The sequence below is a fragment of the Spermophilus citellus genome, assembly GCF_964194105.1.
Source record: "Spermophilus citellus genome assembly, chromosome: 1".
Classification (NCBI taxonomy): Eukaryota; Metazoa; Chordata; class Mammalia; order Rodentia; family Sciuridae; genus Spermophilus; species Spermophilus citellus.
This window is the reverse complement of record NC_138182.1, coordinates 12,760,206-13,336,921: the sequence shown is the minus strand read 5'-3', so window position 1 is coordinate 13,336,921 and position 576,716 is coordinate 12,760,206. Positions and strand designations below refer to the sequence as shown.

Sequence of the window (576,716 nt, the reverse complement as noted above, 5' to 3'; positions counted from 1 at the left end):
TGGCTATGCATCTGAAGCATTTACACAGCTATTGCCTTCAAACCTTTTTGCACAAATGGTAGCATTACCTTTTACCACGTGGATGTAGCCTTGCACTGGTTAATCCTAGCTTGATGCCATTGCCAAGTGTGAATTCCCTACTTTTCTGGTTCACTCTGTTTTCAACTATTTCTTATGAACAACTGAGTTGGGTTTTACATTGTAATTCAAAGTCTTTTATTGTTATAAGTGAAATTAACACACCTACATTTATTAACATGGGAGGTATGTTTGGTCTCAGTTCTATCATCCTGTTTTGCTCTATTCTCAACATTTTCATGGCCTTAAAAACACTGGCGGGCTGGGGATGAAGCTCAGTGGTGGACACTTGTCCAGCCACATAAGAAGGCCCTGGGTTCAATTCCCAGCACCTCAAATAGAATATTTTTAAAATTTCTTTACATTTTTGGTGTGTATTATATAAGAATTGAAAAACATGATGTTTTTGTTCTAGTCATGATTATATACATTACCATATTTTATCTTTCTTGTTAGTTTTTATTTGCCTTTTCTTCTGGTTTTTTAATAGCTAACGAATAACATGGCACAAACTCAAAAGGTACAGAAGAGAATGCAGTGAAACACAGGCCTCTCTCTTCTCTCCCAGGCACCTAGTTCTGCATTTTAAAGGCAGTTATAAAATACTTATACTCTAAGCTTACGTAATTTACCTCATCATCTACTTTGTAATAGGAGTACTCTGGACTCCCATTATGAGTAATAATAAAATTAAATACATTTCCTTTTTTTTTTTTTTTTTTTTTTTGTCCTGGGGATTGAACCCAGAGGTGCTTTCCCATTGAGCTACATCCCCAGTCCTTTTTATTTTTATTTTGAGACAAGGTGTCACTAAAGTGCTGCAGCTGGCTTTGGACTTGCGATCCTCTGCAGGATCCCAGGTCACTGGGATCACAGGTGTGCAACCGGCAGTATATTTCTCTTTTATTCCACTCTCCAATGCTGATTTTTGTTTATTTTGTTATAAGTAGTCAGTATCTCCTTCTCTGGAAAAAAACACACATCCAACTTTTCCTTCACTCTTTTTTTGTTTTTTAACTACATCTGACATCTATTTATTGTTAAACTGTTAAACCAGATTTGAATCATGTCTTTAACTGTTGAGACCCCCCCCCCATGCCTTCCCCCCACCTCACCCTCCTAACTTGGGATAGCTACATCATTTGCATTTATAGCTTTTATTTTCCCTCCTCAACCATAAAACAAGACCTGTTTTTGCATTAATCCTACAAGTTGGAGCCACAGTCATACTGTTACTTTTCCATAGGGCTTTAATTTGGCTAATGTTTGTTTTACAGATGTTTAAAAAGTGCTCATGGAAGTCATCGTCCTTGCATCCTGGATTACCCAAAAATGTTGGTGAGCTGCCCTTATGTCTGAAAACTGTAGCTGGGGAGAAGGTGCTGGAGTCCGCGTCCTTCCCGGTCCTTCCCCAGGGCTCTGTGGACAAACACTCCATCATTCTCAACATGGAATATTCCCAGGAAGACCCCGAGGCCAGCCCAACCTTCCTCCCCACTGTCAGGTGGTTTTAGTTTTTCCTCCCCACCAAAATGCCAAAGACTCATTTTTTTTTCACTTTTTATTATTATTTTAGTTGATACATAAAAAATTGCATACATTTATGTTATAGAATGTGATTTTTAATATACATATAATCACAAAATGATTAAATCAAACTAATTAATAAATCTATAGCGCACATACTTATCCCTTTTTCTGATGAGAACATTTAAAAATCTACTCTCGCTCTAACTACGTTCACACGTAACTTTACCAAAGTGTGTATTGCTGTGGATGAGTCTCTCAAAATTTTCTTCCTATCAAACTGTAGATTCATGTCTCCAGTAGTCAGAATCTCCTTCTCTGGAAAAAAACACACATCCAACTTTTCCTTCAGTCCTGGAAATGTCTCCTAGTCATTTAAATATCTTCAAATATTTTTTTCTTGTCCATTATTTTAAAGAAAATATTTTCCTATTCCACTCTTTTTTTTTTGGGGGGGGGTTCCAGGGATTGACTCCAGGGGCACTTGACCCTGAGCTACATCCTCAGCCCTTATTTTTTTATTTAGAGACAGGGTCTTGATAAGTTGCTATGGCCTTATTAGGTTGCTGAGGCCGACTTTGAACTTGCGATCCTCCTGCCTCAGCCTCCCAAGCCACTGGGATTATTCCTTTTTTGTTTGTTTGTTTGCTTGCTTTCTTAATCTACTTATGCACTAAACATCCTTTGTCTGCTGTAGATCCTTCTCTCCAATTCTCCACAGAGGTGCCTATAGAGGCTTGCACTTGCTTTTCTCAGCATGCTGACCATATACTCCTTGAGCTACTGTGAGGCTTTTCTTTCTTTAACAGTAACTATTTATTTTATTCTCTATCCCTTTAATCTGATAGTTTGTTTCTTCCCTGGTTGCCCTACTCTATTTTTCTTGAAACTTCTGTATCTTTTCTTTGAGCTCCTGTTTTAGACACACACACTTGAATCAAGCAGTAATTCATTTTCTTTTTTAGTTTCTTAATGGTGGGGTTTGGCCACAATTGTCAGTTGCTCTGAGGTGACTTTTTCTAATGAAAGTTGTTTTTTTTTTTTAACCCACTCTTTATTTTCCTCCTTCCCTTGTTCTTCTAGTACCATTGTACAATTACGGTGACTGTTTACTACAAAGTGTGACAAATAAGAAGTTACAAATTACTGATTTGGGCTTTAGTCACAGTTGAATGCTCCAGTTCTTCTGATAATATATGACTGAAGAAGTATCATAGGAGACTTCCAGAGTATCCAGTTTAGTGATGGTCCCTTGACCCAGGGCTTTGGGGTTTTCTAGCCTGTTTGCTAGTTTCAGTGTCTATTTCTCCTCCCAGGCCGCTCAGACTGTGACTTGGGTCGTACCTGTAACCCAGAACTTCCCTGTGCTATTCCTCTTCACTGGCAAACTGCTTCCTGCAAATATGGAGGGCGTTTCCCTTTGTTCCAAATGAGGCATCTCTGGTTTTATTCTGATGACATTCTGAGAAATCTCAAAACTCTCTTGACATCCTAGCCCGTATTTCACCAGCACTGAATTTAGCCACCCTGCCTCATATAGTGTGGCTCAGCATTATAGCTGTCCCTGGTTTATTTAAATATGCAGTTTCCTTTTCTTTTCCTTTTGTGTGGTGGATGGGGGATTGAGCTACGTTTGCATTCCCTGTTTTTTGTTGTTGTTGTTTGTTTTTTGCTTTTGTTTTGTTTTGTTTTTTTGAGACAGGGTCTCTCTAAGTTGCTGAGTCATGTTAAGTTGCTGAGGCTGGCCTCGAATTTGGGATCTTCCTGCCAGAGCCTCCCTATTCCCTGAGATTACAAGTGTTGACCACCACACCCAACTCTTTCTATTTTTGCTTGCATGCATTTTTAAGACCAGAGAAGCACTCTCTTAAGTAGGGATATCTCATTATCTTTGTAAAATACAGATAGATTATGTGCTTTTTTTAAACTATTGCATAAAAGTATAGTGTGAAATCCTGCATACCTTCAAGCTATTTCATAATCAGACTCTAGCCTATTTCCTCTTCATCATCTGCAGTTTCCTCCCACCACTTTTTTTCTCTGGCTGCAAGATGATTCAATACAAAATTATCTGTGACACATGTGTTTTCTTCTCCTGAAATTCATAATATAAAAACTATTAAACAATGCCAATCATGGTTGATAAATATTATTGAAATAAAAACAGGATTCAAGAGAGAAAAGTTTGTCAAAGGGAGATCAGAGCTGTCACAGAGAAAATATTTGACAAAATCAAAGTGAATTTTCTCCTACAGACACTGTGGTGCATACATTGGAGCATCCCAGATTTGGGGGGTGGGAGATCCCTAACTTCTACTTTCTCAAATTCCTTTTGGAATTCCTCTTTAAAAGAAAAGAAAGAAATGTTTCTATTTAAGTACATGAGACATACAGATAAGTACACACGTGATAAGTTTAAAATTGAAAGGTTATCACAAAATGAGCACATTTGTAACCCTGACCCATAACCTCCCCACTGCCCAGAAGACGACACAGGCCACTTCCTAGTCACTACTGTGTCCTTCCTTGCAAAGATACCCACTGTCGTGGATGCTAGTGATACAATAGTTTTCACTATCATGGATGCTAGTGATACAATAGTTTTCTTTAGCCTTTGCCTTTGCCTTTTGTTTTTTACTGGATACTATGTTTCAGATTTATCCGTGTAGTTCTTAGAGGAGTCGTTTCTCATTTTTGTCCTGTATGTTGTGTATCACAATGGATTTATGTATTCTACCTCTGATGGAATTTGGTACTATTACAAATATGTTGTGATAGACATTATTTTACATGTGTTTTGGGGAGAACATGTACATATTTATAGTGTTTATATCTAGAAGCAAAGCTTCTAAATAATACCTAAATGGCCAGCTTTTAATGATACTACCTCAGATTTCCAAAGTAGTTTTGTTACCAAAAGTTCAGTCCTTGTCCCCAGTGCCAATCCAATAAGGAGGACACTTTTTTTTTTTTTTTTTTTTGGTACCAATGTGAGAGAAATAGAGTATGTAGCCTTAACTGGGATGTAAGAGCCAGTCGTAGCCATTCTGAGCTTCCCATCCTGTATCCATTTGTAGCTATTTTAACTACAGCCCTTCCCTTTGCCACAATCCCCCCACTTTAAAATTAGCCAGTCACTGCAGACTGCAACCTCCAATCCGAGCAAGCCGCAGTGGGGCCTTAGGGATGAAAGCAGATGAACTGCTGGCCCAAGTGTGCTGCTCCCCAGGTTTTGTGAGGTTGCGCGCACTTCTGCAAAAGTAAAGTCTTGCAGAACTGCTTCCGAGCATGTGTTTGATCCCTTGTGCCACCCAGCTATTTCTAATGCTGGGGATTAAACCCAATCACTCAGCCACATTCCCTGCCCTTTCTTTCTTTGTTTTATTTTGAGACAGGTCTTGCTAAATTGCTTAGGATTTTGCTAAATTGCTGAGGCTGGCCTTGAACTTGCCATCCTCCTGACTCAGCCTCCTATATGCTGGGATCACAGGCGCGGGCCACTGCACCCAGCAAGGACACAGTTTTGAGAAAAAGAAAAATGAAGTTTTATTGCTTTGCTAGCAAAGGAGAAACAAAGGGGACTCCTGTCCCAAAAGCTCTGATGCTGCCAATCACGGAGAACAGGGAGCTTCTAAAGAGGTGACTCAAAGGCTACATTCCATGTAGGGAGTCACAACCCATTTGTTAATTTGGGAGATAGTCATTTCTTAGATCTTCTGCTACCATTTCCAAGTCTGAATTACTTCATTCCTGGGAGGGGTGTGTGCTCAAGAACAGATAACTGCCTGGGATGGGGAAGAGGGGTAGTCCTGTACCCCTGAGGTTAAGGGGGGGGAGAAGATTAAGGAGGTGGCAGGAGAGAGGTAGAGAAAGAAAAATAAGTCTCAGTGGCAGAGCAGCAGGGGCTACTCAAAGCACAAAGTGGACCACTGTTAGGGTTGGGAGACTTTTCTAAACAGATATCACGCCTGTGACGAATCTGCATCAAGAGCTCGTATTAGTTACTTTGGGGCCATAACGAACCACACCAGAATTTGGTGGCTTAAGCCAAGTGGTTTCTGTTGTGCATTCACTTCTCACATTAGGACAGCAAGAGGCAGGGACCATGATGTCTCCTGAGGCCCAGACAGGAGGAATATGACATCACCACAGCTGGGTTGCACAAATCCGGTCTACACGAAAGGGACAGGGCATGGCAAGGGAGGATGAACTCGACTTTTTTGTGTGTGCATTATGTTTTACACAATGTTGGGTCATCCTGACACAATCACACAAGCATAGAATGCAATTGCTCCACTTCAGGCCCCAGTATGTCTCCTCTACCCTCCCCCTGTTCACCTTCCACTCCTCTGCTGGCCTTTCTTCTATTTATTTATGGTTTTTTAAATTACATTTGATAGCTTTACATGAAGGTGGAATTTACCCTCGGACATTCATATATCCACCTCTTGATGGGAGAGTCAGGAAAATACCACGGCTACTCCTTCTCAGTCTACATCACCGTCCACCTGATCACCAGCGTTTACTTTCCCCTCACAGGCAAAACATCCTCATCCCACCCCTGGAGCGCCGAAGTCTCCTCCAACTGTGGTATTCTCTGCAGGTCTGAGGTTTCCTCGTCTGCGCCAGGTTGAAATGAGGCTCCTTCAGTACACTTCCTGGGGCGAGCTCCCCACAGTCTGGATACCTACATAATAAAAGTCAAGGTTTCCACCCCACACCTACAAAAATGCCCTGTAAGGCAGGAGAGCCACAATCAATATCTTCTTCAAACAGGTAAAATGAGAGGAGCATGCACCCCACTTTCCCAGGGCAGCTCTGAAACACAGCTGGGTGCCTGTTGCCAGACCCCCCTCAACTGGAAGCTGGGAGGGTCTCCATCAGAGTTCACTGCTGCGCAGTTTCTCCAGGTGGCTCTTGACTCTCAACTCTGGGCCTTTAGCTCCCTCTCTGAGGCAATTTTTCTTTTCTAGAAGAAATGACCCATTTTGAGTTTGAGGAGCTTACTGTCTGACTAAATGAGAATAAGGATCCCAGAGGTCACTTATCAGTTTGAACTATTTTCTTCTTTTTCTTTTACCTTACCAGTACTTTTGCTGGTAAAACTCCCTTGAAATTTTTGTGGACTTCCTGTGACTCTGCTATCAGTTTAATTAGTGGGGGCAAAGTTACATTGGTAATTCTTTTTGAGACAGGTCTCTTCCTACTTTGGGTCATAAGTCAGGTAGTGTGGGCAATACCCTTTTGTCTACTGAGAGAATCTAGTACACTGTCTTGAATCTTCCTGGGATCTTAAATTTGATGTTGCAGCTATTATTCTTTTATTTGAGATTTGGCCCCAAGCTTCATTTCATTTGGGGAATCTCATTGCCTGTGGAAATCAAGGATGATACACAATTTTATTTTCCAACCCAGCAAATCTTGGATCCTTTATTTTTTCTCCAATTTCTACTTTCAAATTAAACCACTGCTTCTTGCCTCCTCTCCGTCTTCTGATTCCCCCATCCTATCCATTTAGGACCAATGAACTAACACTGCCAACATTCTGCCTGGTGATTTCTTTAGCCAGATGAAAATCTTATTGGAAACATTTGCCATCTTCCAAGTTATTACAGACAACAATCTTGCAAGTCATCATGCCACTACACGATGCTGGTTCCCATTACCCAGGGGCTGTTGCAGTTCCTTCATTGTTTCTCCAACCTTCACCAATGACCACTTTGACACTTATCCAGTCTTTATGAAAAGTTTCCTCATCACTGTCTGGTCTTTGCCCAAGGCCATTTCTCAGGATTGCTTATTCTTCTGGTGACTTTGAGAGAAGAGATGCTACCTCTCTGGGGACAAGAAACAGCCCTATTTACTTTCTTTAAAAGTGGTGGACTCCCAAGCTCAGCGGGTGCCTGGGTAGCCGTCTCCTGGGTCAGATCACATTGTCCCCATAGGACTTTAAGGCAAAGAGAACCAATACACATGGTGATGCTCAGGCTGCCTGCTCTGCCGTGAGCAACAAAGCCCTTTATCTCTGACACAGGAATTTTTGTTGGTTGGAACCATCGAGGAACCAATAATAGGCTCAGTTATTCATTTGTAAATTGGGAAAAATCAAATGCCAGTTCCAACAGTCTGCATCTCCAAAAGCATTCCAAGTCTAATTTCCAATAAACCTGAGCTACTACCCAAATCTTGTGACTTCCCAAAAATCTTGCTTCCCTAAAACATAATTCGAGACAAAATGATGATGACAGCACTTTTACAAATTCAAAATGAATTCAAAATTCCTAAAGAAGAGCCTATTAACACCTCTGCACTCATGTCCCTGTGTCACTAGAGATCAAATGAAATACTGTAGCACGGTTGGAAACTGTCTTCTTTTCAAGAAAGTTTTCTCTTTGGGAGCATTTCTCAATCTAGCAGGAGAAATTTTCAAGAACTGACCAATTTCAATGTTTCACATAAAATCTGAACAAACATAGCAATATCGATGATTCCCAAGTAACATCTACATTGCAAAATAACAAGTCAAAGGAAGCAGAGGAAAAAAGGAGAGTAGTATTAACACATCATCTACCACATGCCAAGGAACCATAAAAAGCGCTTTGCTGGCATTTATGGGAACCCTTATTGTTGTCATTGCTGTGTTGATTACATGAGGAACAGTAACACTTAGAACCTAGGAACACAAACCGTGGGACCAGACCACTTGTTTTTGCAGCTCAGCTTGCTGTTGGGCCAGGTGACTCCATGCCTTTGTTTCCTCATCCATTCCCACTTTATAGCGTTACTAAATATTTAAAGGAAAAAGAACTAACACATGTAATGTTCTTGTAACAGTGCCGTTTGGTTTCAATAAACAGTGTCTTGAGGAGGATGAGAGAAAGGAATAGGAAAACACTCTTTGGAGAACGTTCCCAGTAAGCCAGGAGACCTGGCTGAAGGAAGACAGTCTTCAAATGTCTGGATTTCCAGGCCAATGCAACCCGACTCCAGAAACCTTGTGCATCGCTCGTCTTTCCAAAACATATGAATCTAATTTCTCTGATTTGAACTTGAGCCTCCAAAACTATGAGGCATCCAGGAACGGAGATGCACACCTGTGACCCCAGCCACTGCAGAGACTGAGGCAGGAGGCTCACAAACTGAGGCCAGCCTCAGCCACACAGTGAGACCCTTCCTCAAAATAAAAAGTACAAAGGACTGGGATTGTAGCTCAGTGGTAGAGCACCTCCCTAGCCTGTGTGAGCCCTGGGTTTTTTTTGTTTTTTTTTGTTTTTTTTTTTTTTGCAAGAACAAACAACAACAAAAATCTGTGAGAAACTGCCTTTCTGTGGTTTATGTGACCTAATCTGTGAGGCTTTATCCTGGCGGCCCAAGGAAACGAATAAAATATACTATGCTAAATTTCCTCCATTTATTTTTTTACCTTATTCTTTTTTTAATCAAGGAAAGACACTGTACCAAAGGGCTTATAAAGACAAGAAACAGTATCCTACCCCATTCCTCTTCCCTCTCAGTAACATCCTGAGGAGCCTTTTAAAATGGCTTGTAAATTTCCATTTCTTCTAAACCCTTCCCAACTACTGGGAGTGAAGTGGGGGTTTCTGGTTGCTAGTCAACTTACTCTGATATGAATGTTCCACTTTGCAGTACATAAAACGCCTATGCAATGAATATGCATAATAAATTTTATTTTTTCCCCCAGTGCTTGAACTATTCCAGTCAGTCTGCTTTGGAAGGAGGTTTGCTTGTGGAGGGCCATTTTGACTGGAGGTGCTGTGGTCAGGTGAAAATAGCATGGGCATCACACGTGGGCCCACCAAACTGGGTGCCCACCCAGCCACCAGCCAGGTCACTTCAGTACCTTCCTTGTGGGTGCCTTGTTTCCAAAAAAAAAAAAAAGGTGATATATCTCAGAACATTAATCTCAGTGCTTTCTTTTCTTGATTATAGTTCTGTGAAATGTGAAACAACAGAGCCACATATAAAAGATATATATGTAATTCCAAAACCAGTTCTAACTGGTTAGTGACTACTACCTAAGACAGACCAGAGGAAGTTGTCCTTCCTCCGTGACGTCCAACACCACCGGCCACGAGGGGAGTGCAAGCCAAGGCCCTCAGGATCCATGGGCACACACGGAGCAGCTCAAAATAAACACAAAGAGCCGCGATACAGATGCTGCTGAGAAGGCACAGAAGCTGGGTTTCTCACGCGCCGCTGGTGGAAGTGTCAATGTCACAGCCACTCCAGGACACAGGTTGGCAGGCTCTTACAAAACCAAGCACACACTTACCATGAAGCCCCACAACTGCGTTCCTGGAACTAATTCAGAAAGTGAAAACAGATACCCACGCAGAAACCTGTAATGGATGTTCACAACCAAAACCTCCATCAACAGGCAAATGAATGCACAAACCAACCGTGATACAGCCGCACAGTGAAGTGCACCTGGCGGCAAGAAGGGATGAGCTGCCACACCTGAGGCGGGGACAGTGTCCCGCCCACGCTCCCCCACACTCAAAGCCCTCCCCTTACACGCGGTCACAGGGGGACATCTTAAGTGCGTTCAGCTGAGTGGCAAAGGCCACGGAATGGTACCATTCCATTTATATAATAGCCTCGAAATGACAAAATAATAGGGAAGGAAGAGAGACTGGTGGCTGCCAGAGGCTAGGGATGGTGGCCCAGGAGAGGCTGTGGAGGTGACCATCAAGGGTGTGCACAAGAACAAAGGATGATGGACAGGCTCTGTCTTGGGTTGGATTTGGTGGTGAATATGTGAACAGTACACGTGATCCGAGGGCACAGAACTAGATACGTGCGTTGGACTAGTGTCACTCTGCTTTAACTTCGTAGGGGTATCTCGGGGTAAATGGGGTGAAGGGTGTTCAAGACTTTTACTGCCTTTGCATCTTTCTATTAAACTGCAGTTATTTTTAAACCTTTTTTACTCTCAAGTGCCACCTCTGGGGCTGGGGCTGTAACTCAGTGGTATAGAGCACTTGCCTAGCACGTGTGTAACCGGATTCAATCCTCAGCACCACATAAATATAAATAAATAAAATAAAGGTATTGAAATGCCACCATCTGAGTCAGAAGGTAGAACAGTGTTCCTGCCCCACACTCCTCCATTCTCATAACCCTCTCCTTCCACATGACATTGTGATAGTCAATTCTTGCTTTTTGTTATATACTTACTACCTAGGCATGCTTTTCTAAAAATATGCTAATTTTTGCCTAATTTAAACTTCAAATTGAAGCAATCATATAAAGTCACTGCCTTTTTGTTGTTGTTGTAACCAAGGATTAAACCACCAAGCCCTTTTCACTTTGATTTTGAGACAGCGTCTCGCTGAATTGCTTAGGGCCTCACTAAATTGCTGAGGCTGCCTTTGAACTTGCGATCCTCCTGCCTCAACCTCCTGAGTCACTGGGATTACAGGTGTGCACCACTGCATCCAGTGGCCTTTTTCCACTAAACATGATGGTTGTGAATCTCATTCACAGTGCATACCTGTAATTCTATATTCCAGCAAATGAATATACCAAAATTTATTTGTCCACTTTCTTACAGATGACTCTTGGAGTTGCTTCTAGTTAGGAGCAATGCTGTCAGGAACACCCTTGCACCCTGGGGCCCCAGGCATTTTCCTGGAGAATGTACCCAGTAAAGAGACCACCAGCTCAAGACGTGTGTTTATTTTCAACTTTATCAGAGGATGGTCAGTTATTTTCCCAGAGCTCCCACTACTTTCCCTTCCCTCGACATTGTAGTTGAGTCCTGGTTCCTTTTTCAGTACTGAAAGACAGTTTAGCCGTTCTGGAGGGTGTGTGATCCTGTCTCACTGAAGCGGTAATCTGCATTCCCCTGATGGCTTTTCGTTGAGTGCTGTTTCATTTATTTGCTGCTTGGATTAGCTCTGTGTGAAGTGTCTGGCCAGGCTTTTGCCTGTCTCCATCGGAGGGCACGTCTCCTCCTGGGAGAGTTGGAGGGATTCTGGTATATTCTGGACATTAGCCCTCAGCGCCAGGATAAACCCCCACATGTGGGTTTTTCTCCCATTCCCTGTTCTGCTTGTTCAGTCAAAGACATTGGTCATCTCAGGCAAAAAGAAAATCAGCAATAGGAATGTAAAGAACCATAAACGGTATTAACAGTATTCAACTTTCAGTCTCCTTAATGGAGTCTTTTTTTTTTTTTTTTTTTTTTTGTGCCAGGGATTGAACTCTGGGGCTGGCTTTCAACTCGAAATCCTCCTGCTTCAGCCTCCCGAGCCGCTGGGATTACAGCGTGTGCCGTGGAACCCACCTGATAGATCCTTAAGCACTGCTTATCACAAGTACATTAGTAGCAGCATTACTCACAATAACCCAAATGTGGAAGCCACCCAAATGTCTACGGGCAGATGAGTGGATAAACAAAGTGTGGTACATCCACACACTGAAATATTCTTTTGCCTTATAAAGGAGGGAAATTCTGACCTATGTTACAACTTAGCATGAGCCTTGAGGACCTCATGCTAAATGAAATAACCCAGCCACAGAGGGACCAGTACCATATGATTCCTCTTACAGGAGGCATCTGGGGGAGTCCTTCACAGGGACAGGAGGTCGAATGCTGGTTGTCAGGGGTTGGGGAGGGAGGAAATGCGGAGTTTGTTTTTCACGGTACAGAGTTTACAATATGAAAGAAGTTCTGAAGATGGATAGAGGTGCTGGGTGCACAACAATCCAAATGTACTTAGTGCCACAGACCTTAGAATGGTTAAATTATCTTATCACAATAAAAGAACCATATCAGTAGAGTTGTTATCTAAAAATAACTTTCACTAATATAGAAAGAAGAAATTTCTCTGGTTGAAAAAAAGAAACAACATTCAAAAAAGCAAGTAAAATTTTTCCATTTCCACTACACTTATTGTGACATTAAATGTGGGACCTCCTGGATCTGAAAATGGCCTTATACTGTGCATGTTTTATTATCTGCTTTACTGAGCACATGGATTCTATATATCTGCACTCGAAAATATTCTAATTGACCCAAACATATTGTTACAGAGCTGGGGCCTTCCTAGAAATTGAGGCTCCATGAAGACCCGCCCCGCTTCAAACCCTGATTCTTGTGATCAAGTCAGAAAGATTTCGGACATGTCACTCAGAGTGACAGGAACGGGTTTATTGAAGGGATAGGAAAAGGCAAAGGGGACACTCTCAAGGGAGAGCGTGGGTCCTCTCAGAGAGGACAGGGACAGGGTGCCTCTCCTGCACTCCAGTTTCATTGGGGATCCCAGGGAAGTTTCCAGAGAGTCCACCCAGGCCCACCTCTTGACTTTTGACTCACAACAGATGACCTCAGACTTTCAAGTCTCTACTGTCATGGCAACTCTAGGTCACCTTGGCCCATGCTCACTGGTTCTAATTGGATTCTTAACCATATACTCTTGCTGATTTTATGGTTAGAAAGAACTCTCCTTATCTCTCAGAGTTTCAGGATCTGGCCACCAAAGTGTCCTCCTTCAGGATAATTTGGGTTCCTCTTATCAACAGTATTTCTGCATTTCTCCTGCAGTGAACAGGTAGTTTGCTGAGGAATGTGATATATCTTATCCACTTAGGGTGGGCAGGGCTGCAGGTAAATTTTCTTGGAAAAGAAAACATGTGGGGGTCAGCACAATGGGCCCATTTTATAGAATTATTCTCTTAGCTTCTTGGTCCCACCATTCATATCTGTCTGTCCCCTAACAATACTAACAATTGTCTTAAGGCCTAAACCTGGTCTGTGCACTTGCCTAGCATGTGCAAGGCCGTAGGTTAGATCCCCAGCACTGTACAAAAAAGAAAGAGGAGGAGGAGGGGGAGGAGGAAAGGAGGTAGGGAAGGAAGGAAGGAAGGAAGGAAGGAAGGAAGGAGGGAAATTTAAAAAGCTGGTTTTTGGAAAGACTCAAAAACCATGAAATTCATCGTTACACCAGAGCTTGAGAAGAAGTCAGACTCCCCTGGGGAGGAAGAGAAAACTGGGAGGAGTTGAGCAGGAGGAAGGTGTGGCCTTGAACTGCCTGGCCTCTGCCTGTGCACCCTGCAGGTGCACACCTGCATCTGTCCTGCTGGCAGAGAGGTGACTGGGCCTCCCTGATGCTAGCAACTTCCGCTGCCATTAGCAAACTAGAATGCCTCCGGGTCCCTGAGTGGGCAGCCCAGCAACAGGGAGCACAGTGCCCAGAGACCAGCAGCAAGAGTGACACCGAGAGCAGCTTTGCACAGCCCATCTGGACTCACTGTGGCCCTGGACAGGGGCATACACCCCCTAGCTGCCTCTGTTCTTGAGAAAATTACTGCGTATCAACAAGGGTTCTCTCAAGGAAGGCACTGCACACAGAAGCATCCAGGATGGTCCAGCTCCATGGACATTTGATCTCCCTCTTCTTAGGTAGGCCTGCACCTAACTCCATCATACAGTGATGAGCACAGTGCCCTTGTTACCTGGGAGGCATCCATCTTGATGATGAACCACATGAACCATGAGCCACCTCAGGTGACGATGGGTAAGGAGCGTGATCCTCCCGAGGGATGCAGCCCGGCTCTGAACACAAAGCCAAACAGGAGTTTCCGTGCTGCTCTGAGCACAGGTGGTACCACTGGGGAAGGCACAGTCTCCCTGCTTTGCAGATCACCTCTCTTGTAAGTGTGCAAACCTGATGACTGTTGTTCCGCTTTCCTGGTGTCCAGGTGATGTCATTGATCTCATGAGAGTCGTGAGATACTTGTCATGGCCTAGGATTCTTCAAATCAGCTTTATGGTTCTTAGAAAATTCTATCTGGCTGCAAATTTTTCATGTTCCTGTTTACATTTAGCAGTTTAACCTCTTCCATTGCCAGGCAACAAATAACCTCAGTATTTACTGGGTAAATACCAGATATGTGATCCCAGGAGGGATCAGATGTGTTTGCTTGACCTCTGGTTTCTAAGATCTAATTTAAGAGATAAGACAGATTAACAGTGGGAGTGATAAAGACATGGAGGAAGGGTCTGGAAAAAATGTTTTAGCAATTTTGATACTTAATATACTTTTTTTTTTTTTTTTGGTTCAGGGGATTGAGCCCAGGGGTTCATTACCTCTGAGCTATGTTCCCATCCTGTTTATCTGTTTATTATGAGACAGAGTCTAAGTTGCCAAGGCCAGCCTCCAACTTGTGAATCTCCTGTCTCAGCCTCCCAAACTGATGGGTTTGGAGGTGTGTGCCACCAGATCCACAACATAGTATTTTACACAGCTGAACTTGAAAGGATTCCCCTGCCCCCCCTTACACACACACACACACACACACACACACACACACACACACACCTGTGCTCATTCAAGGCAAGTACTCTCCAGCACTGAGCTCCCTTCTCCACCCTCACACAGCTGGATTTGAAAGGAAAATATTTTAATTTTTAAAATGTTCTTCTTTAGCTTTGTTCATGTTAATTGTGGTTTCTTTAAGCTTTTATTTTCACGGTTGCTTTATGTTTCACTATGTCATATTCATTAAGTTTAAAAGGAGATGAAGACATCAAAGTGAAAGGGTTCAAAAAAGTCAGGTAACACAGATTTCCTCGTATGAAAGGTCTGTTTGAATTTCAGCACTTTGAATGCAGTGTATTCATTCAGTCTTTCCTCAGGAACATCCTAAGAGAGAGGTTATATGATGCCTATTTCATATAAAAGAACATGCACACGGGGGTCGTGGGCTTCTGCAGACTCTTACCCTGAGTCACAAAAGCAGAGGTCAAGTCTCCAGACTCTCCTCGCCCTCTGCTGTGCATACAAGGTGCTGTGTTCACTGACTTTAAAACTCAGCCACCTCCACCGGCTTCACCCTCTTCTCAACAGCAGACGACAGGCATGCCCTCTGAAAATACCTCAGAAAACACCTTTGCGTTTCCACATTCATGTTTCCCTAAGAATACCGACATTCATCCCAGGACCTCAGAGCTGGAGAGGATCTTTGAGATCTGGTCCAACAGTCTCACTTAATAGATGAAGATGCTGAAGCCCAGAGTGGTTAAGAAGCTCCAAGAAGTGCACAGGTGAACCACACAGTAAAATGGACCCTCTGAGGAAAGGTTTCCTCCAAATGGCTCAGAATGGCCTTTGAGTGTCCAGGAATTATGATTCAGGACAGGGAGTTTCTCACCTCTTTTCCTCTACCCAAAACTAAACAAGTTTTGATTAGTGTAAGCAAAAAGAAAAAGGCTAAATCTAAGAAAGAGTTTTCTGGCAGCCACGATGATTAAAAACTAAGAAGAGAAACCTAGAGAAATATTTATCTTTCCTTTCCCCCCCCCCCAATTTCTTTTTTCAGTGTTCGGGATGGTACCCAGGGCCTCGTGCATGCTAGGCAAATGCTCTACCGCAGAGCTATAACCCCAATCTTCTTTCTTGCTTTTTTTTTATACCATATAATGCACCCACTTAAAGTGTACATTTCAATGGGTTTTAGTGTATTTACAGTTGTGCAATCATAAACACGATCCTTTGTGTGTGTGTGTGTGTGTGTGTGTGTGTGTGTGTTGCTGGGGATTGAACCCAGGGCCTTATAGATGTGAGACAAGCACTCTACCAACTGAGCAACATCCCCAGCCCAAACACCATCCATTTTAAAACATGTTCATTAATTCTTTAAAAGCCCATTATACTCTCCAGCTCTCATTCTCTCCTCTCAACCACCCTAACCCTAAGTAACTACTAACCTACTTTCTGTCTCTCTAGATTTGTCTATTCTGAATACTGAATATTTCACATAAATGGAATCATATATGGTCTTTTGTGGCCTCTTTCCTTGTGTATACTGTATTTTTTTTTTTGGTCTAATTAGTTATACATGATAGTATGATGTATTTTGACACATTGTATATATGAAGAATAACTTCTCATTCTTTGGTTGTGCACGATGTAGAATTATACTGGTTGTGTAATCATATATGCACATAGGATAGTAATGTCTGATTCATTTTACTATATTTCCTATTCCCATTTCCCTCCCTTTCCTTCATTCCCCTTTGTCTATTCCAAAGTACTCTTATTCTTCCCTAACACCCCATCCCAGGATACTGTTTTTGAAGATCATCCCATGTAGCATTATCAGAACTTCAGTCCTTTTTGTTGCTGAATAATATTCGTGTAGGATTAGACCATATTCTATTTATCCATTCATCACTTGATGGACATTTGGATTTATTTTATTTCCATTCTTTGGCTTTTATGAATAATACTGCTATGACCATTCATGTACCAGTATTTGTGTCAACATACTTTCTTTTCTCAGATAAATACCTAGGAGTGGAATTGCCACTCCTAGGTATTAACTCTCTGTATAACTTTTTTTTTTTTGGGGGGGGGGGAGTACCAGGGATTGAACCCAGGGGCACTTAACCACTGAGTCACATCTCCAGCTTTTTTATATTTTTATTTAGAGACAGGGTCTTTGGCTTTGAACTCATGGTCCTCCTGCCTCAGCCTTCTGAGTCACTGGGATTATAGGCATGCTCTGTTTAACTTTTCAAGCAACTGTGAAACTGTTTTCCAAATGGTCTGTACCATTTTACATTCCCACCAGCAGTATAAGAGGATTCTAATTTCTCCAATATTCTAGCACTTCAGGGGGTGTGAAGTAGTATCTCATTGTGGTTTTGATTTGCATTTTCCTGATGACTAACGTGAAACATCTTTTCATGAGCTTATTGGCTATTTGCATATTTCCTTTGGAGAAATTTCTACTTGGATATTTTTCCACAAAAATCACTTTTGAAAGGTTAAGTACAGATTAGATTATTCTCCTCTGGATTGCTTTAACTCTACTCCTTTTATTATATGAATCACATGAGTCCTAATTGTATGAACTAGAATTCTTTTGTTCCTTTCTAGTTCAACAAATCTGCAGATTAAAAGGAGTTTCATGTCTGAAGTTTTGTCAGTCTGTTATTTATTTTCAATGCTGGGGATGGAACTCAGGGTCTGGTGCTCTATCTCTTAGCTATGACCCCCCCCACCCCTGAAGTTTGATTTTTCACAGAATAGAAACTGAGGACAAAGTGCTACACAAGGTCCCCACTTTCTCTATAGATGAATTTGTGAGGAGTGGGTCTGTGGGGCTGTATCTCAAGCCGGTCCTTTGTTTGAGGGGCAAGTCCTGCGGAGCTGGCTCTTTGTGTTGATGCACCAGCTAGCACAGAACGGGGCCAGTGGGCCGCTGAGCTTCTCTTCCTGTGACACTTGGAAATTATTGCCTGGAAAAATAAACCCAGGTTTATCTGAATTACAACATTCAGGGGGGTCCACCTTCAACCCCAGCTACAAAGGTATTGCTGGGTTGCTTCACCAAACATGTGACCAGCATGAAGCCAGGCTAGGCAGAAAAGCCACTCAGCAGGGCCCAAGGACCAGCACACACAGTGAGGGCGCAGGCCTGGGTGGGAGGCCCGCTTCCCTCTGTCTCTGCAATGAGCTGTTACTTTGCTGTAATGAAATGTGAGTATTTAAATGATTTTTTTAAGTAATTTCTTTTAAGTCCATAGACACAACATTCCCCCAAATAAAGGCAGTGATGGAAGGAGGGGAATAGTGTGTACAGTTTGTGGGTGGGTGGATGGAGTTCAAGTGAGAAATCCCGACTACTTCCGGGTGGCTGAATGCTGCACAGTTGATCACTTGAACAAAGCACAAGCCCATCAGTGTTTTAGGAATTAAGGACAGCTGATCTTCTGATTCATTAACAAAGGGCCCTTTATGTTACCCATCATGCACACGGCCACCCTGATCAGGAGTATTGAAGGGGACTGGTGAAGGCCATCTGACCAGGCAGAAGGAGCCAAGCTTAATGTTAAACTGAGAAGGTCAACCTACCTACATGACACTTTACAAAAGAGAGCAGGTCTGGGGACTTTTCCATTTTCCAATACTCCACTGTCCAATTGTGCCTAGTTATGAGCACCAGGGTCATAATGCCACGTATCCACCAGTCCTCTTACTGCCTGATTTCCCAGCCTTCCTTTATCCACTGTGATGCTTCCTACTCAGTATTCTCCCACGGTCATTTTTTGTTTGTTTGCTGATGAAAAGATCAATAAATTTTCCCCTTAGTCCAATCACTGGGTCAGCCAGGGCAGCCAAGGTCCACCAGCAAAACCCAAGCAACTGGTCAATATCCTAGAGGCAGGAGGAAATTCCAGGATTCATCCTTGCAGAATGTTCTCCAAACATTTCACAATCGCCTTGTTACCTTGTTAATCACTCAGTCATTGTTTTTTTTTTTTTTCTTTCTCCAGTACTGGGGATCGAACCTAGGGGTGCTCCACCACTGAGCTACATCCCGGTTCTTTTTATTTTATTGTGAGACAGGGCCTAAGTTTGCTCAGGCTGGCCTCAACTTGCAATCCTCCTACCTTGGCCTCCTGAGTCACTGAGATTACAGGTGTGTGCCAGGGGGCCTGACCTGGCATTCATAAATTCTGGTTTGGGACTCTTGGTAGGATCCTTGATCAAAATGCCATGAGGACACCTGCCCATGAGCCAAAATGTTAGAACAAACACCATAAGACGCAAGTGAGGACTAGGAAGCGAGAGACAGTGCTGGAGAACCTGCAGGCTCAGCGGAGAGACCCTGGCAGAGGATCTCACGCGGCCAAGAAAAAGCATGACCGCAGATAGGAGTCTGCACAAGGCTCATGAAACCAATAAAAAATGTGGAGTTTGGCTCTTAGTTAATTCTCTGAGTCAATGAGCAGAATAGTAAAATACTAAATGTAGCAAAACTGGGGTATTAAGAACCAGGACAGTATAAACCTGTTTAAAATGGAATTTCCTATGCTTTCCATATAAATTCATCTTTGACTACTGGAAAGATCAGTTCCTCTTTCAGTATTGAGAAGTGAATAGAATCAAATCTATAGGTAAAGAAACCACTCATACAATTTCAAAACCAAAGTCAGTGACACAGCAACGCCCAGTCTGAACAGCCCTCAACACCATGAGTTTGGAGACCTCAGGGGCCAGGAGCTCCCTTCCCTACTATGGTTTTGGCTAGGCTCGGTCTGGCCCTTTGGACCTAAAGCCACAGTTGGGCTGGCGAGGCTGAAACTGAACTGGCCAATAGCATGAGGCTGCTGACCTGCAATGGGTCATAATTGTGGTCAGGTGTCTCCATGGCAACCTCTCTGAGCCACGAGGTCAGAACTGTGGGGTTAGTGACATCCCATGACCGGAGCACCATAGTGCCGGGAACAGCCCTGGCTACTGTAAGTAACCCCCAAACCTCACCTTTAGATGAAAGGATGTAAGAACTTAATTCACACCAAGAAACAAATTAGTGTGATACTGGAAGGAAAGTATTTCTGTGAGAGATCTAGAAGGTTCCTTGAAGGCTCTTGTCTCCCAGAGTCAGGAGAGTAGGACCTGGGAGAGAGGGAAGATCAGAGAAAGGTTCCAAGGAACCTCCTAGATAGGGGGGAGGCGTGAGTGAAGATAGCACGACTGCTCACGGTTCCCTGGACTTGAGCCTGAAGTCAGCTGAATTATGAAAGCACTGCTTGACTAGGGTCGCCCAGAGACCGTAGGTTACTGGCCTAATGACCTGTGAGCCACCCAGAGCAGTGAGAGACGAGTTTTTCTTTCACTCAGGTGGTTCCGGGGAGAAACCTTTCCAGGACCCATGTATGGGCACAGCTGTTTTCCCTGATCAGGACCTTTGCGGCACCCAAGTAAGTCTATAATCACCAGATAGATTTTGTTCCATCTCTGGCCTATTTGCAAATTCTATTCTTCTTTTCCCCCCCTAACAAAAAAGCCCCTACTATTTTCTTCTACAATTATAATATTTGTTTCTTGATCATTTTACCTTCTGTTCACCAAATAATCAAAATCCAAAGCGGCAGAATTTCCCACTCTGTTTTCCTATGGTATAAAGAAGTGCTTAAAAGTAGACCGAGTCTTAGTGGCTTTAATTTCTCAAGTGTCTCAAGATGTTCTGTTGAAAGACTTTGGAGTCCTTATTTTAGGCCTTTTATAGTATGTCCTTCTACATTATGTTCAAAGGCTAAGCCCATTTTATCTTAGTTTTCAGAGGTCACTAAGTAAATGAGGGGAAAAGGTAATTCATCGTCCTTGTGGGGAAACTAAATCATCATTAAGTAGTCAAAACACTACTTACTTAATGATCCCACCTGCTCAATGGTGCCACGTAGAACTGATCCTCCTAACTAGGTGTGGAGCCAAAATGTCATTTCACAAAGGCATTGGGCAGGGGGGACAGACTTGTCAAGTGGCAATGCCTTTATTAGATGTTCAATGCAAACCTTCCTAAACAGTTTTGCTGTATTGTCCTGTCACTGAAGAAGAGGTCATGAGTATGTATGTTGGACCCTCAGGGATAGCGCTAATATGGGAGACAGCTTTGGGTTAGGGCACTGGTCAGCTTTCCAGGAGAGTGAAAACTCAGGCACGTGGTTTTGAAGCCCTCAAACAAAAAGTACCAAAGTGGCCAGATAATTGCCATAAAGGTCATGCATGCTCTCCTTCAGGAACTATACTCTGTTTCCTACTCTGTACCTACTGCACGTGGCCATCTGGTTTCCAGGACACATAGTAAACCAGATGAGAGTAGGTGACAAGTAAAGACAGCTGTTATTTTATGTGGGCAGCTACAATAAGTGACAGCTGACTGGCGGGGGGAAGAAGTGGGACGGTGGCTCTAAAAAGCAGACAAAGGACTGGGAATGTAGCTCAGTGGTAGAAGGTCTGCCTGGCATGCAAAAGGCCCTGGGTGGAGGGCAGAGAGAGAGGAGATGGAAGAGCTCAAACCCCAGAGACCCAGAGCACCTGAGCTCCAGGGCAAGCCAGCCCCTGTGAACTCTCTGGTCATCCCTCCCTCACAACAGTGTGATCACTGACTTGATAATGCTCAAATGCTAGAGCTGTGAAGACACCAGGGATCTAGTCCAACTCACAATTCACAGATGAGGAAACAGGCCTGGGGAAGCACAGCTGGTTAGGGGTACAGCGGCAGCCAGGAAACTTGGGACCCCATGGGCCAACTCATACTCTGCACCCTCCCTCAGAGAGGTGAAAATAATGCATAGCTTCAAAAGGCTACAAAGGATTTAATAAAAGTTTAAAATGTTTTCCTGACAAAATGGCTGAAGCCTCACTGATTAAATATAAGAATTAAATATGATAAAGTACAAAAGGCTGTGAAACAGAGAGATTAAAAACTTGTTAGCTATTATTATGAATGTAAAATCTAACACATGAAAGTGTTTGAACATTTTTCTACTCATACTTTAAATAATGTGGCTCTGCCAGAAATTAATTTTCATGAAGCCCATTGATAACATTGCAGATGCTACAAGCTCACCCTCAGAAAGTTCTCCCCAAGGCACCTACTTTTAAATGTGCACTTTCACTTTCTATCTTCTTGCTTTAATTTAGTATGCTTCGGCCAATACCGTTGTTTTTTTTTTTTTTTAAAGAGAGAGTGAGAGAGGAGAGAGAGAAAGAGAGAGAGAGAGAGAGAGAGAGAGAGAGAGAGAGAGAGAGAATTTTTAATATTTATTTTTTAGTTCTCGGCGGACACAACATCTTTGTTGGTATGTGGTGCTGAGGATCGAACCCGGGCCGCACGCATGCCAGGCGAGCGCGCTACCGCTTGAGCCACATCCCCAGCCCCCAATACTGTTGTTATCACAGGGTTCCAATAGCTTTCTGATTTTACGAGACAGATAGACCTTAAACATATTCCGCTGGGTACAGTGGTGCATACCTGTAATCCCAGCGGTTCAGGAGGCAGAGGCAGGAGGATCATGAGTTCAAAGCCTCAGCAACTTAGTGAGGCCTTAAGCAACTCAGGGAGACCCTGTCCCTAAATATAACATAAAAGGGCTGGGGATGTGGCTCAGTGGTTAAGTGCCCTGAGGTTCAATCCCCAGCACCAAAAAAAAAAAAAAAAAAAAAAATCAACTTTTCCTATTATATTTGTACATTTTTTAAGTGAGCAGGGGCCATTATCTCTGAATAATAAAGCAAAAACTGAAATATAAACAAACTAATGACATCAATACTTAGATGAAAATGGGAGGATGGAGTGTTTTGATAACTGAGTGTTAATTTGATCTAATTTCTTCAAATGATGATTTTTTTAAAAAAACTGGGAATTGAAACCAGGGCCTCAAGCACACTAGGCAAGTGCACCCCCAGTGCACTACCTCCCCCACCTTTTTATTTTGAGATAGGATGTCACAAGTTCCTCAGACTGGCCTCAAACTTGAGGTCCTCCTGCCTTCCATCACTGCCCCAGTTGTAAATGATGATCTAAAGCAATGTCACTAAGTGAGAGGCAGGGAAGTATATTAGTTGGTAGGATGGCTAAATGATTGAGGAAAATATAATAATTTCTTTCACACCCACTAAACCTCACTCTCCTCTATCAAAGATTTTGTCTGTGATTGACTTCTCTTTCCCTTCATGCCTGTGTGTTCCTCCAACTATCTTTACATTGATCAGTGAATTCCTAAGTGTTAAAAGAAATGCTTCCAATCATTGCAAGGTAACCAATGTCAAAGGTACCACCACCAGATCCTTCTTATATTTGCCTTCCGTATGAGCCCTAAACCTCCTTGGTCTGATCACTAAGTGTTGGGTTGTCTTTGGCTGAGTCTCTTTTCTCTTCCCAAAGTGATGCCATCCACTTCCACCAACTTTAAATGCCATAAAGTGATGATTCGACATTCCCAGCCCTTCCCTCTCACTGGTCCTATGCCTGCTATTCACCTGCTTGCTGGACATCACTTGGCTGCTTACTGTGCACCTCAAACTTACCATGAAGGAAACCCCAGTGCTTGCTTTCTTCTCTCCAGGTCTCACCCTACAAACCTCCTCCTCCTCCTGCACCCTAATGGCATGCCAGTTGCTCAGGCCTGAATCCCAAGCACCTTTGATTTCTCCCAACCTCACCCGCCCCCCCAAAGGAGGCTTCATCACGAAGCTCATGAAGTCTACCCTTCAGGGTCCTTCCCTTGCTTAGGACCCACCCAAAGCCCTCCATGTAATTTTGTGTTCAGTTTTTTTTCATTTTTCTTAGAGACGGTCCTCAAATTGTGTAAGTTTCAGGTCTCACAAAATTTGGGTCTACCTCTGCATCCAGCTTGATTTTCAAAAGGAAACTAAAACTGACCATTTGGGGCACCATTATGGACCAAGCCACAGTCTCCCTGCAGAGCTTTGATGGACTTCTGATGCTCCTTCAGCTTCCTCACCTTCCGACCTCTGGTCTCTTTCCATGCAGCTGGCAGGATGACCTTTTAAAACTGTTTTTTTAGGTCATATGTCTTTCTTAAACCTCCAGTGACTTCTAGTTCCCATCAGGATAAGGCACATCACTGAGCAACCCCTAGGTGACCTGCCTCTGTTTACCTCCAAGCCCTCCCCTCCTTGCTCTCTGCCCTCCAACGACACCCCCTTTCCTTCCAGAAATGTGCCAGATTCACTTTTGCCTTCAAGCTTTTGTACTGTTTCCTCTGCTTTGGAGAAACTCTTCCATTTCTTGTCTCATTTTTCAACTCAGTTCTCACTATTCCTCAAAAGACTGTATCCCTAAAGTATCCCCCCACCCTACTCTAGTCATTCTGATCCCACTATCCTTCTCTTTCACTTATCATTAAATGAAATCATCGTCCTTTTGTTTATTATCTAACTTCTCTCCAAAGATTGCAGACTCACTGCAACCTAGCCTAGCAGTGCCTACCACAGAGAAGGTGCCTGTTAAATAGTCATCAAAAAGTCATCAAAGGTGCCTGTTAAAAAGTCATCATTTTAATGAAATGTTCATTAAAAAATACTAATGCAGCTCAATGTGGCATAAAACAGCACCACACATAGAGTGGATAATTGAGTATGAACTATTATAATGTCACTTTCTTCCTCTTGGACTATAGACTGCTAAAAGTCTGTCCTGTCAATATCTGCAAATTTGAGATGTGGATTGATGTCACAATTCTCTACCATCTATGTCATCATAATGCATAAGGCAAAATGGGCATGCCTTTGTGTCCAAACTGTAAGATATTTGCTATAAATAGCCAAGAGGTGGGAAGAAAAATAGGATAACTCATATCTGAATTGCCTAACCCCCTCTCCCCCAGTACTGGTCAGGAAGGCTCAGGGGTTCAAGGGTTATGAATGTTATCCATACACTCTCAGCCAAGTAAAAATACTGTGAAAGTAAGAAAAAAACCAGCAATTGAGAACTGCATTGATTTCCTTCAGCTCTACAAGGAAAAGCATTTTAAAAATAATAGCTGTATTGATATATAAATTACATATCATAAAGTTCATCCTTTAATGTGCACAATTGAGTTCTAGTGTATTGACAGTTGCACATCCATTATCACTATCACGTTTGAGGACATATTCATCGTCCCCCAAAAGAAACTCCACATTTGTTAGCAGTCTCTCCTTCCCTCCCCTTCTGTTCCCTACCCACCCTTCTCCATCCCCAGGCACACGCAACCACTAATTTTCTGTGTTTATGGCTTTGCTCATTCTGGACATTTCATGTATATGGAACAAAAAAAAAAATAACTGGTATTTATGGCCAACTTATTTCATTTAGTATAATGACTTTATTTATTTGCTCATTTATTTACTTTGGTACTAGGGATTTACCACTAGTCACATCCCCAGCCCTTTTTATTTTTTATTTTGAGATAGGGTCTCACTAAGTTGCTTAGGCTCTTGCTGAGACTGACCTCAAACTTGTGATCCTCCTGCCTCAGCCTTCTGAGTCACTGTGATTACAAGCATGCACCACAGTGCCCACCTAGTAGAATGATTCTAAGGTTCTTCCTTGTTATAGAATGTATCAGTAATTTATTTCCTTTTAATGCCACATAATATCTCATTGCATAGTTATAGCATATTTTGTTTACCCATTCATCAGTTGATTGGTTTAAACATTTCCACTTTCTGGCTTTTATGACTAATGTTGCTATGAACATTCATGTTAGGTTGTTGTGTAAATATGTTTTAATTTTGCTTGAGTGTTTATCTAGGAATGGAATTGCTAAATCATATGGTAACAATGCATAACTTTTTGAAGAACTGTCAGACTGTTTTCCAAACCAACTGCAAGATTTTTACATTCCCATAAGAAGGGGTCTGAAAGAGTATAAGGGTCTGAATTTCTCTACATTCTCACCAACACCTGTCATTGCCTTTTTTATCAAAGCTTTCTAATGGATATGCAGTAATATCTCATTGTGATTTTGATTTGCATTTCCCTAGTCATTAATAATGTTGAACAATTTTCATGTGTTTACTGGCCATAGGTATATTTTCTTTGCAGAAATGTTCATGCAATGTTTTGCCTACTTTTTTAACTGGGTTGTTGTTCAATGTAAAGAATTTTTCACACTTTCTGGATACAAGTCCCTTGGAAGATACAGGATTTGCATGTTTTACTCCCTTCTATTTCGTGTCTTCACTCTTTTTTGGTGGGAGGGGTACCAGGAATTGAACTCAGGGGCACTTGGCCACTGAGCCACATCTTCAGTCCTATTTCTGTATTTTATTTAGAGACAGGATCTCACTGAGTTGCTTGGCACCTTGCCATTGCTGGGGCTAACTTTGAACTCATGATCCTCCTGTCTCAGCCTCCAGAACTGCTGGGATTACAGGCATGTGTCACTGTGCTTCACTTGTCTTCACTTCTGATGGTTTTCTTACGAAGCATAAAAGTTTTTAATTTTGTGAAATCTAATTTAACTCTTTCTCTTTTGTCATTTTTGATTTTGTTTCATGTCTAAAAAAACTATTGCCTAATCCAAGACCATGAAGATTTAGTCCCATGTAGTCCTCTAAGAATTTCAAGGTTCTAGCTCTTATGTTTAAGTCTATGTCTCATTTTGAGGCTTTTTATAAGGTGTGAGGTAGGTATCTAGCTTCATTCTTTTGCATGTGGATATCCAGCTGTAACAGCAACATTTGTTGAAAAGACTATTTTTTCTACATAGAATGGCCTTGGCACCTGTTTAGTCAGGGTTCTCCAGAGAAACAGGAACAACAGGACATATATTTATAGATTTATTTTAAGCAATCGGTTCATATCATTATAGGAGCTAGCAAGGCCAAAACCTAGAAAGCAGGCCAGCAGGCGAGCAATCTAGACACTAAGGTAGTGGTCTTGAACTTGTAATCTTCAGGGCAGGCTAGCAGGTGAAAACCCAGGAAGAATTACTATTCTGTGATCTTGGGCATACTTGTTTCTTCCTCCAGAACCTCAGTTATTTCCTAGTTAGCCTTCCATTGATTGCCCACCTCATGGACGGTAATTGATTTTGCTTAACAACAACTAATTATAAATATTAAATCACATCCACAAATACCTTCATGGCAACATCTAGACCAATGCTTGACCAAACAACTGGGCACCACAAACTAGCCAAGTTGGAACATAAACTAACCTTCATGGCACCCTTGACAAAAATCAACTGAAGACACTTGAAAGGTTTATTTCTGTACCCTCCTTTCATTCCATTGACGTGTGACTATTCCTATACCAACACTACAGTGTCTTGATTATTGTAGCTCTGTTGTAAGCTCTGAGTTCAAGAAGTATGAATCTTCCAACTTTTTGATATTGTTTTGGTTATTCAGGCTCTTGCAATTCCATATGAATTTTAGGATCAGCTTGTACATATCTTAAAAAAAAGCAATTGGAATTTTGATACAGATTGCCTTGCATCAATTGAGAGAGTGGTATATTATCATCTTAATAATTTTCTATCTTCCAACTCATGTATAGGAAATGTGTTTCATTCAGATTTTATATACTTTCTTTCAATAATGTTATAAATTTAATGCATAAGTCCTACACTTCTTTTATAAATTTGTTTCTGCTTCATTCTTTTTTATGCTATTGAAAATGGAATTAGTTTTATTTCATTTTTTGATTGTTCATCTTGCTATTCTACCCAGGCCGGCCTTGAATTCATGATCCTGCCTCAGTCTCCCAAGTAGATAGGATTACAAGTGTATATCATAATGTCCAGTTCCACAGTCGATTTTTGTTATTGATCTTATATCCTGCAACCTGGCTGAATTAATTCTATTTGTTCTAAGTGTGTGTATCCCTTAGGAATTTTCTCTATATTAAATCATGCCACCTGTGAACAAACTTCCAGCACAATGAACATTCTTGTCTTATTATTGATTTCAGGGAGAAGGCATCCAGTTTTTCTCTAGCAAGTATGATGTTAGCTGTGAATTTGTCATAGATGGACTTTATGAGGTTGACACTGCTTCTCTTTATTACTAGTTAGTTGAGTGCTTATATCAGGAAAAAGTATTAGAGTATATGAAAGGCTTTTTCCACATCAGTTGAAATGATCATAAGTTTTTATACTTTATTCTATGACTATGGTGTCTTTCACTGATTTTCATGTTATGCCAATGTTACATTCCTGGGATAAATTCCACACATAAAATACAACATATAGAAAGGTTGATCATCCTTTTTATATGGTGTTAGACTCAGTTTGCTCATATTTTATTGAGAATTCTTATGACAACATTGCTAAATGTTCATAATTTGGTTCATAATTTTCTCGTGATGTCTGTCTAGTTTTGGTGTCATGGTCACACTGGCTACATAGAATGACTGTGTCTTCATGCTGCTTCTATTTCTTTTTGAGAAGTGTTGGTATTCATTCTTTAAATGTTTGATAGAGTTCACCAGTTTAGTCATCTGGTTCTAGACTTTTCTTTGGGTGGAGTTTTTTTTTAATTATTATTATTATTTTACTTGTCATAGGTTGAATCAGATTTTTCTACTTCTTCCTGAATAAGTCTTGAAAATTTGTGTCTTTCAAGAAATTTGTCCATTTCATCTAGGTTATCTAATTTGCTGGCATATAATTGTGAGCAGTATTCCTTTATCTTTCTTTTATGTCAGAAAGTGTGGTGATGATGTCCCTTCTTTCATTCTTTAGTATTTGAGTCTTAGCTCCCCCACCCTACCGCCATCATCAGTATAGTCAAAGGTTTTTCAATTTTGTTGACAAAATCTTTCAAAGAAACAATTTTGCATTGTTTTTTCTTTATTGTTTTTCTATTCCATATTTTATTTTTTTCTTTTCTAGTCTTTAGTATTTCTTTCTTTCTGTGTGTAGGTTTGGTATGCTTTTCTCATTATAGTTCCTAAGAAACTAAGTTAGGTGTTTACAGATCTAAATTTCCATATGAGCACAGATGTCACTACACCCCTTAAGTTTTAGTATTTATACTTTTGTTTTCATTCATCTCAAGGTATTTTCTAATTCCTCTTGTGATTTATTCTTTGACATATTTGCTATTTAGGAGTGTGCCTTGTAGTCTATACTTATTTGCAGATTTCTCAAATTTCCTTTTGTTTTTGATTTCTAATTTTATTCTATTGTGGTTACAGAACACACTTTCAGCCTTTTTAAATTCACTAAGATTTGTTTTATGGCCTAGCATATGGTCTATCCTGAAAAATGTTCCATATGTACTTGAGAAAAAAAATGTGTACTCTGCTGCTGTTGGGAGTGTCTTACATGCTTCTCTTGGGTTTAGTTGGCTCATACTGTTCCTCATGGCTTCCACTTATCATTAATCTGCCTGGCTAACCTAACAATTATTGAAAGTGAGGACTGAAGTCTCAAACTATTTTTTTTTAATTCTTTCTTTCTTAATCCTGTCAGGTTTTAATTTTGGGTCTCTGTTGTTAGTTGCATGTGTTTAAATTTGTTATATATTTCTGATTAATTGACCTTTTATCATAAAAATGTCCTCCTTTGTCTCCAATGATACTTTCTGTTTGGAAATCTATTTTGTCTGATGTTAATGTAGCCATTTTCAGTTGGTTCTCTTTTGGATACTGTTTACATGATGTGTCTTTTTCCATTCTTTCACTTTCAGTCTATTTGTGTTCTTATGAAAAAACATTTAAGTTCAAAGAAAAATCCCTCTGCTGAGTCTATTTTTGTTTCAGGTTTTAAAATGCAACAAATGATGTTTTATAAATCCACTGACAACATTTAAATGAAAACAATCAACATCAAGAAAATAAAAGATCTTTTTCTTTTCCTGTAACTCTTGACCAGTCCTAGATTTAATTTATACTTATTCTACAAGATAAAATTTGATCTGTTCTTAATTACCACCTTAAGGCCCACAATTCTGTTTGTCAAACCAACAGGTGAAGAAAATTCCTAAGCAAGGAACACTGCTCATAAACTACTGTACCATGTCTCCAAATCCCTAAGAATCAAGTTCAAAAACTGGAAGCAACAGAAAACACTGTAAGGTAATTGATTTCACTTTGTTGAAAACTTATTTCCTTAATCTAAATGTACAAATATGTAGGAAAGCCATGTGTACAGCTAGTTGTTTACTTTATTCTCTAGCATAGTACTGTCCATTCAAATAAACTGTGAGCCACAAATGCAAATCACATATATAATTTTAAAAATTAAAATTTCTAGTAGCCATATTTTAACAAGCAAAAATAAACAGGTAAAAATATCAACATGTTTAATAATATGGTTTATGAGTTAATATTATTAATATATTTTATTTAATTCAAATTATTATTTTTCCACATCTGACCAATATAAAATAATTATTAATTTCTTAAGTTTTTAAAATTTGGTATACATTTTACCATTGTACACTTAAAGCACATCTCATAGCCATATTTGCTAGTAGCTTCCATACTAAACAGTGCAGCTGTAGTATTTAAAGCTGGGAATGGACTTTAAGTGCTCTGTGATGAAAAAAATTCAAACTTGGAAATTATTTTTTTAACCATAATTATCATGTATCCCTATAACATCACTGCTTATATAATGGGAATATAAAAATGTGATCATTTTCCAGGCGCACACTTGTAATCCTAGCAACTCGGGAGGCTGGGACAAGTGAATCCCAAATTCAAAGCCAGCCTCAGGAACTTAGCAAGGACCTAAGCAACTTAGTGAGACCCAAAATAAAAAACAAATAGGGCTGGGGATTTGGCTCAGTGGTTACAAAAAAAAAAAAAAAAGGAGGGGGATAATCTATCAGGTAGATAGATGTGCAATCAGAATTAAATTTTTAAATTTTAGAGATTTCAATCTATATTAGTAATGACAGCTATCATTTAACATTTACTCTGGGCTAGGCACTATGCCACTGCTTTTCAAAGAGGAAACTAGGGCTGAGAAAGGTTAATTAACTTGGGCAAGATCACACAATATACATTGTTCCAACTACATCTTAATGTTAGAACTGCGGTGATTAGTAATATTATAGTGCATATTCCCATTTTATAGATGAGAAATTGAGGCAAGGTCACACAAATAGTAACAGATTGAAGATCCAAACCCATTAGGCTTAAGTTCAAGCCTCTTGATCTTCTACAATCTGAACTCCTTGAGAAATAAATAAACCTATTTTCCTGTGGGATAACTTTATACAATATCTGAGTGATAATAAATAATACTCTTGTAGAACAAACAGGATTCCCTCTGTGGGAAATGGGTTTGTTAAGTGCAATAAATTGTTGAAAGTTTCAGCATTACAAAATATTCCAAAATGGCAATCCTGCTGCTGAAAATAAGAGACCCACTTAGTAAGTTTTCTGGATACCAGAACTATTCTATTGTCAGGAAGCCCACTATTCAGTAGAAATTCCAGTTGGGGATCTCATTATTCGTTAACCTCATAAATCTTCCTCTTCCCTTTTGATTGAATGTTTACAATGTGAAAGTAGGACTTCGATGTCATTCCTCGATCTAGCAGTTGATGTAGTTACTAATACAAAATTGTTTTATTTCTAGCCTAATATAATTCCAAGTTCATGCTTTGCCTCATCAAAAAAAAAAAAAAAAGTGCCCCAATATAAGCATGGTGGCACACACCTGTAAGCCAGTGGCTGGGAAGGCAGAGGCAGGAGGACCACTAGGTTCAGTCAACCTGGGCAACTTGACAAGACACTGTCTCAAAAGTAAAAAGTAAAATGGGCTAGGGATGTAGCTCAGTAGTAGAGTACCCCTGGGTTCAATCCTCAGTACAAAAACCAACAAAAAACAAGCACACTTACTTTGACAAATCCACAAACTTAAGTTAGCATATCTAATATTTAGATATGTTGAAATATTTGAGAATTTTTCACTGTTACCCTAGTTATTGAAATGGTTTAGTATGTAATGCTTTAAATTTTAAGAAATTTGGGTGAGGAAAAAGCCTCCTTAGAATCCTAACATGCACATAATGGTTTGATTTTTGAAGAAATAATGTGACAGATGAAAGAAAAAAGAAACTTCAGATCTACAAATATAGGTCCGTAAACCTCCTGAAGAGAAGTTTTCAAAGCTAAAACACTGCTACAGATAAAACTTACTGAGGGAATTCTACTAATCAATTTGATTCCTTCATAAAAATCTTGGCTGGCTATCACAACTCCATGTGGATCCCAGAGCCTCATCCCAGATTCTGCACACAGTGGCCAGGAGGTGACACAAGGCCAAGTTTTAAAATCATCTAAGAGCAAATGTTTAAGAAGACTTTCAAAGAGCAGAAATAGCCAATAGGAAATTAAATTCCCTAAATACTGCGAGCTGCCAGGGGTGTAGAACTCCTCTCCATCTCACCCCACCTGGACCTCCTCACTAGGAATACAGTGTCCTTTTGAGGCAAAAGTGAATTGTTTCCTTCCACCATCACCCCTCAGCCCAATCAACAAATACACTGAACACAGCAGGGTCTCAGCAGAAGGAAGATGGTGTGACACCGATCTCGTGGCCCCTGGCAGCCCGGGCAGTGAGGGCAGCCTGGGCTTGTATGCACCTATGCAGAGAGCTGCCACTCAAACCAGGTGTCTGGGCCCCTGGGCACTGGTGGACTTCATTAATAGAGGTCAGCCCTACAAACCACTGCCTCTCTAGGGAGGGCAGTTTCTCAGTCATTGAAAGAACGGGACCCCAAACCAGGGAACAGTCAAGGCTCGCGGGGCGGGGGCGTGCGAGCTACGTGGACGTCCCCCGGCCTCCGCGGGCGGGAGGCTGGGCTGAGTAACCCCTCTTCCGGGCAAGCCCAGGGCGTGAGTCACTGGTGAGCACGCGGGAGGAAGGGGCGGCCTGAGTCATGGCCCCGGGGGAGACCGGAGGGTCTGACACAGGAGGCGTCGGAGAAGTGGGGGAGCTTTAAGGGGAGGTGTGCCTCGAAGGGCTCCCTTATCGGAGGGCCGCGGTTAGGAATCCTGGGGGCGGGGGACCCAGAGGGTAGAGCCCGTTCGCCGAGCTGCGGGAAGGGGCTGGGGGCAGACAGGGAGGAGGCCCGCCAGCCCGCGGCGCCGAAATCTCCCGCGCTCAGGAGCCGGCCCCTCCTCCCCAGCCGGGCCTCTGGCCCCTCGCCGCTGCCAGGCTTGCCCGCCGACTCCTCCCGCTTCCCACCCTGGCGACTCGATTCTGGTCGAGTCCGGGACCGGCTCTAGCCTCAGTCTCAGCTCCGGCCTTAGCCCCAGGAGGGAGGCTAAGCCGTCGGCCGCACCCCCACGGCTCAGCCGGCGGCCCGCCGCGCGCGGCCAGTGACGGCACTGCAGGGAGCGTGGCCAATCGGTGCGGCCCCCGAGGAGGCGGCCTCAGCCCCGCCCCCCGCCCCCCAGGCCAATGAGGCGCCGGCTCCAGCGGCCGCGGCGGGGTGAAAGGGCGCGAGGCCCCGCCCTGTCCTCCCCTTTCCCCTTTGCCCCGCCCTTTCCCGCCAGGCCCCCCAGCCCCGAGCCGCCTCTGGTGCCGGTCCCCGCGCTGGGCCCGCCCCCGCCCCTCCCGCCGGCCCGCCAGCGCGCCTCACGGCTCCTGTCTCCCCTCCCTCCTTCTCTTTCTCACGCCTAGCGCAATGGCGGCGGCCGCGGCGGAGCAGCAACAGTTCTACCTGCTCCTGGGAAACCTGCTCAGCCCCGACAATGTGGTCCGGAAACAGGCGGAGGTAAGCGAGGTCGCCGCCCCGGTCCCCGGGCCCCGGCCGGCGCGCCGCCCCTTCCCGGACGCCGGGCCTCGGCCACTCCGCGACGCCACGCAGGCCGGGCCGGCGAGCGGGCGGCGGCCGCAGCCCACGTGTGAGGCGGCCCGCGGCTCCCGCCGCGCCCCGGGCCCTTCCGGCCCTTGCAGCCGCGGCGCCGGCGCCGGTTGCCTCCCGCCGCCCCGCGCACACGTGCGGCCGCGCCTGACACGCCGCCTCCGCCCAGTGTGGAGCGGCCGCGCCTAGGGGGTGGGCCGCCGGCGGGCCGGGCCCGGCCGCAACTTGGCGGGCCGCCGCGCCCCGGCCTCCCGCTCTCCGGGTCCGCTCGGCGCCCAGCCCAGCCCCCGGGCCACCCGGACCCGCACCCCTCTCCTCTCCTGCCTTGCTCTGGCTCCCTCCCAGCCCTGCCTTCGCTCCCTCACTTCTTTCCATTCAGCCCCGGAATGTAGTCCGGTCAGGAGCCGCTGCCCCGTCCACGCAGCCCAGTCCTGAGAAGTTGCCTTCGGGGGTGCTTCCTGAGCGGCCCCTCCGTGCCCTGCGCGCCCGCAGACCGCTTTTCATTGATCTCTGGACATTGGCGGCCTCCTAAGTGGCATGCACGGGACTTCCGTTGTCCAACTGGGCCAACACCGTAGGTTGGAGTCTCCGTTTCATTAGTTCTAACCTGCACCTCTCTCCCTTCTCTCGGATATAGTTCAAGAGACATTATTTGAAATACACCTGCGGACTAGCAAGCAGTAAGACACGCTCGTTCCGTAGAAGACATTGTCAGTGTCCAGACCTGGGCTTGTAGGAGACACTTGGAGGAAAGGGAGAAACTTTCCAGTCGACCCTCAGACTTTATTTTTCGTGGAGTTCTTTGCAACCATGTGATTGAAGATTTTTATAAGATTCACGGAGGGATTTTTGAGATACTTTTACAGAGCCAAAACTTACTTTACATATAGATTAGGAAATTAAGGGAGGAGGGTCTTTATTTATTTTTACATATATGTGTGTGTGTGTGTGTGTGTGTGTGTGTGTGTATTCCCCCCCCCCCCAAACTGGCCTGAAGAGTTGAGAGTTGTCTTTTAAACAAACGGCAATGTTGTTAATATGTGCTTTGAATGGGGTAGGATTTACACATCATACTTAATGGTTTAGTAATAAGTGAAGTTAATATACTGGAAATTCAGTTTTGTATGGGAAAAAAAAAACAACACTTTAAAACTGTTAACTTTGTCCTAATAAATTTTTCATTGTGCATGTGAGATATGTTCAGGGTAAAAATTCAAACGACACAGATAGTTTTTAACCCATTCTTCAAGTGTGTTCTGGATCTTCCTTGAAAATGTGTGTTTACAAACATAGGTGTATACATTCATTTTTTTCTTGAATGGGCTTACAATACACACATTATTTTGCAGCTTGGATTTTCACCCATTGTATTTCATGTTACCACTGAAGAGTTTTTTTAAGCAGCTAGAGACTTCATTATATAGACAAGGTGTATTATCTATATAAACAGCCCCCTATGAATGGATAATTATGGTTTTTATGTTCTGTTCTTAATAATAGTGCTGTATGTGTGTTAACCTGTAAGCCTGTCTTTGCATACTTGGGGGGTGGGATTACTTTTAGAATACTTAAAAGTAGCATTTATATTCAGAAGTAATGTGCATATATTAGTTACATCAATTTTGCTCTCAAGATATGATGATCCTAAAAAATATGTTGATGCTTTCTACTAACTCCAGAGATGATTTTTCACCAAAGTAAATTCTTAATCCTAACCCATAATAGAAATTTCCATGTGTTACAAAGCAGAACAGCAGTGTAATTAGTAAGCTAGTTTAATTCTCCCTCTTTCCTCCACTTGCTTAAGTCTCTATTGTCAAGCCTAGTGGGGAATCTTTTTTCTATTGAACTAAATACCAGTGTCTGGTTCAGCTTGAATTCCAATTGGTGCCTGTTGTAAATCTTTTATCACTTACATCACTTTGGGGGTAGTTAACAGCATTCAGCACATTTTCTCATAAAGAACAATTGGAAGTACTGTTAGTCTCTGTATTGCTAGTGAAAACATCTAGATACTACATTTTTATTTTTTATTATTTTTTAATATCGTGAGAATATATTTGTGGAGTAAGTATTGAGATACAGAATTTTCTTAATTTGTCAAAAAAGTAAATGCTAGCAGCAAGCCTCTTAGTGTTATATAATTAGTACTAAGTTGGTCTGTGAATAGAGCTACTTAGGAAAGTATTTGAGAGAAATTGACTGCATACAAGGACATCTCAGTACCTGCCTCCGTTTTCTTTGCCTTATGAAATAAGCCTTTTATGAGTAATCTAAATAAAATTCAACATCAAATCTGATAAAGCAAATGTAGAAATATTTCCCTTGAAGTGAATTGGCTTGTACTTAGTAAATATCTTTGTAATTTACTTGGTTAAAATAAAAATACTTAGTTGGTACATACATTCCAATTTGTTGACTAAAATGATTTGTATTCAAATATAAGACCAAATACAATAAAAGATTTTATTGTTATATTTTGTTGAAGGGCTGCACAACATAAGTTTTGAAATTTCTCCTATTGTATAAGCGTTTTTTAGGCTTTATATTTTATTTCTACTTTTAAAATATCTGTAAGAAGCCAGGTACCATGGTGTATACCTGTAATCCCAGTGACCAGGAGGCTGAGGCAGGAGGATCTCAAATTCAAAGCCAGTATCAGCAATTTAGTGAGGCTGCTAGCAACTTAGCAAGATCCTGTCTCAAAAAGGGCTGGGATGTGGCTCACTGGTTAAACACCTCGGGTTTAATACCCAGTACCCCCCCACACACCAAAAAAAAAAAAAAAAAAAAACCTGCAAAGATTTTTCTTTTTAACTTTACAGAAAATGTTTCCCATACTTGAAGAAATTATTTGAATGTCTTCAAGTATTAAAATACAATAATTTGCCTGAATAAACAATTGACAAGTAGTTCCCAGTTGACAACAGTATTCATGACTGGACATTTTTATATAATGTTAGCTTAAGTATTTTATTAATTATATGCATGGGTTTTATATGACTCCTCATGATTATAATGTAGAAATTAATCATTCGGATTAAGGAGAATAATATTGAAAAATATGCCTGATTGTTGAGGGTCCAAGATGTTTTAAGAGGTAAAAGTAGTTTGTTCTTCTTCCATCTTCTCACACAAGGTAGGCTCATCATAAATATTTATGGAATGAGTGAGAAGAATACTTACAAGCATTTTTCCTTTGTGGGCAGAGAAGTAGGGAGATGAAATTTGGACTTTGTGGTAGAATCAAATGAAATTAAAATTTATTACCACACTGGTAACATTTACTGAACCGATCTAGATTAGTGCTAGGCACAGTCTTAGAAATATTCTTTATAGCAATTGCTCTATTCTGATGTACTAGAGATATACCATCTCTGCCCTTACAAAATTTGCCTATTTAGGCTGAGACTTTAAGGCTGTATGCAATGGTGAGAACCTCAGGAATTAGATGCCACTCATACATGCTAAACACTACCACCACAATCTAGTATGGAATTGTATTGAGTATTTGATGTCATGTTTATAAGTCTTTACTGGAATTGGCATAATCACATCAATATCCTTGTTCTACGTGAACAAGGATAGAGATACAGAGATCCTCAAAATTGTTAGCAGGTTTTCTGAAAGTGATTGATAGCTTAGTGAAGATTTTGTTTTTTAAAAACTATTTAGAAAACTGGAAATTTAAGCGTAAGCCATTTATTGCATTTACAGTGTATCTGGGGCTATGCCACATGCAACGAATTAAAAGAGATTTTTTATTTTACTGTAAGAGACTTTTTTTCTTTTTTGGTGGTGGTGGTGCTGAGGTGCTGAGGATTGAACCCAGGGCCTCATGCATGCTAGGCAAGAGCCATATCCCCAGCTCCCTGTGAGAGACTGTTTAAATGAAGATGTTTTACTGCTTTTCTAGTTGCTTTGGAAAAATTAATTGAAATATTTCATGTTACATATTCATTTTTGCAATCAGCTTTTGAATATCTTTGCATAAATTATCTCATTTTGGAATAAATAAATTCAGACCATCTTCTCAGCCATGAATGCTTTTTGGCACAGTTTTCAGCATTGTTTTAATCCTGTGTACTTTTAATTAGAGTAGAACTTGAGGTTATCAGAAGATCTTCCTTAGAGATAGGTTTGGGAAGTTTGAAAACCGTAGCACTGCATAAATAGAACTGTGCTGTTAAGTAGAGTGAACCTCCAGGGATGAAACTCAGAACCTTCAGTGCCAGAGATATTTAGGGTATGGTTGGCCTTAGAAGACCAGAGTTCTGTCTGTCATTTGTTATCTTTGATCTTGGCAAGTCATGTAAGGTATAAGCTTTGATTCTATCAATATCTCAGGGATGCCATCTACCACTTACAAGGTATGAGGTAACCCTGGATTTTAAGTAGCCTTGTTCATCTTGTTGCTTTTGTCCATAAAAGCCAGGTGATTATAAAAGTGCGATGTTAGAGAGCAGGCAAGGTCTTTGATCTTAGATGGCTAAAAAAAATTTGTTAACTACATTAGACCCTTAAAGGAAATAGAATGAGAATGGATGATATTTATTATTTACGTACTAAGAAGATTTTTAAGGGGAAATATTCCAAATATTCTTAAATTGATTTCCAAGTAGTTGATTTCTAACCCCCCTAGTGTTAGAATTTTTGAACACAAACAAGAATCTATATTCCCTTCCCATATAGTTGGGACTTGTTTTTTGATCCATATTGACAATCTTCTAATTGATACCTGCTTCTTATTTAATTTCTTCTGATTTTATATTATTAACAAAGAGGAAATTATTCTGAGGCACAAAACTTTTTAATAGATCTAGAAATGTTATAAAAATCTCTTGACCAAATTTCTCTTAAATGTAACCATTTATTTATGTATATAATATAGTTTTAATGTAATCCTTGCTTGAAAGAAAACATAGCATAAAGAATTTGAACACTTTCCTTTCTTTGATTTGCTTAATCTGAGGTATATATCTGGTGCTGCTTAAGTAGTAGTGATTTAAACTAATTCTATATCATTTAGTCTAACAAATGTTTATAAGTCATTCCCCAGGATATAAGGTAATGTTAAGTTGAATACTTATTTTTCAGCAGAATACCTTAAATCATTTTCTACAGTATTTATACTCTCTAATGTATTAACCAGGGAGCCCAAGGTAAGAAAATATACAGACACCTTAGAAACATGTATAAGAAAGCTAGGTAGAAAAGAATATGTAAATGGATATCCTCTTTCATAACCTACTCAAAGTATATTTTCATGTCACAATAGAAATTGTTGACACTAGACCCAGATGGCTTATGCATGGGTGCTTCCCATTTCTCATTTCATTTCTGAGTTACAAACTTTTCTGACTTTATATTCTAACCTTTAATTTTTTTTTCCATGTAGGAAACCTATGAAAATATCCCAGGTCAGTCAAAGATCACGTTCCTCTTACAAGCCATCAGAAATACAACAGCTGCTGAGGAGGTACTATCTTAATATTTGAGAATATTAAATTCTTGCTAAACATTGATTAGGATGATTGTCAGGAGAGGATAATGAGAATTATTTATTATTATGTTTTACTTAAACTTTGAACTTTTTGGCTAAGAGCTACCTACAAATTGTGATGTGAGTTTTTAAAGTACTACCTATTGTATGAGCATTTCCTTTTTTCCAAATAAGATGATATGTCTAGGGTAGGTAAAATTTAATGGCTTTATAAATAATTAAGTTTTAAAATTGAAGTGATTTCTAATCTATAAAAATTCTTTTCATTGAAGCTTCATTCTAAAGGAGGATATTCATTCAATATTTTAATGTTACAAATATTTTGAAATATATATTTTATCCATAAAAATTTATGATTATAATCCTGTCTAGATGAATCTTTAGCAAGATGGTTTGGAACAGAGACACTTTCTAGAATCTTTTGAAATTATGGGGTTTTTTAAATTATTATGATTATTTTATTTTATTTTTTTAACAAGTTACCTAGTATGCTAAATTAATGTTTGCTTGAATTTTAAGTCTCCTTTTTCCTTATGATAAAACAGGGCTATTTAAGTATTAGGATTTTATAGTTTTCTTACTATTCTTCCTTTGCATTTAGTGTATTTGATTTTTTTCTTTATACAGGTAATACCCTGTAAGTATTGTCATTGACTATCGCTTTACTTTGAAAAAAAGGTGTTGAAGAACTCAACTCTAGAAAACTTATCTTGCCTATAAAGCATTGCATTTAGAGTTTATAGAATAAGATTTTGCCAAAAGTCACACTTTGTATGCTTATAGTAATATTTGATGGAAATGGAGTTGTACTTAAACTTTTATGTTTCACCTGATTTCTTCCACTCAGTTCACACTGGCAATTTCATATTGTCATAGCACTTAGAAAGCAGTATGACAATGCCCAAATTTTTCTTTAAATAGATGACAAATGGTGCTTCTTTACCTTAGTAACATATTTTTTATCTGTAACTCAAATGAATACCAGATATGAAGAAACATATAAAAAGTAAACATGTAGCGGTTAAACAAATGGCTGTTTTGATCATTGAGAGATTAATGCAAGTTATATTCCTAAACAAATTTTAAAGCCAAGAATAATATGAAAATTATTTCCTTTTTAAAACTTGCATTAAACTTTTTCTTAATCTTAATTTGATTTAGAACCAGATGAGGGGCTGGGGATGTGGCTCAAGCGGTAGCGCGCTCGCCTGGCATGCGTGCGGCCCGGGTTCGATCCTCAGCACCACATACAAACAAAGATGTTGTGTCCGCTGATAACTAAAAAAAATAAATAAATATTTAAAAATTCTCAAAAAAAAAAAAGATTTAGAACCAGATGATGAGTATTAATTAACTTCATTTGATTATGGCTTCATAGTCTTTAAAGGAGGTACAAGAATTAAACTTGATTTTTAACCCCATCTATGAGAATTTTAACTGCTTTGAATTCTTTCTAGAGCATATATTAAGTTTTTTAAGTTTGCTACCTACCATACATTGCACAACAAAAGGATTTCTTATTGAAAAGCACGAGAGAGACAACTGGAAGTTTTTATTTGTATAGCTTACCTTTTTTTGTTGGTCACAGTCCCAAAGTATAGTGATAATAAGCAGTAATGATCTGAAAAAAAATGAAAGCAGGAAAGATTTCGGTTTGATATTCTCAATGATTTATTGGTTTGATAGGATAATATTTATTTATTTTGGTGTCAGGGATTTGATTCAGGGACACTTTACCGCTGAGCCACATCCCCAGCCCATTTTTAAATTTTGATTTTGAGACAGGGTCTCACTTAAGTTGCTGAGGCTGATTTTCAACTTGAGATCCTTCTGCCTCAGCATCCTCAGGAATATCTTGCCTCTGAACTACATCCTTGCCTTTTTTTTTTTTTTTTTTTTTTTTTTTTGGAGAGAGGGTCTTGCTAAATTGCCCAATCAGGCCTTCTGTTTGCAATCTTCCATTTGATAATCTCGGGGAATGTTATATAGAAAACTCCAAACTTAAATATATTTCATAGGTCACAGTGGCACATGCATATAATCTCAGTGATTCAGGAGGCGGAGATAGGAGAATCTCGAACAAAGCTAGTCTCAGCAACTTAGCAAAGCAAAGAATCATAAAGATAAATGGATTTCATAGCAGATTTTCTAAAACCCTAATGAGAAAGAGTGGTTATATAACAAGATAGTCTGAAAGCCTAAAGCTAAGGTAGGAAAAATACTTCTGTTCTAGAATGAGAACCAGATAGAGAGTTAGGAAAGAGTTAGGGTTTACAGTTTAAGGTATTTCCCCTAAGTAATGTATTAAAAATGTGAATTATAGAGTTTATCACAGCAAAACTGTTCCTACTGAATTCTAATGTGCTTAGGAGTTTCTCTCACTTGTAAGTAAAATGGTTTGTGGTATGGCATTTTCTATACATACTAATGTGATTTGAAAGAGTTTTATTATATGTTTTACTTTTTAAAAAATAAAGATGCTTTGTGAATAAATTATAAAAGTAGGATAGTGAAATACATCAATGGTAGAGTGAATGTGTTGAAAATATTTTCTCTAGTAAGACATGAAGTTATAACACTGTTATCTATTTAAAGGCTAGACAAATGGCTGCTGTTCTCCTAAGACGTCTTTTGTCCTCTGCATTTGATGAAGTCTATCCAACTCTTCCATCAGATGTTCAGACTGCCATTAAGAGTGAACTACTGATGATTATTCAGATGGAAACACAGTCTAGCATGAGGAAAAAAATTTGTGACATTGCTGCAGAATTGGCCAGGAATTTAATAGGTGTGTATGCAAGTACATGTATAATTATGTTACAGAGAAAAAGGAATATTACCCCCTCCTTTTTTTTTTTTTTTTTTTTTTTCTCTATTGGAATCTTGGGGAAGAAGGTTCTCAGTACAAGTATGGTTTATTCTATTCAAAATGAATATGATTATAGATATTCAATTACAGCCAAAAATTATAGGTACTTATAAAATCTAGTCATAATACTTACCTATTGGTATTTAAAACATCCATATGGAAATATAGTTTTGTAATTTGCTTGAAAGTTGCCAATTATATTTTCCTCTTTAATCTGTGAAGTTTTGGAAGCACATGCTAACTCCTGGTATAAAGTACTTTGTAATTTAAGCTTACCAATTGGCAATAAGTTCAAGGCCAGTCTAGGCAACTTAATGAGACCCTGTCTCAAATTATGAAATTTTCAAAGGACCTATAAAATAATATTTTTTTAAAAAGACATTTTAAAAAGGGCTGGGGATGTAGCTCAGTGATAGAGAACTTGCCCTAGCATATACAAGGCCCTGAGTTCAATCACCAGAATTATTAAAGAAAATAATTAATTTTTTAAAACTTGCCCTTTGAAGTTGAAATCCATGAACTCCAGGGGCTTTTGCAACTATGTAAGTATAGTGATAACTCATATACATATGTACTACTATATTATGTGTGCATTCTAAGTACATGCTCTGTCACTAAGCTACACCCTTAACCCATACTTTTTTTTTTTTGGTATTGGGAATTGAATTTAGGGACACTCGACCACTAAGCCACATCCCCAAACATATTTTGTATTTTTCTTAGCGACAAGGTCTCACTGTTTCTTAGTGCTTCGCTGTTGCCGAGACTAGCTTTGAACTCGCAATCCTCCTGCCTTAGCCTCCCAAGCTGCTGGGATCATATGCATGTGCCACTGCACCCGGCTGCATACACTAATTTTGAATAGGGATTCATAGTTGTGATTGCAAGCAGAATTCATCTACGTGGCATTTTAATAATTAAGAGGATTACCTCATGAAATAGGGGTTACATAGGAGAATATTAGCCAGGCATGGTGGCGTACGCCCGTAATCCCAGCGGCTCAGGAAGTTGAGGCAGGAAGATCCAAAGTTCAAAGACATCCTCAGTAACTACTCTAAGCAGTCCAATGAGACCCTGTCTGTAAATAAAATGCAAAATAAGGCTGGGGATGTGGCTCAGTGGTTGAGTGCCCCTGAATTCAATCCCTAGAAACCACCGCCCCCCAAAAAAATATAACATTGTTGATTGTGCTTTGTGTACATTATGACACTAATTTTTTAATTTTGTCAAACAACTAGCAGATTATCATTTTTTCTGATATCTACAAATTTTTAGAAACCAGCAGGAAATATGTTTTGGATTTTTGTGGGGAATGTCCTGGGGATTAAACCCAGGAGTACTTTACCACCAAGCTATATCCCCAACCTGTTGCTAATTTGAGATAGGATCTAAGTTACTAAGGCTGACATCAAATTTGTGATCCTCCTGTCTCAGTCTCCCAAGTTACTAGAATTACTAGGAATGTGCCACTGATGCTGGCTCAGATTTTTATTTTTCAAGTAAATTAATTCAAAATCCACTGAACTTTAATTTGGAATATTTTTAAATAGAGTAGATAATTCATTTTTCAGGTTTTAAATGTGTGGTGCACAGGTTTATAGGTGACATTTCTTGTTCAAAATTATTTACTAATGGAAACATTTTCAAATAATTTTTTTAAAGCAAACATCTTTATCCACTTTAAGGTATAATCTTTTATGTTTTATGCTGAAGGGGCAGTTAAAAGGGTATTTTATTAAGGCTAAGGATATAACTCAGTGGTAAAAGAAGGCTTGCCTAGCATGCCTGAGGGTCTGGGAATGGGGTTTTTTATTTTACTGTCTGATCAAATATCACACTGACAATCAGCTTTTGGGAGGGGGGTATTACTGAGGATTGAACACAAGGGCACTCTAAACTGATACTGTAGCCCTAGCCTATTTTATTTTCATTTTGAAAAAGGGTCTCACTAAGTTGCCTGGACTGGCTTTAAACTTGTGATCCTGTTACCTTAGTGTCTTGAGTCACTGGGATTATAGGTATGCACCAAGGACCACCCCCCTCCACTTTTTTAGTATTATTATTATTTTAAGAAATGGGGTCTTGTTATATTGTTCGGGCTGACTTGAATCTCCTAGTCAACCCTTAAGGTTTTTGTGACAATATAACTAATGAGTCTCATAAGTGGCACAATAGCTTTTGTGGTTCTACTCATTTTTATTACAAAGTATCACAAAAATTTAGATTTTTAACTCTTGTTAAAAAGTAAACATTGATACTATCCTATAGCACTTTAAAACTACAAAAGTATGAACACCCTCTCTCAGTCCTGGGATTCTCAACTTAGTGAGACACCCCCATCTGAAAATAAAAAGGGCCAGGGATGTAACTCAGTGTCCCTGGTTGTTCAATCCCTGGTACCAAAAATGAATAAATAAATATAAAATGTTACTCTGTGCTTTTGTAACCCATATACAGAAATTATAAACCTAATATTTTATACCAAAAAAAAACCTTTAATATTAAATTAATCTTTGACCATTGTTATGGTTAAAGAACTCAATTTTATTGGCATTTTTAAAAATACAGAACAAGTGACCATACTATTACATATTTTGAATGCGGCTTATGAAATAAAGGGATTCATCAATATTTTGAAGTTTGGCTTCAAAATGGATTTTTTTTCCCTTTTAGATGAGGATGGCAACAACCAGTGGCCTGAAGGTTTGAAGTTCCTTTTCGATTCAGTAAGCTCTCAAAATATGGGACTGCGGGAAGCTGCCCTTCACATATTCTGGTATATCCATTGATCTTGTTTTATTTCTGTTATTGTCATTTTTAGCTTAATGTCATGAAAGTCCAAAACACATTTTAATTGATTGTTTTAGCTTAATTTTGGTTTGAGGACTTAGAATAAAAATTAGGTCTTCATATAAGCTTTGTATTTGAATTAAAAGCAACATTAGAGGTTGGGAATGAAGCTTTTCATTCACTCTGCAGTTTTCTTTTTTGTCTTAGGATCCCAGAATTTTTCTTGAATTGCTTTTTTCCCTTTATTTGGAGGTTAATACACTACCAATTGTAGCTTTTATAAAACCACTTTAATATTGGTATCTTGAAAAAGAAAATGAGAGTGCTAGTGAATTCCCAGTGTGTTTTCTGGGTCTTCTGTGATATTTTAACAAACTTCTGTGTGTGTGAATATGTGGTTTTAGAATTTGGTGATTATTTTTTGTCCTACAGTGTTCTCATAATTTTCTGCTGTTTAAAGTATGATTAGTGCCAGATACGGTGGTGCATGCCTGTAATCCCAACACATCAGGGGTTTGAGGCAGGAGGATCCCAAGTTCAAAGCCAGCCTTAGCAAAAGCAGGGCACTAAGCAACTCGGTGAGACCCAGTCTCTAAATAATATACAAAGTAGGACTGGATGTGGCTCAATCCACAGTACTGACCCCACCAAAATGACTAGTATATGTTAGATTTGTAACTTTCAGGTGAGCCATTACATGTATAGCTTTTAGTCATCATTTTCTACTTCAGTTGTCAAGTGTATATTATTTTGTATATTATTTAGAGAAGTTTGTTAAAATATCACAATGTTTTGCTTATTTAAGTAATTCAGATTATAGAAAGAATGAAAAGCATTCAATTGACTTGTTTACTACATTTAAAAGTAAAATAGATCTTGAATTCCCTGGTCACTAAGACTAGGAACAGATGGTCAGAAAGCATGATTACTATAGATACCATCTGAAACCGTTTGCTCTTGTCCCATCCTATGTTTCAGGTCAGTTTCCAGCTGCGACATAGTGGTAAAGATAAAGCATGGGCTGGAAATAGGCTGCTGAGTAATCTGTATACCCAGTTCAAGCTTTTGCTGTGTTTGCTTCCATTCACTCAACCCAGAAAGAGAATTCCTTAGAGCACGTGTATATATTTGGCCTAAACATTAATGCATGTTTTGAGCCAGGTGAACAGTTCATTAGAGATTCTTACTCACACTTTACAAGGATAAAATGTAATTTTAAAGAGTATTTTTGGATCATTTCTCAGGAACTTCCCTGGAATTTTTGGGAACCAGCAGCAGCACTATTTAGACGTCATCAAACGGATGTTAGTTCAGTGTATGCAAGATCAGGAACATCCATCGGTAAATGATTTCAATTCCATTACTTAACATCTAAGTTAATCCACCTTGTGAAATTATGTAGTAGAAGATTGTAAGTGCTAGTTTTACTGAAAATAATTTCATCCTGAGTTTAAAAAAAAAAAATCTTGACCTTGAATATATCAAAAAAGTTTCTCATGTTTGTCCTCTTTTACTCTCTTCATTTTAGATCAGGACATTATCTGCTAGAGCTACTGCTGCATTCATACTTGCAAATGAGCATAATGTTGCTCTGTTCAAACATTTTGCAGATTTGTTACCCGGATTCTTACAGGTAAAAAACAAATAGTATAGAATAAATAATAATTACATTCCATATTGATATTCATTAGTTTCAAGTTTTCTTTACGGTTTTGAGGTATATTTGTTCATTTATTAAGTAAATATTCATTGCCTATTATATGCTCATACAAGTCTTACAGTGTAGTAAGTGGTAGTATCACAAATCAAACTACAGGATCGTAACACTGGTCCCTATAAGAGTACATTGTAAATTAAGTAGTTTGTTATTAAAACTACATTATTAGTACTCAAGGACAAGTTAATGTTTTAAGGATACCTTCCTGCCTAAATCAGCAAAATAATGTTGGATAAGGTAGAGTAGTGATTCTTAACTTTTCAAAACTCCAAACTGTTGTTTTGACAGATTTTTGCTACTTCCCATATTTTATTCTAAAATGAAACGCATAAGAAGTAAAACTCATGTATATTTTTAAATACCAATATATGGCTAAAATTAAATACAAGGAAATAAAAAGTAATGTATAATAAAATGGTGTACTTTTCCAGATATAAAATGCTGAAACATTACTAAAATTCAAAGTGGAGTAAGTGATTTCTAAGTGATATATACAAATGCAGTAGCTAAACAGGGGAGGTATCATTGGTAAGTCAAATACCATGCAATACTGCTCTATTTTATATATTTTTATATATAGTTCTTAATGGACACAATACCTTTATTTTATTTAGTTATTTTTTTTAATATGCTGAGGATTGAACCCAATGCCTCATATGCTAGGCAAGCACTTTACTACTGAGCTACAACCCCAGCCCCTACTCTTACTATTTTCTTTTTTCTTTTTCTTTTTGCTGTTGTTTGTTATTTATTTCTAAGAAATAAGCATTTTCTTAAACCACAAGTCATTTTATATTTGGTAACAGACCGAAATTGTACATTTAGACAATTGGTAATAAGAAGCTGTAACAGGGCTCCAAGAGAGGCTGCCTTGGCTAAAAAAGCACAGGCTCCTGACCTAGACTAAAACATAAACACCACATGCTCTGGGTCAACTTAAGCTGGAGAAAGCTTGCCATCTCTATCTTCATTTTTATCTGTCTGCACATAGTAGGCAGTGTTCATGTAAAAACTAGCAGTGTAGCCAATGTTTGTTAGCCCTAAATACACCCAATCTCTGTCCTCCCCTTAAAGACTGAGGCTGCATTTGGAGCAGCCTGTTGAAGACCCCTGTAGTCATCCTGGGATTACATTCTAGGATTACAAGTGAGAAAAACAGGGAAGGGAGGGAGGAGAGAGAGAGAGAGAGAAGGAAGCAGTCAGATGAACATGGGGAGAGGGAAATAGACACATTCTGAGCAGAAAATGAAAATTGTCCCCATGGAGTCATGAAGACTTCTCTGAAGCTATCTCCCAGACACATAAAGAGAGACCAAACTGAAGGGGATAATTAATGAGACCACAGTCTGAGCAAGAGCACTAAATGGTGTTCTCAGTCTGGTGTTGTGGTTCAGTGGTAGAGCACTTACCTAGTATGCATGAGACACTGGGTTCAATCCCAGCACCACATAAAAAACAAAACAAACAAAAAAAAACCTAAATAAACAAAATAAAGGTATTTATTTACTTATTGGGGGAGGGGGGTAGCCAGGGATTGAACTCAGGGGCACTCACCCACTGAGCCACATCCCCCAGCCCTATTTTGTATTTTATTTAGAGACAGGGTCTAACTGAGTTGCTTGTGTCTCACAAAACTGATGCTGGCTTTTCGATCCTCCTGCCTCAGCCTCCCGAGAGCCACTGGGATGACAGGCATATGCCGCTGTACCCAGTCATTCATTTATTTTCAGTCTGACTTCAAGGTATACACAAGGCATACACTGCCAGGTGTAGGAGGGACATACGCAATAATAACAGTTAAATCTTTCAGAAAGCATAAACAAGCTAGTTTTCAACTAGTTAAATAAACTCAAAATACATACATGAAAACCAGACAGAATTAAAATGAAAGATGGACAAATCAATTATGGCAAGGAGATGAGAGCACTCATTCCTTAGCAGCTTATGAAGTAGGCAATAAATAAATAGAAACAAAGGACAGTGGAGCTACATCATGAACAACCTTCACCTAATGGGCATGTTCTGAACACTGCAATGCCACAACTACACAGTATGCATTCTTTTGGAGTGAATATGAAATGTTTACCAAAGTTGACCATAAAAGGGAACATAAACCAAATCTCAACAAAGTCTAAAGGATGAAATCGCACCACATGTCTTCTCTGAATACCATGAAAGTAAGCTAGAGGTCAGGCATGGTGGCCCTTGCCTGTCTTGGGAGGCTGAGGTGAGCAGAAGCATCCCAAGTTCAAAGCCAGCTTCAGCAATTTAGTGAGATCCTTATTAACTGATCAAGGCACTGTGTCAAAAATTAATAGTAGCAGCAGTAGTAGTAAGTAGAATACTAGTAGTAGTGGTAATAGAATAAAAATAAAATAAAAAGGGCTGGTTTCAATCTCCAGCACCCAAAAAGAAAACAGAAGAAAAAATTACATAACAATCAATATTGTTATTAGGCAAAGAAGCACATTTTAAAGTATTGTGTCAGCTGAGCAGAGCAGCACACATCTGTACACTTGACAGCCCATTCTTCAGAAGCCGAAGCCACAGGATCCCAAGTTCAAGGCAAGCCTGGGTAACCCAGCAAGAGACCCCTTTTCCAAAACAAAACCAAAAAAACCAACAGTGTCTGTGGATCTTGTTGGGTCATCCAGTGCCCTTGAGTTCATCCGCCCCCAACACTGTAAAAACAGATGAACCTTTAAATAATAAAGAAAAATAGAATAACGGGAGGCAAAGAAAAAAAAAACCCTACTCTTACTATTGATTATGTGAAGTAATGAAGTTCTAGATTTCTGAAACAAAGTATCCATTCTGCAGTGCCACAGTTTATACAGTAGTTACATTGGGGAGAAGTGTCACTATATAGTCATCCCTCTGTATCCTCAGGTTATTGCCAATACCAAAATCTAAATACCCAAGTCCCTTGTATAAAATCACATAGTATTTGTATGTACCTACGCATATCCTCTTATATACTTCAATTTCTCTTTGTTACTTAGAATACCTAATAAGGGATAAATGCTTATACATAGGTGTTATGCTCTATTGATTTAGAAAATAATAACAAGGAAAAAGTTATACAAGTTCATACAAATGCGAATTTTTTCCATGTATATTTGATCCTTGTTTGGTTCACTGTACAAATAGTCAACTGTACATTAAAACCAGGCAAAAAATGATCTGTGACTCTAAGAATTTCTAGATTCAGATCATAGTTTATCATTTTTATAAATATTTGACATTTGTGATCATGTGAGTTGCATGATGAAAAGATTGTATGAATCCCTCTAAGCTTTTGTGTCAGTATCCCTGGCCTTTTCTCATCATTAGCTCTGTTTAGAACCATTACATTAGGATGTAAGGCATCAGATGATTTTCGTGTGATAAAAAGATACTAATAGAATTTATTGACTTTTCTCCCCAGGTTGTCATACTGAAAAGATATTTTAAGTCTATTATAAAACTTTAGTGTAATATGTTATCAGGCTGGGGATGTGGCTCAAACGGTAGCGCGCTTGCCTGGCATGCATATGGCCCGGGTTCGATCCTCAGCACCACATACAACAAAGATGTGTCTGCCGAAAATTAAAAAAATAAATATTAAAGAAAAATTCTCTCTCTCTCTCTTCTCCTCTTCTTCTTCTTCTTCTTCTTCTTCTTCTTCTTCTTCTTCTTCTTCTCTCTCTCTCTCTCTCTCTCTCTCAAAAAAAAAAAAAAAAAGTATGTTATTATTTGGTACTTTATCACCTAAAGTCGTGTTACTCTTTTTATACCTAATTCCAGAAATTTTTATTCCTTTGGAATAATGGTAGATTAAAAAAAAAATGGGGGCTGGGGATGTGGCTCAAGTGGTAGCACGCTCGTCTGGCATGCGTGCGGCCCAGGTTCGATCCTCAGCACCACATACAAAACAAAGGTGTTGTGTCTGCCGGTAACTAAAAAATAAATATTAAAAAAATTATCTCTCCCCCCCCCACTCTCTTAAAAAAAAAATGCCCAAGTACCCCAGAGACCAAACTTAGTATCAATGAAAAATAAAATGGGTAATGTTGAACACTTTAATGCATATCATAGGATCTAGTATTTACTGTATGTATGAAAAAGACTGGGACATGAATATAGAAAAGACAGAATAAAGAGATATTTGGTTATTTAAAAATAATCCCCTAACAGCCTTCAGTCTTTGTTGTAGTTATTATAGTTTTATTGGTTTTAATTTGACTTGGGTTATCTTAATACATATTTATTTTTAGTTGACATATTGTAATTGCACATATTTATAGGGTACAGTCATATTTCAGTACCTGTATACAGTGTGTAATGATCAAATCAGGATAATTGGCATATCTGGCATCTTAGACATTGATTATTTCTTTGCACTAAGAACATTCAAAATACTCTCTAGCTATTTTGAAATAAAATATGTCATTGAATGTTATCTACTGTAGTTATTCTACTGTGCTATACAAAATTAGAAATTATTCCTCCACTCCATCTATACCCCTATACACATTAACCACTCTCTCTTCATCCCTTCCCCCCACACATTTCTGGTAACCACTATTCTCTACTTTGACACTTTTTTTTTTTTTTTTTTTTTTTTTTTTGCTGGTGCTGGGATAAAACTCTGGGCCTTGGGCCTGGTACACAAGGAAAATCAACTTTTTTTTTTCAACTCCCACATATAAGTGAGAATATGTAGTGTTTGTCTTGTTCACCTATTTTAATTTAACATAATATTTTTCATCAGTGTTACTGCAGATGATAGAAATTCTTTTTTATGACTGAATGTTTCATTGTGTATATATAACACATTTTCTTTATCCATTCATCTGTCAATGGACACCTAGGTTGATTCTTTGCTATTACAAATGATGTTGTAATTCACAAGTGCAGATGTGTCTTCAACATACTGATTTTAATTCCTTTGTGTATATACACACACAGGATAATTGGAATGCTGGATTATATAGTAGTTCTATTTCTAGTTTTTGAAGAATCTCTATACAGTTTCCCATAAATGGCTATACTAACTTACAGTTCCCCCTTTTCCACATCCTTACCAGATTTATTATTTTTTCACTTTGATAATAGCCAGTCTATATGGGTTGATATGATATTTTATTGCAGCTTTGATTTGTATTTCCTTTGGCTCAGGTTTAAATGTTTTTTGTTTCTAGTTAACAGTCCTCAAAACAAGGGTGTGTGTATGTGTAGAACATTTGCCTAATATAGATTGTTAAATTATTTGGTGGGGGGAAAGGTTTAGTAATATTATTCTGCTATTGGCTGCCTTTGGGGGGATGTTTTGGTTAAGTAGGCATAAAATGAGTCTTGAACAGAGACTTTTTTCTGTTTTATCTTTTCTAGGCTGTAAATGATTCGTGCTACCAGAATGATGATTCAGTCTTAAAGTCTCTCGTTGAGATTGCAGATACTGTTCCAAAGTATTTGCGTCCTCACTTGGAAGCAACTCTACAACTAAGTCTAAAGGTAAATTAAACAGCTCAGTAAATATTGTGCTTATTATTTTCAAGTAACAACCTAAATTATTAAATGTATACCAATACGTCGTCTTTGTAGTTGTGTGGAGACACAAGCCTCAACAACATGCAGCGCCAGCTTGCCCTTGAAGTGATCGTGACACTCTCAGAGACTGCAGCTGCTATGTTAAGAAAACATACTAATATTGTTGCTCAGACAAGTAAGTCAGAGGTCTTCAAACAGTTTGTGTGTAATGTGGCGAAATTATTGGATTAATGTACTAAGGATTATGTGATTTCTCAGATTTATTTGAGAATATAATGGATGTCTTTTAAAAATCAGATGAAGCTAGGGAAGTAGATCTTTATATGTGTATGCATGGACCCACTGTTACGGCTATTTTTTTAGAGACTGCAGACCCATAGAAAGCCTGCTAAGTAAAATTGCTATAGTGAACAGTGTGATAGACTACCATTTATATGTTAAAATATTGAACAAAGTCAATAGAATTAAATGTAATCAGAGAATATCTAGACATCTAATAGAAAGCTGAAAACTGAGATAACTTAATTGTGGTATTTAAAGTGAAGATAAGATTAGAACACAAATCTAACACTGATCAGAGCTCTCTTTACTATATTATGTTGCTTTGTTTATACTCTTTGGCGGAGAAATTTACATGACTGTTGTACTGTGGAAATACTATGTTTATTGTGTCTAGGATACAGATTTACAAACTGAATTGATGGTTTCTGACCTAGCTATTTCTGTGCTAATTGGTATCTGAACCATTAGTTTAGAAAATACATCACCAAGGTTGTTTTTTTTGTTTTGTTTTGTTTTGTTGGTTTTTTTGGTTTTTGTAGTGGCACCTACCTTTTATTTTACAAAGAAGTAGCGATTAGAATTTTAGAAACTTTCCCATTAAAGATAGGAACAGAAAAGTATTCCCACTATCACTGTTTCTGTTGTGCTGACAGTTCCAGACATTGTCAAGATAACGCAAGTAGGGCTAGGGCTGTAGCTCAGTGGCAGAGTGCTTGCCTAGCATGTGTGAGGTACTGGGTTTGATCTTTAGCACCACATAAAAATAAATAAAGGCATTCTGTCCATCTACAACTACCAAAAAAAATTATAAGTATTGGCAAAAAATGATAAATATTGTTTCTTTGTAGGCTGTGTCTACAAAAAGATAAAATAAAAAAAAATTGTTAGAACTGATTATTTTAAAGTTGAGCTCTGGCTATAGTTCTGTGGTTAGGGTGCTTGCCTGGAATGGACAAGGCCCTAGGTTCAATTCTCAGGACCTCAAGAAAACAACAAAACCAAAAATAATAGTGTGCATATGAACTAATAAGAATCACTTAGAAAATTTACTAAGAAAGATCACGTAGTGTAGGCATGACTTGCTAATACCTAAGAATAAATTAAAAAGTATAAGACCTTTGTGGGGAAAAAAATCAAGTGACATTAAAAGACTAATAGAACTAAACATCAGTTTTCCTCAGTCACCCTATAAATCCAATATTATTTTAGTCAAAATCCTAATAAAGTTGACCTTAAGATTTTTGTGAAAGAATATAGCTCCCAGAGCAGCAAAGTTGATTTTTTAATTAATTAGTTTGTTCTCACGTTGTCATGCATGACAGCAGAATGCATTTCAATTCATAAGCAAAGCTGATTTTGATGAAAGTATTTGAGCTCTTGCCTTATCAAGACTTAAGAATTTAGAATTCATTGATAGTACTGGTACAGACAGTAGAAATGAATAGAGTAGAGAGAGTAGGAGCAAATCATGCACATGGAAACAAAGTTGAATTAAAAGGAAATTCACCAAATATGGTTGGGTTAAGTAGTTATTTTTAGTAGGAAAAAATATCCCAATTCCAGATAACGTAATAATTTGGGGTGGATGAAAGGTCTCAATATTACTGGTACATTTCACAAGTAAAGTTTAATAATGAAGAACTATTTTTTTTTTTTTTTTAAGACTGAGTCACAATCCATAGATACAAAACAGATTTTTTGGATTAGGTCAATACATGATACATGAAAATAAAAACCCACAAACTGGGAGAAAATAATTACAGTGTGCACAGTCAACAAAATTTTGGTATATTGAAAATAGATAAAGGCTAAGAAGAGGAAATTCACAAAAGATAACTCTGACATAGTTAATGAGCACTGTTGAGCCCCAATTGAACAAGTGTAGTCGTGGAGTACAACTTGTCAAGTGTTGAAAGGTGTGGAGCCAACAGGCCTCTTACTCTCTAGCTCCAGGGCACTTCACACATTTTTGTGAAACAAGACAGGCCCTCTCTTCATCTGATAACAGTGGAAGTTTATGCAAGTACTGTGGAAAGCAGTTTGATTTTCGTACTATTAACTTCGTATTTAGATTCATAACTTGTCAAGGAGGAGATATACGTAATAATCTCATCAAATTAATTTTTCCAAGTGGGAAGAAAACTGGAAACAAAATGTTCAGCAGGACAATAGGTAGTTTGTTGGTATAATAGAATTCTGTGAAATCCATGATTGTTGAAAAACAGATTTCCAAAAAGTGCAAACATGAAGCCATTTATCATATTTTTAAAATTAGAAGAGTACTATAATTTTATGTATAGATTCAAGTATAAAAATTAGGAATGAAACATTCATTTTGTTATGGGATATGAGAGACTGCAGTAGGAAGTTCAGAGGAAATTTGACTGTTTTCCCTAATCCATTATGTCCCATTTAATCTATAGAATGCCTATAAAAACTTAAATGGAGCAATTTTTTTAAAGATTTCTTAAAAATTTTTCATAGGTTTCTATTAGGTGTTCTTTATATAGGATGATGGGACATAATTGGTTAATCTTGACTTTTAAAAAATTTTTTAAATGTCATTTTTGTTACTTTAAAGGAAAAAAATAAGATCCAAAGCAATTATCACAAGAAGTCAACTTTTTGGGGAACAGACAAATATAGTTGTCTCAGTATCTGGGGACAATTAATACTAGGACCTCTTGTAGATACCAAATTTCATAATGCTGAAATCTCTTATAAAATGGCATAATAACTACATGTAACCTCATATCCTTTCACTTTTAGCCTTTTTTAGATTACTTATACCTAATGTAATAAAAATGTTATGTAAATTATTGTTAAAATGTATTGTTCAAGGAATATGACAAGTGGTACAAATTTTAGTACAGGCAGTCCCCCCATCAGCCCTGAATATTTTTTTTCTGAGTTTGGTTAAAACCCACTGATGAATAACCTGTGGATGCAGAGGGCCTATTATATTTGTTTTATCTTAACTCTTCTTAAAGGCAAAGTAAAACTTAAGTTAAAATTCTTATTTAAAAATGGTGATACTGACAAAGTAATAAAAGCCACAGTCTTCAGGAATGAAATAATTCTTCACTTTAGTTCCTCAGATGTTAGCAATGATGGTTGATCTCGAAGAAGATGAGGACTGGGCAAATGCTGATGAACTAGAAGATGATGATTTTGATAGGTAATCACATCGATTACTGGGTGGAGCTGGGTCTAGGGTGGTAGTGAGAGCTTTGGGGCTACCACTGGATGCTGTTAAACTTCTAAATTTGGAATATGGGACACTTTGCCTTTCTGTTGTATGCATTTCTGAATAACATTTTCCAAATTGTATTTTATTTATTTTTCTTAATGTAATTTGAAATTAATGTTTAATGAAAGTTCTTAAGACATGGTTTATTTTAATTATAAATAGTACATAAAGCTGTATTCTATAAATAATCAGGAAAGCTACATATAACAACAAAGAGAGTTATCTTTTTTGAAAAAACTAGAAACGCAAAATGTACCACATGTATACCGAGTGACAGTAATACTGTGTGGTACTGGCATGTTTTAGCTTAGGTAGGTCCCATGAATCTAAATTCCTATGGAAAAGTGAACCAAAATCTGTATTTGCTGTGCATTACTGATGATGATACCTGACATATGAAAAAGCACTTCAAATTCTGTTGTTTTAATTTCTTTTTTTGGAGGGAGCACTTACTGGGGGTTGAACCCTAGAAACCTTTACCCCACTGAGCTACATCCCCATCCCTTTCTATTTTTTGAGACAGGTCTTGCTTAATCCCTGAGGCTGATCTTAAACACTCGTGATCTTCCTTCCTAACCCTCCTGAATTGCCTGCCACTTGATTTTTTTCAGTAGTCCCTAATATATATTATAGATGGCAGAAGTCAAAGAGTGAAGATGAGTTATTTGTCCAGGGTTACATAGCCAGTTAGTAAGCTGAAGTTTAATATTAGTTTTCTTCTTGTTCTTCCTAGTGCATCATTCTAATACCTTTCTTATAAAGAACTTGAATTATTTTCCCAAAAGACTGGTACATGATAAGATGCTAAATTAACCAAGATAAAAATTTTTTAAAATATTTGGCTTAGGGCTGGGGATGTGGCTCAAGCGGCAGCGCGCTCGCCTGGCATGCGTGCGGCCCGGGTTCTATCCTCAGCACCACATACCAACAAAGATGTTGTGTCCGCCGAGAACTAAAAAATAAATATTTTTAAAAAAAAATTCTCTCTCTCCCCCCTCTTTCACTCAAATATTTGGCTTGCAGAATATTTGCTGCATTTTTCCCACTTTTTATTGGTGCATTATAGTTGTACATACTAATGGAACTTGCTGTTACACATTCATACATGCACACGATACAACAATATGCATGCTGCATTTTTTGAGGCTTAATCACGTTGTTGAACTCAAGACTAATTTCTGGCTTCAGTACTGTTTTGAAGTGTATGAAAGTAAACCTTCATTAGGCTAAAGGGAAGACAGGTTAAATATTTTCCTTCTCTGGTTCAATTACCATAACATGCTGCTACCTGTCTTCTAATTTGCCTTGTAAATGATATTTAAATTTACATTAAGCTTACAAAACGTTTTTCTGGATTTAATGGATAAGGTTTTCTTATCTGTGAATAGGCAGATCATAAATATATTTTCAAAATAAAAAATTTTATGTCCAAAGTCCTATTGTAAAGATTATTTTATATAATAAAAACTTTTATTATTTATAATTTTATCTTTGTAGTTTTGTAAACTTCACAGAACAATTAAAGATTATGCATATGACAAAATACTATTAGTCTTGGCAGCTGTGAGCAGAATAAATGTACAGATGCTTCTGTGCCTTGATCTTTTCAGTGAAAACAGTTGCACCTGTGCACTTTGTATTCCTTTAAAGATGAGTAATAAGTTAATATTGAGAGGTGGACAATCCTGTGTTTGAAGGATATCTTTAGGAAGGGAGATACACAAGGTTCATCAACCTCCCACTTTTATCTCTGAATTCTGAAAAAGATTCAGACAGGATTTTTTGGGGGGAGGCGGGTGGTAATTAGGGATTGAACCCAGGGACACTTAACCACTGAGCCACATCTCTAGCCCTTTTTATTTGTTTTTTTGAGACAGGGTCTCACTCAGTTGCTTAGAGCCTTCATAATTGTTGAGGCTGACTTTGAACTGCCTCTGCCTGCCAAACAGGTATGCTATTTGTACCCAGCAAGACAGAAGACTTTTATTAAAAAGTATCATGGTAGAGCATGATCAAAGTTTTTATTTATGCTTGCCCCGTCCTCTGTTTTTTTTTTTTTAAGTTGTAGGGTTTCTAATATTCAACTTCAATATCACATGCAAAAGACTGCTTGAGTTCTTTCTCAGTCCCAGTTTAAAAACATGGATAGAAGTATGTACAGTGCAACATTTTTTGTGTGTCTTTGATTACATTATTTTGTTTGTGTATCTAGCAATGCAGTTGCTGGCGAGAGCGCTTTAGACCGGATGGCTTGTGGACTTGGTGGAAAGCTTGTTCTGCCAATGATCAAGGAACACATTATGCAAATGCTTCAAAACCGTAAGCTATCTGCTTCAAATGCTACCATAGTAGAATGAGTCTTTCTAAATGTTAAATTCTTAACAAGTGGCGTTTGTGGAATATTTAACCTAATTCTCGTATTCTTCTGATGAAATTTTTATTTAGTCATTTTTGGGAACATTCAGTCACTAGCTAAAGAATATTTTTCTCAGTACTGAAACAATTATTCAGTTTTCTCTTCACAAAATTGGCATCAGTGTTTAGAAAAAAGTATGTAAAATCTAAAGGAAATTATGATTAACTCTGTAGTCAGAAATATTTAGATTATTTACATGTAATACTGTGTTAGTTGTCAGCCCTTATACCTGTAGTTTTTATCAATACCAAAGATAAGTGTATGTTTTATTTTAATTTGTGGGGTTGTTTTTAATTGCAAAGTTAACCTGCTTGATGTATTTTAATTTAAGTCCTTTACTTCATATTCAGAAATGGCGGTTGTTGTTAGTTCTCTGAGACTTCTGATTTCATTTATTTATGTGTGTGATGTTTTTAATGTAAATATGTAATATGGATACAGAGTACTTAACTAAACTTTTGTTCAACATTTTATCATATCACCATGTAACAGTCTGCCTCATTTTTTTAATAGTCACATAGCATTCAACAATCCCTTTCAAATATAGATTTGTTGATTATAAGTAATGCTAATGCCAACATTTTTCTACAGAAGTCCTGGCTTATCTTTTATGAGTATTTGTTTTGTTTTTATGATGCTATAGGTTGTGCCTAGAAAGCTACATTCCTAGGACACTGTATATGAGTATTTTATCTACATGGAATAGATTGCAAGAGCCAGGCAATGAGAGTTAAACCATAGCTAAAGGATCTTATTTTTATTAATTTTATTAATTAGTTATTAATGCTAAGAATTGAATTCTAGGTCTCCCGTATGCTGAGCATATTCTCTGCCTCCACCCTTAGGATTATGGAATCCTAAATTTGTAAGATTCAGTAATAATAGCAGCTTTGAATGATTGAGTACTACTGCTCTTATGATATTCACCTAGTTTCTTATCCTTTAAGATTCTTTCTTATCCCAAAAAAGGCATGGTCAAAAACCATTGCCTCTTTTTAAAGATGTGATTCTGATTCTGGGTCTGGAAAGTAGTCTCCACCCCAGTCCCATCTTATAGAGAATCTTTTCCCAAAGGGATAGGTAGGGGAAAAAAAAAGACACACATTGCTTGACCTATAGGAGCTGTTAGAAAGAATAAATCTAGCCTTTTCTCTCTGCGCACCCCTCCCCCCACTCTTGTGGTGCTGGGGAGTGAACCCAGGACTTTGTGCATGCAAGGCAAGCACTCTGTCAAATGAGCTGTATCGCCAGCCCCGGCCTTTTCATTTTTAAGATGAAGAAAATTAAGCCCAAAGACAGTGAAAAATTGCATAAGGTCAACAGTTTTCTGTTTCTCTATTGATTGACACAGTTCTTCAAGTGGATTTATTGTGACTGTGGTTGTGATTTGTAGTTAAAGAGTTTGTCTATTATAGCTCACTAGATTATGGGCATGCACCATCACACTGGCTGTGAACTCTTAGTAAAACTTTGTTGTTTGCTAAGTGTAAGGCTTTTAACAAGTCTTCTGCATCTCAGTTTTCTGACTATACAATGGGAAAATAATAATTGCCCTACACCCAGGCTGGAGACTGGAATTTATTTTATATATGTGAAAAATGCTTTAATAGTGGAAAAATTATACATATTTTCTAGTTTGAAAATAATATAGTAATTAATGCTGTGGAAGAATCATTTACATAACATTTTTTTCTATACAACAGTCTTTTTCTTTTTTTTTTTTTTTTAATTGGTACCAGGGATTTAACCCAGAGGTGCTTAATCACCCTTTTCTATCTTTTATTTAGAGACAGGGTCTTACTGAGTTGCTGAGGCTGGCTTTGAACTCATGTGATTCTCCTGTCTCAGCCTCCTAAGCCATTGGGATTACAGTTGTTCACCATCATGCCTGGCCACAGCATTCTATTTTTTTTTCCTTCTCTAAATATATTCTTTCTTTACCATATGCTACTTTATTTCAAAAAGATTTGTTGCTTTTGCTTTAAATAATAAACAGTAAAGTTTTTATCCTCTTACCAGTGCCATCACATTCCTGCTAAACATACTTCCATAATTCCATACATTGGAAATAAATAAGATTATATTCAGATTCTCTGAATTAAATATGGATAGCTTTCTAGATCATTAAGTGTTGTACATTGGCCTTTCTTCTTTAATGTTTAGTATGTAAAGATTAGTATCACATGTTCACATGTTCTCTTCCTGAGTTTATTGCTCATTTGAGATTTCTTGACTTAATAGTATATAGAGTTAGCCGGGCCCAGTGGCAGCACGGGAGGCTGACACAGAAGAATCCTGAGTTCAAAGCCATCCTTGGCAAAAGTGAGGCACTAAGAAACTCAGACCCTGTCTCTAAATAAGGCTTAGGATGTGGCTTAGTGCCCCTGAGTTCAATCTCCATCCCCCACCCTACCCTCCCCAAAAAAAAAAAAAAAAAAAAGTATATGGAGTAATTGGAAATATACATACTGTTAATATTATGTGAATATTCATTTAAAAATGAAAAGCTCATCACAGAAATACTAACAGAAATAGCATTACTATTAAGAATGACTGTCCATCCCACCACCACCAAAATAGCACAAAAGACTTGCATTTTTGTAAATACTTTTAAATAGATTAGCTAAATTTTTGTCAGTTTGACCTAATGAATTACCCCCAACCCCAGAAAGGACATTGGGGAATTTTGGGAGTTTGGGGTCCCAGTTTGAGAACCATTGTTGCTGTCCGTATACTCAGACCATGACCTATGTTTTATTTATCTTGCTTTGTTACACAACAAATTGGAAGAAGCATAGCTTGTTATGACTGTTTTATAGTAAATAGAAATATTTAGAAATGAGAGGAAAAATTATACTAAAATAGTAGAGGCCAGTAAAATAAGTATTGTTTAGTTAATATTCTATTAACCTAAAAGCAAATAGCCGTTGTTACTATTAGAATACAAATAAGTTTCAATAAAAATTCTTTAAATTCTTTACTTTAAATTTAAAGTAATGTGATCATAGTAATCAATAAATCTGTATTTAATAATAACAACGTATGACAACAAATCCAGGTATTTATTGCTTACAGTAAATTTATGGAAAAGTTTTCGGAATAAAGTGGTGTTACAAAACTAGTCTTACAAATGAAATAGTCCAGTCTGGCACTTTTTCTGTCCATTTTTCTAATGTGTAAAATGTTTTGATATTTTCCAAATAAGAATGTTATTTGCATACTTTCCACTTCCAGAATGATGTTTGCAGTATCTAATTAATATTCATTTGGATGTATTTTTTTTTGGTAGCTGACTGGAAATACCGGCATGCAGGATTGATGGCCTTATCTGCAATTGGCGAAGGGTGCCACCAGCAAATGGAAGGAATTCTAAATGAGATAGTAAATTTTGTTTTGCTTTTCCTTCAAGATCCTGTAAGTACCAGTAAATACTTGATTTGTAATCATAACTGTAGTTTCACATGGAACCCTGTTGTCCTTACTAATACAAGGGAATATATTTCAGCATCCAAGAGTAAGATATGCTGCCTGCAATGCTGTGGGACAGATGGCTACAGATTTTGCACCTGGTTTCCAAAAGAAATTTCATGAAAAGGTAAATAACAAGTCCTCAAATACTCCAGTCAAACTGTAAGAAGAGGGATTGGCATTTAAAATTATATGCCTATTTATTTGGTTTCATTTCCCAGGTGATTGCAGCTTTGCTCCAGACCATGGAAGACCAAGGCAACCAACGGGTGCAGGCCCATGCAGCTGCTGCTCTCATAAACTTTACTGAAGACTGTCCCAAGTCTCTACTTATTCCATACTTAGATAATTTAGTGAAACATCTGCACTCTATTATGGTACTTAAACTTCAAGAGGTGAGTTTTAAGATTGGGTGTCAGGGGTGTACAGGATTAAACCCAAAGGCATTTAACAACTGAGCTGCCTCCCCCGCTCTTTTTTTATTTTGAGACAGTATTTGCTTAGGGCTTCACTAAGTTACTAAGGCTGGCTTTAAATGTGTGGTCCTCCTGCCTTGGCTTCCAGAGCTGCTGAGATTACAGGTGTGTGCCACTGCATCCAGCAGATTCTCTTTAAGATCTTTTTATAGATTTATAGATTAATTTAGGTTAGTTATTAGATAAGACCTGGAGAAAGAGGGATTTCAGTAAGACTATCAACATAGAAAGTTAGAGCCAAACTATTCTCGGTAGAGTAATTCAGGCTGAATCAGAGAACAGGCCAGTATTGAAACTGAAACACACAGCCTAAATGTTAGGTAAAATTGGTGTTGTGAGTTGCCTTGAAAGCAAAAGAGGAGAATTTCTTGACTTGTTCTATGTAAGTTTGAAGAACCATTTTTTGTTATTTTGTGCTCAGCAAATGGTAACATCATAGTAGGTAAGGAATATGGTAACATTGTGGGGCATAAATAAAAGGTGGAGGGAAGGTTGAAAGCAAGGTCATCCCACCATCATTGTCCGGGAGGCATAGATGATGATGGTGGAAATAGATAATTCTCATATGTGACAAAGTGTCTTTGAAAATCAACTTAAAGGAAGAAAGGTCTTTTTGTGCCACAGTTTCAGTCTGTTCAGCTGGCTCCATTGCTTGGGTCTGTGATGAGGCAGAGACTCACAATAGAACTGCCCACCTACCTCATGGTGGCTGGAAAGCAGAGAGGGAAATGAAGGAACAGGCTAGAGATATGATATACCCTTTAAGGATGTATTCCTAGTGATATGCTTCATCCAACTGGGGCCCTTAATTCACTTACAAGGTCAGAGCTCTCATAATTCAATCACTTTCCTAAAGCCCTGCCTCTGAATATTGCTGCATGAGCCTTTGGGGGAGATTCCAAATTCAAACTATAATAAGAAGCAAGTAAAAATGTGTTAACTATTCTACAGAGTGACAGAATTGAGACTGTATAGGAAAAAAAATCCTTTTTTCTGTAAATAATTTGAATTTTTAAAATAAGGCTTATTATCCAAGTAGTTGGTTCATAACTAGAGTCTAAGTAAGGGGGGATGTATGCTGAAATAGTTGAGTGATTTTAGTATAGCGGTGTGCCAGGAGTATACTATCAGGTGTGAGAGAAGACACAGATAAGAAAAACAAGGATCAAAGCCCAATTTGTTGTTAAGTAGAAAAAAAATGGATTTTTGCTATAAAAGTGAAATGAATAATTCTAAGGGAATAAAGAATAAAAGACTGTTTTTTATGGGATTCAATATATGTGAACTTATCAGCACATTGTTATAATCATTTCTGATACCCTCAATTCCTATACTTAGGGTGGATTAGTAACAGTTCACAGACTACCATTTGCATAGCACTGTCAAAGAAGAGGAAAATGAGAAATGATTATATTAAAATGCAAAGAAAGTAGACCTGAGTCTACAAATAGACCTGAGTTTTCAGTGTCCAGTGAACAATAGACTAAAAATATGTTCAGCTATGGACCCACATTGAAGGCACATAATTTGGTTGGTAAATCACAAATAGTTGGGTCCAGTACAGCTTCACAATTGGGTTTGAATAGAGGGGGCTTCAGTGTGAGGAGAGTCTGTCTCCCTGTCATTCCTTCAAGAGTCCAGTATTTTAAAGACTGAAGGATGGAGTTTGCTGAGATGAGGTGAAGAGGAGGATAATGTTCAGAGTTGTTTGAAAAGAGGGTAGCAGGAGGGCTCAAGACATTAAATATAGCAAATGCTGAAATGCAGAAGAAAGGGAGTTAAGATAACTTCTTTAAGGCTTGGTACAATTTGTAATACAAAGGGAAGTGCTCTACTGAGAGTATAATTTTTATTGGTGAAGGAAAGGGAAGAATTTTTGCTAGGTCTCAGATATTTCCGAATCAGAAATTATTTAGAAACTTGCAAGGTGACAGCATGGGCTCTGCTACAGATACCCAGGAAGCATTGTTGCAAGCCTAGGAGGCTAGAGCACGTTGTAGGCCTTTGCTACAGGGAACAGTGTCATTTCTTAAGCTTCAGCATGAAAGAGAAATGTGTGCCAGAGAGGGCACCAGAATTCCTTAGTGGGATCCTCCAAGGAGCGTTTGATTAGAAAATAAAGGAATTCCCCAAGAAGTAATTTTCTCCATAGAAACATAATAGGTCAGGACAAAATATAACAGTATAGTGGAAATCAGTGAGTAAAAGATAAGAACAATAAAGCATTAAGGTATATGGATACTAAAAATTGAAGTGGAGTCAAGGTTAGGACTCTAGAACCAGCTGGTTGGGTTTTTTTTGTTTGTTTGTTTGGTTTTTTTTGAGATAAAGCAAAAACAAGGTGTTCTTTGTTAACAGAAGAGAGAGAAAGCCACATAAATAGTTCGACATGAATTTTTTTATAGAAATTTCTTCCAAAATGTACAGTTTCCTTCTTGCTCTTTGGAGAGATAATTCAGAGAAGCCTTCAAGAATTGGAAGGAAGTAGCAAATTGAAATGATTTCTGGTTTGGTGGTGGTTTCATTTTCATTTAATTCATTTATTTTGTTTGTTTTTCTTCTAGTTGATTCAGAAAGGTACCAAGTTAGTTTTGGAACAAGTTGTGACATCCATTGCATCAGTTGCAGATACTGCAGAAGAAAAGTTTGTCCCCTACTATGATTTATTTATGCCATCACTGAAGCACATTGTTGAGAATGCAGTTCAAAAGGAACTCAGACTTTTGAGAGGGAAAACTATTGAATGCATCAGTCTCATTGGCCTGGCTGTTGGGAAGGAAAAAGTAAGTGACTTGTATTATGTTAAATTTACTATATATAATTTGGCAGTGGGGTGGACACTGAGTGAACTGGAGTGTTTTTCCTTCTGGTGAATGGTTTTCTGGATAATTGGGGTTTTTTGTTTCATCTTTCTTTTAACATTACTCCAATTTCCTATATAAATAAATTGTTGCCTGCTTTTTTTTACTTGTGAATATTAAGGATTTTTCTTAACTCAGTTATATGTTTGTCCCCCTTCTCTTCCACCATACATTGTTTGTGTAGTTCAACATCCTCATGTTTAGTTCCACTTAAAAATGTTGCATTTGTTTTCTTGGTGATCCAAAAGCATCAAGTGTCTATATGTGCATATAACTCTTCATAAAATAATTAGCAAGAATCATTAGGCAAGTGTGTTTATTCTCAGCCAACATCTCAGTTGTCGAAACTGATCCAAAAGTTTTTCTGTCATGGGCATTTTGCATTCTGATCCTCAGAACTTAGCGTGAAACCTCTCTGTTTTGCCTTTCCAAAACCAGCATTATTATTAACTTTTACTTTTTGTGTGGTATTGAATTGATTCCAGGGAATGCTTTACCACTGAACTGTCCTAATACCTCTTTTTTTTTTTTTTTTTTTTTTTTTTTTTAATTCTCATCAGTTATACATGACAGTAGAAAGCTCTTTGATTCATTATACACAAATGGAGCAGAATTTTTAGCTTCTCTGGTTGTGCATGAATAGAGTCACACCATATGTGCAATCATACATGTACCTAGGGTAATGATATCTGTCTCATTTAGCCATCTTTTCTACCCTCTTGCCCCCTCCTTCCCTCCGCTTTATGCCATCCAAAGTTCCTCCACTCATCCCACCTCCCACCCCATTGTCTCCTTTTTTATTTTATAAGTTTTAGTTGGACACAATGTCTTTATTTTACATTTTATGTGGTGCTGAGGATTGAACATGCTAAGTGAGCACTCTGCCACTGAGCCACAGCCCCTCCCTCTTTTATTTTTTGAGTCAGGATCTCACTAAATTTCCCAGGCTGGCATCTAATTCAGCCTCCTAAGTAGCTGGTATTACAGACATGCTCTACTATGCCTAGCTTAATTTTTCTTTTAAGTTGTGGGACCATTCTAACCAAACATTTGTATGTTCTATACTGTGTATATCTAGCTTTGAAACGCCATTGCCTGGTCATAACAGTGGAAATTGCCAGAACTACACAGGTTATATGAAATCATTTACAAAATAAAATCTTTGTGAGTTAATTCTATGGAGCCATTTAAAATTTTCCTTCGGATTTGAATTAAATTCTACTGTTTGAAATACGTGAGCAGTAGACCAAAGCTTGATTCCATTAGAAGTATCTTTTTAAACTGCAGTTTACTTTGTCCTTCAGGAGAAAGTATGTTTTCCCAGAAAGAGCATTAAATCTGTTAATATAGATGAGAATTTTTCAGTATAACATTTATCTGTGGAGTTTTAACCCATGTAGAAAAGATAGATTTTTTTTTTTTAAGTTTTGTTATTACATAAAAAAAAAAAAATTAGATAGCGACAATGGTGCTGTGGACTGTTAAATACCTGTAAATGATTTTCCTCTAGTTCATGCAGGATGCCTCAGATGTGATGCAGCTATTGTTGAAGACACAGACAGATTTCAATGATATGGAAGATGATGATCCTCAGGTAAGCAGTATTCCTGTCCTTACCTTGATCCATTTATGAGTTGTGGGACAGCGCAAGGTTAAATGTACTTAAAAAAAGAATGATAGCTCTCTTGAGTTACATTTTCAGAGATTCTTTTCACTGGTTTCTGTTCTTCTGGAGTTGGGTTTTCTTACTCTGTTGTGACATGTTTCTGCTTCTTTTGACTCTTTCAAGTTTTGTTGCTCTTGGGCTCTATGCAAAGCTCTTACCTTCTCACTCTCCTGGAAGCAGTAGCATTCATTCATGGCTGCAGGTTACCTCTGTATACTTGTGACTGCAGATCAAGGTTCACTTGTCAACACCCCTTACTAAATATCTCCACTTGAGTGTCTCTTACCCCTTTGAATGCCAGATGACTTGTCTCCCCTACCAGGAGAGATAACTACAGAAACATGACCATTTCAGAACCTGTAGTCTCCTCTCTCTGCACATGAGTAGACACACATATTCTATTAACCTAGATGAAACCCCTGCCACCACAAACATATATGCCTGGCTAAGTCCTAGTCATATTTTTCCACCTCTACAAGAGTTCTTTCTCAGTGTGGGCATTTAACACTTGCAGCAACATCATAGATGTCTGTCATAATTTTAAAGGTATTCTTAGTGCCTAAATACGTAAGGCACTCGTTAATTGTTGGATTAAATTTTTATTTTACACAGCCACAATGTAATTGTTTCATATAGCTTAAAGAAGAAAATATCATTTTACAAAGAAAGCTTGTTCTGTTTTTGTTTTGTATTTACTTTGTTTTTAAAGTGGTATATAAATATACTTGTATCTTTGTATCTGTGAGTGTACAGAAGTAAATGGCTAGAAGGACAGTTTGCAAATTGCTAACATTAGGAATATTGGTGGGACAGTCAACTGCAAGGAGGGTAGTGAGAACTGTGGCCTTAACCTTTGAATCAGAAAATCATAATACACTTCATGTGGAAAAGAGCCAGTACACATTTGTGGAATGAGTAGACTTTATTTTATAATTGAAAAAAAATTTTTTTAGAAGTGGGAAGTGGGCTGGGGCACCACATAATTAATTAATAAGTAAGTAAATAAATAAGCAAACAAATGACTAAAGGTATTTAAAAAAGAAGTGGAAAGTATATCTGTACCTGTGCAATAAATAAGCAAGCAAATAGAGAACTGTATTCCATGGGTAACAGGTAAGTGCAGGTGAACAAAGTGGTAACCCAGAGGTGTCTTTATAACCAGCTACTTACAGCATAAATTATAACAGCTAAAAAGACAGGATATTTTGTTTCTTTGGTTTTAATAATGTCTAATGAATGAGGAGCCAGGGAGTAAAGATAGAAAGTCATATCAGATAATGTTTCTGCCTCAAAGAAAACTCATGCCTAGGAGTTGACATATTTAGTTTTATTCAGATGATGCAGATACTAAGAAAACTAATTATAATTGCCTCTTGAGGGAAAAAAATAAGCCTTGCCTGCTGTTTCGTATATCCCAGGGTTGAGAGTTCACAGGATTTCATTATTGATTCAGAACATTTTTTAATACATAACATTAGGAATTACATTTACTAAAGTGCCATGAACGTATCAAGAAAACATTCTCTGTGAAATAGAGAAATAACTTTATTATATTCTGTTTACCCATTACTTTAAAATCTGTTTTAATTTTTTTCCTTAGATCTCTTACATGATCTCAGCATGGGCCAGAATGTGCAAAATCCTTGGGAAAGAGTTTCAGCAATACCTTCCCGTGGTTATGGGGCCTTTAATGAAGACAGCTTCAATTAAGCCTGAAGTAGCCCTTTTAGATAGTAAGTGTCTTCACAAGGACATATCAGTTGTAATATTTCTGCCTTTACTATTATTTTTTATAAGCATTTGTTTCCTTCCCTGTTAATAGCCCAAGACATGGAGAATATGAGTGATGATGATGGTTGGGAATTTGTGAACCTTGGAGATCAGCAAAGTTTTGGTATTAAAACGGCAGGACTGGAAGAAAAATCAACTGCTTGCCAGATGTTGGTATGAGATTCATAATTGTTACTCAACTTCATTTATATCCTCTCTAGTTTTCATAGGAATGTTTTTAATAAATATCTGGAAAAGAAATAATTTTAAAGATTCAAGAATATATTCCTTAAAAAAGAAAGTGTAGATATTTTTTGACCAACATTTTTACTTCTGGATTTTTATCTGAACAAAATCATGTGAATTAAACCTTTCGCTATTCATACTATTTCTAATAGTAGAAACAGTGAACAACTTGAATGAAAATGACTTAATTGCTATGTCCCTAGAGTATTATAAAGCTGATACAAAAGGATTAAAGTATAAGTTGTGAAGTGAGGAATTTTGTCTGTTTTGTGCTCAATGTAAATAACTATGTTTTGAATGAATGAACAGAAATGTGATTAGGGGATTAAAAGTAAAGCTAAACTTGTATGGTTTTTCTTAGAAGTGTAATAATTTTATGTCCTATATACAACTTTAAATGTAGTCCTAGTCAAGATACAACATTTTGGGGCTCATGGTTTTTTTGCTGGGGTTTTGTGTGTGTGTGTGTGTTGCTGTTGTATTTAATAAATACATCAACACCTAAAAACTGGGCTGGAGATGTAGTACTTACTTTGCATGCAGAGCTCTGGGTTTGATCCAAAACCAGCTCCACCCAAAAACAACAAAATGAATCTTGCTGGGCACTATGGTACCTGTAATCCCAGCAGCTTGGAAGGCTGAGGCAGGAGGATCACAAGTTCAAAACTAGTCTCAGCAACTTAGTAGTAAGACCTTGTCTCAGAATAGAAAAACAGAAAGGACTAGGGATATGGCTCAGGGGATATTGAACCCTGGGTTCAATCCCCAGTACCAAAGTAAAAAACAAAAGAACATGAATCTTTATTTCTTTCTCTAATATTTTTGTTTCAGGTTTGCTACGCCAAGGAATTAAAAGAAGGTTTTGTGGAATACACCGAACAGGTTGTCAAGCTGATGGTCCCTTTACTGAAATTTTATTTCCATGATGATATCCTATACAGTAGTTGGATGTGAAACATCTAGATTGAATAGAAGTATAATTTCTTTGGTTATTATAATTTTGAGAGGTATAAATCACCATTATTATTTGTGTCCTAACCTAGTTTTACTCTGTAAGCTTGGTTTTCTGCATATACTTTTGTTCACCTTGTGTCAAAATCATGGAAGAGAAAATGTTAACTGTGCTCTTGTTGTCAGTTTTCTTTGGTCTACTTAAGGATTTTAAGGATTATTTTTTAGCAAGTATAAATTAATTTTCTGTAATAGAATCCTACATTACAAATGTGAATAGTACCTCTGAACATTATTGTTTTGATCCTCAATTTAACAATAGTCATAATGTGTATAAGTATAAACACTTAATTCCATAGCTGGGTAAAGTTAGCACAGCCAAACAGAGGGGTAGGAAGAACACAGATCAGACCCAAGCTTTGGAGTCATTCCTTGTAGTGTCCTAACAGTGCTGTACTCTATGGAGATGGCTTTGCCCAGCAGACTTCCAGTGATGCCAGGGATGAAGCAGAATTGCTTTTAAGGAGAAGTTATCATGATCGTATTTTATAAATGGTATTAGATATGGAAAGGTGACTAAATCTTTATTGAAAACCATCAAAGCTAGTATAGGAATAGAATGGTCTCAGTGGTTTTCTCATAGAGACCCAGCTTCAGTTACATTTATTAGAAGAAGTGTATTACCTAAAGTTTTGGATAAAGGTGCATTTTGAGAAATACTCTCACGTTCTTAAAGATCACAGGTCTTTCACAGCCCTTATTGAGTTTGGGGATATATTTGAGCAATGGGATGCCTATCTTGTCACTGGACTCATCCGTCCAGGTATGTCATGTGACCATGGAGACTTCTGTTTTTTTATACACACTTTATATTGAACACAATTTCTTATCTTAAATAAACAAGAAGTTGCCTAACATTCCTCTTAACACAATGGTACCTAAGGCTTAAGTAAGTAGAATGGCAGCCTTTTGAAGTTCCTTAATGATCACATTTCCTTAACAACAAAACGTGTTCGTGTGGCAGCAGCGGAGTCCATGCCTCTTCTCCTGGAGTGTGCACGGGTTCGGGGTCCTGAGTACCTCACCCAGATGTGGCATTTCATGTGTGATGCTCTAATCAAGGCCATTGGCACAGAACCAGATTCTGATGTCCTCTCAGAAATAATGCATTCTTTTGCAAAGGTGAATATTTTTATCTTCAAGAATATTTGTAAGATTGTGTGTTTGTTTATTAATCTTGCTAAATAATTTAGGAGAAAATTAGGGCATGTAATTTAAAATCTTTCACTGAAAAAAAATATATATATATTTTAATATTTTGGTATTGTCACTATTTTTGTTTGCTTAGGAGCAGACACTGGAGAAACGGTATACATGCCCTGGAGAAGGGCATTACAGGTGCAGGGAGTAATCTGGGCAAAGGCATGGAAACATGCATTCTTTGGAAACAAGAAATTCTGAATGCTCTTATACCAGTCTTGATAAATTCCTACCATCATACACCTAATAATCAAACTGCAGAAGTTTAGGTATCAGCTCATCTTCAGTTCTTGTCTAACTCCTGTCCTAGGCATTCTTCTGCATTTCCACCTCCCCTCCCCGACAATGCACATTCCCATTACCTCATCTCTTGTCTGTGCTATTGAGAATATCCTCACTGGTCTCCTCCAGAAGTCTGTCTTCTTTGTTTTCCTCCAGTCCATTCTCCCTTGCCTTAACTTGCTATTTATTGAGTCCCTTCCCTTCCATCTTCAGTGGCACCCCCACTCTGCACAGCTCTGTAGCTTGCTTCAAGTTTTAATGTCTTCACTTTGTCCTCATTCACAGTCCTGAAGTTCAGAATTTCTTGTTTGCAAAGAATTTCCTTATCCTTCCCTCCATCTGTTATCCCCTTCCAAGGCACATTTCCCTTTCTTCAGTGCTCTCTTTATAGGTTGTGCTCCTTAGGGGAGCCAGTTTACTACTTCTATTCCATCTTGGAATCCTCAGTGCCTAGCATAATTAATGATTGTCACAGTAGGTATTACTAGTACATGTTTAAAATAAAGGTATTAAGTTTGGGGTTGTAGTTCAGTGGTAGAGCACTCATCTAGCACATGTGAGGCACTGGGTTCGATTCTCAGCACCAAATAAAAATAAATAAGTAAAATGAAGGTATTGTGTCCATCTTTTAACTAAAAAAAAATTTTTTTTTTAATATTATTTGTAATTTCTCTTTTTAACCTGTTAAGTCCCAAGTGTTCAGGTCTTCAATTTTTGTAACAAAATTGTAATGGACTCATTAAAATAGTTTGGAAATCATTATGTGGAGCTTATATATTATATAATTATATTATACTGCATTTAAGGTTTTTTATTTCTTTTTTGCATTTAAATTTCTTGTGGGGCTTTTTTTGGGGGGGTAAATATTTTAGTTGGACACAATACCTTTATTTATTTTTATGTGGTACTGAGGATCAAACCCAGGGCCTCGTAATTGCTAGGCAGTGATCTGTCGAGCCACAGCCCTAGCCCCTGCATTTAAGTTTTTATAAAAGAAATTCTGCATCTGGTGTAATGGAACAATGAGTTAAAATGCTATTATTGTGACAAATACACAAGTATATACATATTTAATCATTAATCTCCCTGGATATTGAATTATGTACATTTTTATTAGACATCCGTATGATTCTTAATATGGAGTAAGCTTTTTTAAATATTTATTTTTTATAGTTGGACACAATACATTTATTTCATTTATTAATTTTTACATGGTGCTGAGGATCGAACCCAGGGCCTCACACATGCTAGGCAAGCGCTCTACCACTGAGCCACAACCCCAGCCCCTGGAGTTCAACTTTTGACTCCAAAAAATTTTAGATCTTATGGATTGCTCTTTTTTTTAATCTCATTAGTGCATTGAAGTAATGGGAGATGGATGCCTAAATAATGAACACTTTGAAGAACTGGGGGGTATACTGAAAGCAAAACTTGAAGAACATTTTAAAAATCAAGAATTGCGGCAAGGTAAGTTTTCACAGCTTTTATTTCTGAAGGAAATCCTTGACCTTTTTGGTGATAATTTAAAAACATTTATTTGGGTGTGTTTTAGTTAAAAGACAAGATGAAGACTATGATGAACAGGTTGAAGAGTCACTACAAGATGAGGTAAATTATTCCCTTCAGAACTTTATTTACATGACCATTTGCCTCTGAAAGATTTTTAAATGCTTGAGTTTCTAATTCATCTTGTCATTCTGATGTAATTATCAGTAATTTTTGGTATAAGAATCTGGCACTCATTTATTAATTTATAGAATAAGTAATTTAAAATTAACTGATTTTTCTTCTTGGTACTGTGAATTTTGTTGTAATATAGCTTGCACCCCAAAATGCCTTAGAGTTTACCTGTATTCTTTCTACATGTTGCTCACAGCAATCATTTATATTTGATGGTGCTTTTGACATTTTAACAATGAGTGACCTCGAACTCCAGTGTTAAATGATTGCCCAAACAGATGTACAGTCTAAGGCCTTCCTCACTGTGTTTCTCAGTTCCTTCCTCATCATACCATGTTGCGCCATCAAACATATTTCAACTATTATAGGGTCAGCACCTGGGAAATGTGGCCAAAACTCCCATGCCAGTAGGTCCACATTGCACCTATGTATGAGACCTCAGCCAGTTCCCCACCATCTCACTCTAAAATGAGGAATATTCTGGCAAAACCAAAAAGTAGTAATAGTACTTTAAGGATAATTTTTCAACTGTGTCCCAAAGAAAGTTTTTACAATAAATACGTATTTGCCACACAATTTTCTTTTTCCAAAGACAGTTAAGTGGCATCTAGTAAGGTTACTTCAGTCTCTAGATTTCTTGCTGTGCCCTTAAAGTCAGCAAAGGAAAATGTTATTTTTTATATTTCTTAGATATTTATAAATGTCATTAATGATGGTAGAATGCTTTATAACCCATCTGAGTGTGTGGTTTCTGTTATTTTTTTCTTAGGATGATAATGATGTTTATATTCTGACCAAAGTGTCAGATATTTTACACTCAATATTCAGCAGCTACAAGGAAAAGGTGTTACCATGGTTTGAACAGTTTCTTCCATTAATTGTCAACCTAATTGTAAGTGTTACCTCTCTGTTATTTTGAAATTGTTGACTTGGAATTCTTCCATTGTAACTTATAAAACCTTATTCTTCAGGTTAAAATGAGTCTCAGAAATGTGGTTTCCACTGTGTTTTATAAAGTTTATTGCCTTATATAGTTTCCCACTAAATATGTATTCTTGAAAATTGCTAATTAGGTTATCCATAGGCCAATTATAATGTCTTCTAAAGAAATATAAGTGGTTTTTCATTATTTCAAATATCTTTGTCCTGTTAATAAGCGGATATAATGATTTATGTTTTTTTCAGTGGACCATAGCAAATTTATTTATGATCCTCATATACAGTTAGAAATTATGGATAATAAACCCTTATACTCAAGTTTTAAGTATTTTACAGACTTTATATCTTAGAAAAGTTTTAGATTTGTTGTTGAGTGGAAAGTTCAAATTTCCCGTATACTTCTGCTCCCACATATACATAGCCTCCATTTATTCCCCACTAAAGTAGTTAATGTACTTCAATTGATGAACTGCATTGACATCATTATATAATAGCCTTACGTTTTCTTCAACTTTAAAAAATAATATAAATTAAAAGCTATCTTCAGATGTTGGCACATTTGAAAATATTTAGGCACATATAACCTAATCTGTTGAATCACTTCAGTGCTTTGAACTTAAGATTGTCCCAACTTTTTTGTGGGGGAGGGGTAACTGGGCATTGACCCCAGGGGCACTTAACCGTTGAGCCCCATATCCAGTCCTTTTTCATTTTTTATTTTGAGACAGAGTCTCACTAAGTTGCTGAGACACTGATTTTGAATTTGGGATCCTCCTGCCCCAGCCTCCTGAGCCACTGGGGTTAGAGGCTTGTTATACAAATCTTTTAATCCTGAATTTCATTAAATCTGTGTCATGACTATTAAATATTAATAGTCATTAGAAGTGGTTGTTGTTACAGATTGGTTTGTTTATTGCCTATATCAGGTATATCCATGTAACCACATAGTCTATAAGTCAATATTTATTTCTTTGTATTCGTTAAACCAATGTTTGTGACTTAAAAAGGCATCTCTTTTGTAGTGTCCACATAGACCATGGCCAGACAGACAATGGGGATTGTGCATCTTTGATGATGTCATAGAACATTGTAGTCCAGCTTCATTTAAGTATGCAGAATATTTCTTAAGGCCAATGCTCCAATATGTATGTGACAACAGCCCAGAAGTCAGGCAAGCAGCAGCATATGGCCTGGGAGTCATGGCACAGTATGGTGGAGATAACTATGGCCCTTTTTGTACAGGTACTTCTGTTTATTGCACTGCATACATTTCATTCTAGCCATCCTTTTTGTTTCTACGTTGTTCTCTTCACCACACCCCTAAACATTATGTGCGTATTTTTGCTTTATTCTCTTCTCCCTCTTCAAATACATCATCTATAGCACTTAGGAATTTATCATGTTTATTCTCAAAGAAATTAAAATGGAATCTGAGTGAAACAAAAGCCTCCCCTACCCTAGCCTTCCAGGGCACATTGCATTTGAGATTTGTCTTTATGAGTGCTAGTGCCCCGTACTTGCTGAGGCAATGCCTCCTTGTTACTGTTCTGTGATGGTGAAGCCAAGAAACTAAAGTCCTTATACTTTTGCATTTTTTCACCATAATCTTTAACTGGAACAAAGATAAAGGTTCATTTGCATGAAAATGACCACAATCTTTTCCCCCCCCACAAATGCTTCTTTTAGAAGCACTACCGCTGCTTGTAAGAGTTATTCAGTCTGCAGATTCTAAGACCAAAGAAAATGTGAACGCTACTGAGAACTGCATCTCAGCTGTAGGGAAAATTATGAAGTTCAAGCCTGACTGTGTAAACGTTGAAGAAGTCCTTCCACATTGGTTGTCTTGGCTTCCACTACATGAAGATAAAGAAGAAGCTGTTCAGACTTTTAATTATCTCTGTGACCTGATCGAAAGGTAAGAAAGCACAGACTGGCCTTATTTCATTCTCCTTTTCAGAACAGTGCCTCCTGTTTGTGCATAGCCATCAGTTATAATAGTATCTGTATACATTGTGCTAAGAAACTATCAGTTAAAATTTACCTTTATGATAAGATCGAATTTTGAGTTCCTTTATGGAATTAAATTTAGTAGTTAGGAACTTGAGACAATAATGTTTTCAGAAAGTTATCTCGTGTACACTTGTTATAGATCAGAATTGAAATACATTGTTCATAGCATTATTTGATCTTGTGGAATTCTTGTGTTTTTCTCTGGATTCAAGAATCAATGGGTTATGAGAAGTATTCCAGATAGGTCACCATGATCTAGCCCTGGGCTATAGTGTTACCAATGCTGTTTTATGCCCCTGAGTATATCTAAGAGTTGCAACAATAAAGGGAGGTTGTAGAAATGTTCCGATCAAAGTGATAATCTTTGGTGTCTGTTTTTCTAAGCCCACCTTTCCCTCAATATTAATTCAGTCTTGGCTCTGTCACTTTAATTACTATTTTTAGTTTGGGAAAAATTCCAAGGGTACAACTAGTGGAGTTTTGTACCAGTAGACCAACATATTCCTTCAAGCCTGTTTAAGTTCAGGTTCACACAAATACTGTGAGTGTTCCCATTGAGAACTTCAGTAAGAGAAATGTGGTAGTCACCCTATAGACTTCACCATCCTTGCTAAGTCCTGCATCAGTCAGGCTATTTGATCATTTCCTTGGAAGTGACTACTCTGAAATTCTCTAAATAAGGCAAAAATTCTGCTTAAATTCACTATTATGTTTCTTTCCATTAAACCTGCCAAGAGTTTATATCCCTGCTTATTACTCTGTTTTGTTTTGTTTTTTGGTTCCAGGGGTTTTACTCGGGGGCCCTCATTCACATCCCAGACTGATTTTGTATTTAGAGACAGGGTCTCACTGAGTTGCTTATTAGCGCCTCACTTTTGCTGAGGCTGGCTTGAACTCCTGCCTCAACCTCCCAAGCATCTGGGATTATAGGCATGCGCTGCTGTGCCCAGCTCCCACTTACTCTTGAAATATGCCTATAATCCTTTTGAACTTTGAGTTTATTGTAGAAATTATGTACCTATGTTAAGAAACCTAATGGTAATATCTTGGATTTGTCTGTTTGTTGAGGGATTGAACTCAGGGGTTCTCAACCACTGAGCTACATTCTCAGCCCTTTTTTGTATTTTATTTAGAGAAAAGGTCTCGCTGAGTTGCTTAGTGCCTTGCTGTTGCTGAGGCTGACTTTGAACTCACAATCCTCCTGCCTCAGCCTCCCGAGCCACTGGGATTATAGGCATGCACCACATTGCCCAGCTAATATCTTGTGGGGGGTTTTTATTTGTTTTTTAACACATTGCAAATTATTTATAAAGCACATTCTATTTGGCTCTTAAAACACTGCTGAGAGGTGAGCCAAGTATTTTTCTTGGGTTACGATCTATCATGAAATTATTTGGTTTCATTCCTGTTGAGTTTTAAAGATAGTTGATTTTAGTGAACACATAATCATTATGTAGGGAAGGATATAGTATAGTGTAAGAGCTTGAGTGATTTCTACTTATAAATTTCATTTGTAAAGGTTTTTTATTTCTTTTTTTTTTTCCTTTTGTCAGTAATCACCCAATTGTTCTTGGCCCAAACAATACCAATCTGCCCAAAATATTCAGTATAATTGCAGAAGGAGAATTGCATGAGGCCATAAAACATGAAGATCCTTGTGCCAAACGTTTGGCTAATGTAGTTCGCCAAGTACAGGTGAGCAGATTTGGTTAAATTGGGATATGAGAAGGGTTTTTTGTTTGTTTGTTTGTTTTTGTTTTGGTAGTAGTTGTTTTCATATTCTGTATTAGAAGAAAATGAGAAATCTAATGAGCCAAAGAAATTACATTGTTTGTATTCTCTATCTCTAAGCATTGAAAGGATTATACTTAATATAATCTGTCCATATGTTCTGTTACTTATTAGAACTAAATTTTTCATCTTAAACTTGAAATTAAGTCTTCCAGTTGGTACTTAGCATATGTTCATTATATAATAGTTTTCCTGCCTATCTAGAAGTAAAGTAGATGAGATTTGATAATAAGTTGTCAAATAGCAAAAAAAATAATTTTTGCTTCCTGGATTCTTATGGTGTATAGGTAACTTTGAGGTGTCATCTGTTAGTGTAGCTTTATTAATGCAAAAATGAAAACTTGCTGTAAACAATGAATTTTGAGGAAATGGATAGATATATTGTTTTTACAATAATTTCCTTCAAACTAAGATACTTAGAAGGTGTTTTGGCATTGTTACAGTATCTACACAATGATTATTAAAATCCTTCCAGATGATTGCTTCACCTTATCTAAATTTGTGCACGTTTTTTTTCCCTAGACTTCTGGAGGATTGTGGACTGAATGCATAGCACAGCTCAGTCCCGAGCAGCAGGCAGCCATACAGGAGCTCCTGAACTCTGCTTGAAGGGCCTTAATACCACCCACCAGAAAACTAACTCCAAATAAACGTTTACCCTTTTTGTTTAGGTTTCTTTGTTTTGTTTTTGAGCAAGAGAGCGGTAGTGTTGTGTGTAGGCCATTCTTCTGGAGATCCACAAGCAGGAAGAGCATCCCTGTGTGTGGAGTGGAGTTGCAGTGGATTTCTATCAGATCACTGAAGGAGTTCCCCGTAAGCCCTACAGTAGCACTGAAGAGTATTTTTCTATTGGTATATCCCACCCATGTGAAGGGGAAGGGAAATAAAATTAACTTTTCTCATTAGACATAAGGAAACTTAAGGAAAAACAGCTTTAAGATCAGTTACTCAGCGTAGGTGTGTGTTAAAACAAATTGCTAGACATCTAGTGTTCATTCTATTAATTGGAGTGGAGTCTTTTTGTGGGGTAAAAGGAAGCCTTCACCCCAGCAAAGCAGTAGATGCAAAAGTTGGAAAAAAAAAAAAAAAACCTGATGATAAACAACACGCATGAGGCTGTCACATTTGATTGTCAGTTTTGGTTGTTTTTCCCAAAAGGCTTATACAGGGACTCAGTTGGGAGGCTTTTCAGCTTCCAGCCCTTGAATGTGAAGTGTCGTTGGCATGTCTGGCAGTAGTCTCTCATTCACTCCTCAATAAACAACGTTGAAATACAAAAGAAGCTTGTGTAAAAATTCAGTACTGTCTGGCTTTGATTCATTTTAGTGTTTTTAATATAAAAATGATATAATATTTTTTTAAAGCAATAGCTATGGCTCTGAATGGTTTTCCCTCTAATATTTTCCTTGTGCAATTCAACCTTAAAAGCATCTAGTTTTTACTGTCTTCCACATTAATTTAAGCTAAGTTATGATACACCTATTCCGTTCACAGTTGGTATCCTTCGTAAGGTTGCAAATTTCAACCAATCGTTTTTTTGAGCTTGGATTGTTATGGTTAGATAAGAGAGATTTGGCTTAGTGTTTTCATTACAAACTGTAATTGCTGTAGAGCCACACACAACTTTTGAACTTTAATTTTGCAATAAGTATTATGGCTAAAATTACTTACTGAAAATTTCAGTAAAATGTGTGAATGTTTTTTTCTTTATGTATTAACCTTATAGCAGTAAATGACTTGCTGTTGTTTCTTTAAGTAATTTTTCTAAGGGATCTGAATAGATTTCTGTTGAAAACTTCAGTGTTAACATTTTTATAGTTTGTACTAAATTCAACCGTGATATGAAAATGAATTTTATGCATAGATCAGAATTTTAAATTAAAGTTTTTTTCTTTAAATGATTCGCATTACTTTATTAAAACTAAATCTGAAATGGAATAGAGAAGAGGATGGACTATATTTAGGTGGTTCACTTGTTAGGAAATTCCCTTCAAATATGTTTTCAGTTTGCAACACAATGCTATTAGTCTCAAGGCTTTGGTATTTGGCAGAACAACATTGCATAATTCCACCAGCATAGTCATTGCTTTGAATGGGTGGTACCTTTGGGACTCTTGTAAGGTGTTTAGACCTACCTTTATCCTTTATTCCTGTGGTAGAAAAAAAATGGGAATTGAAGTGAAAACCAGTGGAAAACATGACATGCCTTTTAAGTACAGGTGGTGGCAGTACGGTCAGAAGGTGTGTGGGTTTTATGTAGAAGCTTGTGTTTGCAAAAAGAGCACTGTGCTAAAAGTACTGTTGGAGCAAGATTCTACTTCCGGTTAAACCATTTCAGGTTATTCAGAAAATGTACCTGTAGTAATTAAGATCTAAAATTCCTGGAAGAAGAGCTCAAATGGGTATATCTGCTAAGTATAGACTGTATATATCCTTTTTGATAAAAGTGCAATAGCAAAGGAGTGATGGAAATAGAATCGAGTTCATAAGAATGGGTGGCATTAAAGGTTGCTAATGCCATGTGATCCTGAAACCCAGAGCTCAGAACTAACTGTAAGATGATATTCTGTGAACTAACAATTCTTTGACATAAACTTGAAACCTTTTTTGATAGCTCCTCATTCTGTGTAAGCAAAATGGGGAAATTTTTTTTTTTTCTTTTGTACCACATTTAGTGGCCTTGTATGTCAGTAAGTAGTGCTGTATTGTTTAAGAATCTGAACCATTTCTGAGGGGGGACAATGTGTGTGGCTCTTACATTTTTGGAAATTTTCTAAAAGAATTCAGTTACACGCTCAAGTATTAGAAACTTTTAGCATAATTCAATTTGGAATATTTTTTATGATGTAAATTTGAAGTAAAATTATCTTTTAAGGTAATTGATCATTCCTGTAACAACAGGCACTTTTTTCATAACTATGGAGTTGTGATCTGTTTATAGAATTATCAGTAAATCCATAAGAATAAATATTCTTGATGCACGTGGTCTCAATAAATAGGGGGTTTGCATGTTTATAGCCTAGTAAACGTTGTATTTTATGATTTAGTCATATTGAATGATTGCCTGTTTGGAGTTAAGAATTGGTGATCTTGAAAGGCCAAAACAAAGTTAATTACCCACTAGTACACACATCAAACTTAGGGATACGCTTGGGTTTTTACTTTTAGCATTTGGAACTTCTGAAGGGGGAGCATGTATTTAGAACAGAGGTTAACTTCTGAATCCATCCTGAATTGGACTCTCTGCCCTTAATCACATACAGCTGTAATCCTGACAGTGTATGCCACATGATATTTGGATTTATACTTCTACATATATTCATTATGTGTATATTAATGAAAAAAATATACATAGTGCAAACATTTTGGAGGTAACATAGCCTAATTTTTCACTCCTAAATACTCTTTTTCCATGCTTTCATGTTTATTGGTAATAACATTTGAAAAGGTTTTTAATTACAGTCTAACAACTTGCTACTGTATGTTTAAAATATACTTTAAAAGATCACAATATTGCATAGTTAAGACCATGGATTAGCCAGCTCATTCTGTGAAGACTCAGAGTACATATTTTAGGATTTGCAGGCCACAATCTGTTGCAACTACCTAACTTTGCCATTGTAGCATAAAAGTAGCCACCGCAAATGATACTGAACAATTAGGTGAGGCTGTTAGTGAAATTTTTACAAAAACAGACTAAAAAATGGTGGTTTATATATCTTCTCACTTGGACTTAATGGTTCCAAATTCACTAAACTCTGGATCAACAGGACTCGTGTCTCATACTGACATGAACTTGCTACTTGGGTAGAGTGAGGTCACTATCATTGCCATGTACCTGAAAAGAGAGCTGGCATGCCTTGCCAGCTGTCTCCCCACCCCTGTCGCTTTCTACCTCAGGACCCAGTGAGCTCCAAGTAAAGCAAAGGGAACAGCTGCCCCCTGGGCTGTTGTAAGGCCTACGTCATTACATGTGAAGCATCTAGCCATGTAGACTTGCTATGATGTGTACATGTGCTTGAATAGATGGAAGTAACTTGGTATAACATCTGTGTCAGATAAATGTACAGCATGGAAAATGGAAGTAATTAGTAACCAATAAGTGACATTACACCACTGACCAGACTGTGTTTAATTTCCCAGTGAAGTGCTGAGGTAGACATGGTTTGTGCTAACGGAGTACACGGTTTCATAAACAAAGGCAAAGTAGAGGGTGTACCGAGTGTGTAGTATGAAGATGGGGAAAAGATCACATTGTGTATTTAACACTGCCATTGAGATGTGCATCCGGGAAATTATAGCAAACTACACCAGAGATCAAACAAGCACTCCTAGTCATGGAGAAAATACAGCCTGGGATGACATTCTCTCCAGCCTTGCCACCCACTGTTGAGGTTGCCAGAGGGTCTCATTAAGGACTGACGCACAGTCTGCACTGTTTTGGAGGATGAATTCTGCCAGACAGGCAGAAGGCCAGGAAAGTAGTCCTCTTACCTGTCACCCACCTGTGGATCCTTTCAAGGGCAAATATTGCTGCAAGCTAGTTTCCTTCTAATTATAATTGGGTTGACAGTGGAGAAAGAACATGTCAGATTATGGGCAAACCATTTAGAGAGTTGACCCCTACCCCCAAATTTAAATTACTTCATTCATCCATACCTAGAAATCTAGTAGGGCAGGTGGTCTCCTTTGGTGTGTCCTAGCTGTAATCTTCTATTGCCTAATTTCATGCACCTATATTTCCTCAAAATTTTGGTCTCAGCTTACACACATGGTATTTTACAAATTAAATCCCCTTGGCCAGGAAATGCTGAAAGTAAAAATATTTAAGCAGTTAATCACCCTTAACTGCATTAGCTAATTAAATTATAGTTTAAGAAAAATGTAAGGGAAAAAATTCCAACATTTTAAAGAAATATGAGCTATTGTAAGAAAAATATGGTCTAGCAATATTTTTACTGTTCTTAAATTGGTTCTTAAGGGAAAAGGTTACCAAATATAAAAAGACAAATGCCATAAGACAAAAGCTCACATTGTGGCTATTAGAAAAGAGTAAAAATATGAAACAGCAACACAAACAAGGACACTTAATACTAGAGGAAAATGGTTACTGTGATCAGTTCTTGAATAGTGACTGTCCTAATAGCAACTGTTTCATATCCGAGGCCTGTGACGGAGATTGGGATTTAGATAGAGGGCTAAAGGGGAGACCCCGTCGCTGCCCTCCAGGAACAAACCTCAAGAGACTTGGGAACTGGGCTTGGGGCAGTGTCTTTGGTGTGATCTATTTTCATTCAGCCCAAGGGCCACTCAGGCTGAGTACCTTCCCCCCAGTGACTGCTGGACTATAGTGCAGTGGTGAACTCCAAGGAGTCACTTGGCAAAGGTTTGCAAGAATGGAGGGACAGCAAGCGGGACCTAATTAAAACACCCTCTCCTCCAAACTCCAGTTACTTGAAGCCCCTCCCTCCTGAAGTTCCCAGTGGCCCCAACTGGCTCCCTGCCAATTAAGGGGCCCATGCCCACAGGCTTTCTGCAGTTTCCAAAATTGCCTGGCTGCAGGTAAGGGGCAGTTTTCCCTCTCCCCTTTGGTACTGAGAGCCTCTGTGCCTTTCCTGCACCTGTGCCCACTGCAGTGCTGCCCCTCAGCAGCGACTCCTCAATGGAGCTATTGGAAGGATTTTGTCACTTCTAAACAGTTCCTCGCAAATGCATCCATTCTTGTGATGAGAATGCCAGTAGGCACAGTGGCTCACACCTGTAATCCAGAAGCTTAGGAGGCTGAGATAAGAGGATCATAAGTTCAAAGCCTGCCTCAGCAACAGCAAGGCGCTAAACAATTCAATGAAACCCTGTCTCTAAATAAAATACAGAGCTGGGGATGTGGACTCAGTGGTTGAGTGACCCCTAGTTCCATCCCAGTACAAAAAACAAAAGTGGAAGAATGACTGGCACAGTGCAGTGCAGTAGCCATTTGTATGACAACACCACCCAGGCCCCCAAGCATTCAGACATGTAAAAACTGACCAAATTGGAGCATCTGTGAAACCCCTGACATTTTTCTTCCTCGAATGACAGGGTAATTAGAAGTCAGGATGATCACTCTCTTTGCTCTTCATACGTGACAAAAATATGTAGGTGTTTTTGAGATAAGGCAGAAATTCTAGAGACTGTTGCTTTGGCCTTTTTGTTTTACCTAATTTTATACAATAGGTCCCTTACACTTGGTTCTAACTTAAAGAATTATTTTTTAAAAAAAAATAGTGAAAAGTCTCTTCCAACTCTTGTTTCTCAGCCACCCCATCTGAAAGACACACATATTTGATCCAAATAAATCTTTTTGCTTGTATTTTGTAACCCCCTGGAGGGAAACTAGCATTTTTGATGAAAACGAATGTGTGTTTCTGAGGGTCAGGAGTCAAGTTGCTAGTCCTGAGAAACTACCCACCTAGCCAACCTGGATGGCTGACCAGACATTGTGGCTTATGAAATGAATGATTCTTTTTTTTTCTAAAATCTCATTTCTCTAAAATGTCTCTACCATTAAAAAAAAAAAAAAAGGTTTAAAATTGGCCTGTTTGAGGTGCCCTTGCATTAAGTTTATACAACACTCTAGCATAACTTAATTGTATAAAAAGGACTTTTAAAAAAAAATCTTACCTAGAAGGAAAGATTATCAATTCTCAGGGGACTTTATAGATTAAAAGTTACATCATTTTGGCTAACAATTCTCAATATATTCTACCTTGTTAACAGTAGAGGCTTAAAATATTTTGCCCTTTCCAATAAATGACAATATATAAATTGTTACGAATTGGTGTTATAAAATGTTAAAAATAGCCTCATCCTGCTGATTTTAAAACCAGGGTCTTGCTATATGTTGCCCAGGCTGGTTGTGAACTCTTGAGCTCAAATGATCCTCCTGCCTCAGCCTCCCACCACAGCCACCACACCCAGCTTTATTTCATCTTAAACTAAGTGGCATTGGCTGCATATTCTTTTAATACAAAATCAGCGTGGAGAAGTTCCCTTTTCATTTTGGAGAATGCATTTTTATAAATTATCCTAATTCTTAAAAATTTAATAACATTCTGTAACATTTGTGTCACATTTCTATTTATAAAGATCGGTTTTTCATTTGTGGTAATGATTATAAATTTTCTTTAAGATATTTTTTTGAAGTCAGCTACAGGAGTGCCCACTCTTACCACTTCAACAGTACTGAAAGTCCTAGCCAGAGCAGTTAGTAGTTAGGCAAAAGAAGGAAAGAAAAGTCATCCAGGTTGAAATGGAAGAAGTTAAGTCGTCCCTGTTTGCTGATAACATGATCTTACATGTTAGGAAAAACAACAACAACAACAAAAATCCTAAAGATTCCACCAAAAACCTGTTAAACTAATAAATTCAGTAACATTGAAGGATACAAAATCAACACACAACAATCAGCATTTCTGTACACAAAATGGTAACTAGTTGAGATAGAAACCAAGACAACAATCCTGTTTACAGTAGTTTTCCCCCCCCAAAAAAAAGAGTAAATTTTGACCTCTCTACAACCTTAAAACATTGATGAGCCATGTGATGGCTCATGCCTCTTATCTCAGCAATTTGGGAGACTGAGGCAGGGGAATTGCAAGTTGGAGACCAGCCTCTGTAACTTTAGTGAACATGTCTCAAAATAAAAAGGACTGGAAGGATAGGGTAGCTCAGTGGTAAAGCATTCCTGGGTTCAGTTCCCCAGTACCACCCCCAGAAAACCCTACAAAGCTGTAGTAATCAAAACAACATAGCAATGACATAGAAACAGGAAGCCTCTAAGTAAATCCACAGAGCCTGGGCTGGGGTTATGTAGCTCAGTGGTGGAGCACTTGCCTCGCATGCATGAGGCACTGGGTTCAATCCTCAGCACCACATAAAAAAGATATTCTAAATAAATAAATCCACAGAGCCAACTGATTTTCAGTAGAGATGACAAAAACACATTGGGGGGAGGGGTCTCTTCAGTAAACAGTATCAGAAAGACTGAATATGCCGAGAAATTACTATGCCCCTATTTGATCATATACAAAAATCAACTAAAAATAGATTAAAAGTTTAAATGTAAGCTGTGAAAATGAAACTTCTAGAATTAAACAGGGCAGTGTTGGGGGGGGGGGTGTTTTTTGTGGTACTAGGAATTGAACCCAGGGACCTTAACCATTGAGCTTTATCCCCAGCCCTTTCTGTTTTATTTTGAGACAGGGTGTCGATAAGTTGTCCAGGCCTGTCCTGAACTTGCAGTCTCCCACCTGAGTCTCCCAAGTCACTGGGATTTCAGGCATGCGCCACCATGCCCAGCTAAGATTTCTTTTTAAAATAAGACCACAAAGTCAAAAATAAATATGGCTTTGTTGAGAGCTAAAAACTTCTGCACAGCAAACTAATTAAAGGGGACAGCCTACCGACTGCACATCTGATGAGGTATTGACGCCTAAAATAACCTAAGAAATAAATACATAAATAGAAGAGACCTGATTTTTAAATGAGGCAAAAGACCTGTATACTTCCAAAAAGAAGACAAGTAGCAAAGAAGTATAAGATAAATTGCCCAGCATCCCTAGTCGTTGGAAATGCAAATCAAACCCAGAAGACACTATCTGGCCTTCCAGTGACTATTATCAAAAAAACTACAGAGGGGCTGGGATTGTGGCTCAGTGGTAGAACGCTTGCCTAGCATGTGTGAGGCACTGGGTTCGATCCTCAGCACCATATAAAAATAAATGAATAAATGTCTGTCGACAACTAAAGAAAACAAAAAAAAAATTACAGAATAGATGAGAATGTGGAGAAAACTGTTGGAGGGAATGTAGATTGGCACAGCCATTACCAAAAAAAGTATAGAGATTCCTTAAAAATTTTTATGTAGGCCAGGCGTGATGGTGCATGCCTGTAATCCCAGCAACTCTGGAGGCCAAGGCAGGAGGATCCCAAATTCAAGGCCAGCCTCACCAATTTATTGAGGCCTAAAATACTTAACAAGACACTGAAAAAAATTTTAAAAATTTAAAAAGGGATGGGAATGTGGCTCAGTGATTAAATGCCCCTGGGTTCAATCCCCATTATGGATAAAAATAAATTTCTTTGGTAGAATATCATATGATCCAGCAATCCCAAAGCAAATGAAATCAAGTATGTCAAGGAGACATCTGCACTCCCATGTTCATTATAGCACTTCTCCCAGATCAAGAGATGTAATCAACCTAAGTCCAGTAGTGGATCAATGGATAAAGAAAGTGTGTATATGTAAAGTACATATGGTGTGAATACTTACGTGCATTTGTGGGCACACATGGAATACTATTAAACCATAAAAAGGGATGAAATTCTGTCAATTGCAGCATTACGAAAGGAACGTTTGAGCACATAAGTGAAATAAGCCAGACATAGGAAGAAAAATACTACTTATCTCTCTAGTATGTAGGATCTAAAAAAGTTGATCTCATAGAAGTTGAGAGTGAATGAATAGTGGTTACCAGAAGATAGGGAGGGTATAGCAGGGGGAAGAGTACAGTGTTAAAGTGAGATAGACATTCTGGTGTCCTCCTGCATGGTGGGGTGACTGTGTATAACAATGATGTGTACTTCAAGATAGCTTTGTCCTCACCACAAAGAAATAATAAATGATGTTTAAGGTGATGGACGTGCCAGTCACCCTAATTTGATCATGACGTTACATTGCACCTCTAAATATGTACACTTGTGCAAGAATCAAAAAGAAATTATCACAAACACCAGCAAATTGACTTTTCTGTTATAACCTAAACGAGGTGTAGTCTTTTCTGAGAGTGTGGCCAGAATCATGCAGAGGGAGAGCGCCAGCTCCGAACGGGCCACTTCGTCCCAGGCCTTCTGCTTTCCCGCCTCACTGAACTCGCCTTGCAGAGCAGTGAGTGAAAAGTAGAAAGATGGGTGTGATGGACATTTCCTAAATGCACATCCCACCCCTCCTGCAGACAGTCATCTGCAGGTAGCCACAGTGGGCCTTTCTCCACCTACTTTACATCACTTTCTTAAAAAAAAAAGTTTTACATTATCTGCAAGTGGACATTTTATATTGCCTGGCGAACTCTTTCTTCTTAGAACAGAAATTTAGTAGATATGATAGTGGACATGATAGGATTTATAACATCATCTGAAAATCTAATAACATTATATATGAAAAAATATTTTACCCTTTTACCTTGAAATGTATGCAAAAATATGATTTTAGTGACACATTTTAAGGATTCATCATCCCTGAATTGCACTGTTGGAAAGAAAGTAGCCAACCCATACAGGGAAGTGAGCGGAAAAGAGTATTACTGCTTTTTAATAATAAGTAGTCTGCACTGTTAGCAGCTTTGCATGGTTTTTAGGTTACATTTGGCTGGTATTTTTGGTTATTGAAAAATGTGTCTCTGGAAAAAAATGTGGATCTTGAGAGGGCAGTAGAGGCGCGTGGCTGCTTTAAAAACTTAGAGAACAATGACTACGATTATTGGGGGCGAGAGGGAATACTGGCCTGTGTTGAAGCTGTTCATAAAGTGCACCGGTAACTCCAGGAGTGCCTGAGGCTGGGGACTTGTCAGTGGTAGAACCTGTGCTTACCTTGTGTTCCATCCCCAGCATTCTCTCTCTCTCTCTCTCTCTCTCACACACACACACACACACTCACACACACCCCTGAAAGCTATGAACTTGTCAGTTGTCAGGTAAGCTATAACATGTCTGCCATTTTCTGCTGTCGGTAAGATCGTACCTTTGGCCTTCCCTGCAACTTTCAGAAAACATAGAGGCAAGAAATGCAGGTTATCATGAATAATTAGACCATTCAGGAAAAAAAAAAAAAAAAGAGCGGGTGATTCTCAGCCCAGCTGGCGCTCCTCTGGGTTAATTAATTGTATGTTTGCATTCTCTCTTTTGGTCCTCCAATGCTTTCAAGCAGGAGGATTTTTAAAACATCCTTTGTATTCATTCAGTGTCTAATAAATGGCAACTAATTATTTGACCTTCATTAATACCTGGAAAGAATTCATTGCTGTTTAATTCTAGCATTATTTTTAAGGCAATGCTTAGGTCCCAAGTTGTACACGTGCCCATCAGAATTATGGCCTCCAACACGGTAAAGCAAAGAAGTATGAAGAATTTGGAGGAAATGAGAGCTTTAAAACCAGAATGAATTTAAGGAAGTCATTGATGATAAATATTAGAAAATTTGGGAAATAACATGTTACCATAAAATCCAAGTTGTACTGAACACATTTCTGAAAAGTAGTGTGTATACCAGATGGTGAGTAGTTTTGACATTATTAGAAATTTGGAATATGCCTATGAAGAAAATCATAGCCTTTTATATATGATAAAAGCACATGATTTTGATATCTCTGGATTTGTTAAATTCTTATCTTTTGTCATTAGTGCCCAATTTGAATGCCTTTCCCACACAGTGTGGGAACAAGAACACTCCATTGATTGCTTTCTGGATTCAGTCAAAGCTTGTGTGTTCTAAAGCATATGGTGGTTTTCTTTGCAGCCTAAAAGACAGTCCCATGACCCCCTGAGGGAGCATGGAAATTTCCCTTAAATGGGACCAACATTTTCATTTCCATTATTCTGGAAAGAGGCAGATCTGGCTTAGGAACTGCAGATCAAAGAGGCTTTGGATTGGAGGTTTGGGGACTTTGCGCTTTGGCATTTCCCCTAATAAGAGTTCAATTGCCTCCACCCATGGAGCAGCCCCAAGATCTCCAGATGTAGGCGCTGCTCACAATTTCTGGTAGGCTGATATAGGTGAGCTGTGAGATGGACTTTCCCTTCATGGATTCCAGATTGTGGGGGTCGCACCCAAAGCTTTAGTCTAGTCTCTGCTCAACCACTTCCAGACCACCACAGAACAACCGCAGTGACCTCTGCGTGCTAGAAAGAGGAAGAAGGCAACCACAATCCTCTGGTCTCCCACGGCCTCTCACCACTGTGTTGGCTCTCAGTTCAGGCCCAGTGTGCAGGCAGCACAGGATGGAAGCCAGTCCAGTGAAACCCACCTCGGGGCAGTCTGGGAAGGATGGCTTACGCCCTTTCAGGCTTTGCCATACCTGAAGGCAGGCAAGAAAGAACAGGAGGAGGCTGAGCCAAGCAAAGACCATTCCTGCAGTACCAAGAGCAACTCTGCTCTGGAAGTGGAGCCTCTGAGGTTGGGGTCAGTGCTGCACTTCAGCCTGCAGGGAGATTGCCGGGGCCTCTTTCAAATGCAGATCATAATTCACTCATTCCAGGGAGGGCTTGGGCGCGGAGTCTGCATTTCTAACAAACTCTCAGGTGGTGTCAGTGCTCTCGGTCCAGGGACCACACTTTGACTACTGGGACAGCCACTGTGGGTCCCTGGAAAAGCTGGAGTTTAACCCTCAAGTATAAGCAACTAAACCCACCCTCATCCCGTGGGATGTGTGATGCACCCACCTCACAGCGTGGTTGTGAGGACTGAATGAATTAATGCCCCTGAGGCATTTAGAACAGTGCCTAGCACAGAGTGACCCTCTGCAGAGAGGAGTCATTAGCAGTGGCATCCACAGAAGTCACAGGAGTTGCATAGCAGGAGTTGTGGGAGCCATAGTCATAGCCCCAAGTGCTGTAGTCCTCTAGAAAGAGGTGGAAGTGCAGATCTGCAGATCGAGAAAAGTTCCAGGTGGTAATGTAAAATAGTTTAGCTGCAGTGGAACACAGCATGGTGGCTCCTGAAAAAATTTAACCTAGCCGTAGGGTGGTACACCCTTTTAATCCCAGCTGCTCTGGAGGCTGAGGCAGGAGGATCAAAGTTCCAGGCCAGCCTCAGCAACTTACTGAGTCCCTGTCTCAAAACAAAAAATTGTATAAAGGGCTGGGAATGTGCAGCTCAGAGACAGAATGCTCCTGAGTTCAATGCCCAGCATATCCCTCCCCAGAATTAAACAGAATTACCCTAGAGTCCAGCAATCCCATGTCTGGGTATGTATCCAAAAGAATGGAAACCAGAGGCTTGAAGAGGTATCTACACTTGTGTTTGTTGTGGTGCTGTTCACGACAGCCACAAGGGAAAGTCAACCCCAGTGTCCCTGGACGGCAGGTAAGCCAAGTGTGTTCACACACACAGTGGAGGACCCAGCCTTCAGAAGGAAGCCTGCTGCTGCACAGATGGCCCCTGAGGACATGAGGCTCAGTGAGATAGGCCATCAGGGTGTGTGTGTCCTTGAACCATGTGAGGACCTGGGACTTTACTCTGAGACTGCAGTTGTCACGGGTTTGGGCAGGAGTCTGACTTACGTGTCGAAAGGATCACAATGGTGGGGGGCAGTGGTGAAGAGTCTTCTGGGAGGACAGAAGGAGGCAGAGGGAAACGAAGATGGCTCTGCGAATCACAGCAGACCAGATGGTGGAGACAGCAGCATACGTGAAGGGTGGGGCACAGCACAGCTGGTGGCCAGATGGGGATGTGAACAAGTGCCCACACGTGCTCCATGTTTTCCCATGTGCGTGTGGGGGGCTGGGTGTTGGATGCTCCATAGAAAACTCTTCCCTGAGGAGCTGAAGTACTTTACAAAGTCTTCATTCCTTGAACCGATAACACAAACAGTTGCCAGCCTTTTTCTGCAGAGACCTTTTGGGGGCTAAATGAGGTATTTGAAGCCAGACCTAAGAAGAGAAGAACGTCACAATGGGGCTGGACATGCCCCTGTATGAAGGCTGGGGACTCAACGAGTATTTGTGGAGTACTGGGGTAAGAGCAGTTGGGAAAGACCACAGCCCACTGCCCTTCAAGCCAAATGGGGGTGCACACAAACACATGGGAGTTTGCACTGCCCCGCCCGCAGCTGGGAAGGGACGATTTGGGGAGGTATAAACAGAGTCCCCATCTCTACTGGAGTGGTGCTACAGACTGGATGCTTTCCACAAAATTCATATTTAAACCTAAGGTCAAATGTGACGGTATTTGGAGGCAGGTCCTGTGGGAGATGATTAGGTCCCAAGGGCAGAGCCCCCATGATGGCATTAGTGCTCTTATAGAGTAGACCCCGAGGAATCTCTCACCTCTTCTGCAATGTGATGATGCCTCCCCCCGAAAATAAAGTCATCTATGAAGCAGGAAGTAGACCCTCCCCACACCGAATCTGCTGGTGTCTCAGTCCCAGACTTCCAGCCTCCAGAACCGTGGGGAATGAGTTTCTGTCACCATCGCTGAGCAGACAGAGCAGATGGGGGTGCCTCGGGGAAGCCTGCTGCAGAGGGCGTTCCCGTGGGAGGCACAGTGCCCCCCACGCCTGGCAGCCGGAGCACCTGGGGCTGGAACACCAGAGATGAACTTGTCCCCTGCTCGCCTCTCCCAGGTGGGTGACAGACAAGTCATAGGCAAGGAGATCTGAAAGACGCAGCGGCTTTTCTCCTCCTCGTGATTAATTTGAGAGGGATTCAATAGCCGAGCGCAAGCTGTGGCCAGGCTGGCATTTGAATGCTCACACGCGTGAGTGAAAAATGATCCCCGCTCAGAGGGAATGCTGGAGAGTCAGAGATGGATGGCTCCTCTCTGTCTTCAAAGAATCGAGCCCCTCAGAAGGTCTCGTGTGGAGGTGATGCTCTAAAGCTGAGCTGTCTGACCACAGCCACCAGTGCACATGGCGTGGAGCTCAGGACGTGGCTGAGGAGTCCAGATGTGCTGCAAGCATAAAACACACACCTGCCTTCAGAAGACTTTGCATGAAAAAAAGAATCTCTTTAATAATCTTAATAATAAGATCCCACGTTAATATGATACCATTTTGGATATACAGGTTTCAATAAAAATACTACTAAAATTAATTTCATCTTTTTACTTTTTAAAGGATGGCTTACTAAGACATTTTAAATTGCATACGTAGCTGGCTTTATATTTCTTGTGCAGTATTGTTTTATAGTAAGCTTATCCTACCTAAACAAAATGCAAAGGAACTTGCTTAACAAACAGAGACTTATAGAATTTTTTTTCTTCTTAAATCTCAGGTCTGCTAGAACTCTCCAGCTCGTGCTTGAACCTATATTTCTAGAACTTTCCAGCTCGCTTGAACCTATATTTCAAAATAATGTTCCCAATAGGTTTGTCTTTGAAAGTACGACTCTCGAGATTATGAAGTCAAGCTTTTTTTTCTTTTAAAATTTTTAAAAATTTTATGAGTCCTAGCTGGGCACAGTGGTGCACACCTGTAATCCCAGCGGGAAGTTGAGGCAGGAGGATCGCAAGTTCAAAGCCAGCCTCAGCAATTTAATGAGGCCCTAAGCAACTTAGTGAGACCCTGTCTCAAAACATATTTTGAGGGATGTGGCTCAGTGGTCAAGTGCCCCTGGATTCAATCCCCAGTGCCACAAAAATAAAATAAATTATGGGTCTTTATAGCTCAGGATCCGAATGCTGCCTTCCTGGTTCCCTGCTAGCTGCAGGTCTTGAGTGCAGCAGCACAGCTGGTGCCAATCTCAAGGGTCCTGGAAGCCCTGACTCCCTGCTGAGTACTTCATGTGCTTCAGCCTTTGGCCATCTTCTTGTTTGGTCTTCTTTGTCCCAAAGCCCTTGATCCCCTTCTCACCCCCAGGGGCTCATCCTCACAAACAGCAGCCCTCGCCCATCTCTAGGGGTGGCTCACCCATCCTTCAAGTTCCAACGCTCTGTCCACATCCATGATATTTTTCCTCATGGCTGTGTCTAGTGTCGCCCATAGATGGGACGTTTTCCAACACAGACACCCTTCACCAGCCGCTCTCAATGGTGACATCTTATCTCCCTAGCTACAGGACAACGTGCAGTTCTGGAAATTGACATGTGTGCATTATTATTGACTAGACCTTATTCACTTACATAAAAATCCATTTATGTGTGTGTATATGTGTTTGTGTAGGCCATATGACTTTGTCACCTGTAGAGGCTGTAGGGTAATTACCACCCGTGGCGGACTCAGAGCTGTTACATCAGCAAAAAGGAATGCCCTGCACTGCTCTTTGTGTCAACACTGTCCCCCCTTGGCTGCAGCAGTGGAATCAGCAGCCTGTATTCCATCTCGACAATATCTCTACGGTTTTGTCATTTCAAGAATGTTACATAAATGAACTCATGCAGTAAGGTAACCTTTTGAGGTTGATTTTTTTTCGCCACCAAAGATAATGTCCTTCAATTCCATCTGGGGGGGTCGTGGTTGTGTGATCGTTTCTTTTTATTGTTAAGTGTGCCATGGTATGGACATAAGAAGGTTCCTTCAACCATTCAGCCACTGAAGGACATTTGAATTATTTCCAATTGGTTATAACCAGGAAGGATGCTCTGAGCATCCATACAGAGGGTTTTTGTAGAAACAAATCTTTATTTTTCTAGGGGGAAGAAGTCTATGAATAGCTAGACTGAAAGAGAAATGCATGTTTAGCTTTGTTAGAACTGTCAACTGTTCTCCAGAGCAACTGGGCCATTTTACATTCCCACCAGCAAAGTATGAAAGATGGGGTTTCTCTGCATCCTCATCAGCATTGGGTGTTGTCACTATTTTGTATTTTAGTTATTCTAATGAGTGTGTAGTAATATCTCACTGCAGTTTTAATTTGCATTTTCCTACAGGCTAATGATGTTGAATATCTTTGCATTTGCATATTTGCCATCCCTTTCTCCTGTTTGGTGAGAGATCTGTATCTTTTGCTGTGCATGGGCCAAGGAGACATCCAGGGGCTGAAAATACATCTGCAGACAGATTCTTCCCATGAGTCCTTAAGAACCAAGACATTCTTTGAAGCAAATAAAACAAACTCAGATTCTCTTTTGGCACTGGAATGGAATCATTTTCCCTCAGTTTTCTGCAATGTAAGACTTAAAAATAAGAGTTGCTGGTTTCACAGGTTAGTAACACAGGCAGTGGAAAAAAGGGAAGCAGCGACCCTGATTTTGTTCATTCAACTTGCCGATGGCTTCCTGCGCTAGCAGACAGGAAGAGTGTCTCCTTCTTGGGATCAGGGCTCCGAGTGAAGGTAAAAACAGAAACCCAGATGGGGCTGGGGCTGGGGCTCAGTGGTGGAGCGCTGGCCTGGCACGTGTGAGGCACTGGGTTCAATCCTCAGCACCACATAAAAATAAAGTTATTAAAATACACACACACACAAACACACACGCACACGCACAACCCAGGTGATGTCTCTAGAAGAGAAGAATAAAGGGCCTGTTGTGCAGACTGAGATTTCACCACTGTGAATGACTAACCTGAGACTGATGAAGTCATATCATGGAAGGGAGTTCTCATCACAAAAGGTAAGTTGGCCACTCACATTTTAAAGCTTTGGTTCTTTTTTTTTTTTTTTTTTTTTTGGTACCAGGGATTGAACTCAGGGGCACTCAACCACTGAACCCCATCCTCAGCCCTATTTTGTATTTATTTAGAGACAGGGTCTCACTGAGTTGCTTAGATTCTCACTTTTGAATCTGGGCTTGATATTTAAGTCTATGATCCATTTTCACCTTTTTTTTTTTTTTTTTTTGTACGAGGTTTAAGTTGAGATTCATTTTTCAAGTTTATTTTTCGGTGTTCTCCTGGCTCTTCTTGCATGCTTATTTTCCACAGGATTCTAGAATCGCATTGTTGAACTCTAAAAGACGTCATGTTGGTATTCTTATTGGGTGGGATGTCATCAAACTTGTCAATTAAGTTAGAGATAATTGACAGCTTCAAGCTGTTGAGTCATCCTATCCAAGTCGAGAGGATGTCTTTCTTTTTATTCAAGTCTAGGTTTTGCCTTTCCAGAGCATTTGAAATGTTTCCTCCGCCCCTGTCTGCTCACTTCTCTTCCCCCTATTGGTCAGGGCAGCGCCCCACCCCGCACAGTGTGTGTGAGCTGAGCACACCTAGCACTGGGCACCTGCACTGGCTGGTAGTGCATGAGTCACCTACACTTCCAGCCCCGGGGAGGAAGACACCGGACACCACACAGAGCCCCACCGCATTGCAGGAAGCAGAGAAGACCAGCTGGGGCTCAAGAGGTGTCTGTGTAGTAACAAGTGGGGAGGTGCCCTGGCTCCCACAGGACCCTGTGATTGGCTTGCCTGAATAAAGATGGGGAGGCTTTCCCACTGGGCGCAGGGGCTGGGAGTGTCTGACGGCTACAGGAGACCATGGCTGAACCCCGGGGCCTGTGGGCCTCAAGGTTATCAAGGCAGCCCATGGAATTTCAGTCCTTACAAGCAACATCTGTTAAATTTATTCCTCAGTAGTTTTGCTTATTAGCGGCCACTGTAAATGGACCGTCTCTGTTCTGTTACTATGTTCTATGACTAAACAGTACTTTTTAAAGGTTAATGCAGGCACCAGAGTTAAGTACGTCCCAGAGATGTGAAGACAAGAAAGTCTCAATTTTACAACTAAAAAAAAAAAAAAATCGGAAGATATTTGCAGGGCGATTTAAGACCAGGCATTATCAATCCCAGGTCACTACTAGCCTGTCAAGCTGCTCTGTTTGAAAGCAGAAAAGCAACATTTTTAAGTCCCCGCGAACAGAAAGGGCTACCATGGAAAATCATTCATTTCAGGGATCATTAAAAATGGACAATTTAATTTGCATTTCAAACAGACTCAAAGGAAAGATAAATTTGTCAAGATGACTAATGGGGAAAGTTTGATGGCACAAATTATTATCTTTTGTCTTAATGGAAAATATAATATATAAAACGTCCCCAGAAAAGGAACCAAGAAGCTTTAAAAGCAATCATATTAATGACTTAACAAAGATAAGAGAGAGGACAATGAAACCAATTGTGCCTCAAAAGGAACTTCAGGCCATTTTCAAAACTCCACAAATGGCAAGATTTATATCTCATTCACTCATTTTTTTCAATAACCATTTATGGAGTGCTGGCTACGAGCCACAGTCCATTCTGGGAGCTGGGAAGCAAGGATTACGTCTATAGGCCTGGCCTGGGGTTGCTCACAGGCGTATAGGTAAGATGGGCAAGCCCGGGTGGCAACAGAGCCACTGTAACAGGTGCCATTGGCTCCACTCAAGCTGCATGAGGAGATAGATGAGGAAGGAGTAAGAAAGAGAAGGCTTCTGGAGGGGCAGCCTCTGAAATGAAACCACGCCGAGGGCAGCGAGGGCTTGTCCAGGCAAAGAAAGAGGGACCCGAGACAGAGGGAGAGGTCAGCATCTGAGGACATGGCAGAGCAGGAGGGCCTGACTGCGCAGGTGGAGGGTTCTGGTAAGAAGGTCCTGTATTCCATGAAGAGTCTGGATCCCATCCTGAAGGCAACGGGGAGCCTGGGGATCTGGGTAGAGAGAGGTGGGTCGGTTCCCAGTTTGCGAAGACTCTCTGTTTTGTGCTTTGGGGAGAAGGGCAGGCTGTGGTGGGTGGGCTGAGCAGGACCATGTGGCAGCAGTCCATGAGAAGAGACCCAGGGACTGGGGTGGGGGTTGGCAGTGGGATTGGAGGGGAGGCAATGGGACTGGAACTGGGATGTCAAGGACAGAGTCAAGAGAACATGGACACTGGCTGGACTTGAAGGGCAGGTGGCCGGGGGTGGAGGCAGGGCTGTCTGAAAGGCTTTTGACAGAGGACCAGGTTTTAAGGAGCAAGAACAATGGCAAATTCTACTGAACTGAACTTGAACTTGGAAGTGTTAAGGAGTTTTCACTAAACCTGCAGTTCTCAAATTTCCACCCGTGTAAGCTCACCAGGCAGTCTTGTTCAAATATGGATTCTGATTCCGTCATCTGGGGCGGGCCCTGGAGTCGAGCAGACTCCACTCATCCACAAACCACACTGCAGGAGGCAAGACTTTAGACTCAGGGTGATTAAAGAATTATTTCTTGGTCTCACCTCAAAAGAATTAAGTAAATACACATTTTGTAACAGGTGAAATTTAATAACACAAAATAGGTACTTACTTAATTCTTTTGAGGTGAATAAACTCCAAGAAATATCGATTTTGGAGAAGTGCTCTGGGCAGAGCTTGGGGTAGAAGGTGAGGCCCGGCAGCCACAGGCTTCTGAGAGGAGGGAGCTGCCCTGCAGGGAAAGGGGGCAAATGGCAGCGTCCTGGGGGGGGGGGCTGTCATCCTCCTGTATCCTCCCCAGTCCTCAGAGGGGACAGATGGGTCGTTAGTGGTCTTGGTGGTTGGGGAAAGCGGGCTGTGTACCTGTGCCTGTGTGTGTTCACGCAAGTGTGTGTGCATGTGCGTGTGCCCGCTTGGGCACGCACGAAGCCAGGCCGAGCTCTGCGTTCAGCAGCGCACAGCCCGAATGCAGAACTAGCAACAAGGACAGAGGGACAGAGGTCAGGTGACATCTAGGTTACATAAAGAGCTTATCAACCAAGTAAGACACACGATGGTGAACTAGAGCACCACGGGACAGTCACACCATGGACCAAATTCTCCTCTAAAAGGGAAAAGTCACCCAGTGAATTTGTCAGTGAAATCCAGGATGTGATGGGCTCAGAATTATGTCCAAGGACATATTGAAAGACAAGAGGCGGATTAAAATTAATGCTCATGCAAATGTAAGAAAGGCAGGAGTTTTAATCACCATCCTGGACAAAACAGACTTTTAAGGAAAGCCTGGGGACATCGCAAGAGTGACATATTCGGTTGACAAACCCACACAGAGCAAGTGCTTGTCAAGCGCCACACATTAGGCACCAGCAACAAAAATATCAATGGGCAGGCAACAGATATCCAAGAAGAAATAAGTGAGACTCTCTGGATTCCTTGGTACCCTGTTTTCAGAATATGACAGATCGAATAAACAACAGAATGTCACAAAGCCAAATGGCACCACTCGTAAGCAGAACCATCAGTTTCAGAGAATCTGGTGGAAAATATGAGACTCCACCTTTTTGAAAAGTACATAAACCTCTCTCACACCCCAAACAACTGCATTTTACATGAAGAATGTTCAAGTAAATAAAAAGAGCAGATCAATAGGCGCCTGTTGGTAAAATTAGAATAGCAAGCTCAGGTCCTCCGGTGACAGGACTGTTCTATTTACAAATATGAACTCTGCCACCTTCACCAAACCCCGAGGCAGCTGCTGTTAGCATTTCCTGATGAGAGAACTGACGAGATGCTGAGTCACTGCCCAAAGGCCTCACCAGGAAGTGATATGCCTGCCCAAGATGGGAATGGCTGTGCAGGTCAGCCTTCTCCACGCTGTGACCCTCGGGGGACAGTCCCCAAAGGCCATGTCTGTGACACTAGATCTTCTCTCCATTCCAAAGCTGACACCTGACCCAAGTAGGGCCAACCAGATTTCTTTTCCCAGTAACTTAACCCTGGTGCATAGAGAGCGGCTTGACATGACTGCCCAGCTGGGTCCATTGAAGCCACGGGCCCTCGAGGCTGCAGGCCCCAGATTGCCGGGCGCCAGCTGTTGGGTTTTTCCTTCCTGGTTTGGAGCTGCTCTGGGCTCCTTCCCATACTCCCCATGTTTGCAAAAGTTATCCCAAAACTGAAAACGCCTTACCTGACCCCCCACCCACAGAATCACTCCCCACAGTGGCGATGGAGTCACCGAGAAAGTCCACAGAAATTAATCACACCCCATTTAAAGCACAACTCCACCCATCCTCATTCATGAGCGCAAGGTTTTATTCAGAAGAAAATGAGTTTCTCCAAATACATATGTGAAAAAAAAGATGAAAGAGGTACAAAGCAGACCTCGTTAAAAGATTTAGAAAAGGAGCAAATTAATGAATATTGTTCCACAAATTGGCATTGGACAAGCTAGAAACTGAAAAAAATAAAAACAGAGAACTTGCACCAATGATTAATTCAAAATAATAAGATCAAGCAAAATAATGAACCATTGAAACACAATTTTTTAAAGAACAGGAAAAATATTGTTAGAAAGCTGCTAATTCCATCAGAGGAGGAAATTGGCATTAGAAATTAGACTACACCTGTGAAATACAAATGTCCGGGATCAGCTGCGCTTATATGCTTAAATCACACATTATTAAATCCGGGCATGGCTAAGCCTCACTTTAGCTTTGCTTCTTGTCAGCTAATTCCTTTGTCTTCGTTTAAGTGCCAGGTTAAAGAAACCTGCCAGGAATCAGAAATCAGAGTAGTGGAAGCTCAGAGGAAGGGAAGAGCTCATCCCGAGACCAGGTCTGGTGCCTATAGCAGTCGCAGGTCACAGGCAGCTGCACCCGTGGGCCCTTAGGTGAGTGACCCTTACCACAACCCAAGCCATCCTCCATGGTGTCCCCAGGAGGAACGTTTTTTGGGGGACGGGGTACCAGGGATTGAACTCAGGGGCACTCGATCACTGAGCCACATCCCCAGCCCTTTTTTATATTTTGTTTAGAGATGGGTCTTACTGAGTTGCTTAGGGCCTTGCTAAATTGCTGAGGCTGGCTTTGAATTCACAGTCCTCCTGCCTCAGCCTCCGAGCTGTGGGATTACAGGTGTGTGCCACCATGCTGGGCTCGAGCTCATTGGCTCTTGAGTTCAGAACTTCAGGAAATAGTTTCTGTTATATAGAAATTACCAGGTCTAAAATATTTTGCTAAAACAGCCCAAACTAACTCAAGGGCTCTTCTGTTTGTCCTGTGGTCACAAGTCACCCAGTGGAGCTCACCCTGGTTAGTTTTCTGAGGCACCCCCATGGGTGGCCTCCCAGGGATTTCCACAATCAGCATCTCCCTGGGGCGGGTTTCCCAGGCACCAGAGGGCAGAGACCCATTGAGTTTTGCCAGTGTGGGATCTTAGCCAACCTCTGCACAATCTAGTGGGCATAGCCTCAGCCTCTTCAGCAAGGCCTGAATCTCAGTCCTGGCTAGAGGGATTCCTCCTCTTCTGCCAGGTTTCCTCCTGTCTTGGGTGCTCCACCTTGGCCCTGGAGGTGGTGTCTCTTTCCCTATATCCCTTAGGTAATCCTCCATTACATTGAGTAATTTGGGAGGGTGCTGGGGATTGAACCCAGGGGCACTTTTCCACTGATCTATGCCCCCAGCCCTTTTCACTTTTTATTTTGAGACAGAGTCTTACTAAGCTGCTGAGGCTGGCCTTGAACAACAATTCTCCTGTCTCAGCTTCCTTCTCTGAGATTACATGTGTGCACCACTGCACCCAGTTACACTGAATAAATTATATTAAAATCTTGTTTGGCCAGGCGCAGTGGTGCACGCCTGTAATCCCAGCAGCTTGGGAGACTGAGGCAGGAGGATCAGGAATCCAAAGCCATCCAAGTGCTAAGCAACTCAATGATAAAATTAAAAATAAATAAAATCAAAATAGGGCTGGGGTTGTGGCTCAGTGGTCAATGGCCCAGGAGTTCAATCCCCAGTACTACCCCCACCCAAAAAAAATCTTGTCTGAGTTGGTTTCTTTCTTCTGATTGGGCTATGCCTTGCTCAGTGAGTTTATTCCTATAATAATGTACAATAAAGGCTACCATGTGTTGATGTTTCTTGTATGGGAAATACTGGGCTAAGCATGTTACGAATATTATCTGATTTAATCCTAATAATGATGCTATAATGTACATATAATCATCTCCATTTTCAGATGGGAAAATTACTTGTCCCAGGTAAGAGACAACAAGAGGCCTGATCTAAGAGGCTCTAGGCCAATGCTTTTAACCTGTGAAGAGTGGTGACTGAGGAAGCGAAGCTGTCCTGACGTGAGGCCCAGGTACCACTGCGCAGGTTCTAGTCTCCTTTATGCGAGAGACAGAGGCCAGGTTCGTCCACAGCTGAAACCACAAGATTTCTTGGAAAACCCTGAAATCACTGAAATTGCCTGCATTGGTAGTTTTCATTCTATTAGCTCGCCCAAGCACAAAAAATAAGGATAGTCTCTGACGTACAGGGATTTCTACTTGTATAAACTTTGCCTTGCCTTCGTTCAGTGACAATTTGTACAGAATGGATCTGCCTTGTACACAAGCAAGCCTTAGCCATGCTCTCCACTAAATTCCCTTCCTTTGAACTGTTCTTTGACGTTATATTCAGGAGCCCCGCTGACATCAGCAGCTCAGAGCTTGGGAGCACACCCCGGACCCCTTGTCAAGGTTTGCCTTATCTTGGGTCCACTGATGAGTGTCCTTATGGGCTCACTGAGCTCGTTGGCTTCTTCTTTTTTTTTTTGGTACCAGGGATTGAACCCAGGGGAGCTGACCCACTGAGCACACCCCCAGCCCTTCTTTATATTTCATTTAGAGACAGGGTCTCACTGAGTTGCTTAGGGCCTCACTAAGTTGCTGAGGTTGGCTTTGAATTCATGGTCCTCCTGCCGCAGCCTCCTCCGAGCTGTGGGATTACAGGTGTGCACCCCACGCTGGGCTCAATCTCCTTGGCTCTTGAGTTCTGACTTTACTTCTGGGCCAAATCTGGTTCTGCCCTGTCCATGGCCTCTATGTGGGGTGGGGAAGCGGCTAGGCAGGTCAGATAATGACAATTCTCTGGAAATGTGGCTTTGGGGGATACTCCAGAGCCATTCCTCTCCCTTCAGCGGCCCACAGTGGGCAGCTAGGGGTCACAGCTGCTGCGATTCTGAGACTGGTGGTTTTCAAGGCTACTGCAGAGTCACAGAGGAGGATGAAGTAGAGCAAATTAAAATGTCACGAGGTCATTGTTTTTACCAAGATCCAGCTGGTTTTCTTGAATAATGAAACATCCTTGGGTTGTTGCAAGCCTTTGATGAATTTCCACACATCTGAAAAATCAAATCTTGACGGTTCTTGCTGGCAGTCTTCCTGCTTTTAGAGAGAAGTGGGGGTTCGAGGGGCTGACTCCAATATTGCAGAAATGCTTCGACAACAAGGCTTATGTCATTCATAAATTTGAGCCCTCCATTTAAGTGACAACCTTTCTGAACAAATACATAGAAAACAGCACAAACCCGAACAGCAGAAGTCACCCATAAACAACACCTCAGAGACACCAAACCTTACCTGGGGACATGTTCCCGTTGTGTGAGTATGAAGACCTTTCTAAAGATAGATTTTTTTTCTCTCTCCGGCTACCTCTGGAAGGGGTTAATAAATTGGACTCTAAAATCTAAGTTGAAAGAGTTCCTATTCAGAGTGATTCATAGAGGCCAATAAACACTTTTACTGAACTGCCACCCAGAGATTTTTGTTTGTTTGAATCTTTCTCAAAGGGCCAGCATTCTTAAAGCATGTGGAGTTAAAATTTATCTATTCTGTAAGTATTCCTTATCTTGAATATGTATTACCATTATCTTGAATTATGTATAAACATTTATTAGTCTCCATAAATTAAATCATCAGCCTTGGTTGTTAAATGATAAGATAAAAATACAAGTAATCAAGCTAAAAAAATAGAGAGAATACTCAGAAAACATCAGAACTTTTCAATACAAGATACAGATTTTCAGGATTTTGGCTATAACTACAAAAAATATATACAAAGGCAAGTTCAGGTTGTGTTACTAACCATGATCAATCCTTGGAAAAGTTGTGCCATTTTGATACTTTAATTGAATTGAATTGAATTTTTTTTCCATTTCTGAGCCTCTAACCCAGGGCCCAGTACATGCAAAGCAAAAACTCTATCAGTGAGCTATACTCCCAGCCCCAGACACTTTTGACTTAAAAAGAACTATGGCTTCTCCTTGATTTTATACAGAATATTTTTATAACAGGATATTTTAGCTGATGAAAGGCCTATTTTCTCACAGAAAGCTTAATTAGTCTTTATTTCTTAAAGCTTAATTAGTCTTTATTTAAGAACAGGAGGACCATGTTTCTCATGGTCAAATAATATTTTACTCATTGTTTAACTTATGTTATTAGTCATAAGAATTGAAACCTTCTAAAATAATTACTGTTAGTAATTTCACATAATGTTAGAAAACATGTGAAAAACAGTTGCTTAGGGAGGCCCTAAGCAACTCAGCAAGACCCTGTCTCTAAGTAAAATATTTTTAAAAGGCTGAGGATGTGGCTCAGGGGTTGAACACCCCTGGGTTCAATCTGCAGTATCAAAAAATGTGAAATATAAATAAATAAATAAATAAAAAGAGTACAACTCAGTGGCTATTAGTATATTTGCAAAGTTGGTTGGCGACACCACCATTGAATTCTAGGACTTTTTTATCACCCCTAAAGAAACCCTGGACCCATTAGTAGTTGCTGCTTATTTGCCCTCACCTCATCCTGGGAAAAACACTGACCTACTTCCTGTCTCTGCAGTGGCCTTTCTCAGTCATTTCATATAAACAGAGCCATACAGCTTTTAAGTTTCATTCATGTTGAGCTTGTGTCCGTATTTCCTTCCATTTTATGGCTGAATAATCCTCCTTTATATGGACAGACATACCATGCTGGATTCATTCTTTACTTCATAGACATAACTGATTTTTCTCTAACCGTTTTTACCAGTCAGGTCTGTTGAGGAATGCTTTACATACAGTGAATCCACCCTTTTCAATTCTGTGAGTTTTGATATACGATACACCAGTACATGATATCTGAGATATATGTGATGTATATATGATCGGTGTGAAATCCTAAACGATCAGCACCTCCGGAAGTTCCTCCCCATCTCTTCCACGTCCCTAGTCACTACCCTTCCCCACCCACAGTCCCTGGCAACCACTGATCTGTTTCCTGTTCCCGTCATTTGCTTTTCTAGGGTGTCATAAAATGCATCCCCACACTGTGTGGCCCCCTGTGGTGGGGCTCCTGGCACTTCACCTAATGCTTGGGAGTCCGTCCGTCTGTGTGTATCAGTAGTTCTCTGCCTTCTATTACTGACCAGTGTTCTGCTGTATGAAGGTATTCTGTCTGTTTATCTACCAATTGGAAGACATTTGGTTGTTTGTGGTTTGGGGTGATTATGAATGAATCTGCAACACTCATGTAGAATTTGGGGTAGATGTATTTCTGATTCTCTTGGATGAGTATCTGAGTGTGGAACAATGGGTCGTGTGGAATGGGTGTTGTGCCATTTAGAGTTTCCACGAGTGGCGAATGAGGGTTTTAATTTTTCCATGTACCCTCATCAATGCTTTATATTTTATCTGTCTTTTAAAGTCATTTCAATAGATAAGTAGTAGCATTTTATTATGGTTTTAATTTGCATTTCTCTAATGATGTAAGATGCTAAGCACTTTTTATGTGCTCATTTACCATTCATTTGACTCTTCTTTTTTGGGACCGGGGATTCAACTCAGAAGCACTTGACCACTGAGCCACATCCCCAGCCCTATTTTGTATTTTATTTAAAAACAGGGTCTCACTGAGTTGCTTAGTGCCTCAAAAACAGGGTCTCACTGAGTTGCCTCGCTTTTGCTGAGGCTGGCTTTGAACTCACGATCCTCCTGTCTCAGTCTACCAAGCTACTAGGATTTAGGCATGTGCCGCCACCGCCCTGGCTCATATGACTCTTTTGTCCATTTTTTAAATTAACATTTTTTCTGTTTTGAGGTATAGATTCACTTGCAGTTGTAAGAAATAATAGAGTTCCTCTGAAGTCTTTACTCAGTTTCCCCGTTGAGAACATCTTATGAAACTGCTCTACAGTCTCAAAATCAAGATGTGGACTTAGATGTAGTCCAGGTTCAGAACGATTCCCTCATCACAAGGCCCTCGTGTTGCCCTTGACAGTCATGGCCACTTCCTCCTTCCCCTCTGCCTTCTCCTAACCCCTGGCAATAGCTACTCTGTTCTTCATTTCTATAATTTTGCTGTTTCGAGCAAGTTATAGTATACATGGAATCATATAGTAGGTAACTTCCAGGTATTAGCTTTTTCATTTAGCATAATTCTCTAAAGTTTTGCTCAGGTTGTGTGTATTAATAATCTCTTCTTTTCCATGGCTGAGTACTATTTCATAGTATGGATGGATCACAGTTTGTTTACCATTCATCTGTTTTAATTGGGTTTGTCTTGTTACTGAGTTTTCAATTCTTTATATAGTCCTCTGTCAGGTGTCCTTCACAAATATTTTCTCCCATATCATGGCTTGACTGTTCATTTTCTGAACAGTCTTTCAAAGATCAAAAGTTTAAAACTTTTTGATCATCTCTAGCTTATCAATTTTTGATTTCATGGTCCTGCTCTTGGTGTCCTATCTTTGCCTAATCCCAAGGTCACAAAGGCTTTCTTCTGTACTTTATTCTAGAAATTATGTAGTATCAGATCTTACATTTAGGTCAAGTTAATCACGTGGACATGGGCAGAAGGGGTTGTTCCAGTATTTGCTTATGGAAAAGAGGATCTTTCACTGTTGAAGCTCCTCATTCTTTACTGACCCTCTTCTGCTCTGTCGACGGACACATCTTTACAATATTATCACACTGTCTGATTGCCGTAGCTTGGAAGTCCTGAAATCAGATACAGTGACTCCTCCAACTTTGTTCTTCCTTTTCAAAATAGTTTTTTTAAAATATTTTTTTTAGTTGTTGATGGACTTTTATTTTATTTATTTATATGTGGTGCTGAGAATCGAACTCAGTGCCCCACCCTTACTAGGCTAGCGCTCTACCACTGAGCTACAACTCCAGCCCCATCAAAATAGTTTTTGGTTATTCTGGGATCTTTATATTTCCATAAAAATTACATCAGCTTTTCAATTTCTACAAAACTTCCTGCTGGGGTTGGAATTGCATTATATGCAGACAGTAGTGAATCTTCTGGTCAGCAATCTCTTGCAGTTTATAAACCTTGCTCCTATCTTGTTAGATTTATCCATAGGTATTTCAAGTATTTTATGCTATTTTAAATTTCAGTTTCTTATTGTTTTTCCTCATGCATAAAAATACAATTGATTTTTGTACATCGATGTTGTTTTACTTGCTAAATGCACTTGTTGTTTCTATAAGTTCTTCCTTCACTCTTTAGTGTCTTCTAAATAGACAAAACATGTTGTCTTCAACTAAAAGCAGTTAATTATTTGTTCCCTAAACTAATATTAAATTTGTACAATTAATGAATAATCTTTGGATACCAGGACAGTTTCTAAGTGAGACTAAATTTATTAGTAAAAGAGACAGTGATGTACAAAAAGCATCTTTTCCTCCAGTTTGTAAACATTACATCGTGGCCATCATTAATCTTTTTTTTAATATATTTTTTAGTTGTAGATGGACACAATACCTTTATTTTGTCTATTTATTTTTATGTGGTGCTGAGGATCGAACCCAGTGCTTCACATATGTGAGGCAAGCGCTCTACTGCTGAGCTACAACCCCACCCTACCCCCGTTAATCTTTTTATTTATTTATTTTTAATTGTAGTTGAACATAATACCTTTATTTATTTATTTATTTTTATCTGGTGCTGAGGATCAAACCCAGGGCCTCGCCCATGCTAGGCAAGTGCTCTACCTCTGAGCCACAGTCCCAGCCCCAATTTTTTTAATGATTAAAAAGATATGTAACTATCTTTAACTGTGTAAGTATTCACTTTTTTTATTTTTAATGTGATGGACATGTAAATTAATTTGAGATATCATCACATAATGTATATCTTTATATACTATCAAATATATATAGATCATCATTAATCAATTAAACATTTTTAATTAATAAAAGAAAGTATATCACATCAGGGAGTATATATGAACACCATAATACTGGGTTTTAATGGTGACAGAGTATATGCCAAATGATGCTGTTCTAGAAAATCCAGAGTTTGTTACTAGGTTAGCCAATAGCTGTTTTATTCTGGCTTCATAGTCGACTAGCGAGTGCTTCAGGGTGAGCTCTGGGCTGGCTGCACGGTGCCATCGTGGGGTCTTTTACCACCAACCTGGGTTGGAATCCATGCTTTTCTGTTTTTGGTGAGCTGGTGTTTTGGTGGAGAGCACTTTCCAACAGCTTTGTGAATAGGGTACATAGAAGGTTGAATCTGTTGAGGCCTGGAATGTCTTGATTCTCTGCTCTTATTGGGCTGGTAGCTGGGCTTGGGCTGAGGTTCTGAGTTGGATGGCATCTGCCCTCAGAATCTGATGGCGCCTCTTCTTTGTCTGTAACTTCCAGCTCTACCACAGGGAAGGCAGATATTCTCATCCTGGATTCTATGTAGCAAACCTATTCTTTCAGGAGCCTTCTGGGCTCCCCTCTTTCGTCCCTTGTTGAGGGCCACAGCCGAGTTGGGATGACGCATGGCATTTTTGCCAGAAGTAGTGGTTGAGAGGTGACGCCAGCGAGTTCTTGCGGAGTTCCCGTTGAGTTCCAGTTGAGCTCTCGCGGGGATTCCTGAAGAGTTCGCATTGGTTGGGGAAGTGCCGGAGGAGGGATTTTCCGGCTGCTGGTTCCTGGATGAGCTGCGTGATGTTCGGGAGAATTCCCGGGGAGCGTGTGGGGAGTGTGCTGGTGGAGTTCAGAAATAAATTTTGTTCCTGCTTCAGTGGCTCGTGATTTGTGCCCAGCCAGACTGCGGCATTTGGCGGCCCTTGCGGGGAACGCCTGAAGCTCGGGGGTAAGTGAAATTGCTCGCCCCTAAGGGAAGGCGAGAGAATGGGTGACCATTCAAAAAAAATGTGTTCTTGTTTTGATTTGTTTTGTTTTTGTTTTTAGCTGCCTATCCCTAGAACTTTCTCAGGGAAACTGGGAAAAATGGTTGGCTCAAGGTTTGAAGTTGTTTGCCCCTGAGGAAGAGATAGAAATAGACCACAAATGCACATGTTAAGAAAATAGGAAAATTGATACAATGATTTTTTGTTCCATTTTTGTTTCATTCTGTTTTGATTTTGTTTTGTGTTATCTTATTGGGTTGCATTATCTTTATAATAGATTAGAATTAGTAAAAAACAAACTGAAAGAGTGTTAAGTAAATTGTTAGAGGTCCAGACTATGGTAGAAAACATGTTAGATCAAGCAAAAGAGAAAGTCTCTCGAGCTAGTCAGATAGAGGAAGAAAATTTAAAGGAAGAAAGCTTAGAGGAGAAACAGCTATTAGGGAAAAAGCTACAACAGGAGGCTGCTACTAATACTGTTCTATCACCAGAGGGCATAATTCAATCAACAGCTCCACCTATAGAGACAGCTGAGTAGCGCTCAACCCCCGTAGTTGATAGATGGGATCCTGAGACAGGACCTCAAAGATTAGCATGCCCTGTACTTGAGCAGGCAGGAGGGCAGCGAATTTACCGTGCTTTAGATTTTGAAACAGTGAAGCAGTTAAAGGAGGCTGCAACAACCTATGGTCCTCAAGCACCCTTCACGGTAAGCATGGTCGAATCCATTACCAACTTGGACATGACGCCAGCAGATTGGGCTAGCGTGTGTAAATCTGTGCTAAATGGAGGACAATATTTGTTATGGAAGGTTGCCAATGAGGAATTTTGCATGGAGATGGCTAGGCGAAATGCAGCAGCCGGTTACCCTCAAAGAAATCTAAATATGTTGTTAGGGAAAGGACCTTATGAGGGTCAACGGCAACAAATTGAATATGATCCTGCTAAATATGCACAAATTGCTGCAGATGCAGTTAGGGCATGGAAGACTTTACAAGGACATGGAGATTTACAAGGTCAATAATCTAAGGTAATATAGGGAGCTAATGAACCTTACGCAGAATTTGAAGATAGGCTTATTCAAATAGCTACCAGAGTTTTGGGGGATACAGAACAAGCAATGCCATTAATTAAACAACTGGCTTATGACCAAGCAAATTGTTGGTGCATAGAGGTCATTAGACCATGGAAACATGGAGATTTAAACACATATATTAAATTATGTAGAGACATTAATGAACAAGGGCAAGTCTTGGCAGCTGCAGTACAACAGGCTTTAGATGCCAGGCCAAAAACATGCTACAATTGTGAACAAACAGGACATTTTAAAAGGAATTGCCCCATAGGAGGAGGGTTTAACAAAACTAGGTGTCAAAGGAATAGAATACCGGGTATTTGCCCACGATGCCGTAGAGGGAGACATTGGGCTAATGAATGCCATTCTCAAACCACCACAGAGGGTACTCCATTACCAAAAAACGGACAAGGACCAGGTGTTTACCCACAATACCGTGGAGAAAAGCTTCGGGCTCCATTCCCAAAAAACGGACTGGGGGGCCCAATGATCCAGGGCCCACAACCACAAATATATGGGGCAATGGAGGAACCCAGCAACACCATCAGGGTAGTGCCCAGGACACATTATCCATCAGATCTCTCATCAGACGAACCAGAGGGAGCGCAGGGTTGGACATCTGCGCCTCCGCCAGAGCAGTACTAACTCCAGAGATGGGAGTTCAAATCATTCCCACAGGAATAAAAAGACCTCTTCCCCAAGGAACAGTAGGCTTATTATTGGGACGAAGTTCTTCTACACTAAAAGGACTTATGATAAGTCCTGGGGTAATTGATCCCAATTATGAAGGTGAAATTAAAAATTATAGCTAGTTCTCCAAGAGGTATATCAGTAATTTCACCAGGAGATAGAATAACATAGTTATTAATAATACCCAGCCTGCATGATAAATTTTCCAGTCGTACTATAGAAAGAGGTTCCAGGGGACTAGGCTCCACAGGTGTAGATTGGGCTATGCTGTCTTTAAATTTAGATTCTTGCCCAATGCTAAAACTAAATATTCAAGGACATGAATTTAATGGGCTACTGGATACAGGTGCAGACCTTAGCATCATCTCTCGTCAAGAATGGCCAAAACGTTGGCCGTTACAACAAGCCACTCAAATGCTTTGAGGCCTAGGAGTGGCGACTAATCCCCATAGAAGTGCAATGGTATTAGATTTGAAGGATCCTGAAGGATGTGAAGGAACTATACAACCATATGTATTGGATCATCTTCCTATAAATTTATGGGGACGAGATGTCCTAGATCAATTAGGTTTGACATTAACAAATAACATCAATCCTAATGCGCCCACTACTAGGGCTAGACAAGGTTTTAGGAAAGAAAAAAGATTAGGAGAACAAGAACAAGGTATAGCAGCACCAATTCAGATATATCAAGGAATAAATAGACATGGATTGGGTTTTCAGAAGGGGCCACTGAGACAATCAAAATTACTTGGAAATCAGAAAGACCAGTATGGGTTCCTCAGTGGCCCCTGACTAAAGAAAAGATACAAGTAGCCCATGACCTGGTCAAACAACAATTAGCGGAGGGACATATACAACCTTCCATATCTCCCCATAATATTCCCATTTTTGTCATCAAAAAGAAATCTGGTAAATGGAGATTATTGCAAGATTTAAGAGCCATTAATAATGAGATGGTTATTATGGGACCTGCTCAATCAGGGATTCCCCAATTGTCTGCTTTACCAAAAACCTGGTACGTTTTAGCTATAAATGTTAAAGATTTTTTTTTTTTTACAATTCCAATTCATCCTGAGGATAGTCCATATTTTGCATTTACTATCCCTGCACTGAATCATGAAGGTCCTGATCAGAGATATGAATGGAAAGTACTCCCTCAAGGGATGGCTAACAGCCCAACTATGTGTCAAATTTATGTTAACAAAGCAATCCAGCCACTTAGAAATCAAAATCCTGAACTACAAATATTTCACTATATGGATGATGTATTATTAGCACACAAAGATAAGAACACATTGCTAGAATGTTATGCCACACTTACAAATTTATTAAAAAATTATAATCTAGAGAGCAATAGATAAAGTACAATTAAATTTTCCAATTAATTATTTAGGAGTTCTATTATCCTCAACCATGGTCCGTCCACCAAAAATTCAAATACGAGTAGATCAACTCAAATCACTTAATGATTTTCAAAAGTTATTAGGAGACATAAATTGGATAAGACCTTATCTAGGCATACCAACAAGATAGTTGGGACCTTTATTTGATATCCTAAAAGGTCCATCAGATCCAAATTCACCCCGCATGTTAACGCCTGAAGCAAGAAAGGCATTAAAAATTATTGAAACATATATGGAAAATATGCATTTGGATAGAATTGATATAAGTTTGCCTTTATTATTTATTGTAATACCAACAAAAAATATTCCTACAGGAGTATTTTGGCAAGAAGGTCCATTATTGTGGATACCTTTATCTTATTCTCCTAACACTATTCTTACTAGGAATTCTGAGGCTGTAGGACAATTAATACTCAAAGGAATAAATGCAGCAAAGGGAGTGTTTGGAATTTCTCCCAATAAAATTATTACTCCATATACTGTGGATCAAATTGATGAGTTAGCTAATGAGTTAAATACTTGGGCAATAATCATGTGCAAATCTAATGTTTCATTTGATAATCACTTACCATCTAATCCTTTGTTGTCTTTTTGGTCCTCGCATCCTGTAGTTTTTCCAAAAATGACAAGAAAAACACCTATTATAAATGCTCCAAATATATTCACTGATGGGTCAAATAATGGTACAGCAGCAGTAGTTACCCCTGATCAAACTTTTACATTTTTAGTACCCAAACAATCAGCTCAAAAGGTAGAGCTTAATGCAGTTTTACAAGCTTTTGTGATGTTCAAAGATTCTGTATTTAATTTATTTTCTGATAGTCAGTATGTAGTTAATGCTATAGTATCCCTTGAAGATGCTGGTAGGATTTCTCCTTTATCTACTTTTTTCTCTTTGTTTTCCACTATACAGAGTCTAATCTGGGACAGAAAAGATGCATTCTTTATAGGACATATCAGGGCACATACAGGATTGCCTGGAGCCCTTAGTTTGGGCAATGATTTAGCAGATAAAACGACACATGATATAACATATTTTCTCTACACTAGAAGAAGCTACACATTTTCATAAAATGTTCCATGTCAATGCTAATACTGTACAAAAGCGTTTTAAAATAACTAAGGAACAAGCTAGACATATAATAAAACAATGTCAAAATTGTGTGACTTTTTTACCACAAGTTAATCTTGGAGTCAATCCTAGAGGACTGATACCTAACCATATTTGGCAGATGGACGTCACACACTTGCCAGAATTTGGAAAATTAAAATATTTACATGTTACATTTGATACTTCTTCCAGATTTTTGATGGGCTCCCTTCATGCCGGAGAAAAAACTAAAGATATTATAGCTCATTGCTTACAAAATTTTGCCACTGTGGGCATTCCAAAACAGTTAAAAACAGATAATGGTCCTGGCTATACCTTTACCTCTTTTAAACAATTTTGCTCATCATTTGGCATTACTCACATAACAGGAATTCTGTACAATCCACAGGGACAAGGCATAGTTGAAAGAGCTCATCAAACTATTAAAATGTACTTATTAAAGCAAAAAGAGGGAATTGGAAAGGGGTATATGTCCCCCAAAGATAAAATTAAAATAACCCTTTTTACTCTAAACTTTTTAAATTTGGATTCATCAGGGCTTAGTGCTGTGGAAAGGCATATGTGTCCAAAAAATGTACATGAGCCCAAGGTACTTTGGAAGGATATTCTAAGAGGACAATGGAAAGGTCCTGACCCAGTGATTGTCTGGAGTCGGGGTTCTGTTTGTGTGTTTCCACTGGAAGAACAGCAGCCGATTTGGATTCCGGAGAGATTAACTTAAGTCCTGACCCAGTGATTGTCTGGAGTCGGGGTTCTGTTTGTGTGTTTTCACAGGGAGAACAACAGCCGATTTGGATTCCAGAGAGATTAACCAAAGCCATGTCTACAGACCAAAAAGAAGATGATTTGACTCAAATCCATAACAGCTGGTATCCAGAGCTCCAGCTTGGCTATTCTTACATTGGCGACAGTGATTAACCAGGATGCTTTTTTTCAATATCTATTTTATTATTGCCTTTTCCCACATCATGAAGTTCTATTTTATTTTTTGAGCTCATACAAACCTAGGTTAATGTTTTTCTGATCAGTTTTACTTTTTGACTGTGGAGTTTTTAAACATTGCAATGGAGATTTCACCTGTGTAAAGCTACAAGGCCTTTACTATTGTCTTATGTGTTGTATGTCTGTGTGTGCGTATGTCCATATATCATAAATGAGGAGCGCTCAGGAAAAAATGGATCTGAATTTTTTTTTATGCACGTGATTTTATTTATTTTTTTTACAAGACAGTCTGTTTTTTATTGGTTGTTCACAACATTACAAACCTCTTGACATATCATATTTCATACTTTAGATTGAAGTGGGTTATGAACTCCCAATTTTTACCCCAAATGCAGATTGCAGAATCACGTCGGTTACACATCCACAATTTTACATAGTGCCCTATTAGTAATTGTTATATTCTGCTACCTTTCCTGTCCCCTACTATCCCCCCTCCCCTTCCCTCCCTTCTTCTCTCTCTACCCCATCTACTGTAATTCATTTCTCTCCTTGTTTATTTTCCCATTCCCCTCACAACCTCTTATATGTAATTTTGTATAGCAATGAGGGTCTCCCTTCATTTCCATGCAATTTCCCTTTTCTCTCCCTTTCCCTCCCATCTCATGACTCTGTTTAATGTTAATCTTTTCTTCCTGCTCTTCCTCCCTGCTCTGTTCATAGTTGCTCTCATTATATCAAAGAAGACATTTGGTATTTGTTTTTTAGGGATTGGCTAGCTTCACTAAGCATAATCTGCTCTAGTGCCATCCATTTCCCTGCACATTCTATGATTTTGTCATTTTTTATTGCTGCATAGTACTCCATTGTGTATAGATGCCACATTTTTTTATCCATTCATCTATTGAAGGGCATCTGGGTTGGTTCCACAGTCTAGCTATTGTGAATTGTGCTGCTATGAACATCGATGTGGCAGTATCCCTGTAGTATGCTCTTTTAAGGTCTTCAGGGAATAGTCCGAGAAGGGCAAGCTGGGTCAAATGGTGGTTCCATTCCCATCTTTCCCAGGAATCTCCAAACTGCTTTCCAAATTGGCTGCACCAATTTGCAGTCCCACCAGCAATGTACAAGTGTACCCTTTTCTCTACATCCTCACCAGCACTTGTTGTTGTTTGACTTCATAGTGGCTGCCAATCTTACTGGAGTGACATGGTATCTTAGGGTGGTTTTGATTTGCATTTCTCTGACTGCTAGAGATGGTGAGCATTTTTTCATGTACTTGTTGATTGATTGTATATCCTCCTCTGAGAAGTGTCTGTTCAGGTCCTTGACCCATTTGTTGATTGGGTTATTTGTTATCTTATTGTCTAATTTTTTGAGTTCTTTGCATACTCTGGATATTAGGGCTCTATCTGAAGTGTGTGGAGTAAAAATTTGTTCCCATGATGTAGGCTCCCTATTTACCTCTCTTATTGTTTCTCTTGCTGAGAAAAAACTTTTTAGTTTAAGTAAGTCCCATTTGTTGATTCTTGTTATTAACTCTTGTGCTATGGGTGTCCTATTAAGGAAATTGGAGCCCGACCCCACAATATGTAGATCGGAGCCAACTTTTTCTTCTATCAGACGCAGAGTCTCTGCTTTGATATCAAGCTCCTTGATCCATTTTTTTAAAGATAGAGTGAGAGAGGAGAGAGAGAGAGAGAGAGAGAATTTTTTAATATTTATTTTTTAGTTATCGGCGGACACAACATCTTTGATGTGGTGCTGAGGATCGAACCCGGGCCGCACGCATGCCAGGCGAGCGCGCTACCGCTTGAGCCACATCCCCAGCCCCCTCCTTGATCCATTTTGAGTTAACTTTTGTGCATGGCGAGAGAAAGGGATTCAGTTTCATTTTGATGCAAATGGATTTCCAGTTTTCCCAACACCATTTGTTGAAGATGCTATCCTTCCTCCATTGCATGCTTTTAGCCCCTTTATCAAATATAAGATAGTTGTAACTTTGTGGATTAGTCTCTGTGTCCTCTATTCTATACCATTGGCCCACCCGCCTGTTTTGGTACCAGTACCATGCTGTTTTTGTCACTATTGCTCTGTAATATAGTTTGAAATCTGGTATCGCTATACCGCCTGATTCACACTTCCTGCTTAGCATTGTTTTTGCTATTCTGGGTCTTTTATTTTTCCATATGAATTTCATGATTGCTTTATCTATTTCTACAAGAAATGCTGTTGGGATTTTGATTGGCATTGCATTAAACCTATAGAGAACTTTTGGTAATATCGCCATTTTGATGATGTTAGTTCTGCCTATCCATGAACAGGGTATATTTTTCCATCTTCTAAGAACTTCTTCTACTTCTCTCTTTAGGGTTCTGTAGTTTTCATTGTAAAAATCTTTCACCTCTTTTGTTAGGTTGATTCCCAAGTATTTTTTTTTTTTTTTTGAGGATATTGTGAATGGAGTGTTTTCCCTCATTTCCGTTTCAGAAGTGTTTGTCGCTGATATACAGAAATGCCTTTGATTTATGCGTGTTGATTTTATATCCTGCCACTTTATGCATGTGATTTTAATGGTTTAATTTAAATTGGGTAAATAGCTGTTGAGGATTCTTTTAATATGTGAACAAATAAGGAGATGAACAGATCTGTTTGTTTACTTTCACCTTTCCTTTTCATTATATTTAATAATTCTGTTCAGGATAATGTAAATTGTTCAGAAAATTGTTTTCTTAGTACCTGTTGGAATGTTACATAATTTTTTTTAGCATCATTGCCAGAATTCCTATCTTCATCCCAGTGCTGGTGAAGACAAAGATAAAACCAAACTACATCTTCTTCGATAGTTATCACAACAAACTGTATAAACTGATGCATCAATGAATAATAACTCAACAAGTAATGCTCAATCAAGGAGTAGATTTACTTTGGGAGAAAATGGACATATTGATGGTCCTCTGCTTTGAACTGCTTGCAGAACTTGCCTGGACTATGTATCACTTGTATGCATTGTGAACTATCTGTTGGTGCAGCAAATTGTGGTAGTGCTGGCGTATCTTTGCTGATGGTGTCACCGGTGACACAATTTTTCCAAAGGAGCCGTCAGTTGGCTTGGTGTCATGGCATTTCTGTATCCTCCTCCCTTTTGCTAGTGATGGTCTAAAATTTGGGGTCAACAGAGGTGAGGCAAAGAACCTCACCCTCCACTGGTGCAAAGGCCAAATTTGGGGGCCAACAGAGGTGAGGCAAAGAACCTCACCCCCTCACTGGTGCAAAGGCCGATCCACAAGTATGGCTGTATGCTGGACCGGTAGTCAGTGACGGGTTGATCTGATTGCAGTGATACCAACCTAAGACAGAAGGCTGATGCCTAGAGGTCAGCTCATCCAATGATGGGTAAGGACCATGTGTAGTATTGGACAGCCTAACAGGCACGGTCCGTAAGCCACACTGCTTGTTGTTTAATTAAACAGAAGGGGGGAGATGTTGAGGGCCACAGCCGAGTCAGGATGATGCATGGCATTTTTGCCAGAAGTAGTGGTTGAGAGGTGACGCCAGCGAGTTCTCGCGGAGTTCCCGCTGAGTTCCAGTTGAGCTCTCGCGGGGATTCCTGAAGAGTTCGCATTGGTTGGGGAAGTGCCGGAGGAGGAATTTTCTGGCTGCTGGTTCCTGGATGAGCTGCGTGGTGTTCGGGAGAGTTCCTGGGGAGCGTGTGTGGAGTGTGCTGGTGGAGTTCAGAAATAACGTTTGTTCCTGCTTCAGTAGCTCATGATTTGTGCCCAGCCAGACTGCGGCAGTCCCTGGTGTGCCGAAATTGTGATGATGTGTCTTGGAGAAGGTCTATTAGTGAGGGACTACTTTTCTCTCCTGTCCTTTTAATCTGAAGACCCGTATCCTCTGAGGAAATGTCTTGGGTCATGCCCTCTGTAGTTGGTCTCACCTCTGTTTCCTCTCGTCTCTGTTTTCAGAACTTCCCTATGACGTGGATGTTGAGGATCCTGAGCTGCTCCGCCATTTTCTTGTCTTTCTCCTCCACATCTTTGTCTTTATGCTTTGCATTTGGGGAGAGTTCTTCAAGTTTTATATTGAGTTTTTCATTTCTGCTCCTCATTTTAATTTCTAAATCCTCTTCTGCGTTATATATTTCTTTTAAAAATAGCTTTCTAGCTTTGTTTCATGGATTCAATATCTTACTGTAAATTTCTAAGGGTTGTCATGATGTTGTTCCCCGCACCGTGCTCTCTGTTCTCCCCAGAATGCTTTGTTCTACTAGGCTACCCTGTTCTCCTAGGGGCAGCTGGGTTGGCTCTCTGCTCCCAGGGAATCCTGGAAGACTTTCTGAATACTGTGTCCATAGCTGGCCTCGTCGACAGTGGGCATCAGGGTAGGGGGTTTGGCTTGGTTGACATCTTTTGGCCTGTGTAAGGTCTTGTTTGAAGACTTTACAATCCCTTGCCAAGAGGTTGCAATGTTCCTGCTAGGGTTGGGGAGCCAGACTCGGGGGTCAGGGAGAAATGACCCAGGAAGTCATGACACTAGCACAAGGACCTCTGCTTCTCCCCTCTGGGGTGTTGTAGCCCTGTCTTCCCCTGCTGTTCCATAGCCCAGGGCAGATGGGTGGAGCTGAGAATTTTACTCCTTCACAAGCAGTTTACCAATCATCCTGCCCTGCCCCTCAGCACCCCTCTTCCCAACTCTAGGTGAACAGCACTGCGTGGAGGGGCCCTGAGTGCACCCAAGTTGTCTCCCAGCTTTCTCCACTGCTGGTTTGTGATTCAGAAATCTGGATTCTAGTAATCCATTCGCCTCTTCTATCTTTTCCTGTTTCCAAAGTTTTGTTTGGTTCTCCTTCCTCGTTCCCTTTGTCCTAATGGTTTCGGCCTTGGTTACAAACAGAATCTACCCCTGAGGATTTAGGATGTTCAGGAGACTAGTGTCTACCCTCAACCTACCTTCTTCTTCTTTTTTTTTAAAGAGATAGATAAATAGATAAATAGATAGATAGAATTTTTTTTAATATTTATTTTTTAGTTCTCGGCGGACACAACATCTTTGTTGGTATGTGGTGCTGAGGATCGAACCCGGGCCGCACGCCTGCCGGGCGAGCGCGCTACCGCTTGGGCCACGTCCCCAGCCCTCAACCCACCTTCTTATTTGGAAGCCTGAAATCATCCCCCTTTGTGCATAGAACTGGGAAATGAAAACAATCCGAAGGACGTGACCATTCCCCATGTGATGAAGGACCCACGCACGGGAAGGTTTGGTGCAGTGTTTGTGAAAGCAAAATGTTGACTATGAAATGGCTCCGAGTCCTGAGCCCATCCAGGCCCTGAGGCGTGGCGCTGTGGGGAGGGATGGCAGGTACTTCAGTGAAGGGAGGTGAGCGGAGATGGGCTCCTCTGTGTGTCAACTCCGGGACTCAGATATAGGAGTGCTCACGTTTATGAGGACTTGTGAGAGGCCAGCTCGCTTTGAATACCTCACCTGTGTGAATCCATTTCAGCCTCCGACAGGCCTGTGGGGTGGATAGTATTGTAACCCACGTTTTACAACTGAGAGCACTGAACTTGGCCAGTGTTGCACAGAGGGAGGCTGAGCAAGAGTCAAGGCCCAATACCCAGTGCCTTGTACCTAGCCATTCAGCATGCACAAACTGCAGCACCCCCAGCCCCTCCACCACCCATCCTCCACCCCCCACCCCAACCCCCCAAACACACTCATACAAGCACACAGACTTTCTGGAGGGATCTTAGTAGCAATGGTGTGGTATCAGTAGCTGCCTCTAGAGAAGGGGGTGTTAGTGGGTGGGTGACCTGGGTGAAAGCAGAATTCTTGTTAGTGAGCATTTTCTTGTGTCATAGATATTTGTCATGTTTTCCTTTCTTTTGATAATAAATATAATTGTAGTGCATTTTAGTCACATGGCATAAAGAAGAGCAAAGCAGGGGCTTGGGTTGTGGCTCAGCGGTAGAGTGCGAGACCCTGGATTTGATCCTCAGCATCACAAAAAAATAAATAAAGGTATTGTGTCCAACTACAACTAAAAATAAATAAATAAATAAATAAAAGAACAGCAAAGCAGAAGGAGCACTAATATATCACATCTGTGACTCCAGTGTCAGGAATGTTTTTTGTGTCCCTCACTTTTTGCCTGAAGTTCTAACCAACCTGCTATTGACCTTAAATCCTGTTTCAGACTGAACTATTGTGTTTCTCCCAAATTCGTAGGTTGACGTGCTGACCCCAGAGTGATGGTATTAGGAGGTGTGCCCATTGGGAGATGTCAGGTCGTGAGGGTGGAGCCCTCATGATGGGATTAGTGTTCCACGGAAGAGTCCCCATCCCCCTTCTGCCATGCAAGGACACAGCAAGAGGTGTCTGTGAAACAAGCACCTTCGATCATGGACTTTCCATAGTGTGCAAGCCACTCGGCCTGTGGTCCCCTTAGAGCAGCACGAAAGGTCTAAGACAAATCCCCAACCAAAAACAAGAATTCTTGCAAAAATGGATTTTTCCTATTTGGCTGCCCTTGATCACATGTTTTTGCAACTCCAGCATTGGAATTGCTTTTGTAACATTTGTATGATAAATATACTAATTCTCCTCTAGTAGTATTTATACTTCATTCTATAAACCAGCTACTAATCCCAGACCATTATTGTGAAGAAGGAGTTTGTAGCATTTGCCTGTTCCTGGAAAAGCACAAAAGCATTGCACCTAATAAGCATGCACTTGGGCTTTTTAATAGGTGATGTCACACAATGGACACCAAAATGTGATCCACCCGCCTCTCATTCTCAGAACGCTGGTGCTGACAGATCAAGATGAACCAGTCCCACCTCCAGTGCTTGGCACGAGAAATTCAGTAAGTGGTTTATGCATTTCCTAGAGAATAGTCAAACTTGCACACAACAAGCTGCCGAGAGGTGTAGAATCAGGCAGTGAAACATTGTTCCCCGCTGACCACCCAGCCAAGAAGTTCTTCAGGGATTCATGGAATCACATAGCTCCTCATGAATTTGTGGCATCAGATCTCAAGTCTTTTGCCCGTCTACTCACTCCCAAATCTAACTGGTCATCAGAATCACTGTGGGGTTTGTTTTTATCATTAATATAGGTTTCTGGGTGCTTCCCAGAAAATTCAGTTCCCCTGGAGTAGAAGCTAAGAATTTGCAATGCATTGCCATTGGTTTCTGGTGCTTAGCCAAATTTGGGGATCCCTGGTCCAGTTTATAAATGAATGTCTGAGTCTATAAATGAATGAGGTTTTGATTCATCTAATTGTGTTTTGGAGAAGTATCTGCTCAGCTGATGAACAACGAAAGCCCTACAGCACGCTTAACAACATGGCCTGCTGTGTTTATAGGGGCATGTGAATTGCACCACATGGAACAAGAATTCACGAGCGTGCATCGCTTTCTGGTTAAAGAAGGGTATTTCCCCGTGTAAAGGAGGCAGGATGGGAGGGAGGTCAGAGTTCTTGAGTCAGGCTGTTTAGCTTCAAATCACAGTTCTTCTAATTTCCTAACTCGGTGACTTTGGACTAGTTTTATTTTTATTTTTCAACCCTCTCTGTGCCTCATTTTCTTCATCTCCAAAATGATGCTAGTTCTACTGCCCCTTGGGACTGTTGGAAAGTTAAGAATGACTTCATACTTCTAAGCCCTTAAATGGGAGTTCGGTGTTTTGTAATTACTTTGCAGACGTTAACATTTTGTTTGATCTTCACAAGGTATATATCTACAATTTTATGATAGTAGAGATTGAAGTTTGGAGAGTTTAAATTACTTGCCTCAGGTCAGGTTAAAAAAAAAAATAGTGGAAACTCAAAGCCACATCTCCCGACTCCAGATTCCTTACCTCTGGCTTGTGTTTATTATTTAGCATCATTGGATTGTCTGTACTTGGATTCTTGCCAAGAGGGTTTGTGACAAAGATTTCATTTTGATTGACTAAAGGACCCTGGAAACATAAGGGGAAAAACAGCTGTAAATCCACAACGACTAGAACTTACCTACAAAACAGCTGTGGAGCAAAAGAGATGCTTTCAACCGTGATGAGTAAATTACATTTGGAAGGATGAGCATGGGTATGACTCTGGATTAGGAAAGTAAGGGTAGGAGAAAAATGAAAGGTCAGGTGTGTGTTTGCTATATCTACTACCAACCAAGATAGCATCAAAGAGCAGACACAGGGACAATTGCTGGCATTTCACCCAATGTTTGTCAGTGACATTTGCTGTCCTTGGAGACTCTGCATTGACTACTATGGATCCTTCAAAGACCCAGCCCCCTAAGATCAATATGGTGGGTTTCAGCTCAATGCAGACATGAACTGAGACCCAACTAATATTATCAGCCATGTGGAGACAGAAAATTCCACCTTGAAAAGAGATTATAACTGAAGCCAGGAAACACAGGCCTAAATTGCAGTTTAACTTTTTGAAACTTAAAAATAAGAGCAGCTGATATGACTCTTGAGATGAGAGGCTTTGCACTAGCCATTAGTCTCTTCAAACAGAAAAGGAAAAGGTTACCAAATATTTACAAACCTGTTGCCATAAAACTAACGTTAAATCTGTATTTATTCTGTATCTCATTATCTTAAAGTTGAGTTTCTAAAGTCTTTAAGAATGGTTGATGAACATTCTTGGAAATTAAAAGGTTGTTTTTAATAGTTCTAAGGAATATTTCCTTATAATTTAGAATGTAAATATTTGATAGATGAAACTTGGTTTGTTAGAATTTTTGATGGATAAAACTATTCATTCTTCTCAAGTTTATGTAATTATGATTGAAGCAAGTCTTCACTTTTTCTTTTTCTTTTTTTTCTATATACAAAGGTTTATTGAGATTTTTATGTGCAAAGGCCCAAAACTTTCAACTGTTTCAATTAAGAGTGATGTAAACAACATAAGTATTTCTTTTTTATTATTATTATTTCTTACATACATCACAATAGAGGAGTGCATTACATTCATATTTTTTTGCATTATGATTCTTAATATACGTTTATAACACAATTTATCAAATCTCTGTATATAAGGTAAGTTGACACCAAATTCACATCTTCATACATGAATTTTGTATAATGATGACCTTCTACTGTATTTGTAATATCTTTCCAGGTCCTCACTAATCTTACTCTATTTAACTAAAGATCTGTGTGAATTCTCTTAAACTTAGGAAAAAAGATAAAGACATTTGTTGCACAAACTGGTTTTCTTTTTAACACATAAAAATAAAGTGTCTCTAATTGAATAAAAATCTTGACATGTGTGTCAGTAATGAGTTAGATATGGCTTGGAAGTCTTGTCCCAAACAAAGAATGCATAATTTAGGGTATTAAACTTCACTGCACAAAAATCAGTGTAAGAGAAAAGAGACTTAGGTCTGTGGAATGTGGTTAATCAAACTAATGGTAAGCCAGCAGGGTGATAAGGAAGATTAAGGGACCCTCAGTGGAGGGGTAGAAGACAGCTGAAGGAGAGTGCCTGCTCAGCTTTGCACCACGTCTGAGTGGTGTGTTAGGCCCCCAAAGACTGTTTTTTTTGGGGGGGCGGGGAGGGGTTGCTATCAGGGATTGAACTCAGGGGCACTCGAGCAGTGAGCCACATCCCCAGCCCTATTTTGTATTTTATTTAGAGACAGGGTCTCACTGAGTTGCTTAGCACCTCACTTTTGCTGAGGCTGGTTTTGAACTCACAATCCTCCTGCCTCAGCCTCCTTAGCAGCCAGGATTACAAGTGTAGGCCACCTCACCTGGCCAAAGACCCTACTTTAAAGAGGAAACAGGAGAGGACAGAGTGTGGCCATATGTGGCAGCCATGTGGGCACGCTACTGGGACATCCTTCAACATGAACTTGCCGTTCAGCCACAGTGCAGGCAGAAACATGTTAGTCCCAATTACAGCACCTTTAGGCTTTATCTCCGCTTAGAGACCAATGCCACGCTGTCCCCAGCAGCCCCAGCCAATCCCTGAGCGCAGCAGGAGTCCCAGGACCCAGCCTTTGCTGACCCTGCAGACTCAGAGCGGGCAATCTGAGCTCTTGGTGGGTTGGGCAGGTCTGTGAGTCTACAGCACAGTGAGGCTCTTCCTGCCCAATCCTGCTTTGCCCTGCTCTCCTTTTCCAGGTGTCAGGAGCACTGAGGTAGGAACGCTTGCCCTGCCCCATTCCCACCCCCTTTACCTTCACAGATACTCTCCACCTCCTAGAACTTGGATCCTCTCCTCACCCCATCTCAGCCTCTGCTTCTTAAGAACTTAGCTGCCATTCCAGAGGACAGTGGTTTCAAACAGGCAACGAGGACCGTGGGACAAAGGGATGCCTATCCTGGAAGGGGAGATGTTGGGGAGGCAGACGGAGTTTCTTGAGGCAGCGGGGACTAGGTCCCAAAAACCCAACTGGGGAGTGTGACCAGTTTTTCTGCAAACTGTGCAACCTCACTTTATCTTTCTTGCCTTATTTTGTTAACCTGTAAAACAGAGGACTGGATCAATAGTTCTTAATGTTATCCCTCCAGTCACCATGTCAAAGAACCAAGATACAGAATGACAGAAACCAAGATGGTATTTTTATTTTCCTAGAATATTTAAGTGTTGGCAGCCTCCTATTTAAACTTTAGGGTTTGGTATAAAGACCAGGGTCTCACCCCCGCTGCCTCTGTGGCCTACCAGTGAGCATAAACCTCAGTCTTGGCCTCTTTACCCGCTATGATCTTTTCAGATACTATCTAGCTTTAAAATTCTTTAGATCTACGAATTAGTGAGAGTTGTCACATAAAAGAGGGACCTGATTTCTTCTGGGTTAAAAACACAAATAAAAGTAGTTAATACTGGCTACTAGGCTTTCCCTCTCCCAGGTCCCTTACTGTCTTCCTGTCCAACCTGCCTGGCAGCTGGCTGTACTAACAAAGGCGACAGGAAGAAGGGTGGCTCTGCCATCAGCAAGGGGGTGACCAGGAATACACCATCAGCACGCACAAGTGCATCCACCGAGTGACTCCAAGAAGCTGTCCTTCAGCACCCAGAGATCCAGGTGTGCGTGTGGGTACCAGGCTCAATAGAGCTCTTCTGCCCAGGGGGCTAAGGGATGCCCCATTCCAAATTCAGTGTGCAATTGTCCAGAAAATGTAATGCCGATGAAGCTCCAACAAGCAAGCTCTCTATTGGTTCCCTGTGTACCTGTTAGCACTTTCAGAACTCTGCAGGCTGACTGTCAAAGAAAGTCCTAAAACTGCTAAAAACAAGTAACTAAAAGTTGTTATCAGGAAGATTTCTCGCTAAATAGAACTTTTTTTTTTTTTTTAAATATCTACAGGCATCTACAAATAAAATGGACTGCCACTAGAAGTCGTGGGCTCTGGTGTGGTTTGCAGGGCCACCTGGACAAGGTGCCACAGACTGGGAGACATCAATCTGGGAAAGGATGCAAACACCTTCTGCAGGCTGGAAGGCCAAGGGCAGGGGCTGGCAGGTTGGCTTTCCCCTGAGGCCCCCCTGGCTCACGAGCGGTCACTTTCTCTGTGCGCCCTCATGGGTCTCTCCTCTGTGTCTGTGTCCTCATAAGGACACAGTCATGTTGGATTGGGGCCCACCCTAAAGAGCTGAATTTAATTTAATTAACCTCTTCCAAGACTTTATCTCCAAATGTGGCTACACTCTGAGGTACTGGGGGGTAAGGCTTCAACACACATATTCGGGGGGACGTGTTTCAGCCCACAAGAGTTCCCTTCATGGAGATATCCAATCAGACTGCTGTCTCAGAAAGTGTGTGAAAAGTCCCAGAAAGGTGTGGCCTGGGTCCCCTCCGCGGGTGTGGCCCAGCCCAGCCCAGGCTTGCAGCCCTACTGTGTTTAATGTCCACACTTTACACAGGTTCCCCAGAAACAGCCCCTTGGACAAGGATTCCAGAGTAAGTGGTTTGTGTGGGAGGTGGTTCTAGGAAACACTGGTCGGGGATGGAAAGTGAGGTGGAAAAGGAGGGGGCTTCAGTTACTGTGCGGACAGCTGGAGCTCAGCCCTGCAGGGCCACTGGGACTCGTCCAGGGGGACTTGTCCACTGACTGCACTGCGGAAGGCTGATTTCCCTGGCATCTCCATCCTGGCCCTTTGTAGACAGCTGCTGAAGCCAACAGTCTCCAGGCAGTCGCAAGTGCAGGCAGTTAAAAGTGGGCCACCGCTCAGGAAAATGGCTCCTGCTGAGGGACCTGGGGTATAGGCACTGACAGCCCCCCACAGTGTGAGATGTGTCTTAGCCCAGTGGAGGGCACCTCTCCCAAGGTGATGTCTAGAGGACAGAATGTGGAGCAGAGCAGGTCGCCATTTGGTTAGAACAGTCATCGCCTGCAACTGCAGCAGGTGAGAGGAGCGTGCAGCATCGTGAAAAGACCATTTGTTTCTCGAAATGTGCAAGAACTTTCTTCCATGAGGTCAAGGCTGTTCTATGCAAATGATTCTATTAAAAAACCATTACCACATGAAAGGCCAATCAAGAACGAAACCACCCAATGTTATCTCACCCCTTAAAGTATGTGGCAAAAAACTTCAGTGCTCAAAATTGTTAAATAGAACAGTGTAGAACTATGGGTATATATAATTATTATTCAGAAAAAAAAAATCAAGAACAGCATGAGGCATATGGCACAGTGTGTTCTCTTAAAGGTCTCCCCCAGGATCGGGTTTGTTTATGTGTGGGTGATCTCTAGAATGGTCCTCAAGTCCTGTGGTTGCCTGTGGGAAGGTGTGCTGGACTGTTGGCTCACTCCATTTCCAGTCCATCCTCATTTCAAGATGCTATCTGAACCGTCAAGCTGAGAAACACACATATTCCTCTGCAGACCCTTTCATAGCTAGGATTCTGAAAGGGAATGTGGTTTCCTGGGCGGGATGCTCCCAGGCAGGATCTGGGGAAGAGGAGGCCCAGGGCATCTTCTTTCTGCTGCTTCCTACAGGGACCAAGGCCCCAGGAGAGGTGCAGCTACTCCCTGTCCAGGGCCAACACCGTTCTGTGATGCTGAGAGGCGTCTTGTGATGGCAACTTGTGGGTTCTTGAATCTGGATCACGGCCACCGTGGAGGCTGCTCTTGAACTCCTTAACGCCCAGTAGCCTTAACGCTTTTTTTTTTTTTTTTGGCAGATAAATATTACATATATTTGGAATAGGAAAAGCTAACATTTATTTAGAATCGAGTTTCATGTATCCTGTAGGATAAGAATAAGTGTGTGGCATCACAAATATAGTACTCCTTAAAAAAAATCAATTCAGGATATTATGTAATAACACCCTTCCAGAGATTTTGTTTGTACTGAATTTTTCCTATTAAGCCTCTTCTGCTTTGGACATCTGTGATGAACCCTCCTAATGCAGCCTTAGAAGTGGGTGGGATGAAATTGGAGGGAAATTTGCTTTTTAAGTGAATGGGTTTTTTTATTGTGATAAGCTATATATAACAAAATTTTCCATTTTAACCATTTTCAAACAGAGAACTCAGTGGCATTTGGTTCATTTACATTATTGTTCAATCATCACCACCATCTTCAGAATTTTTCATCTTCCCAACCTGAAACTGCAAGTCCTTAAACCAATTCCCCATTTCCTTCTCCTCCAGCCCCCAGAACTATCTTTCTACTTTCTGTCTCTAAGAGCAGGACTGGCTCTAGGTTCTTCACTTAAATGGAATTCAGCAATATCTGTCCTCTTATGACTGGCTTATTTCACTTAACGTAATGTTCTCACAGTTCATCCATGTTGAAGAATGAATTCCGTTCCTTTTTAAGACTGAATAGTATTCTATTAGGTGGATGGACAACTTTCTTTCGGTTATTCATCCATCAGTGGACCTGTGACTGGCTTCTACCTCCAAGCTGTGAATAGTGTTGCTGTGAACATGAGTGTGCAAGTGCCTCTGGAAGAGCCTGTTTGTCATTCTTTGAGAATACTCAGAAGTAGGATTCCTGGATCCTCTGCAATTCTATTTTTGATTTTTTGAGGAACTACCAAAGTGTTTTCCATCACCCTGTACATTTTTATACTGTCTGAATCACTGTATGTGAACTGTATTTTGAAGCATTAATAAAACTAAGCATTCCTAAGCACAAAAAGAAAATATTTAGCTAGAAGATACATAAAATGGTGTGTCGGTTTTCTTCTGTGATATTTAAGGGTTCGGGAGCTACACTGTGGGTCTCTCATCCCCAGCTGTTAGGACTTTTCTAAGTCTCTGCAGTACTCTTCTTTCCCACCTGAAACATTGTAACTGTCACTGTTTTGTGTCCATCCCTGAAGGTTTCCATATGGAATTTGCTCCTCTCCCTCCTACTCTTCTCCAAATTCGTCTCAGACCTTATCTTCTCAGAATACTGGTCCACTATCCCCCATTTCTCCACAGTTTTCATCCTTTTAGGGCCTGGCTCTTTGGACACATACTCAGCTGTCAGAGGACTCCTTGACTGTCTTGATAAAAGCTGATTAATTACAGTCCCTCAGTGCATCTTCTGGGTCTTGAGCGTTTTCGGATTGCATTTGTTTATTTTCATTTATAAAAGCTCCATCTGTAAACACCCAGCTTAAATGTGTTAGTTTTTCATCACTGTGACCAAATTACCTGACAATAACACCTCAAAGGAGGAAAGATTGGTTCCAGGTCAGGGTTTCAGGTCATGATAAGTCTGTTCCGTGGCTCTGGGGCTGAGGTCAGGCAAGACATCATGGCGGAAGGAAACTGCTCAGCTCATGGCGGCCAGGAAGCAAAGAAAAGGAAATGGGTGGCGGGAAGGGGCTTGGGACATGCTCCCAGTGACCTGTTTTCTCCGACTAGGTCCCACCTCCCAGTAGTTCATTCAGTTATCAATGGATGAATCCATCCTGTAGATGAATCCACTGATGGGGTCTGGACACTCATGATCCAGTCGTTGCCTACAAGCTGACCTCTCAAACTTGCTGTACTGGGGACAGTGCTTCCAACACACAAGCTATTGGGGAACATTTCAGATCCAAACATAACAGTAGGTTTGGAAAGGCCAAAACTATGTGTAAAGTTTCGTTATTATATAACTCTGAAGCCTGACTTCATAAATATGTTGGATCCCAAATAAATATGAATCAATCTGATCACAGTGGTGGGCCATGACAAAACATGAAAAGGAATTTCAAAAGTGTAAGAAATCTGTTCTGGAGGACAGTACCGAGCCGATCATAGACAGCTGCTGTGGTCTCACCATAACAGGAATGGAGTCACCCTCAAAAATAGCCACTGCTCTTTGCTCTAAGCTTGGCCACACAACCTGCTAGTCACTCATTTGGCTTTCCAAAAACCTCAGTGCTTGGAAATGAGTGTTCAGTCTGGACACCTGAGCCTTCTCAGCACCGTGAGAACAGTGAAGGGAATAAATAGTTAATATATCTTCATCAATTGGCAATTTGGCATTCTGATTTATATATTATTGATCGCTTCTGAATTTAGTGTCAATCTAACTAGCCATGGGACCCGGCATGATTGTACTTTTAAAGATGTAAAACAGAGGGCTAAATTTGATAATTTAGTGAGGTGAGGTACAACACACAGCCAGGTGGCTGGGATTGGGGCTCAGTGGCCGAGCACTCGCCTCACATGTGTGAGGCACTGGGTTTGATCCTCAGCACCATAGAAAAATAAATAAATAAAATAAAGGTATTGTGTCTACCTACAACTTTAAAAAAAGAAATTTCTTTAAAAAAAAAAAAGTGCAGCCAGACTCCTGGTGGTAGCCTCTGGCTCTTCTTGAACTTATTCAAAGTTGATTCTCTTGACTGTCCTTCAGGAGTATTCTAACTTTGACTAACAAAAGAACTGCTCTGTAAACTACTTTAAAGTGATAGAAAAAAGCCAGCATCTTGGACTTTCTTCCATCCTTCAATATGATCACTCCTGGGCAGAGGTGACCCTGCTTCACCTTTGTAAGAAATGGCTTCTTTTGAAAAAAAGTGGGCAGCTCACAATCATTGGATTGCATTTCTTTCTTCTTTCTAGTTCAGAAAGCTCTTTCTTTGCAGAACACTGTCTAAAAAGCAAAATAAAAGGGAACATTACATAGTACTAATTATTCAATCTGAATGACATTCAATCCTTTTTTTAAAGAGTACCACTAAGTTTGCCGGGCGCAGTGGCACATGCCTGTAATTCCAGCAGCTTGGGAGGCTGAGAAAGGAGGATCACAAGTTCAAAGCCAGCCTTGGCAATGGTGAGGCACTAAACAACTCTGTGAGACCCTGCCTCTAAATAAAATTACAAAATAGGGCTGGAGATGTAGCTCAGTGGTCGAGTGTCCCCAAATTCAATCCCTGGTACCACTAAGTTATTAAGATTTGTGGGCACTCCTAAAAGCTGTGGCTGTGGGAACCCCAATAGGCAAACGCTAAGTTAATTGTATAACATTCATGAGGATTGTCAAGCCCATTGTATTTAAAATAATATTAACAAACATCTGTGACATCTTCCAATAGTCTAAAAATTCTTCCTTTGGGGAGTTAATTCTTTTGTTATTCTGCTTTTCAAAAACCTTTAAAGGATGACACCGGTCAGTTAATGAAAGGAGACGCCTGGTGGTTTCCCTGCCCTCTCAGGGTTCACACGTGCCTTGCTGAGCAGAAACTGAGGCTAATGTGAAGACTCATTAAATTCTCCCCAAACACCAAATGTCTTAAAAGGTCCCCTAACTATGGACTGCCCTATTGGTATTTCCATTTTAATTGGGTAAAATAAGCTGGTTTGTAGAAATAGGCAGCAATAAACATTTGAATTCTATTAAAACTACTAAAAAATAAAAGTGTTATGGAAGAAATCTTGTTTCAATGAATCACAATAATCTAATTAATTTGAAAGAAGGAATCTGACCCAGCAGTATTGTTAAAACATTCAAAAAAGAGCTCTGTATTCCTTTTTTTTTTTTTTTTTTTTTTTGCACCTTACTTTAGGGAAAATGTGTTGTATTCCTTTCCATGAAGGAAAAAGCAGCAAAGGAATGCCTCAGTGGGCCCCCCCCCTGCTCTTGCTTGTCGTCTATTGTCTGTTTCAGGTCCCCCAGAGAGAAGGACTTAACCCTAGACAAGCTGAGGGCATTTTGTTTTGTTTTGTTTTTTTGGATGAGGAGTAATTTCTCCAAGATTCCAGAATGTTCTGGAGTGTTCCACAGTTCTCTAACAGACCTTAACTTTCAGATTACTATAAAAGACTGCTTTTCCAGGTAGGAGGGTAGACTATGTTTAATTTAGTGCTTTCTTTGCTTGGTTTCAATTCTCTAGGATTTAGCCCTGTGGAATGGGAGCTTCCACAGATGCTGAGGACTGACCCATGTCCAAGGCACTCATGATGCCCAAGCAAGGATCTGTCCAGAACCTTACTCCTCCCACTTTTTCTGCTTGTCTGCACTGTTATCTTCTAAAACATTCCATGCTGCTATGAAGCGAGGGCCGCCATGACACAGAGCCACACACTGGGGCGTTTGAACCACAGAAATATCTTCTCTCAGTTCTAGAGCCTGGAAGTCTGAGACCAAGGTGTGGATGGGGCTGGCTCCCTCTGGAGGTTGGGAGGGAGACTGTCCCACGCACTAGCCTGGCTCCTGGGGGCTTGCGGCCAATCTTGGGCATTCCTTGGCTTATAGATGGATTGAACCAATCAACCTCTGTCTTCCCACAATGTTCTCTCTGAGTCTGTGTCTCTGGTTTTCTTCTTAGGGAAGCACAAGTCATATTGGATTGGGTCCTCCTTCTGTATCTTAACCTGATTCCATCTTCAAAGACCAACCCTACTTCAAATAAGGTCACGTTCACAGGTGCTGGGATTAGGACTTGAACATATATTTCTAGGGGACACAAGTCAACTCAATATTCTTCTCAATTTAAGCCCACCTTAGTAGTTAGTATTTTCCTGAATAACCCAGTCAGCACATTGAAGCCCACGTAGGTGCCGCACTGTGGACACAGTGATGTCTTTAGGACACACTCCCCAGTGACCACAGTGCTGCCTGAGCCCTCGGGGCTATTTGTACCTTTGAGCAGGTGCATCTGTACATCACACAGTGCTCCTCAGGGGCTGAAGGGCTTGGTTTATCTCTTTGTGAAGGACTCTGGACCACAGGAGTACAGATCATAGTGTCACCACGGGCTGAAGCTGAGAAGTTGACTGTTTTCTGGCTCCACCTTCTATCTGTCTAGTAATGAAGGGAGAATGACCTCACAGCTGGCACTGGAGCTCAAGTCTTGGTTCTGCTAATAATCAGATGTGTGGCTCAGGCAACATGTATACTCCAACATATTCCCAAACTGCAGCAAAGGTTTCGTAAAACGGGAGACTGTCCCCACCTTCATACGGCCTCTGACTTGGTAGGTCTGAGGCAAGGCTCAGCCATTAGCATTTTTTAAAGTTCTCAGGAGCTCCTGGTAATGATGCTTCTGGGATTATACTTCTAGAATCACTGTTAGGTATCATTCCCTACCGATGGAAATCTAGTCAATTCACAAAATAAGAAACATTTCATTATTGAACATTTCAAAATAAAGTGGAAAGTGTAGTAGAGTAAGTCCCCATGTATTCACACCCCCACCCCAGCAAGGCCAGCTTTGATAACTGCCTGTCTCTTCATTTTATACTTGTACTCACAAATTATATAGCCAGTCCAACCCCTCAGATTCATAAGTTATCAAAGATTTTGCCAATCTTATTCAGAAAGAATTTATTGAGGGTCTATTATGTGCCAAGTGTTGTATGAGGTAGGTGGGCTAATAAGGGAAGCCCCTGGTTTACAAGAGCCTTCCAGGACAGCACAGATGAGTAAAGCTGCCGTCAGCACACAAATGCACAGGATGTGTAGTGAAATAATGCTCTAGTTTAAATGGGCCTCGTATTTTTTCTCACCATCTGATAACCACCATTCTCTTTTCCATTTCTATGAATTTGTCCACTTTAGATAACTAACATAAATAGAATCACATAGGGCTTATATTATTGTAAGTGGCTGATTACACTTGGCATAATGTCCTCAAGTTTTGTCCTTGTTGTACCCTTCAATGAGACTTCCTAAGGTTGAATAATGTTACTTATATGCATTTGCCACACAGTGTTTACCCATTTGCTTAATCAATGGACACTTGGGTTGTTTTTGCTTCTTGGCTATGGTGAATAATGCTGCTGTAAACATGAGCATGTGCACATTATTTTAAATTAATTCACTCAATAATTAGCAATAACCTTACCACAATTGTTGAATTATTTGCAATGCCCAGGCTTCCACGACAGGAACAGGAACTGAAAAGTAATACGTCTAACCCCCGAGCATGGTCATCTGATATCTGGATTTTCTGAAATCTGGCCCCCGCATATGATAAGTGTTTCATTGAACAAACAGGATCTGAAGCATACGCGGCTCTGATTCTACCTTAAGGAGAGGTTTGAGGCTCAGATGAGATAATGCATTTGGAACACGGGAGCATCTAGATAAAGCAGAAGTGATACTATTTATACTTGTGGCCTTTCGCAGCCTGCAGTTTGCCTGCTCTCTCTGCACCTGCTTGCATCAGGGCAGGGAAGGACCTACACTCACACCCCTTCTCCATTGCTCCTACTGGGATCTTGTGCTTCTTCTCGTAGCCTCTGCCTGTTCCTCATGCTTCTCTGTTTTGCCCCTCTGACTTTTAAAATCAGGTCCAGGATTTAAAAAATAGAGTTATGACAGAGGGCATAACACAGATAGACCAGGGCCCTTGAGAGAAGAACTCATCACTAACATTTGCTGAGAAGGGGACATGCCATCCCACCCCGGGGCCCAGGGGAAGCATCCAAGTGGGAAGGAGGCAGAGGACAGGAGCCAGGAGAGGGCCAGGAGCAGGGCCAGGCCTTCACTGGGGTGTCCCTGGGAAGGCAGGGAGGATGGAGGAAGGAGCTTAGGATTGGTTTGTTTGAATAATGTGGTAGGCTTTGGGTTATGGGGTGGTCTCCAGTTGCTTGGTCCCCGGCCCTCGGATGTTTTAGGGTAAGACAGGAAAAATGTTAGCTTGCTCTGTGAGAGTCGGTTAAGGTGGGAGGTAGGGTGCAGCCTTGGATTGGTCAGTCTGCGTATGGGAAGGCGAGTCTTGGGTGAAAGGATTGAGAACATCCCACCTGTGATATTAGGATGGATTGTGTGTGTGTTTATGTGTGTATCAAAATTCATTGTATTTTATTTTTTGGTTTTCATCCATGATTCTCCAAGGGGTCATAGGAACTCAAATCTTCTGTCTGAAACTGACCATAGAAATAAACCAACCAACCAATCAACTCTGGCTTACCTTGTCTGAGAGTAGGTAAAAGACCTCCCGATTCCAGAGAGGTCCTGCCGCAAATGGGGAGGAAGGAAAGCTACACAGAGAGGCCAAGAAGAATCTAAAGACACCACCTTGGCTGGGTTTCCCCACCCCGTCTGTCAGCAATCAAGTCTCCATACAAACCCAGAGGGACAGTGTTTGGGGATCTTTAAGTCTTGGAGGGGGGGGTCCTTCTCCAGGCCTTGCCCCCACACTGCTCATCTGCCTCCTTTGTGATGCCCTTTACAATAAACCAGTGAACATGGTTATTTTTTTTGGTTGGGGGAGGGGAGTCACTGGAACCACCTCCCTAGCCCTTTTTATTTTTTATTTAGGAACAGGGTCTTACAGAGTTGCTTAGTGCCTTGTTTTTTGCTGAGGCTGGCTTTGAACTTGTGATCCCCCTGCCTCAGCCTCCCGAGCTGCTGGGATTACAGGTGTGCCCCATGGCACCTGGCTGTTGCCCTGAGTTCTGTGAGCCACTTTGAATATTTTTTTTAACAAAGTAAATGGAAAGAATTATTTTTTTTAAAGAGAGAGCGAGAGAGATAGAGATAGAGAGAGAATTTTAATATTTATTTTTTGGTTATTGGAGAACACAACATCTTTGTTTGTATGTGGTGCTGAGGATCGAACCCAGGCCACGCGCATGCCAGGCGAGTGCGCTACCGCTTGAGCCACATCCCCAGCCCGCCACTTTGAATATTAATTGAACTGGAAGAGAGGGTCTCAGGGACCCCGATTTATAGCCAGTCAGTCAGAAGCAGCCGTAAATAACCTGGGGCTTGCGACTGGCATCTGAATTAGGGGACGGGGTAGGGACAGTCTTGAGACTGAGCCTCAACCTATAGGATCTGACACCATCTCCATGTGGACAGTGTCAGAACCAAATTGGATGGGGGACACTGGGCTGGCATCTGCTGATGGAGAACTGGTAGCTGGCCTGCTTGGTGGGTGGGGAGATGGCCATGCCTTTTAGGGTCATGGAGTCTTCTGTGTGCATCACAGTGTGAGAACAGGGAAGAGCAAGCCTTTGTTCTTTCTGACTAACCCCAGTGAGGCCTGCCACTTGGGCACGATGATTACTCTGAGCTGATAGCACTGGAGAAGCAGTAGGTGGCAGAAAGGCTCGGGGACCTCCCCTTTCCACACATTGCCCATGAGAAAGATGCCCCTCCACCAGGAAGAGAGGGACTTCTTACTGCCAGGGCCTGGAGCTGGGGCTCAGGTGACCCGTACAAACACTTACCAAAATATCCTTGTTGGGCTGGGGCTGGGGCTCGGTGCAGAGAGCTTGCCTGGCACATGTGAGGCCCTGGGTTCCATCCTCAGCACCACATAAAAATAAATAAATAGAATCAAGGTATTGCAAAAAAAGAAGTCCTTATTTTCCATCGATTTCCCTCTACGTGTTTCCTGGTCGCTGTCCCACAATGTACTGCCCCAGCCCAGGCCCCTTTGTCCTGTCACCTCCCCACGGTTTGTCATTGTGTAAAAAGGCACATACGCTGTTGGCCCTAGAGTCTTCTTTGGGTCTTCTTTTCCTCCTGAAGTTCCCAGTAAAGACATTAAGTCAATTTTTATGTTTTTTTTCCTTTGAAATTTCACAAAGATTTATTTTTATTATTTATTTTCAATCAACTCAAGTTATTCTCCATTTCTGAATAGCTTGATTTTTTAAAAAATATATTTTAGCTATAGATGGACACAATACCTTTATTTTACTTTTATGTGGTGCTGAGGATCGAGCCCAGTGCCTCCCACATGCGGGGCGAGTGCTCTACCACTGAGCCACAGCCCCAGACCCTAGCACGCTGATTTTTAAGAGGAAAAAAAAGCCCCACAGACTGATTTTTTTCACAGATATTTTTGACCTTAGAGAAAAATATCTTCTTATCTTTTGTAAACTAGGAACAGAAAGCGCTTAAAATGGATGCATTTAGCATTCTACTTTTACTGCCTGAATAACAGCCCCATTCCTGGCGTGTTTAATCATTAATCTTTTTAGCATACAAAAACTGTTTGATTGGGCTGGGGATGTGGCTCAAGCGGTATCGCGCTCGCCTGGCATGCGTGCGGCCCGGGTTCGATCCTCAGCACCACATACCAACAAAGATGTTGTGTCCGCCGAAAACTAAAAAAATAAATACTAAAAAAAAATTCTCTCTCTCTCTCTCCTCTCTCACTCTCTCTTAAAAAAAAAAAAACTGTTTGATTGGGCTGGGGTTGTGACACAGGGGTAGCATGCCTAGCGTCTGGGTTTGGTCCTCAGCACCACCCTTAAAAATAAATAAATATATAAACGTAGCGTGTCCATCTACAACTAAATATATATATTAGTTTATATACATTTATATTACATTAGTGTTTATATTATATACATTTATATTTATATTATGTATGTGAGAAACTAATTACTTGTAGAAAATATTGTTATTAGTTTCACAAAAACTTTATATTTTTATAAACTTGACTTTGCCTGCCAGGACATCAAAATTTAGGTGATTTTTATGTTTGTCCTTTGTTAATCTATTTTGCGTCAGCTTCATTCTGGGTTCCAGCCGCAGAACCTGAGAGAGTAGGAGGGAGCCAACCCCTCTCCACGGCGAGCTGTCTCCTTCTTCCAGAAATGTGTCAGCCCTGGGAGAGGCAGCCTGTCCCCAGATCCGTAAGGCCCCAAGAGATGCCAAAGCATCATAAAATGAAGAAAATAAAAAGCATAATTAATACAGGGGTCAAACCAGCCAGTCCCTGGGCGGGCAGGATTTCCGCAGTTTTCCCACGGCCAGGTTCAGGGCCAAGGCTGGGCTTTCCCTGGATGGCTGCTCAGCTGTGGCCTTGCCCCTTAAGGGCACACACAAGGTCTCCCAGGAAGTAGGGGCCTGGCTGGCTGTGAATTATTAACGCATTCAGTTTGCTGTGAGGTCTCAGGACTAATTAATTATCCCTCTAATAAGGGTTTGTTCATCTTCTTGCAGTGGCCTTAGGCAGGTTTCTTAAGGTCTCCGAGTCCCTGAGTTTTGAGAGCAACAACAATGATTTCCATTTCCATTTCCGCTCTTGCTGCCGGCTGGGTGGTCATGAATCTGATCATTTCTGGGTCCCCAGCTGTGAAACAGAGAATTAGCTGGGCACATAACACATTCCTGTGATCCCAGCTGCTCCAAAGGTGAGGCAAGAGGCTCACAAGTTGGAGGCCACCTGAGGAACTTACTGTCTGAAAGTAAACTAAAAAGGGCCAGAGATGCAGCTCGGGGTTGAGCACCCCTGGGTTCGTTCCCCAGTGTTGGGGATAAACATAGAGAATGTTAATGAATTTCTTCAGTGAGTTTGTTTGTTAGTCATTGAACTGTCCAGTGACAGTTCTAAGGGGCCCACAGGTAGAGTATGATTCATGCTTTCAGATGTTGAGTGTCAGAATGGAAACAGCCCATTTTCTGCTCAGGCACCTGCACCCCAGGTTTTAGTAGAGAAATGCAAGGGCTTAGTTGTGGTACCCCATGCAGCCACTTGCGTGAAGGGGAAAATAGATGGTCGTTCCCTTGACAAGGCTCGGTACAGCTCCCCACAATGGGAGCCTGGATTCACTAGGGTTGAGGTTCGAAATTTTTGTCCTCCTTCCCCAGCCTCCAGCTGCACATGGAGCCTCAAGAGATTGTACATTAGATTTGCTTGTTTTGAAATTCCTTACTTGTTTTTCCCTATTGTTCTTTCTCATTATGCTACATTTAAAAATTCTCTCTTTTCCTGCCACCCTATTATTTTTCACAGTGGCTTCTTTAAAAAGCAGTTATAATAAGAAAGTTACTTTTACAGCTGTGCAGCTATATGCTGTAAGTGATCTAAGGTATTGAGACAGAAGAGACCATGCCACACACACGTCACCTATGTCCAAATCCATGAAGCCACATTGCCACTGCATTAAAAAACACAGCGATGGGCTGGGGATGTGGCTCAAGCGGTAGCGCGCTCGCCTGGCATGCGTGCGGCCCGGGTTCAATCCTCAGCACCACATACCAACAAAGATGTTGTGTCCGCCGAGAACTAAAAAATAAATATTAAAAAAAAATTCTCTCTCTCTCTCTCTCTCTCTCTCACTCTCTCTTTAAAAAAAAAACATGGAGATTCTTGATGTTGTTTCTTGAATCTTCTCTGTATCCTCGGGCTTCCTTATTTAAAAAAAAAAAAAAAAAAAAAAAAAAAACAAAACACAGCGATGTGCCACTCCTAGGAAGTCCTATGGCACCCGATTATTATTTCAAAAACTGATAAGCATAGGCAAATGATGAATTATTTGGTCCGCCTTTTTAATATGAACTGTGTTCCTCTAGAAGTTTCTTTCTCAGCTTCAGCTTCAAAAAATGAAGGAGGAATGATAGACTATCTGTAAATATTTCAATATGTATTTCTAAGAGACTCCTTTTTTAAACACATAACCATGATTAAATTATCACATCTAAAAATATCCACTTGGCATTCAAATGTTTGCAAATGAAATAAAGAGTTTATGCAGGAAAAAAAAAAGAGTGTATGCAAGGATCATCATCAGAATGAGTAAAAAGAGACCAGAGATTTATTTACCTCCTGCTGGAAACACAATATTCACTTTGAAAGTATTTCTATCCCTACCCCCCACCCAAATTGAACAGAATCAGATCAAGTCTTTAAATCTAATTACCAGTTACCAGAAATACTGGAGTCAGAGAAGCATGCTAATACCACGAGATAGAGTCAGCAAAATCAAGACTGTGGGAAATTATCCAAGGCAAATGACCCAATTCCTTCAACAACAACAACAAAAATTGCAAGGAAAAGAATATGTGATTTAAAAGAGACGTAAGAGATACATTAAAGAAGCATACTGCTCAGACCTTGTGTGGACTCTGCCTCGAACAAACCAACTGTCCAAAACATTTATGAGATGCCCAGGGAGAGCTGAACACAGTATCTCTCTCCAAAATCACAGTATTGTGATATCTCAAATATAGTCATATACATACACATACACCTATATAAATATACCAGATATGTATGGGTGTAATATGATGTCTAGGATTTGCTTTGAAATAATGCTGATTGGGCGTCCCTGGGATGGAGCTGCATGGATCAAACATGACATGATTGGCTGAGAGTTGATAAGTGTCAAAGTTGGCTGGTGGGGGTCCATTGTACTGTTCTCTTTGTGTATGTCTGGAATTTTCCATGATTAAAAGTAAAATTGATGGGCTGGGGATGTGGCTCAAGCGGTAGCGCGCTCCCTGGCATGCGTGCGGCCCGGGTTTGATCCTCAGCACCACATACAAACAAAGATGTTGTGTCCGCCAAATACTAAAAAGTAAATATTAAAATTCTCTCTCTCTCACTCTCTCTCTCTTTAAAAAAAAAAGTAAAATTGATAAATTAACAAGCAAATAGATAGATACTCTGCACTTTCCAGGGTGGGTGAGTAGCTGGGTGGAGTTTCCTCACCAATTCTATAAATAGATTTGAAATTAGGTCTCAGAAACATCTGCTCATTTTCTTGCACTGGGATCCACACCAGCTCATGCTATTGATCTGTCCTCTAAGAGTTCTGCAGCATAACGTAGTGTCAGCATCCAACCATGTGACCACGTTCAGAGGCCCCTAATGTGCAGGTAACTGCTCAAGGTGAAGCAAGAGCAGAACTTCCCCTCTGGACGTGGCCCCTCCCCCTCCTTGAGAGTTGACCACTTCTAAGGTTGTTCCTTCAGCTTCTCTGTTCAGAGCCATCCAGCCTGTCCCCTGTCACAAAGCGATGGACATAGGCAAAGCCTGGCCCTCAACTCTCCACTCTCCTAAATCACGACAAAAAACTGCATTGATGAAAATCACAACCTTTAAAAGCAATTATATGTACACTTTGTGAAGCAGAATCAACCCATTCTTAAATACCATGTGGTTCTTAAATATTTAATATTCTCTCCAGGTCTGAAAAGCGTTCACTGTTTTCATCATGCTTGTCTGAAGATAGGCATTGTTTTCCCCAGGTGTGAAACGACATTTTTACTATCAACTGCCTTGAAATGAGGTCAGCATTGTATTTGAGGGGCTGGTTTTCATCCCTCCTCGGGCTTCCCATGCCAAGGCTGCTGGCCTAGTTAGTCTCTGACTATGCTCTCTTCCAGGCCAGTCGCAGGGCGCCTACTAAATTACTGTCACTGAAATGGCATTTGTGATTCCTCTGGCTTTCACCCAAGGACCCGAGGCAGCCCACAAGATCTGTTTTTGCCTCATTTTATAACAGCAAGGTGGAATAAGGGCTGTTAATTTCTTTTTTTCCCAAGTAAAGGGTTGAATCTTAAAAGACTTGATTTTTTTTAAAGCAACAAAAATTTGAGAAATTTTTTAAAATGGAAAGAACAAAAGAAATTCGTCCTTGGTGATTCATTTTGGTGTTTCTTTGTTGCGCAAAGAAAAAAGAGGTCCCCAACTGTAATAAAAACCCCATAAAAGCCTGGACTCACCACAGCATAATATTGTTCCACTGAAGTAAAGCACCTAGTCTCCAGACTTTAATTTTTAAAAAGAAATTCTCAAGTCCTTTTAGACACTAATTTTATTTTAAAAGTAGCATTCATCGCCTTAATAGAAGCATATATTAGTTTCACACTTTCATAATCTAAGAAACATTTATAAGAAACATATAATATTCCACTGTATTTGAAATGGGAATAGAGGCTGAAAGGAAGAGAACTTTAAAAAGCAGTTTTGATATTATTTTCGTATTTTCCTTTAATGAAAATAAATGCTCAGTTTACTTTCATTTTTCCTTTTAAAATTCTCTAAAATATGGGTTTTGTTCATGATTTTGATACTAGTTAGTGTCCACAATCCACTCTATTTTACATGTTGGGAATATTATGTCATGACTCACCAATAATTGTCTTTTCTCTAAATGAGTTTGATTATCATGCCAGCCTCCCTAAATCTTCTTTTATTAGAAATGTTTGGGATTTTTATAGAGCTAATAAGCAAGGAATCTAAGTCACAGCAAATGACCTTCCTGTTTCTTTGAAACAGAATAAGGTGAATTTATAGACTAATCCATTTGGCAAAGCTTCCTCATGAGTATTTATTTATTTTTCTGTAGCATCATTAATGTTTTATTTCTTTTTTTTAATGTTCCTTTTAAAAATTTATGTATTTATTTTTTATTATTTCTTATATACATCACAATAGAGGAGTGCTTTACATTCATAATTTTTTGCATTGCAATTCTTAATACACCTTTACCACAATTTATCATATCTCTGTATATAAGGTATGTTGACACCAAATTCACGTCTTCATACATGAATTTTTAAAAATATTTATTTATTTTTAGTTTTAGGTGGACATAATATCTTTATTTTATTTTTATGTGGTGCTGAGGATCGAATCCAGTGCCTCGCGCATGCCAGGCGAGTGCGCTTACCATTTGAGCCACATCCCCAGCCCCATACATGAATTTTTATAATGATGACCGTCTCCTTCCGTTATCCTTGCTGTTCCCATGAGTATTTAAAAAATAACATGAAGGGCTGGGCTATTGCTCAGTTGGTAGAGTGCTTGCCTCACATGCACAAGGCCTGGGTTCAATCCCCAGCACTTAAAAGAAAAGAAATAATAACAACCTGATGACTGCTAGCAAACCATATGGCTGAGCTCAACACATGCAAACTTCTCCCCCCTGGCTTTCTGTGGAGCTGACTCTTGGTTAATGGTCGGTGACTCTAGAGTCCACTCTTTCTAATTTTACCAGGCAATAAACATCTTTGGTGTCAGAAGATAGAGAAATACGATGCTTGTGAGGAGGAGATTTTGGAAAAGTGAAAATAAAGTGAGCGACCCACACCAGGTTATATAATGATGGTGCATTGACTTTGAGGGTCCCTGGTGACAATGTGAGATGAACGTGAATCTGGATGGGCAGGAGTCATTTATCAACTCTTCAGGTGACACGAAGACAGGAGAGAGAAGTACCATGATGGAAGACGACCCAAGAGTTTCAGATGGCCTGAGGCTAGCGGTAAGACGAAAGTAAGTGCACACTGTTTAGGATTGTACCAGGATTTGTTTTAATCAGGCACAGTGAGACACAGACATGGAAACTAGTGTCAGGCCATGCCCACGGTCCCCCAGTGTAAGGCCACTTGGGGAGACACCGGCTCTGTTGGGAGGCAGAGGAGCTGGGGAGCATGTGGAGAACTTGTCCTGGGGTCTCAGTGGGAAAGGCAGGAGGAGCAGGCCCAGGATGGGCCGGGTTAAGGGCTCAGGAGCTGCCTCGAATTGTCTAGTGGCTGACTGGAGCACTTAGGGCAGGTGGACAGTGGCCCTAAGCCTGAGCTGCCCTTAGAGGGAGCAGTGGAGTTGGCTGTGGGCTGGCTGGGTTGCATTTGAAGGCTACACTCGCAGAGAGACCTTTACTGTCTTTTGAAATTGGCTAAGCCTAGGACGGGATGTCCCTCCAGGGTCCAAGGCTCCCAGATATCAGACCCTTGAATACAGGGACTAGAAAATGTGGTTATTACTAAACACAGTGCATACATTCCTTGTTAAGGATAGAAGGACCAGGCTTAATTCCCATAAAAATAAAAATCTAGGTTTTGTTTGATTTGATGACTGGTTATTGAGTCAACTGGATGACCCTCGGCTCTTCATGTAGCAACTGGTCATCACCAGGTCCCTATTCAAAAGGACTTGTACAAAGAGGTCCTCCCTTGCCACCCTGCACCTATTCCCACTGCCAGGTGCCCCCTGGCCGTTAGGCTGATTCAGACCCTCCTAGTTACAGGAAAGGATCAGGTGTGCTTCCCTGTTGGCTCAGCCAACATCTGCTGCTGTTTGCTGCTGTACCCTCAGCCTCTAGAACAATGCCCAGCACATAGTAGGTTCTCAGTGATGTTTGTGAGTGAACACATGCAGAGCAGTATAGAAAAAAATACCCACTTGCATCTTTAAAAAATATGATTTGTAGTTGTAGATGGACAGAATGCCTTTATTTTATTTGTTGAATTTTATGTGATGCCGAGGATCAAACCCAGTGCCTCACACACTCCAGGCAAGCGCTCTGCTGCTGAGCTACAGCCCCAGCCCCTCCAGTTGCATCTTTAAATGAATTGGTTGGCATCTAGTAGTTGATCATAGAAAAAAGATAGCTCTGGGCAGGGGCTGTGGCTCAGTGGTAGAGGGTTTGCCTAGCATGTGTGAGGCACTGGGTTTGATTCTCAGCAACACGTATAAAGGAATAAATAAAGGTCAATCAACACTTTTAATAGTTTTTTTTTTTTACTTTTTCAGTAAATGCTGTGCACATTACATCAAATTTTGGATGTCACATATTTTAAAGAAAAATATTGACGAATTAGAGAGCCCAGAGCATAGGGCTAGTACATGGGATAGTCTAAATACTGCCCCATATAGAATTAAGGGAGAAAGAAGGGACATTTAATTAGCAGCTACTGTGTGCTGAGAGCTGTCTTGGGTTGTGAAGGAACACATTTCTGGTTGCCACATGTGGGTAACTTGCCTCTGAGTAAAGCTGTCTGGGTTGAGATGTGAGTGTGCCCAGGGTACCCCTGGGTTCTGTAAGGTGAAGCTCTGTTCTCCTGTGTGGGGGGCTGGGATTCACCTCAACCTGGGTCATTCTTTGGGAGAACACTGCACCCTAATCTAAGAGAAGCCCTGTGTCAAGGGCCAACACTCACGGGCCTCCCCTGGACCCGCCCGGCCTCACCCAGTTGTAGCATGGCTCATTGATAACCCACTGGGTACATATGGAGAATGGCCCCTCTGCACCCAGGAGGGCATAAGTGCCTCTTGGGCTTCTCTTCCTGCAGCAGTTTATGTCTCAACTAGTCCAGACTCTATGTAGTATCCAGTTACCCAGTTAACCACGTCTGGGTGTTGCTGTGAAGGCATTTTTCAGGTGTTGTGAACCCTGGTAATCAGTTGGCTTTAAGTACAGGTTACCCTCGATGACTTGGTGGGCCTCCTCTAATCAGCTGAAGGCCTCAGAAGCCAACCCAGGGTACCCTTAGGAAAGAGGAGGTTTTGCCCCAAGGCCACAGCACCAGCTCCTGCTGGAGTCCAGGCTGCTAACCTGCCAGGCACACGGATGTGCACACATATCCCCCTGGTGGCTCTGTTTCCCTGGAGATCCCTGCCGGACAGGCAGCCCCGGGCTCTCCACACACAAGAGCTCCAGTGCCCCCTGCCCTTTTGTCCCTGGGGTTAGAACAAGCCGCCTGCTCTGGCCTGATGAGGTCCTATGCCCATCAGGTGTCAGGCTAACTAAGTTCCCATGCCCATGCCAAGCCCCGTCGTCCCCACAGGGAATGGGGCTCCCTGTCTCCTCCTCCCACAGACCCCAAGCTCTGGGCCCAGGCTGGCCAATCTTAGCCCTCTGGAATATTGTCTGAATATACCCCAGGCTGAAAATTTACTCACCCACTCCTCAGACATAGAGAGCAAGGCGGGCTCTTGATTTTCAACAGAGAACTGATCTCGCTCAGAGCTTCCCTCTCTGCTGAGAAGTGAAAGAACATGACCTCTGATCGTTTCAGCCATGCTCTTCTAGTTAAATAGTCTCTTTGGGAAAAACAAAATACAAGAAAAAAAAACTGGGCACAGCAACAGACACCTGTAACTCCAGTGACTTGGGAGGCTGAGGCAGGAGGAGAGAAAAGTCAAGGCCAGCTGGCAATTTAGCGAGGACCTGTCTCAAAATGAACAATAAATAAATAAATGAAAAGGGCTGGGGATGTGGCTCAGTGGTAGAGCACCCCTGGGCTCAGTCCCCACCACCACCACCACCTCCAAAGGCCACAAATGTTTGTAGGGGCAAGAATGTGATTAAACACCTTTCCTTTGAGATCATTCATCATATGTTTTCTAGTTCTGCAACTTTGATCTACCTCATGTTTGTCAGGATCTTATCAAGTCCCACTTCCTACGCTCCCGGCACTGGAAGTTTCCAATTCAGGCGCTCTGGGGGACACATTCAAATCACAGCAAAGCCCTTTGCATAAAAAAGCATAAGCAGGCCCCATTAACATCCTTAGAAAGACCCATTTATGACGTGGCCCTTGGTTAGCATCTGGGAATTTACAGGACTCTGGAAGTGGGCACCTGGCTCCCCTATACTCTGCCCCATGCCCCCTTTCCCTTGACTAGTTTTGCCTTGAATCCTTCCTCTATAATAAATCAAAGGTGTGCCGGGCGTGGTGGCACATACCTGTAGTGACTCGAGAGGCTGAAGCAGAAGGATCACAAGTTTGAGGCCAGCCTTAGCAACTTAGTAATACTGTGTCTCAAAATAAAAAACACAATGTACTAGCTCAATCATAGAGTACCCCTTGCGTGAGTGGGACCCTATGCTGAGTCCTGTGAGTGCTTGTGAATCACTGAACCCCAGGGTGGTCCTGGGGACCCCTGACATGCCCAGCCTCATCTGGAGCGAGTTCCTCTCCGATCTTGCCTCTTCTCCCTCTCCCCATCTCTAGTCTCCCCAGATTCACAGACACATCTTAGTCCCTCTGTCTGGAACATTTTCCCTGTGTGACCAAATGTCATGTTCCATCTCTGTGTTTACGTCTCTGGTCTAATATCATCACATCAGAAAAGGGTTTCTGACCACCTGTGGTAGTCAGGTTTCCCCAGAGAAACAGAATCAATAGGATGTATATAGGAGAAATTGTTGTGTTAGTCATCTGTGTGTTGCTGTGACAAAAAGATCTGACAAGAACAATTAGAGGAAGAAAAGTTGATTTTGGCTCATGGTTTTAGAGAGTCAGTCCATGGTTGGCCAACACAGCTCTGGGCCCGAGGGGAGGCAGAGCACCATGGCAGAAGGGCGTGGTGGAGGACAGCAGCTCAGGACGTGACAGCCAGAGGCAGGGAGCATGCTGGGCTCACCAGGGACAAAATATAAACCCCAAAGGCCCAATGACCCACTTCATCCAACTACACCCAACCTGTCTGTAATACCACCCAGTGAATCCACATCAGTGGATTAATGAACCGATTAGGTTACACCTGTGGTGACCTAATCATTTCAGCTCTGAAAATTCTTGCATTGTCTCACACGTGAGCTTTGGGGAGGGGGGGGGCACCTCATATCTAAGCCATAACAGAGATCGATTATAAGGCATTGACAAGAACCAGTTGGGTGGCATGACCCAAGATGCACAAAGTGAGTTGCAGGCAGGAGACCCAGGAGGAGCAGAGCTGCAGCTGAGTCTGAAGGTTCCTGCAGACTGGTCCATGTCCCAGCCTACAGGCAGCAGGAGGTCTCTCACTGAGGGGAAGGCAAGCCTTTGGCTCTAGTCAGGTCTTCCACTATTGGGTGAGGCCCACCCACATAGGGAGAGCAAATTGCTTGACTCCATCTATCAACTTAAATGTCAAACTCCTCCAAGATTGCCTGATAGAAATTCCCAGAATAATGTTTGACTAAATATCTGGGCACCCTATGGCCCAGTCAAGCTGACACATAAAGTTTACCACCACACCACACCAGAGTAGAACAACACCTCACTCCATTCTTCTCTGTTCCTTTCTCTGTTTTACTTTGCTTATTATTAGTTCTCACCACCTGGTATGTTTATGTTTGTTAATTTATTGTTTTATTGGCCCCCTCAGCAATAAAAGAAAGTTCATAAAGTAGGGATTTTTAACTTTGTTCCTGATTTGAGCAAATCATTTTGAAGAATACATACATGAAATTACATGATGACTTAGGTTTACTTTAAAGACTATCAAAACACTAAAATATAAAAAATACCGTGCCATTCCCAAGAGCACCAGAAACTTACTTGAGAAAATGAGGCAAAATGTTGATGTTATTATCACATGATTGACAGTTATAATGTGCTAATTACCACCCATATATTACTAACATGTATTTTAAAAATTTACCATGAACATTTTTAAACAAAGGTGGAAAGGATAGTAGAATAAATTCCTTTCAAATAATGCCTAGGTTAAGTTATCATCAAAATTATTTCCGTTTTTTCTTCTTTGTCGTAATATTTTAAAGTATGTTTCGTATTTCTTGTCATCTTACTCCTACTTGCTTCATTATGTATCTATAAAAATTAAGGGCATTTTCTTATATAACCACCAGGTAATTCATCCCACCTAACAAATCAACAATAATTCTTGGAATCACCATACCCAGACCATAATCAAAATCCACTGGTTGTCTCAAAGAGTGCATCTCTATATTTGTTTTTGCTTAAATCAGAATCAGGACAAATTCCACAAATGTTCTTTAGTTCTGTCTCTTAAGCCTCTCAAAATATAGAACAGTCCCCTTCCTTTCTTTTTCATGCCACTTGTTTCATAATTTTTTAAACTAAAACATTTATTTCAGAAAACAGAACAAATGTGGGAACAGGAATGAAATTTGCATCAACAGTGGAAACATGGTCTGCTTAGAACCATGCAGAAACCAGATCTGGGAATACGGATCATCTGGTTTCTCGAATAGAGTTTGCTGCATGGGACCTTGATTGAATTATGGTCACTTTTGTTCTTTCCTAAAGAAAAATAATGATTTTAACTTATACCTTGGTAAGGCAGGGATACCAACTGCCAGGTGGTCTTTGTGCCTAGAATGTGTTTTGTTCAGTGTCTGATACATAGGAAGATTTCTGAGAAGAGTTGAAAATCAATCAATTACTACTATCCATAGATATTACAGTGATATATCAGTATCTTGTCTTACTATTGGGATTGGTCAACTGAAATAAAGGGAACACATTTCCAATCTCAGGCTTAATATTTTTGAGTAAGAACCCTTGGGCAAGTGATAATTGCCAAATGCCTCAGTTTCCTCTTCCATAATACATTTTTATAAAAACCAAATTTTAACCAGGCACAGTGGTGCACACCTGTAATCCCAGTGACTTGGGAAGCTGAAGCAGGAAGATTGCAAGTTTGAGGTCAGCCTCAGCAATTTAGCAAGGCCCTAATCAATGTAGCAAGAACCTGTCCCCCCAAAATGAAAAGAGTTGGGAATATAGCTCAGTGGACAGAATCCCTGGGTTAGATTCACAGTACAAAATAATAGTGATAATAATAATAATAAATAAAATTTAAAATGCAATTCCCTATTCTGGCATGAGAACATCAGCTTGCATGATGCAGTTTGGGAAATGCTGTCTTAAGAGATGACAACCAGGCTACAAACCAGCCTCTTGTTAGTGGTATTGTTTTCATATTTCTCCCTTCCCCACTCTTTGGCATTTAGAGAAAAATTTTCAAACGCTTCGGTGTGACTCAGATGTGATGAGGGTAAACAGTAATGGTGCTGGACTGTGCCTGCATAATAGTTAGAACCCCTGACAATAGGTAGCAGAGCCAGCTCTGATTAGCGTGTGCAGTCATGGACTCCATGTTGGAGGGTGCTGGAGGCATCCAGAGGCAGCTGGGCTTTAGAGGGACCCAGGCCTCCTACACCATGGTAAGTCCAGGAGATCCTTTTGTGTGGGGATGAGTTTTGTCCCATAAAAAGATATGTTGAAATTGTAGCCTTCCGCACCTCTGAATGTGGTGATGTGTGGAAATACCGCCAGCCTGGAACTTAGGATGGTATGAGTTTCTGTTTCCTGACCTCACAATGGGGTGAAAGCAACACTGTTCAGTAAACACCATGCTTCAAATTTTGAGTATTTGCCTTCTCCTGGGCTGACGATGTGTGGCACAATCCTCACTTGCAGTCAGTGCTGGGCCTCAGCTCCTAATTACCAGGGAAACATCGACCCTACAGTGGACATTGGGATGTTACAGTATTCAGCACATTTTAAACTTGTGATCTTTGCACCTTAAGATGAGTATATGATGACGTAACTGTGTCATAAGTCGAGGAGCATCGGTGGGGTCCTGGCGGGTGTAATGACGTTGCAATGTCATGTTGGATGGGGGTGGGAAGACACAGACACAGGACAGGAAAGAACCCATGAGAAGACCAGGTGGAGACTGGAGCAGTGTGTCTGCAAAACAAGGAACACCACAAATTCCCAGCAACCCCAGAGGCTGAGAGAAAGGCCCAGGAGGGAGCCTGCCCTGGAGCCTGGGCAGGGAGCCTGGCCCGCTGACACTTTCCTTCAGGATGGTCCTTCAGAACCAAGAGAAGGCCTCTGTGGTTTGAAGCCATCCTGGCTAATGGCATCGTATCAGGGCAGCTCTAGAGATGGAATGCACCTCCTGACCCCGCTCTGCCTCCCTCAGAACCTCTGTGTCTTCTTTCACCAGCAAACACAGTGTGTCTGTTTCCCAGTTCACGTGCAGGAGACACTTGCCCAATCAGCTTCCGAGTTTACATGACACAGCCCCACAGGCACAGAGAGTCCGGCTGGCTCTGCCCCATGTTCCTCCCAAATCCTCAGGGCAGGGCCTCAAGGGCTTGCTGGACAGGGGGGCTCTGGTCAGGCCCTGCTAAGCGTTCCCAGGTGGGAGGCTCTAGGATCACATCTGTAGAGAGGATGGGCCTGGGGGTCAAAGAATCCAACAGACACCACTGCCCGGTTCAAAGAGGAGGACCCAAGCTGGCTACAGTCAGCCAAGTGAGAAGACCCCGAGGGAAAGAGAGGGGAGACCAGGCACCTGACAGGGTCATGCAACTTCCCCACACCACCACCACGGTCTCCTGGGGCTTCTGCGGTTCTTTCTAGTGCCTCCCTCCCTCCCACTGCCCTGTTGTCTGTCTTTCAAAAAGCCTATTTTATTTAAATAAATGCTTTAGTCATATGGCTAAATTTCATCTGCCCAAAAGTCACGTGAGGAAGTCATTTCCTTCTCCACAAATGCAGAAAGAAAGGCGATGAGAAATCAGGTTAGATGTTCAAGGTCACCTTGCCAGAGCCAAGATAGAAGGTCTACATCAGAGAAATTCTGGCTACTGATGGGAAAGTTGGAGAGTTTATCTCTTGTGGTCTACTAAAACTCAAAATTCTAGGAATGCTGATTAATTGTAGTAATATTATCTATTTTTATGCAATATCTTTTTTCCCCACAAGTATTTTGAAGTACTTCTCATATATTTCTATTTGACTTTATATATCACCTAAAAACATTTTGTGATATAATACAAAAATATTTTTAAAACAAAAATATTCATGCTTCTAGAACTACTGGTTTTAATGGACATGGATATTTTTTTCAAATATTTTACTGGAGTATCCGCCCATATTCAGTGGAGCTGTTTCCCGACACCCACAGATGTACTGAACACTACATATACTATTTTTTTCCTATATGTACATAACTGTGATAAAGTTTTTTATAAATTAGGCTCAATAATAGATTAACAATAATAGCTATTAATAAAACAATTACAACAATATACTTTAATAAAATCAGCAGCATCACTACTTTTACACTTTGGAGTCATTAACTAATTTAAGAGTTGCTTAAACACAAGCACTGTGATACCATGATGGTAGATCTAATAAATATGACAACTATTAAGTGACTAATGGGCAAGTAGCATATACAGTGTGGAAACATTGAACAAAGGGATGAATCATGTTCTGGGCACAACAGAACCAGATGGTGTGAGATTTCATGATACTTTTCAGAATGGGCATATAATTTAAAACTTGTGAGTTGTTTATTTCTGGAATTTTCCATTCAATATTTTTGAACCACAATTGCCCTTGGTTAAGTGAAACCATGAAAAGTAAAACTGTGAATAAAAGATTTCTATATTCTATGGCTTAAATATAAAAATTTCTAACTGTATTATGTGAGATAATATCTATTTTAAGGACTCCCCTAATCTGACTTCTATTGAAACACTGAGTTTTCTTCTAGCAAGAATTATTTGGTATATTGAGTTCAGATTTCAAATTATTATTTTTTTTAAAAGAGAGAGAGAGAGAGAGAGAGAAAGAAAGAAAGAATTTTAATATTTATTTTTTTAGTTTTCGGCAGACACAACATCTTTGTTTGTATGTGGTGCTGAGGATAGAACCCGGGCCGCACGCATGCCAGGCGAGTGTGCTACCGCTTGAGCCACATCCCCAGCCCTCAAATTATTTTTTCTACCACTTACTTTGGGATTTCCATTTTTCCCATGTCTTCCTCCTTTGCTGCTGTCTCATATTTCTTAGACTATGGACCTATATGAGGCTTTCACCATTTTTCTGCATGTCCTGAGTGTTGTTTATAGCACAAAGACATTCTCTATTTCATGGGACTTTTAATGTTTCAGTGTCTTGATTCCTTCATATTGTGTAAGTCAGACTCAAATATTCTGCTTTATAAAAAAAATTAACTGAGGTAAACACAAAGCAAAGGACACTGTCTTCATTTACCAACAAAGAAGTGATAAGATATAGGGCTAAGAAACGTGCCCAGATACACCCTAACACAAACTCACACTGGCTTATGCGTCCTTATTGACAGACTTGGGCTTCTACAGAATCTGAGTAGAACCTAACCTGACTCTTCCTGCAAAGACAGAGTAAATTAAAACCACCACCACCAGCCCCACAAGATCACATGGCCAGCAGTTGACGTCTCCAGATCACACCTCTTCTGACATGGGTCAAACCATCTCAGTTCACTGGGTGGCTGAAATTCTACACAGCTGGCCTTTGAATAATGTACCCAAGAACCAACAGCCAAATTGGTGGCCATTCAATTATATTTGTGACCCTGCAGTGTCCTTAGACGACAGAGTTCTTTTACGAGGCAAACTGGAACCCGAGTGGTTTAGGATGTCCCCAACTCTCTCACAGATGGGACAAGAAGTTAGTGGAACACTCTTTTGCTTCTTGATGTGGTGTTACGGACTGAGCTGTGACTTCCCCAAATTCATGCATTAAAGTTCTAGCTCTTACTACTTCAGGATGTGACTGTATTTAGAGATTAAGTAATTAAGTTAATTAAGTTCAAAGGAGGTAATTCTCATGGGCGCTAATCCAATTTGACTGGTACCTTGATGATAAGGGATGTGATGCGCACAGGGAGAAGACTGCCATCTGCAAGTCAAGGAGAGGGACCTCAGAAGGAGCAACCATGTGGACACCCCGACCTTGGGCTTCTAGCCTCTAGAACTGTGAGAAAATAAAACTCTGTTATCATTCAGACCTTGGTTCTTTGTCATAGTAGCCTTGCAGACTGATAGGTAGAGATTGCCCTCACCTTTCAAGACAACTTAATTAAGTGTCCAGTTGGAAATAAATGGAACGCTGCGATTGGGAGCTTACAAAAGTGGCTCTCTGTGACAGTGTTCATTCTTCCTTCCAAATGGCACGGGTAGGACCTCACTGAAGATGACAGTGTGGTGCACATCCGTGAAAATCACTCCTCCCCATTTTCCTGACTGATGACCATGGGCGCTCCCAAGGCTCAGTCCTTGGGTGTCTAGTTTCATTCACTATCGTGGTCAGTTCATCTGGTCCTGGGGTTTAAGTGCCATCCGTATGCTGTCGGCTTCTGTCGTAATCTGCATGAGCTGCCATAATTGAATACTGTGGCTTAAGCAACAGAAACTTCTTCCTCCCAGTTCTGAGCGCTAGAAAGTCCATTATCAAAAAACTGGCAGATATGGTTTCTGGTGAAGTCCCTCTTCCTGGCCTGCAGATGGCCACCTTCTCAGTGTCCTCACATGACCTTTCTTTAGTGTGTGCAGTGTGCTCTTCTCCTTTATGGACACTAATCTCATTATGAATGGTCTGCCCCGATGAGTTCATCTACCTTGGTCACCTGCAAAGCTCCCATCTTCAAATACCACCACTCTGGGGTTTAGAGCTTCAATATATTCAGTTCATAACTCCTTGCAAATGTTTAACTCTGGTCTGCACCTGTCCACTAAGTTCAGCTACCTCCTGTCCACTCCTCTTGGGTACTGAATTGAAACCCCCAACTCAGCCCATGTTGGACACCAAGCAGCTCTGTCCCCTCAGCCTGCTCCCTTCCCCAGTCATCTCAGGGCAACTCGATTGGTCCAGTGGCCAAACAACATGGCGTCCTCCTCAACTCCTCCCTGTCTCCCTCACATTCCACATCCAGTCTGTCAGTCCCCTCCACCCCGACTCTGCCTTCGCAAGCTAGCCAGACTCTGACCACCTCCCATCACCTCCACCATTACCACCTTGGGCCACGCCACCACCCTCTCTTGCCTGGACTCCTCTGTCTTCGAGGTTGGTTCTCAACATAATCACCAGAGAGATGCTCCTGAAGCACATCAGATGGCGTCTCTTCTCTGTGTAAAACTCTTCAATCACTTCCCTCTCAGTCTGAGTCAAAGCCAAAGTCTTCTCATGCTTCCTTCACCTCCACATCCTCAGTTTCCGAGTCCAGCCCCTGAGTCAGTGCCTCCTCTAGGTCTGGTCTGCTCTTCCCCAAACAGCCATATGGCCACTTCCTGCATTTCTTATAAATATGGTTATCATATTTCCCTTTATTCTGGAACTTTCTGGAATTTTCCCTTCTCCTAAGGCCCTCCCAGCCATCCTACCCAAAGTTGTGGTCCCAAACACTGTCCTTTCCTGTTCCCCGTTTTAGTGTGTATTCCCCTTAGGATTCTCTGTCCTCAATTCCTACAGGTTTTGCTTCTATGTTCTGGGTATTCTGTTTCCCCCATGCCAGAATATAAGCTCTCTAAAGTGCAGGGTTTTTGTTTGTTTTATTCATTGCTGTTCTGGATGCTTGACACAATATCTGGCACACAGTAGGTGCTCAATAAATCACCAGGGAATGACCATCATCTTTTGTGTCCCTTGCTGTCCTCTAGGGATGGGATGTCGAGGAGATGATGGGCACAGTAGGTATAATAACGCCCCCCCCCACCCCGCCAGGTGTCCCTGTACTAATCCCTGAAACCTGTGACTGTTACCTTCCCTGGCAAAGGGGACTTTGCAGGTGTGATTAATTTAAGGATCCTGTGATGGCGAGATTATCCAGGTGGGCCCAGTGTAATCACAATTACATTTTTAATTATAAAAGGGTGGCAGGAGAGTCAGAGCGAGAAGAGTTGATAGGAGGCAGGAGGCAGGAGGCAGAGCTATGGGGACGTGAGCCCAGGAAGCTGACCTCCCTCAGAGGCTGGAGCTCCAGGGGAGGGCAGCCTTGCTGGTGGACACCTTGGTTTTAGGACTTCTGGCCTCTAGGACTGTACAGTTACAAATCTGCCTTGTTCTAGGCCACCAAACTTGCAGGTCCCAGCGGCCACGGGGAACTCCTGAAATCAGCCTTGGCCTCGGCCAGCTGGTGGGCACTCCCCGACCGTCTGGACTCGGCCTCGCCTGCCATTCACTGGACCTGAGGAAAATTCAAGTTGCTTTCTATTTAAAGGTTCAGATGGTTGAGCCAAGCTATTCCAGGGACGAGGTCAAACAGGGACATGGAGGTAGAGGGGCCCCAGGAATCTGCTCTGGCTACCTTATCCTGGCAAAAGGCCAGTGTCCCTAAGTCGCCTGGCTGAGGGTCCCACAGGGGTGTCCCCCTGGACCTCCATGTGAATCCTTTTGTTCCTATAATGTCCCCCTCCCCACCTTCCTTCCTCTCTCCTCTCCAACCCGCTGCCTATCCTGTCTGGAGATAAGTAAGTTCCAAGCCTCCTTGGTTCTTCCTCATGTCCTACACGTTTCCAAGTCCCAGACATCGTTCAATCGCTTTACCCTTTGGCCAGCGACAGAGACCCCACAGTAGTGACTTTCAGCCTTCCTAATCAGGAGGAAAGGCTGGGGCTGAGGAAGAAGCTGGGATATTTTGTGAGATATTCAGTTTTTAGAAGCAGAGACCCGGAGTAGGTTCAGTGTCTGTGGCCACAGTGGAACAAGAGGCGTGGGCTCCGAAGCAAACGAGAAAAGAGAAGGGACCTTGTTCAAGAAGAAGGAGAGAGGGGTCTGTGGGCTTGCACGCAGCAGGGATCCCCCTCACCTGTGGGCTCTGGCTTGAAGTCACAGAGCAGCCAGACTGACCCAGGATGCAGCCCAGGACAGTGATGTGGTCCCCAGAGGGTCTCCTAACACCTCGATGAGACCGGACATGTGGGAACTCTCCTGCAAGAAGGGTGTAGGGGAGGGAAGGGATGCCCCCCAGGACTGCAGCGGAGTTTCTTCCTGCCTATGGGATGAGGTTTAGAAGAGGAATTAATTTTAAATGATATTTCTTGCATGCCTGGATTTATTTAAATGGGAAACAAATATAGAGTGTTTTCTCCATAGGAAAAATTCAAAGTCCATTAATTCTGCCATGAAAAAAAAAAAATCAAAGTCACAATTCCACTGTGAATCCGGTTTGATAACTAATTCATGAGACCTGAAGAACTATTTAGAAATAATCAGCATTGAATTACATTAAGCTGGTCGATGAGATCATTTTGAGATGATAGGTAGTGGAAAGTTATTTTAGTGACGAGATCATAAATACTGGAATGAGAGAAGTATTGAGAAAGCAAAAGGTCTTTCTCTGGGAAAGTTTTATAACAGGAAAGATTGATAACCTCTGTCTAGCAAGGAGCCTAGGGGATCGGCCAGATGCCACAAGAAAATCCACATTAGGTCTTCTAACTTACCCGGAAAGAAACCAGGCTAAACAAGAAAATAAAAACACATAAAATTCTCAAGTTAGAAAAGGCTTTGGAGGAATAAGAGGGTGGATCAGGAATTGTTCTACTTTTAGGTAATGGGGGGAAAAATGCCCAAACTGTTGGGGTTTCATACGTAGAAGCAAAGCATGGTTTCAAAGACTGTTTTAGATAATTAGCTCAGGTTGGTGTAGCTGAATGCAAGGAAAACTTGAAAAGCATGAAATGGTAGTTTAATTGCAGCTAATGATGTTATAATTGCCCATCAATATCCATAAAAAAGAAATATGTAGGAATATTGGTAGGAAGACTTCTAAGGTTGTGATTTGGGGCTGCACATCTTAATTTCTTTATTATTTTATCTGCAGGATTCACTTCCCAGATCACAGGCATTCCAGTAGTATTAGCACAAAGAGGAAGAGGTGGTGAATGGCCATCCCTCAGAGCACGACACACCAAGTCCCTTTTGTCCAGGATGGAGGACTCCCACCTGTCCACCCATCTACACTTCAGTGCCTTCTTGTTCCTTCTTCGAAGAACTGCTGACTCATCAGGTCCTGAGGGTAGGTGAAGCCCTCGGCCCTGGGGAGATCTGGTCTTTCTCTAAGCTGCTGATCAGGAAGAAGGTGATTGAACTGATAGGAGAAGAACTTGGAAAGATCTTAACAAGAAAAGACAAGGCCACAAGTCACAGAGAGAAGAGGAAACCAAAACATACCAAGAGATCATTTTTAAAATATCAGATTAAAAAAAAAGAAAAAAAAAGAAGAAGAAGAAAAACCTTGAAAGTGTGACAATTCAGTCTGCGGAAGGCAATGGGGGAGGGGTTCTAAATCGCAACCACCCATGATGCCAATTTCTCTTTGTCTCTCAAAATTGCAGATGCACACCATTATATGCACACAAGTGCAAACTAACATAGGGCTGTTTATGGACGCATTGGGGGTAATAGCAAATAGGAAACAATTTAAATGCCCATCACGAAGTAATTCTTTTTTTTTTTAAAGTAATTCTTCAAATCTGATGTGTCCAAAAAAAAAAAAAAAAAAAAAAAGATAAGGGCTGGGGTTGTGGCTCAGTGGTAGAGCGCTTGCCTAGCACATGTGAGGCACTGGGTTTGATTTTCAGCACCACAAAAAAAAAAAAAATTAAATAAAATAAAGGTATTGTGACCATCTACAACTAAAAATATTTTTAAAAGATAATATATTGAAAAAAATGATGTACCCATATACTGCAACACCATGTGGACATGAGAGAGAGAGAGAATAAGGGACCTTTATGTAGCTATATCAAATGATTTCAAAGACTTTCCCAGAAAAAATATTTAAAATTCTATCTTTTCTGTTAGAGGGAGAGAAATAACATATTTCTGGCTGGGTCAGTTTAAGTTTTTCAGAAGGATAAAGGAAAAAACATGAGCATCAGTGGTCTATTTGGAAGGCGGGGCCGGGGGAGGCAGGATGGGAGCAGCAGGTTAGGAGGGAAGCTTCTCATGAACTATTTATTTTTTCACTTTTTCATTTATTCTTTTTAGATATACATGACAGTAGAGCATATTTTGACTTATTATACATACATGGAGTCTAGCTTCCTCCCACTCTGTGGTGTATATGATGAGGAGTTACGCTGGTCGTGTATTCATATATGAGCAAGGGAAAGTGATGCCGATTCATTCCACTGTCTTTCCTATTCCCATCCCTTCTCCCTTCCCTTCACTCCCCTTTGTCTAATCCAATGGACTTCTATTCCTTCCCTCTTTACTCTCCCTTGTTGTGAGTTAGTATCCACATTTCAGAGAGAACGTTCAGCCTTTGGTTTTTGGGGACTGGCCTATTTTACTTAGCATGATAATCTCTGTTAGGTCGGTGGCAGCGACTTGGTGGCCACTTAGTGGCAACTTAGAACAAAGCAGCCCACGCTGGAAAAGAACATCAATCAGATGCCGGCGGAAACGCCTGTCAATCAGCCAGATCTCCTGACTAACGCCTGTCAATCAACTGGACCCCCTGGCCAATCCTGGAGTTCAGCCAACTCCCCTGACCAACTCCAAGGGGGCAAGGGACTCTAAGAACACCTTTTCGTGTCCCAAGCCCTTCCCTTCCTGCTGTAAGCTCCATAAAAATCCAGTCTGGTTGAGCTTCCACGCAGTTTCTCCTCAGACCCTTCCCCTGTCCCCTCTGTGGGTCTGATCGAGTTCCGCCAGGGAGTGATATCTCAATAAAGCCTGTTCTGCGGCCCTTTTAAATCTGCCTCCTTTGGTTGCTGCCTGCCCCACCTGATCTGACAATCGCCAGTACCATCTATTTACTGGCCAATGCCATAATTTCATTCTTCTTTATGGCTGAGTAATATTCTATTGTGTATTTACACTACATTTTCTTTATCCATTCTTCTTCTGAAGGGCACTTAGGTTGGTTCCGTAGCTTAGCTATTGGGAATTGAACTGCTATGAACATTGATATGGCAGCGTCACTGTAGGATGCTGATTTTTTTTTAATATTTTTTTTTTTTTTAGTGAGAGAGAGAGGGGGGGGGAGAGAGAGAGAGAGAGAGAGAGAGAGAGAGAGAGAGAGAGAGAGAGAGAATTTTAATGTTTATTTTTAGATTTTGGCGGACACAACATCTCTGTTGGTATGTGGTGCTGAGGATCGAACCCGGGCCGCACGCATGCCAGGCGAGCGCTCCACCGCTTGAGCCACATCCCCAGCCCCAGGATGCTGATTTTAACTCTTTTGGATATAGAGTGAGGAGTGGGATAACTGGGTCAAATGGTAGTTCCATTCCTTGTTTTTATGAACTACTTTTAATAGAGTTTGATTTGGAGTCATAGAACATATTATGTTTTGAAAAACTAGAGGAGGAAAAGTATGTCGGGCCTCATCATGTTCTCATCCTCCTCCTGCATGTGCTCCTTGCTGGGGGCTCTTGCACCTTTTGGCTACCTAGAGCATGGTGAGAGTCCATCATTGGATCTAAGTTCTGAGCTAATCTGCTCCGGCCAGACCTTCTCAGCTATAGAGGTTGACCTGGGTCAGTGTTCTCCATCTGGTTGCACATTAGAATCTCCTGGGCACCTTTAAAAGATTCCAGTGCTCAGACTGCCCCCCAGACCAATTTCCCAGGTAATTTCAAATGTACCCAAGGTCAAGAACCTCTGGGACTTTACAGGGACCAGCCTGACCCACATGGCAGTGTGCAGGCGTTTCTAAGTTTCATTCTGACTTTAGTAGCCTTCCTTTTCATGTGTGTCTGCCTGAGCTTTTTGTAATTAGGAATCATTAAGAAAACACCTGCTAGAGACTATTAGAACCCTCCAGTTAAACCAGTTTGATAAATCACAGATTAATATTAGGCTCATGAGTCTCATACACTGACAAATTCCTCATTAAGAAATTCATATTAATTTATTAGAACATATGATGAGAACTTTTTTCTCTATCTTGAGCAAGAAATCTAGTTGATATGACAATTGGGTGACAGTAAAGTTGATCCTAAAACTTTCCACCATTTTACTTTATAAGAACCTAATATATGTCTATACATATATATGACATGTGTGTATGTCTGTGTGTATGTATATATGTCTATATATGAAAATTAACCACTGAGCCATATCCCCCAGCCCTTTTGAGACAGGGTCTCACTATGTTGCTTAGGGCCTTGCTAAGTTGCTGAGGCTGACTTTGAAATCACAATACTTCTGTATCAGCCTCCCAAGCTGCGGGGATTGCAGGCATGCACCACCACGAGTGGCAAGATATAATTTATATATCATACAATTCACCTATATGAGGCATACAATTCACTGCCTTTTGATATATTCAAAGTTCTACAGTCATTTAAAATATTTTCATTAACCCCCCAAAGCATCTGTACCCATTAACAGTCTCCATTTTCCCCCAGATCCCCCAGTTCCAAGCCACCTCTAACCTGTCTTTATAGATGTGCCTCTTCTTGATGTTTTAAATGAATGGAACATACTATATGTGGTCTTTTATGGCAACATATTTTCACTTAGCGTAAAGTTTTTCAAGTCCATCCCTGGTGAAGCATCTATCAGTCTACTCTTTTTTTATTGCCCAATAATATTTTATTGTATTGACATACCAAGTTTTATTTGTCCAGTTGTCATTCGATGGACAACTAAGTTGTTTTGTGAGGTTCACATAAAAACTGCTTGTACATTTGTGTACAAGTTTTTAGTCAATGTTTTCATTTCTCTTGGGTACATACCTAGGGGTCTTTTTGCATCTGGTTTATTTCACTCAGTCTGAGGTCTTCAGGGTCATCCGTGTTGTAGATGGTTGGCATTTCCTTTCTTTTTAAGGCTGAATGACGTTCCGTGTGCTTGCCTACCACTCACGTGTTAATGGCTATGGGTGGTTTCTACATCTGGGCTATTGTGAATGATGTTGCCCTGCACATGGGTGTGCAAATACATTTTCAGCACCCTGCTTTCCAATTTTGGGGGGTATTCACCCAGAAGTGGGATTGCTGGATCACATCGCTTTCTATTTTTAATTGTTTGAGGAACCACTTTATAAGCTTATCGATAATGCACAGGGTTTCTATTCCAATTTCCTCACATCTTTGCCAACACTTTTAAAAAAAATCTTATTTTTCTTAATAGGTGTGAGGTGCTCACTGCATTTCAATTTTAATTGACATGTGTGAATTGTACCTACTTGTAGGGTACTGTGTGATATTCATTGTGGAATGTTCAAATCTTGGTAGACATCTGTCTCCTCAATCTTTTATCATTTCCTCGTGTTGAAAACATTCAAAACCTTTCTCCTAGCTTTTAAAAATATGCAGCACATTATCATTATCTGTAATCACCGTGTGCTGCAGTGTGCCAAAGCTTCCGTCTCATCTCTGACTTGGTGCCCGTTGACCCTGCTCTGCCCTCCTCCCCAGCCTCTGGTTACCATTGCTTTGCCCTCAGCGTCTGAGATCAACTTTTTAAAATTCCACATGAGTGAGATCATGGGATATTTGTCAGGAAGACAGAAAGGCAGTGCATTTTTGAACAATGAAAATACTTCATGTAACCATCCACAAGGATATACCTTCCCCGCCTGTATGTCATTCTTTGAGAATCAAAAGGCACGATAACAAGCCAGATTCATAACGATTGCCTCCTGTGACTTTCTGGTCCCTTCTAAATGTCTCCTTTTGAAAGTGAGGAAAAATATGACCTGATGTCCTCACTTTTTATCCTATTTTATTTTCTATCCTAAAATAAGTATATTTTTCAACATTTCTCCAGGTGTCCTGAATTTCTGAATACTGAGGTACAACACAACCTGTGGATAAGAGCATCATCTCTGAAGCTGTTGTGACCTGAGCTTGAGTCTCCTTCTCTGCCATTTGTCAGTTGTGTGACCTTGGGTAGATTACTTAGCTTCTCTGTTTCAGCTTCTTCTGTGTAAAAATGGAGATGATCATACAATTCCTACTTCACAGGGTGATGTATGTGCCTGTTAAGTGAGTTAATCTTCACTAAGGTAATAACAGCTCAGTATGTTTTTTTGTTGTTGTTGTTGCTGTTGTTGTTTTTTAGTTGTAGATGGACACAATACCTTTATTTTTTGTTTATTTATTTTTATGTGGTGCTGAGGAGTGAACCCCATGCCTCACACGTGAGGGGCAAGTGCTCTACCACTGAACCACAACCCCAGCCTCACTCAGTATGTTTTAACTGTTGTTATTACAAATAGAAAAGAAGAAACTCTGGTTAAAGGTTAAATTTTCCAAGCAATACTAATCAAAACTGTAATTAGAATTATTTTATGAATTTGTGGGTACTAAAATTCATTTGGAAAAACAAACAAGTAAGACTAGTCAAGAAAACTCTCTTGAATAACAATATATGGCACAAGCTCTATCAGATAGTAAGATATATTATGAAATTATAAAAAAATATTTTGGTACTGGGAGAGGAATAGGCAGATCAGTGTAAAAGAATATTGACTATAATGTAGGATGAAGTTGGCATTTAAAGAAGCACAAAGAGATGGATTATTCAAATAATATCTATGTAGCCATTTGGGAAAAAAGAAATATTGGATATATATCTTATTTTTTATGCCAAGAAATACCATATAGATCAATGATAAAAATAAAACTGTTAAAGTGTGAAAATATTTTTTAAGTCTTGAATGGGGAAGACTTTTTTCAAGCAAAACCATGAAATACTAAAAGCAAACACTGAAAAATTTGACAATGTAAAAATTGAGAACTTGCTGCAAAAAAGAGTACCAGAAACAATCCAAAACAGAAAAAGAGAATTCACTGCAGGATTGCAAAAAACTGATTTCCTTAACATGTAAAAGGTCTCCTAAGTCAACAAGAAAAAGACAAGACAACCACCAACCCAACGGCAAGGTGATCACGGACAGGGAAAGAAGTTCTAGGGAAAAGAAAGGTCAAGAGACAGTTTACAAAATGAGACTGTTTTCGCCTAAGAAGAACAAGTATTAAAAGTTTGCCAGTAGCTGGAGCTAGAAAATATGCAGAAGCCTGTTGGTGGTGTTCTGGTCACCTATGACTTCCAGCAAGCTGTACAAAATTTAATGGTGTGAAATACTCAGTTTACCACCAACTCTGTTGACAGGAACTTGGACATAGCTGAGATGCTTCCTCTCTGCTCCGTGGTATGGTATTAGGTGGTCTAACCCAAAGGGCTAGGGAGGCCCAAAAGACTGGAGAACCCACTCCGAGCTGGCTTTGTCACACATATGCTGGCACCTGGGCTGAATGACTGCAAGATCAGCTCCTCTGGTTCTGTCACCCGAACATCTTCACCCGAGCTCTGGAGAAGGTGACTCAGGAGAGCTGGGATTTCTTAATGAAACAGACCTCCTAGAGCAGCTCTATGCTGGGAACAGGCTAGAAGCTGCTGGATTTACATGACCTAGCCATGGAAGTCACATAGCTTCACTTCTGCTGTACTTGCCTAACCAAAAGACTCGCAAGTCTATCTAGATTCAAAGGGCGGGGACAGAGTCCCTGTGCAAGCAGGTCAGATTACATCTCCACAGTGGAAGGATAAACTGCTGCAGGGTCTTTGGAGAATAATTCACATTATCTACCAGAACTTAATCAGCAGCTACTCCTTTGAACCCTGAGCGCCCCATGTGGACATTTCCTTGATCTCTGTTCTCTCCCCTTCTCCCTTTTCCCTACCTGGCTTCTGTCACTGTCATTGCCCCCCGCCCCCCTTCTCTTTCTAGGCCTGGAATCCTCTCTGCAGAAGAATCAAGATGTCACTTTCAGCAGCCCCAAAGTTTTCCAGGTCATGTTAATTCTTTATTTGCAGATCGGTTTCCACTGGTTCCATAAAAAAATAGTTACTATAGAGAAAAGACTGGCTCTGGCGCCCTAGGTATTAGGAATCCAGAAAGGGGAGGGATCTGCACTGTGGACTGAGGAAATGAACACAGTTCAAAACCCCACTGACTACATAAAGGGATTCATAGTCTTCCAGTTGACTTTGACCCTGCTTCTTCTAACACTTCTTCCGACCATATTGTCTACCTATCTATGTGGGTTATCTACCTCTGCAAAGCAAGTCACTCCAAAACATGGTCAAGAATCTAGGAATTGTTAAGCTGGGTCCCCTGGCTTGGGGTCTGTTATGACACTGAAGTCATTTTAAGGCTTGATTGGGAAGGACCATTATTGGCCCATTGATGTCTTGGTGGTAGGGCTCAGTACCTTGAGGGCTGGTGGACCTTACCTCATTTCCTTATGAGCCATTTACAGAAGGGCTCTGTTCATGTCCACATGGGACCTCCAAAAGGGCATCTCTCAACTTGGTGGCTCGCTTCATCAAGGTGAGTCAGTGAGAGGGCAAGAGCTGTCACCAAGACACCTTGCTAACAAGGTGGAAGTCAGTGTTTGGTGATCTAATCATGGACCAGACCTCATTTTTCCCTCCTCTATCCCGTAGCAGTTAGTCACCACAGCCAGGCCACATGGAAGGTGAGGGATTATAACCAGAGCAGCCAGTCTGCTCTTCCCTGCCTAGGGTTGGGGTGCCTGATTCCTTGGTGGCCTACAGTGCATGCTGTCATGTCCAGGGAGCAGAGCATCACCCTAAATCCAGAGATTCCTTTGACCTTTGAATGGTGACCTGTTATGGGGGAGTGGGTGGTAAATTTGGGATAAAAAAATTCACTGTGATGCATGAGCTCTTTATAGGAAAGATTTGGGTGCTCATACCTTTGCATAAGACCAGAAAGTTTTGTAAGTCTAAAAGTTTTTGGGAAAACTGAGAATTATACTGGGGATACAGGAAAGGTCCTTTATGTGTCTTACTTAGTACCCTTCTATACTGCTTGATTTAAAGTTGTACCATGTACCTATATTTGTTTTATATAAATTTGTAGTGTTGGGGATTGACCCTCAGGTCTCACACATGTTAGGATTACTGACTGAAGACATCTGATCTAGGCTTTATCTAAAGCCACACACTGTGGCCTCAAACCCACTACTTTAAATACAAACTTCCAACGCCTGTTTCTTCTTAGGTCTCAGGCCTATAAGGAACTCTGGGCCTATTCTTCGCCAAATGTGCGGACATTTAGTTCCGTGCCTCATACTCAACAGGCTCTGCTTCCCCGCTGGACACCACTCCCAGCTGCTACCGGCAAGTCTCTTGCAACCCCCGTTTTTGTTTTAAGGGGTCCTTCCACCAGCACAGTTTGGATTCAACTCTTGAGTTCAGTTGTGGCCTCTCGGTGAAATGTGTCCTCGGGACTTGAGGTCAGTGAACTCCTTCAGGGCGCAGAACGACCAGGGCTAGAGTCAGAGGTGGGACTCAGTAGCCGAGGGAAGCTTAGCTGTCGCACTTGCGGCCGCGGAAGACCTTTCCCACCGTGCGTAAAGAGGGAGGAGCGAAAGGCTGAGCTAGGGAGCGGAGACCGGAGGCTGCTGGTGGGTGGGGAGAGTGGCTGGGGTCTTGAGTCCTGCTCCCAGTTCTGTATAGTTTCAGAAACCCGGAGGCAGGCAAACAGTCGCTTGCACGCCATTCCCTACAGGGTGCTGCTCCAGTCCCCCGGAGGGACCGGGACGGAGGTGGGTACAGTCTTGGCGGTTCGCCTGCACCGAGGAGCCTGGGCCCGGGCAGGAACAGTGGTGACAACTGCCCCTCTGGGACTAAATCCCGTGCAACCCAGGGTGGTGCTGGAAGCCGCGCGAGTAGCCCGGGGAAGGGGGATTAGTGGGTCTCTGAATAGTAGCACTCCCCACACGACTTTGTAGTCTCATGCTGGGCTTCAAAAAGCGACCTGCGGCGTCAGCACTACAGATCCCGGCCAGGGGCTCTTGGCGTCGCCGGTGCTCTCGTCTCCCGCCCTCCTCATTTAGCTTTTCATCACAGCATCAGGGCTTGCGTCTCCCTGGTGGCGCTTCCCGCGCTCGGTTCCGCGGCGCAGCGTGGAGACCAGCTTTGGCAGTACGCCCAAGTAAGGCACAGCCCGGAGGTGGTGTGGCCCTCTGGCCACCTCTCCGCGCACCTGCCCCCAGGGCGGAGCCTGGCGGGGCGCGCCGGCGCGCAGGTCGCCGGCCCGGACGCTGGAGGGGGCTGTGGCTCTCCTGCTGTCCCCGCGGCTCGGGCTGTGGGCGCCCAGGCTCCCCCCGCGGAGGGGCCGGCCCAGGCCGGGGAGGGGCGGCGGCCGCCGGCACTTCCCGCTCGCCTGGCCTCGGAGGCCGCGGGTCCAGCGTGGGCGCAGCGGCTGCAGGCGCTCGGCTTGGAGCAGGGCGGGGACGCGGCCACCGCCCGCTTTGCGCTGCTCCTCCCCGCGCGAGTGGCGCTCGGCTGGGCGTCGAGGCGGCCATGGCGACCCGGAGCCCGCTCCCCACCCACCCCGCCTGCTCCGCCCTCCCCTCCGCCCCGCGCCACCTTTGATGGCTCGGACCTCTGCCGGCCACTGCCAGCCCCGCTCGCGCGCCCGCGCTGCCGCCGCCTGCGGGTATTAATAGTCCGCGCCGCAGCCGCAGGCGCAGCCGGGAGCCGCCGCGCCCTCGCCAGCCGGGGGCTCGGGAGCTGCAGATCCCGCAGCCAGGACCGGGAGCCGCCGGAACCGCCGGCGCCGCCGAGGTAGGAGGCGCGCGGCGAACAATGACCGCGGCGGGGAGGGCGGGCGGGGGCCGGGGTGGTCCCGGCACCGGGCGGCAACTTGTGCGAGTCAGACGCCTGCAGCGCACCGCGCCGGGGCGCGGGCGGAGGTGGGCACGGGCCCGCGGGGTCCCGCCTGGAGGAGGCAGGCGGCCGGCCGGCCCCCGCAGCCCCGGCAACAATAACGGGAGCTCCGGGGCCTCGGGGTCCGCACCGCCCTCTGCTCCCTGCTCTCACCTCCGCCGATCGGGCTGCGGGGCTCGGTGCCCGTCCCCTCTCGTCTCCCCACCCCCTGCGCCCTTCCCCCGCTTCCTCCCATCCCACCCCGCCGGGTGACAGCGGCCGATGCCGCTTCCGGACCTCGGGCCGCAATCTCGGTCCCCGAGGCCGGTTGTCGGCCAGGGAGGTGGCCGGTGGCGCGGGTGCCACCGCGCCACTGAGTGCCCGCAGCTCTCTCACGCGCGGCGCCAGGCTCTCGGTGGGTGACAAAGACGAACACACCCTCTGCCAAAGTTAGATTTTGTCTCATTACCGCGCGCCTTTACGGAGGGCAGAGTTTGAGGTTTTCTTTTAAGCAAAGGACAGATTTTGTGTGTGCGGTGAGCATTTCAAAACAACTTCTGATTGTGGTTTTATGATTAAGTTCCGGAAACTTTAGCTGTGTGATCCGGCTGAACCCGAGTGTGTGTGTGTGTGTGTGTGTGTGTGTGTGTGTGTGTTAGAGGGAGAAAATATGAGTTCCCTGTAATGGGTCTGGATTTCATTTATGGCAGCTGTAGAGCAGCGGCTGTTGGGGATTATCTTGGGTTCCCCAGAAAGGAGGGGAGGCAAGACTCACAAAGAAACGCGGACCCTGGTATCAGATGGGCTTGTGGAGATGTGGGAGCGATTGCTTCTCATCTGGAACAATTTAACAGTCTCAGTTTCTCCCGCCCCTCCCCCTCCGTCAGCTCTCTGGAGTACCCGCGGCCTCAGGCTGTTTCATTTTATTATTGTTGTTAAACCTTCTTCCTTGTTAGTTTCCCAGGTTTGACTGGCTCAGCCCTGGCTCCTGCCCTGGATACCCCGGGGACTCCCGTCTCTTCCATCCAGCAGGCTGCGTTTCCTGAGCCAAACCCCGGCCTAGCATTTGGGTTACGTTTAATGTGCTTTGCACGTGGTGACTTGCCAAGCCCATTTCAGAACGTCCCCCAGCATTGTCTTGCTTTTCTTATTCAGTCTGAACAGGGGATGGAGAAAGAAAAGCCTTTTTGATCTTGAAAGCTTTAAGGGGGAGTTGCCTTAAAATTGTGCTGGTTTTTCGGATAAGGAAGTCTTTATCCTTGGCTCTCTTCCCTCATTCCTCTGTATGCCTGTGTGTGTGTATGTGTGTGTGTGTGTGGGGGGGGTATTACCCCCAGCTTTTCAGGTGGGTCCCTCTTCAGGATAGACAGATCCTGACAATGCACTTCATGTGTGGATACAGCATCCACATGGCTCACTTTATATTCCTGCAGCATCGTTCTGCAGCAAGGCACCAATATTGGAGTTACTCCAAGCACAACGAAACGTTTGTGTTTTTAGAATGTCTGGCTAATAGGTCTGCTTCTGGGTAAAATAAATAGAAGCATTATTGGGCAGTGGCTGGTTTACTGGGGGAAGTGCTGTGGAGATAGTGTGCGGATGCCTGCCTAGCCAGTGCCTCCCAGAGTCTCTTGTGTGGACAGGAAATTAGAAATACCTGGCATGGAGGTAACTGTGCCGTGTGTGGGTTCGGATTCTAGGATGTGCCCTCCTGTGACTTGGGGGGTGTGTGCTGTTCATTTAGAAGTTAATGTCATTGTGGAATCCTTCTGAAGTTAGGATTACAATGCTCCTTTTCACATTGATATTCCTTTCTCTCCAATGGATGTAGGATCATATTAAAATGGGAATGCTGCTTTTTTGACCAAATATACTCAAAGAAAAATTTAAAATAATCGCTCCTAGACAACTTTGTTGCTGGGTTATTGCAGTTATTTCAGAATTGTGCCGAGACTGTCAAGAACCTTTATATATGTGTTTGTTGTGTTTTTCATTAAATAAACTGTCCAAGGAAATTGCTTTTTTAAAAGATAAGAATTAAATATAGTATTGAAAAGGTTAGGTTTTTTTTTTTTTTAACAGTGTTCCTAGTCCAATATTCATGAGCACATAGGAGTTTAATTCATTTGGAAAATGAGTGGAGGAGGATACTTGTGGTAAACAACAAAAAATAACTTTTTTTTTTTCCATCCTAAAAGAAGTTAGAGAACACTAGACCAAAAAACAAGAACCTGTTTCTTACATGTTAAATACGCTCAGAAAAAAATGACCTCTTGACATTCTGGGAGGATGAGGGAAATGTAATGAATTTGTAGGTACTTAATGTTTCGATAGCATGGTGAACTGGGCGTTTTATACAGACCTTTACAACTGGCCCCGCTTTATTGCTGAGAACAACTTAGTATTTTAGAGGAAGGCACTGTCTCCTGTAATTGAAGATGCACAGGTAAGAGGGGCCCATGTAATTCTGTAATTCATTTTGGATCCTTTCTACCTTGGTAGACAGGCATTCCCTGCGTTGGCTACCATTTGCCTGGGAGAGGATAGAGGAAATCTTAGGACCTTATGTCTGTGCCTCTCTTATTGCTTTGGATTGAATGATCTCTCCAAACTGGGCCTTTGGGTGGTAAGTGGTATATCAACTCCCTTTTCTTGGGGAGTTTATCCTGTGGCACTACTTGACCACTGGCCTCCTGCCCTGGTTTGCCATAGTGGCATAGGTTTAGCTGTTACCTTATCAACCTTTTCCACACAGCCAGAAAGAGCCAAAGGGTTTCCATTCCAATGATTTGAAGCCCTAATTTCTCCAGTCCCCTTATGTCAAATGCAGCTTTGGTCTTTAGTGCAGAAGCCTTCAGACACTGTTTATGTCAATGGGGAGAAACTGCCTTTTTTTTTTTTCAGTTGTAGTTGGCCACAATATCTTTATTTTATGTATTTATATGTGGTGCTGAGGATCGAACCTAGGGCCTTGCATGTGCTAGGCGAGCGCTCTACCGGAAACTGCTTTTTAATAGATACAGTTGTCCTGGTTTTAATCAGTGAAATGTTTTGCCAAGTTGATACTTTGAGCAAAAGTGGACAGTTGATACATTATGAAAACATGTTGCTCTAAGGTTTTGATAATTATGAAATTAACCAGAGAACCATCAAGATGAGCATTGTGTTGTGTCCATCTACACCTAAAAAATAAATGTTTAAAAAGAAAATGATGTGATTAACACCGAAGGTTTGCTCAGCACTGCTTACGAACTTCCATTGTAGTTTTCTTATCTATTGAGGGATAGAAATTATAGGCAAATTGCAAGATTGGCAGTTAATATGGGAACTCATCATTTATACTGAATTAATTTCATATATAAAGCTGTCATATCTGTATTTGTTTAAAAAAAGAAAAAGCCAAACCAGATTTAACTCTTTACCAGCAGGGTAACTTCACTTTAGGCTTAGACCTTGGTGAAATGCTTTTCATAAAGATTATCTATTATCTTAAAAATCTAGTAGAATGACTTTCACAATTTTGGTCTCATCCTGAATCTAGTATAGTGCCTGGAACATAGCAAACCCTTAGTGACTAGGGTTTAGTCTTTTAATGTCCTTTCAAATGAGTCTTCAGGTTTTTAAAAAATAATTTGTGGTGCTGGGGATTGAACCCAGGGCCTTGTGCATTGTGAGGCAAGCACTCTACCAACTGAGCTATATTCCAAGCTCCAGTCTTCAGGGTTTTTAAGAGAAAGTTGATATTAGCACTGGCAGATTGAAGTTCCAGGAATTTGAAATTTTGATATTTGATTTTATTTCCATTTCATTCTAATTTAGCAGTTTGGTTCTTAAAGCTGGTGCATAATGTAAAAAGACAGATTGATTTCTCTCTCTCTCTCTCTCTCTCTCTCTCTCTCTCTCACACACACACACACACACACACACACAGAGACCACAAATCAGACAAGGAGAGTGTGAAGGAGAAAGTAAAACTCACCTGAGTCCTACCACCTGTTACCCAGACCATCCATTAAGATTTTGGCATGGGGTTTTCTAATATCCTCATTTCTGAGCTTCCCCCAGACACGGTGGCTTTCTGTTTTCCTAGCTCTTATCTGTATGATTCACTGGGCTCCCCATCCTTCTTCTGTACCGAGGTTTGCTTCTGGGATGGTGTCCCTTCTTTCAGAGATGCATCTTTTAGAATTCTGTTAGTGAGCATCTGTTCCTGGCACCCTAGTTCTGCTGTGCTTTATCTTGACTTCTGAATGATGGGTCACCTCAGTTGGCGGTTCTGGGTGGTGGCTCCTGTCTTACTGCTCTCATGTGGTCCCGTGGCAGGGGCTGGCTGTTGTTGGTAAAGTCAGTCTTTTCTCTCTGGCTGCTTTTAAGATTCTTGGGTGCTCTGCAGTTCAACATACTGTGTCTGGGTCTACTTCTTTTCTCCTTTTCTTTTCCCCTCCCTCTCCCTCCCTTCTCCCGTTCCCGTCTTCTTATCAGTTCCTTTCTGTTCTTCAGTCCTGTTCTGGTGTCTGGATAGGGTGGTTTGTCCATTCCTCCTTGGCCACCGAGTTGTTTTTGGTTTGGGTTAAGTGGATAAAGCTACGACCGGCATCTGTGAACAAGCCTTCGAGTGGAGGTCTGTTCCATTTTTCTTACTGCTTCTTCTGATGACTGTATGTTTAGTTCCTATCTGTTTTTCCAAAGGAGTTCCCTGTTTGAGATTCCCACCAGAAATGTATGAGACTCCCAGTGACTGATCCTCGCCAACACTTGAAATTGTCGGTCTTTTCCCTTTTAGCCATTTAGGTGGATATATAATGATATCTCATTGTGTGTGTGTGTGGGTGTGTGTGGGTGTGTGTGTTTTAAATGTTTTCCTGATGGCTAGTAATAACTTTTCATGTTTTTACTGATTAATTGTATGTTTAGTGAATTGCTAATGTGTTTTGTATTTATGATTGTTTTTTGTTTGATTTATGTAATATCTGTCTTTTCTAGTATACTTAGCATTTCTCTTAATGTTATATTACAGTTGTAGGAGCTTGTTACATAGGTTATACACTCTGGATATAAGTTCTATGGTGGATCTATGTCATTTGAATATTTTTTGCCTTTTTTTTTTTGGTATTGGGTATTGAACCCAGGGACACTTTATCACTGAACTGAATCCCCAGATCTTTAAACTTATTTATTTATTAATTTTTAGTAGTCAGTGGCCTTAATTTTACTTATTTATATGCAATACTGAGAATCAAACCCAGTGCCTCAAACATACTAGGGAAGTGCTCTACTGAGCTATAGTCCTAACCCCTATCCCCACCCCTTTTTATTATTAATTTATTTTTGGTACCAGGATGTGAACTCAGGGGTGCTTAACCACTGAGCCACATCCCCAGCCCTTTTTATTTTATTTTTTTCTTTTGAGACAGGATCTCATTGAGATGTCTAGGGTCTTGCTAAGTTTCTGACGCTGGCTTTGAACCTGCGACCCTCCTGCTTTCCCAGATCACTGGGATTACAGGAGTGTGCCACTGTGCCTGGCTTATTTTTTATTTTTCATATAGGGTCTTGCTAAGTTGCTCAGACTAGTTTTGGACTTGTGATCCTCCTGCCTCAGCCTCCCCAGTAATTTGGACTGTAAGTGTGCGCCACCACACCCTACCTTTACCTCTGTTTTTTATTGATGTCATTTGAAGAGAAAAAGCTATTAAGAAAACACTTAACATGATCTGATTGTTGAATATGATCAGGAAATTTATTCAGCTTTGGAAAAATAACACATTTCTTGTGGGTAAGGCATACATTAGTACTGAACGTCAGACTCCATTTACTTGAGGGTGATGGAACAATTATTCTTAAGTAAACTGACTTGAAATGAAAAATGAAAATGAAAAAAATTACCTGTCTACTTTGAAAATGTTGTGTTGGCAAATAGGTATTTAAGGTTATGATAAAATAAATTGTTCCTAGAAATCTCAAGTTGATCATGCTTGTTCTTTAGCACACAGAAGGATCATGGGGAAAATATTTTTGAAATCTATTAAAAAAGGGATGATTTGGATAAAAGCAAGATGTCACATTCTAAAAAGAGGTCAGTGTGGCACATTGAGGTGGCTGGGAATGGATTTGAATTCCTCCAGTTTGGGAACCCATATGTGTGTGTCAGTTTCTAACTCAGATTAATGCGCATTATGAAGTTAAGGAATATGTTTCCTAAGTTTTGGTTCTCCTGCCCATAAAAATTAAATAGTAAACACTGGTTGATTTGAATTAGAATTTGTGAAATGAACACTTTTATATTTTAGAATGTAGTAGCGAGTTGGGAATGTAGGTACTGAGTTGGGAATGTAGGTACTAATGCAGACAGATCTGTCTTGAAACAGCCTCTTTTTTTGGGACGTTGGGCAAGTTATCTTCTCTCTTTCCCAAAAACCTCAAGGGAACATTTAAGAGTGCATTTATCTGCAAGTGACAGAATGTCTGACAAGTAGCAATTTAAGCCATCAAATATTTAGTTGGCTAGCCCCTATTCTCAGCCCTTTTATTATTTATTTATTTTTGGTACCAGGATGTGAATTCAGGGCGCTTAACCACTGAGCCACATCCCCAGCCCTTTTAATAATTTTTCTTTTGAGACAGGATCTCATTGGGATGTTTAGGGCCTTGCTAAGTTGCTGAGGCTGGCTTTGAACTTGCGACCCTCCTGCTTTCCCAGATCACTGGGACTACAGGTGTGTAATGAGAGGAGGGGCCTCCCGCCTTGTGACTCAGCCTCAGTGTCATTAAGGACCCAGGTGCTCTGGTCGTTCCCTGCTGTTGTCTTCTGCAGGCTGCTCCTGTGCTTGGCTTGTGGGATGGGGTAATCAGACCAACTAGCTGTTGTGGCTGGTGATGGCTGCAGCTCCAAGCTACATACTGTCACCCATTTGGTGTGGTTAGATCAATAGTGGCTTAGGCTCCTTTAAGCCTCCAGCATCTGGGAGGTTTTTGAAGAGGGGTCTGGGGAGTGTTTCTGTACTCTTAAAAAGAGACCCAAAGACCAGATGGGATGCCTGGAGCAAGAAGTTGGGATGACTTGGGCAACAAGAGGCTGGAGCTGGAGGATGGATCCAGAGACCATTATGTGTTATTGAGTCATACAGATATTTTTGCACTTGGCAATTGGTACTCTAAATAATACTAATTTGCACTTAGTATTTTTTAAAAAAGTAAATGTGTTTACCTCCTAATTCTGCTGGAGTTGGGATTTTCTGTTGCTGATACAAAGCATCAAGACTGATAAATTGGAAGAGTTTATCTTTCATCTGGCATTTAACATTATCTTTGAGAAGACTCTTTTCTATCTGTTATTTACATGAAAAGTGGTTTTGTGGATAGGCCAGATCACTCAGAGATGAGCTGTTTTTTAAGGACTTAAAACATTTTTTTTTTAGTTGTTGATGGGCCTTTATTTTATTCATTTATTTATATGTGGTGCTGAGAATTGAACCCAGTGCCTCACATGTGCTAGGCAAGTGCTGAGCCACAGCCACAGCCCCTTAAGGACTTTTGATATTTGAGAATGTATGCAAACCATGCAACCAAGTCTCCATGAATTTCACCTCTTTTTATTGGTGGCCTTGTGGGACGTCTGCTTGGAATTGGCCATGTTGCAGTTTGAAATCACAGAACACATTTGGCTATGATAGCAACAACTGAGTATCAGTTTATTTCTTTAAGAAAAGCAATGGCAGTGCCTGCCATTTCCACTAACCTAGGATGGCATTTATGGACACATTTAGTATAGCTTAGGAGGTTTGTGAGGACATCATTAATCAGGGGTTCAGTATCTTCCTTTATAATCCTCCTATAGCCTTTGATTCTCTGGCATCTGATCCTCTGGTCAAGGTGGAGCCATGTGGAGGGACCTGCTTAGAAATCACAATTTGGGAAAACTAGAGGTTTCTTGAATGAAAAAAAAAAACCTGATTAATGAATTTGTAAAAAAAAAAAAGTTAAAATGATTTTAATAGTAACCTTAGTGTTAGTTCAAGCAAATGAACTTAAAACACCCAGGTGAAAAAAATTATAGCACGTAGAACTACAATATTTTTATCTTTTAATTTATTTGACATAATGTTTTAAAAGGAAACCTGAGCCAGGCATGGGGGCTCATGCCTGTAATTCCAGTGGCTTGGGTGACTGAGGCAGGAGGATCACAAGTTCAAGGCTAGCCTCAGCAACAGAGAGGCCCTGAGCAACTCAGTGAGACCTGTCTTTAAATAAAACACAAAAAAGGGATGGGATGTGGTTCAGTGGTCGAGTGCCCCTGAGTTCAATCCCCAATACCCCCCCCCCCAAAAAAAAAGAAAGAAAATATGAGCCCTTTTCCCTTGTTACTTGCGTGGCCAATTGAGGAGGTTAATTTGCATTTTTCTTGCCGTTTTATTTTTAGATCATTTTTTTTTTTAAAGAGAGAGAGAGAGGAGAGAGAGAGAGAATTTTTAATATTTATTTTTTAGTTCTTGGCGGACACAACGTCTTTGTATGTGGTGCTGAGGATCGAACCCGGGCCGCACGCATGCCAGGCGAGCGCGCTACTGCTTGAGCCACATTCCCAGCCCTTTAGATCATTTTATATAAGGGCTGATCAAGCGATCAGATATTTAGTTTATTGAATATATTGAATCTGCTAGTTACTGTTGGTGTCACAAAATTAGGGCTTAATCCCTGTTTTCAAAGAGCATAGCATCTAGACTGGTTGGGAGAACCAGGTGTCATAAAAGGCGATCTGCAAGAAGCGATTGCCGAAGGCACTAGTGTTGATGGAAGCATGCAGGATCGTGGGCCCTGGGCTCTGTTTGGAAGAAGTGACGTTGGACTTGAGCCTTGAGTAATGAAGCATGTTCTTGTTTCCTTGTTTGTTTATTTTAGTGCCTTACTTGGTCGCATGTTTAAAGTAACAGTTTTTAAAAATTCAAGAATAAAACAAGGTAAAAACCCTTGTAGTCTTGTGGATCAAAGATTGTGAAAATTCGAATTTGGTTTGTGTCCATTCGTGCTTTGGCACCTTGTCTATTTCCAGGATTTTTTTCCTACATGGACAGATATACATTTAAAATAGTAGGTAGATTGATGCAAGTACACTTTAGGAGCCACGTGTCCCCTTAACATTAGCTGAGTTTTTTCCATATTGAATTTCCTTTGAAATTAAAATGCCTAACAGTGGTGCGATGATCCCTGTGTGGTCCTACAGAACGTGTCCAGTGTCCTTCATTGGCTGGGTGGTTTGCTTGCTGCCTTTTGCTGCAGGGACCACCTGTACCTAAGTCTGTGGAGTGAAAGTCTCTGGGGCTTTTTTGTTGCAAGGGACAGAAGTGAAGTTTAGGTCCTCTGCAGAAGAAGACTGAGCTCTCAGTACCAACCCCAGGAAGGGCAGAGGTGGACCGTGTTGGGATCTGGACCTGGACCCATACATTCGAGACCCCTGGTGGGTGACTCTTTGGGTATCTGGTCTCTGCTTTTCATGAGCATTGGTTTTGTTTTCCTTGTTACCCTCTCTACAGCCATTCTGAGTGGAACAGTTTGGTGATGGAGGTGTTGGAGGTGGACAGGGGAGGAAGGAGCAGGCAGCTTTCTGCACACTGCAGGAAGTTTAGCATCCATACTGCCCACCCTAAAATTTAAGTGGTCCATCAATCATCCTGGCTGCTAATATCAGCTGCCTACATTTTTTTTGGTACCAGTGATTAAACCCAGGGGTGCTTAACCACTGAGCCACATCCCCAGCCCTTTTGTGTGTTTTATTTAGAGACAGGGTGTCACTGAGTTGCTTAGGGCCTCACTAAGTGGCTGAGGCTGGCTTTGTCCTGGAGATCCTCCTGCCTCAGCCTCCCAAGCCTCTGGGACTACAGGCCAGCACCATACCTGGCTGGCTTCCTGCACTTTCAATTCCCCTTGGGTTTCTGCTGTGATGAGGATGCCTAGGGGCTGTTTGGCCCCTCCCACCAGGTGTGACTCCAGATTGCCCAGACAAGGGGCCACTCTTGTGGTGGACAGTGTGTGTGTACCCCCAGGATGGGCTGAAAGATCTGGAGGGATTAGGGTGAGGAGATTGTGCCCAGACAAGAGTTGCCTTTCCAGAATTGATCAGCACACACAAGGAAAGACATGTTTGTGTGGGATGGATCAGCAGGGAACACGAGGGCAGAAGTAAAAACCAGAAGCCCCTCTGTTCCCACCTGGTGGGGGTGGCACAGGAGGCCCTGGAAGTCCACCATGGCATAAACCTTGATGTCTGTGCTAAACGTGCAGCCCTTCTGACCTGGCATCTCTTGTGCCAGGTGTCATAAGTCATTTGTCACTCCTTATATCTTGTCCTCTCACTTGTATTCAGTCACATCTTCCAGTGTGGTAGAGAGGAGGGCATAGAGAGCTCTGGCTCTATGTGACTCCTCGGCACGACTGTCCCTCTAGTGAAGGTTGAGTCCAGTCCCGAGTACCGGTGGGAGAGCAGGGCCTGGGGCCGGGAGGGGTGGGCGCTGACCAGCGTGGGGAGATGGCACCTATCCTCTGGCTGTCTGTCACAATCCTTGGTGATTGAAGTTATAATTTCCTTCTGCCCTAGTCCAGCCCCAGCCCACTGGGCCACTGCGGAATACTGTCCCATGTTGACAGAGGAGATAGCACATTTGTGACACACCTGTGCCTTGCATGTTCATCAGAGACCCGGTTAAAGCACATGGGTTCTGCGGTCTCCTGGTGCAGCGTGGAGCGCTGGGGAAGAGCTCGGGGAGCAGCAGCGTGTAGGTGCAGCCCGTCTCCGTTTCCCGCCATCCGTGTCTGGCAGGGTCCCTCCCTATGTACAGTTTTGCTTTTTTCACCAAAATTAGTTCTTGGGGGTCAGAAGCCATGTCTCAAACTTCTCATTGAATCTTCCAGGCACTTAAAAAAAAGCCTTTCTTTGGTTGATTAGTGAAAGTCACATCATGGGATCATGGTTGGAAATTTCAGCTCCTGATTAATTTCTGGGTCTTCACAAGTTAGGATGAAACCGATCTTATTAACGAAATCTGTTCAGTACCTCCCACAGGGTGGGCACTATTCTTTATGTGTGTGTGTGTGTGTGTGTAAATAATTCAGTTGCAGACTCACCCAATACCTTTATTTTATTCATTTATTTGTATGTGGGGCTGAGGATCGAACCCAGGGCCTCGCACATGCCAGGTGAGCGCTCTGCCCCTGAGCCCCGGCCCCAGCCCCAGCCCCGGGCACTCTTCTTTCCGTGAGCATCAGTGAGTGAAGGCCCTGCCCTGGTGGAGAGTATCCGTGTGTGTCTGTATTTTCTTTGAGACAGTTTTGATTCTGAAGGGAGGTGCTGACTGCCAGGGGACCAGGAGGAAAGCTGTCCAGGTTTATGATCTCCCTAGTGCTCACAGAACTTCTGAGATGGTCCATGGTGGCAGAGGTGGGTGGTATTTCCTAGACACCATGAGACAGCTGCTCTTGGCCAGTCTGGGGGCACGTACAGTGGATTTCTTGGACCTTCAGAGATGGAGCCCACTCTCTGTTCTTCCCATAAACATTGATTAGAACCTGAGCAGTTGTGTATGTTCCTTGCAGTGTGTCCTGGGGATCCAGCCAGGGCCTGTGTGCTGAGTGTGTGTGCTGCCTCTGAGCCCCCCCCCCCCCAGCCCTGTATCTGTGTTCTTTGAAGGAGCTTTAACTCCCACAGGAAAATGTTTGTGGGGAATGTAGCGGGAGGTTTGTCCTTGGCTGTCAAGGAAGGTGACGTTAACTTTCTGAAAGAAGGTGGAATATGGGGCACAAACCACAGATTCTATAAAATTTGCTTTTATAAATCCTTCAGATCCTCACTTTAGGATTTGAAAATCAAGAAGACCCTAGTCCCTGAAGGTGATTTAACAAATGGTTTTGTTTCCCCGTAAGGGAAAAATGAGTTGAAATTGCTTATAAAGGGAGGTATTTGTATTTTTATTTTAAAAATCAAGAGTAAAACTGATGTTTTTCTTGGATGTGTAGTTCTGTGAGTTCTAACACATGCGTAGATCTGTGTAGCCAGTGTTCACTCAGGACAGGAACATTTCTGTCACCTCAAAAAAAGTCCCTTGTGTATCCTTTGTCACCCTAGCCCATTAACCACTGATCTGTGCTCTGTCACTGACTATACTTTGGTCTTTTTCAAAAAACTTTCATCACAGCATGTGTGACCTTTGAGACTGGCTTTTTTCATCCAACATGTCATCTTTGGGGGTCTCCTAAGTTGTTGTGCACGACTGGAATTGCTTTACTTTTACAGATGAATAGTAGTTCATCTTGCAGATGACTTGGGTGTGTGCCCATTCAGCCACAGAAGGACATCTGGGTTGTTTCCAGTTCGGGGCAGTTATGGCTGTAAACTTGGAGCTGCTGTAAACTTTCACATGTGAGTTCCATGTGGACATGGTTTTGACCTCCTGTGGGTAAGACGCCTGGAAGTGAAGTCCTTGTCAGCACTTGGTGTTGTCAGTACCTTTTTGGTTTAACCATTTTATTTGGTTTGTACTGGTATCTTATCATGGTGTTTGAAATATATGTGTACATATATAAGCACACACATACGTATGCATACATACATACATATGAACATATTTACACATACTTTTTTCCTGTCTGGGGTGCTGTACCACTAAGCCATATCCCCAGCCCTTTTTATTTTTTATTTGAGGTAGGATCTTGCTAAGTTGCCTCAAACTTGCAATCTTCCTGCCTTAGCTTCCAGAGTCACTGGTTTACGGTGTGAACCACCGCACCTGGCTATATTTATTTTTTAAAACAAAAAACACAGAAAAACATTTTTAAAGGGAACCAACTGAAGAAATGACTAGTTCTTGGACTATGTAGCAGAGTCCTAAGGAGCTCTGTGAGCTGCCTATTTTTGGAACGGTGGGCTAGAAGGACAATGTGTAGGTAAAAGTAGAACCTACCAAATAGGTTCTGCAGGGAATAAATGTAAAGATGTCAGTCTTAAAGTGCTTATCTCAAAGGCCAATAGGGTGTATAGATTAATTTCAGTAACTGTTTTGTTAATTTTTCTACACAAAATGCAGTGATAATAAAATCACTGAAGCAACCACTGGACAGTGTCAATGTGGGCAGAACACAGCTATCGGGTCACAGGATGGTTAGCTGTTGCTTCAAGGCCACTTTATCCACTTTAAGTAACAGAAAATATTATCTTTTTTTCATTTCTCTGAGTTAGGACTTTAGAAGTGCCTTAAATGAGTAATCCTGATTCATGTGTTTACAATGAAGATGTCCACAGGGGCTTTAAGATCTGCTTCCCAGAAGTCTCATTAGGCTGCATAGGCAGGTTGGTTGGGCATCCTCACAACATGGTGGCTGCCTTTGCCCAGAATGAGAGATCCACGAGGAAGCCACCGTAGAAAGCACCATAACTTTTATGAGCTAGTCCTGGCAGTCACATACTGTCACTTCCACAGTATTCTTGGTTATAGGGGCTGTTAGGTGCAGAATAGGCTGAACTATGTTATCTGCAGGGCAGGCTGAACAAATGTTAGCTGCAGGATGGCCCACGCACTCAAACCCCCCTCTGTCTGGTCCTTTATCACCTGTTTGTGTCAAAGCTGAACATTCAACCCCCACTCAAGGCTGAACACTCAACCCCACCTCGTGCCAACAAGGCAGCTTGCAGACCCAGAGGCCCCGTTAGATTTGGGCTATAAAAACTCCCTCCTGCTGGGCCCCCCTCTCTCTTGCTCTCTTGCTCTCTCTCTCTTGATCTCTCTGTCTCCCTTGCGCACATGCTCTCCTCTCTATCTCCTCTCTCTCTCTCTCTCTCTCTCTCTCTTTCTCTTCTCCTCTGTTGCACTGCTGCAAAAAGATCTCTTGGTTGCTCCGAGTGTTGTGGTCACTTTCCTTTCAGGGCCAGCCGTGATTCACTGGGAGATGACTACACAAATGTGTGGATGCCATGAGGCAAGAGTCATTGGGCGCCATTTTGGAAGCTGACTGCCAGAGGCCCTGAGGAATCTGTGTTCAGCTTCCACCTCTGCCACTCACAAGTTGTGTGTCTATAGAAAATCATTTCATCACTGAGTTCCAGATTCCCCTCATCTTTAAAATGGAGGTAACACCTAGAACATAATACCTACTGAGATAGAAATCTTGAATTCTACATAACTTGCTTATCATAGTCCTTGTGATCAGCATTTTTGAAAATCTGGAATCTTGAAGATTTGGAATTTCTTTTGGAAATTGAAGAAAATACAATAAGGGACCCTGGCAGTTTATAAAAACCTTGTGATATCTCATATTATTAAACGATGAAGCTTTGAATTGTAACTGTGCACAACATGTAAACAAAGGTCAGCACATTAAGGAATAACATTCTTTTTTAGTAAAGGTCTTGGTCAGGGCTTCTTTCACTTTTAGAGTCCATATATGATTTTAATTTTTTCCTTCCTAAAAGGGGAAATCCAATCATTTTGAATCAGTGAAGACCAAATTCCTTATCAACTCTTGTTCTCAAATCTTTAGTAATCTCCCCAAATAGGAACTGTGTAGTGTGCAGCCTGGTGTGCTGTGTTGGAGGGGTTCCGAGACGGTGCCGATGGGTTTATTCTGTCTGCGGAGCAGATACTAAGGATCCCTGCACGACATTCCCAACTCTTAATAGAGATTTCAGAAAACTCGAGCTCTTCGAGGAGTTTTAAAATGCTGAAGTCAGCACCCTTGACTCTATTGGACTTAATTGGACAGTAAAGAGAGCTTTCAGTTTTGAGTGATGGCAGATGTGATAACATCACTGTTTTGCTGTAACTGATGATGAGGGGAGGTGGAAAGAAATTGGATGTCATTGCCCTGTTTTCTTCTCCAGCCTTCTGATCTCACTACCCCAGCCCCCAGCCTGTGCCCCTGTCCTCCTGCCCCCGCTGGCCAAGACCAGGCTCCTCAGAGAGGCCACCGGAGCCTTCCTCTCTCACTCTTCCTTGTCTCCACACCTGCTGCTGCTGATTGCCCTGGGTTCAGCCCTCCTTCCAGAAGCCTCTTGAAGGCTAAGGTCTACTGGGCTGCTAACCTGGGCTCCCACATTTCCACCGCCTTCCCCACTCATTTTGTTTGAGTATTTTGAAGTCCCAGGCTGAGTTCTAACTGCCTTAAATACCAAGCTCATTTCGTTAGTCTCATGATCTGATTTTTATCCTCTTTTTACACAAGAGGAAACTGAGGCATAGAGAGGTTAAATGACTTGTCTGAGGTCACACAGCTTGACAGAGCTGGAATAGAAGCTTGGAAGACTTTCAGTAAGTCTTCACTAGTTATTGAGAGCAAGTTTACAGTATTTACACCTCTGCACTCAGCACCTTTAAAGTGCCCAGAATATAGTAGGTGCTCAGTGAAAACTTAAAAATTAACTCTCTTGAGTGATAAATTTTGTCATGAATCATTTCTTTCCATTTCTTGGTAAAATGTAGTCTCCCATGACTTCCTCAGGATGTGGAGGTCTGAGTTATTGCTCACCTTCTTCTCTGACCACTCTTTTGTGATTATGCCCTTAGTTTGCTAGATGAAAGATGAGCGCGTTTGTTTAAAATTGTATATATATATACACATTGAGAAAGGATGTAGTTTATGGTGTTCTTCAGATAGGACTAATACCAGTGATTTTTATTTTTTCTTTTGAATTTTTCTAATTTTCTGAAGTCCCCATAATGAATTTTTATTGCTCTTATAATTAACAAACGAGGTTACTTACACTGAGAAGATTAAACTATTTCTCAGAGATACAGATGTGAAAAGGGAAACCTTTAAACAGTCTTCCCCTGTGAATTAAGCTAAACTTGCACATATGTAAACAATCATGTGTGACATACTTTTGGCTATAGAACATGGCCTTGCAAATATATCCCTGTGGGACTATAGAAACCATCTACTCAGAGATCATTTTCTTCTCCCCACTTTGTTAACGGCACAAAATGAAGGAATGTTAGATGAACTTGACTCTTGTGGGAGGGGTGGCTTTCTTGGGAGTTATTTATCCCAGGAAATTTTTTTTTGGTTTGTTTGTGGTTTGGAAGTTTAAGATCGTGAGATCTCTTTTCCCAACCAGTGGATGTTTTGGTCTGAGATAGAATAATTCATAAGCAGTGAGCCCTGACCCTAGGTCCCATTTCAGAATAGTAATTCCAAAGTCACATAAGTACATCTCAAAGTGAGTATGAGGTCCAGAGTTGGTGGGAAGGCTCAGAGCCTGTGGCAGGGAGCCCCAGAGAGGGAAGAGTTGCTTCTCTGAGGCTTTTAAGTTATTTAGCCAAAACTGCAGGGGATAAGACACTGTCCTTATGATGTGATTTCTTTTTTAAAAAAAAAAAAAACAGCCATGCTTTGGGCACGCCCTGCTGATCCGCATGTGCCTGCACCTGGAGGAGTGGGACTGGAGCCTTTGTCCTGCTTGTCATCCACTCACTCTCCCCCCACCCCCAACTTGGTTCAGGTCCAAAGGCTGAGGAGGAAAGTGAGACAAGTCATCTTCAAGGACTGGAAAGGAAGACCACTTAACCCAGCAGGAAGCATTTCCTGAACATTGCTTGGAAGTCTGCTGTGTGAACTAGAAGGCAAATAGCACACCGGAAGTGCTCTCCGTCCTGGTGGGGTGATTCCTGGTGGCACGCTCTCCCCACTGGTGCTGTGCTGGTGCTGTGCCTGGTGCCTGGCCTATATTTGTCCTCAGTCGCCGTTCAGGGAGGGAGCCCTGCCAGCTCAGGCTCAGCCCCCCATCTTCATTGAAAATGTTGTCACCTCATTCATCTGGATTTTAAAATTACTTTTAATTTTTAAAAAATATTCATTAAAAAATGATTATCTGCTTAATTATTGAGTGTTTTGGCACCTCCTGGATTTTGCCCAGGGCCAGCGCCGGTGCCGGTCTTGCCTCACCTAGTGCCAAACAGCAGTCCCAGGCAGAGGGTGGGACTCTAACCTGCCACCTGCTCCTTCTTCAGCCTCTGCAGCATTGTGATGCCTTGGGGGCATTTTCAGGCTCCAGTGTGGTCTTACCCTTGTGTCTCACTGTCACCTTTCAGAATGCTTCTCTGTCTCTTGATACCCAGTTGCTGGTAGCCAGGTCACTTACAGCATTTTAGCTTTGAGAAACCGAAGCCCAGGCTGATGAAAGCTGAGAGTCACCATGGCCATGAAGCCCTGTTTTGTAGCTTGGTGATAATGGTTTGGGGTGGGGACTGGTGGTGTGTGTGTGTGTGTGGTGGGGGGGGGGGCGTATGGCTTTTACACTGAAGTCACATTATAAAGGAGCTATGAAGTGAGGGCTTTTCAGGGTGCAGATCATACCTCTGGCAGGGGATGCTGTGGGCATCACGTGCCAGGCTCTGTCTCTTCCCCTGCATTCCTGCAGGTTGACTTGGGTAGACCAGCTGTCCTAAATCCATCACCAGGGAGCCTAATGCACTCGGCTGGGGAATTGGTTGTGTTTCACTGAGACTTTTTCTTTTTCTTCTTCTTTTTTTTTTTTTAATAAGAAAATAATCTTGTTTCTTTATAAATTTTTTTTCTCACTTTTAAATTACAAAAATAATAGGGTCACTGTTAGAGTGTTCAAAAATGAATAAAGAGAAAGCAATCAGGCAAAATACATGCATACACTTACTGTTGCTGTTTACCACAACTCCACATACAGATTGCTTTTTTCATATTTCGCTTTCTTTCCTAAGTTTTTAAAAACGGATTTTATTTTTTTAGACCAGCTTTAGGTTCTCAGCAAAATGGAACACAAGTTAGCCACTATATGTGCCCCCCTAAAACCCATTATGAACTTCCTACGTTTTCCTTAATTTGTGCATTTTTTACAATGTTTCCTTTTTCAAATTTGTAATATATTCTACATATGTTTTGTGGACCTCTTTCTCCCTAGTTATCTTGCCTCAGTAATCCTTAAGTCAACGTGATTAGGGTCAAAGGTCTTGTAAGGTCATTTCCTGTTGACCTTTCCTCAGAGGAAGGCAGCTCGGTTCACATGATGGGAGGGAGGTCCCAGATGACTTGGGGTTTGAATATTTATAATGTAGAGATTTCCCAGGATGAGCTTGGAGGAACTGAGGGCCTATGAGGGCTCTACCCTTCCTGTCTCTTTTATCACTTGACATTTTTTTCTCAACAGCATTTCGGGGAGGGGGCCTTAGATTCATGTGCTATATCAAGTGTTCAGCCTTCCTCATGAGTTAGAAAACAGAACTGGGGTGAGAGTGTTTCCAGAAAAGTCTTGTGTGTTAGAGGAGCACCTGAGTCAGATGCATTCCTCTGGAAGTTAATACTCCTGTGGGCCCTGCCGCCTGCAAGCTGGGGGTGGGGTGGGGCAGGGCCAGAGGGAGCGGACAGTGTGGCAGGCAGGCAAGACCAGAGGCAGGACTAACAGCTCCATGGTGTGCAAGTGTCTTTCCCTTGTGCACCTGTAGACTTTGGCCTAGTTTGTGCACTTTGCATAACTACTGCCTGAGGAAGGGCGTGGTCCCTGGTAGGTGTTCATTAAATCTTTGCTAAAAGAATAAAGAAAGGTGAGGCTCCCTCTTGGAGTTTCTGGTAAAAGTACCCTGAACCTCTCTCAGCTGTTGGTCACAGATTGCTTGCAAAGCTAAATTTATTCCTGGTCCTTGTTCCTGGAGCCCCTTCCTTTAGCTTCTAGATTCTGTTTCTACCTTTCTGAGGGATAGACCAGGTTAGAAGTGTTTTAACAACATTCTTGCAAGTCGGGAGCTACGAGACCTTAAGAACAAATACCCTTTCAGAGAGAAAAAAAAAAAATGCTTATTTGGGACTGTGATATCATACATCAGTGGCCTATAAATTAAACTTGGCCTGACCTTTCTAAATGCCCCATGATTACCCTTCTTTAGAGTAATTCTGAGTAAATTGCTGGATTGCCTGCTACCTTTCTGAGTCATGCTGGCTGGAGTCCTGTGCTGTGGAGAACAGTGAGAGTTCTAGTAGCATTGACTGGGGGCGAAGGGAGGGAAGGGGGCCCAGGAAACTGGCACAGGGTGTCTCCTCCCTTAGCACTGGTTGATTTGCTTGTGGCCTTGGTCAGCTTCTAGGCAGTGGCCTTTGTTTGAGTCACATGGAGATGGATGGCACATCTGGACTCATTTACCTAACGGCCACCAGGTAGCATTTCCGGGGCTCCCTTTGGAAGAGGTGGAAAGGGCCATTTTGTTGTAGACGCAGAGAGCCCTGGAGTCCGGGGGGGGGGGGGGGGGGGGACGGGACTTGGAAGGCTCCTGTGCGAGCACAAGGCTGTGATTCTTGCCTGCTGACCGCTGGGTGTGAGACTCTGCTGATTTGTACTTGATTAAACAGCCAAGCGACACATCTGTGGCTTTAGCGCTACATTCCTACCTACTGCTGTGAAGCCAATGAGAGCCCTTATTAGTCTTTTGGAGAATTCGGATTTTTGTTTAATAGGAAACCAGGGGCTGTTTTCGTTTTAAGAACTGTGTGGCATTCTTCATTCCTGCTGTTCTCGCTTCCTCCTCCCTGATCGGAGGTGCACATCAGCGTGACAGGGAAGGACTCCCAATTAGAGCCTGATCTGGCCAAGAGGTGGGCCAGTGAGACCTGGCCAGAGCGAATGAGGCCATGATGGCTTCATTAATACCATCCATCTGGGAAACAGTAGAAGGAAAGTGGGGTTTGCTTTGCAATGCTAATGTCTGAGTCTGCTTTTGAGTTTATCTTTTAAAAAGTTTGACACTATTGTACTTTGGCATATTGTGACTACAGGAAATGAACGTTTTTTTTTTTTTGCAGGGGAAAATATCAGTGTTCACAATGCAGTGTGTGGGTGGGTGGGTGGGGAAGGGACTTGTTTAGCAAATAGTGGCTGTAAGCTGACATGGGTGAAGTTTGTCCTGCTTGAGAGAGTAGACTTTTTAACGCTGTGGCATCGTTAATGAACAAGCCTGGAAGAATCGTGACATGATGACATGGTTATCATTTAAAAAACATCCTTCCAGACCTTTCGCACCAATGGTGGCCTGCCCTGTGCTGTGTTGGGCCCTGCTCTTCCCATGTTAAGCTCTCTGAAGGTTCCACATTGGTGCGTGCAGATCCGCCTCATTCTTTTTATTGGCGCATAAAAAGAAAGTCACTGTTATATTATCTGTGGAGTTTTCCTCACTGATCGACGTTTAGGTTGTTGGGAACATTTTGCTGGTATAAGCAGAGTGGCAGTGAGCACCCTGGATGTCACTTCTTGAGTAAATCTGAAATATAGATTCCTAGGCGTGGGATCAGTGGTCAGAGGGTCTTTTTGCTCTTAAAGCTGATAGACATTGCTGCATCGCCCTCTGAGTTGATACCCATTTGTCTTACAAACTCTTCTATGGTGCTTGCTTTGGGCGAGGAGCTATGCCGTATGTTTTACAGATCTGAAGAGAGATCATCATGCTCAGAGTTTCTGCAGAGGAGGAAACTGAGGAAAGACAGATGAGGAACTCACCTGAGGTCCATCTCCAGCAAGTGGTGGAGTTGGAGTGCGCCCGGGCAGCCCAGTCCACTGTTGGTTCTTCATAACTGCACCCACCTATTCTCCGCAGGGGCTGTTTCTCCCCATCCTGGGACCCCACAGTGACACCACCTTCTTCACCTTTCCAAACCCCATCACGAGGGTGCCAATTTTTCTTATCATTTTCCATTTTTCTTGTTACTAGTTGAGACGGGACATATTTGTATTTTCTTGTCTATTCATCCTCTATTTCTGTCCTTTGCCCATTTTTCCATTGAGTAGTGAGTATATATCTACATGTTTTATAGAAGGAACTCCTTACAGATTAATATGGAGAAAATCAGCCCATCTCATATGTATTCCAGATGATTTTTCCTACGTGGTTGTCTGCTGTTTGCCTTTGTGATGTGTTAGTTTTAAGTGATATGAGATAGAGATTCCGCAGTTTGAAAGCATTTTGTAAAAATCTCCCGATTTCTCCTAGAATTTCACGATTCATTTAAAAATGTTTGTGGGGCTGGGGATGTGGCTCAAGCGGTAGCGCGCTAGCCTGGCAACTAAAAAAAAAAAATAAAATAAATATTAAAAATGTTTGTGTTGTTTCAAAAGATAACCCTGGGATCTGGCTTTATCTGCCTGTAGATGAGAACTTGGTGCCGGGCGTTGTCCCGACTTGCTGTGACCACGGATGGCAGAGCTGTGTCAGGAGACGTTGGGTGTACTTTCCTTCCTTGCCCTGTTTGTGTCCCTGGAGCCGATGATTGTCTTCTTTCCTTTGCTTCCTTTTCCAGGTACTTACCCAGTTTGTTTCAAACGCTGCTTTTTCTTTCCATCGACTCAGATTCGTTGGATCCGCCGAGGTCCCAGTCTCTCCCCTGGGAGTCCCGGTCTGCAGGTTTTCCGGGCTTTTCTGGACAGGGTTGGCTTTCTCTGTGGCCTGGGTGGCATCAGGGACCTCACCTGCTGCTACTTGGGTGGGGGGGGCGGGGGCTCGCCTTTGCCTCCCTGAACTCCGTCTCTGGAGCCGGGGTCTTGGTTTCTGTTTTCCTTCCTGTGTTGGGCCCTCTCGGTGGCATGTGGGGTGACCGATGTTTCGAGACCTTGCAGGACACGCAGATCTGCAGACGAGATGTTGAACTTAAAGGCTGTTAAGGAGTTAAAGTTGACCAGGTCCCCTGCCTCGCTGCCACTGGCAGATGGGTCAGCCCTCAACACCCCACCTGTCCAGGGGTTCTGGGCCAGGCTTTGGTAACTCAGTGCTGAGCTCCAGGTCATCAGGACCATGTGGAAGAGCTTCCTCCTGAGCCAGACTGCCCTACAGTTATGTTTTCTTCAGAAACTTTGTTTTTCCTGGAAATAGTTCACTTTTATAAAGCTTGCTCGATGCTATGTTTTGGATAAGTGTCCCCAAAAACCCATTATTAAAGGCTTAGTCCCCAGAGTAAGACTGTACTTAGTGGAACCTTTAGTAGGTGGAGCCTTGTGGGAGGCCCTTAGGTGGCTGGGGGCGTGTCCTGGTAGGGGACTGTGAACCTCAGTCTCAGTCTGGTTCTGGCTCCAGATATAAGTGGTCTGCTCTGCCATGTTTCCTCGCCGTGATGTGCTGCCCTTGCCAGGGCCCAAAGCATAGGACTGCCTCATCCTGAACCTCCAGAACCACGCCCTAATTCAACCTTTCCTCTTTATAAGTTAATTGCTTCAGGTATTTCATTATAGAAAGGGGAAGTTAATACACTTGATTTTTGAATGTACTCATTGCTGATTTTTCCAAACAACTTCAAGAGACCTGTCAATTTTCTTTCAAGTAGTTTTTACTGAACTCTAAACCGCAGTAACTGTGGACTTCCTTGACATCATTTTGCCCAGAGCCCCACTTTCTGTAGCACTGGTCTTCCAGTTCCTGTCTGAATGCCTGGTACCCAGTGCTCCAGGCCGAGTACCCACCCAATCCTCACTTTGTACTTTGCTTTTCTCTCTTCCTTCCTTGGTTCCACTCTCCTTTCATGGCTTACGCCATTATTTTGATAGGACACATAATCCAGTAGCTTTCTCAGAAGGTAAAAGTAGCTACATTCCTTTTGAATTGTTACATGTGATATCTTTGGTGTAAGCTTAGATTTACTTGAAATTTTTACTATATACAGGATTAGAAATTGAAACCCTAACCCTTGAAATTTCAAGGATAGTTCTTCATTGTCTTAAAACATGCTTCAGGGCTGGGGTTGTGGCTCAGTGGGAGAGCACTTGTACCAGGCCCTGGGTTCGATCCTTAGCACCACATTAAAATAAATAAAATAAAGGTATTGTTTTTGGATAAGCGTTTTTGGATAAGTGTCCCCAAAAACCCATTATTATTGCTGCATTGCCTAAAAAATAAATATTTAAAAAAACATGCTTCATATATGACGCCCTATTTGGAACATTTATGGATTTTCGCTTAATTTCTCATATTTTTAAAGTTTCACAACCTCTACCGTTTATCTCAATGGGGGTTCTTTTAAAATTATGTCTGCTGGGCGTCTGTGTTCTGGAGACACTTGTCTGTCAGTCTGAGACAGTTCTTGAATTTTTAAAAAAATAATTTCTTTCATTTCTCTCTTTATATATTATTTGACTGTTAGGCCTTTTGGAGGATTCTCCACTTTTCTGCTTTTTAAAATTTCCACCTATGTATATTTTGCTTTTATTTTTGAGAATTCTTCAAATGACGCTTTCAACTAACTATTAAAATAAAGATTTCAGTTGTCCATATTGTTAATTTCCAAGTGCCATCTCTTCCTATATCTTAGAAGAAATATTATTTTTCTCCCCTGGGGCCATTCTGGATTTTAAAAAAATCTTCTGTTCCCTAGAACGTCCCTGTGATTTTAGAAGCTTTGTTTTGCTTTAACTCTGCTTCTTCAGCTAAAGCACTGACTGACCCTTGGCTGTTAAGAGCAGGGGTGGACAGTGAGGGACTAAGTTTTGGTGGGCGGGTGGTGTCTGTTGGTTTTTCTTTCTAGTGGGGAAGCAGCAGCCCCTGTGTTTCTGAGGAAGCCCTCAGGTGTCAGCCGTGTGTTCATGGAGATTCTCTGAGAATTCCAGCAGCCGGCCTGGGATGGGCCTGGGTGAACTCGGAGTGTTCTGGAAGCAGGATAGAGGAGGGTGCCCTTGGGCCCTGAGGTGCAATCAGGAGACGCTTCCTTCATTCCCACTGTCTTGCCTCATTTTCAGCCTTGAATCACATGCTCTCATGTGTCTGCCGTATGTGAGTCTCTGACCTCCCTGGTTCAATGTCTTTGTACAATCAACCTCTGTTGGAGAGCAGGGCAGTTGGGGAAGGACCGTGGGGTATGAGGTCAGGCTTCTTTGTGCATTGACTACACCCTGTTCCTCTGCCCCTCAGACTCCCTTCAGCATGAGCCTCTTGGGCTCCGGAAGAGGCTGGTCCATTGGCTGGAGGCCCTGTGAGCATTGCTTAGGCTGCCATCCGTGGCTTCTCTGTTCCCCCTCAGCCCAGAGTCAGTGAACTGTCCCGTTTGCTCTTGTGTGCTGCCAGCTACCTGTTCTCTGTCCTTTAAACAATCTGTCCACTGTCATTTCAGTAGGGTTTTTAGTGGGAGAGGTGACAGAGGCATGTGGTGAATCTGCCATGTTCAATTGGAGGTTCCTTTTCTTTGGCCAGGTAGAGTACGAGAGTGTGGCAACAGGTGCCTACAAGTTTCGTTATTATAATTACTGTAAAATCGGTAGTAATACCAGACCTGAATTATTTTTGAAATCATGCAAAATGTGTCAGGTCTTTGTAATTCCTTGAAGGCCATTGATATGATTGACTTAAAATCCCTCCTCCCTCCCCCGAGGCAGCCTCAGAAACAGCTCGTCCCCGTGTGGGTCCGCACAAGCTCTGCTTCACGTTTCTCTGTCTCATTTTCCTCCCCAGCACACAGAAAATCAGATTCAGCCTGCGAGGGTTTCTTTGCTGCTCTCCTGACTGTAGATGTCTCCGCTCTGTCTGAGGGTGTGTGCCAGCCTCTCATCAGCGCCGCGTTTTCTTCTGGATGGAACAAAGGAAGGGTGTCCTGCAGAGCCTTCCTGCGCCTGCTGCGGGTCGGGTGGGAGTTTGAGCTGATGAGCAGCGACTGGGCCTGGGTAGGAATCCGCAGACCCTGGGCCTGGCTGCTGATCTCTGTTCAACTGCTTTGAAGGTCTCAGTGACCTTGAGCACCCAGTGATGGAGGGGAAGGGAAGCTAGCAGGACCAGCAAGGTCCTGAGTACAGGGTCTCCCTGGTTGACAGGGGGCTCGGGCTGGGCTCCGACAGTTCCACTGGGCGGGTCTGGGTTGCTGGTCTCCTGAACCCCTCAGAATTTCCCAACTACCCCCAGGGGCTGTAGCCAAAAGGATGATTGCCCCATAGCGTCTCTAACCAAGCCCCCCGAAAATGCCCATCTGCAGAACCAACAGCTCCTTAGACATCCAACTTAAAGCAACAGGGAGCTTTAAGACCAGCTTGAGGGGCTGGGGATGTGGCTCAAGCGGTAGCGCGCTCGCCTGGCATGCGTGCGGCCCGGGTTCGATCCTCAGCACCACATACCAACAAAGATGTTGTGTCCGCCGAGAACTAAAAAATAAATATTAAAAATTCTCTCTCTCTCTCTTTCTCTCTCTTTAAAAAAAAAAAAAAGACCAGCTTGATGGATGTTCGGAAATAGCCAAAATTGGGGAGACGGTCCCTGGTGGCCCTCCACCTGGCCACCTCTGGTTTCTGTAGGCCTTGGGCGAGCGTGCTGGTTCCATGTTTATGTTTTTGGAAGAGGAGAAGCTGCAGGGGGGAGCGAGTCCCTCTGCTTTTCACACTGTGCTGACTCTGCGTTTCTTTGTGAGGATTCTGCAGGCCTTGACGCGCATGCACAGGAGCAGAAACCAAACTTCTCTCTCCTCCAACGTCTGTGGGCTCAGGGGGTGGGGTCTGGAGCCTGGGGAGCTGAAAGCCGGGATGGGAGACATCAGAGCCACAGCGTTGCATCGGCTGGCAGCGACCCAGGACCGCGGCAGACCGACGGCTGGGCCAGAAAGATGCGTTCAAGGTGCTGAGGATCACAGGGGAAAGCGTGCCGTCGAGGCCTGGGAAGTGTGTGTTCTGCTGGTTTATAAGTAAAGGTACTTAGGCCGTCTGTCGTCCGGCCGTCTGTGGTCCTCCCGTCTTGAGCTCTGGTGTCGGATGGCTCTCTTTCCCACTCTGCAGGGCTGTGTCGCCCTCAGCCCTACGCACGGCCTTCAGTCAGGAAGCCTCGGGTTGATTACCCTTTGTCCCTGAGGGTTCTGTTCTCCCCAGGCTGGGCAAGGGCTTTTCTGGGCAGTTGGTGTCCACAAAAAGTCCACAGCAAGTTGTTCCTGGGTTCACTTAAATCTCAGGAGGTGCTTGTGGAAATTCCTTCAGGAGGAATTTTGGCTATTTCCGAATATCCATCAGGCTGGCAAGAATGTCTTCAGGTTCTGATTTCATTGGCTCTGGGTTTCCCCTCCTGGACCTGGAGGCTGGGGTCCTAAGGGGACCCTGTGACCCTGGAACGCAGCAGGCCTGGGAGGTGTCTGGGGATTTCATAAGGCCTCACTGGGAGCCTGGGCCATGGGATGGGGGTGGGGGCTGCCTCAGTGAGTCCCTGCCAATTAAGGACAGCACCAGAGTGTGTGGCTTTGCCCCGTTTTTCTTACCTTGGTGTGGTGTGCACACTGTCCCACACTGGTCAGGACTTACTGGCACAGGGGCCTTTGAGGAATAGAAAGGAGCCAGTGGGGGGTGGGGTAAAGAAGGGAAAGAGGGTAATGGGAAGGGTGCATGTGCAGAAGTGTCACATAGAAACTCTTCTATATAATCAGTATGCACTAATTGTAATAATAATAATAATAATAATAATAATAATAATAATAATAGGAGCTCGGGCCAGGGTTGCCTAACTGTGGCCTGGTGGTGCATTGCTTTGCCCTGGGTAGAGGGGTTCGGGGGTAACAGGCATGGGGACCTGATGTGAGTAGGATAAAGCATCAGAAGCCACAGCCCTAGCTGGAGGCCCCCGTGTCCACCGGCTTGCCGTGTAAGAGGGGGCCGCGCTGACCAGGGACGGGCTCACCCTGTTCACAGCGACTCAGGCAAGGTCTGAGGGATCCGCTGAAGCTCTGTCACTCAGAGCGTGGTGACAGGAAGGCCTTGGGGACTTCGTGGACTCCCTGGAGTCCTGACTCTCCTCTTACCTTCCAGCTCCAGAATGCCCATTTCATGTCTTAAACACCTACCGAGGAAGACTGAGAGGAGGATCCAGGTGTGAGCAGTTGAGTTCATTCGTTGGTGAGCCCAGTGCCAGGTGTAGCGATGCTCGGCGGGGGCTTCCCGCCCACTTAGCTGTGCAGGCGATGGTCATGAGCCCCATCCTGTTCACGTAGGGGTGTGCACCTCTCTGTTCGTAGGTTGGTGTCTGTTGACAGTGTCTTCAAAGGTCGGTGACTTGGAGCCTTTGTTGACAGAGTCACAGGTATAGCTCCTTCTGGCACACATCCGGAGTTCTACATGCACACGAGGGTGCCTGCAGGTTTCATATTTCTTTTGGTGCAGATTCCAGATGTGTTTGAAGACGCAGAGTGAATGAAGTAGCCTTTTGACAGAGTGACAGATTCCAGGGAGGGCCCGTGAAATCACTGTAGGCGGCTCTGTATTGTCTTTGGAAAGAGGTTCCTAGAGAAAGCCGCTTGGGACATGTCAGAACACCTGGCCTGGGGCACCTGGACTCTCTGCCTCTCCACTGTCCAGCTGCCATGTCCCCTGCTTAAATGATCACAGGCAGCTGTGGTGGCAAAGCTTTAGGCCTAGCAGGGCTTAAGCCCTTTACATATGTTAATTTGCTTTCTCCCCAAGTGCTGAGAGATAAGTGACACCTGAGGAAATGGAGGCACAGAGAGGTCAAGTGACTGCCCAGAGTCACACAGCTGGCAATGGACAGAGCTGTGATTTGAACCCACGCAGCTCCTGGGATTACGCGCTCCAACCTCTACCCTGCTTCTGACTGGAGCCTAGGCCATGGTGATAAGAGGGTGTGGGTCAAGGTTGAAGTTGGGCGTTGCATTCTCTAGAAGATGTTTGGGCCACAGACTGCCAGGGAGCTTGATTTGATTGACTTTTCAGTAACCAGCCACTCTTTATTGAGGTACCTGTTCTGTGGGCCATTCAAAAATAGGAGTGTAAAACGTGGTTTCTGTCCTCAAGGGTTCACAGCCAAAGTCAGGATATGGGGAATGGTCTTAGGAACACAGTTTGTGCAATCCGAGACACAGCTCCAGGGAGCCCGGAGTGGATTTGTCTTGGGAGGGGAATTGGTTGCCATCTGAGCGACAGAAGGTTAACCTCAACCAAACAGAGTCACAGGAGCCTCCAGCCCAGAAGCTCTCCTGCCTCATCCCTCCTGGCTTCTTAACTGGTCTCCATTCATCCTTTCCATGACTCCTGAGCTCTCCCCTTTCCACCTCCCAGTCTTGGATCTGTCAATCATTCCTTCTGTCTTTCTCCCTCTCTGTCTTTGAAAGTTAAAAAAAAAAAAAAAAAGCAAAAAGAAAAACAAGTTAATTGTAAAAGAAACACATAATATAAAATGTACCCTCTCGACTTTTTTTCATGGTACTGGGGATTAAACCCAAGGGTGCTCAACCACTAAGCCACATCCCCAGCTCTTTTTATTATCATTATTACTACTACTACTATTTTGAGACAGGGCCTTGCTAAGTTGCTGAGGCTGGCCTCAAACTTGAGATCCTCCTGCCTCAGCCTCCAGACCCATTGGGATTATAGGCGTGCCCACCATACCGAGTCCTCTCAACCATTTTTAAGTGTTCAGTTCAGTCATTAACTGTGTCCACATGGCTGCATCCACAGATCTCGAACTTCATCTTGAACAACTGAAACTCTACCCCTCTCCCTGGCCCTGGCGCTGTCTGTTCTGTGATTTGGAAAGCGCTAGATACCTTACAGGAGTGGGGCGGATCAGAGTTTGTGCCTGGCATGTCCTCTCAGCATGGCATGCTCGGGACTCATCCACGTTGTAGGAGGCAGAGGACTGGCCTCTCTGGAAGTCCCTCCACTGTGCCTGCACCACAGTGTGGTCATTGGCCCTGGCCTGCTGGGGCGTCTCCACCTTCTGGCTGCCCTGAGCCCTGGGTGGGGGTCTTGCAGACCTGCTGGCGGGTCCTGCCGCTGCCCTCCCAGCAGTGGGTGTGCCCGGCTCCCGGCTCTTGGATCCTGCAGGAGTTCTCTTCTCAGGGTGAGGTAGACGTCAGTCTCCGTCTTGAACAAGAGCGAACCATCTGGTTCTTTTCCAGAACTTTCCCTCTGCTGACCCCTCTCCTTGCCCTCGGCTGGGTTCCTTGACAGGCATCCTCCTTGCGGCTCGGCTTCTTCACCTAACCCTCATTTTCCATTGGCTTCCAAGGGCCTCCGTGTCCTCCTGTGCCCAGGGTGGGCAGCCAGAAACACACCTTGTCACTAGTGTGGTTTATTGTCCATTTTTTAGGGTACTGGGCAGGAACTCGCGGGTGCTTTAGCGCTGAGTTACGTCCCCAGCCCTTTGAAAGGGTGTTTAGAAGTGGGGTGTGCTCAGGGCAGAAAATGAAAAACTAAAATGGAAAGTAGCACACCCCTGATCTTCCCCTCCCAAAGGTGACCACTAGGGACAGTTTGGTGAATGCTCTTTCCAGTGTCCTTTTCATCTGGCCTTAATTGAAAGACGCGTCACACTGCATGTGTCGTTTTGTAACAGGCTTTAATTTTAATCTTTTCTTTCCTTCTTTGGAGACAGGATCTTGCTCTGTTGCCCAGACCCATCTGGAACTCCTAGACTCACGGGATTCTCTTGCCTCGGCCTCCTGAGTAGCTGGGACAATGTCCTGTGCCACTGTGTCTGCCTTTTTAAATAAAAGTGACATGTACTCATTTTAAATTTTTGAAAAAATATGTATTTTATAATGAAAATCAGCGGTGCCCTGTCTCCACACACCGATTCATCAAACGTTAAGATGATCCTTTTAAAATATTGTAACATTTTTGGTCTGTGTTTAAGTTTTGAAATAACATATTTATATAATTTGTTTCTAATTCTTCTTTCTTGGTCCTGGGGATTGAACCCAGGGCCATTCAACCACTGAGCCACATCCCCAGAACGTATTTACATTTTATTTTGAGACAGGGTCTCACTGAGTGGCTTTCAGCCTGGCTAATTTGCTGAGGCTGGCCTTGAACTTGTGATCCTGCTGCCTCAGCCTCCCCAAGCCTCTGGGATTACAGTGTGCCCCACTACACCTGGCCATCCTAATTCTCAATTTTTCAGATAAATGCCGCAAAGTGGCACATGTGATTTCTTTTTCAAATTCAGACTTTACCTGCACACTCCCTGTGGTGGCGGAGAGTTAACCCACTGTGACCCCACCCCACGCCCCCAGCACTGCTGCTGGGCCACCAGGGAGGAGTCCTGGAGCACCCCTGTTGGAGGGAATGAGATGAGTTGTTGACAACAGAAGGAACAGCAGGTACCGGCCACTTCTCTGAGGGTCGCGATTCCATATTTATCTCTCCTTCCACTTTTCTTGAAACGGCTGCTGATCTCGGGTCACTTGTCTTCTAGCGGGGCCCTCACAGGCGGCTTGGCCTGTACATGGCGGTGTGTCGGGGGGTGTACATGGTGGGCTCTGCCTGCTGGGATTGGGTTGGAATCCACTTTTTTTCTGGGGACCCCCCCGCATGCTGGTGTCACCAGGTCTTTCCTGCTGAGCTCCCTGGTTTGCAGGGACCCTTCTTTGACGCTGTGTGGGGTGTGCGCTCTGTTGCAGAACCCTGCAGTAGAGGCGGGCTAGAGGGGGTGGGGATCACAGTTTGGGGGACACATGTTGACTCGACGCCCCATTTTCAGTACAGTGTTTGCTCTAGCTCTTGGCCGGTCCTTGTCCCTTGGTACACAGGTCCCTGGATTCAGCCTCCACAGAAGGGTCGCACCCGGCTGGGGAAAGGCTGGTGTCTGCCCTGTGTGCAGCCCCTGGAGTCAGGACTGGGCGAAGCCTTCCCAGTTCAGTGTCTGTCTTCTGTCACTGACGTTCTTCTCCCCTGCCATCTTTCTCTGACCCCTTGTGGGTGCCGCCTTTTAATTTAACAATTACCCTGGAGTGGGGTTTGGGAGCCACGAGAGATGCTCCCTGAACGCAGCTGTCTGTGTTCAAAGAGGAATGCTGGTGGGCTCTCTTCACTTGGTGACCATGTCCCTGGGACACTCAGGAGTCCCCCAAATGTGCATTTAAGTTCCCACGGAGTGGACCACGGTGTGTTCTGCTCTACTTTGTTTTCTCACCGTGTTTCTAGTTTATTGATGAAATCCCCCATTGGATGTCTTCATTGACCTTGCCCTGTCTCGACAGCTGTCTTCTTAGGGTAGAATTCCTAGATCAGAATGACCCGGTTCAGATACGGGTCTTTAGGACCCTTGAATGCATCTTTGCAGCTTGCATTTGAAAGAGCGTCCACTAGACATGAAGTGAAGCCGTCCCTGCAGGCGTGGACATGTCTACTCCAGGTGGGAAACATCAGGGGAACCAAATTATCTCGAGTAATTCTCTCAGCCCACATGCTTTGAAGCCTGGCTATCTGAGGTCACATCCTAGCTGGGCGGCCTTGAGCAAATTACTCAACTACTCTGAAGTTGTTTCATCCCCAAGAAGTGGGAAATAACAGGAATAATAGCACACGGATGGTCTAAGTTTAGGTTTCGCCTTGCTGGCCAAAATGGAACCAAAACCACTACAGTCTCTTTCTTAGGTAGTAAAGACATTTTTTTTTTTTTTTTTTGGTGGTTGTTGCTCTGAAAGTTAATTTGTTTGGGGGAACTGTTTCAAACTCACCCTGAATCTCCCCATTTATAGAAGGAATATTAACATTTTGCAAACTTCATCTGGAACTTGCTACAGACAAAGTCAGAAGGATGGATGAGTCCTTTATCGTACAGTAATTTTACTTAAAGGTATAAAATAAAATTGATTAAAGCAGACAAAAGGAAACTGAAGAGAAACTGAAAGAATTCTGACTTTTCCGCAGGAGATTAGAGGTATCTTTTGGAAACCAAATTTATGAGAAAAGATGATAAATTTTGGAGATTAGAATAATTCCTCATAAACGTCATATTTCAATTTGAGATATATATACTTTCTCCTTGGAGAGTAAAAAAAAAAATCAGTATCAGCCTTAGGCTGCCTCTCCTACCCTTACCTCCAAAATTTTATCAGTTAATTATGAATTTCACAATATAAAGGATTGTAACATTTATATTCTGTTCTAATACCACTTTGCCGAGCTCTTTGGCTGAGTCGTCTGGGGTGGATTTAGCCTTTGTTACCAGGCTTTTTTATTATGGTTTGCCAGTCCTGAATTTCAATTCTGACGCCCTCTCGGTCGGCTGGGTTTCACTGTTGGCTTGTTTATTTAGAGGTGTCCGTGGGTTCTGTCTCCCTTGGGTTCCTAACTCCTTGGCCACGGCTGGGTCTCACCTTTGTATCTGAAGAGCGGTTTGGCCACGTACCAAGGATTTGGTCAGGCTCTTGTCCCCAGTGTTTCATAGATGTTTCTCTCTCATTTTTTGCCTTGGATATTTCTGGAGGAGAAAGCCGAGGCCGGGTAGGTGTTCTTCTCCTTTGCTCATGACTAGCTTTTTCCATTGTTCGTGCCCATGAAATCATTTCATTCCTTTTGAAGTTTAGGGTTTGTTTTAAAATCTTAATTTTTTTTTGTACCAAGGATTGAAGCCAGGGGTGCTTAACCACTGAGCCACATCCCCAGCTCTTTTTTTTTTGGGGGGGGGGACAGGGTCTCACTAAGTAGCTGAGGCTGGTCTCTAACTTGTGATCCTCCTGCTTCAGCTTCCCAAGTCACTGGGATTACAGGCGTATGCCCCTGTGCCCAGCTTGAAGTTTGGACCTTTACAGTATGTTTGGCCACAGGCTGTTCTATGTCACTTTCCTGGAACTTCTTATACTGTGATATCTGCAGATTCAAGTTCTATCTGAAGGTTTTTAAGATCTTTTCATATTTTGCATATTTTCTAATGATGCTCACTTTTCAGGAATGTCGATGCCGTGTACCTTCTTTCTCTTGTTTCCTTCCAAATCCAGCACCTGTCCCTGCAGTCGTTCGTGTATCATCGTTCCTTTCTCAAGTGTGTTCCCTGGGTCTGGTTAGCAGGCGCTGCTTCTGTAATTTACCCCTGGAGTTGTGGGACTCCCGTTCTGCAACTGGCCTTTAGTCCATCTCTCCCTAAAGTCCCATCAGTCCACGTGAAGTCTCTTGGACTGAAGGTGATCAACCATTTGGAACTTCACTTCTGAGCCTCTGTTCAGCTTTAGCATTTTTGAGTGAGCGGAGAACTCCTTTCTGTGAACTCCGTCTGTTGCCTTGCTTTCGGGGCCGGCTTCCTGACCCGTCACGCAGGCTCCCTGCTTGGGCGGATGCTCTGTCCCCACTGTCTTGAAGTTCTTTGAGAGTTTCAGCAGTGGGCTTGGCATGTTCATTTTTTAGCAGCTCCTCTTGGTGACGTTCATGATGCACATTATTATGTGCCTTTGCCCGTGCCCCTATTTTGGGATCACTCATCTTCAAAGGTGGCCGAGCTGTGTGCCACAAAAGCCGAAGTGAGCCAGGCGCAGTGGCACACGCCTGTCATCCTGGCAGGTGGGGAGGCTGAGGCAGGAGGATCGCAATTTCAAAGCCAGCCTCAGCAACTTAATGAAGCTCTTAATAACACAGAGAGACCCTGACTCTAAATAAAATATAAAAAGGGGGCTGGGGATATGGCTCAGTGGCCAAGTGGGTTCAATACTTAGTACCAACCAACCAACAAACAAAAACCACACACACACACACACACACACACACACACACACACAAACCCAACAACAACAACAACATCAACAAGCTGACATGAGCCATGTGGGGGTCGGAAGGCAGGCCTGGAGAGGGCTGAGTTTGCTCAGACCCGCTGCCTCCTTTGAGCATCCTGTTCTTTCTTTTTCCTCGGGGGTAATTTGCCTTCACTGTTTGGCTGGTGAGTCTCTTGTGCCCAGGCCTAAGGTGGACGTGGTGGCTGTCCCCATTGCCCTTCCAAGGACAGGTCCAGGCCGGGCCCTAGGTACTCAATACGGCATCCACATGGTTTGTCCTTCCCCTCCACCCCGGACAGCTGGCCAGATTTTAACTTTTAAACTACTTGAGGAGGGAGGCCGATGGCGGATTTGAAGACCCAACAATATGTTAATATGTCATTTTTAAATTGCCTGCTGGGATAGGGCATGGATTATTTAGTAATTGGAAAATTATTCACACTGTGGGAAAACGGGAGCATGCTGGGCCAACAGCCTGCCCTGGCCGGTCCCCAGCCTCACCACCGTCGGCAGGCGCAGAGAGAGTTCAGGGGCGGAATCCATCCACACAGCTCTGTCCTCACCTGTCCCCAGAGACCGCTCCCATCAGTCACCTCCCCCCTCCTCCCCTCCCCTGCCCTCGACAGCCACCATTCTGCCTCCCTTCCCTGAAGGGCCTGTCCTGGGCACACACGTCCGAGGACATGTCTTTTTTGACTTTGTGACTGCCGTCTTGCACTCAGCAGGGCGAGTTCGTGGGCCGTCCACGTCATGGGGTGTCACAACTGTCTTCTTCGAGGCTGGGCCACATTTTGTTTATCCACTCACCTGTCAGTGACACTTGGGTCCCTTCCACCTTTCGGCGGTGCAGGTGGGTGAACAAAATGGGACGTGTCTGTTCAACTTGGGGAAGTCGAGTCGCTGCTTCGGCCTCTGGGTGTGACCAGAGGCGGGGTTGCTGGACCTTTTGTTTGTCATACCAGTTCCCAGAGCTCAGGTGTCATATTCACGTTATCTTTAAGTCTAGAAGCTAATAGAGCTTTTCGAAACGATTGCCTTGGCTGCTCCTGTCCCTTCCCAGGAAGGTGGAATGCTGCTGTGAGCTCCATCTTTGTGACTGTCTCGCTCCATGTTTGAATGTCTGAAGTCTGAGCCTCACTCTCGGCCCAATTAAGAGTCCAGATGATGCTGTAAGAGAAGGCACCACAGGGAAACGCAGGGTGCTCAGGCTCTCCAGTAGAGGGGAGCAGGAATGGTTTTGGGGAGGATGTGGCATTTGAGATGATCCTTTGATGAAGGAAGAAAATGTCATCAGGTGGGAATTTGGGAAACACTCGTTGGGCAGGGTGACCAAGGGAGGTCGTGAGCCTTGAAGGGAAATAGAGAAAAGTCTGGAAAGATTGGCTTAGTGTCACCTTAGGGGTCTTGAATGCAAGGCCAAATCACTCATTGCAAAAACCAGGTGGCGGTTGGAATCCAGTGGAGAGATCTGATGGACAAATGCAAACTGTCTTATTCCCATTTTCCTCTTGTAACTTCTGTGACCAGAATTTCTGTCCTCTTTTTTTATGTATCGCCTTTTTACCTTTATTTAATACACGCTGTTAGAACGACGTGTAGTATGTGCGCTGGACACTCTTTGGGGAATCAGGCAGCTTCTGAAGACAGTCGCTTGTGGCTTGAGAAACAGGGGATTCCTGGGGGAGGTGATCTAATGAGCTAGTCCCTGTTCCCAGAGCAAGCACATTCTCAGAGCTCTGAAGTCCCTTTGGGTGGCCGCAGGGTGCCCTCCGCCCCTCAGCTGGCAGGACTGCCAACTTGAGCGTGGCCATCAGCACCCCTCAGGGTGTGTGGGCTCTTCCCGTGGGCTGCTGTCCTTGGTGTTTGGCAGTCTCCTCGTGCCCGGGGACCCTGTCCTTGACAGCCCTGAGTGTCTGCGACAGCCGCTGTGGAAAAGCGGCTCTGCAGATGTCTGTGAAGGTGTGTGTGAAGGTTTGAAGTTTGAGCTGCACTGCCCCTGACCTGGCCAGCACCACCTCAGGGTCTCCCCAGGGCCCCATGGTGGCTGTGAGGAAGAGGAAGGCTGAGCGCCCCTTTCTGCCCTTGAAGGACCCTCCTTTCTAGAGAGGAGTCTCTGAGCAGCTGCCCTAGGGCGGTGAGTGGTGCTAAGCAGGAAGGGGCGTCCTGGTGACCCAGCACCCCACGGAGGCCCAGAGGGATTCTTAGTTGACATTGGCCTAGGTTGTGCCGAGAACCCTGCGCCCCGTGGACCAGAGTGTTCTGAGGTTGGAAGTTCACCTTGAGGGGAGACCATCAAGACCCACGGAGGTTTTCCTGCCCAAAGGTGTCCGACTTCCTCCACTTCCCAGCATCCCTGTCCTCTGGACCCTGAGGGAGCCCTTCCTCTCCCACCTGTCCTCTGATGCAGGGCTGCTGACCCCAATGCTCCCAGGGAATGGCTGGGTGCCCTGATGGGGGCTGGCCGATGGGTTCTGGCCGCTGGGGCCATGCTTGTTAAAAGGACTGAGATCATGTAATCTGTGGCCAAATTCATGACCTCCTGCGCTCTGGGGGCTGTGGAGGCAGGCTAAAGGTTGTGATGGTCAGAAGTGAGTTTTTTGGGGGCTCATTGTGAAACCATATAGGAAGAACACTTAACATATATTTAAGGCCCTTCCATTTCTAATCCGTCCTCAGAAGTCCTTTGCTGACCTAAGTCACCATGGCCTGTTTCAAGCCAAGTTCATAGAGGTACCTGTTCACCTCCGTCAGTGTCACCAGCAGAGGGTAACTGCTTTTGATGATCAGGGAATAATTAAAGATTCTTTTAGGAAAACTGGTTTTGTAATGAGCAGCTCAGAAAAGGATTTGAGTAAATGATGAATTAGTTAACCAGATTATGCAAATTGTAGGAAAAAAATTCCCTAACCAACCAATATATATTCAAATTAAATACATATTCAATAGAGAGAATATTTATTATCGCAATGTGTATTAAAAAAGACTTTTCAAGTCGGGCATAGTTGGATTTTTAATTTAAAAACTAGTTTGAGGCCTCACAATAATAAATATGTTTTGCATTTTTATTTTTACTATCCTAGGGAAGATTTCAAGTGTGGATAAACTCTTGTCCCAATTTCAGGAGCAACAGTTGAGATTTGTGATTTCTCTTAACAAAAACTTATCGGGTGATTCTTGTTGAAAAGCCTAATTGTTTTTACCTTGTTCAGTGAAGTTCATCTTTTCATCCCACCAGGTTTCTTTTACTAGAAATATCTATATCTAGTGACTGAAATGTGCCCTGCCTTTCTTCTCCCCCTCCCCCCTCCCCCTCTCTTCTCTCTCCCTGTTTTCATTGTCCTTCTCTCTCCTGCCTGTGCTCTGGTTTTTGTGACCATGTCTGCAATAGTTTTGTGTTAGCTTTTCTCCCTTTGAGCTGATCTGTTGAAGAATTGGGATGGTGGTGAGATTAAAGCAATCTCCACTCCTTTGTAAAGTATTTGTAAAAGAAAATGAGCCAGTTCCCCCTTTCTGCAAGGTTATTTTGCATTGATACGGGAACAATTACCATGCAAGCCTTTTAGAATGGATTCTATTCAGTGTGGTGCCTCTACATGATCTTAATAAAAAAAAAAAATATTGAGGCAAAAAAAAAAAAAAAAAAAAAAGAAGTGGCGAAAGGCTTTGGTGTTGCTTTCCAGGGGGATAGTTGTTAGACACCAGTGCTTAAAGAAACTCCTACCTCAGAGTCTTCACCGCTCTCTGTGTTTGTCTTGTGCCTCTTTCTGCCTTCCAAACTTATGGGTCACCTTCATTTGTTTCTCATAAGAAATTTTCATCGTGCTGCCTTCCCAGCCTGCAGAGGTGGGAGACCTAATGACCTTTGGAGTCTATGACTATCATTTCTGTTCTTTTCTTTTATGTAAAAACAGTTACATGGGTAGATTTTTGACTCCAGGATACCAATGACCAGTGCTGTAATAAGACAAGACCTGGTCCCTCTAAGCTCAAACTGGTGTTTTTGTCCAATGGACTTTGCGAGATGCCTGTTTTCCTGCAGCCTGTACCCAAGCCACCAGTCACGTGTGCGCGCATGCGCATGTGTCCCCCTCGGCAACCTGTCTTTCACAGCAACCTTTGTCTTTGGATAGTTAGGTTGCTGAGTCCCCAAAACCAGACGGCGGTGTGATCATCTCCTTTCAGAGGAGAGCTGAGCTCGGGTGAAGGGGCCTGTCGGAGTAGGTGGGATCGCAGACCCCAGGAGACGTCGTGGGGTGCAGCGTTTGCTCCTGCTACACCTCCTCCGGGTGTTCTCTGCCTTAGTGATTTATGATGTGCACACACTGATGCTTCACTGAGCAGTTAATAAGTGATATTTGGTGCCTTACAAGAATGGAGACTTTGTCTAGGATTCAGTTTAGGAAAATGTTCTTGAATCCTTCAAAACTCTCTGGGTGTGGCTTGGGAGGCTGAGACAGGAGGATCTCGAGTTCAAAGCCAGCCTCAGCAGTAGGGAGGTGCTAAGCAACTCAGTGAGACCCTGTCTCTAAATAAAATGCAAAATAGGGCTGGGGATGTGACTCGGTGGTCACATGTCCCTGAGTTCAATCCCCGGGTATAGAAAAACCCCAAAAAACTCTTTGGGCATGTTCTTAAAGTCACAGCCTACCTTCCTGTCTCCAGCCCTGGTCCCTGTCTAATGCAAGGTCATGTCATGAGCATTTCTTCCAAATGCCCTTACTGAAACCCAGATGTGTTGAGACTAATGAGCTCTGATCACCCAGCCTGGAAGTCTGTCAAAGATGGGAAAGGAGGTGATTGTGGCTTGATTTGCTTTTAATGAAGCCATCTTAGCTTCTACCAACCACCATTTCCCTTTCTAAGTCCTTTTATTTATAATGATCTGTTTGGACAGGCGCCTAGCAGGACATCCTAGTTTCTGCAACTACATAAAATTAATGCATTCTTTAGTTTTCTGCCTGCCAGATGGATTTTCTGTGGCTTTGTCATGCTGTATAAAGTAGTCTTCCTGGATTTTTGTGTTGTAGAAATTTTGCATATTAATTTAAAGACCTAGCTACCATATTGGTTCCTTCTGAACACTAATAAGCTTATTGCTATTACTATGACTTCTTTAACTTGTAATTGGCTACACTTGATTATTAGCACTGATCAAGATAATTATTAATCACAATTAAATATTTAATAAAAATTGTGTTGGCATGGTAATAACTTTTTTTACAGTGGTCATAATAAATATAGAACTGTAGGGGTTTTCACCATTCATGTTTTGAGACCTACAGTTGAAGTTTTGCTATGTGGGCACATAAAATAAGTCCCTGCTGATGGTCATTCCTGAGTTCTACATGGGTTCCCTTTGTTGGTTGTCTACCCCAGAGCAGCTCGATTACAAATGAAATGCATGAATTATGTGATAGACTCTCCGTTGCTATAACAAAATACCTGGGGATGGATAATTTATAAAGAAAAGAGGTTTATTTTGGCCCACAGCTTCTGAAGGCCCCGAAATACAGCACCAGCATTTGCTTAGCTTCCGTTGAAGGCCTCATGCTGCATCTTATGGTGGAGAAGCTGTAGGGGAAACAGACAATCACAGAAGGGGCATAAAGGAAGCAGCATTCACACCTGCACAGGAGCTGCCTCTTGACAGTGGAGCCTCCAAGGTCTAATTGCTTCTTAAAGGTGCTATCACCTCTCACAACCATTACACCGGGGCCAGGCTCCCACACAGGAATTTTGGAGACAAACCATATTCACACTGTGGCGTTCTCCTGGGATAATTCTAGTGAAAGCAGCGGACAGAGGAAGCTGAGAAGGTTGAGTCAAGGGTTCGAGGAGAGGGTGGCTGGATTCTCTGTCCTTTTCTCCAGTGCACTCAGTTTTGAAGGTTGCAATTCCAGAGGCATTGGAACCACAAACCTTAGGCTCCTCTCCAAAACAGTGACACGTTAAGGCCTTCAGTGGATGTCACATGACCTGGCACAGCTGAGTTGGAGCTCACGTGTGGTTTCCCCACCGCCCACAGATCCAGAGCCCTGGCAGCCTCTGTAGGAGGGCACCAGTGTCCCCTGACCTGACCTGGGTCTCATCTTCCCCTGCAGGCTCCCTGCCATGTGTCCCCCAGAGGCCCTGCTGCTCAGTGGCCTCCTCTGGGTTTCCGTTTCTCATGACGTTCAGCCCTTCTCAGAAGAAGAGAAATAACAACAACGCACAGTCTCCCCTCCCTGTTGTGATGTATCCGTCCCCGCTTGCTCAACAGTGTGTGTAAATAAGGGCATGAATAAAGAACAGATGTTCAGTTTTTGAATGCCTTTGTATCTCTGTGTAACCCTGGGATTTTTAAATATGATTTATTATGTGATTGACACTGCTTTTCTGGCTGTAATAGAGTGGACAGTTTTCTGCTTGTTCCATCTCAATTCTCAGTTTAAATTCTACGTGTTTACAGTAGGATGGGTTCTTTTTGTGTTTCATTGCATAGGTAGGATTTTATGGAGATTTTTTTTTTGGAGGGGGCATAACTTTCTATTAAAAATGTTCTTGTTTTGTTGGACCCAAGTAAAATGAGTTTGGAATATAACTTTTTTTTTAAATTGTTTATCTGAAAATTTGGAAGTTTGGGGAAAAAAAATTCTCAGACTGACTTAGTTATATAGATGTTGGGAAGAGGAAAATTCCATAATTATTCCATGATGTTTTTCCTTTTGGTCTATTCATGTTTTCTGCAACAGATTATAAGTTCTTACGTTGTTTAAATCTTATTTCTGGGTTTGGTTTGTCTATTTTCTTTGTAGTTGGAAAATGCTTTAGACATTTGTGCTCATTATTCTTGCTTACAATGATGGAGGATGTTCCTTTAAGCGGGGCTTGTGTGGGATAACATTTACTTAGATTTTCAGTGTTAAAAAATATTCTTAAAAACTGTATTTATTTGAGTTCCGGTGATTGAGCTCAGGGGCAGTCAGCCACTGAGCCACATCCCTAGCCCTATTGTGTATTTTATTTAGAGACAGGATCTTAACGAGTTGTTTAGGGCCTCATGGTTGCTGAGGCTGGCTTTGAACTGGAGATCCTCCTGCCTCAGCCTCCTGAGTCACTGGGATTACAGGAGTGCACCACCGCACCCAGCGGAAACTCTTCCAACCAGTGCAGGTGTTCGACTTGCAAAGGCCATTTTGCTTTCAACTCTTCTAACTCTAGGCTTTGTGATGGACAGCGAGGGGTAGCTGCACACAGCTTCTCTGATAGATGAGTATTTGTGTCAAGTCCAGTTGTTTGAGTCTGTGCCTGAGAAACACTTATGTTCCTGTCTTGCCTTTTCCTTTGGTAGGGACATCGTTATTTCCACTCTGCCTGCGCTGGTTGGGTTGGGGTTTCTGTCACTGTGGCTTGTTGGAGGGCACTGTGGCACGCGGGTGGCCTTCGACCTGAGCTTCCGCCCCGTACCCTGCCCCTCCCTGGCCCATGCCCTCAGTGAGCCCTGCTTCTCCAGGTGCTCACCCTCTGGACGTGGTGCAGAACCGCGTGCGTCACCTGATGCGGATCCGTGAACTGCTGGCACTGGCTCTCGGGTGCTTGGTGGGCAGATGGAGTGATGGGCTGAGGCTGGTCTCCTCAACAGCCACAGGAACAGCAGCACCGCGCTTTGATGTCCCATTTCAGTCTGTGACTCGCCTTTTTAGCCAGAAGCGATCTGGAACCTGCTCCTGGAGCCCGGGGCACTCTCCACTCCTGTCCTGCGTGTCCTGCGGCCGAGCTGTGCAGTTTGACCTACTCTTAAGGGTGGTGACTTCGCCCGTGAGCCGCGTCTGGAGTCTAACCCAGCCCTCCATGGGGCTCCAGCGAGCAGGACGGCGGGCACCATGGAACCTTCCTCCTGCAGGTGCTCAGTGTGGCCCTGACCTCCTGTTGATTCATCCTTGCTAATGGGAACGAGAAAGATTTAAGACATTTTAAAAACTCCTAACGCGGAACTACAAACCGCGCACCATACTCTTTGTTGAGGTTTCCTAGTCACTCAGCAAACACTCTGATGATTCCCCAGCTTTTCCCCTCGGCACCCTTCAGAGCTCCCCGGGATGATCAGCCAGGAGCTTGATTGACACCTGGGTGCTGGGCTAGGGAAGCTTTGTGATGAATCATAAGGTCCCTGCAGACTAGAGCGGGGGACTTTCAGAAATGGCCCCACAGGAAGGTGTGCTGGTGAAGGACAAGCCCCCGGGCACCGCCTGTCTGCAGCTCATCTCTGTCTGCTGCTGACTGGCCGGGGGCCTGGGCAGGCCAACTGCATTGGATCGGCCTCAGTTTCCTCACCTGTACAACGGGGGCAGTGATAGTGTCCCCTCATGGAGGTTGTGAGGATTAATGAGCTAGTAGTTATTTTATTTATTTATTTTTTTAATTAAAAATATTTTTTTTTCTGTAGTTGTCGACGGGCAGCAGGCCTTTACCTATGTTCATATGCGGTGCTAAGGACCCACCCAGGGCTCACACCTGCTGGGCCAAGCCCAGCCCAGCCCCGTGAGTGGGTATTGATTAAGGTCTCGGCTCAGTGCTCGCCACGTGGACGGTGCTGCCTAGAGTTGGTCAGGTGAGAATAGTAGTTAGGTTCCCCGACTCCTGAAGGCCGAGCCTGCAGCCCAGACCCATTTGTCATTTTCATTCAAAATGTCAGACATTAGGATGGAAGCAGGCTTTCCTCGCCAGGGATCCTCTCCGTCCTGCTTCTTCCACTGCAGGGAGCAATCGGATCCCACCGGCCTCTTTTTTACAGTGATATGCAGCGACAGTGTGCTGTTCGTAATCACTGGTTTTTGAACCGGGCAGCCTTGTTTATGACCTACCTGATCCGTGAGCCAGGCTGACATTTAGACTTCCTCATCACGTCACAAGGGGTTTGGCTTTTTAAATTCCAGGCTTTATTCCTTGACATTTCACTGTTGCAACCCATCATTTATTCCAGGGAAGGACCCAATACCCTTTCCCTTCTGTTGGATTTTATTGCCTCATTTGGATTGTGATTATATGCTCGTAGTTTATTTCTCAAAAAATACTGAAACTGTTGGAGAAGTTAACAGCCTGTCCTTGGAGGCGTACTGGAGATTGCTTTCCTCTCCCCACCTGGAAAGAGAGCCCTTTCATTTGTGATTCACTGGATTTGGTAAGCTGGAGGGGATGTTTCCTTCCTCCCTCCCTCCCTCCCTCCCTCCCTCCCTCCCTTCCTTCCTTCCTTCCTTCCTTCCTTTTTCCTTAAAATTGTATTAAAACAATACTGTTACTCCAGAATAGATGTCAGAGGAATGTTACACAGGATGCAGAACACATTTAAATTTTGGCATTGATTCCTTAAGAATCATTTCCACAGTGTGTGAAATCTCAGCAGAGAATCACAAAGGGCAGGTGGATGTTTTATTGGAAACTTCCTTATTAAATAATGATGCCACTGGGAATATGCAATCTTGACTTGGAAATAAATCCAACTTTGCTTTGTGATTTATTAAAGAAAATAACCTAGTGGGTTTTTTTTTTCTTTTTAAAACATTCTGGACACATTTAGTTTGTTATTGAAACCTATCATTTTCTCTTGCACTAAAGGAAGCAAGTTATCTCCTAGGGCCTCTGAGATAAGCTAAATTACACTTGCCAGGTAAGATAAGTGAAATTACCTGCTGGGGACCAGATGTGGGTTTGGCTGAGTCAGAAACTGACAGTATGGTGTCTGCCCACTGAGCTCCAGGGCTTGGCCTGTCATTCCCAACCTCAAGTTCGACTTATTCCTTTGGAGGTAATATCTACTTACTTCCATTTCTGCAACTGAAAAGCATCTCAAAGTAGCCAAGACCTGAAAGCAACCGTGATGTCATTCAGCAGAATGGTTAAATGAACTGTGGTATGTCCATACAGTGGAAAGCTATTAGTCATATAAGGAAATGAGATTTTAAAGCCACCCCCCCACACACAAAACAGAGAAACCTCAAATGTATGTTGCGTAGGTGAAAGAAGCCAGTTTGGAAAGGCCACATACCATATGATGACAGTATGACCTTCTGGAGGATGCAGAACTAGAGACAGTAGGATGAGTGGTTGTTGGGGCAGGCGGGGGAGGGGAAGGGGCAAATAGATGGAGAACAGACTTCAGGGCGGTGAAATGATGCTGTTTGGCACAGTAGTGCTGAAGTATGATATTATACAGCTGTCAAAACCCATGGGATGTGTTACACAGAGTGATTCCTGTTAATAATCATGAATAATGTTAATAATCATGAATCAGAGCTGGACATGGTGGTATACACCTGTAATCCCAGCACCTTGGGAGGCTGAGGCAGGAGGATCTTGAGTTTAAAGCCAGCCTCAGCAACTTAGTGAGGCCCTAAGCAACTCAGTGAGACCCTGTCTCTAAATAAAATTCAAAAAAAAAAAAAGGGCTGGGGATGTGGCTCAGTGGTGGAGTGCCCCTGAGTTCACTCCCTAGTACCAATGGTAATAATTATGGTGAATCAGCTTGGTCCGTCAACTGTATTTAACAACTAGACCACACTGATGCAGGGTGTGCATAGCAGGAAGCTCTATAGGGGGCCAGAAGGTGTATGGGAACTCTCTGTATCATCTGCTCAGTTTTCCTAAAACATAAAACTGCAACCTATTAACTATATACCAATTTATTTCTTATCCATATTATTGGTAACTAGTCTGTCTCTATTTCTCAATGGCCGCTTTCTGCCTTTGTGCCAGTGACCAGTTAGTCCCCCCAGACTGGAAGGACTTTTCTTAGTGTTCATTCTTATGGCCCAGATGACATTCAGCACTGTGGCTCAGCCTCTGGGCTGGGTTATTTTTGGTACCAGGGATTGAACCCAGGGGCGCTCAACCATTTAGCCACATTCCTAGGCCTTTATTATTTTTTTAAAATAATTTTTTAGTTGTAGATGGACACAATACCTTTATTTTATTTATTTATTTTTATGTGTTGCTGAGGATCTAACCCAGCGCCTCGTACGTTTGAGGCAAGTGCTCTGCCACGGAGCCACAATTCCACAATTCCACATGGTCTCACTGAGTTGCTGAGGCTGTGATCTTGGATCTCCTACCTCCGTCTCCCAAGTCACTGGGATGATGGGCATGCTCCACCATGCCCAGGTTGGTGCTGGTCCTCTTGCCTCGATGTTCCCCATTAGGGTTTTATAATGGATTTTGAGGCTCAGTTTTTTTTTTGTAAAAATGGGATTCGTGCTGCAGGGACAGTGTTGTCTTGGGTGCTCCCCAAACGTCCTCCCAGCTCCGAGGATGTGGGATTCCTCCTGGCGTTTGCTTCCCCTTCTCTCCTGTGAATACTGGCATCCACTTTAGCCCCTCATCTTGGTTCTTTCTTCTTGTGTCCCTTTCAGACACCCTCCAGATGTCACCCACGGTCTCGGTGTCCCCTCTGGAACAGGTTCTAACATAGAGACACGTCTCTAGTATCTCTTTCTGGACCCTCCGGCTTCTCTGTTTGGCCAGAGTCGAACTCTGGGGAGAGCCCTGGAGAGGTGGCCGCAGGGTGAGGGTGGTGGCTGCTCAGGAAGTGGCAGCAGGACCGCAGAGCTTCCTGGGCACCGAGTCAGGGTGCCCACAGGGACCTTCATCCTCTGGGTATGTCCTTGTCCTCTCTCCTTTGTCTGAGTTTTGGACTCTCACACGTTCCACCTTCTTCCCCACGGGAGGTGCTGGACGGCAGACTCGTCCCAGCTGGCGTCTCTCTCCCTCCATCGTTGCCGTCACCACCTTCTTTTCTTGTGTTACACGTATCATGGATGTCCCTAACTGGCCTATGTCCTGATCTAGCCAGCGCACACTGTCCAAGTTTGTCCTTAAACCCACGTGTTCCTTCGCCTCGCCTTAAGGACGTGAGCGGCCGTCCCGCCCCAGGTGGACCGTCCCTTGGCTTGCTACTCAGGCAGCCTGCGCTCTGCCCCTCACTGCCCTTTCCTTTCCTGCTCCCGGTTTCCCCACCTGTCTTCAGGATCCACCGTCAGCACTGATCCCGGTACATGGTGGATGCTTAGTGCACACCACTGAATGTGCCAACGTGTCCCCCACGCCATGCCACCTGCCATCACTGGTCCTTAAAAACCCCCAGTGTTTTCTCAAGGACCAGTTCACGTCTTGGTTCCTCAGTGAGGTGGCTTCTCCGAGGCTTTCCAGTTCACCTGTTGTCAGAAGCAGACACGTTGCCTTCAGCAGCTCCGGGTACCTGTTCCCTCTTGACTGATGGATATGTATCCCTTCTCCACTGACGTGGCCACAGGGCGCCATATTGCTGCTTCCTGTCCCACAAGGGCAAAGTGCAGTCACGGAAACACAGAATACCCTCATGGATGTTTGTTCATCCATGTTTGGAGAAGGCGATTATTTGGACACTTAAACAATGGTGTACTTTAAGTATTATGCTTGTTATTTTTATAGGTATTGAGTAAGCAGATCTAGTGACACTGCACCTTTCCCGTGGACAGCCAGGCAGGCAGGGGTTAGGTACTTTCTACAAATATTTGGAGAGGCTGACCATTGTCAATTAAAGAGAGAGACTTGCTTTAGTGAGTGGATGACAACGCAGTGTCATTAGCAGAGTGAGTTTGGCCCAGCCTAAGAATGTGCCCATGTGCACATTAGTGTGTGGTCAGAGGGGCTGGCAGGGACAGCTCTCCAGAAGGCCACCTTCTTCCTTTGTTTAGTGTCCCCTTGCCTTCTTCGTAGAGGTGGGTGATGGCTGAGCTCAAGTTGGAAGACTGTGCTCAGGATCATCAAGAAATTGGCATCATCTAAATCTGAATTATTGGGGATTTATTTTTTCTGGGTTCCTGATTTTCTGCAGTTGGGACCCTCAGCAGCAGAGCAGTGGTCCCCAGACTGAGCCTGCATCACAAACCTTGAACAGTTGTTAAAACCCGGGAGCCCAGGCCACCCCAGCATTTCCAAGTCAGTGGGGTTCAGGTTGCCATAGGAGAGCTTTCTCTTTGCAGTTCCTTTTATTTCTGTCTCCATTCCACATTTTTGTCTTTGTCTATCTAGTTAATGGAGGAAATGTGCTCTGCCAAATCAGAGTGCAAAGGTATTGCCTTTATTTTGAGAAGGTTAGATTGTAAATTAAAAGTGATTTGGCAAAGAATTTAGTTCTGGGGGGATAAGAGATATTGCAAAAATCATAAGTGGTTCACTGCATTTGGTGTGTGTATGAAGCATGGCAGGGAGATAGATATGTTCTTGGGGAAGTCATCTTACCGGGAAGAGCCTGCTTTGTGGCCATTTGAAGTTTACACCCTTATCTGAGCTAATCCTAATTGGGACCCTCAGCAGCAGAGCAGTGGTCCCCAGGCTGAGCCTGCATCTCAAACCTTGAACAGTTAAAACCCAGGAGCCCGGGCCACCCCAGCATTTCCAAGTCAGTGGGGTTCGGGTTGCTGTTAAGAGCTTGGCTGACTAATGAACCCAAGTGCTTCTGCTTCTGCTGACTTGCAGGCACCTTTGAGGAAGCTCTGCTGTAGATGGCGGGGGAGGATGATGATCCCAGCACACGCCACTGGCTGCTGTTCTCACGGCTCCAAGTCCGGGACCACTGACTTGGAGCCCAGAGCCAGCCCTTGCCCTAAAGCAAGAGGCTGATGTCCTCCAGGGAACTAGACCCTCCCGGGCCCTCGGGACTGTCATCTCTGGTAGGCAAGGCAGGAAGAGGAGAAAGGCCTGGGAAGTGTGGACTCTAAGCTGAATGCAAGCCCAGCCCAGGGAGGAAGGAGGGGGGCTTCTCCCTGAAAGACCGGGTCTGGAGGTGGCTCTGGAGCCAGGAAGGAGAAGCAGCAGAAGAGCTTAACACAGCGCTGGGACCGCGAAGCTTGCTGGACCCCAGTGTCCCACGGTGGGAGCGCAGTCACTGGAGGAGAGCCGTCCTGCCGGTGGGTGAGACCCTGCTGGGAACGTGCTCCTTTTACTTGGTACCGACTAGACTCAGGTTTTGAGCCGATAGGGTTAGGGTTGAAACAGCTTTTCTGAATTAATGTGTATAAAAATGATGAACATGAAGAAATATCCCTTCTGTTCTGAATTTTTTCTTGAAATATGTTCTGGAGATTTGTTGGAAGAATTTAAGATAGCCTATTCAATTAACAAAAACTTTAAATTTTTTTTTATTATGGTAAGGGAGAAAAAACAGTGACATATAGTCTCGATTTAGTTTCTGTAGTTAATTCTTTCTTCCCTACTTTGCTGGTGGAATTGGAGCTCCCTCCTTGCAGACGGTGACCTGGCCCCTTTTCCCAGATGATCAAACAGGCCGAGCTGGTCCTCCCCCGTGTGAAGTGTCTGGGTGATGTAAAACAGTGGTCTGTGGTTGTTTCTCTTGCTCGAAGACTTTTTGGGAAATAAGTACATTTATCCACACAGATAGCTGTGTTTGAACTTTCCAGAACCCCTTATCTAAGTCCCCGGGAGAAGCCCAGCCGAGCTGCTGGGCTTCTGCAGAGCTGCTGGCCTCCAGTCTTTCTGGTTTGTCTACACCCTCCCCTCTCCTGGGGCCGGCTCTGGCCCTGGTACCCCAGGGGACAGGAGCATAAGGTGGCTTTGTCCCACAGCAGTTTCTGGTTCCTAAGAGCAAGGTAGATGAAAAGAGCTGTTGGGAATCCAGTCATCCTCTCTTTGCATCTGACATATTTGACTTTTGTCCCCACAAAACAACAAATGCAAAGTCATTGGCTGACATGTGTGTGCTGAGTGCTTTGGGGACCTCACAGCCCAGCCCTTTAGCTTCCTGTCAATTTCTCTCTCTCTCTCTCTCTCTCTCTCTCTCTCTCTCCCCCCCCTCCCTCTCTCCCTCCCTCCCTCTCTCCCTCTCTCCTTCTCTCTCTAGCTTCTCCTATGAATAACAACTTTCTATGAATTTTTCTTAACCTGGAATTTTTTAGTAGCTTATTTTTAAAACAGGAAGGGGGAAATCTTGCACAAAATTTTTCTTTGTTAACCTGTTTTGATTGACAGCTGTCCCCTTCTTCACTGTGATTTCATTTCATTAGATTTATGCTCTAAACAGGGCTGAAGTAGTCAGCAGCTTTTTGTGCTTTTAGTAGATGAAAGAAAAAAAAAATTAGTTTTCAGTAGGTAATATGTGTGTATGGTACAAAATTTAAAAGGCATAAAATGAAAAACAAGACTCGAGCTTCTTCAGGCTTGTCCTTCCAAAGGCCTGTGGCCACAAGGGAGCCAGCTTGCTGGACATTGACTTCTTCATTCTTCCAGAGAGGTTCTGGTCCTCAGAGCCAAGCTTTGTTGAGGTATAATTTTTTTTTTTTTTTTTTTTTGGTGGTGCCGGGGATCAAACCCAGGGCCTTGTGCATGCTAGGCAAGCACTCTGGTACTGAGCCACATCCAGCCCTGTTGAAGTGTAATTTTCATATCATGACGTTGGCCTCCTCTCAGTGTACAATGTAATGGTCTCTTTCAGTAGTCTAGACTTGTGTGACTCTGAATACAACCTAGCATCTGAACATTTCTGTTAGCCCCTAAAGATCCAGCTCCCTGTGTCTTTTACTGTCAGCTCAGGTCCCACACCAGCCCCAGGCAAGCAGTCTGGATATTTAGTCTCTGGAGAAAGCCTTTTCTCCGTATGCGATACAAATTAGTTATTGGCAGGACCCTGGTGTGGGTATGCAGACAGGGTGCATGCTAACAGAAATTTTTGTGACCAAAGTTTGTGTGTGGGGGTATAATATTTTCCCCCTATAGCGTTTTATATAAAAATAGGATCTTGTCCTGTGTAGTCTTTTTCGCCTGGCTTTGTTCACTTAGCAAAATGTTTTGGAGGTTCCTCCATGTTGTGTTGTATATCAACAGTTGGGTTTTCGTGGTGCTGAATGATAACCCCTTGTATGGATGCATCACATTCTGTTTCTGTATTCACCACTTGATGAACTTTGGATTATTTCCACTTGTCTGTGTTTTTTGACTGTGAGCATTTATATATGAGTCTTTGGCCATGTTTTTATTTGTCTTGGGTACATACTGAGGAATGAAATTGTTGCATTATTAGGGGAAGGTTTGGGTCCTGTGCTAAATTTATAACATTTTAAAGAAACTTCCAAAACATTCCCAAACTATTTGTACTATTTTATATTCCCACCAGCAATGAATGAGTCCCGGTTCTTCCATGTCTTTGACAACACTTGTTATTGTTGGCCTTTTTATTGTAGCCATTATAGTGGGTGTGAAACGTATCTCATCATGGGTACAATTTGCATTTCCTAATGACCAGTGAGGTTACTTTTTTCATGTGCTAACTAACCATCTCTCTGGAGACATAAATTCTTGCTTTTGCCAGTTTTAAAATGTGAAGTAGCAGCCAACTTACAATGCCTCTTACCATTTCTACTCCTTTCTCTGCTGTGTTTTAAATTATGTTATATTGAATATTTTCAGGAGGTATAATATTTTGTAGTCATTATAATTATTGTAGTCTTCCTCTTATGAAATAAATAAATTTAAAGTTTAATAATGACTTTTTCATTGTTTCATTACTTACCTCTTGTTTTGCCAAATTTTATCCTTTAATTTCTCTAAGAAGGGCTTTGGTAACTTTTTTCCCTGAGTTTTTGGTTATTTAAACATTTGGCTATTTATGTTTGAGTGAACGTACCGCTGGGTTTAAAGTTTTGATTAATTATTTCTTTGGAGGCATTTTGACAGTTAGGTCAGGTGTGTGCTGTGCAGAAACCTGAACTTTGGTCCCCTCCAGTTTTTATTTGAAGCTTTCATCTAGGTTTCTAAATAATTCCTTCCTAATTTTTAAAGACCAGCAGTAACCTGGGAAATGTCCTTGTGGTGAGTGTTTTCTGGTAGTTATTCCTGGTGTGGAATACGTTCCTGTATTGTGGAAAACCGTCTTTCACTTCTAGAATGATTTCCTGAATTATTCACTGAGGTCCCCCCCACCTTTGTTCTGTTCTTTTTTCCCCCATTAGGGATGCCAATTGTGGGGTGTCAGATCGCTTCATGATCTTTCATGTCTATTCATTTTCTGTTTTCAACCTTGTACTTGCTTTTCTCAACGCCCATTGTTTTGCCAGCACTTATTTCCTTTCACCTGCCTCCAGTTTGGCCTCTATTTTGGTGACCCAGGCTGAATAGCTTTACATGGAATTCCTGGGACCATGAGTATTTCAGATTTGGATTTTCTTGGATTTGGGACGATTTATATGTACGTAATGAGATGGCCCCAAGTCTACCCACAAAGATCTTTTCTGTTTCATACTCACCTTATGTACATAACCCGAAAGTGACTTTGTGCGATATTCTTAGGGCATCAGTGTTTTGGCCACCATTGGTCATGTGAGGTCAGGTGAGGAATTTCCCACTTGTGACATCATGTTGGTGCCCTCAGAGTTTTGGATTTGGGAGCATTTCCGACTCTGGATTTTCAGATTAGGGATGCTCAACCAATATTTTTATTCTTGCTCTTGTTTCTGTTATTGCCTCTGGGATCTGCCTTCCTGCTTTACTTCTGCTTCTGGAATTTTCCTCCAGAAGTCTCCCCAGAGCTTCCTGAACCCTTGTGAATCCTTTTATGTTTTTGTTTATGGAATCTGTCATTCTGTTACACTTTGTGAATTATGGTAACATGGGCAAATTTTAATCTGTTGCACATGACATTTCCGGGATGGGTATTCATCTGTCTTTTTATTTTTTATTTCCTGCAGCATCCTGTAAAGGTCCGTTTTTTCACAAGAGGAGTTCTTTATCCACCAGCTCCTTGCAGGAGCCTCCCCCTTGGGCCAGCAGAGAGGGCCTGGCCCATCCTCATGGGAACCCTATGGTGTGTGTGTGTGTGTGTGTGTGTGTGTGTGTGTGTGAGGGATCTTGCAGCCTCTGGGTTTCTCTTGCTTGCTGAGACTTGGGTGGTGAAGACCGCTGTTCCTGACACTACCTGTCTTCCTCCCCTCATCTCAGCACTAGGCTGCTTCCTCCAAATGTGACTTGCCTGTGGGCTTCTTATTCCAAGCCACCTGTGCCTGGGAAAGGGACTGCCCATCTACACATCTGTCATGTCGTTCCAAGAAAGTCATTGCTGGCTGGTGTTCTACTTATTTTGGGGACCCAGGCTCTGCCGTTTTTGTCTGAAAGCCGCAGCCCTCTAAGCCTCTTGCTTCTCTGTCTGACCTCCCCCGCAGTTGGGCAGCTCTTTCTCACAGCCTGTGGACTGGGGCTACAGATGTCTTCTCTCTCCTGCGGGGAGGAGTTTGCATTTTTGTGTGTGTGCTCCTTATTGCTTTGGGTGAATTCCAAGAGGAAGTCTTTAAACCAGGATATGATGGCAAGACAACTCTAGTTTTTAATCTTTTCTCTGCTGGTGAAAAAGCTTATTACTTTTTGTTAACGTGAAGTAACTTTTCAAATTGAGCAAAGTAGTTTCACAAAGAGCTTTTTACTTTTAGGCTTGGAATGATCACGTTAGGGATAATGAAGCCTTCGTTTTGACGGTTCCTCCAGAGTCCAGAGGTCAGAAAGCGAATGGAGGGGAAGCCAGAACAGAGCAGGGGTTAATGTTTATACACAGGAGACCTTTAGGTTGGTTGGACTTGTTTACCTGGAGGATGACCCTATATTCCAGGCTTACCAGTTTTGATGCCAAACATCGATTGTGGTTTATGACTTGGAGCGTTCCCGCAATGTTCCCTTGGCATTCTTGGGATGCTGGGCTCAGGACTCACGGCTGGGTTTATATTTGAATTAAACAGAACTTTCCATGCACAGTGACTGTTGCACACAAGCCGGGGAACAGAACATGTGGCACACTTTGTGAAAACGTCAGTAACCAGAAGTAGAGATGATACAGGCCTCGGGTCATTTGAGGATTACAGGAAAAGGAAGTTAAGGCACCGAATCTCCATTAATCATTAACTCAGATTTTTAAATGCCAGGGTACTAAAAATTTGTGTATGCCTCTGAGGGTCTTGGGCAAGAGGGAAAGAAAAGGTTCTGTTCATGGGATGAGGGCCTTGCTCAGTACTCAGGTAGGTCAGAAGATGCCTTGGCAGGGAAGGGCTCTGGCACCTTTTGGGGGATGACATGGGACTTGGGGCCCCTTCCTTCCTGTCATCAGCTCCATGGCTGGTTGAAGCCCAGCCAGTCCGTGACCCTTGACTGAGCAGCAGCAGGCAGAGTGGCAAAGCCCAGCACAGAGGCCGTGAGAGGAAGGGCCAGATCCCCAGAGAGGGAGGGAGCGCGGAGGAGGCCCCCCGGGTGGAGGGCGCAGTTTTCTCTGGAGATTGCATTTATTTTTAATCATGAGACATCAAACAGGAAACATATACAGAAGTAATTTTGCCTGATTTATGACCATTTTGCGCCCAGCTGGTAATGACTACATCACCCCTCACATTGGATTCACTGAACTAATGTGGGCGCTGACTTCCTGGGCTCAGAGTTAGAGACGGCAGCTTTGGTCTCATCTTTCAGGACTACTAGGTGGCCTAGTACACCACCAAGCAGGTTAGAAGTCGGTTCCTGGTGCGTATTTAGGGCAGGAACGGGGACTTGCAGAGTGTTCAGAAAGGAAGGAGCAGGTCACAGGAAAGAGTCAAGAGTGGTCTCTCCCAGGCTTTGGTGGCGGTTGGGGGTGGAGAGTGAGCAGCAGGCACTCAGGCTCTACTGTCCCATGGAGGGACACATTTTTTAGGCCTGGGTGATTTGGCTGCTGGCCCAGGTTGTTGATGGAGCTCACAGGCTCTGTCCTGCTACCCTGGGGCTGGCCTCGCCCGTGGGGCCCTACCAGAGGATTCACCACCAGGAGGCTGGGCGCCTCCATAAGGAAGTTTCTGGGAAATTTCTTGGGACCTGACTCTCAGGAAGAGGATGAGACGTGGGGCAGGACCCTGCAGAGGGGGGCGCCCAGCCGCTGGCTGCCCTGAGGAGTGAGTTGAAGGGCCCCTGTGTCGAGTGTGGGATGTGGGCTTGACTGTGTGCCTCACGCCTGCTGCCACACTGCTGGCTTTGTCACTAGGTGTCCCCTTGGCCCTCTCCTGCCCCCCCCCCATCTTCTCCTCCTCCATCATCCCTTGTGACTGGCATGGTAGGTCTTCTGCCTCCTGGTCCCCCTGTGCCCGCTGCGTTCACTCTCAGGCTTTAACTCACCCAGCGAGGTGGACTCTGCCCGGCCTGCGTCCAGCTCCCCCTCCCCCTCCCTGACAGCCAGGGACGTCCTCTACAACCCCAGCCAGGGTCCCAGTCAGACCCACACCTGCCCTCCTGCCTGCCATCTCTGCCCTGCAGGGAAACTTTTCCCATCACGGTCACCCTTTGCTCTCATCTCCTCCGAGTAGCTGGCCATTCACACACTGGGTTAATGTGTTCCACAAAGGCGGGTTTATCACATCTCCCCCTCGTCCCATCCCTCTGTCCAAGCTGTCACTCAAGCACGTCGTTGGCATGGCTTTGGAATGGACATCCCGGCCCCCGCCCTCCCATCTGTTTCTCCATCACCGATCCTCTGTAGGTTCTCTTTTCTAAGCTGTTTCTTCTGTCACGTGTCACTCTGGCCCCGCGTTGTCCTGTGCCTACAGGGTACGGGCTGCATGTCTCAGCTGGCGCTCACAGGCCTCGGGGTCTGAGCTCAGCCTGTTTCCACGTGTGCCTCTCGTTCTTCTGCCCACGTGCCATCTCACTTCTGTCCCGAATCCTCCTCTGCGCTGTCCCTCTTGTGTGTCTCCTCTGTGTCCAAGGATTGCTCCACTGTTGAGACACAACTGCGCTCAGAGCCGCCTCCCCTCAATGGAAGACTCCCCCACCCTGAAACCCTCGTCTTCCTCGGAGGTTGCCTTCCTCCATGTCCCTTCCTGCAGCCGTAGTACAAATGCGCCAGCTGATGGTGTGGTCTTTAGGGAGCCCGCACTGAGCTCCCCTCTGCTGGGCTTTGTGCTTAGGTGGGTGTTGAGATGCAAAGAGTGTGCAAGATTGGGACCTCCTTTAGGGTCCCCATAGTGCCATGGGGGCAGGTAAATGGGCACCCCCCCCACCATGGAGCACGTGGGCTCCTCCACCATTGGGTGGCCTTGACAGAGCCAGGAGCACAGAGAGGACGGCGGCATTTGAGTTGTGCCTCCAGGATCCAGGGTGTGACATTTGAACTGAGGTGTAAAGCCGTGGTAGAGGCTTCCAGATGGAGAAAGAAGGCGGAGCGGTTAGCCAGGGACAGCGTGCATGTGAAGCCTGGAGCAGGACCCCGGTGGCAGGCAGGGCCGAGGGCGGTGTGTACTGGCAAAGGGTGGATTGTGCAGGGAGTGAAGAGAATTGTTTTGTGTGATGAGGAAGAAGTGAATCGTGAAGTTACTGTAATATAATCATCGTAACATTTCTATTGTAATAGAAACCCGAGGACCCTGCCTGTGTCCATGTGAGGTGTGATCATTCCTTCATTCAGATTAGAAGCTGCCACATGTGTGTTTTCTCATCTCGATAATTCCCACACCACTTAGTGTGTTACTGTGTCCATGCGAGGTAATTAACCGGCTAACGACAGGGCCTGGGCGTTGTTATCTTCTTCCCAACCCGTCTTATCGCGTAGAAAGCAGTGCTTCACTCACTGTAGACACTGAATAAAATGTGGAACACAACCGAGTCTGTGGCATGAATAATTAAGAGCTGACTGTGAGACTAAGAAAAGAATAAAATATGCAGCAACATGCAAAAATATGCAGATGACTAAAAGATGCAAAAATATTTTCATGCCTTGCGTGTCTAAAGGTGACATTGCTGGTGAATGAACTGGAGGCAGCTACATGGGTCCCCATGTGGGGGGACAGGTGGAGAGCGTGCTCACCCTGGTGTGATTTGGAGAAATTCCCATAGTAAAGGGGAGAAGATGATAAGAGTTACTTAAGTAATTCTAAAATCTCCGGATGTATTTTTCTTTCTCACTGCTTCCTGCAGATATTCTATAAGCTACTTTCATCATGGGGGAAATAGAGCAGAAGCCCACCCCAGGCTCACGACTGGGAGCACCAGAGAATTCGGGGATCAGCACCCTGGAACATGGGCAGAAGCCTCCTCCGACGCCTTCAGGAAAACTCATGTCCATCAAAATCCAGATGCTGGATGACACCCAGGAGGCCTTTGAGGTTCCAGTAAGTAGAGGGTGTGTTTGTGAACCCAAGGATGTGGGCAGCCTTGGGTGGGAAGGTCTTTCCCACGTCTCAGACAGGAGGAGGCCGGAGAAGGTCTGCCTGTTTGGCTCCGACGACACATTCTTGTCCTGAGCAATCCAGTTTTCAGATTTGTGTATGAATTGCTCATGTAGTGACGTGCATGACCTCGTCATTTGTGGTTTCCTGACTTTCTGCACACACATATCCATAACTGTGCATGTGTATGTATGCACGATGGATCCTAGTTTAATTTGCTAATATCACATGCGATTTCTCTCTCATATGAGTGTTTACACGTGCGCGTGCGCGCGCGTGTGTGGATGTCTGTCTGTCTGTCCGTCTGTGTCCCATTTCACTTGGGTCCAGAGTTCTGGCAAGAAAAATCCTGAGAAATCCACTGAAGAGCCGTATGTGTATTTTCATGTTGGGAAATTAGGAGAGACCACGTTCGTGGCCTTGGCAGGTGGGGCATGGGGAGTGTGGGAAACCCCCAGCACAGGCCCCCGTATGGCAGCCCTAGAAACACAGAGGCCCGTCGTCCCAGGGCCAGGGAAGGAATCATGTGGTGGCCAGAAGCCAAGCAGAAGGAAAGCCAGTGGCCTTGGCCTCTGCACCAATTGCAGCTCCTCGCCCAGGCACCTGCCCTGCCCACTGCGAGGCTTCTGCTGTTTCCTGAGCCCCTGCCTCTCCTTGGCCTCCTCCTCCAGTGGCTCTGCTAGAGGGTGAGGGACCGCCACCAGCACAGTACCAGTTACCTGGCGCAGCACGTTTGGGTCCCCAGGCCAGAGAATACCTCATGTGTTGGGCTTTCCAGAAGCAAGGGTGGGTTGCCCTGAGGACCGTCTTCTCTGACCTGCTGTTAAATGGTGCACCTTGGACGTTGTGAAGGGAGAAAATAACTCCTGAATTCCACGCTGCCAACTTCAAACTTGGGAACACACCTGTTTTTAAAGTGGAGACGGTCTGACCATTATTTTGTTGGCTGGAGCGACTAAGGTTTAATAATTGCCATCAACGGTGGTAACCCATCATTTAATTGTTTATGGGATATAATTCAGTAAATTACATTTATTTCAAAGAACATTGTTCAGAGAGTGTGAATTAAGTGTCTGAGGGAAAGATAAACCTCACGATAGTCGTGTTTAAAACTGCCAATTTATTGCTCATTGCAAACAACCCTGGCCCCTTTCAAACTCTCTTGTGGTGGGATTCAATCTCGCAGTGACTTGGGGATGCGTTCCTAACAGTGAGCAGAGCCCGTGCTGCTTTCTGGAATCATAAAGCACAGGGAAAGCACCTGCAGTGGTCTGAGAATTAGATCTCTGGAACCTGGGACCTCCCTGCCCTCCCCCTCTTTTCTCTTCCTGGCCACTGTTGTGTGGGGCACTCAGTTCAGTGTTTCCTGGTGGGGGCCACGAAGAGCCACACCTGCTGTTGAATGGTGCTTCCAAACGGGATTTGGTCCGAGGAGCTGGCAAGTGCTGTGTGTTGGCCACGGGTCATTGTACTGAACTTCACTGTGGTTCTTCAGTGTCCCCACACTGAAGAATGTCCAGGCTTTATTCCTAGTTACTGTTTAGCTAGGGAGTCTCCCTGCTGAAGAAGTAGAAATAGAATTGTTTTCCTCTGTTAATAATTTTTGATGCTCTATTTTGCATTTTTAACCTCTCTGGAAGGAATCTTTCCTAGCCTACCAATAAACTCCTATGCATCCTTAAAGATCCAGATGCCTTTACCCAGAGGCCTCCTCCCTGAGGCAGTGACTGTTTTTATCAGGGTGGAGCTAGACTGCCTGGCCTCTGCTTTCTGCTCCATAAGAGGAGGAGGATGATAACCCTTACCTCGTGTTACAGGAAAATTTAAAAAGTCAGTACAAATAAAGTATCTAGAACAATTCTTGGCGCATCCTGGAAAGACAGTATGTACAGTTGGTGGGGCATTGATGTGCTTGGCCACTACAGAATCCGCGTTTCAGGCTAGGGACCTGCCTTCTTATTATACCCCTAGCATCTAGCCTGGTGCCTGACTCATACTGGGCCCTCATTCAATGCTTGCTGACTGAATGTTAGAGGGCATTTATTTCACAGTAGAACTCAGTGGCATTGCTTGTTTTGACAGGCCTCATCCATTCATATTTTATTTTTCTAGTTTGGTCAGAATGTTTCTTCTTAGTCCATGAGCAACAGATGTTTTCCTTAACTGGCTACAGCCAGTGTCAGCATTTCTATGGATGGAGCAGATTCTAAATTGCTGCCTTGGGCTCTTTGAGAACAGCTCGAGCCAGGCCATCCACAGCTGGAAGCCATCAGGGCTGCCGTGGTGACTCAGTCACCGCACTTGGATTGGAGGACAGTGACTGCAGGATTGCAGAGACCCAGCTCCAGAATCGACTTGTTTTAAAATCTTGCTCCAAAACTTTTTTGCTGAGACCTCTCAAAGCCAAGTGTCTGGCCCTGGAAGTGTCCTCTTCACCAGTGCCATCTGGGCCCCCGTGAGTGAATTCTCCTCGCTCACTTGCGTTTGCGACACAGATGAGCAGGGCACAGGGCCAGAAGTCTCTGGAGTTTCCCTCTGGGGTCGTTCTTCTGTGAACCCCGTCCTCTTCCCCCGGGGATTGGGGATCAAGTGCACTGGGCCTCGTCTTCCTACTCTGCCTGCATCCAACTTTTTTAAAGTCAAAGCAGTCGTTTTAAGTGCAAATTCCCTAAATATTTCTTGGCACCAAGAACCAAATCATACCCACCCTGGCTGTTTCCATCATTATTTATAAACTTAAAAAAAATTACTGTGAAGAGTCGACCTTTTGGAAAGCCAGGGCAGAGAGCGTGACAGTGTCCTCCGTTCTGTAGCCGGTTCCGCGGCCACCTTTCCTGCTGAACTTGGACCGTCCATTGGGGTACTTCCTCTGCCGAGAGGAACACTCAAAAACGGTATTTATGGTAAGCTTTTGCATGGTGTTTTATCATCTCTGGGTGGAGGTGGTAAGACATGGTGACTCCTGGGCTCTGGAAGGGTTCATAGCACGTCCCCCTGCCAGGCCACCTCCACTGAGGTCCCTGAGAAGGTTTAATGTGCCCGGTCTTTGCGACCCTCTGGTCAACAAACCTCGTTTCTCTGACATTGGTGGGGTGAGCAGATGGCTTCTTCCCGGTGTTTACTCTTCTCATTAGCAATGCCATGTGGGAGGAGCCAAGCACACAGGAGTGGAGTGGAGCCATGTTGGGCCCTTGAGCAGGCCTGGTCATAACGGCACGCGGAGAAGAGGCTCTCAGGTGACGGGAAGACGCCCGTGGCTGCTGCAGAGCTGGCAGGGCTGGAGGGGGACAGTGCAGACCCCGCCCCTCCCCCCCAGAGAGCTCGGCTCCGTGATGATCATCCCGGGAAGTAACCCTTGCAACCTCTTCTGGTACTTGCATCTCGGTGTCCCTTTCCTCAGGTGCCTGTGCAGCTTTTCAGGGTGGCAGGGCTCTTCTCCTGTGCCTGAGGATGGCGCATGGCTCTCCTTGTTCAGGAAGTCTGGGAGAGGGCAGCAAACCTTCACAGAGGGTCTGCTGGGCACTGCCCGGGGCGTCGGCTGCCCCGGGGTGACCTCCACCACTGCCGTGTGTGTGCTTCTGCAACAGCCCCTCATGACGGAAAATCCTGACTGGTTGGTCTGCTCAGTGGTGACCGACAGGGGGCTGGAGAGCTCCTGGGGGTAAGGCCTCTTGTTCATCATTTCTCCCTGCTCCTGAGGGTGCCTGGCTCCCGGGGACACTCAGTAGGTGTCACTGACTGTCCACACTTCGGTTCTGTTGTTTGGTTATCGCAGTTTGAGAGACAGTGGGTGCTGTCCCTGGATACAGATGAAGGACCCACAGGAAGGCTCTCCAGCCACCTCCTCAGGAGTGGCTGAACCATGTCTGAGCTGCCTCCCCTTGTGGGACCCCAGGCTCCCCATCCTACCCACTGTGGAGTGCCGCTCACGGATGTGATGTGGCTCAGGAGTCTGGGGCGGCTGCTCTGAGCCCTTGACAGCAGAGATGCATGACAAAAAGAGATCAAGTTGACCTCTCAGGAACACTTACATATAAAATATACAATATAATATAATATAATATAATATAATATAATATAATATAATATAATATAATATAATATAATATAATATAATATATATGATATTTATATATAACACATGCATGTATAACGTACATATAAATATATAATATATGTATATATGAAAGTGTCAACCAGTTCATTGAAGGCCCAGAAGATCTCTCGGATTTTTGAGAGGAGTGATTGGTCTGCACGTCACTGAAGAGGCCATGTAGGTGCTGAGACCTAATTAGGAGCACTATAAAGTCAGGCCTTGAGTGATTAAACGGTGGGTGTGCTTTATTACCTTTATGAAACAGGGCCTTTCATTTCCTTTAATTCTCACGACACCTGGGTGGGGCATCCATGGGGATCGCTTCTTCCCAGGGCTCATCTGGAGTGGGCTTCAGTGATGGTGTCACCTTAAAGCTGTCTTCCTGAGCTTCAGCTCCCATGAAGGGATGGAGCAGAGCTTTTTCTTTTTTTTAATATAGGGATTTAACCCAGGGCTCTTAACCACTGAGCCACATCCCCAGCCCTTTTTATTTAGGGACAAGGTCTTGCTGAGTTGCCTAGTGCCTCACTGAGTCGCTGAAGCTGGCTTTGAACTCACAACCTTCCTGCCTCAGCCTCCCGAGCCACTGGGATTGCAGTGTGTGCCACCGCGCTGACAGAGGTTGGTCTTTTTAAAGCCCCTCCTCTTCTCCTTGTGGCCCTTGGGGAAATCCCGGGCTTGAGCTCACCTGCAGCAACTGCATGTAAAAGTGCTTGGTTTCTTCTTGGATTCTAACATTTTTCAGGCATCTGGTCTCCCTTCTGTTTCTCTTTCAGTCATCTTAGGCTGGGGGAAGCTGCTGCGTGTCTCTTCCTCTCTTTTCCTCCAAGGGGGTGAGATGCACATTTAGCTAAAGGCCCTAGGGCAGGGACCTTCCTTTGTGAGTGTTCTGCTGTGGCTCTTCTGGAACCACGGTCCCTCCTGCAGACCTGACTTTGGTGGGAACAGCAGGTGTGCACGCTCCGGGCTGCTATGTGCACTGCTGCATCAGAAGCTTTGCACGTAAGAGCTGCTGCTGGTAGTGGCGGAGGAGGATGGATCTAAATAAAATGTAATTGGCCATTTAAAACCAGAAGGAAGGCCTCTGTGCCCAGAGCAAGTGCCGCTGGCAGCTGCGTCCTCAGGCAGAGCGAGAGGAGGGGATTTCATGTGTTCGCTGGGTTTTTTAAAACTAAGTTCACATTTCTCTCCCCTGATCAGTGTTGTTCTTGGCTCCTGTTGGCCAAGTTTCTGAAATAGTATTGATGTCCGCTGTGCTTTGCACGGGCCTCTCTGGGTTTTATTTAACTTTGAATGATAAATGGTGCTTGTCTGGGTCTAGCCTCCCGAGGTTAAATTGAAAGACTATTTTAATAGAATAAAATATTTTTTCCCCTAGAAACCATTCCAGCTCAATACAGCCAGCCTTCCTTTCTAGCTCCTTAGAAGCAAAGAGTCAAATTTAAACGCTGACCCAGAATGTTTGTGTGTGACCTTTCAACTTCAGTTCCGACTCCTGTGATCAAAGCGAGTTCTCCAGCTCCGAGATGATTGGGGTACTTCTTTAACAGCTGTTTGCTATTTTCCCCCTGAAAAAAAGAATCATTCAGAAAGGCCTAATAAATACAAGGAATAAACTGCACTGAGGAATGTCTATATCTGACATTAAAATGGGCCATATCCTGAGAAGATGTGGCGAGTTGGAGAAGCTGATTATCCCCCCTCTTTAAATGGAGATCATCTTGTCTAATTATCAAGAACAGCGGGTACATGTCCCTGGCCCTGCCTTCATTGCCTGCCTGCTGTCTCTTGCTCACCTCAGAGGCTGGGTGAAGCCGAGAGGAAATGTCCTGTGGAAAATCACCGTTCAGGCTGCACATGCCCACTCTCCCAGGAGTCGGTCTTTCTCCTGCCTTTCACTCTAAGCTTTATTTCCATTTTTGCTCTTTAGCAGAGCCGAGACCCTGCTTTCATTGTTGAGCTATTGGGCAGGTCAGACAGAAAAATGAAAGCCCGTGAAAGTACTTTGAGATAAACAATAGGACACTTGTGTCAGGTGGAGTATTGTTTCTTCCTTTCCTCCTCAGCCTTTTGCTGGAAGGTGAAACATTAGCTAAGCTAGACGTGTGTCCCAGGTGGCTTTGGGAAGATGTTCGCTGGGTGTTCCAAGAACGAAGGGCCCTTTGGACAGTTGGGATGAAACCTCCATTTCTTCTGAGTACATTTCCTGCCATTTTTGTGGACTTCTCTGCAGCTTCTCTGTGCTTTAGTTTGATTGGCTTTAAAATTGAGGAGGGGGAGTCTTTAGCTCAGAAACTGCATGCATTGTCGCCTTGATGATTTCTTGGTCTCCTCTGTCTCCCAAACCCTAAGACGTCTCCATTTTCCTAGAGTTGGGATTCTAAGGGAGGCCTGCATCCCACTTATATAGACTGGACAGATGGTTTCAGGGTAGACCTAGGACGGCCCGACCCCTCTCTGGAAGTCCTGGCCGTATAGGCTGTGTGGGTCCATTTGAAGGAGACATTTCACTTCTGTATTTTAAGGTAAATATGAAAATATTGCACATACAAATTGTACTGATTTTTAAAAATTATCTTCTGTGTTTTTATCATTATTTGTCTTCCATTACTTGGAACATTTGAGTTGGACTTAATGGTTTTAACTCATAAGGAAGATATGGAATGATTTATTCGATTTGGGATTTTTCTTTTGTAGATAGACTGATCACATGAAAGAGCCATTCTAATAGTAATAGTCTGGGGGTTCTGTTTCCTCATTTATGTGAACAGGGATTAGACCAAATACCCACCATGGGGTTCTGTAGCTCTTGCTTTGTTTTTTGGAAGGTGATCTTGGAAACACAATAAGGGTTCCACAAATATCTATCAACAGGCTAGGCAAGGTGCTGCTGGTGATAAAAAACTGAATAAAAGTCACTGCCCTTTCCAGAAATCCCTTGCCAAGGGTCAGATTTTGCAAAGTCTATGCATATATTATTGAGGAACAGGCACTCACAGTCACCAGCCTTTCTATGGCAAATGCTTTCTGGTATGACATGAAAGAACCATCCCTATGTTGCTGGGAGGTAGGCATGGATAGTACCAGTTAGGCTTAGTGTAAGTGACTGGGGATGGGTCAGCTCTCTGGGGCTCAGGGCCACTCGGCATTAGGCGTCTATTTTATCTGCTCTCTTAAACTGTTGTAGACCATAAGGAGCCATTAGGACCACACAACCCATCTGTGCTGGAACCTGTGACAGGTGCCCGTGGAAGGTGCTCCCAGGTGGGGAGGACCAGTTGGATGAGGCTGAGCCCACAGGAGGAAAGCCCAGTGACCAGAGGCCTTAGTAATGTCAGATGAGCATGGTGGTAACCCATAAGGGCTGGGGCCTGAGCGTCATAGGCAGAATGTTGGGGAGCTGATAGGTCAAGAGAATCCAGGAGGAGGATTGATAATACTGGGCAGCGGATGGATGGAGCATCCGGAGTGGGTGACCACAGACAGTCCTTAGGTTCATAGCCTGGATGACTTGTTGCCGTCACTGAGGACCAGGAAACAACTGGCCCGGGCCTTTCCCTGGCGCGTGTCTTATGAGAAATCTGTACGATCTCCGAGCCTTGCTGACATAGCTGATGAAAGAGAATTGCTTTGCTTTTAATCAGAAAGGAGAATCTGCAGTGGTTATCTAAATGGTGCCTTCCAGAAGGGACACACGGCACTCGGCGGCTCGTTCCGATTTGCTTTGCTTTGTGTTTCCTCGTGGCGTCCTGGTCTGCTCATCACCCCAGAGGCCACTCTGTTCCGCTTGCCACACCTCGGTGAAGACGGCATGGCGCAGGCATGTCAGTGTGGCAGCTTCAGAGGACTCTGTTCACAGCACGGGAAAGGAATGGGGCGGCTGTATTCCTCGTGTTCCTTGTGTTGATGTCATTTATTGGTACCGGGAACTCTAACGTGCACATGGCCGTGGTGCCGTCTTCCAGTGGCCCATCCCTGTGCACTCGGTCTGCAGACACAGCAGGGGGGCTCTGTGACTTCTGGTCCCAACATACAACTGAATGTCTGGGGCAGTGACAAGCGAGACCAGAGAGCATTTTACGAGTCGTTAGGGAATCACCAGACCTTTCTTCTTTGTTCAAAGCTGAAAAACTTTCCTACATACAAAGTCCTGGGTGGCTCCAACAGTGTCGTCTCACAGTCGGGGGACTGGCCATCCCTGGCTCAGATGCTGCCTTCCTGACCGCATCCCTGCCCACTACCATCCGCTGATCTCAGCCAGATGCCTAGAGCAAGGCAGCTGAGGATATCCCGCAGGGGGCAGCTATGTAGGCAGGACACTCCTCTCTCAGGAGATGACTGAGACTCTGCCTCCTAGAAGACACGCAGGCCCTGAGGCTGGGTTCCCTGCAGCTTCTGCCCCTCTGGCCTCCCGCCCTCGGTCTCTCCTTCCGCCTTCCCTGAAGTCTCCCCTCGCACCATTGACCCTGTGCCACCTCCCACCCACAGCCATTGCGTCATATGGCAGGCACCACAAAATTCCTTTTATTGTGATGATTCAATTTGTGGGCCATCTGATCCGTAGAATTCCAACGAGGAAGCGAAAGACAGTGAATTTCTGCAGTATCTACAGGTACGTGAGATGGGAGGTTCGTAACACAGCGCCAGTGCGGCCGTGAACCGTCTCATGCCTTGGTTGGCTTCAGCTAATCCGCAGTCCCACACCTGGTAGCCATCATACCCAGGGAGGCCTTGCAGGGAGGGTGGTAGTTGCCGTCTGCTGACCACAGGACTGTGCCTTGCTCCCCTGTGAGCCCCTTGATCTAGGAGAGTACTGCACTGACCGGAGCGTTGGAAGCCCTCATGGAGATCATGGCTTTTTTCTTACTCTCCCCTTCCTTCCACATCAGGGCACTTCCTCCATTAGTGCCCGCAGCAGGCTTCTCCTTGGGAGCTCCTGAGGCACATGACAGCTGAAGAGAATAAAGTTCTAACTTTCTCCAGAAAACTCATTCAGCGGAGCGGAGACGCTGCCAGCTGCCCTTTGGCGTCCTGCCCGCTCTCTGTGGGGACAAGTCCCGTGGCTGAGCTTCCAGACTTGTTTTGGCCCTCTTGTCCGGCTCTAAAAGATGCTGGGCCAGGGGCCTGGGGACTTGGTTTTCTTGGGGGCATTGTTTGGTGGCACACAAGGTCCTAGATGAGAACAAGGGTTTCTTCTCTGTGTCCTGTACCCACGTGAACCCCCTGGTAATGCTTTCCACAGTGGCACTGAAGTGGCATTCGAGCTGTGGTCCCTGTTCCCCGGGCTGGTCACTCATTTAGCTTTGGCATTAGTTGCAGGACAGCTATTCTCGCTGGGGCTCTTGTAACCCCTTCCACACTCCAGGTGGCGGCGAGAAGACAAGTCCTGTCCTGTGGTTCTGCAGATCAGCAGCCTGCCTGCGAAGGAGGTGTTGGCAGCGCTGGTTCCTTCTGAGGCTGTGGGAAGAGCTTGTTCTGTGCTGTCCCCACCATCTTTTGCTGGGCTGGTTTGTTGGTGATCTTTGATGTCTGGGTTTGGAGATGAACCACCCCATCTGTCTTTGCCTTCCCGAGGTTTTCTTGCTGAGTGAGTTTATCCTCATAGATAAGAACATGGTCATATTAGGGTCATCGCCATGACGTGATCCTAACTTGATCTTCTGCAAAGACCTCTTTTCCAGATAGGTCACATTCACTGTCTTTGGAGGTTGGGACCTCATCCTCTTTGGGGGGAGGGAGACGCAACTCAACCCACATTACGTATATATCAACTTTCTTTCTTTCTTTCTTTCTTTTTTTTAAAATGAAACATCCTTTGAAAAGTGCTTGCGCCATTCTTGGCTGAGACTTTCCTAGTGTAACTCACTTGCCCAGCTTTCTGCTCTGTCCCTGTGGAGCCAGTGCAGATGGGACATTTTCCCAGTGAATGGAGGAGACTAAAGCCCTGAAATTGCACATATACTAGTTGCACTGAGAACTGAAGTCTGGGGCCCTAGGAGACGAAGAATTTCAGCTGCATGAATCAGTGAACTGTAGAAGGGGTTGGTTTGAAGTTATTTTTTCACTCCACCTCTCTTCCCCATCATTTTTTAGTGACTCAGGTGTGCTAGCTCACAGGTCACTCTGCAGTCCCTCCAGCCAGTCCTGTTGCATTTCTAACCCTGGCTCTGATCCTGGCAAATACCTATTCTTTTGTTGTATCGGCCATGTTGAAACAATATCTTCATTCCTATATCAGCGTTCTCTCAGTCTTCAAGAAATTATGTCAGGGATCAACACTACTCACTTGAGAAATGCAAGTCAGAATCACAGTGAGTCAAGAAGTCAGTCCAGAATGCATGTCAGAATTTAGGTGTATTAGGATGGAGGTTATTAAGGAAGAAAAAACAACAGAACAGAACATCACAAGTGCTGGTGAGGATCTGGAGAAATCAGGACCTTGCAGCACTGTTGGTGCGAATGTACAGCTTCTGTGGAAATAGTATGGCACTTCTTCAAAAAATTAAATGTTACCATGTGATCTGGTCATCCTACTTTGAGGATTTGTCCCAAAGAATTGAAAGCAGCATCTCTGAAGGGAGATTTACACACTTCTGTTCCCAGTGCTCTTTTACATCATCCAGGAGGCAGGAGCAACCCAGGTGAAGCTCTTAGAGAAGCAAATTGTGGATGTTTGCATGCCAAACAGAGTATCAGCCTCCAGGGAAGGAATTCCTGACCTGTGCTACAACGTGGTTGAATCTTACCTTAGGAGACATAAGTCAGTCACAAAAAGACAAATACAGTTTGATTCTACCTATGAGAAGTATCTAGATGGTCAAATTTCTAGAGACAGAAAGTTTATTAAGGATGGCTGCTTGGGGTTGAAATGAGCAGTTACAGAGTTAGGGGTTAGGGTTAGGTTTCAGGTTCTGGAGACCAGTGTCACAACAGAGTGGATGTACTCAGCACCACTGAACCGTGCCCTTAAAAATGGTTAAGATGGTAAATTAAATTCCATGTTATTTTTCAAGATCAATAAAAAATTATGCCATGGAGCAATATGATTTGGGAAGGAGTTAAAGTCGCCCCGGGTGATTCAGTGGAGCATTTAAGTTTCACTAGTATCCGCTGCCTCATTTGGTTTTTATCTCCCGTTTATATATTGTTATCATTTTATGGATTTTAACTTCCAGAGAGATGTTAAATTCCTTTAAACAGGGACCGGGTTCTTTGTGACCTCCCGGGCTGCTCCTGTTTCCTGTATATACCAGCAGTGAGTAGTCTATGTGGTGGACATTTTTTTTGTTGTTGCTCATTGATCCACTTGTGGAATCTCAGCAAGCCACTCAGTTCACCTCTAGTTGTATTATTTTCCAGTTTTTAGACTAAAGACTGAGAAGAGTTTGTAAAGACCAAATTTCAAAATGATTCTGAAGTTATCCAAGGTGTTTGGTGTTCTATGTGAATTGTCCAGTTGAATAGTAAGACTTTGCAAACTTCGGAAACCCAAATCGTTTAGTAGTTACATGAAACTTGTCTTTGCACAAGCAAGCCAAGTAGCTTCTCCCTCCTGCTCTTGGCAGGTAGATCCCACAATTAAATACTGTTTTTAAGTAACGTGTGGCATTCCAAGCAGAGAGGGGCCAGGCATTCCTTTTGGACCTTGCTCTAATTAATTCCCTGCAAGTTGTAGGTTTTCTTTTCTTTACCCTTCTGCCCACATCTCCCCCTCCTTTGGAAATACTCATCTGCCAGTGAAGGGAGAATGAATCAAGCGTGGTGTTTATGCTGCTGTGTAGTAGTATTTGGAAACCTGCAGCCAGGAATTTTTTGCAAGAAGTTCAAAAGTTAAGCTTTAAAAAATGTTAACATTTGGGTGAATTTCTCCATTTTGTAGGCCTTTGTATTTTATTCCAATCAGGAAGTCCCTGAGTGACTATGTAAAATACTGTTAACTGTGTAGCAGCAGCAGGACACCTCTGAGGCTGTTTTTAGAGGATTACGGTTACACTACTGCATGGAATAACAACCAGAGGAAGACGTCAGTTGCACTGGTGGAGAGCCATGGGATGTGGCGTATCTCACTTAAGTGACTGGGCCTCATTTATCTCTACTGTGTTGCCCGTTACAGGTTAAGGGAGTACAAGAAAAGGTGGACCAAACAGACCATTTTATTATATGAGTGTTTTAAAAATTATTCACAAAGCAAGCATTGTTTAAAATCCAAGTTGTGATGATACGATGACCACTTCCAAGCAGGTAGCATGGTGGTCTCTGGTTGTGCCCAGGAATTAGTCAATGCTTCTTATTTACCTTAGAGAACCAGGCACACCCCTCTCCAAGAGATGTGTGTATTATTGAAAAAAATTGTCATTGTCCATGAGGTGTCATAATGGCTAATTTTAACAATTGCTTGGTAACATGGTAACTCTGAACGTAAAAAGTTTTGGCGTCTTGATACAAATTGTGAGGTTTAGTGAGAACCAAAGAACCATATTTGATCTTTTGAAGAAATTAACCCTAAAACTTTCTGAATCCCGTTATACTTTCCCCTAATTCATTCTGTGTTCATTGGGAAAAAAGTTGGAAAAATGCATAAATGCTTAAAACAAAACAAACAAACAAACAAAAAATACAAGTTCCTGTTATCCAACCAAGGGCAGTAATGGTCTGAGCATGTCCCTACAGTTATTTTCTTTTCTGTATGTTCTTTTTTTTTTTTTTAAATTTTGTATTCTTTTTTTTCTAAAGATTTTTTTTTTAGTTGTTGATGGACCTTTATTTTATTTATTTGTATGTGGTGCTGAGAATCGAACCCAGTGCCTCACGCATGCTAGGCAAGCCTGTTACCACTGAACCACAACCCCAGCCCTTTTCTGTATGTTCTTCATTAAGAGTCTTTAGGTTTTGAGCAATTGAAAATACTTCTGGCCAGTGTCACCAGTGAAGGGAGCTATGGACAGGTTGTGTGGGCAGCACACCATGGTCAGTAGCACGGATGTGAATATCATGAGCCAGGCAACCTCCTCTCATTGGTCTTCTCAAAGTATCTTTATAAACCCAGGAGGGACTGCACACATTGGGTGTTCCTCGAGGCACCCGCCTTGGGAAGCACACCTCTGTGTGTGGACGGAGGAAAGCTCAAAGGGAGGAGTCCTTCCAAAGGTGAAGGAAACCACACAGAAACTGCCCTGGGGTCAGCCAGCCCTGCAGGGGACCGGGGTGGTCCAGCAGTTCACCATGCCGAGCTGGCAGAGTGAGGACCATCCTAAGTACGGCCCGGGCCGCGCTGATATTTGGACAGAGGACAGAATAAATCCTTAAGGTCCAGGGAGGGATGCAGGGGTGAGAACAGAAGAAAAGCCCTGAACAGCTGATGGACAGTGAAGGAGGCAGTAAGGCTGTTCCAGGCCGGGGCAGCTCTTCCCACTTGGACCCTGTTGTGATCTGTGCCTAGTGGATCCCACGGAGCATATTTTTGTTTTCCTCGTAAAGAGCAAACCGCCCCCTTTGAGCTTCTCCTTCTTATTTTGCTTAGTTTCGTAACAACTGTGCAAGGGCCTGCTGGTTTTCCTTCTCCCATCTCATTTGGTTGGCTCTTCTATGCTCTGGACTACAGTTTGGTTTGCAGCACCTCAGGTTTCACTTGACTGCTGAAGGGGATTTGCTCAGATTTGTGGGAAAAGATTTTTATCAGAAGCAGTTTCCAGAGCTCCATGCTGTGAGGGTAGGCTTCTTAATTGGCACTTCCATGCCTAATTAATAATGCAGGTAACGATCATACTCTTCCAAATGCATGTGTGGGGAGAATGCGTTGATTCAAAGCTTCCAGGGTGAATGATGTTTTCAGTTGTGTTCTCTGATTTTCCCAGAAGTAGTCTATAACAGTTTCCCTGATTGACAGAAGTTGAGTGAGAACCCTGTGAAGGCCCAGTGTGGTGTGCATTGTCATTTAGGAGGCTCAGAAGTTCAAGGACCTCAGTTCGCAGACTCCTGGTCCTCCTGGGTCTGATGCTTGCAGGTTCTGCAGGTTCTGAGTGGGCAATATTGCCTTGGGGTGGACCCACCGTCCAGCCCCTCTGAGGGTTCCCCTACCACATAGAGCAGCAGCTAGAGGAAGATGTCAGTCATACTGTGGAGAGTCTTGGGGTGTGGTTGGGCTTTCCCAAGTTGTGATGGTTGCTCCCTTGGCAAGGCATCTCCTTCAGCTCTTCTTACTTTTTCCATTGTAGAAATTTCTTTGTTAAAATAAAAGCATTCTTCAACTTTCAGAGGGAGTGGTGTTAATAAATAGCATCCTCTGCTGAGTCCACAACCAGCTGAGACAGAGGCCTGGTATCCATGGCTGATCAGTGTCCACTCTGTTCCTGGTAACCGTAGCCTTTGGGGAGGGCCAGCCGGATGGACGGCTGTCCTGAATTATTCTCTGCCCAGTGCTGGTGAACGGATTGGGCAGCCGCAAGTTCCCCATGGTGAGAACTATCTAGAATGTGTACAGGCAGGACTTTCAGGAGAGGGACAGGGCTGAGCCCAGAAGTCCCTTGTCCATGAGACTCCCATCGGATAGGGCAGTAGGGAGGGACAGGGAAGAGGACAGGAGGGTCCTCAGCTGAGACCCTCCATGGGGAAATCATGGTAAGAAAATGGGTTTAAATGTCATATAAGCACTAAGAGGGAGGTTCTAGGTGAAGACAAAAGCTCTGGCAATCCCCACTCCATTGAATGAGGACATTTTGAATTTCTAAGGAATGACATGGATGATTCTGATCTCTTATTGTTTGTAGAAACTGATTGTGCAGCTTCTGCCCCAGCCTAGAGCTCAGAAATTCCTGGGATTTTCCTCTTCAGTGGAGTGGCCTGCTCATCCCTGGAAGGTTCAGGATACTGATTTCATAAGGACTCTTTTCTTATATTTCCTTTGTAATTCAGAAATGGAATAGCAGGGGGAAATCGCCACCCCAGATCTTTCCTTGAGGGGTACACTTATGTCTGCACCTGAGGATATTTCCCCATTCTAGAAAAGGTTGACGTCCGGCCCCCATGTTGTCCATATACTAAACTGTCATTTTCTTCCATCAAGACTCACCGGGTGTCAGCATCTTGGCTGAGATCTGCAGTTTTACACCCTTTGCAGGTCCAGTGGTTCCTTTTAAAAATTTCTTATGTGATCTTTATAATGACACATAGTTGTTGGGTTCCTCCCGACAAACTCGCACGTTCTGTGGAATTCTGTTCGGTTCCAGTGTTTCTTAAAGGAAACTCGTGTTGCCTGGCAATTTCCTCTCCCCCCACCCTCATTCTTGTTCCTTATTCTTAGAGGGGTAGTTCCATCTTTGAAAACCATCAACTCACCAAGGAAGCTGGACTTTGATATTCCCTAAGGCAATCCGGGGAGTAGGGGATGTGGCCTTTTGGTCCTCGTGGGACTTAAGGAGTAAAAGAAGATATCCTCAGGCATTAGAAAGAGTTAGAAACCCAGGGAAGGACATTTCTGGGCTTTCAGCTGGACCCTGGAATAAGAGAGCAGTTCCCAAGAGGACCAACCCTTGTGACCAGAGCGGGGGTCATCCCTCCTTCCACCACTCCCTCTGGACCTCAGAAGGGGAAAATCCAGGGTGATTTCATTCTGCTACCACAGACACTGGAAGTCGAACTCAGAAAACCTAGTCCTCTACGGCCCTCAATTTTTAAGTACAATACAAACACCATTCCCATTATAGAAAATGGGAAAATAGAGATGAATAGGAAAGAAAACTGCCCATCGTTCCCTCATTCAGAGGCTGTTGTTTTAAGAGTTTGATGTATTATTTTTCCCCTGTTAAGGAAGTGTTTATTTCCTCAAAGACAATGACCTCCCTGCCCAAAGCAGCCTTCCATGTCCTGGAGTAAGGGCTTTGGGTGTTTGATGTAAATCTGCTGTAAGTTAACTGACATCTTCTTACAAAGTCCTGCAAATGTTGCAAGGGGTTTTCCTTTTCCAATAACTAGAAATTGTCATCAACTTTCCAGGTCCATACATATCCATCTAACACATTCTTCTTAATAGCTGCATAATAGCTCATAGGTTAGAAAAGTCTTACCTTACCCAGTTCATTTCCTGTTGACAGACATTTGCAATATTTTCCAGGTTATCATGCCACTACAAACAACTTTGTACATAATTTTTATGAACTAATCCTCTTATTTTTCCAGGATGAGCATACCAGCAGACTCAAAAAAGCACCAGCCTAGATGATTCACAGCCAATCTCCAAAAAATAGATACGTTGTATAGTCTTAGAAATATATGCCAGGTAAGGTGGTGCCTGCCTATAATCCCAGCAACTCAGGAGGCCAAAGCAGAAGGACCGTGAGTTCAAAGCCAGCCTTAGCAACTTAGCGAGGCCCTAAGAAACTTAGCAAGAGCTTGTCCCCAAATAAAAAATAAAAATGGGGCTGGAGATATGGCTCAGTGCTTAAGCATCCCAGGATTCCATCCCCAGTAACAAAAAAAAAAAAAAAAAAAAAAAAAAAAAAGAAAAAGAAAAGAAACAAGAAATGTATAAGCACAAAACCTAACAAAGATAATATAAAAAGGGCAAGTATAGGTCAGTTTTACTGATGAATGTAAGAGTCACAGGTATAAACAAAATGTTACAAATTAAAGCCAGGAGTGGTTTTTTTTTTTTTTTTTTTTTTTTTTTTTTTTTTTACAAAGAGTATGGCCAAGGTTTTTTTCCATGAATGGAAGAGTGATTCAGCACCAGGGAAGTTTTCAAAATTATAAAGAAAAAAATTAGATGTTAAAAAAGCCTATAATTGTTTATAGCCATGGCTTTTAGTATCTGAGTAAAATAAGAACAGATGGAAATTACTTAAATAAGATGAGGACTAATTGCTAAAATCCAGAAGTAGATATTTAATTAAATGGTGAAATGCAAATCCATTCTCATTAGAACCAGCCAAATATACAGTTGTCCTCTAGTACCACTATTATTTAATTTTAAAGATTTTAATTTTTGCATTAAGAAATGGGAAAGATTGGGGGGAAAGAAGAAATTATTACCATTTTCAAAGGTTTTAATCATTGATTTCAAAAAACCCCAAGATAATCTTTTAAATAATTTTGGAAATAATAATAAATAATTTGATAATTTGGATAAGTAACTAAATAAAACAAAATTCATAGAAATCATCAACTTTTCACACACACACACAAACACACACACGCACATACACAGAATAATCAGGGATGGGATAAAGCTCAAAATTGTGATCAGAGAAATATTTAGAAAAGAACTTAAGTAGGAAGGTCCATGTCTGATAAGAAGAAAAGTATAAAACTTCATGGAAGGACTTAAAACGAGATCTGGGTGGTGGAGAAATATATCCTGTCCCTGGATGGGTGGCCAGGACCATGACATATACTTCTCACCAAAGGATTGTACATTTGATTCACTTCCAATGAGGAGTGAATACTAGTGGTGATGATGACGATGATGGTGATCATTATTTGTGTATGTGGCGGGGAGTTGGAGAACCAGGAAAAAGGATTTTGGTTTGTGTGGAAGATAAATGTGTACATTTTTGAAGGGTGTGAACCGTGCTTTGCCCTTTCAGATGTTAGAATTTCAGAGCCAGCCCATTAAACAGCATGTGCTGGCACAGAAATGGAATCCAGAGTCTAAGTACATACGGGGGAAATATATGGTAAAGTGTTCTTAGAGTGGTGGGGAAAGAATGCCTTCTTTGATAAATGGAGCTGGCACGATTCACTATCCATTTGGAAGAAAAAATTCAGTTTTTCCATCTTACACCAGATACAGAAAAAACTTTCTGATGGATTAAAAGATCTAGGTCTGAATGTAAAAATAAATAAAACGTTGGGAAAACATTTGGTGAACTATTTATGTAGCCTTTGGATTACATAGGAAACTCTGAGGCCATAGGAAAAAGATAAGTAACATGTACCTATTCACTCATTCAGTCTGCTTTTCCTGCTAGAGGAAACTTGGTAGGTTCAACCTAATTTGGCCGACTCTCTGCCCACACCCAGGGCTGGGTTTAGCTAGGACATGTTGGCTCGGCCTAAATTGTCTGTATCTATGATAATTACTTCTCCATGCTACCAGTTTCTCACCAGTGCCCCTTCAGTAAAATTTACCGTGGGTCACAGGTCCCTGGAGGGATGCAGTGTGTGACCCCTGTCATTGGGAGATTCCATTAGTATCTGGGGGTTACAGCTGCGCACCTTGGAGCCGGTCGAGTAGGTGGTGGATTTGAGGATTCAAGCTCCTTTTGATGTAAGAAGGAATGTTGTCTCCCTACTGCCCTCCAGGTGCCCTGGGCACCTCGCTGCATTCATTCATTGCTCCTCTTGGTACCGTGGACCGGAGCTACTGTTTGTGTTCTGAGGGCATCTCATCTACCTCCTGGGACCATCAGTTACACAGCAGGGTTATCAGCGCCCTCGGATGGCCTGTGTTCAGCCTGACTTTAAATTCTGTCTGTTCTTCTGCTTTCTTTGCTGATGATCCCATCAGTCATTCACTTCCAGACTGAATTCTGATTTCACGGCGAGGAGGAGACTTGACATATGTCCATGTATTTGTACTTAAGTGTCTTACTGGACAGTCGGGATTGAGCTGCTCCTTGGCGAGCTGTCCTGGGGGATGGGTGTGTAAGTGCAGGAGGAGGGGAGGAGCCCGAGTAGGCTCAGCCGAGGAATGCGTCTGATAATATTTGTCCTTTTCGCCCAGTAATTCTCAGAATACCAAAGGTACTCTCACAAAAGCATGCATGTATGTACATATACACACTCGTTTGTGCTGTAGAAAAAATGTAAGCCCTAATTACTTGGCACCATTCCTTGAAAATAACGAGCAGTTATAATTTCAGTCTCACGTGATTCTTGAAGCTCACACTGTGAGGTATCCAGAGAGGTGCTCCTCCCAGCAGGTTGTGCAGGGAAGCAGTTGGACACGTACTCGGTTCTCAGGGTGGGTGGGTGGGTCTCCCACTCTGGCTCGTATCCCTGTTCTCCAAGGCTGTGTGCGGGGAAGGCTGTCCTGTTCCAGGTTGGGCTCAGCGGAGCCATTGCCCCCCGAGACTGCAGCCCCTGGTATCCCCAGCCCCTGACTTCTGTCCCTTCTTCTCAGGCCCTCTCAGGACTGCAGCACCCATTGTCTCACAGTTCTCCAGGAACCATCCCTGGTTCAGGGACCGAACCAGCAGGAAACCAGGCCCTCCGTGTGGTGTGCGTAGGAGGGGCTCCTCGGCTCACTTTGCCCTAGGCCTGGGTGCTGGTGTGCCTTCTCCTCTCCCCACCTTGTGGCTTTCTCAGTTCCTTCTGTGAGCTGAGGATTCTTTGCGAGCTCCCAGAGAAAAGTTCTGTTGAATTTCCAGCCTCCTCTTTTGCTCCTCTGGGACTTGGGCTCCTTCTCCATTTTCAGTAAAGAGAGGGCTGGCCCTGAGTTGGCCTGCTCTTTTTTCTCCTGCCTTCTGCAGCAGCTCTGCCTTCTCAAGGGACATCCATGGGGCACGAGGGCTCATCCATGGGGAGGCGGAATGTTGGGGTGTCAGTAGCTGAAGGTGCCACATCCAGTTTGGTTAGAGTCTTATGTTTCCAGGTGAATGGTGACAAGGAGGTGTGCTTCCAGGTGAGGCTGAAGCTCCTCGGGGCCTTGCGAGCTTCTGGAGTAGCCTCCCTCTGGGTGGCACAGAGCAGGGCCCTCTGGGTGCAGTTAAGGTGCAGAATAGCCTGAGTCTGGCCCTTCTGTAGTCAGCAGCTGGAAAGGCAGAAGACTCAGAGCCTGGTGTTGGAGTGATTCATGGTTGGGACACTGTGGTGTGGCAGTGAACTTCCAGAGTGGGCCCTGCTTGTTGTCATGAGGTGCTGTGAAGACATGGCTGCCGAATCAGAACCCGAAATATCAGCGTCTGACTTCCGAGTCTGTGGTTGCTCGCTCCTTCCCGCTTCCTGGCTGTCCCTCAGCTCCTTAGCAGCATGCAGGCCCAGCTGCATGAAGACCTCAGACATGGGTCCCTCACCTAGTGAGGCTGCCTCCCTGCCCTGCCTCTGTGCCCCCACTTTTCTTGGTTTTGGACCTCTGCTTTCTTGCCAGTTGCAATTAAAAAGATCATTAAAGAACAGGGTCCAGGCTTAGGAATGTAGCTCAGTGGTAGTGTGCTTACCACGTGCAAGGGCCTGGTTTTGATCCCCAACACCAGAACACACACACTCACACACATCCCCCCATATTTATACTATATCTAGTATATAACACACACACACACCTATATTTACACTATATCTAGTATATAACACATACACACACACAATTTATTTTCTTATTTATTGCATATCCATCCATACATTGAATGTCATTGGTGGCTTTTAGTGGTTGGATATGTTGCGGGTAGCTAGTCTGAAATCCATCAGGGAGTGAAACATCTTTGAAATGCCTCGGAGCTGCAGGCACCAGGAAATGATAAAGAGGTTCTCTGCAGCGGACCATGATAGCCTTCTTCACACAGGGACTTTTCTTCCTACAGGTGTGTGTGTGTGTGTGTGTGTGTGTGTGTGTTGTGGGGCTCTTCAGGGAAGGAAACATCTCGACACTGATGAGCCTACACACCTACTTCCTGACAGCATCAGGATTTATTTTGTGGCGACTTCCAGACTTGGTGCTTGGAGACACTTGAAGCCCTGTCCAGCACTTGCAGGGACTTCTCACAGCTGAGGTTTTCAGGAATGCTCGTGTCTATTTTTAGTGTTCTGAGCTCCTGTGTTCTTTGTCTTGGTTCATCTGTTTTGCTTTAATGCATGTATCTAAAACCAGCAGGGCTTTTACAAAGGTGCCATTGCCTCTCTTTGAACAGGTCAGCGCCTGGCATGGGGCATGCACAGTGTAAGTACCCGGGTTTTGATGCAGCTGCAGCCCCCTGGCTCCCCTTGGCTGAGCTGGGCAGAGTGTTTGCTCGCAGCCTGCTTCCTGCTCTGCCGGGTTTCTGTTCTCAGGGGTCACTCTAGTTAAACGGGGCTAACTGGGCTGCACGAAATAACCATACAAGAGACACAAATACCTTTTTCTTTGGGGTTGCTGTGACGGCTCCTCTGACCTTAAGGGTCCCCAGAAAGAGAGAGAGAGCGAGAGCACGCGCTGACCCCTTTTATTGAGGGAAGCTATTCAAATGAGGCAAGGGGTCAAGTTTCAGGGGGCTGAGTATCTTCATGATGTCCACTGTCAGCAGGTTGACTGACACCTGGGTAGGCCACACCCAAGGGCACAGTAAGAGGAGGGGACACACACAGGGCACTTCCATGGAAGATTCTATCCTAAACAGGGCAAGGGATTATATTACAAAGGAACAGGTAAGTGTAGCTTCACCCATGGGGCTGTAGCAAGACACACCCATTTCTGTGACTGAGCACCTCAGCACCCAGCTGGGGAGTGTAACTCAGTCACCCGTAAGGTTGGCCTCCCACACTGCTCAGTCCTCACACAAGGCTCAACTTGGGCAGGTTTCTCCCAGTGCTTCAGGTGATAAAAACGGAGAGCTTGCCCAAATCTGTCCAAGCCCCATGTGCGTTCTTTCAACTGTATTGTGATGAGTTTTTCAGAAGAACCTGGCTTTGGATTTTCTGAGAACTCAAACCACATAGAATATGTATGGTGCTCAACTCTGGTCCCTGGAGCACCAGGCCACTGGGAGCTGGTGAGACAGACATGCACATTCTTGGGCTTCACCCCAGGCCCACAGAATCACAATCCTTGGGAATGAAGCAAAGCAGGGTCTGTTTTCAGAGACACTCCCACCCCTGGTGTTCCTGCAGCCTTCAGCCTGAGAAGCTGATGGAAAGGGCGTGTTTGGTGTCTCCATCAATAAATATGTATATTTACACAAAATGTTCAAATTGGCAGCCATTGCTATGACTGAAAACTTTTATAATCTGTCATTGCTCAAAATATTTCTGGAGGAATGGGCAAAGTTGTGGATATAGTTCACATAGCTTGCAGTTTTCTCCTGTGGTAGAAGCTCACTAGTTAGGGTTTCACTAATTTGCAAATTTTAATTCTGATACAGCATCCCCAAATGTTTGTTCAGTTGTGCAACAGGAGGATTTGTTAAACGTAAACAAGTTAGCCGTACACAGAAATTGTATAAAAAATAATGTTGTGCACAGGACTTTGTTTCCTAACCAATAGTGTTTTTCCTGGGAAGCACCTCGACATTTTGTCAGGTTAGAGCAACAGAATGTGACTGTGAACAATGAAATCACATACAATCTGTATTATCTTCTAATAAATCCAACATTCCTGTTCTTGAGTTTTCACCAGAAATCACAGGATGGCTGGACTTCCTCATTCTCTCCCATCCTTAAAAGTGTGATGTGGGGACTGGAGCTGCAGTTCAGTGGTAGAACACTTGCTTGGCATGTGTGAGGCCCTGGGTTTGATCTCAGCACTGCATATAAATTGAAATGTGAAATTTACAGTTGGAAAAGGGTGGGCTCCATTTTAAAACATAACAGGTGCTATCAGATATATGAGTCTGGGTTATTAGTATTCTGAGTTTCTCCTAGTTAGTTTACTACTAAAAAATCATTTGTTGGAATCAAACAGAAACACTTTTTGATGTTCAAAGAATGCAACTGCTTCAGCTTCACTAAACATTAGTCTAAACTGCTCGAAAAAAAATATTCACACATCCATCTCATAACACTCTCCTTATTGAAATCAGATGAATCGAGAGTGGATTAGTTATCATGGAAATAATGTGGACGATTTCAGAGTATTTATTCCATACAATGAAACACAGAACTTGTTGCTGCTGAGTTAGAAGGTGGACAAGCAAAAACAAAGGCATGAGTCAGTGGATGGGCAGAGGAAGACAGAACTCAAGAACTGTGTAGCGTTTCTTTGAATCTATATCTAAATGCAATGAAGGAGCCAAATTTGGACCTGGAAGTTCCACTAAGCCTGTTCTTTCCACTTTGCACCAAAGACCCTGGAACATTCCCGACTTTGCTACTTCTCTTTAATATGTGCTCAACACATTTGCAGCTTTGGCCACGTCTCAACCAGTGGTTAGTACTAGCTTTCAGTTCTAAGGGCATCAATCAAAAGAAATTTTGTCACTTTGTTTAGGGGAGAGGCATAGTGCTGAGCTTTCTTCCCCACACCCCTCAGTGAATATTAAAAAGTAGAGAACTTTTTGGCTTCTGTTGGCCTTGGCAGCAGTCACATTGCTGGGTAGATTTTTGTCCCCCAATTTGGATGCTGAGTCACATCTGTGCTGCTGACCATCAGACCTCTGTGGTGAGGCTTCTTGGTATTTTCACACCTATGTTGTCAGCTTCAGTTCTACAAAGAACTTTCTGTGGTCCCCCAGGGCCCTGCTGCCAGAGCCACATTCACAGGCATATTCATTGCGTTGCAGGGCCCCGGGGCAGCAGGGCCCATGGAATCGAGTCCGATAAGAGTGATTTAAAGGCACTATTGGAGGAGACATTCTACCAACGAGACGAGTGTGCAGTAAAACACCTCTGCAGGTGCTGCTTGACTTACCTATGTCCCGATAGTCTGAAAAGCTGAAGTCAGAAATCAGTTGAATATACCTAGCTGTCAGATATCCTGGCTTAGCAACATGGACCTCTGTAGGATATCTGTGGTTTGCCCTCGAGATCGCAGGGCTGAGCCAGAGCTGCTGCCTAGCATCTCAAGAGAAGATCTCCTGTCCATCACTAGTGCAGGAGGAGACTCAAATTCAAAATGAGAAGTCCGGAGCCACTGAATGCTGAAGACGTTCACACCATGGTGCAGATGTAAAGTCCAAAAATCTTAAGTCAAACCACTGTAAGTTGGGGACCGCCTTCACTTTGATGATGATGATATTTCTAATATCTAAGAACTCCTGGGGAGGTGGCACAGGGCACTCAACTGGGGCCAGAGAAAGAGGGAGATGCACTTCTATTCTTGATGAAAAGCGGCCCAGGTGAAGGATAGAATGGCAATCAGGTGGTTAGTTTTTCCATCGTTAGAAATTCTTTTCTAAAATTTTTAATCACGAGAAACACAATTTAAAACTTATCATCCTAGCTGGGCACGGTGGTGCCTGCCTGTGATCCCAGCAACTCGAGAGGCTGAGGGAGGAGGATTGTGGGTTGAAGGCCAGCAACTTAGGCCCTAAGCAATTTAGTAAGACCCTGTCTTAAAATAAAAGGGCTGGGGATGTGATTCAGTGGTAAAGTGCCCCTGGGTGCAATTCCTGGTACGTATGTATAAATAATAAGTAAGCTAGAAAATAAATAAATTTACCATCATAACCGTTTCTAAGGGTATGCTTCACTAGTATTACCAAGTACATTCACATTGTAGCTCAATGGAGCAGCTGAAACTCTGCCCATTAAACCACAAGCCCCCCTTTCTCTGTCTCATCACTCTTAACAACCGCCCAGGCCCATTTTTGGGGGGAGTATGGAGAATTGAACTCAGGGTGCTTAACCACAGAACCACATCCCCAGCTCTTTTGATTTTATTCATTTATTTTTTGAGACACGGCCTCACTAAGTGGCTTAGGGCCTCACTCGGTTTTGAGGGTGGCTTTGAGCTTGTGATCCTCCTGCCTCAGCCTCCCGAGTCACTAGGATTACACTCTTTGTTCCATGTCGTTTGTACAATCCACTCTTGAAGTCTGTAATTCAACACATTATAGCATATCCACAGAGGCAGGCGCCATTACCTTGATTCCAAACATTTTCAACATCCCAAAAAGAAATGCTGTACCCATTAGTAGTCTCCCCATTCCCCTCTTCCTCGGCCCTGACAACCCTAATTTACTGCCTGTCCCTGTAGATTTGCCTCTTTGGGCCCATTTCATAAAAGTGGGACTTACTGTATGTGGTCTTTGTGTTTGTCTTCTCTTCTAGGCCCATTAAAAATAAACCGAGGATTAAACTGTTGTATAACTGAAGAACAATGTGTAGTAAATGTTTGCTTAACCATAACCCTTGATCACATGGAGTTCTTTTTCTTCAAAAATCTTTATTCGTAGCCAGGAAAAACTGACTTTGCTAAAACATGAAGATCTCCATCTAAGCACCACCTGTTTGAAGACTTAGGAAAAAGCAATATGCTTCCCAACGAGATTTAATTAAAACCATATAGGGTCATAAATCCAGTAATATTATACCTGGTCAAAGCCTTAATAAATCGGAGCAAAGAAGGCCCAGATGTTGCTAACATCTCCTAGTTGGCAACATTTCTAAAATAATACTTGGGTCCAGAAAGCAACTAACAGAGAGAATGAGCTTTGTGTTTGTTATTTTAGGAGGAAAATTCAACTTCCTGCCTGGGAAAGATGGATTAGTGGTGTGGATGGGATCTTACCTTTTAATACTCATAGGGAATTATATTTCCTTAAGGGTTAATATATCCAGATTATTTTCAGCATATTTTTCAATTTTTTTTTGCAACTATGGGAAAATGACCCCAGAACTCGGTGCCTTGGAGCACTTAAAATACCCTATCAAGGAAGGGTCCTGAAGGGAACGTGTGCAGGCTCATGCAGATGGCTCCCACTAGGCTCCTGCCTTGGATGGGTGCTGGTGTCCTTGCTCTCTCTGACCACCTCAGAAAAAATGGAACCCAAGGTCTCCATTAACAAAGATCCTCAGGAGAAAATTGGCTCCATTTTCTTGTCATTCGAGCTGTTTGGCTTTGAGTTTCCTTACTTGTTGGATCAGGAGTGTGTTGGTAAAGGAGTGTGTTTGTATTTTTTTTTTTGGGGGGGGGGTACTAGGGATGGAACCCAGGGGCACTTAACCACTGAGCCACATCCCCAGCCCTTTTTATATTTTATTTAGATTCTGGGTCTCACTGAATTGCTTAGGGCCTCACTTTTTGCTGAGGCTGGCTTTGAACTAGCAATCCTCCTGCCTCAGCCTCCCAAGCCACTGGGATTATAGGTGTGCACCATGGTGCCTGGCCAAGTTGTTTGTATTTTATCCAGCATTTTTGGTAGTTAAGATGATTCCACAACAGACACCATTTTAAATTGTGCAAGGAGAGGAGACTTGATCAGTAGGGGTGGAGACCAGGTAGCCAGAGCCATGAGACACTCTTGCAGGATCCAGACTAGGGAGAAAGAGACAACAGGGACTGAGCACTGGGACACCACCACCCAGGTGCTGAGTGGCCCGAAGCGCTGCAGCAAAAGAAGGGTTTCTGGCCGGGCCATTGGGAGGCCGATGGCTGTGGCTGGGAGGTTGTGCTGAGGAGGAGAAGAGGGAGGAGGTGACAGGGGTCAGGTGGACCACCCGGCGGCAGCTGACTGCGCATCTCCCAGCTGGGTCCGCGTCCTGGGCACATGGCCCTGCTGCCCTCCATGCTCTACTGGACCGTTTCCGGAAAGAGAAGAGAGCACCGGGCAGCTGCGGGTGTTCACCAGAGGAGGACAGAGGGGCAGGACAGGCACCCTGGCCGGAGGGCGGCGCCAGACGGTGAAGAGCAGAGCTGAGCCCCCTGCGGCGGGAGGGAGTGCGAAGGGCAGCCCTTGCTCCCCCCTCCGCAAGCTGGTGGACCCCCAGGGTCCCCACGGTCCCGCCACCCTTGCCAGGCTTTGCTGTTGGCCCTGTGGCCGGGGCGGGGGCTTTGTGTGGTTAAAGCTGAACCGTGCAGCGATTCAGGGCAGACTCAGCTCTGTGAGGCCTTGGATTTTAAAAAGGACCCAAGAGGACACAGAAAAATGGGGTCCGTGGCCTTGGAAGGGTGAGGGAGTGACCGGCCCCCAGGCTGCCTGGTTCTGCCGCGCGTTGGTGCTGAAGCAGAGCCGCAGGACCCCGGGCGGTTCCCCTCTGCGGAGGCGTGGGCTTCCCACAGCCGTCCTGAGCGGCGAGTGGAGAGAGGAAACCGGTGACCAGAGGCACAGCTGCACGGTCTTGGTCAACAAGGTCATGAGCAATTGCACCCAAGCCTTTGTTAGTGGCTGCTCTGGGCCACAGACCTGGGAGCGGGCACATCTGGGCGGGGCTGGAAAGGCACCACTGGACGGAAGGGGCGGGCGGAGCTTGAGCGGTGGTCAGAGGGGAGCCCACCGCTACGCGGTTCCCGCTGTGCGATGTGCCCTCTCACTGGTCACTGAAGAAGGACTTTAGTTATTTAAATACAGAATCACCAGACTGACCAATGTGGCCTGAGGGCAAGAGTCGATTTTGTAAAGTTTTCTGATCTTCCTTCTTTTAATGAATATTTTAGGAGGAGAAGGTGTAGGGGGGAGGCCTTGCGGCCGGGGTGGTGGGCAGAAGGGGAAGAACCTGGGAGACCCAACATTCCTTTAAAATCAGGCGGTGATCTTTCCTTGGGCCTCTAGAGTCAGCAGAAAGAAACTAGAGGCCAATCCCCACCCTCGTGAAGACCCTGATCCCCTTCGTACAGCAGTTGAAGGGTGGTTAAATGGTAAGCACCAGAGCACGCGTGAATCCGTAGTGTGCTGTAAGCTAAGCTCTTGAGCGTCCAGACAGACTGCCATTAGGTGCTGGCCCTCAGAGAGCCTCAGGAGCAGCCTCCAGCAAAAGTGCTGGGCAGTTTTTTTTTTTTTTTTTTTGGTGGGGGTGTACCGGGGATTGAACTCAGGGGCACTCGACACTGAGCACATCCCCAGCTGTATTTTGTATTTTATTTAGAGACAAGGTCTCACTGAGTTGCTTAGTGCCTCGCTTTTGCTGAGGCTGGCTTTGAACTCGTGACCCTCCTGCCTTGGCCTCCCGAGGTGCACCACCACAGTTTTGATGGGCATGTTTCATGTGACAGAAGACAGTCCACAGCGCTTGGAGGGAGAGGACAGCCTCTTTAGGGGACATATTCTGTGCAGCTGGATATGTCCTTTACCATATAACCTGCTTATTTTTCTCTTTTCTGGGGCAGAGAGAGTGATGTGTGTCCATCCCCAACACCTCCTTCCCCTGCCCCAGCACCTAATTTCTAGAATCGTTTTATGTATATTTCTTCTAAACGACCACCTCTTGAAGGGAATGGCAGTGATCAAGTTCCTCCGGGCAATTTGAGCTTCATTAAAATTTCAGGAAGGTCTTTTCAATTAAAATATATGCTTGTAAATACGGGAGAGTTTTGCATAATTTTAAAGTGAAAGTACATTTATGATGGAAATGCATTAAAGAGCCATTTTCTAGAGCTGATTGTTTATCCACAGTTTGGTTTTTCTCAACAAATTCCCTTTCTTTTTTTCTTTTTTGCCTGCTTTATTGAGGTAGCACTGATAGACAAAAAAAGCACATAATGTGTACATTTTGGGGAGTTTGGGCATAGGTAAAATCACCATGATCAAGGTGATAAACACAGCAGCCACTTCCAACATTGTTGTTTAAAAACAATAGAAACCACAGCCCCTGGAGAGGGGGCCCTTGCTCCCCCTCTTGGCCTGCTGCTGGGCTGCCTCTGGCTCCTGCAGGGGGTCCTCTTGGACTCTGGTGCACTGACCGGCCCCCAAGTCTGAGCACTCACTGCTGTGCCTTGTAAAGCTTGGGGAGGACAGAGTTTTCACTCAGCAGAGAGAAAGATTCTGTTTCTTACAGAGCTTGGGCTTGAAGAAAGAGCTTAGCCAATGCAGTCTGTAAAGAGAGGCTTATTCTTTACTGAATCGGGATTTAAAATCCTGTTTTGTTATTTCATTGGAAGAAAATGATCAGCGATGGCTGGAGTGAGAGTAAAGCATGATACTGACACATTCCAGTGCTGAATAAAGAATTTTTCTGTTGGGTGGGAGGAGAGGGCCCGGCGAGGCTCCTGGGCCGAGGGGATAGTTCTGTCTGGCGCCCCCTCCACCTGCTGAAGGATTCTGGAAGGATCTTCTGCTGTAGGTTGTTCGCTCCTGGGAGAGACTCACTTCTATTTCAGCAACAAATCAGACCCAAGAGAGGAATTTGGTTCACTGCTGGTGCTGAAGTTAAAAGCCACCTCCTTTCCCACAAGTGGTCTCTTAATTAGATTCATTAGTTTTTAAATGTTAATCGGAATCGAAGTTTTAATTCCCGAAAGGTTTAGAAATTTTAAAAGGAACACCTCATTTACCATATTACTGTGTTCTGAGAAATCCCCTGGAATCAGTAATTTTTGTGTGACGTTTTTAAATTCAAAGAATGGATTATCAATTATAAAGCCATTTAGAGAGACTAACAAAACCAAATATGTGCTTAATTCACATTACTTGGTAAGTGTTTTGTAGGCTGTTTATGTGAATACAGTTAATTTTGATGAGAAAACAAATTTTCAGCTCCCACGTTGAACCCAACATTTTACATGACAAGTTTTATCATACCCAGATAATGCAAGGGGAAGACTTTGGTGGAAACAATTAGCGTGGCAGATGGAGCATTTTAAATCTGTATAACTCTAAAGCTTTGTTTCTAAAAGCTTCCTTCCCCCCTTTTTAATTTTTCTCATAGTAAGTGCAGGATCAGGCCTAAACTAGTTGGAATAGCAGGCGCTTATTTCATTATTAACACTTGAGGAATCTTTTGGGGTGAACAGAACAGTTCTGTAGAAGGAAAACTTGTTTTGTAATCAAAATGTATTCCGTGTCTACCCAGAGTGATAGTTTCAAGCAACACAGAAAATACAGAGAGGTATCCCATTTCTCTTATGATTTTTGAGATAGATTGTTCATTATCATGTGTGGGTCAGAAACCTAAGCTTTAATCTTCTTACTCTTGTAATATTAAAAAAATCGAGATTCTATAGTTTTTATCTAGGAAAGGTGATTGTGCTTTTTCTATTGGTAGATAATTCTCAAAATAAGTTGTGTGTGCAAGTGTTTGTGTATGTGTGTTTACATACTGTATTTCCTCTTCTTCTCCCCTGGAATCAGTTTAAAAGCTCAAAGTCCTTAGTCACGGATACCAAAACAACACTATAAGGGAGGCATTTAGCAAAGTTTAATTTTAACCAGGTACTTAAACTGTAAACAGACAGGATGACATCACCATAGAACAGTGCACCCTGAATAGAGACTCTGTCAGGGCTTTTCTAGCCAGAGCACTGAAACGAAACAGCCACTGTTAATTAGCTTAAGAAACCCTGCAATTCCAGGCCTGTGCATTCCGCCTGTGCACTCCGCCTGTGCACTTTCCTCATAACGTTTCTGCACAAAACTGAGAACGAGTTCCTTGTATCTTCTGCACTTGCCTTCTCACAAGGGCGCACCTGGGATAGAGTGCATGTCATCTGCCAAAGTGTCATGCCAAGGTGTGTTACCCATGGAGGGGTGCAGCCCTCTCCACCAGCTGCCTCAGTTGGACCAACTTTGGTCTCCACATATGATTTCTTTAGCTGTTCTTTACGAAAGTCACACTAGGCCCTAAACAACCAGGCATGATTACTAACATGGGCACCCTGGACCTATTTAGTGCCATGTGTTTTGTTTAGTTTTGTTTTTGCATTTTTGTACTTTCCCCCTCATAGTTTTTATTGGTGCATTGTAGTTGTACATAATGATGGGATTTGTTGTTACACATTCTACATGCACAATTGTTGTGGTTTTGGTTTTTTTTTTTTAATGTTACTGGGTTTTTTTTTGGGTGATGCTTTTTTAAAATTTCACTGTTTATAAATAACCCCCAAGAATAGTACTGAAATGCTGTCTAATGTTCCAAAGTGCAAGAAAGTTATGATGTGCCTCATAGAGAAAACAAAGTTGTTGGAAAAGCCTGAGTTGTGCTGCTGGCCTTGAGTTCCACTTTAATAAGCCAGGCTTTGTTAAATAAGTTGTCTTTCAACAGAAATGCCCATAAAACAAGGTAGTGTCAGTTAGCTGATGAACATGTGACCCGAGGCTCACAGGATCCTTGCCCTGGACCCTAATTTAGGGGTGACTTCATCGAATGTAATTATAGCCAAAGAGAATCAAGTATATTTCAATTAAGTGAACACCAAAGGTAAAAAATAAGTTTTTGTGTCAATTGTCCTGTGATATTTAATAATTAGAGAAATAGGGATTTTCAAGCATCTTTTGTGCAAATGGGCATAGATCAGGTGATGCATTAATTAAGCTATATCACTGTTAAAATTTTACCTTTGGATATATGCAAGTACAGTTGTCCCTTGATAGCCTCGGAGGAACTCGGAGGACTGGTTCCAGGATCCCTGCAGATAGAAAGTCTGCAGATTCTCAAGTCCCTTATGTAAAATTGTGTAGTATTTTCAGATAACCTGTGCACATCCTATGTCCTTCAAATCATCTCTGGATTACTTAGAATTCCTAACCCAGTATAAATGCTATCTATGTAAGTAGCTGCAACACTGTATAATTTAGGGAATGATGGTAAGAAAAAAAATGTCCATACATGTTCACTGCAAACACAGGTTGTAAAATTTTTTGATCCATGTGTGATCAGCTGAATCACATGCAGATGCAGACCGTGGAGGGTCATCTGTACATAGTTCCTGTTAATGTGCTTGCTGAATGGTGTTTTTTTTTTGTTTGTTTGTTTGTTTTTTGCGGTGGGGGAGAGAATTACATTTTTTGTGAAAAGAGATATTTCTTTTATGTGACATTCAAAGTGCTTAAACTCTTGTAAGATAAACTTTTTTTTTTTTTTTGCAAGAGTCAGTCTTTGGCCCATTTCTTGAGGGAAGAGGTTTCTACTTTTGCTCAAGAAATACATCATTAAAAATAGCACTGGGCCTAGTCACTGCTTTACTTTTCCCTTATGACCACGGAGAGACATTTTAGCCCAAGGAACCTGGAGTCCACCCCCCCCCCCATCTCCCTCCTTTGATGACACATAAATTGTTTGGCTTTTGGAATGATTGATGCCACACAGACCTGCATCTCAGGGGAGGCAAGAAAGTAAGCAGATGTGAGTCTACCAAGGAGAGATCACAGGGTCCTGTGTTTATACCTGTCTCTGAGCATTACAGAAGAGAAAAGACAGAAGAACCCTGGAACAGCACCGTTCCTCAGAGATGGTTTGCAGGGTGGTGTTTAAATCATGCTCCGGCGGGAAGTGAACGGCCTGGGCACCCACTTCTGTCCTTTCAGTTATATTTTTATCTTTGATAGTTCCTTCCCCAGTTTTGTTTTGGAAATCTTCAAAATTCATTGGAGCTTAGGCCTCGACCTTTTTGAAAACCTAATTTTTGATGTTTGTTTTCAAGCCCTTGAGCCTCAGATGTGGATCTGCATTTGGTAAAAGGAAATAGGATATGACTTTATATGCATTAGATAATACAGTACTTTAAATTTATTATGAGATTCACCAGTGATTTCTGAACACCCACTTATAAGGGCAGCCCGGTGACTTAATTGGAGAAACAGACACTTTAGAAAGAAATGTAGGGTTTTCAGAAATCCAAACCCAGTTTGTCACTCTTTAAATTGCCATCTCAAGTCACATCAGAATGCTTATGTAAAATCGTTAAAATCTGAAACAGTATACATTTTAGATGTTTTAGAGTCTAAAGAAACGTGCAGTAATGTGGGTCCTTTGGGTATGTACGTGGCTTGTTTTTTTTCTTTCGTAATTTGTGAAAAACTTTAAATTGTGGAGTATGGCAATTGCAAAAAAAAAAAAAGGCTATAACATTTCTAAGTATAGAAATACAAACAATGATGTGAATATCCAAGTTAAAAACCAGAACACTCCCAGTGTGGACCTCCTCATTGCTCTACCGTCTCCCCAGGAAGTAATCACAGGCTGAATTCTATGTTAATCATCTCTTACTTCTCTTTATAGTTTAACCCATGTGTAATTCTAAACCGCAGCATGATTTGGTTTTTAATTTCTGGTTCGGTGCCTGTCTTCCCACTGAACTGGGAGGAGAGGGACTGTGCCCCTCCTGGTCTTTGGGCGGCTCTAGTCTCAGCACAGTACTTGATGGCGGGAACTTAGTGGGTTTGTGTGGACTAATGAGTAAATAAACATGTTTATTCTTATAAAATGATTATTTCCAATTTATAGTTTGTCTGATTTGTAGTTGTAAATACAGCACATAAATATGTGCATGTTTGAATAATTATGAAAGGAGGGTAGATCGTATTCAGTTCTTGGAATGAATTTGGATGGGTGGCTGTTAGAAGCCTGTACCCTTCTGTCCATTTGTAAAAGGAAAAAGTGAGGCTCTAACAGGGGTGCCTTGCCCAAGACCATGTAGTCAGAGGATGGCCAAGGTGGGGCCCCAGTTCACAGCTCCTGCTTCCTGGGTCAGGATTCTAATAGGCAACACTCTCAGGATGGTTTCCTCAGGTTGGATGGACAGTGTTACTCAGGTCAGCAGAAAGTCCCTGCTGGGGAGGGAGGAGGACAAGCAACTACAAATCGCCCCCCAGCATCCTTGATTAGGATTATGTAATTTGATATAGAGTACAAGATAAACCAAAGAAACGTGTTAGAATGTGATAGTAAAGTAATATGTATGCGTAATGTTAATGGTATGTATAATGGAATAATAGGTGATTGGAATTTACAGTGTCTTCATTAATCAGATGAACTTTTGGGAATACTCATTTGGTCTGTCCAAACTTCCTGATTTTCCAAGCAAGAATCACAGGGCTGAAGGGAAAATGGTGCAGGTGACATCACTCAGTAACTTAAGACTTCAAAAGTGACCCTTGTCTGGTTGGCAGCCATGTGGTTTTTTTTAAATGTTTTTAGTTTTTTAGTTGTAGATGGACACAATACCTTTATTTTATTTATTTATTTTTATATGTGGTGCTGAGGGTCGAACCCAGTGCCTCACCTGTGCTAGGCAGATGCTCCACCATTGGGCCACAACCCCAGCCCGCCATGTATTCTTAAGTGGTGCAACAGAGGGTTCATGACCGGTGTTTTTATTTTACATTTTAAGTATTTTGTTGTCGATGGACAGAATACTTTTATTTATTTTTCTGGAGTGCTGAGGGTCGAACCCAGTGCCTCACACATGCTAGGCAAGCGCTCTGCCATTGATCTACGGCCCCAGCCCCTTATGTATTTTCCATAAGAAATTTCCTGAAGAGTAGGGATGGGTCTTCTATTGGAGGGTCTCCTGACCCTCCTCCCTCTCACTGATGCCTCTGCCTCCACGTGTACAGAGTGAAGATGACTTTTTCACATTACATCTTCCCCCTAAGAGAAGCCCACAGAAGCCCAGTGAGTGCCCAGGAGAGCCAGGAGCGCCTGGCCACGTGGGCACTGCAGAAGGCTCGGGACTGCCTTGTCACAGGCTGCCTCAGAGAATGCTTTTTGAAAATTCCAGCCACCTCTGTTCTCCATTCTTTAAACACTTAATGTCTTGAGTACTAACCCACCTCATTGCCTGTGCCTTCTGACAGCCTGACGCTCGGTGTGAGTGCTGTGAAAGGGTCCATCCATTGCTCATCTGCTGCTCACATATTCAGGTTGGTGACTCTGCAAGTCCTGGGGATAATGGATACTTCAAGGGAAATATAACTGCCCAAATTCTCAGGGTATTATTTTTAGAAGAACATGTCCACATTGTTGGACGTCAACATTTTTCAACTGGATTTTGGCAAGCATGGGCCCCTGAGATTTTTTAAGTAGCTCTTATCAAAACAAAACCAGCTACTTGGTTGGGGGGAGGTGAATTCCAAAGGCTGGAGAAAACCCTGGTGGCACTGGTACCAGGGTGGAGGGTGGGGAGTCCATAGCTGTGTGTTGATTTGGGCTTCGACAGAGGCCATGTCCAAGCCAAGCTTGTTCAGTGAGGAAAAATGTTAAGTTTCTAATCTTTGAACAGGGTGTTCAAGGAGGTGAAAGTAATCTGAAGCTCTGAGGAGTGCTGTTTAACTATTTATTGGCAGCTTCCAGAGCTCAGCCTTTTCTGTCTCCATAGCCTGGGGATGACGGTGGTGGTGGGGGGGGACGATGAGGAAAGTAGCAGTAGTTCCTGTTGACTAGGTGCTCCGCAGAGTGGGACACAGCACTGCTGTCTCAGGACCTGGACTAGCCACCTTTTGAGGCCAGTGTTCGGATCTGGGTATCAATGAACAAACTGAGTCTTGCATTAGAGACTTTGATGTGGGATCAAAACTGAATTCAAACCTTGCTTCTGTGACTTTTCAACTGGGACCTGGGTCTTAATATTTGGTAAATGAGGATAAGGGACCCACCTGAAGAGGTGGAAGTCCATGAGATGACGTATGTGGTAGGACATGCGGCCCACACAGCACTCTGCAGATGGGCCATGGAGGGGGGCGGGGCTTCGCTGCTTTGGTCCAGGTTCACACCATCAGCTTCTGCCTAGGTGTGCTCTGAGTCTCTCCTTCACTCTTGCTGAGTGACTTCACAGCAAATATTTTGTTTAAACTGGGTCATATGGTTAGTTTTGAATCTTCTGTAATTAACAGAGCTCCGGGTGGAGGCAGAATCATTGGGTTTGGGGTCCAAATCCATCGCCTCGTGTGTGTGTGTGTGTGTGTGTGTGTGTGTGTGTGTGTGTGTGTGTTATGGACATACAAGGTTTCTTTGAGGATTTGGAACAAATGAATGGTCAGTTTTTTCTCTTCCTAACACACTATGGGGCTCATCAAATGGTTTTGAATATTTTTGAAAATAGCACTCTATGATGTACTCCTATAATCCTAGCTACTGGGGAAGCTGAGGCAGGAGGATTGTAAGTTTGAGATCCTGTCTTAAAAAAGGGGGGGGGCTGGGGAAGTGGATCAGTGATAGAGTGCTACAGGGTTCAATCCCTACAAAAAAAAAAAAAAAAAAGAGGAAGGGGAGAAAAAGGCCACTCTCTCTCCTCCTTGTCCAGGCGACTCTTCCAGATATTGGTGTTTTGCAACCACCTTGGCTAACTGACCTCTCATTGTGGGTCCTGCAGGCAGGGTGATCAAGTGAGGGGGTGGGTGGTCAGTAAAGTGTAGTCATCCCTGAACAGCACCACTCAGCCCCAAGTGCCCATCTCATAATGGCACACTTGTCTTTTGTCATCTTCGCATTGGAGTTTGAGTTAGATGAATGTTCCCATCTTGGCTCTGCCTTCCTAACTGTGCCTCTGAACAAACTTCCTAACTTTGGTGAGTCTGACATCATCTGTAAGGTGTAGTTGATGACGATGTCTGCCTCCCTGGGAGATGAACAGTCCCTTCAGCAGGACTAGACGGCACACTTGAAAGAATCAGCCCTTCCTGCCACCTCGTGGGTGCTCCGTGAAAAGTGGGTTCTCCATCCTGGGGTAAGGAATGGGAAACCATCGTGAGAATGTTGTCTGTTGTGTTTGTGGAGGTTCTACTGATGAGAAATGCATTCTCTGCCTTGTTGCTCCAAATGCCGGATGAGATTTAAGCCAAATGCATGAGAGCCTGGCCCCCAGCAGCTGTTTACATGTTCAGATTCGGCCTCGGTATAAATAGCCTTACCATGCATTCACACGAAATTGCTGAGAATTCAGGATTGAGGCTCACTCACTGCTGGGATTAATTTCTTTTCAACAGACTGACTGTCTAGAGAATATCCATCATGCTCTAAGTGAAAACATATGTTAGCATAACTGATTGCATTGGGTAAACGGGGAAAGGAATCATGGGAGATGGAGCCACGTCATGGGGAAGAACAGTGTGCTTGTCCACAGCTGGGGCAAAAAATCAAAATCCATCTAGGACTGTTTCTTTGTATACACCCCCTTTTAAAAGTTTTTTTTTTTTTTAACATTGAAAGGCAAAGGAAAAAATTGATTTCTAGAAGGAATTTTTGAAACAATGAACTTTTATAACCAGAGAATTTAGCCTCACCTTAAATAGAATTTGGGTCAAGGAAAAGTGGAAAGGTCCCTTTTAGATTCCTTTTGGCCAAATAAACTCAGTTAATAGCTAAGACATAAGATGAAGGTATAGTAAATGTTGTTGGTGATTTTTTCTTGTAAATGCCAAAATAGTTACTATGTAATAATATACATTCATTTGCTGAGACCGTAAAATATTATAAAATAATAATAACTTAATCATAATTTACTTTCTTGGGTTGGTTTTGAAAAATTCAATAATAAGAAGATGAAATACCCATTTTTGACCGTTCACCTCTTTAATGGTCTTATGGGGCAGATTCAAGAGTGAGTGAAGGGTGACATCACATCTTCAACTTACTTAATAAACTAAAAAGTCCCCCTTTGGAAATCTGATTCCTGACCTTTGTGGATTTCTTGTGCGGGTGTCAGGCAGCCCTCACGTGGGAAAGGCTTAGACTAGGAGGAAGTGCAGGGTAAACATTTAGCTGGCACTGTGGGTCTTTGTTCAAACCTCCTCCAGCCTCACTCCCCTCCCCCTCATCTAGAACAATCTATCTGAATATTAGAAACATCAGTAAATGTTAAAGCAACAGCCTTTCTGGTGGGCAATTTGGCAACTAATCAAAAATCTTAGGAATGTGCATAACTTTGTTCTGGTAGGTTCTGGGAAGTGCTCTTGCAGAATAATAGAAATAAAATGCCCATCCAAAGACATGATGTTAACAATTACTCCATAAATCCCCTGAGGTCATAGTTTATCCGTATGCAGCTCTGCACAACTGAAAATGTTCACGATGCATTTGTTGTAAATGGAGCTGATAGCAATGGTATACTGCATTTTAGACGACATATCTTTATTTGAAATCTGATAATTTTTTACTATGTTATTCTGCATTCGTGGAACTCTAGGTGTGTGTGATAGAGAAAGGAAGCAGAAGGGTGTTTGCCAGGCTGGTGGGTGGGGAGAGGGAAACGGGGAGTTAGTGATTGATGGGCACACGGTTTTGCAAGATGAGAAAGTTCTAGAGACAGAGTGGGCGTTGGTTGCTCAACAATGGGAATGTACTTACCGTCACTCCGCCACCGTGTGCTTAAAAACAGTTAAAGGGGCAAATGTTACATATATGTTACCACAATTCTAATAAAAAAGAACAATAAAAGAAGGATGAATAATAATGATTCTTACAAAATGTATGTTGGGGTATCTGCTCACCAACCCAAAGACTTGCCTTCTGAAGAAAACTTTGGTTTTCCATTAGGATTATTTCAGCACATGTCTAAAAGTTGAGATATTTTTCAACACAATCACTATACCATCATCACACCTCAGTTATTAAAAATGTCTTAGTGTAATTGAATACAAAGGAAAATGTTTTGATTAAAAATGCATTTATTTTTCTCAATGCCAACATATTTTTCCTGGCTCAAGCTTTTTTTGAAAGGAATCATCTGGGTCTTTTAAACAATACTGGTCTTGCCCGTGACAGTCACCTAGTACAACCAAGGTCGTTTCGGGACCTGGGGATAGGGGGTGTGGTGGGGTAGGTTTCGCTCATCTTGCTTGCTGGTGCCGTGTCATTGCATCCATGAAAAATGCCCATTTTTCTTTTCCTCTTCTGTTTTCTGTACCTTCTCCTCATCCTCCACTGCCGTCCTCCTGCCCTCTGTGCATCTGTTTGGACCCCTGTTAAGCGGTAGGACTCTAACTGATGGGTTGTCACACTGAAGGTATCTGAGCTTGAGCTTCAGTGTATCACATTGATGGCTTGTGTTGAAAACATAGTGAATAGAAGTGAAGCAGCGCATACTTTGTTTAGCCAAAAGCTTTACTTGTCAACTGAAAAAGTTAAATTTTAAACAAAGGAAAAAAAATACAATGAATAGGACACAGGAAAGGGAAGATCGGCAATCTCTCCAGTCTCCCTGTAGGTTTTCCTTTAAAAGCTCTGAACAGTCGGCTGCAGAGTGTGGTTTTGTATCAGGATGCGCCAGAACATCTTGGCAGTGCATGAGACCATTTGGGCATCCTGCTTACCGATTTGTGACCTTAAACAGGTATTGTTTACTATGGAAGGGTGATGTTTCCAAGAGAGTAGATTGAAGTGAAAAATCCAAATAGTTGCCCAGATGAGGGGGTAAGAAAGCCAGAGGGGACCATTAGCTGCTTCCTGGGTCTCTCTCATCCCAGCCTGATATCTAGTTCTTTGTCCTCTTGATAAAGTGGCAAATTCTAGGTCAAGCAAGCCAGTAAAGCTGCCCTCTGATAAGATGCTTCGTGTGTGTTTCTGTGATTTCGTTTGGTAATTAAGAATTGAGGACGTTCTTGACTTCAGACTTGGTATTAATCAGCAGTCTGATGGGCTAGTCTATAATGAGTTTTAGAGGTTCCTTTGTGGGCTGCCAGAATGTCACCCTATGCACCTGCCTGCAGATGTGGGCCTCCTTCAGGACTTGATGCCAAGGAATTCACCACCAGCAGGGGACCAGTGATTTGTGTCCCCAGGTTTGCAGACCACTGAGCCGGCGCTCAGACCATCATCTTACAAAGTCCCACAGCATCTGATGATAAAAATGCCACTGTGGGATTTTAAAAATCCAAGTTCCAAGATTTAAAAATATATATATATTTCTAATAACATGTGGTTTTGCTTTCCAAGATCTTTATTTGAAAACTTGACTTCCTGTGCACTTCAAAGAAGGAATAGACAGGGAACGAGGTCCTTGGTGGACACCGAGTGGAGTTTACTTAAGCTTTGGTATTGAAGGCTCAGGTTGAATGGAGGGGAGGTGGCTTGCAGAATTGCCATGGTGTCACTGTCCCTTCCAGCAATCACGTTGGGACAGAATTGCCGTTGTAACAGTCATGAATCGATTCATATTTACATTGTGGGATTGGCTTCCTGATTGCAGAGAATGAGTCCGGCCCCGGCCACCTGACACTGCAGCTGTGCCGCTCTGGGGCAGCAGAGCCCCTCACCAGGTACTCACACCGTGCCCTTAGACTTCCCAGTCTCCAGAACCACGAGCCAAATAAACTTCTATTGTTAATAATTTTCTAGCCTGTGGTATTTTGTTATAGCAGCAGAAAATGAACTAAGACAGGACTATATCAGGGCCTATAAAAATGGGAAATTTAAAGAGAATTGAAAAGTGTGTGTGTGTGTGTGTGTGTGTGTGTGTGTGTGTGTGTGTGTTGAGAGGAGCTGGTGACTTCAAAGCAGTTATATTTCAAGCTTCAGTTTGCATGTTTATAAAACAAGGGACTTAGGATAATTAATCATTCAAGGTTCTTTCCTGCTTGAACCTCCTGGGGCTCTGGACTTTATTAAATGTACAGACTGCATTTGCTGGGTGGGCAGCCAGGAAAATTTTATTATAGCCAAACCTTACATTGGGTAAATGCAAGTAAACACACAGACACACACACGCACGCCCTTCATCATGTTTCATAATGATACGATTTTTATTTCACTGTGCACTTATATTCTGAGTGCCTATTGTTTCTTGTAGGGAGGGGGTACTTTAAAAATTTTGATAAAATCATTTGTCCTCTCTTCTGAAAAAGAGCTTTTGTGCTCTCAATGTGAGCTGATTGAACACATCATAGGGCTTGTCTCCTTATTTCTTTTCTTATTTATGTCTTTGGATACTGGCTAGTTGCCCCTTCGGGGTTCTGGGCACCCCAAAAACAACAGAATGCGTTTGAGTTCTGTGTGTATTTAGTTACCTGGGGCTCATCTGACTGTTCAGAATATATCACGCCTGTCTTCTGTTTCAAGATGCCGTTACTCACGGGTTCAGAATTCTCTGTTGCCTACACGAGGATGAAACATGGTTTCATTTAAAATTTTTCTTTGTTCTTCGGTTTGTTCCATTAAAAATAAAAGTTTGGCCAGTACAGTCACCGTCCTCATGGTCAAGTTCAGCTGCAGAGTCCTGCCACCTCCTGGGTCCTGTGCCCTGTGCGGCTCTCCTAGCTCAATTTGATCTGTGAACCCAGACGCCGGGGTTGAGCCAGGCAGGCCCACGAGCCTTCTCTTCTCCACCTGCTGGTCCATCCTCTGGGCTTGGCATTCCCTAATGCCTTAGCTAAAGGGGCTTTTTCACGTTGTCCCAAGCCACGATGTCTAACACGTAAGCCACAATCTGGTTTTAGTCACCTTATTCTGCCCAAAACACACCAGTGTTTCGAATTACGTCTTCCCCGCTTCTTGACAGGTTTTCCAGAAGCCAAAGCTGGGATGCTATCCCAGATCCACAGAAGCCAGAGAGAATCAAGTCCTTCATCTTTTATCAGTTAAACAAGGGGCAGGGAAGGGGTTGGGAAGAGTGGCCTGATTCTAGATTTATGTTCCCATTCACTTCCTGTGCTGTTTGGGAATATTAAGAAATTATTAGGGGGACTGACATGAGTTTTAGTCTTGTTGTTGTTGTTGTTGTTCTTGTAACAAAATACCTGAGACTGGGTACTTATTTAGCTCATAGTTACTGAGGCTGAAAGTCCAAAGAGAATAGGGCTGCCTCTGGTGAGGGTCTCGTAAGCTGTATCCTCTCAGATGATACCCTAATGGCAGGAGCTCTGGGGAGAGGAAGAGGTCACCAGGCAGGACCAGAAGCCAGAGCAAGTGGGAGGAGCCAGTCCTTGGAGTGCCCACTAGGCCCTGCCTCTTAAGGACCACCACCCTGGGGGACCGATCTCCAAACAGATGGGCTTTGGGGCAGTAGTACACTGTATCCAAACCACGGCAGCAGGTGTGGGGGCCTGAGGGGACAGCTGTGTGCAGAGTTGTACAGGAGGTCACTGATGAGCAGCAGGGGTGTTGCAGGTGCTGGTGGGGAACCCTGGCATGGCCAGGGCTTTGGTTTCATGAGCGAGGTTTTAGGTAGGAGAGGAGGTGAGGCCCAATGTCCCCAGGAAATGCTGGCAGAGACAGTGCGTAGGGGACCCCACTCCTCCGCTCTGGGAATCTGGGGTGAATTGGCCTGTCCTTGGGAGGGGGAAAGGTCTTTCCTTCCAGAAGGAGCCCCTGGTGCCTGTCGGCCTTCACCTCCTGGTGGATGCCTTCTGTTGTTCCCTAGCGTCACAGTCACCTGTCTCATATCTAAACCAGGTCCCGTGCATCTGCATGTCTGCCTACTACATTTTTTTATCGAAATTTGCTTATTTCTTTGAATGGACTGGGGCGGGGTTGAAAAATTGTGTGTGGGAAGGCGTTTGTGATGTTATAGGAAGAGCACTTACTAATGTTTGCAAAAACATCAACGTTGATGAGATCGATGGCATCTTTTAAAATATAACCTGCTCGTGTAGGGGTGGGCCAGAGCCGGAGGGAGCTGCAGGGCTGCCTCTCTCTGCAGATCGGTCCTTCGCCCACCCTCCTGGGCCACTTGTGCTTCCTGCAAGTTGATAGCACATTATTCTTATTTGTCAAGTGCTCCTTTTCCTCCAGCCTCCGGACATATAATGTACAACACGCTCGGCTTGTTTGGGGAACACTTAAACAGCCACAGGCAGCTTATAAATATGATTTCCCTCTGTTTGGTGAGATAATTGAATGTTTTTCCATTGGAAATCATGAAAAGCTGAGCTCCTTGAGAAAGAAGATCAGCAAAGACCCGCAGTAAAATAGAGATGAAAAGATGGAATTGCAGTTTTCATGGAAACCAGGGGCTGTAGGCAGAGCCATTGAAATTCATGCACCCCGTATTCACTGGAATCATGGGAACAGGCCAGGTGCCTCGTGAACATTGAGTTAATGTGTTGAAATGGCTTTTTGATAGTTTGAAAGTATGGTTTATTTTATATTTAGTTACAACTGGAAAGAAATTTTCTGGTTGCAATTTCCACCCCCTAAGAAATAAAATTAGAACAATGAGCAATAGGGCCAGTTATCTGCCAGGACTGATCTGTCAGGCCCACAGGTCACTCGGCAGGTCATCTGGCTACTGTTCATCAGGGCGTGGAGGTGTGGGGTGTGTTCGGAGGGTGTGAGTGAGTGTTAGAGTGGTGTGATGGAGATGTTGACAGCTGGAGGGATCATAGAGAGAGGGGCCTGACCAAGTCGCCTGTTCCTTTCCTCCTAGGGTTTCATCTTAAACAGCATTTTCATTTACAATGTTTATATTCAAGAGAGACACCCTTGGCCATCTCCCAAGAAGATAAACACAAAGGCAGTTATTACCAGATGGATTTTCCTTTTTTTTCTTACTATATATATTTTTTAGTTGTTGATAGACCTTTATTTTATTTATTTTTATGTGGTGCTGAGAATCGAACCCAGTGCCTCACACATGCCAGGCAAGTGCGCTACCACTGAGCCCCAGCCCCAGCCCCTAGCAGATGGATTTTCTAGAGGGAAAAATTAGAGGCAACTTAATGTCCGTAAATAGACTTGATTGATAGAAGATGGCATACTTAAAGCTGGTATAATAATACAGCGTTAAAGTAATAATGTTTGCTTATAGTTACCAACACAGGTCAACCTCAGGAATGTAACACTGACTGATACAAAAGTATAGTTTATTATTTATTTTAAAATCATGCGTACAACCACTTGTCTATATTTTTATGGATGCGGATGGTGTGTTAAATAGATTCCGAAGATGCACAAAATGCAATATAGCCATTAGTTCTTGAGATAGGGAGAAGGAATGGAGATAATTTTATCCATGATACTTTATACTTCTGTAAAAGAGGGCTGAAATGAATATGAAAAAGTATTATTTGTCATTTCTGGAGAGGGGACAGAGTGTTACTTTTCTTTTTTTTCTTTTTTTTTGTAGTTGACTTTACGTTTAAAACTGCCCCCAAAGACTATGTCTATTATTCAAAATTCATAAAAAAATTATATAGAAGAAAATAAAAGTCACTCATGGTTTTATACATCACTTTAAACCACAGGTTTCTGATTAGCCATTGCTCTTTGAAGGAATTTCTTTTAAGGAAAGCCTGCATAGTGTATGTGCAGAAATTTAGCCTGATGTCCAACAGTGAAGTGACGTCTTCTCCAGCCATCAAGCGATATTTACCTTGGAGTGGGTTCCCTGGGTGATTGTGAACCTCAACCTTTTTTGCTATGCCGTTCCCCATTGGTTTTCCTTTGACCATTTCTTTTCAGGGTGTTTCCCCCCCAAGGTTTATTAGCTTTCTCTGCCTGGTTTGGAAATCAAATGACTTGTGATAAGCACGAAGCATTCTTGATTCTAACTTTATTTTGTTACTAATTTACTCATGGCCTTGGAAAATCACCTCCTATTGCCATTGAATAAGTCACCATTTATTGAGCCCCAAGCACTGGATGGTGGGTTGGCAGAGAGTAAAGTAGGTGTGACCCAGTCTCCGGCAGAGGCCCACAGAGCTGATGGCTACTGCCTCTGTCCTGGTTTCCTGATCTGCAAAATGAAACTAATAATGCCCACGTCATCTCCCCCAGGCCACTTGGGGATCATCAGGGGAGGTGGTCTGGGCACACACGGACATCTTCCACCTCTCCCTCGTGCTTCATCTGGCTCTGGGCTCCACGAAGCCTTCCCAGGGTGGTGGCACAGGGCCTTTGCATATAGCATTTCCTTTATTTTGAATGCCATTCATGTTCTCCTCCACCCCTTAACCTCACCTTGAAAACAAAACCTTGCTTAGAGGTGATCCCAGTGGGAAGCGCATGCCTCTCTCTTTCTCAACTAGGACTGTGGTTGAGCCTTATGGACTTTACTCTTAGCACTTTCTTACAAGGTACTGCTAGCACTGAGTTAGCACTGAAACCATACTAGGTGCCAGATAGGCCCTGGTGCACACTAGGTGCTCATAGGGAATTTGTGTGAATGAACTGAATGGAAGTCCCTCTGAAATGTAGGCAGAGCTGAGCTTAGGGAAGAGGGAGGCATGGGGCATCTCTGAAGGTGGTGAGGGGAGAGCCAGGTGTTACCACCAGACAGCAGATTGTGATCTTTTTGTGTGGTGTTGTCTCCCCCCTCCTCCCCCACACTGCCCTGCTGGTAAATTTACAGTAGCCTGTTGGTTTTTATCTAGCTGTGTAGGTACATAGAATTAGGTAGTTGAACTACGCATTTCTGAGCTATACCCATCCCTTAATGCCGAGTTCTGAGGGTGTTGATTTCGATCGTATTTGCTCCAACCTACGTATCGTGGGCTCCTGTTCTGCTCAAGGCTCTGGGACCTGTGGAGCTGGGACTGTCATCACAAGCTTCACAGTCAGACAGGGAAGGCAGCCCCTGTCAATGCTGAGCCCTCATGGAAAGCTGCACGTCGCATAGTGCACAGGGATTAGTCAGTTTTTTCTGAGATGTAAAGTTCTCTATCCTGCCAGAGTAATCCCTTGATTCCTAAGGGCCATGTAGATCATTCTATGTGACAGTAAAAATAAGCTGAAAACAGTCAAATGACTTACAAGTGCATTTTCTTATTTTTTTTCCCCCTGGTGACTGACTAATGAGGGTAAAATCGGTGTCAAGGGACACGAAGTGAATTCCCTCCATTGGCACCAACCCATTTCTTGTAGCTAAGGAGGGTGGGACTGAGGGAGGGTGAATAACCCAAAGGTCCGAGTTTACTCAAATGGGTTTCCAGCTCACTGCAGTGATGATTTTTCACATTATTTGATGTCATTCCCCGGTGATCTAGCAGAGAGGCAGCATGACAGAAGGGGACACATTAATTTTGGTGTCCAGGATCTGGGCCTGATTCCCAGTCTGACCTCTTACTAGCTGTGTGGTCTTCGGCGAGTTGGCTCTCTGAGCCTCACTGTCTTCCTGAGACCGGATTCACAGCCCTGACTTTGTCCTTTGAAGGAAATAATGTAGGTGAAGCTCGCTGGCCCGGTTCTCCATGCACCCGTGAGTCAATGCCGGCTCTCATTACTGAAGTGTGAACACCAACCCAGAGCTACTCATTCTCTGGCTTGCCGGGGAAGGGAGAGGTGCAGGTTAGTCATGAATCACTCTTTGGAACAATCCCCTTTGGAAACTTTTCTGAAGTCAAATTTCAAACCAGTTTCCAAAGTGTTCACAATTTCTAGATACTGCCTTTGGGTGAAAGGGATACTCTTTAATTCTTCATAAAATGTATCAGTGAAAACTATCAAAGGAAGGAGCAGAGGAACAGGGAGGGGTTGTTATTATACCGAGGTGGTTAACAAATGGTTGTCACCCTAGGAAAATAAATTTCTACATAAACACAGGCAGATTCTGAAACACCCATGCTCCAGCATGACCCTTTGATCTTGGGGCAGTGAGGGCCAGACTGACTGTGTTGTCTTTGGGGTTTGTCTTCCTGTGTCACGGTCACTGCTTTGAATCAGCCTCTACACACTCACCTGCTTGTTGGTATGGGAAGTCCACCTGGGTTTATAAATCTAGCCTGTTTTGCCCTTGGTGATATGTGAGTGCTTTCCAAGGTGGACCTCCTTGTCTTGGTCTTTTTATGACAAACCTATAGTAGACTTTTGTCCAGACCCTCTGGTTTGGCCTAGAGGTGCAGCAGCCCCTGGTCCAAGCCCCTTGCCCTGGTAGGGTGGTTGGCCTGAGCATGGGTCTTTCCTCAAATCCACTCTTTTCCCTTATGGGGAGGGATTCCAGCTCAGTAGGATTACACAGGCCAAAGGCTTGTGCCTCACAGTTCACAGGCCTTCAGGCAAGGTCAGCAGAAATATGACCGGCACCCCAGAAGTCTCCCACCGTGTGGGGAGCCCTTCACCCCCACACCAAGGGTTCCAGGATGCTCAGGGTTAACTGAAGCCCGAGGCAGAAGCCTGTAGCTAATGATTTCTGACTGCTGTTCTCTGGTGAAATGTGAAGATCCATATTCATATTCAAAAGGAGAATTGCTTCTGACTTTACTAATGTTTTAACTTTTGGTTAATCTGTAGTACATTTCACGGCCCAAAATGAAATTGAGAGGTGCCATTACCTTAGGGTTGATAGACTGCAGCATATAGGCCAGATCCAGCCCAAGAGCCAAGGATATTTTTTGGGGTGTGGGCGTACCAAGGATTGAACTCAGGGCCACTCGACCTTGAGCCACATCCCCAGCCCTCTTTTGCTGAGGCTGGGTTTGGACTCGGGATCCTCCTGCCTCAGCCTCCAAGCTGCTGGGGTTACAGGCGTGTGCCACTGAGCCCGGCTGCCAAGAATGGTTTTGACATTTTTTTCTTATATAAATTTTTTTTTTAAAAATTGTGGTAAAACAAACATAAATAAAAATTTATCATCTTAACTATTTTCGAGTGTTTGCTTCAGTATTAAGCAGACAAGCATTTTTGCGCAACCCGTCTAGAACTTTCGTCTTGCAAAACCAAAACTCTATCCCCATTTACATTTTTAAGTGTTTTAAACAGGGAAAAAAGTGTGTTTCATGATGAGTGAAAATGACATGAGACTGATATTTTGCTGTTGATACGTGGATGCATGTTAGTGTGGGACACACGTTAGTGTGGGACACTGCCCAGCCCATTTATTCTCCACACTGTCCCTGGGGAGCTTTTGTGCTATGGGAGCAGAACAGCAGTGGAGCACCAGGAACTCTACAAAGCAGGACATACGTGCTGCCCGTCCTTCCCCGAGTACCTGGAGTGTGTGGGTTCAGCAGTCAGGGGCTCCTGCTGCCGGAGGGGGGGCTATGGGGTGGGGCCTCCTCCCACACCCCAGAAAAATCGTATTGCCTCTCCCCGACCGCTGACTTAGGCACTCTGTGTGTCCCTTTCTGGTAGATCTTGAGTATTTTATAAATGCTGCTAACTTCCTGGCTTTGTGTTTTCACAATAAGCTTGTCTTCGTCAAAGTCGTGTCAAAATCAGTTAATTCCATATTTTAAAATATCTTCACTGGCTGTTCTAATGATGCTCTCTCTGTCCAGGTGAAAGCAACGAGCTTCTGTTTGGGGTTTGTTTTTGACTCCTTCATGATCTCTCAAAAGGAATGAAGGTAGGGACAGGGATAGTTGAATACAGACAATAGAATCTTCACAGATCCTTCTGCGGGGAGACAGATCCTTCTGCGGGGATAAGCGGCGGCTCGTGGTTGTGCTTGGGTGTCTGCCTTAAGTCTCCTCCTGCCTAGGCGGGCTCACTACTGCAGCTCCGTAAATGTCGACATCGGTGTTCAGCATATCGGAACCAGAGGGTCACGAAGGGTTGGTCAGGTTGAGTAGCATGGGGACGTCAGGGATGGGCTCACAGGGGTGGCCGAAGGCTCAGATACAGGACTTTCCTCCCAGAGAGAATTCTCCCTTGAGACCAATGTGAATGTGAACTTGTGCTTTCACTCATCAACTGCGGAGCATTATCCTCCATTTTTCCCTGGAGGCTTCCCTATTGTGGGCTGGAGGGCACAATGTCTGCCTCCTGATTGTCAGTTACTCAAGTTGCTGTTCTCTCTTCTCTCCCCCTTTTTCCTCCTGTTTCCAGATTTCGTGTAGAAAAGTCTGGAGGCTCCCGTGGCCTCCTTGGGTTTGAAGGTGGAGGCTGGCTGAAGCCCTGAGAGGGGGAGGATCCCGTGGTCACTGGGAGTGTTTGCTTCCCTCTTGTTGGAGACCCTGATTCCCTCCAGGGAGGGCTGTTCCTGTTGGTCACGAAAACAACCTCTAGGAACACCCAGAAAATCCCATTAAAATTTTTATTATAAGAGTTTAAAACAGAAGTGGCATTTACATACCCCTTCCTCATCTTCAACAACGACGAGCGAGTGTCTGCCCTATTCTTCACCAGGCCCTGGCCATCCACCCACCAACCCCCAACAATGTATTGATTAATTTTTAGAACTTTTTAAATGTAGGTTGCAAACCTCAGAATCTTTCAGTATTCTCTTTTTAATTAACCTTTTTTTTGAAGGGTTTTACTTACATACAGAAAAGTGTATAAATGACAAGTGTCCCACTGCATGGCTTTTCCCTAACCCTTCATTCCTGAACACTCCAGACTGAATCTCCGAAAGATAAGTCGAAAGATAAGTCGTTCACAGAACCACAGAACCATGAAACCCGATTTTCATGCTAAATTCTTGGGACAGTGCGGGGCGGAGCCTTGTCCCAAGTAACCTTTCCATGGCCACTGGGTACTCTGCTTTATTATGGTTGTTAAAGAGGAGGGGCAACTTTAGTCACCAATTTTTTAAAAAATGGAGGAAAGATAAGAGGTGGGGGAAGAAAAGATTTAGTATTTATGTAATTATTTTGGTACCTGGGATTGAATTCAGGGGTGCTTAACCACTGAGCCACACCCCAGCCCTTTTTGTATTTTATTTAGAGACAGAGTCTCACTAAGTTGCTTAGGGCCTCTCTCTGTTGCTGAGGCTGGGTTTGAATTTGCAATCCTCCTGCCTCAGCCTCCCAAGCTGCTGGGATTACAGCTGCCTGGTTAGTTTTTAACTTTTATTTTTCTTAACTACTTGGATTATATTGGCTAAATGTATGTGTCGGGGGATGCTCAAATGAAAAATTTGCTTTCAGGTAAAAATAAAGGCAGTTGTTATTTATTTAAGACCTAAATGAATCAGGTATACTGAATTTAATGGAAAGGTTTAAGAATGGGTAATTTTAAATTTTTTTATTTTGGGGGGTACTGGGGAATCAAACCCAGGGCCTTGCATATATACCACCAAGCTTTTTCCCTAAACTGAGAATAGTTAATTTTACAGAAGGGTAAATAATAGAATTAGCCTTATATTTAGCCTGAACATCAAGAGAATCATTATTTTCAGGTAAATTTAAGTTATTTTCCAATGGCACTTTTCATTTTTGACCACTAGAGCAGGTATTGAGCCTTAATTTCTTCCTGTTTGGTGAGGGGCCATCATAGGTCTCTGTTTCTGCAGGTATTTTCACATTTTCAATAACAAATAACTAGTGTATCTGGCAAGGTGGCTCTGCTATATTTTTTTTAAAGATATTGGAGACTGAGGATTGAATGATAGCAGGGATGTTCTACATCCCAACCCCCTTTTCATTTTTTGTTTAGACAGGTTCTTGCAAGTTGCCCAGGCTGGCCTTGAACTTGTGATCCTCCTGCCTTAATCTCCCAGGTTGTTGGGATCACAGGGGTGCACCACAATACCCAACTTTGCAATTAATTTCTAAAAGCTCTTTCATAGTCTGCCCTAAATTCTTTGTATGGAAAATACTGGGTTTTAAATATATCTGTTTTTTTTTATTTTCAACATTTTTCTTTTTTTTTCATTGGACACAATACCTTTATTTTATTTATTTATTACATCTGGTCTTAAACGTGTTTGGACCTGGGCTTTATTGGGTCTCGCTTTTTAAGCTGTGCCTGACTTAGAAAATGCCGGTCAGTTTTTCTTGGGAAAATCTACTTTGTTGAGTGCTTCTTCTGAGGACCACAGCTCCACTCCTGGCATGTGGACCTCGTGTGGCACCCTGAGATTCCTGTATCCTGAAGCCAGCCCAGTGTGACACCAGGCACCAGCCTCATGCTGGCCAGATCTAATGTTCCCAGGGACAATGGAGGACAGGGAGTGAGCTCCCTGTCTGCATGAGGCAAGCATCCTGTGCTCAGTCAGCTTTCTCTCCAGGGCAGGGGAGACCTCTGCCCTATCAGGCAGACTCTTGACAGGTGACAGGAAAGAATTCAAGGATGCATAGGTTTATAGCAAAGAGGAAGAGCTTTATTAGGAAATGGAGGGTGAACAAGCCCATTCTCAGAGCAGAACCCATCTCAAGAGCAAGCAACACTTTGGAAACCCGTGGATCTTTTTGTAAAGCCCCAGCCTGCTGACTCAGGTCTTTGATCTCGGGTGGTAGGTGGACTGCCGAGACATTTGTGGTGGCCTGCTCTTCTTCCAGGATCTGCAGGTTGACATCGCGTCCTCTAGCTAGATAAGGTCTGCACTGGGGCTGTATTGTAGTTTTCTTAAAATACGTCTTTATCTAATCTGGAACGACATCGTAAAGCTTAAGTACAGTGTGCTTAAACTTTAATCAAAATGAGGCAGTTTTCATAGATGAATGAATCCACAGGAACTCTAAGATTTGTAGATTTCTCAAAAAAAATTAGGAGCGGCAGACCTGAGGACAAAGCAGGTCAGGGGAGATGGGCAACTGCAGGGTGGTGACCCTTTTGTCTGCTGCCCCCCTATTTTGACTTCTTATCCTGCCTCAGGGCCCTGGTTGCTACTCTGATTTGAGCTCTCATCAGCTCATGTTTCACAGGCCATTAGGGAGATTGTAAGGATGGGGCTCCGGGTGGGGCCTCAGGACGGAAAGAAAACCCTGGGCCCTCCATTACTAGGACTCTGGCCATTTGTGTGTGTGTGTGTGGTGGTGGGGGGGGGGGGGATACTGGGATTTAACCCCGTGGTGCTCTACCACTGAGCTAAAACTCCTCCTGTCTTTTTTATTTTTTATTTTGAGACAGGGTCTCCCTAACTTTTCCAGGCTGGCCTCAAATCTATGATTCTCCTGTCTCAGGATTCAGAGTCGCTGGGTGCCACGCACCTGGCTTCTGTCCTGGCCACTCTTGAATACAAGTTCTGGAAGGGTTGAGTCCTACTCTAAATTCTTTGTCCATAGTAGTATCTGACACGCAGGCGTTCCACAAGTATTTGTCAACGTCATGATGAAAACCAGAAGTGCTGCTGCTCCCATAGCCCCTGGGAGGTATTTGGCGCGTAGGGGAGTAGACGTTCAGAGCCCCTAATGAACTAAGCTTTGTGAAAGCCGTTTTCTGACCTCTAGGAAGGAGCTCAAGGTCAAGCAGTGGAGGAACCAGCAGGGATTTGGACCTATGTTTGCCTCATTGCAAAGTTCGTCATCTATCCCCTACAAAAAGAAACTGGAGACTGATGTCATCCGGTGATTTTAAGTCTTTGTTTAAAAAGCGACAAAACCCACTGTTTGACATGGTGGGGGATAAAGAAGTGGAGTTTGCCAGGCACAGCCCTTAGGGCCGAGGGACTGTGGCCACCCATGTGGGCGGGCCTGAGCCTCTTTACCTCGGCTGCCTTCCTCCCACACTTGGTAGGCCTGCTCATTTTGTCAGGGTGATCTCTACAGGAAAAAAGAGTCGAGATTTCAAAAATGATAAATGAGGACAGGAGATATCTGCGGGGTATTCAGGCACGTTCCCTGGGGCTTTCCCCAGCACCCGCTGCCAGGCTTGGTCTAGAAAACGCAGTGTGGCTGCTCCGGTTTCCCTTTGTCTGCAGTGCTGGGCTTCACTGAGCTCAGGTTTCCATGGGCAGGAGGAGACTCAAAGGAAAGAGGGTCTGTCTTACCACTTTCATTACTTCTAGGACAGGAGTTCGAAAGTTCATGGCCCAACTTTAATCTCTAATTTTGCTTTGTTACCAAAAAACAAAAACCCAAACCCACAACTCCATTAGCATAGAAATGATTTTCCTTTAAAAGTTCTCTGCTCTCCTCCTTTCTCATACCTTGTAAAATCAAAAGGCCTCGTTGAGGGGCTGAGGATGTGGCTCAGCAGTAATGCGCTCACTTGGCATGCGCGGGGCGCTGGGTTCGATCCTCAGCACCACATACAAACAAAGATGTTGTGTCTACCGAAAACTGAAAAGTAAATATTAAAAACTTCTCTCTCTCTCTCTCTCTCTCTCTCTCTCTCTCTCTCTCTCTCTCTCTCTTAAAAAAAAAAAGGCCTCGTTGATCCAACTGAGAGGATTTCAGTCCAAACATAAGCATTAACAAAATAATTACTCATCAGCTCCAGGTTGTACTTGACTATCCAAAACCAGACCCAAAGTCAAATAAGTAAACACCTTGCAAATGTCAGGGTCATACCTGTCTATCGGGTAAATTTAGTATTGAGATCAATGTATTCCTCTTTCAAGCTTTTAATTCAGGCCAGTTAATAGATACTTGTCTATTGCAGGATTTGTCCCTTCCCCAAGTAATACGATTTTGTTACAAAGTAAGCTTTAGCCACACAATACTAGATGGATCTTGCTGTCCTTGAGTGAGACCGGGAATTAGCCTCCTCATCTGGGGCTGTATTTATCTGGCAGATACGTTTCAAAACTAACCCTATAGCTGAGAGGTCTGAGGCTGTGGATTTCTATGTGTGAGATTCTGTAATAAGTTCACGCCTCAACCCAGGCTCCAGTGTTACAGAATTTCATAAACACTAACAAATGAATTCAGATTCTTGTCATTCAAAAGTCAGTTTAACACAGTGAACCATTTATGTGTGAAATACGCAGTGTCTGGGAATTGCTTTCACATAAAATAGGCATGGGAATGTAGTTTGGCACATGTATACACAGACACACACACATATATCTCATAAATATATATCATCTAATATAAAATGTATATGATATGAGAAATGTATATATAAATATATAATATGAGAAATATGACATTATAAATATGATATATAGGGTAGAATAGAGTAATTGCTAACATTTTTTAGGTTTTGAAAGGAAATGCACCCCTCCTCCTTTCTTGCTATCTCTGAGAGACTGAGCTAAACCATTGGGACAATTAGTAAATATAAAATGCCCCACTTTCCTGATGAGTGGTTGGCATTCTCATGCCTGAGCAATTTCAGGCATGAGAAGAGCATAAAGCCTTCCTGGTGAATGGCAGAAATGTGACCTCCTGGTCACTCTCTGGGCTGCAGACAGTACGATTTGTTGTAACATTTTAACATACTTGAGAAATATAAGATCCTCTTTCATGCCTGGATTTCTTACTGCGTTTTAAAAGCATTTTCACAGAGGCACTGCAAGACTGTGATTTGCATGTGAAGCCAGAAAGGTGGGGGACAGGGTGAGTGCCATTTCCAGGAGGCATAAGCAATGTTCTGGGACATGCTTAGGTGGAGTCACAGCTCGTTTAATGGTGACAGTTGTGTGTGGTTCCAGCCGTCATGCCTGTCACGGTGGCACTGAGCATCGAAGGCCAGCTAGACCTCTGTGTTCAGCTTCCCCTTATTGATGTGATTGATGGGAAGAGGACCCAAAAGGCCAAGGACAAGGTCCATTTCTAGGTTAGTGGGTGTTTCCGAGTGTCTACAAGTGGCATTTGGAAAGATCAGAGCCTGCTGGATTTGCCTGGGGCATCGGGGATTTCTACAGAGCTGGTGATGTAGAGCCAGAGTTCCTCCTTGGGCACTACATTCCACTCGGCCCATTGAATAGAGCTGTTGATCCTCAACGTTACAGCATAACGAAAATTTAAAAAGAAACCAATGTACAAGGTTATAGGTAAGCCTCAATCACAAAAGCTGGCTGATGATATTGCATCAGTAGGCAAACAGAAGACCTACACAAGTTTTGAAATAATTGGTTTAGGGTGAAAAGAATATGGATGATTTTTTGTTCTGGTTTAAGATGGTCTCTGATATTATATTACTTTTTAATATTATATATATATTACTTTATCAGTTAGATTTTGGTTCATGGAAGAACCTAAATAAGTCAGCTTTTTGGTATTCAAAAAGTTTCAAAGACAAAATTGTCCCCCCAGAGTGCCGTGATAGAAACCATGGTTAGGTTCCCAGGAAGGGAACTTATAGTCCTTAAGGTGATTGCATAGGGACCCAAGTACCTCCCAAACACGCAGCGAGGAGGCAAGGCTGGGGTGACAGGGAGACGGGGGGAGGGGGAGTGAGAGCTATGGTTGCTTTTCTCGTGTATGGTTTTTTTGGGTTCTGTTCTTAACTTTGTTTTTATGCTAATAGCTGGCTGATATTTTGATGGTTTAGATCTGAAATGTCCCCCAAAAGCTCAAGTGTGGAAAGCATGGGCCCCAGTGCTGCAGATTCAGAGGTGGGACTGTTAGCAGTGGTTGATCATGAGGGCTCTGACCTCATGAGTGGATTAATCCACTTGCTGGACTCCTGGGAGGCGGGTCCTGGATGGAGGAAGTGCGTCACTAGTGGTACAGTCTGGAGGGCTTAGCTTCTCCCTGGTCCCATCTGTCTCTCTGCTTCCGGCTACCAGGAGATCAGCCTCTTTCCTCTGCCACACCTTTGTGCCATGATGCTTCTGCCTTGGGACCAGATGACCCAAAACTTAATCCTTTGAAACCATGAGCCAAAATAAATCTTCCCTCTTCCGAGTTGTCCTTGTCAGATATTTTGGTCACAGTGACACAGACAGAGCTGACTAATAGAATATGTATCAACATTTTAAATACAAATATTTGTTTTCTTCAAACAGTTTGCTAGATGAAGTCAGGATATGGCTGCCAACCATTTTAGAGCCCTCAGATCTTCTCTAATAAGGAAACAGATCCATCTACTCATCATTTATAAAATGGCCATCTGTATCCGCCTAGGTTGGTTCCGTTTACTCAACAGACGACTTATACGTGTTGATTACAGACCACACTGGAAGGAGGAGGAGGAGAGCTTGGGAATTGACCAGAGAGTTCTTGTGAGAACCTTCTGGATGCAGCCTTGGGGGTGAATTCGCATACCGGTGGCAAAGCTTTGGACTTTGGACATGTTTTGTCTCTGAAGGTGCAAGCTTGGGTTCCCACTGTAACGGCCTTGAGAGGTGGTGAGTCTGTAAGGGGTGGAGTCTGTGGAAGGTAACTAGGTCTCACAGAACCACCCTCAGGAGCCATTAATGCCTGTCCTGCAGGACTGGATTGGTCACCTGGATGGGTTAATAGACAGCAAGTGTGACTTTCTTGTCTGCTTTTCTTGCTTCTGATCTTTTTTGCTTATTCTTCTCCACATGTATCCACTTATCCACCATGTTGTGACACAGCCTTGGGGTCCTTAATAGCACTAGTGCCATGTTGTTTAGACCTCCCAGTCACCAGACTTGTGAGCCAAATAAACTTCTTTACTTTATGAAGTACTCAGCTTTAGGTATTTTGTTTAGCAACCTAAACAGACTAAGATTCAATGGAGGGAATCTGATTTCCATGGCCCTGTTTTAGGCATATGGTTATATGTTAGTCTATTGTGTGTTGCTATAACAAAATACCTAAGGCTAGATGCTTTATAAAGAAAAGTGATTTGTTTAGCTCACAGTTTGGGGGGATTCAAGAGAATGGTGTTGACATCTGCCTGGTGAGGCCTCCCTTGCCTGAGTCACATGATGGATGCCATCATGGCAAGAGAGGGAAAAAACGGAGAGCTTGCATGACGAGACAGGAAGTCAGGGACCGAGGAGGGGTCCGGTTCACTCTTTTAAAATAACCCTCTTGTGAGAACTAACCAGGGTCCCAAGAACTACCATACTTTCTTCCAAGTGTAACACTTCCAGAGTTCACCTCTTAAAGGTCTCACTGCCTCTTACCATTGCCACACGGGAACCTGGCTTCCCAAACATGGGCCTTTGAGGGACAAACATTCAAACCACAGCAGCTCCATTTCAGGTTCTGAAGAAACGTGATGTTTGGTTCATGTAGTGCAGTGGTTCTCTGTCCCAGCTGCCTGTCAGAAGTCAGAAGTCTTTAACACACACACACACACACACACACACACACACACACACACACACACACGTCCAGGTTCTGTTTCCAGAAATTCTGACTGACTTGGTGCACAGGGGACCTGGGCATTGGTATTTTTGCAGAAGCTTCCCATGTGATTCTGATGGGCAGCCAGGGATAAAATCTTCTGACTTGGTCAGTAGTAGGATATTGTTTTAAATTGAGTTTAATGGAAATATTATCGGGACTATTAGAAAGAGCGGTGGTTTCTCCTACAGGTCTACAGTGAGACTTCACTATTGAGCACAGAGGATACGTGAAAGCTTTGTCTAATCCTTAACAGGCGTTTGCAACCCGGTCTGCATGTTGGAACCTCCTCCGGGGACCCTTCAGATATGCAAGTGCCCCGCCTACCCTCCTCTGTCCCATTGCAAGGACACCGTCCAGGACTGGGCAATGGGGTGGACGCCTGTGTGTAACTTGCCACTTGATTCTAGTGTGCCGGGGGGTTGAGACCCAGGGCCTCGTGGCTGCTCCCTGTAGCTGCTCCCTGTGGTGGCCCTTTGGTGACTCAGGGGGTACGTGGGGTACATGCCTTGGCATAATAATGATTCCTTCTCCCAAGACCTACGCAAAAGGCTCACAGGGCTTGCTCCTTGGAGAAGGGCAGCATTGAGCAGTTCTTTGATTCTGGCTTTTCACTTCTTGATTCTATGGACTCTGTGGTAAATGAAGCCACGTTAATTGTCAACATCCATAAAGGATTCTTGACACCTACTGGGACTAGGCCACGGTGTCCTTTTTACTTTAATGCTCTTTATTCATAATGACAGCATAATAAATATTCAGTTTATAAGTACAGTGGAAACAATATCCAGCTAAATGTGCCAGTATGGAAATTTATTACTTCTATTACAGTTCTTTAAATATTTTATATATTTAAGAGAATGTCAAAGTGCTGTTTATTTCTGTGTCCCATGTTGAGTGTCTTCACTGAGAAAGTTGAAATATTCAGTGATTGGGAAGTTAAATGCCTTATATTGAAATTAAATGTGTTCACCCCTTGTATATCTCTCTCTCTCTTTTGTTCTCAGTACTAGGGATTGAATCCAGGGGTGCTTTACCACGGGGCTACATCCCTGGCCCTTTTTGAGACAGGACCTCCCTGAGTTGCTGAGGCTGGCCTCAGACTTTCCACCCTCCTGGTCACACCTGTGTAGCTGGGATTCCAGGTGGGCCACCATGCTGTTTGAAGTGAATTCTGCACATTATTTGCTTGCAGGGGCCCTGTCTGATGGCACCTCTCATCAGGATGGGAGTGTTCTGTGTTCTTGCCACCTTGGTGGCCACTGGACAGGTGGCTTAATGAGGGACTGAATTTTTTATTTAATTTTAATTAAGTTTCTATACCTTCATGTGGCTAGTGGTTGCTGAAGTGGGCAGAGCAAGGTGAAAGGGTTGCTGGGTCCAGTTTGAGAAGAGATGGGGCTGAATTGGGAAGCAGAGTGGCCGCCGTCCCAGTAGGCGTCAGACATGCTGAGTGGGTGGACGGTACATCTCTGTAGCCCTGAGCTCTGGCCCTGTAACTTGGGGAGCCTGTCATCTCCAGAAACCATGTAGCCCGTGGCTGTGGCTCTGTGGGTACAGGTGCAGTTCAGGGAGAGACTCGGACCCTGTGTCAGGCCACTCCCTGGCCCTGCCCTGTACCTCTCACCCCACCTACTCCCTGACATCTTGCTCAGCGCTGAGCTTAAATAATACACTTACAAGCCTCCCGGCCTCGCTGCTCCACCCTCCTGAACCGCTCTCTACCAAAGCCATTGAGACGATCCTTCCCACAGGGTCCTTCCTGGACATCCCCCCTCCCTGCTCTCTGTATCATAATGTCACCTGGTCAGTCCCCTAGGCTGAGTGGAGCCTGGCAGGACACTGACATATCGTCTGGGCTCCAGGACTGGAGAGTAAGCGGCATGACCAAGGTAATCACTAAGCCTGGACCTTGGGTGGTTTTGTTCACGCACACTTCTTCAAACCCTGACTTTGATAAACGAATGAATTTTTATGGATAATTCAAATTCTTGGACCTTTTCTCTTCCATACTTGTTTTCAGATTGCTGGTTCAATTTAATGGACTCTATTCATTTTTCTCATTTTTCCAAAAGCCCTGTGATATTCTGGCTGAGTTTCCACCAAGAAAAGTAAATATACAGACAGGTCTGCTTTTGTTTGAAATGAACTTGTGAAGGACTTCATGGGATACTGACGCAGTCCTCACGTAATTAAAAATATCTGGTAATTATGTATTATAAATAATAAAAGCAAGTGCAAAATAACACACTTATTAGTGATGGCTGAGAAGAAGTCATTTGTTTTAGAAAGCTACTTTTCCACGCGTGACTTTTGGTGGCGGTCTCTGGCAGAGTGGTGGTTTGCCTTCTGGCCTGGATTTCCTTGTTGTCCTGCATTTAGGGACTCTGCTTCCACTGTAATCTACATTTATTTCAGGTTCCCACCTTCCTATATACAAGCACAGAAGTCTTTAAAAAGCAGAGCGCCAACGTGCTCTTAGCCCTAATTTTAAGGGTAAAAATTAAATCGCACCAACTGCAAAGAGAAAATGTGCTTCGTGACCAACATTGAAGATAAGTCTTGACCTTTGCCACTATGCAGTGGAGACCCCCTCAGCTGTTGGTGAGCCACCCATCTCTGATTATGATAAGAATGATCCAAGGCCCTTAATTCTAGCTAACAGTAAATTACCCGAGTCATTTTATCTTAATCGGAATTTGGACTTTAGCCGTTATTTGGAAGACATGCGCCTGGCCTCCTCCAACTTCCTTTAGCGTAAAGACCTCATGGAGGCTGGAGGGAATGGGACCTCTAGTACCTCCCCTGGCAGAAGTCCTCGCCCGTCCGTCAGCGTGTACTTTACTCCCTAGTTCTTCATTCAAAGAATGAGTAACTTGCTAACCTACACAGGCTTCATTGTTGTTCCTGGGAAGTAGAAATTTGGAGCTGGGCGTGGTAGTGCACACCTATAATCCCAGTAGCTCGAGAGGCTGAGGCAGGAGGATTGTGAATTCAAAGTCAGCCTCAGCAATTTAGCGATGCCCCAAGCAACTCAGTGAGACTATATGTGTAAATAAAATACAAAAAAAAAGGGCTGGGGATGTGGCTCAGTGGGTAAGCGCCCCTGGGTTTAATCCCCAGTGCCAAAAAAGAAAAGAAAATTGGAAGCTATAAACTTAGAGATTGGGCAGAACAAGCTGTGAGAACTCAGGGCTCTAACTCTGGCTTTGGGAAATCAACAGAGGAACTTGACAAGCAGCCACAGGGGCCCAGAGCACTGCAGCCAGGCTGGGGATGATGCTGGGTGTTTGATAAAAAGTTTAAAATTCATTTTTTCTCAGTTTAAAATCTTAACAGAATTACAGACATATTTAGAAACGATTTCTACCAAAGAGGATTAGAAAAAAATTAAGATTGGATCTTCCTCGAGAATTTCTGGAGAATGTTCCTCTGTTGAATATTTTTTGACATTGCTATAAAAATGAGATATCATTATACCCACTATCTTAGAAGATGTTTTACTAAAATAATTGTGCTTATCAGTATGCACATGGTATCACACTTTTCTGTGTATAATGAAGGACTTCACGTGCGCTGCAGAGGACTTGTCTTTCCAGTGCATTAAAAAGGACCGTTTTGGCTTGATTAAACAAGATAACTACACAAATGCTGTAATCTGTAGATGAGTTTTGCTGAAAGAAAGTGGCTTTCTGTAATTTGACTTAGTTTGGAATTTTCATAAGGAAAATGAGGACATCTTATTCATTCTAAGGAGAAGACGGAAGGGAAGTTTGAGAGGAAGCTATTTATGCAAAATTAGTGTCAAGAAAGACCAAAGTTATTTGTGGCTTTGACTCTTCTCTGAGCTTTTTGGAACAGCTGAATGCGGGAGCCAGTCTCGGAAAATGCCACATATGGCGATTAAAAGCTTAGTGTTTTCTCTAAACGCCTAAGAAAGCAGCCGAGTTTACTGAGGTTTGATGCAATCACCCAGACCTCACAGTGGGGCAAGGTAATAAAGAAGAAGAGGAAAACCAGGCAGAACCGAAGTCCTTAGATGCGACATTAGCCGGTGCTGAGATTTGTTATCACATTAAAAGAGTTGGTTTTTGTTTTTGTTTTTAAGCCTGTGAAAAATCTTTTGATAATAAGCCTCCTCATTTTATCAGCCAGTCCACACTTTGCCAAGATAATCCGCTCTTAGTTTGAGAGAAAGAAACCTAAAGGTGGGTGCTTTGACCTAATCGGCTTACACCTTGAACTGAAACTGTATTATGGGTCTTCTGTATGCCTCTGAAGGTGGGAGTAATTAATTAGCTAGTCTTGAGGACACACGGCCCCAGATAGGAGTTTTTGCTGACTCCGTTTAAGGATGTACGCTTTGCTTAATAAAATCCTGACATTTTCCTGGTGAGCACTTCCTGTTTGGGAAGACAACTGATAAAGAGCCCGTACTGTCTGGTGTGATAGTACATCAAGTTTCGAGTTCTGAATGGCCACGTGGGGTCCGTCAGTGGCTACCATATTGGTAGCGGGTCTGGAACCCTGCCGTCTTTACAGATTGCTGTGTTTGCCTGCACTTGGACAACCATTCCCTCTACGTGCAGAGGTCTTAAGATGTCCGTGATGGCAGCACCGTGATCTTCCCTACCCATGCCCTACCCCACCCTGTCCTCACCTTGCCATACTTACCTGGCAAAGCTAAGTCCATGAGAAATGTTCATGTCAACCTGAAGCTAGAAATTGGAGCCCCAGGAACTAGGTGGTTCAGGTGGCTTTAGTAGAAACGCGGGTCTTTGGGAAAAATAGTAATAACTCTTTATAGAATTGGCTTCAGGGACAGATTGCCTTTACTCTGCTCCTGAGGAGACGAGGGATCGGGAGACTTTCCAGAGGAGTCGTTTCAACTTATTTATTTGGACCTGCTCAGTCCCTCTCTTCCTTGGTGTTTTTTTCCCGGTTATATTTGCCAGTGAGTTTTCTTTTGTCTCTTGAGGAAATGAGAAAGTTAATTTCTAACATTTGGAGGGTCTCAGAGTGCCTCAAGGAAATTTGAGTTAGCAGGGGATCAAAGCTAGGCAGAGGCAGTGCTCGCTGCTGGCTGTTGACTCTCTTGAGCTGAGGCTTACACAGGCTAATTTTCCGAGGACTCCTTCCCCGTTGGGTAGATGGGAAATGTCATTCCTGTTAGCAAGATGAGCTTTCTTGGACCTGAAGCCACACGGGGTTCTGTTTAACTTATGGTCTGACTCATAATCTCAAAAAATAAAAGATTTGGATAGCTGTTTTCTTGTCCCTATACTTTTCCAAAAGGTGCCAGTTTTAGTATTTTAGTATCTAAAACATAGAGCCGATGTTCTCATTGACATTATTTTTCATTCAATAAAGTAAAGAGTCTAGATCGTAGCAAAGTTCATGTCCCCTTCTATTGGAACTTAGGGTGTTTTAACTTTGAAGGGTAAAAATGCAATGTGTGCTCATTTTTAATTTTTTTTTCTAAATTAAAATTCACGAACACCAGCCTCTTCCCATAGTTCTCCCGTTTGACTGGATCAGCCTCTCATTTTTATCTCATTCAGAATTTTCTGAGTGTTTTTCCTTTTCTCAGCGAGCCTTGGGGAAGTTGTATAACTGCTTGGTGATGTCGCTGGCTGTCTGAGAAAGTCAGGTGCACGCGAGACATGAAACCCTCCTCATTATGCCTCCTGTCATCTGCAGAATTTCAAACCCTGAGTGGATCCTGATTGTCATGAAAAGAACCAGCCGCAGCATTGGGTGCGTCTGGCGTGGGGGCGGTTTTGTTGTGCCCGTTTGGCTCTGACTGCCCTGAAACTCAAGAGCAGGCGTTCCAGCCGCCACCTTCCTGTAGGAAGACAGCCTGGTTTGGGCTGGGCCGCTCGCCCTCTCCAAAATTGAAATTGAAATGCTTATAGCAGACAGCTTGATGATCAGCAGGTGCTTTCCGACCAGCATTTTGGTGGTCATTCCAGGCTTGATGGGAGGCATCATTGGGTACAAAATGAGCCATTGGTCACCACCTCTAGATTGAAGCCTGACTCCAAGGCCTGGATGCTCACGGATGGCTTCATGTCCCCTTCATGACCTGTGCCATGTCCAGGCCCATCTCTGGGTGGATTGCTCCATTTGCTGGTCCGTAATGCCCCACAGTCTGCACATCTGCCATTGTCCCTAATACCGTGTTCTGGAATTGCTGAAAACCACCGGCTTCTCTGTCCTTTCCACCCCGTCTCCAACCCCGGGCAGCACCTTGCGTGCCCTCTGCGCCCTCTGTCTCCAGACAGCACCAGCTCCGTGCTCCTGCCTCCCGCTGCAGCACCCTCCTCCTGCCGTGTTCTTGGCTCAGGCTCATCAGTCTGTCTGCTTCCCTTGGTCTCCTGCTTTCGCCCCTGGAGAGTGCTTTTTGATTGGTCGCCTGATCCGTTTGGGTTCACTCAGTACTGCTCTGACCCCCTACTTCCTGCCTAAGAGGAATACTTGTTGAACAAGCCACGCCATCCCTGTCCTCACGGGGCTTGAGGTTTCCGGGGTTTGGGGTGGGGGTGTGGCGGGGGAGAGCGACATTACTCTGGTAGGTTGCACCATAAGGATCCATTCCCAGGGTTGAGGGTTTGTTGATGCCTCTCTAAGTGTGGTGCTCCTCAGTGGTTTTCCTTCTTCTTTGGGACAGACTCCACACTCTCCGGCGTGTGGGCTTCCAAAATGCTTAGATTCCCTCCTGACTTCCCGCCTCGGGGTCTGCACTGTGGGATGTTTCTGCCCCTCGTTTCTTCACTGTGGCGCTCCAGCGCTATCAGTGTGGAGGCCTGTCCCGACGTCTCCCTGGGGCTGCGGTGGCTGCGCTGTGACCCCGTGTGTCCTGCCGACCGTGCCACTGGGCACTTTTGTGCTTTCTCCTCTAGGTTTCAAGACCCCAGGGGGCAGAAATGGGTCTTCTGTCATTTTGTCCCTAGTATCTATCATGACGTCTGGTGCAGGGTGTGAGTCCAGTGCTCAGAGGTGCCTACGAAGGTGGTCACTGTTTTGATGGGGGAGTGACACCTGGTTCCCACCTGTTCCAGCAGCTCCTGGTCAGAGATCTGATGAACGCCATTTCCTCATCAGGTGTGATCCTGGTCTGTGTGGCATTTAAATGTTCTGATTCTAAGTTCTCCTGGTCTTTTCTCTCATTACATAATTATTTATTTTTACCGAGCTCCCAAACATCTTAATCAGGCCCATCATATGGTATGAATTCTATTTCTGGGTGTGGTGGGAACAGCAGTTCCCAGTGCTTTTTTTCCCCCTGTGTGAACAGTTTGACTTAGCGGGGTGATATTTTATAACTCATTAATGTTTGTGATACTCTGTGCTCAAATATTCAATGTCAGCTGTCGGCCCCTGGGATTGATCCCGCAGACCATCGCCAGGCACTAAGGTGCCGTGTGGTCCCCTGCCAAGACTTGCCACATGCAAGGCAGACGGGAACCGCACGCTTGGCCTGGTACATGGGCCCACGGACAAGCAAATCCCATCATGCCTCTCCTCCGCCCAAGAAAGAATTAACATTCATGTTATTCTGGCTAATGCTGACTATTGAAATTAAATTAAGCACAACGTGGGAAATTCTAAGAAGGGACTTCTAAACTGGAGAACACTTTCATTCCTGCTGGGCAGAGCTGGTGTCCACAGTTCTATGCTCAGTGTGAACTCCCATGGTGCTTACTGCTGGATGCTTAAAAAGTGTGTCTCTTCCCAGTGATAGGTGACAGTGTGTGTCTGAACTGTCCTCTTGAACAGGCAGTCTGTAAAATATCCGGCTACCAGGTCTCAGTCCACTGATCTGACTTGACCTTGCACAAGCTCTTCCTGAGCCTTTGCTATGTGCAGGTCTTGCGTGAGACACCCTGGCCTGAAAAGATTGAGTCGAGGGCCGTGATTTCTGTGTCCTGGTGGTGTGGACTGGACACTGTCTGCTCTTCCCTTCGCGGAACTGAAGGGGAGGACTCCCCATCCTGGAGGTTAAGTCATTTAGTTTAATCCTCAGGGATAAGCAGATGCTGTCACCGGGGGCCTGACATCTGGGACTGTCAACCTCTATTACTAATGGGACCGAAGAGATGGAATTAAAATTAGGTCATGCAGGAAAAACACACTTTTGTCCTAGAGAAGAGATACCCCCCCACACTCACTCTCTCACTTTATTTCAATCCACCTTCCAGCCCTCCCCTTTGATGTGGGCACATGGAGTGAACACATCTTTTGGGGGGTCTTGTAGGTGGCAGAGAGCAATTCAGTACCCCCAACCAAGCCTTGCTATCGCTGGAGGGTCTCATGGTGTTTATGCTGGTGGGCAGACTGACAGAGCGGTCGAGAGGGGCAGACACACCCTCCCTCACACCTGGCAGCCAGAGACACAGACCTGCACTGTCTGACCTTGGCTCTGCCTTGATGCCCCCGTGTTCCTGGAGATCAGGAGGGAGTGCTCTGATAGCAGGGTGAGCACATTCTTTCCTTCGGGCTGCTTATCTGGAACAGGGTTTTCTAAGTTCCCCTGGCTTCATGCCAACCGTATTCTAGTGCAGTGGCCCTCATTTTGGGGGCGTCCTTCTCATGAGGCCCGTGTAGCCACGTCCAGGTGTATCCAGAGAACTCTGCTCTGGGAAAGAACAACCCACGTATCCACACAGAGAGCCTGCAGGTGTGTGTGGAGCATGTGCCGTTTCTCAGGTGCAGTTCTAGGCCCTGGCAACGGAGGAGGGAGCTGAACAGATGATATTCCTGCCCTGCCCGGTGGGACTTATGTTCCCATACAGAAAGCCAGGAACAGAACTGATGCCATCATATGCCAGGAGGTACCTAGAGCTAAGAAGAAAAACAGCGTGAGGAAGGAAGGAAGGAAGGAGAGGGTAGTGGTATGCATGTACATGTATGGGCATCCATGTTTTGTTTTGTTTTTTTTAAGAGAGAGAGAGAGAATTTTTTAATAGTTATTTTTTAGTTCTTGGCGGACACAATATCTTTATTTGTATGTGGTGCTGAGGATCGAACCCGGGCCGCACGCATGCCAGGCGAGCGTGCTACCGCTTGAGCCACATCCCCAGGACATGGGCATCCATGTTTATACAAACTCACAAGCCTGGCTGGTAACACGACATTCAGCAGAGATCCACAGGGAGTGTGTCACGTATTAGTACTGAAAGATTTTTTTTTTTTTTGATCCTAGAGATTGAAACCAGGGTCACTTAACCACTGAGCCACATCCCCAGCCCTTTTTATGTTTTATTTTGAGAGAGGGTCTTGCTCAATTGTTTAGGGCCTTGATAAGTTGCTGGGGTTGGCTTTGAACTCATGAGCCTCCTGCCTTAGCCTCCCAAGTTGCTGGGATTATAGGCGTGTGCCACCGTACCTAGCATAGTGCTGGAGAGAGAGGGAAGAGAATATGCAAAGCCCCTCAGGTAGAAAGGCATTGGAGGAACAACAACGCAGCCTCTCTGGCTGGAATGCAGTGAGAGGGATGGTGTAGTAGGGCAAGGAGCCCAGAGAAGTAGCAGGAGGTCAGGAATTTAGATTTCATTGTGACATGATCTGACTTGACCTTGCACAAGGACCACTCCAGGAGTGGCCAGGAGCCCCTTGGGTTGAAGTGGCCCTGGTTAAAGTGGGAGGATGCGATGGAGTCCCAGCTGTGTGCTGAAGGTAGAGTTGATGAGATTTGCTAAGGAATGGTGTCTTGGGTATGAGAGGAGGACACCATGCATAGGTTTTTGGTCTGTGCAGCTGGCAAGGTGGAGGTGCCAGTTTTGACAAGAGGAAGGCCAAGAGGTGATTGCATGAATAAGAACATTGGTCGCTGGGTCTTTGGTATTTTCTTTGTTCCACACAAAAGACTCTGAAAGGATGCACGTCTCTGAATGGGGAAGTATTCCAGTTTTTGGTTCCTTGGGTCTGCAAAACTGGCCTCCACTTTCCACCCCGGGTAGGTGTTTTGGTTGTAAAATGTGTCTGTTCAGCACAACCTGCGTGGTTGGATTCCAGACCTGCGGGGTCACTCCTGTGATGGGCAGGTTTCTGCAGGGGGCACTTGTCTATCATCAGGAGTGTTCCCACACCTCAGCAAGGGTCCCATCCTGACACTGGGAGTGACTCGTGTGTTCGTCGGCTCTCCATTGCTGTGACAAAATGTCTGAGAGAATCAGCTTAGAAGAGGAAAAATTTACTTTGGCTCGGGATTCCGGAGGCTTCCATCCAGAGTCATGAGGCCCTGTGATTTGGGCCTGTGGTGGGACAGTGTGTCATGGAGGGAGCCTTCAGCCGAGGAAGCCTGTTCACCTCGTGGTGGTTGGTTGAAAGGAGAAAGAGAGGGTGAGAGGAGGGAGGAGGTGCTGGGTCCCGAGACCCCCTTCATGGACGGCCTCAGGGGTGTAAATCCAGTAGACCCCAACTCCTGAAAGGTCCACCACCTCCCAGCAATGCCACGGGTTGGTGACCAAGGCTTCAACAGATGGACCTTTGGGGGACATTTCGGATCCAAACTGCAGTACCCCACGAGCTAGCAGAGAGCTCCCCACGTTCCGTCAGCTTCTCACCACAAGTTGCTTCTCCCTTTTGCTGGGGGAGTGACTGTCCTGGCCTCTGGGTCCCCCAGTCTTTGTTATAAGCACCCCTGCAAACTGTCCATTGGCCACTCAGAGCAGGTCTGTACCAACGCCACCAGGTTGACACCGTGTGGCCCAGATACTCCACAGCGTTTTCTTGGAGAGAGATGGTCTTGGGAGGCCCAGAGACAAAGCCGCGATTGAGGAGTGATGCTGGGAACAATAGCTTCTGTGTTCTCACAAGAACCTCTTTGGAGAGCAAACCAAACTTGGGTGGGTGGACCTTGGAAAGGCCCAGGAGTGGGAAGCAAAGTGTCATTATCCTCCCCTGCAGGAGTTTTTCTGTTGACATTTCCCGTTCTTCACAAAGCACCGTGTGTGCCGTTGCATGTGGTGTTCTGGAAGCATCCACAAGGCGTTAGTGTCTCTTACATGCTGTGGATAATTGTAAAAGTATCCATTCATTACCTGACTTGAGGGAAGGGAGCCCACTGAATTCAGTATCGCATTAGTATTTTCACCCAGAAACCTGACGTCCTAATGGGCTTCCCATTCTCCACCCGACCAGCTCCTGGCCTTTTCTTCAGTTGAGGACGGGGGCTCCCACCATGGGAGATGCCAGTAAGTGTGCAGCAGGAATCAGGCGGGTGGGGGAAAGCCAGGGGGGAACGTGCGTGTGTCTAAACATTTTAGCCTGAATAATGCGATGGTAATGTAGCCCGTGGTCCAGAAGGGCACCTCTCAGAACAGAGGCCACTTGTGGCTATTTAATTCCAATTTAAAGTAACTTTTCATTGGCATATTCAAGGGCCCACAGCCACCCTGCTTAGGACTTAGCTCAGGTCTGGAGCAGTACCTCAACCCTGGAGCATCGCGCTGGCCAGCGCTGGTGTGGCACGTGGCTCCAGGACCATCTGTGGTCAGTGACACGCATTTCACTCATTGTTCACCCAGCCCGAGGCCTGGGGGGAGGAAGGTGCTGGGAGGCCCCAAGAATCTTGTTCCACTGTGATGGGGCAGTCATGGTGGCTGGTGCAGGGAACTCGTTGTTTTGTTTTTGTTTTTGTTTGCATCGGTGAGTCTGAATTTTCTCCTCCTTCCTCATACTTGAAATCCTGGTTGAGGACAGTAACCACGTGCTACACCGTACCTGCTCTGTGCAGGTAACAGGCTCGCTTCCAAGATGCTTGAAAATATGACCCACATTAGTAAAAAAGGAATGGCATATCTTAAATCTAGGAGGCCAATAAGAGAGGAAGCAAAGTGAGAAGTGAGATCAGGTGAATGTTAAAGGTCTTTCACGGATCCTGTTATCTGAATGCACCCAAGACCAAACCGACGAGGCCTCTCTTCTTAAGTCACTGTGGCTTACGAAAGTCATCCCCCCACTCATCAGTCACATTTAAATGGACTTTCTTTTCTGGTGAAGAGCTGGCAAAGGGGGGTTATCATGCTTTGGCTTAGGCCAGGCATTCGGGGTCAGTGTTTGCCAAGCTCAGAAGGCCTGGGAGGACAGGACCCAGGGAGGGCTGGGGCGGGCAGGGCTGCTTCATGGGGCTCCCACCAGATGACCCTGGAGGCTCAAAGTCATTCTTCAGAGGAGGTGAATGAAGGCCACCCGAGAAAAAGGGAAGTGGCTTCCCAGAGGAGACCACTGAGGAAACGTGGACCCCTCTGTGGCTCCAGGCTGTGTTCTGTAGGTGACTCCAGAGTCTGTGGGACACTTCTGGGTGTCCAGCAGCTCACAGAGGCCTGGAAGTGGACTCCAAATGCTGCGAGGGAATAGTTGGTGTAAGGAATTGAAATTTCCACGTTCACGACTTACCATGAATGAGTGTTGAAACGAAGCCGGGGCTGTTGCCACGACACAGTTATGAGAGGTGACCTCCCTGAGCCTAGAGAAAGGCAGAGCAGGGACTTATCAGGCTAGACTGGGCAGCCAGAGAAGACGCTGCCCCGTCCAGGTGGCTGAGCAGTCATAGTGCTGACTCATGGAGATGCCATCTTGTTCACCTGGATCTTCTCACTGTTGGGCCAACAGACCTTTGGTCATGGCTGGGGTGCCAGACGTTTCTGGGCCATGAGGTAAATGTGGCGATCCATCAAGATAGGCTGGTGTTGTCAAGCAAGTAGACGTGTGAATGCAGAGATCCAGCTATGAATAATCTGTAGACTCCAGCCATCCCCCAACTTTTGATTATCTCTGGCCAAGCTAATTGTTTTTTTTTTTTTTTTCCTGAAAGGAGAAGAGAGCAAACAGGTACATGCATCAGCATCATTTGACCCTAGAGTGGCTTCCTTTGACCACATTGAAAAGAACTGGTCACTAACTACTACGGTCATCTTGACCCTCCTCCTCATTGAAGGAAAGCCCAGCCCTATGAAACTGGCATTGTATACTTGTCAGAGCACCGTAAAGCAACTCCCTTGATCAGCAGCTAACCAAGAAGAGCAGATTTTCAGATGGCGCGAAGGGTGCGACTCTCTTTTAACTAGCTCTTGACAGTTATTGACAGATATTGTTACCATGTGTGTAAGCTATATTTGGATCATGCTGTGCTCCCACCAGTGAATTCTCCAGATGTCATATGACTTAATTTAAAATAAATTTAAAAAAAAAACCCACCTTGTGAGGTGAGGACAGTAACCTCATCATTTCCTTCTCCGCATGAGTCACTGGAGGGAAAAACAACGAAACAGACGAAACCCGCCGTGAGCATGAGGGTGAAAGCAGGGAACGGTGACTTCTGGAGGGAATACATTCAAAAGTCACCTGCAGAGGTTGTTTTGGGATTGGTTCTGTTCATTTGATTGTTTGATATCTTCTTCCCCTACTGGCAAGAGTGGAAAGCATTTCATTCTTTAAAAAAAAAAAATGTGTCCCCAAATGTTGTTGTTGTTGTTGTTGTTTTTTCAAGTCCACATTTACTTACCTAAAAGGCTACATTGTTAGTGAAAATGAATGAAATCAATGTTTTGGGCTTCTTGCCTGGTATAAATTGCTCCTCTTTCGAAGTAGTCCTATTGAGTAGTCCTTTTCAAAGTGCTTCTAAATTACAGGGCAGGAATCATAAGTTGGTTTGATTCCTCTGCCAGGCCCCATTGATTCATGGTGGCTAAGGGAGCAGTATGGTGCCATTCAGAGTGTCCTTGGCGGACACAGGAAGGACAAAAGGGATGTTTGATGTGATCTAAATTTGCCATCCTTTCTTTGAGGGAGGCCATTGGTTTAGATTTAAGGACACTTGCTGGGTCACTACCTTTGAGTCACCTGTTCTGTTCATGAACTCCAGGTTTGCAAACAAGATCACCTTTGAAAGCATTGAAAATCTTCAGATAAAAATAATCTCCCAGGTGTCCATCTCCGCCGCTGGGTGAGTCAGTTTGCTAAACATATTTGACTTGCCGATCTTGTTCCACAAGGCATCATGGCCTTAAAGAATAGTTCCAGCCGCTAAGAGATGGTCAGAAATGTTTTCCTTCCAGTCTGAAAACTCCTCCAGAAATACAAGTCAATTCAGATTTGTTAACTAGGATGTTTGGCATATCAAATAACAAATGCCAAAATTCTTTATTCAGCAGTAAAGCGTTGAAGTTAGAAGATTAGGGTATATATGTATCTGTGTGGTGTTCTCAGATTTTTTTTATTCTTAAAATTGATATAAAGTGAAAAGGGACATAATATCTACAATTCAAAGCACAAGAAAGAGCCTTGAACTTGAATACGTTTAGGCCGCGGGTCACCTCCAGCCCAGTGCTTCTCCAGGCTGGCTGTACATGACACTCTCTGGGGAGCTTTAGAAAGGCATGCCCGTTTGAGAACAGCTATTCTAGCAGAGATCTGTGTCTGTGGTTTCCTCAAAGTGAATTCCTCTGTTATCTACCGCTGGTAGGATCACCCTGGATTTGGCCTCCCCCTTATCCTGCCTCATTTCGTCCTTTTCCCTGGCCCCCTGGCTGCACCCCACCCACCCACCAGAGCATACCCGTGTCAGTGCCTTCACCTTTGCCCACACTGTTCTCTGTCCTTTCTGCAATCTCCCCATCTCTTGCCGTTCCAGTTCTCTGGGTAAAATGGCTTTCCCCTAAGCAGCTCCTTCCTGCAGAAACGCCCTTCCTTCCCAGGGCAGAGGTGTTTCCTTCCTTTGCATTTCCATGGCTGCTGCTGTTGGAGCCATCGCTCTTCAGGTGTGCCCACCACTTGCAGGAGACTTTCCAGAAGCATTTGCTGATGAGCAAGTGATACTGGGGGTAATACCTGCCTTCCCTTCTGTGGTTCTGAGCCCTGTTAAAATGCTTGTAAACAATAAAGCATTTTGCAAAGATAAAGTGATTTAAATGACTTTCTAAATGACACTGATTTTAAATGATTTTCAAGTGATGGTTTTTAAATGACAACAAATGAATATCCATTGTCACCTTCCTATAAAGTCTAGTCAGGATGGGGGCAGGGGTGCTTTACTTATTATTCAGAGAACCGTCTGGTGGCCCTGCAGGTGGATAGGAAGCCTCACCGTGAGGAGGGAGGGCCGCAGAATCGCCCTGCATGGCCAAGTGCACGGTGCAACACGGTGCAACACGGCTCACCAACTGGAGCTAATTAGCTGATGTGTTTGCCTTGGGCAGCAGCTCTGTAGGTCCAAACCCTTGTCCAAATAGCTGAGCTGCCCGTGAACTTTTATTATGTGGACTTACATCTCTCAAAGCCATCTGCGCTCGTGGTTTTTGTGAAGCAATTATGGTGCAGGTGTGCGATGGAGATGAAGTAATGGCTTAATTATTTGGTGAAACAGCAGGCGTTGTGGACTGGGGATCGGTTTTGCAAACTTCCAGGCTTTGTGCATGCCATTTCTTTGCAATTTTAACACAACCTAGAGAGAGAGAGAGAGGAAGAGGGGGGGGGAGAGAGGAGAGAGAGGGGTGGGGGGGGTGGAGGGAATTGTTGTAACTGCAGCCAGCTGTATACAATAATTTTAAAATGCCAGCTGGCTCTATTTTTAAACTGAGCTATGAGAAAGTCTGCCTGATTTGTGTCTTCAGTATCACTGCTGTGGGGCAGAGGGAGCTTGCTGGGGATGCCCGTCTGAACCGTGCAGGGCAAGCCAAAGTTGGGTAAAGGCACATGGTTGGGAGAAGAGGCCTGTCTTTCATCAGATTCTCAGAAGGGCCCCATCAGCCACACCCATAGGAATGAGAGTGTTGAATGTTGTTTTAGATGTCTTTACAGTTCTTAATTGAATCTAGGAATTAAAGATACATCTTGAAAGAGGTTTTTGTCATGTCCTAGGAGATAGAAGCAGATCTTGGTCATTTTCTATATTAATCCACCCTCCATGCATCTCCTTTGCTGTCCTCACACACATTTGCATTTTGACCTTGACATTTCCGAAGAGAAACCGCAGAGAAGTAGAGAATGAAATGAACCACGAAAGCAGTATGCTAAGACAGAAGGTGACCCAGAATTTCCATGCCAGGAATCCCCACCCCCAGGCTCCTGAGCTGAGCCTCTGGTGGCCCTGGTGTACCCTGTGTTTTTAAGCACCTGTCACATACCTGTCATTTTGCATGTACCTTCTGTTTCTTAGCCCTTACAACAGCACTGTAAAGGAGATGTGGTCATCCCCCACTTACCAAGGACCTTCGTACACCTTGCCTGGGGTTCCTCCCTCCTCTGTGTCCTCATTCACGCCGTTTGACATGGACATTGACTGCATGGCCCCAAGTTTGCACAGAGATGGGCTTAGCGAATACATGCTTTCCCTGATGAGCACAGAAAATATCATTTCCAAAGTGGTCGACTTAACCTCTGTAGGAACTGCTCGTCACGTTCCTTTCTTTCTGTCATCATGATGTGCCGACCTGGTAAGGATCAAGCAGTCAGTTTAATTTTTCTCAGCTATGCTTGGTTCTCGATTATTTTGCATTTGCTCTGCCAGCTGTTCCCAGGAATATAGTGAGGGCCTTGTTTTGCTTTTATCTGTGTGTGTGTGTGCTGTTGACCCTTCCTGCAGAGGCTTCTTGCGGAGGTTCATGAATTCTTCGGTTCTGGAGTGTGTGCACTGAACAGAGGAGGTCGATGTCCCTGGCCGTCTAGGGGTTTTGAGCTGGTGAAGGAGACTTGAGTCTCCAGCATGTTGGCTGTGTGATAAAGTGGGGGAGTCACCTCTGCTGATGAATGGGTAGTGTGTTTCTTCCCTCCTCCCAGACACTTGTGCTCTGGGAATTCATGTGGTTCTAGGCTAAAGGTGCATGTGCATAAAGGTTTTCAGACCTTGTGCTGGTGGAGGCACAGTGTCATGAGCAAAGTGGCTCAGATGCAGGAGGGCGCTTCTGAGAGCCATGGAGCTGGAGGGAAGGAACCGGGGACAGTTGATTGCACTGGGCAAGCGGTGAGCAGGCCGCAGGCATTACAGCCCCACTATGTGTGAACAAGAGAATGTTAATGACACATTACTTAAAAATGATAATAATTAATTTCTGGGTAAGGAAGTAATTCATGCCCCTGTAGTGGTGGTGGTGGGGGAATGTTGAGCCCACACAAATTTAAAAAGGGAAAAAAATTTTACCCTGCAGAGATAACCATTATGATAAATGTTGAGTGTCTGTTTTTCTTCCATATAGGATATCCTATTAATATTGACCTTTGCTGAATGCAGCTTTTCTTTGCCTCCCTATCTTTACACCATCTCTGCCATGCACTGAGAACAAGCCGGTCACCAGCCAAGAGACATAAAAGCCTGCTCTGGCTGGCTCCATCTGAAAGATGGCTCCCAGCAGGTGAGGGAGAGGGAAAGGAGGGGCTGCCTATTGAAGTCAGGATGTTGTCATTATGCATTCAAATGATTTCTTTCCTTGCCTGTTCCCCAGAAGAAGCAGAAGCCTTGAGCATTGTGTGTAGAGTTATGCTCCTGGGGGGGGGGGGGAGGCGGGCAGCAGAATTGCTAAAGAAGAAAAAGTATTTTAACAAGGTAAAAGAACCACATTAAAGCCTTCACTCCGGCAATCGACTTGGAAATTGGGATTTATGTTATAAGAAACACATGGGAAGCTAACCTCCTTCCTTTGCTTTTTTCTTCCCTCCTTCCAGACACCGAGCTCTGAGGCTGGCAGGGGCTGGAGAAGGAGGACCCCCTGTGCCATCTTACGGGGGGTTGGCTTTGGTGATGTGGGTGACATCAGGCTTTCCCCGGGCCACTGTCAGGTGTCTGGACCCATGGTCATCCAAACCCCATCTCTGTCTTAGTTTGCAAGGGCTGTTCTGTGACAGTGGAGCGAGATGGGCAGAGGCTTCAGGATACTCCTGTAGCACCCAAGGGTGTGTGTGCGTATCAGTGTGTTTTGAGTGGGTTGATTTCCAGGGAAATGTTGTGTTCCATGAGGTTGGAATTATAAATGCCTACACAAAGTGTTCTATAATTATAAGGTCTCTTTGCCTTCCCTCTTGCCAGGGCTCCTCTATCAGAGCTCCCTGATTTACAGCTGCCAGGACCCTTCCTTTGTGACCCCACCCCCTACTTTTTTCTAAAAAAGAATAGCATCATTGATATTATTCGACTACCTAGCTTTTTTAAAAAATATAATGCTCTTAATATTCAGTCATTTCTTTGCAGAAAGACTTCTCCAAAAACATTGGCCTAGTCAGGTTTCTGGTTTCTGTGCTGTCACCAAACAGGGGCTTTGTGGCTTTGGAGAATTAACTTTCAATGGCCTCCTTTAATGCATCCTAAATGACAGGGCACTGGCCTAGCTGACCCCCCCCCCCCCCCGGTGTCTGCAACATGAAATTGTGGTTCTGTATGGGGTCTAGAGCAATGATCCTCAACTTGGGGCCACTCTGCCACCAGGTTACTCTGGTCTGGGGACTGTTGGTTGTCTTCTAACGGCATCTGATTGGTAGAGGCCAGGGATGCTGATGTCACCCTACAATGCACGGGACAGCCCCACCAACAGGCTTCGCATTCAATGTCCGTTTACCACTGAAAGCTCCCTGCGTGGGAGACGGGTGGTCAGATGGCCTGCGTTAGGGTCACAGCTCTGGCCTGTGGGGTTATTGCCCCTGGAAGAAGCCGGAGTCCACTTGGATGCTGGGGCCATTAGAGATGTGTGTGGCTCGTTTTCTTCTCTCCTGCAAGTTTTCCTGGCAGTGCCTGAGAAGCCTGGCCTCTGTTTACTTTCCGTAGTTTACCTGTGTCTTTCTGCATTCCTGGGCCTGGATGATTAAAAGCTTCATGTTTTCTAGATGATATTGTATCATTTAATCTTTCTAGGGGCAATGCCTGGAGAAGAGACATTTCAACAAAACAATTAAAGGTGATGGTCTAACCCTTTTGGTTGGCTTTGGGGCCGGGGGCGGGGGCAAAGCCAAGCAATGATGGCGTGTTAGAGCACATACTGCAATACTTAACTTGTCTTGGGAGACGCGTGTTTTTATTATTTGCTAAAGTATGCATGTAACCGGGGAGTGTGGCTTGCACCTCTTTTTAGAAGTAGAACCAGAGACTCTAAGCTAGGTGAGAGGAGGAGGGTTGCCTTGAGCAAGCTCATTAATTGGGGGGAAGGGATTTCACAAACAAAACAGCCCAGTGGCCACAGTCTTTGAAATTCACAGACAAGTATCCTTTTTCCTAAAGAAGCCTGGTTCTTTTAAAGGAATCCTTATTGCAGACACACCTTAATTTGAGCCCTTCACATACTCTCACATACTCCTTCCATACACCTCCTGAACTCCCCATGGAAGAAAAGCAGCAGCAAAAAGAACTTTCCAGGCTTGGGGTTCAGTTGCCACATTTTGGCACGACCCGGGGGCTGGCTGGTGAGCTGTTCCTCTCCTCCTCCATGGCAAGCCCTAATCAGACCTGCATAATAATAACACAGCAAGCCTACTTAAGGAAATTCATTTCTCCCAAGTGCCTGGGTGCTTCTCCTCCTGCTGCACTGAGGAATTCATCTGTACTTCACTTTTACTCTTCCACTTTTCAGGTTGTTCCAATTTCAACCCTCAGCACCGGCTTTTTTGAACCATCACAGACATGAACAGCCCGAGGTGGTCCCTTGGCTTTCAGGTCGCTTCTCCCGCCCAGGGCAGATAGCCTCCTGTGGGCATGCACAGCTGGGCCCTGTTAGCCTTCTGCCCAAACGCTGACCATGGCCTGGGTCTTTGAAGAATTTCCCCCTATAACATAGTTTCCTGGACAGCCGGAGAAAGGGTCAGATGGAAGAGTGCAGGACGGGTTGGCTCTGCCCCTCAGCACTGGAGCGGGGCCAGTGTGGCTCTCATCAGCTCTGGGTTCTTTGCAACACCATTTGGCTAAAGTGGAGAACATGTGATATCAGACAGGTCCCAGGACAGAGAACTGGGTGGAGGTGGCCGGTGGGCCCTGGCAGGGTTTTTATGAGCACACACTGTGGGCATCAGATCTTTTTGTTGTGTGTGTGTGTGTGTGTGTGTGTGTGTGTGGTGCTGGGTACTGAACATGGAAATGCTCAACCACTGAGCTATATTGCCAACCCTTTTCATTTTATAATTTGAGATGGAGTCTCACAAACTTGCCCAGGCTGGCCTCAAACTCATGATCCTCCTGTCACAGCCTCCCAAGTCACTGGGATTATACGTATGCACCAGCACACAAAGTCTTTTTGATTGTAAAGGGAATACCAGTAACGGGTACGTGGATTGGACACACTGAGTGAGCCTCGAAAGCATCATAGTAAGTGTAAGAAGTCAGTTATACAGGACTACATGCTGTTTGACTGCTATTATGGGGGAAGGTCCCCGGGAGTCCACACATAGAGGCAAAAGCCGATGACCCTTGTTGGGTCCAGGAGTGGGGTGGAAATTGACTGCAGATAGGCCTGAGGATGATGGCAATGCTTTATAACTGGGTTGTGGGAATATTTGCAGAATCCTATAAACTTACCAGAAAAAAAAATCATTGAATTGTATACTTCCAGTGGTTGAGTTTTATAGAACCTAAATTATATGGCAATAAAACTGTTAAATTGTACTTTGATAGGCTTTTGTTTGGGGGCTGCTGGGAGGGATTGAGGACCCACAGAAAGATTGAAACAGGATGCTTTTCTCCTTCTGGTTTGGGCAAACAAGCTCATGACTGATGCTGTTAACACGTGGAGCTCTTGAACAAAGTCGTCTCTGACTATTCCCTCAGCCTTCACAGGCGGGTATTGCACGGTCCTCATCTTGTCTGCCAAAATGTTTAACATCGAAGAGCTCATAGTTCACACGTGCAGGTCAGAGGTTTATATACACAGGGAAATCTCACTAATTGGGACATTTGAGTTTAGTTCAAATTAGTAATATATCGGCACGTTTTGCAAAAAGAAGTGAAATTCTAGAATGTCTGCATCAGAAAGAACTTTAAAGGTCGCGTGCTGGAGGACCGACACCATGAAGAATATCTGACAACTGTGAAAGTCAGACTCTGCACTGTTTTTGACCAGCTCATTGAAAGACATCAAAGTTAAATTATTTCCTTTGACTAGAAAGTTTTATTCTTCACCGTTCACTCACTCTCTGACCCTAGTGGTGGTCTGAATTTAATTGTGAGTCCCCTTTTCCCCTGGTGTTTAAAACACCCTGTCCCTAATGGTCCTCCCTGTTTACTTTGGGAAATGCTGTGTTCCTAGAAGGCAGGTGTGAGCTCCCCCACCCTGAGCCCCTCAGTGCATTCGTCTTGGTGTGCAGCAGGTCCCCATCCCCCCTGGAAACTGCTCCCAACCTGCCAGACCTGAACACGGAGCCAGTGACATCACGGCACCCCTGGGTAAGGCCGTGTGGCTGCTTAGTCGAAGGCTCTTGTCTTCACCCATATTCCTGTGGAGTTTTTCTTCATGATTTTTATCCATCCAAAAGCAGGATGGTTATTTTTAAATGGTTTATAGATTTTTAATGAGGTTTCGAAGTGACCCATGGTTTGGCTTCGTTTATTAATTCATCCACCAACGTCCCCTCCTCCCAAGAGGACGGGTCTAACAGGAAACAGCTCCAGGTGGGAGGGAAAGAGGGATGCTGAGGGGTGGGGGCTGGAGCCCAGCGTGCAGAGACCCGGAAAGCCTCCAGGTGCAGTGGGTCCTCCGGGGCAGCAGGGGGTGTCCTTGGTTTTAAGTGGCATCTCCCTGGCAGACTAAATGATGGGCTGTGACAGTGGTGCTTCTGTGTCACATCAGAGGGGCCTCACCCCATCTCACTGTTCAGCTCTCCCTGACCCTCGCCAAGTGCTACAAGGTCATGACCTCACTGGCCTGGCCGTAGTTCATGGGTCACAGGCTGGTGTGTTGGCTTCTACCTCAGCCTGTTGGAGCGTGGAGTTCATATCCTTCAGTTTCACTGCAAGTCCCACAGCAGGTGCCAGGAGAAATGCTCCCTGCTTTTGCCTGGGCCCCTGAAAGCCTGGCCGCGGCCTAAGCTCTTCCTGTTGAGTGGGGACATAGTAAGCGTGGTCATACGCTTTTAGCTGGGGAGTCGAAGTTCACGGTCATTTGTAGTTAGAAGACGGAAGGACGTTTTAGTCAGCTTTTTCGCTGCCACGACCAAAACACCTGATAAGAACAATTAGATGAGGAAACGTTGACTTTGGGGCTCACGATTTCAGAGGTGTCAGAGGTCTCAGTCCACAGACCACCAACTCCATTCCTCAGGGCCTGAGATGAGGGAGAGCATCATGGCGGCCGTGTGGGGCAGAGGAAGGCAGCTCAGGACATGATCAGGAAGCCGAGAGGGCTCAGCTCCACAGGGACAAATTATATACCCCCAAAGATCAGCTCCCAGGTCCCACTCCTGCAGCCACACCCTACCCACCTTCAGCCCCCACCCCATTAATCCCATCAGGGAATCAAGTCTCTGACTGGGTTAAGGCTTTCACCACCCAACCGTGTCCCCTCTGAACCTTCTCGCAGGGTCTCACACAGGAGCGTTTGGGGCAGGCCTCGTGTTTAAACCCCCACAAATGTGTGCAATAAGAACTTTAAAAATGTCCCTTTTTTCCCTTAGGTCGAAACCTTTGTTCATCCCCTGACGACAACTTGTGTTTCTAGGGGAGGGACGTAATCTAGTATCCCCACTGTTGGGGGCTGTGGGAAACAGGAGGTTCGGTGGTCCATATTCAGAATATTCAGCCTCAATTGGGATGTAAGATCTGGTTGCCACCACATCATCGCAGCCCTTCCCTTTGCCCGCCCCGATTTTAAAATTAGCTAATCGCATAGATTGTACCCCCCACCCGCCCCCAGCTCCTCCTGCCAGGGCCTGGGTGGCGCAGGGTTGGGGATAGAAGCCGGTGGACTGTCGCCCAGGTGCGCTTGCCAGCCAGGCTCGGTAGCACCCTGGGGCAGGAGGGAAGCTTGCCCTGCCCACCCACTCCAAACAGGGACTGACTTCTGTTTCTAGCAGTGCTGACCACGGGTTTGGATCAGCGTCCATTTTTTCCCTTTGCACTTCACACGCCATGAACTTTTCCCAGGAATTTCAGCAACGAGCGCCATTTCCGCTGCTTTACTTCCTCCAGTGGCCTCTTCCTTCTCACGGCCACCTTCCTCGTTGCTGTCAAGTCTACCTTTGCCAGTTTCTCCAGCTGCCTGTTAAGTTCTCAGCCAGGGTCAGCATTCCTAGATCTGCCGTAGCTTCTGGAAGGGTTATGTCCGACCTGGATTTCACTGCTAGGATGGTTGCTTCCCATTTCTTCACTGCATTTTCGCTTTGGTTGGCCAGTTCCCCTTCTCAGGTGTCCATGTGGGTAGAGTGTGACATGGGCACATCACTGGGGAGCCAGGAAGCAACACGGCTGCCCGCATTGCTGTCTGTGTGGGAGCTGAGTAATCACCGTGCAGGGACCATCTTTAGTAGACTCTGAAGAAGTGTCGAAGGTGGCCGCTGATCCTGGGCATCAGTGCACCTGTGTTTTGCAGAATGCTCTAGGAGCCCGTGGCAAAGGTCGGACTTCCTGCAGTTACTGCCAGCTACTATATCACGATCGCTGAAGTTCACACCGTGCTATTGGGAGACTGGTGCAGTTTACTTACGGTGGCAGCTGAAATCGGTCAAGTCAATGATGCCAAGCAAGGACCTCTGTATTCTTACAAATGTGGGGGATTGCCTCATCCACCCCAGTTCCCTTATTGTGAGAGGATGAGGGGGGAAGGGACTGGCAGCTTCCCACCGTGTCCACTTTTCTTCTGGGTTTCCCCGTTGTTACCCCCGTTCCTCCCAGCCCCCTCCAGGGAATCTGCTGTTGTCCCAGGTCACAGGTGAAGTAACAGTGCAGAACTCGGAGAAGCTGAGTCACCAACCTAGTCACAGAGCTTGCTCACTGTGGAGCATGATTAATTAATAGGCTTTTCCTCAGAAGGCAGCTTGAATCAAGATACCATCATTGATTTTTGAATAAGGTCAGGAATTCTACAGAACTTCTAGGAGCTGAATGCTAAGGCCACACCTAGATCAAGTTATGGACGGAAGTCACAGAACTATAACACCAGGCGAAAAGTGGGTCCCAGGGGAGCCCATCCTTGCAGGAGGCCCTCTCATCTGCCTGGGGGCACCCCCTGTCCCAAACACCTGGTCACGTGGGGTCCCCAAGTGCTACCTTGCGCCCTCTCACTCCCAGGCCTCCCACCTGTGCGGGTCTCGTGCCAGGCCCGTGGTGTACTCATGTGATATTTTATCACGCGGCCGTCTTTCCTTCATGCCGGTACCCAGGCAGGCCCCCCTGCGATTCCTGCTAAGCACATATTTTTTTTTTTGCATGTGTTTATTCTTGTTTCTTTTGGACTCTGGAGCTTTGTTTAGATCTTCACAGTAACTAACAAAGTAATGGGCCTCCCTGGACTCCTAGCAGTTCCGTCTTTCCCTCTCCAGTATGGCCTTGCCGTCTGCCAAGTTCCTAAAGCTCCAATTCAATAACGTGGCTCTTGCGGCTGGGGATGTGGCTCCAGCGGTAGCACGCTCGCCTGGTGTGCGTGCGACCCGGGTTCGATCCTCAGCACCACATACCAACAAAGATGTTGTGTCCGCCGAGAACTAAAAAATAATATATTAAAAATTCTCTCTCTCTCTCTCCCCTCTCTTTAAAAAAAAAATAAATAACCTGGCTCTTCTGGAGCGCGCCTCTGGGTGATCTTTCACTGCTGCCTGGATGAAGTTACTTGGCAGAGTGGCAAGGCCGTTACCATCCCTGGGTCTGGCTGCCCGCTCAGCTCTGCCCTTCTGCAGCTCCATGTCGTCATGGGCAAAGGCTCTGCGGTTCATGCCCCTCAGGCTTCACTCAGGCTGCCCTGGCCTTTGGCAGGTGTCCCTCAAAAGTTCCATTCCTGGGCTCTGAAACCTGCAGAGTTAATTGGTTTTTGTCCCATGGTGTCCTCGAGAGTAGCATGCGTAGCCTTTGCTTTTGTTTACATGGCTTTTCCCAAAGGATTATGTCAGGACCTTGGGGAGGATAACTGTCCAATCTGTGTTTGCCACGTAGCAGGCATTCAGTAAGTGCTCATTCAGTGATAGGATTTCAGGGTCGCCGCTCTCCTCCTGGGCTTCAGGGCCTGTGGTACCTGAGTGCCAAGGTCATCCAGGTGGCTAGTGTTGGTCCCGCAGTTGAGAACTGTGACTTGCGGAGACGGACAGTCGTGGTCCCCTCTTAGTGCAGCCAGGGAGTCAGGAAGGGTGATGGAGGAAGGTCAGTGACTGGGTGAAAGGCTACAGTCACCGCCCAGTGCCATCCACAGGTGGCCACATGTTGCTGCTGAGCACTTGAATTGACCCAATGTGTTACAAGCGTGAGAGACATGCTCAATTTCAAAGATTTAGAACAACAACAACAAAGAATGTAAAAAACTCAATTTTTTATATTATACATTTCAATATTTATAAGTTTATTATAAATTATATAATAATGTATGTTAATTTATCTTAATTTAAAAACATTTAAGCCAGGCATGATGGTACATGCCTGGAGTCTGAGGCAGGAGGATCACAAGTTCAAAGCCAGCCTCAGCAACCAAGCAAGGCCCTAAACAACTTAGCGAGACCCTGTCTCGAAATAAAAAGGGCTGGGGATATGATTCAGTGGTTGAGTGCCACTGGGTTCAATCCCTGGTACCCCCCCCCCAAATGTAGCTACTAAAATATTTAGTATGTTGAAGTGGTAATGTCTTAGAGCTATTACATTAAATAAAATACATTAATAAAGTTGATTTCAACTTTTTAAAAAGTAGGGCCACTGGACAATTTGAGGCCATATTTACAGGTCATACTCCAGTCCTCTGGATAGAGCTGGGCTAGAGAGACGCTGTTGGGAGCAGAGGAGGACAAGGGGACGGGCTTAAAGAGGAATGAGAGGGGGGCTGGGGTGTGGCACACAGGAGACCCTGAGCTCAACCCCAGCATCACAAAATCCAGACAAAACTACAGGGAATAGAAGTGGAAAGAAGGGAGGAAGGCCTGCTGTCTGTGGGGGCAAGGGAAAGCAGAAACTGCAAGATTACAAGGAAGCCATCAAACAGCGCAGGCTGTCCACAGGCCGGGTAGCGGGGACCTTAGCGCCTGACTGCAGCCCCTGCCTGAAACGCGAACATTAAGCAGAGGGTAAAAACTGGTGCTGTTTCCCTTATTCTGAAGCCATTTCTGTGTCGTGTAGCCTAATTAGAGAATAAAGCAAGAAGAAAGAAGACGTGTTCATCACCCCTGGTTCTGGTCTTCAGAGCTAACCCCCTTGAACCTGGAGCACTTACCTTCTTTCTGGTCTCCTTCCGCATTTGTATGCATTTATGTACATTTATGTGTAATTTTTTACACCAATGGCCTTCCTTGTAATCCGCTTTTCTGTTTCACTTAGTGGATGAAACAGTTTTTTCATTGTCGGCTCAAATGTGAGATAGTCACTGATGGAATGCAGAAGAAAAAGATCTGAAGTGAATGTTATTTCTGTAACGCAGCACGCATGGCACCCCCTTTCCGTCCCCCATTGACTCTGAGCAGCAGTGTCTGGACTTGCCTGGGATGGCCCAGGGAGCGGCCTTTCATCAAACCCACTGCTCAAACGCTCCCCAATTCTTAGGACTGCCACCAGAGACTGGAATAAACCTGAGCCGCCGATAGTCAGGTGCTCATCAGGGAACCCTCCCTGTCACTCATACAGCTGTACACAGGCCCAGACGCCACCGCCCTAACATGGTCTTGAGCAGATTATATTGAGGGATTTACAGCTAAGAATTTTTTAAAATTTATTTTGCTGCTCCACAGAGGCTACGAGGTAGAGGATCCCGCTGGACATTGTGAGGATGGGGAATGTTAGTGACAAGTCTGACAACGTGGTAGATTTCAGACACTGGAGGCCACATTTGCTGCAGCAGCTCTTGGCCCAGAGGCTCAGCCAGGGGTGGGTGATGTGGCCACAACCTAGATTGGTTTCACATGGTAACTTGACCTCCTAAGAAACGCAATATTTATCAGTACACCCAAATTGTCAGTTGAGATTTCGTTTGTTTTGAATTTCCCATTTGAGAAGAATCTTGATGTATCCGTCTTTCTGTCTGCAGGCGGAGTTCAATTCCTTGGGGATGTAGGGTCCTGAGCAGGAGAGGTCAAAGGGCACGCAGAGACATTCCCAGGGACTGCCAGGGTTCTTGGAGCAGGAGGCAGGCCCTGCTTGTGCTCAGCCTGTGGAAGGCGGAGGAGGTAGTTAGGAAATTCCACAGCAGACAGGCCTGAGGCCTCCGTGTTAGTAAGACTATTAATGATAGTTACAGCAGAAACTATAGAACCCAGAGCAGTGACATCACCACTCAACTTCCACCGGGGGCCTGGTACCTTGAGATGTCCCTTTTGCATGTGACATTTTTTCATCTTTAGCACAAACCTGTTAGGGAAGTAGTAGTCTCACTTTACAAAGGAGGAAGCTGAAGCCCTGAGGCTCGGCCCTGTGTCAAGGGCCTGTGGCCAGGGAGTGATGGAGGGACTCAGCCCAGCTTCAGGCTCCAAAGCACCACGACTCTGTGTCCTCCACTCCCACCCACTGCTCTGCACTGAGCCTTCTGGGTGTTCAGCATCTTTCAGTTCCATGACAAGCTCTCTCAAGCTTTTCCTGCCAGCCAAGAGCAAGGAAAATTGACAGATGGCACATCAGGTAAGGGGTGTATTGGTGAAGTGGGGACTGTTTTGTTTCAATTCCTTGGGCGACTTTTTTTTTTTTAATTTAAAAAATCTCTTTGTAGAGAAATTTCAAAGTAAAAGCCCTTGAAATTCTTACACAAAGAACTTTTGCTTTGAAAAAAATCAACTTTGATGAGCCAGACTGGTCTCCTGTAATGACAGTTCTGCTGGCTTGCACACAAACCACTCTCCTTAAGATGGTTAACTGCTCAGTGGCCAAGGTTCAGGTTTGAGATGGAGAAGAGAGGTTTCTGCTGGGGTTCAGTTTTCATTGTGATGATGTGGGGAGAAGCCACGCAGTGCTCTCTCTCGTTCAGAAGAGTTGTCAACCTGACTCAGAGGCATACCAAGTGGCCCAGCTGGCAGGGGTGTTTTGTGAATGGGTGGATTTGGAAATGGGAACATTATTTATAGGGAAAAAACTTGGAAAAACAAAACCTGCATCACAACTTTTCTTTTTTCCTTTCTTCTTCCTTTCACGGGTTGCTCAGGAAGACAAGTTGCATGGGTCAGATTGGGTCTCCTCCAAAAGACACACTGAAGTCCTCACCCCTGGTATTATTTAATCTCACTTGGAAGTAGGGTCTCTGCAGATGAAATGAAGACATGTAAAGATGAGGTCCCTGGAGGAGGATGGATGGGTCCCTAGCCCAGGACACTGGTTACTGCGTAAAGAGACCCAGAAGAGGAACCCTATGAAGCAGACACACAGGGAGAAGGCCATGTGACAGTGGAGTGATGTGGCCACCAGACAAGGACAGCCAGCCACCAGCAGGGGAGAAGCAGGGGTGCTCTCCTTTAGAGTCTCCAGAAGGAAGCCCCTGACCCCCTGACCTCCGAACTGTGAGAGGGTGGATCTGCTGTGTGAGGCCTTGCTGTTGGTGGCACTTAGTCACTGCAGCCCTAGGGAGCTGATGCCGTTCACTACTGTGGGCACCATCTCCCCTGGATACCTAATGCTTCCCTCACACCTTGTCCTGCTAACTTGAGCGTGGATCTGAGGTCGTTCTGTCAAGCAAGAGGACAGGAGCCCTCAGAACAAGACTTGTGAAAGAGGTGACGCAGGAGGGACAAGAGGCACAGTCCCGCTCAGCCTCCCTCTTATCCCATACCGTGCCTCCCCCTCCCTCCCAGAGCTCCTGTGACATTCCACTTTCAGTAAAGAAGGAAAATCTCCCTTGAGAGTCCGCATGGTCTCAGCAATGGCTGGCTTCAGGGTTGGGGTTCCATCCTGGCCCTCCACCATTGTGCAAGTTATTGAACCTGAAGCTCAGGGTACCCTGAGTGTATAGGGATGCTCTGGGCCTGAGTACCTTGTGGACACATGGAGGGGGTATGCAGGGAGCCCTGGATATGTGCCATATGGAACCATTCTTCTCAGAAAGAGCAGGGAACACGTTTTACCAGGAGTCTACCAGGCACTAGAAGTTATTATTTAATCTTTAAAAATGCTTTAGAACTGCTGTTTGTATCCCAGTGCTTCTGAAATGACCTGGTAATAATTAAGCTTCCCCTGGGTCATCCCTATCTTTTAGGGAACTGTTAGGACCGGGAGAATTCATGTGCATGAAACGGTTCATACAATCCACAGCATTCAGTGGTGCTCAATAAATGCAAGTTCCTTTCGGTGCTTGACAGTGCTGACCAAGTGGCATTAGGTCCTCCACAACATTATTGTTGATTTTTACAATTTCAAGACAGACTTGAGAAAGGAGGGGGAGGTGTCCTGGCATCTGCCACCCAGCTGGTTCGACAGGATGATGGAATTTGCTCTCATGAGGTCATCCAGGCCTTCAACTCCTGACCTTCTCTTGAGGACATCAGACTTCGTGAATAATCCGGCTCTAGCGGCCCCCAGGGTAGCCGTTCCTGGGCCTCTCTGGGGAAGGAGAATGAGCTGATCAGGAAGGGAGGAGCCAGAGGAGGGGTGGGTTTTACATACTGCGTTGGGAGGGACTGTCTGTTTTCCTGGGGATTTAGATCATGGACAGCAGATGGTTCAAAGGCTGGGAGTGGAGAAGGTCGGAAAAGCACCAGGACCCATGGGGACAAGGGAGGCTGAGACCCAGGGCTGAGAGGCCCAGCAGCAGATGGCCAAAAGAAGGGAGCTCTGCGGGCTGCCTCGGGGCTCTTCCGATGGCTGCTCCTTGACAAAGCCCTGCTAATTAAGGGTGAAATGCTCTCAGCAAAGGCATTCAGTCCCCACAGCCGAGTGAGGGTCAAGCTGCGCAGATTTGAATTCATGACCGGCTCAACTCATTACCTGGGCCTGTCTGTCCCCACATGGGAGTGTGAGGGGACAAATGGGAGAACGGGTGGTCTTGTGAGAGTCCCTGCTGTTCTTCCAAAAAATCCAGGCTTCTTTGGGAAGACCAAGGTGACTACAAAGGCCAAGGCGGTGGAATGACAAGCGTTCAGTAATCCACACCTGCTCTCCTCCTTCCTTCCCCTGGTCACCTTGGACATTAAACTTCATGAATAATTATCAAGTTTGAGTCGCCATAGTTGGGAGGACTCCCTGGTGGCTTCTGAGTTCCAGCTCAGTGGAGTGAGCAGCCAGGCAGGAAGCAGCTCAAGCTGACTTTGTTTCAAGGCTGAGTCATAATTACAACCCTCAATTAAAATAGCTCTTGCAGCTTTACATTCTTCAGCATCTTATTGTCATTAATAATCTTAAACAGTCTCAGCTCTTCAGGCCGATCCCTCCTACGGATAGTGTGGCCCACGCTTTGCTTTTCCATCTATAAAGTGAACACGCAGTTGTATGGAACGGGCTGGGGGAGGTGGGGGCTCTGCAAAATCCCACGATGTCAGTTGGGTTATGCCAGCTCTCACTGCTGTCACCCAGTGCCATTTGTGCCAGCATCTGACTGGAGGTTCTTCTCAGTCCCTGTGTGTGTGTCAGCCCATCTCAGGCAGGTGCTGGGCTGTCTGGCCTATATAGAAATACAAAAAGGTACCCTCTGGGTGGATGAGTAGAGTAAGGTGAATTGCTCTGGGCAGATGCTGTAGCGACAGGTCACATGCTTGGGACCCAGCCTGGCAAGGGATAGAGGCCACGTGCAACCCCCACTCAGCCCTTTCCTGCAGATCAGCTCCACTTGGCTCCTGAACCCAAGGCAGGGGAATCAGGCTCTAATTTGTTCCTTCCTTATGGCCCACCCCTGGGATTCTGCTGTGTCTTGGGTTTGGTCAGTGTCCAGGTCCAGAGGCCACCCTGAACCTTCTTGTTTTGGTCTAGTTTGTAGGACAAAGCCTGTATTGTAGTTTCCTGGCTGGGACCAGTTGTCTCACACCCCACACCCCCTTCTCCTGGCCTCTGGTCACTATCCTGCTTCACAGCAGATGGACTCCCTGAGAGAACAGTCACACCCCCATTGACAGCAGTAGCAGCTCCTCAGCTCCGCTCCCACTCGGGGAGCTCTGCTCTCAGTGCTTCCCGTGTAAGCACGTGTGAATCACCACAAGAACCCCACTAGGCCGGGACTTTCCCCAGTTTCACAGGTCAGGAGATGAGGCACCTGCCCAAGGTCACAGCCAGCACCGCACAGCACAGACCCTGACCTTTAGCAGACTCCTGTTTCCTGGGGCCACCCACCCCTTAGGCCCAGAGCCCCACCACATTCACCCACCCACGTGAGGTCCATCACTGGGAGAGGTCAGTGCCCAGCACCTCAGGTTTGGGCCGCCGAGTGCTGTCATGGTTGGGTCTCCTGGGCCAGACTCCCCTTGTCCTCGTCCTTGTGTCTTCCCCTCCCACCTAAGGACCTCCCAGTGGCAGCCTGCACCAGTGCCTGTTGTGTTGAGGCACACAGCTAAACTTCCATTCATAACAGGCAGCTGCCCAAAGGCCACGTTGATACTTAAAGATTATACCATGAGGAGCTTGGGTGGGAATGGTGTTCTCTCCTTCAGGTGCACTTGGGAGGTCACAGATGTGATATCTGCAGGGACAGAATTAGACCTGACATTTGACCAGGTGGGATGGGTAATTTCATGGTAAAAAATTAACTCGTGCTTAGCAAGAGCCCGTTGGAAAGCAAATAGATGTCTTCTTTACTTCCTATTTAATAAACCTAGGAAGGGAAAACCTGTAAGACTGATTCTAAAATTACCCCTCGTATCACAGTTTACAGCAGACACTGTGGGCACGTGTGGGGCTTCCTCTCAGAAATCGAAAGCACATGTGTCGAAGGCAGGGCCTCCTGTCTGCCTCTGGCTCCCTTCCCCTCCCTTTCCCTGTCCCCACTGTTTTTTTCCTGAAAGAAAGGATAGTCATAGTTTGCACTTACTTTTTAATTAACTAACAAAAATCCCTTCTATTTATTGTATACAACTTATTGTTTGGAAATAAGTATGGTCGGTTATATTTTGACCAAAGCGGAGTAAAAAGGAAATTGCCGCTACCAGAAAGAGCTCGAGAGAGCCAGGATTTAGTCAGCGGAGCCCCCTCCTGAGTGGCCTCCTTCACGGCTGTGACCTGGAGGCGCTGATTTACAAACATGTTGCCCGTAAGATGCGGTTCCTTTTCTTCCTAGTCTCAGGCCGTTCTTAGCTATGAGGGTGATGGATTGGTTTCTATTCACTTGTTTTCCAAAGATGGTAGAGTTGGAATTTGAGTTTTTAGTTGATCCCCTCTAACTTTGGGAGTAGGTGGCATCTGGGTCACCTGGGGCTGCCATAGCAATGTGCCATAGACAGGGCGACTTGAACAACAGGGATCTATTTTCTCACACTTCTAAAGGCTGCAAGTCCAAGATCAAGGTGTTGGCAGTTTGGTTGTGGCTTGTGGATGGTCACAGAAGAGCAGAGTGACTGTGGTGGCGCATTCTCTCCTTGGACACCAATAAAAGGCTATTGGTCTTATCCAGCCATTGCATTCAGACAGCCCCTCCAGGACTGCTGTGTCTCCAGGAGAGCAGAGCCGGCTCCGCGGACCTCATGCAGTAGAGGAACCCTTCTGTCTGGATCATTTCATTCCTGTTGGCCTGCTCCCTGTGGCTGGAAACTGGGGACCCCTGGTTTCTGTGGGGTCATCAAGGCACATACCTCTCAGTCTGGCCATTCAGTTACCGGTCGAAGGTAACAGGCAACAGAAGCAAACCCGAGTTCCCCGTCAGCAGGAAGATACAGCTACACTTAGAAAAACGGTTATGTCTGGGTAAAATTTCTAAGAATTGAAAGCAGCTCAGGGAAAAAAAATGATCACCATCGGGTTCTTCCAGGGGTTTGTGATGTGGTGCTCTTGAGGCAATGGCTGGGCTGTTAGAAGGGGGACAAAACCGGCGATGCTCAGAGACCTTTCCAGGGAGTTGACGCAGGGCTGCTGCAGAGCAGCGATGGTCTGATGTTGAGGTGGAGCTGGGAGACGAGAAGGAGCCACATGCAAGGAACTGTTGACCCTTTCCAGAAATCGGTGCAGGAAACCCCCCTTGCCTCACACAGCCTTCATATTCTAGCTCCTCATTTATTAAAACTGCAGCTATCTTGAGCATTGTCGTTGGGAAATTGTCATATGGAATCAAAGAATGTTTGCCATAATTAGTCTTCTAGAGATCCGGAGTTCAGTACCTGCCCAGCCAAGGCTTTGGAATTGGGTAAACCTGAGTGTCAGTCTAAAGTCTGTCATTTAATAACTGGCGCAAGGTGCCCTGGGTTTCTTCCTCCAGTACTTCCTAGCAGGCTTCTGCGAGGGTAATCAGAGATGGGACGTTCAGTGTGATCTTGCCACTCTGAGGAATTCTCAGTGACGGGCCGCTCACCCAGATGGAGCACCAGCCTGACTCTGACCCGAGTCCACCTGCTCCGTGGACATCAGGATTTAGATCACTGTCCTGTTTGGCAACGGCTGCAGGGCTGCGCTGTCTTCCTTTTGATGAGCAGTGCTTTGTAGTGGAATATGGTTCTGATGCCACGTGACCAAGACCAGGATGTGGCTCAGGTGGAGCCAGAGGAGAACTGAGGAGCTCAGGTGGAGGCACAGAAGAGAGGCTGTTGCCTGGGAATTGTCCAAGAAGCACCACTCAGGGAGCACTTTCTGGGCTTGAAATTGTGTAAATTTTTCATTTCATGTGGTGTGGTAGCCAAAACCTACACACACACACACACACACACACACACACACACACACACCACACGCACCAAGCCCTAAATGCCACACATGCACATTAGTGCCTGCAACACAGAGATTATTGGCCTAGAAGCTAGTTTCTCCAAAACTTTTGGCAGAGTAGCTATTTGCCATGGGGGAGTGAGAAAAATATTTGCATTCTCAACAGGAAGAGTTTATGGGTATAAGTCCACATTTTAAAAAACAGTAATACAGCTAGATGTTTGCTGGCACTACACAACTTCAGGAAGCAGTAGGGCTACCCACATTAAACATGGCTTAAAATTGCCTTGCATGGCAGCCCTGGATGTAATTTATCTTATTTTTCATCATCTGTGGTGAGAGAAAGCATTTGTTGCTTATAGTAAGTAAGATGATCCATTATTGTTTTAATACTTTTGAGAGGAACTTGATTTTTGGTTGGCACTTAGGAGTCATAGGTTTCACAATGAAGTTTTAGATTTTCATTGCTATGTCTAAACAGGTGTGCCAAGGTAGTGGAATTAGGCAAGTAGATTTTATTTAAAATATGGTTCAGTGGGGCCCAGTAGCACACACCTGTAATCCAGCTACTCAGGCAGCTGAGGCAGGAGGATCACAAGTTCCAGGCGGCCTGAGCAACTTGGCAAGACTGTGTCTCAAAAAGTAAAAAAAATTGCTGGGGATGTAGCTCAGTGGTAGAGCACTTGCCTGAGTTCAGTCCTCAGCACTCTGAAAAGAAAATGTGGGCCAAATGGTCTCCAAAATGGGAAACACACAGTGCTTCACTTTTCTTGCTGGCTTTGGAGATACAGTTATTTTAGGCATTGGAGACTTCTGTTATTATGATATCAATAAGTAATACATTGAATGTATGCCTATTAAATATTTCTAGATCATTCCTAGCATATGGAAACATTGCATACTTGTTTTGATCTGCAGGTCTGTTATTTCTCAGTTGCTCCATTGTAGAAGAAAGTTCTTGAAGGATACCTTTTAAGGTATCTCAAATCGGCATATCCCTGGTTATTAACTCTTTACTTTTAAGAAAAACATATCTTAAAAAGCATGTCTAATCAATTTTGCTATTATATAAATAAGCAAAACATCTCAATTCTCACATACTCTTTGCAGCTAACTTTGTTCAGTCTTTAGAGGGGACACTGTCTTCTTTTCCAGAACTCAGAACCCCATAATTCTGCTTCCCGTTGAGTGTCAGTAGTTTCTTAAGCCCATATAAGGAATTTAGCTTCAGAGCAATTAAATCCCCGAGAACCAGAATAGAATGTAGTCATCTTTATATTTATAACGAATGTACATTCTGAGTTTCTGCACCACTGAACTATGTCTAAAGTGTTTCATGACTTGGTTAATATATTGAATACACCAGGAAATTTTTCTCCTAAGGTCTGACTTAAGGCTTAAGACAGTCTTACCTCATTTCATCTGAAGATTGAGTCTTTGTTAAAGCCTGGTTTGGAAAGTGTCTTCTCAGTTCCAAGTGGCTCTTGATTTCCTTCATGGTTAAATTTGTAGGTTGGAAAGAAAAAAAAAAAGTCCCAGTTCCTCTCCCACTTTATCACGCAGCCTTTCATGAAGGAAATCCCATTTTCATGAGGAGATCTTGGCACCTCCAAGCAGGGTGTGTGTTTTGGCAACACGGACAAGCCAAGTCCAGTTCTTGCTGCACCGGTGCATGGCTCCTTATGTAAGATTGATTTTGTAGTGTGTAACCTTGGTATTTAAAGTTTTTGCATTTCATTTATTTTTTTTAAATTATTTTATTGTTGGTTGTTCAAAACATTACATAGTTCTTATTATACCATATTTCACAGATTGATTCAAGTGGGTTATGAACTCCCATTTTTACCCCGTATACAGACTGCTGTGTCACATCAGTTACATTTCCATTGATTTACAAATTGCCTTTCTAGTGACTGATGTATTCTGCTGTCTATCCCATTCTCCACTGTCCCCTCACCCCTCCCCTCCCCTCCCCTCCCCTACTCTCTCTCCATCCCCTCTACTATAAATCGTTTCTTCCACTTATATAATTTTTCTCCTACTCCTCCTTTCCTCTTATATGTAATTGTGTATAACCCTGAGGCTCACCTTCCAGTTCCATGCAATTTCCCTTAACTCTCACTTTCCCTCCCGCCTATCATCCCTGTTTAATGTTATTCTTCTTCTCCAGCTCTTCGTCTCTACCCTGTCCTTGGTTACTCCCCTTATATCAAAGAAGACATTTGACATTTGTTTTTTAAGGATTGGCTAGCTTCACTTAGCATAATCTGCTCTAATGCCATCCATTTACCCCACACACTTCAGATAGAGCCCTAATATCCAGAGTATACAAAGAACTCAAAAAATTAGATAATAAGATAACAAATAACCCAATCAACAAATGGGCCAAGGACCTGAACAGACACTTCTCAGAGGAGGACATACAATCAATCAACAAGTACATGAAAAAATGCTCACCATCTCTAGCAGTCAGAGAAATGCAAATCAAAACCACCCTAAGATACCATCTCACTCCAGTAAGATTGGCAGCCATTAAGAAATCCAACAACAACAAGTGCTGGCGAGGATGCGGGGAAATGGGTACACTTGTTCATTGTTGGTGGGACTGCAAAATGGTGCAGCCAATTTGGAAAGCAGTATGGAGATTTCTTGGAAAGCTGGGAATGGAACCACCATTTGACCCAGCTATTCCCCTCCTCGGTCTATTCCCTAAAGACCTAACAAGAGCATGCTACAGGGACACTGCTATATCGATGTTCATAGCAGCACAATTCACGATAGCAAGATTGTGGAACCAACCTAGAAGCCCTTCAATAGATGAATGGATTAAAAAATGTGGCATTTATACACAATGGAGTATTACTCTGCAATAAGAAATGCATTTCATTTATAACTGTCTGCAAGTCTTTGCTGCGCTGAAATTGATGATCCACAATTTGAGTCTGAAGAGCTTAATAGAAATGTGATTTGACATTTTCTGGAAAGAGTTTACTTTTTACTTTTTGAAATGATCCTCTTATCCTTTTCTAATGTCTGCAGAAGGAAAAAAATGTTGGTTACAATTCTCTGAAAAGAAAGATGGAACACTCACGGGTCTATTTTCTGTGAAAACACGCTGACCATACCTGCCACATGCCCAAGCTTCCTTAGGGAACCTCTGTCTTCACAACAATGTTCTGTGCAAATTCCTTTCCTATCCCCTTTGCCCCTGGCCATTTGGAAGCATCAGGCCCTGGGGAACAGAGCCTCCTTTCCCAGGGCCTTTGGGGTACCGTTTCTGACCTTAACCATCCAGTGACGACTAATGTACCTGTTGGCCACCAAGACCCCCACTGTCATTTATGATGGACATTTGGAGTTCTGTTGATTAGCCAAGCCACGAATCTCTCTCTCTCTCTCTCTCTCTCTCTCTCGCTCTCGCTCTCGCTCTCGCTCTCGCTCTCTCTTTCAGACATTAATAAAATAATTGAAATTCTGTAGCAAGATGGGATAAAGGATTAAAAGCAGATGTTGTTGAAGCGATTCTAGACACTGCTGGGAGCCACCGGTGCATCACAACATTTCTTTTGTTCACTGGTAAATAATCCATGAAGAAGATATGTAGAAATAAACCACGAGTCAGGCAAAGTTTAGGCATTTGATGTTGAAATAGCAGAAATTATTTCATTGCTATATTTCAACCATCCATCTCTCCAATAGTATTGAGAACAGTGCTTCTAGGATAATATATTTGTTTATGTTGTTTTTGTTTTTTGTATAAGGGATTGAACCCAGGGGCACTTCAAACTGTGGGTTTTTTTCTGTCCTTGTCAATGGCTCTGTCCTGTATGTACTGGCCTTGGTACTTATCTAGAGAATAAGTACTTAAAAATGAGGGCTCCTGTCTATCCCATCAGCTTGTAGATTAATTAAACACAGGCTGGGCTGTTTCCTTTAGGAGTAAACAGTCTTACCACACTTTCTTCATTGGTGAACCAGTGGTGACCTCAGGGTTAAAGGTCACCGACTACAGGAGAAATACTGGTCCTGTCTTGTCTTGCTAATCCATTTTGTACCAATGAACTCAGAATCAAGTTCCTTAATTCAAAATTACACAAAAGTGTCAAAAGGCATTGATCAAGGCATTGATCAATTGGAGAGGCACAAACTTCTTGTTCACAGTCCAGGGATTTCTCAAGAGCGTTTATCTTAATACGTGGTAGCTTTTCCATTCAGATCTTCATAGAGCACTCTTATTTGTGGCTGAGGATTTTGCAAAAAGCAGCATGTTGGTGAGAGTCATGTCTCATGTGTTTAAAAAAAAAAGAAAGCATACCCCAAACCTGAAGCCACCAGGCCCTGAAAGCTGCACTGTGCTCTCAATACCAGACAGCCACAGGGCATTGCAGCAGAGAAAACAGAGCGCGTTTATCCTGCTCTTCATAGGTTTCCCTGACAGGCTGGGAGGCCCACTGAGTGAAAACGGAGCTGTTAACGATATAATAAATGCTTCTGAAATTTTCCCACTGGGCGATCCCTCAGTAGGAGACTGCTTTGGAAAACGAGGGGAAATTTAAGCATCAAGACACCAGCGGTGGCACTGCTTGTTCACGCACAAACTCATGGGGGATCCCATGCAATGGCAAGCGCGTGGCCTGTCTGTAGGGTTTGCCACTCGTTTCTAATTTTTGTCCCCCCCAATTAATAAGCCATCCGGGCCTGCCGTAGCATCAGGACCGTATTCTTTTCCACAGGCTCCGTCTTAGAGACTGAATCCTCTCTACATTCTTGCCTGTTTCTAAAACCGCATTTAAAAAAAGACCCAGCATAAGATTTCACACCTTCCCCATTTTGAAGCATACAGTTCAGCAGTGTTCAGGCTCATGCTGCTGTGAAATGGAGTTCCAGAACTTTCCATCCTGCAGATCTGAAGGCCTATTAACTCCCGCTTCCCCCACCCCACCATGCTGACCGCCCTTCTGTGGTTTTTATGAATTGTCTTCTGCTTTCTTTTTTACAAACATATTTGTTCCTGAGGCTTCTCCTCATTCAGTGCAATTTGGACTAATCATGCATTTAAGGAGGAGAGAACAATATGCAATTTTCGCAGTGGTTTTTGTGAAATAGAGTACCCAGCGTACACTCAATAGTATATGAAGCTCTAATTAACTTCTTTTTTGGCATCCCTATTTAAAATATGTTCAAGCTGTCTTGCATGGTTAACTAAGAAGTTAGACGGCGGGAAGCAGATCCAAGCTTTTAAAATTAGATCTTTTTGTTGTCTGTGCCAGTCAGAATTTAGTCTCAACTGTTCAATTTCTAGGCAAACCTGGGAACCCTACTTCTTCTTTGAAGGGATGTTTAATTTTGGCCAGATGATGGAATCTGTGTTTCAAAAACAGGCTCATTGTCTTTTGGTATTTTAATTGGTTTGTTTTAAGCACCACTGCTATTGTTTATAAATTTGGGGAAAAAAAAACGTATTTAATGAGTACATACTATTGGTGGAATACGGTCACTCCAAGGAACCCTGACTCTTGGGAAGGGGACATACTGGGCTTTCATTTTGTGCATTTCTTGCTGTCCGTCATCCCTTCAGATTAGCGTTTTGAATGCTCTTTAATTACAGGCAACTTAGAAAGGCTTTGTGTTTTTAAAGGTAGCCCTTATTGCTTGGCTGTGTTTTTTTGAGAAACATCTCTGAGTTTTTCAACAGGGCATTTCTATCTGTGTTGCTACCAGGTCACTGTAGGCTGTCCACGGTACTAAATTTACTTTGCAATTGGGTGGGATCCCGCGGACACCGCATCATCTCCAGCCGGGCTCTCGTCCCACGCTTCACACTTGACGTGGTCCTCCCGCTGCTCCCTGTGAGCATGGCGGTGTCCCTGCAGAGGCAAGGTGACCTAGAAGCGGTGGCTGCTGTGTGTCCTGCTTCAAGATAAGCTCTGCACCAAGGGGGCTCAGGCTGATCCTGACCACCCGGAACTAAAGCCTGTATGAATTCACAGCAGAGAGTGCAAAATCCCAGGCATCCTGCTTACCAGGCATCGAAACAGTCCCCCAGGAGCAACCCAGGCGGCCAGTGAGCCAGCTCAGAAGGACCTGAGCTTTTGGGTACTCAAAAGTCCTGAGTCACAAAAAGCCTGCCCTTGTCTGTATGTTCACAAACTCGGTCTGTTCCCTGAAGCCTCCTCGGGGTGAGGCAGGCCACGTGGCCACTTGCTGTGATGTGACTCATTCACTATGCAGGATGGATCTTCCTATAGATGGGCCTTTCCCAATGTGGCTGTCATGTGGCCAGCCATGTGACATGGCTCCTGATCAGTAGAGTGTCACCCTCGGTTTTGTCATTTTTCCTTTAAACATTTTTCTCTTTGGTGGGCCTTTTGTTAGTGGTATGCACTGGTAGCATTTTGAAGATGTCAATTCTTTATTTCAACAATTTCTTGAAATAAAAATATATTCTCTCACTGGCGTTAGAATCTTGATCCCACTTTCTAATTGCTTTTGTTGAAGACTGTGCTATTCTCACTATGGAATTATGGCTTTAGAATTATTCATTAGTCCATGTAGCAGAACCTTCTCTGTCTCATGTTGTTCTAGTAACAAAACAGATGAGGATTGGTGTCCTGGTGGAGAGTGCGTCCCAGCAGGGAAGGACAGAGGTGGGCAAGGAGCCTTAGGAAATGTATTGTTCTGAGTGTTAGAAAATGTAGGAGAAAGGAAAAATAGAAATTTTGTGGAATAAGAGGGATGGAAGTGTGGGCCCAGATTGCAACTTTGAGTAGGGTGGTTAGGGTCAGGCCTATCGAGAAACTGAAATTTGAGCCAAGATGAAGAAGAGATGAGAAAATTACCCATGAGTATTTCTGGACGGAGAGTTTCAGCCTGTATAAAGGCTCCGTCCTGCATAGAAAGCAGGGTCTGAGTAGAGCAGTTGACATATCTGATTTAGTGAAGGTGACTGTTTCTGATAGAGGTAACTTGAGAAGTATCTGGAAATTATTAATGTAATAAGTCACAGGGTAATCGTAAGTGATGGGTCGAACATAGGCAGAGAAAATAAAGGAACAAAAAAACCATCCATCCAGGTACTCAAAGTGAATTTGAGAAGAATCGCATTGAAGGTCAGAAGCACAGAGTCCCAGTTCCCAAGTGCCATGAATGTTTGTGGGTGTGGGTATGACTATTCACATAGGCCTGCAAGGCTTTCTACGTATGGGGGGACACAGGATGTGGGTGCTTTTAAGTTTCCAGGTGAACCTGATTTATAGAGTCCTATTGGAATCATTATTATCCTGGAATTAATTCTCTAATTAAATCCTGGCATGGAAACCATAGTGCATGGCAGGCCATCTTATTTTTCAGAACAGTGGTGTTAACACCTAAGAGTTTTTAGTGTTTTTCCAGCTTGTAGACTGTATGGACTCCACTTTCCCTTCCCTTCCCTCTTCTGTATCCATTTTCTTACTCCCCAATCCCTCATCAGGAGATGGTGACAATAAGAGAAGGTACAAGATTTATTTTATAGTGGTTTTAAAATGTAGAGATGTTTAAAAATACTCAGGAGTTTTCTTAGTTATTGAGAGTTAGAGATTTAACATTGATTGAGCAAGATGGTGACATGTGTGCTTGACACTTGGGTATTTACCTTATTCGATTCTGACCACCACTCTTTTAGAGATTGAGCCTTATTCTGCTGTTAATATGGGAAAATCGTACCTAGGTAAGGCCATTTAACTTTCCTCGGCTGTGTAGTTGGTGGGTAGGAAGCTAGGCTTCCCCATTCAGTGCTGCTCCCAAACATAACCGTATGCGCCTTCATACTCAGGAGTATTAGCTTCCTGCATTGAAAGGATGTAAAGGTTAGTGTCCATTCATCTTTCTTTATGATGGAAATATTTTTGTTGTGCTTGGTTTTCCCCCACCCCACAATTGACCATTCCTTTTAGCAGATTATCCATATTTTTGGATGTGCTTTCCTCCATTTTTTGTTGTGATAAAATAGACGTAACATGGATTTCCCATCTTCACTGTTCTTCACTGTGGTATTAGTGCACATTGCTGTTAACCACCACTACTTTCCATCTGCAGACCTCTTTCATCTTCCCAAACACAGCTCTGTCCCTTTTAAGCAATCCCTCCCCGTTTTCCACTCCCCCTAGTCCCAGGCTGCTACCTTCTGTCTCTGTTGGATCTGCTTGTTGTACTTTCATTCTGTGCTTCTTTGTACATATCTTTTCTCTAAGGCCAGAGTTTGTGCTTAGATTAATTCGGACTTTCTAGTTTCTCAAAGAAAGGTAAGTGCTAAGTTTTGAGTTAGAACTCTGACTTTTTTGTAGATGCACAAACCTTAGGCTGGTGCCCACCTCCTCTTCCCTCACTTCCATGGTTAACAGTGTATTGAACCTGAAAAGACATGAAAAATAAAGATGTCTTTGTCCATTTTCTGTTGCTGTAGTAAAATAACTGAGTCTGGGTCACTTATGACTCCAGGTTCTGGAGACTGGGAAGCCCAAGAACATGGTGCCAGCATCTGCTTAGCTTCTGGTGAGGACCTTGTACAGTGTCATAACATGGCAGAGAAGCAGGTCAAGTGGGCCCTTGCTGTAGAGACAAAACATGAGTGGGGGATGGGCTTTATGACAGTCTGCTCTCTCAAAGACATTGATGTGGTTTTTTGTTTTTTGACATCATGTGTTTCAAGGACCTAATCACCTCTTCGAGGCCCCCCACACCCCAATACTGCCACATGGCAATCAGATTTCAACATGAGCTTCGGAGGGGATGAGTCATGGTCAAACCAGAGGAAGAAAGTATTTGTTTGGCAGGTTTTCTGGTGACGCCAAAGCTGAGCGTTCTTAAAGGACTCTGAAAGCTATGTTTTCACAGCTTTAGATTTGATTCATGTATTTTGAATTTAAAAGCCTTTTGCATAAAAAAATTTTTTTAAAGCTCCTTCTGAGATTTGAAAATATATTCCCATTTTCCCTGCTGACTAATTGAAAACATGTTTAAGATGTCTTCTGCAGGGAATGTCTAAACAGAATAATCTTTCTTTCAGTTAATGTTCGCAGAGATTGGTTCTTGAGGAAAAGCTGTGTTGCTAAGATAAGGTGGCTAAACCTCACCAGCACTTGAAGGAAGATGGGAGCCAGGAACCACAGTGTTATTTTACTGACTTTGCTCTATAAAAATTTTCACCCTTCTGTTCAAACACTAAATTCAACAAAATATCTACTTCCCATCTTACTGTGGAACAATAATTTTGGAGGCCAAGTGTGTGATATCAGGTAGTGTTTTTAGTTTTGTTTGGGGGTTCTTTTTTCTTTTCTTTTTTTTTCCCCTTCTTCAGAAAATTCATTTTCCATGGACTAAATGCACTTCTGTGACTTGGAGTGAGCCCAAGGAGAAACGACCCAGGAGGGAGCCAGGCCTTTCCTAGTGTGGTCGCGGTGGCCAACGCTCCCTGAGCTGCCCCAATCTGGGTCAGACTTGCCTTAGTCATTCTTTGTGAGAGATTTTATTTGCTGCCTATTAGACGCAGTCCCAGAATGTCAAGTGAGATTTTTTTGGTATTCTGATAAATTTTAGACTTTTAAATACATTTTTCTACACATTATCAAAAGATGATGAGTCAGGGGCAGCACGCCCACCACCCTGAGCAGCTGAACTCTCCCGTACATGGGTTGGGCTTTTCTTTTCTTTCTTTCTTTCTTTCTTTTTTCTTTTTCTTTTGCTCACTTCCTACTGGGTTTATAAGAAAGCAAGAGGAATCACACACACACACACACACACACTCACACACTCACACACATACACTCTCACACTCTCACACTCACTCAGTCTGTGCAAAGTCTTGGAATGAAGAAAGAGGAAGAAGGGAGCTGTGTCCAGACACCGTGGTTGTGACATTGCCACTGTGGCTATGACATTGCTGAATGACAGCGAGGGAGATGAAAGGGCCCATTCTCTCCACGTCCTGGAGTCGGGGACTCTGAAATCCAATCTGAAGTGTGTTTGATGAGGGTTCTGAACGCTGGGGCTTAGTGCTGGGGAACAAGGAGACAGTGTGTCCCTGCGGGCAGCCCGGCCGCCCCTAGAGCCGCGGTGAGGAGGCAGAATCGCAGGTCTGTGGGCAGAGCCGTGGTGGCCTGAGCATTCAGCCATCTCCTCCAGAAAGCAAGCCTTGTTCTGGCTCCCCAGAGCTGGGTGGAGGGTTCAGTTCCTGCTGATGGTGATCGCGCTATCTCCCGTGGAGGGGGCCACCCGTCTGCTGGGCAGTGCTGGAGTCCTGCTCTTCCTCCTCCCTCTGCCCATTCTCCATCAGTCAGTGTTGTCATCGTCGTCACCGTTCTGAGGGCCTGGTGAATACCAAGTCCCGTAATCCCCGTAGCGTGGTGAAGGGTCCCATCCTTAAGGGAACAAAGGCACCAAGTGTAGCTTGCCTCGAGCAAGAGTGGCTTTGGACACCGTTGTCCCCTGGGGTGGAACGGCCCATCTGGTGTGGACAGTTGAGGTGCAGGTGGGTCCCCTCTGACCACGGGTGAGACCCTGGTCACTGCATCTGACCTCAAGTATCCTTACTTGGAGTCGTTATCTCTGACCTCCCAGAGAGTGGAGGAGGTAGGGAGGCCCGGCCTGGCTCCTGATGTGGTCAAGCTCCCCGTGACCATGCTTAGGCCAGCGATGGGCTGGGACTCGGGGACCATAAGATTCCACAGGAGCGGGAGACCTGGGCCAGTGGCACCAGAACCACAGCACATTCCTCACATGTGTTGGTGACGTGGGTGTCAAGGACCCAATGCAGAGCAGTCGATGAAAGGGAACACCGACGTTGCTCAGGACGTACGGTAGGTGATGACGGCCGCAGCTGGCCTGTGTGTTACAGTGCAGCGCTGTTTATCACTTGAGAGGACGATACTTACAAAAAGTTCCCCGTAGGACCAGACGCCAGGCTGGGCCCGATTTCATTTGTGCTTGAGTTAACCTTCTGTTACGTAGTTCATCATGACCCTCCGAGCCCCAGGCTCCACACACACACACACACACACACACACACACATGCACACGCACGCCTGGGTGTGCTCTGTGGTGTCTCCATGACCATGACGAAGTCGCCGGACAGCACCTTTCTTGGAATGTCGTCTTCTCATTGAGCCGTGATGGTTGTATTCGAGAAGTCTGTGACGTTCTGATTTTTCTGTTTTAATCTTCCTTTCTCTCCTAACTTTTAGAATCATTCCTGTTTTCCAGAAGTTTCAGTAATTCCTTTGGGATGAGATTTACTCATGAATTCTGTGACATACGTTGGTTTTTTTCCGTCTGAAGAGTTCTGCAGATTTTCCCCGTGTCCCATCTGTAGGGCTTCCTCTCCTGGGTCTTTCTGGGTAGGAGTCAGGTGATCCCAATTCTGGGATCTTCGGGGACTCTCGAGGCGGGGGCCGAATGTGTAGGGGCCACTCTGTGTTCCCTTCTCTCCCCAAGGTTCTGGTTTCAGAGGGAGTTCCCGACCTCGCTGTTGCATTTTCCAGCGAGGAAAATGCTATGCTTTTTTTTTTTTTTAAACTACTCCTCATTAACCAAATATTCCTCTTTATAGTCTTCTGGATTTGAAGTTATGAGCTGTTAGCTGCATGAAGGTACAAACTGCACTGTTTCTTTTATTTATTTTTTAGCCACACCCTGTGTTATCAGACACACCTGGAGTCCCCCACTTCTGGCCTTCTGGGGAGTTCTGCATAATGTGGTTGCTCCCTATGGCTGAGCCTCATTTTCCAGAATTTGCAGGAAATCTCTCACTTGCTGTCCCTCTCTCATTTTCTCTTTCTAGGAATTCCTTCCTTTTTTCATTCTTTGTCGTTTTAGCAGGGTCTGGGGTGGGGTGGAGATGGCTGGGTGTTCCATTTGCTATCTTTAGCACAAGTCTGACATGATCTTCCTAGTTTACGCGAAGCCTGGCCGTGGCCTTGTGCTAATCCTCCTAGGAGAGTGTCATTTCCAGCAGATGTGTGGGTCCTGAGAGCTCCTCAGGCTGCTCCCCTCGGACTTTGGCAGCTGCGGTCTGTGAGCTGGTTCCGGCTGAGCAGCGGGCAGGGCGGGCACAGGGTGGGGATGCACTGTGACTTCCATGCTAGGACCAGCTCTTGCTGCCTCCCTGGGCCCTGCGGGTCTCAACAGAGGTGACCTTTGGTTAGAAAGGACCTCGTGTGGAACACTGTTCACATCTGTCACAGTGAAAAGAGGGACCTTGTTGCGGAGGGCCACAAGTGACCTCCCCTACTGAGCCTGCCGTTTGTGGGTGCGTTTGGTAATTGAGGTCCCGGAGTGGAAGGCCAGGGTTGTCCTGACAGCCCAATGGTGTTTTGTTGTCATCTATTTGAAGGGGACAGTGCTGAAAGTGACCGCCCTGTTTTGCCCCCGCATGGCGGAGGGCTGGGGAACAGTTTCCTAGGATGGCCGTGACGCAGCACACACAGGGGGCTTCCATCAGGGACATGTTACCCCACCTTTCTGGAGACTGGAAGTCTGAACTCAAGATGTCGGCCGGCCGCGTTCCCCTGAGGCTCCGGTTGGAACTCCTGGCCTCTCCAGCTTCTGGGAGGGCTGTTGGTCCTCGGTGTTTCTTGGCTTGCAGCTATGTCACACTGTCCTTGTCTCCTGGGTCACATGATGTCCTCCTGGTGTGCCCTTCATCATCTTAGAAGGACACCACTCACGTTGGTTCAGGGCTCACCTCCTGGGGTCCTTAATCCCATGACCCCTGTAAAGACCATCTTTCCAAATGAGGCCTCAGCTGCAGCTCCTGGGGTGACGATGTATGCATGTCTTGGGAGGGACACAGTGTCCGCTCTTCACGTCTGCTCCTGTTGAGGTTCAGGCTTGTGTTAGCCTGGGATGGAAACCAGAGCGAGAGACCACAGGGACACCAGCATCGCGGCCTGCCAAGGGCCCATGTAGCCAGGAAGAAGAAGGGGGTTGTGGAGACAAGATGTCCCCTTCAGGCACACCCCCAGTGACCTGCTTCCTCCAACTAGGCCCCAGCTATACGACTCTCCACCACCTCCCAAGAGTGTCCTCAGCTAGGGACCAAGCCTTCAACACGGGAACCCTGGGGGACATTCCAGACTCAAACTGTCACAAGCTGTAAGAAAATCTATGACATAGTAATGCCCTAAGATCAGACAGGTTGGGGGTCAGTGGATTATAGATCTGCCTTCTAAATGTGTGAGTAGGAAAAGAGGGCAAGGCATTTGCAAGAAGCCATTCCCTTCTGCTGGATGAGTGGTTGTCATGGTGACGTGGGTCCCCAAACAGAAAAAAGCACAAGTAGAGATGGCCCTCCCGAACCTCAGCAGAGGCACATTTTGTAAACGTGGACAGATGTGGTCGGTGTAGTTTTCTGTCTATGGGGTAATTTCTGAAAGACAGAGCTTCAGCTTTACCAAGAGGCTATTAATTATTTAGCTCTTTGAGGCAGTGGGGCAAGGGGAGGGAGAAGGGACCCCCAGTCTACAGGAGAATATGTCCACATTCTTTTAGAAGTGAAAAAAAAATATGTTCCTGCATAAAACTTGATGCCGTAGAAATAAATTAAAGGCATAGGAATGGCTCAAAGGTCCAATGAACTAAAGCAACTCTGACCCAGGGTTCGTACCGGCTGGAAGCTGGCCTTGGCCGTGCACCCCGCTTGGTATACAGATCGCAGTTCCTGGCCTTCCCCAGGAGGGCCAACCTCCGCCTAAGTTCAGCTTTAGAGGACCCCCCAAAAAGCCACCCCAAAGCAGAGAAAGCTGTACAGACACACAGCTCGGAGTCAGCAGCCTTGTTTGCATCGTAGATTAAAATTCAGATGCTTCTGGGAGCATGATTAAAAGCCAATAAGAATAAAGCGATAAAACATTTGATTACATAGTCTCACTAATGACTGGTTTGTTCTCCAAAATAAAACACTGCGAATATCGTTGACCTCCGGTAAGGAATGGGATCCTATGATCGGGACGGGCAGCGTGCGGAGCCCGTGGACTTGGTTTCTTGGAGGCAGCGTAAGCCTTAAGGATCCGCCCCGCCCCCCAGTACAAACACCCGAGAAAATGGGGAATGTGAGAAAACACGCATTTGCTGACGCATCTCTTTCATGTCAGACCACACTGTCATCCACAGGTTTTCACATGATATGCCTGTGTAACTGGTGTCCCTTCCTCACGCACGAGAGTCTGAGCACCAGAAGGTCTGTGGGTGCCGAAGTCACTCTGAGGACATGGGCCTGCAGAAGCTCTTCAGGGGGTCTGCTCTGTGTTCTGCCACCCCTTCCCCTTCCCCACCCAAGTTTATTAACCCGTTACAGGCCTTTTTTCTTGTTGAAGGCCGTAAAGAGCTAGTCGATGGGTCGCTTTTGATGCCGTCACTGGCGTCCAGGGCAAAGCCTGCCCGAGGTGTGATTGTGGTCACTTCCCAGCATGCTCATTTCATGCCTTTTTTGCCAGACTTGTATAAAGAAGGTCTTTATCCCAAGAAATATTAGCAAATAGGCAGGACGCACGCTTTCTCCTTGTGTAATGAGGTTCTATCTCAGTATTTTTCTAAGATCTAATGCAAAGAAAATGGATTCTTTGATTCTTTGCTTCTTTTTTTTTTTTTTTTTTTTGCACTAAGGATTGCAGCCAGGGGTGCTTAACCGCTGAGCCACATCCCCGGCCCTTTCTATTTCTTATTTTGAGACAGAGTCTCATTAACTTGCTTAGGGCCTATTAAGTTCCTGAGGCTGGCCTTGAACTTACAGTTCTCCTACCTCTGCCTTCCAGGTCATTGAGATCACAGGCCTGTGCCACCACACTGGGCTGTTTTCTTATTCTGAGAAGGCTAACGTTGTGAGTAGTAACGTTTCTCAGTGTGAGCCCCAGCATTCAGTTACTGTTTCCCACTTTCCCTATGTATTTTCTATTGTGGTTAAACAAACAGAACATAAACCAAACCATTGTGACCATCTGTAAGTGTGCAACTCAGTGGCGTTAATATGTGGACATTGCTGGGCAGCCGCCACCACTGTCCGTCTCCAGCACTCCCACCCTCACTGGACCATTAAACGCTAACATTCCCCCTGCAGCCCCTGGGAACCCCATTCTGCTTTCTGTCTCTATGGATCTCACACTCAGTCACTGAATTTAAGTGACCCTTTGTAGCTGGCTTAGTTCACTTAGTGCAGTGCCTTCAAGGTTCATCCATGAGTCACATGCACCACAGCTTCCTGACTTTTTAAGGCTGAGGAACATGCCACCGTGCACATGTTGCTATACGTTGATGTGGTTTGTCCCCCGAGGGCTCCTTGGTTGGAGGTCGGTCCTCAGCATGGTGGTGTTGAAGTGGTGGGGACTTTGAGAGGTGGGGTCCAGGGAGAGGTGCTCAGGTCTTTGGGGGTGTGCCCTTGGAAGGGATCGAGGTATTTTGTGGAACCCCTGAGGTAGTTCTCATGAAAGGATTGCCGTGCAAGAGCAAGCCTGCCACTCCCCGGCCTGCTCGGGTCCCCGCCTCAGTGTGCTCTCCTGTCCTCTGTTCCTCTCACCTGTTGGATGTCTTCTGCCATGAGGCCTTCACCAGAGCCAGGCTTTGTCGGTGCCCTGTGCCTGTGCCTCTAGGACTGTGCGCTAAATATGCCTCTTTTCTTTAAGCCACCCAGCCACAAATACTTCCTGATAGTAATGGAGAACTTGGTACTAAATATGCATCTACTACCTCTCGCTCATCAGTTATTTGGGTTTTTCCATCGTTGGGCTCTTTTGAATAATGCTGCTCTGTATATGGGTGTATGAGTATCTTTCAGTACAGTGCTGGCAGCTCTTTTGATACTATACCCAGGAGCAGAATTGCTGAATTACAGGATGATTGACTCCATGTTTAATTTTTTGAGAAGCCACCATACTGTTTTCCGTCGCAGCTGCATCATTTCTACAGTCTCTGGTGTGATTTGTACAGAATAACTTTTAGAGTGAAGTTCAGGGACTCATTAAAGGCAAGAATAGCTCTTCTTAAAGGACGCGGGGGAAACCCATTCCAAGCCTCCCTCCTCTGAGATGCCTTCTCCAAAGCCGAATGTTGTCTGGGTACGTTGATGCACCCAGATAGTTGTGTGTCAATTCCTGAAGGAAAGGGAAGTGGGGTCCTGACGACATCATGGTATCATGATATCCAGAGGCGTTTTAGGTCATAGCAGCTCGGTACACTTTGAGATATTAATGCCAAGTCCATTCCAGTGACATTTACCTAGAAAACTGTCAAGTCTGGATGCATTTAAGCCTTAGAAATGCTTTCTAGTTATCCTATGTACTGGGTTTTCTTATCTCTGAATATAGCTGACATTCACAGGAGAACTCATAGAATGCTTTATAGGCATCTATTTTATAGATAAAATTTAGGGGTCATAAAGCTACCATTCAAATTCTAAGTTAACATCCCCATGTTTAAAAATAAATTCAGTACCTTAAAAATCATTTTCTATAACCATTCATACAAAATAATAAATCTGAAGAAAAGTTTTAAGGATCAAGACCAGCTCTGTCATCTATTAGGTAGATTCCAAGCATCCGCTTCAAACCCTTCCTGGTGCAGGAAACCCTCACTGTGGTGCTTGTCTCTGGCAGGACAGAAGTAGCATTCACAGTGCTAAAGGAATGAGCAGGTCCAGTCTCAGCACAGCCTGTGTGAGGACCAGGGTCTGCTCCACACCTTCACGGATCTCTGCTGACTCCGTAAGGGACACAGTTTCGAATGGTAACTCTCCTCCGTCTCCTGTGAAGGGCTCGGTTTAACACCCTGTGCATAAAGGCATCCATTGTGTATTGATTTTTTCCTGCTTGTTTAGATTTCCAGGGTTGAACTGTGAAATGTCTCATTTCTCAGACTCTGTAAATCGAGATGAAGTTATCAAATTCCCTTAGTTCCAGGAATTCTCTGGGAAACGTGAGTGCCTGCCAGCTGGGCAGATATTGGTGCCTCATTTTTGTTAACAAATAGACAATGTCGAGAATTGTGAGGAAGAGCGTGAAAGTGAAAAAATAATCTTATATAGTATAGGAGTTCTTCTATCATTTTTTATTTGGGGGCCTATTTTTATAATGTTCTTATTCACATCTACAGATTTTACTGGGGTTGCTGGGATGAGAGAAGGTCCTAGAATAAATAGCTGTGCGTAAGTTAGTCATGTAGGTCTTCGGAGGCTGGTGTGAGAACTTGAACCCAGGACCAGGGACTAGTGTGGGGCAGCTTTCCCACTGTGTCAGCCTTACTGGGAAATGCCTGAACACAGTATGTCTGCAACAGGACAGATGGTACACCAAAGTGGTGGGAAATAAGATCGGCGACCAGTAGTCCATGCTGCTCTGTGTTCATTCCCTGGATAAGTGAGCCTGGGCTTGGGAGAGAGTTTGACAGGGAAGAATGGGGGTCACAGCACCCACGTGTTACTCCTGCCACCTGCACATGTGAAACGACTCTACCGTGGAGCTCTACAGCCTGAGTGGAGATTACCCACCCTCAGGCAGCTGTGAGAACCTTCCAGGTTTCAGTGGGTGGGAGCACGAAGTGGCATCTGCTTAAAAATAAAATAAATAGTGCATGGTATTGATCGCAAAAGCATTTTTATTGTATTGGCCTCTCTGGCCGCGCCATCCTCCACACTTGCTGCCTGCCAGTCTCCCAGGTTGCTAAATGGCTCCTAAAAGGCTCTGCTCTTCTCAGAGAAAGTATGAAACCAGGAACTGTGGACAGCAATGGCTTTAAAACATTTTTCTTCATTTTTCTTAGGATTCTAAGCTCTTTAAGGTAGAAATTGGGTTCCTATATTTAATGCTCCTTATTCCCGTGAGTTGAATTGACATTGATCTGCATGAGTAGCAGGCACTGGTGGAGTGCCAGTACTCTGCTCGGCTGTGGGAATATAGAGGTGCATAAAGTAGCCCCAAATTCATTGAGGACACAGACTCAGTGGGGAAGAGGTAACTTTCATTCATTTGTGCATTCACTGATTTCAACCAAACCGGTTGGTCTTTGGGCATTGTGGATCCCAGGATGATTAAAATATGGCATTGCCCTCCAGCGTGAGTACAATCTAGTTTACACACAAAACAAAGCCAGAAAGCATAAATGCTGTGGAGGAGAAGAGAGGCTCAGGGGTGTGATTTCAACTGTTACCAAAAAAGTCTTGGACATGACTTGAAATTTATGTTCACGTAAAACCTGCCCACAAGTATTTATAGCAGCTTTATTCATAATTACCAAAACATGGACGCAACCAAAGGTGCTCTTAAGTAGGTGAATGTACAGACAAACTGGAACATTCAGGCCACGGAATATTATTCAGCAATAAAAAGGAATGAGCCATCAAGCCACCTAGAGACACAGGGGGACATTAAATGAGTGTTACTAGGTAAACAAAACCAGGATGAAAAGCCTTTGTGATGTACCATCCCAACTACATGACTACATGAAGGTAACTGTCGAGCCAGGAGGAAGATCCGTGGTTGCCTGGAATGTGGAGGGATGAAAAGGAAGAGCACAGAGGATCTTTAGGGGAAGCTGGTTTCATTCCGTGGACCTGTTCTGTGCGACCCCATAATGGTGGAGACTTGTCTATATGTTGGTCAATGCCCGTAGAACTTAACAGCACAAAGAGTGAACCGCAGGAAGAGCTACAGACTTTGGGTGACAGTAATGTCTCAATATTGGCTCAGTAGTTAGAACAGATGTGCCACACTGCTGTGAGACATTAGCAACAGGGACACTGTGGGTGGCATGGAAGGAAACTCTATTTTCTATAAAACTGCTCTAAGGGCTGGGGATATCTCTCAGCTGGTAGAGTGCTTGCCTCGAATGCACAAGGCCTTGGGCTCAATGCCTAGCACCAAAAAAACCCCCCAAAACCTGCTCTAAAATCAGTCTACTATTGGAAAAGGGAAAGAGGGGTGCCCGGGATTGGGGTGGAGAGAAGGTGGCAGAGATTCGCCTTTAAGTTTGGGGATGGCAGGAGCAGGCCACAGAGGTGTGGCTGGGCCTGGCACTCAGGGTGGCGTGGCGGTGGATGGTGGCTAGCTGCACAGACCCGCAGATCTGGGAACTGAGAGGGCTACTTCAGGGAGGAGCCCTGGTGGGATTTGGCTGCTGCCCGACTCGAGGGTTAACGCCTGTTGTTTCTGTTCCCAGCAAAGAGCTCCAGGGAAGGTGCTGCTGGACGCTGTGTGCAGCCACCTCAACCTCGTGGAGGGCGACTACTTTGGCCTCGAGTTTCCTGATCACAAAAAGATCACGGTAGGAGACGCCAGTTAACGTTGCTATTTTACTGTCTGTCCATTTTGCGGTAATATTTGAATGCATACATATGTCTCTGTGTGTATGTGTGTATGTGTGTATGTGTGTGTGTGTGTAAGTGTGTGTATCACCAAAATATAATTTCAAATGCATGATGAAAGTAACCCGTGCACATGGTCAGCGAGTTCAAGGAGGACACGAGGTGAGCTGTCCCTCCCTCCTGGGAACATCCTTATCTTTACAATGCACAGATGTGAGGAAACAATCGGCAGTGACCTGCACTCCCCTCACGGGCAGGGGAGATTTCCTTCTCCGCATATCCAGCCCTCTTCCTTCTTTTTCACAGCTGCACATATAATTTGCAACTTCCAGTGTCAGGGATTCACAACTTTGCTTTCTTTTTTTCTTTTTCTTTCCTTCATTTTTTTGAAGCTATTAAAAATGAAGCCACGGTGAATATATTATTGCAAGATTTCTGTAGTTCAAGTCCAAAGGCCTGGCATTGCCCAACCTGTAGGTCCAACCATTTTTAAGTTGCTAAATAAGTCATATTGTCCTTTGGAAAACAAATCTCACTGTTCTGAGTCCAACATTTAGAGTACAGTTTCCTGCTGTTTTTACCTGCCTTGTGTGACAGCACTTTCTGGAGGCTGTGTCCTAGTCCACTTTCTGTCAGTCACTTCCTTTGCAGGCTGTAAGGTCCCTGGCTCTGCTTCTGGTGATTCTTTCCCATGCACCGAGGACCTGGTCCCCATCACCCTCCTGGCATCCAGTGATGAGCAAGGTGCAGGGACCTGGTCCAGTGATGAGCAAGGTACGGGGAGCTGGTCCAGTCACCCTCCTGGCATCCAGTGATGAACAAGGTGCGGGGACCTGGTCCAGTCACCCTCCTGGCATCCAGTGATGAGCAAGGTGCAGGGACCTGGTCCAGTCACCCTCCTGGCATCCAGTGATGAGCAAGGTGCAGGGACCTGGTCCAGTCACCCTCCTGGCATCCAGTGATGAGCAAGGTGCAGGGACCTGGTCCAGTCACCCTCCTGGCATCCAGTGATGAGCAAGGTACGGGGACCTGGTCCAGTCACCCTCCTGGCATCCAGTGATGAGCAAGGTGCAGGGACCTGGTCCAGTCACCCTCCTGGCATCCAGTGATGAGCAAGGTGCGGGGACCTGGTCCAGTCACCCTCCTGGCATCCAGTGATGAGCAAGGTACGGGGAGCTGGTCCAGTCACCCTCCTGGCATCCAGTGATGAGCAAGGTGCGGGGACCTGGTCCAGTCACCCTCCTGGCATCCAGTGATGAGCAAGGTGCGGGGAGCTGGTCCAGTCACCCTCCTGGCATCCAGTGATGAGCAAGGTGCAGGGACCTGGTCCAGTCACCCTCCTGGCATCCAGTAATGAGCAAGGTGCGGGGAGCTGGTCCAGTCACCCTCCTGGCGGTCCAGTGATGAGCAAGATGCAGGGACCTGGTCCAGTCACCCTCCTGGCAGTCCAGTGATGAGCAAGATGCAGGGACCTGGTCCAGTCACCCTCCTGGCGGTCCAGTGATGAGCAAGGTGCGGGGACCTGGTCCAGTCACCCTCCTGGCATCCAGTGATGAGCAAGGTGCAGGGACCTGGTCCAGTCACCCTCCTGGCATCCAGTAATGAGCAAGGTGCAGGGACCTGGTCCCAGTCACCCTCCTGGCGGTCCAGTGATGAGCAAGGTGCAGGGACCTGGTCCAGTCACCCTCCTGGCGGTCCAGTGATGAGCAAGGTGTGGGGACCTGGTCCAGTCACCCTCCTGGCATCCAGTGATGAGCAAGGTGCGGGGAGCTGGTCCAGTCACCCTCCTGGCATCCAGTGATGAGCAAGGTGCGGGGACCTGGTCCAGTCACCCTCCTGGCATCCAGTGATGAGCAAGGTGCGGGGACCTGGTCCAGTCACCCTCCTGGCATCCAGTGACGAGCAAGGTGCGGGGACCTGGTCCAGTCACCTTCCTGGCGGTCCAGTGACGAGCAAGGTGCGGGGACCTGGTCCAGTCACCCTCCTGGCATCCAGTGATGAGCAAGGTGCAGGGACCTGGTCCAGTCACCCTCCTGGCATCCAGTGATGAGCAAGGTGCGGGGACCTGGTCCAGTCACCCTCCTGGCATCCAGTGATGAGCAAGGTGCGGGGAGCTGGTCCAGTCACCTTCCTGGCGGTCCAGTGACGAGCAAGGTGCAGGGACCTGGTCTAGTCACCCTCTTGGCATCCAGTGATGAGCAAGGTGCAGGGACCTGGTCCAGTCACCCTCCTGGCATCCAGTGATGAGCAAGGTGCAGGGAATATATGCTCCAGGCTGTCACAGGCCACAGGGGCATGTGACAGGTGTCATGGAGGGCTGCTGGGCAGTGGGGGCAGCAGACATTGCGTTCAGGAAATCCTTCCCAGAATTACTAAACCGAGGTCCAGGAGCCGGAGGGCCTGACCTGTCAGAATGTTCCAGGGAGAGGAGCACCTCATGGACAAATACCAGAAATCAAGTGGCCTCTTCAGGAACCTGCAGACAAGGCAGAGTTGAAGGGTTGGGAACAGGCAGTGGTGAAGATGGTAGACATGGAAAGGTGGGCGGGGGGCCAGAGGGCAAGGGCTTTCTGTGCCATTACTGTCCAATAGGACAGGGGCCACCTACATAATTTTACCTGTTCTGGTAGCTACATTCAAAAAGGCTTAAACAAATCAGTTGAAATTAATTTAAAAACATATCTAACAGCATATACCATTCATCCATAATCAGTGTAACTACGAGTAGGGTGTCTTCCTATTAAGTCTGGTGTGCATTCGACACTACGGCCCCTCGCTTCAGCCTGGGAGTATTTGTGGTGCTCCATAGCCGTGTGTAGAGGGGCCTTTGTACTGGACAGTGGTTGCCTGTAGTCAGGGGCCACCCAGGTAATGGGCTGGTGAAGCTGTTCCTGTACTCCAGAGGGAAGTGGTGTGGTCTGATTTGCTCTAGAAAGACGACAGCAGCCAGATTGGAATAGGATGAGACTGCAGCCTAGAGACCTGCAGGACACATCGCGCCTAGGCAGGAGGTGGACTGGCCAGAGGCAGGGAGCACAGAGGGTGGGGGGGAGAAGATGGATTCCAGAGGCCAAGGCCGAGGGAGGATGTGGTTGAGGGCGCCACTGGTTGGGTGATTGGGCTCAGGGCAGCTCGGCTGTGGCCTTCCTGTCTGGATCACAGAGCCCCTTGCTGGAGAAGGAGAGCTGGGGGGAAGACCCTGCCCAGGGGAAGATGACGAGTCCTGTCAGATACGGGCAGCGGGAGGCTGGCTGGTGGCAGTGTCTGGTGGGCAGGACCAGAAGGCGGTCTCCTGGTAGAGGACAGGAAAGAAACCGAGCAGAAGTCAGGCTCTGGAATCTTGGGATCGTTGTGAATATCGATTGATGCTGTGAAACTGGATGGGAAGGGAGAGAGAGGAGAAGGGGCCGAGGGAGGAATACGACATGGAGGGGTCAGAGAAGGCACAGCCCTCAAAGGAGGTGCAGACAGCGGAGGGGGGCGGTCCAGATGTGGGGGAGAGAGCCTCCAAGGATGGAGCAGGCAGAGGAAGGCGCTGACTCCTGCCCCAAGCCCTGCCCAGAGCCAGCAGGGCAGAGCCAGTCTCATGCATCTAAAAGTGAGTGCAGGTGTGTCTTCTCTACTGTGATCACCTCCAAGTGCTCCATCGCTTTCCAGTGTGTTCCACGATTCTTAGCTTGCCTGACTCCCACCCCGTCTTCTCCTGAAGCCACAGATGGCCACAGCAGACCTGTCAGATCTAAGTCTGCGTTCCCCCCCTTCACCTGACAGCTGATCTGGGCTTCACCACGTGACACTGGGGGAGAAACGTGGGCTGATGTGTCAGGTGGCAAGAGGGGCGCGGTTTCCATTCATTAGCTTGGGAAGAGAGGGCCACAGAAACAAACCGTCACCACGTGGCAGGTGCCTGTCACTCAGAACATTGCTTCATAAGCTTATTTTATGTTGAAATAATAGTTTTCAAAACTTCCGAAGCCATGTTATCTGCTTATTTCCGACAAGCCTGCTACATGCCTTCCGGTGTCACTCCAGCTCCGAGGGCTTTCCTGTTCCAGTCTGTCTGTCCCATCCAGGGGACGCCGCCTTTCCAACCCAAAGTCTGAACTGACATCTGCACTTTGCAGTTCAGGGGTTCTGAGTCTGGGGATTGTTCCCCACCTGGGCCTCCAGTGGGCAGACCTGGGCTGTAACTGTGTTCTCCTGACTCCAGGTTCAGGCCCTTTTCTGCCAGCCACGGCAGGTGCTTCTATTTACCTAGGCTGACTTTTTTCAAGTTTTTATCAGATTTGATTTTTATGATTTATGATATTTCTTAGAAATGGGCTTAACTGTAGGATAAAGAAAACCCCATTAACAATGACTTAAAGATTTAAGAGGTGTTTATTTTTCACATGTACTATAAATAAAAATGCAGATCTGGGGATGTAGCTCAGAGGTAGAATATGTGCAGACTCTGGGTTCAATCCCACCAAAAAATTATACCAATAATAAAAAATATGTGGGCCAGTGCTGGGGTTATATCTCAGTGGGAGAGTGCTTGCCTAGCATGTGTGAAACCCTGGGTTTGATCCTTGGAACCACATAAAAATAAATAAAATAAAGGTATTATGTCCATCTACAACTAAAAAAAAAAAATTTGAATCTGTGAGCCAACCCATGGCCATTTACCACATGCCAGAGTGGTCTAGTCCCAGGGGCTTAAACTTGACCCAGTTCCTCTTCTCATGGAGTTTATATTCTAAAATGGGCATGAAACTTTTTAGAAAGAGCCACATAGAAAATACCATACATATAATAATCTATGGGCTCTGCAGCCACAAGATCTCAGCAGTCGCTATTTAAATCTGTTGCCGTAGAGTACGAGCAACCTAGACAATGTGGACAGGATTGGGCATAGCTATGTTCCCAACTTGATCAAGTCGGAAGCTGTAGTTTGTCAACACTGTCTGAGAGAGTGAATGGCCGTTTACTAGGTTACTCTTGGTGTTTCACTGGTGAAATTCAAAGCCCTTCTCTCTCTCTCTCTCTCTCTCTCTCTCTCTCTCTCTCTCTCTCTCTTAATTTTTATGAGGAATCCCATTCTTTAAGAGGTTAAGTCTTTGTGAAGTCCACGTCCCCTGGTCGAGGGGTTCAGGTTCTGTTTAGACACAGGCTGTGCTCTTGGTTGCCATTCCATTTTTGACCGGGTCTCTGTTTTACTGTGTGTCAACTCTGGAATCCCAACCTGAGAGCTGATTTCATGTAATTGTAAAAACAAGTTGTTTTTGGAGAATGGATCTGTGACATTAGAGGGGACGGCATACTTACTAGAAGGGGTACAGCTGGGGTCCTGTCTGTGTTTCCTGACCTGGGTGCTGGTCTGTGGGTACAATCCATTTGTGAAAATTCAGTAGCTTTGCAGTTGTAACGTGTGCCATGTGTGGGGATATAGGTGTGTCTCCCATGAAAGTTTACCCCAAAATGCACACCGCAGCAGACCCCATGGCCAAATGCAGAGGTAGGCTGATGGGATCTGGTTGGGAGGTTCCCATGACCGTCTTGACCAGATAAACTGAGAGAACAGCTCACGTGTGGGAGTAACAAACACTAGTTGTGTTTTCCCTCTGCCCAGACAAATTTGCTTGAGAATGCGAGATTTGCACCTCCACCGGGATGCTGGGAAGTGCCACCTTTTCGCCAGGTGATGTAACAAAGAGTTGAAATTACACTGTGGTCAGATTGCTGGCGCTGACCTCGCTGCGGAGCCTCTTAGTAGCAGGCGACTGGGCTTCAGCCCACTGAGCCTCACTTAGTAAAATGGGAGTAACAGTGCCTGGCTCGGGTAGCTTCTGGAAGGATCGCATGCAATAGTATCTGTTCGCCTGGAAGCCCGGTGTATGGGGCTTGGTAAGGTGTTCAGAAAGCATGAGTTATCCATCCTCATGGTTATCCAGACCACAGGAACTCTGCCATCTTGCCACTTCATGCACACAGGGCAGTGGTGTTGGCCAAGAGCACAGTGCTGTGAGCCCGTCTCCAGAACCTGTCCATCACGCGACCTGCCACTCTGCACCCGCTGAGCTCCCTGTTTCCCCTCCCTCCATCTCCGGCACCCACCACTCTACTTCTAAGAATTTGACCCCTCATGTCCCTGGAGTCTTGCAGTATCTGCCCTTCTGTGACTGGCACATTTTACTCAGCAGGGTGTCCTCGAGGTTTGTTTATATGACAGGCTTCCACTTCTTCAACACTGAGTGATATTTCCACTATGCGCACACTGTGCGTGTGTGCCCAGTCATCTGTTGATGGACACTTGGCCTGCTTCTCCCCTGGGCTGTTGTGGGCAGTGCTGCAGGGACCACGTGTGTGCCGTCACCCTGATGTGTAACACCATGTGACCGTTATCTTTGCCAGGCTCCATGCAGGGGCTGCTCCTGTGCTGCCCAGGCGTGAAGCCACCTTGCAGGTTCTGCCCATTTCTGTGAGTGTGATAGGTGCGAACGAGTCCCAGGTGGTACGTTGTCGAATTGGGCTCAGCCTCTCTCCCTCGCCTCATCCTTTCTGTTCCTAGAAGAATTCAAGTCAGAGCATCCCCACCCCCAGCCCCACTTTGTTGGCAGTGCTGGGTTCAAAACCAGGGTCTTCCTGCTTCACCTGGCATGCACCCTGCCACTGAGCCACACCCCTACCCAGAGCATTTTTTCTAGGAAGGATCTGAGGAAGTTTAAGGAAAATATAAGCACTTTCCAGTCTAAGATGTGTTTCTCAAGGTTGCAGTAAGCCAGTGGTGGTTATTAGAGAATCAATTGTGCTCTGCCCTGATTAGACTCATCCTGTGCCTTGCCAGGCTGCAGAGGGTGTTGCTGTGTCTACACCAAGTTGGGCCTGCTGTTGTGCTTGGGTCCAGGAAGCTGTCCCTACGGAATTACTCCACAGAGCAGAAAAGTCTTTTAATCAGCTCTTTTTTTTTTTTTCTTTAATGGATTGGGCTTTTTGTGCCAGAAATGCTATTGATCCTAGGAATCAAGACCTGTATTTAATACACCAGCTAATTGGTGAAAGGGCTGAGGGCCAGAAACCCACTGAGTTGTTTTAGGGATGAACTCAGGGAACAAATCAGAGAATTCTGTCTAAACCGACCTGGTGGGATTCTTGATAAAAAACAGAGACAGAAGCCTGAAGTTGAGTCCGAGGACAGGAGAGAGAGCTCCGTGGAGCCAGACTAGAGTGTGGCCAAGGGGAGAGGCCTCGGGACACCTCTGCCCTCGTAGGACAATAGCAGCCAGAGACAAGGTGGAAGGGAAGGAGTGGGCTGCGTTCTAATAAGACTTCATTCAGGGCCGCAGAAAATTGGATTTCATATAGTTTTTATGTTTCACAAAATATTATCATTCTTTGGATTTTTTAAAAAAACACTTACAAATGTGAAAGCCAACCTTTATTTCTAAGCATTACCAAAACAGGTTTGGCTCCCGTGGCCTGGTTTGCCAATCTGCCTGATGGTATTCCTCTGAGGGAGGCATCCTGCCACCACATTTTGCAGAGAGCAACTTCAGAGAAGCATCCGCCCACCCTTAATAATGAAGAGTGTGGCCCTGATGGACACTCGGGCTGTCTCAGCCAAAGCATATGTTCTCTGCCACCTTTCCACCAATGTCTGCATCTCTAAGAGCCACGCAGACGTGCCCCACCGAGATCATCTCAGCCATGAGAGAAGCATTCATCTCGCCGGCCTGGCGTGGAGACTGGAAGAGTTCTGCATTGTGACCTGTGACCGTGTCTTAACATTCACTTAGTCACTGAGCAGCCAGGCAGATTCCTAACTTTCTTGATTTTTCACTTTATCTGAAAATGAGAGTAATAAATGACCAATTTACATGGTTATCGTAAGGATTCATTCAAGTGCTTTACAGTGATGATCTGAGCGGGGCTCGTGGCACATGGTGGATACCTCCTTAATTCCATTCGATTCTTGTGTTCCAACTCAGAAGCCCCTAAGGCCAGCCCACCAGTTTGGGGAGAGCAGTGTTGGGGATTGAACCCGGGGCACTTAACCACTGAGTCACATCCCCAACCCTTTTTATTTTTTATTTTAACACAGGGTCTGGCTTAGGGCCTCCCTAAGTTGCAGAGGCTGGCTTTGAACTTGTGATCCTTCTGCCTCAACCTCCCGAGCCACTGGGATCACAGGTGTGCGCCACCGTGCCTGGCCATCCAATTTTTAATTAACAGCATTGCTCATGGGTCTGATAAGATAGTTCTGGTCTCTTATAAATAAATACAGGCAAACTCGGGAAGAGTCATTCATTTTCTGTGCTCCTTTGGGCAGAGAGGAAAATGTTGCCAGCTGCAGGCGTGCTTTCAAGTCATGGAAGCTGTGGCTACTTGGTGACTGGTGTCCCTTGCTGATTCTCTTAATTTATGCGCACTCACAACCTCTGACCTCACTTCCTCCCTGGGGTCTAACTGAGGACATCCGAGGGGAGGAGAGGCTCTGAGGAATGGCCCAGGTGTAAAGATGAAGAACATTGCAGGACCAGGGCAGCCGGAACATTCTGGAAGCTAGCAGAAGTGAGGGTGTCAGGTGTTGGTCACCATGCAGATCAGCATCATCTGACGGTGGCTGAGTTGATGAGGCAGATCCCCAGAAAGGCAGAGCTCCCCTCACACAAGTATCACACACTTTAAAATCGTTAAGAGGGTAGATCTCCTGTTAAGTCTTCTCACATCATACAAAAAAAGAAAAAAAAAAAAAAGAAGTAGCCTTAATAGCCAAGTGACGTCCTTTGAAATGTATTTTTCAAAGGTAATGAATGTTAACAAATGATTTAAAAATAGGTAAAACTGGGTAGTTCCTGTTTTACTCCTGCAATGCCTGAGGTCCTTGTCTGAGCCCTTCTTAAAACAGAGAGTACAGGGTTAACTTTTCCCTGCAGGTGATGGCTCCCTCAGACCCCAGACACAGCTTGTAAATATTAAGTCTAAGCTTTCTTCCAGAACTTTCCTGTGCATACATCTGGGATATCCAATCCTGCTTAACAAATTGATACGCAAATACCTAGGCATAGCTTGTACCTTATTTGATTTCGTGCTTTAGTTTACAGACCTGATCTGTCTTTAATTTCTCTTGTACTTAAGATTTTCCTTGTAAATAAAAATAAAGTTTTGTTCACGGATTCTTTTAACGTGCCAGTGTCGTTGGCAGCGGGGCAGGGGAAGTGGTGGGTTCTCGGCTGGTTTGAAAGAGACTTATGAGCATGACGAGCTGTTATGTCGGGCATGGTCCTGGATGGACGCTAGTTTTGACAGACCATCAGGGAGGACATTCTTCAGTCAATGGGACGAATTTGAATGTAGTCTGAGTATTTGATGTGAGGAAAGTTTACAAGATGGGAAGGTAAACATCGTTGATGTGGGAAGATTATAAAACAATCTGAACTCACTTTGGGGGTCCCCCACCACCCCAGTCCTGGGGATGGAACTTAGAACCTTGAGCATGCCAGGCAAATGCTATACCACTGAGCTGCACACCTTCTCATTTTGGTTTTTAAAAAGTATCTGTTGTGATGATCATTATTATCCAAAGTACAGGAATGAAGACACGAATTGGTGTGAATATCCTTTGTATACAACCAGAGGTTGGAAAAATTGTGCTCTATATGTGTAGTAAGAATTGTAATGCATTCCATTGTCATACATAAATAAAAAAAAAATTAAGAACTATCTGTACATTACACCCCACTCCCACTTCACACCTAAGAAGAGGTCAGGACATATGTGCCCAAAGGTGCCAGTTCTTCAGTGTGGTCCCTGGAGCAGCAAGCAGCACCAGCATGGGCAGGGAGCTGGCTAGGAGTGCCCATCCTCAGGCCCACCCCACCAGGAGCTCTGGGAGCAGGACCCCGTCGTGGTTCCATCAGCCCTCAGGGGAGGTTTGCAAGGATCACAAGTTCAGTCGCTTCACTGAGGTGCTAACAGTGATCTCTTCGTGGTGGAGTACATATAAATTCTAGACTAAGAGAAGACCATTTCTAAATTAATAGGGTTTTCATGGCATTCTGCAAATTTCTATGTTTCTTTCATTTTCATTCAGTTTAAGATAATTCCAAATTTCCCTTTGCTTTATTCTTTATCTGGGTGTATGTTATTTCATTTCCAAATATCTGAGGATTTTCCACAAATCTTTCTATTATGGATTTTTTGTTTAATGCAATGGCACTTGGTGTGATAGGAAGCTTTTAAAATATTTTGCTGCTCTTTATCTAACAGCCTAGTATGTGACTAGTTTGGCAAGTAGTTTTTGTATACCTGAGAAGAATCACAGACTTGTACCATGTGAAGACGTTTCCATTAATGATGGACTGTGTATACAAGTTGTTCCATAAGATTATAGTGAAGCCAAAAATTCCCGAGTGGTGTACAGTGCGTTCCTCACGTGTTCATGGCGATGCCGGTATAAACAAGCCTACTGTGCTGCCAGCGGTGTTAAGGGAGAGCACACCCAGGCGCAACGGCTCACACCTACAATCCCAGCCACTTGGGCATCCGAGGCAGGAAGATCTCAAGGCCAGTGGACAACCTAGTGAAACTCTGTCTCAAAGTAGAATTTTAAAAGGGGCTGGGGGTGTAACTCAGAGTTGGAGCACTGTCCTAATTAACATGCATGAAGCCACAGGTTTGATCCCCGTACCCAGTATTACAAAAAAGAAGAAGAGGAGAAGAAGTGGGGAGAGAGGAGAAGGAAGAGAAAAGGACAGAGGAAGAAGCAGCAGCCGGGCACAGTGGCACAGTGGGTCTGTAATCCTGGTGTCCTGGGCCTGAGGCTGAAGGATCATAAGTTCAAGGCCAGCCTCAGCAACTTAGCAAGGCCCTCCGCAACTTAGTGAAACCCTAATTTAAAATAAAAAATAAAACAGGACTGGGAATACACCTTGGTGGTAAATTCTGAGTACTGCAAAAATAAAGTATGATATATAGGTATCAACAGAGCCTGATGCTTGACAACGGTAGTAAGCAGCTGTTATTGGTTTACTTACTATATTTTTAATCATTATTTTAAAGTATCTTCTCTCTTTTTTTTTCATTTTTTTTTTTTTTTTAGTATCCTCTCTCTTAACAGGAAAAAAAAAAGTTTCACTGTAAAACAGTGAGCCCTGTTACCCCAGCAACAGCCTATTGGTCTCTTGTTTACCACGCATCTTGGTTGGGTCAAGGACGTGGTGAGTGACGGGCCTGTGCAGTCCAGGTCTGTTTAGGTACACTCTGATTTTCCTGCAGCAGGGCACTTCCCAGAGCAGATCCCCGCTGTCAATCAGTGCATGACTGTGTACCGTGCTGCGTTGGATAGAGGGTTCCACGTGTGTCGATTGGATCACAGTGGCTGACAGTGTCAGAGCTTCTCTGTCCTTGCTCAGTTTCTGCCTACTGGTGCTATCAAACAGTAAGAGAGAGTATTAAAAATCTCTAACCATAATTATGAATTTGTCTCTTTCTTCTTGCAGTTTGATAGGTTTCTCCGTCATATATTTGAAATTCTCTTCAGAGTATAAATATTTAGATTTGTCAATTTCTCAACTAATTGACTCCTTTATCATTAACCCTAGCGGTATTCTTTGTTCTGGTTCTACTGTGTGTAACACTAATACAGCCACTTCATTAGCATTGCCACTAACATTAGCATGGTACACCTTTCCTACTCTTTTTTGTTTAAACTACGTGTGCCTTTATATCTGTATGTATTTATTTTGGTGCTAGGTTTTAACCCAGGTTGTTATGCACGCTAAGCACACTCTCAACCACTGTGTTACAGCCCCACGCCCTGCCCCAGCCCCTGCCCCAGCCCCATATTTGTGTCTTTACATTTGCAATGTTCTTGTAGGCAGTGTAGAGTTGGGTCTTGCCTTTTTATTGTTGTTGTTGTTTTAATCCAATCTGACAGTCCATGTCTTTTTTTTTTTTTTTAAGAGAGAGAGAGGGGTGGGGAGGTGCTGAAAGCCACAGCCAAGTCGGAATGGCCCCTGGCATTTTGCCAATAGTGTTGGTTGAGAGGCAAGCCATTAAGATGATTGTATATTAGACCTTTACTGTCCGCCTTCGCCTGCTACTTTGGAGTTCTCGTGGGGATTCCCGGAGAGTTCCCATTGGTTGGGGATGTGTGGGAGGAGGGATTTCTGGAAGGGGGATCTCTGGTTGTTGGTTCCTGGAGGAGCCGCGTGGCGTTCGGGAGAGTTCCAGGGGAGCGTGTGTGGAATGTGCTGGTGGAGTTCAGAAATAAAGTTTGTTCCTGCTTCAGTGGCCCATGATTTGTGCCCAGCCAGACTGCGGCAGGGAGGGAGGGAGGGAGAGAGAATTTTTTAGTATTTATTTTTTAGTTTTCGGCGGACACAACATCTTTGTATGTGGTGCTAAGGATCGAACCTGGACCACTTAAGCCACATACCCAGTCCCAGTCCATGTCTTTTGAGGGGTGTTTAGATCACATTCACAATGTGACTGTGGTAGGTTCAGACTGATCTTTCTTTTTGTCTATCCATTTCCCACCTTTTGATTGTTTGTTTGTGGTACTGGGAACTGAACCCAGTGGCCTTGCACATACCAGGCAAGCAGTGGGCCACCAAGCTACGTGCCCAGCCCTTTTTATTTTGAGACAAGGTGTTGTTAAGTTGTCCAGGCTCGACTCAAACTTGTGATCCTCCTGCTCAGCCTCCTAAATAGCTGAGTAGCGTTCACCACTGCATCTAGAATTAAATGGAAAATTTTGATGGTTCCATTTTATTTTCTCTGTTGTTTTATTTGCTATGAATCGTTGATTATCATTTTTGTGGCTGCTTTACAGTTTATAGTGCACATCTTTGACTTATCACAATGTGTTTACAATGAATATCATTCCACTTTACACGTAGCATAAAATCCAGAGTATAGTTCTACTTCACCACCCCCTGATCTTTTGGCTATTATTGTCATGCATTTTGGTTTTATGTGAACCCATACTACATTGATATTATTTTTGTGTATCAGTCAATTATGTTTTATAGAGGTTTAAATAACAAAAAACAATCTTCCAAACCTCTTGTGTATCTACCCACGTTTACCATTTCTAGTGCTTGTCTTTCCTCTATGTGGGCACAGATTTCCATCTGGGATTCCTTTCTTTCTGTTTGAGAGGCTAACATTTCTTATTACATGGCGTCTGCTGGTGGTGAATTCTCTCAGCTTTTGTGTGTTTGAAAGTCTTGTTATCTGCTTCTGTTTTGAAAGACAGTTTTGATGGGTATAAAATCGTAGGCAGAGGTTGTCGCGTTGGGCTCTTTTCTTCCCTTCAGCACCTTAAAAAACTTACCACCAGTGTGTTCTCCCTTGTGGTGTTTCTACAGTAGATCTCCTGTTATCTTTGTTCCTTTGTACGTCAAGTGTCCCTTTTCTCCCCCTCTGGATGATCTTAAGATTTCGTCACTGTTTTTGAGCAGTTTGCATCCGATAGGCCTCTGTGCAGTTTTCTTTGTGGCTCTTCTGCTTGGGTTTGCCAGGCTCCCTGATCCTGTGAGGTCTAGTTTAAATCACATTTGGAGAAGAACTTACCAGTGTCTCTTCTGCTGTGTTTCTCTCCGTTTCTCTCCCCGCGTCTCCTCTCCTTGGGGCGCTCCACGTGCCCGGCCAGGCCTCCGTGGGCTGCTGGCTTGTTCTTCTTATTATAGGTCATATTTCTTGTTTGTAGCTGTTTTTTTAAATTAGATGATAAATACGGACTTTGTGTTGTTGGTCGCATCCTCCACATTTCATTGCTTGTGTTCCAGGGTGCAGTTAAGTTATTTAAAAACGATTTGGCTTTTAAGACGTGTTAGGTAGGACACCACTGCACTGTCCAGGGCTTACTGTTTCCAGCCTGGGAGAGCAGGACTCTTCAGCGCTCTGACGGCCCATGAGTCACCAGGTTTTCCTGTCTGGATTTGGGAATAGGTGGCATTCCTGCTCTCCATGAGCACCAGACGCTCTTACCTCTACTTTCTGGTTCTCTGTCCTGTGACTTCACGCAGCCTTGGCCCTGCCGAGCTCTCAGCTCCCGCCCAGCGGCTCCCAGGCTTTGCCAGGCCTTGCTCCTCCCCACGCCACAGCCAGGAAGCCGGTGGGGCCACAGTGGGATCCTGGTGTTATTTTCCTGTCTCTCAGAGATCACGCAGAGATCACGGATTCTCATGATCTGGTGTCTCGTATCATCGGGTCTGTTGTGTTATGTTTTCTTTGTTTCTTTTTTTTTTTATTGTTTCATGTTGGAAAATAAATCTACTCTTTTGACCAGAAGTAGAAATCTCTGCAGGGGTTGGAGGTGCATGCCTGTAATACTAATGGCTCGGGAGGCCAAAATAGGAGGATCACAAGTTCAAGGCCAACCTGGACAACTTAGTGAGGCTCTAAGCAACTTAGCAAAATCCTGCCTCTAAAAAAATAAAATAAAATGAAAAGGACTGGTGATATGGCTCAGTGTTTAAGTGTTCCTGGGTTCAATCCCTGGTACTAAAACAGAAAACAAAAATTTCTACAAAGTAATAGGTTTTTTTTTTTTTAAGTCACATTTAACATGTCTTCTACATGTAACCAAATGTACAATTAATAAAATAATGTAAAATTCTACATTTGAACATATCATTACAAACAAAAAATTCAAAGTAAAGCCATTTCTTCTTCTAGGGCATAGCCTGAAGAAATACTAATTGGTTCCAATGAATTCTAAACACTGAATGATCTTCTATAACCAATTTGTAGTTATTGATGGGAATTTTTAGTTGAATATGTTTTTTGTTTTTTTAACAAGAAGAGTTTTAAGGGAGGAGAGCTTTCTGTAAAAAAAAGAAAAGTTTTTAATTTTAAGTGAGAACCAAATAAGAAGAGGAGAGCCCAGCATTTGGTGAGTCCTGTACCTTTGCCTATTATGTTGTAGAAAAGGCACATTTTTGAATTCAGCTGAACTCAATGTCAGATTCTAGCTGTGTGACCAAATTCCAGCTGTGTGACCTTGAGCAACTGACATAAACTCTCTGAATTTGACTTACTTTATAAGCAAAGGGACCACACTGTTGTGGATATCAAAAGAGAATATGCAAAGCATCTATTCAGTGACTAGCACACAGTAGGTACTCAAGAAATGTTGTTCCGTATCCCGCCCCCAATCTGAGTTCACATGGCTGACTCTTTTAATAAGACCCTTTCCAAAACACCTCGAACATTCCAGTTGCCTACAATATCCACCTAAGATGTCACCCACCAAAATAATGGAGGGGGCGGGAAGGTATTTAGGGAAAGGAGAGAACAGTTGAGGGACAGCGATTCGTCGTGCCCTGCCTTGGTACACAGGCATGAGAGCATTTCTTCCCAGCTCACATCCCATGTTGGGGGGGGGGGAGTAGCATTCCTGAGGGACGGGAGGAAACACGGACGCTGACAGCAGATGCAGGTAGGCGTGAAGGACGGCCTAGAACTCTGCACTGAGACCGGATTGCAGGAGGCCAGCGCCGTGGCTGGACTGTGTGGACCCCAGAATTCACCTTTGAAGCCCCATCTCCCAGTGGCTCAGGATGTGATTTGGACGCAGAGTCCACAACCTGCACACAGGGGAAAGGTCACATGAGGACAAAGTGAGATGGCAGCCATCTGCTGAGGCGTCAGGGAAGCCAAACCTGCCCACACCTTGAACCTCCACACCTGCAGTTTCTGCCGTTGCTCCGCCCAGCCTGTGGACTTGTATGGAAGCCCAGTGAATGAACGTAGCGGGCCTGACAGCCTCAGCAGGTGCCGCGTGGAGTCAGTATCCTTGCATCCCACCGACTGGGAGCACACTCCAGAGCAGACATTCATTTAAACCAGATCCCTTCCTGCGGCTGTTCAGATATGCAAGTGTCCTCGGGAACCAGCCCCGATTTCAGGGAGGTCCAGGTGGGGGGTGCAGAGAGGTGGTTTGACTGGAAGATGGAGATTACAGATGTGACCCTCTGGAGGGCCACTGCTGGGGAAAGAGTGCAGTGCTTTTGTTGCCCTTTGACCCACCTGGGCCTGGTTTCTGTTCTGCCTCTGTTGGTGGCTCTTGTCCAGGCTGACCTAATGCAGTCCAGGTCATTCCCGCAGCCCTCCCCACGTGCCACCTGCCGTGACTCCGGTCGAGGAGCACCCTCTCTTCCTTCTTGCTGCTCCTGGCTTATCACAGTTCGGATCCCACATGGGCGAGCCTTCCCCCTCCTGAGCCCTCTCCCTCAGCTCTACAGACGTCCACATGGCCAGGTTCTCGCAGGCCCCAGGCTCTCTTCCCAGGCTGGTTCCGTCGCGGGGTGATTGATGCCTTGTAGCGTTATCGCTGCGGAGCACTGCCTCGCAGGCGGCTGACTCAGGCTGGCCTTGTGTTCCCAGACCTGCAGGGAGGCGACCACATGCTCACTTGGCTCAAGCTGGTGCTTGTATTTGATGCTTTCTCCAGAAATGCCAAAAACAGAGGAGGGATGTTTAAAAACAATTCATAAAATTGGCAAATACATTGCCAACGCACAGTGCATCTGTCCTGGGCTGTCTGCAGTTGAGTTGGGTTTTGTGGCAGCACTGGTGGCCGTGAGAGGTCTCAGGGACTGACTGGTCCCCAGAGGCAGCTGTGAAGACCCAAAGAGCAAGTGTCACAGGGTGGGCTCGCAGCAGCCTGGCATTCCCCCAGGAAGCCTCCTGCCCTCCTTCTCTGGTACAGCGACTATGTCAAACCTTCTGCACTCAGCCTGCTGACCTTACAGGAGAGGACGAGGGTGTCCCACAGGAGCCATCCTGCCTCCCGACGCAGAGTATCCACCCTCCTCCTGCCCGCTGTGAGCCTGTCCCCCTTGTCCCAAGCCCTGGACTCCATCTCTTATAACCTCTTGCTCCAGTGCTCAGCCTTTTCTCTTCCTAAATGCACCCAGGTTGTTCAGATTAAAGACGAGCAGAGCGACGGTTCCTTTACTCGGTGCCTCACTCGTCTCCTTCTGTTCCAATGGCTCTTGCTTCCCAGCCAGCCTCGCCAGACAGCCATGCTTCCATTTCATCACCCTCCCACTGGCCTCTCAGCCCATCGCAGAACCACGTGGCCAGCAGGTGTGATGGCTGGTCTTATGTGACCTCTGATAGCTTGGTGTCCTCCTTCCAGAACCGTTTTCTCCCCTGGCTTCTGTGACACCGGTCTCTCCTGATTTTCTCTCTGTGCTCTCCTGTTGAGAGCCACAGCAGAGTTGGGATGGCGCCTGGCATTTTGCCAGAAGGAGTGGTTGAGAGGTGAAGCCAGGGAGCCATTAAGATGATGATAATTAAGTTAAGCTGTGTATAATTTGCTGTAACTGGATGATGCTGAATTGAAACAGGCTGTGTATTCAGTTGTATATAGAACCCTGCTATCCGGCAATACGGAGGCTCCTGCTACCTCGGGAGCCCGCTACTTTTTTGAGTTCTCTCGGAGTTCCCATTGAGTTCTCGCGGAGCTGGGTTGAGGGCAGGGAGAGTTCCTGGGGAGTGCACATGGAGTGCCGGTGAGAGTTCGGGCAATAAAGTAGTTCCTGTTTGAACCTACAAGTGCCTCGTGGCGGCTCAGTTATTTTGTGCCCAGCCAGACTGCAGCACTCTCCTGTTCCTTCCCACTGTTCTGTGGTGGGTAGGATCTCAATATTTAGTGCGCCACAAAATTCACAGGTAGAAATCCTGGCCTCTAGGATAACAGCAGCAGGAGGAGTGGACTTTAGGAGTGGATTAAGACATGGGGTGGAGCCTCATGAGTAAGATTAGTGCCCTTTCCAAAGAGTCCCTCAGAAGCACTGTCACCCCGGGCACCATGTGAGGACACAGCAAGAAGGCACTGCCTTGAACCAGGAGGTAGAATTTGCTGGCTGTTTGATCTCAGAGTTCCCAGCCTCTAGAGTTGTGAGAAATCACTTTCTGTTGTTTATAAACCATCCAGTCCGGGGCATTTTGTTACAGCAGCTCGGATGGCCTAGGATGGGTCAGGGATTCATCACACAGCAGGCCTTGTCTTCATGGAGTCAGAGTGAGAGCTCCCAGCCAGGCTTCTCCCCTGAGTCCAGAAAACTGTGTCCCGCTGTTTCCATGCTAGCTCTTGCTGGGTAATCCAGAAACACCTAGAAAATCCGCCTAGTTATAGCCTTTCGGCCTTGGTCATCCTCCAGGTGCCTGTAAGACTCGCACCAGCACCTAACTAGAGGACTCTGACAGAAATCTCAGTGTCCCTCTGGACGTTGTCTCCTCCTTCAGCCATTATGTCCAATCTACCAGTAAATTCCACTCCTTTTTACCTCTTAAATTTTCCCAAAATCTACCCACTTTCCCCAATCTTACTTCTGCCTTCCTGAGCCAAAATGCCATCTGATCTTGCAAGACAATCACAACACATCATCTTGCGTCCATTCTGGTTTCCTCCAAAGTATTTTCACTGCCCGACCAGAGTATTTAACATACAAGTTGAATCCTTTGCGTAAAATTCTTCCTGTTGTGTTTAGAATGAGGACAAAATATCTTATTGTGACCTTAGTGGGGTCTGACACTTCCAGACCCACCAGCCTTGCTCTCTAGCCCTGTTGATCATCTTGGTTCTTTTGACATTACTGTAACAAAATACCTGAGACTAGATAATTTATAGTGAAAAGAAATATAAAGGCTCACAGCTGTGGAGGCGGGAAGTGTAGCTCATGGTGTTGGTGTCCAGACACCACTCCTCAGGAAGTGGTGGTTGTGTGTGCACTGACCTACTCAGGTGCACACCAGGCATCAGGAGAGCCTGCCTGCCTGCCCCTCAGTCTCTCATAACCTACTTCAGCAATAATGATATTAACCTGTTCATAAGGGCAGAGCTCTCAGAGCCCAGTCACCTCCTAATACTGTCACAATGGCACATTTCAGTGTGCATTTTGGAGGGGACATGCTTTTACACCAAAGCCTGGGCGACTAGGCAAGGACTCTTACTGCTCGGCTTCAGTTGTTCTTGTCACTTCCTTTCAGTACAGTGTCCTTTTCAGGGAAGCCTGTCCCCCAGCTGTCACTCTGTGTGTGTGTGTGTGTGTGTGTGTGTGTGTGAGAGAGAGAGAGAGAGAGAGAGAGAGAGAGAGAGAGAGATTACTGTGGTGTTTAACATCTTTCTGGCTGGGGAGAGACTGCCTGTAGGAGCTCTGAGAGATAGTGAGGCCCTGGGCCAGGCCTTTGAAATGCACACAGACCAACCCCTGCAGGCCAGGCCTCCTCCCTCTGGCCTGTCCAGCACTGGCAGCAGTGATCCTCTGCCTGAGTCATCCAGGGCCAAGTACCAGGTGTCCAGGGACTGCACAGATAGCTCAGAGCGGCCAGGATCACTCGATTCGCCAACCCTGACCCGCTCGCCAGCCCTGCCTTTCCCCAGAAATTCCAATAAAGGTGGCCTAGGCTCCTTCTCTCCTGGCCCCTCTGCCTCCTGACCAACCTGGTGCTTCCCCCAGGGCTCTGCATGATGTGCCACACCTCCTGTCTCCGGGACCTGAGTGACCGTAACATAAGAACAACAGAACTCCATGACGGGGCCAGGTGTCCTCCCCGGGCCCTCGGAGCCCCTGGACTCCTCCATCGCGTCTCTGGCCCTTGTTTACTGTGGTTATTAGGAAGGCTTTGTTGGTCTGCCCTTCATCTTCACTGGGCTGTGAGCTCCGTGAAGCAGGGACCTGACGATTGTTCTCTCACAGGTGCAACCGCAGAGCCACACAGAGGGACACGGGAGGTTTTGGTTGGATGAATAAATGAGTTTGAAGACAAGGCCTGGGTTCCAAGTTGGGGCCGTTTTCCGAGCAGTACCAGATGGAGATTCTCTTCCGAATTCCTGGGAGGAGAGTGAGATAGCTCAACGCTTGCTGTTTTGAATTTTCTTTCCTCTTTTCAGGTTGAGGCTCACGAGTGTTACAGTGGAGAGGACAGATGAACGCCATTCTCTTCCCTCTGAAGGGAGAGCAGCGTGGGATGGGGAATGTAGAAATGAGGATTTGATTATGTAGATTCTTACTTGAAAAGGTGATGGAGGAAATGAGATTGAAGAAGTAGACATTTAACAACTTTATAGTCTTTTTATTATGAGAAATGAGTGTTTATGTAAAGTAACTGGAGTAGTGAAGGAAGGCAGAGAAGAAATCCAGCCTTCTCCAACCCACTTCCCAATATTCTTAAATATTCATTAACAGCATAATTTGTGTTATTTACTTATTTATTTAATTTGGGCTATTGTAAAAAAAATTCACTATCATAAAAATGTTACGATGAGCACTCTTTGTATGTAAATTTTTGCCTAATTTATAAAAGTGAGTGGCTGGATGGAAGAGTATGGACAGGAATATTTTCTAGGTAGACTTTCAACCATTTTTCCCTAATAAGTCTCCTCAAAGTCCTACCAATTTATACATTCATCAGTAGAGGAGGATGGTCCTGCTTCCCTGTGACCTGGGCCACCTTTGGAGATTATAAAATACACATGTAAACAGGCATATGTAGATGCCTGCTCAATGGGTAGGAAGGGTTAATTCGTGGTTTTAATTTGCAGTTCCAGTGCCAGTTATTCCCAAACACCAACACATTCCTCTTGGTCCTCGGCCCTTCGTCAGTTACCTGGGGTTCTGTGCCTAGCTTTCTACAGGGCTGTTTCTCTTTTTCCTGTTCATTTATAAAACCGTCTTCATAGTAAACACATTGGCTTTGTTTTTGCCCTATGTTCACAAATAGCATCCAAAGGACCTTTTTCTAATGACCTGACATGCAAGTGGACTTTAAAGACAAGAACAGGTGACATGGTGCGGTATGGTTAGCTCTCGCTTTGTTAATAAGGGCAGCTGGTTTTGCTCTATTTTGAAAATTTTGCCAAATTGCAGGGAACATACGTGTGAAAAAGAGTCTGGACTGGAGCTTGGGCAAACTCGACTCCGTCCTAGTTCTGGCACTCTGTTGCTGGAGGACCAGGGACAGATTATGTAGCCTCTGCAAGACTCGGGTTTCTCCCTGGGCAACAGGAATTCCTCGGCTTGTTTTGAGAGGTAAATAGTGCTAGACGGTGTACGATGCAGACATGATAGTACATAAATATTTTTTTCCCTTTCCCAATCCCTCAAAGATGTGCTGTTCTGTGTATGCTCATGCCACCAGGTATTTTTGTCTAAGTGGGAGCAACTGTATTTCATTCATCCCACTCGGAGTCAGAATTGCAGCCCTTCATTGATATTTTCCAAATAGATAAATATGATCAGAGTGCAAATGAAAATAGAAAATTCTTAGTTAACTCTTGCCTCACCACCGCCGCCATGCTGGGGATGGAACCCAGGGCCCCGCGTGTGCTCGGCACTCTGTCCACCACTCATGCACCCTTACCTCCTGTTAATGATGCGTCTGAGCTAGGGGAGATTGAATTCAGGGATAGTGTTAGCAAATTAGGATCCATGCTATACAAGTGGCAGACAACATAAGATAGAACATTCTGGAGGGGAGGGGGACAGACGGTTTCAAATCCTTGAAACTATGTGGATTTTAAATAGCTTTAAATATAGTATAGAAATATTTGCACACTTTCATTGAGAAGTTATGTCTCAATCTGTTCTTTTCTTCCCTGTAGGTGTGGCTGGATCTCTTAAAACCTATTGTGAAGCAGATTCGAAGTAAGTATATCCTGCCTGTTGAACAGTGGAGATAAATACAAAGCCAGGTGTGTTCATTGTCAAGGAGGATTTTGTCTGGGGGCGTGAGGCACTAGTGATACGAATTCTTTTTTTATTTTTCCCCTCAATTGCTTGTCGTCATCCACTAATCCACATACTATAAAATTGTGTATCTTCTGTAATTTTAATATATAACAGTTGGCAATCAAAACCTTGCTTGAGAAATCAAATAGCATTTTGATTAACAACTAAACCTTGCTATTAAGCTGCAGAGTAATGGAGCTTGTCTGGTCTACGCTGCTGTTTCTTACCGTCACTTTCTAAGGGGAAGGTGGAGCTATCTATTCATATCATTGATTTCCTGGTTTTTGTTCTCCCTCTTCAAAGCCAAAATCAGAGTACAGTGCTGTTTGCAGGGTGCTCAGAGTGGGGATATTGGGTGTGTTGTTTAATAGGCAAACAGCCCCAAAGACTGTGTATTGGAAAGAAAAGATTCAGGAGGGCTGGGCAAAGGACTAGGAGAGGAATCTTTCTCCCTTTTCACTGCCCTGCAGCACTGGACTGTCCTTCTGTCTTTTCTTTGAGGTTAGGCTCTGTTCTCAAAGTCCTTCCTGAAGGTCCCCCCTGCAGCCAGAACCTGGGCAGGTCGGGGATGGTACCGAAGCTGCATGCCTTCAGTTGAGCTCACAGTCCCTGTGGGATTATTTTTCTGTTTAAGAAACCCTAGCGGGCCACTCACAGCAATTTATGTGGATGTAATAAACATGCAACACGATGTCTATGTGGCCCTCATGCCGTTGAAATTGATGTTGATCGTCTATCATTTAAATTATTAATGCTGAAAATGAAGGGGCCATCATTTATCTGATGTTTACCGAGTGTCCTCAGGGAGCTGGCCCTGGCTGGCATCTACTAAGGTGGGGGTGTTGCTAAGGTGCTGCGCAGAGCCTGGGAGATGGACGGTCCTCCCCAGCAGTCACCGAGGGGCACGGTGGTGCTGGGGAGGTGTGTGTCCTGGGGTCTCCGGGTGCACACCCAAAGGCAGCCACAACGGTTGTCAGGTCGGAACCAGAGAAGGGGTGTTAGCTTCTGTCTCCTCTGTGTGCTGTGACTGGCCCTGTGTGACAAAGCTGTCACTTCACATTGAGCCAGGTCTTCCTGGCTTCAGGGTTGCCAGGGATCTGAGCAGCCTCGTTTCATTCTGTGAAAATGATGGGCAGGAAACAGTGCAGCCTGCCTCCTCCACACTTTGCACCGTCACTATGTGCCCCTGGGCCAAGGTGCAAGGTTCCTGCTTATTGTTAGAGTCACTTGGGAAAGAAATCCAGCCTCTCTTGGCCTCAGCATTTCCCTGTCTTGTCTTTTTCTCCATTTTGTGTATATGGCCAAATGACTTTACCCCTTATACCCTATTAAAAAAAAAAAAAAAAACCTGAGTATCATTTGTCTTCAGAGAAAAAGTTCAATAGTTGAATGTAATTACTTTTTTCAAAGTTTTTTTTTTAAAACCTTTATTTTATTTTTAAATGTGGTGCTGAAGATGGAGCCCAGTGCCTCACATGGGCTAGGCAAGTGCTCTGCCACGGAGCCCCAGCGCCAGCCCTCGTAGTGCTTTTTCAAAACTCAGACATCTATTTCTCTACAATATGAAAGAGTGAAACTAGCAGCCAAACTTGACCATTTTTGGGTGGTTTGGAGGGTGCATTCTGGGAGCTTGGAGTGAAGTACAGTATTTGGTGTATCATATGCCTGAGAGTCATTTTTTCAGTTTCGTATATAACACACGTCAAGTTTTGTACTGATGTTCTTCTTCTTCTTCTTCTTCTTCAGGGCCAAAACATGTTGTTGTTAAGTTTGTGGTGAAATTCTTTCCACCTGACCACACACAACTCCAGGAGGAACTCACCAGGTCAGTGGCTTGGCAACTGGTACTTTTTTGCTCTAGTGTCCAGAGGAAAAAAGAACATTGAGACTCTAAATTGATTAAACATTTGGTAATATTTACTTGACCAGCATCTGTTCTGTGCTTAAGTTTAATCCCTCTCGGCCTAGAAAAATGTGGTAAAGAGAACACCATGTTTCCCTACAGCCTGGTGTCCTTAAGACCGCGATGGGGAAGTCACCGGGCTTCTAACGTGTTCATGTCCTGTTTTCCTTCTGGTATCTGCCTCATCCTGAGACCGTTTTAGGTTTAGGAAACCAACATGTTAACTCAGCTTATTGCTGCCGTGGATGGGTGAATTGGACTTGAACTTTAGGTCAGTGTCTTTTGAAAGTGGAACCAAGTGGGAGAATCAGGAATGTCGGATCAGCCCTCAGTCCTGCCACTTGCTTGTGTCTTCTGTGCCACCATTAATTCACTGCTCCTAATGCCGATGGCCGTGATTGCTTGGCCAGAGCTGTTTTGAGGATACGCACTATTTCTGTGTAGAGTGGCTGGGATCCAGGGGAGACGTCATCCACAGTCACGGTCACCACCACCATCAGCATTACCATCATCGTCCCACTACTGTTCCTTATTCTATCATGTGAGACAAGGCAGGTACACTAGTCCCACCAGCCAAATTCTCGTCACTTGCACCTTTCTAGCTATGGCTTATGAAGACCAAGGCAAAAAAAAAAAAAAAAACAAGAAACCCCCACGGCCCTCACCTCTTCCCCTTCTCCTCAGCACAAGGTCTTGGGTAGCTGACCTGTATTTATCAAAGGCGTAAAGCCGCTTGTTCAGTTACCAGCATTTATTGACACAACTGCATGCCAGCATTGTTCCAGGCCCTGGAATCACGGTGTTGAAAAGATGAGTCTTGACCCTGTGGAAACAGAGAACGAGTAATTAAACAAAAATAATGTCAGATCATGACCAGAGCTCTTCAGCTAAGTGGGCTGATGTGATAGAAAGGGCCTAGGCGACCGTGTGAGGTTGCTGCGGCTGGGATGACTCTTGAGGACGTGATAAGTATCTGTCAGTCATTTTCTGGGTGAAGAAGGAGCAAGCACTCAAAGCACATACCAGCCCCAATCCTTTATGCTTAAAAGAGGGCCAGCGGTGGGCATGCTGACCTCCGGTCCAGACCATGATGGCAGCAAGAAAGAAGAGGGCAGGGTGGCGATGGAGAAGAGCGGTGTGTTTAGACTATCCAGTGGAAGTGGGACCGTCTGTCTTGGTGATGGTTGGAGGTAGAGTCTGAGACAACAGAGACACTTAGGTTTTTGACTTGGGCGACGGGGTGGTAATAACTCAGATGCGAGAGGGGTGGAGGGGACAGCGGATGGGGAGGGCAGAAGTTGGGGATTGGTTCCCACCAGCTGGGTTGAGATGCCTATTAGTCATCACGTGCCTGCTTCAGGAAGCCACCAGATGCATGATGGCAGAGTTCCAGGGACAGGGGCAGACGAATGAGATGCCACTGTCTACGCCACTCTCGATCCTCGGACCAGTGAAGAGGGTCACTGCAGCAGGAATTGGCAGAAGCCATCAGCCTCTGGGGACCACACAATTAATAGACTTTAGTGTAGAGGAGGGTTGGCCAGAGCCACAAGACCAAATTACAAGAACCTGGGGTGACAACAGAGAGCTGTGGTGCCCATGCAGCGTCTTCACTGGGCTACTGTGTCACTGTCCCTGGAGCTGGCTTTCTTGCTGTGGGTGCGTGCTTTGCTCGGAGCTCAGCGCACTGAAATCAGCCTCAGGACAAGTCCAGCCTGTTGGTCAGCAATGGGCTTTTTCCTCCTGTAAGTCACTGGTCCTTTTTCCTATTTAGGACGTTGGAGGCACAAACTTTTTCTTTCCCAAATAATTTGCACCTCTGTAATTTTTTTGGATATTGCCTCTAGAGCTTTGCAGTTTTCTGCCCCCGTGGTTCTTATTCCAAAACTCCATACAACTAGTTACCAGTAAGCCAGATGTGCCTAGTATTTCGCCAGCTTCTTTCTCAATGTGGATGAATTCCTAGTCACACGAGCTCCCCTGGGCCTGGTGGAGTTTTTTGTTTTTATTGTTTTTGATTTTTGATTCCCAATGTCAGCTGGTAATTTTAGAAATATTTCTCAAGAAGACAATTCTCTTGGCTCAATGTTGAATAAAATTGATGAGAAGGTCCTACCGTAGTGATCAACTCCGTCACTATCCACTTTGGCACAAGGTGTCACATCTAGGGAACCTCCGGGACCCACCGCATCGAGACTCCCACACTGCAGTTCCTGTACGAGCAGGATGTGACGCTGAGGCCATTGAGATTTCAGAGGGGTGGGTGGTGAGCGAGGGGGTGTCAGGGGAAGCTTGGTGTCAGTGGTGCTTGGGGGAGAGAGGTGTAGACCAGGGCCCGGAGACACAGGTGGCCCGCAGTTGGCACGGCGAATGTCCCTGTAGCTCTGCCGTTAGCTCGTGGGCCTCCAGGAATAGTTTCCAGCTCCCATTTATATAGAGAGAGATTAAATTGCACTCTGCTGTTCCTCAGGAAGCTGAATTCCTTTCTATTTATTGAACTGCACATGCCGTGGACTCCGGCACCTTGACACCAGCGCCCAGGCTTCCAGAAGGAGCAAAGTCCTCACTTAGGCGCAGATCGGGGACAGCAGCCAGGTCGGGGGTGTCTTTGGAGACGTTACCAGGGTTTCTTCTGGCACAGCCCAAGGCCACTTTCCTGGTGCCAACTGTAGAGCCACACTTGCTCCTCGCTTCCCCGGGCGCCGTCTTCCGGAGCGCCTCTCTGCCTGGCTGTTCTTGTCTCGGTGGAGGGACACTGCCAGTGTCCGTGGCATTCCCGCGGGCTGGCGGGGCCATGTCAATTACATTCATTTAATGAAACACGATTAAGACCTTCAAATGCAATAAGTTAAAATAGTCATGTGGCAAATAAGGCCTCCGAGGGTGTGACGTGACTTCCGTTCTCCGTCAAGTAGAAGCCCTCCCCATGGGTCCTTCCCCACAGGAAGCGAGGGTTGGTTCTACCTGGAGTAGAAGTTCCCTCTGGCTCTTATGGGTCGGATTGGAATCCCCTCCATGCGTAGCACCGGGGGTCCCTAAGTCTCTGAAGCCAGCGTCACAGCTGGACGCTCCGTTTACGGCCTGTGTCCTAAGAAAGGTGACAGAGTCCGTCCCAGGAAGGTGTTTCTCCGGTTACAGGGCGCAGAACAGGAAGAGTCAGCATAAATAAACGTGTGTGCTGTGGGCGCCCAGCGCCACCCCGCAGCCCCTGAGAGAGCCCCAGGGGCCCCGAAGCCTGTTGGACTCTGAGCATGAATCTGTCCGTGAGCACTGGACCCCGGGTTTGAACTGGGTCCAAAAGGGTCCACATGTGATGCTTGTAAAACCCCAGCCCCCTACTTGAAAAGTCAGCCTTGTGCGTTAGAATCATCCTCAGCACAGGGAAGTGAGGGGCTCAGAGGACAGTGGCCACTGCCCCGTCCAGAAGGACCCTTCAGCCACCTCCCGTACAGACCCTGTGCTGCTGACTCGGTGGCTCCACCTCGTCTTCTCCTCCCTCTGATTCTCCAGAGAGGGGGAGATGGCGTGGGGGGACAGGAGCAGACAGGGGAGCTGGGGTAAAGGTCAGCTGTCGTCACCTGGTGGGGCTGAGGTGTTTTTCTGTTCTTTGTGTTCTTGTTTGCTGTTTACACAATCATCTCTATGGCTTTTTTTAGTTCTTAGTGATGGAATTTCCTTTAAAGCGGATTAATTATTCTTTTATGAAAAAAAGTTGCTACATTTAATGCATGTCTTTGTTCTAGTCAGATTTCCACATATCATCTCATATAATTCTTTATGGAAACCTCTGGTTACTATTGTTAAAGGCTTTTGTTTAGAATTTAAAATAACCTGTTGTTATTATAAAAGTCTTCACTATACATCGTGGAACGTTAGAATGTGCACTTTAACAGGATTAAGAAAGCAAAAATACTGCTTTTCTGTGGCCCATCATACTAGAATGACAACCTTTCTAATTTTTTTTCTCTGCATGTATAGTGTACTTTAAATCTCAGTGATGACCTCATGCTCAAACCTCCCTACTTCTCCCCAACTGTCATTTATGTCTGTTGATTCTGAAGTCAGATTCACTGTCTGACCACATAGCCGCTTGCCATTTCCTATGGGCCTCTTTTAATCTAGACTGGTCCCTCAGTCTTTCCCTTCACGGTCTGTCCTGTTGTACTGCAAATTATCTTCTGTCCTGAGCTGGCCATGTTGCTTCCTTCGGGTGTTCCTTAGCTTTATCCTTCAAACTCTTGAATATTCCAGAAAACTAGAAATTGGTTTTCAAGGCTCGCTGGATGCCGTGACCCTTCTTTGGCTAGACCCTGTCATGGGGGTGTTTTATACTTTCTGTCCCATCCATGATCTAAGATCATTCAGTGACTTTGGTGGTGACATCCTGAACCTTCTACTGTGAAATGAACTTGTGTTCCTTCATGAAAGTCCAGTTTCCTGAGCCATACTTACACCAGTTGACGGTCCTTGCCACGGTCGGTCATCTCCTCCGGGGTGTGGAAGGAGGTCTCATTCCTGCCATGTTATAGGTTGGCATTCTTAGAGTGAATCTGTGCCTCAGCCACAGGGACACCCCTGGAGAGGCAGGCGACGTTCAAAGTTCTTGGCCTTGCCTTGGGTGACCAGTTTTTGAATAAGGAGCTGCTTTAATGGTGTCTTCAAGTAGTGATGTATTCCACTTCTGCTTTCTCTCTCTCTCCCTCCCCCTCCCTCTCCCTCTCCCCTCCCTCCACCCCTCTGACTGTCATCATAGACCCATGAACCTTCATTAATTCAGTGAACACTTTAGTGCACTTTAATCGTCTTCTTGCTGTTCAAGTCACCACAACTTTGGCCATAGGAGGAGATTGAGGAGACTTCTTTTACTCTTTAGATGTAATCACTCACTGCCTTGCTTCCCAGAGTAACTGCCCAGTCCAGGCTCTTTGCTCCCCAGGACCTCGAATCTTTAATTTCTCCAGGGACCTACCTCCGTGTCCTGGTAATTGTGTGAAGGACGGAATCTGGTTGCTAAGGGTTGCTATGGAGGAGACGCTGTTGCAAGCAGTGACAAGATTGCCCCATGGTCAGTACCCTTCAAAAAATGTCGGAGTTGGTATTTTCAAGTCATTTAAACTAGGCAGTTTTTATTTCATTTCTCTAATGTTCAAATACCTCTTTTATACCAAAAATGATGCCTTGCTTTACCAAGAACCTAAAGAAAAGAATCTTACAATAACTTAAGTTGAATTTTACAGATGTGGAAGAAGCAAATAAAGACCACACCTTGGAAGAGACACCTGTCTTTCTGATTCACTGGCAGTGAACTGCTGTTGTTGTCTGAGCCATAAGCCACTCTGGAGTATGTTGACTGATCCTATAAAAAAAACTGCAAATGTTTCATACACGTGCTCGCATATGTGGGGTAGTAGGTTATGGATTCGCATTCTCTCCATATAAAATGAAGCCCTGCTCGTCACGTGTAGCGATTGCAGCGTGTCTCCTGGTCCTTTGTCTTTGTACGGAGGTGGGGACTGGATCACCCCATGAGTGGCCGCAAGCCCTCTGGCCCTGCAGCCGTTCATGCCTTTCCTTAGTGTCCCACAGTGTGCACAGGTGGCCAGGAGTGGGTCTGCCTATGATTCTGTCCCTCCTTCTCCCTTTGTGTGACACGCATCTCTGTTGACCTTTGCAGGTACCTGTTTGCTCTGCAGGTGAAGCAGGACCTGGCCCAAGGCAGGCTGACGTGCAATGACACCAGCGCTGCTCTCTTGATCTCACACATCGTACAATGTAAGTCCTGTTGGCTTCCTTTGGAAGTCACCCTGGAGACCACACAGAAATCTGATTGACAGGGGACGTCACATCCACACGCCGACACAAACAGCAGTGAGGACGTCTTTGGGTCCTTTTTGCTCTTGGCTTGAATGCCTGGAAGAGAAACGGCCCTCCCAGCTCCATTTAGTGTTCATTAGCCAGGACTTGTGTGTCCTGGTGTTCGTCCGCCTTTCCCAGGAGGCTTACGCAATTGATGTGTCAGTTGTCTCAAAGGAAAAGATGGATAATGGTGGCCAAAGACGCCAAACTCGTACTGACCTGTCCCTGAGTTTAATATCCGTCATGGAATATGGCTCTTTGGCCTTAAGATATAAAACTGCTGTGGAATTCACTTCTCTCTCAAGTTGTTTCACAGAGGACACTTGGGGAGCAAGTGAATGTCACGGTCATTGACTGCCATTGCATTTTAGAGGACATCAAAAGGCAACGACCAGAAGGAAAGATAGCTTGGGTGTGTCGACCCTGGTGCAAGAGGAAAACCTGGGGCTTGAACCTCCTTCATACCGACTCGTGCAAAAGAGTGAGCCATGCGGTCACCAAGGAAGCCCCGCTGTGTAGCTTTGCATTGCTGTGACAGAATTCCTGAGAAAATCAATTAGAGGAGGAAAGATGTATTATGGCTCACAGTTTCAGAGCTTTCAATCCATAGCTGTTTGACCCCCATCTTCCTGGGCTGTAGTGAGGCAGAACATCATGGCAGAGAGCACATGACAGCAGAGTTGTCACCTCATGGCGGCTGGAAAGCAGAGCCAGTGCAGGGACAGAGATAGTCCCCCAGAGTGTGCCCCCAAGAACCCACTCCCTTCAGCCAGGTCCAACCTCCTGCAGTTTCCTTTCGGCTGCAAATATCCCAATGGTTTAATCCATGATGGACCCCTCCCCATCCAATTTCCACAAGCCCCACCTCTGAACATTGGCATTGGGGACCAAGCCATCAACATGTGACCCTTTGGGGGACATTCCACATCTAAATCATATCGGCAGACTTACAGCCCGTAAGGAGCTAAGAATTGAGGTGATGTCCGCATATCTGGTCGGTCCTTGTTGCCCTCAGATTCTGTGATTTGCAAGTCTGCCTACCTACTCACTAAAATCGACCCCCAACCACGACGTGTGCACTTCCTTGGTTATTTGCAGAAATACCTGGGACTGAGAACCATTCCCACTACCTGATGCGCAGGTTCCCCGCTGGCTCAGCAGGGCTGAGCTCTGCCTTCACATCTCAGCTCTCGTGCTGATAACAAGTGTCCCTTCTGCGGTCTATTTAGTGCCACGCTTTTCAAGTTTTTATGCTACTGTCAGTGATTTCATTGTTCACATGGGCCCCAAGCACAGTCCAAAGTGCCGTCTAGGGTCCCTTCGCGTAGTGTGATGTGCCTTATGGAGAAAGCACATGTGTTAGATGAACTTCACTCAAGCATGAGGTCTGCTATTGGCTGGGAGTTCAGTGTGAACGAATCAGCAATGGAACAAGATGTGCTTCAATAGAAATGCGCAAAACAGGGTCTCACTTAATGAAAACGTTTTCTCAAAGAACCCAATCCTGTATTTCACTTAAGGACAACATTTCAGCAGCCACAAATTCAGTGTTTGTGGAGACTTTTAAATCATGACCACCTTGAATAACAAGTGTCAACTGGACTTTCTTACGGCCCAGATAGAAGGAATTGCAGGAAAATCAGGGCCACCTTGTCAAGGCAGCTGATGACAATGGCAGGATGCCGGGTCAGCTCTCATGGCTGCACTGGTTTCTGTGATGGAGGGCAGCACTTCTGCTCTGATTAGGGAGGGAAAATCAAGTCCAGAGGGCAGTCAGGACACTGTTACTGGCCATGGTAGCAGGAAACCAGTGGGAGGGTGGCCTCATCAGTGACCAGACGTTGCCAGGTGAGCCAGCATCGTTCTGTGCAGAGAAGTGGTCCCGGTGGGTATGATTCACAGCAGCACACAGGCCAGACCCTGCTTGATGACTGCAGGTACACTGCCCGAAGGGTGACAGGCTGCTTCATGGAGCAAGGCGAGAGGTGGGTTCCGTAGCAACCACTCACTGGCATTTCCTCAAAATAGCTGGGCTCTGGTCCTGAGGCTACTCGTCATTCAGCTTCTTGCCTAGAGAACAGGAAACTGAGAGAAGGGCATGCTGTCCCAGGGGCCCTACAGCTAGCGCTGCTACAGGCGCACCTGTTACTTGAAGTTCCATGTTGTAAATTTGCCCATTCTGACAATTTTTTTTAAATATTTATTTTTTTTTAGTTGTAGTTGGGCACAATACTTTTTTATTTTATTTATTTATTTATTATGTGGTGCTGAAGATCAAACCCAGGGCCTCTCATGTGCTAGGCGAGTGCTCTGCCACTGAGCCACAGCCCCAGCCCCCATTCCATCAATTTTGAGGACTAAGTTGAGGTTGTATGAGACAATGAATTGTATTTGTTATGGATGAAAAATCTGTAAGGCTTTGCAATCTGACCCATTATTTCTGACAACAGGAATACAAGAAGTGTAATAAACTCTAAAAAGAAATTTTTTTTGAGGAAACATTAGATTTCTACTCTTACACCCCATTTATAGTTCTCCTTACTCCCCGGGATAAAGGATTTGAGTTTTGCACTAATAATTGTTTTATATATGAGTTTCAAACGTTGATTTTGCCAAGTCCCGAAACTCCAGGGCCTGTTTAGAATCATACACGCTCTTCCGCATAACAGAATTGATTGCCAAAAAGGGAAGTGACCCCCAGTGGTGGGGGGTAGAAGAAAGGAGAAATTACTTCCGGTGTTCTATAGAATACTGGGATACCTGTGCTTCCCAACAATTAATTGAATATTTCAAAAAAGATGGTACAGGGAGGATTTTGAATGTTCCCAACACAAAGAAATGATGTATGTTGACATGATAAATATGCCAGTCACCTTGATCTGATCTTTGCACCAAAAGGCCCACACTGTACCCCGTCAATATGTACAATTTTTGTGTCAATTAAAAAAATGTATACTAAAATAATACAAAAAGATACCAGGTACACATGTGGGTATAAGGATGGGTGATTGTAAGTCCTCTTTCCACCCGTCAGTGGTGAGAAGGAGTGTGGCTGTCTTCTTAGGCTGCCACAACTGCTGACTACGCCTCACGTCCCCACTTCTGACGTTCATCCTGAGCTCGTCCCCCGCAGCTGCTCCCCTGGTATTGTCTGTTAGCTCTGTCTTGCCAGCTGGGCGATTCAGCAGACTGTGAAGTGCTCATCCTACATGGTCTCCCTCTTTTTTTTTTTCTTTCTTTCTGTTTCTTTTTAGCTGAGATTGGGGATTTTGATGAAGCATTGGACAGAGAGCACTTAGCAAAAAACAAGTACATACCTCAGCAAGATGCGCTAGAAGACAAAATCGTGGAATTTCACCACAACCACATGTGAGTCCCGTGCATGGCTTCCTATGTCCTTGGAGCTCCCTGCCTCCCAGAAAGAAGGAATTGCAGAAAAGTCAGGGCCACCATTGTCAAGGCAACCGATGACAGTGGCAGCGTGTCTCTCATGGCATGGTGTGTGCACAAACACACAGTTTTGACGAAACACACAAATCCTGGGGAAAAGATCGCAGAGGCCGAGTGCCACGCAGGTCACCCCTTAATTAAGACAGGGGCTCGAGGCCCTGGCTGGCTTTCCTGTGAGACCTGAGTAAGTCTGTGACATTTTAGGACATCCCAGGCATTGGAATAAAAGAGAGAGTGTTAGACCCAAGGACCAGCTGGTTTTCATCATGACAGGAAATTGGGAGGTGTGAAAGTAGGCACAATGTAAGAATATATAAAAATCGAGAACCCTTGTAATGTCTCCATTTTTTGTTTGTTTCTTGCTTTTTCCTTGGATTAGTTGTTCCCTGGGCTTTTTCTTATTGCACCAAAATAGGCATTTGAGCCTGGTGACAGTAGGAGACCGTGTTGCCTTGAACCATGCCTGTGAGTTGAGATTATTTGCAAGCAACTAAAAGCTTGTTTAACACCATGATCTTTTATGCGACCTTGGAGGAAACTCTTTGAGTCTCCAAAAAGCTGTCCGAGTGTGAGACAGACTTTTGGAGCTTTGTTCCCCAGGCAATAGAGCTTCTGTCCTAGCTGTGAGGCTTGGGTTCTGACCAATGGGAGACTGGGTGTCATCTGATCGCACAGCCCCACTTTTTGCCATGAAGCACCTTTTATTTCCCCCCAGAAGCTGCTTAATCTCAAGTGAATATGCCCAGGGAGTGGAGACCTCCTGACCTTCCTCTGTCCTTTTTCTTTTGTCAGTGGACAAACACCAGCAGAGTCCGATTTCCAGCTCCTGGAGGTGGCCCGTCGACTAGAGATGTACGGGATCCGGTTGCACCCGGCCAAGGACAGGGAAGGCACTAAGATCAACTTGGCCGTGGCCAACACGGGAATCCTAGTGTTTCAGGTGAGAGGGTTGAGAACACAGCTGTCTCCCTTCCAGAGAGGGGGAGGAGCGCGGGCCTGCCCCCCTGGTACATGTGGGTGACCTCTGACCGCTGTTTTCTAGAGAACTGGAAAAGGTAACCTCATCTCATGTTTCTGCTCTCCAGGGCCTTGATTTCTAGATTCTTTTTCATTCTCCCTTGTGCTGGTTGAGAAATCCATATTGTAGGCTTCTTTAGGTTTATTGATCTTGTAGGATTGCAGAAACCTGTCTGCCTAGAGACCTGTACTTAGAACATAGTACACTGGAATCGCAATTTAGACCCCAGAATAAGCACTTTTTCCCATGAGGAAAGGACATTTGTTATAGTGACTTTTTTTTTTTAACCCACTTTGGGTTTAGGAAGCTTAATTAGGACTTCAAATATACCTAACTTACAATGTGTAATGTGTACTTTTGAGATGGAGTAGTCTTATAAGTTCATAAAAACCATATCCTGGCACTGTAGTCATTTTGCAGGGGGAAAAGAAAAACCACTGTACTTGGAATCTTACCTGTTTTATCTAAAGGTATAATGATTCTCTGCTCTCTAAAATGTGTGCTCTCAATCATCCAGCTATTGGACCATTGTATTGATCTGTGCTTTTCTCTTAATAGCTTCATTAAAGTGTTATTGACTCACCTGCACATATTTAAAGTGAGCAGTTTGGTAGGTTCCTTCTGTATATAGGTTCAACACCACCCCTGCATGAGTGCCTTTTCTGTTACATGAAATGCTTGAGGCTGGATAACATAAAGAGATTTATTTAGCTTTTCATTTGGGAGGTTAAGAATCCAAACAGCATTGCATTGGTCCTGGGAATGGGCCCCCTTGGCCATATCACCTCATGGTGGACGACATCACAGGGGCAGGATCGCATGTGAGAGGCAGAGATCACATCGCCAGACAGGAAGCCAAAGCCGCAAGGTCTCTGGAGAACTACATTTATCCTTCCCAAGATCATGCCCTCAATGACCTAAGGACCTCCCATATCAGTGCTGCCCTGGAGATGAAGTCAGGGCACAGCAAACACACAACAACCCTCCAGACGTTTCCATAGTACATTGGTTTGAAACACCAGCAGGTCATCTGTGTTTAGTTTTAAATGTGTATGTAGAAAGCCTCTGCCTTTCTTGTGAATGGGCTCACATTTCACCCAGTTTTGAAGTTGCAACTGTGTGCTTGACCTAAAGCCTTTCATGACCTAAAGCTCAGCTGGTTTTTACTTAACGTTACCCTTGGTATTTTATTAAAGTTACAGCAGTTCTCTGCTAATGCCTCAGAAGTTAATGACAGGTGCCAATTTTTACACCCTGGAATCACATCCCAGGAAAAGCGGGGTTTCCCATCTAGTGATAGGGAGCGACAGGTTCTGAGGGCAAGGTGGCATTTGCAGAGGTAGTGGTTCCTAACAGTTTCTGACCTGCCTAAATGATCCCTGAGCATTGATTAAGAAATGTGGTTTCATTACTACCATTAAATTCCAAAATCACCGTCCTTAAACATGTCTCAAAATCATAAGAAGGGAAAGAAGAATTCCACAATTGAATTACTTTGCTTCGATGGTGTTTGATACAATCTAGATATTGAGAATTGCTGGATAATTTAATTATGGGCAAAGGCTGTGCCTCAGGATTAATCTTGCCAGTACCTGAATGCTTCCTTCCTACCACTTGGAGTAGATGGGACGGATGTGGATGGGAGCTCAAGAGGAACCCTAATGTCGGTGGAGTCAGGGTTGGGGGGATGTTTGTATCTGGCAGCTTCCCCTTGTCTATCATTTCTCCCCTGACCAGAGCTACTTGGGTTGTAAGTCTCCCCCAGAGACCACATGCCACCTGGAAGACATCCTCAGGCCTCCTCCTCCCCCAGGGGAGGAAGATTGGTGAGCAGGAACCTGGACCAAGGTGACAGGGTTGGTTGTACTAACAATAGCTACCAAGTGGTTTTAGGCAAATTAGAATATATTCACTTGCAGTTTCCATGTCTATAAAACAAAGATAAGTCCATCTTGCTGAGTTTCGTATGATGCTTGATAAGATAAGGTGAGCACAGCCCTAGGACAGACCTGGCACTCCACAGTGACAGCTGCTAGTTATTGTGGTGGTTGTCATGGTTTCATTTTTATTTATCTTTTTATCATTACCTTGACCAGCTCCTTCTCTCCCTGGAGGCAGACCTAGTTTGAGAGCTCCTATAATCAGTAGGAAATAATGATCCTGGATGGTATCATCTGATAGCCACACACGCCGCGAATCCACAGCGAAAGTCATCTTTCCTGGGCAGTCTGATGTCAGCCCTGCCTTCGGCCCCGCGTTGCTCGTCACGCATGTCCTGGCTCACACGCTGCTCTTTCTTCTTAGGGTTTCACCAAGATCAATGCCTTCAACTGGGCCAAGGTGCGGAAGCTGAGCTTCAAGAGGAAGCGCTTTCTGGTCAAGCTCCGTCCAGATGCGAATGTAAGTGGCTCAGAGGTGAGAGGGGGCCAGTGGAGCCATGGCTGGAGCCAGGGGTTGAGTCTGCACTCAGCAGGCCTACCCTGAAGCTTTGGCCAGCTGCTGCCCAGGTGCTTTGGTAAAGAAATTTAAATATATAGGTGTGTGTGTGTGTATACGCACACCCACACACATTTATTTATTTATATTTATATAAATATGTTTTTAAAAATATATATGTATTTATACATACATATTTTTTAAATATTTATTTGTTTGTTTATTTATTTATTTATTTTGTACTGGGAGGCATGGACCACCACACCCAACTTATAAGGAACTCTTGGGTGGCTGTACAGATAGCCATGCCAAAGTGCTCCGTGATTCTACTGTTCACAGTGTGCAGAGCTAGGTTCAGGTAGGTACAGATGTGCCCCTGGGGAGAGGGTCGTTTCCCTGTACAATCCAGGTAGCTGCCTCCTAACTGACAACCGGCGCTACGCTCCACGGTGTGTCCAGCCCCTACCCAGCTTCCAGACCCCAGCGAGCATTCTCCCATAGTGTAGGTATTGCCCTGCAATAATACCCCAGAAGAGGTCTCCACTCCCCACTCCCCCCTACAGAGCCCCCTCCTTCCCCAGGCCACGCCAGGCCAGGGTCGGGAAAGGGGAGGACAGCCGCTTCTTCATCTGCCTGAAACAACCGTGGAGGAGATAAGATGATACATCCCTCATGTCTGTCCCCCCCAGGGCTTACGAGTCCTTCCTCTGGAAAAAGATGGCCAACGGCCGTCCAGGCTTATGGCCTATGGACTAGGTTTGTGGTTTATGGACGGGGCAGACTTACGAGGCCTGACTGGTGAGCAAGCGTCCACTGTGGATGGTTCTCTGGGGGAAAAATGCTCTTGGAGTTCCAGAAAGCTTCAGAACCACAGCACATGTTGCCTGTAAGCTGGGTCTGCGTAAAGCCACGCGATCCCCCAAAGTAGCTGAAACTGCTGGGAATGGGAAGGACTGCGGTCCATTTTGTGTATGTAACATGGCCGCTATAATTGGTAGTGTTCCAATTTTCATTGGAATAGAAAATTACCACATTTTCTTTCTAGAATCAAAGAACACAAATTTTTCAGCTGAGAGTAATACTGTTGTACTCTAAAAAAACATAGTTTCATTTCCTGTATATTTCCTGGGGTTGCCTGGAGGCTGGAGTTGTATGCTTTTTGAGTTGTCCTTTTTAGTTACCCATGACAGTAGAATATATTTTGACATATCATACATACATTCCAATATAGCTTCCCACTCTTGTGGTTCTACATGATGTTGAGTTACATTGGTCGTATATTCATATATGAACATAGGAAAGTTACATCCAGTTCATTTTACTGTCTTTCCTATACACATCCCCATTTCCCCCTGTGAAATCTGGTGAACTTCCACTCTTCCCTCCCTGCCCCCTATTATGAGTGAGCATCCACGTATCAGAGAGAACATTCAGTGTTTGGTTTTTTTGGGATTCACTTATTTCACTCAGCACGATGGTCTCCAGTTCCATCTGTTTACTGACAAATGCCATAATTTTATTCTTTGTGGCTGAGTAATATTTCATTGTATATGTGTAGCACATTTTCTTTATCCATTCATCTGTTGAAGGGCACCCAAGTGGTTCCATACTTTAACTATTGTGAATTGAGCTGCTATAAACATTGATGTGGCCTATCGCTATAGTCTGCTGATTTTAAGTCCTTTGGGTATATGCTAAGGAGTAGGATAACCAGGACAAATGGTGGTTCCATTCCAAGTTTTCTGAGGAATCTCCATACTGTTTTCCAAAGTGGTTGTGCCAATTTGTGGCCCCACCATCAATGTATGATTTTAACTTTTTCCCCACATCCTCATCAACATTTACTGTTACTTGTATTCTTGGTAATTGCCATTCTGACTGGAGTGAGATGGAATCTCAGTGTGTGTGGGGTTTTTTTGTTTTTTTTTTTTTTTAAGTTGTCAATGAACCTTCATTCTTTTTTAAATCTTTTTGTTTATTTATTTATTTTTTAAATGTGTAAGGATCGCACCTAGGGCCTCACACATTCGAGGCAAGCGCTCTACCACTGAGCCACAGCCCCCGCCCTCTCAATGTAGTTTTAATTCGCACTTCCCTAATTGTGCTACAGATGTCGAACATTTTTTCATATATTTTTTAACCATTTGTATTTCTTCTATCAACTGTCGAGTTCCTTTACCCATTTATTGATTGGGTTATTTGGTTTTTTGGTGTTAAGTTTTTTGAGTTCTTTATATATCCTGGAGATTAATGTTCTATCTGTGGTGCAGGTGGCAAAGATTTTCTCCCCTTCTGTAGGATCTTTCTTCACATTCTTGATTGTTCCTTTGTTTTGAAGAGGCTTTTTAGTTTGACACCATCCCAGTTATTGATTCTCGATTTTACCTCTTGCACTTTAGGAGTCTTGTGGAGGAATTTGGTTCCTAAGCCAACATGATGGAGAGTTGGGTCTACATTTTCTTCTAGTAGGAGCAGTATCTCTGGCCATTTTGACAATACGTATTCTGTCTATCCAAGAACATGGGGGATCTTTTCATCTTCTAGGTCTTTGATCCATTTTGAATTGAATTTTGTGCAAAGTGAGAGATAGGGTTCTAATTTCATTTTGCTACATATGGATTTCTGGTTTTTCCAGCATTTGTTGAAGAGGCTAAAATTTTCTCCAGTGTATGTTTATGGTGCCTTTGTCTAGTGTGAGATGGCTATATTTATGGGAGTTTGTCTCTGTGTCTTCTCTTCAATACCGTTGGTCTACATGTCATGTTTTGGTGCCCATATCATGCCATTTTTGCTACTGTAGCTCTGTAGTATAATTTAAGGTCTGGTATAGGGGTGCCTCCTGCTTCACTTTTCTCACTGAGGATTGCTTTGGCTCTTCTGGGCCTCTTATTTTTCCAAATGAATTTCATGACTGCCTTTTTCTATTTCTATAAAGAATATCATTGGAACCTTAACAGGAATTGCATTACATCTGTGTAGTACTTTTGGTAGTGTGGCCATTTTGATAATACTAATTCTGCCTATCCAAGAACATGGGGGATCTTTCCATCTTCTAAGGTTTTCTTCAGTTTTTTTCTTTAGAGTTCTATTGTTTTCATCATAGAGGTCTTTTACCTCTTTTGTTAGAGGCTATTATGAATGAGATAGTTTTCCTAATTTCTCTTTCAGTTGATTGATCACTGATGTATAGTAATGCAATTGATTTATGTGTGTTAATTTTATATCCTTCTACTTTTCTGAATTTTTTTATGAGTTTTAGACATTTTCTTTCTTTCTTTTTTTTTTTTTTTTTGTGTGTGTGTATGTGTGTGGTGCTGGGGATTGAACACATGACCTTGTGCATGTGAGGCAAGCACTCTACCAACTGAGCTATATGCCTAGCCCTAATTTCTAGTGGAATTTTTGAGTCTTCTAAATATAGAATCAAGTTGTTGGATAATAGAGGTAGTTTGAGTTCTTCTTTTCCTATTCATATCCCTTGAATTTCTTTCTTCTAATTGCTCTGGCTAGAGTTTTCAGGACTGTTTTGAATAGAAGTGGTGAAAGAGGGCATCCCTATCTTGTTCCAGTTTTTAAAAGGAATGCTTTCAGTTTTCTCCATTTAGAATGATGTTGGCCTTGGGTTTAGTGTATTTGTAGCTTTTACAGTGTTAAGGTGTGTTCCTACTATCCCTAGTTTTTCCCATGTTTTGAACATGAATGAATGCTGTATTTTATCAAATGTTTCTTCTGCTTCTATTGAGATAATCATGTGATTCTTGTCTTTAAGTCAACTGATGTGATGAATTACGTTTATTGATTTCTATATGTTGAACTATCCTTGCATCCCTGGATGAACCCACTTGATCATGGTGCACTATCTTTTTAATACATTTTTGTATGCTATTTGTCAATATTTTATTACGAATTTTTACATTTATGTTATCGGATATGTTGGTCTGAAATTTTCTTTCCTTGATGGATTCATACAGTGAGTTTAAAAGGGTTCTCTCTTTATCTATTTCAATGAATAATTTCAGGAAGATTGGGTTAGTTCTTCTTTGAAGGTCTGGTAGAACTTGGCTGAGAATCCATCTGGTCCCAGGCTTTTCTTTCTTGGTAGGCTTTTGATGGCACCTTCAATTTCTTTGCTTGAAATCAATCATCCGTTTAAATTTTCCGTGTCCTCCTGATTCCATGTGGGTAGGTCATATGTCTAGAAATTTGTTGATATCTTAAAATTTTTCTATTTTATTAGAGTATAAATTTTCAAAATAGTTTCTTTTTTTAATATTTTTATTTACATTTTAGTTTTCGGCAGACACAACATCTTTGTATGTGGTGCTGAGGATCGAACCCGGGCCTCACCCATGCCAGGCGAGCGCACTACCGCTTGAGCCTCATCCCCAGCCCCAAAAATAGTTTCTGATTATCATTTGTATTCCAGTAGTGTCCCTTGTGGTATTTTCTTTTTCATTGATAATTTTAGTAATTGGAGTTTTCTCTTTCATTAGCTTAGCTAATGGTTCATCAATTTATTTATTTTTTCAAAGAATCAACTTTCTGTTTTGTCAATTTTGAGGGATTGTTACTTTTTTTAAAATTTTTAAAATTTATTTTATTTATTTGTTTATTTATTTTTAAATTTTATTATTTTTTATTGGTTGTTCACAACATTACAAAGCTCTTGACATATCATATTTCATACATTAGATTGAAGTGGGTTATGAACTCCCAATTTTACCCCAAATGGGATTGTTACTTTTGTTTCAATTTCATTGATTTCAGCTCTGATTTTGATTATTCCCTATCTTCTACTGCTTTTGATGTTGATTTGTTCTTTTTCAAGGGCTTTAAGATGTAATATTAGGTTATTTATTTGTTGGCTTTCTGTTCTTTTAATGAATGAGCTCAATGCAATGAACTTTCTTCTTAGCACTGCCTAAATAGTATCCCAGAGATTTTCATATGTTGTGTCACTATTCTCATTTACCTCTAAGAATTTTTTAACTTCATCCCTGATTTCTTCTGCTATCCATTGGTCATTCAGTAGCATATTATTTAGTCTTCAGGTGTTACAGTAGCTTCTGTTTTTTATTTTATTATTGATGTCTAAGTTCATTTCATTATGGTCTGCTAGAATGCAAAATATTATCTCTTTTTTGTTTTTTGGTATTTGCTAAGAGTTGCTCTGTGGCCTAAGACGTGGTCTATTTTAGAGAAGGATCCATGTGCTGCTGATAAGGAAGTATATTCAATCATTGATAAATGAAATATTCTACATATGTCTGTTAAGTCTAAATTATTAATTGTAGTTTTTAGTTCTATAGCTTCTTTATTTAGTTTTTGTTTGGAGGATCTACCCAGTGGTGAGAGAAATGTGTTAAAGTCATTAAGTATTATTGTGTTGTGGTCTATTTGATTCTTGAAATTAAGAAGGGTTTGTTTGATATATATAGATGCTCCATTGTTTGGGGAATAATATTTACAATTGTGGTTTCTTCTTGACATATAATTCCCTTAAGCAGTATGAAATGTCCTTCTTTATCCCTTCTGATATTTTTTGGCTATATATATATATATATATAGATAGATAGATAGATAGATAGATAGATTTGGCTATATATATATAGTTCCAAGACCTCCTAGCTTTGAAGATCTGGATTGAGAAATCTGAATTGGTTTCCCTTTAATTATGACTTGTCATTTTTCTCTGGCAGCCTTTAAAACTCTATTCTTATTCTGTACACATTTTCATGGTAATGGATCTGTTGTAATTTTGTATATTTGGGATCTTGTAAGCCTCCTGTATCTGATTTTCCATTTCATTCTTTGGTTTGAGAAATTTTCTGATACTATTTCATTGAAAAGATTGTGCATTCCTTTGGTTTGTATCTCTGACCCTTCATCTATCCCAATAAAACTTAAATTTGGTCCTTTCAGGTTATCCCATATTTCTTGGAAGTTCTGTTCATGGTCTCTTTACATCTTTTCTTCATGGTCAATTTTATTTGCAAGATTATATGTTTCGTATATGTAGTTTCATTGCCTGAAACTCTGTCCTCCAAGTAGTCTAGTCTATTGCTGATGCTTTCCATTAAATTTTTTAATTTGGTTTATTGATTCTTTCATTTCAAGGATTTCTGCTACATTTTTCCCCAGAATCTATTTTTATTGAAGTGATCTTTTGCTTCTTGTATTTTCTCTCTAATATAGCTCCTTAAATTGTCTTTTGCCTCATAGATTAGTTTAATTATGACATTCTAAACTCCTACTCTGACATTTCTTCCACTGTGGTGGCAATGCATTCTATTTTTGAAGTATGTTAGTTTGTTTGGGTCAATTTGTTCCCTTGATTTTTCGTGTTTGTGTGTTTCCCCATCGAAGAGTATGGATGTGAGGCAGTAGAGTTTCTACCCCAGAGACTTATAGAGTCCCTGAAGATTTCCAGTACCTCACCTTTTAAGGGAAGACAAATAATAACAACTACCAATACAAACAGTGTACAGCATTAAACCAAATTGTCCCTGCTATGACATCTACAATGTTGTCACAACAAACAGAAATGATATGATCAGTTATTGCCTACAATAAAAACAGTAAGTTTGCAAAACAGTAACTTTACAATTTCAAATGGTGGACATGGAGAGAACAGAAGTGATGTAGGATGTGATAATTATGAGGGAGGAGAAAAGAGGAAAAAAGTAAAATTAAAGGAAGCGTGAAAGAGGGAACAATAGATTGTCTTAGCAGGAGAAAAGAAAGAGATTCAAGAGAAACAGGCAAGTGAGAGGAAAAAATATATAGTAATAATTTTAAAAATTAAAAGAGTATACAAAACAAAACTGAAATATACTAATTAAACTTCCTAGTCCTTGAAAACTTATCCATGAAAAATATGGTTTCAAAAATGAAGGTGAGAGAAGAAAAAAAATATGAATAGTATAAATATCCATGACCCATTAAGGCCACAATTAAGCAGAGAAAAGAAAAAAATGAGGAAAAAAAAATCTCTGAAAAGAATCGTTTCCTTTGGAGTTCAAAAGATTCTCAGCCTCCCTTCTCAGCAGTTAGGTAGGGTTGGTTGTCTGGAGTATGATGCTTGCTCCACCCTCCGAGTGGGTGTGCTCGGCAAGAGAGTGATCCTGTAGGTGGAACCCCTGGAGGGGGGTTAGGTTTAGATTAACTCCAGGCTTTTCATTGGATGCCAGTTGGTCTGGAGGTTCTACATCCACACACTTCCAAAGCCCAGCAATTGCCAGTGCACGCTGGAAGACTGCTCCCAGGATCTCCCCTGAGTGCCACTCAGGTGGTGGAGGAACCAATGCCAGTCCATTCCATCACCTGTGGACCCCAAGGTTCCTGGTCCTGGGTTCGGTCTCCAAACTCAATCTCTCCTGCCCCTGCCCTTTCAAATTCCCATCCAGGCGCTTCTCTCCCAGCCAGTCCTGCAAGCAGCCGGATTAGAGGAGGAGGGGGAGAGACCAGTGGGTTTCTGTGACCACTGACCCTGTATTAACCTCTCTCCATGTTTGATTTCTCCTGGTCACTTCGGTACACTCTCTGTCGGTGGGTTGGCCAGGCCTGTATTTGAGGCCAGACTTGGGTTTCCCAGGACTCGGCTCCCTCAGCTGCAGGTCCCAGTGCTGTAGATGCAAAACGGTTCCTTCCTCTGTCCTCTACACCAGTTTCTTTCCTATTCGGGCTATTTGCCTTGTGGCTTAGTCAGGCAGCGTCTTTGATCTCTAAACTCTCCGTACCCAGCCACACCTCAGTCCCCCTTAAAATCCTGGTTCCTTTAATCCCCTTATCATCCCTCCTCTGTGCTGGTGGAGGGACCTCTCTGGTTGGTGTCCCAGCCATGGTAGTGGCTATGACACTGGAGATTTCTTCCTCATGTTATTATATCCAACATCCTAAGTCCCCAATCTATTTTGAGTGTCCAGTATTAAATTCCAGTAAGGTACCCCACCTCTTTTTTCTTCACCCACCTGAGAAGCTGCCTGTCTGCTCTCTTGGTTTTACTCCACAGAGCAGCCAGGAAAGTGGCCTGCCCTGTTCCACCATCCTGAAACCTCTGTGTGTGCTGCTTAATAGAAAATGACTCGAGATAAAATCAATGTTAACAGGAACCATGAGGAAGAAAGCAGGAGGAAGACTGGTGTTTTAGTCATTTAAAAGAGGCAAAGGAGGAATTTTAATACTTGGATTTTTCTTTTTTAAAGAAGAAAATGTAAGCCAAGTGATTGCAGTATGTTTATGGATTCTGCCAAAGCAGGATACCATTTCTGCTCAGTCTGTGCCGCTGGTTTGTGTTGGTTCCTAAAAGGAATTCTGTGGGGAAGAAGATGGTTGAAACGTGACCACCTCTTGTCCTTGGAGCAACTATATTTGAATGAGTCTTTGAATTAATGATCTTGCTGCAATAAAATGCACAACTGAAAATTTATTGGACAAATTCATTTCTATTCCTTTTCTCATGTTTCAACAGAATGACTGTGAACAATGGGGAAAACCAAAGCTGTATTTTGTTCTTTCAGAGCTCATACCAGGACACCTTGGAATTCCTAATGGCCAGTCGGGATTTTTGCAAGTCCTTTTGGAAAATCTGTGTGGAACATCACGCCTTTTTTAGACTTTTCGAAGAGCCCAAACCAAAGCCAAAGCCTGTTCTCTTTAGTCGAGGGTCATCATTTCGCTTCAGGTAATAGTGCCACTTCACACCTGCCTGTGTGCCGTGGGAGTGTGACTGAGATGTTTCCTAAGACCTGTCACAGCTGTTGTGACATTGAGCAAGGAGTTAGGAGGAACACTTACTGGGCTGCAGGAGCTGTGGTTGATGGGGGCCTGGGCTTGGCTCAGAGTGTCATCCTTCTGGGCTCCATGTAAACCTTAGAGAGCCACGTGGCAGTTAACCCAGCCCCAGTAAACACTTAACATAATTCTCTAATCCAGAAACAATTTCCTTTCTCTGTAGCAGCAAAGTATCTTATTTACATTTAGAACCCTATGTAGACTTGCCCATCTTTGGTTCACACTTGAGTTCTTAATAAGTATCTGAGCGTCTACTATGTGTTGAATCCTGTTGGAGCCAGTGGAAGTCCCACAGTGGACCGCACTGTCCCTTCTGTCATGATCTGTCTGGGGATGGTTGCTTCATAGCCAAACACACTCATTAGTGGGTTAAGCTAATGGAAGGCCTTGTCTATTATACGTAAGAGAACTGTCGAGGGAGTGAATGGACTCGGCAGCTCAGGTTCGCTTCGGGATTGCTCTACTCCTGGCTGGCACAGGCACCTGCGTTTCCCCCAGTTAGGGAAGGCGGGGAAGCAGAGATGGCGGAGCTCTGTGTATATGTATTTAAATGAGATCACCTTGGTGTCTTTCCCTTTCCTTCCATGGTCTGCATTTTAGCGGTCGGACTCAGAAGCAGGTTCTCGACTATGTTAAGGAAGGAGGACACAAAAAAGTGCAGTTTGAAAGGTAAGAGGAGCTCTGATGCTGGTCCATACTCATCAGGCAACAGTCTGTTACTCCTGAGCGTTTCCTCACCAGGCTTGGGGTTGGGTAGTGTCACGATTCCTGCCCCACAGTTACCCTCAGCAAGTTTGGTATGAGAGGAGCATTTTTTGACCCTGGGCACACACTCCAGAGTAAGGTGAAATGAGAAGAATATGATGACAATGAGGAAGATGGGGTGACTTGCTGAGGGCAGGGTCAGCAAACCAAAATTATCATGTAAAATTGCCTTCAGGCTATGTGCATAAGGTGGGAACTCAACCTTAATGAATTTCATGTTGGGTTCCATCCCCGGGACACCTCATTATGTATGTGCATATGTTCCCAAACCTGAAGAAATCTAATTATGCATCCCACTTTTTTAACAGTGTCCTGTTTTTAAGATCCATCTGAAGTGTCCTATAGTATTATAGTGTTTGTTTTCATTCCTTGTTGATAAACATTCGAGTTATTTCAGTGTTGTGTTTTGATTTTGCTGAAACAAACCTTATGCCAATCTCTGATGGTTTTTCATGTCCTTTATCCAGAAATGTCATGCACAGGAAGGAGGGTTTTGCCTGCATATCTGGAGATAACAAACCCTGTAATTTTCTTGAACAAGTAGCAATTTATATTTTGAGGACCACATAAGAGGTGGCCCCATTCACTCTTGTTGTACAAACATCCAAATGTAGCTGTTCCACAGGATATATTTATACCGTTTCCTGAATCTGAGTACCTGAAAATTTTTCCTGATGCTTCTTCAGTGGGAGTAGGGACCCAGGTAAACCAAGGAGGGGAAAAGATAAAGGAGCCATGTTACTGGTCTCTAAGTCCCTTCTTTCTACTTCCAAGTCTATAATTCATGTAGCCCTTTGTCCCTAAGAGACTAAGTTGATAGCAGTGATATCCTCTACTACAGAACTAATGTAGAAATTAGTTCTACATAATACCCAAATTGATTTCCTGTTGTTAGACCTTGGCTCGTAATTCAGAGCCTCCGAGGCCCAGTGGTTCTTCTAGCCTTGAGTCCTCCCCAGTGAGCGGAGGTGCCTGTCTGTCAGGCCGGCTGCAGCTGCACAGGGATGGCAGAACGTCCTCAGAGTGTGCCTTCCCCAGGGCCATGTAGGTGTTGGAGAAACAGGACCAAGTGAGGGTTTCCAAGTCCTGCATCTACAAGCGGCTTGGATTTCCTTATCAAGAGAGGACCTGGTGCTGCTTCAGTGGAAGGCCTTTCTGTTTTATTTAAAAACAAAATTCTTCTAATGTTAGCTGTCTCCTGTGATCTCTCCCAGAAAACACAGCAAGATTCATTCCATCCGGAGCCTTGCTACGCAGCCCACAGAACCAAATTCAGAAGTGCCAAAACAGGTCTGTGATCTTTCTAACTCATCACCGAATTCCTCCGCCGAGCTCTGGGCCTGGCAGAGTGCTTTCTAGTCCTTTGTCCCTGGGGGTGTTATAAATGGGAATATGGTTGTGCACTGCCTCTGACCAGCAGAGGCTTTGTGCTCTGTGGGCACAGCAGGAGTGGGGCCTATTTTTGGCTGACTGTCCATGTCTAGGCCTCTGGAAAGTTCTCTCTATTGGCCTGAACTCGGAGACAGAGACAGGCACAGACGCTATAGAGCTGAGCCCTCCTGCCTGCTGAGTGGGTCACCTGCATGAAGAGGTAGGACCCTCTTTGCTGCCAAGTGGTGCCAGGGTTGGGGGCCTCAGCCGGCTCAGAGCTGGGCAGCAAGTTCCCAGGACTCGTGTTACAGGGCAGTGACCACACTGGCACCAGAAGACGTTCTTGCTCTTGTACGGAGGGTGGCGAGAGCTCATTTTCCCCAGAGTTGGCCTCTGGGTACATTTTCAGGGTTTTCTCTTGAAGAGAATAAGACCTTTGTTGAGAAGGAATGTGCAGGAGGTTTCATTGTGCCAGTCCACAGAGAGCTCTCAACCTGCCTGGCCCCTGGGAGGTGTAGCTGAGAGGACATGGTGTTCCTGGGGGACATGCTGGGGGTCAAGGATGGGCTTTCCTTCTGTCCCACCCTTGCTTCAAAAGCTGCTCGTGGGCTGGAAGGGCTTTTCCACAGAAACCCAGTCTGACACCGTGGGTCCTAGACAGCAGGGACGGTGACCAAGTGCTGCTGGGACCCAGCCGTAGCTTCCCTACCCTGAAAGAACCTTCCAGGTCACGACGCCCCTCCAAGCACCTGCCCCTCATCAGAGCATCGTGGAGCCCTGGGGAGGGCCAGGCAGGCTCTGCGTGGCAGACCTTTCAGCCCCTGGAGACTTCTATTCCTGTAGCTCCGGACTAACAGTCCCCTTTCTCTTCCTGTCCCTTCCCCTGCCCCCCCCCCAGTCTCCGCAGAGCACCAGCCTTACATTCGGAGAAGGTGCCGACTCCCCCGGTGGCCAGAGCTGCCAGCAAGGAAAGGAACTGAAAGTGTCCACCCCAGAGTCAGGGCCACACCAAAGCCCCGCTCTGAAGAAGAGCCCCGCGGGGAGCAAGCCGGCAGACAGAGCCACCAAGGCGCCACCCAAGGAAGAGGAGGAGGAGGAGGGCGTCAAGGAGCGCGTCCAGCAGAGTAAACCTCAGCCCCCGCAGCCTAGCACAGGTCCAGCATCCCGGGCTGCCAGAGGCAGCAGCACTTCCATCCCTTTCATTGACTGCAGTGATGTAGATAGTGAATCCGACCTCCTCAGAGAACAAGCGTCCCAGTCACGGTCCCAAACAAATGACAACTATGAGGGTGATCTGACCAGCGGTGTTTATCTGCTCTCCAGGGATGAGAGGCATTCAGAGGCTAGGCGCAGGGCTTCCCCTCCCTCTGCAAAGTCCTCCCGGCCTCCTTCCAGACAGTTCCTGGATGACGATTCAGCAGACATAACCTTTGACCTGAGTGGGAGTCCTGGACTCCCAAGACATAGCTCCCTGATAGATGAGATGTTCAGGGCCTCAACTGGTCACAGCCCCCTGGCCACCCAATTGTCCCCCGGCAGCAGAAGTTCAAGTCCAGATATGAGTTGGGACAGAACCGGGTCCCAGGGCTATGTTTCTGAAAACGGACATGAGCTTAGAGAGAGAGACACGGGAGAAGACGCTCTCCCAAAGAGGGGTCCTCAGGAGGAAAACTGTTCCCCCACCCTGCAGCGGCCATACTTACGGAACCTCCCCAGTAGGTACAACAAGTCAGAGACAGATCCGCTCATCCTCAGCCAGGTAGCGTCTGCCGCAGAGGACGGGGATAGGCTTGATGACCACCCAAAGGGAGGCCTAGCCCACACGGCCACGGCTGAAGCTAGAATGCTGGCCAACGGTGCACCTCTCAGGGGTCCCCCCTCCAAGGTGCCCCTCGTGCGGTCAGTGCACACCAGTGGCGTGGTGGGCCAGCTGGCACCCTTGCACATGATGGAAGGCCCCATCAGCAGTGAGACTGAATCCAGCGATTCGGACTCTGCTCTGGTGAGCCCCCTGGGCCAGCCCCTCGTGTTTGGCCGCCCCGCAGTTCTGAGCTCTTCTTCTGTGCGGAGAAGTCAGATGGCCTCGGGTGGGCTGCCTCCAAGTGAGGAGAAGGAGGAGGAGGAGGAGGAGTGAGGACACGAGAAGGCAAGTGGCCAGTTATTGGTTAGCGGGGGTCATGAGTCCAGGGTTGCAACAGAGATGATCCATTCTAGTGACTTTCTAATTTTTAGACAACATTTGTTAGAGGAAGTTCTGGACAGGCACAGGTTTGGACAGGCATACGACTTCTAAAATCTTTTTAAGAAAGACAAAACTTCACACAAGTGGCTTATTTCCAGACGAGGTGGACGGTGTCCTCATGACAAGGTACCAGGAGCTTGTGTGTCTTACTGGTTGAAGGCTAGGAAGAAACACTTCGTGATGGATCTGGTAACGTGCGTAGTGTGTTATATTTATATGGCAGTTTTCCATGTGTTCAGCTCTGTGTGCAGATCCCCCTCCTGTTGGTTGAGTGACTGAAGTGTTTTTGAGGTCACAGGAAAGGCACTGGCTACCTCTCTCTTCCATTTTAGAAGGCCACTTTTCTCTGCTTCATAAAATGAGGAGTGGACAAAATTCAAGGCCCAGTGTCCAGAGTTGATTGCTAATTGAGATTGTGTCAGTGAAATTTTAGTCAAGAATAATGAATATTTTAATGGGAAGAATGTGGGGTTGTCTCTGCTTTCTAGGCTTCATATGAAATGCTATAAAGGTCATCAGATCCCCTTGAATCCTGACCAATTTGGAATTGCTGGTTTGGTTTGGGCTTGTATTGGTAGGTCAAATTGCTGGTTAGGTTGTAAGAGGTCTTCGTTCTGGCTCTCAGAATCCGTCGGTGAAACAGAAATGCTACCAAGAAGTGACGCAGGGGAAAGTAACGCCTCCCTGTAGGCTCCAGGTCTCCAGGGGGTCAGCCAGCTAGATGTGTGCCTGTCAATCACACGCAGCCCAGCGAGACCACTCTCCAGCATCGCTGCCCTGGGTTGGTTTTCATGCACATTCTTATGAACAGTGTCTTCTACTGGGAACAGTGACACTGGATGTTTCTTTGAGCAGGAACAAAAAGAGTTGATGTTTTCTAAGCCTTGCTCCCCTCTGTCAGACACCCTCACCCAGCATTCCCCCACTGTAGATCAGGGAGCCTGGTTTTAATGCACACTGTGTGTCTGCATTAGCTGCACACCTGAGCCATGTAAGTCAGTGATGCCTGGCCCTGACCCTCGCCATTTTGACCTATTGGTCCAGGTTCCAGCTTGGGCTCCCCAGATGGTTCTACTGGACAAGCCAGGGTCACTTCTCAACCAGAGCTGATTGCCTTGTAGAATCTACCAGAACACATTTGAAAGTGTTAGCTAATTTTTTTTTTTTTTGCTTGCTTGCATAGTAAGAAAAGCATTATAAATGAAATTCTTTTTTTTAATGCCTGTTATTTGTATTTTTAAGTCTTTGGGACAGTTTAAATCATAGAATAAGATTTTTAGATACAAAGTAACTGCAAAATTATGGAAAAGAGTTGTAACCATGATACATCTCTGATGTGCCATCCTTCCAGCGGCCTTACAGAACTCATCCTGTGGCCTCTTCGTAGGGGAGGAACTAGGCATATTTATGAAACAGAGTAGAATTTGGCAGCAGCCTAGAACAAACAGACGTATCAATCACCTTGTGGTTCATGAATGATCCTCTGTCCACATGAATTTCAAGAGGTCTGTTTTAAAGATTTTGATGACTTAATCCAATTTTATGCAAATATTCTAATTTCATTTTTCTAATCATTTGATTCAGTGCATGATTGATGAATCAAACTGATTATTGAATAGTTTTTGAAAGTTGTTCATTGAAGTAGTCTATTTACATCTTGCTTTAGACTTTTATATTCAACAGAATCACAGAATTTTAAAACTAGAAGGAGACCTTAGAAATCATCTAGGCAAACCTTCTTTTTTGGATGAGAAAACTGATCTGATGAAGTTAAGTGGTTTCACATAATAATATAGCTATCACACAACTGAGCTGAAACTAGACCTTGGTCGCTAGATTTCGACATTTTACTCCGTGTGATATACTGGTGCATAGGACTTTTTAGAATCTGTATTTTAATTTTGGAGAATCTTGTATGGTTTAATAATTAAAATTAGATGTGACCATTAGGAATCATATCAACTTGAATTAGGCAGTTTCAGGCCATAATAGGTAGAAAGAACTGCTTTTCGAATTGTGGGGTTTTGCAGTTAAGACACATTTTTATGTATTGTATTTAGACTTAGAAAAAGACATCAATTCCCATTATGAAAGCTTCGTCAAATGTGAGTTGAGCAGAGTCGAGTTTGGGATCATATTGTTTAACTGTGAAGGTGATTTTGTTCAAATGAATTTTATTTTTACCTCTAATTATATAGCAGTCTGATGATGAAATGTGAGTGAGCACTACTTATTAACTTATAATGCAAGTAGAACACAAGTCATCAAATGTAAACATGCTCCAGCAGCTGTTGTGTTATGCTTTTTCCTACAGAAGCAAAGGGTTTTGAAAGCAGTCAGTCTTGCCTTGTGTCCTGTTTTATAGTGAGGAGCATTTCCGATTTTAGAGTTGCACATGGGCTCTTCTCTTACTGGTCTTGTACCAGCCAAGCAACTCAGTTTCTGCTTCTTGGCCAGTATTTACTTAAGCATCAATCCTGGTGTAATTAATAGTGCTTAAAACAATGCGGGTAGCTGGCTACCATAGTGCACACCTATAATCCGAGCAGCTCGAGAGGCTGAGACCAGAGGATGGCAAGTTGAAAGCCAGTCTCAACAAATTAGTGAGGCCCTAAGCAACTTAGTGAGATCCTGTCTCAAAATAAAAATTTTTAAAAAGGCCTGGGGCTGTGGCTCAGTGGTTAAGTGCCCCCGGGTTCAATCTCTGATACCCAAAACAATAACCACCCAGTGGGGGTATCCTTTATTTCAAGGCCATATATCCTGATATGCTGAGAGTATTTACTCAGGAAGATTCCAGAGCACTGATGAGGGGAGGCCAGAGATGATTAGAGGCTGGGTCAGGTCATTCGGGTTCCCAGAGGGTTCCCTAAGACCTGTCGACTGATCTTTACAATATAATAGCTGTCACACAGGTCACCAGGATCAACAAGGACCCCAGGCCTTCAGACACAGGCAGCTCTCCGCTGCTCTGTGACAGATCTCAAAGGCCATGGATGAAAAACAAACCTGACATAGAAACAGATCTTGAAGCCACCCCTGGCTATACAACAGGCCTCCTGGCTTTAATGTCTTTTGTTAGATATGATTTCAAAATATGTAAATTATAGACCCTTTTGTGGTTGCTTTGGCTATTGCTTGTTAAGGGCAAACTAAAAAGGCAAGAAATTCTTTTAGCATGAAGAAATGCACTTAATGAGTTCCAGAAACTTAAAATGAATTGCCTCAGCCCTCTAATAGTCATCTGGATGCCATCGATGGCATTTTGTTAGACAGGCATTTAATTAGAGGAAGTCTGTGGGCCAGATTCTTCCCTCCACGTGAGATTCATCTTTGGGAATTTCTCACAGATTTATCTCACCAAGTTGCTCCACGTGGCCTGCACTTAAAATGTGAATGATAACAATTTTTCTTCTCAAGAACTTCTTTGAAGATTCAAACCAAGTAATGATTAAAAGTCAGGTTTGCAAAATGAAATGAGGGCACCAGCCCCTCCGTTTCCACTGAGCACATGTAGTCCAGTCTGTCCTGAAGATGCATTGGGTATTAGACCTGGCACCCTTTCTCATCGTGTTGTCAGTCAGTTTCTAAAGGAGGAAAGTCGAGATATTCAACTGTAATTTTACATGTTGGTAGAACTGTTCTGAATGTTCATAGAGATCCCTTTTTCATATGTAGAAACGGTGATCAACATGCTTGTAATCAATTTTTTTATTGAAAATATTATCTCACATTTTAACATAGAATGGGTTTAGAACTGTAGCTGTCAACCAGGGAGCCATGGGGTTCCAAGTAGATTGAGCTTAAAACCAAGAAATTAGGAGTCCCTTAACCATCAGGTTTATTTTGTCTTATTTGCTTCAAATTCAATCACTTGGCTTTGCCTGGGCCCTTATTCTAATTAGCTAGACTTGCAAGACCTCTCTCAGTCTCATTCCCAAAAAGGGCTCCTTTTTTCTGGACCCCTCTCTTGTGCACATGCATAACTCCTCTGGTAGTCATGAGCTAACCATCCGAGAGTGGCCTTCATTATGGTTCACTTCATAGGCATCAGTCTGTCCTACTGAACCTAAATTTTGTCAAGGGAATTACAAAAGAGTCTTGGTAGGCAATCTTTATAATAGAGACAGCTTCTTTGAACCTTAGGCAAACATTTTTTAAATAATCCATTGCTGGTGGCTCTTTGAGTTTTATAGTCAAAGTTTTTGGCCAAACCCATAAGAAAGGAAAAATGTGGAGGAAAAAAATAAAAGAACATTTGGAAGGAAAGGTAGAATGAATTTTATGATCCATGAGTGATTAAAGAAATTTACTCTGGCGACAGCAAAGGATTGGCACAATTTTTTCCTGTTAATTTAATTCCATCTATTTCGGTATGATTGGCTTTAAGTCAGGGAAATGGGGTCTCCAGGGAACACTTGTGCATACCTCAAATACCAGCTGCTGGTGTTTAAACCAGAGTCCTGACTCCTAGACCAAAATTAGCATGGCACTTGATGTTAACAGTTTTCTTTCATTAAAAAAAAAAAAAAAGGATAAAAAAAGATCATCAAAAGCAAAACGATCTCCATGATGGATTGGACATGGAGGTGGCCTAGAGTCACCGACAACAAAGATTAACAGTGTCCCAGTTGCCACCCATTCATTGGATGTCTACCTGAGCAGGGCACCTGTTTCCTTGTAACCTGGAGAGAGGTTTCCAAGCATTTCCCCTGTGGACAAAGGCTATAATGTAGAGTTGTATATCATATCCTTTGGCGTGGGGGGAGTTTTGTTTTCAAAAGAGATCTTCATAAAATAAATAGCACCTTACTCCCAGAAAACTGTAGATGAAACCTTCCACACAGGAGCTTGTTTTTTTTCTCATGAAAGCTAGTGAACGCCTCAGTGGAAGCTAGGAAAGAGCCAGAAAATCTTTTCCTGACAGCTTTCAAAATTGCAGAGACTCTGATTTGCTCAGGATAACTGCAGCACGGATTGACTGATGGCATTGGTCATCGAAGCATACCCGGAAAGGGAACCCGAGGTGTCGAGGCCTCTGGCCTTGGATTATGATTTCCAGTGGACATCAGCTCATTTGCTTCTTAGTGAGGACCCTGGGTCAGGTTACTCTGCTCTGCCTTGGGGGAGGCAGGAGGAATCAGAAACAGTGGTGAACATGGGGCACCTGGTCGATTGCAAGCTGGTCCGAGAGGCTCACTCTGCAGAGCTAGTGTTGCTTCTGTGACCAGGGACAATGGCACTGGAGGACATGGGAGTGTGCTGATAGAGCTCGGTGCTGTGATTGCAGAACATGCAAAATGCAAAGTCCACAGACTAAGGAGTGAGCCAGGACCACCGGGTGTGGGTGGCCGAGAGGGGACTCTGAGGTCGTCAGTCTGCTTGATTAGGGATCAGAGCTGCTAGTTGGCTTGAGAATAGGAAAGAGCATCAGGGTCATTTAGGAGCCTGTGGTAGAGTGGCAACCTGTCATTACTCACAGACAAGCTTTTCTGGCTCACGAAACCAAGCTGACAACTCTTTTCTCCTGGGCTTCCAAGTCCCTTTGTAAGGAACAAAGTGTTTGCCACTCTGCCTGCAGGGACTTAGAGAAAGGCCAAAGACAGGTCTTCCGGCTCTCTCCAGAAGCACCTCGAGTGGCTGGCGGATTGAATCCCTCACTCTTACCCCTTCCTGCTTGGAAGGTTTCTGTGGAGCCTCACTAACCCAGTCTCACCAGCTTGGCCTCTGCTATTAACCCAATTCCCTCCTGTTCCTCTGTGTTAATACTGTATTACTATTTAATACTGTAGGTGATGTGTTTTATTAAAAATTTCTAATACACCAAATTAATTTTTAAATAGAAAAGGCTGGGAACTTCATTCTCATTTTTGTCATTTGTTTAATAAATTCGAGGAACATTTTCTGTTGCTCCATTGTGCGCAGTGTTTTGTCGGCATGGACCTATGGGGGGGGGGGGGGAAGCTTTGTTTTCAGCATTCCGCCTTTATCCTGGAGCATGGCGCGTCCCCTGTCCCCTGCATTGTTGGAGCGCTGTCTGATGTCTTTTTGTTGTTGTTTAACACGACCGCAGCCCGGTTTGTATTGTAACAGCATTTCCTCCAGGACGCAGTGATCCTGTCCGCTCAACAGCTCGCTGTCTCACAGGCACATCCCAGGTGGGCCGTGTTTCTCTAAGGGGGGGGAGGAAGGAGATGAAGATGTGAATTTTCTGGCACTTTATACTGTGGGCAGTGCTTGATGGAAGGCCCGTGCAGGTGAACAGGATCACTGTAGCTGGGGGAAAGAGCTCATGGAAACAGAGCGCATCTGTGCCGGCAGCTTACATAGGGAGCTCAGACAGCTGACCAAGAGATGGGCCTCCGCATCCTGAATGAGAACATCGATTTAAATGGGGATAGGGAACTTCACCTAGCCACGTGTGGTGTTGCACACCTGTAACCCTGGCAACTTTGGGAGGCTGAGGCAGGAGGATCTTAAATTCAAGGCCAGCCTCAGCAACTTAGGCCCTCAGCAACTTACCAAGACCCTGTCCTAAAAATAAAAAGGGCTAGGGATGGGGCTCAGTGGCAAAACACCCCTGGGTACAATCTCCAGTACCAAAAAGAAAAGAAAAAGAAAATTTCACCTAGGCTGTATCTATCAGAATTTAGCCATGAGTTTGTTTGGGTGGGAGATAGAGAACTGCTCCCCCCCCACACCCACACACCCACACACAGAGCTCAGCCCCAGTTGGCTTCTTGGGGCCAGTAGCTATTTCACCTTTTGATGAGTACCCAAGATGTACGTTCCCACAGATGCTGTCTGCTTCTATTTTCTCTCCACTGCATACAAGTGCAGAACCTCAATAAAGCATGGATTTCTACCACCACCAAGATTTCTGGCTTTTCCAGTAACAATGGGCTTGGTGGCTCTTTAAGCATGGAACCCCAAACTCATGTAACAGTGTGTGCACGCTATTAATGTCTCTTGTTAACCTAAACTGAAGAGGCTTTCACTTGTTCTATCAGGTGTCTTGCTGTAAGAACTATCCATTGTAACTGTTCTTTCCCACTGATGGCTGAAGTTTTGTCCCGAGCACAAGATGGTATTTCTCATTGCTACGAAGCACCACGTTCCCCAACCCAAACACCTCACCGCCACCCGACCACCACCATCTTCAATCAGGAGGATTCTCCTTTCCTTCTTTCCCATCTGCAAGAACGAGCTTGTGGTTGTTCCCTGCCATTTCTCCATTAGTGACGTCTGTCTCTTTATTTTCCCGCACCTCGCCTCCTGGTTGCTTTTCTGAATTGCTTGATGATGAGCCGTGAAGTGGATGCTTAGCGGCCTATAAAAACTTTTCTTAAAGGAACTGGGTCTGAGAAGCACACACACATGACCCTGGACAGCCTAAGGTATTGAGAAGAGGACACCACCACCGACCTTGGTAATCCCGTCACCTGGTTTCTCTCGGGGGACCTTGTAACTTCCACCAAACACTGCCAGCTTTTTTAATTTTAGATTCCATCCAGCCACCTAAATCAGACCACCTCTGACTTAGCATGATACCAATCTCTTTGGATGACCAGCTTTCAAAATAGATCATCTCTAGAGATTTATTGACCCCTTTTTTAGAGAGAGGTTGTGGATTTTATAAGAGCCTTTTAAAAAATTGATGAAAACCTACATTTCTAATGGATTTCCTACATGTGCCTTGGGAACATATTCTGGGTACATAGATTAAAGCTCTGGTTTCAAACCAAATAACAGGAGGCAAATCATGATAAATGAGTGGCATCGAGAAGCTTACAGAGGAAGTCATTTTACTTGAGGGAATACTGGAGAAGTTTTGAAAAGAGAAATTGGGAAAACAATCAATGTCCTCATTTTTTATCAATATTCTTATTCTCATATATTTAACAAAGTGGCTGGATTACTATTTTTTAAATTACCAGATTTTTCTATTTCCCTCTTTTACAAGAAACAGACCACTTACCTAGTTAAAAATTAGAGATTACCAATTTTTTGACCAATTTACAAAATAGGGCATAACTAAGTGTTTGAAATGTCATTTTTACTACTTGAAAAATAGATTAGAAACTTTTTTCCTTTCCCAGAACTCTGCATTTGTTTTTAAACATTCAGCAGGAGCCCAGGAGGTAGATGGTCAATAGGAAGTTGGCTGACCGGTACCCTGCTGTCCTCCCAGGGCATTTCAGTACCCCTGCTGAGGAGTTGGGAAAGACGGTCTGCCAGTCCAGCCTCCCCAGGACCTGGGAGGAAGAATGATGAATGCATTTTAAACTAAAAGAGAGAAGAGCAAAGGCAGTTTCCAGGCTGGGTGATAAACTGAAATCCATAAATATAGCAGTGCTAATTTGAAGTTCTGTAATTGTTTGTGCGACAGGAAAATGTATATTAAGAAGGATTTTAAAAAAGCAATTACCGCAAATGCCTCCCTTGAGAGCATCCACAGTGGAGGTGTTGGCCACCCGGGGGCAACAGAAGCTCAGATCCTTTCCTAGAGATCAGTGGGGGAGGAGTGGTCATGAAATTAAGGGGAAGAGGCGAAGGATTTGGGAGTTATTAACCTGAAATGGACTGAATGCCTAAAAAATAAAAGCAGGGCACTTTCTGGAAGTAGGAAAGATATTTTTTGACACATTAGAAACTTCTAGAGGTTCAGGGCGTACCTGATCTTTTCCCACTCATTTTAAACTTCTTTCTACCTATTGCCTTAAAATCCAGGTGCTTCCTTCCAGAGTTCCCCCTAAATTATTTGCCTAGAGCTCCCTGAAGAAAGAAATTACTTTGTGTTAGTTCGTTGTAAAGGAGAAGTGATGAACATAGAAAGGCGTTCATTTAGTAGTACCACAGTTTCCTCTCCAGGTTGCCTGGGGCTGTGCCTTCAAAGCAGGTGACAGACTACAAGATCTGAACAAGCTTTGTAGTCCTGTACAGATCGACTTGGGTGTGTCTTATCTAACGATAGGACCACGTGCATTGACTTTTTTATAAAATGGACTACTTCAGTGAACATTGATTCCATGTAGTTCCAATAACTCTGTGACCTTGGACATTGGCTTTCTTTAGCACCCTCTTCACAACCGCCCTGTGTGGACACCAGTATTCTCCACACCCTGGCTCAAAGTCAAAAGAGAATTTTAATTACTCATCAAGCTGCCAAATTCTACTAATTGACCTTGTCAGCACATTTCATTCATTACTAATATTAATGAGTGATTTTTTTCTTTTTCTTTCTTTCTTTTTTTTTTTTTTTTTACTATGTCACCTGTAAAATTACAAAGACTTGAGTAGTTTTCTCTTACAAGGAGGGGAGGGGGCCTCTTTGCCATGACCCTTGCTCACATTTGCAAAATTGAACGTCAGAGATTCGGACCTTTGCCTTCCTTAGTCTTGCTGATAGATTTCTAGTTCAGACTATTGGATGTTTATTGATTTATTGGTCTTACAGTTTAAGTACATCCACTGCCTCTCCTTTTGTAGACCCTGTGAATAGACACAAACCCCTCTCAGGAAAAGGAAATTGGCCACCCTAATTTGGTCCTTCCCGTAGTGTGCATATTGCACATATAATGTAAGTGGATGCACGCATCTTTAGGCTACAGGAGGGATATGCAGTGATCGGTCACCCTGTCTGTGGGCCGGTCCTGAGCTGTCCCCTACCTGCCAAGGCCCACAGGTGACCATAATGCTCACATTCAGCCTTCCACTTCCTGTCTCCAGTTAGTGCAGAGAGGGTTCTTCCCAGTCTAACCAACTCTTCTTTGAAAGGTGTCGTCCCTTCTGGGCAGGTGACCTCTCCTGGAAGCAGTCTGTCAGCTTTCCTGCTCAGCCTACTCTGTACCAGGCTCTCTGGTGGGACTTGGCCAGGGTGTTCGCACTTGTCCTTCGGAGGGTGGAAGAGGTTGTATCTGGATGTGTGACTTGGTTTTCCGGGTTGCCGTGTGGCACTTTGCTTTCTGTCTGTCGCGGGTGCTATCCGGGGCCCGTGGTTCCTGCTCCCTCACAGCCCGCTCCCCCTTCAAGCTAGCCTCCTAACCACTTTTTATTCTTGCTCCAACTCTTTCAATGATGAGACGAATGCTTTTCTGTTCCACGTCACTGCCAACTCCAGGCCCAGCATGCTCTCACTTACAGCCGCCTCACCGGGTCTCACGCACAGTGCGAGCGCTGACGGTAAGCCCCAGGTTCTGCTCGGTGACTGGTGGATTACTAAAAAGGGACTCAAACGGCATCTCACAAATGCATGAAATGTTCTGATCTCTAGACAAACTGCCAGGATTTCTCTTTTCTATTCCTATTTGTAGTGATAACGTTTTCCTTCTTGTGATTTTTTTAAAAAAGAGAATAGTGTAGTACCTTGCAACGATGCAGTTTTAATATGTTGTCACTCTTTCTATTTGACAGGTTCCAATTCTTTCACAATTATTGTATTCAGTTGTGCACTAGTGTCAATAAAATTGACATTTGTGAAGCGATTTCTGGCCTTTTTCTCCGGGGTTTCCTGGGTCTGGTGGTGTGCGGGGTGACGGGGTCTCTACTAACACCAGGACTTCATTTCAGTGAGGTTTGTTTAAAATGGGAGGGTTTTTAAAAAAAAATTTTTTAATGCAAACTTCTTAAATCTGCCTTTTCCTTACATTTTCTAATCTTGTTAACCAAGGATCATTGGACTGACCACTTGTCAGTGGGGCAGGACATCTGTTCTTTGTTGTTTTCCAGATGCAGTGACACAGCTAAGTGGTCAACCTTGGAGCAGGGTGTGGGGGGAGGGGGACTCCCCTACAGTTCATTTCAAACGTACTGCCCCTACTCCATCAGCTCCTTCCTAGGCTGCTCTGTCTTGTAATTTCCAATTAATAGACAAACAACTCCAGAGGAGAAGAGATGTCAGAAAAATGGGGGTAGGCCAGAAAATTGCTCTTTTCCCTTGGAGATCTTGAACAGTGTGCTGAGTAGCGATGAGCCTGGGACTGTATACTGAAAATGGAGGAAGCATTGACCTTGTCTTTCCTTAGAATGGTAACTTTGTTTACCAACACTAACTAGCTCATCTGCACTAGAATTATAAATGTACATGTTAGGTCAAAACAAACAGGTTAGAAATATATTTTGAAATAACCCATGTAGCCTCAATGGATTGAGGTATAGATGTTGGCAGAATTACATTGGCAGAACACCCTGTACACACCATCGTCCCCGGCTGACATATAATGGGTAATGTGTGCATTTTCATATTATTTAATGTGGTATCCTTTTTCAAGGACTGATTTCCTACCTGTTGCTTTTGACTCATAAAGAGGAACTGTGATAATATAATGACCTCCAGCTTGCATTTTCAAATGACCATTATTGCATGTAATATGATGCTAGTGTTTCTGTCCCAAACAGTGACAGACATGGAATGACATCACCAGGTATAACAAGCTTGCTCTGTTCTTCGTAGAGTGGGGAGTTAGTTGCTTGACCTCTCTGTTAGCTGTGCCCATTGTTACAAGATGTAGTCTGTCCTTGGTATACCAGTCCTTTAGATGCCTGTTAGTTTAGTTCTATTTTCTGCTCATTTTTCCATGTCTTCTTGTTATAGAGATACTTTGTCTTTCTTGGGTAATTCTTAAAGATAAAAGCAGTAGTTAAGAGATGAAAATGTGATGGTGGGATGCCCTTTGCTTTTAAGCTATTTTAATTGTTATTGTGCAGAGTTCTGTCTTATCCTTAATAACATAACTGAGGCACCATTGAATTATGCATACTATTAAGAAAGCCACAATTTAGGGAAAAAACTAGAAAATAATGAATGCATTGTTTGCCACGTGGTAGCCAAGGTTCTAAAGATCGGAAAAAGTGAAAAGTTGTGAATGGAAATCAAGTCCCAGAAGAAATTACTTTTTTTTTTCTTTAAAACTTTTCATCCCCAAACAGGCTCCCTGACTGGTAGCCCTCACCTTTCAGAGCTGTCCATCAACTCACAGGGAGGAACGGCCCCCACCAACGTGACCTTGTCTCCCAACCTGAGCCCTGACACCAAGCAGGCCTCTCCCCTGATCAGCCCGCTGCTGAATGACCAGGCGTGTCCCAGGACGGACGACGAGGAGGAGGGCCGGAGAAAGGTACCCTCGGGAACTGGCTAGCGTGTGCGTGTGTTTTTATTGTAGTAAAGTGAAATAACATAAAATGTACTGGTTTAAATTCGGTGGCATTCATACATTCTCAATGTCATGTCCATCTTCAAAACTTTTCCCTAACAAAGACTATCCTTATTAAATAAGAATTCACCCTTTCTAGGGCCCTAACAATCACCATTCTACCTTCTGTCTCAATGAGTTTGGCGAGTCTTGGGACCTCATATGAGTGGAATCATAGGTATTTGTCTTTTGTGATTGGCTTGTTCCACTCAGCATAATGTCCTCAAGGGTCATCCATGATGTAGCTGGTCAGAATTTCCTTCCTCTTTAAGGCGGAGTAATAGTCCCCTGTATGTGCCACATTTAGTTTCTCATTTGTTCACCACGGAGCAGACATGCTGTTACCACCTCTTGCTGGTATGAATAGTGCCTTTCTGAACACGGGTGTGCATGGATTTGTTGAGTCTCTGTTTCAGTTTCTTTGCGTACGTACCCAGAGGTGGGATGATGTGGAGTCCCATGGGAGGATGGCAGGCTGTGGGGACTTCCTTTTACTCGCTATTTAAAGAAAAAGAAAACCCTATGGCCAATCGGCTCCCAGGTGCTCACTGATCGACTCCAGGGAATCCCATCACCATATCACAAGCTGATGGCACCCTGGTCCCTTTCAATCCAGCCATCCTTGCTATTCCCACAAGTGTAGAACTCCCATTTTTTGAAACTTAACAAGCATTGACGATGCAAGCCATGTCACCAGGAAATGGACCCTAGTTTCCTTGAAAGGCTGAATGACTGACATTTGACTAATCTGATTCCTTTAGCGGATGGTAATCTTTACGTGGAAGGAAACGTTCCAACATTGACCATATTCTCAATGGAGAGATCCATTATTTTTTTCTAGTTCCTTTAAATACAAAAATAAGAGTGTGTTTAGTCTTAATGCTGGCCAACCAAAGATCATAAGTTAATAACGTAGCTTTAACTAGGACTTTCTAATAATCAGGACATTCTCAGAGACTCTCACTCAAAAACTATCATTGTGTCTTGTTTCCGTTGATGGATTTTGCAGAGATTCCCAACCGACAAGGCATACTTCATCGCTAAAGAGGTGTCCACCACTGAGCGGACGTATCTGAAGGATCTTGAAGTCATCACTTCGGTATGTGCAGTATTTCCCCAACAGCATTAAATTATATGACTTATCTAAACTAATACTCAGCTTGGCAAGAAGCTGGAGCTCATTAAACGTTAGGTTCTCTGACTTCGATTGGAGGATTTTAATTCTGAGTTATAGAAAATTAAATGCTAATAGTATATTAAATTCGGAATATACTCCATAAAAATTTTTGTAATTGTGGTTTTTAAATGTAAAGGAAAGACACTCCTAAAATAGAGAAAATTAAAATTGAACGTTTTGCTGTGTGCGTGCACCAATCTGGAACATTTGGGGTTTGCCGATTGTCAGGCATAACTGATTATTCATGAGCTCAAGGGCAACCTCAAAATGAACAGGAGCCTCATTTTATCTGTGACAATAAGTGAAGTTATGTCAGCAAAATCTGTCAGAGGCTGCCTTTCATTATGGTAATCAGTCCTGTTTAGTCCTGGAAACAAAGACCGGGCATTCCAGATGACCTTCTGACCTTTGGATTCTGGGAAAACACCCTTTGGGAGGTACGTGGTACTGAGTTTGTATATTCTGAGATGCGACTTGTGTTCGGCCTCAGCAGGTGCCCCATACACACTGTGGAATCCTGTCCCCATGTACCTCTACAACCAGAGTGACTGTGCAGGCAGCTGCTCTGTCCCCGGGTTGGCCACCTGCACGCTCAGCATCTTGATGTAGGAACAGAGGTGGCAGCTGCTACGGGGTGACTGTCCAGGAGTGGGCCGGAATGGAGGTTTTCACGCAGGCGTGGCCCATTTAAGAGACTTGTCCTGGCTTCAACAGTCCTTGGGTGACAGATTTTAGAAAGCGATTATGTAGAGAAGGGCGTTCTCCGTCAGACAGGAAAGGGAAAGGCCCGGTTCCCTGCTGCCCCTGGCAGGCTGAACATCTGGGGGAGGCCGGAGGCCCTGGCCTCCAGTCACACTGGGCTGCACAGGTGTGGCTCCTGGATACAGGTGCCATCGTCCACCTTCTCACCTCTAACTCGTCCTTCTTTCGTTCCCAGTGGTTTCATAGCACCGTGGGCACAGAGGACGCCATGCCCGAAACATTGAAAAGTCTCATTTTCCCGAATTTTGAACCTTTGCACAAATTTCATACCAATTTTCTCAAGGAAATCGAGCAACGACTGGCCCTGTGGTGAGTATACTGATATTTAACGGCACCTCCGTGCCATTTGACACTGCAGCCCAGAGCAGAGCAGAGGTCAAGGGCAAGAAACTGGCTTAAGACGAGCCAGCCCTAAAAAGATTTAAAAAAAAAAAAGGTACTGGGGACTGAACCCAGGGTGCTTTAACACTGAGCTACAATGCCAGCCTTTTTATTTCCAAAAAGAGTCTCACTAAGATACTTGTCATCTCACTAAGTTGCTGAGGTCAGCCCCAAACTTGTGATCTTCCTGCCTTAGCCTCCCACATCTCTGGAATATCAGGAGTGCACCATGAGGCCCAGCTCCCTAACAAGATTTTTAGTTAAATTCTACACCTATTTAAATCTCATCTTCATTTTTTCTCCCCTTTGGTTTACAATTCTTCAAACTGCATTTTTTATGATAATTACCACAAAATAAAGGTAATTGCTTTTGGAGGGGTTGGGGGGGGGCTCTAAGAGTAGAGGCCCATGGAGGGTTTGAGGGGTGTTGGCAATATTTCACTGCTGCTTGCTTTGCAATTATTTGTGAAGTGCCTGTGTGTCTTATGACAGTTTTTTTGTTTAACAGCATTTTGACATCTACAAAGCTCTGTGCAACACAAACACACATACACACACATACACTTTTACCTTGATTTATCATAAGGATGTATTTTGCTATATGAAATGAATGGACAGACATGCAGTGCATAAATAAAACACTAGAAAGTGCCCAAACGTCCGTCAACAGAAGATTGGTTAAGAATGATGTTAAATCTGCCCACTAAAGACCAAATACACTCAGTACCTGAGAGATGAGAGGGAGATACAGAAACATCTGGAAAAACTCTGAATGGTGTAGAAGGAAAAATCTGAGGCACCTTTACCTAAAATAGAACCTTCTATCAAAAACAATTTCTATGGGATTTTTTAAAGCTAGGTGAAGTAGACACATGGGAAGTGGATTGCAGGGAAAAGCTAGCAAGCCCTTCTCTGCTTTGGACAGCTGTCAACCCCTTGGGGTCCATGTCCTCGCAATGGGTGAGAATCTGGTTGAAAGTGGCCTTGGGGACACTTAATGACTATGGGGCCTGCAGGGCCCTGTCTAGGGTGGTCTTGCCTCAGGTGACCCCCGACTGTAGCCTTCAAATCTCACTTCACAGAGCTGCTCTTCTGCTCTGTGAGGCGGGTGTGAGTGTCTGATCCCCCTCAGAGGAGCCCAACTTTGAACCTTTTTTTATACCTGGAGGATAATTTGTGTGCACTTTTCCATCCTTTGCAAGAACAAGGAGGAAGCATTTTACTCAGAGGCCCTGCGGGGGGTGGCGGGAGGAGCACAGAATTGAGAAGTCACAGATACGACAAAGTCAGCTCACTGAAATTGGGAAAAAGCAGAAATATCACTTCAAGAATCTTGTGCATGTAAAAGAAACACCACTTTTCAAAAATTAAAAAAAAATCTACAAAATTTAACTTCCGAAACTTTACCTGGAACTTTCACGTTCTGCCATGTTGCTTCGTCACTGGACAAAGGTGAATGACGCTCTTGTAAGGGGTCAGAGACCTTTCCATTGCTGTCTTCTGGCCAGACGTGTATCAGTACAGACCTTCCGGACACTGTGGCAGAGTCACGTGTGGCAGTTGGTTTGAATCACGTTGTAGAGGTCACATGTAGGAAATGCCAATAGGTGGTCCCCTGACATCCTACCGCAGTGGCTTTGGCAGGCTCCTACGTTAATGGGCACAGCCAGAGAACGTTGAAGCATTGCCCGGCATTTTAGGAACAAATGCCATGTTAATGGGTCTGTGACTATAAATCTTTAGCATCTGGCGCTTACCTGCAAAAGAACATCCAGTTGCTTAAACATTAGCTATTGTCATTTGATTCCCAAAGGGTCTTCCTTAATGATCTTCCAAAGGGCCATACTTCTACGTGTGTTCTCCTGAAGACAACAAAAGCATGTGAAAGACTCAAAACTAGTCAATGTGTAGCTCAGTTGACATGACCTTCAGTGACCTTGCAATAGCAGGCCAAACCAAATAGCCGATGCTCCTCAGGGGTGAATGTAAAGCTCAGCAATCAAGGTCAGCTGGTCGATTTCTCTAGTGCATGATGAGGGAGGCCAGGCTTGGCAGGGACTGGGAGGGAAAAGGCAGGGTGTGCGTGAGCTCAGGGGAAGCCCCTGTCCCTCCATACCTGTAGGATGGAGGCTACTTGTTAAAGTCACCCCGGAACCTTTAAAAAACCTCCACCAAGCAGAACCCAGACCAATGGCATCAGGCTCTCTGGAGGGTAGAACTAAGCAGATCTTTTGTGCAGCTTCCCAGGTGATTCTCATGTGTACAGAACCTTTGCCCGGGACCCATTATAAAGAGCCCAGAGCATGAAAAACAATGCGTCCCTTCAGACTTCAGGCCCAAAGCTCGTGCGGATTCTACCCCATCTCTGAGGTTCACGTTTGAAATAGGATAAGGAGGTTGCATTCCTCTTAAAAAAGAAGGAAAAGAGAGGAAGAAGGGTAATTTGGCCTAGTGTAGAGAAGACTTTAGAAAACCCAACACCCTTCAAACACTTGCAGGCTGGTCCTGAGAGAGGAGTAAGTGTCATTTTGTACCAGGAAACAGAACAGAAATAAAGGAGTGAAATTTCAAAGAAGCACCTTGGGTCTGTAAACAGGAAAGGGTTCCTGGGGCTGTGACAGCGAGCGCCGCCGTCTGGGGTCCTCCTGCAGAGGGCGCTGTGCCTTCCAGAGGTGTTTATTAAATGAAACCTCAGACCCAGGAGGGCATCCAGGTCATAGGGGGCCGAAGGGTTGAGAAATGCAGATTACCTGGTCATGCTCAGCCCTCCAGAAGCAGTACTTTGAGGGTGAGACCCAGAAATGTGTGTTTTAAAAGTACTCCTTGGGGTAGTTAAGATTAATATCTTTTTTGGAAGAATTGACCCTGCAGTTCCTCCAGCTAATTTTAGAGCCTGTGGTTCTTTGGTTTGCATTTCACAGACTGGGTACAAGTCTTGTTTCTGTATTCTATAAGCCTGAAGGAACAGATGAATGAATAAATGAATGAGTGGGTTGGTGTCCCTCAAAGTTCCATATGTGGCAGACATAGTCTCCAGGGTGGTACTTTCAGGAGGTGCCATGGACCTCTCTCTTTCTGCTTCCTGACTTAAAATGTGGCACTTCTCCTAAAGGCACTCCCGTCATTGCCATCCACTATCCACCCAAAAGAGGCCAAGGTCCGACCTTCTGATCTTGAACATGAACCTCCCAAACTATGAATAAACCCTTTCTTCATAATTAGCCTGTCTCAGGTATTTTGTTACAGGAACGTGAAGCTGACTAATAAGGTAGGTGAGTGTGTGTCTGGATTTGCCCACAGGGACTTGAACTCTTAGAGCAGGAGGCAGGCACAGAGACAAGAGGGCCTGACTTCTTGTAGATGAGGGGCTACGTCTGGGTTAGACGCAAAGCACTTCTGCCAGTTTGGCCTTGGAGGACACGTGGGCTCTTAATGCCTACACAGGACAGGCCAACCCAGCTGAATACAGTCAGTGAAAAGAACAACTTACAGCAAGTTTCTTAAGGAAGGAGTTCACCCTGAGTCGCCGATTGGCGAGCTGTGCGTGGGCACCTGTGCGTGAATTCCTGTGTGGCTTGTGTGTCTGCAGGTGTATGTCTAGGCTTTCGTGTTGCGGTGGTATGGGGACATGGCTTGGCTCGCCCCAGATGCAAGGACTAGGACTTAGGCCCAGGCTCAGTCCACCTCAGGCCTGTGTGCAGCTGTCCGTGGGCCTGGCAGAGCCTCATTTCCTCATCTGTAAAATGTAGCTTTCTACCTCACAGGGCTGTCTCGCCAACTCAACAGGACAGTGTTTGGGAAGGCTTGGCAGGCTGCCCCCGCCCAACACGGAGAGGAAGGAAGCTAGCCGTTTTAAAACACATTTTTGTAAATTTTGAAATAATTTTAGACTGGAGGAGAGTTGCCAAGATGGTAGAGATTCTGTCCACTCCTCGCACCGTCACCCTGGCAGATCCAGTGAGAGGGAGGAGCCGGCGTTTGTGCATCACTATTAGCTAAACTCTAGGTCTTATTCAGGGATGAGATTTTCAGTGATTCCTGTTAGTGGAAATGCATCTGGAACGCACCCTGCACCAGGAATCCCCCAGAACCAGACACATAAACCATACCGTTGATACAGTCGTCACACGTGTCCCTTCAGTCCTCTGGGAGGCTGCAGTTTGCCTCCATCGCAGCCGGGGAGTGTAGGGGGAGCAAGATCAGGGAGCTTTCCAGCGTGATCAGGCCCAACCCCGGGTGGGTAAACACACCTGCCCTCTCCAGATGTCACCTTCTGCTGGGTAAACACACCTGAGCAGGGAGCCTGGATGCCCAAAGCCTGCTGCATGCTGGCAAAGGCCAGCTTCCCTATTTCTTCAGAAACAAGGAAAGCTGGTTTGGTGAGTTCTAAAAACTGGAAGAAAGCTTTTCCTTTTGAAAGCAAAGAGCCATTTACTCAGCTGTTCAAATGCTTCAGAGAAGGCCACTTACCACCAACCTCAGGCATTCTGGGCAGACTTCAGATTCCAGCCCTGGGGTGACGGGCAGACGTTGGGCACAGGCTGGCCAGGTGACCCAAGGTAGACTGAGGCCTGCTGTGGTGCAGAGTGCTTTGGTGGTCTCCACAGTGTGCAGGTCTTCACCACCGGTCATAAGGCACTAGGGACAGTGGACCGTCATTCGGAGGCACGTAGAATCGGCTGTGGGGCACACAGAGTTTTCAGGGTGGAATCAACCACACACAAGCTGGGCCAGGCGCACTGGGAAAGTGCTGCAGAGCTCTATCCAGGAGGCCAGACAGCCTGGACGGTGCCACGTCCCTGAGCGGTAGGACTCAGACAAAGGGAAGGCAAGGGACCATCACCTTCAACTGTGGCTAACTGGGACGGTGCCCATGAAATTAAGAGAGAGACTCAGGAAGCAGAGAAGAAGCAAGGGGAGGTAAGCTTGGTTTGGGCACCATCATTCTGAGGAGTTGATAAGAAAGTCCTCCAGTGGTGGGAAATGAGAGTCCTAGGAAAGAAATGGGGCACCGGAGTGTGGGTTTGGAAATGAGGAGAATCAGACATTGAAGGAAGAGAACATGGAGAGCCACAGAGTCAGAGACGGACTCTTCCTGATCCTCGCTGCGAGGCAACTTTCCTTCTCCAGTGGGGAGTGTGACCAGTCAGCAAAGGAGCCCTGAGAAGCCACCAGAGTCAGGAAAGAAGAGCCCAAGGGTGGAGGGTCCCAGGGGAGAGCAGCTGGTCACCATGAGGCCAGGGCGGGCTGATGAGGGTTCCTGGTGTTCAGGAGCCGCGGAAGCGGGGTCTGCAGGGGGGAGATGCCGGGGCAGAGAGGAGGCTCTTGGGGTGGGACCCACTCCGGCTGCAGGCAGGAGTTCCACAGGTGGAGCAGCTTTTCTCCGGTGACGTTCGCTGGCTGAGGCAGAGTGGTCATGGCAGAGGGTCAGAAATTGTTTCACCGTCCCGAGGATGTTCCGTGTTCATAGAAGCCCCAGGGAAGAAAGAGAACAGAGGTTAATCTTTTCCTCTTCATTCTCTATGCTCTTAGAAGCTTAGAGTCTTTGCCTTCATATCGTTAAAGATAATCGTGAGGATTTCTCAAAAAATTAAACAGAATTGCCATGTAATCCAGCAGTTCCACTCCTAGGAATATGCCCCAGAAATTGAAGGAAGGGACTTGGACAGGTAATTTGTACATCAGGATTCACAGGAACGTCGTTCACAGTAGCCAGGAGGAGGAGACAACCGTGTCCTTTGACACAGGAATGGATAGGCACCTCGTGGTCCCTGCAACAGTCATGTCATGTAGACCTTGATACGTGTGCCATAAGCCAGGCCACGAGCGAACACAGGGGTTAAGTTCCCCTTTTAAAGATCCCTGGAACAGTGAGGTTCACAGAGACAGAGAGTGGAATGGCTCCAGGGGAGGAGTGGGGAGCCGTGTTGAATGCGGACAAGTTTCCCTTGGGAAGAAGAAAGAGTCCTGGAGGTGGATGTGGGGATAGCTGCACACTTACAGGTGGTCACGATGGTGAGTGTGGTGTTACGCACAGTTCCTCACAGGTTTACAAAGGGTAGGACTCATAGGGTGTCCAGTGCCCCATGAGATGGAGCCTTCAGAACTGCTTTGCACATGGCTGCTGCGCCTGCGTGTTTGCTGTGTCCTGCTGCCCCTGTGTGTTTGCTGTGTCCTGCTGCCCGGGGCCTCCTGGGGCTCATCCCTATGACCCATGCTCAGCTTCAGGAGGCAAGTGGGATTGCAGGAGGAATGGCCTCCTTTCTGTCCCCGTCAGCCTACGTGCCAGGCCTTGAGGGGTTATATCCTGAGAGCCTCCTGGGCCCTCACACTGATGGGGGGCCAGGCTCTTCCCAGGAGCATTTTAATCTGAATGCGGACCTCTGGAGGCTTGAAAGCTCCTGTCCCTGACTATGGAGGCCCCTTGCATCTCCTGATGTCCCTTTGCTGCCCAGCAGGCCTAGGGGCTTGGTTCTCAGCAGTGCCATTTCTCCTTGGTGACGCAGGAAGGGCGTGGCAGTGAGCGTCCCAGATGTTGCCCACTTCTCCTGAGGTGATATCCAGACTTACGTCCTCTCTGGCCTGTGTTTGAAGGTGGGGTCTGCAAGGGATGGCATTAGAAGGGAGCCTGAGCACCCCCACCACACACCTGAGGTCCCGTAAGCAGGTGCTCTTCCTGCAGACCTCTGGGGGCCTCGCCACCCCTCCAAACCGGAGCTTTCCCCTAACTCAGAAGCAGCCAGCTCCTCTTCACACCTTGTCCCAGAAGAGGCAAATGTCCCCTGGGGTCAAAGCAGGTGCCGGGCCTGGGTCCACACCATGCTCCACTCCCACCCAGTCACACATGCATATACCCCTTGCCCAACCCCGAGGCTGGCCACCACCACACTCCATCTCCAGGACAGCAGAAGGGTGGACAGACCCCACACCCTGCTGGTGCCAGCAGCTGCAGGTGGCCTCTGCCCAGCAAGGCAGCAGCTGGCTGTGTGTGCAGGTACTCCCCAGGCGTAAGCTGGCCCCCACCCAGGGAAGCATCTGTGGACTATTCCCATAGCTACCTGAGGAACGGGTCTGATTTCTATGTCATTTTGTAGCCCAAGGTCAGGACAGCTGTGCAGGTTGACTGTAGAGGGTCCCTTTCATTGTTAACGGTGATCATTCCTGTCCCACAGCTTTGCTCAAGGTTTGGACAAGTCTTACCAGACATGGGGCGATGCAAAGGTGTCTGGGCGTGCTGTGGCACACGTACTAGGGCAGGGACCACTTGCTCCCTTTAGAGTAGACTTAGCCAGCAGTGGCTGGCATCCAGTGGGTGTCGTATCCACCGCCTCCACCTTTGATACGTGTGCCATAAGCCTTTGATACGTGTGCCCCCGCCTTCCAGCCATGTGCCTTCCGTGGGGAGCAGGGACTTAGGGCATCGCTGCCCTCAGGAATCCTGAGTCACGCCTGAACCCCGCAGTCACTTAACCATATTGATTTTCCCACCGTTAAATCGATTTAGCCCATTTCAGAAGCTGCGACTCCCCCATCCCCTTCCGTGAATTCCCATGACGGTCCTCGGCCTTTGTATATCGCCGGTCACTTAGCACCTGGGATCTCCGTGACCTAAGCACTTGTCCGGCTGCTCTGCCAAGGCCGGGGGTGCCTCTGGGGAAGCCGTTCCAGTCTGGAATTCAGTATGACATTTGCTCACCTGGATGGACAGACGGACAGACGGATGAACAAATGGCTTCTCCCACATAAACTGCATTGAGCCTCTTGCTAAGGCTCATTTTCATTGTGGTTTTAGTCCTTTCCTGCCTCATCTACCCTGGAAATGTTTTGAGACCATTTACAAATGGAAAACAACAGAAGAAAAAGATAAAGACATGCGCAGTTGCCCAGGGCCCTGGCCGCTGGTCACATGGAGCAGATTAAATATAATCAAAGGAAGTTTAGCTTCTGAGTGACATTAGTCACATTCCAAGTGCTCATTGGCCACGGTGGCCGGCGGTCCCTGTGTTGGGTAGCAGACAGACAGAACACTTCCTTCCCCAGAAGGCTTTATTGGACGGAATGCATCTGAAGGAGCAGCGTGGGCTGGGGCTTCACTCGGGGTAGAGACCCGCATTCCATCCCTGGGGAAGAAAAGAATGAAAGGGGAACCAGGTTCCCTCTCCTTGGCCCCACAAACTCAAGGCCTGGTGCTCCAGGTACTTAGTTACAGCCCATGGGTGACAGTGACTTGGTTTCCTCTGGGGTCCCTTCCACAGTAATGAATTGCTATGTCTTGCCTCCAAGGCTCCAGGATGGACCTTTATATCAAAGGGGGCGTGGCAAGTGAGGATGGACAGGGCTTTTAAACTTATAAATCACATTCAAGTGCAGAGTTTGTGGCCTTAATTCTAAGAAACTACAATTAATAAGCAACTACTGTGTGCACACTCTGCATTGACATGGCACCAATGCAAGTTGGCTTTAACTGATCAAGATGAAGCCATCAATATATAATTTTCCTCTTGGTCTTCAAAAACAGGATGGCGAGCCGTGGCCCAAGGACAAATCTGACCTGCCTCCTGTTTTGTTAACAGAGTTTTACAGAAACATAGGTCGTCCTCGCTGTCTGTGGTGGCATTTGTACTGCATGGGCAGACTTGAGTTGCCACGGTGACCGTAGGACCTCAAAGCCAGGTGCATGTGTCACCTGGCCCTTCACACAGAGGGCTTGCCAGCTATGCCCTCCTTGGAGGTCCCCACCGGGCACTCAGTGCCAGTCTCTGCCCTGGCCCTGCCCTGACTGTCTGCAGGAGGACCTGGGCGGGTCTGAGCCGGAGAAGACAGCCTGGGGTTGTTCTAATTGGCCTGGGGACATCTTAGGCAAACAGTCCCAGCAGGGAGGGGACCTTCAAGGGTGGCTCCCTGCCCTCAGGGCTCTGTCCACCCCAAGGACTGCAACACAGACACCTCAAGCCGTGCCCCAGAGATGCTGAGCAGTGGTCGGGGGAGGAATCGGCCGCTTGGCCAGAGGAAGGGACGTGTAGCAGTGGCCCTGCGTCCAGGCAGGCTGAGTCCTCCCCTCCCTCTGCTGCCTCTGCTGGCCTCTGCTTTCCGGCCGGGCCTCCTTCCCACTTTTGAGGCCTTAGCTCTGCGGCCACAGGCTCCGGCCTCACTGAAGGAGCAACCAGGAGAAGGCAGGGTCACCCCCACTCCACCTCTCCGTGCCCTGTGGGTGCTGGGTTCTGTGGGTTCTCCTCTAAGAATGTGGGCCACGGCTCCCCCTCCCTCCCCGCCAAGGCCGCCTGGTCCCTGGCACCTAGGGACCTCTGAGGATTTGTGTTATGGTCCTCTGCATCTCTACCCACCCTGCTGTGGGGACCTGGGGGACAGAACTGCTCACGTCCCATCTGATTGTGACTGAGGTCTATGGAGGTGCCGTGATTTCCACCCAAGGCTCCTCCTAGGGTGGAGGCAAGCAGGCCGTTTATTTTATGCCTTAGAATGGAGGAAAAGGGCTGCTATAAATGTTTATGGGTGATGGGTTTTACTTCCCGAGTTCCAGACAGTATTAAGCACCGCTCATAGATCGGGTCCTTGCATCTTTACAAGAACCCTGTTAAGTAGATGCTGTTGTTATTCCCTCACATCACATCCGAGTCAGGGAGACTCAGAGAGGCGAAGTAATTTTGTGAAAGTCACGCAGCTGGTAAGGGCAGGCCTGGGTTCTGACCCAGGCAGTCTGGCTACCACTGTGCCTTTGGCTGCAGATGCTTTAGGCTTGACATTTAGTGGGGAAGGACTCCAGGAAGCAGCTTCGTCACTCTTCAGCTGTAACATGAGAGCTAATTCCCAGCTCCTTGGATACCTGAGCCCGGAACAGAATCTAAAATAGCCACTGCCTGCTGTTGTGTGCTGCTCCTGCCGTCCTGAAACACTCACAGGCTCCAGGCCGTGGGGACAGGGCCGGGATGCAGCACTCTGCTTGGTTGTACACGGGGCAGCTGGAGGCAGGGGCCATCTCTGCCCTCGCCCCCGCATCGGGTGCTGTGCTGCAGTCACAGCCTCCCTGCGCTGACCCCGTCAGCCCACAGGAGAGCGCGTTCTTCTGCTTTCCTTTGTTCAGCAGGAAAGTGGCAGGATGGGACAAACTCTCAAGTCAGCAAAACCTTCCAGAACCTTCTTTCACTAGATATTCGGACAAGTATGTACAGTGTGCCTGCCACGCGTCATTACTCCTCGGGGCTCAGTGAGCCACTTCTCTGTCCAGAATTGCTCTCTAGTTCCACTCTCTGCCCCATAACAAGGAGCATCCTGGTACGACTTAGAAGGGGAGTCCGGGGAGTGTTCAGGGGCCCACCCCGTGTCCTACACGTGCCCCTCGAGAGATCGTGAGCATCCAAGCCCTTCCCCAGAGCAGTGTCCTGGAGGTGTTCGCCAATGAACCACCCCCGTGTCCCTTGCCGTGTGTCCCCTGTGAGCCTTGGTTTCCACGGCATCGTCTACTGTCCTTTCTCTAAGTTCTCTTTGACCATCCAACACCCTCGGGAGTCCCTCCTCTCTCTTCCTGTGGAAAGTGAGGATCAGAAGGGGGGCCCTCGCCAGGGGTAGAGGCCAGGAAGAGCCGTCTCTCCCTCTCCCTGGAGGCTGTAAGCCGGGGGTAGGGAGGCAGCGGTGAGCTGTACCGCTCCTGGCTCTACCTGCGCCGGGCTGGCAGAACTTGGGCATGGTGGAAATATTCTGTCTAGAGCAGCCACTGGCCACACGGGCTGTCGAGCCCTGGGAACGTGGCCAGGGTGACTGAGGAACTGAATGTGACGCTTCCCCTGAGTTTGGGTAAAGTTAGGATTGTGGGTGTGATTTCCCTGCCCCTCGTGCCTGAGTGTCCCTCACATGACACCTGGACTGTCCACTGTCCTGGTGTTCCAGTCTGCGAGGCAGTTGTCGGAAGTAACCCTCGAGGACAGTCCCCGGCTCCTCCCACCCTGCTTCCGCCGGGTGGCGGCTCCTGCTCTAGTTTGAGGTGGTTTCACTGGTCAGAGGTGAGGCAGCCTGGGAGCTGGGGAAGCTAGGCCCACTGTGTCGGGGGCACCGTGGGTGAGTGGCTCGTGCGGTGTGGATTTATTTTAAATTTCGTGTCTGTGTGTTGCTTGTTTTAAAGACATGTTAGGGGCATGGAGCTGCCCAAACAGGCTTTCCACCTCCTGGCTAGAGGGACAGGGACTGTGGTTGTCGGTGACATTGCCATTTATTTGTGTTTGTTTGTTTATTTGTTTATTGAAGGGGGTACCAGGGATTGCACTCAGGGGCACTCGACCACTGAGCCACATCCCCAGCCCTATTTTATAATTTATTTAGAGACAGGGCCTCACTGAGTTGCTTAGTGCCTCACTTTTGCTGAGGCTGGCTTTGAACTCGGGATCCTCCTGCCTCAGCCACCGGAGCCATGGTGATTACCAGCGAGCATCCCCACGCCCAGTGACATTTCCTTTTAAAGCAGGAGTAAACATCACAGGTCCCCAAGCACCGCCAAGAGCTCATTTCTCTTGGATTTTCTGCTGTGCCCCTGACTATGCAGCCCTTGGTGCTTTGACAGCAGGCTGCTTTCCTTAGAAAAACAAAGACACTTCCAGTTGCCCGAATGACGGGGGGGTTCCTGCCAGAAGCCACCTGAGAGCACACAGTATCCAGGTCACTGGACCCATTGCCCTGGCTCTTCTGCTGCTTTAACACACACCCCGCTAACCACAGATTAAACACAGGTGAATACACAGGGCTTGCTGGACACGTCACACCTGCCGTAAGGTGGCTGGGTGGTAACTTTTGCCCTTCTTTCTCAGTCTGACCTAGAGTTAGACCTCAGAAAGAAGAAGCCAGAGCTCTCAGGAGCCGGGTAGTGTAGATCTAGAGAGGCCAAGAGCGCAAAGGGCCCTGTGCCCCAATACCCATGGCTGGCAGACTCCATGAGGCCTGGCCAGGGATATGCCAGGCCCCAGCTCGACTTGATTAGTGGGGCTGCAAATAATGTTAAAATTAATAGATTTTCCTCTCTGTGGATTCAGAGGATATGGAGACCCATCCAAAAGGTATTGGGATCCACATGTGTTACCTGTGGCCAGTGTGTCATGTGCATGTTAATACAGCGCATTGCTCTGGCTACCTCGGTAGCGTTTTGAACTAGCCACACCTCCCACCCCACGTACCAGCATGAGCTTTGTCTCCCCCATCTGCTCATTCCCATGCTTTTACTTACTTAGACACACAAACATACGTAATAACATACATTTTTTTTTCCACTTAAAATCACAGACGCTGCAGGGAGTAGTAAGGATAAGAATATGATGTTTGTTTTACAAATGGAGACTCAGAGGTTTCAAAAAACTGGATCTGTGTGTTAGGGGTCAGAGGGCACCAGGACATGGAGCAGGGTGAAGAAGTCGGAGAAGGGAGGGCGGGATTTCTCTTGGGCTACTTGGGAAGCCCAGTATGGGCATTACTGCCTTCCGCTGGCTGGATCGCCTTGGACCCATCCCCAAGGATGGCCCCGGGCTTCTGTGTTCTGCAAAGTTCTTCCTCCCCCCGCAGGGAGACCACCTCACAGGGCAGTCAGACTTGAGGGACAGGTGGGAGATGGCATGGTCATTGAGGTCCACAGCCCACTGTGAACTCGGTCCCCTTTTGGGTTCTGTGTTGACCTGGGGCTGGGAACGTGACCTGGACAGCACAGGGTGGGTTTATCCTGGCTGGCTTTGCCTACCTGCGGCCAAGTAGAATTCTTGGCTGTCAGAGAAAAAAACCCAGGTCAAGGCCCCTCCTGTCTCCCGAGGGGCTCACGGGGGCCAGACCCACAGCCCCCCTCCTCGATGGCACACACAGGTCAGGCTCACCCAAGGTCTCCTTCCTCTTCTTTCCTTCTTCCTGTTGCTCGGTCAGTCGGCTGCTACGTGCTGACCAGCTCAGCGAGTGAAGTGTTCGAACAAGGTCAGGAAGACTCGAGAGTTCACGGTGTGCCTGTGCATGTGTGTGTTCAGTCCTTTGCTGGGGTCAGTGGAGTTACTCCTGGGAGTACGATAATCACATTGCAAGGGTCAGAGGGTAGCATCTGGGTGCGGTTTTCCTAGCAAAATTGTCTAAAGAATTTCCATCTTTGTGCTGCGTGGTAATTACCCAGACAACAAATATGTGGCCCTGCCTTCTGAACAAGGACCCCTTTCTTATGGGATTAACATCCGCAGGATGTTGTGGGAGAGTCACAATTACTTTTTCATGTTCCTGATAATAAAATGACCTTTCAGCTACTTATGATAAAATGAACGCCTTGCATTTGTGGACTTGGTGGCAGGGACATGGAGGAAGTCAGACTCGAAGGTATTTCCACACGGGGGCAGCAGAGTTCAGGTTTGGCCCCAGCCCCGGAGGACAAGTCTCATGTTTGGACCACACAGGGCAGTGTGACCTGGGGCGGGGACAGATTTGCTGCACTATTTGCAGAAACTTCAGAGCCCCCAGCCTGCTCTCAGCATGGAGCCAAGCCCCTTTGAATTTAGTGCTGTTGTCTCCGTGGCCCAGGGGAGAGAGGCCACGGGCACAGGGCAAGCCCAGGCGCTGAGGACCTGGAGACACAGACACAGCTGGGAGAGCAGCAGGTACAGGAAGGAATGTCCCCTGGAGCTGAGGGGTTTTTACATCAATAGATTTCCCTTTAATAATTAGTTGGCAGAAGAACAGAGGGAGTGAGATTAAATGAAGCCTGGCTCCACTCTCCACTCTGCGCCACTCTCCCAGCATCCTCTGCTCTCCTGGGCTCCACTGGACGGTGCTGGCTATGGAGGGGAGGCACTTGTTGCTAATGGCAACCAGGAGCCCGCCCCTCTCTCCCCGGCCAGCTCAGTCCAGGCTACTCTCGGTGAGTCACCAAATCCCAGGCTTTGAATGACAGACCCTTCTTCTGGTGATGTCACCTGGCAGGCCCATTGGGAAATTCCTAGGTCAGTTATCGAAGTTCCAGATCATCGCTACGTGTCCACAGACAGGTTTCAGTTGTGCCTCCTTTTCTGGCCAGGTGCCATTTAGTCCTGTCATTCTGGCCCCCTAGGGTTCTTTGAAGGGAAGACCTACTGTGTTCAGGAGTGGAAGGCCATGGGGAGAGGAAAGGAGAGGAGCGAGGTGTGCCTTGCGGGTGCCTCAGGGCGGGTGCTTCTGCAGAGCAGAGGGCGTCCCCAGCAAGAGCTTCCCACCGGCTGTTCTCCGTCTGCTCAAGGGTTGAAGCCAAGGGGCAGCCGGTCAGTTATCAGCTAAGCCCAGTCACATGCAAGGGTCAGCAAAACAGCCAGATGATGAAGAACTCAATGGTGGCTGGGCTAAGACCCACCACTCCACAGGTGCCTCAAGCCCAAAGGGTGGATCTGCTGGGCTCAGCAGGGGGCTGTGGATTGTCACCAAGGGAGACTGGAGTCTCTGGAAGATGTTGGAGCAGCCCTTGGCAACCCTGTTCCAGGAAAGAATTTGATCTGCTGTCCGGGGACGAGGGAGAGGGACAAGGGGGAGATAATGGAGGTTCCTAGCTTGGGGCAGAGACCATTAAGGAAATGTAGGAAGAGGGTTGGGCCTGGGAGCCAGACCATGGATGGGGGAACGTCTGGGTCCATTTGTGGGCTCATTTGCGTTGAGCTCTCTGGGAGGTCTGAGAACCTGGGTAGATAGCTGTATAGAGAACGTTTGGGTGTAGATTGGGATCCTGACCTGAAACCAGAGAGCACAGGAGGACGTCTTTCCTCGGTGAAGGACAAAGGAACGATGGCCACCGATGGGGTTCCAAAGGACACAGACATCTCAGAAGTAGTACAGAGAGGAAGAGGGGCGAGGGGCTAAGAGCAGACCTGGAGGCAAGTGAGGATAGAATCCATGTCCATGGAGAGGAGGACGGTGACGGGCGGCCAGCGGGAAGCAAAGGCGGGGAGTTCCACGTGGGACAGAGGGTGGGCCAGGCTGGAGAAGGCCAAGGAAGTGGAGGCCCAGGGCTGGGCCTCCCTTCTGTTTCAGAGGGGCTCTAGTGGCTCCAGTGGTGTGGGCGGCCCCCGGCTCCTGTGAGGGGGTGCGCACGGTGCTGGCCATGGCCAGCAGCAGAAAGGGTGCTGTCGATCGCGGGTGCGTGGAGCCAGGGGCGGAGTGGGGGCTCCCCCCGTCTTAACTGCATCGGCCTGACTGCCTCCTGGCCTCGCTTAATGATGCCCGTGTGTCCCCCCTGCCTCTGCTGGTCCCCTGAAGGTCCTCAGTGAACCAGAGATGGAGGCACAGGTGGGGCCTCCAGCACCCTGCAAATGTCTGTTCTCACCGCTGGGGGTTACCAGCTACTGACGTGTCTGCACCCCCAGAGCCACCTCACCTGAGCCGCCACCTCCTCTGTTCCCTGTGAACACCTCTGGAGTCCAGTACCCGAGTCTCGTTGGCTTTTAGTTTAATTCATCCCGCTCCTACCAGTTGGCTTCTGGCTATCTGGAACCGTCGTCTGAAGATATCCACCAGGTTGATTGTTGTTTTAATCTGGGAAATTCTTTTCTCAAAGCCACTGCAAACTCAGAAGCTTGACTACCCGGGCTCAAGGACAAGTTCTCTACCTCGAGTTAACAGGCATTGGACTGCAGAGTTTCTCTGTGCCTCAGTTTCCCTAGCTATAAAATGAAAGCTATAGTAGACCTGCTTCATGAAGCTGCTCTGAGCGTTAGATGAGTCAATGCCTCTAATGTCCTTATTGGTAGATCGTCTGGTACATGAAGGACTCAGTAAATAGTCACTAATATTGTTATTTTCCTTGTGGCTATCGAAGTCCCTGAATTATCAACGACAGCTTTGGCACTGAGCTATAGGAAACATGACGATATGTGCACACAGCTTTGCTGTGCATCTGGAGGGCCCTGTCCCTCCCCATGTCCCTCTCTACTTGGCCACCCATCCTGTTCCCTCCAGGAATTGGGCCTCCTGCATTTTCCCAATTTTGTCTTTCCCTTCCCAAGGGCTTTCCAGACAGTTCTTGGCTTCAGGCTAAGGGCCCTTGGGAACAGAAACATCAATTCAGGGGCTGTCTCGCTTCCCGCAAGTGTTAGTCCCATCTACAGGACGCGGTCGGCTCCCGAGTCAGTTACGGTAAGTGTCCTTCAGGCTCAGAACGTGGATGGAAAACAGTTAATGTGAGATGAAACTAAAAGATGAGAAATTGGTTCTGCCCTCCTCCAAAGCACAAGTGGGATTCTTGTCTGCAGAATGAGGAGGGTAATTTCAAAGTCTCCTTCCAGCCCTGACATGTTGTGATCCCAGAGAAAGTACAGGGGATGCCCTGGGAGGGGTACAAACAGGTGGCTGCAAAGGAAACACCAAGGGAGGCCTTTCCGGTCATCTGTCACTGTTAACATTTGCCTTTGGAACTTTGCTCTCAGGGAAGGCCGCTCAAACGCCCACCTCAGAGATCACCAAAGAATCGGAGACGTCATGCTGAGGAACATTCAGGGCATGAAGGTGAGCGGGGCGGCCTGGGGTGGGCAGGACCCCAGAAGAGGAAGCTGGGCTGCCCAGGCCCCGGCTTTCAGCCCTTCTGCAGGCACATTGCCGACCCCCTGCAGACACCTGACGCAAAGCAGCGAGGGTGACAGTCTGGGTGAATTTTCCTCTAGGTGTTACTTGAAGGAAACATTTTTAGTAGTTTTTTTGTGGCTGTTGTTTCAAAGTCTTTGCATTTGCACCCAGAAAAGCAGGTACTTTTTTTTACTGAATAGATCATTCAAAACATTTTTTTAAATGGCAGACAAAACATTGGTTGACTACGTAGCTCATTTCCAGTTGGTGGTTGTGGTTTCTTCTAAGCATGACAAAATATTAGCTGTGTAGGAATTCCAGGAAATCCCATGACTTTAGATCAGCATGGAAGGGTGTGGGTGTGTGCCCGAGCGTGCATGTGGGTGCTTTAGTTTGTTGTGTTTTGTGGTGCTGGGGATTAAACCTAGGCTTTGTACATGCTGGGCAAGCATCTCCTACCTCTGAGCTACACCTCCAGCTTTTTTATTTTATTTTGAGTCAAAAGTCTCACTAAGTTGCTGAGGCTGGCCTTGAATTTGCCATCCTCCTGCCTCAGCCTCCCAAGTAGCTGAGTTTACAGCTGTGCACCACTATGCCCAGCTAAGCCAATGTAAACTTTTAATCATTCAGTAGTATTTACAATGAAAGTAAGAAGTCAGTAAATATTAAACCAGTACTCTACCATATATTTGAAATCTGCCCATTCTTGTATATCTGAAATTTTTATGTTTTCATTTTCATTTTGACCCATTAATAATTCCTTTACTATAGAATGTTTTTGTTCACATAACTTAACTATTGAACACAACTCTATTTGCATTTTAAAAGCAATCTTCCTGTATCTCAACTGCCCAGAGCCTAATAACTTTTGTAACTAATAACTGCCCAGAGAAAGCAATGACCGCCTAAGAAGGCAGGTGGTCACTCCAGCATTTGTTTATCCATTTGTCCAACAGACCATCCATCTAGTGCTAACTGAGCACCTACTACATACAATATCCTCATAGAGAAGTTACTGTTGGGGCTTGAATTGATTCCCAAGTCATTTGGCTAAGTTGTTTTGATAGGGTCAAAAGCTCCAAGATATTTCCTGTCTGTCTGTCTGTCTGGGTCGCTGAGGTGCTGGGGTTGAACCCAGGGCCAGGTACACACGGGGCAAGCACTCCACCACCAGACTTCACCTCTTAACAAAGATGGAGATGTTCTTACCAGCTCCTCCAAGGTTCACTTTTCCAACCTGCTCATAGAGCAACCTGCTGCAGTTGTGGGCAGCCTCGGAGAGAAGCGTGGAAGCGGCCGGACTGCAGCCTCCTGTGCAGGATAAGAAGGCCGACCCCATCTAAGCCGCCCCACACCTGCGTCATACGCTAAGGTTTTGCACAGCCCTCAGATGTCTCGGTGACAGGCATCTGTGCTGCTCTCCGTGTGAGCTCTTTAAAATAGTTTAGAGCAGTTTTAGGGCTACAGAATAATTAAGCAGGAAGCACAGAGTCCCCAGCGCCCCTCCCACGGTTTCCACTCTTATTACATCTGGGTGGTGGGTGCTTGTGGGACCGGTGAACCAGTGCTGATGTGTCACCATAGCCAGGCCTGCGGTGGGCCTGAGCGCCCCATGTTGAACATTCTAAGTGTGGACAAGTGTATGGTGATGTGCACCCGCCACGGCAGTGACAGGTGGCACTGCCCTGACAGCCCCTGTGCTTCCTCCACTCTCGCCCCCTCCCTGCCGGCCTCCTACAGTCTCCGTGGCTCTTCCCTGGAGCGGGAACCCTGCAGAAGTGGCTGTCAGGCTGGCTTCGTCCACTTGTCCCTCATCGTGTTCCTCTTACCTGAGGTCCGGAGCCTGCCAGGCGAGGCCCCCTCCGCAGGCCTAGACTCGGCCACAGGCCTCTGGGCAGCACCTGTGGCTCTTCCTGCACCTGTGGGGACAGTCCCCAGCACCTTGCTTTCTCCAGGTGTCCTTTGTGGCCTTCTCAGACTGTTTGCCCAGTGCCCACCACTGCTTCCCTGCCCTCCTCTCTGCTGACCAGCACCACCTGGCCTCTGCCGGCCCCTCCTGCTGGGCCTAAGGAGCTGTGCCTTGTGCTCTGTGGGGCTCCTCAGCTGAGCTGGCATCTCAGCACTGTGCTGACACCACGTGTTTACGGCTGGAGCTCTGTGCAGTGAAATAAAAATAGATGGGGGCGGTGAAGCCACCAACAACCTTTTTAAGGAATGGGTGGGAGGGCCGAGGGCGTGGCCAGAGGTGGAGCCCTGAGCTTGCATGCATTGAGTCCTGGCTTCAATCCCAGCACCCTCCACGCCAAAAATAAAAATAATGGGTTGGCTTATCTTTTTTTTTTTTTTTTCCAAATTTTGTTTGTTCTTGTTGATTTTAAAGAATTTTCATAAAGTGTAGAAGGCGCATCAGACGGTTGTAGAGAGGTAGAAGCTCGGGTTAGCACTTGTGTCCAAAATGCTTAGGGTGCTCTCTGCTTTAGTGTCTTTCTTGCCATGCACACACTTACATGTACACATGTGCACACATGCACATGTATGCACACACACGAAGGCATGTGTGATAGGTGCAGTCCAGATAAGCTTTGTGGACTGTACCAAGCCAGTTTGCTGGTGCTGATGTGTGCCAGTCATGTGGGACGTCACCCTTAGGGGAGGAGGGGAGAGGGCTCACAGTGCCTCCCTGCTCTTCTGTAGAGTTTCTACTTCAAAACAGAAAATCTGAAAATAACCCTCGCAGGGGAGTCCCTGGGGAAAGGGCCAACACAGGCAGGTGCAGCATTAAGGGCAGGAGGACAAAGGAGTAGACATCAGGGAAGGTTCTGGAACAGGAGCCAGGTAGGGACTCCTGAGCAGGAGCATCATGTGCAGTGCCTGGCAGTTTCCTGTGCAGTTGGAGGGTGGGTGACCCGGGGTGAGCAGCAAGTGGAGGCTGGACAGGTCAGAGGATCACATCCTGAGCACTGCACATTCAGAGGCACTTCAGAAAGGGGCGTGGAAGTGGGGTGGGTGACAGTGACCAAAGGAGGGCTGTGTGCTCAGGGATGGGGCAGACGGCAGCTCCGACATGTTTGGATTGATTGATAAAACTTTGGGCAGTTTTCAAAAAAGAAGAAGTCTGGACTGTTGCACAGGGTTTTCTGTCCCGAGGAGCTGCTTATTGGTAGCACAAATCCTAGAGTCAGAGGGTGAACAAGGCAGCGGGGAGGGGGAGGGTAGGCAGGGCTTGTGTGTGGACGCGTGGTTTCCAGATCCTTAGGAGCGTGGGGGTAGGGTGTCACTGAGATAGGACTGTGCCCTGGACTAGAAATGGAGATGTGGGCGTGTCCATCACCCCCGGAGGAGAGTAAGCTTGTAGCAGAGGAAGTGGCTCCTGTAGGTGCTCGGCTGTTTCTTGAATGATTGGGGTGAGACAAACGGAATGTATTTGCTAAACTGTTTGGTGCTTAGTGAATGGCCCTGGTCAGTTGTCATCTTAAAATACTTAGAAGAAAGCCACAGCCCCACCCCTCAAGGGCCTCCCGTTTGATAGTTCCTATGTGTTGTGCATTTTGCATGGGAGGTGTTCACTGGGGATTGAACTGGGGGCACTTTACCACTAAACTACACCCCAGCCCTTTTTAATTTATTTTGAGACAGGGTCTAAGTTGTCCATGCTGGCCTTGAACTTGGGACTCTCCTGCCTCAGCCTCCCGCTGTCATAGCTGAGATTGCCACCAGCTGCATGTGTATTTTAAACTGCTTAGTGCCTTAATGGAGCTTCTTATTTCGTGCTCAGAACATCATTAAAATGATGAATTAAGTAGTGAAGTAGGAAAACTGAAATTTAAAGAGATTAAATAAACGTGATGATGTGAAGGGGCAATGCACGTCCATAAGCCCAACTGGGCTGGGCACCAGAGCGTGCTGGTCCGTGGCTCAGGACTCCCCCTCTCACCCCACAAGCCCCTGGCAGCGCACCTCTGGAAGCATGGCGAGGCACTGGAGGCGCTAGAGAACGCCATCAGGAGCTCGCGGCGCTTGGAGCTCCTCTGCAGAGACTTCGAGCTGCAGAAGGTGTGTTACCTGCCGCTCAACACCTTCCTCCTGCGCCCGCTGCACCGGCTCATGCACTACCAGCAGGTCCTGGAGCGTCTGTGCAAGCACCACGCGCCCAGCCACGCAGACTTCAGGGACTGCCGAGGTGAGCCCGGGACGGCCAGCGAATGCCGACGGCAGGTTTCCACAGTCCCCTGTCCCCTCCTGGTCCCTGCGTGGAAAGGTGCTACTCCTCCTTCACCTCTTGCACGCATTCCTTCCTTTGAGCCTGGGAGGCTGGGGGCAAAGAACCCTGGAGGCGCCCACTTAGAACGGCTTCCACCTGTGTGGGTGAAACTCCGTACTCCTACCTGCCACAGAAGGGGGCTGGTCCCTGATCCTCGTGCTCAGTACCACTGGGCATTTGTGATATGCAGTCACCTGAATAAGCCTTTCCCCTGAGTTAACTCCACCTTCCTCACCAGCCTGAGGCATGGTGAGCTCATTTTACCTATGGAGACTACTGACATCAGAGAGGTTAAGGAATCTGTCCAGAGCTACCCAGCTGGGAAGTAAATGGTATGGAACCTGGGTCACGCTTCCCTACTGACTCAAGATGATGTACTCCCTCAAGGTGCCCAGGCCAGGCACAGGACCTACTTTGTCGCCTTTACTCCTTTAACAGTCCCATTTTATCGACAAGGAAGCAGAGGTCAGAGGGGGAAGGGATCCAGGAGTGCACTCTTGTCCCACTGAGCCGCACATTGGTTTTTTTTTTTTTTTTTAAGAGAGAGGGAGAGAGAGAGAGAATTTTAATATTTATTTTTTAGTTCTCGGCGGACACAACATCTTTGTTTATATGTGGTGCTGAGGATCGAACCCGGGCCGCACGCATGCCAGGCGAGCGCGCTACCGCTTGAGCCACAACCCCAGCCTCCCCCCCCCCCCCACCGCACATTGATTTGAGCCTGGCTCCTTCTGTCCTGCAGTCTGTTGGCATTAATGTTCCCTGGCCTCAGCCCCAAGTCCCTTGCGGGCCAGGACTGTTGCCGAGTCAGTCCCCTCCCCTCTCCAGCCAGGGCTGCCTCCAGAGTGGGCCCTTTGGAGGTGCCTCTTGAACACACTGCATGGAGTCTGTGTGTCCCTTGCATGTCAGGCCCCCTGCTCTTGCCTGAAGGCTCAGACCCCTCCTGTCTCCTGGGCTACCTGTTACTGCTTTCTAGACGCGTCTTTTCCCTCCTCCTTTGCTTGAAACCGAGGCGGCCCCTGCCTGCCTCCAACTAAAATCTAAACCCCTTCTGACCTGCACCCCGTTCCTCATGCACCGGATCCACACTGCTGTGGGTGCCTGGGAGGTGGAACACATGGGATCCTGGCCCTGAGAGGACCTGCTGTAAACTCAGGGTGGGCAGGAGCAAGGAAGGGATGTCCACGGTGAGGATACAGTGTACGTGGGAGCTTTCCAGGATGAGGGGAGGGTCCGGAGAATAGGGAACAGCACAAATACAGGTATGCACAGGTCCAAAGGGGAGAGAACTCCTGGAACATTCCAGAAATCAGAAGTGCTGGGTGCCCTCTGTGTGGAGTGCAGAGGAGTGGGCAACCAGCAGCCTGGAACGGTGAACAGGGCCCGGAACCACAGGGTCTTGTAGATGTGACGAGCTGACCTGGCTGCAGAGGGAAGGCAGGAAGGGCTCTCGTGGCGGGGGGTCCAGACGGTCACTCTCGGTATCTAGAACATACGGGGATCTCCTTCAGATCGTCTTTTAAAACACAGCTCAATGGAAGACTTGGCAAAGTCGATGAAGACGGTGGCGGCTCATGCCTGACGGGCAGAGCTGCCTCAGATGTCAAGGTTTCTCTAGACCATCAGCCTGTGAAACCAGCCACTGCCACGGCATGGTGCCTTGTGTCCCTGCCTCCCGCATCACTGCCAGCACCTCCTCGGCCTTTTCTGCAAACCTGTCCTCGTCCTGAAGCCTCAGCTGGCACCTGAACTCAACGTTGGTCTGGCCTCGCCCACCTTGTCCTGGTGTCCTGGCATTGCCAATTGCTGTGCCAGGACAAGGTGACCTAAGGCCTCTCCCAACTCTGAGGACCCCACAGATGTGTCACTCAGGACGGGAAGGGGACACTGGGACTTGCACTTGCCATCGCTGGCAGACTTGGCCACTTTTGTTCTATTTTTTTAAGCAATCCCTGATGTTGGAATAGTTCATTCCTGACAATTAAATAGAAAGATGTGCTTGTTTCCTAGCTCAAGCAGAGTGGCCTCACTGTAGAGAGGGGGCACACAGGCAGGCCTGAGCACAGAAGGCCTGAACTGGGGGGAGGCCAGGCGCCTGTCCCGGGGCACCCTGCCCGTGAGCACCTCAGGGCCAGGTGCCCTCCTCTCCTCTCCCAGCCTCCTCACTCCCAACCCACTGAGTACTGGTGCCCAGTAGAGGTTTATTGGACCAAGTGGGTGGTCATGTCTGAAGACAGAGGAAAACTCTAGGGTTTGTCACTGTGGCTGAGGGGAAGCTGTCTGTGGTCAGCCAGGAAGTGCTTACTTTGCACCTGAGGGGAAATCAAGACTGCTAACAGTTGCCTTCTGGAACCGGAGGATGGGGCAGGAGGAGTTTGGTGACCTGAAGACTGAAAATCAGTGGCACATGTTTCTGGACAGAACTGTCACATGCCGAGCCACTGCGGGCTTGTGTGCCCCCCTGATGCGTGGTTGCTGGCTCTGGGCAGCTCCTTTGGCATGTCTCAGTCACTCTTTGCACCCTCTTGGTAAGCAGGGTAATGTCCACAGGAGGAAGAGCAGGTGCACTGATGCTAGTCCCCGAGTGTCGCAGTACAGGCCCCTCCAACACAGCCTGGCGGTCCCCACACTTCTGTGGCCTCTCTGTACTCACCGGGCCCTGCTCTCTCCAGGAAAGAGGCAGAATTCAGGGCGCCCTCATTCCTGTGTCTTTCTCTCGATGCCCACAAGTCCTTTTACCTGAGAGGCAGCCATGCACCATGAGGCCATGCCGAGCCCCCTGCCTCCTTAAGGTACTGCAGGGAAACCGGGTCAGCAAATCTGTCCTTAAAGCAAATCCCCAGTTTCTCTGATTGAGCAGCAGCCATACGTCCCCGCAGGACAGGCCCTGAAATGCACAGCTCTGGAGAGTCTAGCCGAGAGCCCGGGGAGAGGCCCTGGCCTGCACTAACCTCGCGCTTGTGTCTCCTTCGCCAGCCGCGTTGGCAGAGATGACAGAAATGGTGGCGCAGCTGCATGGTACGATGATCAAGATGGAGAACTTCCAGAAGCTGCACGAACTCAAGAAAGACTTGATTGGCATTGACAATCTCGTGGTTCCTGGGAGGGTAAGCGGAGGGGGCGCGACGTAGAGTCAGAGAGAGGCTTCGGGGCTAGAGCTTGTGGACCATGGACACTCTCAAGTTCAAGTGCCCTCCCCCTGCCCCCCGGGAGGCCACTGGGAAAACACTTTGAACATGACAGTGTCATTCAGAATCTGTGTAGGGAGGAGAGGGAAATCCTCTGACCTCACATTCTGCTGCTTCTTATCTGTTGATTATTTACTTTTCCCTATTGCATTCCAGGGAGGATATAAGACAGCTTGTCTTGTTTTTTAAAACTTAGGTAAATGAGGGGCCGAGGGTGCATCTTAGTGGTAGAGCAGTTACCTAACATGCCTGAGGCCCTCCATTCAATCCCAGCACAAAACAAAAAAGAATGAAATTTAATGAAAATGGAAGAGAAAGAGAAAGAAAAGGACTAGATAAAATGGTGATCTAAAAGCAGAGAAGTTGTTAGTGCATGATAGTGTCTATAAGATCCCATTCAAGTTCGGTACTTTTTTTTAAAGATGCAAAATTTTTATACATAAGTTTCATTTAAAATCAAAATGACATTTGAAACAATTCTGGGAGATACAGGTTCACTTATGGTATTAACTTGTACCTACCCAGCACCCCCCAGGAGAAGCAGGTCATTAGCAATGGGTGGGGCTTCCAATATACATACACACACACTCTCACACTCACACACACTCCCACCAGGTAGGGGAACAGACAAGATGGGGAAAAGCCTGCTTTTTCCAGTTCCCTTCTCAGGAAGCAATCATTTCTCAGGAACCAAAAATGATCATTCTCTGGCATATCTATCAAATTCCTCTGGAATCTTGGTCCGGGTGTCTCTCCCACTTCAAACTCTGTGCCAGCCAGATTCCGGCCTCTGCTCTGCTGCATGCCAGCCTTACCCTTAGGACAAGCCCCCTGAACGTCAGGCCTTGCAGGCTCATCTAACCGGTAGCAGCCTCGGCACTGGGGGAGACACTGGGGAGGTTCCCCGGGCGTCACCGTCAGAAGCCTAATCACAAAACTGACGGGAAAGGGCAAACAAGCTTTGGGAGACTTGTCTGAGTTCTGTGGTGGGTACTGGGTAGAGATGAAGGCTGGGGTTCGCCCCAGCTCTTCTGGCGAGAGAGTTCTGCCTGGTCCCAACACGTAGCAGCCCCGTCTGCCTTCCATGTGGAAAGCCCGGTGGAATTGATGTAATTTTGTTTAAACAGAACTCTACAAGACATTAATGCATTAGGCCGAGGTGAACAGGCCATTTGTAAGGATTTCTCATTTTCAGGGAACAGTTTCCAGTGAGTGAAGAGAGCACTGGATTGGAATAGGCAGCCACAGGTTCAAATTCTGGCTCTACCAGAGCCGGGATGATGGAACTGGAAGGGGGATCTTATCCTCCCCCTCATGGGTCAGGAAGATCAGGAGGTTTATTATATAAGAAGACGCAGTACATCTTATCTTCCGGTCTCCGCTCCCACTTACAAAGGGGACCAAGCATTCCCTTCCTGCGTTATGGACGGTGCCACAGCACCCCAAGCATCATGAGCCTTTCACGGCTGGTGCTCGGTCACCCCTGGCTGACTAGGTTGTCTTGGGCTCATTTCTTCATCATTTTGCTCCTCAGTTTCCTTATCTGGAAGTGGGAATAACACTGTTGAACGTCAGGCTGGCGTGAGGGGCCAGTACGCCCGCCCGGGACGTGTCAGACATACCATGCACTCAGCAAGGGGAGGTCGTTTCTGCTTACAGAGGTGAAGCTGGAGTTGGGGTGCTGCTTACCGGCTTCAGCGCCACCTCACTTTCCTAGGCAAACAAAATGGGAGCAGCGTCACGGGCTCTCAGAGGGAGCGAGTTCCAGATAGACAGTAGTGAGAGTGGCATGGCACTGAAGGCACTACTAATGCGCATGGGACAGTCCATGAGTGCTCTGTCTCCACGTAAAATTGACCATTAGCTGGAAGTGGTGCAGTACAGCTGCTCAGGAGGCCAAGGTGGGAGGACGGCTTGAACCCAGGGGTTCAAAGACAGCCAAGGCAACCTGGCCCCCGTCCCAAAAGAAAGAAAAGGTTGCTGTTTGGTTTTCAAAGTGCCTGTCCTACACAGCACAACCTCCATCCTCATGGATCTGGGGGAAAATGTGACTGGGGATGCCGAGTGCCTTGGTTCCTCTGGTTTCTAAGACCCAGAGTCGGAACTCACAGACAAGATTCTCTGTCTTCTGCACTGTCTTCCTGGTCCCTGGCTGCCACTTTGTGCAGTTGGGGTCCCTGTCCTCTCCTTCATGGTGGGGAGCATGGAGCTGGGGGTGGCCCTCATCCTCAGAGGGGCTGTGGCTCCCTGCATGTGAGCACATGCTTCCTGCTAGCCTGAACCCCAGTTTCCTGTGAGGTGCCGCTGATGGGGCACCTGCCGTGAAGGCCCCTGGGAAAGACAGCGGGGCTCAGTAGCAGCCTAGCCTGGCCCCGGGATGCAGTAACTGAGGGCCTCGCTCAGCAGGACAGGGCCGCGGGTGCAGGGGGCCTGGCGCTCTTGGTACATGTGGCTGTGTCTGCTCCGCAGGAGTTCATCCGCCTGGGCAGCCTCAGCAAGCTTTCGGGGAAGGGGCTCCAGCAGCGCATGTTTTTCCTGGTAAGTGGTGAGAGCGATGTATCCTCTCGATGGCCCCCAGACCCATGTTGTCACAGGGCTAGAGATCGTAAGGCCATGGCCACCCAAGGGACCCTGGCAGGCAGGAAGAGCAGCTCCCTGGGTTTCCCAGAGACTTGGGGAATGCATTGACTGCCCTGATGGTATCCAGTGGAGCCCACTCACCCGCCACTCCGCTCGTTCCTCTAGTTCAACGATGTCTTGCTGTACACCAGCCGGGGACTGACGGCCTCCAACCAGTTTAAAGTCCACGGGCAGCTCCCTCTCTATGGCATGACGGTGAGTGCGCTGCGCCGGCAGCAGCAGGTGCTCTCCCTGCCAGGCGGGAGGGAGCACGCCTCTGATGGGAAGAGCCAAAGGGCGAGGCTGGGCAGGAAGTGGAGGACAGGACCCTCCCGGGTGAGAAGACTGGGCCCTGAAGACCAGTGGCTCTCCAGTCCTGCCCCATCCCCTGAAAGAACGGCCTTCTAGGGCCCTCCCGGTAGGGACACTGCCCCTCCTCCTGCATGTGGGATGCCACCAGTGCTTCCTTCTGGAACCAAGTAGAGGCCTGCTGCCTGCCTCTGTGTGACTCTGCCCCTCCCAGCCTGGCGGGCAGCCTCACCACACACGAGGAATGGTGGAGTTGGGGCTAGATCAGCTTGTCCCCTGCAAGAAGAGCCAGTGGCCAGGGCCCCAACCCCTGGACAAGCAGGTGCACATGAGACACCTCACTGCAGGATTGTGACCTTGGCTTAAATGGTGGCCTCCTTAGGAGGTGGACAGAGAGGTGCATGGGCTCTGCGTTCCTCTGGGCCCTGAGCTGTTTTCGGCTTTCCGTGGCCTGGACGCCTTTAGGAAGCATCTGACAACATACCAGGTATCTCGCCTACTGCTTCACAGTAACGTGGTGAACTCTTGCCCCACAGATCGAGCAGAGCGAGGACGAGTGGGGGGTGCCCCACTGCCTGACCCTCCGAGGCCAGCGGCAGTCCATCATCGTGGCCGCCAGGTAACTCTGGAATCTGACCGCTTCCCGTCTACCTTTGACCTGCTGTGTCTGAGAAGCTGACACCCATCTCTGTCCTCAGTTCTCGGTCCGAGATGGAAAAGTGGATTGAGGACATCCAGATGGCCATTGACCTGGCAGAGAAGAGCAGTGGCCCCACACCTGAGTTCCTGGCCAGCAGCCCCCCGGACAACAGTGAGTGGTGGGGAAGCTTCCTGGGGCAGCGCCCAAGCCCATGGCCATAGGGCTCACTGTGGAGGGGTGGCCTGGCTCTGCACCCCTGGCAGATGGTCCCTCAGCCATAATCTGTGTTTGAGTTTAAGGCTAGAAATCAAACCAAAGCTCTTTTTCTGAAAGTTAAACTGTGGAAACATACAAAGGGGCAGGGAAGTCACCCGCTCAGGGCCGGCACTGCCGCTCGGCAGTTGGTGTCCAAGGAGAAGGGCAGGCTGCTGTGTAGGGCCACAGGCCAGGCACCCAGATGTGCAGGGCTCCCTGGCAGAGGCAGGTGGGCCAGGGCATGCTCCCCTCCATGGAGGCCTCACTAGACCCCTGCTTAGTGGGTGCCCTGGGGACCACGCTGAGTCCCCCAGCCTTCTGATCCTTCTCAGTGCTTTGGAGGGTATCAGGCTTCACATGAGGAGACACGAGTGTGGCTTCCTGTCATCCTGCAGAGTCCCCCGACGAAGCCACCACGGCCGACCAGGAGTCGGAGGACGACCTGAGTGCCTCACGCACCTCGCTGGAGCGCCAGGCCCCTCACCGTGGCAACACGATGGTGCACGTGTGCTGGCACCGCAACACCAGCGTCTCCATGGTGGACTTCAGTGTCGCCGTGGAGGTAACCGTGGAGTGCGGAGGTGGCGAGAGGTGGCGGCTGGGTGGCTCTCATCCCTACCTTGCACCTGCCCGGGCAGAGCACGTGCAGCCTCCGGCCCGGGGATCTGCAGTGAGCCTGGCCCTGTGCTTGGCCATTGGCAGCTGAGCAGGGAGGACGGAGCCCGGGGCCGAGTCTGCAGTGGTCATCCCCGCGGGGGCAGGGAGTGGGCGTTGTCCTCTGCCACTGCAGCTGCGGCTCCTGCTGTCCATCAGTCTTCACTGCCACCTACAGGAGTCTGGGTTTTCTTTTGTTCTCCAGTTTCTCTCCTCTAGGGGACTGGGTCACAGGGCAGCGTCTGTTCACGGGTGCAGCCGTGAGTCCAGGGCCATGTCCTGGAGCTGCCACCTGGGAATCGGGTGTATGAGGAGGTTGTAGGGTCTGACAGTGGGCAAGCTGGTGCCAGCAGGGCCACCCCGAGAAGGGGACGCAGGGTGGGGCCCTCCAGGGGTGCTCTGGGACTCACCCTGAACGTCGGCCTCCTTGATCACAACTGTGAAGGCTTCCAGACCTTTCCAAACCCCCTTTTTCCAGCTCAGGTCTGAAGTGAATTTAAGAACCTTTCAAGCCCAGAAAACTGAAAACAGGGGCTTTCTCATCTCCCCTGGCCAGCAGCACCCACCTGGCTGTACCCGGCCATCGGTGTCTCTCCAGTTGTGTGCAGCTCGGTCTCGGATGAAATCGTCACCGTGTCTGACCGTGGCTGGTCCCCTGGCCCCCACTGAGGTAGAGGCTGGACTCAGCTTCTAAAACACAGGAAGTTCTCGTTCCCAAATGTGCCTGGGCCACAGCGTCACGTCAGGGTTCGCTGGCTCCGATCAGGCAGGCTGGGAGAGGTGCCGACCTCTGAGGCATCTCCGTGTTCTCTGGAAGTGACCTTCATGGTCCTACCCACCTTTCTGAGCTTCCTGTTGTACCCGGTGTTGGGAAGACAGTCTCTGTGGACATGGCGAGGCCAGGCACTCACTGTCCTGGCCACTCCCACTGGGCTCTGCCCGTGGAGGCCGCTGTGCCTGGTCAGTGGGCACTGACTGCACGTTCCCTCTCCCTCCCGCTCACAGGCCACGTGTTCCGCACTCCGCCTCCACTGCACCCTCCCTCTGGGTGTGCGTGTGAAGCTTGCTGGGAGCGGGAAGCCACTCAAGCGTGCAGTGAGGGGCAGGTGGCCTGGGGGCACCTCCACAAGCCCCGCACTCCTTCATGCACCATCTACAGAGTCGCAGGTGTCTTCAGGGTCGGGAGAGCCAGACAAGCAACCTGGCCCGCAGGCCAGATCCAGCGATACCTGGCCACTTCCCGCCCTGAACCAGGAGTGGGCCCATGTTTCCCAGTGGTTTCTGGGTACTGGCTCCGATTTTGCTTGTGACACTTACTGCGGCCCCGAGGAGAAGCTTGCCACCCTCAGGAGCCAGCATGAATGCTCGTGGGTGGCTTTGGGGGGCAATAATGCAGGTTAAAATTTTGTGGGACTGGCCAGGATATCTCCCACACGTCCCCTCCATATGAAAGTCCCTCCCAAGGCACAGCACTTCAGTCTGGCCTCTGAGGTGGGTGGCCTCATGTGCCAGGTGCCAAAACGCTCCTGGACCAGCTGGTGGGCCTCGGGCCTCCCCTGAGAGGAAGGGGCGGCTCCTGTCCTCCTGGCCGTGGCCCTTCCTCAGCCTGTGCCTGGCTTCTGTCTGCTGTGATTCGTGCAGGTAGAAGTGAGCACTGGGGGGCTTGGGGACGGCATGAAGATGAGCTGGCTGTGGCACGGGGGTCCCCTCGGCCAGTCGTAGGGGTCCAGACAACAGGTATAGGGTAGGACTGCCAACTGAGGGAAGCCGTGCAGCTGGCGGAGCCATCAAGGGCTTTGAAAGATCATAGTTGTCTTTTAAGATTATACTGGGGACAGTGTCCCTCTGGGAAGTTCTTTGGCAGATAGACACTGACTCGGAGGACAGTGAGAGAATGCAGTGCAGAGAAGGGGACAGGACAGTTCACTTCCTATGGCTGCTGTGACAGGACCGCACACCCATCAAAACGCCAGCTCACTCTCCCACAGCACAGGAAGCCCCAGCATCAGGGTGGTGGTGACCTGGTTCCTGCTGGAGGCGCTTGGGGGAAATCTGTTCCCTGCCTCTCTGCTGGCTTCTTGCCGGTGTGATACTGCTAGGGCACCGACAGTCCTTGGCTCAGTCATGTCACATCACTAGTCACCTCTGGAGCCACATGGTCTGCTCCCTGCGTCTGGATGCAAATCTCTTTATAGGAGCACCGTCCGCATCGATCCTACTTGTAAGAGGTCACGTTCACAAGTAATAGGGGTTTGGACTCGGACATGTCTTTGGGGACATACCGTTCAGCCCACCCACCATGGGCTGAGATGGATGGTAAGGGGGGCAGAGCAAGGAGGCCTCTGTCAGTCAGGAAGATGAGAGGGTTTCTGGGGACAGCATCAAGGAAACGGGGCACTGGCTGGTTCTGGGAGACGCCCAAGACATACATTCACAGGGCTCAGCCCACAAGAGCAGAAGGGACAGGGAACTTCACCGAGAGTCCATGGGGCAGGAGCTGCAGAGGCTGTGAGGACAGAGCAAGGGCTTCAGGTGGCTGGTAGAAGCCAGGGCATCCCGAGGAGCCTGCCTCAGAATATGGGCCTGGAATGGGGCGGATGGACGCAGTGTCTGACCCCTGGGTGGGCTGGCTTTGGGTGTAAGAGGACGTGTGAGAGGACATGGGAGAAGTCCTCCTGTTTAATGTGGGGTCCTTACCTCCGGTGTGCCATGCTGTGATACTGCTAGGTCACCAGATCCCCAGCTCAGCCCTGGGTGTCACCATCTGCTGGGAGCCCTGTGCTCCCTTGTCCCTGAGAGGGGATGGCAGTCAGACAAGGGGACAGAAGGTTGGAGCTGCCCGCTGGCCTGGGACACCCAGGCAGGGGCCCCGTCTTTCCTGCACCCTCTCAGCTCACTGTTCATCCCCCCCCGCCCACCATCAGACTGTGAGCAGCTAGAGAGAGACATCAAACATCTTCCATCTTAGCTCCTGGCCCAGGCCTTCACTTGCTTGTGTGGGTACTTACGGGAATGGAGTAAATAGCTTTTGCTTTTTAAAACTGGTAAAATTTAAAATTTGGCCAATTAGCCATTTTAAGTGGACAGGTGAGTGGCACTCATCTTTAAAGGTTGTGCCCCCATTACCACCTTCCTACCTGAGTCTCCCCAGGTGGTGCCACCTTGACAAAGGAAACCAAGGAGACCTGGCTTGTCAGAAAGTCCCCCAGTCGCCTCAGCATTCTCTGACCCAGTGAGGTGTCCGTCCTTTGCTCCCATCGGGGCTGCCTGTGCGTCTTTAGCAGCAGCTGACCCAGGTCTCAAGGTGACCACAGGACTGTGGGATTAGCCCAGGACACTGGAGACAGGGCCTGGACCCGCCCTGCCTGGCTGAGTGCAGCTTCTGGCCCTGGCCCACTAGGTGGCGGTCAGGAGCTGCAGGTGAGGGTGTCCTTCCAGCCTTGGTGGCTGGATGGATCTGTTTCCTAGGAAAGGACCACAGAGACAGTGGCTTAGAGCAGAAATTTGTTCTCCCATGGTTTCTGGGGGCCACAAGGTGAAAATCAAGCTGTCAGTGGGGCCAAGACCCTGGAAGCCAAGGGACCCTTCCTCGCCTCTTCCATGGCTTGTTGGCAGAGTGTGATGTTGCTGTGGGCCCCTGCCCCACTACACAAGGCGTCCTTCCTGTGTGTCCCTCCCCCTGGGGACAGCACTCACATTTCAAGTCCCTCCTCCCCACTGGGACCTCATCTTAACTTATACCTGAGCCCACCTACTTTACTAAGGTCACATTCTGAGACACTGCAGGTGAAGCCCCGGCGTTTCTCTTGGGAGGATGCGACTTAACCTGTAACAGGTGACAAGGAGAATTACTCAGGCCCAGCCCACTCGACCCCAGGGCTTCTCCACCTGCCAGGGAGTGCCTTTTCCTAGTCAGGGCATGTTCTTAGAACCTGGGCACCTCCCGTGACCACCACACAGCACGATGGGCATTGAGGCCACGCTGTCTTGCCGGGGCCATTCCCTGTGCCCCTGACTGGCCGCTTGTCTTTCAGAACCAGCTGTCTGGGAACCTGCTGAGGAAATTCAAAAACAGCAATGGATGGCAGAAGCTGTGGGTGGTGTTCACGAACTTCTGTCTGTTCTTCTACAAGTCACACCAGGTAGGTACCTTGCCCAGGTCGGGTGGCCCTGGGACCTTAGGGATGGGGACCGAATGAAGTGTGCTTGGCCTGGGAAGAGTGGCGGCAACTCGGGGCTTCCTACAGCACCCTCCCTGCAGGCAGGCGGCCTCCCCTGGGAGACAGATGGGGCTCCCCTGCTCAGCCCCTGCTGGGCGTGGAGGAGCAGGTGCTGGGGATCCTGCACTCGGCCTGTAGGGGGGGCACAGCTCAGCGAAGGCTGATGTTAACTGTTGGCTAAAGGACAGTCTGGCTGCTGCTTGGACAAGGAAAGGGGATCGTGTGGGGCTTGTGTCCTCCTGGAGTCATGAGCTGGACCTCACTGCACTGGCCAAGACCATGGCCTCTAGTCCCTTCCCTGCAGACCCATGTCCTTGGGTGGAACTGCCTGGGCTCCAGAACTGCTCCAGGTGGGGGGCAGTAGCCAGGCGAGGCCTCCTCCCCAAGCCATCTTTGTGCCCTTCCCAGGACAATCATCCCCTCGCCAGCCTGCCTCTGCTCGGGTACTCGCTCACCGTCCCCTCTGAGGCCGAGAACATCCACAAGGACTATGTGTTCAAGCTGCACTTCAAGTCCCACGTGTACTACTTCAGGGCTGAAAGCGAATACACGTTTGAAAGGTAAACGTCCTGCACTGGGTCCTGGGCAGGCAGGGAACACCCCCGGGTGGGCCTGCATTTACTCCCTAGAGCTGGCTCCCCTCCCTGCCTGGTGCCCACGCGCCCTTGCTCCTGGGAGGCCAGTGCATTCTTGGCTTCCTGGGTGCTACCCTGCGCCTTTAGGTCTCTTAACGTGTGCGCGTTGTCAGGAAGCGAAGCTGAGGCCCGTGGCGGGGAGCGAGCTCGGGGACTGCCACCCTCCCTTGCTAGGCTCAGCTGTCACGGTACGCCTGACTGGGCGAAGGCCAAGGACGTCCCCGTCAAAGGGCCACAGGAAGCAGGAAAAGCTTACATGTCTTAGGGCTCTCCTCTCTGCCGCTGTCTGCATGACGTAGTGAGCTATTTAGCCAAGAAATGAGTGGATAAAGGAGCCAGGCCACTGGGCACCTTGAGGCTACTCCTGAAATTCACATTTTTAGATAGAAATTCTGAGCCTCTGGGAAATGCACTCCATAGCACACCTCTGATGTAGCTGTCATTGCTGTCCTTGGTGACAGAGCCCTCAGGCTAGACAGGGCGGTAGTTACCACTCAGGGGCCAGGTCAGTGCCCCTCCTAGGGAGCAGCTTGTCTCCCGGTGTTAAGACAGCGAGTTCTCATGGGTGCTCAGGTCACAAGGACTGCTGAACGGGCCGATCATGAACTGTACACATGCCTTGTAATGTCCACCAAGAGACCTAACAGTTCTTGAGCAACAGTTTGCCACCGAGCCCACAGGATAGTGATTCTCACACTTGATCCTGGACTTGGACCAAGGAGTTGAGCTGGATCCGTCTAACTTGGGAGCTGCGTGAAGGTCCTCCGTCAAGGAGGAAGCTTGGTTCAGCCCAGCTCCCCGGCCTCAGTCCTGCGGACACTTTGAACCAGATGGACTGGGGAGGGGGAAGCTGCCCTGGCTGCTAATCCTCCAGACTTTGCCAAATGACCCCCGGGGACATGTTACTACAGCATAAAATGGATTCCCCACCAAGCAGGTTGGGAAACATTCAGTATCCTCAGAAAAGATCAGGAGGTAGAGCTCTCCCACACAGCCAAAGCCACCTCATCCTAAATGGGTCAAAGTGAGCCTGTGGCCTCCCGTGCCTCTGGCTCCTATGGTTCTCAAACTGCATTCCTTGGGGACCCCTAGAGGAACCTTCTGCTTTAACTCTAACTTACAAACTCTTCTGCCAAAATGACCAATTTCAAACCAGTTGGGCTTCCATGACACCGTGTTTTTGCCAATAATGGCAGCACAGAACCATGAAACTGAATAAAGTGGCCCAAAATAGTCCTGTCACCTTTTCTGTTTCAGGTGGATGGAAGTGATCCGAAGTGCCACCAGCTCTGCCTCTCGGGCCCATGTTTCAAGTCACAAAGAATCTCACATGTATTGATGGCTGGACGCACTCCATGGCTGGCTCACCGTCTGTGACGAAGCCAGCCACACTGTCACCTGTCTGAACATGGTTTCACAGTGACTCCCGCCCGTCTCCCTCCGTGGCCATCTCCTCACCTTGTCTTCTCCACTGCTGAGTTCTCCTTGGAACGGGGGCCTCCCACCTCCGGGCCTGGGGGCCTTCCGCCGTCATTCTCATGGGGACTGTTCTTGGGCTTGTGCCAGTATTGCAGCATTGTCATTAAAGAGTGCCAAACGACATTCCTTCCCCACGACTGCACCTCTAACGCGGTGCACACGCATCCGTTCGACCGAGGACAGGGCAAGTGCTCTTCTTTTTCTTAGAAAAGGACTTTTAGTATTCCACCTGCGGGCTGCTGTTTTAAAAATGGATTTTTCCAGTGTTCGCAACGCGTGGCGGTCTTAAGCAAATGAGATCGTTTTCAGGTTTCATTTCCCCCCAATCTTTCTACTTTTATAACAGGAGGTCCACAGGACTCACTTTCCTTGACTAATAAGCAGTTCCCAGCGCACTCCGCTCCGCCGAGGGGCCCACGCTCCAGTGACACACTTGTTACCTGGCCTACTTCTTGGCCAAGTTGACCAAATCGATTCCTCTTTACAAACCGTAGCGGGTGGTTTTCTGTTCGGAGGAGCAGGGACCCAGTGCGCCCCTGACTGCTGCTGTACTGTGAGTGGTGTGTACAATGGTGTTTGCTGTGTTTCACAAGCATGAGAACCTGTGTGTCACTGACCAGGGCCATTTGTGCTGTTCCGTTCTGGGGTGTCATGTGAGCTTCATGGATGCAGGAGCCTGTACAGTAATGGTACGTAGTCCCAGCCCCCGTGACCAGACCCCTCCCCTCCCGCCTCCGTGGTTGGAAACCACGCGTTCTCTAGTAGTTATCTACCGTGCCTGTCTTCACTCTTTAGACTCACCCCCCGGGCATGGGGTACCGGCAGAGTAACACTGCACCCCCTGGACAGTCACGCTTCGCTGGGAACCTGGTGTCCCAGTGCCCACAGGTGGGCAGCGTCGACCCGTTCCCTGTGGCGACCAGGTGGCTGCCATTCCCTTAGCACTCTTGAGCCCTGCCTGACGATAGTCGGCCAATTCAGCACGGTTCTGTTCCATGTCCTCACGGGGAGGCCACTTCCCTAAACACTGGGCACACCGTCATGGAGCTGTGGCTGGTGTCCACGAGTGACGGGCGGACAAGAGCTCAAGATGTGTCATCCTTTGCCTTACAATATGTACCAGATGGTTTCAAGCACTAACAAAGGGAATAAAAATACCTCACGCCAAAATCCAGCATATTGAAGTTTTAAGGCAAAACGATCAGCACTGTCTCTTGTCTTTATTGTGCACACGTGGCGGGAACAGGGACCAAGGGCCTACAACGCCACCTCTGCAGGGGCAGGGTGGGTGGACGTGAGAGGGAGGAGGACAGGCTCGGGAGATAGAACAGGTGTGGACACACTGGGAGGACCTTCCACTTTCCCTTGGAAGAAGCCCCTGACGAACCGCCTGGAGAACAAGCTCCCTGCAGGCTTCTCCCAAACTGGGGGAGGGGCGGGTCAGGGAGATGCTAAGGGGCCAAGGGGCAGAGCAGTATCAGGAACAGGCTTCCTCTAGAACTTACCTGAGCTGAGTGACATCCCCAACTCATTCAGGAACACCTGGGGACGAGGTAGTTCCCTACCTCAGCATTTCTGAATGCTTCCAAACCACTTGCTGGACACCTGTGGTTCCCATCTGTGACCAGCTCCTCTGTTCCCCGTGTGGCTTCAGAAAAAAATTGAAAATAACATGGGCACCCAAGTCCACTCCCAATGGGCTGCCAGGGGAGGTGGTGTTCTAGAGACCCCTCTCATGCAAGACAAAGACCATCATTTGCTGAGCCCTTTGCTAACCCTTGCGTGACCCAGTGGGTACTCAAGAACACACTATGGGGCCTCTGCCTCCACTGCCATATTTTGTGGTAGAAATGCAGCCCTGTTCCTGAAGGAAGAAAGTATTGAATGCTTATCAACTGGCAACTCATGACTAAAGGACCAAGCCAGACACTTCACAAGAGCAACTCAAGAACAGAACTGTCCACTGGAAGACAGGTGGCACTCAGTTCGTCAAGAAAGCAAGGGGCCAGCTGTTAGGTGGTTGAGACATCTGGAACCACCCTGGGGCTCCACCTCCCAGGTGCAGCCAGCAGGACGCAGAGAAAGGCAGAAGCCATGGCTGAGCAGTCAGCTCACAGCCACCGCTTCATGGTGGCCACAGTTGCATGACCCACAGGCCCTGGGCTGAGGAGCCAGGAAACAGCTCAGGTTTGGCATCAGGAGACTTCAAGTGACAGCAAACCCCCAAACGCTGAGCTCACAGACTCGGCTGAAGACCAGCAGCCGTCGGCACTACTGAGGCAGGTTCCAATCGGAGCTCTGGCACCTGGCTCCTCTTCAGTGAAAGACTGGAAATGTGGGGACAAAGGCTAGACTGTGGCTAAACGAGGTGCCCTCAACTTTTCAGCCGATTGTGTCTACAGAGTCACAATCCAGAAGAGAGTACACTGAGGTGGTCCATGTTGAAACCTCCAGTCTAAACACATGCCCCAGGAAGCTTCCAGCAAATTCCCAAAGAATCATTTGTTGCTTTTACCAGGAGATGGAGCTTTACAGTATTGTATGCTCATGACTATAGGGAATCTTTCTAATCAAGACCAATATTCTTGATTAGGATCCAAGTCTACCTAGCAACTTCACCACAGTTACTAGTATTAGAAACTGGCTGCAGGAACTGTTCAGTGGTTCAGTGCAGAACTGTTCAGTGGTGGAGCACCTGCCTTGCGTGCGTGAGGCCCTGACATCAAGTCATGATGTCACCGCCTGGAAACCCTATGAACTCCATCTTCCAAAAAAGCTGCCGTCTACATTGGTGCTCTTAAAACCTAACACATAGCACACTTGAGGTACCCAGATACCCCAAGATGGACAAAACTGACCTTTCCTTGTATAGGGAAACACATACTGCTCAGAGTCTTGTACCCTTACAATAGGAATCAGCAATGCAGTCTGAGTTCCTTTAGCCACATGTATCCCTTTTAAAAATTAGTAATTCAACCGAAATCCACTTGTGATAAAACATCATGGTTCCATAGTCTAAACTCCCACATCAAATCCAAACAAACCGATACCCCTCCGCAACACCTCGAGCTCAGGCATGTTCTCTGTCCCGGCAACCTCCAGGCCACTGCGGCAATGAACTTCCCAAGTCCACCCAGCGACTTCGTTGCCTCCCAAAAATTCCATTGTCTTAATCCTGGCAACATATTACTAAAGGGCCAAGCCACTACCCCAATAAAAGATGACAGTAATTAGCATCAACAAATATAAAAGAATGTTACCTGTACCAAAATAAAACACACAACCCTCCCTCGTTGCAGAAAACCCAGAAATTTCCCACCTTGCTAAACAACACCTGATAGCAAACCAAGAAAACCAGACATCCTGGGTGACAGCACTGGGAGCCGTGGTCTCCTTCCGAAGAACTAAAACCATCCTTAAAGTCCTTGGCAAGAGGTAGAGCAGTTTTACAAATCTGCAGTGTCCAGCCACATCTCAGTGACCACTCACACAGCTGCAAAGTTGAAAATGCTGCTCATCAGCATTTTCCCACCTGGGCACTTTTCCCTGGAGTTTTCTGAACTGTCTCAGCACACACACTCAGCCAGCCACACACTTACACAACCACACACACAAGAGCAGGTGCCCTGTCCACTCTGCAGTCATGTTTCAAGAAGAGTATGCGAAATAAGTGTGTTATAAAATTTATTGGTGTAAGCATCCAGACACTTCCAGGTGGGAAGGATGATGATATGCAGATTTTGCTACGAGGTGCAACAGAAAATCGTGTGGGCAGGACAGTACGCCTGGTGCACGACTCCAAACAAAGGTTAGACGAGAGTGCTTCCTCTGGGAAACTCAGAATAATAATTTAAAGCTTCATGAGGCAAGATATGTTCCAATTTAAAACACTAAGAAATAGTACCATCGATGAAAAAGGAAATCAACTTCTAAGTGTACCAAAAGGGGTGAAGGACAAACAAGAGGGACATTTGCATCTGTCGAGGTACAAATGGGAGTGTTCCATCGAGGGGCGTTAATTATTATTAATGGCAAACCCTGCAAATACAAAATAAAACCCAAATCACTGGTCACATGATTCAAAACTTACATGTAATAAAGGCAAGGCAATAGACTCAAGTTATGGCCTGTCAAATATTTACTCCACGGACATTATCTACAGAAGCACTTGGCCGATTTGTACACAGTGATTCCTTATGCACGCCAAAGGGGTTTCTGTAAAAATGACGCTATATACAGTCTGTACACAGATCCACCAGCGATTCTCCATCTCCCGGGGGAGTTATCGACTTAAAGCAGGATACCTGAGGTTTCATGTCTTTAGTTGCCTTATCACAATCCCAAATATACACTTCAGGGGTTTTGTTTTCAAAGACATTTTCCTTGAATATGTGCACTATGGTTAAAATTAAAAACATTAAAAAAATAAAATAATTGCTTGAAGGAGCTGGCCCTCCCCACCCCATGCGAGAGACTTCATCAGGCTGTGGCACAGCGAGGGCTGAGTGTGTCCCTGGACGGCGCGGCCTTTGGGGGTGGCCCTCCGTGGCGCCTCCAGCAGAGCCGGCAAAGGTTCTCCTCGACTTTCAAAAGGAGGATGCAGAAGAAAGGAGGGAAAACAAAACCCCAGAGGCCAAAGGGTTTCAGTGGGACGAAGTTCCTCCACCACTTAGAGAATATCTAGGAAAAAAAGAAACAGGAGTAAATGTCATTTTTCTAACCCTTGTGCAAAAATTTAAAACAATAAAAATCTTAGTTTTTATAGGAAGTCTTAAGTCATTTTTAAAAATACAGTAGTGCAAATACCAGTGGGATAATAAATCTATTAAATAAAGAACTCAAAGATTAAGAAAATCATGGTTCTGACACAAAACTTCATAGCACACGATCAAGAGGAAAAATGATGTGTCCAGGCTTCTGGACAAATGTCAAGCAGCGGATGGGACTTACTGAGGATCAATTTTGGAAAAATGACATTGTCCAGTAACAGAGCAAGAGCCCAGGGATGCCCTCCCACAGCTGATGGAAGATGACGCAGGAAGTCCTTTTAGGCCACCAACATACTGACGTGGTCCAAGTCACCAGCTTCCTAGCAGGGCCTCAGAAACAAAGTTCACAGGAGGAAATGGGTATTTGCACAGAGATACCTCTCCAGATTTTTTGAACACCAGAATAATTTGTAACAACTTTGAAGACTAACAGAAAAGCAGTTAAGCAAAATATGCAAACCAGAAGAAATCAAGATTTTAAATTATAATTATCTGTATTTATGCAATCTGAAAAATACAGTTAGCTGTGACTATACACATATAATACCTGTGTGTTTTTAAGCTCTGTATCATAAATACCATGGAATAAAGTCCCAGGAGCACTGTAATTTGCAAGTATGTGAGAAATGGATTAAGTTCACACTTGTGCATTGGAAGGTAATGCATTAAAAGATGGTGATGGTGGTGGTGGTAACCACCAGGCTACAATAGTGGGACCATGAATCACTTCTTGTTTTCGAAAAATTTTATAGTATTTTCTTGCTTCAGAATATAAAACAATGGGGCTGAGGCTGCCTCGAGGTCAAACACCATCAGAACCAACTCTAAGGCACAGGTCAGGAGATGGCCAAGGACTTGTCTCAAACACTCCTACCCACAGCTCCTCTCTGCAGGCACTGATAATGCCTGGCATTAGAAGGCATTATGAGTAGGAGTGGCAAGGTCCCCATGAAAGCAGGCATTAGCCACAACCTCTACACTTGAATTTCAATATCGAGTTGATGTTGCACAGAACAGTCTAAACATTAATTCAAAAAACTAAGACAGAAAGGCTTAGAAAATGCTTTAGGTGACAGTTTTCTTTCTGAGCGACTTGCCAAAGTAACGGGTTTGGGAACCAAACTGCAAAGAAGCCTGAGCTTCAGCCACTGTGGCCGGCATCCAATCACGGAGGACTTTGGGTAAAAAACAGACTGCTGCCACTGCAGGGACTCCCCAAAGCCAGGCCATCTGATGACCAAGGAGGAGGGTCCACTTGTCACTGAAGGCCACAGGTGGCTACTAAGCACCCAACTGTAAGTGTGGACTCAAGCCCAAGCGTAAACACACCAGATTTCAAAGACTCAGTACAAAAAAGAAAGTAAAAATATCTTACACTGTAATTGTTTATATTGATTATGTATCGAAATGATAATGTTTGAAGTGTAACAGATTTAAATCTACTCCTAAAATCCACATGAAGTCCGTGTTACACTCCCACTGGATGGAGCTGGCAGGTGGGTTTGCATCCACAATAAAAGAAAGGGGACGGGGAGAAGGGGGTTGTGAAGTGGAAAACATGGACTGACCCGTGTGCTCGGGACACAGCACAGTGCTGGACTGCTGGGGAAGTCCAGGCACACACATAAATCACGCCACACCTTCAGGCAATGGGGACCTCATATAAAATATGAGCTCAAAAGTGACACTACACAAGCAGAAAAAAAGTCCAAAGCAAGACACTAACAATATACCCAGTTTCTGGGTTTAGTTCTATTTGCTTTATGAGTTTCATTCTTTATTTGGGGGGAGGGAGGAACAATTGAACCCAGGGGTGCTTAACTACTGAGCCACACCCCTAGCCTTTTTTATATTTTATTTAGAGGCAGGGTCTCACTGTGTTGCTAAGTGCCTCACTGAGTTGCAGAGGCTGGCTTTGAACTCATGATCCTCCTACCTCAGCCTCCCAAACTGCTGGGATTACAGGCCTGCACCACTGCACCCGGCATAAGTTTCTTTTTCATAAGAAATACATGCCATTAGAAGGAAGTGAAGATACCAAGCTAGAAAAATCAAAAAGTCTTGCGTACAGGCAAGCATGTGGGTGACCTTTGTATTCTCTTTTGCTTTATTTCTGTAACCTGTTTCATTGCTTTTAATGTGGCAGAAGTGGGGGCAGCAGGACAGTCATTAAACAGATCAGTGACTCCTTCGACCGTCTCAGCTAAGGAAACCATTTCTACTTTCTATCCTCACTTGGCAGTCGCAGAGACATGTACCAAGGAGGCTGAGCTGGAAAGAATGAGGCTGAATGTCAGGCTGCTTTTTTTTGGATGCCCTCAGACAAAGGGACTCTTCAAGGACAGTGGGCAGCCCCATCAGGTGTCACTTGCAAATGGCCAAAGTGACCCCACATGCCCTCATATCCTTCCTAGGTGCTTTCTGTCAAGAGGCCATCTCAGAAGAGGCCTAGCAATGCTCTGGGTCATCATGGAGGCTCAGCCGTCTCCTGGACACCTGAAGACAAGCATCAGGCCAACAACAGGCCTGGAACTGCAGGAGTGAGGAACGTCAGCCAGGGACCCAGCACCCGTGCTCCTTCCCGGAGCAGCCGCCCACACACCTCTCCAGGCCAGGAAGACCAGCCAGGAAGGTGGCCTGGGGTGACTTCCACGTAGATATTCCCCAAGCAAAAGCAGGGAGGGTTCCTCAGTCTGAAACGTGTGGCCAAAGGCACCAGGTAGGAACAGGCACAGCCACTGCCCACAAGGCATCAGGGCCTGGGTACTAGCCACTAAGGAAAAGGACCTACCCACACCTCTTCTCACAGAAGTCACCTTCCAGCATCTGGACACAAACTCTAAAGCCCAAACCCACAGGCAGCCACGGGAATCTGACTGAGGCCTGTATTCCTCTGGCCGATCCGGCTCAGGAGCAGGCTACGTAGTTAAGAACAGACATTTAAAACTCATCCTTTAGCTGTGGCAAAGGCGACAAAGGCACAAAGTTCTGTGGCTCTTTCCAGTGGCTTGGGACTCACATGGTTCTCTCCTACTGATTCAGAACGAGCCTCCTCTGACTGGACTCTGCTGTAACCCTGTGGCTGGCGGACAATGGAGACAAACCCAGAAAACACAGTACCACAGTGGCACCGACCTCAGGAGGAAACCCCACAGGTCGGTCAGTTACCTCTGCAGCCGCTGCACCAGCTGGGCCACCATGGTGTCGGAGATCCCGGGGCAGGCCTCTTCTGCCAGGTAGATGGCCCCTCGCAGCTCCTCTATGGACCCCAGGTTCCCTCCACATGCTTGGCTCTTCTCCTTCAGCTGAAACACACGGGAGAGCAGCGTGACACGTGCACACAAGCCAAGCAGCACGCCCTTCAAGGGCCACCATGCAGAGCCCTCCTCCACAGAAAGGGCAGCAGGCCAGGAGACCGCCAGCCATGCACATTCTCCAAATTGGATTCCGATGGCGTCCTCTGTTTTGTTTTTCTATTACAACCTTAAGCTTGTCCCAGAGAAGCAGTTTCACAGCCACCAGAAGTTACTCTGGCCTCAACACTGCAGCTGTGGTGTGGGTCGCAGGCTTAGATTCCAAGTTTAACGGGTAGATTTGAAACTCCAAGGAGACCTGCCAGGTGTTGCCCACACCTGGACCCCAGTTACTCGGGAGGCTGAGCAGGAGGGTTACAAGTTTGAAGCTAGCCTCGGCAACTTAGTGAGACACTATCTAAATATTAAAAATTAAAAAAAAAAATCAATGAAAAGGACTGGAAATGTGCTCAGTTGTCAAGTATCCTCAGCTGGGTTCAATGCCCAAAAATCCCACTCCCTCCAAAAAAAAAAAAAAAAAAAACACACCCTTCAGCAGAAACCGTTTTGGTCCAGATGCTGTCAAATGTTCCCCTTCAGGTAAATGCATAAATCCCCTAAATTCGGGGGATCCACAGTGCCCCTCCTCTGCTCCTGTGAGAAACGGCAACAGTGTCTTCAGGCACCCCCCTTGCCTAATGGCTAGTTCCAAGTCTCTTCCCAAAATGCGACCAAGTAATGACACAGGAGCATGAGAGCTACGAAGATCTAGCAAAGTCTGGGACCAAAGGCTCCCAGGGGAGGCTCTAGGTGGCACTGCAGAGGTGACAGACCCCAACGCGACCCCTGGAGATCCCTTCCATCTTTATGAATATTTCATAAAACACTCAGCTCTGGCTCTCCAGGGTACTGTGAACATGTCACTGCCAGAACTGCGGCACCCAAAAAAGCAGTGGCTTCTCCTCTCCCAACAGGGCTCTACAGGGACCGGGCAGGACCTTGGAAGGCCCCACAGCGTCAGGAACATTTCTGGTCACAGGCTACAGCACAGAGGAGCCCCGGGAGGCTCTCTGGCACTTCCCACGACTTCACAGGACGGTAACTGTGAGTCCCAGGAGAGCGACTTACAGCCCACCATGCCACTCCCTGCTCTGAAGCCACACCACTGTCTCAAAGCAGGGACAAGGACGGGCAGTGGGGCATCCCTGGGAATGGGCCACCGCCAGAGGGCCGTACCAGGCGTGGGCCATCACCACTGAGAGAGCAACCTGAAACAGGCCGAGTGACAGTAACGGAGACACCCACGCCTCCACCTCCCTGCCGTCCTCGTTCATACATGTGAACTTTAGTATTATCTAAAATAATGCACACTAAGCACTTTGAACTTTAGTTATTAAATATCTTAATAAAAACATACATAAGAAAAGACTCCTGTGGATCAGCCCCCCCCAAAATCTAGGACACTGCTGCATTTAGGGTTAATCTGAGGGAGATACTGAATAATGATTGGCATGGTTCCTTCTTAAACTCGGTATTAAATAAAGTCCAGAGAAAATGAGAAAATCCTTTGTGTTTTTCCTAGTCAGCCACTGATTCTATTAGGGTGGCTGATGATGGCAGGTCACAAGGAGCGAGCAAGCAGAACCCCAAGGGCCCACACAGCCCACTCCGGAGCACAGTGGTGTCTGGCTGGAGTCAAAGGGCAAGCAGCAGGGGCTCCCACCTGCCCGGCCACACTGCTTTCCCCGAACCCGGGGTGCTCAGGTGTTTCAGGTGGCACTGATGCCCCAGGCACAGCCGTCCTCCCACATGGCCCAGAACTTGCCAAGGCCACAGCAGGGCCCTCAGGACCACAAGGATGAAAGCTGGGAGGATGGGAGCTGGGATGGGCTCTGGCAGCACTGTGGGTGGACAGGCACACTGGACTCTACAGCAGGCCAACTATGAGTGGGGGGGACGAGCTTGGGTGGCCACTTCCGTCCTCCAGACCACCAGCCTCAAGTGTGAGGACCCCGATTCGGCTGCCACCCGAGAAGCCTAGCTCACCACCCAGAGTGTGGGAGTCAGCTGGCTCCGAGGCATCCAAGCCAAGGAGGGCCACATAAACAATGAGGACGGGACACAGGAGGGTAAGGCTGAGACCCGGCTCACCCAGGGCACAGGCAGGGTCCCAGAGATGGGGGCAGCCCAGGGCCTACAGGGAGCCCGTCCTCTCAAATGTTAGAAGCCCACTTGCACTGCTGCACACTTGCTGGGACAGAGACTGGGCGGCACCAGCAGATGGTGGAGAAAGCTGCTGAACCAGACGGTGATAACAGGCCCGGGCTGGACCACCGCAGGCTGCCACATGCCACCTCCCAGGGGAGGCAACAAGGAGCTCTGCCCAGGCAGACCAGGAGCCATGGGCACCAAGGAACCCAGTGCCTGCCACGGACGCCACACAGACGTGCCAAGCGTGCCCACACCAGCTATCTCAATGCCCCACCTTGTACAGACCACATCCCCACAGGAGCAGCACCCTGCTCCCGGAAGCCAACCAGGTTCTTACCTCCGCAAACAGAGGAGAAATAATTGTCGATAAACACTGAGAGAAAGGCCTCTTTGGGATGTCTTTCATCTTGAGGAAGAAAAGAGAGATCATAAGGAACAGGGAACAGGCACCGGCAGTGATTCAGTACGCAGCAGACCGCCCAAAGCCCGTGCTGGCTCTACGCGCTGAGCGGATGCTCTCTGCCCCCGTCACTCTGGGTAAGACCATCTCTCCATCTTCAACTAGGCTACAAAGTTTGCAGTCACAGGCAAGACCCATGACGCTAGGGACCCAGTATCTGAATCCACAAGGGAAGAAAGACTCCCTGGGCGGCCATGCTGGATGGGCGGCCATGCTGGATGGCCCAGCACTCTATGGGGAGTGCTCTCTGCCAAAGCTCGGGGAGTGCTCTCTGCCAAAGCTCATAGAGGGGAGGAGCCAGGTGGAGCTGCTGCAGTGACTGGCCTCTCTGGAGTTACCACCTCTATCTGGCAACACTTAACACCTGCCTGACTCATCCAAGCAGGCTGGGACCACAGGGACAGCCACTGGTCCACCTGTCTGACGAATCCTCCACTACACTTTTAAAAGACCTAAAAATATAGCTTTTCACAAGTTTAAATAGGCATAAAACCAATTAACCAATTAAGCACCAAAAAGATTACATTCAATTATATGGTCTTAAATAAAATTATGGTACATTATATGAGTAATCCCAGCATGTGGACACAGTCCCATAAAGAGAACCATAAAGTTGTTCTGTACATGAAACCTGACCCCCTCACTCCAACTCCAGAGCATGGCCAAGGGTCAGGAGGTCAGGAGTCCCGGTGTGGCCCAGAGCGGAGGGGAGACCAGAGCGCCACAGCACAGCCACATTCGGACTCTCAGGTCCCAATCTTTACATGATCAGACAGGACTTCAGCTCTTGATCTGCCAATGCCAAGGGCAAAGCCCCACCAAGGACTGCTTCAAGGACCCCACCCACTCCCAGGGAAGGCCCTACAGAAGAGCAGGTGCCTGCTGGTGGACCACAGGTGCCAGCACTCGAGAATGAGCAACTGTACCTTGTTTCTTTCCAAATCCGACAGCTGAAGAGCTCCGTTCTCAAGATTCTTGGGATCCTTCTCTCGGATTGTGAAGATCCAGTCCCCGGAGTCACTACCTCCAGATGCCTGGCCATCTGTTTCCCTTGACACAAAGACCCCATGGAGTCAGTCAGCGTGGACACCCTGGCTTCAGGCCCTCGGCCACCCACAGCCCATGCTCCACCGCAGCTGCAAACCTCTCCCACCATCTACACTCCATGCCCCCACATCACCCCCTTTACCCCCCGAGATCCTCTAGTCACACGGCCTGCTACATCACTGAACAGAATGCGGCTCCTGAACTTCTCACCATCCTTCTTCTTAGCCTCCCACAGGAAAAGAGGTGGCTCCCAACTTGGAGGAGAAAACGTCCCGTCCCCTGCAAGTCCCCCTCTAGGCCTGCCTTCTCTCCTGTGTGCCTCCTTCCCGCCAACCCAGAAGCCCTCTCTCTTCCTCCCCTCCAAGCAGCTTCCCCTGATCACACTCTTGGGTGGATGGCCACATCTGGTCTCAGCCACAGATCATGCATGTACATCTGTACTCACTGCTTCCATCTGTCACCTTCCACCCCATCCCCACATGCTACCTCCAAGGTCCCCAGCCTCCAAGCACCACTTGGTAAGGGGGCCTATTCAGTCCTGGCCTGTGGGAACCTCAACAGCAATGGTCCCAATGACCTTGCCAATCAGCCCAGGCTTTGGCTCTGCTGTGCCTGGTCTCCTCCCACCCATGGGGTCCTTCTCACTCGATGTTCATCTTCATCCCCATGCTGGCTTCCTAGGGCCTGGTCCCCCGCCTCCAGAACTTGAGCTCTTCTCATATGGCAAATGCACACCCTGAGTGACACCACCGGTTCTCAGGGTTCCGATGACCTTTCATACAGCAGCGACCCTTAAGTCTGCGTGGTCTGCCTAGCTCTCTTTCCCTGAGGGCCACACCTCAGTGTCACTTCAAGATGCACATCTCCTGGCCACCTGGGAACATCACACTCCATGCTGCCAAACCTGGCACATCTGCCTCCTTTACCCAAGTCCATCACCACATCCTGGCTCTCAAAACCCTCTCCTCTCTCTCCCCACTGTTCACCTCCATTGCTACTGCCCTAGTCGCCGGCAGCAACACCTCAACAGTCTCCAAGATCAATGGTCTTGAGAACCCTTGTCCCACTGGCCCGGCACGGGGAGGGTGCTGTCTTCTGGCCAGGGGGTGCAGGACAGCAGGTCAGTCCTCCAGGCTCAGCTTACAGGCCCAGTTCTAACTAGCCACTTCCTTCCCTGAGGTCAGGGTAGCCAAGCCAACTCCCCCAGCGTCCCAGCCGGAAGCTCCAGGCCACGTCTCCAGCCAACGGAACCCTGGGTGCCAAGCGGGACACGGGCTCTCGGTCAGGCACTGCCCCACACAGAGCTTTACAAGGCTGAGCTTCTCTTAGAACACAGCAAGCAGGCACTAAAACAGGCCTTCACAGCCTTTCAAGATGTATCTAAGGCAATGTCCTCTGGTCAGAACTTTAAGAACAGGAAAGGAAGCTAGGTCAAGTTCCCTGCACCCAGAGCCCTCACACGGATGCTAGTCGGAGACTCCATGGGGACAGGAGGCTAAAAGACGAGGCTAAGAGACTCCCTGCCGGGTCCACGTGGTGCCCACCACAAAAACCACCCGCGGGTTACCTAAGAAACGCCCAGAACCGCCCCCCAGGAGCCCGCGGCACAGCTCGGGCGGCAACCTACGCGTCCGAGTCCTCAGAGCTGGAGTCGTCCTGGCTCTGCTCGGCCTTCCACCGCTTGTACCTGTCGATGAGCTCCGTCAGGTAGGACGTCTTCTTTGCATTGCGCAGTATGAATTTGTGCTTCAGCAGCTCCTTAGCCGTGGGTCTCTGGAAAGACACCCGGAACGGCATGAGGTCCCGTGCACTTCCAGTCTCTGCATCCAATCCCAGAGGAGGGCTCACGCCTGAAAATGTCAGCGACCGGGCGACTGGGCTTCGAAGTTCCCCTTAGGGTTACTCAAAGATGGTCGCTCTGAGCCCCTGGCTGGGACTCGCAGGCACAGCGTGGACATGGCGTTCCCAATGGTGTCCTCGACGTCCAATTAAAGCAAGAGAACGTCCCCCAAATGCTCTGAACCACCCGCGAGCGCGTCTCCTCTCCCACTCTCACTCAGCACTGAAGGCAGACGCTGACGGAAGAACATGTTCTGTGTACTATTAACATTCCGTACTGTGTGGTGAGAACCCCAAAGTATCATAAAATAAAAACACTAAAAGAAACCGGAAGGGAGCCAGGAGAGAACCTGTCCTGCATTTCTGAAAGGCACCTGGCACTGTCATCCACCCCCCCGATTTAGAAAGATGGTGTTCCCGCCTCCTTGCGACTGAGCTAAGGGCTTCGTCCACACCCCAGACTCACGGCACACCACGAACGGACCAAGGGCTCCACCCTGCAGGATGGCACACCTAGTTACTGGAAAGAGCAAAATTCCCAAGAAGCCCAGTGTGCCCGACCTGGACCTGACACCAGGAACACAAAACATCAGCAACTCGGGCTGTTTCCACTCCCTCCAAATCACTAAGGCCTGGTCAACAAGAGCCAGTGCTCTTTCAAACTTGAAGGTGAGAAACCAGGTGGCCTCAGGTACCCCCAGCCCCAGGGGAGAACTCCAGACATCACAGGAGTGCTCAAAGTCACAGCTTCAGGTCCTTCTCCTCCAAGGGATGGGGGAGAGCCAGGGGGTGTGTGCTGACTGGAGGGGTGTTTAATGGAAGACGTGCACACACGGACACGCTGTGTGGGAGTGCTGTGCTGTGTTGGGCCTAGAACCACGATACAAAACCCAACACCACTGTGTACAGAACAACACGAGCCAGCGTCACCTAGAGTGCTTAGGAAATGCTGTCCCCCATGTAATTCCTTCTCCAGAACTGGCACCAGTGAAGAAACCACGATGCTCTTGTAAAATCATCAGTCTTCACTAGTAAGAGTTCAGTGGCGATGGGGAGGCGGGGTCCGGCTTAGCCTTCAGCTAGCTCCGTTGGAAAACTCAAAAACAAGGACATGACGCTTCGTGAAACACAAAAATACACTGCTTTCAAAGAACCGCCCTAATTCTGAGAGAAAAATGAGGTAAAACTAGGTAGTTGTTTCTGCTATGGGCTGTTATTATCGATTAAATGTAAAAAGAGAAGGAAGGAGGAGGAGAAAGAGGTGTGTGGCTCCTTTCCACCTTATCTTTTGCTTCCCAGCACTGACTACTCAAGAGAGAACACACTGACTCTGAAGACCTATTACCATTACTTTTCAGGCTACCCTCTGCCATTACTAAAGGCAGTTTTACAGTTGACAGCTGATCCTCCTCTCTAAATATTAAAAACTTGGGATTCCACCTATCGTATGAAGGAGAAATATTCCTCAGGCTCAAGGAGGGAGGCATGAGATGCTAGAATGTGAAAGAAAATAGATTTTTAATCCTTAAAAGATAAAATGGCTGTAAGAGCATATTTGCAATTCAAATAAATCAATCAAACTCATTTAGAAAAAGAAAAATGAAAAAAAAGAGAGAGAGAAATGCATGAGATCCTGCAGACAGCTGATAAGGGCTGAGAAGGCCAGTGACAGGGGACTGCCAGCGGGGCCACGCACAGCTGCGCCGAGGGATGCAGACTTACAAAGCTCGGCTCCTTGTTCAGACAGGCCTCCACGAACTCCTTGAGGGGTTTGCTGTAGTTCCCTTCCAGCGTCGGGGGGTTGTTCTTTGGAATCAGGAATAAAACCTTCATGGGATGCAGCTCGGAATGAGGGGGCTCCCCTTTCGCCAGTTCTATAGCTGTTATACCCAGTGACCAGATGTCCGCCTGCAACAGCAAGAGCATCTTTAGAGACGCAGAGCAGGAAGACATTCAAATAAACACACTTAGATGAAGCAGCCTCTCGAGTTTTTGATAAAAATGTACTTTCATAAGCCCTTGATATAACTTCTACATAGGCAACAAGTGGAAAATCTGCTCCACTGAACATCCTCCACGCCACACTGAAGACGGCGGTGTGACCACTGGTAGGGCAGGTACTCTTGATATAGGAGGGGCTCAGGCAGAGTGCCCGAGTCAGGGGCACGGGTGCCAGATGAGTGGGGAGGAGCAGGGGCAGGAAGATATGCGGCCAGCCACCCCTCCAGGTCAGATGGCAGCTCTACAAAGTCCTGTGGTGTTAGACCCAAGAGTATCGTCTGAGCCTTGCTTCCTTCCTCATCTGTGAGAGGGGACGGGGAAGTGTATGCAATGTGCAAGGTTCCCACCACTGCCTAGCACTTGAAAAAATGTTTATAAATGTTCAAACACGCACAGAGGTGAAAAACGCTGATACACAGCACCCCTACGCACCTATCACATGAATCATTTTGCCATACAGGTTTCTGTCTGGTGCCATGGCGTATTTTGAAATCAATCAGCCATCCTAACAATCCCCAATCCACAGTACTCCAGTGTGTCAACATTTAACTACAAACTGGCCTAAAATCAACAATACAGATAGTCCCTGACTTGCAATGATTTGCTTACAAAGGTTCAACATTATAATGGTGCAGAAGTGATTCACATTTGGGAAAAAACCATACTTTGAATCTGGCTCTTTTCCTGGTTAGTGGCATGTCATGTAATTGTCTCTCATGAGCAGCAGTGCGAGTCACGGCGTCCGGTCACTCCCACGATGCAGGGGAGAACCACCAGCACTCTAGAGCGTCCAGGGGACTGTGTATGTCCATGCATTTGCTACTCACTGTATTTTATATTTAAAATTTTATCCTGAAGGATCAATCTAGAAGAACTGGTATTACAATAATGTCTCCATTTTCCTTCACTCTACAACTCAGAATCCTTGGTTTACTTTGCATGTGTACTTTTTTTATACATTGGCAGAAAAGTGATTTACTTGAGTCCCTCAGCTGCAGGAGGGGAACTGGGGACACAGTGCCCACGGGCAGGGAGGCCCCCAAGCCTGTGCTATGGCTGGAGGGCCTAAGGAAGTGAGCTGCACAAGAGGAGGGGACGAGCTAGGGGCACAGGTGGCCACTCTCCTGTAGCAGCGGTTCTCCACACACGGCTCCTCCTGAAATCTCAGTGTGTGTCTGCCCCTGCCCCTGTCAGGTCTCCTTAGAACTGCTGCCACCAGCAAACTGGCCACCTCAGGCCACACAGATCCAGGGCTCTGCCCACATGGCCTCTGCAGATGCATCTCCAAGCATCTCACAATCCTGTAACTGGAAAGCGGACAATGGTCTCCGCGTCGGGCTGTCAGAGGGTGTCTGCGTGATTTCCCTCACAGGACTGAGGACTTGCTTTTGTGTGGCGCTGGATGATAAGCACACAGACAGCAAGCCTGCAAGGGGCCAGCCCTGCTCCCCAGTGCCAGTGTGCACCAACTGAAGCTAACTGGGGGAAACCCTTCCGCCCTATCCACACCCAGCCCAGGTACCATTCATCCTGGCCTCCCCAGGAGGGTAGCCAGGACAGCACCAGCAAGACAAAATGTGGGCCATCCTCCCAGGAAGAAGCCAAGGGTTGCCCAGCTCCTCAGTGCTCCTCTTTGGATCCTCCTACACCCATGCAGGCACCAGGGTGTGGTCCTGTGGTCCTGAGCTCCTCACGCCCTTTGTCTCCACCCACCTCTACTCCTGGCTGGGTTCAAAGCTGCCCCATACCCAGGACTTCTGCAGGGTCCTTTGGCAGGTCCTCCAAATACCCAACACCCTACTAACAAACCTGGAAAGCTGGACCAGCATCAAGAAATGCTGAAGACACTGGCAAATCAATCAAAAGCCATGAAAATATCCAAAGTTATTAAAACCAACTAATCTGACTTCTGTGAATCTAATCTAGATAAATGTAAGATCTGGAAGATGTATATGCCACCCAAACATTCAAGAGCAGCATTATTTACATTCGACCTTAGAAAAATGATTAAGTTGCTATGGCCCATTAACTTACTGAAGTATCACATGATATTCCAACAACACAGCATTTACAGAGAACCTTAACAAACATGACTGCATCTATCTATTACTACATTCAAGAAACGGCATCTGATTTAGAATGTGTTAAAATAAAATAAAGTCATGCGGGAAAAGGCACTCACCTTCCAAAGCAGAAAAAATGAGGCATAACGAGGAATCCATTTTTCTGCCATTTGGGAAATATAAGAAATCAGATACTAAGACACCACTGGTAGAGCAAACAGTGGTTTTTAATACAAGCCCAAGTCAAAAGCTACAAGGGTCGATGCTCTGAAACATAGATATTAGTTGTGAACCGATCACTTCCTACATAGACCCTTCTAGGTAGCATGTTCCTGAATGACCACTCAGAATCACCTGTCCCTGAGGGTTGACGACTTTCTCCACATAACAGAGAGTAGGGAATGACACGGAACAACATCCAGGTCCTCACAACATCACACAATGTGCAATAAACAAGCTGGCTACAAATCTGAAGATACTTAACAATTTAAGTGATATTTTAAAATTATGCATAAAAAATAATTCTCAAAGGAACCCTAATCACCTCTCCATAATCAAGAAGAAAACCATGTGTAACTCCAAGTCACAGTTATAACTAAACTAGGCAAAAGAAAATGGATTTAACACAGCTACTTACATACTCAGATGCAACATTCAGGAACATGTTTATACTTGGGATCTAGAGGTGTGAAAATATTTACGAGCACTCAACAGCAATGTGTGCTTGACCTAAAGGTCTCAACAGTACACACACCAGAATGAAACCTAGCCCGCAGGCTTCCCCACCTGCAGGGCTCCTTGCCCCCACCCAGGACTGTGGGTGATTCCTGGCCCTGGGAGAGGGACCAGGGTGTAAGGCTCATTGTGGGAGTGTCGGTAGGGAAGAGGCAGGCTGCCTGCCTGTCCCGCCCCCAGTCCCCCCTGGACAACCGACTGTCTGCACTCAGCTTGAATAACATTATTTCTTCCATCATCGCATCAGCTGTTTCCATTTTTCACCACAATGAGATTGCAAACGGTTATTTCAGAGATGCCTGGATGGTGGAATAACTTGGCCTGGGTGGCAGATCTACAGATATTTTTCCTTTCTTTCCATTTCATTTTTCAGAATTTTCCAGGTCATCACGAAAGAACACACACGTGCTGCTTCTGAGACCAAAACCGGGAAAAGCTGTTTACAGGGGACTGCTGACCCCAGTCTCGGTGTCTCCAGGACGCTGTTGCAGTCCCCGCAGGCCAGGGTCTCTGCCCAGCCCCTCCACCCTCTTCAAGGTATCCACAGCCCAAGCACAAGGACTCTCCTTCCCAGAGTGCCATCCCCTTGCCTCGGAGGGAAGGGGTGCCCGTGTGAGGCCATCCTCCACTCCCCGACTTCTCTCCTGGGCTGCTGCTTACCTGGAGGAGCAGGGCACCCCCAGTACCCAGCCCTGGACAACCACAGTGCAGCAGCTGACTGATCCAACAGAGGATGCAGAGAAGGGCTGTGAACAGGGAGGGGCAGCATCCTCACCAAGTTCAACTACTTACTAACAGACCATCCCAACAATCTTAAAAAGAAAAAAACATTAAATTTCCTTTGCCTTAGACCAAGGCCCCTTTGTGGGAAACAGTTCTCTCGTTCAGCATTGTCTCCAAGGTATGGGGACAGTTGGAAACCAGCAAAGCTTACGTAATCCCTTTTAAAAATATTAGTAATAATGAAGGCTATTAAGGCCAATGAGCAGTCAGGACTGCGCAAAGATTAGGAACTGAGATTGGCGGGAGGCTGAAGCAGGACGATCTCAAGTTCAAAGCCAGCCTCAGCAACAGTGAGTGCTAAGCAACTCAGTGAGACCCTGTCTCTAAATAAAATACAAAATAGGGCTGAGGGTGTGGCTCAGAGGACGAGTGCCCCCGAGTTCAATCCCTGGTAACAAAACAAAAAAAAAAAGACTGGCATAAGAGAAGCTGTGTGTGTAGACACTTTTGAGAGCAACCCAACAGCCCAAACGACAAGGGTCACAGACCATGCGGGAGGTTATTGTGTAAATGAGATTCTAGGTCTAATCATCTTCAGGAAGCCAAGGTGCACATCCTTCCCGTTCAGCAAGGGGAAGATGCCGTGGGGCGGTGCGTGCCTTCCTCTCCAGCCCGCCCGGCCTCTGACATCAGCATGTGCACCTAAGAGGGAGCTCCGGGCTGCATGTGCTTGCAACCACCAGAACAGAAGCCTGGAATTTCTACGAGAAAGAATCTCTGTGCCTGTGATGCTGATCCAGCCCAGAGATGCTTCCAGGTACCCACAAGGATGCATGGAAGGGGCACTGGAAAGGGGGAGGGAGTAAGCATCAGGAGGCCTCAGCTGCAGCCGCGTACCTCAGGAGCCCTGCTACCTGGCAGGTCCACCAGGCCCCAGGCCCAGCAGGACAGCCACAGAACCACAGGCATGCTTGCAGCAGCCTGTACAGGACAAGAGCTATTGGCACAGAGGCACCCGAGGCTGGGGGAAGGGTCCCTCAACGCCCGTCCCTGATATCTGAACACTAAGACACTGACATCACCCTAATCTGCACTTGGACACCTGAGCCCACAAACCTGAAAGTTCAAAAGTTTTAAGAGTTGACTGGAGCTGGGCAGGATGGCACACGCCTGTAATCTTAGTGACTTGGGAGGTTGCTGAGGCAGAAGGATCACAAGTTCGAGGCCAGTCTGGGCAATTTAGGGAGACTATGTCTCAAAATAAAAAGGGCTGGAGATGTGGCTAGGTGGTGGAGCACTTGCCTGGCACTTGTGGAGCCCTGAGTTTAATCCCCAGTACCACAAAAATGAAAGGGAAGGAGGCAAAGGGCGGGAAGAACAGGAGAGACCAGGAGAAGATAACCTGGCCGGTAAGAGGAGCTGGGAGAGGTGGTGGCACTTTGTGCTGATGAGAAGACTGCAGTAAGGGTCCTAACTGAGAGCCAAATACGTAGGAAGAATCCGTAGCACCACTGCAAGATGCTCTCTCCCTATCCTGCCTGGGATGTCTGGGGCCTGTCTCCACTCCTTTCTCTACAGGCCCTGGGAAGACTGGACAGAGCTCTGAGCAGGCCCTGTCCCTCAGCCACTCCGCATGGCTTCAGCCCCCACCAGTGCAGAGTCCCTTCCTCTCTGCACACAAGCCCACCCTCCACTGCTCGCTACCTCACCACAGTGACCATGGCTGGATGAACAGACAAAGATGCTCAAGGGTGCCCAGGAGACAGAAGAAAACTGGTTCAGCAGAGGTCAGAGACGCAGAGTTACAGTGGGGAATGCTGCAAGGCTGCAGGCCCGAGGGGAGAGACCTGGCACCCCACAAGGACAAATCCTTGGCTCTCACCTTCGAGTCGTAAGCTGACTGTTTAATGACCTCGGGCGCCATCCAGAAGGGGGTGCCCACAAAGGTGTTCCGCTTTATCTGGGTATCTGTCAGCTGGCCCGCCACTCCGAAGTCGGCCAGCTTCACCTCTCCATGCTCCGACAGCAGAACATTGGCGGCTGCAAGAGAAAACCAAGGCAGGCGTCTGACATACAACGCTCCACTCACGGTCACCTGGTGGCACGCGATCTCTCCCCAGCCAGCTTGCGTGCCTACAGGTAGGCCCAGGGGGCTGTGCATCTCTCCAGACCCCCGGGGCCAGCCCCGTCCAGGCAGGCCGAAGGCTCAGAGCAGCCTGCCCAGAGCAGAGAAGTGCAGCTGAGCCCACCACCTCAGGCGTTTCCAAGCACCAAGAAGGAGACGGCCCTTACCTTTGATGTCTCTGTGGATTTTCTTCTCTGAATGAAGATAATCAAGTCCTTTCAGAATTTCTCTTAATATGGTGGCAATCTGAGTTTCATCTAAAGGGCCAGGTTCTAACTAAGAAAAAAGGATTATCACAGTTGCTTAATCGGAGATAAGAGAGAAGGCCCATGTTAAATGGACAAGGATAATTAAAATTGAAAAATATATTCACTTAAAGCAGATATTTTGCCTACACAATTAAAATCTATTAAAGGATCCTTTAAAAGAGCATAGTACTAGAAAAAATTACTTTACTGAATGAAGTAGGGGACGATGAGAAAGGCCGGGTAACCAAGCTGGCCTATGACTTAGGGCTGTTCTTCTGGCCCACAGTGGTGGGGGGTCACGGGCAGGGTCCCACAGCCTGGGAACAAAAGCCCAGGAACTTACATGGCACCAGGATCTGCTCTAATGAACTTGGTTATTTTGCCTAAAAGGCTCATCCTTGCAACCAAAAGCAACCGGCAGAAAAAGAAGGCCTGGAGCCCACCCCTCCTGAGACCACCCCTGCACCAGAACGCCTTAGATATGAGCTGGGAGGCCCAGCTTTGGGGATAGAGCTCAAAGAGCTCAATTCTTCAAGATCTGGCATAAATGCATGTTATCAAATAAAAAATTACTACTGCCTCTGCAAACTTTTATTCCTACTCAAAAAGTGTTCACTCCTTAATATCCATTCTTGTAGAAAGACATAAAGAAGCAACGTCACATGTACATGTCCCATTTATAAGGAAGTCAGGTCAAAGAGCTCATATCAGGTAGCATGTCCACCATCACTTGCAAAGCAGGGACTCAGTTACAGCTCCCAATTACTTAAATGCCACCACCAAAACCACCTGACGCTCCTTAATGGCCTAACAGGAGTGGTTGGAGGGGTTGGAGGGGCAGAGGTCTAGAGAGCTGGACCCAATTCCCCGCCACAAAGCCCTCCGTCGAGCTTTCCAACTTGACCCAAGCTTACGCACCTCACCACCCAACAAACAGCCCCTGGTGATCACCAAGTTTCATTACTACAAATGTGCTTTACGCCAAAGGGAATGAAAGCCACAATGCTCCTGGCGAGTCCCAGGCCTTCAGTGGATGTCCTATGTGACCCCACAAAGGGTTTGTGGGCCACTGTGGGTGCAACCGAGACTGCCCCCAGTCACTGCACTGCAGCCCCTTCCGCCTGGCACGGCCTTCTGGTTATCTCCCCGGCCCCGGGGCCTACGCTGCGTCCCCAGGTCGGGGGTTCTCAGGGCTGCCCCCAACACACACACACACACACATACACACACACAGGTCCTGCAGTCTGGCCTGTCTGGCAGCCGGACACGGCTGGGTCAATCTGCTCCTGGCTTTCTGCCATTCAGAACACAGGTGAAGAGGAGGGCTGGTAGGTTCCAGTTAGTCTTCATTTTATTTCTGCTCAGAGAAGGTAGAACTGCTTGTGTCCACTAGCCTGCCAGGAACTGCCACCAACTCAGACTGTCAGCACGACACGCACTTTGCTCCACAGAACCTGATTTTCTCCAAAGTTATTTGACCAAAAGTTGCATTTTCAAGAAATTAACAAAGACCTTGAGGTAGAACCCCTGCCTCATGGCCAGTCTTTCCTCCCTACTACTTAGTGTTCGCAGAATTTATGAATCTTTGTTTTCCAGATGAGGAAAACGCAAGAAGTCTCTCATCAGCTAAGGGAAGAAAGGAGAAGGAGATGCTGTATTTTGCTCCTTTCTCAACAGCAGGACACGGAGGGGACCCAAGCAGCACACCAGGGTCCAGATCTACTTCCTCCTCCAGTAAGACCTCGCCCACGCCCTCCTCCCATCAGTCTCTGGCCAGAAGGGGCAGAACGGCCCAGTGCCGGTACCATGGGAGGTCAGCCAAGAGCCAAGGACATGAGAGGGAGAGGGAGCAGCTGGCCAGGAGCCCGGCCCAGGCCCGCCTCCCCCTCTTCACCCTGACTCCACCCTTCACAGGGCAGAGGGAGAGGGCACCCAATGCATTCTACTAATTCAGGGTAAAATCCTTCTTGGCCTCCACATGGTCTATTTTAGGTGTCAACGTGGCTGGGCTGAGGGATGCAGAGACAGGTGAAGCATGACCCTGCAGTGTCTGTGGGGCACTTCCAGAGGATCAGCAGGCCCTGGAATGGGCCTAAGGGCAGTCCACCCTCATCCAGTCCTGGGTGGGGATGATCCAACTGGCTGAGGCCCCAAGAAACGAAAAGGCAGAGGGCAGGCGCAGTCCCCTTTCTTCTCCTGCCCTTGGACTCCAGAGCTCCAGGTGCTCCGGCCTGTGGACTTAGACTGGGCCACACCAACCCCCTGGTCCCCAGCAGGCAGGCGGCCTGTGGTGGACTGCTCAGCTCAGCAGCCGCACGGCATGCCCCTGGCAAGCCCCTCACATCCACCTCCCGCTGCCTCGGACCCGGAGAACCTTGACTGGCACACTGTCAAATTCTCCCCGAAGTCACTCAGGGCTCTCCACAGCCCAGAGTTCCCGTGAGTGGTCGGACCAGGCTGAGCCGAGGTCTCCGAGTCTCGCACCAGCGCTCTCCACTGCCGTACAGTCTTCACAAGACACATCAGCACTCTATCAGTAAGAGCACTGTGAGCTTTTCAAGTAAGAATCGATAACAAAGACTGCCAGGGAAGAAACTGGACTCCATCCCATCTTTAGGTGACTCCTAATTCCCCTCCCTCCACGTGTCCTCCCCTCCCTCCACGTGTCCTCCCCTCCCTCCACGTGTCCTCCCCTCTTCCTCCTCTGTGAGGACCATCAGCCCGGCACAGAGGCACCCAACTCAAAGCACACTCCCAGGCCGTGCAGCAATGTGTGGCTTGTGACTCAGTTCTCAACATAGAACAGATGTGACATGTGCCCCCACCCCCACCCCAAACACTGGCAGCTGGAGAGGACAGAGGCCACAGCGACCCCTGCGGGGAGAGATGGCCATCTGTCCCTTGTGGGAGACCCTCTTCTCCACGGTGGCAGCAGCTTGGCCTAAACGTTACTGAACATGCCATCTTATCCTTCCAAAATCATGTTGTATGTTCATTTTTAAGTTCCTCAAAAAATCTCTGCCTGATTAAGTGAGCAATTTATGTAGCAAAATTCCTTTTTAATTAGATTCCCAGGCTGTCCTTTGGATTTCTGGCAATACTGGCTGATCTTTTAATCAGCTGAAACCCCTCCATCCGGGCCTCCTGATCCTCACGCAACCCCCGCCCTCCCTCTGCCTTCTCTGCCTTGAACAACCTCGCACACACCTGGCTGCTCCCCTCGGACCACGTGCCACAAGAGCCACGTGTGCTGCTCTGTTCCCTGCAGGGATTCAGGTGGCTAGCTCGGCACAGGCACACAGTAGACACACAACAATATTTCCTGAACAAAAAAATTGTTCATCCACAGAGCTACAAAAATCCACACCCTGTGCAGCTGGAACGCCTTGAACTGAACTGCATAATACACAAGACACTCTCCTAAGTCGCAGCACCTGGGGGCAGCTGGGACTTCTGAGGTCGTCACAAAAGTCACTTCAAAGTCATATTTCAAAGAATACAATGCTTCTTCAGAGTGATCCTGGGGATTCTTACAAACATTTAATTTCAATTATTATTTATCTCTTAAATAAAAAAAAATCAACACACTGAGCACATTCAAAATAAAATATGACAATTTTATATTCTTAGCTCTTAATTGCTGAGCTATGCTGTCTTCTTTATTCTTCACACTGCTTCCTGGGTATTTTTTTTTTTTTAAGTCAAAAAAGATACAGAGGGCTGGGAGGGTCAGTGGCAGAACACTTGCCCAGCATGCACAGAGCCCTGGGTTCAATCCCAGCAGGCCAAAAAAATACAAAGCACCACCAGGAAGAAGAGAACTCTGAGGGACACACCCCTGCATCAGCACTGATTACCTTCTGCCAGTCAAGAAGACACCTGCGCTCTGACAACAGAACTGGGAACCCATCTGCAGAATGACACCTGGGCACTTTACAGAAGCAGATCTAGGTTGATCTCAACTAGCCTTTCCAGCTGTGTCTGGCCCGTGGGGCCCAAGATGTGCTGGTACCCCAGGATCGGGAGATCATGGTTTGCCGGCTGGTTTGGAGGCCTGCCCTCTGTACCTGGGGCAAAGTTGCATCACTTTCTGGAGGCCCATGAGAGCCTGCAGAATGGAGAGGGAGGATCACTTTTTCACTCCTCAGTCCTGACACTTGTTGTGAGCACCTTGCAGGGGCCATGAGAAGGAGGAGGGATGTCACACCATTCATCTGCACACCTGCTCCAAAGATACCCATGCTCCCCACAAGGGAAGACCCCAGTCATTCTCTGACCCAAATCCCAACCCAGAATCTGCCTCCACTAGCAACCTTAATTCCAGGAAGGAATGCTCCCCCAAATTCACTATCAGAATCGAAGGGTAATTCTGGGTGAAACAGGGTGCAACGTGGCATGGCCTAGGTAACCTGCAAGACCACCACAGCACAGAAAAGGACAGCACAGGGCACACTGTGTGCACCAGATCCCCCTCATGCTGATAGCAGCAAAAACAGGGGGCCATTCTCCTGTCAGGCAAAACTGCCCAACTCCGAAATGACTGACCAGCCCGTCTGAGGGCTGAGGCTCACACTCACTTAAAAGCCTGGCTTGGGGGCCGGAGAGAGGGGGTGCATTTGACTGCTAAACAGTGTTAGTTCCTTTTAAAAAGCAATGTTTTTTGCATATCTTACATTTCAAGAGTGACCTAACCCAGGCCGTGCTCGTCAGGGCTGGGATCTGGGAGCTCTCCGCCAATACCTGCATGGAGCCACGCTGGACAGAACCAGCAAAGTACCTTCCTCCCGCTTCCCGAGGGCTGTGTGCGCTCGCAGGCAAGTCCAGAGCGGAAAGGCCGCTGGGCCTGCCTGCTCCGTCCAGCAGCACGTCGGGCATGCTGGCAAGGGACAAAAGTGGGCAGGTATGCCACTCCTGCCTGGCAGGACCGGACACCTGATGCCCTTCCTCAACAATCACACCCCTCCCTGACTTCCAAGATGACAATGTGACTCGCTTACTTGGAGCAAAGTTACCATCCGAATTATGAAGCCGCCATGGTTATCAGCTCCACAAAAGCTAACAAACTTGTTCTGAAATGACTTTAACCAGCTGTCTCAGGTTAAGATAATTCCAGGCAAAGTGCTTCACTGCTTCTATGAATGAATTCATTGGTTCCCCAGGTGGTTTCAAAAGCAAACCTATAGTTTTCAGTAAACTATAAAAAGCAAGAAGCAAAAATAAGTAAGGAATAGCTTGGTTTCTTTTTCATGCAACTTTAAAAAGGGGAAATGAAATGGATACAGAATTATCTCCCAAACCAGGGCAGTAAGAAAAGGTCTGGGGCCTGTCACACCAGCACCATACTTACTAGATCCAGTGCAGAGCCTCCGCCAAGGTATTCCATTATTATCCACAATTTAGTATCCTACACAGAAACAAAAAAGAAAGAAGTTACTTTAAAAATAAAACCAGAAAAAATATTTTAAATATTTGGAAAGATTGTTTTCACTGTTATTCAGGATCCAGAAAGTTTTATAAACACATAGCAACAAGGAAAGCATGTCTAGGTGAGGCCGGGCACCCATCCCAGCGTGCAGGAAGCTGCCCACACCCTGCAGGGCAGCGGCCATCCCCGGGCCCCTGCCACAGCTCATGTAGGGAGTGTGTTCCAGACCTCCAGACCAGACCCCAGGTCCCCTTCAGGACTGCACTGTGCCCAGCTCTCAGAATGTACCAGAGGTCCCTCCCCAGTCCCCACGTGAGTGTCACTACAAAGACTCGGAAGAGCCTTTCTAGACTGAGTCCCAGTTTCCCAGCCTTTTTGCTCTTGCAGTCTCCCTTTCCACCTGTAAGTCCGTCGTCCACTTCAGACTTAAACAGGGAACTAAAAAGTGCCTGGTGCTCTGAAGCTCAGGAAAGGCCAACTAGTCCTCTGCTCCTCGGGAAAGGTGACCTACATTGCCGGCCTTCCCCTGTTAGGAGGCACTGAGGCACACTCTGCATTTGTGAAAGAAATTCCTTTTTCAACTTAAACTAAATCCTGCCTTCTGGAGTTTTCTAAGATAGTCCAACAGCCCAATGCAGAATACGTGCTCAAGCTTTTAATGCCCCAGATCACTGAAGAATGAGCGCAAGCTCCGTCTTGCTGGGGTAGGGCAGAGCCTCGAATGAGGTGCCTGGGTCCCTGTGATGGGGACGGGCACGGCACGCACTCAACGGCCATCAGTCCTAGGTGCCTACTTGGAAGGGGCAAGTTCAGCTGAGAGTAGGACTTACCATTCCATGCCCCAGGATGTCTCAGTGCTCATTCTAGAAAATGTCCCGTCCCAACATTCCTTTCATTTCCTGAGTACACTTGCTTAAAGATCTCGATTACCTGGCTCATGGCACTGCTTTCTCTAGGCATTTCAGAAACATCCTATCTGATGGTCAGAAACACACTAGTTCAGGGAAGATGACACAGGAAATCTACATTTTCTCTAAGAGGCTTTGGAACTTTCAATTTCTGTTCCCACTCCCTTTTGTTTGGCTTCTGCTTGACTCAGCTCCCATCCTTTTTATTATCTGAGCATTAAATTTGCTAACAGCAAGATAAGCTCTGGGCAGGGAGGCCACGTCCTCGGCAGCCTCTCCCCTCTGCAGCTAGTTGTGCAAGGACACACTGGGAAGTAATATTTCAAAGACTTGGGGAAGGTCACAATGCTGCTTCCTGAAACAGCAATACCAGTGGCCACACCCTCATCACTTCCACTGGACACTCCCAAGATCCACCCTTCTCAGAGAACGTGCTGCTGCTCTTCCAGCCTCTACCTAACAAGGGAGGTGACTACCTACCCAGGGAAAAATGAAATAACCCTCCGGCCGGGCTGATTTCCCCTCAAGGAAGCCCCAGCAGGGAGCTCTGACCTATTTTTCCATCATCCTAAGTTTGGGGGGATTTCCCCCTCTCTGCAATTGTAGGCAGCAGAGGCCACTGACCACCCAGCCCAAAGGCCAAAGCCCGCCCTTCCTCTGGAGAGGGCTGTAGACAGCCCAGGCTTGTCTGTTATAGCCAGCTCCTTCCGGGTAGCAAAGAGGCGGGGGATGCTACCCAAACACCAGGCCCACCAGCTTCCAGGGAACTTAGGAAACACCTTAAGTCCTTGTTCAGGTCACAGCCTCCCGTGACTAATGTACTTCTGCTTCTCGGTCCCCACTCCCACCGCACCTGCTGAGGCATGGAATGGTAAGTCCTCCTCTCAGCTGAACTTGGGTGTGCACACTACTGCAGCCACTCAAAGTCACCCGGGAAACGGCCATGGCTCGGGGCTCTCAGGTCAGTCCCCAAGGCTCCATGGACACCAACTGAAGGACAAAACAGCTAACAAGCAAGGAGAGTGACAGGTGGACGAGGACCTGAAGAAAGGCCACAGAGAAGGCCATCCCCTCACAGCTGTGGGGAGTTAGGGGTCAGAGCAGAGTCCTGACATGAGCCTGACATCCCCCGCCCCTGCCTCAGGCCAGGTCCCACGGTTCTCCCCAGGGACTCCATACTCACAAACTGCCTGTCCTGGACACTTCTCTGCCCAGCCCCCAGCCCCCAGCCCCTATGGGCTCTGCTTTGCTCCCCACCTTCCTGGCCAAGATCATCCTAAACTATAACCCCAACTGCCAGTTCATCTTTCCTGCAGAAAAAGAAGGGTGCTAAGAATAAACACGGCACTCCTCCCCCTTCAATTGGGTCAGAGGTACTATGACACCATGAAACGCAGTCACAGAGGGAAGGACAGGTCTTAAAACCCACTGGTGTGGAGCTGGCCACTCAGCACACACCTGTGGCCTTCACATGACTGAACAGGCCCCTATGCAACACAGTCACCAGGGGGGCTCCCTGGAGCACTGCTCACCCTCCCTGACAACCACTTTCACCCCCACCAACCCTAAAGCAAGAACCCTCAGAAGGGATGCAAGTCACCCCTCAAGGTCTGGGGTGATGGGTTCCCAGACCCTGTGGACACCAAATCTGTCAATGTTCGAGTTCATAAAATGGCTGTCTGCATACAACCTACTCACATCCGCAACCACGTGCTCTAAACCACCTCTAGACGGCCAGCATGCCTAACACGTCGCACGTGTGACGCAGATAGCCGTCATGTGGCTCTGTTTAGAAAACAAGGTCAAGGAAAAGTCTGCACATGTTCAGTATTGACACAATTTTTTTCCCTGAGAATTTCTGATCCACAGACTTGTCTCTACAGATGGGGAACTCAAGGATACAGAAGGCTGACTCAGCTGTCCACCAGTTTTGCTTTCTGAGGTTTTTGCTACCAGTAGTCAATTAAGGTGCAAAAATGTGTCTTGAATCTTCAAGAGACAAAGACCCTCGTCACATGACTTTTATTACAGCATATTGTTATAACTAATTATCATCATATTGCTGATTTCTTACTGTGCCACAGTCTGATTTTACCACACACATGTATGCACTGGACACACAGGGCTCAGCACCATCCACGGCCTCTCCACAGGACCAGGGGACTACTGTCCACTGCCACTCCTGCTAGAGGACTATGGCAGACTCTCCTGGACACATTGGGCAAGCTCCAGATCCCTCATCCATCAAAAAAAAATAGATACTTCAAATCTCACAGTCCAAGAGACAATAAAATAACCAAGTGAAAGTTCAAGATACTAAAATACAGAGCGTCATGAGCTTTATCATTGTCCTCACCCATAAATGCCTTGAAATAACTGGCCCAATTAACAGAACTCACTAGTTTCTGAGCAAAATGAAACCTGGACCAATGGTTCATCGGCCTTCTACCCTGGAAGCCTGGGGCCAGAGGGCGTGAAAGGAGGGCCTGGCCTGGCCAGCAACGGACCCAGGAAGACCACTGCCCTCCAACCTACAGAGCATGGCTCACTCTCCAGGAAGAAATATGAGCAGGTGTTCAAGGAAAAGCAACCTGAACCAGAGTAATCTTATTCTTTAAATCAACCTCAAACAACATAAATTAAGAATGACCTCATGATATAATTTTCTCATAAGGGAAATAAATATTTAATAAGTAAATTCAGGAGTCAATATTTTGGAAAGGTAACAAAGTACATACAGTGAGAAGGTTCCCTCCCATCCCTGCCCCCAGATGTCTGGACATATGCCCACAAGTTGCCCGATCCACAGACAAGCAAATTCCTATAAAATCTTTCTCCTCTTTTACCCCAAATGGTAACAGTCAGACACATGTGGCGCACTTTTGCTTTTACTGAAATTTTCTTAGCATGCACTGGAAACCCACCTAGGGCTTGCTTTGTCTTGCCATAACTAGTCCAGTCTCTGGTGACATTAGGTGTTTTTACTCTATCAGGAGCCAGGTGTCCATGAAGAACCTCACACATCTGTCATTCTGACATCAGAACTGAGGGGTCAGGGATCCATCAGAACTTTAACAGATGCATTCTTGTCCTTTGCAGAGACAGTTATTTCCACTTTTGTTATTAATTTTATGAGCTGAACTGCTGCCCCACCACCACCACCACCACCAGACTCACAGTGAGGCCCCTAACCCTCAGTACTTCAAACAGGACTGGATGTGGAGACAGTGTCTTCAAAGAGGTAATTAAGTCACAAGGACACGATCAGGCTGGGTCCTAATCCAATATGGCTGGTGTCTGGTAAAGACTGCAGATTAGGACACACAGGATTTTTTCTTTTCTTCTTTTTTTGCAATGCTGAGGCTTGAACCCAGGACCTACCACATGACAGGCAAGTGCTCTACTGCTGAGCTACTTCCTCAGCCCCAAGACACATGATCACAAGGGCTGAAGACCATGTGAAGACAAGACATCCACCTCTAAGCCAAGGAGATAAGGCTCCCAGAAACAACCGCACTATGGCCTGGATTTCCAGTCTCCAGAGGATGAAGAGAATAGATCTCTGTCAAAGCCACCCTGTCTGGCTTTGGAACTGGAGGTGGTAGTTGGGGGAATGTGGTATTCACACACACACACACACACACACACACACACACACACACCTCAACCACCTCAGAGATGGGGCCCAGCTGTAAACAGCGTTCACTTTTGTTTTACACACAGTGTATACACATCGCCTGAAGGTGATTTTACAATGACTTCAGTGGACGTGAATTTTGACTGTGACCCATTGATTCCCCAAGTAGAATTTTCCACTTGTAGCATCAGATAGGTGCTCAAAACTTTCAGATTGTGGGGCACCTCCAATTTCAGATTACATACTCAACGTGTGCTTGGCTGTGGCAACTCTAGTAAACTAAAGGTGGTCATCAATCCGTAAGTGAAATTTACCATCTCTTCTTACAAGGTTAGACCTCTTCTTATATTGAAGTCAGGTATATACTCTTTCTTGCAAACACTTTATACATTTTGTCCATTTTCCTACTGGGCTGCTGACCTTCCTTGAACGTAGGAGCTTTAACTTTAGAGAAACCAGCGTTCTGTATCATGAGTCACCAACACAGCCTTTTCCCATTTGTCTTTAGCTTTTGCTTTTTGGTAGTTCTTCCTTGCAGAATTAGCTTAATGCAGATATGATGACATCAACAGTGACACCATTCACAGGAAAGCTTGCCTTGAACTGTTTGCAAGCACTTTCTAAGTAATCCAGAATTGGTGACTAAAGGCTCAGGCTCTCCACATTGACCTTTGTGAGACATGGCAGGTATCAGGTACCTCCAGAAAAGTTAAGAAAATACAAGGCAGCAAGAGAGATTCCCCACTGTTAACAAGGAAAGATTTTTAAAGCAAGAATTTGAAAACAATGCTCTGCTTTGCATCTGCACTGCATTCGAAGCCCTGTTTTTGCAGCTGTGACCAAAAGACCTAATTAGGACAATCTTGGAGGTGGAAACGTTTATCTGGAGCTCCCTTTCAGAGGTCTTGGTCACAAGCAGCTAACTTCATTGCCCTGGGCCCAAGGTGAGGCGGAACATGATGGTGGAAGGGCGGGGTGGAGGAAAGACAAGGCAATCAGGAAGCAGAGCTCCACTCACCCAGACAGATACAGGCCCCAAAGGACGCCCCCAGGGACCTACCACCCCCAGCCACACCCTACCTGTCCAGTCACCACCCAGTTAATCCCTGATTAGGTTAAAACTCTCATAACCCAATCATCTTGCCACTAAACTTTCTTCCACTGTCTCACACGTGAGCTTTGGGGGTCATGTGACATCTAACCTATACCTGCCCCTTATCAGCTTCTGGGTCACCAGCCCACCCATGTCAGAGAAGTCCTCAGCCTCCTGTAGCCTCAGTTACCTCCTTTGTTCATGGGACCCAAGAGCATCCAGCTCAGAGGGTGACAGGGAAAGTCAGGCAGAGCCTGGTGTACAGAGCTGTGCCCATACAGTTACCTACTATATACTAACTCAGGAGTGTCCCCTGTCTGGACCCCGCCCACAGGGGACTGTGACCTTAACAGAAGAAGAACACACCCTCTCTCCAAACCTCCCTCACTTCTCCCTGACAGCCCGTAGTTAGTGCAGAATGCAGGTCCTGACCTCCAAGGGTTCTTCCGTTGTTCTTCCATCTCAAGGCTGCTGGAATTTCTTACATGATTAGCTAAACACATCATATGGACTCTGCACACATAAAATGAATTAAGATCTAGACTCTGACTTTAAGGAGATTTTGATAACTGAAAAGTGGGCTAAAAAACTTCAATGGTGGACACAGAGAACACCGGGCTCAGGAAGGCCGGGTGATCTAAGTGAGACACCTCGACATGCTCAAGGAATAGAAGAGGCACCAAGTCGTCCTGTGAAGGGCTCAGATCAGCCAGCTTGGGTCAGGAGTAACAGGTGGATGTGTTCTACAGACACAAAGCAAGCGCGTTCAGCGAAAGTACTCAGGAACAAGATGGACACCCCGGGGTACTGAGAAACTGATGTGACTCCATTTTTGAAAACAGCTTCTACCTCAAGGCCTGTCCAGAGGAAGGGGGCGTGACCCTTGTCCTTGGAAAAACCCACAGAGCACTCCTAGGCACATACCCACCCTGCTGAGTTGTTTGTCTGCAAATAACAGGACAGGATCTGTGGCGCCAGGTGTCCCTGACTCAGGCTAGGTGAGGACCCATAGTAACGCCCTAGCAACCACCAATCAGCATGAGACAGGCAAAATACCTGGGATGCCAGATGACCCTCCCAGTAGTTTATGGTGGTTGATGACATGTTGGGAAACCATGTAGTTTAGCACGTACACCCCTCATGGCTTAAACAATCAGTTCAAAGGAATCCCCTTTTGTACTAACCAATCACCCTGACCCCTCTTGTTCCTGCCAGTGAATGTGCTAATCAATGTTAAGAGTTGTTGTTTGATTTTCCTGCGGTATGGAATGATTTGCTGTGTGATGTTGTGACGCATAGAGTATCCCCCAAAACCTATAAAATCCTCACTGAACAAAGGACTGGGACTCACTTCCTGGGACCACTGCAGCGGAAACACTGGTGAGTCCAGGCTCGAGCTTGCAATGAAGACTCTTGTGTGACTGCATCGGACTTGGCTCCTGGAGGTCTATTGGGGTCCCACGAATCTGGCATTACAGGACCAGCTGACGAGGTGAAAGCTCATTCTGTAAGCAGTGGATAGTCTCCAGACCTTTGCCAATGCAATAAACCATCGGCCCCTGCAGCATGGTGGAGTGAATGGAGAGAAGGAGAGGAGGAAGATCCACCCAAAATCAAAGCAGAGATCAGGCGAGACCAGACACTCCGTAGGCAGCACCAAGGAGCTTTCCCCAGGGCTGGATGGGAAAGCAGGAGCCACGGCTGTTTCAGGATTCTGGGTCCAAGGAAATACACACAGAAGGACCAGAGGAAGACACCAGGGTGGGCGGGAAGCGGAACTGTCTCCTCATCCGCATCTCTGCCACACGACATGCGCTCTGGGGGGAAGAGCCAGGCAGCAGCTGGAACAAGGTTCCTGAAGCTCAAGGGAGGCTGAGACGGCGTCAGGGAGTCACTGTTCACAGGAGAAACGTGGTGAGCTCACGGTTCCATGAAGATGGCGGAGGTTCCCAGATGCAAAGGCCTTATCTGACCCAAAGCAGCTGCCTCTGGGAAATGAGGAACAAAGCCCTCCTCCAGGGAACTTAGGTCCAGGGGAGACCAGAAGGCCGCCTGTACACACAAACACCACCGCACACTCTCTAACCTCGCTTTTCTAGAAACCCATTTGTCCTCCCTTAAAAAAAAAAACAAAAAAAAAAAAAACTGTGTGTTGCTGAGACTCTCCCCCACCCTCCCTACGAAGTTGAAAACACACATCTGTAACTTTGGTCATTTAGAAAGCCAGGCTTTACTTCGCTGGCCCCTCCGTGCATATGCTCGAGCCCTTTCTCCTGTTAACATATCCTGTGTGAGTTTCATTCCCAGGACAGAACCCAACAAACAGAGGAAGTTTTTCCCTCCGTGACAAGTGATATGTACAACTGGGGGGAAAAGATTAACTGAAGGGGTGCAATGAACCTATGCAAGCCACCAGGTGAAGAAGAGTACTTAATTCCCTTGTTAACAATAGAACCACACACACGTAAGGTTCCCACCTTGGCGAGGGCAAAGACAAAAGGCAATCCCAGGATATAAAGGATGGAGCAAGACTTGTTACTAGAAACACGGGAGAAGAACCTGGGGTTAGTTAGAAAGCAATGCTCTCCCTAGAAAGAAAGCATGGGGTTTTATTCAAAGAGCCTCCACATATTCACAAAGGGAAGCCCACGTAAGGGTAGCCACATTTCTGGGCATGCTCAGCCAAAGACCATAGAGCACCTGTCCCAAAAGGAAAGACAACAGACAAGAACACTTCTGGGCATGCTAAATTCAATATTATAATGAAACAAGTTTATTCTAGGTCCCTAAAAGAATGAGTCAGAGCCAGGCACAGTGGCACACACCTGTAATGCCGGCAACCCAGGAGGCTGAGGCAGGAGGATCACAAGTTTGAGGCCAGCCTCAGAAACTTAAACCCCAAGCAATTCAGCAAGACCTTGTCTCAAAAAAACAAGAAGAGCTGGGGATTTGGCTCATGGCATGACAAAACACTCCTGGTTCAATCCCTAGTACCCCAATATCAAAAAGAAAAAGGGGGCGGGGAGTATGAAACAGAGTGGCTCAGTGACTTTGTCTGGTTCTTCCCAAGTTTTTCCAAAAACTTTCAGCTGAAACAAAATGAAAGGACACTTTGAAAGTTTGTTAATCTGGGAGTGGGCCCCTAAAGGTTCCTGCCTGGTTTATCAGGTAACAATAAGATGACCTTAAAATCGCAAGACAGCATTAATTCTCTCTGGTCACTTTTCCACTTACTGCCCTAGTTCCAAACTGCCTTCTAAACTTCCACGTCATCTCCACCACACAACTGGGGAAGGGGGCGCATGTGTGCAGGACAGGGAGACACACACACACACACACACACACACACACACACACACACACACGGCAGTTATTAGAAACCAGCCAACAACACAGACTGCTGCACATTTCCTGGGAAAACCAGAATTGGAGTGAGGAAGCGCTCCCGTCCTTGGAGTTCCTGAACACACGTGTGCTGGGGAGGACAGTGGCACCTGTGTTACAGCCAGCTCCAATAGGAGCAGGCCCAAAATCTGAGAAACAGAGACCTGCATTCTGTCACCACTGTCTGGCTTCCCCCAAGAGGCCTGACCTGGTGCAGCGGGGGTGGGGGAGGGGGGTGTCTAGGTGCACAGGGTGGCTGCAGTGCAGAGCACCTGGGACACAGGAGGAAGTCTGGGCCGTTCTGTGTCCTGAGACACCAGGCATTGTGCTAGATTCCTCCTTTGCGTAAGTCACCGTAATCGTCAATCTGAATCACCAACTTGATTGGATTAAGAAACGCCTAAAATTGGAGCTTCTGGGTGTGTCTAGGAATGAGGTAGCAAATTAAAGCAGAGACCCTCCCTAAGCATGGGCAGCACCATCCAATAGGTGGGAGGCTTGGGTGGAATAAAAATTGGAAGAATAAGGAAGGAGCAGCAGGTGCAAGTTTAATTCTTCTTGAACAGGTTCTTGATTGCTGCTGCAATCGCCTCAGGACCGTCAGACTCCAGCTCCTTAACTCTTCCAAAGTGGACTCTGCCAGTGGTTCTCCAGGGCGTTGCGTTTCCAGGACTTGGATCCTGGACTGGGTACAATGGACCAGGGTAGCATCATTGATCCCTCTTGTTCTGAGGCTTCGGCATCTTTGTTTTTTTTTTTTTTTTTTTTTAGTTCTCGGCGGACACAACATCGTTGTTGGTATGTGGTGCTGAGGATTGAACCCGGGCCGCACGCATGCCAGGCGAGCGCGCTACCGCTTGAGCCACATCCCCAGCCCTGGCTTCGGCATCTTGAACTGCACAGTAACTGGTTCCTCCAGCTCCCCAGCCTGCAGGTGTCCACTGGGGGGCTACTCAGCTCTGGTCACGTAGCCAGTCTAACACACCCCCTTTTAAATCATACGTATCCATGCATGTTGGTTCTGTTCCTCTAGAGAGCCTGCCCAACCTCACCTCTCCAGCCTCACCATGGTCCTCCTGCTGGGGCTGCCACTGCCCTGATGTAGCAAGCAGCACACTGGACCCAGGGAGAGGAAGGCTGGGACCTTCCTGAGCCCTACAGCCCCACACCACAGCACACCCTCCTCGGCTCACCCTAAAACAATGCCCTGTGGCCGACAGGGCCCTCCTCACTGGGCTAAGGGCCAAGTATGGGAGAGGGGTGCTGCCGAGTAGGAGGCAGGCCCTGGCCTGAGCTGCTGGAGGGGCCTCAGGAAGGACTGAAGCCTTCGGAGGCAGGAACAAACATGGAATGGAACAAAGATGGCGATAAAGTAAGTATCCACTGCGAACACAGCTGTGCAACTAAACCTGAGGACGTATGGACTAGAACAGAGCAACCCAACATTACTGTTCCTGATTCTTAGATCAAAGGAAAAAAATCAAAACCATCACTAAAATTAGCTCAAAATGATGCTGGGAACCCGATACACACAACAAAACTATCCCATAGCCAGATTTACTTAGAACAAATTCATAGCAGTGTTTTCACGACCAAGCACCCCCCAAATTTAAGTGTCCAATCAATAAGTTTTTTTAAAAAATGAAGGAAAGTAAAGAAAAAGAAGATATGCATAATTATAAAAATATCACAATGACAAGTAAATCCTGTGATTTTTAACACAATATATAACCTCCAGCTACTGTCATCAAGAACAACGGGGCTGGGCTGTCGCTCAATGGTGCTGCAAGTACCCAACATGAGCAAAGTCCTGCACTTGGGCGGTGTATGTGTGCGTATAAAGAAAATCATTATAGACAAAAAAATAGATAAATCATAAACTTTAGGAGACTAAGTTTTTAAAATCTGAACAAATGGACCCCCTTTCTCAACAGCATATTCATTAAATTTACAAAGAATAAGAACTACAGGAAGAAAAGCGGGAATAAATGAATTGCTTTACCTCCTCCAAGACACACTCACACACACACACACACACACACACACCAAGAGATGCAAAGGAGTTTTTTTGCTTATGCCAAGCCCTGAGGGAACTGATCATTCTAACAACTACCCAGTGAGGCCCAGAACTTTCTGATGACATCACAATAGGTGGTGGGGGGAGTTCTGCAGGGATGCAGCACTTCCTGAGATGGGGAGTGGACAACCACTGAGGGGAGGAGCCCAAACAGATGGGTTTTCAGAGGAGAAAAGAGAAAGTCCAGTGTTTTAGACGTGGCTACGCAGGCACTTCAATTACCCTCGTCTCTTTTTTCCTGAGCCCACCCAGCCCACCCCTAGCAACTCCCAGGACTGGCTCAGCCTGCCCCCAAGAGGCCTGCACTGGGGGAAGCTGAGGGCTCCAGAGGACCCGAGGACACAGTGGGTGGTCACTGTCCCTAAGAAGGGGACAACCCCAAAATTTCTCATTCCTTTTTCTGATCAAGTATGAAGGTCCCCACCCCTACACTTCACACTGTACGAAACAGCTTTTCAGCTTTTGGTTCTCTCAATCCTCCTCAGGTGCTCGGCCTCTGCCCATGTTACTTCTCAAGATGTCTGGTCACGTGGTGAGGAAGAAGAGCTGGGAATCAGAAACCTAAACAAGAACCACAGCAACAAACAGTCACAATTAATTTCTAAAGGGTTCTGGGAAGGAAAATGTCACCTTGTGAATATTCTCAACAGTTGCTTTTTAAACTGGGTTCCTTGTAGAAACTAATGAACTCTGATCCGATTGCCTCTAACAAGTGCCCGTCAGAAATGCCCACCTGCAATTTGAGGGACCTGCATGCTTCACCCACCATGCCCAGAATAAAAATTTTTGGTTCTAAAATCCTTTATAAATTGGAAAGAACTTGGGGTGTCTCAAATGCTCTTCTTACGGTCTGTACCACGAGGCTATCTGTTTTGGAAGGGGCTGTGGGGGTGGAGGAGGATCCCTGGGTGGGCAGCTAGATGTTCCTCTCTCAACACAAATTTGACACAAGACTATGATAGATCTATTAAAGGAAAGTTTTTGAGCCCTGGGAAGTGAGGTTTTTCTTCCCTCCAGCACATCTGTCCTCATTACAGAGCAGTCAGTCAACAATTAGAAACTGCTGAACTGAGTTAAGTTCTGTTACAATCATGTTATAAAGCTAATAATGTGTTTCTTCTACAAAAGTGAAACATTATTAACTACTAATATGATTCCCAGTAATGACAAGATTATCCTTCTGCTGGGTAAAAATTTTACTCGTCAACTATGTAAACATGTCAGAAATATCAATACCAAAAACCTAAAGAGTGATTGTTGATTTTCAGTCCTCGTTCTTTAAGATCCCAACCAGAGAGATCAAGGTGAGTCAGCAGGTGAACTGGCTCAGAAGACCTCATGCATTTTGCTGAATTTTAAAGAGGTGCCTTTAAAAGCACCGCCTAGCGCTCAGGAAACGGGTAATTCCGTGAAGGCTGCTCAGGGCAGGCCCGTGCACTGGGAATCCTCCCCAGCCACGGGAGGAGAGCGACTGGGCCCTCCCAGTGGCTGCCCTGGTGGCTTTCCTGGTGTCTGAAAACTTGGGGCTCTCCTCCTTCCTGCCTTTGGGCCACTTGACTCGCCTTTTTTTTCTGCAGAGTTCCTCTCCAGAGTGGACAGCTGGTCACACGTAAGTTCTCGGTTTATGATGAGTTATTAAGGAGCAAAGGAGAACAGTCAAGCCGCACTCGGGCTGGACACAGGAATCTGGGGTGCCGACGTGAGACAACAGGTCCAGGGGAGGGCCCCCGACCTAAGGACGCTGGCTCCTTGCCTGAGACCAACATGGCAGGAACCACCACCCTATCTACATGTAGTCGGTGAGGAGACCCTGCCAAGGTCCACAGGACCCACACGGCCCAGCCCCGACTGGCAGGAAGCAGGCGGCCCCGTGGCTCTGTCTAGCACCCAGCAAGCCTCAAGGGGCAGCGGCCACCACACTCCCTGCAGCCACTCCAGGGCCCAGCAGAGGCCTGGGTCTGCCAGTTTATACTTTGAAGCAGGTGTCATTCACCTGAAGGCCTGCACCTAACACTGTTACAGGACCACCCTCCCTCCACCCCCAGTGAGGGGTCAGCTGCCTGGGAATAAGGCTTCTCCAGGTTACGTGACAAGGACTGCCTGGTAACCAAACTGTGATCCGTCAGCTCTTGTATCATACCATGTTTCAGAATTTGTTCAGAAATAAAACGGTTTCAGAAATTCCAGAAAGCCTGTGGCATAATTATTTTACCTAACACATCAGGTGTGCTGAGATACTCCAGAGGTTTCTATATGCAGAGCATGTATCTAGACACAAAGAGCCAGAAACTCAATTAATACTTATTTTAAATTATAGATAACATTAGCCAGAAAGCAGTTGAATTTATTTTTGTAGAAGTAAAATATTTAGCCTAATTGGAATTTGACTTCCTTTCAACTTTCTGGATAGAAAACCCTAAAATGGAGCTGCCAGATGTCCCCCGGGACTTTCTTCAATTACTCCAGGACAGTGTGTTCAGGAGGAAAGAGAATTCCGTCCCCATCCTTGGAAACAGCGAAAGCAGATCCTTTACATCATATCGACTTCAGCAGCAAACATCTCGTTTTTCTACGTTGGTGTGAAACGGACAGCATTCCCTTCTGATTGGATTTGGGGAGTGGCGTGGGGGTGCACATTCTAGGCAAGTGTCCTACCACTGAGCCACTTCCAGCCCTTCCTTGTGATTGCAAACCAAGATTTCCTTGCTGGTTTTGTTTGGTCGATCTAAAAGGAAACAAAGAGCTTTGCTCTGTCCCTGGTCACAGTGAAGTCTGATGCCAGGGTCTCAAAGCACTATTTCTGATTTTTCCCAGAAGCACAACAGCAGATAACATGCGATCAGAATTACTCTTACAGAAAACAGATGTGTTTCTCCCTCTCCCAGCAGCTGCGCCAGGGCCAGGGCCAGGGCCAATCAAGGATTCAGTAAATAACTTCCAAAGGGCAAGAACAACTTTGGAGAGTGCTGTCCTGAAGCCACTCACACAGGAGGGGGACAGGGTCCCCGACCCTAAGCTCCCATCCAGCACATCATTCGTCTTTCCCTGCACGTTTTTATCGGTACATTACAGCTGTATATATGGTGGGTTTGCTGTTCAATATTCGTATGTGCACACCATGTAATATGTTCAATATCGCTCCACAGGCCTTCCCCCTCCCTCCCCTCCTTCCACCTCTTGGTCCCTTTTCCGCTACTGACCTTCCTTTGATTTTTCATGACTCCCCACTCCTCCACTTTGCTTTTCCTTTTTCCTCTATAGCTTCTACATATGAGAGAAAATATACCACACTCAACCTCCTGAGTATGGCATTTACTTAACATAATGTTCTCAAGTTCCATCCATTTTCCTGCAAGTGATGTAATTTCACTTTTCTTTATGGCTGAACTAAACTCCTGTTTATATATACCACATTTTCTTCATCTATTCATCTGTGGACGGACACCTAGGCTGGTTCCATAATTTGGCTATTGTGACTTGTGCAACTATAAACATGGGTATGCATGTGTCACTGCAGTATGACTTCAGTTCTTTAGGATAGATACTGAGGAGTGGTATTGCTGGGTCATAAGGCGATTCCACGCCTAGTCTTTTGAGGAACCTCCACACTGTTTGGTGGTTGCATTAGCTGACAATCCCACCCACAGTGAACACCAAGTGTTCTTTTTTCTCCAGCATTTATTATTATTCGTATTCTTGATGACTGTCATTCTGGCCGAGATGAAAACTCATGTAGTTTTGATTTGCGTTTCCCTAACTGCTAATGATGTGAAACATTTTTTCACATATTTGTTGGCCATTTTTTATTTCTTCTTTTGAAAAGTGTCTGTTTAATTCATTTGCCCATTTATCAATTGGGGTTTTTTGGTGTTAAGTTTCTCTGAGTTCTTCATGTATTCTACACATTAATCATCTGTCAGAATAGTAGCTAGCAAAAATTTTCTCCCATTCTGTACACTCTCTTCATGTTCTTAACTGTTTCCTTTGCTGTGCAGAAGCTCTTTAATTTGCTGCCATCCCATTTATTAATATTTGGCATTAATTCCTAAGCTTCAGGGGTCCTCTTGAGAAAGCCCTTGCTGGTGCCTATATGTGGAGTGTTGACCCTGCGTTTTCTTCTAAGAGGTACATCCTTTCTGTCTAATTCCTAGGCCTTTGACCCATTTTTGAGTTGATTCTTGTGCAGGGTGAGAGAAAAGGGTCTAGTCTCATTCTTTTTGTGTGCATAACCAGTTTTCCCAGCACCATTTGATAAAGAGGCTGTCTAGTCACCAATGTATGTTTTTGACACCTTTGTCAAGGATCAGACAACTGTAGATATGTGGGTTTGTGTCTTCTCTTCTGTGCTACTGATCTGTGTGTCTATTTTTTGCCAGGACCATGCAGTTTTGTAACTGCAGCTCTGTGGTATAATCTGAAGTCAGGTGTTGTGGTGCCTCCAGTATTGCTGTTTTGGCTTAGAATCGCTTAGGCTATTTGGGGTTTTTAATTCTTCCAAATGAATTTTAGAGCTGTTTTTCCTATGTCTGTTAACATCATTGGTATTTTCATGGGCACTGCATTGAGTCTGTTCACTGCTTTCAGCTGTATGGAAATTTTAACAATATTGTTTGCCTCTCTGTGAACATATGAGGTCTTTTCATCCTTCTGGGTCTTCTTCAATGTTCTTCATTTCCATTGTAGCAGCCTTTCACCTCCTTGGTGAGATTAATTTCCAGGGTTTTTTGGTTGTGGGGTGGGGTGAGGCTATTGCAGCATAATGGTTTTAGTAGCTGAGCACAACTAACCAGGGAAGAGCTGACAGGAAGCCGAGAGGCAGCAAGCACTTGCACAAGAACCGAACAAATCCTCATCTCCAAGTTTGGAATAAACAAACGTGACTTCCAAGCCATGGTGAGGCAGCCAGAGTGGAAGAGAGAATTGTTATGGTCCTAACTGAAGTGACAAGGACAAAGCTTTTGTTTATTGCTCAGAGGAAGGGAATTCTTCTGGAAAAAAAGAAGTCGACTCCTTCTGTGCTACCATGTCAAACACAGCATGAGGCTAGTGTGCAAGAAGACATGTCCCCACTGTAGCTGGAACATGGTGAGCAGCTTCTCAGAGTGCTCCTTGCAGCAAGAAACAGCTATAAAGCTCAGAACCCATCAGACTAAAAGGCCTCTCTGCTCGCTCACACCGGTCAACAGCAGGGCTACTCTGCAAGAACACTACCTCCTCCCAAACCCAAATAAAAATCCAACTGACAGACATCTGAGAAAATTACCACTCAAAAGAACTAATTGTGCATCTAAACACGTTTCTAAAAATTCGAATGACTTTCCTCTTTTCAGAGACTTAGTACATTTGCATCACTTAAATGGAATCATAAACCCCAAATCCGTTTTCTTCAGACAGTAAGTCAATTAATTGAAGCCAACAACAGTGAAAATACAAATAAGCATCACGGAAACAGGATGCCCATTTGAAGCAACTCTAAAATCGATTATGTTTAAAATAACCAGCCAAAAATCTAAGAAAACAACTTAGAAGAGTCCCAAAACAGACAACAGAACAGACAGATCGCACGTTTCTGGGGACACGTCCCACTCCCCCTTTCTTGGCGTCTCTGGAGGCCACAGGCACACCCCTGCTTCCAGCACAGCCCGGCCCAGAGCCTCTTCCGCAGCCCTCCTTGCAGGCCTCCTCGGTGCACCCTGGCCACAGCACTCTTGCTCCACAGCCACCTGTCACCTTCTCCTCGCGTCTTCTTTCAGGGCTGGCCCTGACCACTCACCTGCCCGAGTTGTCTCCACGGCACAAACTGTGGCCCTGTCCGTGGAGTATCAGGGACGGGTTTAGTCGCCACTGCCCTCTGAATCCTCAGAGGATGTGAACAAAATTCACGTGACGCCTCCTTTTCCTGCCAGATCAGGAGGTGAGGCCAGCGATTCTGTTCCGTTTCTTCCATCTACGAAGACCCCGGCAAGGCCACAGAAGCCAGGTCCCACAAACAGGCTGCGGCCGCTCCCCTCGCCTCTGAGGCTCCCTCACAGCACACCTTCCAAGAATGACAGCTGGCCCCCAGGTCTGGCCCGCCAGCCAGGTTCACGAGGGAGCGCGCCCACACACGCGCCCACACACGCCAGCCTGCTGCCCTCTGCAGGGAGTCTGTGACACGGGAGCCTGCTCTTCCTCACCTGCTGGCTTGTCTGGTGCGAGGGTAACCGGGGACAAGGAGGACTCTTCCTCCCGTCCCAGGAGTAGAGGTGGGTGGACGGGATGTGCAGGCACCCGCACCGCAAGGGTGACAACAGACAGCCTCCAGGACACGGGCGTGAACTGAAGCACTAGGGCCTCTCGGGGAAACTCCGTCCCTCAATCACAACGGCAAGATGAGCCGGGGACCCGCCACGCGCTGCGACTGACCGCCGCCTCAGCAAGCACCTGACCCTGAATGCGGGGTTTAGCCTGCAGCGTGACTCGGGAAGAGTTTTCTGAACCTGGTTTGAGTTTCTGGAATTGGCCCCCTGACCTCACCAGATCTGAAGATGCTGCTGTCTCCGGTTGTAAAGACAGCCCGCGTGTGAACTATTCTACAAAGACACACGAACACCCGGACACTCAACTTCTAAGAAGCAAAGAGCTAGGTAACAGCTCCCCAGCGTCTCCTGCTGACCGCGGCCAGCCACGGACACCCAGCCACTCTGCATAGGGACCCGTGTGCCCCGAGAAACCACCCACCGCACACCCTCTGTGACCTCTTCCGCCACCAGGCCCAACGCTCACTTTTCCAGTTACTCTCCCAAGAGGCAGACGGGAGGTGTTCCAAGCAAGAGGAAAGGTGGCATTTGGGTTAAAAGGCATTTCTCTCTGCAGCCACACTTTAAAGATTAGGTACAAAAACACTAAAACCCCAAATCCACTGCCAGCAGACCTTCCCAAGGACACAAACTAAAATTCTTCTTTTTTCAACCCAGTAACCTAACCTCTTAAAGACAAAAACTCAACTAGGAAATGCTAACTTACTGTGATCCATCCTTTCCCTTAGTAAGAAGGCAACAGGGGGAAGCAGGCAGGTCCCTAGTCCCCATCTGTGGCAACAGCTTGTCTCTCACTGCACACCAGGCTCCATTCTGACCACCCTGACTAGTGGGGAAACTGAGCCAGGCTGCTGTAGCTAACCTTGCCTGAGGCTGGTACTCGTGAATACAAACTTCAGAGACCAATCTGAGAAACTGATGGGAACCCAAGGTCTTGTAAAGGCAAGTTCCTGCTGCAACTGGCCCTAAGGTCCCCGGCAACAACTGTGCTTTTGTGTGTGGCATGTGTATATCCCCTTTCTCTTAGGGCCAAGCCTGTCAGCCTCTGAATTCCAAGAAACCAACTTCAAATTAAACAAAAAAAGTGTCCAGAAACACAGAGTCACCTAGGACTGAAGTCCTCACGCCACACCTCAGTGCAGAAACTAAGATTGGTGGCATCTCCTCCTCCAAGAAGAAACACAGCAGCTGGGGCTCTAGCTCAGTGGCAGTACTTGCCTTGCCTTGTGAGGCACTTGGTTCAATCTTCAGCACCACATAGAAATAAACAAAGGCATGCTGTCCATCTACAACTACAAAAAACAAAAATTTTTTAAAAAAAAAAGAGCAACATCTATTTTAAAAGAACCAATGCTTGCTACCAAACATTTGTGTGGGGTTGGGGGGTTGAACCCAGGGCCTTGTGCATGTGAGGCAAGCACTCTACTAACTGAGTTATATCCTCATCCCTGCTACCAAACATTTTCAACATAAGCCAACTTCACCTCGTTGCACTTGCTGAAAATGTGATCACTAATAACATCAGGGCTGAGGATGCAGCTCAGTGGTGAAGGGCCTGCTTAGCACACACTGGTCCTGGGTTCTACCTCTAGTCCTGCAAAATAATAAGCAACAATGATAACGGTGACTCCAAAATCCACCAGCCATGGCTAGAAGCAAGAGGAAAAGCTCACAAGGAAACACAAAGAAGGTGATTCACTGCTGCTAGCCTGTTCTATCATCGCCTTGCCTTGGACCTATCTCCACTGGTTTCATTTATAATAAGAAGAAGTCATTAAGTGCAACTGAAACCTATAATCTCATATTAAGTCAACCAAAAGTAATTAAAAGTCAAGGTTTAGCAGGTAAAGCTCAAGGTAAAGCAGGTGGAGTACCTAACCCAATGTAACAAAGCTTGGCCAATGTCACAGCTTACTTATCTACTTTCAGCAGCCAGCCGTCACTCAATGCTAAGACATCAGAATTTCTCAGCCAGGAGCATACCTAGCAAGACTCCTTCTACACATTTCATTATACATCATCCCACAATTTCCCTTTAAAAAACAAATCAGCTTTCCCTTGGACAAACAAATGCCTGAAGATATTTGATCCTTACCACCTAATGCAATGCAAATACTGGAAATATGAAATTTTCTCTATGAGGGAGGAAGGGAGGTGGGAAGGACACAGTGCTCTGAGGACGTGTGTTTTAAAAGTTTAATTCAAGAATTCTTAAGATATCCAATCAACCAGGAAAGATTAAGAAAAAGCCACTTAAAAATTAATTTACTTCTCTAAAGAATTATCAAAACTCTCCAACATACCAACAAAACCATTATCTGACAGGTTTTCAAAAAGGCATACATATAAACCAGTCATCCCTTACAGCCACATCAGTGAACCCTCCAGAGCCCGAGCGGTCCCAACTGTAAGAAAAAGGCATCAGTAAGGGTGTACCCCAGGGTGAGAGCCAGAAGGAGCCAGCACAAGTGGTCAGGAAGGGTGTAGCCCTGGAAAGCAGGCTTCCCAGGTGTCACTGCCCGCAATTCTCTAGGTGACCACAAAACCATCCAGTGAGAACAAAGCAGTGCCAACAAGAAAGGTGAAGAACCACGAATCCAGACGAGGTTCAAGGCAGAGCCTGGATGTAAGCCTGGGGAGGGAGAAACGGGCCACTCTGCAGAGCTCATGTGACACAGGTCTAGCAGCTGAAGAAGCTGCCTCATTGGCAGGGAGAGAACCGACTTCCGGAACACATTCCTGGGAGAAAGACTTGTGGACATTGCCTAACCTCCTGAAGATAGGGCAAAGTAGGCCCCAGCTACTGGCATAAATGCACATCACGCATTTAACACGTCCAAGTACAAAGGGGAACATCACATGCACACTGAAAATAGAATAAAACCAAAGACACATCAGGCAAGATTTCTCTGGCTCAACTACCCAATGGTGGCCATAATTAAAAACTCAACACTAGGTCAAATAAGATGATTCCAGATGTTACCCAATATCATTGCACAGCAGGCAAGTGTGAAATGGTGACCCTGGACCAGCAGCCAGCAGGTCCATTGCTAATGTGCTCAAGCTTTGGCGGGACCACATCAGCCACATGCCAAGTGGTGCTGAGAATTAAGAAGAGGACAGATCCCCCCGGAGAGAACCGTCCAAGAGCAGACAGCGAGGGGCAAGTGAATAGGTGAGCCACCAAGGGCAGGACCCACAAGGTGCCCCTGACAAGGGAGTGCCCCTGTCCACCAATGCCAGTAGTGGAAAGAGACCCGATAAACGAGAGGAGAAATGTCAGACAGGACAACAGCTGAGTGCACCTCAAAGTGAAAAGTGTGGTGGCAGAGGAGATGCCCGGGGCCTCGGAGACCAAGATGGAGTAGCTGGAATGTGCTCTCAAATACTAGAAGACATTCACTCACAAGAAAGCTTCCCGAAGACGTGAACCCTGAACCCAGAAACCAACAAGTCACCCAGTCCGAGAATGCCCACAGCTGCTCCCGCTTACCCACAGCAGAAACACAAGGAAGCAGGACAAACTCGATATCTAAGAGACTGGGGGAAATTAGGAAGTCGTATATCAATTTAAGCAAAAAGTAGACAAACCAAGCCCAACACTATTAACCACAGGGGAAATGCTTATCAAAACCCATGAGCCCGTGGCACACACCTAGAATCCCAGAGGCTCCAGATGCAAGTTCATGGCCAACCACAACAGCTTAGCAAGACCTTGACTCAAAAAATAAAAATAAAAAGACTGGAAATGTAGCACAATGGTAAAGCACTCAATCCTGAGGACCAAAAATAAAAAAAAAAAATAAATCAATGAACCAATCAATCCATCCAATTGATTGAAAAGTGTGGTTCCATTGAATAGCTGTTGTTTTAAAAACAAAGAACAGGTCAGGAGAAACTAGAAACTTGCTTTAGTACTGTGAGAATGTACGACGGTGTAGCTGCTTGGGAAAACTCTCAACAGTTCCCCCAAAACAAAACTAAACCACAAGAAAAAGTTTCTTGAAAGGCCAACCAGAATTCCTATGTGACCCAACCTTCCACTCCAAGAGAAATACAACATCCACAGAAACACTTAGACACTGCCAGAAAGTAGAAACAACCAGACGTCCATCAACTGACCCAGGTAGAAACAACCAGCCGTCCATCAACTGACCCAGGATAACAAGGTAGGGTGTATGTGTACAATGGCATATTCTTCAGTGCTGTGGTTTGGGTCTTTAGCATCCCCCAAAGGCTCAGGAGTTAGAGGCTTGGTTCCCAGCTGATGGCACCCCTGGAACCTTCAAGAGGTAGGGACTAACGGGAGGAAGACATGTCACCAGGGAATAGGAGGGAATCGTGAACCCTGGCCCCTCCTCCCTCTCTGCATCTTCTCCACGGGGGCAAGTGGGGTGAGCCACTCTGCTCCTCCACATGCTCCCCCGCGATGCTCTGCTTCAACACAGGTTCCAAATCAGCTGTGGTGGTGCCTGCCCGTCCTGTGCACATACTAGAAACCAGGGAGCTGCACAGGTGGGCAAACTGCATGGTATATGAATTAAAGTCAATAAAGCTTTTTTTCTTGTTTTTAAGTGGAAAAGGGGGGGGAGTGAGGGAAACACACACACACACACACACACACACACACACACACACACACACACCAAAAAAAAAAAAGTGCCTGCTGATGGGACAGTCTCTCCTGAGTAATCACACATGGTAGTACAGGGACGCTGACCCTATGACTCAGTAATCCTACTTCTAGGTATCTACCATCCTGGAGAAACAAGAGATTCATGTTCATACAAAACAGACTGTGAATGTTTACAGCAAACATGTTTGAAAACAACTCAAATGTCCTTAAAAGATGAATATGCATATCCATCCAATTGTGTGCCATTCAAAAATTAAAAAAAAAAAAAAAAAAAAAAACAACTAACACCCACATGAACAAGGACGGTTCCCACAGGCATTATGCTAACTTAAAAAAAAAAAAAAAAACCAACAAAATACTGTGGGCTGTCATGTTCCACTTAAGGCATTATGGAAATCCAAAAGTGTAAGGAAAGACCACTTATTGCCAGGGGTTAATGGTTCAGGAATTCTTGTTCTGTGCCCTAGTGTAATAATGTAGCCTAGAAGGAGCTATATGTATGCTAAAACACGGAGAAGATATATCCAAAAAGGTGGGACTTGCTGTGTGTAAACACTGAAAATAATTCTGCAGGAGGGGAAAATAAACCCGGACACAGTCCACAAAACAATGTCCTGTCCACTAAAGACACACAGATGTTGAGACAGGGAAAGGTCTTGTCTAGATCAATGGCTGCGGTGCCACAAAGTGTAAAATCTGAAAAACTCCACTATCCTCCCTCAAAGGTCCATAGATGGAAAGAGGGAAAGAAACGCAAGACAACAGCCAACAATCCATTTAACAGAACAAAACAGCCTGCTGAGTGGCCCCAGGTCAGAGACTACCAGGGTCACACCACGGCTCATTCACACACCTTGAGAACCACAACTCCAGCCGTGAAGCACTCCCATAAAGTAAGTAAGTAGATAAATAAAAGAAAGGGATCAGCAGCTCACCTGAATTCTCGCCCATTAACTTTTGTAACACACAACATCAAGATGAAGACTCAATAACCACTTCTGACCATGGTCACCAGATCCATTTGCTGGAAAAAAAAATCCAAACACCAGCGAGCAAATGAGAACCTCCAGGTGAAGGTGAATTTTCAGTTGGAGTACAGTGTCCCAGGGAGAAATGTACCTGTCATGAGCCCGCCTGTCTGTGAGGAGTGGGTGGCACCCACCAGACCACTGCTATCCACTACAAGCTGCTCAAGATGAACCCCTGGCCAGGGGAGGTCTCAGTGAGTCCTGGGTACAGATTGCCATGTAAATACTGACCCCTTCAGTCCATCACATGGTCTACCTTTTATCCTGCCTTCCATCAGAACAGAAGAAACCCAGCGAAGCCTCTCTCAGACACCATCAGCCAAGTGCTGCATGAGACTACAGTGTTGCAGCCTAGCATGCGAGCAGTGCACACTCTGTCCTGAATTTCTGGGACATATCAGCCATGTTGCTCAAAGCCCACATGTGGTCTGGCAAGGAAAATCAGGTGGGCAGACCAAGGTCTCTGAGATTACCTGTCCAAGTCTCCCAAATGTCAGCTGGAGGAACACCATCGCTGGCACACCCATTCTGTGAGCCAAGATCACAGAGCAGAGCTTTCTTAGCAGGGTGCTGCTGACATTGTGCTGGGTAATCTGTGCACTACAGGATGTGCAGAAACACCCCTGGCCTCCACCCACTAGATGCCAACAGCACTGGTCACCAAGAACCTCTGCAGACACTGCCACAAGGGTCTTCAGGGTGTGGGGCACCTGGGTGGCAGGGGGCGGGGGACAAAGAGCTACAGGGCACATTTAGATGGTCCACATTTTCCCAAATGTAGACCAGAATAGGCACAGAATGTCCTCCAACAAGACAAGGACCTCTCCATGTGGGAGGGTCGAGACTTTATTCCCTGGCCCTTTAAAGATGGTTTGTTGACTCTGGTTCAAAAAAGCTACAAATCCTCTCCCTTAAGTACTAAAATATTAAAGTATTATCTTATTTTCTCCACCTAACTGAAAACACTGCTGGAATTCTATCTTTAGAAGGAAAATAGACACAAATTTAAAAGGTATCCTGATTTGGTAAGAATTTCTGAGGTGTAGGAGATTTTGCACTTCAAGGGCATGAACCTGAAGACAGACATTCGGAAGCAAATAACCCATTGGTATTCCTAAATATGCCTGAAACCAAAGGTGTCAGGAGCATGGTTTTCAAGAAACAGCTGGGAGAAAAGCATAAGTGAAGATCCGGTTTAACTTGTCCTAAAGGACTATGCCTGTTGGCACAGTGGTCAGGCTGAAGGTTCCGCTGAGATACAAAAAGATCATGGAATTGTAACACAACCTTCAGGGCAGAGAACCATAGGAGGGATGTCCCCTGGAGACAAGTACAGTAGGCTGATTATACCCTACTGTCCACCTAGGATGGCCTGAAAGTCAGGGGAGGCTGCTGAGAATCATGGAGAGGCAGCCTCCCCCGCGGAGACGCCAGCCCTCCACATGGTGTCTTTTCCTATTTCCATTCATCCACCCAGCCTCCTTTCACTTCGTTCCCTGAGAACAATATGATTGTTTTTTGATTTCATCAGGCACTATTGTTTTTCTCCCCCCTCCCTTCCCCAAAGGAAACTAGAAGTCTTTGAAAATTACTCTAAAAGTGTGCTATTTTCTATAATGTGCCCATGTCACCAACACTTTAGCAGAATAATTTTATTTTCTAAAATTCATTGAGGGACTTTCCCTTAATAGCCTTCTAGTGAATTTTTTGGGTAAAACGATCCTGATAATCTCTGAACTGATGAAAATTACACATAAACCAGGGATCTGAATCCACTATTAGACAATTACTCCAAAGTTCATAAATACAAAAAAGAATTAAAAAATAAAAACTATGGCAAATAAAGATTTGAAAAGCCATTTATATTCTTTTTTATTGGGCCTCACACCTGATTTGCTTCAATCTGGCTTGATGTCTGCGACCTAAGTAACATTTTAAAAGAGCATAAGAAAGCCGCATGTTCAGCATGCTGACAATCAGTTTCAGACTGATGAGCTGAGTTATATGGATAACTTTCCTCATATTAATTAAAAAAACATAGCCAGGTGCAGTGGTGCACGCCTGTAATCCCAGCACACCTATAATCCTAGCAGCTCCGAAGCTGAGGCAGAAGGATGGCAAGTTCAAAGCCAGCCTCAGCAATGGCAAGGCACCAAGCAACTCAGTGAGACCCTGCCTCTAAATAAATATAAATGGCCCAGTGGTCGAGTGTTCCCGAGTTCAATCCCAGTACCAAAAATTATAAGAAGAAGAAGAAATTATCATTTACTAAAAATTAATTACATTCAAGGCACTTTACAAACATGACCCAAACTCTACAGCTATCCCATAAGATCAGTGTATTTACCTGCATTTGATCCCTTAGCAAGTCAGTGGCCCATGGTAGGAGATGCTCCAAGACGAAAACCCTGGCTGTGACCATCCGTGAACCTGATGGAGGGTCTGGTAGGCTGGCGATCCCCCCGACAAAATGCCTAGAGAGTCCACTGTGGGCAGAAGAGGTGTGGAATCCCACACTGCGCCCACCTCACAGTACTGTCCCCATCTTAAGTCCTCACTAAAAACATAGCCTCAACACTCCCTCTCTTGTCCTGCACACCCCACGCACCAACAAACATTTTCATTTTGATCTTGTGGATGGTGTTTTTGTGGTACAACAGTTGAGAGATGGAGACTTCTGGTTAACATTCCAACTGTTTTTCTTTCCAAACATTAAACACTTAGGCTACAATGAATGAAGTGAAGGGTGCGTGATAATCTTCAAGACCTTTCCAGTCCTCACATCCAACAACATAAACAAGAATTTTCAATATTACATCACTGTCCCTCTCTCCCTGGCTGTCATACTTGTTTTTTGTTTGGTTTGGTTTACTGGGAATTGAACTCGGGGACACTCGACCTCTGAGCCACATCTCCGGCCCTATTTTGTATTTTATTTAGAGACAGAGCTTCACTGAGTTGGTTAGCGCCTTGCTTTTGCTGAAGCTGGCTTTCAAATCTTGATCCTCCTGCCTCAGCCTCCTGAGCCACTACAGGTGTGCACCACCACACCCAGCCCTTGTTTTGTTTTTAATCTTGGGCAACAACATGCCACAAAGTGATCTAAGATTTGATCATGGCTACACGTCAGAATGAACCTACCTCCTGGTCTGCAGTAAGATTCAGGACATTCTGACCACTTACTCTTTTTCATCTTTTTTGCTGGTCTAGATGAATGAAGCCAAATAATAACCATGAAACCTTTGAATGCTGACCCAGCAATGAGGACGCCAGCTGCTGGTACTCATTCTCTCCTTTGTCCAGTCCTGCTATGTAAAAGTCCCTGAACATGGGGTGAGATCCTAAGACCCCCTCTCCAGTCACCTCGTAAAGAATGAAGAACTTGAGCTCTGAACAGTACCAGCTTTCAAAGGGCAATGGGGACCACATGCAGCACAAGCAATGCCAACCTGGTCCAACAAGTCACCGTCATCCGCCTCTTGCCTGCCAGTCAGGACCACACTAACGTCCTAAGCTACCAAGGTAATGCGAGAGTAGTCTGGCCGTCACAGGGTCCTCTTGTGGGCCAGCGAGTCCATGGAATTCTATCATGTAAGAATGGGCAGATAGGATTACAAATCTGGGTTCCTGTCCTGGCTGACTGTGACATTAATGCTGTTTATGAAGAGCAGTTCATGTTTTAAATAAAATGACGATGGGCTTTAACATGATTTACGAAATGGAAGGCAACCTTCAACAATGGTGGAGATGTTATTCATGGTACTATTTCCTAAAGGACAATCAGCCTGGTAAAATTTATAAAATATAAGATAAAATTACACAAATTTTTTGTCTGACCTGAAGACAGTCAGTAGAGAAACCATCCCATGAGTTATTCCATTTCCTTTAAAGTTCATGTCATGGGAAAGACCAGCCATGTGCACTGAGCCCATTTCTCCACCCACTAAACATGCAATTCAATGACATTCCCAGCCTCCCATGTTAGATGTGGTCAGGGGTGTTCTGGCCAGGGCAACATGGACAGAAACGGCATACTCTGGGCCAGGCCTGAGCACATAGCCTCTCCTACCCATGAGCCTCCACTGACTTAAGATGGCCAAGCACAGCCAATGAGCAAGACAGAGGAAGAAACTGGAGGTCTTGGATCAGTGTTTGAAGGGAAAGAGCCCCCAGACCAGGGCAACCTGTGAGCAAGAGATAAATTCATACCTGAGTTATTATAAACTTAAGGAGTTTATGACAGCAGTTGGCTTTATGTCAACTAAATAAAATTCACTGGGCAACCCTGAACCAAGGTCAGGTTGCTTTATGATGGTCCAGAATCAGTGATTCAGGCAAGAACCAGACAGACTGGACAGGACTCTGGGTATGCGTAGTCAGAGCCACTGTAAAGCCATCTACCCCCACAATTAGTAAAATCCTGCTGCAGAGCTGAGGCTGAAGACATGCGTAGCCACTGAGCCCCAATTTCCAGTTACACAGCAGCTGAGCTAAATCCCTGACACTGAGGATCTACCATACAACAGCACAAACCATCAGCGCCAACTGGGAATCTGCTGACCACCACTGCTGCAGGAACCCGACAGCACACGAAGCAGCACAGCACAGACTCCAAGCTGAGCTTGTTCTTCTTAGAAATCTAGTATCCACTCGACCTTGGCACTCCCCTGTGGAAGCCGCACGTGCTCTCCTCCTGGTCATGAGAAGGCTTGCGGTGCCTCCCGGCTGCCTGGTGAGTGCCACGCTGGGGCACCAGCACGCAACACTCACTCTGGGCACTGGCCTCCTTCCTTAGCTCTCACTGGTCCGGTTTTCTTGGTTTGACCTCACTGGATACTTTCACTGAAGGTAATTTACCTTCACTACAAGGCAATTTAAGAGAGGAGGTCTCAACAAATCCAACCAATTAAGGAAGGAAATTAAGATTAAGTACCTACTTGTTATGGTTTGGATAGGAGGTATCCCCCAAAAGCTCCTGTGTTAATGCAGGAATATTCAGAGGTGAAATGGTCGGATTGTGAGCTGTGACCCAATCAGTCCATCCTAGTTTGGTGACTGACAGGTGGTGACTGTAAGCAGAAGGAGATGGGCCAGCGGGGGCGTGCTCTGAAAGGGTACATCCAAAATAAACTGTCCTCCTCTCCAGTGGCTCTTGTCGGGTATTTTGGTCACAGCCATGGAAAGCTGGCTGAAGGTACTTCCACATTCTTATTTCCCATTTAATTTTTACAACAATGGGTTCTTGTTTGTTTTGGGGTTTTGCAGTGCTGGGACTAAACCCAGGATTTTAAGCATTCTACCAATGAACCACATCCCTGGCCCTGCAACAATGGGTATTTTCCATTTTACAAATCAGGAAGCAAGGAAGCTTTAAAAACAATTTTTTTTTTCACTCAAGGCCACACACCAAAGTAAATGATGACAAGATTCAAGCCTGGTGACATTTGACTCCAAAACTGACTCCCAATTCAAAATGCTACATTTGAGCTAGCCACGCCATATTGCTACCATTTACAGAATGGAAAATAGTATTACCACTCAATTTTGATTTCCTTTAAATATTCATTTTGGTAAATCAATGGTTCTCAGAATTTCCAGCCTTCAACTAATACCTTCTTATTCACATTTCCACAAAATCAAAACCTATATTATCCCTTTTTACATCAGAGCAGGTTTATTAAGCAGATAGATAAACTCACAGGAGAGGACAGACCCAATCTTAACCATCCAGGTGTAGTGCTGCTTTCCTCGGGAAATCGTCATTTCTACCTACCATGTTTTGATTTCCATGAGAATTATTTCAGAATTGATTTCCAAAACTCAGTTTAAAAGATACTACACGTTTGTAGCTCATGAAATGAACACGTCTAGGAACCCAAAACACAAGAACAGTCTTAGAACTTCTCAGGGGAGAAGATGACCCTGCAACATCTAATAGAGTGAACCGGTTCCATCAAGATCAGAAAACCATTTTAATACGATTCTAGGAATAGCATAAAGGCCAAGGATAGTTTGTAGTGCTCTGTTGTTGTAACTTACAGTTTCGTATTCTGAGAAGCGTAGATAAACTAGCTATCAAAATTAACAATTCTCAGCAACAGTCTTTAAAAACAGCATTAAATTAAATTGCAGTTATGATGGAAAACATTAAGAGATTAATATTCTTAGGCTGGCATGAGTTTTTATTATTGCTCATAAATCATCCTAAAATTAGGTGATTAACAGTTACTGTGATACTGAGAGACAGTTTTGATGCCAAAGCCCCACCCAGAAATACTCTCTGTTGTTTCTAAGAGAATGTCAACATCAAACACTTCTTGCCAAAAATAAATTTCTATAGGCGACATTTAAAATGATAGACCATCGAAGTCAGCTTGCTCTGATTGCAAAGGTCACGTCACCCTCCTTCCTGAGCAAGCCTGCTGTGCTGCAGCAGTCCTTCCTGTCCCCGCTCAGCCAAGTGCTGCAAGATGGAAAATGGCACTATTTTTAAGCCTTACCTTCAAGTAGGATCCATAATATTTGGTTACATAGGGACTGTCACACTGACTCAGCACTGTGATTTCTTGTTGAATGTCCTCTATCTCATCTTCAGCTTCTTCCAGATCAATGATTTTTATGGCAACCACTTTCTGAGTCCGATTGTCAATGCCTTTGAACACCTCACCAAAAGAGCCCTTTCCAATTTTCTCCAGTTTCGTAAAAAGCTCTTCTGGGTCTGCTTTTAGGTTCTGCAGGAGAAAAGAAAAAGAAGGAAAACCTTTATACTTCACAGTGCCATGATCATTTCTTTCTTTATAATACTTCAGTCCATAGTCTGTTTTCTGTGTCAAGGATCAGACTGGTTGGGAACACAAGTTCTTCAGGGTCAGGACCTAAGATTCCTGGCTCTCACCTACATAGGTATACTAGACTGATAAACGTGGTAAACGTGCAACAAGAATAATTACCCAATTAAAGAAGAAAAGTGGAATTAAAAGCCTAAATGATTCTGTGAACGTGCTAGAATGGACATATAGTTTATTGAAAAACCTGTCTTGGCCTGGGATGCAGCTCAGTGATGGAGCACTTGCCTAGCAGGCACAAGGTCCTGGGTTCAATCCCAACAGCACACTCTTGTCTAAACAAAAATTCCACCCTATCCCCAAAATTACCTAAATCCAAGTGGGTGTTTATTAAAACACAGGTATCTACTACATCAGGCAAGGGATGGGGATAGGGGGGCAGACAGTCCACCTATGAGGGACTGGTGCAAAGCCCAGTGTCCACCGTCCTTTGCACCCTCATTGACAACTGCTGCCTCCACCTACAGCAACAATCCAACCGAATCCCAGAAAACAATACGCAGCCTGCATTGTTCTGTCACATAAGTGCTGTGTCCTTGAAATAGTTCCTAAAAGTTCTTCACCATCATGAATGCACCCTAGCGGTCCCCCCTGCACAGAGATGTGTGAACAGCTGAGTTCTCTATGGGGGCAGTAACCTGTCACCCCCAGGGAATGTGCAGAAGTGATGTGAGGGGCTATTTGTCACAAAACTGGGGGGGGGGGGTACTAACATTTAGCAAGCAGAGCCAGGTGCACAGAGCCGCTGCACACCTCAGAACAAGCAACTGCCCAGCCCCACCCCAGTGACAAGCACCAGCCAGGAACCTCCGTGGGCATCAAAGGGCTCAAGCCAGAAGCCCTAGGGACACATTCTCCCTTAGAACAACCCTGCATGCAGGAGAAAGGGGACGCGGAGACAACCCTCGAAGGCCCATGGTGCCTTCAAAGACACTGGAATAGGATGGGAAAGGGTCAGAGAGGAGAGGGAGGACTGAAAAGGAAGTAAAGAGAATAAGAGAAGAGGGTAGAGTGAGAAGCCCAGCAGGGCCAAAGCAGGTCCCAGGCACAGGACACAGCGGTGACAACCAGAGAGTGGATGAGTCTTGTCAGGCGCCCACCCCTCACCTGCTGGGGGAAGAAACACTCAGAGGTCCCAGCAAGCACTGCCCAAGGGAGCCATGGGAGCAGGTCAGCCTGTGGCCGAATGTGGGAGCCTCACTGGGCCACAAGGTGTCCCCGCCCAGGAAACAAAACAAGGCACAGCGATAACGCAGGCACCAAGTCACAGGCAGCCTCCTTCTCACAGAGGGGCAGAGCTGGCCCACGGAGACTGTGCACCCACAGTGAGAAAGCTCAAAACCACTGGCCAGGAAGGAAGGACACAGGAAAGAGAGACAGTGACACTTAAAACTGGAAGGGGATGTCCTATGGAGCCACAGCCTAACAAACACCAGCACCACAAGGACTAGAGGCCAGCGCAGACGCCTCGGCTCATGGAAAGCTACACACAGTCATGGGGCAGCTGAGGCTCCCGCCCCGGGGCTTCCACCAAAGCGCTGCACACGTGGCACGGCTGGCTCACACGGAGCCCCAGTGTGCTTCCTGAGCACCTGCTGTTCTCAGAGGTGGAGACCTGACCACGCGGGGAGCCTGAACTTGTATTCCAGGCTTCGGAAACAGCCCAAGTGCCCTGCATCCGCCAGAGTCGGTGACAGCAGCCAGAGCGGGGATTATTTCTGAAGCCGTGGGCAGCCCTAAAATATACTTTCAAACCTGTCAGGTACTCCAGGTGAACACCCCTCAAAGTCACTTTGGGGAACTGGGAACATCCCCAAAGGTGGCCAGAGAATCCCAGGTGGGCACCTGGCACCCTCCTTCCCTGCATGGTGCCTTGAGTCCGGCCCCCGCCCTCCTGCACAGCCCCAGTGGTTGGGATGGGGCATCTCCTCTTCAAAATAATGGGACAGAGGTGAGTGGCTGCTGGCCACTCCGAGCAGTTACCATGTCCACCTTCACACAGTCCCCCTTACCTCCTTCCCTCCAGGATGAGGTGGGGTGGCCCTCCTTTTCTTCAAGGCCAATCCTAAAAGCTGGGCTTTGGAATCCATCCTTCTCTGCTCCAGGACTCTACTTCAACAGCCCTCTTCCATCCACCCACCTCCACTGGCTCCCCGCCCAGGGCAGCACGCTCAGGCTTCTCCCATTTCCAAACAAGAGCACCCGGCAGCCTCCACCTTCACACAGCTCCTTCTCAGAAGGTCCTGACAGGCATCCACACCTGCCCCCCCAACCCCACCGCAGCCTGGCTCAGCTGCCTCTGGTCACCAGTGACGCAGTGCCCTGCACTTGAGCCCGCCAACTACTCCTCCTCCTTGTAACTTTCCAGTCCCTTGGCATCTAGAACCCTGCTCTCAGCTCTCCTTCCGATCCTCCTACCCCGACCCTACCTCCGGGTTCCAGAAGATCTTTACATACCGACCCGTCTAGGCCAGCCTAACTCAGGACAGACCCAGCTCCACCCCAGGCCTCCTGTTTGTGTTCTGCTCCTGTTCCTGGAGCAAACCAAGAGGGTCAGGGTTTGGGTCAGTGTTTCCAAATCTGGCTGATCAAAACCGTCTGGGACACCTGTTATTCACAAGGCTGTGGGGTGGGGATGCACAAAATCCACCTGGAGAGCACTCTAAAAGATTCAGGGAAACCCGGCACTAACTTCCTGTGCCCAGGACAGGTTTCTCTGCACCAGCTCCTGCCCGGCCTTCAGAGCCTGAGCCTTAGTACCCATGGCTTACGAGGTATCATCTTCCTGCCCAGACATCTCAAGCCCAGCACTTACTGTCGGAATCTGTCACCTCCCCTGCTCAACTGGACGTCACCCTGTATTCCTCCACTGCTAGACTGCACTGGGGGTGTCTGGGGCCATGTTTTACCTCTAAAACCAGGAGCCTGGGAACCAGGAGCAGCAGGACACTGATGCTCGATGACCCTGAGTGGTAAAGTTACTTTTTAAATGTGGATTTTGTGCAGACATACACAGACACAAACAGGACCTAGGTCAGACATCACAAAGAAGACTCTAACTCAGAGAGACGGAGGGCCTGAAGGGAGGCTGGGGGACAGCATTTCTTCTGACAACAGAGAGGTGACAAGGGCCCGAGGCCCTAAGTCAGAAGGCAGCCAGCCACCACCCTCATTCCTAAGAGCAGGTCCTCACACTTCAGCGTGTCAGACTCACTGAGAAGGTGGTTGAGCCACAGGCTGAATTTCCCATTAAGTCAATCTGGAACTTAGAGTTCCCAGGTGACACTGCTGCTGCTGCTGGTCTGGGACCACACACGCAGAACCAACACTCAGAACTGGGGAGAAGCAAGGCGGGCACACAGGTGACTGCCACAGTATGTTTTAGGTCAGTTCCTCTCCTGCTGCCCCACCCTCAAACCAAGAAAAAGAGAGGGGCAGGGGAAGTGGAGGAATCCCCCCAAACCCTTCCAATTCCCAAGGAATCCCATCCTGCCTGTGAGGTGACTGGCACACCTCCCAGCCAGTGGGGAGACCAATCGGTCACTCCCTAGACTCCATTGAGGCCCCAGCTCCTGCAGAAGGCCCCCCTAGGCCATCCAGCCTCAACAGGGCCACCAGCTGACAGCAGAGCACCCAGGAAAGGCCAGGACTGCCCAGCGACCCACAGAATCAGGAGAAACAAGAAGTCACCAGGTGTGGGTTGGTCTGTTCCTCAACGAGAGACAGAGGGACGCCAGAAGCCAGGTGTAGCCAGCACTGCCAGTCCTGCCTCCCCTTCGGAGCCATGGGAACCATGACCATTTCCGGCACAGGCTCCAGCTCCTGCCCTGTTTGCAGACCCTCATCTCTCTCGCTCATGACAGCTGAGATGATGGCTCTTCACTAGCTGCCCCACCCCACCTGAGCCTGCTGCTGTGTGGGACGGAGGAGGAAATGGCAGGGGAGAGCAAGCCTTGCAGCCTGAGAGAAGCAGAAGGCAAGCAGCAGACTGCTACCCTAATGGTGCCAACAGGTAACCGTCCCCTGTGGTCAGTCACCCTATGCTACTTTGTTGCTCCCTGTGGGAACAGAGTGTTTCCCATCCCAGGACCTGGGCTGGCCTCATGATTTCCTATGACATTGTACTGTTTCCAAGGTGAAGTCCGAAGAGGCCCTCTCAGAACACCCTGTCAACATGCAGAGAGGCCTGTTCCTGTCCAATGGAGAGAGACACCCAGCCATGCTGCTCCACAGGCAACCCCAGCCACAGGATAAGAACCCCAGAGAGTAAGACCCAGCCAAAGGATAAGAACCCGAGCAATGCCAAGAAACACTAACCCTCACACACGCTCGCACCAGGAGGAAGGCCTGTTCAAAAAGGAACCTTCCTTGAGATTCTGCTGCAATAGACATCTCCTTGGCAGAAGAAATGCCATCCGGCCAGCCACCTTGGGAACTTCCTTTTCAGGAGGGTTAACGCTGCCCTGAGCACTGGTCACGGCTTCAGATAAGGTGCCCCCCACCTCCTACCCCCAACCCCCTCCAGATCTCACCTCTCCTAGAACAAGACGGGGTACACAGCACCCCACTGCTGCACCAGGGGGCACCCCTCAAGAGAAGCCAGGAGGGGCTGCCGGAGGCGAAGGAGGGCATGGAGGAGCCCTGTGACCCCACGTACCGCCCACAGCTGTAGGCCTTCCTCGCCTCCTCTAAGGACGAGTCTGAGAGAAAGAGACCATAACAAAAAGAATGCTGTCCCCACCGACCAGAGGCCGCGAGGACCAAGGCCCGCCTGCCCCCAACACGAGGGACCCTCACAGAGGCCAAGGCCAAGCTCTTGGACTTCCCAGATCCAGGACTGAGAAATGTCCACTACCGACCCAGTGTGTGGCATCCCGTACGGCAAGAGAAAACTGATGGCGACACTCATCCTTTCTCTAGTCACAAGAACCTTCGCTGCCCTTTAAAGAGCCAGCCCCACTTCCTGCCTGGGGGTTGCCAGGCCAGGAGGGAACCCTGGAAAGGACCCACCTCTCCTGCTTTGTGTTCTTACCTCCTTCCCCACCCTCCTCCTCATGACAAAACCAGGCCATCTGTCTCTTTATTTCAGTCAGCTAAATTCTCTACCTTCCTCATATTCAAATGTACTCTTGCCAATCTTTAATTAAAGATTTAGGAAAACCAAGGCACTTACTGAACTATGTTGAGGTCAGGACTTTAATAACTGACCAAAGCACAGAGAAGAGGCACACCCAGCTCAAAAGGCCCAGGCACAGGGCTGGGCTCTGAGAAGGCCCTCACCTTTCCTCAGGTCACCTATGGAAACACACACCTGGCCAAGGATCACGAGCACCTGAAGGGCCAGGCCCAAGGGCCCAAGAGTCAGCAGCCTACAAGCTCCTCACTGTAGGACGGTACAACGCTGTTCCAGGTGGCCAGCGAGAAACAAGCCTGGGATCGCCTGGTCACCCACATCGATGGAAAACCAGCAAGACTACAGTCACCTCTCCACATCAGGGTGAGGGCGGGTCACCAGCACCAGATCAAGGCCCTCTGCCTGAGCACAGAACCACCCAACCCTGGAGAGAGTGGCCATGAGCTCTCAAACAAGGCCTGGTCACTATTAAGGACCCCTAAGAGGGAAAGCCCCTCTAAATTCAGTTCAGATGCTAAGAAGAAAAATATGAAAAGACCAAATTCCCATGTAAAATTTACGTTGCCTGTAAATATGCATCTTTTTAAACCTTAAACCTGCTGTGTGCACACACACAGGAGCCCTCTATTTCTCAGTTATCCCTAACGGCTGACCACCCGTTGTGAAGTAACACACCTCCATCTAGACAAAATGGCAATCAATCCTCAAGGACATCGATGAAAAGTACCCAGCAACTTCTACAGAGCTGCTTCTCCTAGACTTAAGGGACCACCTCTTCTTTGGTGACTCTGATTACACACACAGCAGTGAGAGGAGGGGGCAAGTAGTCCTAGAGGGGTCAGTGAGAGCGACTCGCTGCCTTGGCAAACATGGAATGAAAACAAGCCCCTCGGCAGCGGACCCCAAGCCTGGTACTCTGTCGCTACTCTGCATGTGTCCAGATGTAGATCAGCCAACCTAGGAAACCACCCGTCCTCGGCCCACGTTTCCAGTCACCCACACCAGCAGACGCACACAACCCGAGTTTCTTAAAATGCAAAACAGAATGAAAGTAAAGCCACCCAATTACGCAACATCTAATGTACATGAACAATGGAATATTGGATTCCAGCCTGTAAACAACCTTTATAAAGACATGGACCCAAGTGAGAGCCCCACCAGGGGGGCGGAAACCTCCTGGCTGGGTTTAAAGCCCTCCTCCACCCCTCTGCCTGCTCTGTAACCAAGGGCAAGATACTCAGTGTCTTTTCTGCTCAGCTTTCTCATCCATATCACAGGGCAGAAGAAGGACATCCTCTTAGCTTGATCATGAGGATTCAATGAGATAGTTCATGGAAAGTTCTTGGCCCAAAGCCTGGAGAACAAGTAAGCACTCAGCAAATTCCCTACTATTACGCTGGCTGTGCAGTATTTGAATCGCAGGGGGAAATGCCTGTGGCATGTTAAGCTTTCAGAGAAAAGTCAGGTACACACACAAAACCACATATAGACTGACAAAGGGCAAAGCATCTGCTCATAGAAAAAAGCCTGGGAGAAAACAAAACTTGCAAAGAAAAGATAGACAGATAGATAGACAGATGAAAATCCTGACCTATTTGAAAACCTATTCAGCCCCATTTGTATTATCATGCTCTCCTCTCATCATTTCAATGCTTCCCAGTTTACCACCTTTAGCATCTCCAACCAAAGTCTACTGCCTCTCTCCCTCCCCAACTCCATCCAGAAAGCCCAGAGGCGCAGGACATGGTGGTACATGCCTGTGATACAGCAACTCGGGAGGCTGAGGCAGGAGGATCCCAAGTTCAAGGGCAGCCTCAGCACCTTAGCAAGACCCTATCTCCAAATAGAACATTAAAAGGGCTAGGGATGTGGCTCAGTGGTCAAGCACCCCTGGGTTCAATCCCCTGTACCAAAAACAGCCCAGAAGCAAGAGGAGATGGGATGATGAAGTTCACACTCAGTGGCGAAGTTGTGTGGAGGCTGCACAGGCTGCACAGAGACTGTGCTGGGAAAGTCAGACACTCCACAGGACAAGCAAACACAGGCAACCGAGTCCTCTGAGCAGACCCTTCCCCACCTAAGCTGAAGTCTACGTACGTCCCTGACCCTTGAGGAAGGGCATAGGCACCACAAGCAAACCTAGCAGGAAACCTTTCCTGAGGAAGAGGCAGACATAGGCATATCTGGACTCTGGATGAAGAGGACTCTCACCAAGAAAGGGCGCTGCCGGCAGGCACTCTCCAGCCACACAGCAGGTCAGGTCCACCCACCCTGAGAGCGGAGGAGGTTCAAAGGAAGGATAGAGCCCACTTGGTGCCAGCAGGAATCCCTGTGTTCCCAGAGCAGGACTTAGTGCACAGTGGTGGCCGCGGACACAGCCTTGCTCCCTCTCCTACCATCCTGGCTTTTCCAGATCAGACTCTACGGCAAAAAGCAGGCAAGGGTGCAAGGCAAAGTCAAGTCCCAACAGCAGCTGTGAACTGACGGACTGGCCCCAGAGAACCGTCTGGACCAGGCTGCAGCCCTAGTTACATGGTCAGCCCACAACTTTCCAGTTTTAGGACCCAGTACAGACCCCTGGCTACCTTCACCCACCAGAGTGAAACCAACCTGGGATCCGCCTGCTTCCACCTTCACTGGTGCAGAGAGCCCGACTTCTGATGATTAAACAGGGGTTTTCCTACTTTGGGGTGATTCAAAAGTAATACAAGGGCTGGGGATGTGGCTCAAGCGGTAGCGCGCTCGCCTGGCATGCGTGTGGCCCGGGTTCGATCCTCAGCACCACATACAAATAAAGATGTTGTGCCGAGAACTAAAAAAAAAAAAAAAAAAAAAAAAAAAAATCAATATTAAAAAATTCATTCTCTCTCTTAAAAAAAAAAAAAAAAAAAGTCATACAAACTCGGTAGAAACCAAAAACCACACTTGGAATTTCAAATCTGCATCTCTCCCCAGGCTAGTGACAGGTGGGAGGCTCTTCTAATGATGCTGAGAGACACAGGGAGCCCGGCACCCAGTCGGCCCCATGAACACGAGGGGGGAGAACTGACACAGTATGGGGACCCTGCTGCTCCACTGCGGTGCACGGCAGGCAGGTGGCTTACATGCATTCTCAATTACCATGGGTTTCCTGGGACATGGCCCCAGCACAACTCAAGGGGTATCTGTAGGTCTACCTTGGCAGTTGACGAAACTGCAACCAACAAGAAGGGCCTCCTGAGAGGACCTCTCCACCCCACACTTGGCCTGCACTCTCCGTAGAAGCCAGAAGACTAGTGTTCCCTGTCACCTCCCAGGAGTGAAGCCTGGTCCTCTCAAGGGGCCCAACCTCATGGGAAAGCAAAAACAGCTCAGCTGTGTCAAACCAGGCGGCAGGAACCTGCTGGCTTCAGGAGTAACCCAGTGAGCGGTTGCCGCAGTCCAGCTGGGCAAATAACCCGGAGGTGACAAGCAACTTGAAGGTTGAAGCGGGAACTACTTTATTGCGAGTGAACTCAGCAGGGACTGAGCGAGAACTCAAAGTAGCGGGCACCCGAGACAGCAGGAGCTGCTTCTCTGCCAGACAGCAGAGGTACATATACCTAACTGATCACACACAGCTTGACTCAATTAACACCATCCAGATACAGCAGTCAGCCAATAAGGAATCCTCACCATCTTAATGGCTCCATGGCATGGCCTCACAAACCACTCCTCCTGGCAAACTGCAGGCGCCATCTTGACTTGGTTTGCATCCCCAACAAGCGGTGTGTCCTCTGCCCCTCCAAGGGTCCAGGCACATACAGGGCTCTGTCCTCTGGAGTCCAGGTTTCCACAGCGTTTATTATACCCCAGAATCTCTTGAGAGAACTCATGACAGTAGTTCTGTGATGTCTTAAGTATTTGGTGGTGTTAAACCTGAAGAGCTACCGCGTTTTCTTCTGACCATGTCTGGCCCGGCTACCCACTGCAGTCAGACCACACCAGCCCACTCAGGGGAGTGAAGCTAAGCTTTTCTCCTGTTTTATCCATAAAAACCAAGAAACTCTGCCTAAGCTGGTGTGTTTTAACAGCTGGCCCTTGTCCATCACGATCCCTGCAGCAGCAGTAACAGCAGGGACGCGGCCGGGGCAGAGAAGCAGAAAGAAAGCCACTATCATTTCTGAGTGCTCTCTCAGGACAAGGCATATTTTTTTTTATTTTATTTTTCAGTTTACCACTGTCACGTGATTTGTCCCGGCACAAAGCCGTTCTGGAACCACCGCCAGGGGACTCCAAGCTTGAGCCTGCGGATCAGTCTCCAAGTCCTGAGAGCAAGAAAAATAGCGCACAGAAGTGAGCAAGAGCCTGGACTGCCTCCTGCTGGGACATGCAGCTGCACGACCTTGAGCTACTGTCAAGATGTCCTAAGACGGAACAAGGACACCTGACAGCTCTGCATCCACTGCACAGGTTTAACGGGGGGCAACCCGGCCTTGGTAAGAAGGGAAAAGTAGGGCCTCCAGCAAACCTGTGGCCAAGGCACCGTGGCCAGTGCCACCCAGCCCCTCAGGACAGGGGTGCACTTCCAGCAAGCCACTCGAGGAACGAGTGAGCTCATCCTCACAGCAGCACTCCACGCTGGGACATTTTTAGAAATCACTAACACTGGCCAAAGCACACACCGACTGAGAATGCGGCACGCACACCACAGTGCAAGATGGCCCCGAGAGATCAAAACTGCTGTAGTCTTAGGTATGGCGGAACTGTGCCAATTTCCCATTTTTTAATACAAATTATCCTTCCCATAAGAGATCTTCAAGCTAATTGCAAGCAAATAAATACCCTGAAAATCCATCTCATCAGATTAATCAGGCCATTAGACTTCAAGAGGTATTCTGTACTCAAAGTAGCACTGGGTAATTTGTCCAAGTCAAGCCTATTCACCCATAAAGGTCGCTCATCCTAACTTTAAAGATCACTATCAGGGTCTTACATACAGTCTCCCCAGTCTGAAAAAGAATCTGTCCTTTTTCATAAAATATTTGAACATTTAGGAATATGTACGTATATGGCCAACATAAAGTTTATAAGATAAAGCAAAAAAAAAAAAACTATAAATAAAAGCCAAATGTCCTTTTACAGGACGTTTTCCAGGCAAAAATCCTGTCCCCGGGGCCCTGCTGGGCAGGGGTTCTCCACCAGGGCTGCACAAGGGGGCCTTTAAACACACCAGCATGCCAGCCTGGAACCAGTGCCATCACAACCTCTGGGGAGGAGATCCCAGCATCCGTATTAGCCAAAGCTCCCCGGAGACCCAGCACACAGCAGCCTCAAGGCTGCCCGGGGTGGGGTCCAGGAGACAGCGCCACCGCCACCCAGGCTCCCATGCCAGCAGTGACAGCTGGAAACTTCCATCGTGGCTCAGGCTGCCCTAGGAAGAGGCCCATGGTGAGGGGTCTGCAGCTCCCCTTCGGCATTTCCCTCTCCTTCACCCACACCCTGCCCCATACTACCCAGCCTCACCTCTGGCCCCAAAGAGGAGGAGGATGAACTAGTGGTTAATTAGCATCTCCAAAGTACAAACCTTTTTTACCAAATAAATATCTTTAGTAAATGGCTCCAACAAGCTCAAGAATTGACAAATTTTTCCAGTCTTTAAATACTCTCAAAAAAAAAAAAAAAAAAAGACTTTCTTTGCTAATGTGGCCGGGCAGCATGAAGCAAAAGGAAAGCCACTGTCATTTCTGAGTGCTCTCTCAGGACAGGGCCTTTTCTTCATTTATCACTTGTCTGTGATGAAATACCAATTTTTAAATTTGAGGCCTAAACTGCAGGTTTATACAGAAACTTCCCTCTGGGTCACAGAGAACTTCAGTGGTCACTGCAAGTAAGCACCACAGGTCCACCCACAGGGAATGTCCTTTCCTTTGTAACAGCGGTCGGTCGGCCTCCCTGGGCTCTCTGAAGGTATCACAGGTGCCCCCCCCCCCCCAGTGCTCTAGTAAACACATTCCCGGGAGTACACATGTCACTCCAACCCTAATGATCACATGATCCAGAAGAAAACCTGCTCTGTGGTGGGGAGGGGAGGGGAGGGGAGGGGAGAAGGGAAAGGAAAAGAGAGGAGGAAATAAACGGGGGCACTGTGACTCTCCATGTGTCGGCCTCATATCCAAACCACCAGAACGTCTCCTAACACCCGATCCTCAACTTCGGGGATCTTGGTGGCAGCACCTACTATCTTTAAATGGCAGAAACTGGTCTCACTAATAAAAAGTAATATGCAAACCAATCTTTAAAACATTAAAGATGAGGAGAAAGTACCTCCTCACGGGGTGAAGGTGCTGTGCTGGCCCCAGTGCGTGACACATTCCCACCACCTGCTCAGTTACCTCCTCGGGCTGTGGTCCAGCTCTGTGAGAGCGGCAGCACACATCTGCTTGGGGTCCCTTCCTCGCAGGGAGGACGATGACAGCCTGCCTGTGCCAAATGCTCCCAGGTGCTCCACAGGGCATCTCGCCTGTACCCAGCTTGACCACATGAACCTGCAGTGAGGACGCCATCGTCACACTTGAGGGTGGCCCGGGGGAGTGGAGCAGCTGAGGCCGGGCACAGGGGCGAGCGGAAGTGCAGAACTGCAGATCCTCAGCTCGACTTGCCCCTAGTCGCAAAGCTCAGAGCAAGTTGCAGCCTAGGACTCCACCACCCCGAAGCCCCCCAGCGAGGAACCTCAGCCCCTTCCCAGGCCCTCCCAGTGGTGTCCAGTCCCCTTTCCTTCAACAGAAGGCCTCCCCGAAAGGCTGAAGGAGGCCCAGGGTAGCCATGCCAAGTAGGCCTGGACACAAAATGAGGGCAGTTCTGTCAGGTAAGCACGAAAAACGTGATCCCTTCCAAATAAACTAGGGGGTTCACTGGGAAATAAACCCCCGCACCTCTGCTATTAAAACCAACCTGCTAAGAACAAAGCCACGGAAAACATTCTGACCCTGCCAGGCACGCAGGCGCCAGCAGCCCGGCTCCCACTTCCAAGGCGCCTCCTCGTGAAGGCAACGCCTGGCCAAGCTCACCCTGGCTGTCACACTAGAACACTGTCACCTGGAACCAAGGCCACCTAACTCCTCAAGGCAAACCTGCCTTCCCATATGCATCTTATAAAAGCTCGTGTAACAGCGGTATCAGGAAAGTGACTCTTCTAGACATCAGTCCAAATGGTATGAGTATATGCAGATTTCAACCACTAAGAGCATTTCCTTTACCTGAAAATCCTTTCTGTTTTAGAGGTATTACGGGGAAAGGGCTGGCATAGCAATGCTAAGGTCAGAAACAAGGATGATTTGTGACAACAGGAATACACGTAACCTGACCATCACCCCCCCACACACACACAAAAAGTGTTCCATTGAACATTCTCCTACAGCCTCCGGCGGGGCAACAAAAGCAGGAGAGAACGGGAGCCATCAAGAAGTACTCCATGTTGGCCAAATCCTAAACCCTCAGAAATCCTCGGACTCCGAGCCAAGTCCCCTGCCCCACACAAACCCTGGATGACCAAGAGTTCTGCAGGTGATATGCTGGAAGTGCAGCGTGCACACTGCACACACACACACCTCAGGGGACCTGGGACAAATACCTCTGTTGCACATTCTTCTCTCTCTGTAACAATCTTTTTAAAAGGTAAGAACCACTCCTAGCTCACGAGCTGACGCAGCTGGCTCAGGGCAGTGGTAGTCTGCCAAGCCCAGCACTAGACTGTCAGATGGCTGCTACGAAGCACTTGGTCCTTTGCCCACCAAGCTGGTGATTCCACTGAAGGAACCCAGTGTCGGTGCCAGGGCCCCGGCGACCTCGCCAGCATTTCTCATGCATCGCTCCAGCAGCACTGGGAACACGCCCTCTCCTCCCACGGCACCACCATGCTCCCTGGCCTGTCCTCCAGCTGCCCACCAGGAAAGGGGGAAAGAAACAGGGCCCCGTGGGCACCCGCAGCAGCCTCCAGAGAGTTCTCTGCACACGGCTCTCCTCATCACCACCCCTCCCGAGCCTCAGAGGCAGCTACCTGTGCGGATGAGAGGATGGCTTGAAGTCAGCCCCCTCCTCAGGGACACAGCAAGAGTGAGGACAATCAGCTCTTTAGCCCTTAAGCCAAGCTTAAGGTCTGTCCGCTCTGCTTCACCATGACCCCTGCAGAACTACCTCCAAAGAAACAGGCTATGGGTCAAGGACACTGATTTCTGCAGACAGGGCAGCTAGGTTTCCTCTTCGGTAAATGGGGTGATAGGAGCGGCTTCCTCAGAGCTGACGGGGTGCTGTGCTGTTTGGGTTACCTGGCACTGTCACTGCTCTCCTGCTGACGCTCAGCCAGCTCATCCCCCAGCGCAGACTTCACCGGCTGTGAAGCCACACTGGCCCACAGTTCCCATCTCCAGTTTGAGCCTGACTTTGCCATTCTACGAGAAGGCCGGGCAACCTCCGCACAGCTCCGTCCGTGAAACACCCCCTCCCCAGGTAAGCCTCACAGAGCACAGCAGAGAAAACTACAGAGGGTCCTCTGTCCTTGTTAGGAGCTCAACATCAGCTCCAAGGTGACATTTCCTGTACTACATAAAAATCCCAGAAAAACATCATAACATTGCTACAGAGATACAAAATGATGTCGCAACTTCAGAAAGTTGCTTCTCAAAAGGTTAAACATGAAACTACCATGACACCCAGCAATTTCACTTCTAAGAGAACTGAAAACATACATCCACACAAGATATATGTAGGCACAAAATTCACAACCGCATTATTACAGCAACCAACAGGGGAAATGACGAGTGGACAGTGTGGTGCACCATCCATCTACTCACAACAAAGGGAAGGAATGACGGACATCTGCTGTGTCACCTCAAGAACACCGAGCTATGTGAAAGGAGCCAGGCCATATTCTATATGATTCAATTTACAAGCAATAGCCAGAAAGAGCAGGGTTACAGAGATACAGAGTAGACCAGCAGTTACCTTGACAGGGTGGTGGAACAGAGTAACTGTAAACAAGCATCACGAGAGATCTTACTGGGGAGATTTTTAGAACTTCATTGAGTGGTGTAACTGTGTGCCTAAATAAGGGACTTCTATGATACATAAAATGTATCTCAGCCAGGAGTGCTGGCACACCTGTCATCCTAGGAACTCAGGAAGCTAAAGCAGGAGGATCGCAAGTTTTGAGGCCAGCCTCAGCAACCTAGTAAGACTCTGTCTCAGTGGTAGAGCACCTGCCTAGAATGTGTGAGGAACCCCCAGCACTCCAGAAAACAAAGCTACATGTAGAGCTGTATAAAAGAAAAGTGAGATATTCCATGTTTTTATACATCTGTCTCTGCCAATGACTGCAAGACCTGCAGGGTGAAGACATGTTCAGCTCTTTCCCCATCATCTGGGACAACACCTGGTATACAGCAGGAGCTGAACCGTCCAGTGCATTAATTTTTTGAGAAAAGGAAAAAGTGTGTTGGAAGTTTGGTCCTCTGTGTGGCAGTATTAAGGACCGATGGAACCTTCCTAAGGCGGGGCCCCGTCTTGCTGCACAGCACCATGATTTACCTAAGCTTCCCTTCCTGTCTGCTCTGCCACTAGCCAACCCCCAACCAGTCACCAGCGTAGGCCACCAAGCAAACATCTGCAGAGCTTCAAACTGATCAAAAACAGGACCCAGCGCACAAAATGCATCCAGACCAATTTGTGTCGAGACATGCTTGCCTCTGGTCCAAGTTTAAAAAGAAAAAATATTACCCTTATGTCTTCTTATTGGCACTATTATGAAAACTCTTGGGGGCATAAGTAGAAAGGAAAGACCATGATGTCAGTATTAGGTCCAGAAAGGAGGAGGGGGGATTCAGGAAAATTACCATCTCATTTTAAATCTCTTTCTGGAGAGATTTGGGGGTTTTTTGGTGGGTTTTTTTGTTTGTTTGTTTGTTTTTGCTTAGAAATAGACAATTTAGTAATATACCAGATATCCCCTAGAGAATTAAACTATGTAGTCCCTACCTCTTCAAAGATAAGGAAATCCCAACGCAAGGCTAGTGTTTGCCAAGGCTAGTGATTGCGAGGTCATGGAGCAAGGGTGTGGCAGAGGCAAGTCCAGGAGGGTCTGCTAACAGCCTCAGCTATGGCCCCTGGCCCCTTTGCCATGAGAACTGTGCCTTATTTAGGATCTAAACTGCAGGCACCAGTGTTACATTGAGGATCAAGCAAGACCCACCACATGAACTGTAGGCAGGGTGGAACACAGCAAGCAAGACATTTTTAAAGATTCAACTACTTCATTATTGTTGAAGAGTTGATAAACTAAGCTCCTGCTTTTCAAAGCAATATTGATGAAGTTCCTGCTTAGAAGATCTTGTCCTTTCACACACACCCTCCCCTGCACTGTCCAGTGGAGGGAAAATGATGTGGAACCAGGGTATCAGGCTTCTTATTCCATCTCTTCACTCGCTGTCCTCTGGGATCCTCTTGGACTTGTACACAAGCCATTATAAATTCATAAATTCTTATGTCTCACCCCAGCATGAAGGCAGAGCCCATACTCAAGGCTGCATTGTTCTCTGGGCACAGTAATCAGCTCTTATGACTTATTATTTTCCTGGCACCACATTCCACCAGCCCTGGTGTTGAATGGTCTGTCAGTCACCTTAAAGTCCTCTAAGGCCTTAAATAAGCACTCTTTTGGAAGGTGTGCAAACCTAAATAAATACTATTGACTAAGCACTGTTCCAGCCATCTCCCTGGTCTGTTAGGTAAAGGGCAAAAGGACTGATAAAAACTATACGTTCATCCTTTGTATGTACACGCACCTGCACGCGGGCGTGCACACACTCATACACACAAACAATATAGGCTGGTGCTAAATTCCTCCTGGCCCTGCATTTTATAGCTGGCAACTAAAGCAGAAGCAACCTCACAAATTGTTTGAGCCCTTTTTCCATTGTTATAACAAAATACCTGAGGATGGGTAGCGTATAAAGAAAAGAGGCTTACTTATTAGCTCACGGTTCTGGGGGTTTGAGAGCATGGTGCTAAGATCAGCTAAATTCTAGTGAAGACACTGTTGGCCACGCCCCTTGATACACAAGGAAGTGATAGGGTGTGTAAGAGATCGCAAGCAAGACAAGAGGCCAGAGGTATCAGGGAGAGGTGGGTCTTGCTCTTTTCTAACAACCCTCCCTGAGAACTAACCAGGGACCCAATGAACTACCCGAATCTCTTCCAAAGTTGAGACTCCCAGTGCCCACGGAACCCCACCTTATGAAGGTTCCATCGCTCTCTAATATTGCCACATTGGGGACCAAACTTCCAACACACAAACCCTACGGAACACGCCGGAACCACAGCCACACACCACAGCACAGACTCTGGGCCCAAGTCCACAGGTCACAGTGACACACTCCCATGCGCTGTCACAGTGAGACACTCCCATGCACTCGTCAACACTCGAAGGAGAACCAGCATACACAAGGCTGGTCGGACGCAAGCCCCAGACCTCATGTGGCTCAGAGGAGAAACAAGCGGCTTAAAGACCAGGAGGCAGAGCCTGGCAATGCCCAGGTCTGTGAGCTCCTGACCTCCGGCCACCTTTCTGTGTAAAATTCCTCTTCCTGGAAGGCAAAAAGCGAGGCAGACTCCGCCCTGGCAGGCAGGGTCTTCATCTATTTTCATGTGTTCCGGAGCCTTCTACCACTCATTCGAGCACTGTCACCATGGACAGCCACAACTCAGCTTGGAGGCAAACTCAAAAATCACCGGTGCACTGTGGCGCCTGCCTGTAATCCCAGCAGCTCAGGAGGCTGAGGCAGGAGGACCACAAGTTCAAAGCCAGCCTCAGCAAAAGCAAGGCGCTAAGCAACTTAGTGAGATTTGTCTCTAAATTTAAAAAATATAAAATAGGGCTGGGGATGTGGTTTAGTGGTTAGTAGTCGAGTGCCTCTGAGTTCAATCCTGGGTACCAAAAGAAAAAAAAAAGACCTCAAAAATCCCAGCACACAGTCCCCAAGAACTAGAATATTTGTGGAGATCATGGCATAGATAACAAAGCCTCAGAGCCTGTGGTCACTGCAGCCAAGACCCCTAAGTCAGTTGGTGTGTGAGGGAAAAGGCCCAGCTGCAGCTACCATTGGTGAGGACCCACAGCCAAGGGCAGGCCCCTCCTCAGAAAGCCAAGGATGCCACCTCCAATAAAATCCCCCTCTGCCTAAGGGCCCTGGAGAGATGTTTCTTTCCCAAAAAAGGACTGAGCACTGAAGGGCAACCCAAGTGAATAATGCAGCAAATCCGTTCTCCATGGCTGGACTGCCACAGGAAGCAGGCACGCTCAACTCTCACGATTATCCAGGCATAGTAACCCAACTGTGCTTCCAAGGTCAGATTTTAGAAACCTCAACCCCCGAGAAAGACAAAGCACAGACACAGGTGTCTCAGGGTGCGCTGCACAGCACACCAGGGGACCTCAGTGAATACCTGCTCCAGCTCAGGCAAAACCCTGGCTCTACTGGGCCAGCTGAGGAAACAGAGAGGCTGGAGTCCAAAAGCACAGCTCAAATCATAACACAGATGTGCGGGCAGGCACAAGGGCAGGAAAGTACAGCCGAGGTGGCAGGGGCAGGCCTAGGCCCAGGCCCACACCCACCCCTGCTGGAGGTCTAGGCCTAACCACAATCAGGGTGATCCTTATCTTTGCAACCTCCGGAAGCCCAGTCCTTAAGGTTCTACCAGCTCAAGGTGCCAACACCAGCCAACCATCAGGTCTTGGAGAAATGACGTCGGGATAGGAAGGACAGTAGAATACAACAGACACCAGTATGGCAGTATGTATAAACGTGGAAGTATAACCAATGTGATCCCTCAATCTGTACACGTGGGAATAATAAGAATTCATACCCCATTTGAATCAAATGTATGATATATGATATGTCAAGATCATTGTGATGTTTTGAGCAACCAATTAAAAAAAAGAGAGAGAAATGAAGTTGGCAATTTCCTCGGAGGACCATCAACTCTGATGACAAACTGACTCATTGACATTAGGCGACATTATCTTTGTCTCTGTGGATTCTTCTGAAAGTAAACTCAGCATTCTAGACCCAATTCAAATATTTGTGGAAACACTAGTCCAGCATTTTGAAAATGGCTGTGAATTTAATTTTCCCTATAGACAAGGTTCACAATACTATTGCAGAAATGATGGAGGAGGGATTGGTATTGGAGACCAGCATGGAAGAGATCGCTACATAAATGGATACACAAACTGATGCCCAGAACAAACTGGAGAAATGGAAGGCAGGCTGCCTGGGCTGGGAGTTCAAGCCCATGCAGTACCAATAAAGAAGGAAAGTTCATCTACCTGAGCTCCCAAGAAACATTCTCTGGTGACATCAGTACAAAAGTGTCAACCTGCTCTTTTAAATCACAAAGGTCACTTTCAGGTAAAATCCAAGGGGAAAATCCACAGCTTTTCATGCAGCTGTTTACCAAAGCAGGGGTAGGGAAGTCCCCTGAACTTCTGCTCTTGGATTTAATTCAAAGCACTACTCAGAAGTTGTACAAAAACACGTGGAAGTTCAATGCTGCCTTCCTTGCCGGGCGGTGGTGAAGCATCTGAGTGGTTCCAGCGTGACTTTTTTCTTTTCTCAGCTGCCTTCCCATGCCACCTGAGACATGCCCACGTTGGCTGACACTCCTTCAGGTACCAACAGCCCAAGATGCAGGGTCATGCCTGGACCTTAGGTGCAGCACTCCTTAATTCTATTTGTCACAACTGTCAAAGAATCAAGTCTTCGTTTCATGAAAACATGACCTTTTCCAGAGGCTGAGACAGGTGAATCGCAAGTTCAAAGCCAGCCTCGACAATGGCAAGGTACTAAGCAATTCAGTGAGACCTTGTCTCTAATAAAATACAAAATCGGGCTGAGGATGTGGCTCAGTGGTCGAATACTCCTGAGTTCAATCCCCAGTACAGAAAAAAAAAAAAATGACCTTTTTCTGTCAAATAAATTCCAAGGTAACTAAAGCATCTTTCTGTTGACCAGATATCTACTTTAGTGTTTTTTTTAACAACCCTCTGACTCAATAAGGTAATTAAAAGTTATATTATCACTGTTCAATATATGGCAAAGGGCCTCAAGCCCCCGCAGCTCCTCCCTGAAGTCCTCCTCTTATCAGTGCTTCTGCAGTTCTCCCGCAGGCACTGGGGGACCTGTGGGGCGAGGCCAGTCAGGTCAGACCAGAGAGCTCGGGCGGCACAGGACGCCATGGGCAGTGAGTGACACTCCTGACCTGCTACTCACAGAAAGCAAGGTCTAGGGACACTGCCGTCATTGCTGCAGCCTGGCTGGCATTTCCTGAAACCATCCACCCAATCCACTTCTAGGCTCTGGTGGACTGAGGCGCCACCCCCACCCGGGGCCGCTCAGATAAACGACGTGCTATACAAAGAACCCGGATTTTACTTCTGGGTCCTTCTTGGCACTAGGGCTAACACAAATAGCACACGCTACACAGCCCAGCAGTGTGAACGCACCAGGCTGATGTGGGGTCAGCGGTGCTGGTGGGACTCAAGTTTAAAAGAACTAGGCAAAGATTTCCAGCAAAAGGCATCGATTGAAGGGCACATTTATGCGACTCTCCTCTAATCTACACTGAAATTAATAAGAGAATGAAAAGGGGAGGAAGGGGCTGGCTATCAGAATTAGAAAAGAGCTCTAACCCAGACCAAGATAACCGACACGGTCCAGCCCAGGGAGGTCTACAACAGCCTGAGCGAGGGAAGGAATAAACCCTCCAGAACCCATGTGAGGAATCTAAAGACCCCTTTCTAGGGATATGGAGGCTGTGGTTGCAGGCAGGATTCTTGGGCGACAGGGACCCTCCCTGGAGGCTCAGCTCCTGTCTGCAGGGCCCGGGGAGGCCTGACAAGGGCAGCACCTCCCTCACCAGGAGAAGCTTCCTGGAGAGAGGCGAGCTCTGCACTGTGGCCCAGAGTCAGAGGCGACTGAGCCTTTGAACCCATCACCAAAAGAGCAAGGGCCTCACCAGGCCACCTAATCAGTGCCAGCAAGGGCAAGTGGAGGCGCGGCCCCAGGGCAGAAAGCACAGCCTGCCAGGGTACGAGGACAGAGTGGATCTGAGGCAGGCTACTGCCTTGTGGCAGCTCCCACCCCCAGGTCCCTACACCAGCCCTGAGAGGACACCTAGTCCAGACAGAGCTGCCCCTCTGGAGGCCTCTCGAAGCTGAAAGCGTCCCCAGAGAGGCAGGCAGATAGGGCAGAGACTAAGAAATCAAATAAGCAACCGGAAAAGATTTCAGAACTCCCAAAAGAGGGGAATTTTCAACCACTTTCAACTCTCAAAGAAATTCAAGAATATCTGGATTGTCTTTTTTTTTAATATTTCTTTTTTTTTCTTTGAGAGAGACAGAGAATTTTTTTAATATTTATTTTTTATTTATTTTTTAAAATATTTTAATATTTATTTTTATTTATTTTTTGTTTGTGGTGCTGAGGATCGAACCCGGGCCGCACGCATGCCAGGCGAGCGCGCTACCGCTTGAGCCACATCCCCAGCCCTGGATTGTCTTTTTAAAAAATATCAAAAAAGCGTTGACACAGTTGATGAAGAAAATAAAAATCATTACCAAAATAAACATCACATTAAAAACAGCAGAGAAGGAGAGGCTGCCCAGACCAATGACATCAAGAACAGGGTCACTTAAAAAACAGGAGAGCCAAAAAGAAGTTTGGGGGTGCGCCTCCGTGACAGAGCACATGCCTTGCACATGAGGCCCTGGGTCCAGAAAAGACTCTACATCTGGAAGCAAGAGAACCTCAGCTGCCATCACGGTACCTGCAAAGGGAGATGCACAATGCACAGCCCAAAGCCCCCCTGTGGAGCAGAGGGCTGACACTCAGGTAAGGTGGTGATCAGGACCAGTCACTGCAAACTACCTAAAGTAGACAACAATGTAGGACTAGTTTCAGGAACTGATTGGATTTGGGCTGAGGGGGAGAGGTGGATCACTCCTTAAACACTGTCACAGAAAAAATGTGGAAGGACATGTACTAAAACGTCACCAGTGGTTATCCATGTTTTCTGCTCATCTGTTTCTCTTGTCCAGTTCTAACCCTTCATTTTTAAAGAACACAGACACAGAGAAAGACTGAAAAAGGCTACACTTGACTCCAAGAAGATTTTTAATTTATTCTTGGATCAAACTGTTTTGGCTGCTCAAGGCCAGTTAACAGATGACCCTAATCTACTCCCTAAATCAATCTGGATGACAATAAATAAGCTAAAAGTAGCATTAAACATCCTGAATTACATTATACCAAACACTTCAATTACTGTGTTACTTTAAACAACTGTCTCCATAAGAAAAACTGAGAAAATGAAAATACTAAAAGAAGGGGCAAACCACCTGAAATTTTCAAGAAAAAACAAGTTATTTTAAGTTATTGTTTTTTCTGAAGCTGAGAAGCATGCAAGTTTCAAGAAATTGGGAGATCGTGGGAATGTCTTAAGATGTAACATGATCGAATACTATTTGTGAAACCTTGTCTCTAGGTCTCAGCAAAGCAGCCTAAGAGAACAAAAATGACTTCTGGTGCATGAAATCATGCACTTGAAACAGCATGCAGGAAGTCTACGGTGAAGAGGAGGAGGCTGTGGGGCCCCACCTTGTCCACACAGTTCAGAAGACAGCTGGAGAAGGGCTGGCTGCTGGCACATGGCATGAGAACCTGCTCCAGAAGTCTGGGTCCTCAGGCCAGAGACCTCAAATGGCCTGTCCCACAAGGGAAGAGACCCTCCCCTCTTAACTCCCAAGACCTACTTTCCTTGCTGCCACCAAGTTATAAACAAACCAAATAACCCTTGAGTGATTCATTTTAAAAGCCTTTTTTATGTTTTAGATTTTCCTTCTTAAATAAAGTCAAGCCAGTTACAAAGTTTAAACTATAATGGTATTGTCAAAAGGTGACCCCATTTTATTTTATTTTTATTTTTTTTTTAATATTTATTTATTTAGTTTTCGGCAGAAACATCTTTGTTGGTATGTGGTGCTGAGGATCGAACCCGGGCCGCACACATGCCAGGCGAGCGCACTACTGCTTGAGCCACATCCCCACCCAAGGTGACCCCATTTTAACAAGACTACTGTGCTCGGGCCTTCCTCACTCCACCTGCCAGCCCGGGCATCTGTGACCAGCGCAGCACTACCAACAGACCTCCTGCCTGGCCCACCCAAAGACAGGCAGGCCAACCTGTCTTCATGATGCCAGGCTGTATCTCCACTCCCAGGGGCAGGCAGGGTCTCCTCCATTGCAGAAAGTCAAACTCCCATTTCTCTCTCCCAAAAAGGGGTCAAGAACCAACCAAAGGCTCAGAAGAGCCAAGAAGGTTTATTTTCTTAACTACACACAGAAAGAAGATACTAAACCTTCCTGCTTGTCACTTGAGCCCTTTCAGAGTTCATCACTCTCTCCTCTGACGCCTTAGTACCTCAGTTCCCTTTCTTTTCATATCTCCTAGTTTTAAGGTGGAATTTTATTATCAGAACTTTCTACCAAAACTGGTGTTTTTGCTAGGGCAGTTGCCTGGCATATGCAAGGCCCTGGATTCAATCCCTAGCACCATAAAAAAATAATAAGTAAAAAGTAAACAAGTTGTTTGCTGTGAATCGTTTTTCTAGTCTGTGCACTAAGACACCCCTTGTCTGTGACTCACACAATAGCATGACACAGGGAGGAGTGGTTAAGATTAGGAGGTAAAATCTGTAACTGTGAATCACCGCTTCTCTTCAAGTCCCCGGGTGCATTCACCATCAACTTTGTATAGCATTCAGTCAAGTGACCTTGATCTTATTAGCAATCCCTCACCAACCCAACCAAGGGAAAAGGGGCACAACTCCAAGGTACTTTTCTATGCCCTAACATCCCACCCCAGTCACCCACCCACTCAAATACTTGCTGCAGCTATAATCCCTACAGAGCAGTCTGCTGCTAACCCTCACGGTGATGAAGCACATGTAAATAGGTCGCCAATCTCTCCCTCTTCCTTGAGAACTCAACTGGAAGAGGCCCCAACTCTCCCCTCCAATAGGCAAATCCCGCTTAGCACCTGGCACTACGAAAAAAGAAAGTGCGGCCGAAGCGTGCGCCCGCATGCAGGCTTGAATCCACCTCCACCTCCTCCGGGTTACTTACCTCTCTAGCCCTACCTAGTTCACTCATTTTTTTGAAAGAAAGAGAGAGAGAGAGAGAGAGGGAGGGAGGGAGGGAGGGAGGGAGGAGAGAGAGAGAGAGAGAGAGAGAGAGAGAGAGAGAGAAGAAAGAAAGAAAGAAAGAAAGAAAGAAAGAAAGAAAGAAAGAAAGTGATACATAATACAGTTTTCCTGGGAGTAAAATGTTTTCCAAAACCTGGTAATAATAAATGTTCCCTTTATAGCTTGACCTGGAGGCTTTAGTGGCGTTTTTCCTGAGAATTACAGGTGACTGGTGGACGCTGAAAATGTCCACTAATGGCTGTATCTGGGACAATAAATCATGCAAGTGACAAAAGAAGCTGACCAACCTTAAGAGTTTACTGTGAAATCACACGTCACCAGGCATACACCTGGCCATCTCCCTCGTAAAAACTGAATTAGCTACTTTACAAAACATGAGCCTCAACCAGCACACGGCTCTCTCAGGTAGGCCCTTAGGTAACAGAAGCCCCACTCATCAGTGTCAAGGGTCACTACTCAGGGCCCTCCAGCAGCAGCCGAGATACAAACCCCCCCCTGGGGCTCTAGACAGCGCCCTGAGCACACGGGTTCACGGTGGGAGCATTGGGTTCGGCCCTCCTTCCACGACTTCTTCCCCAGCCCACTGCGGCCAGCTCGGCCTGTTGAGGTCCTAATACAGGACTCCTCAGCCTCGAGCCACATGAGCCGCCTGCCTGCAGCGCTGAGGCTGGGAGTCGGGAGCGAAGGCACTGGCAGATGTGGTGTGTGGTGAGGGCCCGTCCCTCGTGGTGAGGCCTTCCAGCTGTCTTCACGGGTGCACAGGGCAAACAAACTCGCTGGGGCCTTTATACGGGGCCCTGATCCCTTCAGGAGTCTCTGCCTCATGGCCCCACACCCAAAGGCCCCTCTTGACATGATCACACTGGGAATTAGACTGCAACACATGGACCAGAGAGGACCCCAATATCCAGACCACAGCTGCCACTCACCTCCTTCCCCACCTGACCTCTTGCTGCAACCTCCAAGAGCAGGTGGGGACACCTAACATCTCTTGAATTTAATAATCCCGACTTCTAGGGCAATCTGGCTTCCTCGGGCAGTCACCTGAAACAGGCTGGGAACTCATTACTACGCTTATTCACAGTGGCGGGAGTTGTAGGGCTACAGGTTCCTCCAGAGGAACTTAAACACAGAGCTTCCTCCCCTCTCCAACCACCGTGAGCGCCACTAGTCATCCACAGCTGAGATTCTTCACAGAAGGCAAAATCCTTGTTTCTGCTCTCTGCCTTTTTAAAATAGAAGTCTCTGTCCTGCAGTTGTCTTTCTTCTCAAAATACAAGCCACCAGCAACCATCACTGAGGCCCCCATGTGCTTCCTAACATACTGGTCCCCCTGTAAAAGTTCAGGGACACAGCCTTTTCCCAGATGGGGAAGCCCTGTAGCTCTTTGCGCAAAGGTAAAAGTGTTCATCTGAATGCTATTTTTTGCATAAACTCTCCTGTTGATTTCCCGAGCCCCAACTCTGGAACTAAAATAAAATTAAACCATTTAAACAAATGGTTTGGTCAAGTGCATTCAACCCAATACTTTAAAAGTAATCAAAAAGACAGCCTTCTGCATCAATTTCTGAATTAATTAACTTCTGGATTAAGATGAAGACTAAGTTCAACTTTAAAAATACAGTGAACAGCTTATAAAAATCAAAACATACCTAGGTTGCCCATCTCTTTGTTTTCTGTCCTACAAGCAAATCAAAAATGATCTCAGAGGGCATCAAGCCTTTTGGGGTGATCCAGACCACATTAGGGGTGGGTGACTGAATTATCCAACTCATTAGGGAGACACCACACAAGCAAAAACTCCATCAAAATTTCCCCTTTCCCTTTCTAATACTTCTACTTCAAACTAACTCCTTCTAATGCCTTTTCTTTCCCATGATCTCAGGTAGGTGGAGGGCAGGGGAAACCCCTGGTCCTTCTCGTCTGTGCACCTTGCCTGCAGTGCCCTCTCCCCAAGCCTCTCCCAGGCCTGCTCCAATCACCTTCTGCAGGAGGCCCTTTCCTCACCTGTGAGCCCCATCCTGCACTCAGGGACTGCTGGCTGGCGCTGCGGCTGGCGCTGTGGGTTCATTAAGAACAACAAGAGAGGGCTGGGGCTGAGGCTCAGTGGTAGAGCGCTCGCCTAGCACATGTGAGGCCCCGGGTTTGATCCTCAGCACCACATAAAAATGAATAAATGAAATAAAGGTGTTGTGTCCAATTACAACTAAAAAATAAATATTTAAAAAATTTTGTTAAAAAAAAAAAAACAGCGAGAGTAGCCAGGCACAGTGGTGGCTGGCTGGGAGGCTGAGGCAGGGGGATCAAGAGTTCAAAGCCAGCTTCAGCAAAAGCCAGGCGCTAAACAACTCAGTGAGACCCTGTCTCTAAATAAAATATAGGGCTGGGGATGTGGCTCAGTGGTCGAGTTCCCCGCCCTCCAGCCCCACAAAAAACAAGAGCAAGTGTAGCCCAGGATCTTCCCGGGGCTCCAGAGTGCTGCACTAAACACAACAGACGTTCAATCAATCTTTGTGGGTCAAAGAAGGAGTACGTCTCCTCAGGAGGATGGAAGGCACTCAAGCCTGGCAGGAACTAGACTGCAGAGGGTTCTGGCTGGGGGTTAGTGACATTGCTGATGGAACTGCTACAATGGGAAAGGAGAAAATGGGCTTCCCAGGCTTCCCTTCAGTCCCAAATGCAAGAGAGTGTGTGATCCTTTGTAATTAAGGCCACAGAATCCTCACCTCCTCGTTGGTTATGGAGGATTTAATAAATGGGGGATAAATCATCCACTCCTGCCTGGTGTCTTCTTTGCCATCAGTCATGTATTACTTCTGCAATGTTTTAAGTAAATTAAACTGAATAGCTCAATTTTTTTAAAAGAACCTTTCCGTTCTTGTTGAGGCAGTGGGGGGCTATTTCTTCCCCCTTGCAATGCCCCACAGGAGCTGAGTAATGGGAGGGGACTTACACCCTGGCACCAAAACCCACGTCAGAGACAGGAAAGCAGCTTAGGTCAGGTTGGCGGGGTCGGTCAGGGACGCAGGGTAAGGTGGGACAGACACAGAGGCAAACCATCTGCAGGGGCCAAGGGGAACCTGCCCCATCCCAGCTCTGCAGCAAGAACTTCACCCACCTGACCCATGTGGGAAAGGACCACAGAGGAGAGCGAGAGTCAAAACCAAACAAGGGAGACCTGCAGAGAGCAGGAGCGGCTCCTGTCTCAGCACATACACTTAGTTCTTCACTTCGCCTCAGATGACAGAGGGCACGAGGACCGAGGAAGCCACACACAACTGCCCTGTTAAATCCTTCCCTCGCTGGCGGGGTGGCCGCCAAGGGCCTCCTGGAATTCCCGGAGCACACAGCTCTCTTTACAGCAGACTGAGCGAGGGGCACAAGATCCCCCACACCAGAAGATGCTGCTTGGTCTAATCAGAAACTGAAAAGCCAAGAAGGAATAAATAGTATATACAGAAAAACATTCCAGTAAAACCAAAATGGCATGCTTTAATGATTCCCTGAATTTTCAGACAGTGAAATACCACAGAACACTCTAATGGTGGACACAGGTCACTGAACGTTTACTCACACCCACAGGACATACCACATTAAGAGTGGCCCTAATACCAATTGTGGAGTGTGGGTGATAATGACGTGCCAGCTAACAATGGACCACTCTGGGGGAAGGGTGAGGGGCGGGGTGGGCTCATGCATGTACAGGAACAAGGGGGATATGAGGAATCTCTCCACTTTCCATTTAACTTGTGTTGAACCTAAACTGCTCTAAAGAAGTTTATTGGGGAAAATAATAAATGCATCATCATTCCAGTTAACCTCCAAAAAGCACATCTTCCCCAAGACATTTAGTGCCCCCTGATCTTTACACAGCAGAACTCTACAATGGTTCATCGAGCCTAAAGTAAGAAATACGTGAGTTCTGATTTAACCTGCCAGGTTCTGTACATTGTCACCCCTAGCTGTGCAAGTTATCTAAACCACTGTTCCTCTCAGAGTAACTAGCCAAGAGCAAATCACCTAGAAGAAACTCTAAAATCCCTTTGCCATTTAACTTAGCATGTTAGAATGCTCAAATTGTACAAATATTGCTGTTTTTATAACACAATCACCCAATGCCTTCGCCCTAAAACTGCTCTTCCTCTCTTCTTCCTGACTGGGGCCAAGTACACTTAGTGAAACCCGCCTGTCCGTCATCTCGCTCTCATTCACAGCCAGCACCACAACACGCTGCTGCTCTCATAAGCACACACTGCTTCCTGTTGGAAAACCAAACTGAAAATTAACTGTCGACAGAAAACTTCTAAGCAGTCACCTCCAAATATGAAAACTCCCTGCGTCCTAGCCTCCTGTTCCTACAGACACTTGCCTTTGCCTAGGCGAGACCTTTATCAGCATACGCTGAGGCTGTACCTGGCTGAGAAAGTCCCTCTCGTGTGCATGTTCCACTGGGAACTGCCAAGTCTTCTCTCCCACCTTGGGGAGTCATCGTCACCTGGTCTGGCTTCCCAAGCATGGGGCACAGGGGACACAGACTGTTCAGAATGTCCCATCCTTCTGGCCACGGGCTTGGTCCAGGATAAGGGACATCACTGAAGTCAGGCCAAGCAGACCCTTTCTAAGGACCTGTGCTACAGTGACCACTGGAGGAAAGCCAAGGTCTCTGGTGGCCACCTGTATCACCAGCTGGGAACATTGGCCAGAGCAGTAAGCCACCAGCAGGGGTCCTGTGGGACCCAGAGGCTGCAGCTGGAAGCCAAGCCCACCCTGGCCCTGCAGGAGGTGAGCAAATGACTCTGCCTTTTGCCCAAACAATGGGGGATTAGCATTCTCCTGTGTATAATCTGGAAAAACAAAATAAAAATACCCTGAGCATTTATCCCAGCAGTAAGCATTCATCACCAGCTGGGTCCCACTGTCTGCAAGGGCCACCTCAGGCAGGGTAGAAGCAGCACCCCAGAAAACCCCAAATCACCCACCTGGGTTAAGTGAAAGCCTACTGGAGTAACAACCTCAAGGCGGCCACCCTTTGCAGGTGTAACTGGAGATGTTTAAACAACATCACTGTTAAATTCTGCTATACAACTCACAGCAACGTTAGGTTCCGACTCCCTTCAGGCGTCACATCCTACCTGCACGTTAAAGACACTTAGGTCAAAATGCAGTATACACAATAGGAATGTGGTGCTCTGACGTTATCCATCCAATAAGTCTTCCTAAAGGAAACCTGTCATCCAAGAAACTGTAAGCTGCTCCTGACAGCAGATGACAGATGAGCCCCACAGTGCCACTCACCCCACCCGTCACCCTGGCCAGTAGCACTGCCACACGAACACTCCTGGACAGCAGGACTCAGAGCTCACTGTGCCCAGCAGGAAGAGCTAGTAGGAGAGTGCCAAAAGCCAGCTCTGCCCTTAGTCACCCTGGTCTCGGGGGCACGCCCACTCCCAGGTTGTAACAGCCACTGACAACCCAACTAAGTGGGCAGTACACCTCAGCTCCAGTCGCTACCCCAGCACCAGACCCCGCTTCGTACTGCTGTCACTCCCTCCGCCTCCACTGGGCTGTCGGAACAGCTCTCCCCACACAGGCGCTCACTGCCAGCGGGGGTCCCACTCCACTCACCACACATCCTCCAGGGCCATCATCACCAAAGCCTGCCCTTCTGCACACGCTCCTGTCCTTCCCACCCAGCCACTGAAGCCACCGCAGCTCAAAGCAGAATGAGCCCACAGCTCCACAAGGGCAAAAGGCAGCCGCCCCAGCACAGCAGCCCACGGTCCAAACCCACCTGGCCTTGTTCTGCTACTTTGAACTTTCCCGGCAAAGGACAATTATTACTTATCAATTTAAAATGATTTTAAAATAAGAGGTATTGGGCTGGGGATGTGGCTCAAGCGGTAGCGCGCTCGCCTGGCATGCGTGCGACCCGGGTTCGATCCTCAGCACCACATACCAACAAAGATGTTGTGTCCGCCGAGAACTAAAAAATAAATATTAAAATTCTCTCTCTCTCTCTCTCTTAAAAAATAAAAGACGTATATTTAAATACAAAAATAAAAAAATTAAATATTCCCAGAAATCTCACATGACCAAGCAAGCTGTGGTCAGAACCACTCTGAGCAGCCAGTGATCCGGCCCCACGGCCTCTTCAGCCTCACGTCTCTCACTCTCCTTCTGTTTCCCTTAAAGTCCAGCAAAACTGAATTCCTTGTCCTTGTCCAAACATTCCATGCTATTTCAGGCCTTTATACTTTTGAACATTCTAATCTGCCTGGATTCCCTCTGCCTGTGAAAGAAATTTTCCTACAACACAACTCAGGCACCTTGTTTTTTACTCATCCCCAAACTAATACTTCTGGATATTCAATCACTTCTGTCTCTGTGCTGATTCTGCGCCTTACTCTTCTATAGTGCACTTATCCCAGTGACATGAACCGTACCGGAGCCCTCTGATACCTCTGATATGCTCCTTGAGGACAGCGTTATTACCTTCTGAGTCCCCAGGTCAGCACTGAGTAGGACACAGGGCATATTACTCGTTACACCCTGCCGCCACTTCCTACAGGATGCCTGATATTCCACCTATTAGATATCTATTTAGAGCCACGCCAGCTTTTTCTCCAATGATTAAAGAAACTGCTAATATTAATCAAACTAGTGAATTTTTCCAGCACCTAGTTAATCAATTTCAAAAGGTGGAATCAAGTTCCCACTAAAAGCTATTAAACCTACCACAGGGGACACAGTGAAAAGAAACAGTTAATGCAGGCCCACAAGGTACCAGGGGGCTCGAAAGGAAGAAGATGCTTCAGTGGGGACTATATTCACTGGAGCTTTAGGTAAAAGACTGGTCCACACAAAACTGCCACTTAAACCTCTTTCTACAGGAAAACATGCTAGACTTCAGACCAATAAACTTAGAAGTAAAATCTGGAATGCATTTGGAAACTGCCCATCTTTTAAACTATTTCTGACATGTGAAAATTTGCTTCTTTGTACAAACTGTGACATAGTGACCATGGGAAAAAATACAATCAAAATATTAATATATCCCTTTCTAACTTTTTTAATCTTTGAAAATACTACTAGGTAAACAGCCAAGGCCTACACTTAGCTTTTCAGCTTAGATAGCAAAGACCCTCATAATAAAGTCTGACAACACTTCCTTTTCTTCTGTGCTTCCAATTCAAGCTTCTCATAAATCAACTATACACAAAAGGAAAAATTGAAAAAGCATAAAAAGCAAATGGAATCTAGCAAATTTCAGTAACATTAAATTCTCATATTAATGTCTTAGCTTTCTCAAGTATTTCTATTCATTAGTAGTACACCTCTGAAAATTGACACTTATGAAATTGTGAAAACTTCTGTAGAGCTAAGATCTAAACAGCCCTGAACCCAGCTGGCAGCAAAGCCTGAGAAGGTGAGGGGGGTGCTCCAATCTCCTGTTAACAGGCACCCAACTACATGGCTGCTCCAGCAGTGCTCCTGTCTGTGCACAACCAGGGTCTGGTCCTCAACATTACTCAACACTACTGCTAAATACTGCCCCTTGCTCCCTTTATGAACCCTGCTCAGGAAGAAAACATTAATACAAGGTATGTAATATAGCAAAATGCACGCTCTATAGCTTCCTGTCACTATGTCCTAAGCTGCTTTCTGCTGCCATGCCGTGATATTCTGTCTCACCTTGGTCCAGCTGAAACCATAGGCCAAAATAAACTTTTCCCCTTCTACATTGTTCTCATCAGCTCTTTTGGTCACAGTGATCAAAAGATGACTAAAACAGAAATTGGTGCCAAGAAGTGGGGTCATTGTGATTAATCTGACCATGTGGTTCAGAAGGCTTCAGAGCTGGTTTGCAGGTGGACAATTCTGAAAAGTTTGGAGATGCAGGCTGGAAAAGCTTTAAAATGTTGTAAGCAGAGCTTAATGAGCAATTCTGGTAAAAGCTAGGAAGACCAGAGTGCCTATAGGACTATGGACAATAAAGATTGGGCCCAGAAGTTTCAGAGGAAGAGGACTATTAGAAATTGGACTAGATGTCATTCATGTTGTTTTTTTTTTTTTTTTTTGGGGGGGGGGGACTTCTCTACATTTTGTCCATATCCTGAGATTTTCTGTGAGGCTGAATTTAACAGTGATAGACTAATTAATCTGGCAGAGGAAATTTCAAGGGAGCACAGCGTATTCAAGCAATGGCACAGATGATGCTGGTGGGTTTAGCCAAATGTACTGTGATAACCAGGAGCAGAAAGATTTGAAAAACTTGAAATTTGTCCAGAAAAGTACATTACTGGGGCTAAGAAGGTATGGTTAAGATATTATAGCCACTAAAGAAATGCTGAGTATTTTACCCAGAAAAAATAGAAAAGATGACTTGAGGGATCTCAGGAATTGGCAAAACCACACCCATCTCAGGTTCAAGGTTATAAAAATAAAAATTTGAGAAGAGACTGGGGCATTCTGCTTGCTTGGAAAGGGGATTGGGGCTTTAGAAGGTTTTTTCTTCAAACTCAGTTGCCCAGTCAATCAGAGGCAGCTGTAGCCTTGGTCCCAAGAGATCTGGCTACTGCTCATAGATGGTCTCAGACCTGGCATCAACCACATGGTGCTAGTTCTGCAGGAATCAAGATGCTAGAATCAGGGGGTCACAGAAGCTTGACCCAAGATTTCAAAAGAAGGCCTGAGAGGCCAGGCAAAGTGTATCAGGATCAGAGTCCTGTGGGCTGCCGGGGCGGGGGGGGGGGGGGGGGGGGATGCATGATGAAGTAAGAAGGAAGCCAAAGCTGCAGTGGAGACACCTGAGATTAAGAGACGCCAGTGACATGGGATGTCAGCTAAGGGAAGCTGCATGAATGGAGCAGAAGTAAGCCAACAGAGAATCATGGGGGCCATAGGGATGGAGCTACCCAGCCCTTTGGAAAGACCACCATAGTCCTCTGTGTGCCAGATGCTGGCTGTGGAGCTATAGGACTTGTTAGCGCAACCAGATGAAGGTCTTGCTTTGGTTCCATCCCTTTTTCCTATGCCCCTATATTTTTATTTAAGAATGAATGTTTATGCCATTGTTTTTGGATATAGTTAATTTGTTTTTGTTTGTTCTAGGGGTTCATGCTGAGAGTTTGCTTTGAATCTCAGAAGACTTTGGATTTGGACTTTTGGGTAATGCTGGAACTGTCAAGCCTATGGAGTCTCTTGAAAATGGACTAAACGTATTTTACATTGTGAGATGGGCATAAGCTTTTGGAGGCCGGGGAGGTTACACTTTAGGTATGAGGTATTCCAAAAGCTCATGTGTGAGACAATGCAAGAATGCTCAGAGTAAAATTACATTGTGAGAAATGAACATTAATCAGTGGATTCATCTACTGATATGGATTCACAGGACGATAACTTGAGTCAGAAAGGGTGTGGCTGGAGGAGATCTGTCACTGGAGGTATGCCTTTGGGGTTTACATTTTGTATGTTGTGAGCAGAGCTCTCTCTACTTCCTGCTACCATGTCCTGAGCTACTTTCCTCCACCACGCCTTCCACCATGATGTTCTGCCGCACCTCTGATGCTCCTCAGAGCCATAGAGTCAACTGCCCATGGACTGAGACCACTGAAATCACGAGCCAATATAAACTTTTCCTCTCTAAAAAAAAATAATGATAATAATAAAGCATGTGCTACGACACATTAAAAAGCAAAATGGTCCTATTTTTGCAGTGACTATTAATTCAGAGCAGTAATTCTTCAGTCACTATGTCTACACTCAGTCCTGCAAATTTGGTAAAGTGCTTGCCCAGCATGTGTGAGCCACTGGATTTGATCCTCAGCACCACATAAAAATAAATAAAATAAAGGTCCATCAACAACTAAAAAAAAAATTTAAAAAGCTAAAAGAAACACAAATAAAATATAAAAGCAATTTTAAAACCAGAACATTTATCACAAAGTATTCATCTAAAGGACAATTAAAAATACAATTCAGTTGGGCAGAATGCTGGCTGTCTTCCTCAGTCACTTACATTTGCTTCAAAGTCATCTAGAACCTAGAGGTAGCCGAGGGAGGAGAGTGATTTTATTGTACTGAGTTCAGTCTAACACACTCCCTCACTCACACTCACACTTTTTCACTTTCTCTTTCTCTCTTTCCCTCCCCCCCCTCACACACACACACACACACACACACACACACACACACACTTTTTAAATAAGAAGGCATGCATGTAATCCCAGCTACTTGGGAGACTGAGACAAGAGGATCTCAAGTTCAAAGCCAGCCTGAGAAACTTAGCAACACCCTGCCTCAAAATAAAAAATGAAAAGAGCTGGTGAGTAGAGCGCTTGCCTCACTTGTGGAAGGCCCTGAATCCAATCAATACTCAAAAGAAAAACAAAAAGAGGCCCAAAAGTCCTTTAGGACATTAAAATAATCTTAAAAACTGTACAGAGGGCTAAGGATGCAGCTCAAGGATATAGCACTTGCCTAATGTGCACAAGGACCTGGGTTGGATCCCCTCATGACTACCACCATGAGAAAAAAACTGCATGGAAATTTAGGGCAGTATTTATGATACGATTCTAAATGGAAAAAAATATTTAAAAACAGCACCTACATGACAACTGCAATTACATAAAGATCGATGTGTACACAGATGACAGGAAATAAGCAAACTAGAGAACTATATCCAAGTAGTGGGATTACAGAGGCTTTTATGCTTTGGGTTTAAAAATGCATTTCTGGAGGATGGAGTGAGGGTATGTTTCCAGGGGAAGAGGGAGTTTCCCACTTCTGGTCCACTCTCCAAACCCCACTCCACATTATTTTTTAATAGACTGTGCCCAGACAGCGTGGCCAGGGTAGGAAACAGTCCTGGCTGCCCCCAGCAGATAAGCAAGGCAGGCCCTTGGGCTGGTTTCAAAGGCCTGGCTATCACAGGTCCTCCAGCAGTCAAGGGAGACGACCACTCCCCAAAACACCAAAGAGGAGAGTAATCATCTTCAGAGTTTCGAAAAGGCCTTATTTGACAGCTATGGCTAACATACTAAGAAATAATCTATGCAATAGACCATATATAAAAATACCAGAAGATTTTACCATTTTGAAAAGACTTAAAATATTTTTTCATAAGTAACTTTTCATTCCAAGTATTTTTCAGGATGCTAAGTGTACATTTTATTTCTCTTAGAAACACAAAGAGGAAAAATAATTTCTGACCCAGAGTACTACAATTGCACAAGTTCCTTTTAGGCTACCAGCTGACAAAGTCAGATGACAACAGAAAACAACACATTCTACAGGCACACTTTTAAGCACACACATGCCAGGTGCAGTGGCATACACCTGTGATACCAGAGACTTGGGAGGCTAAGGCAGGAAGATTCCAGTTTGAAGACAGCCTCAGCGATTTAGCAAAGCCCTAAGCAACTTAGTGAGACCCTGTCTTAAAATACAAAGGGCCAGGGATGTGGCTCAGTGGTAAAGTGCCCCAGATTCAATCCCCAGTACACACACACACACACACACACACACACACACATAAATGTATATATCTGAGGAGGTGCCAGGGGCTTCTCAGCCTGCTCTCAAAAAAAAAAAAAAAAAAAAAAATTGTTCCACTTAACAGTAATATATCCAAAGGACAGGAACCAGGCACATCTCTGGAAAACTGTTCTACTCAAAATTGCTTTAAACTAGATGACTACTTTAACATCTGACTCTGCGTCAGGCCTCCAAGAGAATGAACTGTGCCACACCACACACCTGCTGTGGCCCCAGTGGCCAGGCCTCACACGCGGATGCCTCCTGTTAATTCAGAGGGAAACCGGCAGCGGCCTGTGGAGCCAGGCCAAGAGACACAGCTTCACTCCATGAAGCGCTTCATCTTTTCTCAAAGACAGCACAGAGAAAAGCATTCTGAATGACACAAAACTGTTTTAGCAAGATTTGAGACTCTTCCTTAACAAAGAACCAGATCTTCTTAAACGCCCTGTAGACAATCCCTAACTCTGAAGGGTGCTTTTTTTTTAATTGTGGTTTTCTATTGGGGGAGGGGTAGTTGTAGACAGACAGAATACCTTTATTTATTTATACGTGGTGCTGAGGATGGAATCCAGGGCCTCACACATGCTAAACAAGCACGCTGCCACTGAGCGACAGCCCCAGTCTCAATGCTATTTACTCTTGTATGTGAAAAAGCACACAAAATACTTTTCCAATTCCTCATGTTATGAAAAACTGTTATAAACCTCAGAAACATTACAATATATTTAAAAAAAAAAAGTCAAGTCTTCTCCCACCCCCCCCCCAAAAAAAAGAGACTTCAAATAAAAGCTGGTAAGAGCAAAGATGATTCCAACTGATTCAAGAGGGCCAGTGCAGACATGGACATCATTTTCTCAATTACAAATTAAATCAATTATTTATTATAAAAAGTCCCCTGGTGTGGGTTTTTCCCCCAGGTCTGAAATCCTTGGTGAAGTGCTACACACGACAGCAATGAGAAAAGAGTATTGACTCTGACCAGCGAGCCCAAAACTCCCTACGTGGAAAAGCCACCGAGGGTCTCACTCATGACTCAGTCATCCGACAGTCCCCCCGGGGATGGGCAGGGGGACTGTGACCTAGCAGTGTGGAATAAAAGTGCTTCCCAAAAAGGCAGCGAAACAAAATCCCTCAGAGCTCACAGGGGCTACAGGGCAAAGGAGCCAGCGGGACGGATGTGGGCTCACCCCCGGAGCTGAGCAGGGAAGTCTCAGGGACACACCACCCTGCTTGTGAGGAGGCATGAGGGGAACTGACCCAGCCAGAGGGAAGAGGAGGCTGGTATGAACCAGGGCTTTGACTTGCAGGCTGGCGTTTATATTGGACCAGGAAGCACCACGAAGCCACAAAGGTTCTTGATCAGGAAGCAGCAAAATGAAGACCCCACTTGAGGGAGGCACTTCTGTGAAGACCATCAGGTCAGGGCTTCTGCTCCAGTCTGGGGTTTCCCAAAACAAACATGGAACCCAGCTGAGAGGTGCAATCCCAGGCCTAAAGGGCAAGGAGCACACCTGTCCCTTGGACCGCTGTGTATGAGTTTAGAAACAGACGCTAAAATAGCGAAGGCTCCGAGTCTCACAACCCTAAGGCCTCTTCCACTCCACAAGCTGGACCAGTGGTTCCAAAGTCACTCCTACACACCAGCTGTAAGCCACAAGAACTGGAGAAGCTGCTTTTCAAACGGACAGTACTGTAGTGTGATCGACAGCGGGAACCAGGGAGATCTAAGGATCTTAATTCTCTAGGGAGGTATCCTCAAAGTGTGGTCCTGGAGGCAGCAACACAACTGGAAACTTGCTAGAAATGCAGCAGCTCCAGGCAGCTTCCCTGGGTTAGGTGACAGGGTAACTTTTTCAGTTGGTGCATCTTCAAGGCAATAAATAGAAGCAAGTGAAAGACTCCCATCCCACCCTCAGGAGAGCTTAAGGGCTGGGCAGAGATAATGGTGATAAAGGACTAAGGACCCACACCCACCATCCTAAATTCCAGGAAGCCAGTAAAAGTCATAGTGGAGCAAAGCTCCCCATCAAGAGAAACTGCAGAGCCCTGAGGGGAGAGACCCAACTAAAGGCCTGAAACTCCACAGGTGGATTCACCCAAGACTGCAGGCTCAAGTCCAGCCACAGACAGGCAATGACCAGCCACCTTGTATGCAGGTAGCCCACCATGCACAAGGAGGCCAGGCCACCCTTGGCAGGCCACCCTCAGCAGCATTGGGCACATGACTCACAACAAGCACCACCTCCACAGCTGCCACACACCTGCCACAGTGAGGAGCAGCCCCACCACCACCTCACAGTGAAGACAGTGGCAGCAAGAGCACTCCAACACCAGCCCTGCACCAGACCACACCTGAGGGCGTGGCATGAGGAATCTGAAATACCTGGCAGGAGCCATCTTGAAGGAGGAAGAGAACACAGGCTGGTCCTGCAAGCCAGGGCTCTCCCCCAAGCTGTGCTGCTTTTCAGGTGAGAACTGGCCACCTCAGAATCCAGAATCCGCCACACTCCGTCCAACTGTAAAACTGCTGCCAGAGCCCACCAGGACAAGGAACCGGGCCCTTACTATGCAGTGAGTCCCCTCCCTATGAGGTTTCCCTCCGAAGACAAATCTTAAAAGATTTGTATTTTCCAGAATGACATAAATACAGCCAGGCCCAAGGCCCGCTCACTTTTTCCACCCAGCCAGTGCAGGAACCAGAGGGAAGAGGAGGGAAAAACAAACGCCCCCTACTGGCAAGAGCTGCTCAGGCAATTCTGTACCCTCTCCCATCTTTTCCTTATTGGATCACTTCTGAAGTTGTTTGATACAGTGAGCCTGCCTCAAACACAGAGACAATGTTCACACAACACTTTCCTTTCTTCATCAGGAGTTTAACAACTTGGAATTCCCCACACTGAACATGTTTTCAAAGTTCTCTGAAAACTGTGTCTAAAATAACTGCTGGCCAAGGGTCAGTCCCCAGTTCTGGACTATTTTTCATTTGTAGTCAGGTTTACTGCTGTGAATTTCTACCCAAGAAAGTACTTTGCTCTTAAGCAGGGTATGGTGCTAGCCAGCCCCCCAAAGAGCAGCTCTCTTAGTGTACACATGCACCCTCAATCCTCCACCCATGGACACCTCAGTATTTAGAATGTCGTGCTGTGCTGGGCCCAGGGAGGCAGAGGCAACTCCTGTCATTTGGGAGTCTGCAGCCCTGAACCTGCCCTGGCAGCTATCCACATCTGTGGCACTTCTGTGCCCAAGTCTTTCACTGACCGTCACGGAACAGGCAGCCACACTGCCCCAGCCCTCACGAGAAGCACATGCTCAATTCTGATCCATGGGCTGGACCCCAAAATTTGATCAACTGAAGCAAACATGTCCCCAAGACCTGATGGGACTTCTTGAAATGACTCTGTGCCCACAGAACCATGGGACAGAAAATGAGAAAATCAAGAGAAGCCTGTTAGAGAGGTGGAGGTCACTGACTAGCAGATGGAAAATAAACGTTTATTTATATCACCATTTATTTACAGAGACAAAACAGGCAGAATCATGTGATGAAGAGATCAAGGCTCAGGAGTCCCTCCCACCTTCAGGCACAGAACAGTCTCTGGACCCTGGAATTCACTCCACCCACCGAGCCCTCTATCCATTCACCAATGAATTGCAGCAGAGTGGCCTGGAGATGAAGAAGAACCGACCAGGGGTCAATCCTGAACCCACGAAAAACATAATAAAGGGTTTTTCTCTTTTAAAAAAAAAAAAAGAAAAGTCTAAAAACACCCAGATGCTAGGACAGTGACAAGATGCTAGGAAGCAAGTGCAAGTGGCAGTTAAAAAGATGGGTTAGAGGGAGACGTCTGAATCCACCTTGTGCTGCTACACAGAACATCATCCCTGGACAATTTACAAAGAGGTGTCTCTCACAGTTCTGGCGGCTGAAAGGTCCAAGGTTGCAGGGCCACATCTGCAAGGGCCTTCCTGCTGGGTGGTCATCACGTGGCCAGAGCAGGCAGGGCAGCTCAGTTCTCTTCCTCTTCTCAAAAACCACTACCCCATCCTGGGGGCCGCACCCCAATAACCTCATCTAGCCCTGATTACTTCCCAAAGGCCCCATGTCCAAATAGCATAAAGAGTCCAATTTCAGGATTAAGTTCCAACACAAGAACGTTGGGGGCCATGTTTAACCCACAGTAGACAATAAATCTAAACTTCAGGTGCAGAAAGCAGAGAACCAATTTAACTGCAGGGCTCAGTCCCTGAAACTCAGTAACTGGCAGCACCCGATGCCTCTGCAGAGGTACCTGAATTCAGAGAATCAGTGTGAGAAAGTCAGTTAACGAAGTGGCAGACAGACAGCCTGCCCGCTCCTCACCACCCGCTTCCTGTCAAGGAAATACTCAAGACACACGGACAGGAAGGAAACCACAGGCCCTGGCCCAGGCAACAGCAGACTCCAGACACTGTACCCACACCAGTCCTCCTCCATTCAGCACTCAGTGGGCACAGGACTGCCAGCGAGAGAGGAGCAGCAGCAGCCCAAGTGGGCCTTAAGAAAACAGCGGGTCCCAAGGGAGGATGGCGGAAGAGGAGAAAGTGCCTGGGCCATCAGGAAGAAGACCTGACAGCCCAGGATTAAAGTCCCACGTGAGGGCTTGGCAGGCCCCACTCACAAATAGGAGTGGGCTTTCAAGGGTGGCCTCCACCATGAAAAAGAAGGCCACGCCCAAGAAGGGGGAAGAGAGTCATACTCCAGAGATAAAAACAGGTATTTCACATTAAAAAGGAAAAAGACACTACAATAAAGGGACATTCAGAGAACCAAGAAGAGCTCTTAGAATTTAAAAGAACAAGAGCAGGAGGGCTGGGTACAACGTAGCTCAGAGTATAGCACCTGTCAGCCATGCACGAGACTCTTGGGTCTGACCCCTGGGACGGACGGACACACACACACACACACACACACACACACACCCCAAAGCAGAAATGAAACAGTCACTACAAGAGATGGAAAAGTTGAGACAGAACTCAACTCAGAAAGTTGAGTGAAATAGACAATGAAAATAGCTTTAAAAGGATAAGAATGAGGATCCACCCAGAAAATGGAGGAACAGGAGCACCAAAAAAAAAATCAATAAAAGACCTTAGTTCCAGCGTTTCAGGAGGCTGAGATGGGAGGCTGAGATGGGAGGATGGCTAGTTCAAAAGAGCTTCAGCAACTTAGCAAGGAACTTAGCAACTCAGCAAGATCCTGTCTCTAAACAAAATATAAAAGGGGCTAGGGATGTGGCTCCTGGGTTAAGCAGCCCTGGGTTCAATCCCCAGGACCAAAAAAACAAACGCACTGTACCAGTCAAAGAGTCCACCAAGACAGCACTTTAAGACACAACGGACAATTCCCATCTTACTGGGCTTAGGTGCAGAGTCCTACCGGCTAGACCAAGGGGGACCAGGGCCTTCAAAATTCTGCACTCTTATCCACTCTGTGCCATGCCAAAAGTGCCAGAATAAAGACCTCTTAAAACATCAGTGTCCTGCAAGATATCCAAAGGTGATGGCAGGAGATACAGAACACAGGACATCGGCCTAAGAGAGCAGCCAAAGAATCCAGGGATGAAGGCAAAAAAGATCAGAGGGGCCAGTCCAGAGAAGCGCAGAGCGGAGGCTCCAGAGCTCCCCCAGGGAGGAGGAACACACTGTCCCCAACACCTGAAACTCCTAGGACAAGCTGCAACACCTGGGGAGTGGTTGGGGTTCTAGGTACATTCACCAAAAAATAAAATAAAAACAACCCACAACAACTTCTGAGGGAGGTCCGAGAGCAGTCACGGTCACTAGCCAGGCTGGGCTGTGCATACCTCCAGAGCTGTCCTGTGACTCCATGGGGAGGGCAGGGGTGCCTGGGAGTGAAGGGGACAACGGGACCGAGCCTCCACCACACAGCCCCAGCTGCACCCAGAGCCTGAAGCCAACAGGAGCAGCAACTCTTCAAAGTCTTCATGAACTAAGGAGCAACAAGAAAAATTCAGCTAGGGGAGACCAGGGAGAGGCATGGAGGCAAGGAGGGGCAGCCGTCTCTCCCAGCAAAACTTACACAATTAATCCATATTTTTCAATTAAACTAAACAAAATTAAACAAAGGATGTGGCCCGATAACAGCCCTTTCAAATCTTAGGGCCTAAAATTCTCTTTAACAGGAAGAGACTTATAATAGGAAGATAAACCCTAGCCACAAGTTCAGTAAGCATTCACATAAACTTAAAACGTTCCCACCATTTAGTCAGGTATGAATAGGGAGGGCACTCAACAAAAAGTTTCGTTTTCTGAACAAAAACCCTCAGAAAACACACAAGGGACGGGGCTGGGGTTGGGGCTCCGTGGTAGAGCGCTCACCCAGCATGTGCGAGGCCCGAGACCCTGGGTTCGATCCTCAGCGCCACATAAAAATAAATAAATAAAATAAGGGTATGGTGTCCATCTACAACTAAAAAATACTTTTAAAAAAACACAAGAGAAGGTCATTCTCTGTGGACATCGGTGCCTCAGTAATCAGCAGCAGCAGCAGCACGGGGCGTTTGATACAATGTAGAAAGCAAAGGTACATCTTGTTCTGTCTTTCCCCAGTCTAAGCCTTGGAAACCAGGGAGCCATCTAGGATTTGGGGAACTCCTGTTCACCCCAAGAGCCAGGTGTTCTAATAGCCACATTTTTTTCTTTTTCCTAAAGCATCTGGCACAGGATCTCACTGCGAAAACCTGAGTGATGAGAAATGGCTACAAGTGACGGGCTGGAGGACAGTGGCTGGCTCCAGGCGGCAGGGATAAGAGTGCAGCTTCTATTTCCTGCACTCGCTGGCCACAAGATCCCATTAGTGAGGATGGCGAAAGGCTAAGGCACAAAAAAACACAGAGCAGGGAGGGTCGGGTGTGGCCTGCTTCCGCAGGTTCGGACTTTTCAAGCAGCAAGTCTGAATCACAGGGAAATTGCCCAAATAAAGAGCTAAGTGGCAAGAGACCATAGGCCTCCACCCTGGCTTAGAGGGTGTGCCGTGTAGAATAGGCTGCAACTGGCAGGCTGGGCCCTAGGCTGACCCCTGGCCCAGCATCCTTCACCTAGGGCCACCTCGAACACATTATCAGCCTGCACCAGGAAACATGCAGCTCAGCTCACTGCTAGACACAGAAGAGCACCCAAACCACCAGATGACAGGACGGCCCCCATGCTGGCCCCCAGGCTGGCCACCAGAGCCTCCATGGGGACACTGCACCCTTGGTGACCTATAAAAACCTCACATGACCAAATCCTTCTTGAAGGGCACTCCATTCTTTGTGACCTACTAGCAAGAATGTTCCCTGATCCTGGATTAGAACCCAAATGCCCAGGACTACTCCAAAAGTTACTGTAACTTTCCTTTTTGAATCTCCCACCTCCATCCTACAAACAAAAAACACTTTCAAGCAAAACAAATTCTTACCATTGTTACATTTTACTAATAAAGAGGGAACATGAAGCATTGGCACAGTATTTTAAAAATTTAGACAGCGACTAATTTTGACAGGAAAACTGGCCTTCATTTTCCTCATTACTCTGGGGCAGCAGGAAAAGGCCGTAAAGCAAGGGGGTAAGAGCAACAAAAGACTATGAACTAATCGCCAAGGTCTGCATGAACCCTGCTAACAAGTCCATCTTGGCTGCCCAGGAACACCCGATTCCCCACCCTTGGCTACCCTGGGCCTCCAACCTCAAGTACTGACACCTGCTAAGATAACACTCAGCCTACCCCAGAACCCACCTGGGTTGGCCTTGTCCACCACCTACACCTGAGAAAGCAGGTGGCCCAAAGACCATTATGCTCATATGCTCCATACTGGGCCAGGCCTCCTGCCACCCAAGACCCAGGCCTTGCCCCAGCAGACCTGCAAGGCCCTCCCTGGACCCCTACTTCCACTCTGAGATTCAATCCAACTCTCCAAAACTGCCTCCCAAGCCAGTGGCTTGTGCTGTGTCCCTCAGTCACTGCAACTGTCTTAGGGCACTTGCCTGGCACCAGGCTGCTGGCCTCTGGAGGACAGGGACCTATACACAGGTCCACAGCTCCTGGTGCCATCCATCCCTGCAGGCTCCCCTGTCTAGAGTGGAGCTGTGAGACACTGGACCTCATTCTACAGTTCAGCCTCACCTCACGTTGCTCTCAGAACCTAAATCTCTTGCCATCACTGAATGTCCACACTCAGAGACACCTGACAATCCCCCAGGGAACGTGGGCAGGCATCTGCTAAGGAAAAGAAACCATGGAAATGTGACGTGCAAGGGAAAAAGTGCAGCAGCACTCAGGCCACAATTAAAAGCAGCTGTCCTGTCTCCCAGACTTCCAAACTCAACACTCTCTTCTCACAATCCCAGTGCAAGGGGCCTCTCAGAAAAGGTCTGTTTCTCCAAGGAGCCAGGAAAAGGAGAGGGGGAAGGCCAGGGACAGGATGATGTCAACAAGCAGAATCTTGTTGTTCAGCTATTCCCCTAAATTGTCTACTTACAAATATGGCAGTACCCGAAATTTATGATAACCTCAAAACACGCTGAATTAACTCAGGCTCTGGTACACAAATACCTGATCTAATTAGTGTTTTTTCAAACCATGGGTCAGGAACCAGTGGGCTGTGAAATCAATTCAGAGTTGCAACCAGCTCCTCTTTTTAAATAAAATGTATCACAAAAATACATAGCTAACAGTAAAGAACAGAACTATCTCCTGAAAGTTCAGTTTCTGGCTTGGATGTAAATGCTACTTCTAACCGGCATCACAGTCCAGAAAAGCTGAAAGGTGGCTGGAAAATTCTGTTTAAATCACAAATTCTTTTTAAATCACAATTTATGCAAATTCAAAGCTGATGGCTGCTCCCACCTCCAACTGAAGCTTGCTTTTAATTTGAATTGAGTAAAACAACAAATGTTCAATGAAGGACAGGGCATACTTACTGCCACCAATCAAGCAAATTTCTTTATATTTATTCATAGTTACTACATTCAGTTCATGATTTCTATTTTCCCCCATGCTAATATAAAACCCGGGTGTGGGAGGAAAAACAGGAAAGGCCTCAGCAACCTTCATTAACATTTACTAAAGATGGTAACCCACTTAGACTACAGCAGTCAACCTAGAACCTCTCACAAGAGCATTCAACAATGGCTCCTGCCTGTAGAAATTAAAAAAAAAAAATCTTTATTTCTAATTTCTTCGCCAAATATAATCTGGAATATAATGACTGTAATGTTTGCAAAAGTAACAATAATGGCATGGTGGGTGGCAGTATGGTCTTCAAGGCAACAAAGACCTAGTTTCCAATCACAAGTTTGCCACCAAATACCCTATCTTACCTTGATCCAATCATTTGCATTGGTTTCCATGGTTATAAAATAGTTAAAATAATACCTATGTCTCAGTGGTACCAACAAGAATCGTAAGACGGCTAAGTACGATTTGCAAGACACAAAAAATGGTCTTCAGACTAAAATGTTCCTCATTCTAGCTATTTTATAAGCATTCCTGCCCAGGCCACCTAAATTCACTCTGTAGTCTTTCCAAAACATTTAAGCCAACTCCTTAACAAGTGGAGGTCAGGACAGTGAGGACGGAGGAGGGACCGGGAGGAGGGACCGGAGATCCATCCCAGAAGGCAGGAGTACTTCTCTCCAGTTTTATCTCTGCCAAGGGTCAAGGCCAGGTGTGCCTTTAGTGCAATACTCATCCACAGCTTCTAGGGAGCCCTCCCCTGGCAGCAGCAGCAGCTGCTAATTCCTAAGTTTCTGGAGGGATGGGAGAAGGAATGTTATTCCCCAAATGGTACACCAAAATCTTACACAGTTTGTGAGTGTAAGTAAGCACAGGGATGACTGTCAGAAGCCACTTTCACACCTCTAACACTCCAACAGCTGAAAAACTGGTCTTTCCTACTGAGAAAATTTTCATCTTTAAACTCAGAAAATAAAAACTCCTGCCTGTAACATCACCTAGGAAATGCACTCTTTTTGAGAGGTGAAGTTATTAAAGAAAATATATCTTCTTTTCTCAAGATGAAAAAAGGAAAAAAAAAAAAAAAGCCCTAGACCAGAACTACCTGGTGTCCACGGAATACTAACTTCAGAGCACTAGCCACAGGGGCTTTTTACCTTTTTGGTAAGTGGGGGAAGGGAATTGAACTCAGCAGGGGCACTCAACCCCTAAGCCACATCCCCAGCCCTATTTTTATTTTATTTAGAGATAGGGTCTCACTGAGTTTCTTACTGCCTCACGTTTGCTGAGGCTGGCTTTGAAATCATAATCCTCCTGCCTCAGCCTCCTGAGCCTCTGGGATTACAGCCTGTGCCACTTTGCTTTGTACATTTTCAAACTGATTCACTTTCCACAAAGGTTGAGCACCTAAGTAACTGAGGCATTTGTGCTTAGATTACAACCTGATTAACACATTATAAAAGTCAGTCTAAAGGAAATATTGATAAAACTTTTAAAATCATTCCAAGAGATCTTTCTTGCTCTATAGACAAGAAATTATTTTTCACCCAGCTCACCAACCTTGAGGCCTCTAAATTCAAACAAGCAGGAGCTTTAGGAAATGACAAAAACCACATCTGATTTTTACCTAGTAGTCAACACATAAAATGTAAAACTCTTTTAGATAAGATTTAGGAACATTCTTCAAGTATCTTTCCATTCATGATTCCTTTAAAAAAGAGCAAACTTGGATTAAAATCCTAACTGCCATTAAAAGTAGTAACTTTGATTTCCTATTTTTCTAGGTTTCAAACCAGAACAATGAAATTGTTTTCTTTTTATGATTAGAGAGAGAGAGAATATGATCTCTCTGGACGAGGGTCTCAGATTCCTGCTCCTCAGAGCCAAGGTCTAGGCATCCTGCTTCTGGGCCCTGGATTCAGAGGAAGGAGCTTGTTGCTATCCATATTATAACAAATAATCCAGGAGGATATTTTTGGTTGTTTTCTTAAAGCTCTTCTGTTCACTGATTTAGCTACAACGCTAGGAAGAGCAACACTTTAATGACATGCCCTAACTTTTATCCCACTTTGTTACCATTTGTGAGTTTACAAACATTACAAGTTAGCCAAGGATGCTGTTTCCCCACTCCCAAAGGGTTGAAAACAGTCCCCTAAAGCGAAAAAACTTTAATGCATTCTTGTAAATTTGAAATTCAACTCCTCTGATTCCCCCAAAAAGTCGCTGGTAGGCCAAGAGGCCACAAAGTATCCACAGAGAGGTCTGCTGCAAGGAACTCCTCTCCTAGCCATCAAAGTCTCAAAGTGAAAGCCCAGCGTCCGGCACTGGCTGGCTGGGCCAGGCCCCGGGACGCTCCAGCGCGCGGTCCCAAGAATTCCCCCTTCCCGGTTTGCAGGCTCGCACTTTCCCCGCGGCCCGCCCAAGAACCAAAGGCTCCAACCCAGGGCAGCCAGGAGACTCGGCTGCACCTTCCTGCACCCCGCCCTGCCGCTTGCTCCGCGGGGCCGCGCGGCCCGGGACCAGTCACTGGGGCGCGCTCCCAGGTCCCCGCCCTCCGCTCAGTCTTCCGCCCGGTGGCTCTGGGGGTCCTGGGGGTCTCCTAGGAGACAGACTCCGGGGGCCCGGGCCCCTGGCCTGCCCAGGGACCGAGCGGGGCCTCCAAGGGCATTTATTCACATCCCTTCTCCCCGGGGATGGGGCCGACGCGGGCCTGCAGCTCCGAGTTGGGGACCGAGGCGAGCGCCGAGTGCGAGGCGCCGGCATCGCACATCGCGACCCAGGCCGTGGTCCCCAGGCCCCTCCACTCTTACGCACACCCGAGACCCGGCCGCCCGGGCCAGCGAAAACCGGGAGACTCGGGCCCGACGTGGGCAGCGGGCCCCGGCGCGACCCCGGAAAGGAGAGCGTGGGGGGGGGCCGTGTTTACACCGCCAAGTTCCCGCTTCCGCCGGCCCGCATCCCTCCGCCCCGGCGGCGCCCCGGCCTACCTGCATGCCCGGCAGGCCCGACTGCACCGGGGAGTGGGCCATGGCGCTCCGGACGGCCACTTCCTGGCACGGGACGGCCGGACCGCGGCGATCCGCGCGGGCGACCAGGCCCGCGGGCCGCGCGGGAGCCCGAGGCCACCGCAGCTCCGGCGGGTCCCGGCCGGCCGGGTCTCAGCGGCGGACGGCGGGCCGCGTCTCCATGCACTGAGCCGGGAGGGGCTGCGGGGGACTGGGGGCCTCGCGCGAGCTGCTGCTGCTGCTGCTGCTGCTGCTGCTACCGCTGCGCCGCCGCGATGCTCGGCTGCAGCAGGGCGGCCGGGGCCCGCTCGCGCTGGCCGCCTGGAGCCGGAGTGGGCGCGCACAGCCCGCCGAGCCCGCGAGCGCCGAGCGCCGCCGCGCCCCGCCCCGCCCCGGCCCGGCCCCCGCGTCCGCCCCCGCGGCCCGGCCGGGGACCCCGCCCCGCGCTTCCGGGAGGGGGAGGGGGAGGGAGGCCGGCGGCTGCCGGGCGCCCTAGGCCGCGGCCGCCGCGCCGCCACCTGGCGCGCAGGCCGGGTTCCGGCGGCTCCCGCGGGCGCTCGCGCTGCCCCCGGGCGGCGGGGAGGGGGCCTCCGCCGGGGCGGGCGCTCGGCGTGCCGGGAGGACCCGAGTCGGAGCGGGCTTGGCGGCGAGCCTGGGCCGCGGGGGTGCGTGCGCACCCCACTCCTGCTCCGCCGGCGGCTCCCCGCGGTCCAGGCGAGCCCCCTCCCGCGGCCCCAGGGGAGACGGCCCGAGGCAGGGTGGGGGCAGTGCCCAGCGGGGCCCCAGCCTCTGGCCTGCTCCAAAGGACAGGGCGGAGCTTCTTGGGTGTCTGGCGAAGTTTCCAACCCGCCCTAGGAGGAAACCGAAAGGGGAGAGGCCGAGGGACGGCGAGTGCCCCGGGTTTTCGCGGCTGCAAACGGCCGCGCTCGGACTGGCGGGCGCCGAAAACTTGGCTCAGTGTCGGGGCTGGACCCCACCGCGCGGACCCCGCACCCAGGCGGGCGCGTCCCCCCGCCAGAAGAAGTCAGGGAGGAAGGGAAGACAATGGAAGGAAACTGTCCAGACTTCCCCAGCCCACAGCCTCCGAAAGCCCCAGGCCCCCTCGGAGCACCAGTTCTGCCTTTAGCCACTCCTCTCCAACGACCGAGGGAAAGAGTGAGGAAGGAGTGGGGCGACGCTGCCTCCACAAGTATTTTATTTACTACGGCAGGTAGGTAGGAAGAGGTCTGCGGGTCACTGACCATCGCTGCCTCGAACTCTGCAGCGACCTGACACCGCTCTTGGCCCTGAGTACCCACTCTGCGCCGTGGCTGTGCGAGGTTAGGCATACCAGGTGAGTCCCCAGGAGCTCAGACGATTGGAAGCAATTCTAGAAGTCCTCCGCGGAGGTGAGGAGTGTTTATTCTCTGAGGTGTCATTGTATTCCAAGAACTTCTGTTCCCTCCGGTGCAGTCCATCCGACAGAAATGGGATGCTAAGACTTGACACCCGGTTTTCCTTTGGAAATGGCGGTTTGCCTCAAAGTCACCAAGACACCTTAGAGTATATTCATGGTTGCCACTGAACGCATGAGAAGCGCTGCCACCTCTCAGCATAGGTGACTGATAGAAAGTTGAAAACAGGAGTCCCAATACCCAGGGGGTTACAGTTTTAGATATTGTGTACCCCCAAAAAAGTGGGTACATAAAAAGATGAATAGCAAAATGACCCAAAACATGTGTCCTTAAAATGCCCATTGTCTTCAACCCCAAATTCTACCGATGTATCATAGCCTAAGGAAATAACCCGGAATGCGTAACAATGGATACTAAAAGATGACTGTGAGTTCATGTTTAGCCGGAGAACTGGGAGCAGCTGAAAAGTCTAACAGATGAAGTAATAACAGTATATTCACACAGTAAATGCCATGAAGTCATTAAAAATGACATATTTCAGTAGGCTACATGTTTAGTCTTGGAGAAATATTTTCAATATTGTTAGGAAAATGCAGGGTACAAAACAAATTATATGATCTGATCTCAAGCTTCTACAAGTATATGGAAATATATATACATGTGCATACATAGAGATAACTGTGTAAATAGAAAAAGCCTGGATATGCATAGTTTAGCAGTGGGTATTCCTGGAATTCAAACTGATTTCTTCAGCCACCACTAACAAGCCAGTAGCAATTACCATGCTAAGAGGTGCTCTTCTAGGGGTGGACAGAACCCAGACTATAAAATGGCAGCAAAATGAAGAGAAATGAGAGAAAAGTGTTGGGGTGCTACCCTAAGGCATGACAAGAGGAAACTCTCAGAAATCACATTACACAGGCTTATTTCCAGCAGATAAGTCACAGAAGATGGGGTGGGTGGTGGGCTATAATTATGTATAAAAAATAATCAGTATCCCATTTTGTATCCCAAGGTGAAGGCCAAGAACATGGAGGTTACAAAAAGATACAGTTTATTTGGACACAGTGACTTGCGTGCATTGGCTGGTCTGTTTCCCTGTACCCTGTTTATCTCCTCACCAGGCCTGAACTTCACTTCCTCTTTGTATTCACACTGCTGAGCACCATTCTCCTGGGAAGTAAGGATAAGCAGCACCACCACCCCACCCCACCCACCCCCACCCCTGAGGGCTCCTGGTTCTGCTGGGTCCTATGCAGGCATTAATTCATTCATGCCTTTTTGAATGCCTTTTCCATGTCAGACATAGTTCAGTGTTGGGCTTCTAAACACCATCTTCAGGTTCCTCCTTATCCCATCCTAGAGACCTGGTCTCCCCAAATCCTAACTTTGGAAGTGTTCAGTACTAATCCATTAAACTTAGAGTGTCCATAGCTGTTACTGGCATAGGTAGGGAAAGATCATCCTCTCACCCTCTTCCTCTTGTCACTTTCTCTCTGCCCCCAATATATAATTACAACAGCTCATATACTACCATAATTCTAGAAGGAGAGAGAGAGAGGATCTCCATAGAGATTATGCATTTTCTGTCTCCATGGAGGTACTAATCCATTGGATTATTTTCATCCCCTGGCCCTCTTTGTCTTTTGTGTTCGCTTAAGGATGTGAATCAGGCAATGAATTGTGCTCTGACATACATTCTGAACCACAAAGGACATTTCCATATCCCTAGACAGAGCCCTTACAAATATAAAGCCCCTGAGTATTGATGACCCCTAAGCCACTTCCTAGTCCCTGCTAAGCTCAAAGAGTGCAGCAGAAAGCAAGAATTCGACAATCAATCCCTTCACTTTTCTTTCTGAGTGGAAAAGATAAACACCCCCAAATGCCACTTCATAAAGTACCGCTAGACAAGTAGCGCATTAGCAATTTAAATTCACAGATTAAAGAAAAGGACTTAGATGGTGAACTTTAAAGAAAGAACTAGAATATGAGTAGCTTGGATAAGTAACAGAAGGCTTGACAAATTTCTACACATGTTTAGATGATGAAGACAAATTATTAGCATCAGTACAAAGCACATGTCGTCGTCGTCGCTGTATGTCATGGCGGCAAGGAAATGCACGCGAAACCTAGGAGAAGGTGTCAGCTACATGAGGAATGGTACCAGCCAAGCTTCCCTTTGTGGGCATGGAGCTCAGAGGAAGGTTGTCATGGGGACGGCACTCTAAGTCAGTTTCTGGTTGCTCCCTGCCTTAGTCTGCTAGAGCTGCGGTAATAAACATCCCAGACTGAGCAACAGAAATACATTTTCTTATAGTCCTTAGAGGCTGGAAGTTCAAGGTCAAGGTGTCAGCAGGGTTGGTTTGTCTGAGGCTTGCAGATGGCCATTTCTCTGTGTGCATCTGTCCTAATCTCTGCTTTTCATAAGGAGACTAATCAGATTAGATTTGGGCCCAGCCTAAAACTCTCATTTTACCTTACTGCTTCTTTAAAGACCTTGTCTCCAGGGGCTGGAGTTGTAGCTCAGAGGTGGAACGCTTACCTAGCCTGTGTGAGGCACTGGGTTCCATCCTCAGCATCACATAAAAATAAATAAATAAAATAAAGGTATTATGTCCATGTACAACTAAAAAAACAAAAAATACCTTGTCTGTAAATACAGTCACGGTCTAGGGAGTAGAGGTTGGGATTTCAATATATGAATGGAGTGGGGGGCACACAATAGCCCATAAAGTGCCTGTTCACTCAGTGAGTTCTGGTCAGCCCCTTCGCTAGGGCTTGGCTCCAGGCATGAGAGCTTGTGTTGCCTACTCCTGAGGCTGTGGGCCTCTCCAGACTTGATTTCATCTGCCTGCCAACAGGTATTATTGCTTCATGTTTCCTTGGGCGTAGTCCCTAAGTGTTATCTTGCATAGAAACCACAGCACTCACCTTCAATCTCTAGACAACTGACTGCCGAAGCAGAGTACTTACAGGTGTTTGCTTGATAAAATATTTCTAATTAGAAGAAATCATGTGGAACACATGTCAAAATCCACCAGAAAAGAATTTAGAAGGCTTTATGGGCCTATAAACACTCACTTCTGGGAAAAACTTGTATGATGAAGTCTTTCCCCGACTGCCTCCTTGGCCCCTGGATGTGCAGTTTACCCGTAGAGTAGGGATGGAGCTTCCACAGGCCTGGGGGCTCCAGCTTGCACATTCCCTGGAGCAGTCTTGGGAGCCCACACAGAGGAAGTTCAGGCTGTTTAGAAGAGCTCACTAGAGCAGGCGCACTAGAAAATTCTGTGTGATTTTGCTTGGCAAAGAACCAATTAACAGTGCTTTTCGCCCTCTAAACAGTGGCCACTTGACCCTGCCAATCACCTCCTAAAGGTTTCAGTGCACAGAGATTCATCCAGGGCTACATGCGTGGATTTCCCTCCCTCTTGAGGCTGTTTTTACTTTCAGATATATCCAGAAAGGGCATAAATGAAATCATGCCTGTAAGGGTGACATCATCTATCCTACAATCACCGGACTGCAGTACCACTTCTTCAAACTCTTGGCTCTGTTTTCTGACAAGGAAGACAAATTGTAGAAAATAATTTTAATTTTCACTTCAAGTAGATTCAGGGAATTATGTGCCTAAAAGGACATTATAACCATCCAAAGGTAAAATGTGCCCACAAATTACAGACACCGGTTCCACAATGACTTAAGTAAGCTTGGAATGTTCTGAGAATACTGACCTAACTTTACCTGACCTTCAGGGCTTCACCTGCAAAAAGATCAGGCACATAGTCTCGAACCTTGACTTTCCAGCACATTTTTATTTGGTTTCCTAAAGAAGCTGTATCAGTGACACTATGAGTCAGAACTCTTCAAATATCAAGTGACAGAAACCTAGCTCAGACTTCCAGAATCACAAAAGGGAATCTCAGTCACAGAACCCCAAGCTTGGCTGAATCGGGCCCGGACAGATTCAGGAAGTTGGGTTCAAGGATAACGATCTCTGCCCCCACAGCTTCCAGCTTCTGCTGGGAATCATCTCTATCTAGGTTCTTTAGGTGTGGTGTCAGAAGCTGCTGTACAGAGTCCTTGTGATCCACCGGGTGTCCATAGTAGAGGAACTCAAATTTGTGTAAGTCTATTCTTGTGACCAGAGGGCAAGAAGACCCAGGGATGGAAGAGTCTAATCCAGCAGCAGGGAATGATGGCATGATACATTCCGCTCTGTGGCTCCCCGGCACATGGGGTACACATTCTGTCTTTCCATGTGCATAACTTCTGGTGTCCCCAGCACAATAAAGCCAACCCATTCATGTGCCCACTCTCCCCAGAGCAGGACAAGCCCCAGTGCTTTCTACTGAGGTCACGTATTTCCTAGTCAGGGACTCCAAATAATAAGCATTTCCTTTGGTCAAGTCTGGATAAGGCTGTTCACAGGCCAGCCATCTATACCTAAATGGTAATGATAAAGGGAACCTCCTTTCATGAGTTTGATCTATCATGGAGGGAGAAAAGTATGATAATCAAACAAGATACAGCTCATTTGAAAAGAGGAGAAGGGGGAATGAACGGGGGTGACCATCAGCCCAGAATTGGAAGCCCCTGGGAAGAAAAGTGGGGAATCCCTGAGTCAGCACCCTCACCCCAACTGAGGCAGCACTAGGCTCTATTCTTTGGGAGATTTCCCTTTCTGTGGTCCTGCACAGTTGCCTAGAGAGAATCATGAGGCTTGAGGACCTTTAGCCACCTGCCTCCTGTTGGGGAGGATTTAGGGCCCTTGGGATTATCTTGGCACAGAGACCTCAGATTGACTGATTGATTGATTGATTGACTACAGTACTGGGGTTGAAACCAGGAACATTACACCTCTGAGCTGCATTCCCCAGCCCTTCTTTTAAACTTTATTTTGAAACAGGGTCTCGATAAGTTGCCCACATTGACCTCAAACTTGTGATTCTCCTGATTCAGCCTCTGAGGAGCAGGAATTACAGTTGTGTGCCACCATGCCCAACTTAATACAGTAAACTTTAAATAATATTTCAATTTCATTCCTAAATCATCATAAATGACATGGCTCCCAAACAGCCAAGCCACATAGGCAGCCCACTGATCCCATCATCACAACAACTAAAGAGACAAGTATCCCTGTTGAGCACTGTACAACTTCATAACCTTAAAATCGGAAGGGACATTGCCACCTTCATTTCTTGTTCCATATTGATTTTTGTGTTTTTTATCCCAGCAGCTGCCAAAAATCTAGCAACTGCTTTGCAAATAATATGACATCATTGCAAAGAATAAAACATGATCTAATGTTGAAACTGAAATACCTGTCAGTGTGGTGTCCTGGTATCATTGTGTTTTCTAGAAAATGCAAAATACATCATGCAGAGCCTTTGTGTTTTCTGAGCACCTTGGGGCAGAGTTTGAGGACCAGAATATTAAGGATTGAACAGTCATGTGATTGTCCTTATAACACAACTGCCTTGAAAACTGGGTAGAAACCAAAGCTATTAGCCTGCTGAATCAGGGTCCTTCCATCAATCGTATTGTAGGCTCACCCCTCTGCCTCTTTTTGGCCTCTTGGTCTTATTCTTTCCTACAGTTCTGGGTCTCAATGAACCGATTGAGTGGTTAGTCAGGGTTAATCTGCCCTTGGCCCAGGCACATACCTCCTGACTGGCAATGGGGGAAATCATGACCACTCCGCAGGAGAAGGGAGGAGCCTAAGAAGGGTTTGAAGGAGATTGGAGGATCAGGGTCACTCAATTTTCTGACTTCAGTGTACCAGGCAGGACCAGCTACATAATTTTCCAGGCCCAATAGAGAATGAAAATGCAGCACTCCTCCCTTTGAAAAGTATTATTTCAAGAGCGCAAGAGCAGAGTAGCAAGCCAAGCACAGGGCCCTTCTAGGTGCAGAGTCACACGAGGCCACAGGTGTTACACGTCCCTGGGCCAGCCAGATGTTCACCTGCCTCTCTGACCTGCTCACTCCCTTTAGCTTGTGCATTCTGCAAGAAACATGCCTCTTCCAAGTTGGGATTGTTGGTGCAGACTGGAAGGTCCTCCCTTAGCAAGACTGCATGGCTTTCATCCAAGACTGCATGGCTTTCTGATGGGCCGGGTTGGCTGGAGCTTGCATGTTTCTTCTTGCAACTTACTAAAAGCCACTGAAGTAACCATCACATCCAGCCTGGCCTTTGTAGACCAAGAGCTTCCTACATGTTGGGCTGTGGTACACCAGGATGGCAGATGTCCATGCCCTTAGTCCCAGGCAGGTTGAGTCTAGAGCCCCAGGCCAATTGCCTCTGGCAGAGAACACTCTCCTCTGGCAAGGGGCATCCTCATTTGTTTGGACCAGCATGCCTTACAAACACTGTGCTTCTTGGGCTCAGGTATGGCTCAGTGACAGAGTGCTGACCTAGCATGCATAAAGCTCTGGGTTCAATTCCCCAGCAGAGCAAAAACAAAAGACAAATACTATGCTTCTTGGTGTAGATGTAGAAGCACAGCTATAAAATCCCCTCCTTTGCACCTACCAAGCCCAAAGCCTATCCATGTTCTAGGTCCTGAATCACAAGAGGGTCAACCAGCTTCCTGGACACAGGGGTTGCTAGTGTCTTCCCCTCCACCTTACCTATGCCAGACACCCAGGTCACCTTTCTTCTGCTACCTCCATTCCTTGTTCTAGTTCTTACGCTTCTTTGGACTCTTTCAGTTTTAGATGACAGAAACCCTGTCAAAACTAGCTTCAGCAGAAAGAGTGATTTGTTGTCTTGTATAACTGGGAAATGCAGTATTCTTAAACTTGCCACAGTTGGGTTTTAAAATTAAAATCACAAGAAGTGACACTAGCTTCTGTTGGTCTTGCTGTTGGGTTCGTTGGCCTCTGCTTGGCACTTGCTGTCAGAGGAGCTCTTTCCATATGGGAGCAGGATGATTTTATCAACCATCATCTGAGTGGGCTGAGCATAAATTAAAAGGGCTCCATCTTTCATGATCAAACAAGCCATGGGAGGGCTCAGCTTGACCAGGGGCAGTGGAAGGGGGCAGAATCATTTCATCTGGATCCAGGGACAGAGAGGAAGCCTGTACCCTAAATGAAGTGATACTGAGCAGACAAGAGCCCTGTGCCCTCTGGAGGGGGAAGCCAGGGGTTTACTCTGGCTTGTACAGTTGTGCAAACTGTTTTATCTGTTAGTGGGGAAATCATCACTAAGTTCAGGATCTTCTAGAGTTACAAGGACAGCCAGTTGGCAAACATTTTCGACAAAGGGCCAGATACTAAATATTTTAGGCTTCAGCTCAGCCATTGTGTCACCAAATCTGATGTAGATAATACATACACCAATGAGCACACCCGTGTTCCACGGGACTTGGTTTACCTGCACAGGTGGCAGGCCAGATCCACATCCTCGGGCCACTGTGTGGCTGCTGCTCTAGGTAAGTGGTCTTGGTAAGCTGGAGGAGTGGTCAGAATCATCGAATAGAGTTCAAACTGAATGAGTTTGGGGGAAGCATGAGGAGGAAAAAAAGAAACTGCAGCGATACTACTCGACTATGTAGAGTCAACAGAAAGAGGTCAAGGTACCATCTTGCCCCAAGGGCTGTAAATAAGTCCATAAGGCATAATTAGTTAAAGATAAAGGTAGGGTCTAAAATACAAGTATAACTGCAGAACACAGGAGAAGGTAAACCTTATACAGAGGATTCAGGACACCAGGAACATTACCAAGGACCTTTATGGCAATAAGAAACTGTAAGGAATCATGAATCTACAAGGTCAGAGTCCACGTTTAGTTTGTTTCCTTGTGATCCCAAGAGTGCACCCAGCATGAGCCCACAGAAGAGTCATTTAGTAAATGCTTGTTTATTTATACGTCAGACATGGGAAAGTTTTTCTTTTAATCTTGGACATGGGCAAGTTTAAAAATTAAAATTCTATTATTTAGATATTTCCTTATGAAGGATCCTTAGTAATACAACAAAAGCCTTCAAATAGTCCTACTTTTATTTCACAACATTATACTTAGGGAATAATTACAAGTAATTAGGACTGTATGTATGAAAATGAGATCCTGTTGCTGTTATGAGAGAAAGAAATAGAAACAGTTTAAATATCCAATTAAAGTGCTTGGCTAAAAATTATGGTATACTCATAGAATGGTATAAGTTCCATATAACAGTTTAAAGTTATTGTGCCAATTAATATTGACATGCTTGTTCAAGATGTGTATGTGTCACATATGCATGTTAGAAAAGAAAGTTATAGGGAAATATGTATATTATAATCCTATTTTTAATTAGAAATCTGTAGAATTCTTCTTTTGACAATGGCTAACCCGATGACTCAGAACAATCCTGCCATTAAGAATGACTAGAGCAGGGAGTGTGGTGCATGTCTGTAATCCCAGTGACTCAGGAGACTACTTGACTCCTGAGGATCTTGCAGGATCCTCCTACTTGGCAGGAGGATCACAAGTTCAAGGCCAGCCTCAGCAGCTTAGGGAGGCCCTAAGCAACTTAGTGAGACACTGTCTCCAAATTAAAAATAAAATGGACTGAGGATGTAACTCAGAGGTTAAAAGGGTTCAATGCAAAGTACTAAAAAAGAAAAGAAAAAAAAAAGACTAGAAGAGCTAAACAGAATAATTAATAAAGGGGAGGGTAGGTGTTCAAAGTTACCAGAAAACTAGCAAGGCAATCTGTGGAGCCATAATTCGGGGACAGAAAGCAGACAAGTGAGGTGAGCCTGGTACTTGGGGCTGCTTTTTGAGGCAATTGCTAATTTGGAAGGGACAACTGAGTGGCAGGAGAACAAAATGGAGGCTGGCACTAGGACAGGGCCGGGGGGCAAAGGCTGGACTTCAGTGCCCTCCGTAGAAGAGAAGTTTTGGCAAACCATCTGGGCTTTAAAAACGGGATCACACATACTATTCTCTGATTTTATCTTGTTATTACCAACTTGACTAGCATCCTTGATATAACTCAGCTGTAAACAGGTATGACTAGAGGGTATCTGAATATTTCTTTTAAGATGCTTTTGTCTGATGAAAAAAAAATAAATAGACATTATTATTGCTGTGTGTATATACGTGACTGCATGACCAATGTGATTCTGCAATCTGCACACTCAGAAAAATAAGAAATTATATCCCATCTGATTCAAATGTATGATGTATCAAGGTCATTGTACTGTCATGTATAACTAATTAAAACAAATAAAATATTTTTTAAAAAGAAAAAATTAAATAAAAATGATTTTCCTGCTTTTAAAAAATAAAATAAAATAAAATAAAAACGGGATCACAAAGCTCTGCCTCCTAAAAGTAGAGACCCATCAGAAACAGACAAACTCCAACAGGGAATGAAGTCTATTACAGAACACCTCAAAAATTAGGTTAAGATCATCTGCTCCTGCCCCACCTCAGTGGGCTCAATGCCAGAGTAAACATAAATCCTCAGAGGAAGACACCATCATGTAGACCCCCAAACCTTCTCTACACTGTTTCATGAAAAATATCTAACACTCAATAAAAAATAACCAGGCATAGTAAAGTAGAACTTACAAAATAAAACCAGGTACACAGAAGCCAACACTTAACAGAAAACCAAGAGAAGAAATATACAATAAAAATATTTGTAGGAGAAATAAAACAATCAAAATAAATATTAAAATAAATGTGACTAATATATTTAAGAAATTGAGTGATAAGATGGAAACTTTTGAGACAACTGGAAACTATAAAAAAGAAAAGAAAATTCTGGAAGTAAAACAAAACAATGATTTAAATTTTGCAAAATTTTGTTTTAAGAGCTGATTAGAGGGCTGGGGCTGTAGCTCAGTGGCAGAGCACTTGCCTAGCATGTGTGAGGCACTGGGTTCAAATCCTCAGCACCACATAGAAATTAATAAAATAAAGGTACTATATACACACACACACACACACACACACACACACACACACATACATATATATAATTTTTAAAAAAGAGCTGATTAGTTTCAACTGAAGAGAGACTAATAAACAGAAAAATGGTGTGTGTATGTGTGTGTGTGTGTGTGTGTGTGTGTGTATGTGTGTACATACACACAGAAACTCAAAACATAACATTGGATACAAAAAGACACACATGACTACTATAGGTAGAGGAGTATGGTATAACTCCACTAATATAAAGTTTAAAAACAGAAAAAAAAACTAATATACAGTGTTATACCTCCAGAGAGCAGTTACATATGGCAAAGACAAAGAGAATAATGATTGAGTATGAGAAATGACAGGGGCTATTTCCTGACTTGCTGCATGGACACATGAATGTATTCGCTTTGAGTTATTTACCAAGCCACTGAGGATTCGTGTACTTCTCTTTGTGTATTATATGTCTGTAAGCAACTTATTAAAATATGTGTGTATTTAAGCTAAAAAAAATCACAACATAAAAGACATGCAAGGATCTGGAGTTAGAGCTCAGTGGAAGAGCATTTGCTTCGTGTACAGGAGGCCCTGGGTTTGAGCCCCAGTACTTTGAAAAGAAAAAGAAGGGGCTGGGACTGTAGCTCAGTGGTAGAGCACTTGCCTTGCATATGTGAGGTACTGGGTTCGATCCTCAGCACCACATAAAAATAAATATATAAATAAGGATATTGTACCAACTACAACTAAAAAAAAAAGAAGAAATGCTGGCCAGTTTATAGTTATTAAAATTCTTCTGATGCCAAAATAAAAGGAAATGGGATTTAAATATGGCTTGTGAGAATTTCCTGGATCCCAAAGCTGTTTAACAGAGAAAATAATGGATTCTTCTTCCTTGATGACATTTCAGTATAGAATAATTGTTAAGTCAGATCTTCACTGAAGGTGCAACTGTAGACCAAGAGACCTTGTAAGACTGATTTTCATCTATGATCCTATCATTTCTGATATGAGGGAGATATTTTCCAGAAACTTCTTTTATAGTGGGTTTACCTTCTAGTCAGTGAGGTCAGGTTTGAGAATAATAATATGTAATTATGTCTCTTGGACCTCACAGTCTATGGACGTCCCATAATTACAGATAAAGTGTAATAAAATGGAGTGTCATTCATTAACAATCAGGAACTGGGTGCCTACCATAGGTCACATTCTGATCAAGGAACTGGGATGTGGCAATAAACAAAGTTCACGCTCTCATGCAGTTTATATTCTAGGGAGCAAGCAGATAAATAGCACCAAGTGGTAACCAAAGCAATGAAGGAAAACATCAGAGTGCTGCTGGGAGCGCACTGGGCAGGGTGAGCCACTTGGGATGGGAGAGACCGAGGAAACCTCCGTGTTGGGGGACATTAGAGCCAACACTTGAATGAAGGGAAGGAACAATCCATGTGGCTTTCTAGACTGAAGCAATCCCAGAAGAGGGAGTATGCCTAGAACATTCCAGAAGTAGCAAGAAGCCAGTGTGTCTGAAGAGTGCTCATGGGCAAGACAGAGTGGGAGGAGATGAGGGAGCTCGGAGCAGAGCACCTAGGAGCATGGACCTAGGGGTCCATGATGACAGCTTTGCACTTCATCTTTGAGAGGTGGTAAGCTACTGGAGAGGTTAGAACCAATGCAAGAGATGAGCAGACTGAAGAGGAAGGGTATCACACTGGCTGCTGGGTAGAGAATTGATGGAGCAGGGCGGCTATAGAGTCAGACCTGTTAGAAGGCCCTTGCTCTTCTCTGGGCTGGAAATAAAGGTGCACCAGACCACACAGGTGTTACAAGAGTCATGCAAAGGGAGAGAAATTTGGATCTATGTTGAAAGTAAGGACAATAGGATTTGTTGACAGAAGAGATATGGAGTATAAGAAAAGCAAAGGGTAAAGGGTGACTCTAAAGTTTTTGGGGTGAGAAACTAGTAGATTGGAAAAGCAACATCTATTGAAATGGGTGTCATCTTGAGAAGTATAGTTTGGGGCAGGACAGGGCTACACTAGCAGAATCAATACACTATTGGGATAATACAAAGGAGGAAGTAACTAAAAGATAGGACGAGGCCCAGGATGAGGTTGCACACCTGTAATCCCAGCCACTTGGGAGGCTGTGGCAAGAGAATCACAAGTTCAAGGTCAGCCTCAGCAACTTAGCAAGACCTAAGTCTCCCAAAACTGAAAAAATAGAATGGGTTGGTGATAGAGATCAGTGTTAAAGTGCCCCTGGGTTCAATCCCCAGAAGCCCACCTCCCCTTCCCCAATAAAAGAGAGAAAGATGGACCCAATAAGAGAGAGAGAGAGAGAGAGAGAGAGAGAGAGAGAGAGTTGGAGTTAGGTAGAATGTATGCAAAAGGCAGTTTCATATTTTGATAGTGCCTTTGTGAATTATGCACAGGACCAGAGAGGTCTGCAACCCTATTCAATTTTTTTAGACTTAAATTTTTTATTTGGTAAAATAGACATAAAAATTGCCCCTTTAAGCCATTTTAAGTGTATAGTTCAGTAGGAGTAAGGGCATTCATGTTGTTGTGTAAACATCCATACAACTGTGGAGATTTTCACATTCCCAAGCTGAAACCCTGCACCATTGAAACTAACTCTACATTTCCCCTTCTCCCTGACCCTGGCAACCACTCTATGGGTATGACTGCTCTGGACACCTCATGTAACCCTGCTAATTTAAAAAAAACTATTTGTTATTAATTTTGCTCAATTTGGTTTTTTATTTTGGCAACTGCTGTACTTTAAGAGGGTCGCAATTAAGGCAAACCATACTGTTCACTCTAGGAAATCCTTTTAACTCACATCCTTTACCTCTGAACTCCTCTAAAGGTCTTCTGGAAAGGTCTACCTTCCCCTGACCTAGGCTAGGAACTCCTCCTATAGCTTCCATAACACCTCCAGAGGCCTGTTGTGGTGTTTCTTACCAAATACACTATTGTGGTTGCTATGGTGTGAAATGGTTTCTCCCCACCAAAACCACTTTGAGGCTTGGTCCCCAATGCAACAGCACAGAGAATTGGTGGAGTCTTTAGATAATTACTTGGTTGTTAAGAAGGATTAGTGCATTCCCTGTGCCGGTGAGTTCTGGGCTCCTATAGTATGGGTTTGTGACCTCGAGAGTGGCTCTTAGGAAGCAAGCCCACCTCTCCCATTCTGTCTCTTCTGCACATGCTCATTTGCCCACCTACTCTCTTCCATGAAGCAGCAGGAGGCTCTTGCTGGCGCTCTGCTCATGGATCTCCTAGCCTCCAGAACAGTGAAGCATAAATAAACCTCTTTTCTTTATAAGTTACCCAGTCTCAGGCATTCTGAAAACAGAGTATGACAATGATCATCTGTGTATTTTGGGGGATCATCAAATAGACAGGCTCAGTCATCTTGATATACCCAGCAGCTGACTCAGGCTTTACGCTCAAGAAGATGTGGGGACTGGGGAAGCAGCTGAGTGGCAGAGCACTTGCCGAGCATGCCTGAGGTCCTGGACCCAATCTCAGCACAGAGAGAGGGAAAGAGAGAAGGAAAAGGAAGGAAGAGAATGTGGGAAAAGAAGATGAAGGGAAGGATGGAAGGAGAGGGAGGGATCTAGAATGTATTGTCTCCCCATTACCTGAAGATGATTCAGTGGAAAATTACTACATGGCCCTTCTGGAATATTTTAATATCTCCTCACTCTTGCAATTGTAGGAAGACTGGAATTACAGGCCAGAGCTGTCCAAGGGAGCTTTCTGCAATGATGGAAATGTTCTATTTCTGTATCTAACAGAATAGGCCCTGACCACATAGGACTACCGGACACTAGGCATACGGCTACCTGGACAGAGGAACTGAATTTTTAACTTGATTCAATTTAAATTAAGTTACATTTAAGGTTTAAATAGCCAGTTACAACTAGTATCTATGATTTGGATAGTTCAGTTAGAGATTAATAGCAACTGAAGTCATATTTATTTTCTAATTTCTTTGCTTCCCAGATGAGGAACTCATTCTTCAAGAAGCAATTTCATTTTCTCAACTTCCCAACTCCTTGTTCTGAAACGTGTTTCTGATTTTGTCACCACTCATTCCAAATGTGACCTGCATGTTGAAATCTATTTCTGTAGAAACTTCAAGTTTTTAGATAGCAAAACCAAAAGTAATCCTTATAGACTGGCAACAGTACTTAGCCATTAAAAAAAAAGTGCAGCTATATTTAGAAAAATGTGATTTTCTCAATAAGGAATCTTTAAAAATTATTATGATTATAATAAATTACACACCATGTCTCATCTGATGATTACTTTTCTTAAGTGGAATCATTTCTTGAGCCTCCAAATTAGCTATATGTAACCTTACTCTGTGGTAAATTGAACTTCTGAACAAAGAACTCAGTTTTCTCCCTTGGATAATAATGAAGTGGGACACATAAAATAACTGAAAAATTAATAACTATACAAAATAAATATCACCACCACTTCCAAAAGCACCTTCACAGTTGTATAAATACGTCGTGGGTGATGATGGTAGGCCAGGAACAGAGGAGGGTGAGGGGACCCTGGGATATTGTCTCTCCTCCGTGAAAAACAACTTTGGCAAATCCACACTGTACTCCAGGCCCCATGGCCTCTAGAACATTCTTTTCTATAGCTTCAACTAAGATCTCTTTCTCTTTGTACTTTTTATTGTGTGCTCACCTGAGAAATCTCCAACCCTACATGGTCCAAATGTCTAGAGCTGTCCAGTGGAGCTTTCTGCAATGATGGAAATGTTCTATTTCTGTATCCAACAGAATAGGCCTTGACCACATAGGATTACCAGACCAGGGCAGCTGAGCACCTGCGGTAAATCTCCCTGTGGGACCAAGTGGCTTAGGTTAAGGTCCCCATTCTTCAGTGGACTCTCGACCCTTCCTACACACTCTGCTACTCTCGGTGGCCCTTCTTCCACTTGGCTCGAGGCCCAGCACCCCAGTTCCACCCCTTTGCTCTAAGTGATGGCCTTCTCTCCTACATTGCCCAGAATAGAAACCAGCAGGAGAACTCTCTGGCTCTCACCACCGCGTCTACGAAGCTGTTGACATTGGTCCCGGTCTTCTCTTATTCTATATGACAGGAGGTGCTTCCCTTTTTGTGTCTAAGTCCACTTCCTCTGTCCTTCCTCGCTTTTCTGGACCCATGGCCAGCTCTGGTCCCCTATCATTTCTGGGCCTCTCCTATTGGCTCAGTCTTTCCATCAGCTGCAAACTGGCTTGTTCTACTTTAAACAAAACAATAATGGCCTTCCCTCCACCTCACACATCCCTCCAGCTGCTATCCCAACTAGCTCTTTACCTCCAGGCACCACTCATCAAACCCAGAGCCTCATGCTAGCTAAGCCAGCCCTCTGCCACTCAGCCATGTCCACAGCCCATGACAGGCAGACTTCTTGGAAGCTTGCTTCATTTCCTTATCTTATTTCCTCCCTCAGACTTCTCACACCACCCACCCGTCACTCGGCAGAAACTGCACTCAATTTACCAGTGACCTAGGCGCCCATATCTCATGGACAGTTTTCAGTCCTTTTTATTTTAGCATCTGACTTGAGGCCTGTGCCACCTTGAAGCACTCTCTTCCGTTGGCCTCTTTCTTCGTCCACACTGTGGTACAATAACAAAGACCACAGACTGGGCAACCGAGAAAGCACAGGAGTTGATTGCTGGAGTTCTGGAGTCTGGGAAGTCCGAGTCAGGGCACCATCAGTGAGGGCCTTCTTGCTACCTCCTTACATGGTAGAGGGTGAAGGGCAAGTGCTTTTATAAGGGAATGTAATCCTATTCATAGGGTGGAGCCTCAGGGCCTAACCATCTCTTAAAGTCCCCACCTCTTCACGTGGTCCCAGTGGAATACCTGCAGTTTAGAGGGCACGCCTTCAAGCAGAACCTGGATCACAGCATTTCCCTGGTTTCTTGTGACCCTCTTGGTCTGGCCACTGGGCTCAATCTATATTAAACAATTGTGAAGTACCGGAGGCCCTGCACCTTCTCATGCCTCTCCCCACCTGCGCCCTTTATATGCCATTCACCTATCCCAAGCACTCCCAGTTTTCTAGCTCTCTCTCTCGAGCTCAAGACTTGAAAATCCAACTGTCTCCCTGACCTCTCCACTTGCGTGTTTCCCAAGGCCAAGTTCTCCCCACTAAGCCTGCTTCTTCTCGTTTGTCTTCTACATAGTCTAATTCAAACCACACAAACCACTTGTTCAAAAAACACGGGGCCCACCTGGGCCCTTTCTTCCCCTTCTCCTGGTCAGTTGACCCCATTACCCCATCCTTTAAATAGCCCTCAAGTCCAGCCTCCCCTGGATCTCTGTTGTCCCTACCCTATGCTAAACCCTTGCTACTTAACTGTGACCCACAACCAAGAGCATTGTTTTCATCGGGGGACTTGTTAAAGCTACAGTGGCTCCAGCTGAACCCCAAACCTGCTGAACCAGAATCCACATCTAATAAGACCCTCAGGGGACATGGTTACCCATAAAAATTTGTGAAGCATCTCTAAGATGCTGCGATTTTTCTGCCTGGCTTCCCCGCTCCTCTTGCTCCTTCCAGTAGATTCCTCGTGAAGCCAGACAATCATCTCTCCCACACTGAAAGCCCTCAGGAGCCTCTCGTTTTCCCAAACTAAACTGCACTGGCTCCAGTCTTTTTTTTTTTTTTTTTTTTTTTTTTATTTGCTACTGGTTCAAAATACTGTTGTCCTTCATTGAATTTTCATTTTTACTGTGCCTTTTTTAAGACCAAACATATTTGGCAGTTTTAATTTTATTTAGTTATTTTTTGGTGCTGAGGGTTGAACCCAGGGCCTCGCACCTGTAAGCTGGGTTTCTACTACTGAGCTATACCCCAACCCCAGCTTTAAATTTTTGGGGTGGTACTGGGGATTGAACTCAGGGGCACTTGATCACTGAGCCACATCCCCAGCCCTATTTTGTATTTTATTTAGAGACAGGGTCTCACTGCGTTGCTTAGCACCTCACCTCACTGAGGCTGGCTTAGAACTCACGATTATCCTGCTCAGCTCCCCCTCCCCACCCTCCCCCCAGCTGCTAGGATTACAGGCCCGAGCCACTATGCCCCGTGTTAATTATTAGATAGTACCTTAAATCAAGGACTGTGTAATTTGTTTTTTTTTTTTTTTGTACAAATGTTACATTCGCTTTGCACAAGAACTATTTGTCAGTTCATTTAGTTTCTTCATATAATTAATACATGTGAAATCCCTTGAATATTAAAGAAGTGGTTTTCTTTGTGCTCTGAAAGTTCAAGAGAAATCCCTTTGGATAGGGGTTGGGGTTGCAGCTCAGCGGTGGAGTGCTTGTCTGGCATCTGTGAGGCCCTGGATTCAATTCTTAGCACCGCATATAAATAAATAAAATCAAGGAAAAAAATCCCTTTTGGGTAGAAAAGACTGAAATCTGAATGTTGTAAGTATGGGAAATAGAACTCCTGGATATGATGATCTCTTCTTTAAAATATCATCTGATAAACTCAGGTATGTAAAAACAGGTTCAGCATTCTATTTCAATTCCCATATCAAATGTGGAAAAAGTTTATGTTGCCATGGGTAACCTTCAGACCTACAAAACCAAAAGCGCTAGTGTTGAGTCTGTTAAATGCAAATTTAAAAAAAAAATACATATCCTTTTCATTTGTTCAAATGCAAAACAGGAATTCGGGAATTTGGGAATAGAACTATTTCCTAAGGCTACATAATCCAATACAAAATATAAAATGCAATGGAGATTCTCATCAAAAGTGTTCTGTAGGGCTGGGGATGTGGCTCAAGCGGTAGCGTGCTCACCTGGCATGCGCACAGCGCAGGGTTCGATCCTCAGCACCACATACAAGTAAAATAAAGATGTTGTGTCTGCCGAAAACTAAAAAAAAAAAAAGTGTTTTGTATTGCGCTAGGGTTGTAGCTCAATGGTACAGCCTAGCATGTGCAAGATCCTGGGTTCAATCCCCAGCACTAGCGGGGGACGTGTCCTATATTTTATACTCTGTGGTTGGGGTCCCAAGGACTGCTGATAGACCTGAATTAAGTGCTTGGGGACTATTGGCTGAGATTATAAGGCAACCTGGTTCTCAGGTAGCAGGGTCTCAGACACCTACTGGAAGACTGGGCAAGGTTCCTCCAGAAAGTTCTGACCCGTGTAAAGCACTGGTGCTGTTACTGGAGAGTACTTCCTGCCATGGAGGGCCATGGCAAAGGCAGGATTTCCTAAGGACAGCTTTAGAAGAGATGACAGTGAACTTGAAAACTGCAAGGTAGTCTCACCTGTAATCCCAGTGGCTGGGGAGGCTGAGGCAGAAGGATCACAAGTTCAAGGCTAGCCTCAGCAACTTGGCAAGGCCCTCAACAATTTAGTGAGACCCTATCTCAAAGTAAAAAATAAAAATAAAAATGGCTGGGGATGTGGTTCAGCAGTTAAGTGCCCCTGGATCCCCAGTACAAAAGTTAAAAAAAAAATTTAAATGCCAGAACTAAGAGAAAGAAGCCAGTTTCTAGGGACCATGCGTTGTATGATTTCATTTATATGCAATTTTCAAAGTGGCAAGTCCACAGAGACAGGAAGCAGTGTATAGTTGCCTAGGGCTCAGGGAATGAGATGGAGAGGTCAAGGGTTGTTGGCTAAGGGGGACATAGTTTCTTCTTGACATAAAGCAGATGCTCTAGATTTGATGAGCGTGGTGGCTGCACAACTGTGCACCTACTAAAACATACTGAATTGCAAACCTTAAATGGATGAATTGTTTGGTGTGTGAATTATGTCTCAATAAAGCTGTTAAAAAATACAAATGAATTTTCAAAAATACTCCCAGAAAAGACAAGGAAGAGGTTTTAAAGATGTTACACGGTGTTTACTTGCAGTACATAGGCAGGTAGCTCTTACTTCTCCCTGAATTAGTGGTCAGCGCCGCCCCTGGCTCTCCCTGCAGAAGACCCCACTCTAGCTCACACCCCCTGTGGACACGCCGCCCTCACTACAGTTGCAAGGCAGTTTTGGGTACGATCAATATTCAGTATTGACGATGCTCTGATTTATATCTGCAGCTGAGTTCTCCTGGCCCAAGTGCTTACTGAACATCTTTAATACTAACATGCACCTTAAACTGCATTTTTCCAAAACTGAGCTCTCAATCTTGCTTGGGAAACCTGCTTTCCCATCTCTGTAAGTGGCAAGGCCATTTTCCCTGGTGCTCAAGTCAAAAGTCCAAGACTTACTTTTCTTTCTTTCCTTTTCTTTTCGTTCTGAGAAGGGGTCTTGCTATGTTGCCCAGGCTGGTTTGGAACTCTAGAGAGGGCTCTAGAGATCCTCCCACCTCAATGCCCTAAGTAACTGGGACCACTGGCATGCACCACCACACCTGGCTCCTGAGGCAGCTTTGACTTCACTCTTGCTCTCCCGTCCCGGTTTTGATCTGTCCGTAAAGCCTTTTTGCTCTGCCTTCAAAATAACTCATACCATGATTCCCCATGGTCCCAGACACCATGGTCTCCTTCCTGAACCACTGCCATGGCCTCCCAGTTCATCTTCCTGCTTCTGTACTGTTCCTCAGAGTCTATTCTCAACAGAGTCAGTTAGAATACATCAGATCATGCCTCTCCTCTGCTCCAAAACCTGCCGTGGCTCCCTAGCACACCAGGAACGTAAGCACCCAAGGCTCAGCAAGGCCCTGCAGGACCCAGACTCCCATCACTGCCAGACCTCTGTGCCTACCAGCTTTTTCTCTGGCTCTGCTACTCCACCCACATGGCCTCCTTGCTGTCCCTCAACATGCAAGGCACAGGCCCGCTGCTCCTGCAGATCTGGAGCCCCACCTAACACCTCCTGTGATGCCCCTTCCTTCTGGTACCGCTCGGCTGGAACCTCGTCTTAGGGAGGATTCCCTGGTCACTGTATCTAAAATTGCAGCTCCCCCATTCCTGCACTCTCAAAGCCTCTTCCCGCCTCCTTTCTTTCTAAGAGCTCTGTATCATCTCACAATATCATCGTATGTGTGTGTACTTGCCTCATTTACTTTGCCTGTGAGAATATAAGATTTAAGGGGAATTAGGGGCAGATCTGTTCACTTCTGTCTCTCCAGTGTGTGGTGTATCACAGGTGCCTGATGAATAGTTATAAATGAATAGATGGATATTTATAGTATTATGATTACGTAAATGTATTTGCAGTTGATCCATTTAGTATATTATGTTTTCATTTTTTCCTTATATACCTTTTTGTGTAGTTGGAAATTGACATCTTGGTTTTGTTGTTATTTGCTGTTTTTTTTTTTTTTTTGTAGTAATGGGGATTGAACATAGGGGGGCTTCACCACTGAGTTACATCCTCAGTTCTTTTTGTTCTTTATTTTGAGACAGGGTCTTGCTAAATTGCTGAGGCTGGCCTTGAACTTGATGATCCTCCTGCCTCAGCCTCCTGAGTCACTGTGATTACAGGTGAGGCCACTGAGCCCTGTTCTGTTTTGGCTTAGTGTTCTATGTTCCACAAGTCATCACCTCTTCAATCTTCAGAAAAGTGTTAACATCCCTTTGGCCAGGTTACCCTTCTGCAGACGTGACCTGGATTCTCCACCCGGCTGAGGAGGGTTCCTGCTGCCCTGGCTGCTCCCTGGACTCCCTCCTTACCACCATCCCAGGATTCCCTACATAGCTCCCTGCAGAATTCCCGGTTTCCTGGATCTCATGTCTCATGACTTCTTGGTTTGTCCTCTCATTTTTTTTTTTAAGAGAGAGTGAGAGAGTGAGAGAGAGAGAGAGAGAGAGAGAGAGAGAGAGAGAGAGAGAGAGGGAGAGAGAATTTTTAATATTTATTTTTAGTTCTCGGCGGACACAACATGGTTGTTTGTATGTGGTGCTGAGGATCGAACCCGGGCCGCACGCATGCCAGGCGAGCGCGCCACCGCTTGAGCCACATCCCCAGCCCTTGTCCTCTCATTTTGATGGAGCAATTCCTTTGGTTACTTCCTGCGGAGTTTTCAAGACTCAGAATATCTGAACATAACCTTAATGTCTTTCACTTTGTGCATAAATTTGATCAGAGACAGAAATCTGAAACGGAGCACATTTTCTCTCAGAATTTTCAAGGTTTCCCATGTTGAGGTCAGAGATCTGGTGCCCTTCTGATTCCAGAATGCTGTGTTTCCTGTTCTTTCCCTTTTGGAAATGTTTAGAATCTTTGTTCTGCATTCTCTGAGATGTCTTGATCGTAAACCTTGATGTAGATCTTTCTTTTCTACCCATGATGTTGACCACACAGTGTGTCCCTTATGTCTGGCGAGCTGCCTTTGATTCTAACTTAAATAATTGTTCTTGTTTGCTCCTGGCCTTTCCTGGAACTTCTTTCTTTTTTATACATTTATTTTTTAGTTGTAGTTGGACACAATACCTTCATTTTATTTATTTTTATGTGGTGCTAAGGATCAAACCCAGGGCCCCACACATGCTAGGCGAGTGCTCTACCACTGAGCCACAACCCCAGCCCCCTCTCCTGGAATTTCTAATATCTGAATTTTGTGCTTTCTGAACTGATCCTTTCTTAGCTTTCCGCCTTTTGTTTTACTTTCTTGGGACCTTTCCATCTTCTAAGCTTGCTGCTGAATCCTGTTACCATATTTTTTGCCCTGAAGAATTATTTCTTGCTCACTTTAGATTCACTTTGTTGTTTTCTTTTTATTCCCAAACAATCTCAAACATGACAACTGCAAGAACAATACAAAGAATATTGAGAATAAGTGGCCAACATGGTGTCCTATCATCCTAAAATTATCTCGACATATATTTTCTAGAAACAAGAGCATTCTCCTACATCAGAACATTAACACTGACATTCTACTGTGGTGTAATCCTCAGACCCTATTCAGGGTCAGCTGTTCCAATGATGCTCTTTATAACAGAAGCACTGAGTGAAGGAGCACCTGTTCCAAATCCCTGAACCAGGTTCCTCAAGCTCTCCTTGACCTTCCAGGCTAAACTGTGGTGTTCCTGCCCAGATGGAAGACCTTATGGAGACCTGAACCTAACCACGAAGAAACCAAAAGGAGAGACAAGTATCTGTGAAGTATCTATCCTGACACCTTCAAAGAGTGACAATTGTTTTGATCACTTAGTTAAGTTTCTTTCCTTCTTTTAATTAATAAAATATTTTGTGGGACTGTATAAATATAAATTCCTTATCAACATTTCCATTTATTGAGCTGGGGCTGTGGCTCAATGGTAGAACACTCGCCTAGCATGTGCGACGTACTGGGTTTGATCCTCAGCACCACATAAAAATAAAGGCTTTGTGTTGTGTCCATCTACACCTAAAAAATAATTATTATTTTTTTTAAATAATAATAATTATTAAAAAGAAAGGGGCCGGGGTTATGGCTCAGCGGTAGAGCACTCGCCTCATGTGTGCAAGGCCCTGGGTTCAATCCTCAGCACCCCATAAAAATAAATTTAAAAAAAAGTTATTGTGTACAACTACAAAAAAATAAATATTTAAAAAAATAAAAATAAAATAAAAAATAAATATTTCCATTTATTCACCTATTTGTATCAGTATGGACCCATGGACCCATCTCGTTTAAACTTACAACCCTTTACTATCACCGTTTATTTTGGTCTCAGAATGAACCAGATTTGCTAGAGGAGGTCCATTCAAGCTGGTTGCTATGTTCTTTTGACCTCTTCCTATTGTTCCTTGCATGTTCCTCATACGAGGTGCCCTGGCTCATCTAGTATTTTCTCTGCCCAGCTCTAGAATCAGCCAGTTCTCTGAAGACCCGTGGTTCCATTAATGGAAGATAGATGGTACCCTGAAACAAGAATGTGGGTATCAGCTGAGCTCACGGCTGTTGGATGTTGTGATCCCAGGATCTCTCCACAACAGCGCCTGGGAATGTGTGTGTGTGTGTGTGTGTGTGTGTGTGTGTGTGGTGTAAGTGTTCAAGTCCACCCACCTACAACTGTGTTTCTTTCTTTTTATATCTAACTGCATCTACTGAAAACGAGGAGTCCACACCAGTATCTCCAATCCCCAGCCAGCAACACAGGGTCCATTCTCATTTCTCTGTTTCTGTAACTCCTTTCTCCTTTGGTGAGGAACCTGGCTCCCGTGTTCCTCCGTATGCTCTTTGGTCCATCTGCCTGGAGATCTATGGAGTGTAACTGTTAGGCACTGAATACACGTGTCATGGGTGGAAGCCCTGCCCCTTGCGTGAAGGTATTTGGAGGTGAGGCCTTGAGAGGTGATTAGAGATGAGGTCATGAGGGGGGGACCCCATGGCAGGATGAGTGACTTTTCAAGAGGAGACTCCAGAAAGAGCTAGCATCCTCTCCCTGTCCTTCTCTTTCTCCTTCTGCATGTGAGGACACAGGGAGCAGCCAGTGTCTGCAAGCCAGGAAGGGAGCTCTCACGTGAACTGAATCCATCTGTATCTTGACCTTGGACTTCCCAGCCCCAGAACTGTGTGAAATAAATGCCTGCTGTTTGAGTCATAAGCCTGTGGTATTTTATGACATGCTGAGCTGGCGAAGACCGTCAGCAATCCACCCTAGCGATGAGACCTGGCTCTGCCCTGACGCTCTCTTCACACTTGGGCCAACACCCTGCACCTGCCCAGGGCTCCCACTCCACACCGCACCCCATGAGGATGCCCTCCTTGCCCTGCCGAGGTGGTGACCACCACCACTGCCCCTGTGCCGACCCCTCCCCACAGCACTGTCACCCGCACCTGCCTCTAAGAACTCCCCCGGAGTTTCCCAGTCTTTGGCTTTTGGGATACGCCCTTGACTGTCAACATCTGGAGCCACAGGTGAGAGAGACGTGCAGTGTGAAATGTCCAGTCCATTCCCCTACCCGAAGCTGTGATGTCCTCAGTCCAGAGGACCCCTGTCTCCCTCCCTAGGGAGGAAGCCTGTGTCTTCTGCTAAGGAAGGGGCAGGAATCTGGGACCTAAGTGCTTCTTAAACAATTTACCCCACTGTCCACCCGTATTCAGGAGGGACACCAGTACTGGGATGCCTGAGCCCTGCAAGAGTCGCCCATATCTGACCTCTTCCTAGGGGTCCCCACAGTCACAGAAGGGTCAGCTCTGACACTTCTAAGACAACTGCCACTCAATTATCTGCTTGTCAGATAGGTTCTTCCTCCTCTTGGTTGTCTTTACCTTCCCTTTGTCCTCTGGGTATAGGAACTTTTTTTGTGGAGTTGGGGCGGCTTACCCAGTGGTAGCCAGGGAGGTGCCTCTTTATATTTAATTGATTTATCCTAAAATCTCATTTTTAATTCTATGAATGATCGTGCATGTCATGGGTACAGTGAGGTGTTTCGATACACAATTATCAAGTCGAGGGCGTTGATGTTTCCCTGTCCTTATCATTCACATGTGGTGACTCTGAACTTCTTTCCTTTCTTCATCACATAGACAGTAGGTTTTTCTGAACTCTTCTCCTGCTGTGCTGTAGACACTAGCGTGCGTTCCTTTTGCCTGTGTTTAGTACCTGTTAATCAGCCTCCCCTAGTTCTTGTCCCCCTGGTAAATGGCTTTTTAAAAGATCCCTTTGCTGCCAGGCCTGGTGGCACATGCCTGTAATCCCAGCTGTTCAGGAGACTGAGGCAGAAGGATCTCAAGTTCAAGGTCAGCCTCAGCAACTTAGACCCCGTCTCAAAAAATAAAAAGGGCTGAGGTAGTACCATCACCACCAAAAAAAAAAAAAAAAAAAAAGGTGGGGGCAGGTGGTGGAATCACTTTGCAGTCGCCTTAGTGAATCCGAATAGGGAGAGAAGGTCGGGTTTCTTCATCGAGACACACAGACGCTGTTTACAATGTCTCCTGCACTGTCCAGCCTCCTCTTCATGAATTCAGTATCTGCAAAGTCACCTACTCACGTAAATCCATTTGTGACTCCAAAAGCAGTACTCCCCTCGCTCTGGTCATTTGCAGATGTGCACAGAGCAGCAGGCATTGGAGACTGGAGTCAGTGGATGCCTGAGTTTCCCAGGGAAATGGAGCAAAGCTGTCTCAGCTGTCTGCCTAGGAACAAGTGTCCCTTCTCATGGTCTATTTAGTGCCACAGTTTCCCATTACATTGTTTCTTCTTGCTATTTAAAGTGGTCCCTGTGGGTGCTGTGTAATGTCCCCAACCCCAGGACAGCTGTGATGTGCCTGTGGAGAAATCAAGGTCAGGGCGCTTCCTTGGGGTTCCACGTGAACCAATCAACAGGAGATACTAAGCAAGGTGTCTTCAAAGAGAAGCACGCCCAAAACAAGGTTAGATGTGGGTCAATGGCCAAAACCTGTGGCCAGTGGGTTTGGAGGGACCTTCTGTGTGTCTTCCAGGAAGTGGTTCAGGATTTTTTTATGCGGGGGGTGGGGGGGAGCTACCACATGCTACATGTAACAAAAACCCAGTGTTTATATTTGACATTTTAAAATATTTATCTCATTTAATGCATTCATTCACTCTCTTATTTCCCCAATGCCTCTGATAAGGAATAATCAGCATTCATTAACCACACACATTTAAAGTATGAAATTCGGTAAGTGTTGACATACATGTTCACTCCTGAAAGAACACTACAATCAAGGGAATGAAGGCATCTACCACAATTTCCTCCTGTCCCTTCATAATCCCGGCCCCTGGCAACCACTGATCTGATTCTGTCACTATAGATTTATGTTTTAGATTCCAAACTAACGCAGAACCTGGCTCCTGGGAGAGGACGCTGTCAAACCAAGTCAGGAGAACGCGGCCTTGACTTCTCAGGCATGCAGCAACTGAAGACACACCGTGCAGGCAGGAAGACCGAATGCTGCGGCAAAAGAAGTAGTAAAGTTGTCCCTGCAGTGTCCTGGATTCCTGTGCCTAACTCCCCTCCAGTATCCTGCAGTACGTCCTCTTCTTCTGACTTCCTTTGTCCAGCATGATTATTTTGAGATTCCTCTATGTTGTCATGCGCTTCACTGGTTCACTCCTTTTTATTGCTGCAGAATTTCCTTGTATGGATATATGACAATTTGGTTATCCATTCACCATTGATGGACTTTAGGGTTGTTTCTGATTTGGGGCTATTATAAATACTGAGGTATAATTCTGTGAATGGACACATGCTTTCATCTCTTTTGGCTAAACCTCTAGGGATAGAATAGCTGGCTTAGGTGGTATACGTGTTTAACATTTTAGGAAAGTAAAACTTGGTTATCCAAAATGGTTATAATTTTACATTCCCACCAGCAGGGTAGGAGGACGCCAGCTGCTCCAATTCTCACCAACCATTTAATACGGTCAGTCATTTTACTTTTACTAACTCTAATGGGTGTGCAGTCGTATCTCATTGTGATTTCATTTTACATTTCTCTGATGACTAAAAATATTGAGTACCTTTTCATGTGCCTACTTACCATTCATATATCTTCTTTGATGAAGTGTCTATTCAAATCTTTTTTCCATTTTAAAATTGATTTAAATAATTTTTCATGATAGTATTTTTTTTTTTTTTGAGACAGGGCCTTGCTAAATTACCTAGAGCCTCACTAAGTGGCTGAGGCTGGCTTGCCATCCTCCTGCTCCAGTCTCCCAAGTCGCTGGGATTAAAGGCATGACCACTGTGCCCTGTCATGCTAGTGTTTCAGTCTCTCAGTAGTGACTTGAGAAGAGTAGCGATGTCTAAACTTGGTGAAATCCAGTCTAAAACTTTTTTCTCTTATGGGCCATGCCTTTGAAGTCACACTCAAGAAATTTTTGCTTTACCCAAGTTCATGAAGATTCTCTTTTAAATGTTTCAAGTTTTACATTCTATATATTTTGAACTAATTTTTGAATATGGTTTGAGATATCAAAGTTAATTTCATTTTAATGTGCATATACAATTTTTCCAGCACATTTACTGAGAACTCTGTCTCCCTCCTCTTAATTGTCTGTGTATCTTTGTTGAAAATCATTTATTCATACTGTGCGGTCTATTTTTGGATGGTGTTCTGTCCCACTGATCTGTGTGTCTATATCACTGCCACATAGTCTTGATGACTGTAGCATTATAATAAGTCTTGCAGTCAAATAGTATTAGCTGTCCAACTTTATTCTTTCTCAAGGTTGCTTTGGCTGTTCTAGATCTTTGTGTTTCCATATGCATTTCTTTTTTTTTTAATTGGTTGTTCAAAACATTACAAAGCTCATGACATATCATCTTTCATACATTTGATTCAAGACAGTCACTAATATGGCATTATGTAAAAATGTGGATGTGTAACCGATGTGATTCTGCAATTTGTAATTGGGGTAAAAATGGGAGTTCATAACCCACTTGAATCATAATCCATACGCATTTCAAAGTGGCTTGTCAAGCTGCATGAAAATAAACCTTCAGTGGTGGAAGAGGTTCAGCTCCCATATTTAACTACTGGTTGTCCTTACAGATCTAATCCACTGCTCCCTTGGTTGGCATTTTGGGACTCTCCTCTGTAAGAGCAGCTCACACCCTAATGCAGGACACAGTCAGTCTTTTTATTTATTTATTTATTTATTTATTATTTTTTTTTTTATTTTTTTTATTTTTTTAGGTGTAGATGGACACAACACAATGCCTTTATTTTTATGTGGTGCTGAGGATCGAACCCGGGTCCTGCCTGTGCTAGGCGAGCGCTCTACCGCTGAGCCACAATCCCAGCCCCCACAGCCAGTCTTACTCCTGCTCTTTGCCCAGGTTTATATTGATGTTGCCCTAAATCTCTGGGCAGGATCACAGAGGCACTTCTGTAGGTGCCTCTCAGTCCCCACCCTGAATAGCTTGGCCATCAATCATGGTGAGATTCATGAACCAGGAAATCCAACTGGCCCTGGCTCATCTGTTACCAAAGTATACAATCTAATACTTATTATCTGGAAGGACTAGAAAGGTCAGAACTTCACTTAGAACATCAACCACAAAAGCAACTCAGCCTTTTACCTGTAAAACTTATAGCATTCTCCAATGGAGACAGTATTTCATCCTGATAAACGGAAATCCTCACCATTGCTCAGACGGTAGGACAAGGACAAGGACTCCAGACAATCTTTTTTTTTTTTTTTTTTTTTTTAAATCTCGTCTAAACTCTCAAAAGGAAATCTAGCTCTCACACAAAGCACTCACCTCTGTTCTCGGCTCTTATAATGGGGAGCCAACAGTACTCTCTAGAAGAAAGCCAAGACACGTCCATTGGGGTCACTCCTTGGATGTATCGATACCTGGTTTTTGTTTTTTTTGCAAATGGCCCTGTCCTTAATCATCATGACATTCTTGATCCCATTATTGTCCTATTAATCCACGGTCACCATCTGAATCTGTGGAATCCAGATTTGCTACACAGGGAGTGGTGTCCCTGCAAAGTGAGAAAGAGGATTTCTTCTGCGGGTCACAGGGGCAGTACTGGAGGGCTTTCGGGGTAAGCTGTTCTAAGCTAGTGTGGGAAGTGTGGTTGCTCAAATAATATTGAGCCTATGTTTCTTCTCTGAAATACTGGGTGGGAGGAGGAGGGAGCAGCAGAGCACTTCCCTCTGCTGAGACATCAGGCTCCTCCCTCTCCTCTGAGTCCCCGGCTGTCCAGCCACTTCTGGGTCCCTGCCACTTCTCAGACCTTTAGTTGTTCATCCAGGCTGAGGTGGGCGTGGGGGCTGGGTCTGATTTGATAATAAAATTATGTCATTTGCAGGAAAATGCTGGAACTTAAGACCATTGTGTCAAGCAAAATAAGGCAAACCCAGAAGGTCAGGGGTTACGTGGTTTTTCCTCATATGTGGACGTTAGAGAGGAGAACGGAAAAGAAATGTGGGGAGAGGGACCATGTCTCATGAAAATTAAAGGAAGATCATTAAAGTAGAGGAAAGGGACTAAGGAAAGGGAGGAGGGAAGGGTAAGGAGAAATACTGGGGAATGAAATTGTCTCAACTACATCGCTATATACTTGCATGTACAAATACGTAGCAGTGAATCCCACCCTTACATACAAGCATAAGGTACCAATGAAAACATGCCAATGCTCACTGAATTGGATACTTTAGATATGTCCATTTCATTGTGTATCAATTTTACCTAAGAAAAATGCTATGTAAAAAAATTCAAATCTGGTTAGTAAACTTATCCTTCACAGCGGTACAAGTTAGCAACTCTGAAATTATGTGTGACGTCTTGAGCCAAAGAGTAGGATATATTTAGAAAAATGAGAGCCAGTTTCCTTGCCTTGGACAAGAAAATTATAAACAGAGGGAAGACTAGAATACACACTGTGCTGTTGAAATTGGAGGTATCAATACAAATTCACGGGTTTATGTGGCTAAAGATAGACCTGCATGTATATGTCTGTGGGGATATGCACACACTCATCTATACACATGTACCCACACTGGTACACACAATTTCCTAGCTCTATCTAATGAGAGGAACTAGAAGCAATGACACATCAGGGAGAATGAGCACACACAGAGCTGGACTTTTGGTTTCTAAACATCAATTCTCTGCTAAGAGGAACCAGGGATTTTTGGAGAAATGGCTGAGTCCAGGGCTGGGGAGGGGGAAATAAAAAATGACTTAGAGGGCTGGGGCTGTGGCTCAGTGGTAGAGCACTCGCCTAGCACATGCGAGGCCCTGGGTTCGATCCTCAGCATCACATAAAAATAAATAAATAAAATAAAGGTATTATGTCTAACTACGACTAAAAATAAATATATTTTAAAAAATGACTTAGAACATATCAAGTAAGGTAGTTGCTCAAAGACTGATGAAGAGGTAGAACAGTGGGACCAAATTTAAGCAGTCCCCAGTGGTCAAATGTGGGGCAATTGAGTGTAAAAATACATGGTGTTACCGACCTGCGTTAGCCAACCTAGAACTCATGATAAACTACACTGAGAATGACGGTGGGGGCTGGGCTGCAGCTCAGTCGTAGAGCTCAGGCTTTGCACATGTGAGGCCCTGGATTTGACTCCCAGCAAGGCAAACAGAAAAGAAAATGATGGTGCTCGACAGACAGTAACTTATGGAGTGAAGCAGAAGGGGAAAAGCAGCCACGGGAAGTCTTCTTGCTCAGGACCAGGGATGCCTTGCTAAACCCACCCTTCGCCAACACTCCAAGTAAGTACGAGTGCAGGCACGTCACCAAGAACTTCAAGGAAACCACTCAGACTTCTGCCTGGCACCTAGCCTGGTCACCCTCTGTGTCAGTTCCAATCACGTCAAACCCCAGTAACCGTGCTGGTGCCATAAGGCAGGCTCGGTACCTGCAGTGGGTACGCATCTTGCCTCACAAATGCAAAGTGTGCAAAAAAAAAAAAAAAATCCACTTCTTTGTTTTCTTTATATCAAACTGAGTCTTTCACCCCTCCAGCCTGCGTGGCTGGAGAGAATTGCATTTGGGTCTCCTCGGAGGTCTCCTCTGTTCCTGGGCTGCTCAAGGGAAGTCAGCGGTGTTGCCTAGAACAGGTGAGCCTGCCGTCTTGTGTTCTGTGCTCTCTTCATTATCTTGTTTTCTAACCGTATCCTGCTCTCTTTCAATCCGGTGCAGCTCTTCTTCCTTGAGGCTGGGAGCCCTGCAGACAGCCCACCTCCCAGCCTCCTGGAGTCAGCCCACAGGGAATCTTGAACCCTGCTCAGCAAAGCAGAGGGAAGCCCAGGGGCCAGAAGGGATCCCTCCTGTTGCCCTTTTAATTTGCCTCAATAATACTCCTCTCTCCCCTGAGTGCCTTCAAGGGAGGCAACCTGGTCTCTGGTGACCTCCTGCTTTAGAAAGAACAAAACTCAGGGGAAAGTATCTTTCCAGTCACTTCGTTTTAGGGTAAGGAGCTGCCAGCTCCCTGAGGCACAGGGTGGTGGGGGCCAAGGGGTTGTGCACAGGTCTTCTGGAACAGAGAGGGGAGCTGTTGGAAGAAACAACCGTCCTGACGTATAGATTCTATGTAAGTGACCCCGAGGTTGTCTGTAAAGTGAAAACTGGGAACTGGACTTTAATCTGCTGAGCATGGTGGCACACACCTGTAATCCCAGGAGCTTGGGAGGCTGAGGCAGGAGGATCATGAGTTCAAAGCCAGCCTCCGCAATTTAGTGAACCCCTAAGCAACTTAGAGATACCCTGTCTTAAAATAAAACATAAAAAGGGCTGGGGATGTGGCTCCGTGGTTAAGCACTCCTGGATTCAATCCCTTCTACCAAAAAAAAAACAAAACAAAACAAAAAAAAAAACAGTGAAGAGCAGACAGGAGTTGTGTGGTTTTGTTTTTGCAGTTCTGGGGATGGAACCCAGGGCTTTGTGCAAGTGCCCATCACTGAGCGACACTCCAGCCGAGGGCTTGAGTTCTAAGGTCAGTTTCAGGCCTATTAGGGAGGCCTTTGTGGCCCAGGGACTGGCCCCTGACCTTTCTCTGAGAATCCTGATCTGGTCTCACTTCCCATCCATGGAGGACACTTGATGCCACACAGACGGTGACCCAGCACACAGGACCAGCCCCAGGAAGCAGCTGCCTTCAGGACAAATGGCACATTCTGTGGACAGGTCTGATTGAGGCACCTCTGCTCTTGGACAACTAGTCACCAGTCCAGATTTCACCCTTAAAAGCACCCCTGTCCAGTTTACTAGCAGTGGCTCTGGGGACCGACTTCAGAGTCTTTGTGGGACTCAGGTATAGTCTGCTTGGGTTCAGGGTCTTTTTAAAAATCTCCTTGGGGGGATGTTTTATGGTAGAGACCTGCTAACCTGCTAGATGATTCTAGAAGAGCTGTGACCCGGGGCCTGGAGTCTCAGACCCAGGCAGCAAGGCCTTCCTCCATAAAGAGCATCGTTTATAATTACTTATGAGGAATTTTGCTTTGGTTAAGTCTTCATCTCTCTGAAGCCAACTGTTTTGTTTGTTTGTTTGTTTTGTTTTGGTCAACCAGGGGTGCTTTACCATTGAATTGCACCCCAGCCCTTTATTTATTTATTTGAGACAGGGTCTTGCTAAGTTGCTGAAGCTGGCCTCAAACTTGTGATCCTCTTGCCTCAGTCTCCCAAGTCACTGGGATTATAGGCGTGTGATTTCTGGCCATTGTGCCCAGCTGAAGCCAACTAAGCTTTAAGAGTCTCTGGCCCAGAATCAGATGTATTTCTTTCCTCTGGACATTCTTGAAAACTATTTGATTAAACCCAGAGTGTAGGGATCCAACTTGGAGTAGATTGGGCCTATCTTGACCCTTCCTAAGAATTTGCTACTTTAACCAATTTTCAGCTTCAGCACACACACACACACACACACAGTGCACACTCATGTGGGTGAAGACCCCGTACCTAATGGTGGTCCTCTGGTCTACCCTCAGCTCCACGCCTCCCTAGGATATTGGGCTGGAGTGAAGACATGTGGTTGAAACCAAGCCAATAGTTTCCCTCTACTGGGAATATGGACCCAGGACATCGTCTGTTTCTTCTAAGAACTTACATGGAAGAGGGAGGAATCGGGACTGGAGCCACCACATCTGTCCAGCTAGTTTAGAGAGTCAGAGGATGAAGGAGGCAGAGAAGGAAGTGAGGAGAGGCCCCAGCAGCCTGGTTGCTGTCCTGGCCAGGTGTCCTTGGATTCATTCTATGGGCAGCTTCTGGGGAACTCGGTGGCCAGCTTCTGCAAACCTGCAGCTAGTGGCGCTCACCAGCCACTCTGTGAAGACAGCCTTTGGGTGTTGGAGGCACCTATTTCAAAGAACTAAGTCCCCATTTTCCCCAGCCCCAACCCACTCACAGCTAAAATCCTCAACTGGCTGGTGGGCAAGTACAGGAAAGTACAGCTTCCTTTGCTTGAGGCAGAACAAACTCTGAGGTCCCTGAGCTCACTCATTTCCCGCTGGGAACACCTGCTGGGAGCATGTCACACCTTAATCCCTGGTGTCAGGAAGAAACTCCCTCAGAACAGATGGGAAATCAGGCACCTAGAGAAGCTGAGGCCACGCCCTGGGCCTGAGGGGTTGCTAGTTCCGGGTTCCTGTGCTGAGAGGCCCCAGGCTGTCTGGCCTGTGGGTTCTGTGACCGACTCTTGAACGTCAACTCACTTCCTGTTTGGGTGAAACTTGAACTGGCCAGTTGCCCTCACAGTAGCCCTAAGAACCTTGCCCCGCACTGCGTTCCCTCAGGGTTGGCACGGTCAGGTCTCCCAGGGTTGCCAGGCTTTCACTACAGGCAATTATTTCCAATTGCACAGCATCCCGGGGATGAACTTTCAGCCAGGCGTGTTTAGAATTCATTGGATGCTCTGCTTTTCCTGGAAAGTAGCTTCTAGCAGGATTTCTAGACTTTAAACTCACTCTCCCTGCTATTTTGGGCTATGTATATGCTTCTGTATTTATAGCTAGGCATAAATATACAGGCTAAATATACATTACATCTAGTTGTACAAAATACACAATTAGCATCTAATATTTTATATATAGATATTTATGTGTTTGTGTCATCCTTCTCCTAAAACAAAAATTTTACTGTAAGTAAAAGCTTTAAAAAATTTAATGAAAAGTTTATGTCTTTTTGTCCATTTATAGAAAAAAAATGGACATGCCCCGATTTGGTGTTTGTTTCTTCTACTCTAGACTTCCTGAAAGATATTTTTGTTGCTGATACAGGGTTTTGTTTGGTTTGTTTTAAGCTTGTGTGTGTGTGTGTGTGTGTGTGTGTGTGTGTGTGTGTGGTGATTTAATCTAGTTACATACACCCCCAGCCTGGAGGATTTTGGTTTTTTGTTTGTTTCCTAAATGCCATGAACTTGACTAGCTTGTTCCTTGGCTGTGATGAAAGTGTATGGTTGTTTAACAGGCCTTTCTATCCACAGGTTAGGTGTTCCCAGTGTGAAGAGAGCACATTATACTCTAGTTGGTCAACATTTTTTGAAATTCACAAAGAGCAAGGGAATCACCCAGAATCTGTCAGAAGCCATATTTCCAAACAAGTTGCCCTGACTCCCAGTTTCTGCTCCCCCCTTAATGAAACAATAAAGTTGACCCTAAAGCCTTGGAAGATCCCTTGCAATGTTCAAAAGTGTTGGCCACGTGGTGACTTGGAAAAGCGCAGAACCAGAAACCAGCTGTCCCTCTTCACATAATTCTTCTTTTCCTCATCTCTGGGCTTTCTTCTTTCGAAGGCTGAATGACATTGTGCTGTATGTGCACAAATGCTGTTGTCCGTCCATCCATCCCCCCACGATGGACACTCAGGTTGATTACCAATTACTTGATTACTATGAGTAACACTGCTACAAACATGGATGAATAAGAATCTGCATCCCTGCTTTCAATTATTTTGGGTACACACCTAGAAATGGAATTGTTAGTGGCACTGTTTAATTTTTAAGGGATTATCAAGCTGTTTTCCACAGCACCTACAACATTTTACATTCCCATGGTAATGCATAAGGGTTCCAATTTCTCTCCATCCTTGCCAATACTTGTTATTTTCCATTTTCTTGATAATAGGCACCCTAATGGCTATATGACCTCATCTTAGCTAATTATATTTTCAAAATCCTTATTTCCAAGTAAGATCCCATTCTGAGGTTCCAGGAAGGACATGAACTTAGGGTGGACACTATTCAACCCAGTACATGTGATGAGGAGACTTTCTCATGAGTAGCGTGGGATTCAAGAGCATAATTTTCAGAAATCAAAGGCTCTGGCACATAACTCTGAATGATGAATGACAGCGGTTAAATAAAGCAAGCCATTAATATTTTCTCTCATGTAAATAGCTGAGTTGCTGCCCTTGTGAAGGAAAGGGTATTGGAATTAACTGGACCAATGATTACATGCAGTGTAAAGAGTAAATGGCAAAACCATTCTGAAAAAAATGATTTGACAGCCAAGAGAAAAGCATTGGTGGATTAATCATCCCTTTTAGCATGTAGTCTGTTTCTGCGCATGAGCAGTAACTTGACACATGCAGTAAGAGAATGGACTGGGATGTGGGAAGAGAGAACTTGGATATTGACCTCAGGTGACTCTAAAATTTGGGACCTTTCTACCTTTGAATGGCAGCTCTCCCCTTTAACTCAAGATGACTTGGTTGGATTAATGATTTTGAGAGAGAGAGAAAAATTGAGATGTTACACATCACAGACTGAAGTATTTATTAGCCCTGAGTGAGTACATGGCCTCATCTGCCTATTTCTCTATTTTAACTCCTTGAGGGTAAATTTTAAAAAATTAAACAGAAAAATAAATACATGCACTTGTCTAGTTATTTCATTTCCAGAAATATTTGAATGGAAAAACATATTCCAGTGGGATTCATTAAAAATGAATTAATGGCCCCGGGTGGTGGCCTGAAATCCCATTGATTGGGGAGGCTGAGACAGGAAGATGGCAGGTTCGAAGCCAGCCTCAGCAACTTAGCAAGGCTATCGGTAACCTAATGACAGCCTGTATCAAAATAAAAAATAAAAGAGCTAGGGATATGGCTCAGTGGATAAGTACCCTTGGGTTCAATCCCTGATACACACACACACACACTCAAAAGAATTAATGGATGAATAGTTAATTAAGGGCTGGGATTCTGGAACAACTGTCAGATGAGAATAATCATGCCTACTTTCCTGACGCCACATGGCATTTGAGGGGATTAATAAGGTGATATGGTTTTTTTTTTTGGTAGTGGGGACTGAACTCTAATTTCCAGTTGCCCACTCCCCCCTTCCCTGAAGTCCCCAGGCACTCAGACTTGAGCTCAGCACGTCTTTCCTGTGCTTCTATTTCCTCTGTCTCGTGGACGAGACTGGCTGCACCCACGGGTGGCTCCACAGAAACCTGAAAGTCCTTCTCGCCACCTCCTCCTCCTTGGCCTTGGTCCATCAGATGCCAAACCCCCTGGAGGCTCCCGATTGTCACTCTGCTCCACCCACATTTCTCCTCCCCTTCCCGTTGGCCTTGGCCAACGTCCTGTGTCCCCTGGATTCCTGCGGCACCCTCCTGAGGTCTCCCCAGGCCATCTTTCCTTCTCCAATCCACTTTCTACACCATGTTCACCGTGATCTTTCCAGGATGCAAATTCCATCAGCGCCCTGCCTGCATCCATTCTCAAAACCCCCCAAATATGTTCTGAGAGTAAGTTCCAGGCCCTGAAATGGCCCAAGGCGAGGTCACTTGTTCCCAATTGGATTAGCAACTGTGAGGTGTTTGCAGGAGCAGAATCCTAGGAGACTGGGTTTTCCATTCTTTGCTCCCTGGAGGGCCAGCAGGATTCTGACCGTCCCTCAGGCCCTGCCTGTCTCCCTATCCTCCCAGGCAAGCCCTGCCTCTCCATGCCCCACTCTGGGGCTTCCTGGTAAAGAATCCAAAGAAAGGGATTCTGTTGAAAGGAGGCGGGAGCTGAGGGCTTTCCTAGGTCTCTGTCCCTTTCTTGGCACAGTACCATTGGCACACCCCTGCCCCCTGTCGTAAGGCACTCAGGGGCTTTTCTTTTATTTAACCCTCACGAAACCCTGTGAGGTAGCTTTTATTCTTATTGCCATTTTACAGATAAGAAAATAGACTCTAAGACTTAACAATCTTGCCCCCAACCCCCTAGTCAACACCACGAGAACCTAAACCCAAGGCTTCCAGCTCCGCGTCCTTCTGCATGATTAGGTCTTTGGTGCAGGGAAATGTTTCCTCTCTCAGCTCGTCTGTGGCATCTTCTGCCTGTTCCCAGATTTCACAGAGCTGCACTACAACTAAAAATGTATCTTCTTATTTGAAAACACAATTGTCAATTTAATTTTTAAAACAGGACTTGATATGAGTGGCTCAACCATTTAATACACATAGAATGTTTTATTCCCATTTTGTCATTCCGATTGTTCCCACAAATACCCACTCTATATATATATATATTGTGTGTGTGTGTGTGTGTGTGTGTGTGTGTGTAGAGTTTCTCTAGTGGGGCAAGTACCCATTTGTGTTCTTATTATCCTCACCTTTTAAACAGAATTTTACACACTACATACCCTGGTCTACATCTTTTTTTAAGATAATATACAGTCATAAGTCACGTGATGACAGGGTGACCTTGAGAAGTGCTTCACTGGGCGATTACATTGCTGTATGGAACAGCACAGAGAGTCCTTCCACAACTAAGATGAAGACAGGGAACAAGATCCTATGTGTACTGGGCCCATTGTTGCCTGAAGCATCAGTCACGTGGCAAATGATTGTACGTTAGAACTTGCCCATTGTCAGGGCATAGACATTTCCCTCATCCTTTGTTACAACTCTACAGTAGGTTGACAATAGCTAAATGCCATGGTTAATGTAGTTGGTCCTCTACTGATGGAATTTGGCTCGTTTCCATTCATTAGCTATTACAGAAAAAAAAAATGCTGCAAGGAACAACCTTGACTCTACTTCATTTTGCTTACCTAGAAGAAATATGCTTGAGTCAAAGGAAATATTTGCCAACTTGTCTAATTCCCTCTTGCAGTGGCTGAAAGTACCTGGCCAACAGTTTTCATGCCAAACTTTCGAATTTTCACTAATCCTACAGATACTGAAATCTCTAGTTTGTTGCTGTTTGCAGTGCTGGGGATTGAACTCAGAGTTTTGCACGTGCTGGGTAAGTACTCTAGAGTTACACCCCAGCCTTAGTTTATTTTAAGACAGATTTTCATTAAGTTGCTGAAGCTGGTCTCAAACTTGCCATCTTCCTGTCCCAGCACCCCGAGTGGCTGGGATCTAGGCATGCACCTCCACACCCAGCACTTACTATAATTCTAATATGCATTTTGTTTATGCGCAACGGGAACTATGCATTCATATTTCAAAGGTCACCTGTATTTTCCTGTTCCATCAGCTGTTCCCACCCTTTGCTCTGTGGGGAGTGATGCTGTTTTCGGCCTTGTTATTCACACTTCAGAGCTTTTTGTGTTTCAAGGAAAGTAGTGTTTTGTGATGTGAATCATATAAATATTTCTCCTAATTTTGTCATTTGACTTTTGACTTTGATTCTTTGTGCAATGTGAAAGGTACATTTTAAGACTGGCAGCAAAATGGACTCTTTTTTGGTATACGGTTGCAGCAGTTTTAGCACATGTGTAGATTGGGTGACCACCACAATCAGCAGACATCACCGGTCCCATCACCCAAAAATGCTCCCTGGTTCTATTTCATGGTCACCATGCGCCTTCCCCTCCAGGCTCCACCCAGAGGCCCCTGATAAGTTCACATTCATTGTAGGGTTCTGCAAAGGAGCATCTGACCAATAGATTCCTACAGCACAGAGCCTTTGGGACTGGTTTGACTCACTTAGCACTGTCTTTGAGATCTTCCAAGGTACTGCTACATGGAGAGCTCCTACTTTTTATTCCTGAGTCGTCCATAGCATGGTGGTACCATTGGTTTGTCCACTCACCTGCTGCAGGACACCAGGGGCAGCTTCCTGTTTGGGGCAGTTATGAAGAGATCTGTATAAATATTCATACTTGGGTTTTTATATGAACATACAGTAAACACCCTGCAGTGGGATTTCTGGGTTGTATGTTTCACTCCGTAAGCTGCAGCAAGCTGCTGCCCAGAACAGCTGAACTGTTTTTCATTCCCAGTAGCAAAGCACGAGACTTCAACTTGCTTCCCACCTGGCCAGCAACTGGTGTTGAGGGACTTTTCATTCCAGCCCTTTTCATAGGTGTATGAGAGTATCTCATTGTTCTCACTTGAATTCCCTGACGTTTATGATATGGACATATTTTCACATGATTATTTCCTATGTCCTCTTTGGTGAAGTGTCTGTTCCAGTCTTTAAATTTTTTTTTTTCTGGCTGTTTAATTTAGAGAGTTCTTCATATATCCTAAATACAAGTCTTTCACTAGATATGTGATTTGAAAATATTTTGTCCCAGTGTGTCGTTTTCTTAATTTTTTATTAAGAAATAATTTTATTTTTTCATTCTCAAAAATTTGTGCGAGTTATTTTAGGCTCTTTTTTAATGCCCTTTTTTGGAGGGGGTCAGTGATGCCCAGATAAGAGAGAAAAAGAGATTTAAAGATGTGTTAAATCTTTTTGGCAGTATCTGAGAATTGCAATACAAGAACCTGAGTTATTTTAAAATTAACTTTCTCATTGATGGAGTCTTTTCTTTAGACACACACCTCTCAAACTGAATGATGTGGTTAGGAGCTCTGTGTCACGTTTCCTTGAGGGTACAAAGGGTATCCACACTCATTTCAACAAGTGAGTCTGTTTTCTCCTGTGAAGTGAGACATAAAAGTCAAGAGGCCTGAGATATTCAAGTATGATTTTGAGAAGGACCAATATACATATGAAAAGATGCTCAACCTTATATAAGGCATCTTGAAAATGCAAATCAAAGCTCTCAGTGTGACGCTACAGCATGCTCAATATTATGGCTGAAATGGAAAAAGACATGTATGTCCACCAAGTATTAGGCAGGATATGGAGAAGCCAGAAAGCTCATACCCCACTGTTGTGAGTACAATTGCTCTGAAAAAACTGGTTCTATCTGCCAAATTCATAGCCCATGACCCCCCACCCCAGGTATAGTCTTAGGTAGATACTTATGATAAATACATACGTATGTTTGACAGAAGACATGCACAAGAATATTCATAGCAGTGCTACTCAAATAGTCCTGCACTGGAAGCTACTCATCTCTACCAGCAGTGGAATGAATAAAGAAAGCACATTCACATTGCTGTACCCAGAACCAAACACACCAAGAATGAACAAGCCAGTCATGGGAGGTGGCGCACACCCGTAATGCCAGTGACTCAGGAGGCTGAGGCAGGAGCTCCTCAAGTTTGAGGCCAGCCTCAGCAACTTAGTGAGACCCTGTCTCAAAATTTAAAAAAATGAAAAGACTGAGGATGTAGCTCAGTGGTGAAGCACTTCTGGGTTCAATCCCCAGTAAGAGGAAAAAAAAAAGAACAAGAACAAGCTTGTAACTATGTACAATGACCTAATGGATCTCACAAATTTACCATCATGTGCAAGTAGCTGGATGCAAAAGACACATAGCACATGAGACCATTTATATAACATTCAAAAATAAACAAAGCTGATCTATGGGGTTAGGAATCAAGGTGGTAGATGTCCTGAGGGGGCACAAGAGGGCTCTGGGTGTCTGAGATGCTCGGTTTCCTGATATGAAAGCCCAAACCTGGTGTGTGCCACTGAAAATTTACCAACTGCACGCTTAATGATTTGTGCACTTTTCTGTGTATGTTTTATTTTGGTTTTAAAAATCAATATCCTTTTATTTAGTAACTGTGATTGCTAAATGGTGGAATAAAATACAAATGGCATCAAAATTCAACCACGGTGCATTATTTGTAATGTTGATTTGTCCGCTAATGCTTTATTTAAGATTTTTGCGTGGACACTCATGACTGAAACTGGCCTGGCGTTTCCTTCTTGGTGCAGTTTTTCCCAGACACGGGGACCAGCGTGACACCTGTGTCATAAAATGGGCATGGAATTTCCCTTCTTTCCCTGTGTTCTGATATAGTTTAAGTAATATTGGGATTGTCTGATCTTTACAGTAAAGGGGAGATAAATTCCCCTGGGAAGTCTGGGTCTGGCTTTTTTTTTTTTTAAACAATTGACTTTATTTTTATTTTTTTTAAAGAGAGAGTGAGAGAGGAGAGAGAGAGAGAGAGAGAGAGAGAGAGAGAGAGAGAGAGAATTTTTAATATTTATTTTTTAGTTCTCGGCGGACACAAGATGTTGGTATGTGGTGCTGAGGATCGAACCCGGGCCGCACGCATGCCAGGCGAGCGCGCTACCGCTTGAGCCACATCCCCAGCCCTGGGTCTGGCTTATTTTCAAGGAGAGCTCTTGAACCACACCCTCTTTTTCTTCTTCATCGGTAATTCATTTATTTTGGCAGGCTAGCTTTGCTAAGGAGTGTTTGTTCTGTTTTAAATTATGCATGCACCTGGATTTCCACATGCCTGCGGGGTTGTGCCCACTAGTGCCCAGTTATATTTCTTTCCTCTGTTTTATGGTGATTTCTGAGTTGGCATATTTATTCTATTGGCTTGGCTCAGTTTTAATTTTCAAACAACCAACTTCTAGTTGGTTGTTTTCTAACTCACAAATTTCTGTTTATATTTATTGAGATTTCCTTCTGCTCTCATTTGGCTTTTTTTTTTTAAAGCTTTTTAGAAAAGAAATTTAATCAATTTGTTTCCATTTTCCCCAGTTTTATTCATATAAGTAGTTAATGCAATACTAACAGTTGCATTACTACTACTAACAGTTGTTTTAGCACTGTGCTACAGATTCTTATTTATTTATTTATTTATTTTTTGTTTGTTTGTTTTGTTTTGGTACCAAGGATTGAACCCAGGAGTGCTTAACCCTGAGCCACATCCCCAACCCTCCCTCTTTTTTTTTTTTTTTTTGAAGTTGTAATGGACACAATACCTTTTTTTGTATTTGTTTTTATTTTTATGCAGTGCCAGAGATCGAACCCAGTACCTCACACATGCTAGGCAAGCGCTCTGCCACTGAGCCACAATCCTGGCCCCCTAGCCCTTTTTTATGTTTTATTTTGAGACAGGGTCTCACTAAGATGCTTAGGGCCTTGCTTAGTTGCCAGGGTTGGGGATCCCCCTGCAATCCTCCTGCCTCAGTCTCCCTAGCTGCTGGGATTACAAGCATGCATCACCACACTCAGTTTGTTACAGATTCTTTTATGCCATATTTTCATTATCTGTATCTTCAAAAAGTTATGTAAAATATTTTGCTTATGCTGAGAATGTTCGAGTCTAGATAATGCCTATGTCCTCTGTCTTTCTAGTAATATTCTTTCCTAATTATTTTTTTTTCAGGGGAATTTTAAAATGTTTTATTGTTGTTTTGTATTCCTTTACAAAGAGAAATACAGATAAAAGAAATTGAGTTATTTTGAAATTATTTTTGGCTGTTGGACTGACTACATGCTTCTTTGACTTCACCAATCTGAGACAGGACCCCGTGGGTCACCACTTCAGGAAGGTTACATTTATATTCAGGAATATTGTTGTATCCAAGCTGTAAATGTTCAGTGCCCCAGGGCTCCGAACCCTTCACACACACTCACAGTCACCTTCACACCTTAGGCAGACTGGTGTGAAATAGGATGATGAAGACACTAATTTTGGAGATTGTCTGGGAAAACTCCTCTAAGAAAGTAATAATGATCATAAAATGATGGAGGAGGAGAAGCCAGCTGTTGAAATCCAGGATACTAATAATCTTGGCAGGAAGAACAGAGAGTCCTCATCCACCAAAACTCATATGCCCCCAAGAGCTGCCTCTGCCTTTCACTGAAGCCCATGCCCCAACCTGCTGCTCCATGCTGTCTCTCAGCTTCCTCTTCCTGCCTTGCTCCTTCTGACAGATTAACCGTGTTTTATGTAATAATTACAGGTAGGCAGTGGTTCTCAAATAAGCTTAAAAATAAAAATTCTGAATAT

The 576,716-nt window shown here is 45.6% G+C and overlaps 3 protein-coding genes and 3 long non-coding RNA genes across 11 annotated transcripts; 2 read left to right on the top strand and 4 right to left on the bottom strand.

Annotated features, from left to right (window-relative positions):
- Nucleotides 1–1,278: 1,278 nt before the first annotated feature.
- LOC308640908 lies at nucleotides 1,279–4,051 on the bottom strand. Its single transcript, XR_014020382.1, has 3 exons — nucleotides 3,569–4,051; nucleotides 1,835–1,923; nucleotides 1,279–1,497 (listed from the first exon to the last, which is right to left on the bottom strand). It is a non-coding gene; the product is annotated as an uncharacterized lncRNA (long non-coding RNA).
- A 29,329-nt stretch (nucleotides 4,052–33,380) lies between these two features.
- IPO5 (importin 5) lies at nucleotides 33,381–80,437 on the top strand. Its single transcript, XM_081293376.1, has 26 exons — nucleotides 33,381–33,620; nucleotides 39,109–39,189; nucleotides 41,809–42,001; nucleotides 44,756–44,858; nucleotides 46,117–46,213; nucleotides 46,401–46,505; nucleotides 51,963–52,085; nucleotides 52,176–52,296; nucleotides 55,494–55,581; nucleotides 57,866–57,972; nucleotides 61,359–61,483; nucleotides 61,575–61,664; nucleotides 61,759–61,932; nucleotides 64,578–64,796; nucleotides 66,385–66,468; nucleotides 68,141–68,273; nucleotides 68,363–68,484; nucleotides 69,388–69,484; nucleotides 70,517–70,689; nucleotides 72,405–72,516; nucleotides 72,602–72,657; nucleotides 73,499–73,621; nucleotides 74,691–74,910; nucleotides 75,355–75,583; nucleotides 77,232–77,373; nucleotides 77,992–80,437. The coding sequence occupies exons 1-26, from the start codon at nucleotides 33,531–33,533 to the stop codon at nucleotides 78,076–78,078; spliced, it is 3,294 nt and encodes a 1,097-aa protein (XP_081149502.1). The 5' UTR covers nucleotides 33,381–33,530; the 3' UTR covers nucleotides 78,079–80,437.
- Nucleotides 80,438–164,609: 84,172 nt separating this feature from the next.
- On the top strand, nucleotides 164,610–430,316 carry FARP1 (FERM, ARH/RhoGEF and pleckstrin domain protein 1). 5 transcript variants are annotated; one of them, XM_081294149.1, is made up of 27 exons: nucleotides 164,610–165,129; nucleotides 220,585–220,778; nucleotides 330,124–330,228; nucleotides 351,870–351,912; nucleotides 353,743–353,821; nucleotides 359,574–359,671; nucleotides 363,010–363,124; nucleotides 363,998–364,145; nucleotides 366,528–366,623; nucleotides 375,179–375,342; nucleotides 376,053–376,121; nucleotides 377,432–377,507; nucleotides 378,487–379,621; nucleotides 391,759–391,946; nucleotides 393,031–393,120; nucleotides 394,136–394,269; nucleotides 410,751–410,829; nucleotides 414,829–415,066; nucleotides 418,124–418,254; nucleotides 420,805–420,873; nucleotides 421,081–421,170; nucleotides 421,800–421,882; nucleotides 421,962–422,074; nucleotides 422,554–422,720; nucleotides 426,847–426,954; nucleotides 427,441–427,592; nucleotides 428,925–430,316. In XM_081294149.1, exons 2-27 carry the CDS (start codon nucleotides 220,608–220,610, stop codon nucleotides 429,004–429,006), a joined length of 4,023 nt encoding a protein of 1,340 aa, XP_081150275.1. In that variant the 5' UTR covers nucleotides 164,610–165,129; nucleotides 220,585–220,607; the 3' UTR covers nucleotides 429,007–430,316. The 5 variants fall into 5 exon arrangements, with proteins under 5 accessions (XP_081150275.1, XP_081150274.1, XP_081150273.1 ...); XM_081294148.1 differs by having other exon boundaries at nucleotides 164,615–165,129; nucleotides 378,487–378,712; nucleotides 391,789–391,946; XM_081294147.1 differs by having other exon boundaries at nucleotides 164,615–165,129; nucleotides 378,487–378,712.
- On the bottom strand, nucleotides 384,354–400,491 carry LOC308648968. The gene is made up of 2 exons (XR_014021946.1): nucleotides 395,749–400,491; nucleotides 384,354–386,003 (listed from the first exon to the last, which is right to left on the bottom strand). It is a non-coding gene; the product is annotated as an uncharacterized lncRNA (long non-coding RNA).
- LOC308648973 lies at nucleotides 400,864–413,930 on the bottom strand. Its single transcript, XR_014021947.1, has 3 exons — nucleotides 412,716–413,930; nucleotides 407,205–407,376; nucleotides 400,864–402,037 (listed from the first exon to the last, which is right to left on the bottom strand). It is a non-coding gene; the product is annotated as an uncharacterized lncRNA (long non-coding RNA).
- Nucleotides 430,317–433,475: 3,159 nt separating the features above from the next.
- STK24 (serine/threonine kinase 24) lies at nucleotides 433,476–533,337 on the bottom strand. 2 transcript variants are annotated; one of them, XM_081294192.1, is made up of 11 exons: nucleotides 532,921–533,337; nucleotides 485,648–485,878; nucleotides 456,008–456,064; nucleotides 450,580–450,688; nucleotides 450,170–450,327; nucleotides 444,488–444,673; nucleotides 442,554–442,699; nucleotides 440,806–440,929; nucleotides 439,757–439,825; nucleotides 437,084–437,220; nucleotides 433,476–433,826 (listed from the first exon to the last, which is right to left on the bottom strand). In XM_081294192.1, exons 1-11 carry the CDS (start codon nucleotides 532,960–532,962, stop codon nucleotides 433,790–433,792), a joined length of 1,296 nt encoding a protein of 431 aa, XP_081150318.1. In that variant the 5' UTR covers nucleotides 532,963–533,337; the 3' UTR covers nucleotides 433,476–433,789. The 2 variants fall into 2 exon arrangements, with proteins under 2 accessions (XP_081150318.1, XP_081150317.1); XM_081294191.1 differs by lacking the exon at nucleotides 532,921–533,337 and adding an exon at nucleotides 488,005–488,097.
- Nucleotides 533,338–576,716: the final 43,379 nt, after the last annotated feature.

Excerpts from the sequence above, each read along its gene's own strand:
- IPO5 (XM_081293376.1), top strand. The coding sequence starts at position 33,531 with ATGGCGGCGGCCGCGGCGGAGCAGCAACAGTTCTACCTGCTCCTGGGA. Across the intron at positions 69,485-70,516 it reads GAAATTTTATTTCCATGATG|GTGTTCGTGTGGCAGCAGCG; the intron begins ATATCCTATACA and ends TAACAACAAAAC. Across the intron at positions 70,690-72,404 it reads TAATGCATTCTTTTGCAAAG|TGCATTGAAGTAATGGGAGA; the intron begins GTGAATATTTTT and ends TAATCTCATTAG.
- FARP1 (XM_081294149.1), top strand. The coding sequence starts at position 220,608 with ATGGGGGAAATAGAGCAGAAGCCCACCCCAGGCTCACGACTGGGAGCA. Across the intron at positions 376,122-377,431 it reads AAAAAAGTGCAGTTTGAAAG|AAAACACAGCAAGATTCATT; the intron begins GTAAGAGGAGCT and ends GATCTCTCCCAG. Across the intron at positions 394,270-410,750 it reads GAGCAACGACTGGCCCTGTG|GGAAGGCCGCTCAAACGCCC; the intron begins GTGAGTATACTG and ends CTTTGCTCTCAG.
- STK24 (XM_081294191.1), bottom strand. The coding sequence starts at position 488,082 with ATGGATTCCAAAGCCCAGCTTTTAGGATTGGCCTTGAAGAAAAGGAGG. Across the intron at positions 456,065-485,647 it reads ATTATGGATCCTACTTGAAG|GATACTAAATTGTGGATAAT; the intron begins GTAAGGCTTAAA and ends GTTTCTGTGTAG. Across the intron at positions 439,826-440,805 it reads CGGATTTGGAAAGAAACAAG|ATGAAAGACATCCCAAAGAG; the intron begins GTACAGTTGCTC and ends TTCTTCCTCAAG.